General features: G+C 33.7%; 1 protein-coding gene and 1 long non-coding RNA gene across 4 annotated transcripts; one reads left to right on the top strand and one right to left on the bottom strand.

The window, feature by feature from the left end:
• Positions 1–43,257: 43,257 nt before the first annotated feature.
• On the top strand, positions 43,258–49,582 carry LOC140438497 (uncharacterized). The gene is made up of 2 exons (XR_011950555.1): positions 43,258–43,393; positions 49,287–49,582. It is a non-coding gene; the product is annotated as an uncharacterized lncRNA (long non-coding RNA).
• Positions 49,583–99,494: 49,912 nt separating this feature from the next.
• Oct-TyrR (Octopamine-Tyramine receptor) lies at positions 99,495–342,506 on the bottom strand. Of its 3 annotated transcripts, none has more exons than XM_072530487.1 (3): positions 342,429–342,506; positions 108,525–108,854; positions 99,495–103,077 (listed from the first exon to the last, which is right to left on the bottom strand). In XM_072530487.1, exons 2-3 carry the CDS (start codon positions 108,817–108,819, stop codon positions 102,041–102,043), a joined length of 1,332 nt encoding a protein of 443 aa, XP_072386588.1. In that variant the 5' UTR covers positions 108,820–108,854; positions 342,429–342,506; the 3' UTR covers positions 99,495–102,040. The 3 variants fall into 3 exon arrangements, with proteins under 3 accessions (XP_072386588.1, XP_072386587.1, XP_072386586.1); XM_072530486.1 differs by lacking the exon at positions 342,429–342,506 and adding an exon at positions 282,841–283,032; XM_072530485.1 differs by lacking the exon at positions 342,429–342,506 and adding an exon at positions 113,054–113,149.
• Between the last annotated feature and the right edge of the window lie 192,707 nt (positions 342,507–535,213).

Raw genomic sequence — 535,213 nt, 5'->3', positions numbered from 1 at the left:
GTGATAAGATTTATGCTGTTAGTACAATAAGATCACACAGAAAGAGACAACCAAATCTGTATAAAAGTAAAACGAAGATGTGGGAAATGGAGAATTTATGTTTTTATCGCAAAACAAAAGGTAGCTGCAATTTAGTGGATGGGTAATAAAACATTTTGAACATTTGATGATGTCTTTTCACGAGATACAGATTTTGTCAGTCGTGATAATAAAGATGGCTTCACAACAAATGTATCATTCTCTAAAGCTGTACGCTTTTTTAATCAGATAATGGGCGGTGTCAATAAGTTCGACTAATATCACGAAACATATTCCATTGGTCGAAGATCTGCCAAATGGTGGTTCAGAATTTTTTACTATTTAATCCATATGGCTATAGTCAATTCGTTCCTACGTAAAGCGTTATGCCGTACGTCGCATCTGTATGCTTCTACAGCAGTTGTACACTGCATTTAGCATAGAATAAGAGACTATATCTATTATTTATTATATAAAGTATTCAGATGCTACGTATTACGTGACGCTATATGCGGTATAAGGCGTTTATTGGAAACCACTGCCTAAGAACTGCTTAGTGTTGGTTAGGAGGATGTTGAAACTGAGAGTCATAAAATAGGAAATAGTGGCACATAACCAACAAACATGGAAGGCGGTAGTAAATGCGGCAAATACTCACGCCGTTGATGATGAAAATTGAGGTAAGTCAATTTACTGGCTAGGTAAAATATCAAGTTCACAATACTCAGTAAATACACAATACTGAATACTCAGCTATTAGTAAATAACTAAAAAATTTACAAATTCAAGAGCTATACTATTCTTTTCTTCTTTTAGTACCTTGTCCGATTATCGAAAGATGGAGATCATATTGGCAATAATAACTTTTTTGCCGATTTTGTAAGCTGCTGATGTTGTGTCGCATCGTGATAAAGAATGGAGAAACAGCAAATTCTATGCAATGACGTCGCCATATACATATAAAATATAAAGAACAGTATAATTGATCTGACTTATACACTTTTGAAGGTTTTAAAATAACACATCGGACTGCTTTCTTCCTAATGCAGTGAGCAAGATAAAAATGGCAGTGTCCTCTGCTACGATAGTCATAGAATGTTAATATTGAGATGCAGCAAGCGCATAACGCATAATGACTGTATCGGCATTTTATTTAGCCTAATTGACACTAAAACCCACATCTAAGAGATCAGTTTAGATAAGGTCTATAAAGTTTGTTTTGTTTTCTTACCAAGAAAATTATCTTATGATAATGTTGTTACGGTGCTCTTAAGAAACTTTATCTCTATCGATTGGTGCTTTTCGTGCTACGTATATATTATATTTGTAGATAGTCCATAGTCTTCTTTTACATACCCAACATACTTCTCAAGACTGTTGTTCAAAGACGAATTCTGATCCCAAACCTCCTTATGTAACAAAAAGCCACCATCGATAACAAAATACCTCCTCCTGTGACTGTTATTAGAGAATCGTTCTACTGGTGTGAAGGCATTAAACAAAGATGACTTGGTACCTTTTCTTATGCTATCCTCAGCGAATAATGCCAATGGAAAAGGTGCGGATCCGTATGACAGATATCGTTTGATATCGTCGATTCTTTTTCTTGAAATGTATAACCGTTGAAATAAAAGTAAGGGATTGATAAAGACAGGTGATTTATCGAATTTAATAGTACTTGTCATTGCACTAACGAGAAGAACTAGATTTGCGATGAAATGAAAGTCGTTGAAAGATCCTTTGATATAACTTATCAATCTTATTCCTATTTCAATGGAGCGATAATAATTTATAACTTCCAAAGTAACTATACAAATAAACTATGGGCGATCTAATATATATATATATATATATATATATATATATATATATATATATATATATATATATATATATGATATATAATAGAAAACTATGTTTATTGGTTCGATTTTATTGTATTCTTATGAGTCCAGTAAGACCCCAGTCAACTTCGGAGTCTTGTAAATCACAGATAAATTAATAAAATTTACCAAATTTGTGTGAAAATTATTTGTTAAACAACTCTCTATATAATTGTTTTGATATCATTCTATTGTTAAATGACCAGAAAAAATTATATCGCTCAAAAGAAAATTTGTTAAACAATTTTCGCTTGTTTTTAATTTTTTTTCATTTTACGATAAAAAGTAATAAGAATAATGTAATAGACAATTTAATTTGCTAGAAATATTGTCTTAGGGCTGCAAGTTTATGAGATATAGTGCGAGGACAATTTGAACCCTTTTTCCAAAATGGCGGGCGGAGGATAAGGGTGGTGGCTCCACAAACTTAAACTTAAGCTTATACTTTCCCCCCACATGCACATGCAACTCTAAATGCAATGCAACTAAATGTAACTTTTCAATGGACTAAAATAGGATCATGTGGTCTTTGTAGAATACTGAGTGGATCAGTATAGTGCATATATTTGTTAATCTATTATGTACCAATTAATATTGGTTAAAATACTACGATTAAACTACTGTTTATATTCATATTTAATTTTCTTCAGTTTAAATTAGTTCTCTATAAGTGATACTAAAATATAACAATTTATAAGAAAAAAGTTCATAGTATTTTCATATAAAATACTGGTAGAGTAAAATAACAATTGTTCTTTTTAGCATAGCGTATTCGAAATAATTCCTCTAATACCAACATATTTATGGCTTTGGCATATTTCCGTCACTAAACTGCTTAGTCTGGACGACGACCCAATAGTTATAGCTATTGATAATTTTTTAATAGATTTATATAAAAATATGTCTGCAATACCTTTACAACTTTTTACACCCTTGCCTAATCCAACTGTTCACCGTCGATTGCAGTACTCCTCGCACTTACCAGAAGACAGTAATTCTGATGCTATCTTGCCATCAGAAAGTGCCACATCGTCAAAAAAGTCAACGTTAGAAAATTGCCCGTTACCAGAAATTACATCGATAGAACCCCAGTTATTATCTAAAGAAGTTCTATTAACAAAATCAACTCCACCAACAAATTCTTTTGAAGTGTCTGTAGAATCACAACCGGAATCGACTTCATCTGTTGATCTGTCAAATATATTGTCCGATTTAAATCAACTTTCTGCGTTACTGGGAGTGGAGGCTCCCCCTGAACTTTCAGAACTCCTATCGGAATTAAATAAGTCATAATAAAATAATATTACATTCCCCTTATTCCTCTTGTAATATACAAATTATCAGATTTTATATATTAATACATTATTTTTACCGTGAGAGTAATATCTTTTTATTTAAAATTTATTGATGAATCAGTTAACACTATTTCTCGTGTTTTAAGCTTAAAATTTGGTTTCTTTTAAGAGGCTTTTGATATTTTTACACAACTACAACCGTTTCACTAATTTATGTTTTGTTCTAGATCATTTTTAAAATAACTGCTTTGCCTTCTACTATTTGAAATATTTTGGGGATGATACTTATTTATTTCCTTTTGAAGTGATCTTTCTACATAAGTTATTTTTCATCACGTTCTTTCATGTTAGCAGTGTCTTTTAACCATAGATTCTATTTTCGGTTGGAGGCAAATACATAGACTACATAGAGTTTCTTCTAATTTGTGGATGTGGTACTGTATCATCTTCAGTAGTACTTAACCTTCTGCAAAGTTCTGTAAAGTTTCCTACATGATACCGTTTCGTTCTTTGCTTGTGTGTTCCACACAAATCCTCTTAGTAGCTTGAGTCACCACGACTATCTGGCTTTGTTGGCTCTCCTTTTTCTTATACACAAGGGCTGCGCATTTGTAATTATTTTTATCATATTTTCTATAAGCCTACATGTACTGCCCATTATAGATGGAATTGTTTTATTTTAGCCACCAGAATATTATGAATATATAGGGAAATGTCAGTGAAAAAATTATTTTTAAGTCAATTAGTTGTTAAGACTCTTAACTTCGTAAATTTGTTCCAAAAATTCTTTTCTGTTTTCTACCAGCAGCTGCTGGTAATGAATCTTGCACTTTTTGTTTGGATTAGGTGTATATTTCCTCTAATCTTCCTTTCCTTTCGTACATTTTTTTTAACTTTTAGGCTTAACATAATGACGGTATTAGATTTCTGTTTTGATACAGGGCAGCGACAACCGCTTATACGTATTTCGACCTCTTTAGGTCTCGTCAAAACGGTATAGCCACTGCTCTGAACCAAAACAAAAATCTCTCCCGTCCTAGACAATAGTTATCAAAATACGGACGTAACTACGCCATCTAAAAACAAAAAGAGAAATCAAAAGATTTCTACTTAGCGAAACCGAATTCAAATTTTTACCACTGTGTTTCCTAAAACTTACGAAACAAACAGCTGGATAAATTACTCGGCAAGGGAATCTAAAATTGCATTCCACATGCCGTTCATCCTGGTCAAAATTCGTAGTGAATTCAGTTTCTGGTACTCCAAACGAAAAGTAATAAAACATAATGACGGTATTAGACTTTTGTTTTGATACAGGGCAGCGACAACCGCTTATTGATTTCTACTTGATTTCTCTTTTTGTTTTTAGATGGCGTAGTTACGTCCGTATATAGTTATTTTGATAACTATTGTCTAGGACGGGAGAGATTTTTGTTTTGGTTCAGAGCAGTGGCTATACCGTTCTGACGAGACCTAAAGAGGTCGAAATACGTATAAGCGGTTGTCGCTGCCCTGTATCAAAACAAAAGTCTAATACTGTCATTATGTTTTATTACTTACTTTGTTTGGAGTACCAGAAACTGAATTCACTATGAATTTTTACCTGGATGAACGGCATGTGGAATGCAATTTTAGATTCCCTTGCCGAGTAATTTATCCAGCTGTTTGTTTCGCAATTTTTAGGCAACACAGTGGTAAAAATTTGAATTCGGTTTCGCTAGGTAGAAATCTTTTGATTTTTCTTTTTGTTTTAGGCTTAACTTACTCTACTGTCTTCTAGATATCTCTTTACATTTTTACACTCTCGCTAGAATAGTTCGTTTTTCTTTTGTGACACCATTCTTTTGGTTTATCGGTTCAGTTGTAAATAGTTTTTTCTGTTTTCTGGAGGTTTTGTTCTTAATCGAGGCTTTTTCTTGGAATTTTTTAGTTGTTCTTTTGTTTCTTTTCTTTCTTTCGGGACTTACTTTTCTACTTTTTTCCAAATTACATAAAGTATTACTTGTTGCTTGGTGTAAGCACTATTTCACTAACTGGTACTTCCCTCCTGATGTTTCTAGTTTATCTACAGTTCGTAGTTATGTAGGTAATCTTATATTATAGAGGAATTGTGTAGATATTTCTTTTTACTTTACCTACCAACATGTAATAATTGGACCCACATTCTGGCTACGATAGATTCTTATGACATTTAATTTTAGTTGTGTTTTTGTTTTTTGCTGGACCATATATTCAATAACTGATTGCAGTTTCTTATTTGGTTGTATCCATGAAAATTTTTTGGATTACTTTACGTCGAATTTTATAAACTCTATTATTTCTGTCAGTTGTTTTATTGTTTGAAAAATTCAGCACTTGCAGAATGACTAAAAATGTATCACGTGGCATAATTTTTAGGAATATTAGTGCATGTAATAAGGAGTCTTTAGACCAAAATTCACAATATATCAACTTCTTTCCAGTCATAAGCAAACTTAGGGCTACAAAGCAAAAATAGTCATTTTCAGTAAGGAAAGCAAACTTTTTTAGCTTAGAATTAGGCTTAACATTATTTAAAGCATTAATTGGTTTATATCCAATTACATAGTGAAACATAATTACATATATAAACAGATCTTATCGATTTAAAGTCTATCAACCTTTTTATCTGTCTTTCACTATCACTGCTTACTGGTTTCGTGAATTTTGAGGCATTTGTAGACTGCAGAATATACCATTATCGTATAAGAGGCCTCTATTTTGATGTGGATAGTTTATATAGATTGTCTTTAATTTTTTTAGTTTCAGTTTTGGTATAGGCCTCGTCCGCGAACACTATCAAATTCTTTAAAAGTCTCTCTAACTCTGCTTCTGATAATTTTTTACACCACATTGGGACAAAAACGTTACACCTCTTTACAAAACAAGAAACTCAACTATAACAACATGGGCAATATGATCTAGTGGGTCACCAGTGCCCAAGAGGAAATTGTCATCACTTCATTTTATTTCTATTGTTCAAATTATCTTCCGACAATTGCTCTGAGCATCGTTAGATGTTTACTTAAACACAGATGTGTAGTTTACTTAAGTACAGAAACAGAAATTATTTCCTAGTGTTTATACACGACCCGTGACTGAGGGCGCGAAAAAAAATTCCGATTAAATTAGTCTTGCGCAGAAAAAGTGTTTAACGTTTGCACAAGAGAGTAAAAGCTTATCCTAATCAACTATTTTGTTTTCAGAAAATATTGGCCATAGTTTTAAATCTTCAAATTGTCATCCTAATTACTCCGGTAGTACGAGGAACATATGCGCTTCTTCTCACAACAATAAATATTATTAAAACAACATGCATTACTACTTTTAAGTTGTTAACTGGAACATACCTTCCAACTCTACCCATCCCTACAGATATGCCTTTAGAAAATACAAAAACAATGATATCTACAGTCGCATCTTTTAAAAATGAAATAAAAAATCCTAAAAATCTAGCAGATAAATCAAAACTGGAATTGCCTGTAAAACCGGAAGATCTTAAAAAATCTATAAAACAATTAAATGTTCAAAATTTAGTTTTTAGATTCGGTGCTTTGGGTATTATTTTGTTTGTTAGTGCATTAATAAAAAAGATTCTCAAAAAAATTAGAAAGTCTATCAAAGTCACTATTAAATACTTAAAAATAGTTTTTCATTTGGCAAATAAGTCATATTTTAAAGAAGCATCTTTAAAATTTGGTCGTCACTGTATGACCAGGATAAAATCAGCATCAATGGAAAAAGCCAAAATGCTTGTAACTGGCAAATTATATAATTCCGATAAAATACCAGACATTTACACATTACGTCAAAACGAAATAGCTACGTTGGTAGATAAACAAGCTGCGATATCAAAATCTATAGCGGCTAAAATGCCAGCAACTGAAGATTTAGCAAAGGCGAGAATGCTTTTAACAGACAAACTTTCTATTCCTAATGAAATTCCAGCAGATTTCGCAAAAACCAAAATGCTCCTATTAGACAACCTATCTATTCACAAAGAAATATCAGACATTCCAACATTGCCTCTCAATGTCATTTCTACTTTGGCAGATAACAAAGTTTCTCAAATGCCAGCAACAGAATACTTAGAAAAAGTCAAATTACTGAAGTCCACTATTACAGAGGATTCATCTGTTTCTTCAGTTGTATCTGCTGTGATCGCTGAGCAAAATATTTCTTTAAATAATATCGTTGCATCAAAAATGCCAGCAAGAGAATATTTAGAAAAAATAAAATTACGTAAGTCAACTATTACAGGGGATTCATCCGTCTCTTCTGTTATTTCATCTGTGATTTCTGAACAAGCTGTTTCTTTAAATAACCCTATAGTCAAGCTACCAGATTCCAAATATATATTAAGCAATGATATTCCCAGTTCAAACAAACTAGCCGACTCAAAATTATCTCCAGTAAATCCAAAGTCTAAACCATCTGGTCCTCAAACATTAAAGGAAGTTATTCCCGATTCTAGCAAAATTGTGGATTCAAATTTATCTCTAGACAATTCATCGTGCAACCTGTCCAGTGCTGATAAAATTATTAAAGATCTTCCTGATGCTAGGAAAATTGTAAGCTCAACATTGACTATTTCTGAAAGTATGTCAATATCAAAAACATCTGTTTCTGATGGTATTTTATCTACCAAGTCGACCATATTAGATCAAAATACAACTGTCGAAAAAACAACTTCTCAACATTCTAACATTATTTCAAAAGAAGTATTAACGACAGCAATAACAAAAGAATCATTAAATGAGTGTTTGGTTCCAAAAGTTTTATCAAAACCTGATGCAATAATTAAATCGTCATTTTTGAAAAGATTTTAGAAGAAATAGTTTTAATTTTTTATATTATTAAGTCACAATTATATTCTAACCTGTTCTTTGTAGCTGTAAAGTTTTTTAAGGAATTGTTTGTTCTGTATCTCCACGTTATATTGTTATTGTGAGCTTCTAGTTTTCATAGACCTGCATCTTTATAGATTTTTATGGTATATAATATTCTCAACCTATACGAATCTACTGCTGGACATAGATCTCACTCAGCTCTTTCCTTCTGCCTCTGTCTTGTACGGCTGGCATCCATACAACCACATATCTCTAATTTCAGATGGTTTAAGAATTTTAATACTGCCCGTAAATATACAATAACATTCATAAGATTGAGATTTGGCCACGCTTGTTATCCTGCTCATCTTGCACCAATCAAAATATACAATTTAGACTTATGCGAAACTTGTCAAGAACAAAGAGACCTTAACCACATCTTTTTTAAGTGTTCCAAGTATCCCCAGCACTCAGATACTATTTTAAACAACTTGCATACTCTGCAAATATTTTGTTCATATCAAATAAATAACCTATTGGCTACTAATAATAAAAAAGTCTATGATTGTCTGATTAAATTTATACATAGTGCAAATGTGTGTCTGTAGTCAATCTTAGCTAAGCTCGTTAACCTTTGTTTGAACCCAATTGTTATTTATCTTTCTTTCCGTGACCTATTGCTAGTAATGTCTTAAACAAATGTCTGGCGTCTTTTGTTTCGTAGTACCTCTACTCAACAATTTGTTTTGTCCATCGGTTGTCTGATAATCTGGTGACCTGTCCATATCTTCTTCTTCTTCTTATGTCACTCCTATCGGATATTGGAAATCATCAAGGCTATCCTGACCTTGTTTACAGCTGACCTAAAGAGTTCATTAGTGGTACAGCCAAACCACTCTCTCAAATTACGCAACCATGACATTCTTCTACGGCCTGGATTCCGTTTTCCTTCTATTTTTCCTTGCATTATATTTTGAAGTAATGCGTATTTATGTCCTCTCATCAGGTGACCCAAATATTCGAGTTTTCTTCGTTTGATCGTTGACAAAATTTCTGGGTCTTTTCCTATCTTTCGCATTACTTCAAACTTTGTAACTCTTTCAACCCAACTTATCTGCAGCATTCCACGGTAGCACCACATCTTGAAACTTTTAATACTTTTTATATTGTTCTGCTTGAGAGTCCAGGCCTCTACACCGTATAATTGCATGTTAAATACGTAGTCCCTTAGCATTCTTAATCGGAGAGGGATGCTTATATCTCTGTTGCAGAAGAATTTCCTCATCTTTATGAAAGTGGCCCTGGCAATACGTATATTTATTTCATTGTTTTGGTCTCCAGTCTCGTTTATTGAAGTACCCAAGTATTTGTAACTTGATACTTTTTCAATTTGAATGCCGTTTATACTGATATGTGCTGGTTTTGTCATGTTCTTACTAAAGACCATAATATCCTTGTTTTTTTTGATTTTGATACTTATGTCATAATTGTTGCAGGCAATATTTATATTTGTAAGTAATCGTTGTAATCTTTCTACTGTTCTTGCGACTAGTACAGTGTCGTCTGCGTATCGAATATTATTTACAACCTCTCCATTGATTACGATTCCTTCGTTAGCTTGCAAAAGGGTTTCCTGGCAGATGCTTTCACTATAAACATTAAATAGCAGCGGTGACAAAATGCATCCCTGTCGTACTCCTCTGCGTATTTCTATTGCTTGTAATATCTCATTTTCTATTTTGATATAATTTCTAGTACTTATTTATTGCAGTCTATTTAATATTGCTTTTATTAACAGCAATATTACAAGTAATCTCCAGATTAGTCATTATTTGCATCTTGGTAATGTTATTCTTTAGTTCAATCTTTTAGGAAGCGTGATATAATGTTTGTAACATTATTATTGCATGATCGATAAAATCGACCATACGGACGATGTCATACCTGATCATGACCTACCTTCTTACATTTAGGGTCTAAAAGCGTCGTGAATAGTTTTGGAACGACGGAGTTTTCGTACCATATCTATTTTGGTAGATATATTTGAATATGTTAGTGTGGCGATGGTTTATTCGGCATCCAAAGAGATAAAAAACACAACATATTATTCAGATTCTGAGCTCTAGACTTAGGTTTGATCTTATTCTCCTAGTAAATTATAAATCAAATTCGACCTAGTGGAATCTAAATTTGTATATTTCTACCATTACTCCATAGTCTTACAACCAATTCTTCTGCAGTTTTAGATTCATAGCCTGGATTCTGTATTTCCACTGCTTTATTCGTCTCGTGAGCAGATGTTCACATGGGTGGGTCTTTAGGCATGTATCTGGGTATCATGAGATCAGAAGTCATCATCGATGATAACAGTGGCTTAATAAGATTAAAGCCAATAAGCCTATGGGATATTTTTAGAGCGTCATTTGACCTAATATAAATATAAACACATATAAATCAATACTACAATATGTAGTAACAACTTTAGAAACTGTGCCGCCAACTCTTATCGGTACTCAAAACATATGGGTTCAAATTAAGGGTTGCGCCTTAAATTTCTCACACCTGTTTCAGACGAAATGTATGGAGTTGCAAAAAAAATGAATCTTTATATCGATCCAAAACTTTGTGTAAATGCCGTACTATGTAAAATTGACGAAAATGGAGAAAAAGTTTTCCGAAAATAAAAAAGTTTTACCTGCTTCTGGTACCAATATTTTTGTACAGCATTAGGTCGCAGGTTAATAATTTTGTATTATCTAATAAGTTATAAATGTTGTACGAATATATTTGGTGAAAAAGTTCTCCCCCTGAGTGGTAAGTTTATTATACATGTGAATCACCTATATTGATAAGGATTGACGGCATAGTTTCTACAGTGGTATTATATATTGTAATATTCTTTTGCATGTAATTCATGCTGTGTCAAATGACTCATTAAGAATCTCCCTCTCATGGGCTTGTAGTCTATTAGGTCACTCAGGTTTTCTCTTTGTCTATAATCTGCTATTTCGCCTTTTTCCTTCTAACAATATGTTGGTCATCAGACAACTAATGGATATAAAGTTATTGGTTTTTACAACAATGTTATAAATACAATATAACATGTCTTGTTTTTAATCTTACATTTTGGTTAGTTTCTTGCGATTTTAATTCAGCCACGAGTATAATTAACAATACTCCAAGGGAGTTAACTTCACCACCAGATTTACGTTTGTACTATTTAGGTTTACATGACTTTATCCCTTTAACTTGTTTCTTTCGGCACATGTCATAGTTTTAAAGTTATAAAGGCTTACGTTAAGCATTTTATTTGATGCATACCATCTGATATTTTAAATACTGTCAGAGTATAGGTCTTCTTCATACCATGGAACAAAGTGTGTCATCAGGTCATCTCCGTACCATAGAACATACAATATGTGGTTACTGAGTCTAGCTACCAACCCAGTCATGACCAGATTCCACAAGAGATGAGAGAAGATAAGACTAAGCAGCTGTTTGCTCCTTCATTTCTTTGATTTCATGTTTAAATTCCTCTGTTCCTACACTGTTATTGATGTTTTTGCTATTTCCGTAATTCACTAACTTTAAATGATAAAAATTATGTGTACCCATAGAGTCTTTTATTTTTTCGCTTCTTGAATATTTATTTTTAACTTTACAGAGCAATTTCGTTTTTCTACTACTTGACCACGGAATACATGTATGGAATCAACGTAAAATAACTACCTATCACCTTAATGTTCATTATTAAAAAGTATTTGTAGAACAATTATATCGTATGTCCTTGTTCGCTTTTTAACTTATTTTGGTGATTTGATATATTCTCTTATATTTATCATTAGTTAGGTTAGTTCATTCATTAATAATTTCCCCTCTTTTCAAATTTTAAATCATCAATCCAGCAAATTCGCCAATAAGATACTTTCTTTTTGATTGTGATTAAATGTACCCGTTTCCAAAATTACAGTATATCCTTGATTATGGCGGTTTTATATTATGTAGTAGTTCATGATAGGTTTTGTCGATAATTAAACCCTGTTTACGGAGCGGTTATTGTATTGGTAAACACACAGTTTGTAAAATTAAAATTTGAATACAATTCCAGTTTATGTCGAATATTTGGTTCAAAGTGTTTATTGTATCCCATTAACCTTTCCTACCACTTAATCCTATAAAGCTTTTTTTACTGTTAGAACAAAGTCATCTCTTAGATTTGATATAAATAACGTAGATATTTAGATTATTGCAAACATTTTTTGTAACATGTAAGCTATAAATAATACTTATTATATATTGTATTATGGATAAAATAGTTGTAGAATAATTTAGTTAGTTTCAAAATAAGTTTATACTTTAAGAATATCTTTAATCTGTGTAATTTTAAGTTGTTCAATAAATGTTTGCAATATATCTTTGTTTTTTATTTAATTTGAATCTTATTGCTCCCTTTACCTGATGTATTTATTGCCACGAAAAACACGAATTTCTCATTTTACTTTACGAGTTTTCATATATTAGTATGGTCAAAATTTTGGAAATGTAATCTAGGGTCAATTATTATGATACAAAAAAATACAACGATAATGTTGCCGCAAGTTTACAGTGAAAAAGTATACACATACGAATATCATGTGTGAATTTTATATTGAAAGATGGCGAAGATTTGAACTGCGTAATATGGACAACGTCATCTGTTATACAGACGAAATAGAAACTACCATACTACCTTACAAAAGAGTACTTTTAGCACCACTACTGGTCTTGTTTCACGCATATGTTAGTGATAATTGAATCGAACTGCCTGTAATGTTTTTATGATTTTAAGACATTATTTATGGATTTTTTTAAATAAACATTTTATCGCCTTGTATATTAAAAATAGATAACAATGGAACTACTTATTTTATGCGTATCTTCTTAAAATTGAACATATATTTTATTGCCAAAATTTGAGCATAAAAATACTTACAAGGACACCTTGTAATTTTATCAGTGGCATCTGGTGATAATTATATATATTATATATAAATACTTACCAAAAGTCTACTTCGCCAAATGGAACTCAATCCTTTTGGTTGTATCGAAGATAAACCGTTGTATCATCCTTTCATTAAAGTCAGAAATTTTTTCAATTAAAATATTTTTCGATAGACATTTATAGGACTACTGGTACTTTTTATTTGACTACTTATGTATATTAGGGAATTGAAACAGCTAAGTCCGCATTTCCATGCCTAGTCGCCATCTTGAGCGTCCTCTTCCTCCAAATTCCTTTCTTCCTAATAGGCTCATTGGTAATTCTCTCGCGCTTTGATATTCTGGCGTTCCTTCGAAGATTGTTTATCCAACCTTTTCTTTGTTTCAGCGTTTAAAGTCTACATTTCATTTCCATACGTTAATACATAATACACAAATCGGTTCCACCATACTGAATTGACTTCCAACTATTCTTTGTTCGGTGTCTAATGTCCTCTTGTCCTAGCTCATCTGTTGTCAAAAGTGCTCTTATTATTTTACTTTACTTATTATTTCCACATTGTTGTCAGTTACAAACATAAAATTAACTTCATTCTGCTTTTTGCAAACTTAGGTTTGGTTCCATTCTTTTTATGCTCCATATCGTCTTCTCAGCATAAATTTTAGATCATAGGAGTCCTTTGCAAAAATAACTGGTTTATTTTCTAACTTATTGCTGGTAGTCACCCTGATGCCCATGATGGTACGCCCACTGATGTAAAACTTTTTCTAAATACATAAAAAATGGTATAGAAGATAGACCGCATCTTTGCTTTAACCCTTTAGTTGGAAATATAACTTCGGAAAACATATCATCAACACGAATGTAGGCCTTGTTGTTTGTGTATATTTCTTTCAAAATATTAATTATAATAGCCTGCTCAACTTCAAGTTCGTATAAAGCTGTCCATAATTTTTGCCTTGGTACATTATTATACGCTTTTACTCTATCCAATGTTGCTTTTCTACGATTTGTTATATAATAAAGAGATCATCAATATAGAAATCCCCTCATCTGAAACCATTTTGGTCTCTACTTATTTTTAGCGCCGTTGCCATTCCAATTTTTTTTTTGTTATTATCTTTTTAATATTCAAGTCTACTAAAAGTGCTTTTTACCAACAAATCTCAGTAGACATCTTCTAGTGATGTTGGTGACCACATTGATCCATATTCTTGTATTCGCAGCAGCTCAGAAATAGATCAGTTTTCGTTAGACCAGTTCATTTCCTAAGATTGGCCAATCAGGATATTCGTCTGCGCCCAGGACCTCTCCTGCCCTGAATGTTGCTTTGTAGAATCAACTGCACAAGTCGCTTTCCGGTGCGCTATTACCAATTTCTTTGTCTCAGCCGCTGGAGAATAATTATTTTAGTTGTTTGGTGTATATATGAGACACTTAATATTTGTAAGTAGCAGCACATTTTAAATTCCTCTAACGATTTTATGGCTTCTTCTGTAAGATTCCAGCTTTCTACTCCGTAAAGGAGAACACCAAAAACGTAACATACACGCATAAAAATATGCTTGTATTGATACTTATAGATAAGTTGTAGAAAATCTTCCTAATACTGTTAAAAGAGCTCCTAGCTTTTTCAATACGAAATTTTATTTCGTAGGTATGATCCCAGGTATCCTTAATATTGCACACCAGATAACATATTTTCTCCACTATTTCTAACGGTGTATCGTTTATTGTTATTTATTCGTTTATGTTAGTGTTCTTACTAATGATCAATATTTTTGCCTTCTTACGACTAAGTTTTAGGCTGTATTTGTTACGTGTTTCTATAACATTATCCGTCATCCTTTGTAGCCCTCTTGCACTATCTGCCAACATTACGGTATCGTCTGCATATCTAATATTGTTTATAAGTTGTCCATTTAGATATACCATATGTGCAATACCATATTTAGATTCGTCTAGAGCTCATTTAGGGTTATTTTCGGAGTAATATAATAAATAATGCTGGTGACAGTATGCAACTCAGTCAAACTTTTTCTCCAATTGCGAAGATCTCAGACAGATTATTTCCGAATTACCTACAGTGTTGATTTTTGTTGAAGATATTAAGTTTGAGATTAGTATTACATTCTTACCATCGATTTCGATTCATTTCCCATGCGGTAATTTGTCAAATGTCTTCTTGAAATCAAATAAATATGCCTACACAACGCAGTTGACATACTTGGCTATCTATATTAGAACTTGAAAACTAAAAAGTGCTTTCCCCGTTCCGAGTACTGTTTTGAATCCAAATTGAACTTTACTTGGATGTTCTTATGTGCGAGTGAATAATAGTAGGAAGTACTTTAAGTATATCAAACGAATTAATTTCTTGGCATTCCATAGCGTTGGCTTTTTTACGAAGTTGAATGAATTGATAGTAGGTAATCTTTTGATAAGTGATCTGTATCATATATGTTAAATATGTGAAATAGCTTTGTAAGAGCTGTTATTTGGTGCGCCTCTAATAGCTTTAAAATTTTACCATGTACTCCATCAGGACCTGACAGTTTTCCATTTTTTATTCGCCTAATGGGCATAGTTACTTTTTAGTTTGTTATTTCTGGCCGTAGCGATTGTCTATTTCAGTCAAAACTATGTTGTAAGTATTCCTAAATTAAATGAAAGGAATGTTTTATCAATATTTTTCTCATTTTATTTTTCAATTCCTTTTCGGATTTCTTATATTTTCAGGCAGAATATTAAAACATTTTATTGCCCAATACCCTAGTCCATTTTGACACATTTTTGAACGCCAATATGCTGGTATCATTTGTGCCTAGTATTATAACCATGCTGATCTCGTGACTTCTATAAAGATTGGTATTCCTCTTCGAGGAATCTAAAGTTTCTTAGAATGTTTCTAGTGCTGGTACAGTAAGAATTCTCTCTCCATCTTGCATAAGCCTGATAACAGTCTTCTCTAAATTCCAAGTCAGCAAGGACCCTCACTGCTTTTCTCTGCAAACCAAATACTCTTTAGTGTCAGCTGCATGACCCCGGGCAGGTATAGAGTATGAAAGATGTGAGTAGAATATAGAGTGGTATGTAGTACGTATAGTCTCCAGGGAGGCACATTTCGAAATAAAGAGACCCTTATTTAGTTTTTTGCATAAGTTTTGTAATTTTGGGTCCAAAAGAACTCCTAAGAATCCAATCTCACCAACTACAGCATTCAGATCACCCACATCTCTCACTGTGAAAATCACTTGTTTAGTTTTATTGTTGTTCAGAACCAACCGATTTGCAGCAAACCATTGCTTAGTCATCTGCCTTGCCACCATAGAACCCTCCAGTACATCTTCAATATTATCAGCTCCAAAAGCCAAAGTAGTGCCATCTGTAAAGAGTGTATGTACCAAGACCATAAAGTCCTCACAAGATTCCCGACCAGCCTTGTCCTATTTTGGCGTTAAAATGGTTCATAATGATAGTTAATTCATAACGTCCAATTACTTTATCATTAATTTACTACCTAAATTACTGGCAATCATTTATTATTTGGTAATAAGGCAATTCAAAATTGCATGTAATTAAAATTTTTATTAAGTAGTTAGTTACGTATGACATTCTATTTCTGGTATATTCACGAAACAATTGCTTACATTTATTTGAATTATTAAAAAAAATTCAGGTAATTTTCAAATAAAAATAACCTTTTAAAAATACAAAAAAGCCAAAATACAAAAAGTTATTTTTAATCGATTGAAAAATTTGTTAAAATATCTGATATAACAAATATGAAAGAACTAAATATAAACAATAAAATAGGGAAACATAACAGGGCGGTCCTTAAGTTATTGTACCAAAAGAAACCGAAGGTAACCGATATAAGCCAACTTGCTTTAATAAAATGTTGATATTAAGAAAGATACAGTGTACAACAAAGCATTTTGTGATGTTACATTATCATCTTTGAGTTATTTTAATAAGAACAAACTATTAATTATGCTTATCAACATTTATTCAGTGTTTTACCGCACATATATATCACAACTAAGAATTATTATGCAGCTGACTTATAAAATGCGATTATCTCGAAAACGGCTCAATTTTAAAGTTATTAACAAGTATATTTCGCTCTATCAGCTAAATTAAAGTATACAAAAAATTATAATTTCCCATATTTAAAAGTACTCAGTTGTGAACTTTTATCCCTAAATATTTACAAACGTGAAAGTTACAGCGAAAAATAAAATTTTAAATTTCCACTTTAACACCCTGTATCTTTCTTAATATCAACATTTTATTAAAGCAATTTGGCTTAAATCGTAACATTTTAAAGTGTAGAATCTACTGTTTCTTTTTGTACAATTACTTAAGAACCACCCTGTATACAGTAATAATACGAAAGAAAAGGCAAGTACAATATATAAAAAATAAAAGAGAAACAACTGTAAAAATAATTTAAATAATGAATAAATAAACCATTTTTATTAGTAGACTAAAATATAAATAAATATGTAAAATAACCAACAAAAACTAAACACAATAGAAATGATTGCGATAAACCGTTAGGTAAAGCCAAATATTGCAGAGCTAATCGCATAAGCAATACTTATCTCATAAAAAACTCTAAGATTATAGTGATTTTTAATTCGTATTTCCTGCTGTTGCATTCAAATATTAAAGTAAACGTTACACTACATACCGCATGTATCAAGTTCTGCAAACGTAAAATAAATTCTAAAGTAATATTGTAGTTGTATCGGAGATCAACGATTCACGCAACTGCTTATCAAAGATACATACATTGTGTCAACTTTAAAACTTACAATGGGCTATATCTTACGAACAAAAGCTGATATCGAAAACCGTTTCTAGGATAGTAAGGAAGAACTAAAAAGACATGAAACAGAACTCACAGCCATCAACCCCCTAGGCCCCACCCACCACAACCAATGAAGTTTAAATTGCAAACCTCTACTTGTGATGCACCATTAAAAAGACTATAAAACATACTATCCAATAGTATAAATAATAATTGAATGGGTGATTGGAAAAATGATAACATTCCATAAATATGTCGAATTAAAGTGAGATAGCCACTTGATGAATATTTGTATCTTTTATTGGCTGAGCGCAAAAACGATAAAATCGTCGGTCGCCTTTTTATAAAAACATTGTTGTTGAGCGAAAAAAGGATAATATTACTGGAATGTTATCGTAGAAATACAGACGGAACTCATAGAAGCTACAAAAGCTCTGTATAAAGAAAATAAAGTGTCCATTAAAATGGGAACAAGAATCATAGGAGACTTCACCACTACAAAAGGGCTCCTGCAGGGTTGTTCCACATCTCCAACCCTATTCAAAATATACTTAGAAAAAGCCTTGACTACATGGAAAAGAAAATGCAAAGGCATGGGAGTACCGGTACGGAACGAATACCTATATACGTTAAGTTTTGCAGACGATCAAGTAGTGATTGCACAAGACCAAGACGACCTCAGCTACATGATGAAGAAACTACAAGAAGAATATACCAAGGCTGGCCTAGATATTAACCTCGCGAAAACAGAGTACCTATCTACAAGTGAAGAAGACATAGAAGATCTACAGATTGATGACAACGTAACAATCAAAGGAAAGGATAAATTCAAATACCTGGGGTTTATAATCACGAAAAAGGCAACAACAGAGGAAGAAATTACACAAAGATTAGGACAAACAAGAACAGCAATCCGACAACTTAACTCAGTATGGTGGGATAGACACCTAAATATGAAGACAAAAACGCAGATTTATAAAACATTAGTGCGAAGTATCATGACATATGGGGCCGAAAATTGGATCATAAACAAGAAAAACAGCAGTAAGATAATAGCAACAGAGATGGAATGCCTGCGAAGATGCTGCAGAGTAACAAGAATGGATAGGAGAAGTAATGACGAAATAAAGCAAAGAACATCAATAGAAACAGACATACTAACATATATAGAACAAAAAAGACTAAAGTGGTATGGACATGTAAGAAGAGCTAGCGACAGCAGATGGATAAAAAGAATAACCGAATGGAGCCCCATAGGAAGGAGGAAAAGAGGACGACCCCGAAAATCCTGGAGGAACGAAGTAGACGACGCCATGAGTAAGAGAGGACTAAACGATGGAGAATGGAACAACATAGAGAGATGGAAACGGTTGAGCGAGGGAAGGCAGTGAATACTGTAGAATCCCTAAATATATATATATATGTTATCGTTTATCCGCGCAATGTAAAAAACGTGTCGCTTAATAAATCTAAATCTAAAATCTAAATTTTATAAAAAACGCCAAGAAATCAAAGAGAAAGTAAGGAGACAAATGACGTTTTAGCAATAGTCTTTGATTATATGCAAAACCTTCCCCTTCCTTTAATGCCAATTCAAGAAATGTTTTATTTACGCAAACTTTGGTATTACATTTTTAATGTCTCATTACTGAACATATCCCTGAATAAATAAGAATTTTGCATGTCTTTAGTGATGCATGTGCAGAACAAAACCGAAATCACACTTAAACCAGGTTGTATACTGCACTGACCATAAATGGTAGATTTTAAGAAATCCTTCAATATTTTTCAATTAGAGGCCATAGTTTTTTGCATTGTGACAGAAACTTTTCAGTTACTAAGCGCTCTTTAAAACAATTTGATAGGATTTGTTGTCATGATCAATACAACGAAATCATTGCGTCTTTCAAGAAAAGAAACAATAATAAGTTCCAAGTAAAACGGCTAACAAATACCGATATACTGAATTTCACTGTCAAAGATGTTGAAAATAAACAGTCATTTACCATAAGCAAATGCAGACATTTAACATATACTCAAACAATGAAAGGCTATACTAAGGCGTCTGAATTTATTGACGGTTTCACCTATGGTCTTTTTAATATAAAGAAATCAGATAATGTTAACCTTCTTATCTTGAAAGCATACAATGCCAAACTTTCCATCAACTCTAAGAAGTTAGAAGATGTTTCTAAAATAAAACAATATATACCAGAAGACTACAGGGCCTTCTATGATGATATGCTTTTAAATCTTACAACAAATAGAGAGAAGAGTGACCCAGAAGACTAAAAATAATATAAATGCCATTTATTTCAAGTTTGTTTCTGAAATAAAAATTAGTTGTTTATTTTATTTTGTTTTACTCACGTTTTCGATTTTGAGTGAAAAAAGGACAACGTTTTTGTACTTTCAAATATCAATAATTACTTACTTAATAGGCACGGACTGTTAGTACTTTGGCATTAAATGCACCTTGTCAAAGTACACAAATGTTGAATAGCAATGTCTTTAGTAAAACTAGCGGCTTCGGCGCAAAACCGTTTTTTTATATTTTATAAAAACATGGTCCACAGGAATATTATCCTTTTTCCAATCACCCATTCAATTATACATAGTGAAGCAATAATTGTGAAACTTTGGCAAAAATGGAAAATTTAATGAGGTTTTTGTTGAACTACAAATTTGTTAAAAATGTCAATTAAGTAAATATTAAAAGTGGGTTTCGTCGTTTTGTAAACAATAATACAACCTATATTCAAATTCTGCAAGACCTTTGGCAAATGTTGTTCTAGTACTAGCGCAACTTGCTTGCGTAATTCTTTCTCGCAATTCCCCAAGTGATGCAGGTTGAGTTTTATAAACAACTGACTTGAGGTAACTCCATAGAAAATGACCACCTCGGTGGTCACTCAATAGGACCTCTCTTTCCAATCCATTTCGATTCTGGTAATCAGTATCCAACAAGTGCTTAACTGGAGCTGCATATTGAGGAGGTGTTCCATCTTGTTGAAAGTGCAGCAAATCTTCGTATATAGCTAGGTGGCCTTGGTTGTCCCTTTGGTTCTCTAATTTATGCACAATTAAAGGTTCGATGGTGATTTCCAGCATATCGAGATAAATGGCGCCACTTAAATTGCCTGGTATGAACAAGGGGCTAATTATAGCATCGCCTAATATTCCTGTCCAATCATTCAGTTTTTCAGGATATTGAGTGTGACATTCTCTGAACCGATGCAACTTAGCATCACTTTAGTACCTATAGTTTTGTTTATTTACATTACCATTCAGCATAAAAGTACATTCATTAGTGAAGCAAATATTTCACGTAAATTCGTCGGTCTGGATCATCATCGCCTAGTTCTTAAAGAATTTGTGTTTTGTACGGGTAAAACTTATGTAATTTCAACACCTTTCTAACCGACTCAAGTGAAAGTCCTGTCATTGCAGATACTTGACGTGTTGATGCATTAGGCTTTATTGCAAAATTTCCAATGACCTCAATTTGGGATGCTTTATTAAGTAATCTTGGGGCATCCCTTTTTTTATTGTGCACTGATCCTGTTTCTCTAAACTTTTCAACTAAATCGCGAACGTACACGTGACTTACATTTGTTTCTGTGTATACTGTAAACATCGTAACAACTACAGCTGACTGACAGTACCGATCTCACAAATGATATGGTGAAAACTAATGACAGTTAAAATTCTCAAATAAACCAAAAATTATTGAATCTGACAGAAGCTAAAACACAAATGTTTTCAACTTGTTTTGCAAAAACGGCAAATAAAGTTTTTATTTAACAAAAAAAAAACCGACGGCCACTTGTCATAAAAATAATAGTCCGCTTTACAAATACAAAAGTCATAGTAAGCCGGCTAATAATAACACCCTTTATAATTATTAAACAATAATTATACAGGGTCATCAACAGAATTAAAAAAACCTCATTAAATTTTCCGTTCAAGCTAAAGTTTCACAATTACTACTTCACCCTGTATAATTATTATTAATACCATTGGATAGCTTTTTTTATAGTCTATTCAATGATGTATCACAAGTAGAAGTTTGCAATTTAAACTTGATTGGTTGTAGTGGGTGGGGCCTAGAGGGTTGATGGGGGTGAGTTCTCTTTCATGCCATTTTAGTTTCCCCTTACTATCCTATAAACGGTTTCAAGCATTTTTCGAAATAGCTTTTGTTCGTGAGATATAGCCCATTGTTTTAAAATTGACACACTGTATATCTACGACAGCTATTTTATTACTTAGTTTATATATTAGCACGTAAAACCACAAAATTACAAAAACAAAATATTTTAGGATGTGTACGAACGTGCCGTTGAAAAACAAGAATACGAAGGGTTGTCGCACCACAACGTATTTGAATTGCTCGAAATATGGCTTCAATCTACTGTCTCAAGAGTTCTTGTCACTCCCGGCGTTATCGTTCAAAGTCTAATACTAAAACAACTGTTAAAAATAGTCCCAGCCAAAAACTAAGCCTTAAAGATTAATGGAAGTCATTATTTGTTATGTATTTTGTGTTTTAAAATTATATTATTAAAGATCTATAAAAAACACAGCCTTATTTTTATCCTTTATGAATGATTGAATGATTTAAATTATTTTGTGGTAAACATAGGGTGGGCCACCGAAAAATTTACAACCAGGTTTTGTTGTTATTGTTAGAAAAAACACAAAGACGTTCGGACGTTAATGTTAATTTTTAAGGAGACATCTTGTAAATATAGTTATTATCAAATTTAAACCTCCAAAGCAGAGGTATTGTTTCTCCTTAAAATCTTAAATTGAAAAGAGTAGTCCAGGATATGATGGCAAAAAAGTAGAAAGCCTTTTTGTACCATTTTGATCTAGTGCTACTTTAAATTTTAAAAACATCCAATATCTTTATACAATATTTATATTTTTGCCTTTTGGTTATAAAAAGAGATCTTGTATTTAAATATTTTTTTAGAAAATGATGGACAAAACGCCACCAGTCACTAGAGAAATAAGAAACAACGAACTTAACGATCTTGTTGTCCTGTATCTTTTATCAGAATACCAAAAGGCATTAGCAGCTCCATCGGTTCAAGTGGCTAAGATTATTGTGAATTTGGTTAAGGAGGCACTAAAGTCAGCAGTTCCTCCCCTAAGAATTATCTTATAAACTATGTTCTTGAGAATGATTGTTTTAAAAGCTTAGGTTTTGTTCGAAACTTTTGTAATGCCCGGAAAAATATAAAAAATTAATAAAGTCTATTTTCTATTTTCTAGTTTGATATATTTTTTTCTAAAGATTTTCATCAGTTTATGATTTTTTAAGTTCCTAGTTCTATTTCATTTCTTGATACAGCACGTTAAGTTTTGCTAAAATCGGCAACATTGCATTGTACGAGGTAATTGTAATTCTCAGATCCCTTCCGACACCTTAGATTGTTAGACTCATGGACGAGAAAACGATAACTATTTAGTGACACATAACAACGCAAGAGATATGCATCTCCGTCAGTCGATTTTTTTTTTGCTTACTTATAGTCGGTTCATTTCTTATAACATAAACTCGATAAAAATACACTGACCGTTATAAGGCGGTACATTTGTATCGGTTTTTAATAAAGTTAACAATTTTTTGTGGTTAAATTAAAAATAAAAGTGTATTTCTTTAAAAAGATAAAACAAAAAATATACTCTTATTAAAAATAAAAAAAATTCCTAATATAATGAGAAATAACTCTATATTCCCTACAGAAATGATTAAAATATTTGACCTTCTACGGCTGAACCGTATCCCAATCTGTCATAAAATCTTCTGCGGAAAGATATAAGATTTTCTGCTGTAACAGAATTGGAGACTTCTTTTATTCGTTTTTTAATTCATCCAAATTTGGGGTCTAACCTCAGAATGATCGTAGATGATGCTTTTTAAGTTAATTTACAAAAAAAAATTAATCAAAAAAAGAAATTTAGAGGTGTAAGATCTGGAGATCGCGCAGGCCACTTAATGTCGCCTGTTCCACTGGTAACTCGATTTGAGAAAGTATTGTTTAAGTACTCCCTAATTATTCGTGCGTTGTGAACTGAACAGAAGTCTTGATGGAACCAAACATTCTCCAGATTTATATCAGAAATATCGAGAATCGCTGGAAGAACATGATGATGTAACAAATCAAGGTATACTCTACTATTCAAGTTTCCTTCAACAAAAAATGGATCTATTATGTAGTCTCGTAAAATGCCAGTCCAGACATTAACTTTTAGAGGACGTTGAGTTCGGTAAACAACACTACTGTGCTGGTTTTCCCTCGCCGAATACCTCGTAATCGAAGGAATGTGTCTCCTTACTAATGAAACAGAAGATTCATCAGTAAATAAAATGTTTTTAATCAAACTGGGTTTATCATTAGCCTTAGTTATTAGAGTTTCACAAAATTCCATTCTGTGAAAGTAGTCGTCTAGATAAAGCTGCTTTATCTAGCTGCATTTCTTCCAGTTTGCCTGTTGTACGAGAATATAGACCAATATGTTTATTTTGGCGTCTCTAACTGCCTTTGCCAAAACCATGCTGAAAAGGGTGCATGACAGTGCATTTCTCTAACGTAGTCTGACTGTACGACTGAATTTTTACTTCGCAAGTAATACATTGGAGCCCTTACCAGTCTTTATAGTTTACCATGAATGTTTTTGATAGTTGTGACCAGATTATGTTGACCAGATGTCAAACCAAAGTGTCAAGCAAAAACTAGGCTTAGTATAAAAGCATACATTATACGCTGTTATTAATTGGCACATTAAACATTTTAAATATTTACTATGCAGAAATTTCTGATAATCAAACAAATGTTTAAAGTAATAATATCCTGTTTTTAGAATCTACGCAAAAAATATCTGCAACATGATTAAAATATTAAATAGTAAATCAAATGGATAATATTTTACCGTTTTCACGCTTGTCACCAACGTATTACAAAAAAAAGGTTGTCTGTAATAAAATATGTTGATGTTCTATTTATGCTCGAAACAATTTTTTTGTGGAAATCGTACGGGAAACAGTATCTGTTCGAGCTGTAAGTGCTACCCCAAACCATACATCAACTGTCAAAGAAAAAATTAATGAGTGGTGGCTAGTCAGTATCATTATATGAGACTTTTTCAATGTCTAGCCATATAGAAACTAGTAAATTTTTAGTATAGCTCAAAAAATAGTGTGTTGGAGGTTTGTTAGGCATAATAATCTTTCATGTCATGTTATAATCAATGACGTTAAAAAATAACTATGACATATTTTTTGATAATATAAAGAGCATTATATATATAATATGTATATTTACAGGGTGAGTTTTTATTGAGACATGTCGATAATTCCATTATGGTACAAAATATATAAAAAAGTTATTTAGAAAAAATGTAGGCAATAATATTTTCTAGGCTTGGAAAATATGTTGAATTCTACTGGGTGATTAATAACTACTTGATAAAGCAAACATACAATTTTTTATTATTTTAATATATAATGTATGAGGAATCAGGGGGAAATCAGGGAGTCCACAAAAACAAATTTCATACAAAAAGAAATTTAATGTTTCAAATTATAACAAATTGTTTTAACTTAACCGTATAAATCAGTAAATAGTTTTCAGTGATACGTTGACATGTTTACAGACGAAAAATCAAGAGAAGACAAAAAATATTTTTATCACATCATACAAAAAATTGAGTGTGCCGGCATGGACCATGAATGTTCTTCTCCAGTACCTTCACTTCTGCGTCACAAAATGTTTCTTCCTCCGAACTTCCCTTCTGTTCAGTACCTTGTAAATCGCTGTAGAACTTTCTAGAGTTTACGTTTTCCAGATATTTTGTCAAGTGGAGTAGATCTTGTATCTTAGCAGCTTTGACCCTTAGTGGCAGTTGTACAAAGCTTCGGAATGATTGTGGCTAGTAACTTTCGGAGTTGTGAGCTTTCTTTAAATTTCTTTTCAGTTTTTATTTAATTTTGGAAAATTGGAATAATTGGAAAAATGGAATGGGAAACACACTATAGAGAACTGTTTAAAAAGAAAGACGAGGCTGAAAATGCAGAAAATGAAGAACAAACAGAAAATAGGAATGGAGAACAATTAGAGCCTCCCTCATACAGCGAAGTATTGGCGACCATAAACAGATTAAAGACAAGGAAAGCAGCAGGACCAGACGACATTATAAATGAGTTCTTCAAGAAAGGGGGAGAGGAACTAGCCCACAGAATCCACAACCTAATAGAACGAATATGGGAAGAAGAACGCATGCCGAACGACTGGAATTGTGGTCTGATAACACCAATCCCTAAAAAAGGCGACAAGACGAAATGCACTAACTACAGGGGAATCACGTTATTAAATACAATGTACAAAATATTAACTAATTTGATCAGACAAAGAATAGAAAAAGAAACTAGAACAAAAATAGGTGAATACCAACATGGATTCAGGGAAGACAAGTCAACAATAGATGCAATACACATTGTAACGCAAATCGTCGGAAAAAGTTACGAGCACGGAATAGATCTACATATACTGTTTATTGACTACAAGCAAGCTTTTGACAGTATAATAAGGGAGGAGCTAATTAAGGATATGAATCAATTAGGCATCCAAGAAAAACTAATAAGTCTCACGAAAATGACAATGAAGGAATCCAAAGCACGAATCTTAACAAGGGAAGGCCCGTCAGATGAAGTACACATGGAGGTAGGTGTCAGACAGGGAGACTCCCTGTCAACAACATTATTTAACATTGCCATAGAGGGGGCAGTAAGAGCAGCCAAAATTATGGGAACGATTATCGAATCTTCAGCCCAACTGATAGCGTATGCAGACGATATTGCACTGGTTACTAGAGATTTAAAAACCATGCAGAACATAATATTAATACTAGATAAAGAAGCAAAGAAGAGAGGGCTAGTAATAAACCAAAGCAAAACGAAATACCTCAAGTGTTCAAGAGAGAATACGAACATAGAGAAAGAAATTAAGCTTGGTGCATATACATTTGAAAGAGTACACCGTTTCAAATACCTGGGAGTTATGGTGAATGACAGAAATGATAGAACGGATGAAATAAATGAACGCATCCTACTGGGTAATAAAACCTACTGGAATTACCAAAAATTCCTGAAAGAAAAGTACATTAGTAAGAAAACCAAATTAAAAATTTACAAGACTGCAATCAGGCCAGTGATCACCTATGGTGCAGAGACGATGTGCCTAACACAAAAAGATGAAATGAGGTTGGAAATCCTAGAGAGAAAGATAATTCGACGAATAATGGGACCGGTGAGAATAAGTGTAGGCGAATTTAGAAGATTAACCAATGAAGAAATTAAAGAAGTCATCGAGGGTGAAGACATAATCAAGTTCGTGAAGACGCAAAGGCTCAGGTGGCTAGGACACACAGAAAGAGCTAACCCAGACTCTACTCTAAAGCGAACAACTGGATGGAGACCATCAACAAAGAGACCAAAGGGGAGACCCAAAACAAGATGGAGAGATCAAGTCTTAGGAGACATAAAGAAGCTGAGAATCTACAATTGGAAGGAGCGCTGTAAGGACCGAAAAGAATGGAGGAAAATTGTAGACAGGGCCAAGTCACACACGCTGCTATAATAATAAAAAAAAACAACAGCGGACTGATTCTCCGCAATAAATAAATCAGAGAGCCCAAAAGGGCGGCAAACACTCCGCCAGGAGTGAATAAGCCATGATGATGATGATTTAATTTTGCATTCAAACAGCGAGCTTGCAAATAACCCAGAAGAAGTATTCTTGTAAAAGATAAATTGTGGGATATTTTTCCTAATTTTTAATGCTCGAATAGGTCTCGTAGGCATTGGGCGTTTCTTGGGATACTTGTTGAGAAAAATGTTTAGTCTAATTCAGAAATTTGTTATCTTTTCTACAGTCCACCCCTTAAAACGGTTTCGGTTTTACTCTCCTGTTGCGGAGGACTTCTCTCCAATCATCCGAAATTTCCGTATAAGCTTTGTCAATAATTAAACTCATGCTCTGGTCGCAATCTAGATAGGAATGTCCTTTGATGGAAAAAATTACTTTCACAAACCCAAACCGTCCTTCTGTCTGAACTAGATAATGAAGGGACCGAAAAGCTGTGTAATTTTTATTTTGCCCTCCACAAGAGTCTCAAAATACTACCCAATTTTGAACGTGAGATGAGAGTACGTTATACACAAACTGACGAATCATTGAACACCCATCGTCAGCCTCCTTTTTTGCTACTGATTCGTCATAAGTGTAGAAAACAGAGGTAGAATCGGCCGATACATGTACATTAAAGCTTATAAAATTAAGTTGCCGTTTATAGTAGACACCGTTTGAGGTTACATTAGAGGTTGGTAAATTTTTTTGGAAGTCTATGGTTACGGCTTCGGTATAGATTGCTTTTGACGACAATGTTCGATATTTTCTTTTCACAGAATAAAATTTTTCACTTCTCGCAAGATGAAGTTGTTTCTCGTTGTTTTTTTCTTGTGATTTCTCCAAGATTTAAATTTTATATTGATTACTATCTAATTTCTGCGAAAGGGCAGATATTTTCGCTTTTATGTGTCGCAATAGCTATTTCTTAGGAAAACCGAATGCAATATTAAACTTTGTTTTAAAAACTTCGTGAAACTTGTCATACAATAACTTATTATCGGGATTTTTTTCTAATTACATAGTATGTAACTTAGTTCTGTTGAGTTTTTCTTTCAAGGAACCAATAAATTCTGTCACTTTGATGATGGTATTTTCAGAAATTTTGAGGGGCCTATTTCCGTGTTTTTCTTTAGCTTCTAATGGTACAGTACCAGTTGAAGCCAGTGATTCTCGAATTCTTTGCATTTGGAAAGCAGAAATTTCATGAATGGATAAGAATACTTTGAAGCATACTTGCACATCATAAAAGTCTCCATCAGGGCCACTGCTAACACGACAGGAATAAGAAGTAAGATTAGGTGTCCCCGTACCTACTCGAATTCGTCAAGGCATACCTGGGAGAATATTTATCAGCCGATAACCGATACTGACCGTAGCAGTTAGCAAGTTCATTAAATTGAGTCAAAATGCATCGTTTTTTGACTTCATTAACGTTCCCAAAACAACGAAAATGAACACTGCCTGTAATGTATATTAAAACTATATAGGTATATGTATGTAATTCTGCAGAAAATATACGAAGTGTTTATCGTGATAGATGCTATGTCATATAATATCTTCTTCAATTGAAATATTTTGAAATTTAAATATTATGTTGTTTAATGTGGTAAATTATAGTTATCCTACTGTCTGCGCCATTAATCCTTAGCATTATCCACAACGCTATTTAATTTCTTTAGTAATATTATACAGCTTCGTTATAACAACGAAGTTATACGTATAATAAATTTTCTATAGACTTTTTTTCGATGAATATTTGTATGTAATCTAGTTTCACTTTAATGATATATGTAATTATTAATTTATTAAGAAAATTGTATTTACTTTTATTCACTTGTCATATTCATAGTTCTTTTCATAGTTCTCCAGTTAGGTTGGTTTCTATCTAAACTATAATTTGATTTTTTAGTTGTTTTAATCAATTAAAAGTTTTCATTCTAAAATGCTATATTTTCTTAAAAGCTTTATAAGCGTATATAAATATAACAAAGAATCATGGTTTCTGAAATTCTTGATAATTGAACGGAAAATGCATTGAAATATTTAAGAAAACGAAAAAAAATTATAAATACGCTTTCAAAATCATTATAAAGGAAACGAACTTTACAAAGAAAAATACAGATTTTATTTTGCTGCTAATAATTTTGCTTTGGGTGTTATTTTTAAACCCCTGTATAAAATAATGCATAGACTACTAACTTCAAGAACTTTTGGTTCAAATAAGAAAAGTATATTACAATTAATTAGTTTTTGAAATGTTCACTGATATTTTTTTGTTTAGAACATTTTCTGATTTGATATAGTTAAGGCTAACATTATAAAGTCATATCTTATTCTCGACTAAGGCGTAATAACATTTATTGCTAACAGTTAGTTGTGTAATCATTGTACGCAATCCTGTCCTTTTAACTAGATAACAGCCATAAGTTTTTTATGGCGAATTAAAGACCTATTTCAGCCTGTGTAGTTCAGAGAAAAGGTTCTGATTTTAGGATATGCGATTAAATAATTAGCAGTCATCCACTAAAATTTGAACTCTTCATTTTTTCAGGTTCTATATATTGCCGCTATAATATTTCTTTCATCTTTTACGTATTTTTCATCAGTCTTCTGCATGAAAATGATTTTCTAAGGCTTTGGTTCAATACTGTTCTTATCCTGCCTAGATTCTTATTTGTTGCCGACTTGGATTTCAGTATTATCCAGAATCTCTCACTGAGCCATTTATTTTTTTATCGAGATGAACTAATGACCCCTTTAGATTCCTACTTTTGGTGTTTGTATTTGGATTTATTTTACTTTAAATATTGTCTTTATATTTAACGATGACAACGTAACAATCAAAGGAAAGGATAAATTCAAATACCTGGGGTTTATAATCACGAAAAAGGCAACAACAGAGGAAGAAATTACACAAAGATTAGGACAAACAAGAACAGCAATCCGACAACTTAACTCAGTATGGTGGGATAGACACCTAAATATGAAGACAAAAACGCAGATTTATAAAACATTGGTGCAAAGTATTATGACATATGGGGCCGAAAATTGGATCATAAACAAGAAAAACAGCAGTAAGATAATAGCAACAGATATGGAATGCCTGCGAAGATGCTGCAGAGTAACAGGAATAGATAGGAGAAGTAATGACGAAATAAAGCAAAGAACATCAATAGAAACAGACATACTAACATATATAGAACAAAAAAGACTAAAGTGGTATGGACATGTAAGAAGAGCTAGCGACAGCAGATGGATAAAAAGAATAACCGAATGGAGCCCCATAGGAAGGAGGAAAAGAGGACGACCCCGAAAATCCTGGAGGAACGAAGTAGACGATGCCATGAGTAAGAAAGGACTAAACGATGGAGAATGGAACAACAGAGAGAGATGGAAACGGTTGAGCGAGGGAAGGCAGTGAATACTGTAGAATCCCTAAATATATATATATATTTAACGAGTTTATTACAGCTGTCATCGTTTCTCGCATCCTAGCTTCCAGTACTTGCGATCGTTCCAGTCATCTGCTTGTAGACTTATTCTTTTCTTTTTTCTACAATTGGTAGAGATCCACTGTAACATTCTCTTTGGCCAATGACACTCTTTGATTTCAGTATTCCTTAGTCCATTCCTTCTAGTGATTTGGCAACGTCTAGGTCAATTCAGTCATACTCATTTCCATTATACTTTCCATAATACTTTTCGATATCCTAATTTTTGTGTTTTGAGTGATATGGTTATTCCAGAACATACATACATAGTTATATCAGTTGACGTATGAATTCTTAATTAATAAACTTCACTTAGTATATCTTCATATATTTTTCGTAACATGTAGTGGGTATCATCATGATCTTCTGCAAGTATTACTTGGTTATCCTCAAAATGCAAGCTGTACAGTCTTTGATTTCCAATTTTAGCACCCATAGGTTCACATTTTTTTTTTCAAATATCCAAAACCCCCTACAAATAAATCTTAAAGAGCGTAGGTTTAATGCAGTAGCCTTGGTGAAGTACTTGGGTCCCTTTATTTTTTTTTGTCACTTTTTGTCCAACTTTTATTAAACCCGTCATATCATCGTACAACTCCCTCACAGCAATAATGTAAATCGATGAAATTTTCTTGTACTACCACAGTTTACCAGTAAAAAAACCATTATGATTGCCAACCTCCGTAGGAAGACGGCACTCTAAGAAGAAGATATTGTGTTCCAAGCGCTCTTCTCTTATTTGTTTTAGAGAGATTTAAATCTCATCTTTATAAAACACCAAACAAAAGTACCTTTTTTAGGAGTAAACAGTATTCATATCAAGCAGGACTTGGAGCGATATCGATAAATTTTATTAGTACGTTTTTTTTTTAATATTTCTTGAGGATAATTACGTTTTTGTCTTTCACCATCACAATATTTTGGAAATAAAGTTGCGGGTTTGCTTTCTTTTGTAATTTTACCACCATAAGTACGTCTGGTTGTGCCAATACTCTGCATTTCCATACTCTTAAGCTTTTTTTAAGCTTCGGATAAGCATTCGCGATACGTATAGATAAGTCAGTTTCCCGAAAGTTTCAGTTTCTATCTTAGTCTACTGAATATCTTTTTGGATATGGATTTGACACTTTTTGAAACTTTTAAAATAGAGAATTTTGTAAATTTTATTCATTTGGTTAATTTTTTTCGCATGAGTAAAAGAAAAGGATTCCTACAGAGCTACCAATATAGGTATAAAGCCTAATATGAAAAAAGATATAGCCTGGTACCTCCAGTAGACCATTTATGACAGTTATTTTTATATATAACTGCAATGCAAATTTGTCATTGATAAATTCCATAAAACACCCCTTTACATTACGTGTTGCAATTCTTTCTGGAAGAAGTCTGTCCGGATCAAAAACCATCTAAACCAACCAACTAAATCGGTTGTAAAATCACAAAGGAACCACGAAATCTCATAAATCCTTTCTTTTTATTACGTCTTAAATCGTCTGCCTTAATTTCTTCGCAGCTATGATAAATCAACAAAATTATATTTAATATAAATATTTAATCTTTTCTTTTCATATACAATATTTACTTAACAATTCTTCTCATACATTTTTAATTGATTTAAAATAGGTCTTGTAATACTTTTATTCTAAATGTGGTTATGGTTTAGAACTTATACTTTGTCTTAGGTAGTGAAGCATTTAAAACTTAACATTTTGTATTTTTGGTACGCAAAAAAAATAGAAACAATCATATATTGAATTTAAAATTAGGCCCATTAACTTCTTTAAACATCTGCATTTTTTACACTGATTATTTTTGTTCTTTTTAGAATCAAATGACTGAACTCTCTGTAGCGCCGGAAATCAATAGGCTAAAAAATAAAGAATGGCCTGAACTGTTTCAACTTTACGCTGGCTCCCTTGTTAAAATGGCATTTGCTGTACCTGGGATACTTATCATGAAAGCCCACAATAATAAAGTGAAGAAAGATTGGGAAAAAATATTTCCTCCCATTAAACCTAAAGCGAAACCAACATAAAAGGGGTAGTTTTACGGTATATTTTTATATAATATAGGTCACGACTACAAAAGCAAAATTATTAGTTATTTTATTCATCAGTTTTAACATTATTGGTTTTTTTTAACTGCTTATGGTTTTTAGGGTAATTCTTCATATTGTATCATTCTGCCATTAAAATGAGCTTGTTAACTTTTGTAATCTGTTTTTGTTTTTGATTTTTTTAAAATTGTTTTATATCTTTAATCAACCTTTTACCATATTATTCTAAATTTTTGGCATTTGCATTATTTGGATAACTCGCATGCCATAATTTTTCCATGCATTTCACGGTAATGAAATATTTTTTATACAAATTGACTAATATTTTATAATGTTTAGTTTATATAAAATATAAACATTCCTAATATAATACGAAACAATAATAAAATATTTAGCTTGCAATAAGGATATTTTTTATGTTAATGTATGTTGCGGATAGTTGTCTTATGGTAGTAACTAAAAATATAAAATTAATGATAAGATATGAATACAATTTTATACAGACAAATTTAATAAAATTACTTTTTAAGCATATGATTGTTTTATTTATTTATATAAATAGTAAATGAATCCAGACGTCCTATTTTTAAATTACAGGGAAATCATCCTGTGGTCAATAGTGGTTGAGGATCTTTGCTTCCTGCTCTGAGATACAAAGACGATCTAGTTATAGTGATATTATTGTTGATAGAATGCAAGCTGCCTGAAACCTAATAGCTACTTGGAGTTCGAAAAGATGACTCTCAATATAACCTAAAAAAATACACTTATTCCATTCACAAATACAAGAAAATTAAGAATTCACCTTGCGACCGTAAATAAAACTACACTATCATTCTCGGTATCTTCATAGATAGAGGAGTGAGACAAGGATGCATTCTGTCTCCAGTGCTATTTGTACTGGAAGCGTATTTTCGAGCAAGCACTGTGATAACTATAGGAAGGCGTCTTAGTTAACGGAGTGCGTCCAAACAACATGATGTACAAGCAATAATGTCGCGCATATCAGATATAAGTCGAGAATATGGTCTGGATCTTAATTCGAACAAAACAAAGTACATGGTAGTTAGTAAGCGCAAAATATTAAATACACATTTTTTAGTTAACCAACAGCCAATTGACAGGGTAAACAGCTATACATTTACCACTTAATACCAAAATCTCTATCATCAGGTGCTATGTATTTTCTACATTATTATACGAAGTAGAGGCATGGACGCTCTCGAAAGCTTTTTTAAGAAAGCTCGAGGCTTTCGAGATGTGGTGTTACAGGCGCATCTTACGAATTTCATAAGTGGATCGTGTGACTAATATTGAGGTCCTACGTAGAATGGACAAGGAATACAAGATCATTGCAAGGTATTTAGAAAGAAAGGACCAGTGAGAAGAATAATATATTGGCTTCAAAACCTAAGGAAGTAGTTTAATATGTCTACAACCGCACTATTTCGGATAGCTGCAAGTAAAGCTGCAAATATAGTCTTCTGCAGGTCATCATGCAGGGTAGAGTCGATGGCAAAAAGGGAATAGGAAGAAGGAAGAAGTCATGGCTGCGAAATATTCGAGACTGGACAAACATGACTGCAAACAAATTATTCCACGTTGCAAAAGACAGAGAAACTTTTAGAATTGTGGTCGCCAACCTCCGTTAATAGGGACGGCATAGGAAGAAGAAGAAGCAAATAAAGTAAGGATAGCCATGCTAATCGCCAACATATATATATCAAAGCTCGTAAGGTATTGGACCCTACAGAACAAGTCTATCTTCTTCCCTAACAAAAACGCTAAGAAGGTTCCTAGAGAGGTACATCCGAGATAAGGTATTAAAGGCATTGACGGCACTCAAAGTTATTGGAGGACATAAGGAGCGTTTAACAATGTCCTTTTCGAATCCATGTAGGAAACGCTAAAAAGAAGAGGTGTTACTACCTTCATATGTGAGGGAACAAAGGTAGCCTTAATAAATAGGACTATCGTCTCCACACGTTAGCGAAGCCATTATTGAGACGAGAGTAAGAATTGGTTTTTCACAGAAAGGGGTATTATCTCCACTGCTGTGGGTAAGCATAGTAGATAATCTCTTGTCACAAGTCGCTCTACGAGAGGTGGAATGTTGGTGTAAAGCGAAATGGCTAAGCGTTAACCTGCAAAAAAAAACAGCAAAAAACCCTCTACCAGAAAAAAAGATACTAAAATGATTACAGCTACTGGTGTTCAGAAGATGAAGATTTCAGTTGTAATTAAGGCCAAGGTTTCATATTTGATCACAAGCTTAAATGGAACCTACATAGGTCAATGCTGGTCTTTGAGAGATATAGATAACTGGGTAATAAAAAATGGTGATTTTTTTTAATGAAAAGGGTCCTAATGCCCATTACGACTCACGGTTCACTGACATGGTGGTCCAGGATTCAACAGTTTAAAGCAATTGGGCTGCTTGCTGGCACACAAAGACTTGCTTTCTTGAATATAACTGGAACCATGAGAACCACCCTTACAGATGCGATATAGGTGTTGATAAAACTTACCACCGTTACACATATTAATAAAGTAAGAGGCCAAGTCAACAGTACGCAGGATAATATAGGTTCAAGCTCCAATAGGCGTAACGCAGGGAGCCAATCAAACAAGGCTATATCAGGAGATAAAGGCAGACCCTGTTCTGGGAATGTCTGTATAACAGGTATCCAAAAGTATACCTTTGATAAACATTTTAATATGACTACTGTCATATTAAAGAATAGAGAGAACACTACGAAACGCCAGTAATAGCAAACTCAATTTGGTATACATATGGTTGCAAGGTACAGGGTCTGGTATATACAGCGCAAGACCAAGTACAGAAAACCTGTTAAGCTTGGAAACATATGCCAGCATCAGCAGAGTTATCTAAATGCGGTGGAAAGCAGATTGACAATGTTATGTAAAAAATAGTTTTTAAAATTGAATCTGAGGATCTGATGACTGAAGAATGGAGCCTAGGCAAAATATACTCATTAAATAAAAAGGGTGAATGAACTAGAATGCAATAATAATTGCGAAATACTACTCGCTGTCCTAAATACTGCTGACAATATATTGTCAAACATCTTCGCAGCAAATATCTAGGAAAATATCAGGCAGGTTTCAGACGTTTAAAATTAATGCTGACTAACACAAATATCAGAGCTGGGAATGTTGGAGCATATCTTATTGCCAATAAACAAAACTTCAAAGCGCTTAAAGGATACATATTACATATATCTAGGGATATCGTTTGACTCCTATAATAATACCCCAGGGAAAAAAAGGAATTATAATAAATTGCAAACAAGTGTTATCATGGTCTATCAAAGAACTTAGTCAACAAACATCTGTCTCAAAAAACTAGTATATGACTATATATAACACTGATGGTCTCCAATATAACATATGGATCAGAGTCATGGCCCTAACCAAAACCGACGAATCGTCTCTGTCGATTTTTAAATAAAATTATTACGAAACATGTTTGCAGTAATCTCTTAAAATGGAATATAAAGGCGTAGATTTCACTTTAAACTACACAATATGATAAAAAGGCAGTCAGACCAAAATTAAGATGAATAGACATCATATTACAAGATGCTGAGAAGATCGGTACTGGAAAACCTTAACAAAGGAGAGACTAGAATGGCACAGAAAGCTTGAGAAAGTCCAGGCCCTTTAAGGGCTGTAGCCCCATGATAATAATGATGATGCTCTAGAAATAAAAATCCTAAGTGTGAGTAGTTATTTTTTGTGTAAAATTTAAAATGTAAAATAAAATTTTTTGTGTTTTTATTTTTTTGTAGAAAAAAAATTAAAATTGTTGCCAAATTAAACTCTTTTTTGTGTCTAATTTTTAAAATTGTAAGTTTTGTTTACAAATAGCGAAGACCGTACTGGCAAACTTGAATAAAATACCAAACAATAGACTACTTTATTTTCATTAATCATCTGTCTCAAGGTTTCTCCGTCCTTTGAAGTTACTTTTGGCATGGCGAGAAAGAAGGGAAAGTGCTTTTAACTTCTAATTCCATAACCTTGACAGTTATATTAGAAACTTTTTAAAGGGCTAAAGAGTTAGCATCATGCTAATGTTGTGTCTCGTGTACTTAAATTTTTAAGGTGGCTGTCTTTAGTATCACTGAAACAGAAAATTTAAAAATGGAATATCGCAATACAAAAGATTTAAAAATGGAGTAAAAATAAAAAAATTTGATTCCAATATTATGACGGATATTTCATTGTATTGGATGTGTTTAGCTTTAAATGGGCAAAAGGCTGAAACATCGAAAAGTTCAAAATTCAACTGCGTCTTTTTAGGAAAGATTTTTGTGTTCCTCGTCCATCAGTAGCTAATAAAATTACATTATGAAATAAAACAATAGCGCCGAGCCAAACAAATTACACTATGTGAGGCCATTATTTGCAAAACTCGCTAATCGACAAAAGTTACGAATGTTTTTTTTTGAGTATATTTCAATTCTAAATAAGAATCAAATGACATAATCAGAATTTTTTAAAACTCGTTCTTTAGCATACAAATGCCGTCGAGAAAATTACAGTTATTTGCAGAACTCGCTCTTTACGTTGAATGTTTACCTGCAAAACTCGCTATTTGCTCTACCACCAATGAAATTTGCCGGTTGGTTCAAGTGACCAACACGCCACTACAACAGCTCTGTTAAAGATACAAATTTTCAGCAGTTTATAATTATTGAAGCGTATAAACAGTTGTATTTTAGCGAATTGGGAACAGTTTTTTGCAGTTGAGGAACAGCAATTTTTATGGAGTTAGTAAATGAAAATGGTTGTTTTGTTAAACCTAGTCCACAGGGAAAAGACGCAAAAAAGTTCTTTAGTCAAAAACACATAAAAGGAATGTAGATAAACTTGCTAGGTAAGTGCTTTATATTAAAATTTATTATTTTAGACTTCAGCGACATTCCTTTGATTTTTTATACAGTTTCACTTGTTTTTCGCGTCTTAACGTTGGGTAGGGCTACAGAAAAGTTTAATAAAAGAGTTGTATTGTTACAGAAATACACCAAAAGCACTTCGGCCTTCTCAACTTGTGGTCATAACGGACGACCTAGAATGCCGTATTATTGTACCACACTCACGATGAAGCAAGTGACAGATTTTCATGCCTACCTTAGAGATAGAAAGATAAAAAGGATAAAAATAAACAGGATCTTCTGATATTAGCTTGTTGTAAGGGACATAAACCAAAAAGAAGCAAATCTAATTATGCTGCAGTATCGATAAAATACCATGTACGTTTGAGTGAGGGTAAGATGACTAGATAAATTGTAAATTTTGTTATCACTGGGGAGCTACTTAGGGAACGTAGAGGTTGCAATAGAGTGGTCCAAAAAATTAAAAATGAAACTGCATTAAAAAATATATAGAATCCATAACATCTACAAAGTCTCATTACTGCAGAAGCAAGACGAGCGTGAGGGTCTACTTGCCATGTGACTTAAATATTTTAAGAAACTTTTCAACCATTATCTTCAAAGAGTGCCTTAGCCTACGCATGTAAAGCTTAGTTATTTTCAAAAATATATGAATGTTAACTACAACATTGCTTTTGAAACTCCGCTGACTGACTGTTGCTTCACTTGCTTGAGAACAAAGGAGCAGTTGAAAGTAGCAACTTCTTTGGATATTCGGCAAAAGATAGCCACTGAGCATTGTGTTCATATCGTAAAAGCAAAGGCTTTTTTTAAACTCCTTAAAAATCCAAAACCCGACACAACTAACTTTTCGTTCGACTACCAAAAAAACTTGCACTGCCTGGACTGCCTTATTAAGCAGCATATTTCAGCAAGCATATAAACTATAATAGTTTTACAGTTGTTGCTGGAACTTCTACCCATAAACTAAGACCAACAAATGTGTTTTCTTACGTGTGGATATAAATGGACTCTCGAAAAGATTCTAATACAATAGCGTCAGTTCTTACAACATGCTCTAAAGAATTTTGATTTTGATGTCAACATAGAAACAGTACGTTTGTTCGCTGATAGTTGAGGCGGACAAAACAAAAATTCAAATATAATGGCAATGTTGACTTATTGGTTTCTAGAAGAATCGCTGAATCATATTAAACAAATTGATTTAATTTTTCCGATCGTCGATTATTCCTTTATTCCACCTGATCGTATTTTGAGCATTATCGTAAAATACATTAAAAAAATGCATTACCGTGGAGATTAGTGGCTACGACGATTTAATCAGAAAGCATTTCACTGTACGGAAAATCGGTAAGGATTGGGATGTGTTTGATTGGAGCACACAAACAAAACGAGTTATTAAGCTGCCTAGTTCATGGCTCTTTTAATTTAATAAAACAAAAGTGGTTTTTTTTACAATAAAGGCAACAATGTTCTAGTTCAAGTTGAACCCAATTACCGAAATGACGTTGGAAAAGTTTTGTAAGATTGTAAGTGACGTTTGTAAGAAAATTTTTTCTCTTTCTTCAATAGCTCCTAAGAAATTACCACTGGGAAAAGAATTAAAGGGAGATAAAGGGGGGCTTAAATATCGAAAGATATCCGGATGGAAGATGGAATAAAGAAATTGGCCGCTGCAAAAAGGGCAAGAGGTCGACCGCAAATGAGATGGAAAGATGACATTGAGCAAAGCGCAGGTCCAATGTGGAAAAGACAAACAGAAGATGGAGACAAATGGGAGAGGCCTATATTTAACACATGAATAGATTTTGGGCTATAGATGGATAGATAGATAGAAAGGGGAGCTATTAAAAGTCTCCTTTTCAAAATTGGAGAAGCCTTCCTGAACTAAATTTTTACAAGGAACGTTTGAAGACAGATTCCACCTCACCAGAAAAAACCATTGATGGTTTGAAAATTTTCCAAAATGCAGAAAATGACTGATTTTTTGTTTGAGCATGGCTGATTGAGACTGCTTTTAGTTTTTTTTTTTTTCGATTAAACATTTTTTTTATACATGACTAAAAATCTTAAAGTTTTATTTTCATGGATAAATCCCTCATGTTCTTTATTGAACTAAATACGGTTTGTTATTTATGTTATGTTGTTTTATATATTTATTTGCAAAACTCGTTGGTTGCGATAAACATTTTTTTTTCTAAGAATCTGTAAATATTTTAGGCTAGAAACTTCTAATTTCTATTGCTAAAAATTCTAAGCAACATTAATAAAATTCTTTACGTTGTGAGCTAAACACTACTCGGTACCATGGTACTCGGTACCCTCTATGGTACCATGTATATTTAAATATACAAATATTATCTCTGGTCTATATTGCTTTATATCGAGCTTAAACCAAAATTGGTCATTGTATATTCTAAAATACATGTGGCAGCAACTGTATTATGTAGGTTTTCTATAGAAATTCCAAATAACAGCGATCAAAAAAAATGGCAACATCGAGGAGGTTGTCTAATGACGTTGCTAGGAGGACCGCCCACTTCAGTGAATTATTTGTAGGGTTTTACGCAGGTAAAAATTGAAATAAAATTTAGTATTTAGTCTTGTAAAGTCTTTTGAATAGCAAGGTGTGTTTTGTGTTTCAATCTTCGACTCGTGAGAAGAAGTAGTGCATATTTTACAACTGTATATTCAAATATATACTGTGCAATAGTGACTGCATTTTTCGGTATTTTTATTTTGATCATGGATCCAACACGTATTTATGGCAAACAAAAGGAAACAAATATATTTTTACCAGATATTGACAGCGATCTTGATTATAGCAGCGATGATAGCACAACAGATGAAACTTATCTACCAGATATGTTACAAGGTAAGTTTTTTTCCTGCATATTGCAACTTTTTTTAGTAAATTCTTGTTTCTAGATTCATCTAGTAGTGATGATGAAACAGTTGAAGGTGAGCAATTGGGTCAGCAAGCGGATTCTTCTGATGATGAAGACCGACCGCTACCTCTATCAGACCTAACAAATAATCAAATTCCCATTTGTTCAAATTATGGAAAAAAGAAAATAGTTTTGAAATGGACAAATTCAAAGAATGAGGCAGCTCAAACGCCTCATTGGGGTACCCACCTACATGATGAAACAGAAGTGAAAACTCCCGTCCAATATTTTTATAAATTAGTTGATAAAGCTTTGTTAGATTATATAGTGGAGCAATCAAATTTGTATGCTACACAAACAGATATATCTGGAAACTTTTCTATGGATTCAAAAGATCTGGAACAGTTTTTAGGAGCATGTTTCTATATGTCGCTAATATCGGTACCAGGTACTAGAAGGTATTGGAGTAATGCTTGTAGAATTTCTCAAGTCGCTGATGTAATGCCGTTACGAAGATTTGAGCAAATAAAAAAAATTTACATTTTGCTTATAATCATCAACTACCATCAAATCCGCCAGATCGTTTGTTCAAAATAAGAAAGGTGATTAAAATCATAAGGCACAATATGAAGTCCATACCAATAGAGCAACATTTATCTGTCGACGAGCAAATTATTCCCCATAAAGGACGTAGCGGACTAAAGCAATATAATCCCAAAAAACCAAAGAAATGGGGTTACAAATTATTTTGTCTTGCAGGTGCTAGCGGCATAGTATATGATTTTGAGGTTTCTTGTGGAGCTCCGAAGCAACCAGATGATTTACCAGATATAAGTGCCAGCAGTAATGTTCTTATTCGCTTAGCTGAACGCATACCAAAAAACCAAAACTTTTTGCTATTTTATGACAATTGGTTTTGCAGTCCTGAGTTGCAAATAAAATTATCTGAAAATGGCATCCAGAGTTTGGGTACAGTTCGTACAAACAGGGCTCCCGAAAACAAGCTGCCAGCAGATACAGTGCTACTGAAGCAAGGTCGAGGAAGTTGTGTGGAAAAGGTTGCTGTCCATAACAGCACAACACTCAGAGTAGTCAAATGGTATGACAATAAGGCAGTGACATTGCTAAGTACATTTGCCAGTGCTTCTCCTGAAACGACTGTCCAGAGGTACGACCGTAAAAAAAAGGAAAGTATAACAATAAAATGCCCCAGTATTATTATTTTATATAATAAATTTATGGGGGGAGTGGATTTGATAGATTCTCTCTTGGCACTTTACCGAACACAGATTCGGTCCAGAAAATATTATCTTAGAATATTTTTTCATCTATTGGACATGCGCGTCATAATTGCTTGGCTTATGTATAGGGGAGCTAGCGATGACTGTGGAATTACTAAAAAACAACAGCTGTCTTTATATGACTTCAAGGCAGATGTTGCTCAGAGTTTATGTTGGACTAGTAAGTTAGCAAAAAGAGGTTGCCCATCCGGCAGTACACCATCATTGGACAAAAAAAAATTAAAACTTGTATCTCCGCAAACGCAGACTGTATTGCTGATAGAATGGACCATTGGCCCCACTATGAAAAAAAAAAAACAGGAAGATGTAAAAATAAAAAATGCCAAAAAATAACAAAAGTAAAATGCACTAAATGTAACTGTTTCCTATGTTTTGATCCAGACAGAAACTGTTTCCTAGATTTTCATCAATAGTTTTAATATTTTTTATTATTAGTAGATTATTTGTAGATATTGTGCCTGCTTTTCTTTATATTATCGTAAGAACCGTCTATGAAAAATCTGTATTGACTAAGGTATAGAATTGCAATTTTTTTTAATAATATATGCACAATGTATATCTGAATATACACTTTTTTTCAAAGAAATAAAAACTTTTAAAAATAAAGAACTACCTAAAACTAGTCTAAATTACCTTACTTTCCCATATTTACCTTAACATTTTTTTTGCTGCTGTCTAAAATGGTGTGTGCAATAGAGGGTTAATCGTTTTTTTCGATTTCCCAAAAAATGACTTTTTTAAGAGGTATGTTTCTGTTTAGGCTTTATTGTGCATGAGGTGGCAGTCTTCAGTGAAGGTCAGCTTATTTTTGATAACTATAATCAAACAGTACTAAATAGTAGTTATAGACACGTATCTTTTCCCTTATCGATAGCATTCACCAATTAAATGAAAACGTGTTTACGTGGCTCGTAGTTTTTAATTAATTTGCTTGTTTTCGCCAATTAGCCTTGGTCATAAATACTTACGTGAAAATACAAGAAAGTGACTATTGCCTTAATAAGTGGTTCGAAACACCGATAAGATATACTGAAAGGTATACATTAAGTGTAAACAACTGTATTTTAAGGCCAGTTTCTTTAAACATATTTTAAATATTGTCTGCTAATATTGTTTAATATAATGTAAGTACTCTTTAAAACCCTTGCGTGTGGTTAGTGGTAGCTTTTGGTTGCACTAGAAGATTGCTTTCTGAAGGTAAAGTTAATTAAATTTTGTATTTCCTTGAAAAACCTACATTTTGGAAACATTTTAAATCTCGACACCCGTTTACACAATTTTCCACCTGATCTCCTTCAGTACATATTTTGCTGGTTTTTTTGGATTGTTTATTTTATTTGGCCGACAAGTCCTTCTTGAGATTATTGTTTTCCTATTAGGTACCTATTAGTCGAAAAAATACTATTGAATTTGTAATCAATAGACAAAAGTTCACCCAAATTACATATGTTTCCGTACAGAGAAGACATATTTAAGACTTGGTTTATAGTTCCTGTTGGGGGTGGATTTACAGTGTTTTAAGTTTGGGATTAAAAGGTGTAGGTATAATTAGTAAATACATAAACTCGAATTGATTGCATAAGATCGACAGACAAGTAAATTACTAGTATTTTGCAGTTTAAAACAAGTTGGAATTATTTTTCGTTTGCTTTATTATTATTATCATTAGCTCAACAACCCTTTGGTAATCTTTAGAGTTTTCAGATCTTGTTTCGCTTTTACCATATATTTTCTCTTCTCAATTTTTATTTTAAACTTCTCCCTACTAGCATCTTCCCAGATTGTTTTGGTATTTTATTCTGTTGCATTTGTTCGAGATGTCCTATCCTCTCTCTTTATCTCTCTTGTCGTGTTCCCGTTACTGGCGATCGTGATTTCTTCCAATATTCCTAACAATTTTTTTCCATTGGTCTCTATCTTCAGCTGCTCTGACAGCTTTGCAGAATGAGTTTTCAGCTGCATTCTTAATTTGGTCGGACCATCTAGTTGGTGATCGACCTCTTGATCTTCTCCCCTGAACGTTTTCAGTAACAATTAATTTTTCCAAACTATTGTCACCCTTACGAACCACGTGACCTAAAAATTGCAGAATACTTTGCAGATATATTGTGGACAACTTATTTTTAATCTCGAATTGGTTCACAATAAAAACGTTTGTCCTATGAGCTGTTCAAGGTATGCGTAGCATTCTTCTTCAGCAACACATCTCAAAGGCATCAATTTTTTGGCGCTTGTGTCCGCGAAGAGTCCAAGTCTTTGCCTCATATAGAAATATTAAGAATTCAAGGGCATGCACCAGTCTTATCTTGATATTTTGAGAGATAGATCTGTATCTCCAAACTTTAGTTAGACGACTCATCGATTTTTTGTCATACCAATACGTCCCTAAACTTCTGCTTCACAGATGGACAATACTGTCCACTATATGGTATTCCTGTAACATGTTAGTCAGTTAAATAGTATGGAATCTGTCGACCACCAATATTTTTGTCTTAGTTTTATTCTCTTTATAACTCTTTGCAGGAGATTAAACATTTCATGCTCATTTGCTGCTATAAGTGTGGTGTCATCAGCAAGTCTTAAATTGGCTCTTAAAGTCATCCTCATGACATGTTCACCATAAATGTTGAATAAGTTAGGTGACAACACGCATCCTTGTCTAACACCTCTCTCGGTCTTAACTTGGTTTAAGAACTTCTGATTTAGTCGTACTGTTGCTATATTGAACTGGCACAGATCTTTAATAAGTATCACCAGGTGCATTCTCTCATCTAAGACAAGGATACAAACCGAGGACTAGCCTCTGCAAAAATAAGAAAGGTGAAATCATTAGCGATATGGACGAAATTAAGAGAACCTGGATGACATATTTTAAGGAATTACTAAACAAAGGGACACAACTACCATTACAACAACAGTGGCAGCAGCAGGCACGACAGGAGGTACAACAACAAGAACTGGGGAAAGATGGAGAAGAAAATGAATTAACTAGACCCCCAACGCTAGAGGAGGTCCAAACGGCAATCCACATACAAAAAAGCCATAAAGCACCGGGAATAGATAAAATACCGGCAGAACTACTCAAGCAAGGAGGAAGGAATTTGACACAACAGATGTACCAGCTAATACGAGAGATATGGATAGAAGAAGAAATTCCCCAACAATGGAAGAAAAGTATAATCTGCCCTATTCATAAAAAAGGAGACAAACTGTTGTGTCAGAATTATAGAGGCATCTCTTTACTTTGTTCGGGATACAAAATACTCACAAACATCATTAATCGAAGACTACAACCTCTCACGGAAAAAATCATCGGGGAATATCAAGCAGGGTTTAGGCAAAATAGATCTACCATTGACCAACTATTTACAGTTAAACAAATACTAGCCAAAGCATGGGAATATGACATGGACGTTTACAATCTCTTTGTAGATTTTAAACAAGCCTATGATTCAATAGATAGAACAATTCTACCTAATATACTGAAAGAATTTGGCATACCATCAAAATTAATACGACTAGTGCAAATGACAATGACAGAAACAGAAGCACAGGTATGTATTCAGGGACAGATCACTGATGCGTTTACGATAACGCAAGGACTGAAACAAGGCGACGGACTAGCTCCAACGCTCTTTAATCTTGTTCTGGAATATGTAATTAGACGGTTGACGGTGAGCGGAAATAACATACTTACAAACAAGTCTACCCAATTAGCAGCATACGCAGATGACATAAACATAATGAGCAGAACAATGAATGCAGCGGAAGAAACCTACGTTGAGTTGAAACAGAGTGCAGAAGCAGTAGGGCTAGCAATAAATACAAATAAAACAAAACTACTCATACAAACCAGATCAAATAGACCGGTGCAACAACACTTTATTGACGATATAGAACATGTAAATAGATTCACATACCTAGGAATGGATCTGGTCGCAAGCAATGAAGAAGAACCGGAAATAAATAGAAGGCTTGTGCTGGCAAATAAAGCCTATTTCGCGATGGGCCACATATTCAAATCGCGAGACGTACACCGGAAAACAAAACTCCGGGTCTATAAAACAATAATCAGGCCCATAGTAAGTTATGGTTGCGAAACATGGGTGGTGACACAGAAATCTGCCAATGCATTAGATGTGTTTGAAAGAAAAATATTACGTAGGATCCTGGGCCCAATAAGTGAAAACAACAACTGGCGAATTAGGTACAATAGAGAAATATACGAGCAATATAGCGAACCACCTCTAGCACAACATACTAAACTGCAGAGATTACGATGGGCAGGGCACGTGGTCCGCATGCATGAGAATAGAATCCCCAGAAAATTATTAAATGCAAGAATGCAGGGAAAAAGACCTGTTGGAAGACCTAAAAAGAGATGGGAAGATGAAGTCGATGAGGATGCCAGGAACTGCCTGGGAACGCGTTCATGGAAAAGAACAGCGGTAAATAGAGATGGTTGGAGAAGCCTGTTGAAGGAGGCCAAGGCCCGATTTGGGCTGTAGCGCCATTGGATGGATGGACCAGGTGCATTGGTGTGCCCATTTCTATTAAAATTGACCACAGATTTATCCAACCTACATAATTAAATGCCTTTTGGTAGTCAACGAATCATAGATGCTTGAAATTCTCTAGACTTTTCAATGAGTTGTCTCAGGTTTAGGATTTGTTCCTCTGTACCTTAACCCTTTACAAACCCCGCTTGTTCCTGAGGTATTTGGTAATGTAGATAGGTTTTTAATCTGTTTTTGATTATAAGCAACAAGATTTTACTAGCATGTATTATTACTGATAGTGTACGGTAGTTTTGACATCTAGTTCACCTAGTCCATCTAGTTCATCGACGGTAGTAGTTCCTTTTTTGTGTCTTCTTCTTCCTATGCCGTCCACATTTCTAAAATTTTCTCTGTCTTTTGCAACGTGGAATAATTTGTCTACAGTCATGTTTGTCCAGTCTCGAATATTTCGCAGCCATGACTTCCTCTTTCTACCTATTCGCTTTTTGCCATCGACTCTACCCTGCATGATGACCTACAGAAGACTATATTTATCATTCCTCAGTATGTGTCCAAGGTATACAGTCTTGCGTACTTTTATTGTTCTCAACAATTTTTTGTCTCGACCCATCCTTCTCAGCACTTCCTCATGGGTGACCCTGGCAGACCATGAAATTCTCAACATTCTCCGGTATATCCAAAGTTCAAAGGCTTCAAGCTTCTTAACTATTTGCGCTTTTAACGTCCATGTTTCTACTTCGTACAATAGTTGGGACTAGACGTAACATTCAACAAACCTCAGTCTCAGCGCAGTATTCAGATTTGTGTAACAGAATAATTGCTTGAATTTTGAGAACGCTATCCTTGCCATTTCTATTCGTACCCTGATCTCTTAATCTGGATCTAATTCTGTGTTGATGTAAGCTCCCAGATATTTATATTTTGTCACTCTCTCTATTTGCTGTCCACCAAGGGTTAGTTGTTCATTATTTATTGGACTCCTTGATACTATCATAAATTTGGTATCATCTGTGTTGATGTCAAGTACTATTTGAATGCATTCACTATTACATCTAGTAAAGTTTGTAGTTCTTTTATACTCTCAGCCATAATTACCATGTCATCTGCAAATCTCATGGTGTTTACTATTTCTTCACCAATTCTTATTCACTCTTTTCTTTCCCATAAGGCTTTTCTGAAGTTCTGAAGTGAGTACACGTTGAAAAGCGTCGGTGACAAGCTCACCACAGTAGTTTCGCCATGTTTCCAATGTTTCGTCAGTATCGATCTTTAGATTACCTTCCTTATCTATTACAAACTACGTTTGAGATTTAAATTCTCTGGTAATGAGTTTGATCTTCTAAAATAAATCCCTTGGTTCATTTTGTTAGTCACGTTCCTCTATCTGTTGCTCATAATCCACCAATAACTATCACTGTTGTTTTAACATTTTATTTTGATTTAATCTGGATTTTTTATTTAATTAATGCGTATAATAAGAACTACTCACGTGTATTGTCTCTATGGTTACTTGTTAGGTTTATGCCTATGTCCATATCTGGTGGTCTGATAAGTAACCATTTTCGCCTATTAGGCGCTGCTAAAGAACGACTTTTCTAGACATACTTTTCAAATTTAAGTGCGATCCATCGATTGGTATATTTTCAACAGCTGCATAAAGTTGACATGTTTGAAAAAATAGCGCATTATGAAGAAAACCGATTTTTGTTCTACCATAAGCATTATTTGAGAGGTAAAAAAGAGAAGAAAACATAATAAAAACTGTGAAGAAGTAAATATTTATAAATAAGCAGAGGCCAAAAGTTTTAGTAAAGAATGCACTTACCATATTTTAAATAAAGTTTTAAATGATGACCATTGGCCAAAAACGTACTCGTATGATCTCTTTTGTAAAGTGTTTGGACTTAATAAGGAGAATCCGACCAAATTTTACCGTCGATTGATAATCGTTGATGAAACTTGGGTCCACTACTATACATCAGAGAATAGAATGAAGGCACAGCAGTGGACTGAAGCCGACAAAATTGCTCCAAAGCCGCCAAGAGTTGCTTAGTGTATTGAAAAGGTTATGGCCAGTGTATTTTGGGATTGCAATAGCATAATTTTAATGAATTATCTTATAAAACGTAAAACTATTTATTGGTCATTATTATTGTGCATTCTTAAACAAACTGAAGTAAGAACTTAGTATGAATCGGCCCTATATGCAGAAGATAAAAGTGCTGTTTTCCCAAGACATGAGTTGGTGTTCGAATTGCTTTCTCATCCGGCTTACTCTCCCGATTTAGCCCTCTACGATTATTATGTGTTCCTAAATGTAGACAAACAGTTCGTAAATAAAAAATTCAACACAAACGAAAAGATAATTGACGAAACAATTGCCTGTTTTGCAGAGCTTCCAGAATTGTATTATTCGGACGGTATAAAGAACTTTTATTAACTAAAAGTAGGCCATAGCGAGTAAAATAAAAAACTGCTCTAGAAAAATATGTTTTTATTAATTTTAAAGGAGGTTACTTATCACACCATTTAGTATAATATTATGTATCAATAATAATTTTTATTTTTAGATAAAATGGGGATCGCTAGTATAGCCCTTATACCTCTAAGTTTATCACAAAATATCATTTACCACATACTTAAACTTTTGTTCTTACCGCTATTACCAATCTACCTTCCAGTGATGTTAGTTATAAAAACAATTCTATCGGGCCTTCGTCTTGGAAAATGGACTGTTACGTTGCCGTTTAGAATTATTTTCAAATTATTTATCAGACCTATATTTAGACTTTTATTTTAGAAAGAAATATAAATATTCTGGAATTACTGTGTAGTATCCTTTGAAAATAAACAGTGTGATAAAGTACTTGTGGATGGTTGAAGTATAATAGTGTATATATTTGTCTGTGTTTCTTATTTATATTTTAAAAAACTATACTGAGCTTATAAAAAGTATACTCTACAGAGAAACACTGGGAAAATTGGGAAGGAGAGGTTGTTAGAACGAGAAATTTTCACATAAATACACAATCAAACACACACATCGCGTATTTAAAAATTCGTTCAAAGAGTATAGTGTCTGGAAAAAAACTTTTGCTAAGGAGAAAAATATAATAAATGAGTAGGAATTGTTAATTTAAGATCTATATTTTTAAGCAAATATGTAGCTGTAGCAAAAATTAGATAATAAGTGGTATGAAAAATTTTTGTAAATGGTTGATTTGTAAAATGTAGTAGCAATAATTTTTTTCGTGAACCTCTACCACCATCAACATCTACAATGAACTTACAATCCCTCCACCTATAATGAGACGCTTAAGTTGTAAGAACCACTCTTTATGCCATAAAAAATTAACTGTAAAACGCAAATTATAGATAGAAAGACAGTTTATATGTAACTGAATTTATTTTACCAACATGGGTTCCACTGGAAATATGATATCTATTGATAAGCTGCTGTCTACTTATTCATATTTTTAGAATATCATTAGATGTTGCTATTATAGTTATTCTTATACATTAAATACATATTAACCATAATCTTTAGCGACCTGTAAAAAAGTATGTACGCAATTGCCACCACCAGGTGCAAATGGTACCTAGATTCGAGGTTATTTTTTTGTTTTTTACAGAAAGTGAAATACGAACAATTAGATTTTACAAGTATGGCAATATATCTTTGAAAAATGATTAATACAAGGACGAAAACGTATCTGTGAATACTGCAGATGATGATAGCGAATATGATAAAAATAGAAAAGAATTTCTAGTCACATTGGTAAAAAGATAATCCTGCAACCAAATACAACAAAAGGAAACTAAAATTGCTTGGATGAAATGCAAGTATGTACCGCTAAATAAATCATTTGCGGTGGTAAATAAAAATTCTAATAGTCCAGTAATTCAGGCAGAAAATAGGACCTTACCTCAAAATTATGTCGGAGTGCATGGATTTAGCTGATAATTTGGATTTAAGGTTGTCTTACCCTCCTTTGAAAAATTTATTTATGGGACACTTGTGTTTTTTTTTATTTTAAGTGGTTAGAGCTACCCTAGGTGAAAAAAAAAACAGGAACTTATTTAAGCATTTTATGCATCAAAATCTGATTAAATTAGGTAAAATTAACGTATTTAAGGTAATTTGTACTTTATTACAAATTTTCAACCTGTAGAAACCACCGCCTATGAATTGACTAACGTTAAAAAATATTATTTTTTATTTAATTTGCTTATAACTTCTGAATTCAAATCAATATCAATTCATAATAGATAATTTAAAAATCATTTCTCGCTTATGAAACTATATTTCTTTAGTTTAAACTCCTCAACACCTAAAAATCACCCTAAGACTAAATTCTAAGCTTATATATTTTAACCAATAAAAATTACTCCTGTCTCCGGCTTCTGCACGAAATGTAGCTATTCTTCAATAATTTTAAAGTGTTTGTTTGTCCTTTTGTAGTGTAGTGTGATTACAATTGTGTTGCGCAATTGACGGAATGCCCCTGAAAATGATCTAGTGATCGAAAGTACTTGGGCAAGATTAAATTAAACTGTGCTCGATATATGCCTTTTATTTGATCAAAGTTCATTTATTCGAACATTCAACCTTATATTTATTCAATAAAAATTTGTTGTAGTAGTTCTTTGGTTGCAACTTTTTTTCTTTTAAAAATTAACTCCTGTGCTAATAAGACTACTAAGCAATCAGTATTATTTGGATTTTTTTTAGTAATTATAAGATATAAAAAAATATGAAAAATTTATGGTATACATATTATAGCTGAAGCTGTTGAATTTTTGTGCCTGGACTATTTATCTATAATATTATTATCGTATGGCATTTTGCCGGGAAGATCCTTCTGGGTAGGTTCCGGTATCAACTGCATCTTTATTTCTATTTCAAGTATAGTGAGGACAAGATTTTGCGAGATTTTAAAAACCGACCTACTGGTAATCCGATATTGATACCTATTGTATTACAGACTACGAGAGAAATTAACAAAGTTGTACTAATCTGTATCCAACATTTAAATAAAATTATCGGAGAAAGTGTTGAATTTCGAATTAATAATTTGTGTACTTACTTAATTTACTTTCACCTTTTTTCAAAATTAAGACTGGCAAAATAAAATATTTTTTCAGTTACGAAAATAAAAATTTTCTTTTTGTGGATTTATACATAAAACTTCATTTTTTTCAATGAAAATTCATTGTTTTCATCCATAAATATCTCAAACATTATAGACTTTTTTACAAAACTCTATGAAACAAAAGATTTTTGTAATATAATTTTCTATTCTGATTATTTTGAGCAAAAAAATTTTCACTCCCAAAAATAAGTGGTAACTGCCCTTAGGGAGAAAGCAGACATCGGCGTCATATTACTTTTGTTGCCTAAGCACTTTTCCAATAACTTTGAATAATAAATTTGAAGTGAATTCCTTTGGTCCAACAAAAGTGGGAGGTGAATATCCCGTGTGACGAGTATAAAGAACCTTTTGAGTTCTAAACTTCATTTTAGTACTTTTCCTGTTATATTCTTTTATAGATTTTTACTCAAATCTCCAATTATACAAATAGGTATCTACTTTACAAAAATGGAAATGAAGTAAACACTAATGAGCAGGAGATTAGCGGTTTTGTTGCGGTTTATATTATTATGAGCATGATTAATTATCTAAGACTGAAGCTTTACTGGGCACCAAAAAACTAATTTAACCTAATCCTTTGTAACGAATATATTTTGCCTACCATAGGGTATTATTATATGGGGTAGAAGGTTGGGGATAGAAATTACTGGGGCGAAGATAGGGTAAGCAAAATAAACGCTACTTGTGCGAACGGCACTCAGGGTTTGTTAGGAGAGCTGGGGTCGTGGATAAGTAAATATCAAGGGGTTTGGATTGGGGCAACTACAGAAAAATGAAATAAAGGGTCATGAATCTCTTGGAACAAATAAAAACAAAACGAAACAGAGAACACCTCTAGTAATTTATAATGAGCGCCACTTCAAGGTGCCTAATTATAACCATTACAACAGCTAGTTGTAACTAGGGAAATAATTATCAGAAATGCAAAACATATCTTTTTCTTATAAAACTCAAAAAAGGGTTAGTTAAAAAAAAATAAACAAATGTTAAGAAACAAAATTTAACATTTATTTTTGTGTCACCACAAACAGTTACAAAAATAAGACAATACAAAAATATAATAAAAATAGCTGCAAAATACAAAAATACAAAAAAAAACTTACATGTGTCATCTGTTTACAAATTCCAGGAGTTGGAGATACTACAAAAACTTACAAAATTTACATGTAAGTTAACCTTTCTTTTAAAGAAAACAAAACAAATCAATATCAAAAATGCTAAAACGGGCTGTCATAAATTAACATTAAATTTAAAAGAAAACTGAACAAATACAATGACAGCTAAAAACAAACCTTAAAATTTACTACTTTAAATATTACTATTTTTAAATTTTAACGAAAGCAATTATTGTTAAAAAAAGTCTGTCTTTACTTTAAAATTTAAACAAAAATAAGAGTTACCTGGATTTCACAAAAATACACTTTAAATTCCTGAGGCCAGAAATTGGAGTTGGACTCTCTGGACACGAACACACGAACAAAAGGGACTGGATCTTACACTGTGAATTGGATCGACCATTTGAGGCCGAAGCCGGCACTGGACACAAAACTTATCACTCTGCCTTTTAAAAATCAGGGACAGGTAAAATTAGACGGCATACACATTACCAACTGCTACTAAAAATTGCTCCACATAACGTAAAACGAAGATTTCCCCGAAAAGGGACAAAAACAGGAAACTACAAATTCGACGAGAATTTGGACATAACGCTGGAAACCATATCACTCTTGACTTGACCGCAGCTCCAGCGAGAGTGACGAAATTATCTTTAAAAATTGATCTCCTAAGTTGGAATAAACAAAGCACTTAGGGTATAAATAAGACACAACAGAAATTAAGACGTAAATTCTTAATTTGAAAACGCAATATCGGCGGTTTGAACAAAGAAATATCAAAGAATTTGCGCCTGTGATATAAACAAACAATAAAATGATTTATTATCGACGGCGGCGACGTAAAAGAACGAAAGATTATTTGGGTTTTAAATCGAAAGATACGAACTAAGAAACATTGAAAAAATTCTTCGTTATTAGAATGCATACATAAGGGTATTTCAATTTAACACATATACGAGGGGATTTCAATAAATTTACAAATGCTACACCTTGATATTGAAATAAGCAAGAATAGATTTAAAACTGTAAGAAATAATTTTAAAGTTACGGATGTGAACAAAGATAAAGACAACAAAAATAATCTATGGAAAATGAGACCCATTTAAAGAGGTTTTGAGAAAATATGAGAAGAAATTTCTGAAAGAAGAGAATTGCTGCATCGATAAGATCATAATTTTTTTCAAGGGACAGTTACCTATGAAGCAATATATAAGATAAACACAAAACCTATAAAGATCACACTTTATAATTTAAATGGTGAATCAGGTATTATCTTACCGATCAATTGTTTATCAGTCTAGTATGGTCTAAGTAGCAACACAAATTTTCGATACTAACTAGTTAAGTCAGGATAGTGCGTATACAAATTATACTTTGACATTCTTTTAATACGATGGAAGTCCTAAAAGAATTCAAATTCGAATTCCTATTTCTACTACCCAGTTACTAAAAGAGTGACACTGTAAGATATAATCATTTGGGTTGTAACGATTATTTTGCCTACCACATAGGATATTATTATAGGGAGTTGAAAATTGGGGACAGAAATTATTGGGGTGGAGATAGGTCAAGCAAAATAAAACGGCTACTCAGGGTTTATTTGGAGAACTGGGTCGTGGATAAGTGAATGGCAAGGGGGCTTGGAATGACGCAAATACAAAAATTAAACGAAACGAGTACTTACATGAATCTCCTTGACAAAGAAAATACAAGAAGGAATATCAAAGCTATTTAAAATAATAGAGTCCGCTTTAAAGAATCTTCCTGCTGAATGAAAGAAAAGGCTCATCCTTCCTAAAAACACAAAAAGGGGGTTAAAAACTTATTTTAAAATAAATAAACAAAATGGTTTAGGGAAAAATTAAATATTTATTACTGTCTTACCGCAAACAGTTAAAAATGAAATAGTACAAAAATAATATATTAATAGTTACAAAAAATAAATACAATAACAAAGAAAAACACTTACTATGTTAAAAAAATATCTATTTAAATGAAGCTCTGCATAGAAGTTAACCTTTTTTAAAAAACAAAAAGAAAATCTCAAATATTATTAGGTATTTACCAAATGTCAAAAATAGTGCTAACTGTCATATGTCAATACTAAATCTTAAAACTGAGAACAATTAATATGACAGCTAAGCCACGCCCTATCACCTATAATTTTAATTATTACAATTTCTTAAACTGTTGAAAGCAATGAAAGCAATTATTATTAGAAAATGTTTATTTTTCCGTTAAAAATCAAACACAAAAATTACCTGGATTTCACTAAATTTTCTGGGGTTAGGAACTGGACTTACTAAAATTTCTGGGGGTGGAACTGGAGATTCACTGCCACGGAAAAACCTGCATCTATAATCTGGAACGACGACCAGAGACAAACAAAATGAGGATGGAAGCCAGCACTGAGATGCAAACTTTGGAAACTCGTCTCTTTAAAAAACTGGAACCATGTGGGTATTTTTCAAATTTATTGGAAACACGAAAAATCTCTTTGATACAAATCTCTTAGGTGAGAGACGATATAACACAAAAACAGTGATTACTCTTATCTGAACTAACACACATTACATTGAGTATAAATCACTTTTTTTCAACAAATTTGCCGGTTTTTAACGCTGACACTCACAGCGTGTTCCCTTTTCAAAGATTCTCCCAAACTGCTCTTGACAGTGGCTCAAATTTATATAAACAAAACATATAAACAAGAATATTTATTTAACGTGCAATATTAGGCGGCTTAACAATCAAAGAATACCGAGAAAATATGCATCTATGATATATAAACAAACTTTAAAAATGTGTTTATTATCAACTCGTGGACGCAAAAAGGATTGAAATAATATTTCGGTGTTTTAATACGTACGATAGTAAATAGAAATACATTGAAAATATTCTTCGATGTTTTAACATATACGAGGGGATTTCAATATATACCAAATAAATTAAAAATGCTACAGGGTAAAATTGATTTCAAATTAGAAGCTGATCTGAAAAAAATTCATAGAGGAACATCTATATGAGGAATTAGTAACGATAAATACTTTGTAACTGTTAAGTGGTTGGATAAAAATATTAGCAATATAACTTCAAATTTTGTTGCTATGGATACTATTGACAAAAATTTTGGCGAGATTGATAAAAGCGTTTTTTGCCTCCCCTATATCTAATTTTTTCAACCGAAAAAGCGGACTTTTCGCATAATTTTTATTCTTTTAATATTGCTTTAATATTTGTGGTTGGAGTGCAGTAGAGACCTTAATAAAGCAGATAATTCTTCAAAACAAAAAGATTTATTATAATTTACATTTAACGTTACTGTAGTACTAACTTTTTCCAAGATATTACAAATAATACTTTGATAATCACCGATTATATTCTTGGAGTAGTCTGATAGAATATTATAGATAACACCAGAAATAATTTTGTATTTTACATTTAGCAAGGTAATTGTCTTCCAGAGAGTTCGGATTGTCCATGTTCTAATAATTTTGTCGAAATTCAGTTCATCCGTCCTTCGTTCCGTTTTTAGTTTATTGATTATCTGAACCCTTCTTCATAACTCGGGTTTTCAATGTGCGGCTCCGCTGTATAATATATTTTCTGTATAAAAAAAAATAAAAAGGTATTATGTACACGCATATGTTTGAAAAAATGCACCAAAATAATTTTTATGTTAGGCTAAAAAAAGTGAGAGCAAAAAGGATCAATACAACCCACTCGCTTTTTGACATCCTTTTTAGAGAAAACTTTCTGTAATTATCTTCAAAGGCAAACAAAAGTATACAAATGTTAAAATTTTGTAAATTTGTTTTAAAATGTTTATTATTTGCTTATTTTTTATATTAAACTAATGCTATAAGAACAGATTTCGTTTTCTAATGAATATTCATGAAGTTTTTGACTCGTACTTTAAAAATAATTGAAGTTTCTTCGATCGGACAAAAAACACGAAGCTTGCAATTTAAAGGTATTGCCAAGTTTACAGTTGAAAAGCAATTAATTACTAATTGCTCGGCTTTTTAAGGAAATTTAATCTCTTATCCTGATTGAAAAGAATTTTCCGGATTCAATCATTAATCTTCTTAGAATGTCTTTAATGTATTTTTTAGGAAATTAGTAGGAGAAATCAGTTAGTTAGAGGTCGTATTATAGAAGACATTATTATAAGTCGTATTATACGAAACTGATTTTGTAAAAGGGTTATCGTTATTTCATTTCCATCGGTATTCTGTTATTTAATCCAAGTTAAATTTAAATTTTGAAACCCTAATAGCTGCTGAAATGTAAAATGTGGTAAGTAAAATAAATATTCTGATAAGTAGAATTATTATATTTTGTATTTAAAATTAACGTTTTATTTTACCATATTGTATTTCATGATAAAAGGTCGGATGCGGTAAGTGTGTATTCAGTGCAAGTTTGTAAAGTCAAAATATACTTTAATATGGTTATATTATACAATACTCCAACAAAGAAACAATAAAACGATTCATACATCTGATATTTTAAGTTATCGTATAATTTAGCTATCCCTAGAGTTTTACCAAGAAGCGGAAAATTTATTTTTTATGTAGCGTATGGTGTATGGTAATACAAGCAATATTTTTATGAAAAACGTTAAATTGGGTATTGCAAACGAACATCTAATATATCAATATTATCTAAAACATTTTCGGTCTCATTCAGGAATTTCATCTTCTTAGTTTTTTTTGCTGTTTTGTCAATATATTACCCTCCTTACCTCTTTGCTTCTTTTGTCTGAATTCCTTTTTGCTTTTGTTCAGTTTCTGGAAAAATTTACTCGTCTCTATTGGCTTACTTAGATCTTGTAGTTTTTAAAGTTCATTGTTCAGAGTTTTTCTCTTCTTCCTGCCTTCCTGTGGCTTGTCGAGTTCTACGCTCCTGTTGTATCAATTCATATGCTCTGTTTTCTTTTTCTTTTATAATCTGACCTTCTTTGTCAAAAGTCAAAACAGTCATTCGTTCTTGTTCTTTTTTGTTTACCGTCCGTGTGTAGTAATTTTTCAGCTGCTTCTTTCATGATGTTTCTGCAACCTTCCCACTCTTTATTTATGTTTTCGTCTTTCAGTCTGTTTTCTAGTTTGATTATATTTTGTTTATATTCTCTATTTTTGTTTGTATTTTTAAGTTCTTCTACATTCTATCGTTTATATTTAGAACTTATTTCCTTTTAAAATGTTTAAAATTCTGACTCTTACCCTACTTTCAACCCAGTAGTGATCATTCTGGCTTTACAACCCTGCGTGGGTCCTAGCTTCCTTAAGACTTTCTTTTTAGTCATCCCTATCCATCGCCTTATGTCTCTATTCATTGCCTTGGTACCCAAAACTAGGAATCTTGTTCTGGGTCTTCCTCTTCTTCTCTGACCAATGGGTCTATCAAGGACCATTTTTCTAGCTGGGTCATTTTGTTCTATCCGAATTACATACCCTATCCGCCTCAGACGTCTTATCCTAATTTGTTTTACGATATCTTGGGTATGGTATTTTCTATAAAGTTCGATGTTGTATTGTCTTCTCCACACTCCATTGTTATTTTCTGCTCCATAGATTTGCCTTAGTACTTTTCTTTACAAATATCCTAACATGTTTTCATTACTTTTTGTTAGAGTTCAGATCTCTGAACCATATGTTAAGTTATATAATTTTAGATTTAAGAAGATTACGCCCAAAATAGCATCTGCTGGCCGTACACATTCTGCGGTTTATCTCTGCGGTAGCATTTTCAGTGATAAGGAGCGATCCCAGGTATACAAATTCGTTCACTACTTCGATGACGTCGTTTTTAATAACAAGTGGTTGTAGGATTTGTGGTTGCGTGCTTATTTTTATATATTTCGTTTTGATAGTGTGATAAACCCATTTTTGCAGCTGATTCTTTTAATGCTACATACGCTTCTCGCACAGCGTTTTCCGTTCTCCCACCAATATTGATATCATCAGCATAGGCGAGGATCTGCACTGATTTATTATACAGGGTGTCAGTAAAGTATAAAGTATAAATTCGATATTTCCTAAATGAAAAACCTTTTTAAAAAAATCTAAAACACGTCGATTTTTAATTTTAATATTCTACATTTTACAATAAAATTTAATTATACAAGGTGATACACATTACAGTGATGACGTCATCGGCTCTTTTTTTAAATGTAACACCCTGCAATAATAATAACCCTGCAAATATTGGAACAAAAAAATCAAAAAAGTCAAAAAAATAACAATGACAAAAATTTACTAAAATTACATAAATCGTCAATATCACAAAATAATACATAACAAAATATTCACTAAATTCAAATTGCATAAAAAAATCATACGAACTAGTTTACGAATAAGTTTAAGCTGCTGCATGTGATACCCAAATATATATATATATATATATATATATATATATATATATATATATATATATATATATATATATATATATATATATATATATATATATATATAAATACTTTGTTGCTTGTACCTAAACGTAGTGTAATTTCTTAGTTAGTGTAGTTTCTCGTTAAGAAACTTCTTCACTAAATAATTATGGTCTTTCAGATAAATAGGCTTTTGTCAATTTACGGAACTTAAGAAAAAAAGTTGTAGATTTAAGTTGCAAAGATGGTTGTATAATTTTTTTGCCGAATATAATATAGATTTCTTTACTAACTTAGTGGACGGGATCGGTAAATACACATCAAAGCTTGAATTTCTGGTCGAGTAGTCATGATTAGGTCTGGCTGGAGAAACATGTAGGTGGGTACGAATTAAGCAAACAGTTTCTAGAATAAATAGAGAGGGAGGAGTAAAAAAATCCCTTGAATTTTGAAGTAGCTTCTGCAATGTGTTATTCTACTGAGGCCAAAAAGATACCGTATCGCTCTTTTTTGTAATTTGAAAATAACATCAGATTGGGCAGCTGTACTAGAACCATAAAAAGAAGGCCATATCGAAGATGAGACTCGAACAATGAAAAGTATGTTATTTTGGAAGATGCCGAACTGATCTTTTTTAAAACAGATCTTATTGCAAAGCAGGATGAGGCTAGTTTCTTACATAACAAATCGATATAAAGGGACCATTTAAGGTTGCTGTCTATAAAAATACCAAAAAATTTTACAGATTCAACGATACTGATCTGGATGTTATGAAGAAGCAAAGGTTGAAGAGCTCCTTTATAGGATAATGCTACTGTCTTATCCACGTTAAAAAAGAGTAAATTGGAGTCGGATCAGTTTTTTATTTTAAATAGATCAGAAGTTATAATTGCGTGTTAAGAGTTGCAATAAAGATAAGGAAAAGTAGAGGACCCAGTACTGGCCCGCGTGGTACTATACATACAATGATTTTGTGACTAGAGTCAGTATCATTTGTTCTAACTAGTTGTTTCCTATTCCTCAAGTAAGATTGGAACCAATTCAAAGAATTACCTCGAGTTCCGTAGAAATTTAGTTTTTTATCAAAATATCGTGATTTGCATAATCAAAAGCTTTGGCATAGTCACAAAAAGCAGTGGCAGTATAAAGATTATTGTTTAATGCTTGATAGACCTCATGTGGTACAGAAACCATAGCACCGCTGGTACATTTCTTAAATAAAAAGCCGAATTGACTTTGTGATACAATGTTATTTTCAACGAGAAAGGACATAAGCCGTGCTTTTATAAGTCGCTTAATAATTTTGGATAGAGCCGGTTGTAAGGCAATAGGTCTATAGTTGCAGACATTAAATTTTTTCACCACCCTTATGAAGTTGAATAACAATGGCTGTATTTAGGCACTCTGGAAATATACCTTTTTTAAAGGAATAGTTATTTAGTGAGACCAGGACTTCCAACATATTATATGGGAGATTTAAGAAAATTTTTATGGATAGTCCATCACCACTACAGGAAGATTTGCTTTTGATACTACTGATTGTTTGAATAAGTTTAGATTTATCAACTGATCTTATAAAGAATGAATTTGAGACCTTTTTTGAATTCAGGAGATAGGAAATAGGATCTTGTTGTGGCAAAATAGCTGATGTTATATTTTTACTCACATTAACGAAGTATTCTTTTAGATTGTCAGGGTTTGGAAGAGAAAATGTTTAAGCTGTGTTAGTTTTATTTCGAAGATCGTTTATTATAGACCAAGTTTTTCTTGCAACATTTTTAGAGCTACCCAGACTATTCTCATATTACATTTTTTAGCTGTTTGGGTAAGTTTTAGATAGGTTCCTCTGTATTTGGAGATATATTCAGTTACAAAGACATTGGTAGTAAATTCTTGATGTACAGTAGTGAACGCATATTCTTGAGTGATATGCAGATACCTTTGGTAGTGCAGGGTTTGTGATGTTTTGACTTAATTGCTATTAAAGGAAATGCCTTATTGAAAATACAGACAAGCTTATCTAAAAAATCACTGAAGTTGTAGTCCACGTCTACAGAGGGAAATTGTTACCCAGAAGTTAAGCACAAATTTTGGAAATTATGAAAGATCTGAGCAGAAAAATTTTGGGTTTTTAAGGATTTTTTGTTAAGAGTGTTAAACTTAGTATATACTGCTACATGGTCAGAGAGTCCTGCATTAATAATTGTAGAACGTACATCAAGGGGTGAGAAATCTGAGACAATATAATCGATTATGGTAGATGTTGTTTTAGTAATTCTTGTAGGAGAATTAACGTGCATTATGAAACCATACGATTCGAATATATTGTCCAATGATAATTGGGTAGCACAAGCAACAGCGTAATTAATATTCAAGCCGCCGCATAGAATCTTTCTGCTTTTATTGGGCAGGTCGTCCAACAAATTTAACAGGTTCTGAAAAAATAGTTCCGTGGAAGAATTAATAGAAGGTTCGAACTGGAGAAATTGCGACTTTTAAAGATTTGAATTAATGAATGCAGTTTTTAGAATAGTAAAATCGAAAAATAAAAAAGGGCTAATTCGTGTTCTAAGGGTCGTAGGATATTGTGTTTTTTATAAATTCGTGTAAAAATAACATTTCCAATAAAAAAATTTCTTTCTATATGCTAATTACTTATTTTAAATGTTTATAAGCTTTAAATCATCGTACTTTTGTAAACCTACTTTACAATATTTAACATTAACTTCTTAACGGTTAAATACATTAATTTGATGACTTAAGTCTTGCTCTTCAACTTTGTGCTTTCAGAATTTATGTAGACTTAATAGTTTGCGCATAACTTTGTAACTAAAAGCTTTGTAAACAAGTTTGTAAATAAAAGCTTTCTAAGATAATCAATTTCAATTTTGCAATAAGATCTAAATGAAACTTCTTGAAATTTTTATAGCTAAATACGTGTAATATTGTCTTTATTAAAACGCGAAATTAAAGTTTTTTGTGTACTATTAGAAAAGTTATTTACAACTTTTGAAAAATCGATTTTTAAGCTATTTTTGCAATAATTAAACAAAAAATTTACAAAAATACCTTAACAAACTCACATTTTAATAGATTTTCTGTGCTTTTCCAGTAAAAAAGTGTTAGTTTTTTATATAATTTAACAGTTAATAAGGATCTTACATTATTTATAAGTAAAAACTGACGTTCAAACTTTTGCATATTTTGTTTAACTATTACATATTGTTATCACCAAGTGTCCAAGAGCAGGAGTATCACGAAAATGGATTTTAATTCGATAAGTTCTCTGATCGATATAAACATTTTTCTAAACTGGAGACACGTCGTTATATCTGTACGTTTTAACGATACAAAAATATCTCTTATCATTCTTAACGTCTGGTAACATGTCGATATTTTCCCATTGATTTGCCTTTGGCATTAATACAAATTTGATAACCCTTCGTATATAAAGTACGTATCTCAACTGGTTTTGTATCTCCAAACTCCCAGAATTGCCAAACTTTCACGAGTCGACTTCCCAAGTTTGTACTAACTTAATAAAATATTTCTATTGTGCAAAGGAAATGAAAATTATAAATTCGGGAACAAAAGGGCTCTATCAATTTCGATTGCGAACTGGAGGAATAAAACAAAACAAAACAGACTCCTTTATGGGGAATCTTCATTTGTTCTGAAGAATGTCAGATATTATTTTCCATTGAATAAATACGTCAAAACGTTAGGGACTTTAACATGTTGGTAATGATAAGTTTTGTTTAAATTACTGCATAGATACGCTCAAGGCGGGTGTCTACATCTTAAATTTGCTTGAATTTTGAACTAATGAACGATTTTATCTGGTTAACTTAAGTTAAATATAACTTTTTGATTGATAAACCAGAGTTTGAAAAGTATCATCCATGTAATCAGTCTCTCCTCACATATGTATTTGCTTATGTCAGATACAATGTGGAATCTAATGCGGTTCAATGAGTATAATCTTAGGGAAGAGTTAATTGATGCGACTTTTACGTGGTTCACCAATCTTATGAACTGTATCACTGATTATTTGTCAGTAATTAATGCAGTTCGATTAAATAAACAGACAAACCCTTTGATTGAATAATGCCATTCAATCACACGACTATAAAGTTATTTTTTCGAGTTTTTATGCAACTAAAAAGTTTAACGACATAACTGATTGAAAAGCCGCCATATCATAGACGTATTTTTTTTCTTGACCACCGCGCTGCTAGTAGCACCAGTTAACTGGTTGAAAAATAGTCATTTGATTGGAATGACGCCATTCAACCGAACGACTAGCTATTAAGCCGAATCTTTATGATAACATACAAAAATGATTCAACACATTATTTGCGATATGGTAGCAACCACTGTTGTTCTTGTTCAACGGTTGTGAGTTAAAGTGATAAAAAAGGAATCAAAATAAGTCCTAGTGTTTTTAGAAACCAGAAGTAATGGAGTTGGTTAAGAGAAATTCAACTGACCTCAAATTTAAAGAAAACTTTGATGATAAACTGACTGATCATGAAAATTCCCATCAAGGTAACTATTGTAATTTTATTATTTTAACCAATAATTTGCTATTATATGTAAACATAACTGTTATAGAAACGACAAAATGGGACGTTTACATTAGTTATTCTACACATAAAGAAAAGGCGCCTGGCATTTTATACTCAGAAAAAGTAATTTCTAATAAATATTCAGTATCAAAAATGAGTTGGTAGTTCAAACCTTGTGACGATAATACTGAGGTACAGCATCAGAGTTTAAACACCGAGAGATCGAATGTAGCATGGAATAATGAAACTCAAATCACAGAGACATTACTCGAACAACCTGAAAATCTGAGAACTGTAAAATCAATAATAATGATACGAATCTAATCAGTAATAATGTTCAATTAGAAATTATAGTGGCTAAACCTAGTTCCTCAAATCTAGGTGAAAATTACTCTACAAATTGTTGATACTAATAACATTGACGAAGAATCTAGTCAGTTAAAGAGGACTGAGTACATTGAACCAATTTTTTGTCACATGTCAGAATCCTAGCACTAGCGTCCATAGCTGTAAATCTTATATTAATCCTATTCATGTCACATATGGATTGTTTGCAGTAGGAGAGGAAGGTTCTGGTTCCATAGTACTGTGTTTTAGATGCAAAACAAAAGAAAACATAATATTTCAGATAAATGAGGCCCACAAAAGTTTAAAAGATGCAGCTGAAAAAATGATTGAGAACAAAAAATAAAACTGACACCTCTACTTGTTGGCAGTAGTGTCCTAATAAGAGTACCGAAAGTGGATCATGGACCTTTGGAAACCAAAAATATCAAAGGAAAAATTGTGGATTTTAGAAATAAAGTTTATAGAATAGGTACAAAAACAGGAACTATTAAAAATTGGTTTGTGCGACAAGAATTGCTCTCAATTATAGTTTATTCGCCTTTCGGGTTTGGACCGTGTCATTTGTGAGTGACCCAAGAGTGGGTTCATCTCGACGTTTCGCTACAATTGTATGTAGCTTCTTCAGGAGAACAAAAAAGAAAACAAAAGACAGGAAGATGGGTAGTTAGCAACGGTAACTCAGTTACTCAACGCAACCAGAGGCGAATACTAACTACCAAGATGGGCATTTGGTCACAGTAACTCAACTACTTAACGCAGCCAGAGGTGAAAACCAAATGACAGGACAGGGATTCACGTCCAACAGCTCAGAACACTAACGCGTCGAGAGGCGGGGAGTGAATCCGACGATTACTCCGCTACCGCTCTATTTATAGTCGCGGTGACCTGTCGTGTCGGGACGTATCGGCACACTCCGTGGCGCGAACGTCAAGAAGCGCGCGCTGACGGACGAAACTTGACGTTGAGTAACTGAGTTACCGTTGCTAACTACCCATCTTCCTGTCTTTTGTTTTCTTTTTCTTTTTTGTTCTCCTGAAGAAGCTACATACAATTGTAGCGAAACGTCGAGATGAACCCACTTTTGGGTCACTCACAAATGACACGGTCCAAACCCGGAAGACGAATAAACTATAATTCTGACTCTGGCCGTGGAAGCCTACGATTTCATAAGAATTGCTCTCGTCAACGGAAAGTTATAATGATGAAATTTTAGATACTTCGATATCTTTACGAGTGAACATATAATCAAAGTTTGGAAGGCAAGGTTTTCAAATATGCTCGTTAAACTAGCACAAAAACAATGCCGTACTCTGAGATGTGCTTACTTCAAGCAAAATATTCTTTGTAGATCTAAATGTTTACCACTCTAAGAATTGGTGGAGAAATCATAAACACCATGAGATTTGCAGATGACACGGTAATTATGGCTGAGAGTATAGAAGATCTACAAACTTTACTAGATGCAATAAATAGTGAATGCATTCAAATGGGACTTGACATCAACACAGATAAGACCAAATTTATGATAGTATCACGGAGTCCAATAAATAATGAACAAATAACTCTTGGTAGACAGCAAATAGAGAGAGTGACAAAATATAAATATCTGGGAGCTTACATCAACACAGAATTAGATCCAGACCAAGAGATCCGGGTACGAATAGAAATGGCAAGGGCAGCGTTCTTAAAATTCAAACAATTGTTCTGTGACAAAAATCTGAATATTGCGCTGTTTGTGAGGTTTGTTGAATGTTACGTCTGGTCGCAACTATTGTACGGGATAGAAACATGGACACTAAAAGCGCAAATAGTTAAAAAGATTGAAACCTTTGAACTTTGGATATACCGGAGAATGTTGAGAATCCCATGGACTGCCAGGGTCACCAATGAGGAAGTGCTGAGAAGAATGGGTCAAGACAAAAAATTGTTGAGAACGATAAAAGTACGCAAGACTGCATACCTTGGACACATACTAAGAAATAATAAATATAGTCTTCTGCAGGTCATCATGCAGGGTAGAGTCGATGGCAAAAAGGGAATAGGTAGAAAGAGGAAGTCATGGCTCCGAAATATTCGAGACTGGACAAACATGACTGTAGACGAATTATTCCACGTTGCAAAAGACAGAGAAGCTTTTAAAAATGTGGTCGCCAACCTCCGTTAATGGGGACAACATAGGAAGAAGAAGAAGATCTAATTGTCATAGCAGTTTAAGTTGTCAATAAATAATTTTAATGTAACATAAAAATTATTAATAACCTCATCTGTGAAGTAAACGACATCATTTTATAAGTAAGACATCATAACTCGTTGTTCAATCAAATGAAAGTACTAGCTGTGCAACTAGAGGGATGACTATTTAAATTAGCTGTTTGATAACACGACTGATCTAGCTGACCTGTTAAACGTCGTGTCGTTAAACTTTGTAGTCGACGTGTCGAGCGGCTAATTTGTCCGTCTGGCTGCGATATATGCAATACATATTAACCCTAGAGCTAAGACTAATACTATTAAAAGAATTAATATTAAACTCAACAGTCTTCCGGGCTGAACCTCGTCGATTATCATTGCGCCGAGCTTTCGATATCCTCTTTTATGTCTTCTTCAGAGCTCCGAGGTCTAAGTCTTAAGAGCGCCCAGACAGTACTGCACTCATCACTAACCAATGCATTACTGCTACTGGTGTAACGTTCCAACGAACATTCATTAGACGTCAATCTATGACGTGCCAACGAATATTCATCGGGTGCCAATTTGTAAGCCTTCGAGGCTCAATTTGTAACATCCCAACGTTGAGCTGCTGTTGTCAACTTGTAACCGCAAACCTTAGTTTGCTGCTACAACCCGACTAACATCACTAACAACGTTGGAGCGACAAATCGTTTCCCGTTGGGACCAATTTTTAACGTCATAACCCCTAATGTATCAATTGCAAAATTGCTACATTAGACGTTATACGAAACACTCCCTGGCTAGCTCACTCAGGACGTGAATATGGCCTACACTGGAGCAACACACGCAAACAAGTAAAAAGAAGAAACAATACACAGTTAAATTAACACATGTTTATTAAAATATTAAAAAAAAATGACAGGAAAATACATGTTTAAATATGATATTGAATTTAAATAAAAATTATTCGACTTCTTGCTACAGTGTTACATTATAGTAAAGAAAAATGTTTGTCACCAAATCCTAGGTTTTATCCTGGTCTTTTCTGCTATGGTTGTTAGCAAGCCATGTTGTTAGCTGTGGATTTTCTTGCCCCGGAGTCAACTCTCCTATCGAAATGATAGTGCCATTCTCAGGCCGGTTGGTCTTCTGGATGTTAATAGAATTTGACCCGCACTTGAGAAATGTATCCCGGAGGTTGACTAAAATGAAGAAAAACACATCTTGCTTCAGAAAATGGTGAAACCAAAATGAGAGACTTTGCTTGGGGGATGAATAGGTGACCAATCAAATTTAACAAAATTTTATCATTATTCACCCAAGCAAGTCGAGAAACAATTCCTATTTATGTATTTATCAAAAGCAAATAAGTAAAAGTAAGGATATATAATATTTTAAAGCGAATGGTAATTACTTTTTACAACTGAAATATTCTAATATTAATTAAAAGGCGGATTCAGTAAAAATGACAAGATATATTTATTGAAAAGCTAGATAATTTAGAATTTAGAAACATTTCTATATAGAAATGGTAGTTTTTCAAAAGTTAATTATTATTAAAATCAAAAGATATTATTAAGGATTTAAAATTAATATTTAAAACTATAAAAATATTCGTAAAACTTTTACATACTATATTAAAGAAACTATTTATTTCTTATCGCTAGTTTTTTATATAAAATAAAAAACATAAGAAATATCCACAACAATATGTACCTACTTACATATGATAATCATAAATAATGAGATTAGAATTTTCAAAGTTAAAATTATAAAAAGATTTTTATACAACAGGTAGAATCAGGAAACCGATAAAATATATTATACTCTTACCTCCCAATCAGGAGACGACACAACAATTGGTTATTGTACTTTTACAGAAGTCATGAAGAAAACCGACATTTTTAGAAATAGAAGCCATTATATCGACTTTTGTATCGAACGGGAAGGGGGAAATGTCAACAAAAAGGAGTCTTTGACAGACAGTTAATCAACAATGCAATGACAATGTCACTAGCATTAAACTAAACAGAGAATAAAGATGGCACCTCTCGTTCCAAAGTAACAGAAATAGAGATGAAAATAAAATTCATTCTTTAGAAACTTGAGTAAAATATAAAAATGATGATTATTAAGAAAATAGGAAAAGGTAGATACTGAAATATATATATATATAAAGAAGATAGATTTGGACGCCAACTGGTTTTTATACCAAATACCAGTAAAAATGAAAAGAGAATAATGAATTAATTAAGTAACGACATAATTCTGATACAATCTATATCTGAGAAAATATATAGAAAAATAAGAGATACAATGGAGGATATAGAAGAATATGAATTATGACAGAAGATATGGAAATTGGAGAATAGAATTAACGAAATATATTAACATAAGAAAGAAAGTAGGCAATGTAGCAGTTATAACGTATAACCTACATTGGGCACAAAGGACGGTTCTTTTATATCGTCGATGGTGACAGTATGATGGTTTTTGTGGAGGTAGAGGCGTGGGGGTTAGCGTAAATAAATTTTTGGTGACAAATCATTCAATATTCAACTCAATATACGTTTTAAATTAGCTGCAAAATGTTTTAATTACAGGTCCGAATACGTGAAGTGCTGGAAACAATATGCCCACTTATTAAGGTATTATACCATAGAAGTATCTGCTGTGCATAGAAAGGTCAATGTAGGTAGGTGGTATCCGGACCATTCACGCAAGTATAATAATTCCCCACCACAGTAAAACAGTGCTTTAGAAGTAATGGGGAAACGTCTGAGCATTGTTGTTAGAAGAATTTGTCGTTATTTTGCTCAGATCCCTCGTCACCACGACTCATAGATGTCAGAATGTTGCTTACGAATATGCTTGCATCTCCAGGCCGAGTAAACTACTATATATGTGGAAGAAAAAGACAGTTAAGATTTAATTTCACGTACAGTGCGTCTTTGTATCCGCTTATACGTATTTCGCCCTAAAAGGGCCCTTCAGAACGGCTATTCACAGTCTCTGAATGTGAAAATAAATCTTTTCTGTCTTAGGAAGCTTATTTTTATTTTCACTTTCAGAGCGACTGTGAATAGCCGTTCTGAAGAGCTAATTTAAGGGCGAAATACATATAAGCCTATACACAGACGCACTGTAGGTGAAATAAAATCTTAACTATCTTTTTTTTATTCCGATATACTCTGTACGAGTACTAGAAACCAAATTCGCTAAGGATTTTTGCATGGTTGAGGAAACGTGTCGTGGAATGCAATTTTTAGATTCCCCATGTCTCTATTAACATATTTATTAATGTCTGTTTTGCCTTGCAATTCTTAGAATGCACATATTAAAGCAAAAATCTGAATTTGGTTTCAAAAATTAGTTTACGGAATTTACTATATAATATGTATGTGTGTGTATTGTTGAACAATAGAACATTTCCCTTGATACCGCACCACCTTTGAGAAATATATTACCTACCTCTGTTACAAAGGAAACGTCAGGAACAAACAATTCCAGACCGCCACCTATAAACCCAGAAAACCATGCACCATTATTGATAAGACTATTTTTTTCTCAAACATTTTGTGGAAATTAAAATATAAAAACTCCAATAGTAACCCCTAAAAATTTAGAATGCGTAAGTCCCTTATTTCATTTAAAAACTATTTCTCTTTTGTTTGTCTGTTTTGCAAAACCCCTTAGATTTAAAATTAATAAGTTTCTAACAATTATGAAAATACAATTTTCTGCCCTAAAGATTTCAACAGCCTTAATTTACAACGCTCCCTTTTGTTAAAATAAATAAAATAAGGTTATTATCAAATTTGACGTTGTCAGTCCTTTTGTTGCATTCGCAATTACGCCTAATGAGATTTCAGCTGAGGCATTTCTATTACGTAAGTCTGTTATTTAAAGTTATTAAAATTGGAATGCATTCATAATCAAAGTTTAATTTTCAAACCCCTGTAATCAAGTTAATTTGAAGAATAAAACATAGGAAGAATTTTGATGAGAGTTTTTGATATGGTAAAATTAAAAACAAGCACTAGCGTATAAAATATTCGAAAAAATTAAGTGATTTACGAAAAATGAGTTGACATCAAAGTTACAAAGTTAAATATTTAAAATACAAAGGGCAACAAAAGCGTATTATCCATAAATATGTAAGTAAAAGAAGGACAAATATGTTTTCGGCAATACTGCCTAAATTTTTAGTGACAAGTTCATGATATTGTCAAAACAGGTATAAGATAGAAATTAATATATATATATATATATATATATATATATATATATATATATATCTGTATGCCGGAGGTAAAGGGCACTATGTCACAAATTTGTAATTTTACAGGAGAAGCGTTTTAAGTTTATTTTTGTGTTTGTTTATTCACAGGATGTATGTTAATACACATTATGTCACAAACCCTTGTCTAATTTATTCTTCAGATTATTATCTTTCAAAATTGTATTATTTAAAACACATATTGTGATAATAAACTTGATTTATTTTAAAATTTTTATTTTTAAAAAAAAATTAAAACACAATGTAGTGGACATAGTGCTGTTTACCTCTTCAAGATCTTTTGGGTCATTGTACTAGATGTATACTAAAATGCATTATACAAGGTTAAACTTTAATTTGTTTCTCCTTCATGACAAACATTACAGGGTAAAGTGTAAAACTTAATATTTGTTTACATTTAACGACCGGGATACTGTTAGAATACTAAAAGAAACATAATATATATCCCTCATGCATCAAAAACTTCTTCTTCATCATCTTCTGGGTAATCACTAGCGTTGTTAGATGTAGGTAATTTTTTATAAAATTTATGACATACAGATGGTAAATATGGTAGCAGTGATATCAAGTCATCGAACTTTTGGCGAGAAATCGGTAATAAGTCATTAGTGATAGGCAGTAGAACTTCTGGCCATGTAATTTTTTCACTTTTTCGAAATCGTATCATATCAAGTTGTTTGAAATTATTATCATCAAAAGAAGTTTTCAAAAATAGCTTTACTATAGCCTCTCGATGAACTTGAAGATGAACACAGGCAGACATTAATACACATTGTTTTTCAGTGTCAAGTTTTCTTAAGACAAAAGGAGCTTCTTTTCCGACAGATAATGAGTTGAATTGCTTGAAGTCCTCACATTTCATATTGTGTACAGTGTATTTAGTAGTTGTTGCCAATCCCAAGGAGTCAGTATTGTCATGTTTGGCACTCTTTTCCTTTTCCTTTCAATGTGACCATATACAGTGCCTGCTTCCATATGAGTATGGCCCTTTAACAAAAACTTGTGATCTATTTGCGGGAATTTGTGGGAAGGTCTTCAAAATCCAGAAATATGCCATTACAATAAACGTATTTTTATTTTGATAATAACAGTTTGGCCATTTTAATAAATACGAAGCCATTTGTTTTCTGTCACGAGCTGCTTTACTTTCATCCCACATCATGTAGTGTACTGAAGAGTCGAAGGAATCATAAATCGTAAAATTAAATGTCCACAATTTTCTCTTATAAAAACTGATCTTAGAAGTGCTTACCTACACCTTTGTAATCAAAGCTGATGATACTGCAATGTACACAGAAGTATAGGGTTTCATGTCCACATGGTGCCCTCTGCCTCTAAATAAAATGTGACATGATACTTTTTTTAAAGTGCTTATCTTCGTTATTTTATAACGTAGGACATAGTGCTTTATACCTCTGTGTGGAGAATTAAAAGTTCATTATAACTGCAGTTTAATCTCAATATTGACAAAAATGGACATAGTGCCCTTTACCTCCGGCATACAGATATATATATAGCAGATACTTTCATCTTATATATGTATCTATTATTTCCGGGATGTTCCGTAAATTAATTAATAACAAAAAAACTCAACGCTCAATGTACACTCCAGTATATACTCCAGTATTTATTTCTGATATACCGTTCGCGTTCGCTATTTTTTATATTTAGATTTTGTGTAATTCCGTTATCTGTGATGGCAACAACGAATTGATTCACGACTCATTGTGTCCAGTCTCAACACAGGTTTACATTGGAAAAAAAAGTGTACCAGTTTTATATAATGGGAAGTGTACTTGAAGTTTGTTGTTACGATGTGTAATTCCGTTATCTGTGATGGCAACAACGAATTGATTCACGACTCATTGTGTCCAGTCTCAACACAGGTTTACATTGGAAAAAAAGTGTACCAGTTTTATATAATGGGAAGTGTACTTGAAGTTTGTTGTTACGATGTGTAATTCCGTTATCTGTGATGGCAACAACGAATTGATTCACGACTCATTGTGTCCAGTCTCAACACAGGTTTACATTGGAAAAAAAAAGTGTACCAGTTTTGGCTTTTAAAAAATTACCATCAGTAATCATACATTTATCTTTACATGTATAAGGCTTTGTTTTAATCTATAAGGCAGACGTAAAAGGTATTGGTTAACATTTTACTATCTTTGTATACGAATGCTTCGATAATAAGAAGGTTGTGATCAAAAATATATCAGTACATGCTTACTGCTTGGTGCTTAAACATCTCATCATCATCATTCTGGCTTTACAACTCTACGTGGGTCCTAGTCTCCTCAAGAATTTCTCTCCAGTCGTCCCTATCCGGGATTATATATATATATATATTTCTCCGTGCACGTATTTACATAATTCTCGTGTCTTCATCGATATTATTAAGGAAACTGGTTCTGCGTCTTTCTCTTCTTTTCTGACCAATGGGTCTATCAAGAAGCGTTTTTCTGGCTGGGTCATTTTGTTCCATCCGCATTACATGTATTATCCACCTCAGACGTCCTGTCTTAATATGTTTTACGGTATCAGGTTCCTGGTATATTCTATAAAGTTCGAAGTTGTACGTCTCCACACTCCATTGTCATTCACTGCTCCAGAGATTAGCCTTAGTACTTTTCTTTCGAAACTTCCTAACATGTTTTTATTATTTTTAGTTAGATTCCAGGTCTGTGAACCATATTAGGACTGGGCGTATTATTGTTTTGTAGAGTTTTTTTTTGTATTTCTGTGGCCATAGGTCAGACAATGATAAGTGCATTTTTATCGAATTTGTGATTAATACTACATATATACCAGCAAAAAAAGCTTTTTCATTTGGTCAGATTATGTTAACTATATTCGCAACACTCCCTAACTGATTTATGTGGATCTGTTTATGATAAGTACAAAATCTAAACATGTAGTTTGATCATAAGTTGACAACTAATTTTATTTTAGTCTGACCTAACACAGTTGGTGTTTTGTATTGATCAGAATGTGACAATTGTACACTTAACATAATATGATCAAACATTATTTAGTCCTTTCGATGTACTTATACGAGCACCAAAATCATGTTTATTACTGTAGGTTCCTCTTTCCCCGTCCTCAACACTTGGAGATTTTTTATCTGATGATGACGTCATGGATCGAACTTGGATCCCTAATTCTGTACAAGATGCTGATCAGTTGTCATCTTCATCTGATGATTCTGCATATGCTAGAAATACAGTTACTTCTTCGGGGACGGCAGAAACTCAAGGTAATGTTAGGGTTAAAAGAAAGCGTGGTATTGGCATGATGCAGAGAAAACTACGTAAGGAAAGATCTGAAAAAATTAGAAAGAAAGAAGAATATACAAACCAATCCGGAAAGAAAATATTAAGTAAGCCTGTAGGTGTACTACAAGAATGCAGATTAAAATGTAAAACTAAATTTACGGATGCACAATTAGGAAGTATTTTTACCGACTTTCGTTCACTACAAACACGGGATATGCAACGTCTACATCTCAGTCATCACATATTATTATCAAAACCAGTTAGAGTTAAAACTGAAAATACAAAACAGAAAAGAGACATATCTGTACAGTATGGTATAGAAATTGACGGAAGACGAGAGAAAGTATGTCAACAATGTTTTCGTACCGTATATGGCGAGAATCGTGGTTTCATAAATGGAATTATTAAGAAGAAAAAAAAGGCACCCACAGGGATAATTGGAAGAGACGAAAGAGGCAGACATGAACCAAAAATTAAATATTCAACTGCAGCAGTAGCTTATGTTCATAATCACATTGCCAGTTTCCCAGCATATGAAAGTCATTATTCCAGAAGTCACAGAACAAAGCAATACCTGGAGACTGGCTTAAATTTACAAAAAATGTTTTCCTTGTATTTAGAACAGCATGAAAAAGACCACGTTAGTACAAAAGCAGTTAGTCTTTCTAGTGATAGTAATATTTTTAAAAGCCTAAATTTGAAATTTAAAAAACCGCACAATGATACGTGTTCTACTTGTGACAAGTTTGTTACAAAAATAAAAATTACAACTAATGATATCGAAAAAATCGCTTGCACGAAGAATATGTCTCTCATCAACAAAAAGCAAAGTTTCATTATGAATGTAAATCATTAGACAAACAGCATGCAAAATCCTCAAATAACACGACCGTTGTAGCAGTTTGCGATTTACAACAATGCCTAGCAACACCATTTTTAAATACAGGTGTAGCATTTTACAAACGAAAATTATGGACTTTTTATTTTACTGCAAGAAATTGTAATACGGGCAAAACTTCCTGCTATATGTGGCACGAAGCTATCGCTCAACGTGGCGCAGATGAAATCGGGTCATATCTAAAAATGTTTATTATGAGCCTACCTGAAGTGACAGAACATGTTATAATATACTCCGATACTTGTGCAGGACAGACTCGCAATAACACACTACCTGCAGTATATAACTACATACTTACACAGAAACAAGGATTAAAAACTATTGATCATAAATTTCTAGTTCCTGGGCACAAGCATTTGGAGTGTGACTCTGACTATGCCTCTATAGAACGTGTCAAAAAAAATATAGCGTTACAATTTCAATCCCAAATGACTGGTACATGCTTGTAAGAATGGTCAGCAATAAATTTACAGTAATTGAAATGACCCAAAATGATATTTTTGCGTTTTCAAGCCTGCTGCAGCAAACTCTAATAAAGAAAACAAAAGATCAAAATAATGATTCATTTTTATGACGTAACATTTTTTGGATCCGGGTTAAGAAAGAAAATCCGTGTAGTTCTTCTTTTAAGTACTCACTTCGAGTAGAAGACATCTTTAGAGTTTGTGATATGAAGAGGCAAACTAGAGGCAGCCGATCAACTCTGCCAATGTGGGATGTCCAGAAGGCATACAACAACAATTTAAAAATAACTAAAGAAAAACATAAGGATGTTTTATCATTATTACAATCCAGTGTATCTCGATTTTTATAAAAATGTAATAAAATCCACGGACGATGCAGTAGACACATCACACATTAGTGATTCCAGTTCCGATTCAGATTAATACTATTATTTATATTTTTTTTTATCAGATCCATGTTTTTTAATATTAACTTTTCTTTTATATTTGTATTTTTATGATGTTTTAAAGAGTAATAAAGGAGTTTTTTAATAAACTAGTTTATATAATGCGCAGCATTAAAGATCATACTATGATAACTGCTTAATATTTTTGATCATAATATGATAACTACAACCATTTTTTATAACAAAACAAATAATGTTCGTAATACTTATTTCCCATGGACCTGTTTCTGATATTAAATACGTACTATATTATACCTTTCGTTGTACACTCTTGTTAATAAATAATATCTTTCATTTAACACCGTAACTCTATCCTCAAAATACTTAAATATTTGTTTCGGCTCTCCTGAAAAATCAATATTTTGCATTTATCATAATCTGACTTATGACCACAGATTTCTCGATATAATTGTGGATTTAAGGAGGAGATTGAGCCCAAAATAGCATCTGTTGGCCGCAAAAATTCTGCGGTTTATCTCTGCTCTGCTTAAACAACTGCAAATACAATTAATACAATAAAACAAACAATCAATGACAAAAATTTATTTGCGTCTAGGTTTCTTACAGTAGCTTTTAATGAAATATGTACACAATTGTCATAATTAATTTACTATATATACATTGTCATTAGATCTGATACAGTACATTTACACAGTTACAAGTCCTAATAAACAGTTCAGCATTTAAAAAACGGGCTCAATGTTTTCTAAATGGCACTGTTCATTTTGTGACTATCGTTTGCTTCGATGAAAGTTTGAGAGATAATATTTTAAACCTTTGTAACCTATAATAGCTGATTTTGTTGAGTTTTTGTGAATATGGAAGGTATCATAAAGGCTAGTTATAATACTAAATATAATTTTTAAAATGTGTATCGATGTGAGTAAGTAGTAAATTGATATAATTACACTGGTCTCCAGTGGTTTTCTCCAATGGAGAAAACCAGATGCAAAAAATCCGTAAGTTAAGGTGGAAGCTATCGTGCTAAAAACTGAATGGTTGCATGTCACGTGGCCGCTAACGATGCTCTTGGGACACCGGGCGAAATCCCATTGAATATTAGCCTTGTTCCTGTACGCGGGGCTCTACAGGAATCGACCAACGTTCCCCAGCTACTTTTGGGAATAAATATGAATACTTACCAACATGCTAGGCAAGCACGGTGTTTAAATGCCAAAAACCCGACCACTGTAAACCAACCCTATTCAATGTGCGTCAAAAAGATAAACCTTAACATCGCCACATATAATGCTCGGTCACTCTCTACCGAAGAAAGATTCGAAGAAATAGAAGAAGAACTCTCAAAAGTGAACTGGGATATTGTAGGTATCCGCGAAGTTAGAAAAAAGGGAGAGAGTCTTACCTCACTCCCATCAGGCCATTTATTTTATTACAAAGGAGAAGAGAAATCGACAGTTGCTACTATAATTCTATTACACAAAGCAGGAGACAAAGCAAATTTAGAGAATTACAGACCGATTAGCCTCCTCAGCCATAAGAAAGCAGTGGAATACAATAAACCTCTAGTTCTAATATTCATCGATTTTCACAAAGCCTTTGACACAGTTGAGCTAAGCAAAATATTACAGGCGTTTAAAGAATGCAGGCTAGATTATAGATATACTAAATTATTATACAAAATATACCTGCAGGCAACAACCACTGTCAGATTACATACTAACAGTAATCGCATAAAAATAGAACTGGGGGTTAGACAAGGAGACCCAATGTCACCTAAACTTTTTAATACGGTGCTAGAACATGCTTTTAAGAATTTGGATTGGATGACAAAGGGAATAAAAATAGATGGAGAATATCTAAACAACTTACGTTTCGCCGATGATATACTTATAATAGCTGAAGATCTAGGTATGCCAAGAGAGATGGTATAGGAACTCGTTGTGGCTACAGAAAATGTAGGTTTAAATATAAATATCTCGAAAACAAAAATCATGACCAATTTGGTACCCAACCAGAACATCAGTATTGGTGGGAAAGAAATAGAACTCGTAGATAGATATAAATACCTGGGACATGAAATTATGATTGGCAGGGATAACCAGACTCATGAACTTAAGAGAAGAATCGGCCTTAGGTGGGCAGCATTGGGAAACGGAGAGAAACTTTTAAAAGTGAGCTGCCCACATGCCTAAAGAGAAAGGTATTTGATCAGTGCGTCCTCCTAGTCTTGACGTACGGAGCAGAAACACTTACCTTAACAAAAGCAGCAGCTACCAAACTGAGAGTCACGCAGAGAAGAATGGAGCGGTCCATGTTAGTAATAACTCTGCGAGACAGAATAACCAACGAAGGCATCAGGAGAAGAACCGGAGTGACTGACATCATCGAGAAGATAGCCAGACTAAAATGGAGATGGGCAGGACACATAGCCAGAATGACAGATGGGCGATGGAAAAAGAGGTTATTGGAATGGAGGCCAAGGGAAGACAAGAGAAGCGTCGGTCGACCACGTACAAGATGGACTGACGATTTAAAAAGACTCAATAAAAACTGGATAAGAGCGGCACAAGATAGACGGGGTTGGAAACATGAGGAAGAGGCCTATGTTCAGCAATGGACTCTTGAGGCTATATGATGATGATGACACTAGTCTCCAACTCAATCCTTCTTACACAAATTTTATCATAAATATAAACATATCATTGCTCTAAATTTATCACCGTTGACCGAATTTATATATCACGTTTAGATTTTCTATTATTTTTTACAATAGGTAAGAAGAGCAGTCTGACTCAGATCTTCAAAACTATTTAATTCGTAACGGTGGCACTTCAAAACTTTGACAGTTCGTAGAGGTAATAGATTTTGACAAGAGCTATGAGACATGCCGATGCAGTACACAAGTTTACCTGTTATTTACAAGGCCATATCTCTTGTCAAAATCCATTACCTATACCTAGACCGTGCCGGTGTAGTTTCCAAGAAGGAGGGGTTCTGAATTAAGTAGGTGCTCTTCAGTACTTCTTGGAAAACACACTCGGAGGGGGGTAGCTCTCAACCTCAACACGGCGCATCCCAATGGCTGATAGGGAACATCCTACAGATATGTGGGGCAGGTGTGAATAAGGCTTTGCCAAATAAACACCCGCGGATCAACTGAGAGCATGGCATAGAGCAGCAGCTATGTCATAAAAGGGACCGGAGCGGTAGAGAAAATCTCTTTATCGGTCTGATACTGAATAATCACATGCGATAATTATGATTTAACCGGTTGTAACACTGCGAAATTATCGAATGTTTACCGGTATAAGCAAACCCCCACTTACTGAACAACGGCTTCTGGCGGATGAGTTGGTAAGTGGGATTTGTCCTGAGATTGAGAAATCGATCTCAAAGCGGATGAACCAAGATCAACGGCATAAGGATGCAAAAGGCAAGGAGACACCACTGCATTAAAGATTCCTAAGGATTCCCAAGAACAACCACAAATGGACGTAAATCAAACAGTGGCTCCGAGTGCCCGGAGACTTCCCGTCCCTTTAATGGGTCAGGGGTGCAAAGAATCCCCGGGCGGAAAAATAAATTTAGTGTAAGGGATTTAAAACGCATAGCAACGTGGAATATAAGAACACTTTATGAAGCAGGAAAATTAACAACAGTCATGCTAGAAATGAAGAGATCAGACGTACAAGTATTGGGCCTTTCAGAAGTTCGATGGCCAAATTCTATAAACTACACCAAGGATAATAATACTATTTTCTACTCAGGCAAAAGAACTGGAGAACACAGCCATGGTGTTGGTATTATTATCAACAATAATTTAAAAGAGTTTGTGACAAATTTCATTCCCTTTAACGAACGTATGATGCTACTTCAGCTGAAAGCCAAACCTCTAAACATAAACCTAATCCAACTGTATGCTCCAACATCTGATAGCAATGATGCTGAGGTCGAAAAATTCAACGCGGACTTAGAGCTGTTAATAAAAAACGTAAAGAAGCAGGAGGTAAAAATAATTATGGGCGACTTTAATGGTAAAGTCGGTCGAGGAAAATATGGAAATATTTTAGGAAATTTTGTGTTAGGTAAAAGAAACGAAAGAGGTGATAGACTAGTCCAGTACTGCCAGGAGAAAGAATTAGTCATAACAAATACATACTACGGCCTACCCTCACGAAGATTGTACACGTGGACTTCTCCAAAAGATAACACGAACAATATAATTAGAAACCAAATAGATTTTATAACGATTAACAAAAGGTTTTGTAATGGAGTACAAAGTGCAAAAACCTATCCAAGCACGGACCATAATCTATTACTAGCAAACGTCAACATTAAACTCAGAAAACCGGAGAAAAAAATTAAAACCACCAAAAAAACATCAAAAACCTAAGAAAACGACAACTGCCAACAGCAATTAAATGCAGAGATAAACAAATTAACTGAAAGAAGCGTGGAATGTGCAAATATGAATAAAGCCATACTAAAAGCGGGAAAAGAGGTCCTAGGCGAAGAAGAGGAAACCACTAAAAAAGACTGGATCACACCGGAAATAGTTGAGCTAATAACTGAAAAAAGAAAATACAAAAATAAAAATGAAAATAAATATAAAACCATCAAGAATAAAATCAAATATCATACCAGAAAGGCTAAGAAGGAATGGAAGAATAAGAAATGCCAGGAACTGAAAGAACTCAGCAGCAAACATGACACCTCAAACTTACATAAAAAAAATGAAAGAACTTACAGGCAACACAAGACAAAGAATAACACTCATAACAAGAGACAATAATGGAGGAATACTTACTAAAGAAAGCAAAATAAAGGAAATATGGGAACAATATATAATCCATCTGTTCCATGACGAGAGGGAAAATGAACAAGATATAGGTGAAGAAGAACAATACCTGCAAATTTTACCATCAGAAGTAAAGAATGCCCTACATAACGCAAAACAAGGAAAAGCACCGGGTCCTATAATCTGGTAATATAAAGTGGCACTTCTTTTCGTATTATTTTTGTAACAACAACAAAATAACCTTTAATAATACCTACGTAAAGAGATAACAAAAATTCCAGTTGGGTTTTGACCAGTTTTTTGGACCGGCCACAGGACCGGCTCAACTTCTGATTGGGAAAATTAATAAAATGACTTCATACAACAATAATACTACACACAACTCCACTACACACAGTTACTCAGATGTCGTAAATTATTTAAAACATCCAACAAAACAACAAGCAATAGTCATTTCCAGCATTGAAGGTACAAAAATCCATGATTACGTAGCTGTTGGATCACTAGTGTGTCCAATTAATGTATTTTTTGCCTCCAGAATTGCTAACAATAGGATATGCATATACCTCTCTTCAAAAAACACTGTTGATGCTCTTTTTTATTCTTATAAATATATCGAAATAAATGGATGTCAAGTCGAAGTAAGAAGATTAATTTCTCCAGCCCAGAGACTTTTAATATCTAATGCATGTCCTACAATCCCGAACAATTGAACAAGAATTACAAAAACTTGGTAATCACACTGTATCCCAAATTACTTTTCTTTGAGTAGGTATGTCTAAAAGTGAGTACAGTCATGTTCTGAGCTTTACAAGGCAATCATTCATTAGACTCCTGGAAAATATATCTATTCCTGACTCTTTTACCATAATTCATGATAATACTTCTTACCGGGTATTTCTCTTCATAGACAGATTCAGTTGCTCCAAATATAAAACCATTGGTCATCAAGAATCAGAATGCGCTCACATTTCAAACCAAACTAATTCAACTACCCTCTTAGATTTAACTCAAACCACATCATCATTATCTAAACCTCATGAACCTAATGATACCCCTTCAACTTCCCTCTCAGATTCAACTCAAACCACATCGTCATTATCTAAACCTAATAATAAAATATATCAATCTACGGAAACCGACCTCATCCAAAACATATTTAAGATAATCCAAACACTTCGTCTTCTTCTTCCAAAACATCACCAGCTGTAAATAACACTGAAAATACTACGACACCAGAAACACCAATAACCTTAAATAATGCAGTCAATTCTAAACAGCTAAAAAGACATAACATATCATCTCCTGAAATTAACGAAGACCACCCAAAAACCGACTTATCGATTTTTAATACCCCTAAACAATATAAACCAAAAAAGAAACCCAAAACCTCTTCCAAGACCCACCGCGAAAATGTCATTCACTCCCTAGAATCCATCAAAGACAAAATCGAAAATAAATCACCTTCATTTATACTAAATTTCAATGAAATATGTGATTTTATGGAAAATGTTTTAAACTCTCATAACCCTGAATTAACTTCTAAAGATTACTCAAATGAACCAGAGGAACTAATACAGATCCTTAATTTTGTTTATTGTTACGCACAAAATTCTAGGTTAAGAAATAATATCACCCGACTAAAGAAAAAAATAAACCCTAACCCTTCTTCAGCTAACGAAACTGACTAATCATCACTAGTTGAAGGATAATCAAGGGATGACTAATTCATTTATAGTGCAATGGAACATAAATGGGTTTTATACCCATTATGAACAGTTAAAACTACTAATCGGCGAGCTTTCCCCTTTAATTCTTTGTCTTCATTTTCCTCCATGGACAATGCAACCACTTACCATTGACTTAACCCTCACAAAATACCCCAAATCAACTACAAATACGATTTTCATTTTAAACACTTTGTACTCCGAAGTGTTATCTCATTATCCTAATTATCTCCAAATTTTCAGTGATGCCTCTAAAGTTCCAGACGGACACGCTGCTGCATTGTAAATACACTACTCGACACTATATCCCTACCTACAAACTGCTGCATCCTCACAAGCGAGACCACAGCCATTTTGAAAGCCTTAATTTTCTTCAAAACGCGTAGTGAGAATAAATGTGTCATCATCACTGACTCATTAAATGCTCTATTAGGTGTAAAACAAATATACCCTACAAATCCAATATTTCGGGCTCTAAAAATGAGATAAATATAATTTAATCAACTCGAAAAGAAGTAGCATTTATCTGGGTACCGCCGCATGTAGGAATAGCTGGAAATGAGTAAGTGTACAACCTAGCAAACACAAGTCGAATAAACTCACAATACACAACCAAATCAAGAAATTACCCATACTCCGATCTCAAAAACCTAATTAAAGACCACTTTATGAACATATGGCAAGACTACTGAAAATATTCAGGAACCAAACTATATGAGATTTATCCCCTTGTGAAGAACATCTTAAATAATCCATCCAATAGAAGGGACCAAGTAATAACTAACCGACTAAGAATTTGACACACTGCACTGACCCATAAATTCTTAATCAGCAAAGAATCTTCTCCAACGTGCAGAAACTGTTCTCTCCCATTGACGGTGAAGCATATTCTGATTGACTGCCAGTACCACGAAAAAACAAGAAGAAAATATGGAATCTCAGATGACATCAAAACCACTTTAACCATAAACACTGACCATGTAATAAATTATTTAAAATATTTACGTTTATATACATCTATTTAATATAAATAAAATGAACTCTTGTGTACGTTACTCCACTAATAACCCTGCGTGGTTGATGTGGATTCTAATGTTTATTCTAAATAAAAAAAAAATCATTTACAAATTCATCTACAAATTAAAAAATTACATTTGACAATAAATATTTAATAAATAAATTCTCAAAGCTTATTGTAGTTCTGTTTTGAAAAGACAGCTTTTTTGTGCTAGGATATAAACAGTTTTAATTAAGCATCTCCAGTGTGGATAAAAGCTGATTTTTTGCTCCATGCATTGTAGCATATTTCACCACTATCTCATCTAGCTATGCAATTTCCTGTAAATTTCACGATGACTTCTTTGTCTTTAATTAAAACTTATTTGGCTTGCTGACATAAATTCGGCAATTTTAATAAATTTCCCATTTTCTAAACTGAATTTGTATAGCTTTGCACTCTCGTGTGAGGTTTTCTTAACAAGCGCTTCTTAAAGTTTTCCACCCTTTAAATCCGTATTTATCTAGAAAGTTTTCTTACTTTTAACTAACAGGTTTAACTTTCAACCATTATGCTAACTTTGTAATATCAGTTTAGATATTTTAACTAGTGGGAATATATAAGAAAGATCTTTTTATATTGCAAAGAATAACAGTATAAAACGTTTTTTTTTTACAATCATAAATTAGATTTATTTTTAAAAGCTTATTTTTATATAAAATTAAAACATTTGTCTCTCATAATTATTAACGTTATAGGACAATGATAATACTATCTTACAAAAACATTATTTGCAAGCTTTTCGTGAGATCTATACAAGCTTTTGCAAATTTGACCTACTGCAGGATCAGTATAAAGTCTTTCCTGCTGTTTGACTTAATTTTTTAGTAAAGATTCTATATACGATTTATTTATCTATATGGCTTAAACCAGAGTTTCTAAAGTGGGTGACGTGGCACCCTGGGGTGCCTCAAGCATTTGCCAAGAGTGACGGGGAACATTTAAGAAAACTCGAACAACCGGCCGCTGCGCCACTGTCCAATCGAAACATGTTGACTATTTGTACTTGTGTATTCTCGATGGCGACCGAGAAACAAACAGCCGAATTTGACCGACGCGACTGCTACCCGCATTCATTCCACAGTTTAATTCTTGCAGCCGATAAGTGAGTCTTGTAAAAATAAAAATTAGAGTTAGATTTCAAAGTGGAAGTTTTAGATATAACTGCAGAAGAAAAGTGACAACGTAATTATACTCATTGGAATTAATATGTATAATATTGTGTACTCTTGTTACTATTTTTGCCATAAAATATGTCTTGCACTATTATCGTTGGAAAATACCTTTCATTGTTGGCAATGTTTTGCTCTCTTTTATTTGGGACATTTTTTTCATTCCAGATTAATGGAAAATTGGCTGAAATCTGGGTCTTTAAAAAGGAAATTGGCTGAAATCTGGGTCTTTAAAAAGGAAATGTAGCAAAGTCACTGAAGCATCTAAATCAACTAATTCAGTGAAAACTAGCAGAGATGGAGAAGATATAAATGTCCACGAGATCCATTTGAGTTCAGTTCATTTAAGTTATTCTCCCTTAATTCGTGAAAAGGAGGTTCCTTACCAAAAAGAAATTCGGATAAAAATAAGATTGTATGATCCTAGCTATCTTATGTTATATGGCTTTATTCAAGTTGGCAACGAACAGGCAATCATCCTGATAAGGCCGAAGACACCTTCCAACGTCGTGCTTTATCTCTTCAGGCAAGGTTATGCATGATGGAAAGAGTCTGCAAAAGTTAAAACGAAAATACCACTGAAGCATCATTTATTGTTGGTTTGCACATTGCAAAACCTGGAAAACCCCATACCATTGCCGAGGAACTGATTAAACATTGCGTGAAGGATGTCGTACAATGCATATTAGGTCCAGATATGACCAAGAAGAGTGATAATGTGCAGGTGTTAAACAGCACTATAAGCAAAGGAATTTACACTATTTTAGACTTTGTAGAGGGAGAGCTTATAACTAGATTAAAACTTATGAATTCTTCGGTTTACAGCTTGATGAAAGTACCGACTTTGCTAACCTTGCTGTTCTGCTTGTGTTTGCTGGTGAAGAAATTTTCAAGACTATCCACGAGAATATAAAAAAAATGATATAGAGTGAAGTAAATGTGTGAATATTTGCAGTGATGCAGCGGCTGCAATGGTTGGTAAAATTAGAGGGGGGGTGTCTAGAATAGAGGTAGTGGCAGAAAATGCCTCCAGCAGTAATTGTATCTTACATTGCCATTCTTTGGCATCTAAAAAAATACTGCAAGATTTGAAAGACGTATTGGATGGTCCGCTTTAAGCACGCCTTTTAAAGCTCACCGCTGAAGATACGGGCATGGATCACTTCAATCTTTTTCTCTACACAAATGTTCGGTTTCTATAATTTTAGGAAGACTATTTGAACTAAACGATCCACTGATCATCACATAATATGTATATATGAAAAGAGCTTGATTGGATAGTATGGTTACTGTGAAGTCTCAGTTTTCTTTAATTAAGTTCAGTTTGAGATAAATTTATCACTGTTGGTCTTTGCAGAACTTTTTTCGATTTGAAGTGGTGAGTTTTGGTTTGCAGCAATTGGTCGTATGTCGGGTATTTTTGTAGTTGTAATATATCATACCATGTTGTGACAGAAAAATTTGGTATATTGTATCGTCATGATTTATTCTAGACAAATTCGGCAGTTTAATAATAGGAGGAGGACTTCTGAAGCTGAGAATGTGACTATACTCAGTTAATGTACCTCTAATTTTCAAAAATATAATTGAGGATAACAAGATCAGTCCGATATTTTCTAGATAGTTTGCTAAGAAACTCTGCGATATATTGGAGCACATATTTGAAAGAACTATGCGTTCTGCTAAAGTAATCAATCTTCTAGCCTGTACCGTTACATTTTGAATTTATATTACTCTAGTTTGTCATAAAGTCATCCACATAGGTACATACAAATACAGTTATTGGATAATCTGGATGAAAACATTAAAATATTATATACTTCGGTTGAATTATTTTGCCCAATGGAATTTTTGTATTTTAATTAAACACAATACATAACCGTTAACATAATTACACTTCAGAGTTGATAAAGCACCTGAATGTCTCTTAAATATATAAACAGTCTTGCAAATTTCTTAGTTTCATTCAACGTCTCTTGTAAAATCTCCCTACTGGTGTTGTTTTCTTTTAGTAGAAAGATGTGGACATTCTTTAAGGAAATGCTTGACGGTTAAGGACTGCTGCAATGGCGGCATTCAGTGGATCGAAAGATGCCGTAAGAAAGCCATCTGTAAGCCAAGTGTGTCTAATTTTTAATCTTCTTAGAACAATCTTGTCTCTTCTGAGCATGGGTGGTAGCTCTAAGGAAGGTATAACTGGTTGTATATCGTGTAAGTGTCTCGGAGTTGTGTCCAATGAGATTGCCATTTGTCATATATACGCTTTTTGATCATTTTTTTTAATATCATTATGCAGCTGGGTATTTAATATAGGTAAATCCAAAGTAGAAGCTTCTTTTGCGGGTACATCCTTCCGCCTCATTTTCTACAAGTCTTACATGTGAAGGTACCCAGATAATACTGACAATAATTACTCCATGTTCCGTAAGTTTATTATATATGTCATGTATTAAATTTACCAGAGAATGATTTTGAGAATATGTTTTTAATTACTTGTATTGATGATAAGCAGTCGTGCAAATCGCTACATTACAGTCAGTTAGTTCCAACTTACGAAAAGCATCGACATTACCATATAGTTCTTCAGTGTATTCACTGCAAACGGCAGGAAATCTGATTAGTTTTGTAGTGCTGAAAGAGGAAACAACAGCACTAGCCAACCCTACACCCCAAATTAATTAATTATAGCTTTAGGAGTATCATGTTTTTTAAAAGAGCAAAGGGAGGTATTAACATTCGGAAGTTGCTTATGCCAAGGAAGATGTGAAAGGGTGAAGTTACAGCAAGATCGAAACCATTGAGGAGAGAATTTAGTATAGAAGAGAGAGGTTGGGTAGCTTTAGTGGTCTGAGTATATTGAATGAGATTATTTAGTTATAAAGATATTCTCTCCTTAACTAGAGTGGCGGTTCGTTAACTTCACATTATATGATTTGAGTTGGGCTAGATCTAAAGGTACCTAAGCAGATTTTAAGACGCGTATTGTGTACGGAGTCAAGAGCTTTAAGATGTGACATGGAGGCAGACATATAGACAAAACTATTGTAGTCTTATTTGGAACGAACAACCAATCAAATTAAATAGTATTGCAATTTAGTATTTTTTAAGGCAGTAAAGACGATCCGTTGCTCTTTCGCTGAGAATTACACTTTTGCTGCTGCTGATGAGGACGTTGAGCTACGGTTAAAGTTCATTTGACGTGCAGGTAGTGAGACAGCTGAGGTGCTCCTGTTAGAATTCATATTTAATTAATATGACCCTATTAAGAGTTACAGCTGTCGAAAAAACTGGATTTAAAATGGTAAACTGATAAACAACTTAAGTTATTGACGGTTTTTTAAAACACATCTTACTGAAATTTTACACAAATGGTCAAAAATTAAAAGTGCCTATTGAATCTCTAACTTATAATTAAATTATTTTATAATAACAAAAAGAAACCAACATAATAATTAACACATTTAAGATACCTTCCACAGAGTGATTAAAAATATTAATTAAAGCACCACGTATCAGCTTTTGAAGATTTTTTCAAAGGTTTTGTGCTTATTCTACCTATTCTGTACAACTTTTTCACACTAAATTTCTACACAGACAACTACAGTTAGTTAAAATACGCTTAATATGTACAGTAAAAATCAGTCTTAACAAAAAATACGGGAATTTTTTGTAATAGTTGACGACGGATTTTCTAAAAGCTTACATAATGGCAATAAATTTTGGTCTATTCATCGACAGAGAGAGAAAATAGTTTAAATAGCAAATTATGAGGTTAATTAAATATTTAGTGTTGCTAATTGATATTTAATTGAGTTCTTATAATTGCTATATGTTAATAAATGTATTCTGATAACTGCAAGAACATAAATATTCAACAAGAAGGTAATTAAATGGAAGCAAAAACGGTATAATTCATTAATGTATAATAATATAATACAGTGTGTAAACCTGCTCTACATTAATGACGAAAACTATACTTTTTGACAATTTAACATGCTTGTTGAAAACTATGTTCTACAGTGTGTCCGTAGAGTTTGGAATAAATTCGATATTTCCTAAATGTAAAGTCTTTTTAAGAAAATCTAAAACACGTCGACTTTTAAGTTAAATATTCTACATTCTACAACAAAATTTCACTATAAAAGGTAATACACATTAAGGTGATGACGTCATCGGCACTTTTTTTAAATATAACACCCTATATTTTATGACATTTTAAGATCGATAAAAATGAACTGATCCCGAAAAAGTATAATACTCGTGGTCTAATGGATATATTTTTACAGATATTCGCTTAAAAATAAATTATTTATAAATAATTACAAAAAAGTAGTCTACTAGTAGTTTTTAGTGAAGTGTAATTATTTTTAGTAACATTCAATAACAATTAAGTAGTACCATAATTGTATTAATTCGTCCATTTTCTGTATTATTGCTTAGAACTAATTTGAAGTAGAAATGAATTTGAGTGTAAAGCAAAAAATTTACACATGGACCATTTTAGCGAAGAACAAGCCGGATTCCGAAAAGCCAGATCATGTTTAGATAATATATTCATTATGAGACAGGTGATTGAAAAGAACAAAGAAAAAAACATTGAAACGCATATGACCTTTATCGACTTAGAGAAAGTATACGATAGCGTGCCCAGGAAACAATTATGGGAAGCAATAAGAAGAATGCGCGTTAGAGAGAAATGGGTGAATATAACACAAAGACTGTATAAAGAAACACAAGTGAAAATAAAGTTAGGTAATGAAATAACAAAAACAATCACCGCAACAAAAGGCCTCAATCATAGATGTGGTCTCTCACCTACACTTTTTAACATATATATATATATATAGATTATAGATCAGGCTTTGAAAAGATGGTATAGAACATGCGGAACAATGGGCATACCAGTACAAGAGAATATATTACATTCACTACTTTTCGCAGATGATCAAGTCATTTTTGGACAAGACAGGGAGGATATGGAATATATGATAAGGAAATTAAAGGAAGAATATGAACTTTGGGGACTCAAGATAAATATGAGCAAGACCGAAGACTTATGTATTGTACCCGAGGTTGCAGGTTTGAACTTAAGTTTAGAAGAAGAGACTATTAAGTTGTAAGGCTTTTAAGTATTTAGGGTCAATGATTAGCCGAGATGGTACTCGTATGAAAGATATAAAAATGAAAATAGCACGGGGAAAACAAGCCACAAGAGCACTTCATGGAGTGATATGGAACAACACTCTAACCAAAGAAAACAAAAAGAGGATCTTTCAAAGCATAGTGATGAATATTACCCTATATGGAGCGGAAGTATGGCCAATGACAACAACAATATAAAATAAAATAAGAACAGTTGAACTGGACTTTATGAGAAGATGTCTACCAATGACAAGAGCGGGTAGAATAAGAATGGAGGAAATATGGAACAGAATGGAAGTAAAATGCTCAATTACAAAAAAGTTGGAAAACAGAGCCCTGCAGTGGTACGGGCATGTACAAAGAATGCCAGAGCATAGGTAACCGAAAAGAATATTAAACTGGGACCCGCCGGGAAGAAGACGGAGAGGAAGACCTGCTACAAGATGGAAAACATACGTCGGAAATGCTATGATAGATAGAGACCTCAGAGAAGGTGACTGGGAGAATAAAGTGCTGTGGAGGACGAAAACGGCGAACTCATAATGGGAAAAGCCGAAGAAGAAGAAGATGAAGCAAAAAATTGAAATACTCATGATGATTGGGTATGGAGACAAATTGCGAAGATGGATATTTATTAATAAATATCCAGAAAGACCCATAACGCGGTCAACAGTAAGTAAGATTTAAATAAGAATCTGATAAACTGGTACGGTTGCAAATGCACGCAAATCAGGTCGTCCCTCTGTAAATTATGATACAACATTAGATGTTCTACTTGCTTTCAAAAAAGATGCGCACACTTCTGTTGTAAGGTTAGTCGTGATCTCGATGTTTGCAAAACAACGGTACATAAAGTAATAAAATTTGAAAAGTGACACCCCTTTAGATGAACACTTGTACAGGAATTAAATGAGAATTATCCAGATAAAATAACACAATTTTGCGAAACAATGATGGATAATTGCCACCGAAACTCAGTATTATACTTTTTTGCAATCAGCTCACTTTTATCGATCTTAAAATGTCCCATCACCATCTTAATGTGAATCACCTTTTTTTATTTTATTGTAAAATGTAGAACATTTAACTTAAAAATCGGCTTGTTTTAGATTTTCTTAAAAAGGCTTTTCATTTAGGAAATATCGAATTTATTCCATACTTTACGGACCCACTGTATATTAATTATTTCTAAAATTGCTAAACAGGCACGTAAAGAAACCGAAATTTTCGAAAATCTATTTTAATTTATGAATGTAGATCAACAACAGATACAATTTTCATTATAAGGCAGTCCATGTAGATAAACATAAATAAAGAAACAACTACTCACATGTAGTTGTTGGCATAATAACAAATAGGACTCATATTATATTAGGTTGATTATATAATTTCTTTAACTCATCATTTGATCTTCTTATCCATAAACCGTCCCTTATTATTCCTCCATATATCTTCCTCAGGATTTTCCTTTGCCATATCTCCAGTAAATTTTGTTCATTTTTTGTCATTGTCCATGTCTCACTGCAGTATGTTACTGTTGGTTGTATAGTTGTTTTGTATAACTGTATTTTTGTCTTTCTTGATAAAAACTTGCTTTTCAACATTCCACTAAGAGCATGTATACTTCTATTGCCTGCCATTATTTTAGTTTGTATTTTTTCTTTAATGTTAGGTTTACGTGATATTATTGCACTAGGTCTGTAAATCTTTCTACCATTTCGAATTCGTATGATGATCTTTTTTTTACTTCTACTTTAAACTTTTGTCCATCCCTGATCATCTGTCCACTGCATACATACTGTTTTAGTTTCATTTATGTAAAGTCCCATTTTCTTTGCTGCTTTTACTATTCTGTGTACTATCTCCTGTATTTTTTTTCCTCTTGTCAGCAATACTACATCATACGCAAATGCCAAAACTTGGCGTCTTTTCTAATATAGGAGTCTTTCTCTATTGATTTTCGCTTCTTGCATTATTTTTTTTTAGGCATAAATTGAAGAGTAATTTTGACAAAGTAATCTTTCGTTTACTATAAATTTGTCTGATGCATGATTGTTTACTTTGACTCTGTTTTCTGTATTCTCTAAAATAAGATGTATCATGTTACGCAACTTTCTGCTAACTCCCAGTTCCTCAAGGATCTCTTTTAATTTCTTCCTCTTTATTCTATCGTATGCTTGCTGAAAGTCGATGAATAGCGCTATCGTTGGTAAGTTGTGCTTCTCCCTCGTCTAAATCCCCACTGATATTCGCCTATTATATTTTCAACTCCTTTTTCTAGCTTATCTTTTATGGATTTTGATAGGATTTAATTATACGGTATTTAGTAACTCTACTCCTCTGTAATTACTGAATTCTGTTTTGTCTTCTTTTTTGTGTAATGGGCAAATAATTGCTTCCTTCCAATCTTCGAGTATTCATTCTTTTATCCATATCTCCTTTAGCATCTTGTATATCCAATCATTTAGCAGTTTTCCACCATACTTCATCATCTTTGCTGTTATGTTATCGCTTCCAGGGCATTTGTTGTTTTTCAGATTTTTTATGATTTTCTCGATTTGTTCTTTGCTGGGTGAAATATCTTCTATGTCTTCTAAGTGTTCGATTCTTGCTTCTGCTTCCATACATTCTCTTTGGTTTGACTTATTATTGCCATTTAGTAATTCATCAAAATACTCTTTCCATTTTTCGACTATTTCTACTTCACCGCTTATATTATTTCCTGCTTTGTTTTTAATGAATATGGGTTTTTGTTGGAAACCTCTTTTTTCATTTCTAGCACCTTGATATAGGTTTTTATTTCTTTATTTCTGTAATTCTCTTCTATTTATTTTAGCTTATTTTCTATGTGTGCTCTCTTTTTCTCTCAGCACCCTCTTGACTTTTTGTCTTTGTTCCATACATCTATTCTTTGTCTCTGTTGTTTCTTTCGTGATCATTTCCATTCTTAATGATTTTCTTAGTTCGATTTCTTTTTGGCACTCTATATCGAACCAGAGTTTTCTTCTTTTATTCTCTTGTTAATTACATCCTTTTGCTGTTTTGTTCATTACTTGCTTCATGTTTTTCCATTTGTTTTCTGTTTGCTCTTCTATTTGTATGTTTTTTAGTTCTCCTTTTATTATTTCCTCGTACATTTCTTGCTCTTTCTTTGTTGCTAATCGAATTGGGTTATTTATACATTTCTTTTCTTTTATTTTGTTTTGTTTTCTGGTATCAGTTGCTTAATTTTGATGCCCACCATGTAATGATCTCAAACAGCGTCTGTTCCTCTGTATGTTCTTATTTTCTTTATACATTGCTGTTCTTTATTTTGATGAGCATGTGATCTATTTGGTTTTTAGTCTTTCTATCTAGCGATATCCATGTTTCCTTGTGTATTTATTTTCTTTCGAAATATGTGCTCACTATGATCATGTTGTTTTTTCCCTTACGAAATACATCAGGAATTGTCCGTTCTCATTAGTTTCATTCTATTTACTTTATTTTCCTATTTTCGGTCTAAATACTCCTTCTATTCCTCCTATTTTGGCATTTGCGTCGTCTAAAATAATTTTCATATCATATCTGGGTTCATTTTCGATTGTTCTGGTTAATTCATTGTAGAAACATTCTTTGACATCATTATCTTTTTCTTCTGAAGGCGTGAATATTTACGAGGGTGATTTTTTGGTATTTTCCCTAGAACCTGATACTACATATGCGGCCTGATACTGGTTTAAACTCTTATCATAAAACCTGTGCCTAATATTCGATTCTTTCCGCCGCTGTTAAAAAAACACTATATCTTTGATTTCTAATATATCATTTCCCAGCTGTTTCGTCTCCTGCAAAGCTACTATGTCAAAATGAAACTTTTCGATTTTTCTCGCTAAATGTTTAAGTTTGCCTTCTCCATATATGCCTCTTACATTCCATGTTCCTAAAAGTAAGTGTTCTTTTCGACGGTTTCTTGTATTTTGGTCAGGTTTTAATTTTTTTCCTTTTTTTGTATTATGCTAGATTTTTGATGTTGTTTTAACTATTGCGCCTTCTTTGTCATTCTACTTCCATTCGCTGTTATTTACCTATATTTTTTTTACTCCAACCTTGACTTTATTTTCTTTATTTCTTTCTTCTTGAGCAATGTTTCTATGAATATACTTACTGAACCTTTATATACTAATCATAAAATATTTTAAAAATAATTACTTTTAGGGAAATTATAATTAAAGTTATGTTTGTAGAAATATTAATTTCTTGTAATAAATCTAAACTTAATATAAAATCAAACCCACTGTATCTGAAAATTAATTTATCTACCATCATTTTCAGGTAATCGTCAGTAAAACTATGTCATCGGAAAAGCTTGTGTTAATTAGACGCTTCGTCTTAACTTAAATTGTTTGGGATCTAGTTATCTTAAACTAATTAGTAAAAAGTCTGGAACATTCTCAATTGAAACTGGTAAAAAATAATAATTTAACTTTAAGAAAATGAATTGTAAATCCAGTTACCATAATGTTGTTGATTAGCAACCCAAATTATTTAGAAAAATTTGCTATTTATACCATTAACCAAAAAATAAATATACTGTGCTATAATTTTTCTTCGATATTCTAGCCTAGTAAATATTTTTAAAACCCTTATTAAGTAGCTCGATGTTAGATGAGTTAGATGATTATTTCCATATACATAAACAATTTCATAGACTTTTGTACAAGTAAGTAATATTCACCTTCTATGTTAAAGTTGAAGGGACTTTCAGAAAAATTTAAATTTCTGTACAGCGTTTGTACCAGATATATAATTTATCTACTGATCGCCGAAAAGAAAGAAATTCTTAGAAAACTTGCATAAAATGTATAAGTAGTATATCCTTGTTCAGTCGAAAGAAACCAAAATTCTTGGCTCAAGAGCTTGCGACATTGGCTCAGAAAAACATCGACCGAGATTAATCAATCAATCAATCAATATTCTTTATTTCATCTGACTTTTACAAGTATTGAAATGCATCAAATACAATCTATAATCAGTAAAATCTATAAGTACATAAAAATAGTTAACATAAAAACATATAAAATATACACAAAAATATACAAATTGTTAAAAAGATGCCTGCAAGTATTCCTCTATCGAATAGAAAGTGTTTACCAGAAGTAAATCCTTAACTGTTCTCTTAAATACATAAATATTTGACTCTTTAACATAATTAAGTAATTTTTTATATAAACAAACGCATGTTAGGTAAGGACCCTTGTCTACAACGGTCAAGTGACGAACAGGGGTCACCAAATCACTTCTGTAACGAAAATTGTAACCACTCATTAAGGAAACATCATTTCTGCAAATAAAATTGCATTTATGTGACTTTACATAAACAACACAACTGAAAATATATAGCGAAATTACAGTTAAAATATTTAATTGTTTAAAAACTAGTCTACAGGAATCTAAGCGCCTTCTAAACGTCATGGTACAAATAATTTTTTTTTGAAGAATAAGCACCTCATTAATTCGCGAGTAATTTCCCCAACAAACTAAGCAATATTGCAAAATTGACTATACATGACCAAATAGTAAAGTTTTAAGATATCTAGCGAGACAAAATTCCTAAGTTGCTATATAACATAACAGTGCACAGACAATCTCCCCACTACATAATCAACGTGAGAGCTCCCAAGACAAATTAGAATCCAGGTAAACACCTAACAACTTAGTGGAGTGGCTATTTATCACTGACCCATTGTCAAGTTTTACTAATGGACTCATCTGCATAGTAGAAGGTGGAAAGGTTACCATATTGGTCTTTGATCCATTTAAGATTAGGGCATTATTTAAACAGTAATGGGTCATACTTTTTAAAGACAGTTTGCTTTTTGTACTACATGAAAAAAATTATTGGAATTTAGTGCAACTGTGGTATCGTCAGCAAATTGAGTGACATAACAGCCTGATTGCTGTTCCACGTTTTCTACTCGAACACTTGCATCAGAAAAATTATCTAATGGATTCCGAACCAAATATGTTGAGCTATCGTTTATCAGTTGATTTAAATCATTGACGAAAATCAAAAATAAAAGAGGGCCAATGATACTTCCCTGTGGAACTCCGGAGAGGACACTTTCTTCTGAAGAAAATATTATATTCCCATTTACATTGAACTTAATTTTTTAAAACCTTTTCGACAAAAAGGTTTGGATCCACTTTAACGCAGTTCCTCTAACACCACTATGATAAAGTTTTTTCAGCAGTATTGGATGATTTACAGTTTCAAAAACTCGTGCTAAGTCAAAAAACAAACAGATAATAAAAATCAGAATCAAAATTCTAAGAGAAAAGGCAACAGTCCTGGCAGAGAAATCATTTTAATGGTCAGAATGGGACAATATTGAGGTACTGCTTTTAGCAGTTGTTAGAGAAGATGTAGAGCAGTAGAGCAGTTGTACATAAATCAAGAAACTTAATGGAAGCAGAAGTTGTTTTTGTATATTTTACTTATGCTATCTTACATTGCGAAAGAAGCCGTTTCCAGCTTTTTAAGCACAGTATATTTATTAAAAATAATAATATCAAAAGCGTATACTCTCCTAAATAATATCAAAGCTTTTATCAGTTTTAGTAACGATATGTGTTTTCTTTTAAAAGTAAATGTTGTACTCTCTGAACTGAAATAATTCTTCAATTTCCAAATTCACAAAATTAATCCTAAACGGCAACACATTCAATTATATTTCAATTATTGTGAATACAGCTCACCACCTTTTTGACACTTAGTAGTTTGGAAAGAGCAATCGATTCAAACTAAGTTTATCCGACTAAAAACATAAAGAACGTGTACATAACCTTAAAATATCCAAAAATTAAAATCGTGAGGAACCAAATAGATTCCCTGATAATAAATACTAGACATAAAAACAGCATCAAATCAATAAAGGCATATCCTGGAACAGATGTAACAACAAATTACAATCCCCCTATTATTGCTAAAGTAAAAATATAAGTGAAAACGTTAAAAAAGAAGCAGATCTCTAAGAAACTAGACGTATGGAATGTAAACAACAACGCGATAAAAGAAAACTAATCAGAAATAGAATACAATTTGAAAAAAATTGAGAATTTATTTGAAAATAACACATCTAAAATATAAATACAACGTGGATTTTTATCAAAAAAGTCATAGTTACACTAACATTGAAACATGTTAAATAAACACAACGTAAAAAAAGAACTAAATGACAGAGAAAATATATTGCTTGTGAATCAGACAAAAATATAGAAATATTAAAAAAATTCAAAAAAATTTAATATATAATTTAACATAGAATTCGAAATGCAAAAGAAAAGTGCGTGGAAATGGAAAAACTACAAGAAAAACACCTCAATTTGAGAGCGAAATGTACTAACAGGAAAAACAAAAACCCAAGAAATTCCTTATTTGTTACGAGAATAATTCAACTCCAAGAAAAAGAAACCGTACCTGATATAACAAAAGAGGAAATTCAATATACTTAAAAATATAAAAACGAGAGACCTCCCGGACCTGCCACACACAAACACTTCTTCAATAACTCATATAGAATTGAAATAGTAGCACAAAAATGGCTCACATCTACATTTATAACCATTTCAAAGAAACCAAAAGCGGAACTCTGCAATTAATATCTCACGATAAGTTTAATGCGTCATTTGTTAAAACTGTTTCTGAAAATTATACCACAGGATATATGCCCAAATCGAAGAAGACATCGAAGATACTAAATTTGAATTCAAAAAATGTACGGGGACAAGAAAATTACTATATGTGCTTCTCTTGTAGATGCCAATGCATGTTTTATTAATCACAACAGCCAATTTGACACAATAAGACATGAGAAACTTAAACACACGTTTTTAATATCCATACAAATAATTACCAGCCTTTATTATACTCAAAGAGAGAAAATAGAAACTAAAGAAAGGTCAACAGAAGAAACAAACATAAAAATTATAATAAATAAATTAAATATAAAAGAGCAATTGCAAGAGGCTTCAAAATAGCATAGGTCAAGTGTTTGGTTTTTCCTATTTTCTTTTCAAATTATAGTGTCAAACAATAAATAAGCTAACAAAAGACCAAAAGGAGATTTTCGTGACAAAATTATGGAAAAAAACATTATGGAACCATTATTAGCAACTGCAGCAACCAGATTACTTAAACCAATTAACAATAAAAGTGGAGAGGGGCCGAAAGTGCAATGAGGTATGAGGTTTGTCAGTGACACAAATATTCAATAATAATCCAAGTTCAATTTTTCGAAGACGTTTCATTAGAAAACATTAAATGGAAATTATTCGACTACATTTCCAGCAGCGTTTACACTTGTAAAGGCATCTTTGACTAGAATATTCTAATAGAAAAAATATGTGGTTTAAAAAATACAATGGACAACTAGTTGCTTAATTACTATTTTGTTAGCAAGAAGAGTAGAAATATTCGACCTTTTTGCTCTAAAAACAAAATATTTATCTTTAGGTACCATTTTGACAATTTTTGCAGATGATAGAATAGGCAGCTGTTAATGTCGTATTCATTCCGAAGTCAGCAACAGCTACTTTAGTTACGTGGTGGCATAAAACAGTTGAGGTTGGGTATTACATAAAAAATATGGATTACGAAATGCTGCAAGTTTTACTGCAAAAAGAAGAAGAAAATGGCGACGATTTGTTATTATACTATTGCTTTAGAAGAAATCCTATACCTACAACCATTGTACTTAACTCGACTGGAAGAAGGCTCTTATGAAACATTGATCAAAAGATTTTATTCGCTTTTTTGGAGATCTTTTGCCAAACATGTTTTTTTTAAGATGTGAATTTTTATAATTCGGATATTTGCAGTCGAATAAATATATTTATATACTAGATCAATCAAATGATCACCTTCTTCGTTTGTCAATGCTTAAAAGTCGTAGAATTTAACGACGGCATTAACGGCGGTACTGTGTTTGTTTTAGTGCATCGTCTGCCGTCAAACGGCACAGCACATGACGTTCTGCCGGGCAACAGTTGCAGTTATATGTCGGGATCAGTCTTATACAAATTAATATTACAAAGTAATGACATCTGCCGTGGCGATAACTGCAACTATCGGCTGCAGTAGCTGTCTGCAGTCTGCAGTCGTTGTCGAAATCGTACCTTTAGGCGCTGGTCTCCAATAAACACCGTACACTACGTGTAGCGTTGGGTATGTCTGCATTATACAATAAAAAATAAACGCGACGTACGGCGTAACGCTATACGCGGCATACGGCGTTTACTCGAGACTACCACCAACTAGTAACATAGAATTAAGTAGAAGCTTTAATTATTTACTTAATGCCTCGTCGATAGTATTGTTATTGATTACTTAAATGAGGTATTAGCATTCTTTACAAATTGTTTCGACTATATTCTTAGTTTTGTAATGGAAAAATTTATTTACAAATTATAGTTAATAAAAGTGTACATAAAACTGTTAAAAGCTTTATTTTTAAGGGAAAATCTCTTATTTGCTCAAATTAATAGATTCTTTGGTATATTTTTCTAATACTAATACTAGAATTCAAATATTAAAAAGCGCTTTTAAGTTTTTTATGTTAATATTCCTTGAAATCCTCGAAAAAATAGTTTACTAACATACTTTTAAAATAGTTCAACAAAATTTCTTCACCAAAAAGAGATGTAATTAATAATTGTATTTATATATATATATATATATATATATATATATATATATATATATATATATATATAAGTAAAAACGACTTCATAAGATCTAGATAGTAACTGTTTATTGAGGTAACATTTACTTTTATAACACTCAATATTGAATGGACATAATTTTATTTTTCATTTAATTATTTTAAATTTTTTAACATTCTATAAAAGCTGTAATAATAATATTAATAATTAAAAAGATTTAAAACATTATAACACTAATACTTGCCAAAAGACTAAACTGGTGTGGACACCTGCAGAGAATGCCTGAAAATAGATGGCCAAAAAAGATAAAAAAAATGGACTTCGCCAACTAGAAGAAAACGAGGGAGATCAAGGCGTGTATGAAGAGAATATGTCAAAGATGCAATGATCGCCAGAGATTTAAAAACTAAAGATTGCTTCGACAGATAACGCTGGTAATTAGGATGCAAGAAACGGCGCCAGCTGTAGAAGACTCGCCTATTTTATATACATAAATACTTTATGTAACATTCCACCATCAGATCGGAAATATTTTTTACATTATTTTAGGAATATCTTTCAATTTAAGAACTATAATATAAGAAGAAATTTTATTATATAAATGGCTTTATATTATGACCATAGCGTATCCAGAATTTCTCTCTTAGTAAACGTTTGTGTTCCAGTGACATCTATGTCTATATCTAGAAATGTACGAAATAAAAAAAATAACCGAAGCAGATCGAAGGGCATTAAGACGCATTATAGTGAAAAATCGACGAGCATATTATATGGAGTTAAGCATTTTATGGAGTGAGGTTACTATAAGACACGTTTCTAGATGATCTAGATGAGAAGCCACTTTTAACGTTACAATAAAAGAAAAATAGACTAAGATGATTAAAAGAGCATAAAGATTAGATTTAGTTGCAATGGGATTCAATACAATGGAGTGATGGGTCCAGATTTGACGTGTGTGTTGGAGACAGTAGGAGTGGCGTCATTCGCAGGAAAAAAGAAGCTTTCCATCCCGATTGTCTGAAAAGTCAGATTTCCTGCATCTCTCATGATCTGGGGCAGCATGTCGTCTACAGGTGTGAGAAAGTTGCATTTTCTCGATGAAATTGTAAACACGGACAAATATTTGAATATTTTAGAGGAATCTCTTTTACCGATTTTGGAAGACCGTTTAACATCATCCAACAGGACGGCACAGGTTGTCATACTTCAAAAAAGAGTTTAAAATGGATTGAAGACCATGGCATACTACTTCTGGAATGGGTTTTTAACAATCCCGACTTGTCCCTGATAGAGACTTTGTGGCGCAAAATGAAAAAAGCTTTGAGAAAACATCCTGCCAGGTCCGTCAACGAATTGAAGGAAAAATTTCAAGAAATATGGGATTCGATTACATTAGAATTTTGTCAGAACTTGGTAAAAACTATGCCTCTAAGAATTATGGATGTCATTAAAAATAAAGGTAAATTTTCACATTTTTTTTTAATTTATTAAATTTATTATTGTTCTATTTATTCAAAAGTTTTCATTACTTTATAAAGTATTTTCTATAATTGGGAAATTCAAAAATGTCAGTCGATGCATTAAAACTTTTAAAATTTACGCTGGGCTTTTATTTTTGTTCTCTAAAATTTAATTTTCTTATCAATCTAATGTTGGGCCAACTGATATGGGAAGGAGCATACCATAACCTAAACACTAAATAGTGCTTCTCTGGTTCCAAAATTATTGCGAAAACATAACTGTATGTCACTAAGTTGTTCTTCTATTTTTTGGTACGTCGTTGACTGCCAAATTCTAAAAAATATTTTTGTAATATTGCTTATCAAGTTGATGATTTGGTAGTCCCTATATCCTTTTGCAGAGGCTTTTGTAGACATCGTTACAAAAATCGACAACAGCCAATCAACTTAATAATAAGATAAAGAAGAGATCTTGTACTTAAACTTTTGAGCTTTGTTATTTCACTTGGTATTTTATTCGATACCGCCACTTTTCTGGTCTTTGCTAATACTGTATAATATTTTCCTTAATATTATATTTAGTGAAATAAAGAAGCTAGTTAAAAATGGAGGTAATGAACTGATTAATTCTGGAATGGAAAACATACACAAAACCTTATAATAATATGTTCAAAACTGCACTAAACCAAAAAGAAATTCAAAATGAATGATCCAAAGCGTATATATCACTTAGAATTTAAAAAAGATGGCTATTTTCGAAAAAATTCTCAGTTAAAATTGTAGAGGACAACTTTTCATTTCAGGTATCTCAACAGTGTACCTGTAGGCTTTGTTTATAATATTTATTTTAACATTAAATATTAGAATTTAATGTAATTTAAATTGTATCCTCTACTGTATCTTACCAACCATTTTAATTAATAGTTTTTTTAGTACATTATAAAGTAACTTTTTAAACATTTTAACAATACTATCTTTTAGTTTTTAACGTAAGTTTTGTCATAAATAGGAAAAACATTTAATATATAAAATCTGTTTATTATTTACATCTCCCTTTTGATCAAAAACTAGATAAAATTTATAGCAAAAACATCTCGATAAAACCTATTATCAAACGTAACAAAACAAACCGATACCTTCTTTGGCTACAGTAATCACAAATTATCTTAAGATTAAATTTTTCCCCCACCAAGTCCCAGTAATTTTCTAAACGCTCTTCTAAAGTCCATATTAAAGATTGTGTAAATAATAGGATTTAGAACAGAATTTATGTACCCTAACCACGTTATAAAATTTACAAACCTCCTAGAAGGACAACATACAGGACAAAAGGGTATAATCACATACATTAAGAAAAATGGTACCCAGCATACCACGAAGACACCCATTATAATACCTAATGTTCTAGCTGCTCGCCGTTCTTTGGACAAAGATATTTTCTGTTTTTCTTCGATGAACTGGGAAACGAATCCAGGCTTCTTAGCACCGTCCATTAGTACCACTTTAGGACTGGGCTTGGAGCTGGATATTGTGACGGTAGTCGAAGAGCTGTTGGCAACAGGTTTTTCTGTAATAATATTTGAGTTCTTTCTATTTGACGCCGACGAGTTTTCTCCGATATCAGTCAATGAATCTTCATGCACGAGTACTGGTTTTAGATTGTTCTTGCTACTGTCTTTGGATTTTTTCTTCAGCAACTTGTCGTTTGATTTAGTTTGTTCGTTTGGATGTTCGTTATGGTTTGTTTCGCTGCTAACGCTTTCTCTGTCTCTGTTCTCTTCGTTTCGTCCTACCGTCTTCGATATGTTAATTTTAGCAGCTTTAGCTCTCTCCCTTAATCTTCGTTTCGTCGCTATAAATATTTCAATGTACACTATTGTCATGATGAGTAAAGGTATGAAGAAAGATCCGGAGGATGAGTATATTACGTAGCCCTGGCGCTTGGTCAGCACACACACTTGCTCTTCGGCGAATATCTCGGGTGACGGCCAATCGTTCCAGCCGATTAGAGGTGGAACACTAATTATTAAAGAGAGCGTCCAGACTATCGCTATCATAACTAACACACGTTTAACAGTTCGTTTCTGGGCATAGTTTATTGGGTCAGTGATGGCCCAGAATCGGTCGAGGGCGATGGCGCACAGATTTAGGATTGAGGCAGTGCAGCAGAGAATGTCGGACGTAAGCCACATTTTGCAGATGTAGATGCCTGAAATTAAAAAAAAACCAAATTAATTTTTTACCTTAATAGCAAATAGCTAAAAGTGAGGGCGAAGCAATGGAATAAAAATAAAAATAGATCTATAAATTTTTTTTAAATCGACTTTGCATCGACTATAACGAAATATATCGAAACCCTTATTTTTTGCTTTAATTTAATAAAGGCATTTTATTTAAGGTTTTTTTCCAATACGCCACTTTTGTACGGTGTTAAAACGATCACGAAACTGTTTGGCATCGATTTTATGCGCATGCTTCGACTTTGCACCGTTCGTTACGATGCGAAGAGGAGCCATGGATTTTAACACTGACTAAGGACTGGTTATAAGTATGAATTTTGTCCATTTCTTAAAAGTAGGCCAAAAAAAAACAAAGAGGAACAATTGATTATTTATATTCTTGCTACTCTTTCTTTATTTTAACCAGAGATAGTAAACACCTTTCGAATTTCTTTGATTTTTTCTTACTTGAATAATTTGAAAAATTGAAAAATAAATGTATTACTTGATAAGTAAAATTTGAAAAACATATAATATTTGTCTTTACCATATTTTCTATCCTAGTCCGAGGCTCGTCTGCTAACCTAACCCTACAACCCTCCTCCTTTATCCGGGCTTGGGGCCGGTAACATCACCCACCAAGCTACTCGATCCACCTAGTGGCCAATGTAGGCGGAGTTCAATAGGGAATAAAACTGCCAAGCTACGGAAAAGTGGAAGAAGAAGTACAAAAACAAGTGAACATGGCAAACAGAGCAGCAGGATGTCTCAACAACACAATCTGGAGAAACAAATACCTCACAACGGACACGAAAACCAGGATATATAAATCAACACTAAGGCCGATAATGACACAGCGGAAACAAGAGCAGATACGGCGAAAACACAAAGACTACTGGAAACAACAGAAATGAAAGTCTTACGAAAAATAACAAACCAAACTCTAAGAGACAGAGTAAGAAGTGAGGAAATACGAACGAGATGTGGTATAGAGGAAATAAACGCGTGGACCAAAAGAAAAAAAGTGGAATGGAATCAACACATCGAAAGAATGACAGAAAATAGAATAGTACGAATAGCAAGAGACAAATCGCCAAATGGAAGAAGATCATTGGGACGACCGAGGAAAAGATGGTCAGACAACGTCAATTGAGGCTAAAAACCGAAGTAAAACAGGCATTAAGCCTATTTATAAAGTAGGAAGAAGAAGAAGAAGATATAATATTTGCTAGTAAAAATAATATTGGGGGTAAAAGCACCAGTTGTTGGCCATGAGGGAGTTATTGGCCTCTAATATGTTTTGATTAAAATTAGGAAAATGTTGGTATTTTGTTAAATGTGACTACTTTTTTTAAGTTTGGCATCATGTCTGCTAGAATCTGACACATCTAGTTTCAAGTTAACCATCATGTTTTAGTCAGTATTCGACGTTGATTGAGACACTATTCTGTGTCGTTAGTTTGCAAGGGAATTTTGTTATTTATCTAGAGAAACTTATGTTAGCCGGTAAGTACTATATACTAAAATGCTCTTTCTACTTTATGTTTTATGTTATTGTGAGAATATAGTGTATCTCATGTCCGAAATTGCATAAGGAATCTGACGCTATGTATGCAAATAACGTAAATTTTAAGGTGGCCAACTACTAATGCATGAAATTATCAATATATTAATTTTCCCTCTTTGCTTTGTAACCTTAAACTTACAGCATATAACAAAAATAACGTGATACCAAATTTTTTTAAAACTCACTTTCTCCATGTTCTCACACAGTACAAAAATTAACATTTTATATACACGGACGCATCTAAGACCATTAATGGGGTAGGAGCATGCTTTGTGATATCACATGACCATTTCATCTATAAATTGTCTCCTAAGACAAGTATTTTTACAGCAGAACTATTTGCCATCAATAAGGCCCTAACCTTTATTCTAGAAAAAAAGCTTCCCAAATCTCTTATAATATCTGATTTACTTAGTTGTCTGACATCAATTTCTCAGATTTATCCCTCTCATCCAACATTACAGCAAATTAAGTTAATTTTATACCGTATATACCAAAACAATTTGACAGTAGAGTTCCTTTGGGTACCGTCACACGTTGGAATAGAAGGTAACGAAAAGGCAGATAGTATAGCTAGGTCAGCAGTAATCAATACAGCCACATCAGTGGAAAATGTAACGATGCATTTAGATTTAAAACCTTACTTAAAATCAAAATTGCACAATGTTTGGCAAAACCAATGGAGTAGAAGCACCACTAAATTGATAGAAATAAAATCTTCGGTCCTTCCATGGAACTTCTGGCCTTCAAAGCGACAACATCAAGTCCTAATAACACGTCTCAGATTGGGAAATACGTCTACAACACATGAACACTTGTTGAAGAGAGAAGAGGAACCTGTGTGTTTTGTTTGTGAATGTAAAGTGACAGTGAAGCACATTTTGATTGACTGTCCGATATACTCAGTTGAAAGACTATATCACCACATTCCTAAAACATTAAAAGAACTTCTAGGAGAATCTAAATACGTAGCTGACTTAATAGAATTCTTGAAATCTTGAATTCTCTAAACTTTTTTAATAAAATTTAGTACAATTCATCAATAATTAAAATATATATTGTATACATTATTATGTAATTGATATTTTGTGTATGCCTATGTATGTCTGTATCATTTTTTGTATTTTTCTTATGCTAATAACCCTAAGTGATTGAAGCAAAATAAATAATAAAAATATATGAATTATTGTCCATCTAGGTCAATAACTGAGATATTAGTTTTATGTAAGAATCTAGTGATTGACATATTATGTTAATGATCAGTGTTTTATGTGTGGCCAATAAATAATTAATATATTTTTTAGCAACTATGCCAAAACGATCTAAAACTAGAAACACTTATAAAAAAAAGTATTCCGAAAACCATGTTCAAAAAGCGTTGGAGTTAATTCAAAATGAATGGAGCCACCATAAGTTGCAGTAAAAGTAAAAAATTTCGTGAAGTGAACAAAATAAGATAACGCATGGACCAGATTCAGTTTTTTCGAAGAATGAAGAGGAACAACTTAAAATCTGGATTTTTTATTGTCAAAGTAGAAGATCTCCTGTTTGTGTTGACGACATTAAGGACTTCGTTAAAACATTTTAGAGAGTAACCCTAGAGTGAATCCATTTGTTAAAAATAGACCAGGCAGAACATGGCTATCTGCATTTTTTTAAAGTGCAATCCCAACATTTTCCTAAAGACTTCAGAGGGAGTGACATCAGCACGTTCAAACCTTAAACATAGAGACATTACCAAATGGTTTGACAACATAAAACCTTATCTAGATAAAAAAAGGAATTGAAGATATTCTTCAAGACCCAACAAGGATCTTCAATTGTGACGAGACATGCTTTTATTCATGTCCCAAAAATAAAAATGTTTTGGCAATGAAGAGTTCCAGATATGTCTATGAAATTCAACATAATCCAAAGGTTAATTTAAGAGTTATATTCACATTTTCTGCAATAGGAAATATTTTACCCCCAATGATAATTTATCCCCATAAGAGATTGCCTAATGATATATTAAGTGCTGTGCCGAATTCGTGGGGTATTAGTTTAACAGAAAATGGTTAGATGGATAACAAAAACTTTAACGAATACACTTATTTGGATCAAAATAATATTACACGTCCGGTGATACTTCTTGTTGATTGGCATAAAACCCATTTAACTGTACAGACAAGTCTACTTTGTAGAGATTTGAAAATTATTTTAGTGCTTTATATCCTAATGCCACGAGATTAAAGCAACCAGCGGATCTGGCTGCATTTAAGCCTCTAAAAACTTTTTGAAACAAAGATGTGCTTCAGTTTAGTAGAGAAAACCCCGAAAAAGTGTTAACAAAAGTACAGTTTACTCCAGTTTTAAAATTTGCTATATATATGTTAAATCCAAATGTTATCAGAAGTGGGTTAAGGGCATGCAGTATATTCCCTTGGAATTCGTCTGCACTTGACTATTCAAAATGTCTTGGGAAAGAATTTGAAACTTAAGGTAATCTGGATGAGCACAAAGATTTGCCAACACTTATTGATCCAAATACAACAATTTATTATAATCAATTTTGTAAAATAGTTGACAATGGCAAAATTAAACAGCTATGTCGAAATAATTGTAAAAATCAATCTGATGATTACCAAATATTAAAAACAAATCTTTTCAACATTTACAGAAAAGTCGACAGTAGAAATTTTTCCAAACCACAAACAAGAAAATGTTTTAGACTAAGAAGCAAAAATTTTAGAAACAAGTGAAGTAATTCAGATGATACTGAAATTATAAACATACCTGCAATCGAGAATACCCTTGATAGCACCCGAGAATGATGAAATTTTCAACATGCAAGGAATAGAAGACCATACAAACCAAGTTGGGTTAAGTGTGACGAAAACGTTTAAAGAAGATCTACCCAAAAAACCTGAAACATTTCTTAAAATATACCTGTAAATATTACAAATAAATCTATTGCGACTTACTTAGTATGGCCAGATACTCCAGCACAAAAAGGCAAGAAGCAAACTTAAAAGTTTCCATTTGTTCTAACTTCATCAGTAGAAGAAACATAGAAAAAAAAAATGAAAAAAAAATTTGACAACGAGCGTAAAAAAGAACGGAGAAAACTCGAAAGAAAGAAAAAACAAATTATGAAAGAAAATCAAAAGAAAGTAAAAAAGCTTGGATAGTTCGTAGACCAGAATTTCATTCTCACACAAAATCATCAAGTCCTGTAAATAACCGAAATAATATTGATATTTTTAAGCATTCACCTACACCAGAAGCGAATTTAAGATTATCTTCAAAAACGTTTCTCGCCCACACTAAATCTCCAAGTCCTGAGAAAAAAAATTGTACCCAAACGAAAATTATTTGATTATAATACAAAACAGTGCTCAACAAAAATTACAATTCTGTCTGATAATTTATTATCAAATATTACTTTAGCCTTAGAAAATCGTAATTCGATATAAAACATTCTTTCGCGCTCTAAAAATAGAAATTTGTTATCAAACATTACATCACATTTTAAAAATCAAAAAGTTTCTAAAGGTGTGTGTTATCTATTGTATGTGTACTAAATATTACAGAATATAAGGAAGGCATTCGATGCCAAATGCGTCTTAAAACATATCATATAATCTGCGTAACTATATTCTATGTGGACACAGATCAAGTATATGTTTGCGAATCTTGTCAAAATAAAAAATAAAAGTTTACCTTGACATGCCGTTTTTTTTTGTGTCCACACTCATTACAAAATCCTTGCTTACCCAAATAGGTACCTACCTACCTACCTATCTTAAAAGCTTAGATCAGTCATCGACTATATGATTATCAAACAAGCTTATATAATAGTTAATATTGGTACAAAGTGGCAAAACTTACCAAAAATCCATCTTCCAGTTACAGCATAGGCTACGTTGAAGGGAAGAACAATAACAGCTACGGTAAGATCAGCAACAGCCAACGAAATAATAAAAAAATTTTGAACAATCCTTAACGGTTTGTAGGTGAAAACGCTGAGTATCACAAGAACATTTCCGATAACTGTTAGTAATATCAAAAAACTTAAGGTGGCTATAGTAGAGATAGCTTCCCATTCCGGGACGTCTGTCGTTCCGAAGATGGTGGTAAAATTACCGTATGGTTCTTCGGTGCAGTTGAAGTTCTCGTCGCTCATGGTCTACAGAATGGAGGTCAGTGGAAGGTTTTGATCTGTAATAAAAATTTATTGTCTTAATACATTATTTATTTATAATAAAAAATATTAGAGTTATTTTGTAAATATGTATTGATGGTTAATAATTTACTCGAATAATTATATATTTTAGTATATATATTATGAAGTAATTCAAAAAATATCTGATACATATAAAGGTTACTGTCTACAAAATATTAACCTTTTGACAAACAGTCAAAATTTGAAGATTTCTTAGTTTCGAAACCAAAATTTAGATACTTGCCCACTGCCCATCTGTACCTTTTAAACTTTTCAAAGTAAAACAGACGATAAATGTAGTGACATAGGAAATCTAAATTTGCATTCCACAACATATCAAGTCATCTAGGCAACAACCTTTCGCGAACTGATTTCGTATACTCAAAACTCAAAACGTAAGTAAATAAAAATAGAAAAAAGTCAGTTAAAATTTGATTTCAGTATAGGTGTATATACGTATTTCTTTCTATCAGGAAGTCTCAGAGCGACTATGTAGAAGCTTCTACATAGTTGCTCGAAGGAGTCCTAAAAGGACGAAATAGGTAAAAGCAAAAAATGATACCATTATACTAAAATCAAATCCTGTCTTTTCTGTATTAACCTATTGATTTTGCAATATTGCAATATTTATTAATAGTAAATGCACTTTTAATAGACCCATATTTATAAAATGAGAAGATAAACTCTTACCTCCTTCTGTCAACTCATTTATTTTAAAGACAAAACAAAATCGCAAGTACATTTGGATTTTTCATCTTATTGTAGTTTTCGTATTTTAATAAACCCTCTCTCGGTGACACTTTCAATTTTTTAAACAGCAAAGGAGATATGAGGCGCTCCGAGGAAAAAGGGCGAATACGCCAGTTACAGTTTTTTTTTTAATGCAATATATAGCCTGATCATTATTCGAACAATTTACCACCATAACATGGTTTATTCGTCCTTTCTATTCAGAACTATAATAGGTTGACTTAACGGAAGCAAACTGTATGAATCTTAAAAAGTATGGTAAATGTTCCGTGGAACAACGGCGAATACGCCACCGCTACGTCGGTACACACTTCTGTCTTGCCAAATTTCTGAATAAAATTTCCGTGATTTCCGTCTTATTTTTACCGTTTTAAGCTACAGTGTCGTTTTGCTTGTCAAAACAAGTAGTTTTTATTTTGATTAGTTTGAATAGTTTGAGTTACTTTACTAATAAAGTTAAAATTTTACTGCTACAATGTCAGAAAGCGAGTTTACAGAAGACCAAAACAAAGGCTACACTAGAAAAAGGTCGAAAACTGAAGACACGTGGCAAAAGAATGTGAATAAAGTTAAAAGAAACTCAGGTGAAGAATACAGCACCATTAAAAACAGAAAACTTGTGCCTAAGCGGACTGTGGGAAGTCCCTGTTCCTGTGGATGTTTTGAGAAAGTAGGTTTGGAGAAAATTAGTATAATTTTTAAAAACTTTTGGGAATTATCTGAGTATAACCTACAAAACACTTACTTATCTAAAAGAGTGAAATCTGTTTCTGTCAACCGTTGTCGCATTAAAAATCGACCTAGTCGAAAGTTACGTAGTATTGAGTACAGTGTACTTTTTGAAAGCAATGAATTTAAAGTCTGCAGAAAAGCATTCTATGCGATTCATGGTGTCACTGAAAAGAGGGTTCGAACTGTTTTGAATAAAGTATCCACAAGTGGCACTGTAGAATTGGACAGAAGAGGAAATAAAAATCCAGTTAACAAAGTAAGTGTAGAAATGAAAGAAACTGTAATGTTACATGTAAATAGTTTACCCAAATGTTCAAGCCATTACAGCAGAGCAAAAAGCCCTTACCGAAAATACCTTTCCACAGACTTAAACATAAACAAGTTGTATGACCTGTACTGTGAGTGGATGACAGAAAATCACCCTTTAATTGAACCTGTCAGCTCACGGTTCTATCGTGACACATTTAATAAAAAATTCAATATTGGTTTCAACCCTCCTAAGTCGGATACTTGTAATTTTTGTGACAAAACAGATATGGAACTTTCAAATTGTGATGATTTACAACGTAACCAATTACAAGTTGCCAAGGAACTTCATTTAAGACGAGCCAAAGCAGTTCAAAAAATACTTAAAAGTTATAAAAGTAATAATGAAGACTCAGTTTCAGCAATTTGTATAGATCTGCAGCAAACTCTCCCTACCCCTAAACTGACGACATCTGTACAGTATTACAAAAGGAAGCTTTGGACCTACAATTTTGCAGTCCATGATGTTAAATCTGGAAAATGTGTTATGTACATGTGGAATGGAAGTACTGGAGGTCGTGGTTCATGTGAAATAGCAAGCTGCTTGTCCCATTACTTTGATTCTATGGATCATCAAGTCAAAAAAGTTGTGCTATTTATTTAGTGACAATTGTGGCGGCCAGAACAAAAATATGAACATTGTTTTAGCTTGTTTAAAAAAAATTCATGAATTAAAATTTGATTTCATAGAACATTACTTTATGATTCCTGGACATTCATATTTACCTTGTGACAGGGATTTTGGTCACATTGAGTTAAGGCTTCGAAATATTGATGTTTATTCTGAAGACCACTATATTGACTTAATTCGTTCATCAAGGAAGGTCAGACCATTCAAAGTAGTAAAAATGACATCATCAATGTTTTTTGATTTCAATGCTCTTCAGAAGTTAATTACAAAAAGAAAATCAACTGCTAGTTTTAAAGATGGTAAAGTATTTCTTTACTCCAAGTTGTTCAAACAAGGGTTTTCCATACAACCAACGTACCAAAATGTTTTGTCCGAACAAGTTGTTTTGCAGAAAAGAAAAGTAGGAGAATATCAACGCCATTTGTTTGATTTATCTGCCGCAGTTTTGTCTCCTAAATACCAACAGCCTATAAAACTTTCAGAGGAAAAAATAAAAGACATCAAGTCACTTCTTCCATACATACCGCTTCATCATAGGAGTTTCTTTGATGAGCTGATCTCTCTCCAAGAATCACAAACCAATTTGGCAACGCTAACTGGAGAAAGTCAGGATGATGTTATGGATTTTTGCTTGAATTAATAATTTATTGTTTGGTGTTTTTTTAGTTTTTGATTTATCTTAAACAGAACAATTTTTAATTAAAAAATGTTTTTCATATCATATCCTTTGAATAAAACTTTTTTCAATATCCTGAATTATAATTTTGGTTTAGATGGGGTGATCTTATTTGCTTAACAAGCAAAACTTTTTACAAAAAAAATAGTTTTTACCTAACCGCATTACAAAATTTTGATGACGTGTATATTCGCCCTTATTGAATTAAAAACACTTTTTCAACTTTAATCGCGTTTTTCTCAAAATGCCCATTTGGCGTATTCGCCGTTTGTCCACGGAGCGCCTCATATTAGGAGAGATCATAAACTGTTTAAGACTCTGTGGTGCATTAGAATCAGTATTGCGAGATCACAACCATACGGAAAAATCGACAAATAAAGGAGTTTGTCAGGAATTACTAAATTTTAATACTCAATTGAGTGCTCAAGTAGAAATACTTACAAAAATTGAATGTATTCCCGAAATTTGAAGAAAACTAAAAATACCTCGGAAAATAATGAGTTTAGTTATAGGAAATACTATATAAAAATGGAAGAGTATTAAAAATACAATATTTCTAAAAAATAAAATAAAAAATTGAGAAAATCGTAATTTTGTTTTGTAGTTTACCCTGTATACAAATTTTAGTCAATGATTTTAATTAAACTTATTTTAAAAACTACAATATATTGCTTACCTTATTATATAAAATAAATAATTGTTTATACATAACATGGTGTTGATTTCATAGAGATTTCGAAATAAAAAGGGTCATAACTTGTTAATACAAAGCCCAATATTATAAGAACAAGAATTATGAGAGGAATATAAATATGAAAAAATATATAGGGTGTCCCATTTAAAAAATTGTATGTTTGCTATACCATGTACTTATTAATCACCCTATAGAATTCCACATATTTATACACATAGGTATGGAGAATATCATAGCCTACATTTTTTCTAAATAAGTTTTTTGGATATTTTGTACCACAATGGAATTATTGATTAATGTCGCACTAAAAACTCACCCTGTATTATATATAAAATGTAAATTTTTGTAAAATGAAAACACAAGCTATATACATTGATCTATTAAAATAAGCACACTAACAACATACCTGCAATAAATTTTTTCACCTGCATCGTAAACTAAAAAATAATTATACCGTAATATTATTACACTATTATTTTCGAACCGCATTATTTTTCTAAAGTACGAAACTAACTTGAATTGTCTAAAATGTTTAAATATAACTTTATCTTTTCGACATTTTCTAATCATTCGAATTAATTCCAAAGTAATTGATGTGGTGTGTAAATAATTATTGTCTCTGTTTGTCAATATTTGATCAAATCATCACTAGAATTCCAGTAAAATAATCTGCACGAACTATACCGTCTGATCGCGTTATCGGAAGCGGATCGTATGCCTAAATATTAGGATTTTTTTTTTTATTAAATTTTTGTTAATTCATGATTTTCCGGTGTTTTTTTATGCGTTTTCTTAATTAACGTTATCTAATAATGTGACAATTAGAAATAAATTAATGTTAACCTTTAAATAACGACATGTGGTCTGAAAGACAATTTGCAATTTTGGAAAGTCTAGTTTCATATAGCTAATATATGCTCACCCAGAGGTATTCGTGGAGAGTGGCTTTGTCGGCGCGTGCGATTCCAGTGAGTTTTAATTTTTATAAAGTCACGAGTGGTCTTTCGGACCACAAATTTATGTAATTTTTTTAACCTTTAGTGTTCGCAGTTTAATTTTGGGTATTAGTAGTCGCACCCATAAACTAACTTTAATAGTATGGCAAAATGAATTTGTACCAGAAAAGTGGCTAAAGAGCATCTGCGTATAGAATCTTCGGTAATATATTTTTTAAAAGATTTAAATATTTTACAAAGAATTCTGCTAGAAAGGCAACTAAACATCAAATTCAAGCACATAGGCAGATTCTAGAAAAGTAACTAGAATATAACACAGATACACACCATTTTTTCGTCGACTTCAAAGCGGCCTATGACAGTGTGAAAAGAAATGCATTATATAATGCAATGATAGACTTTGGGATCCCACCTTAGTTAGTTAAATTGACCCAACTAACAATCAAAACGTAAGCTCATATGTTAGAATTGAAGGAGAAAGCTCTACGTTCTTTGACAATAATAATGGTCTAAGACAGGGGGGTGCGCTGGCGTGTCTCCTATTTAATATTTCCTTAAAAAATTCAATCAGACAATTAAATATTCGTCGATATAGTTATAGTGGCTAGAAGTATGAGAGACAGTGTTTTACAAGGCTTGCGGATACGGCAAATGAATTACGACTTGTAGTAAAAAGGAAAAAACCAAATATATGTTTGTTTCTAAAAACCCCAGAAATATCCAACTATTATAACAACCATACTTTTGAGCAAGTCAAATAATTCACATATCTTGCATCGCTAGTAAACACAACAAACACGATAAGCCACAAAATAAGAAGACGCATAGCAATAGCAAAAACAACTGTTCACGGTCTCCAGAAACATTTAAAAAATAAAAATATAAAACGTACAGCAAAGCTCAATATATACAAGACCTTAATAAGATCGGTTTTGATATATGGGGCTGAAACGTGGACCTTGTCTGAAATGATGAAAGACTTTTTTGAGAGAAAAATTCTTAGAAAGATTTTTTGGGCCGTAAGTGAAAATGGGCTATATGGCGTCGAAGATAAAAGACTATATGAACTATATTAGTTATACACCAATCCATATATTGTGAAATTCGTTAAAGTGTAGAGACTTTGATGGGTTGGACACATTGTTAGGATGTCAGATCACCAAAACATGAAAAAATTAACGTTTTCAAAACCAGAAGACACAAGAAGTAAAGGACGTCACCAAGGAGATGGATTGATGATGTGGAAGAAGACCTACAGATTCTAAGGGTCAGAAAGTAAAGGGAAGTTGACAGAAATCGATAAGAGTGGCGACTTGTTTGTGAGCAGGCCAAGATTGTCGAGCCACTTATGATGATCAGTAGTCGCACACTGTCTACTACACCGGTCATAAAATAGTCCTCTGGATGCATTTTGTTTAAATTTCAATAAAATAATCTATTTTTTTTATTCTTTGTAATATTATTTATTATTATTGACATATTTTGTTTCTTTACGTAGCACAAAAAAAGTCCACAATTGTTGTAATAGTCTGATTTATTTTCTTTTTTACTAAACAAATTACAATTAATTTAAAATTAAAATATAACATTCGGTCTTCAAGAAATATCTTAAACACAAATAAAACAGTATTTTACTAAGATTTATTATAAAAAAATATAAGAGATGGCAAAACACATAATAAAATCAAGTCAAGATTTTTTGTCATTGCAAATTGGATTTACATGTTCCAAACAAAGATACTTTTTACAAATCGAACAAAAATATTTCATTTTTCGATTCTTTTTCCATCCACAATCACCACACCTCCCAATTACTCCCGGAGTTCTTTGAACTGGCCCGACATCTTCATCCAAATGACAGATCTTTAGTCGAATTCTTATTGTCTTGGGTGTATAGACATTTTGGCTTCGAATCTTCTGGTGGTTGTACATAAGGCTAAATGCTAAATTTGTTAAATTTTCTCGTCGGGTCTTTGTGGAATTTAGAATGTTACAATTGTAAGTAACAAAGGAGTTTATTGCTGTACCATTTAAAAGGCTGTACAAAACAACCACAGGCCATCTTCTACTACAACGTGCCACATCATATTGTGATTATAATTTATCTACGGTATCAACACCGCTTTTTGTGCTGTTATATGCTAATATGATTTCCAGTTACAGGATTAACGTCGTCTCCATGCTGCATAGTACAATATAACGGAACGTTTTTGTTTTGGTTTATCTGACACTAATGTTCCTCTTGAACCAAACCCAAATTTAATAGAGCCAATAAGTCGTCCTTAATTGTTAGAAAAATATGCAGATATTTCTCTTCTATTTACTTTTATTATTCGCAAGAAAGTTAAACAATTTTCCTTTAAGCTTATACCAAAATCAACGCTGGTGTACCAATTCTCGGTGGTAACATTTCTCTTAGATGTCTAGATAGTATGGACCACCCACTTGGTTTTTACTAACGTATACTTCCATGTTACCGGTATAAAATAACTTCGCATCAGACAGTGCAAATATTTTTATACCGTATCTATTAAGTTTGCTTGGTATGTACCGTCCTCTAAAAGCTTCTAACTTTTCATGCACGGTTACGTATTGCGAATAAGAGAAACATTTTTCTAATTTTATCAGAAAAATAACAAACTAACTCTATCATGCAGTGTATTGATATCATCAGTTCGCATATAACTTAGTAAATTTCTGAATCTCGTTATGTTTATTGTCAATTGGAAAACCTCTATACCAGTGCCGTTTATTTTCCACAAGTATGAAATATTAAGGTGACTTGCCTTTCTTACGCCTGCAAGATATAAGAGATCTCAAAGGGCACAAATTTGATCAATGTTTGTTGGATATATATCTGGATCGCAACTGAACTTCTGCTTTTTTAATTTTATTTTTGTATTGATCCCATTAAAAATTATATGAGCATATCAGTATCAAATAGATTGTTCCAGATATTTAAAATATTGGTTTTCTGTCTGACACATTGTGATGAACCCGGAAACTGCAGAACAATATTTTCACTTCGAGTTCCAACGTTCTTAGGGGAATATGCTTAACCCATTTTGTTTTATTATCTTTGCCCAAAAAATATGGACCGGTCAAAAATCGGTCAAAGTCAAATGGCTAAGTTTTCTTCTACATGATCTTCTTCTTTCGATTTCTCTTCATCATCATACTCATCACTCGTCGAAACTTCTTCAAAAAGTGCTAACAATCTTTTTTGCTCTTTTTCATAATCCATATAATCTGAAAAATAAGGTTTTTTTATAAATCAATTATTTACATGTCACAAAATTATATTACTTCTATAGATGCACACGGTCCACTGCACTGGTGTCACAAATTAAAAACTTACAGTTCGAGCATTAACACTACTATGATACAAATGTACCTATCAAAAGAAGGTACAGAGCCGGAGAATTTCGACAGCTTCCGATTGACTTTAGAATTGACCGTCATTGACTCCCACCGGTCTCCTAGACAAGCTGCGTCTACTGAAAGGTATAATATGTTTTTTTTCACATTATTTCATGTTTAAATTTTATTTTCAGTTATAAAAATGGATAAGTCAGCACTGTCCGTAAAGCCGCGTCCTCATTGAGTCGACATTGTCGATCGTCTATCAACATCTTCGACTGAGTGTGTACGCGGCAGTCGACTTTGTCGATCGACAAAAGATGTCGTTCGACCTGTCGACTAGTTTTTCATGCTCTGTCGGTAAAATCAAAGGGTAGTCGAGTCGAATTCGAAGTGTGGACATGCTAGCTAGCATTCGACCTTTGACATTGATAAAATAATTCAGTGTGCGCGCGGCGTAGTCCCAGTCTCAATCCGAAGTCTCGTGTTTTGAACTTCTAGGCAAAATGGAATGGGAAAAAGAAAAACTGATGGTATTTATTGAAGCGTACAAATTAAAAACAAATCTATGAAACATTAGAGGCAAATATTATAAAGAGAACATCAGACATAATGCTTTGATGGAAATTGCCAGTGAATTTAATATGGAAAAGCAAGTAGTAGAACAAAAAATAAAAAATCTTTAAAGTCAGTTAGCAAGAGAAATAAAAAAAAACAAAGGGTGGCAATAAATCTGGCACGGAGGATGTGTACAAAAGTAAATGGTTTGCTTATGAAAGTTTAAGATTCTCACGTGACAAAAATAAGACCAGAAATATATTTTACACGCACAATTTCTTTTTTATTAGGCTACATAATATTATATTAATACACATTTTATCACTTTAAGTATTTCCAAGGCATTTCTCCTTCTGGTATCATAAAATAGTATTTTAACACGTTTCTCACATGTAGAGCACACAGTACACTTTTTCTGGGTAGTTTTGGTAACTTTACTAATAGAAGTTGATTAGAAACTTCACTTCTCCAAGCTCCTGGAATTTAGTCTCTGGTGTTAAAACAGTCAGCATAGTGTGGTCCAGGAGGATTTTTAATATTCCTGGATATACTTTTTCTAAGAAAACTGTGCAAATAACATGCTGTTAAGGTTACCTTAGAGGCAGTAGTCGGTTCTAATAGCATTGGTTTGCGAAATACTCTAAATACGCTAGATATTATGCCAAAAACATTTTCAGATAATCTCCAAACCCTGCTTAAACGATAATTAAATACTCATTTACTAGAACCTTTAGGGTGAAGCCCTGCATAAGGTTTCATTATGTTTGTAGACAGTGGAAATGCATCATCTGCCACGAAAATGAGCGAGCTTTTTACATTACTATTTGGAAGCAGATTTTCCGCAGGCAAATGCATTGTATTCTCTTCAAGAAATTTATTAAATACAGTGTTACTAAATACACCACCATCAGAAATACGCCCCTGGCATCCCACATTGGCATAAATAAAATTATAATTTGCACCGACTACGGCAAATAAAACAATACTGAAGATTCCTTTGTAATTAAAAAATTCACTGCCGCTATTTATTGGGGCTTGCAATACTATGTGTTTTCCGTTCATAGCTCCGATACAGTTTGGAAAGTTCAAACAATTGTAATAGTCCTCTGCAATAGCTTTCCATTCTTCCTCGGTTTTAGGCATCTGAAATAAAAAGACCTGTTAATTTTCAATATCTAACCTATTTTATTTTAAATTAATCTAATATAAATACTCTTGATTACAGGTTCCAACTGAAGTAGATGCTTTGGAAGATACAGGTGATGTGAATGACATCACTGAAAATGATGAGAACAGTCAAGATTTTATTCACACAAATAATGTGACAGAAAACAATATAGCAGAATGTAATAATGCAAATGCTGGAAATGTTGAAAAAGTTGAACGCCCAAGGGGAAACACAAGTGCAAAAAACAGTTAAAGTCACCAAATATTGACCAAGTGTCATCCAAGAAAAGGAAACGTGATAACCCAATGGTTAATTTGCATACAGGATGATGACACAGGTGTTTTCAGAAAGAATTAAAAATGCTGTCTTTAGCGTATTTGGAGAAGAAGTTGCTGTTGTATTACGAAATTTGCCTACCGCTTATACTCAAACTACAGTGCAACACATGATAAGCACGATTCAGTTCGAAGGAAAATTGGACAAGTATCCAGTATCACAACAGCCACCACCGCAATATTATCCTCAGTCTCAGCGCCATCAGTATCCTGTTGGTTCAATAACGACTTTAGTACCGCACCCATCCCCAGAGCATTCTTCCTGTTTTTCTTTTACGAACCCCTTAACTTCAAAAGAATCAAGTACTAAAGATGATGAAGCCATAAATCATTTCATTCAACAACTATAATGTCTGGGACGTGGCATGTCTCAATAAGCACTAAGGGTTTGACACTTACATTTATTTGAAAACTTAGTTTTATTTTCGAATTAGTTCACTTCATTTTACTGCTGTGTTGCGTTTTTGTAAGTTTAGTATTAGTTAATAAAATTTGATAATATACACCTCTTTCAGTATGAATGTAGTTTTAGTAAAACTCTACTTACCTATATGTAATGTTATAATGCGGCAATAAGGGCATCGCAGACCTCCGAAATAGTGTCCAGTAAATAAAAATCGTAATGTCACAGCGAGGTGCTCCTTTGTTGGCATGGCAGGTCTACAATTGGTGTCTTGCTTACAAATTTTTAGCCCGATTTTGTTCAATAAATATTCAAGTTCACTTTCCGACATTCGAAAAAAATTTCTGAAACCACCGTTACATCTGTATTCAAGGTTCAATATATCGATATCTTCCTTTTTTAAATCTTCCATCAGATTACTACCGCTATACCGATTTCTACTTTGAAGACTTGGTCGAACCCAAAATCTTCTTTTATGCGCTTTTTAGTTGAGATAATACCAAATGCGGCACAAAAAATAATGGCGTCATCTTCGTCACACATTTTCGTTTCGACTGTCTACAAATATTCTGCCTGCCGACATGTGAAGCTTTTTCGATTTGTCGGACGGCAGTGTCGATAGACAAAGTCGATCGACAATGTCGACTCAATGAAGATGCGGCTTTAGACTAAATACATTTTTTGTGGTATGGTTGTATTGGTACTAAATTTAAACATCTTTTATATCCAACACCTTTTATATTGTTTATATTGTTATTTTGTATTTTGTTTTAACATCTTGGTACATTAAGTCAACTGTTAAGTTGATATTACCTCCCACCACCAACTACAAACATTTATAGGTTAAGAAAATTAATAATTTGTTATTATAAATTTTTTGAAAACGATTTCCGGATTGTAATTCGAAACGTTAAAACAAATGTAAAATGAAATTGTCATTACAATTGCTTGTGGTTTAGTTCTATATACAATAATATCTAAATATATATTAGCCAACAAACCAGCAACAATGGATTTTTCATCGTGTCGATTAATCTTTACACACATTCTTAAATTACTGTCTTTTGGTGGTAATAAATAACAGGGGACGAAGAACATACTTGTTGACAGACACCTGTCAGACTACAAACAAAATAATTGCGAAGGTTGTGGACCAACTGGCACTCAACAAAAACATTTTTTGCCGTTCCGTTTTGATGGATTTACCCGGATTACGTAAGAGGGTTGGTATACGCAATCCGAAGTTCGTCGAAAGGCCTTGCTCTTTTCAAAAGGATCTAAACAGATTTTAAACAGAAGCGGTAGACTCTTAAATGTAATGTTATAGAAATAATTTTGATAGATATTTGATTCGAAGAGTGTACGGGATGGTTGGGTAAATTTTCGTATACGGGATTAAGTCTAACTTAATCCGTATTGGTTCTAAATTATTATTCATATTTTACTTATTAAAATATATCAACGGCATGTTAAGATTTAGGATTGTGTGGACTAAAATATCAAACGAATTAATAAACTTAAATGAAACTGGCCCGACCATACGACAATAATAAATAATGACAAAAAATATTGAAATGATACTGTATAAGCGACAAGAGATATAGCGGAAGAAAGATCGCATACACATTGCATAGATAATATAAAAAGATTGAAAATCAACCTATTTATTTTTTTTATTTAGCATATGGCATTTCGATACATCTACAATATTACACTAAACATTATAATAAACGTTAAAGTTGACTCGAAATAAAAATACTTAAATCATGCCCAGTTTATAGGCAAACGTCGAGGTTTATGTAGTTAATCGACTCGATCGTCGCAAACAGGAAGTCTTGTGAGCTGCCCTCGTAGGCTCGCTGGTGGCACTCCTCCGTTATGTGCTTGATAGATTGGATCTCGCCGCAGCTGCATGACGGTGATGGTAGCTTGCCCCTTTTGTGCAACATATCTGCACATCGATCATGTTCAGTTCAGTCTCTGTGATGCAACGTATGGCAGTATTTGGTTAACCTGCTGCGGCAATCGACAGCGCCGTGTTGCAAAGGATCTTGTTATATTCTTTGATAAGCAGATTGAGTCGGCGACGATATGGTGGTGGAATGTCGCTCAGCACTGGTTACCAATGTGTTGGTGATTGGAGTGAAGTCACCATTTTTGAAAGTAATTTTCCTTAACCCCTAGGTCTTTCGTAAGAATCTCTTCAGCTTCTTCTAGTGACTTTGTTTGGGTAAAAAAAGCCAAGTCATCAGCATAGCCAAACTTTGTTGATATTGTTGTCAGCATGTCTGCGACGTTAAGGCTAAAAAGCAGTGGTGCCAGTACCGAGCCTTATGGCTGACCATTTTTGAGTTTCTTGTGGGTGCTTCCTTCGGATCCTATACTTAGTTGAAATACTCTGTCGGTGAGCATATTTTCTCTTAATCTAGCGGTGAATTTACAAGGAATTGTGCATAAGAGTTTATAAATCATTCCTTCTCGCCAGATGGTGTCAAAAGCTGCTGACAGATCTATGAACGCAGCAGAACTTTTCAGTTTTCTTTAAGCGCCGACTTCTATGTAAGTTCAGAGAGATAACACCTCGTCTGTGCAACCTTGATTTGGTCTAAAACCTACTTGCTCAATTGGTAGAGCTTTGAGGATTGTTGTAGTAGTTTATACATTATCCTCCTACTCCTAAGTGCCTTCTCTGTTGAGGTTGGCTATCAATATGGCAAAATTCTCTCTGTTCTGGGCTTGATGAATTAATTCATTTCCTCTTGTGTGGATCCAATCTCTGATGTTTCGTAGCCAAGATTTTTTCTTTCGTCCTATGCCCATTTTACCTTCAATCTTACCTTCCAATATTACCTGGAGCTGCTTAAATTCCCTATGGCGCAATATGTGTCCTAGATATGATGTCATTCTAATTTTGATAGTATTGACCAGATGAGGGCGTGTGTTCATTGCTCTCAGTACTTCTTCATTATACATTATACAGTAGAGCAATTGGTCGATAGCTTTTTGGGTGTTCAGAAATTAAACCTTTTTAGAACATACAAGAATATCGACTTCGGTTGGAGTTCTATGTTCAACAATGGGTACAATGGGCTGAATGATAATAAATCCAACATTATTTTATAAAATTTTCTTCATGTATTCATTTTTATTTGCTACTATAACTAGCTAAATGGCTTTTTTGAGTTTTTACTAATTTTTTATCTATTTTAATTTAGGAGAACTAATAAAAATGTATCTCTGGTTGCCTGATTTGTTAACTTTATCCTTTCGATATGTTCTGCTTAGTTTGTAAACGAATTTTGTTCAAATATCAATGTTTAATGTGGCTGCTAAAAAAATTAATACTACTACTATCGGTTTACAGCGTTCTCCGACGCCTTCCGACTCCTAACCGCCATTCTTCTCTATTCAGCCATAGGCCTGGAGGGATTTCTCTTTTCTCTAGTTCTTTTTCAATTCCCTCTCTCCAGCTTTTTCTCGGCCTTCCTCTTTTTCTTCTTCCTTGTGGTGTCTACGTCAAAATCTGTTTTGGAATCCTGTCATCTGGCATTCTCTGTACATGGCCGTACCATATTAACTGTTTTGTTTTTATGTCCTCAACTATTGTATGCTTGACTCCCATCATTTCACGTATTCTCTCATTTGGTATCCGATCTCTTCTTGATTTTCCTGCTGCTCTTCTCCAGAAGTCCATTTCTGTTGCTAGTAACAGTTTCTCTGTTCTTTGTTTCATTTGCCAAACTTCGCTGCCATATGTGATTACACTTAAAAAAAAATTAATGCTATAAGTAAATGTTAAAAGTTGGAATATGAAAATGTAAGTTCTTCGTTACATATGCGGTAGTATTTTTAAGGTTATATTTTCATAAAGACCGTTTTTAGTGTTATTGTATTACACTTCATTTTGCATATGATGGTCCCAGGTTAGTACCTATGATTACCCTCAGGGCCGTCGTTTATAATCTGTATGGTATTAGGAGGTAAACCAAGGCTCACGTAGGCAGGGGCGCACCCCTGAAGTAAATCTGTCACCTTTTGGGATCATAGATGAGTATCTACAAGCCACCCTGTAACTTGTTTGAGAAACATTTTAAAAAATCCTTACCGGACAAAAGTGCATTGTAAAAAAACTATGAAAAAATGCTACGTGGAATGTATTTCAAAAATTAAGCTAAAGTTAAAGCTAGCTTTGAAAGTACAACCTAATCGCCTCTAGAAAATATTTTTACACATTGGCATTCGATAAAAAATATCGCCAGTGAAACGAGAAACTAATCTAACGGATTGGTCCTCTGGCATATTTATAAAAAAAACTCTGTGGTTAGATGTGTACACAAATACCTTACAAAGAGATCTGAAGGAGTATCACAACTTTCAATGGTAAATAATTATTCTTAATTAAAATTATAATAAATGATTATTATGAATAATATTTTGACTATTACTATTATGCAATTTAAAATATGACAAAAAATTAAATGTACCAAATACAAACGTATTGAGATCCTACAGTCGATTCCTAACCTCTGGTAGGGACGGCCCTAGATGGAATTCTCATCCAAACCAATACTTAATTGAAAGTAAAAAATAAACCAAATTCTCGTTAGAGCAAAACCAACACTCCAAATAAAACTTATTACTCATCCCCATTTGACTTCCGATGAATGTCTTTTTTCCGATGAAAGTCACATTATTTAAGATCTCTTATTTACATAAAGGAATAACTGAAAAACAAGTTTTTTTAACATAGATACAAGAAATGGACTTCGGGCTCCGGTAGACACAAAACCGGATCAGCTTAATGGCTTTGTCGAAATAATTGTGACCTTGGATAACTTGGAACAATTTGATGGTTTTCTGAATCAATTATCTAAATAAAAATGAACGAAGAAAATTAATATAAATATAATTATATTATAATATATAATTATAATTATATAATATAAATATTCTTAATATATTTAAAAAAAATATATATATTCACGATGAAATGGGAGTAATTATGACATGATTGAAATCGTTTTAATTTCTGGCAGGTGTATATGTCTTACAAGAAAATTACAAACTGGATACTCAGCGGATGGGAATTACTGAACAAACTAGTAAAACCAGAACAATATTGTACTTCTTGCTCTTTTAAACTAAATAAATAAAACTCTGTTATACAATTGAAACCTTTTCTCTTAAAAAAAAAACACACATAAAACGGATTCTTAAAACTTTGTTGTCCAGTAAGTTGGACTTCGCCACTATGCTACAGGTGTTGCTAGTTTCAAGTCTTGATCGGAAGTTCCTACAACGTGGAAGAGCGTATCAGATCTCAATTCCAGTTGCGCATGCCAAATTCTATTATAGTTATCAACATGAAATTGATAAACGTTACTGGTTCTACTTTTTTAATAAAAATCTTTGCCTATAGAGGCACCTTTTATCAATTTCCGTTGCCTATAAATCCAAGCTGTGTTGATCACAACTATATTATATCGATATAATTAAATCGAGAAAGACTTAATAATAAGTTTTGCTATTGATGACGTTAACCAATATTGCATATCATCTCTTTCTTTTTGAGCAGGATCTAATTTCCAAGCAGCACCTAGACCTTCTTTTGAGTACGCTTTCGTTTTGGTTTCACGTTTTCCAACTTTAAATCTCTCCATTTGTAAAGGAAGTATCTTAAAATTAAATATAGGTAAACATGAACAAAGAAAATGAATGCCCTTTTTAAACACATGCATAAATTAGTAACCAAAATCTGGCAACGGAAGGAAACGTCCGCGGACTGGAAATTAGGTGTAATGCACCCTCTTCACAAGAAGGGAGATATGATGGTGTGTGATAATTACAGGGGCATCACCCTACTTAACGTGGCATATAAAGTATTGTCCAACGTATTGTACAGAAGATTGATCCCCTATGCTTAACAAATAGTTGGGAACTACCAGTGCGGTTTCGGATCCAATAAATCAACAACGGATCAAATCTTTACAGTTAGGCAGATTCTTGAAAAAAAACTTGAGTTCGGAGTCGACACCCACCACATATTCGTGGATTTCAAAGCCGCATACCACTCAGTCAACAGACAAAAGCTTCTACAGGCTATGGTGGAATTTCAAATGCCGCTTTATATTGTTCAACTAACGGAACTTACACTCACAGGCGTAGGGAGTGTAGTAAGAATCCAAAACGACTTTTCCAGACCCTTCCATTGTAAAAATGAACTGAGACAGGAAGATGGACTGTCTTGTCTCTTATTTAACCTTGCACTAGAAAAAGTAATTCGAGAGTGCCATATTAATACGAATGGCACCATCTTTAATAAATCTGTACAAGTGGTCGGATATGTAGATGACATAGAAATTATTGCTAGGTCCACAGAATCTCTGATCGAAGCATTTCGATCACTAAGGGCGTCTGCACTTAGAATGGAATTAAAAATAAACGCACAGAAAACCAAGCATATGTATTGTACTAGATCAGGCAACCAGATACCCAGACTATTAATTGATGATATGGAACTGGAAGGTGTGGACACCTTTGTCTACCTGGGCTCGCTGCTGACAAAAGACAACAATGTCAGCGAAGAAATTAAAAGAAGAATAGTGCTTGCCAATAAGTGCTATTATGGCTTGAGGAAACATATGGCCCCAAAACTACCCAGAAAAATTAAATTTACCATATATAAAACACTAATAAAGCCAGTGTTCTCATATGGGTCTAAAACGTGGTCACTTACACAGAACGACCAAGAATTGCTTAAACGTTTCGAGAGAAAAATTCTAAGGAAAATATATGGAGGAGTCCAAGAGCAGGGTTTGTGGCGTAGGCGCTACAACTTTGAGTTATATAGAAGTTTTAGGGAACCTGACGTTGTAAAATGTATTAAATTAGCATGCCTTCGATGGATAGGACATGTAATTAGGCGAGATGAAGATGCAACGATCAGAAAAATTTTCGACCGAAGAGGACAAGTGGGAAGACGAGCCAGAGGAAGACCAAAACTTAGGTATCAAGATAACATAGAGGATGATCTAAAATCCATCGAAGTTAAAGCATGGAGAAGAATTGCCAGAGACAGGGGCGACTGGAAGATTGTTCTGAAGAAGGCTTTGGCTCATAACGAGCGGTAATGCCACTGATGATGAAACAAAGAAAATATGATAGAAGACATTTAAGTAAACATGTTCTTGTAAAATCAGTATCAATAAAATTTCATTAAAATCTTAAATTTTTTGTTAAATTATGACTAAAAACTGAACTATTTTGACACATGTTGAAAAACAAAGACTTAATAACCTTCGTTATTTATATTATTAGCTATTAATTAAAACTTAATAAATAATAGCTTTTAAGAAAACTTTTATTTTTGTATAAAATTACGTAAATTAGTAAGTTGTATCTTCAACAACTGCAATTCCTTTTTAAAGATCGAGAAAAAGAGATATTGATCATCATGTCACATACAATAAATTTCATTCTGTCTAAAATACTGTTAAATAAAAGACAAACTGGGTTCAACTATCGAACGGAGTAAATTCTTAGTACACTTGTAACACCATTATAGCAATAAAAAGTATTAAAGAGCGCGGAAAACTGTAGTGATATAAATTGGACGACAAGGAGTCTAGTCGTTATATCTGTCAGTTTTTTTTATCCGTTCATTTGTTTTCTATTTTTTAAGAGATTTTGCAGCTCGAGTATTCCGTCGCGTTCGATCTCGCCTTTTAATTTTATTTTAGATATTTATCTGCAAAACGTCATATTTTAAATGAAAAAGTGTTAAATTTTTATAAGAATTTTTTTGTGCATTAACTTTGAACGGGGATTATGTTATTAACAGGTTGACTGCGTTACCTATCCCCTGGGACCAGTGTTCGTTATTATTAAAGTGCAGCGTGTGAAAACTGCAAACTTTTAAAAATTGCGAAAGGCATATCTTCGTTAATATTCGTTTGTTTTAAATACTAAAAACAGTATTATACTTGTCTCAAGATTCTAAACATTTCTAAAAGAAAAAAATGTACCGCGCTTTGGGGGCCGGTAACGCACAGAGTTTACAATTTGTTACTCGGGTGCGAGACCGGTCCTGCGGGACCGACGCATATTTATATATCTGCATGCTTGCGCAGTCAATCGACATTTAGCATCGTTTGTATTTCAATAGCAGGTGTGTTTACGTCCTTGTTTTACGTGGTTTTACTAGTCTAAAAATGTCATTTCGCGTTAAAAAGATTTTTTTTTAGCTCAAACAGCTGATAAAAACAAAACAAAAACTGTAGAGTGTAACGAACCGAGTACTTCAGTTGAAAATAAAAAATATGACGAAGATAACCCAAGTATTGTAAATTCCCGCCAAAGTCCAACTGATTTAAGAGACCATGTGCTTGCAGAGTTGCCAAATAGTGACAGTGATAATGAACGGGACGATTCTTTTGATTCGGACGATTCTGTAATAGACAAAAAATGGGTTGCCTGTAAAGTTGGTTTTACGGGTGAAGATTTTACGTGACAACGTCTTTTTCTCGGTAGAATATTTATTGATATGAATATTATTAAATTGCACAATAGGAACAAGGAATTGAATGAAAATAAGAATTGCACAAATTTTAACTATAGAAATATATTTTGTTTACTAAAACATTGTACATGTAAACTTAAACTTAACTAATTTCTATTTGAGTGATTTTGTTGAGGATAGGACGATGATAGGAGAAATATGAAATGAAAGGAAGTGTTTCTGCTGTAATGTGTCTTGAACGCCAAGAACGCTCGAGAAAGACAGAGACACAAGCACGCACCGATTCAACGCGCCTAATTCTCTAGTGCTGCGCGCGCAGCGGACCGATCATGTTTGAGTGGGAGAGAGACGCAAGGCATTCGCCGGTCCGGCGGGCCTCTCTCTCGTTCGGTGACTCATCGTAACAGACGTGAGCGGGCGTTACACTTTTTCATGAATGACTCCGAGCCACAACCTAATTTAAGACGTTGTCACGTCAAAAACTATGTTCTTTCTTCAGATGAATCGTACAGTGATGTAAGTGAGAGTGATTTATTCGACGATGATAATGAGACAAAAATTGATAACGAAAAAATGTCAGAATCTGAAAATGATGATGAAAACGAGTGGCATGATATAGATGAGAGTGACAATGAAATTAGTGAGTTGAATCAATATCAAGATATGCCTATACTAAATATTAACGTTAACGAAATAAAAAATCCTATAGACGCTTACAAGTTATTTGTAACCGATGATCTTTTACAGAATATTGTCACTGAAACAAATAGATTTGCTCGGGAAAAGTTGTTAAATATACATCGATCCAAATCACGTATACGTTACTGGGTTGACTGCGATATAGTCGAACTGAAACGTTTTTTTTTTTCAATATGTATAGTTATGGAATTAGTTGATGGTCCCGCAATATTGTTCGAAAGATCCCATGTTCAGGAATGAGTTTATTACGACTACCATGAGACGAGACAGGTTTCTTTTACTAATGCGTTGCATTCATTTTTGTAATAATCAGCAGAGTAATAAAGATGATTGGCTCTTTAAGTTAGAGCAGAGTGAGCAGATAGTGTATGATCTTCTTGAACACGTTAAATTCGAAAATGGCTACTATAGCTACTTGTATGCTGATAATTATTACTCGAGTTTACCTTTAGCCAAATCATTATTCAAAAAACAAATAATTTATTGTGGAACCCTGAGGTCCAACAGAAGAGGTATTCCCAAAACGGTACCTAAAAAAATGAAAAAGGGAGAAATTTGGGGTACACAGAACAACTCCTTACGTATACATACTCCATACAACTACTTTAGAACCAACAGGAAAGCGAAACTGGCAACGTGACTTTGTATTGAAACCAAAGGCAATTATTGATTACAATCAAGCAAAAAACGGAGAAGACTTTAGTGATCAGATGAGTTCTTATCATTCCGTTTTAAGAAAAAGGTTAAAATGGTACCGTAAACTAGCCTTTGAATTTTTGCTTGGAATATCTATTGTAAATGCCTGAATTGTCTATAACAAAATTGGTTGTTCCACAACATTATCTATAATGGAATTTAGAAGAAGATTGGAGCAGGAGTTAGTTGTTACTACAGCTGCACACGAAAACACCACTACTAGGACATAAATATTATTTAGTTTACATGTTTTCTTGTTTTCAAATATCATTTACACTAATAAAATATTAAGAAGTTTTGATCTTTTAATTTAAATCTGTAAAATTAGTAATCTGTCTTGATACTTTAAAATATTCTTAACAGGAAACCTGATCAAAAAACGAATGACAATGGTAATTTTTAAAATGTTTTTACTGTTAATAACTGATCTTAAAACTCGTATAATTTATGTTATAAAACTGTAAAAATGTAAAAACTAATTACGTCACTACCGGTCCCCGACGATCGGTAACGCACCGTGTTCGCGTCAAGCCACCGGTCCCGGAGGACCGGCAATGCACTGTTCGTTGGTTGACATATTTTGGGAACGCAGTCAACCTGTTAATTTTAATTATATTTATTGAAATATATCTAAATATCAGGTATTATCTCTGTATAGCTAACATGTAAGGTAGATTTTCTTCCAGTAAAAAATCACCTTTTCTTATTTAGCAACTACTAAGATAGTATTTTGTAGCAAATAATTAAACTCAGTACCAACGCTTTTATTAGTACCTAAAAAATTAAAAATACAAATTTACTTAAACATTCAAAATGTGTGTATCAGGCCATCTGATAGGCAGACATATTAGTAAATACATTAAAACTTGTCACCTAAATGTATGGAAAACCTTGACTAATGGCACTTTTCGATTGACGAGGATTTAATATATATTATCATGAAAAGTTTATTATGAACCTTAACCCCTTTCATATACGGTGGGAAAATAAATTCTGACCATTAATTTATTATTCGCTTTATTACGATTGGAAGTAGAATTTTCAATGTTGTAGCATAATCGTTTTTCTTTAAATATCGAATATTTAAATATATAAAAAAAATTACTTGATACGCCCCTGGTTGATACGTCACAGCGACCTGAAGTTGTTTACCCAAGTGTATTTGCCAAATCATCTAAAAAATACATTAACTGAGTAGTTATCGAATTCGACCTCGTCTTAATTGCTTTTAAATTTAAGTAAGTTCCCACAAAAATTTGAAGACCCGGCACTTTTAAAGTCCAATTTCGAATTTAAGGTATCACAGAAGAGAGATCCAATTGTCTGCAAGTAAAATCTGGTACGAGGAAGTACGAGCTTGACAAAGAGTGCGAGGAGAACAATTTAGGGTCTGAACGGAGAAGATTTATTCTTATAGTTTTAAAAAACCGGCAAATTTTTGCTTAATTCCATAAGTTTTGGCGAGAAGGTAATTTGAGCTCAATATGCCACGGACAATCTTTGTAATATGAGTTTATCATAAGTTTGTGTTTTCAGATTTTGATTGGTTTGAAGCAAATTTCCATTATAATAATGTTTCATTTATTATACCTGCCTTTTTATTTCTTTCATTTATGAAAAAAAGTATTTTCTAATGTAGCTTGTGTATCATTTTTGCAAATTGCCGTTTCACTTTTTCCCAAACCCAATTTTACTGACAGCTTTTAAATATATCTTAAGCCCAGAGGTTGTCTTATAATTTTACCTTATAAGGGGCGAAAAATGAGACATACAAATGTTATATTTTTAAAAAAGTTGATACTTTATATACAAAAACCAAAAAATTTTAATAATAGTTCATAATTGCCCCACTTAACCCTATATTGGACCAGAGTTGTTGCAGAATACAATCGAACAATGGGTCGCGTCGATAAATTATTAACGATATGCTATTAGCTGCAAATTCACTAAGTGGTGGCATAGACATATTATAATCGCTGATTGACATAGCTAATGTAAATTCTTTTGTACAATTTTGTAAAGTTAATCAATTAAGTTTTAGACTAAATTTGGAATAAACAACTCATTTTTGTGAATGCAAGTGGTTGCAGAAGAAGTCAGACTTAACAAATGTCGGTAATCATATGCCAAATAAAGACACAACCTATAAAAGGTTTAGGCTATGTAGTAACTAAAAAAAGAAACCAAATATGTATTTTATATCACGAAACACTTTTTTGACTTTTTAAAAAATAATTTTATTTGAAAAAAACAATGAGCAAAGTAACGTGCTACAATTTTAATTATAAAGAACAAAAATAAAGAGCGACAAATTGTTTTATACGATTGGTAACTGCTGACTCAGTGGGAACGTGTAAAAACTTTAGGTCTCGCTGACTCTGCTGATACTGTATGTACAGGGTACAGGGATCCTTTGGATTGGCTGTGGTAGTTGGAAGTTAAAACCTGATACCCTGGGAATCCTCGAAGTAACTTTGGTTGGTACAATGCATATAACAGCTTCTCCTTTTAAATGAAAGTTGGATCTGCTCTTCTTCTTCTATGGAGTCGCTTAGGGGGATACTGGATCTTCGTCTTGAAAGAATTTTCTTCCAGTTCCTGGCTGTCTCTGGATGTCTTGGTGGAAAGAACGGATGGTTCATTGATTAGTTTGTTGAATCCTGAATAATACTGATTAATTTTGTGATGAGTTATCTTGAGGTCTTCAGTATTGATATTGCTAAGCTTCAGTGGTTTTAATTCGAAGAGACTAATCTTATCTGGGAAGTGTTTGCAGCAATTAAATGGTATTTGGACTGGATGACTTCTGTAAGTAACATTGTCATGGATCTCGATCAATTTCTGAGAGTGTACTCTTGTACTGCCGATAAAGACATCGCACGCGGGTTGCAGTTTGAATACATGGTTGGTTTGGATGATCTCCAATTTGACGTCTCTGGACTCACATTTGATAGCATTAGGCAGTAAGTCAGAAAGTGTTATGAGCCACAGGTTCATGTTAATCTTCTGGACGTTGTAATTTTTGGCGAATAGTACGAAAGTCTGGCATGTTCTGAGAAGGCGTTCTTGTCCTTTCAGAAGTTGGGCTTCGCATATGGCATCGCTGTCGATCCGGTATGAAAGTGTGTTGTAAAAGTCTTAGTTCTAGCTCGCAAGGTTTTGAATGACTCAAGACTTTTTATTAAAGGTATAACAATGAATTATTTTCGGGCAATGTAATTATGTGTTGTTGTTAATATTGAATGAGGACATGTTCGTTTATCCATTATTGGTATTGCATACAGATGATATAACGTATATTGTTCTGCATCAATTAAAGGAATATTTAAGAGAAACACATTTCTCGTGTCTAGTCGATAGTCTTGTAATTCGATAATATCGAGATACTAAGCTAGATTCGAAGTAGGTATAGACTGATGATAGAATCTTATTTTTTTGTAATGCTTGCGATTTGCGATTGAATTAAATTAAACGGAGTGATGGTTGAGCTTTGTTATATTTTTAATTGAGCAAAGGTTGCATTTACTATATTGTTTAACGAGTCTTCGATACATAAATAGCTTTCCATTAGTAATTCACAAAAGTTTAGCATATCAATTTGGGATTGATAGAATTTTAATTAGTCAGAGATATCCATTATTGACTCTCGAATTTCTTTATTATTATTGTTGAATGTTTCTTCATCTATTTTTAATTTCCGGATTGTAGCATTGAAGTTCTTAATAACAGAAGTGGTAACCGATATTTGATTTTTCAATAGGTTTTCGATTTGATACTCAGTGTGGGCTATTTTAATTATACATTCATTGAAATATTCGCCATCTGACGAGTTTAATTTTCCGGTATTTAATTTCCATATCGAACCTATTCCATTAATAAGCTCACGTTTCTCTCGGAATGTGTATTGTTTCGTATCAGCCATTACTTCTGTATATTTGAGATTAACAGAACTAGATATTGGTTTGAGAAGACCTACGTGACTTCGATAACGTCTCTGATTGTCGATAATGGCTCTGATTGATTGCATGTCTTTATATCTAAGGAGGGTCTATTTGTCGTTTAAAATTTTAAGATTGGTTTCTTCATAAAAAAAAATTCCAACGGTGTTGGTAATTGTGATTAACGTATACTGAGACGGGATGACTGGAATCAGTCCGAGGAATATTAGTACCAAAAAAATTAAGTCTTCTTGTTTTCGACAGCTGTTCTACTGTCATCGAATGCCATAGTCTGTGGACTAGTACGCATTTCGATGCGCATCGCCCCGCCTCGAATTTTCCCATTGGCTCTTGACCTGGAAATCCCTCACGGGCTCTCCGAGAGCTTAGTGCTCTTGAGGCGCTGCTTCCTGCTGTTCCAATTATACTCTGTGGCTGAGATATTATTCAACTACAATCTGATGTTTTATTTCGACCTATATTTTCGTCATGTAAGAAATATCTTGTCTTTTTCAAGACAAGCCTTCAGAAGACTACGACCTGATGCTTTATTTCGACTTGGTGTACCTTTGTCATGTAAGAAATATCTTATCTTTATCAAGACAAGTCATCAAAAGATAAATATTTTCCAAGTCAATAACCCGAAAATGGACTTAAGTAGAGGAGTTCTCGACTGTATATTCGAAGCCCTCCACAGAGCACCCGGAGAAAATAGAAGTTCTTCAGAAGTATTTGTTCCCCCGAGGTGACACTACCAGGGGCCTCACTTGATGTTTCTTCCGTAGATTTCTGCAAAGTCAGGACGCCACTACTTGTTGGAGTTTACTGGTTCTTTTCTGATTAAAGGATTGGAATACTCCATTGCCCGTTAAGTTCTTCCTTGTTCCACTTTTTTGACTTTTTAAAAAATAATTTGATTTCTAATAATAATAAGAAAAGTAAAGTGCTACAATTATAATAAACAAAAATAAAGAGCGACAAACTGTTTTATAAGATTGCTCCCGCTGACTCTGCTGATACTGCATATGCAGGCATCCTTATCGGCTCTGCTTGTTGGAAGTTAAAACCTGATACACTGGAAATCGCCGTTATAAATAACCTTAATCTAATCTAACTTTGGTTGGTACAATCTATTATAACATGTAAGTTCATCGTGGTAGGTACCTTGCGCATTCATCTCTGTTTTAAGAGCTTTCCTGGAAAGTAAATTATTTCTCTGAATGTCATTTTCGATAAAATAAATATATGTAACTAGTCTGTTATTAATTTTTAGATATAAAAATATCCCAAAGCATTGAGCAGTGGAATTTTCCATCTTTATTTAATGCCGCTGTTTGAATTTTCTTTCAGAGACTTTTCAGGAATAAGTTGTCTCTACCATAGATCTTTTTACATCGTCTCTTGTTCGACTAAATCTTTTCTCATTCAGATGCATAGTAACTATAGATTTATTTTGAAGTATGGGCTAGATGTATTTTCAACGTCACTATAAGATCGTCACTCTTCTACAGCTGTATTCTTCTTCTCATTGCGCCGTCTCCTTTCGAAGTTTGGCGATCCAAATGGCAATTGTAGTTTTGAAAACTGCTGCGCGAAAGATCTCTGCGGATGAGCGGTCGAACCATCTCCTCAGGTCTTTCAGCCACGAGTTCTGGCGTCTTCCTACTGATCTTTTGCCCTGTACTTTTCCTTCCAGTATCATCATCATCATCATCCAGCCCCGTTTTCACATCCATTGTTGGATATATGTCTCTCTATCTCTAGCTGCTGCAATCCAGTTTGTTTCTATTCTCCTTAGGTCGTCGGTCCATCGGGTGGGTGGTCTGCCTCGACTTCGCTTGTCGGCTCTTGGTCTCCACTCCAATAATCTCTTCGTCCATCTTCCGTCTTCCATTCTAGCAACATGTCCAGCCCACCTCCACTTTTGTTTATTGATTCGCAGTATAATATCGTCAACGCCAGTTCGTCGGCGTATCTCCTCATTTCTCACGCGATCTTTCAAGGTCAGACCCAGCATTGATCTCTCCATTCGCCTTTGTGTTACCCTTCCAGTATACCTTGAAGTAATTCATATCTTTCGCCTCTCAGCACATGACCCAAGTATTGCATTTTCCTCTCTTTGATTATTCTTAGTAATTCTTTTTTGTTTACACATGCGACGAAGTACCTCAACATTAGTAACTCTTTGTACCCATGGAATCCTCAAGATTCGTCTGTATATATACATCTCAAGGGCATCTATTCTTTTTTTTATTTCAGAGTTCATTGTCCAACTTTCACAGCCATACAGTAAGACAGAAAAAACGTAATATCTGATCATTCGGATTCTAAGCTGTAGACTAAGGTCTGATCTTGTAAAAAATGTTTTAATGCTCATGAATGTTTTCCTTGCTTGTTCGATTCTTGATAGGATTTCTTTTTTTGGATTACACTGACTATTGATATTTGTTCCCAAATATTTTATGGAATTTACCTGTTCTATTATTTAACCCTTGGCATACACCTGTACGTTTATTGGTGTCTTTGAAAATACTAAAGTTTTAGTTTTGGAAACGTAAACCGAACATTTCGCTGTGGTGAACTACCGCATTTATTATATTTTGTAGTTCTTGTGCGTTGCTTGCTATTAAGACGGTATCATCAGCATATCTGATGTTGTCTATGCTGATTCCGTTAATCTTAATTCCGCCTTGGACCTCGTCTAATGCTTCTCTGAATATAGACTCCGAATACAAATTAAAGAGTAGCGGTGATAAGACGCAACCCTGTCTCACTCCTTGTCGGATTTGTATTGTTGCCGTTTGGTGCCAGTATAGTTCTGAGATAATTCGCAAGTCTTGTTCGTCAACTCCAGTTGTTCTCAGAATTTCGATCATCTTTTGATGGTTAACGATGGTTAACAGCTGTATTGGGACATATCAATTAATATCAAATCACCCGTTGTGAGCAGTTTTCCAATAAAGTGTTCTACTAATAATTGAGGACAAGCTAAAATTAAAGGTTTTCAAAATAAAACAGAACCAATCTAAATAAACAGATCATTGGAAATCAAATTTTATGCTATTTTTTCTCGTTCATAATTACATTTTATGTTCTTTGACGTTATCTACGAAGTACATTCATGTCATATTTCACTATTAATTCTTTTGTATCCATGAGAATAAAGCATCCATCATTTGAATCGTTGTTGGGAATCACCGTAATGCCTCTGTTTATTTAGTATTTTCCAGTGTGTGATTTTAAATTAAGCCCAACGTGTCTCACGCACCGTTTTACGCATTTACTTCATAAATTTATGTGCTCCCTTACGCAATCTCGTGAAAAATGTCAACGTGAATTAAAGCTCAGAAAGGAAGGGATGTGACAAAATGTTAGTCTGAAAATACCGGAAAATTGTTCAGATTTTTATCACGTTGTTTGGATTTGACAATAATATATTTTGTAAGAAATATTATCAAATTTATTGATATTTCAATAATTAAAAATGATCTTAAGTCTAGAGGTCCTATTTTTGTTTGTCAACCGTATTACTCATTTATGCAATAAAGGGAATGACTTTAACCCTCATAATACCAGATTTTTTTGTGGCACATTATACCGATGAGGTCACTAGTGTCCCCAAAGGTTCCCATCAAAACAGTGTAAAGAAAATGGTTATTCATTGAAATTCACACAAAGTTTATTAAATAAATTTTAAAGTTTTAAAGAAATCAACACAAAATGTCCAAAATTTATATTTACACAATGAAATTATCGATCGAGTTAGCAAATACAAATATTTAGGCACTTTTATAAATGAAGACAACGATAGCTCAGCAGAAATCAAAATAAGAATAGAAAAAGCCAGATCCATATTCACTAAAATGAAGAGAGTGTTCTGCGGAAGAGATTTGAGCCTTGAAATGAAACTTCGCCTGATGAGATGTTACGTACTTTCTGTGCTGTTCTACGGAATGGAGTCATGGACGTTAAAAAGGATTGATACCAAAAAATTAAAGGCATTTGAACTGTGGCTGTATCGCAGAATCCTGAGAATATCATGGACCGAGAGAGTCACAAATGTCGAGGTCTTGAGAAGAATGAATAAAGAAAAGGAAGTCATATTTACGATCAAAAAACGAAAACTGCAATACTTAGGACACATTACAAGAGGGGAAGATATGAACTGCTTCGAATAATTATGCAAGGGAAAATAGCAGGAAAAAGGTCCATAGGAAGAAGACGAAACTCCTGGCTAAAGAATCTACGGGAATGGTATAGCTGTAGCAGCAACGAATTGTTTCGGTCAGCAGTTTCGAAAATACGTATAGCCCTGATGATCGCCAACCTTCGGAACGAAGATGGCACTTGAAGAAGAAGAAAGTTGTAAAATACTTTTAACATTTTTAGTAAACTTTAATCAAGACTTAATAGTTTTACAATTTTTTTGTTGTATATTAAAATCAAGTACTTATGTGATGGTCCTTAAAAACAAATCAATTGGACTTCTGACATCTCTGACTACCTCTTTGACATATCTGTCTAGAGTGGTGATGACCTACTCCATTGCAGCAATTGGTGTTGTTATCGTAGCACCTGTTATATTTATGCACGTCATCTGTTGAATATGTTTAGTTTTTTAATTGCTGTTGCCTGTAGCAATTTTGGTACCCAGCAATAGCTCTGTAAGTTAGAATTGCAAAAGACGTCAAGTGCGTTCGATCGTTCGTCGACACTGCTCGTAGGCAATATACAGTATGATGCAAATGTATGGAATAAAGTCAATATTTCAGACATAGATGACCTTTAAAAAAAATCTTACGTCAATTTTAATTTCTGAATGACCATCAACTGCTATATATGTGTTGGACATTACGTGATCAGTGTTGGCGTAATGACGTAATCAACGATTTTTTTAAATACAAACCAAGGTCACGCGACAGCTGATTTGAAAGGTCTACTTATCGCCTTTGGAACGATATAATCATTTTAATGTTTATTCCTACAAGGTTAAATAAAATCTGTTGGTTTATTAAAACAATTAACTTAGGTTAAATTGTTTATTAAACAATAAATGTTTACTTAAATACAATTAGATTACAGCAAATGTTCAAATTGACGACCTTCAGCAATAATACAATGTGAAAGATGGGCAATAAATTCTTTCCTGACGTTTTCGATGACGTCAGGTGTTATTTGTGCAATTTCCGTTTTGATGTGCTCCTTCAACTCTTCTACATTATTCGGTCGATTTTAATACACTCTGGCTCTTTAAATATCCCCATAAAAAAGTCTAACGGAGTCAAATCTGGAGACCTTTATGGCCATTTGATGTCTCCCTTCTATCTATCCACCTACCTGGAAAAACGTTTTTAAGGTAATTTCGTACCTCAACGCCGTAGTGTGCGGAGCCGCATCATGTTGGTACCACAAATCGTTTCTATGTGGAAATAGCTGATTCAGCTGTGGCAACACATAATCCTAAAGAAATTCTAGATAAAAATAGAAGAAGTTAAGGTTTTATAGTACTTTTTATGGATGCCACTTCTTCTTTTGTAGCACTCTTACAACAGATGATTGGTGGACATTATCTAGTGCGACATGCCTAGAAGTAGTATGGGAATTTTCTTGAAACGCCAGTACAACGTCCAGTTTCTTGGCTTCAGATATTAATTTTCTACCACTCCTGGGAAGATCTTTAACATGACCCGTTTCTCTATTCGCAATTGGGGTATTTAGCATTAAATAAATTACGAACTTCTTCTTGAGTCCTTACTCTATCAAAAACACTATTTTGTTTTATTCCCAGTGGCGTTCCTTAGTGTATTTTAGTTCAGTGAATGAATATTTATTGCAATTGCTGTTACTTAACAAAGTTCATAGTTTTGGTGAATCCTGTTGAAATAAATATTAGTTGATGATCGTTCAACAATTAAAATTGACGTGTTTTAAGATTTTTTTAAAAAGTCGTCTGTTTCTGAAATAATGAATTTATTCCATAAATTTGCATCATACTGTATGCTCTTTTAGCTCTACTATGTTAGTGGGAGTTCCATGTTAACTTCCTGTCTAGGGTAATACCGAGGTATTTCACCTCGTCAAAAACGTTTAGACTATAGTTTAGAATCCTCGGAGGTATTAAGCCCATGATTCTTCTTTCTCTGGTGAAGGGTACCATCTCTGTCTTCCTAAGATATAAAGGTTTGCGTTGTGGTATTTGGCGATGGAAGTGAATAGATTACTGACATCTTCTATGCATTTAGATGACGTTATCGTTGATAATTTAAATGTGTATTCATCAGTAATACCTGATTTTTATAATAAATCAAAATGTGAAGTCCACGTAGTTTTTTAGCGAAAAGAAAATTATATGGTGGCAACAATAAGTGCATGGTGGCGACTGGTAATATTTTATCCTGCTTGTACATTGCTCGTTTTAATATGCTGGTTTCATTACTAAAAAATAAAATACCAATAACTTAAAGGTAGCATTAGCTAATAAATTATTATTTAAACATTTACAAGAACGGATCCTCTTCGAATGTATATCCTTCAGGAAAATAAAAAATGAATTTCGAAGATAAATAATCTCAATATATTCATTTTGAAAGGTATCAAAAACATTTCTGAGATTTGTTATTCCGCCGTTAAAAATAAACATCTGATAGCGATGTTTGATGCTATAAACACCAATTAATATTACTTTTAAACAATATTATCTGTTTCTATTTATTAAATAAACTTAGGCAGAGACACGTTTGTTTTGACCGTTACGTGCATGTGCTCATGTAACTTTTAAAACACGTTTGCTCGAGGATTAAATGTTGCAAGGGCAATCATTCAACTTCACAGATATGACTGCAATCTGAAAATAGGACAAGAACATCTAGGCCTAATATAGAAGATACTCATAAACCAATATATATGTTACAAATTTCCCTAATGTAACTATTATAAATGAGTTATCTCCTACGATGACTTAAATGATAATATTCTGTTTGCGTTTGAAATTAAGTGCAAAATCAATGCTTAAGAAATAGCGTCTGTAACAAATTTATATAAGATAGCTATGTCTCAAAAATACAAAGTTTTGCCAGTCATTTTTGATGTTTTTGTGATTTTAAGGTACTTATCTATCATCAAACATGCAGGTACTTAGCATTTTCAAGAAGACTAGAATAGTATATGCTGCTCTTTTTCTTGCCTTAGTAGTAACTTACAAAGACCTATAGTAAAAAAGCTGAAACAGTAAATGACAACTTCCAGAAAAAAAAACTTAAAAAGATCTTCTCCTGTATTAGAGTTCATTATTCTACATATGATTTATTCAAGATCATTTATATAGTAGTTTTCCTATCGTTTGTACATAGATTTTATATATTTACGTTTATCTTCTTATACTGTCATCTAATTATTTCTATAAAATTTATGTTGCTCCAATTTTATATATTACATGTAATTTATCTTGATATATTTGAAATAATTACTTGCAAACACTCGCTGATTTGTTTTGATGGTGCTTGTTCAAGAATAGCAAGTTATTATGTAATAATTTCTACTTTTAGAACTTAGTTTTATGTCCTTTTTTAGATTAATAGACATCCTCGTCCAGATATCTCTGAAGAGACCTGTTTACCACACGAGATGCTATCGTTTCAGTATTTTTTTTTTTTTTTTGTTTTGAGTAGATACTTTTATGTTATGGTCTAAAAGTAATTACATTGTCCTTGGTATCTTAATATACTTTTCATAGGTATTGCGTGCATATTACTAAACTGTATCTCTTGCAAATTAATTGATAAGTAGTCTTATAAATAAAGACCATGCACCATATTGTTTTGTTCATTAATTAGTTTATGTAATGGACTCGCTATAATAAAGAAAGCTTTATTTTAATTAATAGAAGTTCCTTAGTATTTATCTTCTTGTTTTTCTTAAGATTGTTAATTTCAAGTCTTTATTTAAACGACGAGAGTAAATAGGGTCCAATAAGCATTAAAGGACAAAACAAATTTTGTAGCCAACTTTAAAGCTCTTTATATTGTACGAAGAAATTGAAAACTTTTATTTAATGTAGGCCAGAAACAGGATAAAATATAAATAAAAGCGATTAAATATTTTGAGTTTTTATATTAAAACAAGGATAATTATGTTAAGATAAATATTAAGAATTATAATACGATATTATTTAATAAGTCACTAGTTTATTCACTGATAAGAATAAGATAATAAACTTAAAAAATTTAATTATTTGTCATGATATCAAAAGCATTCTGAAATTCACTCACAGAATTGTTACTCAAAATATGACTATTTGCCTACAAGATCGAGGATAGGTAAGGCAACTGTAAAATTTTTTGATTTTACACTTTTCGAATATATAGTACGCTACAGTTCCCTAATGTAATCCATTATATTGTGTCCAATAAATTAAGTTTCTTTTAGATATCAATTTTGACTTTTATGAACTTTTTTCCACCTTCCATATTTATTTGAACATTATGTGGGGACTATCCTTTACCTCTTTTCGATAAAAGACAAAATCTTATTTTCCCAGCTTGTAGCTTCAATTGTACAGACTTGCCTGTGGAAGAGGGCTTCCATAGAATTTCCATTTTTATTGGATATAAACGTTGTTTGGACCATGAGTAAAGTAGGATAATATATCTATGGGAAACTATATACATGAAGCATAAAAACCAATATTGCGGCTATTAGTTGTTATAAAATTATATTTTATTAAGAAATCAAAAGTTGTGAATTAACACAAAAATGAAAAATAGAATAGATGTTTTTGAGGAGTCCACAAAAAGCTAGATCTTTAGCATCTTCTTTTCTTCCGTAGAAAGATAGCTTATGTGATTTTTTTGTTTCCTTAGTTTAAGCGATGTTGTTTTATCTACAGCGCAAATCGCGCACTATAATCTAAATGTCTTTAAACATTTTTTTTCAGATACAAACGTAGGTTATGGTGCACCACATTTGAGAGGTCTTCTACTCGTCTTTGCAACGATGCCATTATTTGAATATTCATTTCTTCAGTGTTTTCTACATTTCTACTGTACCAAAACTGTTGGTTTATTAAATTATAATATTTTTTTAAATATAATACAATCAAATTATGAGAGATATTCAAATTGTCCACATTCAGCAATGAAGCAATGAGAAAGATGGGTAAGTAGTAAATTATTTTTTAAGGTTTTCGATTGCTTATGACGTTATTTGTACAATTTTTGCACCTTTCTGAGGTGCTCCTTTAACTCCTATCCACTATCCACTATTAACTCCTTCAATCCACGTATCCACCTACCTGGGAAAATGTTATTTAAGTAATTTAATACCCCAACGTCGTAGTGTGGGGGGAGCCCCATCCTGTTGGATCCACAAATCATTTTAAGTTGGAAATAGCTACAGCTATTTCAACTATTTCAGCTACAGTATGATATAATCTTCAAGCAATTCCACGTAACGAGGAATAGGTGCTTTCTTAAAAAAATGGCCCTAAAATATGGTTGTTTATAATGCAAGCATAAAACATTCACCTTAGAATATTGTGTCCATTCACCTTGAGTCTAAAACCTACGTTGAGCATAAAAGCCGTTTCGTTTAAAAAAAAGTACCTTTACATCGTTCCATAATGATTTCGCAGAATTTGATTGTTTTATCATCTTCTACGAGCTCCTGGACCATATGTACAGCTAGTTTCTAAAAAAACTGATACAATACTTAAAGCGTATTTTGAAAATTAAATTGTGTATTTTGAAGGATAAATACTTATGATTTACATACTGTCACTCTCACTGCCAAATCTTAAAATTTGTCAGATTTTTTTCTGTTCAACCTCAAAAAATGGCTCCACATGCTAGCCAAGAAGTTAAAGCAAGAATTGTAATGAAATGAGAAGATGGTTGGTCACTATCTGCCGTAGAAAAACCTTTATGAAGTAAACAAAGCAACAGTTTTTAAAATTAATAAAAGATGGAGAGAACAAGAAACTCTCGAAAGAAAGCAAGGTTCTGGAAGACCAAAAATATCTACAGCTCATGAAGATCGTACGATTTTGGAGATACTAGAAGAGAATCCTTTTGTAGATGCAAAAACTGCAAGAAATATGTCACAGTTTCTGAAAAGAAAGACAACAACTTAGCTCAAAATTAAAGCATTGCTTCTTAGGTAGCGATTTATTCCGCTTTATGTTGATGGATATAGAGCAGCTGTTCATTTTAGCGCCAATGTATGGGGATGGATTCCATCTAGAGGAATGAGAATGGTATAACGTATTAATGGCAGGTTTGTTGTGCAGGCCTATCTGAGTATTCTAGAAAACATTCCTGTTTTTCAGTTTAGAACATTTGTATCCAGGAAATAATTTTATCCTACAACAAGATAACTGTCCTGTGTACACTGCAAATATAATAAACCAGTGGCTCCAGAATAACAACATCGAAAACTTAACCGTTGTATCGGCGTAATTTTATACCTTAAAATGCTGAAGAGTTGTGGCACGATATACAACAGATTTGGGAAGAGCTCTCTGAAGAAGACAATTTCATAGTTCCTTTCGGAACCGAAGACTAAAAGGTGTTATCAATGCTGATGGAGATAATACAAAATATTAGTTTTATTTTTACATACCTAAATTTAGTATAGTTTTGGTCTTCGAGACCCTCGCTTCTTTCGAGAGTTTCTTGTTAGCTCCATTTTTTATTAATAGAAAATAAATAATTAAAACTGTGGTTCTACTTATGTTAAAATGTTTTGCTGCCTCTGATTGTGCCCAGTTATCTTTTAATTTAGTTACAATTCTTGCTTTATTAATATATTGTTGAGTTTCAGCCGTAACTTTTTTTATATATATTTTAACGAACAATCTGTTAGTTGACTATTATCAATATATTTTTCTATTTAGAAGCTATTTTTTATATATACCACCCGTGGTACACGCCGGCTGTAGTGAACATCCTTCAAGAAAAAACGTCGTGTACCACCGGTGGACACAATGTGAAGTCGTGGATGTCGTAGTCTTTTGTTGCGTTTGTAACGGTTTTTTGCCTGTTTAGGTTACTGTTGAAGGTTATACATGTAACCTAAACATATACGCAGGTAAAAGTGGGTCAAATATACCTGACAATGATTTTGGACATTCCTACAATATTTGCATGGGATTACTTAAGGGACTTTTGTATGAAGGAAGAACACAATATGTTGATAATTATTATACTAGTGTAAATTTATGTAAAAAGCTTCTTCAGTGTAAAACATATGTTTGCGAAACTCTTAGATCTAACAAAAAAAAATCTCAAAACTGCATGTCAAAAAAAATTGAAGAAAGGGCATATATATGGAAAACAAAATGACGAGGGCATAAGAGTTGCCAAATGAATGGACAAACATCCTGTATTATTGATTAGTATAGTTCCCAGCCATACAGTAACCCTCCAATCGACAGGAAAAAAATAGACAAGGTGAAGACATTCTAAAACCACCTCAGGTTATTGAGTATAATATCAATATCTTCATATTACACCCCGTTAAGAAAAAGCATTAAGTAGTACAAGAAAGTGTTTTTCGGAATTTGTCTTGGCACATGCATAGTAAATACGTGGGTTCTTTTTTAATAATTTTGGAAGTAATCCTAAAACATGCAATATGTTATCTATTCGCGAAAAAAACATTGAAGGACTATTACAAAGTAAAGTTACAGAAAGTCCTCGTGAACCAGATTTTGTTCCAGTGAAAAAAACCTAAATTATCTTTGGTAAAGCATAAGATACATGTGCGAGACAAACAAGAAGATGCTGCTTTTCATGTTATAAAAAAATTCAGAATACACAAGGATCAAAAGCAGCCCGAACAGAAACAAAAAGAGTGTGTACATACTGCGATACATGTGAGGATAGACCAACTATGTGCCTTCCTTGTTTTAATGAAATTCACAAACCCACCTAGTTTTGTATAATGTTTAAATTATCACTTAAGTTTTTTACAATATCTATGTTTTGCTACGATGTTTTAATTTTAATAAACCATTTTTACTGCATTTTTTGGCCTTTATTTGTGACCATATAAATTAGGATATGCCAAAACGACGGCAAACCCATATATTTAAAACTATACGTGTTTACGCAATAGAAACAAGATATCTATTAACTGTAAGGTTTTAGATAGTTAATAAATAGAAAGGTACCGTGTACCACCGTTGGCCACAAGCGGCTGAATGAAAAGTTAGGCGTGTACCGGTGGTACACGTCGTTCGTGAGAACGTGTTAATAATAATAAAACCAATAACTACAACGCCATTTTATGTAAAAACTATCATTTATATAATCTTAATAAAATGCAGGAATTCAAAATAATATCAAAATTTAGACCTTAATAATTATTACAATTTGTGAATTAACATCTCTCAAAAACTCCCAAAAATTGCCCTCGAACATAACCAGGAAGTTAACCACAGGCAGTTTCAGAATGAAACAGATCGAAAGATCTCCAGGGAGTAGAAGAAGAAGAATTAACATATGTAATTAATTGTTTGTGGTGTGTTTGTTTATTTTATTATTTTTCTGTCATATTAATCAGTTTCTTTAGGAACCAGCTGTACTTTTTACGGGTGCCACTTATACTTTTTTAGTACTCTAATAACATTGGATTGTTTACATTATTATCTACCGCAACCTGCCGTAAAGCCGCGTATACACGATAACAATTGGCGAGACAATTGTCAGAAGACAACTGACTGGCATGAAATTATTGTCTTCGTCTAAACACTTCAGGCCAATTGCCATGCAAACTGCCCTCACAATTGGCCCAAAATTCAGTTGTCTCGGGAGTAGACTGAGGACAATGAGCTGCGCCCAGTGAGCCCCCCACCTCTCGAAATCTCAATTGTCGCGAGAATTGGCGCCGTGTGAACCATGTAGGCCAGTAGTGCTGTCTTGTTTTTTGCCAGTTCCGTCACCGGACACAACAGATGACGAGCAGTCGGCCATATTTTAGCTGTCTACTGTCATGGCAATAGTTGGCCCCGTATAAACATATTCTCGTTCAACTGGACTGGCCTCTGACAATCCGCAACCACGTGATGACAATTGTCCGATGATAATTGTTTCGCCAATTGTCATCGTGTAAACGCGGTTTTAACCAATGTATGTATTTTCTACACTAGTACAACGTCCAGTTTTTTGGCTTCGAGTATCGATTTTCTACCTCTTATCGAAATCGCTTTTCGAATTTTTTTTTCAATTTTGCTACTTGTTAATTAAGAAATCAGTTTGCGATTGAAGTATTTAGCAATAAATAAATTACAAACTTCTGCTCGAATTCCTACTTTATCCCCATAACCAATCATCGTTAAAGTCTTGATTCATTCTATTTCTGTACGTTTCATTTTTATTAATGCTGTTATTAATGTCAATCAAAAACTCCCACAGTAAAAGTTTGACGTCTATTATTTGACAGATTTGTAGGTCATTGACAATAACGACTAAGAGATTACAATACTGATTTAAGTATCTTAGTGGATACTGAAAATTTAGTGGATTACCAGAACAAAAAAAATTATAAAAAAAATCGGTTGCCTGTAAAGTCGGTTTTACGGGCGAAGATTTTACGTGACAACGTCTTTTTCTCGGTAGAATATTTATTGATATAAATATTATTAAATTGCACAATAGGAACAAGGAATTGCCGCTATAAACTCAGTTTCTCAACTTTTGTGTCAATCTAACAATTAATCAATCAATCATAGTTTACGATAATGAAATATTAGTGTACAATTATTTACCTTTATTGTTGTAGTTGTTGTAAATGACGAATCTACTCACGAATTGAAGACAAATCTCACGATTTCACGATTAAGGTCTTACATCTTACGATTTTTAAATTTTTTTTAAATTTCAAGTGTTTCTAATAAAATGCATGGGAGGAAATCAGCTTTTTTTAGATTGTCACCTTAAAATATCCATAAATTGACTGTATTTTTGTATCAAAGTGGGCTACTCCAATTAACTCAATTAATATACACAAAATAATATAAACAAAGCTTAAAAGGTCCTTTATGCTTTGAAAGTGGTTTATAAACAACTGAATTGTAATGTATATTTTACCGCCTTTAATAAATATGAAGTATAGACTAAATTTTGTGTAAAGAACAAACATTCAACAGACCTAATAGTAAAAACATATTGATTTAAGTGTGAATTTGAGATAATGTGCTGACAAAATGTTAAATCCTAAGAAAACAAAATTATGTTTTTATGTATATTCATTATACTTAATACTCTTGGGTAAAATACCTCATATCATATATGTCTTTAGACACAGTTAATAATTTTCATTGAAGTTTAAACTATAAAGAATGTTTACAATAATTGCTCAATATTAAATGGATAAATCCATAGCAATATTATAAAAGAATATAGGTCCCTAGGTAATTTCCTAAAATTATATCTGATACTGGTGGTTCCCCCTAAAATAGGACACTGTAAGCACTCCACATTCTCACTACAGACACAGCTGACGATACTTTCAACGATTTTCAACTTTAGCGATTCAATGCGCCTAATTCTCTAGTGCCGCGCGCAGCGGACCGATCATGTTTGAGTGGGAGAGAGACGCAAGGCATTCGCCGGTCCGGCGGGCCTCTCTCTCGTTCGGTGACTCACTGTAACAGACGTGAGCGGGCGTTACACTTTTTCTTAAATGACTCCGAGCCACAACCTAATTTAAGACGTTGTCACGTCAATAAGATCTAAAATACCTAAAACGACAAGCAATTTCAGTTTCCATAAAAATAAATGCAGAATGGTTTTCAAAATTCAATAACCGTTACTATAAAAGTCAACGAACAAGAAAAGGAGCATTTATCGAATTTAAGCAGTTGCTTTGCTGGAATAAGACCGTTTCTTTTAAGGCTCAAAATGATAAGGACACAATATAAATAAAACTCAATAGGATATTTAGCAACAAAATTTTTGACGTCATTACCTTTGGAAATAAATGTAAAACATTTATATCTAAAGATAATTTGTTATCGCAATCTGTTCCCAACAAACGTTCACAAATACTAATATTTTAGAGAAAGTTTACAACAGCAAGGGATATGAAAATAAGATATTTCTCGTGACAGTCTCATTTGGGGCAAATGATTAATATACACGAATGTTAGAGGGCTTCTACGCTTACCCGAACAAGTTTGAAGGCCTGACGTTAAAATTTTAATACAGATTTGTTTTCATCTAATACTCGTTAATTTAATTTTGAATCTCTCAAGTAATTTGTGGCTGCCATCGCGAACATTATCAATTAATTACGAAAAAAATAAATTAGGAAATCGAGGTTAATAAGTATTCGATACGCCCGTAGTGAGCTACGAGTTTTTCTCTTTTTCCGTTACTTTAAGAATAATGAGGAAAATCTAAAGCCTTGGTAAAAAGCATTAAAAACCATTAAAAACCACTGAAAATAAAAAAAATTTCTTGACTCCTAATGTATTAATTTTCTGAAGACGAAATAGTTTCTTGGTAATTTGTTTTTTTTTAATTGTTTTAATTTATTAATTTAATAATATTCACGTTTAATTTAACCCAGATAACCCTGACATAAAAAATTGTATTAAAACTGCAATTTTTTGTTATTAATATCTTTTATTTGGAATACCTGAGTACATTACTAAAATAATATTTCAAAAAATGACAACGTACACAAAAAAAAATACCGTCCTACATCTAGGACGTCAGGACCAAGCATACCACAAAGCAGCGTACATGGACACCAACATCATATTCTTGACACCTTGTAGTGGTTTTTTTTATGGCAGTAGCGACATCTTGTTTGATTTTCGTGGTCAATCACATAATGGTGCATTCCATCGAAACGAGAATCGGCATTTTCTCTTCGACTTAGCCGTCCACAAAAAGATAAAGTCGCTTTTGTATAAAGTTCAAGAAGTGAAGTTGCAATGAGTCGTCGAAAAGCTAATTGATCCAATGTACCCTGATTGCTTCAGTGTGGTTGCCAAGCAGTCTGTATAGCCAAATCAATACAGTGAGTAAACAAACTGAAGTACCACCTTTTTCCTCTAATACCAGTTCTATATAAACTTACGTTCTGATTGCATCGATCTATATAATTTTACCATAAATGGTTGAGAAACAAGTATGATTTTTTTTCTTGTCGTTGAGTATCGCTTTACTTAATGAATAGGAATCGCGCCAACTGCGTTCGAACACAATAATACAACACTATTATCATGCCAGCTGACGATTGTCAATTTCTTATTTGCGTTAAACTTAGCATCGTACGAACCCCTTTCATCTTTTTGTAACTCCTTTGCTGATTTCAGATGATTTTTTTTGGTATTCTGTTACTTCTTATGGTTCCCGTTCCTCTGATATTTTTTTCGTCAGCATTTCAAATAAAGGCATCTTACTGAAAAAATTATCAAAAAATAAATAAAATTGTATTAGCTCCCACCTTGATTTGAGAATATCCACATAACTAAGTACTACATCCACACCGACACCAAAATTCTTGTATTTAGGCGATACGTGTGTTGATGCTCCCTGGTATGGTTCAAACCACGTCACGTCACCCATTGTGGCTACACCCAACTTAAAATTGTATATCCCCATCTTATCTGTTTACCATTTATAAACTGTTTGCAGCCGTGACACCCGAAAGAGGGAACTAGGGTTTCATCAACGCTGTGGTTGAAGGAAAAAAATACAGGACACACTTTATTGTAATTTATGTAATAGATCCTTGAATTTTTCCTCCTTGAAACCAGATTTTTTGTATAACATCTCTTTTTTGCAATTTCTTTAACGCACTTACCAAGTAATGCACATCGTTCCTCAAAAGTCCCTATGGTCCAAAATTGTTCAAATAACCGTCTTCTTATTTCGATACTTACACGTTCAGTGCACTTTCTGACGCATGTACATGAATACTGTTTCTTAAATACTTTAGGTTTAACTGTTTTGTTTCTTGCCGAAATGTACTCTTTGTTAGAATTCTACAACTTTTTTCTATCCTGTCTTGATTGCGTGGCTATCTTTCTTTTTCTTCCACGTTTCTTTCTGCCTTTATTTAAGTCGACTTTTTTTTTTGTTTCTTCTTCAACTTCTTCGGCTGAATCGGTATTTTCTGGATCTTCTGGGTCGGGTAAAAATTCACTGCCAGATGACTGATACGGTTCATCAATATCAGACTCATCAAAAAGATCAGAGTTACATAATGAAACGTTGCTGTGGAAAGAACTTAGATTTATTTGTTCGGCAGATGTCATTTGCTCTGATTCAGGCCAAGGTATTTGATCGGAAGAACCACTAAGAAGAACCACTAAGTAAACATGATTCTTCGAAATAATTCAGAGTATCCAAGGTATCGTTGGTATCCTGATTTTCGTTTTGTTGTTCTTGAAATTTTTGAAGCCCCAATTTTGATAACAGTTCTGTTTTGGCTGTACTCATCCTGTTCCTGTAAAGATAGGAAATGTTATTAATCAACATAAAAAGGTCGAAATCATTAGACAGAAAGCAGTAGACCAAACTCATTAGACCAAAAAGCACTTAACCGAAACCTCACCAGACCTAACAGTAGGAGACCGAAAAGCAGGAGACGGAAAGGATTAGGTACATAACAGGGTACCTAAACTGGTGTTAACGTCACTCTTCTCCTAATTTATTTTTACCTTCACTAATTTGTTTAACGGATGAAAATGCTGTAGGTCTAATGCTGTTCGGTCTAGTGAGATTTCGGTAAAGGGCTTTTCGGTCCAATGAGTTTGGTTTACTGCTTTCAGTCTAATGATTTCGGTCTAATTGTCGTTTATTGCATAAAAAGGCATGTAATGTATAACGCAATTAACTTAATTTGTCTTAGTTTTCCCCCCAATGTATAATGCAGCAATAAGCAACAACGGCGTAACCCACTACATTTTATAGCACCAGGGTATCAACCGCTAAGTTTATTTGTGTAAATAGTAAACTACAGCATATTATAAAACAAATGATTACTGAGATCTATAGCCAATTTGTCCTAATCAAATAATTGATTTACTTTTTCTGCCAGTGCAAATATATATATAAATGAAATATATATATATATATATATATATATATATATATATAATCAATTAAGACGTTAATATTTCAACTGTAATGAGATTTTTGACTTGTATATAATATGATAGGAACATAATTTTTCTTTTTATAATAACTACACCTTACGTATATTATACTACTCATTAGCACTTACTGTAAACCACAGATAGGCTATTCGTCCGCTATGATTAATTATTCTGAGTAACTGCTTTCGCATAATTCACATGTGATATACTCGTATGAAACCTACAGTTTACGTTTTCGTCTCTAACTGAAACCAAACCGAGATCTGAATTACCCAACCGACCTGGTTTCCTTACAACAAACCGTATTTGATGTGAAATCAGACACAAGTCCCAAATTAAACTTTAATCTAACATTCAACTGGAAGTTTGATTACTTGAGATGCATCAGACCGCGTGGACTTCTCGATACAAAATCAATTTATGTTGCTTATCGGTTAATCGTAAATGCTGTTTAAGACATTTCATGAACATGTTGTGTTTGTTTGTGTACCAAAATATAATGCTATATAAATTAGTAACAATGTGTTATATTTGTTTTATTAATTAGGTCTCAGATATAGTGCAGTCATTGAAGCGAATGAATTTTTTTACTGTGAACCGATTTGCATAAAATTTTGGAATTAGGCTCATCTTACCCTTAACTTCAAAAGTGAAAATGATCTGAACTCTGCCTATTATTTTTAAGGGGTCTGAACAACCCCTTAATGGAAAAATTGACATTGAGCCATTTTATCGCTAGAAAACATGTCTAATAGTAAGTGGTGAAATTGTAAAGTTCTAACACAATTACCCTATATTAAAATCATTTTCAACCCCTTGAAAATCTTACAACCCTTGAAAACAACCCCTAAATTGAAGAAATCACAAAAAAATATGACATAGAAAGATGTAAGTAAGTATAGAGTAACTAATATTTTATATTTTCTATAATAATTATCAAATTTGTAACCCCCTTGAAACCCTTGAAAACTACCCCTTGACAAAAAATTGTTAAAAAATTTTTTTATTAAACAAAATGTATTGAAATTGGGTGCCTAGTTAAAATATTATATTAAACACGAGCTCATTCCTTTGCAGACGGAAATATACTGGTCACATTATAACGAATTAACGGAGCACGCACAGCTGATCACCTACGTGCCTACGTTTTCAAAATATATGAGCCAAATTATATATATATATACACATTACAATAGTTTTGGGTCTATATTATACTGCCTACTTTCACATTGCTCGAAATATTCACACTCCGAAATTTTCAGTTACTAAGTAGAAAAAAATATGATAAGTTTTTGGACCATAACTCCTTCAATTTTCATGCTATCACAATATATAAAAAACCATTGTAAAGGTAATTAAGAGAGATACAACATCCTTTATTGCAATATATAGTAAAAAATCTTTTTCTAAAACGGTGAATGGTTAAAGGGCTTAAGAGAGGCTGTGATTGCGCTGCCACGCGCTCTTTAAACAATTATATCTCCGTCAATTTTTGTTTGACAGAAAAAACAAAAAAACCAAGTTGTTTGTCAGAAGAATACCTAAATTTTTATTCCTACACTTTTATACGTATCTGTCGTCATTTTTGAGATATTATGAAAAAAAGGTGGTTTTTTTAAAAATTTGAATTTTTTTTTTAATCGTGACTTTTATGAAAAATATGCGTCCTGAAGCAGCCAAACTGATACAATCTATCAAACTCTTCATAATAAAGTTAATTCTAGGCGGAATACGATTAATTTTAATTTTGGTGGAAATGGCACTTATGAAACCCATTGATTTAAAAGAAAAAACATTAGATGCTCCTCTTATTTGCAATACAGCTTACTTATTTTACGTGCAAAAGACTTTTAATACTGCTCATTTTAAAGCACATTAATTAAATTTCAGACAAAATAAAAAACGGCTTTGATCTTTAATATCTAGCTTAATATTGCACTTAGAATACTTTATAAAAAACCAAATTGTTCATATTTTTACCTGCTACAATTTTGTTTTTTTATAAAATTTTTGATAAAACGTATATTTTTGGAGATATTTGCAAAAAAACCGATGAAAAACGTGACAAAATTGCGAATTTTCAATTGCCAATAACTTGAAAAGTATTGGATTTTTCGAAAAACTTATACATGATTTTTTGCTTACAATTAGGACTTCTATCGATATCCAAGGTTATTTTGAAAAAAAAATCACCCCCGAGAAGGGGTGGCAACCACCCCCAGGGTGGATGCGGAGTTCAAATCATTTTCACTTTTGAAGTTAAGGGTAAGATGAACCTAATTCCCAAATTGTATGCAATTCGGTTCACAGTAAAAAAATTCGAAGAAATAATGCTTCAATTACTGCACTAATAAAGACTAATAATGTTGTAGAGTAAATTGTACAAGACAAACCGCAACATTGTATAACTTCTAAACCAAAACTATTAACTTTCGTAGTCTATGTGGTATTTTTGAATAAAAAAAATATTGACATGCATATTATAAATGATATTACTTAATATTAAAAAAGTATTTGCGTTCATTTTTTAACCATTAATAGTAAAATATTGAGAAAAAAATTAGTCTGGAAAAAATTACTAATGGAGTGAAAATATACAAAAATTAGTCAAACAAATTCTATATCCACGATCAAAAAAGTTACTTATAGACATCCTAATCTTTCCCATATCCACGGGCGTATAATGCAGAATCTGCTCCTTTAATATATCTCGCCTTTCTTCAATATATTTGCTCAATCAAACACTCATTTTCCTACTTGGAACTACACTTTGTACTTTTCTACAGAAAGCACCATAACACGAATTATGAATGTTCTTGGGAAAAACACTTTTTTAAAAACTGAACTCACAATTAAAACTTTTATTTTCAACTTACAAAGATTTTAGTAACAATACAATAAATAAAAATCAGACTGAAAATATTGATTTTTACATGGTGTCTTTATAATTTTATAATTGCTGATCTTGTTGTCCGATACGTCGCAATTTAGTCCAGAATGTTCAAGCTGGATGGTAGCGGTCATTGTACTGTAACTCACGCGATGCACGGTGACAGTAATTTGTTTCGTTTTTCTTAGAGAAATACGAAAATGGTCGACGATGCTAATGATTAGCTATATAAAGGCTCTTGATGTATAGGCAATACCTGTCCTACGTGAAGACCTAATCACAGCTAATCTTCACGCCATTACTAAACGAAAATCCAAACAATTCTGAGAATAACAGTATGTTTCTATGTTTATCGCCTCGAAGAAATCCTCTAACGCCTCCCGCTTTTGGCCTTTTCTGAGATTTACATCCGACTATTATTAACGGAAAGTCAAACATCTCAAGGCTAAAAAACAAGAGCTTTTTACGCGTCTTGTTTTGTTTGTATTCAGCTTCGAAGCTCTAAATTCCCTATAGGCTTATGAAGTATTGCTCCATATACATATGGCGCTAAGAACGGGGTTCATTTCTGACATTTGAGCCTTTAATATTTCTGAAATGTGTGTTTTGTTTCTTACATTCTGAAATGGCCACAGAACGAGCAATTAAAAAACAGCTTTATGTTAGAATGTAGACTGCCAGCTTTATCATGTGTAAAAACGTTCTACATCTCAGTAGATAGGTCTGCCAGAGTAAAGGACTCCATTGGAATCGGAGTTGGCCGGTTTATGGAAGTAAATGAGCTACAAGAACCGCAAAATCTGTGATTTGGTGAATGCGCTGATAATGTTGTACTAAATGCTGCACTAAAATCTAAGGTTCGTTCTGCTCATTTTTTTTGAGCGTTTTTTGGTGGGGGTAGAACGGCTAGTTGGATCGTGACGTATAAGGCGTCATGTGAGATGGTTTAACGAATGAAATACAATGACAAGGAAAAATTAAATATGGCCGTGTGCTAAAGGGGCTTTAGATACGTAGATTTGGTACTATCAGCCTAATAGTGTCGTGTGAGGTATCATATTACAAGATTTTAGACGATATATTGAGTCCGTGGTCGACTACAACCACAGCCTGTGGTGATCTGACCGGAGATGATCCAATCTTAAGCCAGGTGTTCAAAGCGTATTGTCCAGTAGTATTTTCATTTAAATCTTGGCAAACCTTTATATTGGAATACTCAATAATAATAACGATTACACGTTTTTTTAGTGATCCTAAGGGCCTCGTGAGTCTTCATGTTATTCGACGTTGGGGGCGTAGATTTGTATGATATTGATAGATGTCTGTATGTATTCCTGAATCTAACTAATTATTATTACAGCCACTTTATTTCGATAGTGCATCTCCATTTGAGGTGCAATGTCCACTTTCTAGACACCTAATTTCGAACAATACCATTTTATTGAGAAAAATATTAAGCTTTTTATTATCTAGCCAAAGTTTTTCAAATTGCCAAGGACTTTGATAATAACGAAAACAAACACCAAAACAATAAATTTTGCTAGATATAATATCCATATACATATAATATAAAAATGAATCCATATTTCCCTTGGTCACGCCATAACTTTCGATTTTATTCATCCTTTTTCTTTAAGTTTTCTTATGCTTTGTAGTTTTTGAGAATTAGAGAATTCTGTTCATTCTATTCATTCTGTTGCCGACCAGAATGTAGCTTCGACTATTTTTAAATAATATTTTAACTGTTTGTCCTTGTTTAGTGTAGTGTTATGAACAATTTTATGTTTAATTTTATGTTTATGACATTCTGCGATTGTTGGATAGCCCAAAATTGACGAAATGTCCCTGAAGATGCTCTAGGAAGCGAAAGTACTTGGGCAAGATTTAACTAATAAAACTGTGCTCAATATCTGCTTTTATTTTATCAAAGTTCATTTATTCGAGCATTCAACCTTATCTCAATAATTTATAATTGCCTCATGCAGTCCAGAGATGGCAGTAATGCTGTCAATTATGATCTTTGTTTCGAATAAAACTGAAAAGACATTACATTTTATTTTAAAAAATCAATAATTACTTTAAATAAAATTATTTTATTGTACAAATGGTCTTTTTTGTATAAATTGAGAGAGGGGAGCGATATTTTTATGTAAAGTTAAATACAATTCGAACATTAGAGGAACTTTTTGTGTACCATTCAGTAGGTGCTCAGTAATTTCAAAAAGTTTTCAAAAGGTTTCTTTAAATAAGTTATAAAAATTCGCAATTAGGTCATCGCAATCACGTCTTATATTAAAAGTTTAATTTGATATCGATTTTTGCTAACTTTTGATAGATTAACACGTGGTATTCGTGGTGAAGAAGTGATTTTTTTTTTAATTTTTATTGAATTTTGATTCTAAAAAATGCCCATAATTAAGAGTAGCAGCTTAGGTCGTAGAACTAACAATGCTGCAAGACAAAAAATATATACAAGCAAGTCATACTGACGAGCAACGCTAAGCGTGATATGAAGTTGATCGATATCGAAATCAAAACAATGTAGAAACGTCGCGTTTAGTACTCATCGAGCAGTATTCAAATATAACATTTCCATCGATCCCAGTTTAACGAAAATTGTTACTTTTGGACAAATGAATGATATGTCATCATCATCATCATATAACGGGGGTCCTACGGCGATTGCCGCTTCCCGCATTTCAGCCTCCATCTTTTCCTATCTCTCCAATCTCTCTCTTCTAAGCCTCTAGATTGCATTGTTTTTGTAATTTCTCTTCTCCAGGAATTTGGTGGTCTTCCCCTTTTCCTTCTTTCTGGCGGAACATACATTAAGGCTTTCTTTGGCCAACGCTCCTCCTCCATTCTCATCACGTGACCATACCATTGTAATTGCCTTCCTTGTATTCTATCTGAAAGAGTATCTCTAATTCCTGTACGGTTTCGTATTTCCTCATTCCTGATTCTTTCCATTCTCGATACTCGACATGACCTTCTAAGATAATCCATTTCCACAACGTCTACTTTATCTCGTTCATTCTTTGTCATCGTCCAACATTCGGCACCATATGTGGTAATTGGTTCTACAATTGCTCTGTATAAGCGAAGTTTGGTATGCATCTTTATTTTATTAGACCACAGTAATGAATTCAGTATTCGGATGCATTTTTTCCTTGGGTTATTCGGTTTTGTACATCTATCTTAACTCTGCCATCTGCTGATATGATGCTTCCTAGATATTTATACTGGTTGCAGCCTTTTATGACTGCGTTTTCAAGCCTCAGATATGTGGTATTTCCTCCAATTTTTAAATATTCTGTTTTGCTTATGTGTACAGTAAGCCCCCATTTGGCATATTCCTCAAATAATTTTTGATTCATATGATTTATATCTTCCTCATCGGTTGCAACCACCACCTGATCATCTGCAAACAACAATGTATACAGAGTTTCTTGTCCCACTTCGATGCCCATAAATCTACATTTATTTCTCCAATTCCTCAATGCTTCTTGGACGTATATTTTAAAGAGTGTCGGTGACAAACAGCATCCTTGCTTTAGGCCTTTAGTGACTTTAAATTCATTTGAGGTTCTGGTTCCAATGTTTACACAACTAACTGCATTTTCGTACAATTTATATATCGCTCGGATATACGTCGAATCCCATCCGGACCTTTTGAGGACCTCAAACATTTTCTTTAACGGGACACTATCATATGCTTTCTCAAGGTCTATAAATACCAAATGGGTCTCTCTACTTCTTTCGACACGCTTTTCAATTATTTGTCGTAGGATAAATATATTATCAAGGCAGGATCTCCCGGTACGAAAGCCGCTTTGTTCTTCAATATCTTGTATCTGTCTTTCAACCCTCTTCTTTAATATTCTGCCGTACAACCGGCCCACAGAGCTCGTCACACTAATACCTCTATAATTGGAACAGTCTCTTTTATTCCCTCTCTTATATATGGAGCTTATATAAGATTTATTCCAATCTTTAGGGATTTCCTGGTCTCCACATATACATTTATTGAAAAGGTCTACTATTAATTCTAAAAGTGCAGTCGGCCCATATTTAACCAGCTCTATGGGAATATCTCCAGGCCCTGCGGCTTTTCCATTTTTAACCTCTTTTAAGGTTTCCGTCAATTCAGATAATGTTATTATAGGGATTTCCTGTCTTTCGTCTCTGTTGTCTATTAATTCCCTTATCTTTTCCCATCTGTACTCTACTTTATCCTCGTTCAGCAGTTTCGTATAATATTTTTCCCATTCATTTAACTTTATGAGAGAAATGTTGTCTTCATTTTTCTCATTTTTCCTAAACTGTTTTAATGTTTTCCAAGCTTGCGCCACTTAATTCTAAAAGTGCAGTCGGCCCATATTTAACCAGCTCTATGGGAATATCTCCAGGCCCTGCGGCTTTTCCATTTTTAACCTCTTTTAAGGTTTCCGTCAATTCAGATAATGTTATTATAGGGATTTCCTGTCTTTCGTCTCTGTTGTCTATTAATTCCCTTATCTTTTCCCATCTGTACTCTACTTTATCCTCGTTCAGCAGTTTCGTATAATATTTTTCCCATTCATTTAACTTTATGAGAGAAATGTTGTCTTCATTTTTCTCATTTTTCCTAAACTGTTTTAATGTTTTCCAAGCTTGCGCCACTTTTGTTCCACCCATAAATCTGTCCAGTTCATCACACTTAGCCTCCCAGTTTATATTTTTCGCCTTATCCACGTCTTTTTTAACTTCTCTATTCCATTTAGCGTATATTTCTCTGTCTTGAGGATCTTTGGATTGAAGCCATATGTGATATGCTTGTTTTTTCTTGAAAACTTTCTCTTCTAGTTCCGTTGACAACCATTCAGGTTTTCCTTTTTTCCGATTTTCAACTTTTCCCAGTGCTTCATTTGTCGCTTCATGAATATATTTTTTAATTACCTCATACAGACTTTCAGGGTCTAAGTCGTTTGTTTCTATATTTTTTATTTTTTGAGCTATTCTAATTTTATATAAGAACTTTGTCGAATCTTGTTTAAAGCTTTCCAGGTTATATTTTATGTTTTCTATGGTTGTTCCTATATCTGTTACTTCATCATTTTTGTGACTTGATTGTTCTCTCTTAAATGTCACCATTACTTTTGCAATAATCATATGGTGGTCACTTCCACATTCTGGCCCTCTAAACACCTTCACGTCCTTCGTTTTTAGTTTAGAATCTTTACGATGAATGAAATAGTCAATTATTGATTTTAAATTCCTGGTGATATCCTCCTTATGAATGATATGTATCGCTGTATATATGTCATGTATAGGTTTCCAAAAACGAGCTAGATTCTATTCATTAGTACAGTAATATTAAAATTAGTACAGTAATAAATAAAAAATTCAAATTCAGATTTCATAGCATATTTAGTTTAGTCGAAATATTATCCACGTTAGATGTTTATTCACATTTGCACAGTCTATTTTCACTTCAAATACGAAGTGAATACCGCAACAAATCAAAACGATAAATATTCTAGATAATATGGAAGTTCCCTAATAATATGCTCCCTTGTTTGAATTCTTGATAGAGATTTTTAACAGGTTTTTAAAAGTTTCTTTTTGCATATTACAACTTTCAAAGTATATTAAACGGAATAATTAAGCCAAAGATGTATTTCACAAAGATCCAGACACAGTGTTTAATAGCCTTAATTTCTATTTCTCGACAAAAATTAGAAAACTTTAAGGAAAACGCGATTAGAAGAAAGAAAGTGAGTAATTGGAGCGTCTTTTGCATTAAAAAACAAACGAATAGGGTGAAATTAACTCTAGTAGAAGACAGAAAGTTGAGTACACTTTAGAGTTAACTGTAATTTTATTAAAGAGCATTTTTCCAGAAGAAGAGCTTTTCAAACATTAAAAAAACTCGTTATTTTTCGTACGTCAAGCTTTCTGTAGATTTCGTTCAGTTTACAAATTAAAGAACTTTGAGATATACTACTAGATGTTTATCCAGTTTTTTAAAAGAAATATTTTTTTATTATATGCTAAATGTTTTTTAAGCGAAAAATCGATAACTTGATAGAACGTTGTTTATATTTAATTATCCGATTGAAAAGTTTAGTTCGGTTTACAAAAAGTTTTGAGATTGGATTAGAAATCAGCTTACTTTTTAGGGGAATAGCCAGATGAAATAAAAATTTATCTAGGTGGATGGAAATAAAACAAATTTTTATAAGTGATAAACTTTTATTTTTAATGTTTATATTACTCACAAGTTGTACCACAGTTTCTTCAATTCAGTCTTGTATACCTGCATCATATGCAATTGAACACATACAAGCTACAACAGGTGTGCGACAGGGATGTATATTGTCCCCATTATTGTTCAATACATATTCAGAGCACATTATGAACCTAGCGCTAACGGACATAGACGAGGGAATACTTATAAACGGAGAACGATTGAACAACATAAGATACGCTGATAATACTGTCATTTTTGCAGACAGTCTTGAAGGTCTGCAGACACTTGTCTCCAGGGTGGCAGAAGTAAGTAGCAGGTTTGGGCTTAATTTTAACATCAAAAAAACCAAATACATGATTATAAGCAAAAATAGGATAACACCTGGTCAATTACTAGTTAACCAATAACCTATAATACAAATCACCAACTTTTGTTATCTGGGTGCAAACTTAAATAAACAGTGGGACCAATCGACGGAAATTAAGATAAGGATCGAGAAGGCAATATCAGCTTTCGTCAAAATGAAAAAAAATTTTAACAGCCACGATATAAAATTGGAAATAAAAGTTCGTTTACTAAAATGCTACGTATTCTTCGTTCTTTTATATGGCGTGGAGTCATGGACCTTAACTGAAGCAGCACTGAAGAGACTCGAAGCATTTGAGATGTGGTGCTATAGACGCATGTTGAGGATTTCTTGGATAGACAGAGTTACCAACGAAGAAGTACTACATAGAATGGGTAAAGAGCGCGAACTAGTCATAACCATAAAACGTCGCAAACTAGAATACCGGACTTTTCAGGGCAGCAGTCAACAAAGTCAGAATAGCCATGTTAGTGTCCAAAATCCGTAACGGATAGGCACCATAAGAAGAAGAAGCTACAACATTATGTATAAAGATGAAAATACATACCGAAAATATAAGTTCAATATATTTTTCTCGTACATACTCTATTAAAAAAGAACAATATAAAGAGTTTATAAACACTTTGGGAAAAAAATACATCATCAGTGGCGACTTTAATGCAAAGAATACCCACTGGGACTCTAGGTTAACTACAACTAAAGAAAAAGAATTATTGTTAGTTGGTAAAAAACAAAAGGGCGAAGTAATATCTACTGGTAGACTAACATACTGGCCTACCGATAGGAGCAAAATTCCAGACCTAATAGATTTATTTCTTTACAAAAATATCTCGGCCAACTATCTGGATATCTATGACGACTGGAACATGAACTCTGATCACTCACCAATAATTTTAACTATGAGTGATACAGTGATCAAAAAAGAGATCAATTCAGTATTGACTAATAAAAAAAGCTAACAAAGAAAGCTCCAAAATAATCCTTACACATAAACCCTAAACACAAAATTAATCTTGCTGTGCTATTGAGAAACACGAGGCAACTTGATGACGAATTAGAAGTTTTTATAAAAAATATCCAATAGGTAGCTTGGGAAAATACTTTCACAATAACTTCTAGAACAAAAGGAAACAACTAGCTAAAAGACATTAAAGAACTCGTAGTATAATTAAGAAATAAATGGCAGCAATACAGATTAAAAATTAATACCTTTTTAAGTAATTTCACAGCTGACCAAAACACACATTGTTGTCCTAGTATCAAGTTGAAAAACGGCAACTGGGCTAGAACTAACGAACAGAATGCAGAACGATTTGCAGATTATTTAGAAAGCACGTTTAAATCCAACGACAATGATAGTGAAGAACTGAGATGGGAAGAAATTTTCAATAACGAAGAAACAATAACGTAAATATCATTTAGAGAAGCATGAACAGAGATAAAAGAGAATATAAGTTCATAAAAAGCTCCTGGATATGATCTCCTAATAGCAAAATTATGAAAAATTCCACCAAGAAAAACCATAGTTAAGCTGACACACCTAATAAATGTTGCATTTAGATAAATTATTATAGATCACTATCAGCTGCAGAACTGCGGGATATCGGTAATAATTTATGGGATTCCGATGATGAAGAATCTCCTGAAGTAGGTGGCATTGAAAGTGAACCTGAAATTGAAGAAGCCGAAAAAGTCTTGGAGATAGAGAACTGGAAATATTGCGACTCTTCAGAGATATATGCCCTTATTGGACTACTACTAACTGCAGGGCATCTGAGTGTAAACATCGATAATGTAGATATAGTTTGGAGTAAGTTTTATGGACGTACTATATTTAAAGCTACCATGGGAATAAAACGATTTAAAAATTGGCTAAGATTTGTTCTATTTCACAATAAGGACACGAGGTCTGAACGAAGAAGGAACGACAAATTAGCAGCAATACGCGATGTGTGGAATCAAGTCAACCAAAACTTTCAGAAATACTATTTACCAGGAAAAAACATACCGGTAGATGAGCAAGTTGTTCCGTATCAAGGTAGGTGTTCTTTCAAGCAGTATATGCCTTCAAAGCCAGATAAGTATGAAAATATGGTGAGCTTGTGACTAGGAAACATATTACCGTTTAGGTGGAATACCATATACAGGAAATAACGGAAATACAGTAGGCAAAGGTCTTGTCGTTGGTCCTTATTATAATTCCAAGATGAATGTGACTTGCGATAACTATTTCACTGATCTTGTTCTTGCATATGAATTACTGACAAGAACCACGTGTTCAAGTCGAGCAGAGAAACATTGTTCTTTAAGTATTAAAATCTTTATCCATTGTCATCAACCTAGAGTCGCATTAGAATTTAAATTTAAATATGTAAAACCATATATTAAAGTCTCTGCTACAATTTTAGTGTTAGCTTCAAGTACCAAAAGAAGGCACTGAGAATGATTTGAGCTAGATCGATAACGTTAAGTTATGCAGCTGTAAATTTTGGACGACACTTTTAACAAGTTTTAAATTAATTGTTTTTCTACCAAGATACCAATTTGAAGTTTTTTACTTCTGTATAAGTTTTTTATTTATTTATTAATTAAGTCTTTATTTGTGCCTCCAAATGTTTATTACTTCTGAATGACCATTTTTTCTACAAAAGTTTTCTTGCATTTTATTATTTTGTGCAATTCTTCAGGTACATCGCACCCTCGAGATAGACCGCAAACTATAGTAGCACTTTTTTTTTAATCTAGACAATTTAAATTTAACTTTAATAAAAAATCAAAAAAGAATATTAGAAATTTATGGGTAAATATGAAGTAATAGTACATTCAAGAAGAGTGGTGGGCCCAACGGACCCGAGTTGCCCGGTTACAGCAAACACCAGTTAAATTGGCGACGCATTACGCAGAACGTCACTGAGAAATAGATTATGTTTACGCCCCATGATTCTCCTATTGGTTTACTATTTCTGATAAGTAGTTTCAGTGGCGTAACGGTATAGTTCAAATAATTATTACACAATTAAAAAAATAGTAATATTTTTTCGCAAGCTTTAATATATCATTAGAAAGATGAAATTGTTATTATTTTTTTAGTCAATTTAACTAGAAAGCCACTGGTTCATAATATCTCTTTAATTTAACATACAAACACAATAATAATTATGACTGTATTTAATTAACAAATAAAACTACGTTGATATTTCTTTCATATTAAATGGAGGGTATTGTATAAATAAATGTAACACAGTAATTATTTAATTTTGATATTTTGGTTTGATTATAACACTAAAACGAGTATCAAGTGTAGAAAAAGTAACTGAAAATAATTTTCTAATGGTTAATTTTCTTCATCTTTATCATCAAAAGAAAACTCTGTACTGGAAGATTCGCTGTTAATATTTATAATATAAGGAGCTATTTCCATGGCGTTATCAACCACTATTTCGCTATCCATGTATTCATCTTCCTTCTTAATGACATGGTCACATCATTTTCTCCACTCATTTGCATCAATTTTATTGAACTCTGAACAGCTAATTTAAATGTAACGTTTTTCTGGCTTACATTATTTTTGACTGTAGCTCATATAAGTTCAATCGGGTTTAGGTCAGGATGGTACGGAGGTAAACGCAAAGGAATATGGCCATGCTCGCGTAAAATTTCGTCGAACTTGTATTTTACATGACGGGGTTTATGATATTTAATGGTTTCATATAATTCCGGTTTTAAAGCGGTGGGTATAAATGGAATATTTTTCTGTATTAACCATTATATCATTTAATTTTTTTTTGAGTTTGATATAGGCGCCCGCTCTAACTGAATACTATGATAAGATGCGTTATCAAAAACTAGTACCGAGTTAGGTAAATTAGGTATTAAACGTTTTTGTAACCACTTTCCATAATTATGTGCATTCATTTCAGAGTGGAAATCCCCTGATTTTGTACCTGACTTGAAGATTAATAATCCATCCTTAATGAATCCCATGTCTCCACCGGTATGCACTATTATTAGTCGTTGACCTTTAGAAATTATAGAAAATAATCTCTTTGTTGATTCGTCAGTCCAGTTCTTCGAAAAAGTATGACCGCTGTGTAAGAAGTCTCGTCAACATACACAATTGGTCTATTTTGAGTACGAAAATGTTTGATTTGCCTGAGATATTTTATACTCAAAGATCGTATTTAACTTTTTTCTATAAGTAATTTTTGGTTGTTTTCGGTTCTCCTCCAACGAAATTGCATTTTGCGTAGAAGTCGCCTTAGAGATGTCTGTGAAATTGTGATATCCAAATCGTTATGAATTTTTTTTTAATTTTTTTACCGTAACCCGACATTTGTCTGTTTTATAAAAATCGTAGATTATTCTGCGAATGTCTCTTGTTTGGTATTCCGTCATATCTATGATTGATCTCCTTACTCGTTTCTTGCCTGGACTGGCAAATTGGACTCTGTCGGTATTTTTCAAAGAACATTTTGCCCCTCTTTTCGATTGTTCTGATGGAAATTCCTGTAACTACAGTGATTCATTTTATCAAGTATGTAAGTATAAAAAAGTCTATATTTACTGCCATACCATAAGACAGTATACAATATATTCATGTGCTAATAGGTGTAATAATTTAAGTATGTTAAAAAATGTCTTTCAATTATCGAGAGTAAGACCGATGTACATACAATAATTATAATTTCACAAATTTTTGAAAATATGTTTATTTAAAAAGCTATGCCGTTGCAAACTTGAATATTTTGGTCATGTTATGCGACACCCAGAGAGATATAATATACTCCACTTAATAATACAAGGCAAGGTAGACAGAAGAAGAGTGGACAGGTCGAAGAAGAACGTCATGGCTTAGAAACCTAAGAGAATGGTTTAACAGATCCTCTGCATCCCTTTTACGAGCTGCCGTCAACAAAATTACTATAGCCAATTTGATAGCCAACGCTCGATAATCGAGCACGGCACATGAAAAAGAAGAATGCCATATGATACAACCACAAAAGTACGTTATACAACTAAAAAAAATGAATTAGGCAGATATGACTAATAAAATATAAAGGCAAAGTTAAAAACTCTCAATTATTTTCAGTTCATTTGATAGCGAATTAAAATTAATTTATTGTACAAACGTACCTGTTTCTTTAGCTGTTGTTTCTTTCACAGTTTTCAAGGTATCTGCTTCAAGCTTAAAATTTTTGAAATAATAACACATTATATATGATCTCACGAAATTGTCCATTAATAACAGAATTAGTCTTTCTATTACTTTCTAACGCCATAATTTAAACTGCCACAAACACACTTAACTATCCAAAATAATAAGAAATCTGAAAAATAACAGCCGCACTTCACTTTTGTGTTACGCACCTGACTACTGGGAGGAGACTGATGACAACCACCTAATCCACCCCAAGCGGACGTCAATTTTGGGTTTGTGCGCCTCGCCAACTAAAGTGGCGTTGACTATACGTAAGTAAAATGTGTTGGCCCAATAAGGGTTAAGTAAACGAATCACTGTCTATCGGATAACTCTGTAAAAAAACTCAGACACATACAATATACACGTTTTTGTTTTATGCTGAAATGTTTTCTTCGTTGTGATAAAAGAATAAATTTGTCATAAATTTCGTTTTCCCTTGAAACGTATTTTAAAAGTTGACTCAAGTACTTTACTAAATTTTGAAAACTGTAAATAATATACATGATAAAACTTAATAGGGCATTATCCTGTCGCTTAGAATAAAATTTTAATCAGGCAACACGTTTTTTAGGAATTCGTGAGAGCACTTTGTCAAATGGATGTGTGTCTAGGGAAATAAGTATCAGTCAAGAGTCATTTCAAATAAACTTTTAATATAATTTCTAAGTGTATAAACTTTTGGCAGGAGTAATATTACGAAGCTTTGTGTAAAACAGAAAAGTGGAGCTAGTACATTGTGTTTCTTCGACTCAGTTGAAAAATTATTGACATACTCCGTTTCATTCTTTGTGGCTGATTTATATTTAAAACCAATGAAGTAAGATAAAACAGTCAATGTTACTACCAATGGCATAAAGAAATATATTTTCCAAAATAAAGTAAATTAATCGTAATTGATTTGATCGTAATTGACACTGAGTCAGTTTTGTTACCTACTAAACATTTTACATTACATTAGGTATAATTTACAATAAAGAGAATATCTGAATGAGAAAATAATAAAAAGAATGCACTAAATTTTTGTTCTAAAGTTCGCACTAAAGTTCGTTTCTCGAAAGAAATCTAGTACATTTTGAACAAGTTCTAATTGATTTAGGATAACATTTGTATAGAGTATTTTTTTTAATATTGCTCGTATTTGACCTACTGTGTGAGAATATGTTGAACGGTTAATGTTTCAGTACACTTTTCCTAAACAGGTGATTTCTCCGAATCCATCATGTGTTAATGTTTCAGCCGTGTGTGACCAATTCTTAGCATGCGAACGATTAATTTGTCTCGTCTACTTAAGTTAAGTTTGGTGAATTGTCAACTTCACCAAAAAACAGCACTACAAGGCCTAAAACCACCGGTGCTGGGAAGAACAGAGATTTCATTTGCCAAAGAAACAAAATACCTTGGGGTATATTTTGATCATAGGCTTACATGGAATACTCACATTCTAAAAACCACACAGAAAGCTACTATGTCCTTGGGCAGATGTAGAAGAAGGTGCGGTAAGAATTGGGGACTTAACCCCAAAATGACTCTATGGTTATATACAAGGGTTATTAGACCCATGATAATCTATGGCTCGGTGACGTGGTGCACAAAGACGCAGCAAGTGGGTCGTAATACACAAAGGCTAGCATGCTTGTGTATTACGGGGGCCTTAAAAACAACTCCTACTGCATCGCTGGAAGTCCTGTTGAATCTACCACCACTTCATATCTTTATACAGGGCAAATACAGATCCGTAATGCACAGATTAATCCATAATCAGCGACATATAAGCCAGATGCATGGTACTGACAACAGAAAGCTAATCGAGGAGCTAAAAGCCGATATTGTGATGGGGAAACTTATCGATGCAACAGTTACGAGATATAGCTTTAACAATAAGTTCACAATTAAGATACCAGGCAGGGAAGACTGGAATAAAGGTGTACCCATACAAGCTGCCGCTACCTGGTACACGGATGGCTCAAAAACATCGGAGGGTGTGGGAGCCGGCATAGTAGGGACAAATCAAGGGATAGATTTCCCGGTAAGTCTATCTAAGGATGTGACAGTTTTCCAAGCGGAAATAACTGCAATCCATCACTGCGTGGAAGAAATAGAAAGGCAGGAAAGAACGTTCTGTTCAGTTGCCATCTTCACAGATAGTCAGGCAGCGCTTAAGGCACTCAATTCTGTAGAGGTCAATTCTAAGCTAGTATGGGATTGTGTGTGTGCCCTAAATAAACTAGGAGACCGTAACAAGGTTACGGTAGCCTGGGAACCGGGGCACGAGGGTCATAAGGGCAATGAAAAAGCAGATGAAAGGGCCAAACAAGGCTCATCATTGCCATTCATTGGACCGGAACCCTTCTGCGGAGTTGCTAAATCAGTAACAAGAACGGCTATAAGGAAGTGGGTAGCTCGCAAATCTCTGGAATGGTGGAGCAATTCACCAGGACAAAGACAGGCGAAACAGTTCATTACAGAACATTCGCCAAAATTTACGGCAGACCTAATAAGCAAAGACAGGAAAACAGTCAAGGTCATAGTAGGTCTTCTAACAGGGCACTGTAAGCTGAATAGGCACTTGAAGCTGATGGGATTATCAGATGATGACCTGTGCAGATTCTGTCACCTCGAAGAAGAAACAGCAGAGCACATTTTATGTCAGTGTGACAGTCTGGCAAATGTGCGGTTCTTTGCATTAGGAGAAGAAAATCCACCGGCAAATAGCTACATGGAAGGTACAGTCTCGAAGCTACTAGACTTTATAAAAAGGGTCAGGCTAGAGAATGTTATCTAGGACTAGAGGACCACAATAGATCTAAAAAGGTCGCAGTGGAATAGGCCGAAAGGCCACCTCTCTTAATCTAATCTAATCTAAGTTAAGTAGCTAAAAGGTTTCGATGGTAGGTTGTATTTTGTGTAATTTTGAGGGTGAATTCTTTCATTGGTTTTGCCAGGACTTTTTGATTTGGGACCTGAAAAGTGGTTTTAGATCTGACGCTAGTTGAACAGATTTGATGTCTGATTTGATGCCTGACTGACTAGTTAAAAAAACACTGGTTATCTTGGGTTAAAATTATGGAGGCCCTTTTTATTAAATAAAATACACTTGTTTTGATTTTAAACTTTAGGAAAATTTATTTCTCGCATTAGAACATCAAAACGATATTATAAAATTTCGACATCAACAATTGAAAAACATACAAAACAGAAAAACAAATTACCTATACACATTATTCAGATAAAAGTTTGAATTTAAAATTATGAAAAGCATTTATAATTATTATAATTAATAAATTAGAAGTTTCATAGTCAAAAATTTAATAACTAACACAGATATAATTTGGTTCATTTTAGTGATTCAAGGGTTTTGAGCGGAAAATTTAGTAACTGGTAGGGCACCCTTTTGTTCTAGGGTTAGAAAACTAGCCCTTAAGGCGAATAAACCGAGAAATAGGTCAACGGCGTAAGGATGTAGAAGACAAGGCGAAAATATCCACATGGACAACTCTTGTGCATACAGCATGGTTACAGATTTGAGAGTAACGACTACTGATCATGTTTATCGGAGTTCAAGATGCGACAGGGTAGAAAAAACATAACAATACCATGGGCCTTAGCAAGCGAAGAAAGAAAGTTAAAGTTACCTCAAGTTAAAGAAAAGGAAACAACCAGAAAATCTAAAAATATGCAACTGAAACGACAAAACCTTGTAACAAGTAGGCAAAATTGTTTCTAGTTCCGTGACGCTCGCCTTAGCATTGAACTATAAAGAAAAAAGTAATACGACGCCAGCGTAGTAGCTTCGCTTCAATATGATGAACTGATGGAAATATTAAATTTACTTGGTGTGGCCAGCATAGACCTTCGTGTAATAAATAATATCTATTATGAACAAACGGTAGCTTTTAGAGTTGAGCAGCATTTAACAGACGACATAAAAATAAAAAGAGGTGTGCGACAGGGATGTATATGTATGTGCGACTGTTCCCATTATTATTAAATATATATTCAGAGCATACCATGAACCTAGCGGTAACTGATATAGACCAAGGAATGCTTGTAAATGGATACCGACTAAACTGCATAGGATATGCTGATGACACTGTCATTTTTGCATACAGTCTGCAGGTCTGCAGACGCTTGTCTCAAGGATAGCAGAAGTAAGTGGAGGTCTGAAGTCTAAATTTTTAATGCGTCGTTGTATATTATTATAAAAAAAGTAAGAACTAAAAAAGGATACCAAATGGGAGAAAAACAACTTAAAAGATTCTGCTATGCACACGACGCAATACAACTCTCTCAAAGTAAAGATGATTTACAACGTATTCTGCACCAATTTAATATAACCGCCTGAAAATTTAACATGTTAATTTCCCCAAAAAAGACAAAATGCATGATTACAACAGCAAATTTACTAAGATGTAAATTGGAGCTAGAAGGTCAGATAATAGAACAAATGATGGAGTTCAAATGGAGACAGCTGCCGGCTGTCTGAATAAAACAATATGAAGAAATTAAAATATTACATACGCGGCAGAAACAAGACCTGACACAGAGAGGATAAAAAGGATCTTAGGAACAGCAGAGATGAAAACACTTAAAATAATTAATGGTAAAACACTATGGTACACAGCTTGAAGTACAGATATACGACGTAGAGGCAAGTTGGAGAACATCAAAAACCGGGTAAGAAATAAAAGAGTAGAATGGAACGATCATATAACCCAAATGACCACAAATAGAGTAGTAAAGACGACAAGAGACGTTTCTCCAATAGGAAGACGATTAGTAGGAAGACCACGAAAACAAAGTAACAACAATTCACAGTAAGTACATTGAAAAATAGACAGAGTCATGTCTATATAAAAAGAATAATAAGAAGAAGATAGCTTTGTGTCTGGTCTAGTGTCTGATTTTCATGCAGAAACCCGGAGATCTATCTTCAGCGCACGCAGGCGAACACATCTAATGAATATTTTTTAATTAGCTACAGGGCCCAGGTTGATTCAGCGCAAAAAAAAGTTGGGTAAAACCAGGGTTAAAAATAGGCGGATGAAGTGTAAAACTGCGCGTCTCTCTCTTGTCGTTTCCTCGTTGGTGAGGATCGTGATTTCCTACAATGCGGGCTGTCAATTCTCTCCATCTCTTGCGATTTTGGGCTGCTCTCATGGACTCGGAAAACGTCTCTCCAGTGGCTTTCTGTACTTGATCTGACCATCGGATAGGTGAGCGTCCTCTGCCTCTACGTCCTTCTACGTTTCCGCACACAATTAGTCTTTCTAAGTTGTCATTGTCTCTTCTCGCAATGTGGCCAAAAAACTTTAAAACATTTGCAAGACACTGAGAGGAGAGTCTGGTCTGAATGTTTAGTTCTTCGCGAATCGACTGATTGGATCTGTGCTCCGTCCACGAGACGCGTAGCATTCGTCTCCAGCACCACATTTCGAATGCGTCAATCCTTTTCCTATCCTCTGATTTTATTGTCCATGTTTCGGCACCGTAACTGAAGATTGAAAAAATGAGTGTCCGTACCAGTCTCATTTTGAGTTTTTTGGATAAAGAGCGGTCCTTCCATATTTTTGACAGTCGACTCATCGCGTTCTTGGCCATCCCTATTCTTCTGCGAATTTCCGTATGGGAGGAGGCTGCATTGTTTAAGGAAGATCCTAGATACGTGAACTCGTCTACTTTCTCGAATTGATTTAGGGCGCCTGTTGTTTGAAGGATATTCGCGTGGTTCACAATCATGATTTTTGTTTTCTGATTATTAATCTTGAGCCCACACTTGTTGATTTCGGTTTCTACTCTCTTTATCAGTCTCGACATCTCCTCTTCAGATGTTGCTATCAGTGTTGTATCGTCTGCGAATCTTAAGTTTGAGATCTTTTTTCCTGCAATGGAGATGCCGCCTCTCCATCCATCGAGTGCGTTCCTCATTATGTATTCTCCATATAAATTGAACAGGTCTTGAGATAGTATGCACCCTTGTCGTACACCTCTGCTGGTTTTGAAGGTATCAGATTGCTGGTTTTCAATTCTTATTATGTAGAAAATTGTCTTAGGAATGTAGTGCAGTGGTTTCCTCTTGCCTACTTCACCGCTGTGCAGAGACCGTGTATGTGGTTCCCACTGCGCTCTCTGATGTCTGATCCATAACCATACCAGTCCCCATGACCTATGCTCATGGTCAGTTTTAAACTTCCAGCTGCCGAAGTTAAGTTTGCGTCTGGGTTAGACGCTACCTTTCACCATATCTGGCTACCTTTGTTAATACCGTAGAATTAGAAAATGTCAAACTAACCTGCTTTATTTTTTTTTAAGAGAGACGAATATTATTATATAGAATTATTATACCTCCTACTTTAATTTTAACCATGTACTAACTGTCGTAAGTACATTTAACTAGAAAAAAATTAATAATAATATAAAAATTATGCTATAATTATGTAAATAAAAATAATTCACCTGGCAACTCCTACGATACGCCAATGTGTAGAGGTTATTTCACATTTGCAGAGAGAATTTTAATTGAAGTTAAATAACGCCCTCTACGGTTTTAAGAGTATGCCGGTGTAAAATTTCATCCACCGCTCTTTTTATTTTTCTCAATGATTGTTTTCCAGAAAAAGACTATTAACATTGTTTGTAATAGCGTCTTTACGACTAGAATATCTTCTTTCAAACTTGTGCGTTGATGCCCTTTCAACAAAGTTTCTAATAAACATCGGGTAGAAACCAAAAACGTTGAAAAATATTTGACGACATACTTACACTTGCTAAAATTTTCTGTTTGATGCTAAGAATGATAGAAAGTAGGGCAAGTATCTCCTTCTCTCTGCAGTTATGTATTTTGTGGGGGTTTTTTACTAATGGCATTTTTAGAGATGGTTTAAAATCATCAAAACTAAAAATACCTCCAATTAATATGTACTTCTAATTATACGATTTAAAAGAAATCTGATAATAAGAAAATATAAACAAAGTTAACATAAGTATTTAAAAGATGTAAGTCAAACAGTGAATATTAAAAATTATATAATAATTAGGCATTCTATTACAGTAGGAAAAAATTAAAACTTATTTAATTAATTTAATTATCCACGCAACTTCGTACCGCCTACGAATTAATAAATGTTCTGTTAAATTGTTAGCTGAGTTATATTAAATTTTTTATATTAAGATCAAATTAAGTTCAATAAAAGCTTAAAAAGGAGCTAATTTACGAGGCAACAAACTAATCGTTAGCGAAATAGGTTGGGAACTTATAACATACATTTTTTGTTGTGTTGCCAGGCGCGAGGACAAACAAGTGAAGGGTTTGCCTACACGTAATCATACAACGTACAATAAGAGTCACAATTATTTTCTATATTTGGTTCATAAAAATTCAAGACTTGACCTAGTGATTTGTTATCATCATGGCGATATGAATTAGATATTAAATTCGTTTAAATTTAAACGGCATGGTTGGTATCACCGGAATTTTCGAAATAAAAACTTCTTTATCTCTAAGTTTTCCATAAAAGCGTCCCGTTACATACAGGGTGTCTTTTTAGTGTGACATCTGTCAATAATTTTATTGTGGTACAAGATATTCAAAAAACTTATTAAGAAAAAATGTAGGCAATGATAGTCTCCATACTTGGAAAATATGTAAAATTCTACAGGGTGATTAATAACTACGTGCTATAGCAAACAAACAATTTTTTAAATGAGACACCCTATATATTTTTTTATATTACTATTTTCTCAATTTTTTTAAATGGTTCACCCTCCATTTTATTTTTTAGAAATAATGTATTTTTTGATAATACTCTTTCATTTGTTTATAGCATTTCCTATACCTTCACTCATTATTTTCCGAGATATTTTTAGTTTTTTTTTTGTAAGTAGAAATAAGTAGGTATTGAGTATTGAGTGATAACATAACAAAATTATTTTTATTCAATAAGGAACGAACAAAATATATACCATAATAATATGTAATGAATGTAACAATTAATGTAATATCAAGAAAATAAGTCTAAAGTAAATTAAAAGGAAAAAGACAGTTAAGATTTGATTTCACGTACAGTGCGTCTGAGTATCCACTTATACGTATTTTGTCCTAAAAGGGCTCTTCAAAACGGCTATTCACAGTCGCTTTAAAAGTGAAAATGAATCTGTTCTGTCTTGTGAAGCAACTCTAACATGGCTTCATATGAACGCAAATAGCGACATCTGATATTAAAATCCGTAAAATAATTTTCGAAACCAAATTCAGATTTTTGCTTTAATCTGTACCTTTTAAGAATTGCAAGGCAAAACAGACGTTGATAAAAATGTTAATAGAGACATTGTAAGCAAAAATCCTTAGCGAATATGGTTTCTAGTACTAGTACAGAGTATATCGGAATAAAAGGCAAAAGACAGTTAAGACTTGATTTCACGTAAAGTGTGTCTGTGTATCCGCTTATACGTATTTTGCCCTAAAAGGGCTTTTCAGAACGATTATTCACAGTCACTCTGAAAGTGAAAATAAATCTTTTCTGTCTCAGGAAGCAACTCTAATATGGCTTCATATGGACACAAATAGCGACATCTGATATTAAAATCTGGGTTTCGAAAATTAGTTTACGGATTCTAAAGTAAATGTTCAAAATGTCCACCTTCAACGTCTATTCGCTGTGTGCAAGTACTTGGAGGGGATACGAGAAACGATCGTGCGCGTGCAGCGGTGAAATCTTGAAGTAAGTAAGTATCAGAAATAAGTAATATAACTCAAATTCTGTATTCTTAGGCCTAATTTCGTAATAAGTTTGACGTGAACATTAAGTTTAAGTTTACTTTAAGTGTTAATTTTAATAATATAAAGTTTACTTTAAAGTAGAGTAAATTTCAATATTAATGTCGGTTCAAGTGTGTTCAATTTAGTCTAAAGTGAACATTAGTTTAAGTGTACTTTAGGTTGTCATCATGAAATCGGGTGGTAATGTCGCTTCAAACTTTTGATATGATTGCAATTATTAATCTCAGTGAATATGATAGTTGGTTAAAAAGGTATTTTATGATTTATTTTCTGGAATCCAGTTTTTATTATTGCATCCATATTAATAGTAATTTTGCAATTTAATAATAAACTTTATTTACTACGTACAATGTTTACCTTTTAATGACCTCATAACCTCAATCTTAAATGTCCCTAGTACGTTCCAAAATGGACTACGGCTCAATTGTTTACAACTCCTTCAAAAAAACGTACTTAAAGACAATAGATGTTACTCAAAATACAGGTTTTCGAATTTCCTTAGGAGCACACCATACAAGTCCAATACAAACCCTATACTGGGAAACTGGAGAGATTCCACTCGCATTTAGAAGACAATATCCAAGTCTTTCTTATGCTGCGGCAGTATCGTCTTATCAATATAATCCAGTTATACAAAACGTATTCGCTGACCGCTTCAAAAGTTATTTCCAAACTTGAAATCGAATTCATCACCCTTTCTATTACCGCCCACATATCTACTTGGTAACAATAGGTATAAATTTCCAGACACCTACGATATCTCCTCCAATCAGATCCCTCTTCCTTGGACAATTCGACTTCCCTCTACTGACATCAGCTTATTGCGCCTAAACAAATAAGAAAAGTCAGAAAGTCAAATTAATCAAGAGTTTCTTAAAATATTAAGCAAATATGGTAGCTGTTTCAAAGTTTATACCGATGCCTCCAAAAACGAAGACGAAGATGGGTCAGCAATCTACTCATCAGATTATACAGAAGCTTACAAATTACCTTTACTTACAACAACGTTTTCTGCTGAACTGTATGCGATACTAAACGCACTAGTTCTGAGAGTTAACAAAAATAAAAAGAAATATCATTATTACAGATTCTCTCAGCCGAATAATGGCATTAAACCAACTCGACTGTAATCATCCACTACTCCTTCTCATTAAAAAAGAATTAAACCATGCAGAAAATATGAACATTAAAGTTAGTTTTATATGGGTACTGTCACATACTAGAATCGAAGGAAACGAAATTGTAGACAAAATAGCCAAAAATGCACCTACTAACGCAAACGCAGAAGAGAATACGAAATCTCTTCACACCGATCTGAAAGCATTCTTTAAAGGAAAGATTCATTCAAGATTTTAGGATACATGAAAGAACTCCCCAACCAAGCTATACGAAGTTGATATTAATCATCGAAAATTCCCAAAATTGGTCATACTCGGTTAACACACGACTATATACTAAAACGTGCTGATAAACCTGTGTGTGACATGCGTAAAAGTGTCTTAACGGTAAAACATCGTTTATTGCGGTGCCCCAAGTATGATGTGCAACGCAAAATATATAACATACCATCAACATTAAATAGTGCTCTTGGAAAAGACAGTGATACTGAAAATATTTTCGCTTTTCTCAAAGACTGAAAGCTGTTATCAAAAATCTAATATTTTACTTTGTATAAAAAAAAGAGATTTGTCAAACAAATTTTTCAAATATATAATATTGAAATCGGCATAGATATAAACCTGCAAATAAAAACTGTTGATTAAAAACCCTATCTTTAATATTTTATTGTTGCTACTATTCATTATTTATTTAAAACCAATTAGCTTCATTCCGATGGAGCTTTTTCTTGGAAGGCTATTATTCATATATTTCTGTAAAAAGCTATTTACTACATTGAAATTGAAACCCGACCCTGCGTTATCCTGCCAAGAGATGAAAACCAGATAAAGTCTGCAACGCATTTCACCAACTTCATAAAGCTCTTCTCGGAATTGAAAATAGAGGGATGATCAAATCCGCCAATTGAATACATCACAGAATTTGATATCGTCTGAAAGTATTCGCATCTACATGTCGTTTACTTGCAATGTGGTTTTACTTACAAACTGAAAAGAAACGTATTGAAAAACAGCATAGTTTTTACTTGCAGTAGAACGTGGTTTAGTATGCTGATTGCTAAAGGTTCCCATAATATTTTCATTCAATTTTGTTCCGTTCATAAATAGATTGTACGAAAATTGAGAAAACAGATGATTTATGTAGGTATTTTAGTTTTTCTGGTTATAGTCTTTTGGTTCCAATATTGGCCAAAATTCTGCAAACTTTACAAAAATAATTATCGTTTTTCCAGCTCGTCTCATAATCGTAATTTATATAGTTTATCAGTACAATTACATTTTTATTTTATTCTTTTATATTTGCGCTTACTATTTTATTTATTTCACATTTTATTTATATTAGCATAATTATGTAACAAAATATGGAAACAAATTCAAGCGAAACGCCTAAAATTCGAGATTTGTGAATGGCAACATTGACAATACTGTATTGCATCAGGATTTTGCTAGTCAGTCAACGACCCAAATGGAAGCATTAAGTACAGTTTCTTGCGACTTCCAGTGTTTATTAGTGACTTCAAGTGGTGGTTACTAAGGTAATATTGTTCAATTGTCGGAGAAGAATACATCAGTGCCGATTTAACGAAAATGGCACCAAAAAACCCAAAATGTGTTGACTGGTTACCAGGAAAGAGAGCTAAAGCAATTATTCTTCGAGAAGAAGGTTACAAATATCAACAAATAGCAAAAAAAAACAAAATCAGGTGTAATGAAAGTTTGTAAACGATATCATAACACTGGAACGACAAGAAAAACGAACAAAAAGAATAGGCAGACAACCGAAAGTTTTTCTTCTTCTTCTAATGGCTCTACTACCCTTTGTAAGTCTTGGCCTGCTTAACAATGTTCTTTAATTCTGCCCTATCGGATACTTTCCTTCGTCACTGCCTGATGTTCATGGTTTTAAGTTCCCTCTCTATGTCGCCTTCCTCTTGTTCTGTTTCCTTGGGGCTTCCTATTCTGGATTACTTTTACAGCTCGATTATCTGGCATTCTTTCTAGGCGACCAAGCCAGTTTAGTCTTTATGACTTTACAAATCCAACAATATCTGTGCTCTGCATTAGTTCATCCAGCTCGTGGTTCATTTTAATTCCCCACGAACCATCGCTGCATTTGGTTTGCCTAAAGATCTTTCTTAGTATTGTTACGATAGATGATGACGCATCGTATGGCTCAGAACTGTAACATATTTATTACTTATATCTTTTTTATTCAAGTATTTTTTAGATTACACACCGGCCGGCGGAGACGCAGGTAATAACCGATGGGTCCCCCTCCGATAAAAAAATCAGCCTGAGTTCCAGTTCATTCGAGGCAATTCATGTCAACACCGCCGCGATCGGTCTTCCCCAATGTTCGAGCCAATTCATGTCTGCTTCTAGGGGATTCCGAGACTAACGGAATTTTATATTTAAAAAAAGGAATTCTGTTGTAAAAGGACAGTTAGTTTCTGAAGATCGCGCCGCGTTTTAAATTGTAACGCACGTATTATAATAAATTATATGATTATTAAGTATAAAATAAATTAGTACAAATAAAGACTTTAAATAAACTTTTAAGTGTTATAAGTGTAGAACCTTGAATAATAAATAAAAACAATAAATTAGAATTAATAAAAACAACAGTATTTTGCGCTCAAATATTCCCAGTTGATTTTCATCAGTGGTTGAGGGGGTCTACATTTCACATCCATTTGTGACCACTGGTCTAATAACTGTTTTGTAGATTTTAAGCTTAGACTCACGATTCAGTAACTTACTTTTCATTAAGTCTTCGTATGCATAAAAGCACTTATTACCGTAAGAGTCCGTGCTTGTATTTCTTGACTGATGCAGTTGTTGTCATTTATTATTAAGCCTAGGTAGGGAAAACTGGAGGCATATTTGTAGGTATGATTGTCTACCTTCAGATTCTCATGTTGGTTCGATTTTGTGCACTCCATATAATTTGTTTTGATTTTATTTATATATAGACCAAACGTAGTAGCTTCTCGTTTTAGTTCTATAACTTTTTCGCTTAATACCCTTTTGTTGCGGCTTATGATGGCAACGTCATCCGCATATGCGGATATTTGCATTGATCTTATATTAATACAGCCGTTTATATCCAGTTTTCTAACAACAGCTTCTAAAGTTAGATTAAAAAGTGTTTTTGATAAGGCATCACCTTGTCTAACTCCATTTTTAATATTAAAGACCTGCGTCATATATCCATCTATTCGCACCATAGATTTATAACCCTCCAGAGTCATTCGTATAAATTAAACCGACTTATTTGGTATCCCTAACATAGATAGTTGCTTTAACATCTTTTATTGTTTTTTTGTGATCTCTCTAAAAATCAACACATGCCAACACTCGCGAGTTAGATTTTTTCTGACGCTCCGACGAATGTGATGGCTCGCGTGTTAGATTTGAACTAACAACAACTGCTGTCGGCTATAAGATAAAATAGGTAATACCATCATTATTTAACATAGTCTTATACGAGTCTTCATTGGAGTACTCCTGGTTGCAGAACCCAAAAGAAGCAATATTTCGAAAATTATAGCGAAATGTTTAAAAATGGTAGATTTTTTCTAACGGTGCGAGTGATGAAGGGTTAATCAAAATGTGACGAATTTTTTTTATTTCAGCTTAAAAAACAGCCCTTATTATATGCTACCCTTTTTTTATGCTACCTATTCAAATTACTAAAACAATTGTTACTTAGGTTCTACAAAAAACACTGTATTTATGCTCATCTCTCTGAGCTAATTGATTAAGTAAACTGATTCTAATAATTCTTGTCTAGAGCTCTATCTTTAAAAACACAACGACTCCTGTGGGAAACATTCATTTAAGAAGCAACATCTTAAAACCCAACGCCAACTTTTCCGTTAAAAATGCAAGCGAATATTCAGCAGGGGGTTTTAAATATCTATTATCTATAAAAGTTAAGCTACGCTAAGCTGCATTTATCAAGAATTTTAATCAGCAATGAATAATGCAAAGCTCTAGTTTTCCAATAAGCTCACGACTCCCCGGTGTAAACAATTTATTATTTTTCGACAAAGTGTATATAAAAGGATATCTGGTTTCTTAAAGTTGTTATCTACTTTTACACAAAGAAAGACTGGTAAAACCCAAAAAGCGATTATAAATAAAATAGTCAATAGAAAAAGCAAATTAAAAATCTCTGAAACTGATTGAAAATCAATTTAGAAAAAATTTACACGGAACAGTCAGTAGAAGTACAGTGTTTAACAATTCACACTGGGCTCTGCAGTAAGCTTAGCTTGATTCAAAATATGTTGTTTGACTTTATACCAAGCATCAAGTAGCTCTTTGGCCGACCCATCATCATCTTATTTTTGGCCACTGCTTCGGAACTGACGAACACGTAAAGAAGGGAGTCTTCGTTTGCTGCTTGTAAAGCACTTTTAATTAATGGTGCGAAATTAGCTCGTGTGACAGCCCTAGCTCCAGTCTTGTTCAACCAATTTGAAACAAGTTTCTTCCAAGAAACTTTAATAGGACGAAATACTGAAACGCCTGCTGGTCGTAAAATATGAGTGGCATTGGGCAGCAATAAATACAAGATGATACCATTTTCCTTACAAAAAGTAGCAACTTCAAAGCTTATGTGCGATCTGTGTTCATTGACTATGTATAAAACTAGAAATGTAGTATTTCTTTCCTTTGGGTAAGGCAACAAACTGTTTGTAACATTTTCATAAAACACTTGTGAAGTTATCCATCCACCTTTAGATCTGCCTAATGACCAGCTAGGATTTACGTTTCTGCTAATTCCTGCAGGTATCCTTTCATATGGATAAATGATGCAAGGAGGTGTCATATTTCCACTACCTGTAACTGTTACCATTACCATAATACATTCCTTATCACTACCTAGAACCTGATACAGATGTTAAGTCCTTTGGGACCTATAACTAAAGAGGTTCCTGGGTTAGTTCGAAAACTCGATTTATACTTATTGAGAATTCTGGAAGGATCTTTTAGCAGATCGCTATTTCCAGTTTATTCTATTATAAAAGTTTCCAAGTTCTAATGCCATTCACGAATTGCATGTTCAGTTAGCAACCCTCTTGCTAAACCAAGAGCTTCAGGTTTACGCAGTGAAATACTTGGATGTCGCTTAAAAAAAGATCTAGTAACTTTCAGGTCGTCGATCTTTTTTATTACCTCTTGAACAGCATCAATTACTTGTCTTGGTTCAACCGGTATTCCTTTTTTGGCCATTCCCTTCAACCAACAAACTAGTAGATTTCCTTCTTGCAAAACGAGAGAAGGGTTACGCACAAATCAATAGAAAATTCTATATAGAAATAAATGTTTACTAAAAAGATAGACCTACTTATATATGAAGTTAAAATAGTTGGAGGACCCTTTCTAGCATCCAAAGATGTTTTTGCTTTTAATTTGTCCATAAATTTTGCATGGAGAATGTTATACTTTATACCGTATTTTTATTCCATCACGAACTTTATTAATAGCATTCACCAAATCGTCTTTAGAATTATTTTTAGGCATCTAAAATAAATAATTTGATTACTGTACCAATTTATGACCACCATTTTGCTCCAGTAGTCGAACACTGGTCGGTTATTGGACAGAAATTAGATTTACGTATAAAAATTAAAGTCCCCTCTCCGTACTACTAGCAACAGTCTATTTAACAAAACATCTGCGGATACAGGCCCACACCAGAAAGTGACCAGCTGGTCGTCTAATGGAAAAGTTTTACAATGGTGAACCATAAAGCGACCACCATAAATTAATCACTTAGTTACACATATTTAGAAAAATAACATGGTAACTGTATTTATTACACTTTTATAATGAGTAACATCACATTTTCTTCTTCTTCTTCTTCCTACTTTATAAATATGCTTAATGCCTGTTTTACTTCGGTTTTTAGCCTCAATTGACGTTGTCTGACCATCTTTTCCTCGGTCGTCCCAATGATCTTCTTCCATTTGGCGATTTGTCTCTTGCTATTCGTACTATTCTATTTTCTCAAAAAATTTTATTTCAAATCCTTAGTAAAAGGTATATAACAAAATACCCAAACGAGCTATCTATATCACAAATACATTACAGAACGTTTTCGGAATGTAAATTCCATCATCAGTGTAACAAATTATACATGCTATGAGCCACTAAAATATATGGGTGGAAACCCTTTAAATGTTATTATTTAAATTAATTTATAGATATGTTACATTTTATGTTATTATAAATTAGGATGTTTAAAACATCCTAATTGGATTAACAATGGGATCCAATTAACAATTGGATCAATTTTTGCGTTAATGCTCTTCTATTGTTCTTTGCTGTCATATCTTTATTTTAAAGAAAAAATTAAGTACTTTATAGATAGCGTAACACGTCTACATTAAAGAACCCCCGGAGCAAAAAAATGTTTTTATATCGCTACCCTCGTAACAATTTTTAGCAAGAAGATTCTTATATGCTTGGAGAGATAATGAAGCGAGCTTGAAAGTAATACAATTTCCGAACCGATATCGTAAACCTATTGTTGTATTGTCTGAGCCGTGCCCTTTGAGACTTAAAATCCTGGCTTTGTACTTGCGGAGAAAGTTTTAAGTGTCAGCAAAAAGTCGAATTTCGCTGTTACCGAACCGGATTCCGATACGGAGGCTTTAAATAAATGAAATATTTTATGGTAAATCTCCACAATAACCTAATATTTAGAAAGAATTAATAAACGAAAACCCTATAAAATTAACGAGAGTAACGCAAGGGAATAGAATATACAATTTTAAGGTATAAAGATTGAATATAATTTTATTTCTTTGTATTTGTACGTTATTGGTATGACCTTGATCATGACAATTTGTTCTTTAATATTTTATATGAATAAAACAACACAATGTCACATATTAGTAGGGATTGGGTCGGTTGAAATGCCCATCCACTTCATTCTAAAGTCGCAAAAGCAGATTTTGCTGTTTCTGGCTCAAGAACTCTTTTCATAATTTCTTCAGAGTATGCATTGAACACTTAGTGGTGACAATACAAACCCCTGTCGCACTCCTCTTTTAATTTCGAACAATTCTGATGTGTGTTCATTAATGCGTATGTGTGCCTGCTGTTTATAATATAGATTTGTTATAATTCGAAGGCCAATATGTGACAACTACAGAGGGATAACCCTCCTAATCGTAGCATACAAAATATTAGCATATATTCTTTACGACCGAGTATCGGGATATTGTGAAGACATAATAGGTAAATATCAGTGTGGGTTTCGTAAAGAAAGATCAACGACCGATCAAATATTCCTTCTAAGGGAAGCTCTGGAAAAAACATATGAGTATGGCATTGATACTCATCACCTGTTTGTTGATTTTAGATGTGTCTATGATAGTGTTGAAAGAAACGCACTGTACAAGGCCATGATAGAATTCAGCATACCAGTACACTTGGTAAAATTGGTGAAAGCGACCCTCTCAAGAGTTGAGTGTAAAGTTAGAGTGCAGAACGGAGTTTCCAGAACGTTCCAGTATCAGATAGGACTTAGACAAGGAGAGCTATCATGCCTTCTGTTTAATATTGCACTAGAGAAAGAGATAAGAGTTGAGTGTAAAGTTAGAGTGCAGAACGGAGTTTCCAGAACGTTCCAGTATCAGATAGGACTTAGGCAAGAAGAGCTATCATGCCTTCTGTTTAATATTGCACTAGAGAAAGCGATAAGAGAATTTTGAATAACAACCAGAGGAACTATTATTAATCGCAGCATACAATTGGCGTACGCCGATGACATCGACATTATTGCAAGAAGAAAGGCGGACGTGGTCGAATCATTTAAGTCGCTTGAAGCAGCAACAAAAAGAATGGGACTAGAGGTTAACACTATGAACTATATGAAAGTATCAAATTATATAAAAGCAGCACAACCCGGAGATCTAACGATCGGAACATATACTGTCGAAGGAGTAAGAGAGTTTATATATCTAGGCTCACAAATTAATCAGAATAATGCAGTAAGTGCAGAAATTAACAGATGGATATATCTGGCAAATAGAGCCTATTATGGATTAAAAAAAAATTAACAACAAGCCTAGTTACAAAAAGAACGAAACTAGTGATATACAGAACTCATATCAAGCCCATCCTCACCTACGCGTCGAAAACATGGAGATGAAGAACGTTTAAGATGCTTTGAACGTAAAATCCCCTGGCATACCTATGGAGGAGTACAGAAGGGCAAATTATGGCGAAGATGCTATAATTTCGAACTTTATTGTCTGTATGACAAACCTGATATTATTAGGTCAATCAAAATAAACCGGTTGCGGTGGTTAAGTCACATAGAGAGAATGAATGAGATGGAGTCGCCAAAACATATTTATAACCAAAGAATAGATGGAATGAGAAGGAGAGGCAGACCCAGAGCACGATTTAAGGATCAGGTAGAGGAAGACTTGAGAATGTTGGGAGTACGAAACTAGAAAGCCAAGGCGAAGAATAGGAGAGAATGGAGAATTATCCCCCAGCATGGGTTGTGGAGCCAATGATGATGATGATAATTCGAAGGTCATTGTATTGTAGTTGTTTTGATTTTAGGACGTCCATTAGCTCTTTGTGGCGGACTTTATCGAAAGCCTTGTTGTAATCTATGAAACAGACGTACATATCTTGGTTCACATCTAAGCACTCTGGATTATTACGTTGAATTCAAAAAACACATCACGGGTACCTACGACTATACGGAATCCAAATTGGTATCCATATCAAGTATTTGGTAAATGCGTTTATGGATGATCTTCAACAATATTAGGAATATTAGGAGAGTTCGCTAGAAACTGTTAATGGAAATAGCATCGGCGTCCTGACGTGTCGAGTAAATCGACAATTTAAATAGAAAATGTTGGTTGTTATTTTATAGCCCATAGTTAATTAAATTCTAACAATTTTTAAACCTTTATTCTAAGTCTAGAAATCAGTATATTCTATTCATAGCACGTTTGGTTTCTACTCTAGAAAGTTCAGCATTCTGCTGTCTTAAAAACATAGTTTTGTGTTACTGAAAACATCCGAGAAATTAATTACAGTGAAAAATAAATCAGTTATGATTTATTACACGCTACATATGCCTGTACGTCCGCTTTTAATAATCAATTTAACAATTTAATCACAAATGTGTACATATTTACAGTGCATGAATTATACTCAGCGTAAATAAGCGGCTTTTACCATAAACATAAATTGTCGAGGTTCTCGAAAACGAAATGTTTGAAATATGGTTTTGGGAGCATAAACAATTCCTTATTTATATATCGTTTTAATGGGTTGCCAGTCGTTTACGGATGCTGATCATTTTGGTATTTGTTTACTGCTTTTACATCAATAAGGAGACAAAGTACAAATATCATACAGTGGAATTACACAAAACGATTTTATAATTTTTCGGTAGAAAACTCATTAAAATCGTACTATTATAGATTATAGACTAAACAAGATTATAAACAAAAACGAAATTGGCTTTGTTGATAATGTTAAAAAGACTGCAAGCATTACAAAAGCAAGTTTGTGTTTTTCTCTATTTATACAAGTAATTTTGTAAATACAGTATCGAGATTCAGTTTGTATACCACTGTGTAATAGCGGCATACAACTTCTTTTCCACTTAACTCCCGAAGATAGGATAGATAGACTATATTTAAATAATGAAATATGTATTTTACAATGGATCATAAAAATATTACTTGTTAAATTTATAAGTTATCAACCATTTATTTTTTTTAAATTCTTAAATTTTTAAATCACTGTTTAGCTAATGCTCATAGTTAATATCTTGAACTTAACACTAGAAAAATTTCTAATATTGTAGGACGAACCATCTATATTCCAAGCAAGTGAATACGAAAATGAATGTCTAAAAAGCATTTTTAGGTAAAGTGATGGTATTCTTGTGTCTAAGAATAAGATTATGAACGTCAGTCCTATAAGTTATTCGATTGTACAGGTATGGTGGAATTTTCTCTAATGGCCCGTTTGTGGGTCACATAAAACGTACGACAAAATGTACGTTTTGTCCAGTGTATACACACTACGTTTTCCCTTCCGTTTTCAATCTCATTTCTAATTCAGAGTCTTGAGTTGTGTGAAGTTTGTTTAGTGTATTTTTATTATGGAGGAAAAAGATACTACGACTGAGGAAAAAGGGGATAAAGAGGGAAAAGACAAGATGGTCAAGAGAGTGGGCTTCTAAAAAGAAGCCAGTATTCCCACGTCTTGTTACTAAAAGAGGCGAACCAGATGATTGGCGCAACTATTTGCGAATGGACACCTCAGCCTATTGTCAATTGCTAGAGTTGGTAACACCATACATATTAAAATAAGACACCTCATGAGAAAAATTATTACACCCCATGAAAGACTCACAGCAACTCTCAGATATCTTACAACAGGACGCAGCGTCAAGGACTTGGAGTTCACAATCATAATATCCAAACCAGCGTTAAGCCAAATAATTCCTGAAACCTGTAATGCAATCTACTTGGTTTTAAAACATAACTACTGAAGTCAAGATATGACGACTTGTCTGAATATGTATTTTCACGTAACGTTTTATCCTATCAGTTCTCGCAAAACTATGCTTCTCCCATCATTTCTACGATCTGACCTTGGATTTCATTTCGATTCGACAAGACGTACGTTTTGCTGTTTACATGCCACGTTTTATTGTATAGGATTTGTCCTATCCAACAAAACGTACAATAAGACGTAGCGTGAAAACGGGCCTTTAAATGATTTTGTGGTAAAAACATAAAGCATGTAGATTTTAACGATTTTTCATATTTAGCCACTTGACTACGGTGAAGACATGACTTATCCTTTGAAATTTCCTGATGCCAAAAATCAAACGCCCACAAGAATTTTGCAATTTCTGTATTCTCCATGAATCAAATTGAATGAGACACGTATTGTAAAGTACGTCACAATAATTTAATTTTGATAAAACCAAAGCATTACATAAGAATGACTTGGTGGCCCTACTTATAGATTACGGCTTTAATACAGTAATTTTAAAACGGCGTAAGCTATTTGTAAACAAATATTTACGGGATGTGTAAACGTTATCTCTTCGTCGAACCAAACCCCTAGGCATTTAATCTTTTTGCTACAAATTAAATTTTCATTTCCTAAGATAATTCGATTGGCATAATTCTCTAAAAATATTTTCCTATGGAGATTCCTAACAAATATGATACGCGAATGGCGCTACAACCCTTTGTGAGTCTTGGCCTGCTTAACAATGTTCTTCCATTCTGCCCTGTCGGATACTTTCCTTCGCCACTGCCTGATGTTCATGGTTTTAAGATCCCTCTCTACGTCGTCCATCCATCTTTTACGGGGCCTTCCTCTTGTTCTGTTTCCTTGGGGCTTCCATCTCTGGACTATTTTTACAGCTCGATTATCTGGCATTCTTTCTAGGTGACCAAGCCAGTTTAGTCTTTGTGATTTTACAAATATGACAATATCTGCGCTCTGCATTAGTTCATCCAGCTCGTGGTTCATTTTAATTCTCCACGAACTATCGCTGCATTGGGTTGGTCCAAATATCTTCCTTAGTATTTTGCGCTCAAATATTCTCAGTTGATACGCATGTTTTATTGACTATAATAAAGCATTCGATAAAGTACGACATAAACAATTAATGAATGTCCTGAAATCAAAGAAGATTGACTACAACGACCTCAGGATCATATCAAATTTATACTATAAACAGCGAGCAAAAGTACGTGTTAACGAACAGCTGTCAGAAGAAATTGAAATTAGATGTGGAGTAAGACAGGGATGCATATTGTCGCCAATTCTTTTTAATGCCTACTCCGAGGAGGTTCTGAAAAACGCTTTTGAGGGTGAAACAGCTGGAATAAAGGTAAATGGAGTTCCCATTAACAACATTAGATATGCGGACGATACTGTGATCTTAGCCGAAAACATTGAAGATCTTTAGAGACTGGTGACCAGAATAGCAGAGTATGAAAAAAAGTATGGTCTAACAATGAATGTCAAGAAGACGAAATTTATGAGAATATTGAAAACTCAAAGAAATAAAGAGAATCTTCTAATAAACGGAACCAACGTCGAACAAGTGGAGAAATATGCATACCTGGGAACAATGATTAACTCCACAAATGATTACAATCAGGAAATCAAAATAAGAATAGAAAAGGCTAGAGCAAATTTGAACAAAATGAGAAGAGTGCTACGTACCAGAGATTTAAAACTGGAACTAAGAGTTAGGTTGGCGAGGTGCTATGTTTTTTCGACTTTATTTTATGGAATGAAATCTTGACCTTGAATGCGACATTAATAAAAAAACTGGAATCATTTCAGCTGTGGGTGTACAGAAGAATTCTGAAAATATCATGGACAGAACACGTCACAAACAAAGAGGTTCTGGGAAGGATGAAAAAAAAATGGAAATTTTAAATACAATAAAAACAAGAAAATTAAAATATCCCGGACATATTACACGTAGAGAGAAATACACCTTGCTCCAATTGATTATGCAGGAAAAGATCCAAGGAAAGAAAAGCATAGGGAGGCGTAGAATGTCATGGCTGCGCAAACTGAGAGAGTGGTACGGATGTACATCAAATGAACTTTTCAGAGCAGCCGTCTCAAAAGTCCGAATAACTATGATGATTGCCGACGTCCGCAATGGCACTTGAAGAAGAAGAAGAATAGAAAATAAAATTGGACCTAATATAGATCCTTGAGGCATATCAGTATTAAGATCTAAAAATGAAAAAATATTTTAATTAAGTTTTACTGATTGACATCTATTAGGTAACAAAGAAAAACAATGACCAAAGTAGAGCAATAAAGACAAGCACTGAAATTTGCAAGCATTTATAAAAATAAAAACAACGTTTGTTATTCGAGACATTCCTCTGGAGCTAGGGATAAGTCTCAAGATGCTACGTGTTCTCGAATTTGTTGTATGCAATGGAAAGCTGGACACTAAAAGTGGATAATATAAACAAGTTTAAATCATTTGAGATATAGTACTATAAAAGGATTTTGAAAATACCATGGACCCAACGAGTTACAATTGCAGAAGTGTAAAGAAAGCTACAAAAGGATTGCGAGGTCATAAAGCACATCAAAACAAGAACGGAATATTTCGGCTACATTACCAGAGGTGCGAAATATGAGATATTAAGGCTCATAATGCAAGGTAAAATCAAGGGTAAAAGATTCATAAGAAGACGAAAAATTTCCTTATTAAGCAACCTAGGAGAGTGGTATAGTTGCAGCTTAGTAGATCTTTTCATAGCAGCCGCCAATAAGGTACCGTTAGCTGCGACGATAGTCAACCTCCAATAGGAGAAGGAACTACAAGAAGAAGAATTTCAGTAAGATAATTTAGCTGTCATACAGTGTGAAACCCAACTAACCAGTCATATGGATTTTATACGGCAATTACTGTTATTGTAAATATTGATAATAATATTAGGTTAGTGAACTTACCCATATATAAAAACATCCGTTTTATTAGAATAAATACTTCTTCTTCTTCACGTGCAATCTCCACGACGGAGGTTGGCAATCATCATGGCTATTCTGATTTTAGATGCTGCTGCTCTGAATAGTTCAATTGATGTGCATCCGTACCATTCCCTCAAGTTACGCAACCATGAGATTCTTCTTCTTCCTACACTTCTCTTGCCCTGGATTTTCCCTTGTATAATCAATTGAAGTGGGTTGTATCTCTCATTACGCATAACATGCCCCAGGTATTGCAGCTTTCGTGTCTTGATGATTTCCAATAAATATATAAATACCAAACGACAGTAAAGTAATGAATTTTATAATACGACTATTTTGCAAAAAAATATATAGAGATCAATATTTTAGATAGCTTAGATATTTAGCTTAAATAATTTAAATATAATTTTATCATTTATATCCCAACATTTTCCTGTAAGCCACTTAAAGTATGTTAATATTTAATACATTTCCAACGATATTTCTCCCTTACCGTCGTTTATATTCATTATTTGTCGCTTCATAAATTTTTCCCAATTCTGGCTACAAAAGGGATATAATTCTAGAATTTTTATGGCATATAGTTTACAGTCTGTTGTTCTGCCTTAGAGTTATTTTTATTACAGCATTAATGTCCTTTAGAGGGTAAGGAATATTTTTATAAACTATATTACGGGTTTGGTATACAGAGCGAAATCTAAATGCAGAATAAAAATAAAAAACTAGCTCTGTTCCTGTTTTCATTTTTTTATCTCCATTTTTACTGACATATCATGAACTCTGCTTAAAAAAACATTTTAGAGAATATTTAGAAATATAATGTATACGCAATAATGTCTTGTGAAAATCAACCGTTTGTTTATTTGTTACACACTACAATTCATTTATCAGATATTTCCAGAATGTATACACTTTGCTGACGAAAGGAAAAGGCACAATCTAAAAGGAAACCTACACAAAAATCTGAGGTCGCGCGACACTTTTCAAAGCGTTATTACCTTTTTACAAGACACACATTTATAAAATTTTAAATTGCAATATTTTACTGCAAATATAAAACCCTTTTGAAGCGAATTCCGAAGCACATTCGCTGCTGACGGTGTTACCCAGTAGTGGCAATAAGTTTTTTTAAAATATGATTTTAATTGATATAATTTATCAGGATAGTTTAAACTATGTTTTCTTAAACACTATATAATAATCCGTGTATGGACATGTAAGTAGTATTTATTAGTTATTTATTTATTTTATTTCAATTTACTAGATTGTTTTGTGTCACTAATTTTACTTTGTCTGTTTTAATCAATTTTTAAGTTATATTTAATAATCACGGGTTTCTACGGGTTTCTAATCTTATACGAATTTCTATAATTTCAGCATTTAGTTTGCCATGTATCTTAAGACTTGAAGATGCATAGCAAATTATAGTGTGCTGAAAATGGCCTTCCACTTATTTTCTGTCAATCAGCTTTTCTGACATAGTGGGATACGTTTTTTGTCTATAATTAAAATTTATAAAAAAAGGCAAAAATTATAATAAGCTTCATTTTATGGTCTGCAGAATTCTCTTGAGGTAAGTACTTACACTGTAATCTATATTCTATTATTCTAACAGCATTTTCAATATTGATAACATACTTCTTTTAAACCACGTTTTTCTTGTGCAGTGGGAATATTAACGACAAATTGAACTAAGTTTAATAATAATTATATTTTATTTTATCCTTGCCATCTGCTATTCGTTTAATTGTAATTTTGTAAAATGGCAAGGAAGTTAAACTCCTTTTGATGTTTCTCTAACACAAAATTTTATTTATATTTTAGTTTATTGACTGTATTTATCGACCATATTCACGGTTTATTGGCTGTATTAGTTGGCCGTATCATTATACTGGCCGTATTATGAAAATTTATCAAATCTATTGGAGGACCTAACCACTTAATTGGGAGGTCACACACACAAACACGGAATAACTGCAGCTCTCAGGTGGACCCAATCGTCTAATTGGAAGGTCACACAAGCAGCCCATTGATGCCATCGATGCCATAAGTATCATCCACATTGGGTTCATTGTAAAGCTTTGGCAGGGTTGATTGTTTCCTATTTTTAATAAATATGATTAGTTAAAAATTGTTTTATTTGCTATCAGCTGAAGGTTCATAGTTTTATTCCTAGTTTAAGACAAGACGAACTCATACTCGAGATACTGAGCTAGGCGAAGCATAGACGATAAGCTCCCATGTTTGATTGAGGTATTATGTTGTATAATAGTATTTAAATTCTCTTTGGTAGTCTTATCGTTACAAAAAAGCTTATGTAAAAAGCTTATTACTTTATAATCCGCCAGTCTATCATACTTTTTATATTCAGCTAAAAGAAGCTACTGATAATGATAATGAAGAAGTTGAAATTGTAAATAGGTAATTTTATTACTTTTTTCCAATATAGTGTTACGATTTTCTTAGATCGAAGAATATATTAAGCCACATTTGCTTTAAATAAACTTTATTTTTTTATAAATACGTATTTTTTTTGTAAAATAATAAATGTTTATGCATTTTAATGACTAACACAATCAAATAACAAGAGTTGCGGTTTTCTAAAGTTAACTCAATATTTTTAAGATTTTTTTAAACCTTAATATCTCAGCTTGCTTATTTTGTGGCTAACTATTATGTAGCAATAAGGTCTTCAAATATACTAATTACAACAAAATTGTTTTATTTCGACGTTCAAGTCATTTACCTAATTTATTCTTTATATTTCGGAAATAAATGAAGATTCCAAAATTTTATCATCTACAGTATATTGTATTTAAACTAAGAAAGTTAGTATCGGCCGCTCTTACCTGACACATCCTATATAAAAAGTTTTTGGGTGAAAATATTGTACAACTAAAAACACAAATCAACATGTTCGAGCAAACAAGCGATATAAAAACAGTAAAATAAATTTTCATACGTTTTGAAAACTCTTAAAAGATAAGCTTTGTTTAACTTTCCTTAGTCTTATTCAAAGAGTTTTCAGTAATGCAGGAAATCCATTTTTGAATAACTAAAACGTATGTGCTATGTATTCAAACGGGATACTTCACGGTATCGACATCCATTGCTCTACTATATATGCGGTAAAACCATTATCGGGAAGCTTATATTTGATTTCACGCTGATTTCGATGGGATTACTCTACGAATGTGAAATTTTGTTTCGAGTGCCTTCTTATCTGCAGTTACCATTTTATGGACAGTTTGAGTGTTATTGAGCGCTCAATACTATTCCTAGTGCATTCTTGTTTGTTCTTCGTCTTTTGGTTGAGTTTATTAACTCACGCTATTTGATTTTTACAAAAATATATAACGTACTCAAGAATTTATTTAAAACGTCAACTTTTAAACGATAGTCTGTTTTCTAATGTAATCCAATATTCCTTAATGGGTGTCCTCATTTCGTTTTAATAACTGGTTGTTTTTTTTTACAAGTATTCCTTCTTTATAGACAGGATGTTTATTTTATAGCGATATCGAAATAAAAATGGTCATAACTCGTTAAATATCCTGTACAGTAATGCAAAACTCTCACACTCACAGCGACGAAACAATATTCCACTTATCACCTTTGCAGAGGCGTACCAAAATAATGTTTTAAATATTTAGTTATTCAATCAACGGTTAAACACATAATTGTTGCAGTTTCGCAACGATATATAAACATATATAAAATAATAACAGACTTTGTGGTAGTTTTGATTCTCCCGTATTTCAAGATTACGTGTACAAAAATACAGCTGTATTAAAAACTACACAATACAAGACGAGCTATCTGTGAAATAATAAAAGATAAACGATATTTATAAAATATACACTTCGTACAGAATTGTGGCAGTAAAACAAAAGTGACATGACAGAGCAGAGTTGCCAACTAACATATATACTGTCTATTCTAGTGAGGTATAAAAATTTATATGTTCCATGTCTGTGACATTGAAGGGAGTCAAATACAGGAAATATAACTAAAACAAATGAAGATTAAAAAATAAAAAATAAAGATTAAATAGGATAAAATCCGTAAACTAATTTTCAAAAGCAAATTCAGAATTTCGCTATAATCTGTGCCTTCTAAGAATTGCAAGGCAAAACAGACGTTGATAAAGATGTTATTAGAGACATGGGGAATCCAAAATTGCATTCCCCAACATATCTCTTCTTCTGTTCTTTAGGTGCCGTCTTCTTAGCGAAGGTTGGCGATGACCTCTGCAAAGTCTTCCCTATTTTGGGCTTTCCTTATTAAATTTTGAAAGGCTAATCATGTCCAATCTTTGATGTTGCGCAGCCAGGTCAGTTGTCGTCTACCCGGGCCGCGTCTGCCTTCTATTTTCCCTTCTATAATAAGCTGAAGGAAGTTATACCTGTCGTGTCTAAATATGTGTCCAAGATAAGACGTTTTACGTTTCTTAACAATTTCTGTGAGTTCACATTCTCTATGCATATGTCTTAAAACTTCTTCATTTCTAACGCGGTCGGTAACGCGGTGGAATTTTCAGCATACGACGAAATACTCACATCTCAAAGCTCTCTAATCGTCGTAACGAGCTGACTGTTAACATCCAAGCTTCCACGCCTACATGTACATGTAATAGTACACTATATACATAACACTTTATCATGCGGTATCGTAGGGATAAATCAAGATTACGGGTAGTGAGTAACTGTCGCATCTTTAAGAAAGTGTTTCTTGCCTGTTCTATTCTACATTTAACCTCTTGTTCTTGGTCTAAGGTTTCATGTATCCTCAACTAAGCAAAATTCTTAGCGAATTGGTTTCTCGTACTTGTACAGAGTATATCGGAATAAAAAGGAAAAGACAGTTAAGATTTGATTTCACGTATAAAGCGCCTGCGCATCCGTTTATACGTATTTTGGCCTAATAGGCCTCATCAGAACGGCTGATATGAACGGAGTACGAGAAACCAATTCGCTAAGAATTTTGCTTAGTTGAGGAAATATGTTGTGGAATGCAATTTTAGATTCCCCATGTCTCTAATAACATCTTTATCAACGTCTGTTTTGCCTTGCAATTCTTAGAAGGCACAGATTAAAGCGAAATTCTAAATTTGGTTTCGAAAATTAGTTTACGGATTTTATTATCAAATGTCGCTATTTGCGTCTATACGAAGCCATGTTAGAGTTGCTTCCTAAGACAGAAAAGATTTATTTTCACGTTCAGAGAGACTGCCAAAGCCGTTCTGATGAGGCCTATTGGGCCGAAATACGTATAAGCGGATACGCAGGCGCCCTGTACGTGAAATCAAATCTTAACTGTCTTTTCCTTATTAAATAGGATATTTAGTTGCTTGAAGATTTGAATAAAGAATTGGGCGCCAATTATTTTTAAAATTAAAATCGTAAAATAATTTAGTTAATCGTAAAAAAAGTTAATAAATAAATAAAATTAAATAAAACAATTATAAAAAGAATAACAAATATCTGACGTTTATAACAATACAATGTAATTAATCGAAATATAAGATTAGAACTACGCCTGAGAATGCTTCGATGTTACGTGTTCTCTACTTTTCTTTATGGCTTGGAAGCGTGAATACTAAAACAAGTCTATCTGAGTATGTTGGCCGCCTTTGAATTTTGGTGTTACAGAAGAATCCTACGAATATCATGAATTCAAAGAATGTCAAACGTGGAAGTAACTAGAAGGATAGGAAATAATATTAACTATCAGAAGACGAAAACTTGAGTACTTAGGACATGTGATGAGAGGGCAAAAATACGCATTATTACAACTTTTTATGCAAGGCAAAATCTGAGGAAAGCGAAATGTGGGAAGACGAACAATATCCTGGCTTAAGAACTTAAGGGAATGGTTTGAATGCAGTAGTGCAGAACTTTTTAGAGCGACAGTCAACAGATCCGCATAGCCATGATGATTTCCAACCTTCGATAGAAAAAGGAACTTAAAGAAGAAGAATGTAATTAGAGTTGTAATAACCATATCCAATAAAATATATTATAAAAAATGTATGTGCGTTTGTACAAGCGTAGTAGATGTATTATGTCTTCTGTAGGATATACTTCCGAAAAAAAAACTCTCCTGGACGTTACTGATGTGAATATTTCCTTTAGTTTTCCGCCTCTTTTAAAATACTTGACAAAATTTACAACATACAATCCGTCTCAATTTACGTGTGACGTTTAAAATACAGATTCGCCCTATAACTCATATACAACGGAAAAGGTCTTTACAAACGACGTGTCAAAGGAAACACTAATAAAAATCATTCTCTACTACAAAAAGTGTCACAGTTACCGAAAGTGGTGTTTTATAAGAAACAAATGAAAGAACCAGTGAAATACGCTTGATATATCGAGAAAAAAAGGAAAAAGGTATATAATTGCTCTTTTTTACCCCACGTTCGGTTTTAAGGCCCTTTTAACCTGTCAGCCGCAGAATTCCAATGACAAGTTCGTAGAACTTCCAATTGCAGACATCCACGACACTTTTCGTAATCTAGTCGGCTGTGGAAATATTTCAAGAATGGAATAACTATTCGAATAATTAGACTCGTTGTTTGTAGCTCGTCTGCAGAGACGCTGTTTTTTTGTTATTTAAACCAGCAGACTATTTTTAGAAAATATTTCCACGTATATAACAAGTGGACTGGTATTCTATTTTCGACGTTAAAATATTATTATTAGAATAAAAAGGTTTTTTATATATAAAAATTAATTTAAGATATATTATTAGAGTATTTTTAAAACATTTATTAGAGATTTAAGATATAAATTTCTCGATGACCAGGAAGAAAATTCTTCCTGGTCCTCGTTTTCCTTCTACTTTTCCTTGTAGAATTAATTGCCGTAACCCATATATTCGCTGTTTTTCATGATGTGACCGGGGTTTAATAAAAAAAACATTATTGCATAACAAAGCTGTCAAAAAGTGACAGAAAGAAAGTTAGCTGACTTAACTAAAAATTTCAGCACTGTAGTCCAGATTTCAGTGGTGGTAATATATTATTATTAACAGATCAGTAGAAATTCTCGCATATGCTGATGACATCAATATTGTTATTAATATTTTAATGGGAATGAACCACAATTAAAGGTTAAAATAAGCTTTTTGATGTTTCCATCTCCACTTCGGAAATCGTTTGCCAAAATACAAACAATACTAAATTAAACAAAATGTGTTTTTTGTTGGTAAAAAATTCATCCCAGAAAAATTTTATTGCTTTCTGAATTTATGTAAACAAGCCTGGTGTAGGCCTGTCTGTAACATATGATGGAAATAAGTCACTCTCTATGAAGATATCCCCACTCAGATGCCACATCTCTGTTTTACGGATCCCATACAATATATTGATTAGCGTAGCAGCTGGAGGCGGACTCAAATTTACAATGCCAGGAACGGCATCTATAGAAAATGCCTTACATGAATTGTTCACCATCCAGTTATCCATAGCGGAATTGTAGTATTTGTTTAGGGGTCCGTGAAGACTTCTATCTAATGGCTGAAATTTATGCGAGAAGTGCGGAGGGAAAAAAACTGTTACTCCGTTTTCCTTACAAATATCTAACGCGTCGACAGAAAGGTAAGATTCAAAGTTGTCAAGCAGCAAAAGTATAGGGCGCTTCTTAAAAAATCTTGTGTGAAACAGAAAATGCTTGACAAATTTCAAAAAATGTTGTTCTCTTACCAATCCTGATGGCTTTGCATCGCCTACGCTTTCGACAGGTGCACCTCTAATAAAGTGGTTCCTGTAGTACATCCTCGGAAAAATGAAGAAAGGAGGAACAGTATTACCACTTGCTAAAACTGCAACAGTGACGGTTACAAGAGTTTCTTTTTCTGCGGACGTGAGTTTGCCTATTTGTTTGAAGCCACGTCGTGCCACTATTCTATCCGGCTTCTAAACAGTTGCGATACCCCTCTGGTCAGCGTTCCAAATATCCTATGCTTGCAAATTCACACACTTGCAAAATAAAGACGATTAATGCTTGAGATAGATTTACATTTGGAGAAACATTTTGCAATATAATAGTTGCTAATATTTTCCAAATGCCTCGATATCACTATTAACTTATTAATCTATTGCAAAATGCCAACTTAGTTTACAAGTTTTGAAATTTTAGCACATGATGGGGTTTGTCGACTAAGTCAATAAACCTCGACACGGCTTAGTCCACAAGCCCCATGCGTCACCCTGTCATTCCGAGGGTTGTATGATAGACATGCGTTAACTTGGATAGTAATAAATCACGTTAAATCATAGTCAATGTATGTTACTTCTAAAAAATATTCAGTGAAATTTATGACGAACGATTTTATGGATAATACGAAAATGTTGGCAACAAAGAAGTCACTTACCAAGGATGATTCTAGATTTCTCGTTCTCATCGACACAAAACATAAGCAACCTTAAGAGCAATATAGTCAAATGGAGGCGCAAGAGTTTGCAGTTTAGATATTGTGTCTACATTCGACATTTGTTACACATTAAAGGAACTAGAGGCAATTAGTCAACTAACCCCTTTAGTCAACTAGCCCCGGTCTCTCCTACGTGAAATCTAGTGTAACTATTTATTACCATAGATTAGATTCTGTTGTTTTCGAGATTCACTTTTGGCATTGCTCATACACACACACACACACACACACACATATATATATATATATATATATATATATATATATATATATATATATATATATATATATATATATAAAAGATGAAATCTTCTAGTCAAAGCTGCTATCACTTATTAAATGGCCAATGGACAGATTCGATTCACAGATTAAATATAAGGATCGAATCGTTTTGTAATGCCCCTTTGTCCGATTCTTCTCGATCGACGATATGAGCTCAAATCCCCAATTTATAATCTCACAAATAATGTATAACTCAGCACAAAGGTTATTGCGTTTATCATACTAACAAACTTTGAACTATGAGCTTACAATACAATTTAATCTAGGCCGTAATTGCAACACTTAGGAAGTTCAATTGGAAAATATATTATTCGGCAATTTATTAAGTGCAGGTTTGCAGGTGAATGGACATTAATTATTAAAATATTACTCGATATAGTTTTACAATGTTTCAATTATACACGGTGAAACTATAGAAGGTTAAGAAGTTAAGAATAATGTGAGATTACAAATTAAGAGATTTTTTTTGTGATTGAACAGCCAAATTTATAACATAGGAGGACAAATTCGTTAAACTTTTCGGCCTATCCCAGACACTTGGGCTGATACAAATTCAAACTCGGAAAATACAATGAATGTCTCCTAAATCTTCAAATGTGGTTAGCGTACAGAGGCGCCACCTGCTTTAGCGGCCATAAACGAAAACGATATAATAATATCGTTTTCTGTCCTCTGGGCTATGCGAAATGTGTAAAAGCCTCTGTTACACATTCTTTTACGTATGTGTTTAAATTCCATAACTATATATCTGTTTTCTTTTATCAGCATAAAAGCCGTTCCTCCATATCCCTGCCTTTTTTCACCTGCATACCATTCTGTATCAGTTTTCTTTTCGATTTTTCTATGTCGCCCGTTTCCTGAATTCCTACACTATCTATCTTCTATTGTATTAACTGTGTGTAATTTTTCCATTTTTCCTGTTTCCAGCAGCGTCCTCACATTCCACGGTGCAATGTTACTGTTTGTTATTTTTTAACTTCACTTTCCCTTTTTTGTATTTTTCTTATTATTCTGAATATACCTTAACTTATTTTCCTCTTTTTTGCATTGCCTGTTCTCTTTTCATTCATCCATTCTTCTTTTTCTAGTTTTTTTCGAGCATTTTCAATATCTGTGAGGTTATTTTCCTTGTCATCAATTTCTAATTTTCGGTATCTGATTTTTACTTTTGTTCCTTTTCTTTTTTCTAGTTTTGCTATGTCTCTGATTTCTTTTTGTATCTTTGCTTTCATGGATGTTAACGCTGTATATATATATATATATATATATATATATATATATATATATATATATATATATATATATATATATATATATATTTCTCTATCGCCTTTTGTGTATCAGAGTTTACCTTTTTCTTGCAGTATTTTCAGTTTCTCTTCCCAGCTCTTTATTCTTCCAGCCAATATTTTGGTGAATTAATATCTGATTCCAATCAAACATTTTGCTACGATTCTGATATTCTGGCCAGCAATGTCTTTCCTTCTTAAGGTGTCAATCAGTTTTTAATCAAATACATTTTAAATGTATAATATAATAATTACTAATTACACATTATAATGTTGTTAACAAAGAAATAAAAGGAAAAATATACTAAAATAGGAAAGAAGTATGTATTTCCATTCTATTGTACACAATTACTTTAATCTCACAACGGAGATGGACTTTACCAGAATGTTAAATTAAATCACCGTTTCATTTAACGCCTCACGGGACGTTATTTCCAGTAAAATTTTTTTCCACTAAATAAAATTGGCGATGAATTTTCAGGCTGGAATATTAATTTAGTTATAATATTCGTCCCCTTTTGCGCCCATAATTAAATCAATGGCATTTTAATCGTTTTTGGCGTGTCAGGCTATTTTCTCAAATTGGAATGTCGTTGAAAAACATTTCCTCCAAATTGGAATACGATTATTACTCAACGCGAAAGTAAAATTAATGGCTCTGCCTTGAACGTCTTCATGCCTAAATGAATATATTAATGGTAGTTTTGATTTAATGGGGTCGTTTAAGTTAATGACAAAAAGAGATTTTCTTTCTGAAGTGTGACGAGTGCATTAAAGATAAGAATAATAAACTCTTGTACAAAATTACGGCGATTAAACACAAATAATGACATAATTTGGATTTGTATACGAATTTGAGAAAGAAGTCGATAATGTGCAAACTATATGTTTTAAAATATTCAAGAAGTCTTTGGTTTGTCTGTATGATTTCTCTTTTTTCTTCTGTTTCTGTATTAGGTATGAACCAGAGGTTTATGTATGAACCAGAAAGCAGTAGTAAAGGTGAACGATATAGAAACAAATAATATACCAAAATCCACAAGGAAAATAATTCCTGTAGCTGGCTGTATACCACGTATAACAAAAGAGGTTAGTCTTTGTATGTGGGTATATTTTATTTTATAAAAACCCTTAAAAGGGCAACATTACAAGCACGAACGTTTTCGGAACAACTGTTCCATCATCAGGTTAAAATGCAGGTTAACATGCCTGAGCCACCAAAATATTTGGGTAAAAACCCTTTAAATTGAAAAATGTTACCGAAGAATGTACATGATGTTTATAATATTATATGATGTTTAATATTTTAATTAGATTTTACTTCAGGTAACATACACCCATGCTTAAGTGAGTTCCAGTGTCCGGAGAGTAAACCTCTTCAAACGGACTACGGTTGGCAACTACGAGTTGCCAACCGTAGTCCGTTTGAAGAGGTTTACTCTCCGGACACTGAAACTCACTTAAGCATGGGTGTATGTTACCTGAAGTAAAATCTAATTAAAATATTAAACATCATATAATATTATAAACATCATGTACATTCTTCGGTAACATTTTTCAATTTAAAGGGTTTTTACCCAAATATTTTGGTGGCTCAGGCATGTTAACCTGCATTTTAACCTGATGATGGAACAGTTGTTCCGAAAACGTTCGTGCTTGTAATGTTGCCCTTTTAAGGGTTTTTATAAAATAAAATATACCCACATACAAAGACTAACCTCTTTTGTTAAATAATATACCGATTGCGAGAGGGGTTAGGCAAGGATGCGTCTTGTCTTTGACGCTTTTCAACGTGTACTCACAGGTCATATTCAGAAAAGTCTTATGGGAAAGAAAAGAGGGAATAAGAATTGGTGGAGAAATCATAAACACCATGAGATTTGCAGATGACACGGTAATTATGGCTAAGAGTATAGAAGAACTACAAACTTTACTAAATGCAACAGCGAATGCATTCAAATGGGACTTGACATCAACACAGATAAGACCAAATTCATGATAGTATCAAGGAGTCCAATAAATAATGAACAACTAACTTTTGGTGGACAGCAAATAGAGAGAGTGACAAAATATAAATATTTGGGAGCTTACATCAACACAGAATTAGATCCAGACCAAGAGATCAGGGTACGAATAGAAATAGCAAGGGCAGCGTTCTTAAAATTTAAGCAATTGTTCGGTGACAAAAATCTGAATACTGCGCTAAGACTGAGGTTTGTCGAATGTTACGTCTGGTCGCAACTATTGTACGGGGTAAAAACATGGACATTAAAAGCGCAAATAGTTAAGAAGCTTGAAGCCTTTGAACTTTGGATATACCGGAAAATGTTGAGAATTCCATGGACTGCCAGGGTCACCAATGAGGAAGTGCTGAGAAGGATGGGTCGAAACAAAAAATTGTTGAGAACAATAAAAGTACGCAAGACTGCATACCTTGGACACATACTGAGAAATGATAAATATAGTCTTCTGCAGGTCATCATGCAGGGTAGAGTCGATGGCAAAAAGGGAATAGGTAGAAAGAGGAAGTCATCGCTGCGAAATATTCGAGACTGGACAAACATGACTGACATGAACTTTTAAAAATGTGGTCGCCAATCTCCATTAATGGGGACGGCATAAGAAGAAGAAGATGCATTAGGAATTTTTTCTGGTATAGTATATATATTATCCTGATAATAAGGTGGATGAGCTAAATATTGACAATGCTCTTAATAGTGTCACCCCCGTATTACAGATAGTATCGATGCTGCAACTAAGGTGGCAACAGTGGCAAGTGTCTTTGTCTATGAGCAACGTGTTTTTTATTCGGCGGTTTTAGTCTATGGTGTCTATCAGATGTAGAAGCTCGCTATTTGTTTTTGTGTCCTCGTTTTAAATAAACCTGCTTTTCCCGTTTTTCCCTTTTCCTGCATAAGATATATTAAAATTTTTTGGATTTTGGTAACTAAATTTATGACAGTACACTCCAGTGGTTATTATTTTATGAATATCATAAATTATTTCGAATGACATTTTAACTTACGGATTTTTTTTTCTGAACGTCATTTGTTCCTAATATTGCCATTACTTATAATTCCTAATATTGCCAGTGACAATATTAGGGACTAAATATTAAACTCTTTTGCAGCATGCCAAGAAAACGAGCTGAATGATCTTCTGAAGTAAATCCCTCGTATATAGTTTTATTTTCTTCTCTGGGTTGATGCACAGTCCACGTATTATCGGATATCCATGGCTTAGGGTCCGTGGAAGACGCTGCCTCACAGTCTTCTGCAGCCTAGATTTTCTTATCTTTGAGATAGATCCAAGTGTTGTCAGGATCACTATTTACTTAGTCTAAAGTCGCACGTTTAATACCACGACTTCCATCTTGATCTTATTGGGATGTAGTCTATTTGATTTCTTGTTCGTCTATCTGGACTGCGCCATGTGTATAATCACCGTGGATGTTATGTTATGTTATATTGATAGAACGTGTTTATAATTGTAAGATGTTGTTCTTCACAGAACTCCACTAGACGGTCACAACATTCTCATTTTTCTGTCCCAGATCATTTTTGCCCAACACTCCTTCAATATTTGCATTAGACGACCCTACTTTGGCATTAAAGTCTCCTAAGATTATGATTAATTCACGATTCGGAATAGCGCTAACAGTTTCATCTAGACGACCACAAAACCTGTTGATGTCTTCTTCTTGTGCAGCTATTATAGTAGCGTATATCTGGAGAAGGGGTAGGGTATTGGTGGATATTCTCATTTTAATGGATATTATCCTGTCATCAACAGTATTATATCCAATTACGCAGTCGTTCAGTTTAGAGGAAACAATTATTGCAACTCCATTTGAACTTGTGTTATCTGGGCCTAAAAAATGGGCGACGTTGCCAGCAGTTGTTTTAAAATACCCTTTATCTCTCCAGTAAGTCTCTGAGAGTCTTAGTACAGAAAGATTGTGGTATGCCATTTCTTTTTTAATTATGTGTAACTCTTCAGGGTTTAATATCAGTCCCTGGATGTTCCATGTACTCATTCGCTAATATTTTCTTAAATTGAGGAGCCTAGTCCCTTACACCTTGGTAGCCGGTAGCATATTTCACACCATCCAACCCGAAACGCAGATGGCGCCGAGTGTGAGTCGGGTCGATACACATCCCATCTTTACTTACTAAAATTTTCATCGTTATGGGAAGAAATTCTCTTGGGAAAATCGTGCAGTGGTTTCCCATCAAATTTCATCCAAAACTGATCATTCTCGCCGCATGATCAGTTTTGGAAAAGCCAGCTTCCACTGTCCAACCTATTGCCATGTCTGGCTACCCTCACTTTGTTTGTAGAAAAGTATGTAGTAGAAGGAAATATAGTGACCCGTATGCCCTAGGAAACCTAATAGCCATTCGGGGTCGGAAGAAACAAGAGTTAGCCAAGAGAGACTGATAGAAAACATTAAAGATATTTCACCCAAGACTAATTGAAAAAGAGTAAAATATGTAGTAAGTAAAAAGGCCCTTAAATTGCGCCAGATGCGTTTCGTAAGAGTATGAATCTTGCTACACTTTCTTTTCCCGCTCATACTTCGGTGTGTTGACTACCGGCTGAATGGCTCGTCCAGCATGCTATAGTGTCATCGAATGCGATAGTCTGTGGACTAGTACGCATTTCGATGCGCATCGCCCCGCTTCGAATTTTTCCATTGGCTCTTGACCTGGAAATCCCTATTTATCGCTCGAACAGCGCATATAAATATTGGCGATTTTCAGGTCAGCCAGGTCAGTCCTTTACGGGCTCTCCGAGAGCTTATTGCTCTCGGGGCTCTGCTTCCTGCATTTATTTTCCATACTCTGTGGCTGAGAATTGTTTCAACTTAACTTGGTGTTTTATTTCGACGAAGAAATTGTCATGTAAGAAATATCTTGCATTTTTCAAGGCAAGACACCGAAGATAAATATTTTCCAAGTCCATAACCCGAAAATGGACTTAAGTAGAGGAGCTCTCGACGTTTACTCCGAAGCCCTCTACAGAGTACCCGGGGATATCAGAAGGTGGTTAGACCCTTATTTGTTCCCCGAGGTGACAATAGCATGGAGGATAGGGTGCACGCCATTTTACAATGTAGACATACCAACTCCATGGCTTGACAATAAATATATCTTATATTCCGTAACTATGAAAATCTTTTATGACCAACAGATCTATTGCCTTCTACTTTCTCTGGATAATCAGACAAGGAGCACAGTTTTTACATGTCCCATGCACCTAACTTATTTTCCCATTTATTTATTTAGAAGCTTCGGGTGAGGAAATTTTCAGCATTTTGTGGTAGCGCCTCATCTCAAATGCCTTTATTTTATTCATTTTGTCGACCGTTAACGTCCATGGATCGCAACCATAAATAAAGTAAACCACACGTAAAGTTATTTGAGCTTACATAGTCGGGCTAATCTTGTGAAAAACTTAATTCGTTTTTTTGGAACATTTTCTAAAAAATTGCTTTGATAAGAATTTTTTGCCAATTCCCTTTTACACGTCATATGACAAAACGGTAAAAAAATTTTAAAAACATGTTTTTTGATTTTTACGTCCTGAGTTTTTAAATAACCCAAGACTCAAGAAAACTATGTATTAAAAAGAACAAATCATAATTACAATATATTTAATTTAATTTTAATATTTTAGACATTTAATCCCTGCTTTATTATAAAAAAAATTCAATTAATATGACAACAGCTCTAATTTTATTATTTCTGTCTCCAACATACAAACTAGATTTAAACATAATAAAAATCAAAAGATTTTTAATCAAGCGGGAAAAACATTTAACTAAAAATATTCAATTTTCATTAAAATCAGGGAAAAAACCTCGTTTACTTCAGACTTTTTCGCAATTTTCCGAATAATCTTGGTCGATCATTCTTATTTTAAAAGGAATTTTACGTTTTCTGCTCTATTTTCACAGGAAAGTTTTTATTTTATTCGCTCACTAAGACTTATTACGTCCTTTTCATAAATTTATGCCTTTGGCTTTTAACCTAAAAACAAGGTCTGCGATAAATTTCCGAAGTACCGCATAAAAATTCTTTTCATCGGAAAAGCGACTAATCGGAAATCTTAATGCAATATGGTGGTAGCAAAAGGAGGGCTAGAACAGATATGTGAAAACGATGTTCGAGAAATCTTAGAATTTTCATAGGTAGGGTTTCATAGAAAGGAGTTGTTGCAATCAAGGGATCGTAAAAAGTTTTGATGTGGTGAACGTACAAAGACGACATATTCAACATACGTTCAACAAATCTTCTTGCGTTCAGTTTTATCTTTGGAAGCTGCTGATCAACATGGCGAAAAGCCTACACTACTAACACTCTACCAACCACGAAATTGCTGGGTATAAATCCTGAAGTAGCTGAATTTTTGTTAAATTTAGTAATTTAATTTTGTTGCGCTCTGCATATTCGATGAGCTCTATATAACAAGGTTCACTATTTACGGCGAACTTCAGCAACACTTTTAGTTGATGGAGGCGGAAATCTAGAATGCCTCAAACGACATGGGGGCTGGAAATCAAGCACGGTTGCCGAAGGATATATAGAGGATTCAATAAGAAATAAGAACGATAATGCTCAAAAAATTTTAAACCCTCATGATTCGCCAACATCGGGAATGATTGCTGAAAGTTGTTCTTGACCATCAGTATCATCAACAATTACCAATGCGTATCAAGAGTCGGGAACATTTTTGCACGGTTTCAATTTTGAAAATGCCTCATTAACTAATTGTACTTTTAATATTACTTTTAATAAAAATGATGTTTAATTGTTGTTAATGACATTTGTATTGTTGCTTTCTGAAATGTTTCATATTGTTGCCATGACAACATTTTTCCCTCCGATGATAAAAAAATGGGGAAAAAAAACTGCTGCCGGCGGAGACATCACACTTTGACAGGATCAAGTTAGATAAGTAATGTCATCATTATTTGACGTTTGAAGAAAAACATTATTTACCGTATGACATATGCCAACTAAGAAATGAAATATCGTATACATGCTTTAATATTTTTATTAGCATTTTTCTAAGACAGGTGAAAATTTCTAATAGTCATAAATATATCTCTATTACTATTGTACCAATATATTAAATCTCCCTATACAGTTATCAAAATGAGAGAATTTAGAAGTTACGTTCAGTATGCAAAAGACTATATAGTTCACGACCGTTTCCAACCAGATCAGGAAATAAATTTCCATTTCGATTTATCGGTCCGATAAAAACAATTTCCGCTTTAATCGTTTTCCAGTATATAAACGGATGGTGAATTTTCAGCCTAAAATATTAACTAAATTAAATAGATGGGCTTTTAACAGCTAAGGGCCACATCAAACGTTTCTTTTTCAGCAGACCACTTTTGTAACATATTTATTATATCACACGAGCAAAAATGGGTGACTAAATAATTATAACTAATTTCATAAACTTAGTCTAAATTATGATACATGGAACAATATAATGAAACATTTCAATAATGTTATTCTATAGAGAAAATCAAACTGAGACTGCAGTACAGCTAGGGTAGGGCATGCTTTTCTTATGGAGAATAAACGCACAAGGTTGTCGGCCTTCTCTAGCTGTTAATTTCTCACTCAAGAGCGTCGCACAGGACCAGATTGGATAAAATGCATCTCCCGCCAGTGCGAGTATAATATTTTATCTCATATACACAGAAGAATAAAAAACCATTTTAAAAGTTGTAATAATTGAATACTACACGAAAGGTATAAATAGCTTTGAAAGTACTAATTTTGTTTCGAATGTATTGTACTTGAAGTAGCAATTGTTTTATACACAGCTTGACACCTTTGAACCTTCCGTTACTCGCGCACCGTGTGTCAGACCGGCCCTGTAAATAGTTTCCAGTAACTCTGATTGTAGTAGGGATTTGGAGTTCATCATCATCATCATTGACTTTAACAACTCTTCGTGAGTTTTTGCCGCGTTTACTATTGCCTGCCATTGATTCCGATCCTGTGCTATTATTTCCCATGGCCTTACTTCCATCTTCTCCAGGTCTTCCCTGACTGCGTCTTTTCACCTTTTTCTAGGCCTTCCTGTCGATCTTCTACCATCTGGTCTTTCCCAAAACACATTGCTAATCAGTCTGTCGTCATCACTTCGTACCACGTGGCCTGCCCATCTTAATTTATTGGCTTTTATGTATCTTACGATGTTTCCTTTCCCGAAGAGAGTCTCTATTTCATTGTTGTATCTGCTCCTCCATTCATTTGTCACGTTGTCCCTGCAAGGACCATATATAATTCGCAGGATTTTGCGTTCCCATACTAATAGCTTATTGATTTCTTTCTTTCTCAATGTCCATGTTTCACTTCCATATGTCACTGCTGGTCGTATTATGGTTTTGTACATTTGGATTTTGGCACGCCTTGAGAGAAGCTTTGACCTCATTAGATGTTGAATGGCAAAGAATGATTTATTCCCCGCCAGTATTCGTATTTCAACCTCCCGTTCTCCTGTGTTTTTACTGGTAATTGTTGCTCCTAGGTATTTGAATTCTTTGACCACCTCAAAATTATGATCGTTTATGGTAATGTTTTGTCTTATTCGCTGTCGTTCCTTTTTTGATACGACCATGTATTTAGATTTTTCTTCGTTTATTTTCAGGCCTACGCTTAGTGTTGCTTCTTCAAAGTTCGATACTATATCCTTAACTTCCAGTGTTGTCTGTGCTACTGCATCTACATCATCTGTAAATGCGAGAATAATCTTTGCTCCTCTGGCAGTTATGTCTGGTTTGACTCTGGTATAGATTTTTCGCATTGCATATTCCAATGCTAGGTTAAATAGTAATGGGGACAGCGGGTCTCCCTGTCTGAGTCTGGTGCTTATGCCGAAAGCCTTTGAAGTTTTGCCTCCTATTCTAATTTGTGCAAAGGAATTGTTGACACACATTCGCGCAATCATGGTCAGCTTCTTTGGTACTCCTAACTCCATCATTGCACTCCACAGTTTTAAGCGATCTATAGAATCATATGCTTGTTTGAAATCTATGAAGATCTGGTGTACTTCTTTATTATATTCTCAATACTTTTCTAGCATTTGTCTGATAGTAAATATTTGGTCGATTGTTGATCTTCCAGGCCTAAAGCCGCATTGGTAATCGCCAATAATTTCCTCTGTATATGGCAGTAATCGTTTTAGTACAACTAAAGCTAATATCTTATATGTAGTACCGATTAGTGAGATTCCCCTGTAGTTGCCACATGTATCCTTTCTGCCTTTTTTATGTATTGGCACGATAATACAGCCACTCCATTCTTTTGGCATTATTTCTTGTTCCCAGGCTTCTTTCATTAATTGGTGTATTTTAGTTCTAAGTTCATGCCCTCCTTTTTTAATCAATTCTGCATCAATATTGTCTAGTCCCGGGGATTTGTCATTTTTTAGGGTTTCTATCGCCGTGATAATTTCTTCCAGGCTTGGCGGGGGTACTTCTATCTCGGACGTTTAGTACTCACAATTTGCTTTATTTCCATTCGCGTCTACCTGGACATTTAGAAGACTTTCAAAGTATTCAGCCCATCTTTCGATTATTTTATTTTCAACTGTAATCATTTGCTCATTTTTATCTCTCACAAAGTTCGGTGTTCTTATATATGCACCTTTCTTATGTTGTCTTACTTCTTTGTAGAATTTTTTATTTTGCTTGCTTCTGTAATTTTACTACAAATAAACCTAAGATAATAATTACATATAATGAGACGAAGAGTAGAGTAGATGTGTTGAATCAATTATGCGCGCCATATAATTGCGCCCGTGCCACAAGGCGATAGCCTATGGTTCCTTTTTTTAGTTTGTTGAATGTAGCAGGAATAAACTCTTTTGTAATTTATACTAGTCTAAATGAAGAATCTAAAACACCACGTAAATAATTTTTAGTACAACTTTCGGTGTTACTAACCAGGGACTATCAAAAAGTACGGGCTATGCCTACCAACTTACCCAGAACCATCAGAATGAGGCTTTGGAAGATATGTCACTTGCCAGCGAAATAAGTACCAGTCATAACACCCGGGACTCAAGGTCGCTGTGTTGTTTGTGATTGGCAGAAAAATAGGAAAAAAATATTATTATCAAATATGCACAAAATATCATGGAACATGTTACATCATTGCATAATTTATGTTATGAAAATAATCAATATTTCCTATTTGTTATTTCTTAATATTTCTTTTTATGAAATTAATATTTCTTATTTTTTTTTTGTTAAAATTACTCTTTATTTTTGTTTTGATGTGTATTGAATTATTTTCTTTAACTTCCAACTAAACACATTTAACAATATTCAATTCTTTTTTTTAATATCCAAGTTTTTTGTATAGAGATGTTAATGGATCACTATATAAACTAGCTAACTTTTCATTAAAGTAATATAATGTAAGAAGGGTCTAAATTTCCTTAAATCAATTACAAAAACATGGTGGGGTGCAGATGTGGAAACTTCTTTGCTTTTCTTCCGATCTTATATTAGTTCAATTATCGATTATGGATGCATATTATACGGTTCAGCAAGTACACATATTCTGAAAACAATAGATGTGTTTCAAAACGCAGCATTGCGTATTTGTTTGGGTCTCATGAAATCGACGCCTATTAATGTTCTACATGTGGAAGCTCTAGAAAATCCCTTGGGCTATAAAAGAGAATACCTCAGTCAAAAGTTTGTTATTAATATACAAAATCGTAACACTACTCTCTACTCAAATATCAGAAAACTGAACAAAGAAGATTTAACTAATCGATATTGGAGACTTAAGAACTCACCTCCACTTTGTGAGGCTTTTAGAAGCCTGACAAATTTTGATTATGACTTTAAATCAGAAAGACTTAACATCGAATATTTTTATTCGTGCTTGCAACCCATTACTGTGATACAACCGAACCTTTGTCGATTTAGTGCTGAAGCTGTAGCAATATATGAAGCATTAAGATACTTTGAAAACACTCAGAATACATCTGTTAAAATAGTGTCTGAGTCATTGTCTGTTATGTTAGCCATTGAAACTTTAAATTTTCCTAGTAATAACTCAAAAATATATATGCCTTTCAAATTGAAAAACTTGTTTATGACATTTATAAAAACCGAAGAGTTGTTTATTTTTTGTGGGTTAAAGCACATATACGTCTTAAATACAACGAACATGTTGACCTATTATAAATATAAATAATTAAAAATAATATCAATAGTAAATGGAAACAATCTTGGCATATATATAGTACGCAGTCTTCCTCGCAATATCCTTCTATACAGCCTTTAATCCCAAGTGATTATTGGTTTAAAACTTATTCTGTTCCACGAAGATATATAACATCCATAATTAGAATAAAATTTGGACACGCCTGCTATCCTAGTCATCTGTCCAAACTAAAAACCGTAAATTCAAATTTATGTCCAGACTAACAAAAAAAGGTGATCTAGATCACATTTTCTTCGAATTTAAAAAATACACAAAACAAACTGAAATTCTAATAAAAAATTTAGTCAACATCAAAATTTTTCCTCCGTACAATATGTGCTATCTGCTATCTCTAAATCTCTAAATATAAAAGAGTTGTAAATGAATGTTAGATGGAATTTATTTGCAAAAGTAAGCTTAATATTTAACTGTAATTAGAATCCTAACCTATGTTTTACCCCATTTGTTTTTACCTTTTATCCCTGACCCAATCTAGTTTGTGTTAAAAGCAATGTCTTGATGGGTCCCTAGACGAGAAACGAGTGTCCATGTTTTATCTCTCTAAAAAATTAAAAAATATTACTGACCCATATTTTCAGACCCTGTCTTTTGCACCGTGTGCGAGTATTTGATCACAGAAAATTGGCTCACCAAATTGGATCACAAAAAATATCAATGTGAGTCAAATATTGATAGATCGCAGTTTGGCTTTCGGAAAGCACTTGAAACTAGAGAAGCAATTTTCGCTCTCCAGGTGCTTATACAGCGGTGTAGAGACGTTGATAAGGACGTGTATTTGTGCTTTGTGGATTTTAGAAAAGCATTTGACAATGTCAATCATGAACAATTGATAGATATTCTGCGAAAGACACAAGAGGGCATAAAAATAAACGGCGAGTTAACGAACAATATAAGATATGCCGACAACACGGTGATACTTGCCAGTACCATAGACGAATTACAGCAGGTAATGGAAAGAGTTTATTCAGTTAGTGAGGAATACGGCCTGAGCCTCAACTTCAAGAAGACAAAGTGGATGCTGATAAGCAGGAAGCAACAGCCTGCTCGACAGTTACGGATAAGTAACATACTAATTGACCATGTAGAATCTTATGTGTACCTTGGCACCAACGTAAATGCAAAATGGGAACAGGCCACAGAAATTAAGGCGAGAATAGAACGAGCTAGAGCAGCATTTAGCAATATGAAAAAGCTCCTCATAAGCAGGGATTTGTCTCTTCCCCTAAAACTACGTCTAGTTAAATGCTACATTTTTCCGATCTTACTGTATGGTGTGGACTGTGTGGAGGCCTGGACGCTGACGGAGACGCTCACGAGAAAACTAGAAGCATTCGAAATGTGGGTGTACCGACGCATTCTTCGTATATCCTGGACCGAACATGTCACCAACACAGAGGTAATCCAAAGAATCGGAAAGGAGAAAGAAATCGTGAATACAATTAAACAAAGAAAGCTTGAATATCTAGGCCACATATTGAGACACGATAAGTACCGTCTACTGCAATTGATTGTCCAGGGAAAAATAGACAGTAAGCGAGGGCCAGGCAGGAGAAGACACTCGTGGCTCCAAAATCTGAGGAAGTGGTTCGGGCTCACATCGGTCGAACTATTCAGAAGCGCCGCAAATAAGATCAGAATTGCCATGTTAATAGCCAACGTTCGCAACGGACAGGGCACTTGAAGAAGAAGAAAATTGGCGCGAGTAACCGAAGGTTAATGGGCATTTGACATTTACACAGAAGTGGAAAGAGTACAGATCCTAATGACTCACCCTATATATCATATGAAGGTATAATTGTTTTGCTTGTATCAGTCTTCTACAAAGGTCGTTGTATTCTGTCCTAAAAATTGTGGCATTTCAAAATTAAGTACAGGTACAAATTTGATAATCTTATGCGAAACGTCGACCGGTATTGATTATTACAAAGGGCCTGTCATAATTAGGTGCAGCAAAATTCACAGCGAGCGTTCCATATTTAGAATCAATTCTGAGGTAAACTCTAACATCTGTAATTTACAATTTAATGAACGTTGCTCCGTCCAATATTGGAAAATCCAATATAATCGGAAATAAGATAGTGTTAGAGGTAATTGTTTCTCTAATTCACCCATTAAATTCCACCTCTGTACTCAAACTCCTACTATCGCTGAATTTAATTTATTATTTCAATTTGTGCCTGAGCTTACTCTTGAACAAGCAGTAAAATGTATTAGATTGGTTTGAGTTAATACTGTGAGTTACACGGCATTCATATATTTGCATAATAAACAATTGAACATATTAAATATGTTGATGCATAGTGAATGCAAATGGATTATTTGAATAACAACCGAAAATGGTTATTCAAATATCAAGAAGATATACAGTTCGTATAGGATTTATAGGGCTGAAGCTTGTTCTGTAGTTGTTCATTTATGACAGTTATATCGTTGACTAAAATTGAATCAATTATTTCTTAAAGGGACTAAGTTTTATTTTTAAGTTTTGAGAAAAACAGAAAAATGTTTATTTATTTTTTTTTGACCTGATATTTTAAACTTGTTATTATTTTTTTCCATAGCTAATGTTAAAGTGCATTAAACTGAATTAACAACAAGTGCGAATAAATAATTAGTCAAGAGCAGTTCGGGTTCCGGAGATGCCTTGGAACTAGAGAAGCACTATTTTCTATGCAAACACTCCTTCAACGATGTTGGGAGGTAAGAAAACCCGTATATATGTGCTTCATTGATTTTGAAAAGGTATTTGATCGCGTTCAGCATACCAGAATAATTACCGCCTTGCAGAGCACCCAACTAGATGAGAAAGACATCAAACTTATTGCCAAACTTTACTGGAACCAAACAGCCATTATTAATACCAACAACAGAGAATCAAAGCCAATCAGTATTGAACGAGGCGTAAGACAAGGCTGTATACTATCTCCCACCCTCTTTAACGTGTATTCTGAGAATCTATTTATGGAAGCTTTAAAAGATCATAGGAGGAGAAATAATTAAAAATATACGGTACGCCGACGATACTGTGATTCTAGCTGAAAACATCGACGATCTGCAGGAGCTAATCAATAGAGTTGACATGGAATGCACAAATTGGGGACTGTCGATAAATATCGATAAAACTAAATACATGGTGACCAGTAAAGTGGATATCGGCGCAACCCAACTGATATTAAACCAACAACCGCTGCAGAGAGTTCAGAGATTCAAATACCTTGGATGTTGGATTACCCAAAATCTAGATCCATCCTTCGAAATTCGATGTAGAATTGAACAGGCAAGAAACTCATTTCAAAAATTCAAGCCTCTATTATCAAATAACTCATTAAATTTGGAAATCCGTGAAAAGTTTACAAGATGTTACGTGTGGTCTGTACTTTTGTATGGATGTGAAACTTGGACTTTAAACGCCGATATTATGAATAAAATCGAGGCGTTTGAGATGTGGTTGTATCGAAGGATACTAAAAATTCCATGGACTAGCAGAACTAGAAACGAAGAAGTTCTTCGAAGAATGGGACATCAACGAACTCTATTAAATATTATTAAGAGGCGTAAACTAGAATATCTTGGACATATAATCAGAGGACCAAGATATGAGTTCCTTCGGCTAATTCTCAACGGTAAAATCGAAGGAAAGAAATGGATAGGACGGAAGAAACTCTCTTGGTTGAGGAATTTGCGGCAGTGGACAGGTTTGACAGCGGACCAATTGCTACACGTAGCGCAAGACCGAGATCTGTATAAAAATATTATAAGCATGGTAGTCGCCGACGTTCCGTAGGGATATGGCACTCTAAGAAGAAGAAGAATGTTAAAGTGTTGCTATAACAACTGTTTTGAGTAGATAAAGTATCACTTTAACCGCAAGGGTAGATAAAGTGACACTTTAATAGCAAGAGTAGATAAAATGTTTTACCTTTTTTTTATTCAATAAAATTTACAAATTCAAACATATTAAGGATTAAAAACAACTGAAATTTTAACATTATTAGAAATATCTATTTTTGGAGCATCACAACTTGTACTCGTTTGCTTGAACACTTGATTCGAGGTACTGGATTGATTTTCTGGTCTGCCAAGTATACACTTGGATAGAGCAATCTTATTGCTTATTGACTCTTCAATGTAAGATTCTGCAACAGATTGATAATATTCCGTCCATTTATTCACTATGTACACAAAACGCAACAATATTCTCCGCAAAAACCAAAACGTAACATTTGTTTGAGATTTTTGTTGATAGAGTATATTTAGTATGTCGAGCATAATTAGCGTCTCGACTGACGTCTCGACGCTAAAAAACGCTCTCGAAGATAAAGTACAATTTTATCGTCTTTTGCAATAAATAACTATTTTCGTTACTATGGTTTGGTTAAAGGTTTGTATTAATCAAATCAATCTAGAATTTTGGATTTTTTTATTGGACAGATTAGTCAAAAAAATTAACTTCCTTTTAGAAATATACATTTTAAAAAGCAAATTTATTTTTTTATGTTTTAAAATATGGTAATTTTATTGTGAAAAACAGCCAAATAAATATATTTAACCAAAATAAAAAAATATTATAATATAAAAGATAAAAATAAAACTTAATTCTTACAAAGTTAAAAACAAAATCGAAAAAAAATATGGTTTTCGGTTCTATTAAGATTAGGCTTTGATCGGCTTAAGATTTCTTAAAGTCACTACTTTCTTTAGTCTTCCAGGAATTTATTGTGTTGACGTAAAACTCTTGCTTATCTACTGGTACCCACTGGTTAAGGCTTTGCAAATGGCCTTTTTTTGTTTCCAAAATTGGCACCATGTATTTAGGATATGCTGGTATTTTGGGCCATTCGATATTAAATTGGCTGTTTAATATCGAATAAAATATCTAAAACATAAGTTTTTTGAGATCTAGAAACATTTATTTGTTGAGATTCAGTGGATAGGCTTGTCTTTTGTAATAATTGGGCCACAATTGCTTAAAATCAAGAATCTCATTAGTTTAAACTTTTTTTACAGTAAACTTGCTTTTGGCACTTGAATTAACAATAATTTCTGTGTACTTATGAATTTCAAATATTCTGTCAAATTTTTTTTGCCAAAGTACCACCAAGGTTTTATGACTCCGAAATCTGTCACGGGGTAACAAGGAGTGCCCTCTCTAATGGGAAAATAATGTTTAATTTTATCGAAGCGCCTCATATCTGTAAGAGCCAAACAATCTTATAATAGTGTGGTTCTTATTTTGCCCAGGGCAGTTGTCACAAAAAAGTTTTAACTTTTTTGTGTTGTCTGGTGTATAATTTTTTATATATTTAAGCAAAAAGGTGCACACTTCAATAGGGCCCTTATTGGCCTATCCTTCGTGACAAATATAGAAAAAAGAATTTTCTATTTTAAGATTATGTATGCAAAATACATTAACCGTCAGTTGGGTCTTCTAGAAGACTTCTTTTAGAGGTATATGTGGTAGATGAACATTTTGCATATAGTCAAATGTGAGCCCCACTACGTCGTTCCTATCGTGACTTGTTGGCCCTTTTTTTGTGTACCAACAATTCTGCAACAGCCACTTTTTTTAAGGCATCTTCCAGAGAGAACCTTTTGATTTTTAAATTCAACTCTTTCCATTTTAAACATGTGTCTATTTGAGGACGGCCAAATTTCAAAGTAAAGTTTTCGCGGAAAAATGTAAAATAATAGCTGTATTTAATTTTCGTTTCAGGATACTTGGATCTTAAAATTTCGTACATAATTTTTAAATTAAGCCTACTATCTAGATATTTATATTCTTTTCCCAAATAGTGACTTTCTTTTACTGGATAGCTTTGAATGTACTGACGAATTAATATGTTTTGATCTGGCATTGCCCGTTTAATATTTTTGCCACGTGTATCTCTAGGAGTCAGATTATTTTTAATCAATGATTTTATTTGCTTTATTCTTTTTTCAGATACATAATGCAAATTTAAAAAATCCCTACAACACACTTTTACTTTCAGATCTTCAACGAGAATAAAATGATCAAAAGATACTTCCCTTAATTTATTGTTTTCATTTTTCTGGTTTCTTCGTTTTGCTACATTTTTCTGATGTATTAATTATTGAAGATATATATCCTGTTCGTAATTGTTTTGCATTTTGTAGAAATTCTCAAATACTATTTGCTTTTGCTCATCATTTAGTTTAGTAAAACACGGCATTTTACATCTAAAAAATAACGCATCTATCTAGGCTATTCAATATATAACTTTATTTAACTTCGATTTGCCTGGCAGCAACTATCTTGCCTTTATAATATGTATATGCAGTACTACTGACTCTAGTTTTTTTGATTAAATTTCTTTGATAATTATCATCATTTCTTACACCTCGCCGTCTTTTTCTAAGATGATCTGATTGAGATGACTCCCATCACTTTCAGTGCTTCTATTTTCGTCCGAATATTGCCAGAAAAATGAGTTTATATTACTCTTAACTGCACATAGTATCGAAACCGGTAAATCACTGAAAATGTTTTGCGACACAAGGCTTGAATTTTAAACCAAAACAGAGTGCAAGGTCAAGTACAAAATGAAACAAATTTAAAAATTTATTTCTTAAAGGTACTAAGTTAGTTTACTTAGGTCCTTTCTGCGCTAAACCATTATTTTCTCACACAGAAATGCAAGTAAGGAATAATCGAATTTAGATTATTCCTGCACCAGACGGTAGGTTTTGGGGCAATAATTAATTTCGCATATTAAAAGAAAAATGATCGAAATAGCACTTAAGCCCTTTCAGAAATAATCGATTAAATTATTGCTGAATTAATTTTGTCCGATTTCTTTGCGAGAAATATATATGGATTATCCTATGTATATTAATAATTAGACTTTTTACAATATTTTGCAGATTGTGCATATTTACATAAAACTTTATGTTTTGCGGATTTTTTTGATTATTCAAAGAACGAAGTTGCATCTTTATTCGAATTTTAAGTAACCTAATAATTTGTCGGGAACAAAATTTTTATTGAGTAATGCGTTTATTTACTATGTAGCAGAGATACCAGTATAGTAGGGATACAGGAGGGATACAGTAGAGGTACAGTAGGATATTGTAGAGATAAGGATATAGTATTGATAGGAATAGATGTAGCAGGGATATCAGTAAAATACAAAAGTACAATATATTTAAATAATGAATTGGTTGCTCGTGTGAGTCCATTACAATCTAGGTAGTGGAAATAAATGACAGAATTACATACAATTGTCAATAAGTCTGTCATTTATTACTACTACATATATTACAATATAATTTGTTCATTTCCGATAGATCTTGTTTTCAAAAATAACACAACCATCCAGAATTTTTTTTTGCGATAAATGGAAAATCTATCACAGGAATAGATAGTTGGTCTATTTCACGACTCCGATCTCGAATTCGATGTTTATAATGAGAAACAGACTTTGGAAGAAGAAATTAATAAGGAAACTCAAATAGAAGAATTATTGGAAAACATTGTTGAAGATAGCTTGAGCACCCAAGCTACAAAGAATGTAGCAGAAAATGTTGGAGAAATTACACAAGATCCACAGACAGGTCATTTCAAGAATAACAAGATCATAGCAAACCCAACTTGGATAAAAAACTATTTGATTGCTGTCAAGACTTGATTTTTGGTTAATAAAAATATGTATCATATATCATATCTATAAAATCATAATATATAAAATCATACTGAGAGCCTGGAATGAGGAACAAATCCGGGAAGAGTGGTGTATTGGGATCATTTGCCCGCTACACAAAAAGGGTAATCAATTGGAATGTAGAAACTCTAGGGGAATAACCCTCCTTAATACAGCATACAAAATATTTTCGAGTATTTTATATGGTCGACTGAGTGCATATTCAGAGGAGCTTCTTGGCGAATATCAAAGTGGTTTTAGGGCTGGTCGATCAACAACAGACCAGATCTTTGTGCTAAGGCAAATACTGGAAAAAACCAATAAATTTAATATCGACACATACCATTTTTTCGTAGATTTTAAATCGACCTATGATAGTGTCCTAAAAAATAAATTGTATGAAGCCATGTATGAATTCCACATCCTTGATAAACTGATAAGATTGATTAAGGCTGCAATGCGTAAAGTTGTTTGCAAAGTCGAACTACAGGGTGAACAATCACAGGCATTTGAAACGTATGTTGGGCTGCGACAAGGAGATGCGCTGTTCTTTCTAGTAGTCGTCTCGTATTTTCTATTATAGACGAGTTTTTACCTGACCACTCTATCATGTTTTTATAAATTAAGGGTACTACAAATACCAGATGATTCTAAATAGGATCTTTTTTTTGAGTTGGGCAGACTCTAGGATGCAAATTTTTTTAAAAATTCAAAAATACAAGATGCAAAGATACAAGAAATATTTTTTCTTGTATCTTTTAAAATTAAAAACATAATTTTTTGAACAATATTTATTAAAAAAATAAAGTTGGGCTGAAAAGGGTTAAGACAACATACTTGTCGAGGTCGTGTTTGGTGTCCTGCAATAGATTTTAAAAAAATAATAAATACATGTTTTTCAGTTTTATTATTCGATGTAAATTTCGCAAACTATTTGACTAGGGATGGGAAAAACCTACCGGTTTTAACCGAAAACCGGTTTTTTTACTTCGCAATAACCGGTTTTATCGGTTGTTTTTTTGTCCCGGTTATAACCGGTTTTTTATATTTAAAGTAAAAACCGGTTATTAGGTTTTTACCGTGATTAGGATTAGGTTAGGTATTATTTTGGATACCAATCATAATTATTATTCACAAGTAACTATTCCATAAAAACCATAATTCAAATTTTATTTTATTTTATAAATACAGAAACAAACTGAAAGTGTAAACTCACATCAGCCAAAAACAATTAAGTTTTATTATAATATTTCGTTGAAAAGGTATTTGTAGTCGTAATATTTACATAAGAAGCGATCTGGTACATCATCTATTTTTCACACTTGACTCTTGACATTGAAAGTGCGAGAATGGCTTTCTCTGATTACCAAAAATAATGTTCTGACTATGAATAGCGAATTACCGATTAGGAATACGAATCTCCAAGGATTTCCCTACGTTTTAAAAACGATATACCCATACAGGAAGTATTAAATGAGTTAAAATGTATCTGTTATACAAATATACAAACGTGTTATAAGTAATACATGATAAATTTTTTTTGATGGTAATGAAAATAAAAGATGAATTGCATTATCCAATTTATTTTTAAGTAAAATATTTATGTTGATATTATTTTTTTTTAAATCTCATTTGAAAGAGTTTGGGAAATTTTTTATAAGTTGAAATGGTTGGGGTGGGGAATTGTTTGGGTTTGGGAGGAGAGGAAAATTGGTGGGTATTTTAGAAGATTATATTTTTAAATGGTAAATTAAATTTGCATCATTAATTAAATACAATAATTGCATATTATATTCTACTCTCATAATATATTCAATGACAATAGAACCTGAATTATTTTAGCGCTCTCTGTTGAGCAGTAGTATAATAATTTTGATTTACTGTTCTCTACATCTGACTACTGAAATTTTATCGCCTTTCGATGAGGCCACAAAGGAGATCTCGGGTTCCCAGTACATTACTGCTAGCCATGTTATCCCCCTTGTGTCTATTATCGAAAGATCTTTAAAAAACCTCAAGCCAAACCTTAGTACAGCCCAAAAGTTATGCCAAAAGCTTATAACTAGCCTTTAAGAGAGGGGCACTAAGCTTTTATGAAACCCCCTGGTTTCATAAAAGCCAACCAGGCTTGGCTTTTATAGCTAAAAAATACATGTCGTTGGTTGGAAGTTCGGTGGTATCAGAGAGACTGGTGTCATCAATGAATGATATTGTGTCAGATGAGAGAAGCCGCTTAACCGACCAACATATATATGAACGAGTTTTTCTCAATAGGCTTCATGAAAAATACTGGCCAACATATTGCTAAATCCATTTCATATAATATAACCTATTTGTAACCTTCTAACCTATACTTTTTTACTTAAAATATTACTTTATTCTACTTATATTATACTTTTATTGTATATTATTGTAATATGTATATATTAATCTTACGCTATATTATATTTAATAATAATCAATAAATATATAATAATAATAAAATAATAAATAAATATAATAATTAGTAGAATAAAATGGTTTTATTGAAAATTGTGTTTTATGTATATTTATATTGATGTTCTTTCGATAGTACTAATTTTGATTATATTGATATCGAGTCGAATGTAGTATCGCAAACTAAAGTGCATTGTATGTAACTTTGTAACCTATTTTATTAAAAAAAAAACCGAAAACCGGTTTTTGGAAAAACCGGTTCTTTTTGGCCGGTTATAACCGCCAGTTTAAACCGTAAGCAAAAAAAACCGGTATAACCGAAAACCGGTGTTTTGTCAAAAACCGCCATCCCTATATTTGACCGTCCCGCTTCTTTTGGCACACCCCGTATACAAGACACAATAAAAATAAATGTCATGTGTTCCTTAGCACCAATCTTATACTTTACACCCTACTTTGTGCGACAACCACAATTTTACATGAATTTACATAAAGTCATACAGGTCTTGCGGAATGTAACACGAACTGTATAAATCGCCATAGATTACACCCTTCGAAGTTCTTCTCGTTTCAGCTTTTCGCTTTCCGCCTACAGAATTTCATTCAAAAAAAGACGTTTTACGCTTTTCAGGCCGCATAATCCTCTTTTACAACCAAAGTTCTCGATACAAAGGTCCTTCTACATATTTCACGGGTCGGAAACGGGGGCCAAATTCGTATAAAGGTACAATAAATAACAATATTTCAGAGAATTGATTTTGACCTACGAACCTTTCTATATTTATAATATTATACTAAACGATTAATTAGCAGAAACCCTCCAGAAAACCCGATAATATGCATAGGTGACGATCGCATAAAACGCGTGAAAACTTTTAAATACCTTGGCACTACAATCAATGACCAATCGGATCCACAACAAGAGATAAAAACCCGAATACAAATGGCAAGACAAGCTTCTGTGAAATTCAGACCGCTTCTATGTAATCAAAACCTACATTTCGAAATACGCTACAGAATGGTCAAGTGCTACATATGGTCCATCTTGCTTTATGGCATGGAAACGTGGACTTTGAAAAAAACATCTATCAACAAACTTGAAGCATTTGAAATGTGGTCATTAAGAAGAATGATGCGCATACCTTGGGTGGATAGAGTTCGAAACGATGACGTCCTTAAGAGAGCCGGCGTGGAAAGAGAACTCTTTAAATTAATTAAAAAACGCAAGATTGGTTACCTTGGGCACATATTGAGAGGAGCAAAATATGAAATACCTCAGTTAATCCTACAAGGGAAGATCGAAGGTAGGAGAGGAGTCGGCCGCAAACAATTATCCTGGTTAAGAAATATTAAAGAATGGACAGGAATACACAATACAGGCGAGCTGTGTCACGCCGCCAAGAACAGAATTCTAGTAATGAGATAGTCGCCTACGCACTTTGGTGTATGGCATGTTAAGAAGAAGAAGATTAATTCAAATATGTCCATAATTGTGAAGTTTGTATATACGGATTGTGTTTATCGTTAAATGTTGTTAAAAAAAGTTATCACCTTAGCTCAAAATTAGTGCAAATTTAAAATCACAACTGCATTCCGCCGTTGCGTTAACTGCCATCATGATTTTAAAGAAGAACCGTTTTTGCTCAATACCTTCGTCATTTTTAACTTTTAGACAAAAAGGTTAAGGCCTGCAAATGTTAAAAATTCTATTTCCTACAATTTTTTTTTATAAATTTTTTCGTGCAGTTGATATTTTCCGAGTTAAGGGGGAAAATAGTGAAAGAGGATGGAAGCATAATAATTGAATTATCTCTTTTAATATTAACTTTACGACATGAATGTACATAGGCATAAAAGGAAGACAATTATATTATATAATAATATATATTATATAATTTTGATCTCTTTCATTTTTTTTTTTGGAAAATTAACATTTGGTCGTAGTTTTGTTCCTGTTTATGGCTTGCTGCTGATGACTGTCCAGGGCTTGTTAGGCTTAGGACCTTAAATGTTGATTGTAGAACAAAAATTAAATAAATCAAAATTGTATAAAATATAATTCTCTCAATTTTTGCTAATGTACATTTATGTTGTAAAGTTAATAATATACGAGATAATTTAATAGTTATACTTCGTCACTATTTCCCGCCTTAACTCGAAAATATTGACCGCACGAAGAAGTTTGTAAAAAAGAAATTGTAGGAAATCGCAATTACAACAATATAAGTCCTTTTCGTTGTCTTGAAAAGTTTAAATTGGACGAGATATTGAACAAACCCAATTCCATATAACCCCTTCCCGCAAGATGTTACGCTCGCGCCTTTACCGCATACGTACTATATTGTAAAGTTAATGATAAACGAGATAATTCGATAATTATGCTCTCCTTTCTTACTCACTATTTTCCCTTTTAACTCGGTAACTATTGACCGCACATAATATTTTCTCAATAAAAAATTGTGAGTTATAGCGTTTGCAACAATTTCAGTTCCTACCATTTTTGTCGAAACGTTTAAAATGGCGAAGATATTAAGCAAAAACGATTTTTTTTAATTCAAAATGACGGCTAAGGCAACGGCGGAATTCAGTCAGTCGCGATTTTAAATTTACACTGCTATTGACCACCCCTCTAATACCTCCTTTAGATGCAGCTCCCTTCCACGGCAGTGAGCAGAGAATTGAGCAGGGAAGTTGGACGAACGGAAATCAAAAGACTTATAGTGCGAGTGACAGTGACTGTTTACATGCTGCTCGCTGTCTTGTCGGAGCACGAACTTATTTGTTTATTGTTTGGTGAATATTTCGTTGTGCACTCAAACTATGGTTGAGTGGAGCAATAACCAAGTGCTGAAGGTTTTAGAGCTATATGCTAGTGAGAGGTGGTTGTGGGATTCTTCACATAAAAAACACAAAAAAATGTACCCGATACGGTTTGTCCTTTAAATTTTGTCCTTTAAACTTGGTCGTTTAAAACGATATTAACTGCTTTACAAACTACATAATCAGCGAAATTGCTGATGGTGATACTTTAAATAAATCTTGCAAACTTTAGTAACTGTCTCCAGTGGTCAAATATCGTAATGAATTCTTACTGTAGTCTGTTTTTTATCATGAGCCCAATTTTCTGAAGTAAAAATTTAAAATCGATGCGTGACATTCGGCAAAAGTTACGAAATTCTCCGGATTCCTCACAAGTCAGTTCATTGAAAAAGTTTGACATATTTCCTCTGTAAAAAAATTTGAATTTGAAGCCATTTTCAGATTATTATTTAAATAAAAGACTTTTTCGACATTGTCGTTTTTTTTTCTACTTCATTTTATTTTAGACTTTAAGATAATTTTGTAAACTTAAAACACACAGAGCTGTCATCGCCGTAATTTCTGTGCCCTCATTGCTGATGGTACATTAATGGGCAACGCGAGTAGCAGCAGCAATGTCTACATGTAAAGAGGATAATATAAAGGCTAGAATAATAAAATTTGGGGCAGCTCGTCATTCAAGGCTAGGTTGCACTTAATGAGTTTTACCTGTATGACAATACGTTTAACACGGGGTTTTGTAGGTTGACAGCTGCGTACTTAAGGAGAGTTTGAGGTTGGGTTTTAGTCTCTGTGGTTGTTATTAAAATTGTTAAAAGTATAATATAGTGTAATTATACGCTGTCTCTTTGTAAGACTACGCTTACTTTAATTTTAATACATCCCTAAATAATAGCCAAAATGAGAAAAACTTATGCAGCCAAACTTTTTGATTCATCAAAACCTTCTACAAGTTCTGAGGTATGTAATATCAAGTGAAATAGTTTAAAATTACTTTAAAACAATTAAATTTTTATTTCAGAGATTTCCAAATCGTATTACACGAATGTTTGCCAGTTCCAGAACTACTAGGATGGTCGAAAGTGTATTACATAAAGAAAATGAAGAACCAATGACACTAACGAAAAAATGTAAATATCTACTTCCTACTTGATGTTTAAAGGTTTTTTTATAATAAGTTGTGTATGTAGTTACTGAATTTTTGTATTTAATTTCCAGAATCAACAAGGGATAAAAATGATTTATTGTTTACTGAAATTAATTCCGGAAGCGTACAAACCAAGGTCAATGAGTTATTTGGTCACATTGAGGCTGAGAAGACTGTTTCAGATCAGGTAAAGAAACACATATTACTTATTATATTTATTATCCACGTAATTTATAATTATCAGAATAATCCAGCGCAATTTTGCATCCACTGCTGGACATAGGCCTCCCTAAAATTACTCCATTCGGTTATTATCATGCAGAGACTAATTAATTTATGTATTTCAGGTGCCAAAAGAGGATGTTGTAATGACAAGAGTTAAAGGACAACGAAGTACATTAAAAATCGTTCCGTATTCATCAACCAGTGACAGTGATTTTTCTTTTGATGACGTAGATATGGACCCCTGTTTCAGACCACCGAATTCACCTATTTCTCCGACACCTGATATCTCCTATTTATCATACTCCGCTGAAGCTACAGAAATGAATAACCAAAAAATGTACATTAACAAGTGCAATGCAAAGGGTCTCAAAGTTGTTGATTGTACAAATTGCAGATATAAATGCTCATTAAATTTTAATGAAGAGAATAGGAAGACAATGTATCAATCATATTAGTCTTCCAACGATTATAAGAGGCAAAAAGATTTTATATTAAAAAATGTTACACCAGTTAAGAGCGTAGGCGCAAAATTACTGGCGGGCCAATGCTTTTTAAATGCATTCATTTTTTTCGAATCCTAAGAAAACTAACCTAACCTAACCTAACCTAACCAAAACGTTTAAAAAATAATGTTAACAACAAAACGGTTTCAAGATCGTACTTCCTTGAAAGTCCCTTGGAACGGCAGAATAATGTGCCAAGTTTTTTGAGAGAACTCTTTGCATTTCTAATGGTCCCATAAACATGACCTTACAAGGAAATAATTTAGCAGGTTGTTTTTTTCAGTGAAGATAAAAGAGGTTGCAAAATCTCTGCAAACGCTACTAATGAAGAGTCTATCCAGTTGGTAAAAAAACATATTGAGTCATTCCCTGCTGAAGAGTCGAATTATACAAGGGCCACCAGTCAAAGACTGCATTTAGACTCTAAATTATCAATTAAAAAATTGTACAATCTCTATCTCGAAAGTCTAGCTGAAAATCAAAAGCCAGTCAGCCATTAGAAATACAGGCAAACTTTTGGCAATGACTATAATTACTCTTTTTTATTTCCTAAAAAGTATCAATGTGCAGCATGCAGTAAATATAACATGGCAGATTCAACAAAAAAAAAAAACAAGAATCAGTTGTCGTTCGGCTATAGGAGTCGGACGATACGGACGCGAGTCAGCGAAGTGTACTTAGGTGGGGACAACTGACCTGTTGCCAACGGAGCTTCTCAGCTCCCGGTGTGTAAGACACCGTGCGTGACACAGGCACTTGTTTACAAATAAGTGAAGAGTGGATGCGAGGCCGTCATTAAGTTAAACCTCGAGGGGTTGCCTTTATAGGCTCCTCGCAGGAGGCTTTTGATAGCTTCGTGTTCACGAAAAATTCGGGTTCATCTCAGTGGGTCGACAGGGATGACACTGTAAGGCTTAGTTTTTTGCAATCTAAGTCGGACAGAAACGGCCCCTGCCTCTGAGGTGAGAGAAACGGCAAGAGGATCCCTCCCTGAGAAATCAGGGAGTGAACTACCGCGAGGTTGCTGGGACGACACCCAGGAAAACTGTCAGGCAGCGGCTTGACAGAGAGAAAAAAACAGAGTCTACCAAGTAGTAAATTCTTAATCTTGTTTGAACCTATGTTCACCGCCTTACGGCAATATGAGTGACTGCCCTCCCCTAAATAATGTTGTCACGCAGGTGGCAACATGCGAAGAAGAAGATGATGACAGGCCCCAGTCATCCACCCCAAGTGTCTCAGCTGCAATAGATTTATACAATAACTTCACAGCGAGCCTAAACGACCCCTTGATAAATTTACCAACCTCCGATGACGACTCCTCTTATTCGCCCGAGTCCGAGGACGAAAAAAACAGCGAAGATGATATGGACGCAGCCATCCCCGACGAAGCTTTGAACGCTGAGTCGGACGCACCGCTGAACGCTCAGTCGGACGACCACCTGAACGTCGAGTCGGACGTACCATTGAACGCCGTAGCCCCGCCCCTAGACGACAATAACGTCGAGATGGAAGCACCATCCAAACAGCTGAAGAGACAGCGTGCCCCAGAAGTAGACGAAGACGAGGAAGAAAGAAAAAAAGCAAAAGAAATGGAAGCCATAGAAAGAGCAAAGGAACTAAGTAGGTCAGTCAATGCACTGACCGAACAGATGAAAGAGATGAAAAGAGAAATGCGTGCCAGGGAAGAGAAACTTCTTAGCCAGCTAAATGAGCTAAGAAAGGAAAATCAGGAGAAAGATCGGGAGGTCAAGAGACTCACCGACAAGATATTCGAGTTGATGGACGCATTAACTCAGCAACGCAACGAGGCAAAACTCGTTAAAGAAAAAGCAGAGGCAATCCAGGAACCACCTAAAGAAAAACCAGCCAAGTCGAATTCGGTGAAAAAAACGAATTCGAAAAAAGTAACACAAAAAGAAGTTACAGTGATACCAATCACCACTAGTGACGACGCTATGGAACTGGAAGCTGAAGACGAATGGCACTCCACCTGCAACACCGAGTGGAAAACAGTCGAAACAAAAAAACCAAGACAAAGCGCTGCGGAAAAGCAAACCCAGCTGATCCAAAAGCGAAACGAAGAGGCAATGTCAAAAACAATAAAATCAAGGCAGGAGAACAGACAAACTCCTGAAAATAAAAAAGAATCAACGACAAAGGAGTCGCAACCTCCTACCAAAAAAGTTGATGCAAAGAAAAAGGAGGCGCAAACTCCTACCAAAAATGTTGGCAACATGGAGTCACAACCTCCAACCAAAAAAGTTGAAGGAAAAGCGACCCCAGAGATCACACCCGAAGTGGTCTCCACTCCAAAACAACAGAAACCACCGGCGATAATTTTAAAATCAGTCGGAGAACACCAAAAGATACTGCAGCAAGCAGCATCCATGAAGATTATCTCGGCAAACAAATTTGCCAGATCTGGAAGGTCTATAGTCATCCAGACTAAGACCAGGGAGGATTACCTGAAAATGGTAAGACTTCTAGAGTCTTACACACCAAAGATCGATTTTATCGCGTATCCTATTGATACCGATAAAATGAAGAGAGTCATCATTAGAGGACTATCGGCAAAAACCGATACGAATCTAATTCTAAATGAAATAATAAGCAAAGGAGTGGAGGCCACCAAGGTTGTAAATATGATCTCCAGAAAACCGGACAAGAAACCTCTTCCAATGTTTTTAGTCACAATAAAAGCAGAAGAGGACACCAAAATCAAAAACATATCTGACCTATGTTATATGAGGATCAGCATTGAAGACGAAATGAAGTCAAGACAGGAAACAATCCAATGTTTCAACTGCCAAGGCTTCTACCACAGTTCCAAATCTTGCCACTGTGGATCTAGATGTGTTAAGTGCGGAGGAAATCACCTTAGTAGCGAATGCGAAAAGGATAGAGAAACAGACCCAAAATGCGCTAACTGCGAGCAAGCGCATACAGCAAACTACCGCGGATGCCCAAGAGCTCCAAAGAAGAAAGCCGCCCCACAACAACAAAGGGCAAGGCCAATCAGCGCAAACAATACCAACAAAGGAGTCAGCTACGCTCAGGCTACCAAACAGCCTGAAAGCGTACCCACTGAAAACACTGCCACAAACGAAGCAGCAGCACTAATAGCAAAATTCAACGCCGATCTAAATGCTAAAATGGCACATGTCACTAGCATGCTAGATCAAGTTCAACAAGTAATGACAGCCATAGGAAACATAGGTCAGAAATGTTAGTACACCAAACGGAAGATCTTCGCATTGGGTCATGGAACTCCGGCGGATTATCCAAAAAAATCAACCTTCTGGACGAAATGATAAATAGATTAGAGCTCGATATCGTAGCCCTACAAGAAACCAAATTAGTGGAAAGGAAGAAAACAAAATTTCCCGGCTACGATATCTACAGGACGGATCACAGAGCACTATCAGGTGGAACAGCCATAATTGTGAAAAAAGAAATCGAACACGAACACATCCCAACACCAGATGGACTGGTCACAATGGAAGCCACACTCATAAGAATAAAAGCGAACAACGACTCATTAAAAATAGTGTCTGCATATGTCAGACCAAATGAACCGATCCTAGATGAAGACTTGAGCCTAATATTAAACTCAGAAGAGCCAACAATAATAATAGGAGACCTTAATGCGAGATCTCCCAATTGGCACGACAGGACGACCAATAATAACGGACGACGACTATGCAACCACTTGGAAAATAGACCAAATACGTACGTGATCGGACCAACTGAACCGACATGCTTTCACGGACAACTTCCCACTCATCTAGACATTGCAATCCTACACAACGTGGGTCAACAATATGAGATACACTCTCTTAACGAAGGCGATTCAACACATAACTTAATCGTACTGACCCTGGGCGCAATAGAAACAAACTATTTGCAGCCCCACAACAGGAAAAAGACTAGTTGGCCTAACTACAGAAGAATTGTGAGCGAGAACATCGGTAATATCCCCACAATCAACAACATAACAGAATTAGAGGACAGTGTAATAAAACTAGAGGAAACAATTAACAATGCTATCGATGCCAGCTCCAAAACCGAAACAATAACCAGACAAAAAGGAAGATTTAGGGATATAAGCACAGAACTTAAAAACCTAATCAAACAGAAAAACCGGAAAAGAAGAAGAGCCTACCGCACTAGAACGGTAGAAGACAAAAGGATTGCAAATGAGCTAGACAGGGAAGTGAAAAAACAACTTCAAAATCATCGAAATGAAAGCTGGGACTCCTATATCGAAGAGCTAAATCCAAACAAATCTGCGTTCTGGAAACTATCAAAAATTCTACGTAAAGACAAAAAACCCATACCCCCTCTACACGGAGTAAACGGGATTGTCTACACAGAAATAGAAAAAGCAGAAGTCCTAAAAGACGAAATAGAAAGGGCGTGTAGAAACAACGAACACCCCAACGAAGATATAGACTTCGAAGAAGAGGTAGAGAGGACAGCAAGAAGACTAAAAAGGACAAAAGGCAGAATAGGGATACTTCATACATCTCCCGAAGAAATAAAAGAACTTATAAAGCAGACCAACGCCAAAAAAGCCCCTGGTCCAGACAACATCACAAACAGGGCGCTGAAAAACCTACCAAAAAAAGCTATTGTCTATATTACCAACATCATAAACAATATGCTGAAGCTAAGATATTTTCCAGACAGATGGAAGGAAGCTCACATAATCATGATTGCAAAGCCAGGGAAAAATGGCACATTTCCTCAAAATTACAGACCAATCAGCCTACTATCATCTATAAGCAAGATTGCGGAAAGAGTAATTCTAAAAAGATTGAATGAAGAATCTCAAGCATTACACACCATTCCAGAAGCTCAATTCGGCTTCAGAAGTGAACACTCCTGTGAACTACAGGCATTAAGACTCACAGAATTTATAACCAAAGGTTTCAACGAAAAGGCCTACACAGCAACCGCATTTCTGGACGTCAGTAAAGCATTTGACAGAGTCTGGCACAAAGGACTCATCTATAAAATGAACTCATTGGGATACAGCGAGGCGATGACATGTCTCCTTGCGTCATACCTTGCTAACAGAAGGTTCCGAATTCGTATAGGGGCAACCCTGTCTGAAGTCGGAACCCTGGAAGCGGGTGTGCCTCAGGGTGCTGTGTTATCACCATACCTGTACACCATCTATACGGCCGACACGCCAACAGAACCCGGATCTCTGTTAAGTCTTTACGCAGACGATACAGCAATAGCGGTTAGCTGGAGAAACCCGGATCATGCAGCTAATCATCTGCAAAGAGCACTAAATAGATTTCAACGATGGTGCATAAAATGGAAAATAGCCTTAAACCCAGACAAAACTCAGGCTGTAATGTTTAGTCATAGAAAAAGTGTACCAAACCGAGAAATCACGATAGACAACACCCCAGTTGAATGGACCAACCAGGCAAGATACCTAGGAGTGTTACTCGATAAGAAGCTAACATTCACAGAACATATCAACCAACAGGTATATAAAGCCAAAGCGCTGAAAAGTCAGCTCTCAACGCTCATAGGAAGAAGAAGCAAACTTAGATTTAAAACCAAAATCAGGGTTGCAAACAGCATCATCATGCCAGTCCTAACGTACGCCTCGGCAGCTTGGGGACATACCTGCAAGTCAAACAGGATGAAGATTCAGAGATCTCAGAACCAAATTATTCGAGATGCACTAAAAATACCAAAATACGTACCTTTAAGGTACGTATTCAGAGACTCAGGACAAACCAGGATACTACGGACGCTTGACGAAAGAGCCTACGATATATTCAACGGACTTACAAACCACCCTAGTAGGATGCTAAGAGAGCTGACAAACTACAACGAAAACATCAGGACGGTACACAGAAGACCAAAACAGCAAATTGCAAGATATAGGGAGAACCCAAACGAATAATCAAAGGATGCAATGGTGCATAGTCGTCATAACCTCAAGATCAAGATAAATAGGAGACCAACCAAAAAAACACTCTGGCGAGAGGGTACGCTTTTCTTTTAGGTTTTTAGGTTTTTTAGGTAGAATTAAGTCCAATATACACCGGGGTGAGTGAGAGCAGTATACACTTGGGAATGCTCACCCCAACACACGCACACAAATAGGATAAGGAAAAAAAAAAGGAAAGAATTGGGACCCAGGCATACTATAGTTCCGAAGCTCCAAGGAAGTCCACAAAAAACAAAAAAAAAAAATAAAAACAAAAAAACAAAAAACAAAAAAATATATAAAACGGTCTCACTATTTGAATCACTCGGATTCATCCAGTACTTAAACATTTGTCACTTTTTCGTAAATTCACTTCAATGACCAAATATGGAGGGCCCATCAGGCCCCACATATACCGTTACAACGGACTAGGCCCCTAAGGCGGATCAGATGAACACTGATATTCTCGCGAAATCCGAGCACTGAGGTCTTGTGCGGCATACAAGGGCTCAGTGGCCGGACCCTACTCGGATGCTCGGCCGGCGAGGAGAACAAAATTTATTTTGCCAAATCGGCGGCCGAGTGACCGAGCACACACTCTTTTCCGAACATAGAGTCGTCAGCCACGGCTGGGGGCTCTATGGTCGGAACACACGCTTTTTTCTTTTGTTTTAGGGACTCAAGTCCCGAAGTCATGATAGAGTAACTTCAATAGAGTCAGTAATGTAAATAGGGAGAAAAGCCTAGATGTGGCTACCCCTACAGTTAGGTGGCATAACCACAGTAATTAAAAACAGAGGGTGTTCCATTACCCAGGACACCTTAAGTAACTTTCAAATCACTAAGATCATAAGCCTCCTCACGTAAGTCACACGATGAGGAGGGGTGGAGGAAAAACCTGGGGGTCAGATAGGTACCACTTCGACTAGCGGGGTGAGACCGGTTTGATCTTCGGACATGTGGATCCCATTCTTAGATTGGTATACACATGTTCCTAGGGGCAGGGTTGATCACTGCGTGTGTGTGTGTGAAAAAAACAAGATTTAGAACTAGAATGCACATAATAAGCAAGAAAGAATGAATGCCATGAAGCAAAAAATACAGACCAAAAGGTATCTCAAAATGACAAGACATTTAATACAGCAACATTCGACCTTCAAAGTGTACTGCAACTACCTCACTCCCCAGTATCCCCATTTTACTACTCTCGAAAATTGTGTGTATACAATTTAACCATTTATGAGGAAGATGGTAATCATGCTTCTTGCTACTGCTGGAATGAAGTTAATGGAAAGTGTGGCAGCAATGAAATTGGATCTATTCTGTTAAAATATATTACAAACTTACCCTCCACAGTTCTGAAAATATTATTGTTTTTAGACATTTGTGGAGGTCAAAATAGAAACCAGCAAGTGACTGCTGCACTTCTCTGTGCAGTGCATACTACGCATTTGGAATGCATATAACAGAAATTTTTGTAGTCAGGATATAGTCATATGAAGTGCGACTCTTTGCATTCGGCGATAGAGCATTCTAAAAAAAATGAATCCAAGGAAAAATCTCGGGAAAGAGAAATGTGGAACGTAGGAGGATTTCCTGGTTGCGAAATTTTAGGGAGTGGTATGGGTACAGTTCAATACAGTTGTTCAGAGCTGCAGCCAACAAAGTAAATATTGCGGTGATGGTAGCCAACCTCCGATAGGAGACGGTACTGCAAGAAGAAGAAAAAAAAATGAACAGCTTTTATCATAAACGATTGGCTGGAAATATTTAGGTTAGCACGAAAAGATTACAGAAGCCATATGCAGTACGAGTACTTAAATATGCGGATTTCTATGATCTAAATAATTTGGCACGAACAATAATAAAAATTAGAACGAACGATGAAGACAGCTGCCCAGTATCCTGACTAAAAATTAAATGCTTTAAATTTGTAAAACAACATGACGATTTAATTTGTTTTGAATATTACCATTCATCACCGTATAAAAAATTAATTATTTCTTGTGGTCCAGGAAGAAGGAGTATTCGGGATATTTCAGGAATAACGTTAAAATCTCTCTGTAACGATTTACTCCCAATTTCAACTTCAAAGAAACGAGATGTAGTCAAACTTTGCAACGAAAATCTCATACCAGATGAAGTTCATCATTATTATAAAAATCTAACAATAAGTACCTCTACAAATTACAATCTGCCAGAACCCAATTTTGGTGAGAAATCAGAAGATTCAACATCAATTCATTCTTAAAATAAGTTTTGTTGTTATATTTTTTTTGTTGTGTTCAATGTTACTTACATGAATTTATTATAATTTTGTTAAGGTGCTACTGTGCATATATACTACTCAACTAACCTAACTTAAGCCTATATATCCATGCTTCTTACTACTTCTCCTACATGATACTCATTTTATTGACATTACTGTCTGTCATGTCAACCCATGATACTATGGGTGCGTTCCACTTACACTTACACCAATATATACTGCATATACAATATAAATGTATTACATTCTCAACAAATTTATAATAGTAAACGAAATAATAACATTTTTTATCACTTCCTATCTAGTTACTTTATCTCTAAGTACCAATCGAGAATATAATAGTTTGATGTAAAATTCATTAAGTACATTTTAAAATTATTGAGTTCTGATCATTCAATCTTAGGCGATTGGAATTCAAGAGTAGGTAAGGATATTAACAGGGGATTAACGACAAATATACATTTGTGGCTGAAGAGAGAAATGCGAAAAGCTTAATCGACTATAATAGTCTATACGAGAAATCTAGAACAAAATATAAAAAACATCTTAACGGAAAATGAACCTGAACTGTCTGCACAACACAGGATGGTCACTGCAAAACTGGAGGATGAAAAAATGGAGGAAGTGGAAAGAAAAGAGTACAAGAAAGTAAATGTAAACAAACTAAAGATAAAAACTGTGCGAGAATTTTACACGGAGGAAACTAACAAAAGACTGAGACAAATAGAGCGCCAAAAAGAAACATGGACAATGGAAGAAAGATGGAATACATACAGTGAAGTATTAAAGACAACAGCAACTGAAGTATGTGGAATCAAAAAATATATTAAACAGTTAAAAAGGACAAGGTGGTGGAATAAAGAAGTGAAGACAGAAATAAAAAACAAGAAAATAGCATGGAAAAAATACCTCTAAACGGGATTAGAAGAGGATAAAGAAAAATACTATAGGCAGAGACGATTGGCAAAAAAGACAGTCACACAATCAAAAACAAAAACATGGAAAGAATTTGGAGAAGAACTTCAGGAAGAATATATAACAAATAATAGAAACTTTTAGACGACAATACGACACATAAGGCAGGGAAAACGAAAGGAAATAAACGCAGTAATAGATACTTCAAACCAAATACAAATAAGCCCAGAACAAATAGCTAGGGTATGGAAAGAATATTATGAGAAAAAATTTGATACCGAAGTGATAAAGGAAGAGAATATAATCAATAAAGGCGAAGAAAACACAGAGCCAAAGCAAATAAGTAGAGAAGAAGTAATAGAAGGATTATCAAATATAAAAATAGGCAAGGCAGTTGGAGATGATAAAATTGAACCGGAAATGGTAAAATACATGGGAGAAGAAGGAATAAACTGGCTATGGAGAATATATAAAGAGGCGTGGGAAAAACAAACAATTCCTAAAGACTGGCAGAAGAATATCATCGTACCAATATACAAAAAAGGAGAACATGTAAACTGCGACAACTATAGGGCAATATGTCTGTCATGGGTGTGCTTTAAAATATATACGAAAATAATAGAGAAGATACTGAGACAAGAAGTAGAAATGGTATTGGGAGAAGAACAAATGGCATTTAGACCGGGAAGACAGACAAATGACAACATATATATCATTAGAAACCTAATAGAAAGAAGCATAGATACGGGGAAAAACTAGTATTAGCATTCATAGACCTAAGAGCAGCATTTGACACGATAGAAACACATATTATAGGGAAATGCTTGAGGAAAATTAACGTACCTAGTGCATTGATAAAAATTATAGAAAGTACTTACAAAGAGGTGAAAGGAAGGGTACAAATAACAGGGGAAAGATCGGAAGCATTTAATTGGAAGAGAGGTATTAAACAAGGAGATAGTCTCAGCCCTTTGCTATTCATAATAGTAATGAACGAATTGATAAGAAACACTAGAGTCAGAACTAATCAACTACAGACAATAATAGGTTACCGCAGATTACAACCGGTAACAATAGAGTCCTTAATGTATGCAGACGACATAGTACTAATAGCAGATTCCGAGAATAAAATGCAAAAACTAATGGATATATGGGTAGAACAAATAGAAAAACTTAAAATGGAGATAAACGAGGAAAAAAGTAAGATAATGATAATTAGCGGCAAAGGAGATAAGGAAGATAATCAAATAAAGATAAAATGTAAAAACTCAGAATTGGAAATAGTAATAACTTACGAATACCTGGGAAGTATAATAACTAATGATGGAAAAATAGACTGGGAAATAACAAATAGAGCAAAGAAATCAAACAAGTTATATTATGCGTTAGCCCCAATAATGGGAAAAAGAGAACTTGCACGAGAAACAAGAATAAAAATATATAACACAATAGTGATACCGACTGTGCTCTATGCAAGTAAAAACTGGTCAATTCTGGAAAAACATAAGAGCAGGATAAACGTAATGGAGATGAGACATCTAAGAGACATCTAGTTGGAAAGACAAAATGGGATAGATTAAGCAACGAGACTATTAGGAGAATGGCCAACCAGGAACCGATAATAAACAAAATAGCAAAGAGACAAATAAACTGGTATGGGCATCTGATGAGGATGCAATCCAATAGAATAACAAGAAAAATTTATGAAGCAAAAAACATCGAAAAAAGAAAAAGAGGCAGACCAAGAAAAAAATGGATACAGCAAGTAGTAGAGGCGGGAAAACTTAAACAAAAATCACTCGAGGAATTGAAAATAATGGCAGGAAACAGAAAAGAATGAAAGAGGTGGGTAAATGGAAATTAAAATAGCTAGCCCCAATCCGACACCCTGTTAGGGTAAAAGGAAAGGGAGAAAGAAAGAAAGAGTTCTGATCATTTCTTTTAAAACAGGATAGTAAAGTAACACCTAACCTCCATAAAAATAATATCACTTCTATCTAGAGTAATCATTAATAAAATTATAAAGCAAAAAACGAACAAGATGTTGGATATCTCTGTTGTACTTATTTTGCAGGTAGTGAGTTTTACCTCTATATAGACGATATAGTCATTACTGTCCTTGTCTTCGATTTACAGCGTAATTATTATTTAATTAGTCAGTTAGTTAGTTAGTAGTTAGTTATTTAATTATTTAGTAGTTAAAAATTTACTTCAATTCTTCTCGTTAATTTATTTGCGGTCCTTTAATATAGTTGGACCAATTTAAAACATTGTCCATCTGCATATTCTCATTTTCCCCACAAGAAAGGCTCTCACTAGTTTTAATATGCATTACTTGCAAAACTAATGGCTTCTGCCGGCGGACCATTAATCTTGGCAAGTTCTTTATGAACTGCACTCAAAAGAGTGTGCAATATGGACTTTTATGTAAGCGCGAACTTTCGAGGTAACTAGCTCGCTAACCGCCATTAGATAATAAAACTATCAAACACAGGCGTCCACGGTTTCAAAATTATACCATTATCTTTTGACACTTTCAGTGCTTTAAATTGTCTTTCTTTATTGCGTGTCATTGTATTGCGCCCTCACGTACATACATATTTTCTTTAGCCTGTTATATATATTTTACATTTGATGCAGTGATTTATCTAAAATAATGATGTTTACTTTGTATATAATTTTTCGTAATTTTTTTATTGTACCATACGTTTCCAATTTTCTATTTTGATTATTGACGCCTAAACATTGTTCACCCATAAATTTCTTGTATTCCCAAAATAGCTGAACGTACGGTTGTATCTAACATAATTGTCTGTAACGTGAAGGAATCAAAAATGAAAACGCAATCACGACCTAATTCTGAAGATACAACAGCTATTAGTAAAATATTAAATTGTTTTAATATTGACAAAAAAATCGGTTGCCTGCAAAGTCGGTTTTACGGGCGAAGATTTTACGTGACAACGTCTTTTTCTCGGTAAACTATTTATTGATATGAATATTATTAAATTGCACAATAGTTGTTTGCAGTTGAAACGCGCTGTTTCTTCTCAATCGACTGAATTACGATTGATTGTAGAGTGATTTAAACTAATAATTTACTTCACACTATCAACATTTGTCAATAGTATGACATAACCTATAAACTCAGTTTCTCAACTTTTGTGTCAATCTAACAATTAATCAATCATAGTTTACGATAATGAAATATTAGTGTACAATTATTTACCTTTATTGTTGTAGTTGTTGTAAATGACGAATCTAAGCACTCAACATTTTCACTACAGACACAGCTGACGATACTTTAACCACACGTGTGAACTTGTATTATGACGCTTTCTCGGTTTTCCAACGCCAAGAACGCTCGAGAAAGACAGAGACACAAGCACGCACCGATTCAACGCGCCTATTTCTCTAGTGCTGCGCGCGCAGCGGACCGATCGTTTGAGTGGGAGAGAGACGCCAGGCATTCGCCGGTCCGGCGGGCCTGTCTCTCGTTCGGTCACTCATCGTAACAGACGTGAGCGGGCGTTACACTTTTTCATGAGTGACTTCGAGCCACAACCTAATTTAAGACGTTGTCACGTCAAAAATAATTTAAGTGTTAAGTGTTTGGTTTGAGAAAAAATGTGGGTTACAGGATTAGGCCACTTAAAGTTATCCTTAACTCAAAAGAAGATACCAAATTGGTTCTTAAGTATAAACAATTAACTGCTATTCCAAGCATCAGAATATTTGGTGATCCAATGAAGGCTCAACAGGAATATTTTTTAAAGCGATTAAAAATAAACTACAGACTTTAACTGATGATACCAAAACTGTTACCAACTATCGTTTTAAAATCCAGTCACAAAAACACTTTATAAACCCTAATATACCTTTTAACACCGATATAATTTATCTCAACGCTTAATGATTGAAGTTAACTCTGAAGCACCAGCAAGACACGTTAGTCTATAAAAGTACAATGAATTCGCTCTTCTGTAATCCATAAAAAAATGTACTATTCTCAATAATTTTAAAACGTTTCTTAAACAACATATCAAAAATTTATAGTGTACTTTTAACAATATTGTATGCATATTAGGTTTCCTATTTAAATAAAGATCTATCTATCTATCTAAGTAGTTTTAACCATAGATTAAGTCAACGTAGGAATAGTCCAAATTTTTATCCTTGTCTGAGAAGCCAAGTCAAGTCAAGTCAAGTCAAATTTATTGATCACATGCGACATTATACAAAGTACATGTATGAGACAAGTCAAAGTTACAGACATACATCTTTTTTTTACAGACATTTTTAGAATATGGCTCTAGCTCACTAATGTATTGATGTACACACCTCTGAAAGTTTGGCTGATGTAAATTCATTCGTATATCTATTGGTAATTTGTTACAGAAACTTATGGCTGCATAATATGTGCTACCTTCCAACAAAACAGAACGATGTTGTGGAAGCATAAAGTGATTGTCTCTGAATCTTGTTGAATAAACATGGTTAAATTGAAATTTATTAAATTCATAAATTTTGCTATGTAAATACATTATACACGAAAATATATACAGACCAGGAATTGTAAGAATATTGTTTTGTCTAAAAATGCCTCTACAAGAATCTCTAAATTTCATTTTATACATTATCCTAATAGCTCTTTTCTGAAGTACGAATATTTGCTCTAATTCAGAGGTACAACCCCAGACTTCAATGCCATATTTGGCTATTGAGTAAAAATGCGCAAAGTATACTGTTTTTAGTATTGATGTATGAAAGAGACGTGAAAGAATTCTCAATGCATAACATGCGCTACTTAATCTGGATTTGAAATTAGAAATGTGGTTTGACCATTTACAATTACTGTCTAGAAGTACCCCCAGCAACTTCGTGCAGTCTGTTTTATCTAGTGCTGCTTCTATAGTGGCTTAATGGTTTAATAAATTATTTGACGTGAAAATCATATACTTTGATTTCTCTTCATTCAAAACTAATTTGTTGGATAAAAAATAACTGTTGATGGTGGATAGTCTCTGTGTAGTTTTATTTTGCAAATTTTGATCAGACGTTCCTGTGACTAGAATGTTGGTTTCATCCGCATAACTGATGATGTTAACCTCAGTCAGTGAATTAGTTACCAAAGCTTTATCATTAATAAATACTATAAAAAGTAGAGGACACAATACACTACCCTGAGAGATACCATAATGGATATCCAATGTGTTTGATTCGTTTACAAGTTCATTAGATGTTATCTTTACTTTTTGTCTTTTATTCTCTAGGTAAAAAGTAAATCATTTTCGAACTACACGACGAATACCAATCCCCTCAAGTTTTATTAGCAACAAATTATGATCCAAAGTGTCAAAAGCCTTGGACAAATCGAGAAATAAACCACATGTCTTCTCTCGTCTGTCCAGAGCATCCAACACTAAGCTGACGAAATTTGCAAGAGCTGTAGTTGTAGACTTAGAAGATGTAAAACCATGTTGAAAATTATGCAAGACACTATGCTTTTTTAGGAATGCGTTCATTCTAGTATAAACCAGAGTTTCAATTATCTTCGAAAACACAGATAAGAGACTTATGGGATGATAGTTGTTAAGGTCATCTTTATCACCACTTTTGAATAAAGGGATTACAATAGATAGTTGAAACATACTAGGGGAAATATTCCCTGTTGAAAAGAGGCATTACAAATATCCGTCAGTGGATCTGCGAGAGCATGAATGCATTATTTTAATAACTTAGGGGAAATCTGATCAAAACCACAACTGTGTTTGGATTTAAAACTTTCGACTATAGGTACTAGTTATTTCCTGTGGGTTAGTTGGATATAAAAACATAGAACAACTATTACGGTTTTTTGATGCTGATATAAACCCACCTATTTCAGTAGGATCCAAAGCGGCAAGTAACTTTGGAGCGATTTCAACAAAATGGTGGTTAAATTTGTCTACTAAATTAATGTTATCATCAGTAGGTACTTTTGAGTTATTTTGTTTCTCGACTGTTAAGTTTACTAAATGCCAAATACATTTCATTTTATTTGATGATTCGATTAATTGTCTCATGAAGTGACTACTTTTAGCTGCTTTTAATTTAATTGAATATTCTGCCTTTGCCAAATGAAGGACTGGCCTAAGATTTCTATTTTGCTGACAGATCGTTTCTAAAAGTTTTAGCTGATCCCTTAAATTGTACAGTTCCCGCGTAAACCAATTCGAACGTGTACATTTTTTAGGTTTACATTTAAGTAGTGGAAAATGGGACCGAAAGTAATTTTGAATAGTATTTAAAAAGTTAATGATTTATCCTCAGCAGAAATTGTATTAAATGAAGCTACATCATTTGCCATTTCTAAGCCCTTTACGTCTTTCCTTTACAGATTTCTGGGACTAACCCGTTAGAAACACCACCTCCTCTGAAGACAAATTATTTAAAGCTCCACTTTGCAAATGAGATTAACGGAAATTCGTAAATTTATCTTACCGTGATTACGGTAGCAAATTTAGCATCGGATCCAAAGCCTCAACCAGCCGAAGAAATAACAACCGGTCACATAATATTCCAAACATCTGCGGAAAACTTGTAAACAGAACTAAAAACCAAGTTAAAGATATACTTAACAACACATTCTCTTTCACTGAGGGCAAGAGAGGACATACTCCTCTCTTGCCCTCAGTTTGATGAAAATTAAAATCAACTTAACTCAATATTTTATCTTATTGTTATCCTTATATTTCATTCAACATAATCTTCATAATACTTCAAAGCAAAGCCATTAAAACTCACCCTAACTCTATTTATTATTAAGTTGGTAATTTCAAATCTTGCGCTAAAGTTCCTGCCACTGCTGCGGTTTTACATCTTTATGGTTTCTTAAAGCAATCTATTACGAAATTAAGAATTAAGCATTTCGGCAAGAAGTAGTATATTTTAAGGTTGATGGTAATGCCTGAAGTATAAGAGTAGCAGTAATAGATTAATTGATTTCTCCCATTAATAACCGACCTCCGTTTAAAAATACCTCGGTAATAACAGCCGTTGTTTAAAAATAGAAATTTTTAATTTATTCTTATAGCAGAGTTCTTAACTGATTATGATCTGAATAAAACAGTTTTTAAAAAAGACAAAATTTCATAAAGTAATTTTCAACAAAAGAATTAACTTTTTTTTAGAAAGAAAGAATTTTTTATTAGAATAGCAACAAAAAATATCAGTTGTTCTCTCAAAATTTTCGTATAAATTTAAGATACCGTTTAGCCGATTTGTTAAATAGTTGTGGTAAATCGTTCCTGTTTATGATCTGATTCATTACTTATAATCAAATTTATTTTAGTTTATTTATTTATTCAGTTCCAACTAACGACACTTACTGTATTTGTGGGTTATGTTTGAATTGTTTGTGCTTGAATTAAATATACCTTTTTTGCAGGTTTTTAGCCATGACTCACCGCTTAGCAATTCATAGTTTGGCGGATAATAAGGACGAGTTCGATGGTGAACTGGATGAACTAGAGAAACAGTTATGATGAACTAAATGTATTACATATGAAAGTAGCACTAAAAGATGGAATTGTAATACAACCAGAAGAATGAACCAGTAGTGAGTATTCAGATAGTGAAATTAATTCCGTGAATAATACTGACGATCCTTCATCTGTCTCTGTATCATTGAGACATACCAAAAAGTAAGCACAGGAATTGAAAAAAAAGTATTCAAAAATAATATGACGTAAGAAAAATTTAATTCCGAACGAAGACTTCTCAATTTTCAGGGGAAATTCCGAGCTTCCTGAAAATAGTCTTTACCTCTCAACACCTTATAGCTTCTTCAAGTATTTATTTGATGAGTGTCTTTTTGAAAAAATCTAATCGGAATCTAATTTGTATTCGACACAAACTAATTCTAATAAACCTGCGATGCTTTGTAAAAATTTAAAGTACGGTTTCGGATTTACTTTATAATATTAAACATTCTTTGTAAGCGAGTGTACCTAGAGATAAGTATGTAGTAGGATTGTTACTCAGTAATTTACATAACTTGTTTAAAAATAAAATAAGGGAGATGGTTTTCTGAGACTGCTGATAACAATAGAGTTTGACTTTGGGGTATTCCAAATAGTTGTGTTAGTTAGATGGTTGTTGTCAAGCGAGAAGCGTATGGTGTGTTGTATACATGAGAACGACGGTAGAAAGAGACAGAGAAAGAGTGGAAAAGATATGTTTTATTGTTAGAGTGTGTTGATTGATCAAGAAAGAGATTTTAGGAAATGGTATGAAAGAAAACGAGAGGTTTGGTTTTTGGAAGGAATGAATTATAATTTCTTGGTTTTTGGTAGCAGCCACGCAGTGCAAAACAGATATTTTCAAACAAATTGAAAATTATTTCATTAAATACAACAAATTATCTGAGGCGAGGCTGTGGATATCTTTTTGAGAGTCCATCAGATTTGGAGATTTTTAAGTAGAATCTGATTACCAATATTTTATTTAGATAAGAGTAATCACTATTATTTCGTTCATTTAACTTTTGAAATTTGGCAAAAAAGACATGATTACCATCCTTCTGAGTGGTGGCACTATTTCTTCTTCAGTTTTAACCACATGAGACTTACACACTAAAAACAAAAATCGCACAATTCGTTTCCGAGTAATTGAGGCATTCTATACTCAAAACTCACCCTGTAGATTGACAATGAAGAGAAAAATAAAAGAATGAATTTAAAAGTACATAAAAGGGCTTCATTTTTGTTTTTCAAAAAGGTTTATGTATGCTTTTGAACAGATTCTATAGTGATTATAAGTCGCAAAATTTTTACACTTCAAAATCATTTTATATCGCTTATTCAATTTTTAAAATTTCGCAAAAAGATATGATTATCTTTGTACTAAGTGCTATATTTTTCTCCAGTCTTAAGTACCAAAAAACAAAAAAAATGGTCCCAAGATTATGCCCTCAAATTTAAAAATTAATGTTTTTGGTATCAAAAAAGTGGATATTTTCTGTGAAATTCAAGTGAAAACGACATGTGAAGTGAGATGAATGATTGATGAGTAAGTGATCAGCATTCGGTTATATTAAACGAAAGTATGTACTCTTACTAAAACAATGTGTGAAAAAATTAAGGCTTTTGTGATATGGGCTGAGGATATCATGGATGAACGTATAGTGGACGTGGAGTGTAAAATGAAGCAGCTTACTAAGTCTAAGCAAAGAAAGAAAGCTTTTAAATACCGTAAAAAGAAGAAAATGAGAGTACGTTCACGTGACAGGAAATCCTAAATATAAATTACTTAATGTAATTATTTAGCGAAAATAATCAATTAAAATAATATTTAGAAGCAAAGTGTAGTCTTGGACGACGAAGAGGACTTGGACCTAGCTCAAAATTCTTAAATTAATTAATTAATTTTTAAAATAAATGACAGTGTATGTTCATATACTGTTTAATATAGAAATTTTTTTGCTATTTGTACTTTTTTTATTGTATATAATGATTCAATATTTTGTTCTTCTTATTATTATTTTCTTTAATAAAAATTTTGGTAGAATAATCCTTCTATATCCATTTTTATATCTCCCAAAAGTAGCGAATATTAGAATGTAAAAGGGTTTATTAACTTCCTCTTATTAACTTTAATAACCCAACTTTTATGAAGTTTAAGAAATATCAAAAAGATTGTAATATGACTTACCTCATTTAAAAACTTTCAATCTCCAAGAAACGTCGCTTTATAAGATTAACTGTCGCAAAGAATTTACAATTTTTAATCAAAGATCAAAGAGAAATAAATAAGTTTTATTTCAAAAAGTAAACGGAATTTTACAAGACATTTCTAAAATATTTTGTTGGAAATGTTCAAAAACATAATTTGTGTTTATAATTATCTTTATTTTATAATATTTTAATCCACTATTATCCTCTGTTTAGTTTAATAGGCCGTTGCGATCTACGCAAATATTTAGGTATGTTTTCATTTTCACGAAATTCTTAAGTGAATCTTTAGCAGTAGTTAGTAAGGATAAACAGAAATAGTCTAACTGATTTGCATGAAAGATAATAAAACTACAAATAAGAATCTTTCTCTCGAACTACTATAAATAGCACACTTATTTATTGCTCCTGTACATTGAGGAGATTATAAATGTTTTATTATCAATAAAAAAAAATAATCTCAAAAAAATCACCAACATTTTCAAGTCTTAGCTACAAAGATGACTAAATAAAAGAAATTTTGGTAATTACATACTTACAAAATTAATTACTATTTAAATGGGAATAAGCCACAATTAAAGGTTAAAATACGTTTATTGACGTTTCAATTTCCACTTCGGCAATCATTCTCAAAATACAAACATTAGTAAATTAAACAAATTTTGTTTTTTGTTACTTAGTGAAAAATTCTTCTAATAATTTAATTTTATCTGACTCATGATGATACATTGGCAATTAGAACAAGACTAAATATATCAGCTATAATGGAGTTAATAACATTAGGTACTGATAATACATATTTTCAACTAAATAATGAATTTTATAAACAAAGTTTTGGAATAGCAATGGGCTCTAGTTTATCTCCATTATTAGCCGATATATTTATTGAAGATTTTGAAACAAATATTATTTCTAAACAAAATTTAAAACCCTCAGTATGGTGGAGATATGTAGATGATGTATTCTCAATATGGCCTCATGGATCAGAGTTGTTGGACACATTCCTAAGTGATATAAACGATAAAGAAGAGACAATAACATTTACCATGGAAAAGGAATATAATAACACATTACCTTTTCTGGATGTTTTAATCTCTAAGAACGATACTGGATACGAAACTCAGGTGTATAGAAAACCAACACACACCAACAGATATTTAAATTTCAAATCAAATCACAATATTAATATTAAAAAGGGAATTATTAAATCCTTATACGATAGAGCCAAAATTACTTGTTCTAACGAAAATTCGTTCTTGGCGGAAAAACATTTGTTAACATATGTTTTATTAAAAAATGATTATCCTTTATCGTTTATAAATAAGGAATTTTCAACAATCGATCGAATAGAACAAAACAACTTAGAACGAGATCCTACAGCATATACAATGAATAATACGAGGAAAATAACAATACCATACATGAGAGGATTATCGGAAAAGCTTGAAAGGATAGGAAATAAATTCAACATTTGAACAACATTTAAAACAACAAACACGTTGAGATCTATTTTGTCCAAAACCAAACCTAACAATGAACAAGAAAGGACAAGGAATTGCATTTATAAAATACCTTGTGAATGCGATCAGTTTTATTTAGGTGAAGCATCAAGGCCATTAAATGTTAGAATAAGTGAACATCAATCCTATATTAAAAATAGAGAATTTGATAGATCTCAAATATGTAAACACGCATGGGATAATGAACATAGGGTTCAATGGAATGATTCAAATATACTCCTAAAAGAAACGGATGGTAAAAAGAGAAAAATCAAAGAAGCGGCTCTAATTATGCTAAATGAGACCAATTGTGTCGCGAATTCCTCGGCAGAATGTAGTAGGATCTGGTTATCCATATTGAAAGAGGAAGTTATTAAAAGGAAAATACCAGTATTGGTAAGTGAGTAACATATAGAGAATACATAATTTATGTTTTTTAAATAACAAACATATAAAATCGGAATTTGGTGTTTATTGAAGGTAAATTAAATGCACGATCAAATACTTACCATGTCGGGATAGTATTATGAGGTTTTTTCCTGGTTTTTCCCTCATAATTTACTATGCAGTCACTAACAGGAGAATTTTACTGTCATCATGGCATGTATTTGTCTTTTTAAAGACGAATTACATGTTATGATCTTTTCTGACGGATATTCTCAAGTTAAAGTTGATTTCATGTAATCGAATGAACTATCTTATAAGTAAAGTCGTCCCAGGAACGCAACTCAACAATATTGGCAATATCATTTTAAAGTCGTCTACTTTAAAACGTATAATGTATGTCTGAATTGTCAATATAGATAAGTCAGATAAAATTAAATTATTAGAAGAATTTTTCACTAAGTAACAAAAAACAAAATTTGTTTAATTTACTAATGTTTGTATTTTGAGAACGATTTCCGAAGTGAAAATTGAAACGTCAATAAACGTATTTTAACCTTTAATTGTGGCTTATTCCCATTTAAATAGTAATTAATTTAAAATGCCAAAAGAAAATAGCTTCAGAACAATACTTACAAAATTACCTACATAAATGTATTGTAAATAGTTTAATCTGAAACGTATCTTGTACTTTTCGGAAAATTAACTCACGAGCATGCGATTTCGTTTTTCGTAGTTTTCGCTGTAGTTTATATAATTTAAAATATTAAAAATACTAATATGTACTTTAAAATATTCTGCCTATCTCGCAGATACCACGTCAAAAAAAGAGTTTTTATGCAATTGTGCTTTATTCTCAAAGAGATACTTCATTAAATAAATTAAATGAAACACAATTCTAGCAAAAACAGATGAATAGTTAAAGCGCAAACCATCAACGTTCTTAAAAATTTTGTTTTCAAAACAGCTAAGTAATTTCCGTTAAATAAACGAGCAAATATTTTCTTTGTGCGTTAAATAAGAACTCAACCCTTGTTCTTGCTAATCCTGTTATTATCGCTAGATTCCTACAAATTTCAAGCGTCGATGCCATTACCAACTCAAATTTAATTTAGGAACAATCTTCATTGAATTATCAAACCTTTACCCAGAAATATTTTACAACTGGTCCATTATCTTCATCAAAATAAATTGAAATTGGAAGGTACCAATTATTTCAGTTATATAAACTTTATTTTAAAATGAAAACGTTAATTTCTGAACTGATGGCATGTAGTTCTTACCGAATTTACCTTATATTATGTTACATGTTTAAAGCATGTCCATTTAACAGCTGCGTTAATAGTTATTTAAATAACAAGTGTATTAATAAGGGCGATTAACAATTGAGATATTTTAACGCGCGAGCGAAGCGAGTGCGTTAATGTTCGAGATTGTTAATCGCCATTTTAATTCACGAGTTCGCTACAAAACTTTTCCGTCGACCGAACTTTTCAGTAATAAAAATATCTTAGTTTAAATTTTTATTTACTTAACGATAAATAATGACATACAATGACAGACCGTACTTACAGCGGCTATGTCATTTTAAATAATTTTTTTAGTGGGAATATAAATAGGTACCTATATGTTTGGTTGCTTACACCACAGGTCACTGCCAATCAAGAGCGTTAAATGTGGTTAAATTATTATACAAGCAATGTATGTTGTGTTGCCTAAAATAAAATCGTTCATTAATAGAAAATCATTTATTAATAGGGGTCATTAATCAATGATTTTGAGGGTGTTAAAATTAATGATAAATGGATGGTCGACGGAAATAGTATTTAAATAAATATTTGGTAGTAAAATGCCCTATATATTTTTTAACCCTTAACACGTTCACTGACAAGTTGATCCTATAGTATCAACACTGATGCTGCTTTATTTAGCAGGCCACCTTGGCCGCAATAAGTCGTAACCCACAATTTTAAGTTTTTTTTTTTTAAGATTCGTATTCTGTTGTTACCGACACATATGTTTATGCAAAACGTCGTACGTACGTATAAAATACGTTGGAAAGCACAATGCATTTAAATTACCAGTGCAATTTGTCCAAACCCACAAAATCGTTAAAATACCTATCCCTTAAATTTACAATATAAAAAATCTACAAGAGACTGTTAACGCACAAAATGAAATACAATTAGTAGAGGTGGACATAGCTAAAAATAGCCAAAAAAAAACAAACAGAGTTGGCCTTAAATAACGGAACAGAACTCGAAGAAACAGTGACAGTCGAAAGTACGTCTGTTGCTCATGAAAACCATGAATTTACAAATATCATAAAAAGGAAAAGAAAACAAAAATGTGTTAGATCCGAAAAATCCAAATGGCATAGAGCTGTTAATAAAAAACTTAGATTAAAAGGTAAGGAATATGTAGGCTATGAAAGAAAAAGAATAATAGTAACCTATAACAACCCAAGGACAAATAAGAATATTGAAATCCGTTATACGTCTGAATATTGTAAGAAACTCCAAAAATGTCACAAGATAAATGAGAATCAATGACTATAAATTTTTCAACGATTCAGAATGAAAGATTTTCTGTGTCTAAAAATATGTTTCTCCCAACTTTTTCTGTTGGGGAGAGGTCTGTCCGTGATTTGGTGATCAGTAGTATACACAGGATTGCTGAATCTCAAGAAGTAAAGAATTCACTCCACAAACTGACAGACAATAAAGTGGAAGACAAAGGAATATTAGAAAAATTTTTAAACGATTTACCAAAGTTACCGTCGCATTATTCTAGAAATAACAATTCAATTTTTTTTAGAGCAATGTTTTTACTCTTTTTCAAAATTGTTCACATTATACTGTGAAAACGTTAAAAACAATGGTAGATAACCTTTTAGTAAAACCAAGTTTTCAGTTATTTTCAAAGATAAAAATATGTCATTACTTACTATTCAAAAAGATAAATGTGACTTGTACAAAATATGAAGTAAGAAATATTTCCGAACATGTCTAGAAGCAGCATGTCGATCGAAAAAATCAAGCTAGAGAAGAACTGGACAAAGACGAATTAGATTCTGTTACCAAAAAAACAAAGAGCTCGAGACGTAAATTGCAAAAAGTCTACGCATGCTCTATAGACTTTGAAAAAGCGTTTTACAAGGTGCAACATCAAAAATTATTTCAGATACCGAAAGAATCTAGTATTGATGACAAAGATTTACGCCTAACTAAAAATTTATACTTACAAACCTCACAAGAATTCACGATAAAACGGGGAGTACGTCAGGGCTGCATTTTATTACCGACATTGTTCCATACTTACTCGGAAATGCTGTTTAGCGAAGCTATTGATGGTTTAAGAGAAGGTGTAAAAATCAATAGTGAAATCATAAACAATTTAACAGTGACAGATACTGTGACAGATACGGCATGAAATTTAACTGTAAGAAGACCAAAATTCTTGTAGTAAGTAAAAACGACGTTATACAGCACCAATTAACAACTAATAATGAACCCTTAAAAATAATCGACAAAATTACATACTTTGGATGCAGCCTAAATAAGGAATGGGACCACTCACAGGAAATAAGATGGCGTATAGAAAAAGCAAGAGCTGTCATCAATCGCCTTAGGAAGATTTTATATAATATGAATCTAAAAATTGATATAAGAACACGAGTCTTGAGATACTATGTATTTTCTACCCTTTTATATGGAGTCGAAGCCTGGACCTTAACGGAGGCAACATCCAAACGATTAGAAGCCTTTGAAATGTTGTGCTACCGCCGCATGCTTAGAATTTCCTATATCCATCATGTTACAAACAACACCGTGATCCAACGTATGAATAAAGATCTGGAAATTATGCGTATCGTGAAAATCAGAAAGATGACAATTTAGGGTATGTGATGCGCTATAAAAAGTATTAACTAATTTAACTAATTTTACAAGGCAAATAGAAGACAAAAGATCTCAAGGGCGCAGAAGGACATCGTGGTTGAAGAACATCAGACAGTGCGCAGGAATGACTATCATACATCTATTTAGAGCAGCTGTCAACAAAGTTGTATGGACCAACGTGATTGCCAACATCCACAGAGGATAGGCACCAAAAGAAGAGGAACAAAAAAACTAGACTTATTAAATGGATTTACAGGCTGTTTAGGTGGCACCTTCAGTAAAATTATTAACCGGATGACATTTATGACTTTTAAATTTTGACAAACGTTGCAAATCAAATCTTTTACTAATAGATAATTTTTTAATTTTTACTTCTCATTTAATGTCCATGATGTGACGTGGTGTGACGCTCGCGTCAGCATTTTAATATAGTTAGAAATTATTACAACGTCAATATAAAAGCTTCGCTTCAAAAAAGATCCTGAAGGTACAAAAATATATTGTACTGAAATTGAGTACTAGTTAAAGGATTAATTATAAAAAGAGAAATCAAACGATTTCTACTTAGCGAAACCGAATTCAAATCTTAACCACTGTGTTTCATAAAATTTGCGAAACAAACAGCTGGATGAATTACTCGGCAAGGGAATCTAAAATTGCATTCCACAAGCCGTTCATCCTAGTCAAAATTCGTAGTGAATTCAGTTTCTCGTACTTCCAACGAAGTAAATAACAAAACAGAATGACGGTATTAGATTTTTGTTTTGATACAGTGCAGCAACAACCGTTGATACGTATTTCGACCTCCTTAAGTCTCTTCAGAACGGTATAGTCACTGCTCTGAACCAAAACAAAAATCTTTCCCGTCCTAGACAATAGTTATTAAAATAACTATATACGGACGTAACTGCGCCATCTAAAAACAAAAAGAGAAATCAAACGATTTCTACTTAGCGAAACCGAATTCAAATCTTAACCACTGTGTTTCCTAAAATTTGCGAAACAAACAGCTGGATGAATTACTCGGCAAGGGAATCTAAAATTGAATCTAAAATATACCGTTCTGAAGAGACTTAAGGAGGTCGAAATACGTATCAACGGTTGTTGCTGCACTGTATCAAAACAAAAATCTAATACCGTCATTCTGTTTTGTTATTTACTTCGTTGGAAGTACGAGAAACTGAATTCACTACGAATTTTGACTAGGATGAACGGCTTGTGGAATGCAATTTTAGATTCCCTTGCCGAGTAATTTATCCAGCTGTTTGTTTCGCAAATTTTAGGAAAAACAGTGGTTAAGATTTGAATTCGGTTTCGCTAAGTAGAAATCGTTTGATTTCTCTTTTTGTTTTTAGATGGCGTAGTTACGTCCGTATATAGTTATTTTAATAACTATTGTCTAGGACGGGAAAGATTTTTGTTTTGGTTCAGAGCAGTGACTATACCGTTCTGAAGAGACTTAAGGAGGTCGAAATACGTATCAACGGTTGTTGCTGCACTGTATCAAAACAAAAATCTAATACCGTCATTCTGTTTTGTTATTTACTTCGTTGGAAGTACGAGAAACTGAATTCACTACGAATTTAGACTAGGATGAACGGCTTGTTGAATGCAATTTTAGATTCCCTTGCCGAGTAATTCATCCAGCTGTTTGTTTCGCAAATTTTAGGAAACACAGTGATTAAGATTTGAATTCGGTTTCGCTAAGTAGAAATCGTTTGATTTCTCTTTTTGTTTTTAGATGGCGTAGTTACGTCCGTATATAGTTATTTTAATAACTATTGTCTAGGACGGGAAAGATTTTTGTTTTGGTTTAGAGCAGTGACTATACCGTTCTGAAGAGACTTAAGGAGGTCGAAATACGTATCAACGGTTGTTGCTGCACTGTATCAAAACAAAAATCTAATACCGTCATTCTGATTAATTATAAATTTCTGCTGATATTTTCTGTCAAATTGTAATATTGACTTTAAAAACAGTATATAAAATAATAAATCACTTTTCTTTGAGTAGTAATTAAAATCGTATCAATAGCATGCATCTATTTTTTGATAATGAATACCAATTATGCTTGCTGCAAATATCGTTAAATTTTTGATTGAAATTTAAATTGGTGTATAAATTAGGCGTCAGTTATAAACGAATAGTTAATTTAAGATAATTTACCCACTATACACGAACTTATTAGTTTTTGTCTTGTGATTAGGATATATTTATGCTAAATAGTACAATATTTGCAATATTTTCAAACAGCTTTTTCACCTTTAGTGCAGAGATTTATATCACTATAAACACAATTATTCTTTGAAGAATTTATAATTATATAAAAAAACAAAGGCAAGCGAAAAAATATTCACATTCCGTGGTTAAATAATTCCATATTTGTCGAAACATTCAGTATTGATGATGTTTACCTTATTTTAACTCTGTACCCCGGAGGTAAATCCTGTACCACCTATGTCCATTTTTATCAAAATTGGGATTATTGCACTTTTGAATATAACTTTTCTGGTTCTACACAGAGGTAAACCATATCATGCCTAGAGACAATTTTACGGCAAGTTACCCACTTTTTAATAAACACCAAGTCCACTTCCAGTCAGAGGTATACAATATCATTTGGACTTGGTGTTGTTTATCTTTACTAAATGTGTGCACTGTTATTTACCATCCGGACATGTATTATACCCTGGTACCTGGTGGAATTCTCATGAACTAAAATAATTGTAACCATTTTATTTATTTCGCAATATATTCGTAATAGTTAAAAAGCAATTTATCATGTCATGTGTCGACATCCAACCTACTCTTCGATCATGAAAAAGAGACCCAAACACTACCAAATCTAAAAATTATACACTACCCTTCCATTTCACAGTGAACAATCAGCGATGGAAGGTGTGCAGGGTTATGTTTTTAAACAAACATTGAATATCTAATTTAGTAGTAGTGAATATGCTGAAAAAAATTAAGTCAGGCCAAGAGGTTTAATAAAAGCTTATCAAAGAAATAGACCAATAAAACTCCTACTGAAACCATAAATAGTATACAATAGAAAAGATGTACCAACTGTAAATTGTTGAATGCAATGAAAGGCATGTGGGTCCAAAGCTAAGAGCAAAAAAGTGGCTGTACGCAGATATTTTTAATAAAGACTTCAAGTTGTCATTTAAACCACCCAAAATAGACACTTGCGATACATGAAGTACATTCACCGCTCAATTGAAAAATAATCTTACTGTAGATGAACTAACCAGTGTACAGGCTGATCATGATGCTCACCTAATTGAATCTAAAACTCGGTTAAACTTAAAACAATTGGACTTTATAATGGCTAAAGAGTCACCAGAACGCAAAGTACTATCTGGTGATTTGCAAAAAATTTTGCTTTCATCAGTAACAAACAATTGTATTAGTTTATACAAAAAGAAGCTTTGGACATTAAATTTTAGATTATATGATGCCAATGATTATTCTGTATTTTGTATGATGTGGGACTAATCGAAAGAGGCCCGTTGTGCAAATAAAATTTCCTCGTCAATTTGGAAATGGGCTGACAATACAATTCCAGGTAGTTAAGTAGAGGACATTAGTCTTTAGACAAAATATAAACATAAGTATTATAATGTGCTATATTTGGATACTGCATACGTACCCTCAAATAAAGACGATCACTCAACTGAAGTGATGTTGAAGACGATATTTTTGCTGAAAGGGCACACACATATGGAATCAGACAGTGTTCATGCTTTGATCGAGAGATAAAGAAACTTCCCAATTTGGCCATTTTAACACCATGGGTCTGGCAACAGTAGATTTTTTGTGTTTTTGCGGTCATTTGGGGACACTTTTATTTTTTTTATTCAGTAGCGGGACACACGGGTAGGGACTCTTTTATTCACTATTGTTTTTTTTTGTTTAGTTTGTGGAGGTTATTAAAAGTATTTCTCGATATTTTGTTATTGAATTTCAACTTATTTTAGTTAATAACAAGTTATGTTTTGTTGAAAATTTTATATATTTAAACTGAAGCGTATGATTCATTTCGTATTTACTAAAGGTTACCAGTGATTATTCAATATAACGTTTTTCAATATAACAAGAATGTTATTTGACATTATTTTTTTGTAATATATTTTTAAATGAACTAAAAGCTTTTTCGGGGTTTAAAAGATTGCAGTCTAAAGCCTTTCATGTTTCAATTTTTGTAAAGTGTTAAGTAGTAATTAATTTATGTTTTAAATAACATTTTATGTTCTTAACGAAGATCGCTATCTATTTTAATTTTTAACGTAAATTCAAGTTAATTTACATCAAAATTAAAATAAGAAAAATAATTTAATATAAATATTTAATGCACTTAAAATGTAAATTGCAAATTCCAATAACCGAAAGTGATTTCTGATCGAAAGATACACCCCCTAGTTAAACAAAATAACTTTGGTAATTACGATCCTCGGCACCCTTCTCAATGTCATTTTAAACTTCAAACAAAAATATTTTGCAACACTTTAACACCCGAACTTGGCGGAAATCAAATAAGGAGCATCCGGAAGTTGGAAAGGAATTTAACAGTTGCAATTAACAACTACCACAGCAAATCCTATTATCTGCACAATTATCCTCACTCCGACAACAGACTTGCTAGATGCTTCTTGTATCGTGTGTAACTGTTTTACCGGGAGTAAATAGACTACGTTTATTGAATCTAGTTTGAAATTAGCAATTTACTACCTCCTGAGAGATACAATGTACATAGAGAATTGATTTGGACTGTAAATGTGAATGTGATATATCAAATTTACCAAATAACCTGGAATATGTCGACGCGATATGTACAAGATCAATATACACACATCGGAAAATTTGGAGAATTTTTTTATATGACAAAAGTAATAAAGCTAAATTTATTAGAAATAATAACAAAATCATTCGTCTTTTTTAAAAGTGGAGTAGCTAAAGAAAATAATAAGAACTGGTCTCTTAATTAATGCATAATATTTATATAAATATATAAGTAATAATGAATAACAATAATATTTTAATTATAAAAATTACTCTATTTAAATAAAATATGAAACAACTTAGTTTCATTTTTGGTTTTAAATTTTTTACACTTTCTGAATAAATAATAAGGTGGGGCAAAAGTAACCACCCTATTGGAAAACGCTATAACTTTTGTAAATGACGCCAAATGTCATGACTTTATTTACTTCGCATGAACGCAGAATAAGTGTTTCCATCTTTTTGCGTCAGTTGTGTTGGTGTAACGTGAATTTCTTCGCAAATTTCCTGACCGCCCGATACCAACTGGACAAACATTGCAATATTTTGCCACTCGCCTCCAAGAGATTGGATAGCATGCTATGCTCCCAAGGCTGACTGACTGGAGCAGTAGTTCTGCTGAATATATTACTGGTGTTGTCGAAGATGAGCCCGAAACGTCGACAAGATAACGTGCCAAGCAAGAATCCGTCTGCGAGTCGTTTCGCAGAATTTTGGTGAAAGATTTAGAGATATGTTCTTACAAAGTGCAGACAGTGCATCAGCTGTTTTCTGTTGACCGCCAAACGCGTCTAACCTTCGACCCATCCGGAATCTCAAAGATTATTTCTATCTTAGCAATTAAGTAAACAAACAAAATTATCATTTCTGGGATACCAAAAATCCGTGTATTTCGCACAAAGAGCCACTACACCCGTTCAAAGTTACTGCGTGGTGTGCTATTTGCGCCAGAGGAATTATCAGGCAATTCTTATTTGGGAACGCTGCAGGTCAAACGATGACTGTGGACGACGCGTGCTAAAAAGCCATGATTACCGAATTTTTTCTTAATTAGTTGAATAAATATCGACTAGATAACGTGGTTCCTACATGACGGGGTAACGGCGCACACTGCTCGGCTACAACCGATATCTAAATTGAGGCATTTTTTGGTCGCTTAATCTTTCGTTTTTATGATTTGCACTGGCCGGCCAGATCACCCTATTTAACCGTTCCAGACCTCTTTTTATCTTCTTTAGATGCAAATCCACTAATGGATGATAGCGATCACATTTTCCATTAATTCTCTATTTCTTGCAATATGTATCAGAGATTGTATGTCGTTAATCCCTGTCCATTGCCTTATGTTTCGGAGCCAGGACATTTTCTTGCGTCCCATTCCTCTCTTGCCTTCAATTTTACCCTCGATTATAAGTTGGAGGAACTGGTATTTTTCATTTCGCATGATGTGACCTAGATACGCCGTTTTCCTTTTCTTGATGGTTTCGAAAAGTTGGCGTTCTTGGTTTATTCTTTTAAGGACATCTATATTTGTGATTTTCGCTGTCCATGGTATTTTTAGGATACGGCGATAGAGCCACATTTCGAAAGCTTCTAATCTGTTTATATCCCTCGTTTTGAGTGTCCAGCCCTCTACGCCATATAGCAGCACTGACCACACGTAGCACTTAGTAAACCTTAGTCTCAGTTGAAGATCGAACTCTGAACAAGTCAGTACCTTCTTGAATTTTACGAAAGCTTGTCGAGCTTGCTCAATGCGACATTTTACTTCCCTGTCCGATGCCCAGTCTTCAAAAAGCCACGATCCCAGGTATTTAAATTTACTCACTCTTTCAATGGACTTAGTATTCAGTGTTATGGTGGAGTTTTCAAGTGCATCCAAGTTTCTGGAGATGATCATAAATTTGGTTTTTTTGGTATTAATCTCTAATCCCATTCGCTTACTGTATTCTCCGATTATAGTGACAAGTTGTTGAAGATCGACTATGTTGTCACAAATTAAGACACCATCATCAGCATATCGTATGTTATTGATCAGTACTCCATTCACTTTGATTCCCATCTTTGCATCCTCCAGAGACTCTTGAAATATGGCTTCCGAATAAATGTTAAATAAAAGAGGGGAAAGCACACATCCCTGTCGAACGCCCCTTCTTATATGTATGGGTTTGGATATAGAATTGTCTATTTTTAACTGTGCCGTTTGATGCCAGTACAAGTTTTCAATGCATCTTATGTCTTTTTGGTCTATATCAACTTTCTTGAGGATCTGCATTAACTTGTGGTGTTGGACACGATCAAACGCTTTTTGGTAATCTAAAAAGCATAGGAACACATCCTTCTTCTGATCGTAACAATTTTGGACCAGCACCTGTGTTGCTACTATTGCTTCTCGTGTTCCTAAACCTTGCCTAAACCCGAACTGGGAGTCACTGATGTCCCATTCACATTTTTATGGGGTTTTAAAAGTCGAGCGTTTACATCAACAAGCTTTAGAATTTTGAAGCCCTTAAGAATAAAATTCGACAGGAATGCTAGAGCTTGTTGACCAAGTTCTGGCAAGAATAATGATGAAACATGCCGTAAAGCTCTGACGGCGGTCACTTGGCCGATATTATTTTCTCGACTTGGTGATATAAATTCTAATGGATTAGATAAACGAATTTCACAAGAAGAATTAAATTTTAGTTGCAAATTAAAAAAAAAATACTGCAAAAGAACATCGGGTGACTAGTTTTTTTCAACCTTGTATAAGACAATAGGACAGGTGTAAATAAGAAACAAACAGAAGTAATGGGAGACAATTTGAAGATAAAATAAAATATTCAAAAATATAGGAGAACACTATCGTTCAAAGATTGGTAGTGGCACCAACTTTTCCTTTCAGTAAAACATAAAGAAAAGAAAGTCTGTGACAACCTGAGGTTCGAGGATACTGCCGTTTCTTGTTTTCCTAAAAAGACCATAATAGTATACTTGATAATATTGGCTACCAGAGAGGGGTCTAGCCAAGGTGAAAAAACACCATTTCACAAACATACAGTGAGTGTTTCCAGGCTCATATTAATGTTTTTCTAAGTAATTGTAGATTGTGTTTACTATTTTATCTTTATGACTTGTACTACGATTAGTACGCTTCTCAATTTCAAGGTGTAATACCATCCATCATGACCAGATGAAACATGGTATAGCAGAACAAATATTGGCTAAGCGATGTTCTAGAGGCTGGCGAATTCTAATGATGATAGCCTTAGCTTAGTATCAGCAGTGCTTAACAGCTTTCTTTGTCCACAAATAAAAGTATAGAGAGTAAAGGCAAAGAGGCGAGTACGGTCGCATATCCAGCGTTTACCTGAGCCAAATAAAAAGCCTAAAAAGCCAATTGGAGTCATGGGTACGTTACTCGTAGATTAGATTGCTTCTCCGAAACAAAACATAGATAAAGAAGGCAAATGAGTACCACCTACCCGTATTTCTTGCCTTCATAGTATCGACATGTGGGCTATAGAACAAGCTATTAATAATCTCAGAATATGTTCGAGATATAGGCAACTAATATATAATATATATGAAAATGCAACCATGATGGTACAACTAGACGAAAATATAAATCCAATGCCCATTTGGTGAGGAGTTAGACAAGGAGAAGTAATATCTCAAAAGCGTTTTAATCTAGCTCTAGAAGACGTCTTTAAAACTACAAATTGGTCAACATATGGCATCAACGTTAATGGCAACAAACTAAATCACCTCAGATTCACTGATGACATCGTGATTAAAGCAAGCACATTTAAGGAATTACAAATTATGTTAAAGGAACTCGCAGAGAGCTCCCAATAAGTCTGCCTCAAAATTAATATGACAAAAACAAAGACAATGACCAACACAGACGATCCCAGACGTATAACTATGACATGAGATAGAACAAGGCCAGGAATATCTACCTAGACCAAATTCTGAAACTTGACAAAGCAAACCAAAGTGTGGAAATTACTAAAAAATGCCTAATTATTTGAGGAGCAAAGTGTTCAACCAATACATTCATTTTATCATATCATGACATATAAATGTCAAACTTGGATTCTAACCAAGGCAAATATCAATGAACTAGCCACAACAGAAAGGACAATAAAAAGAACAATTTTAGGTATACTCCAGTAAGATAAAAAGAAGAATGACTAAGTCAGATCAAAAATAAAAGTTTTTGATCTTACCAATATCACAACAAAATCTGCTAAACTAAAATGGAGTTTCGCAGGTCATACTGCTAGACTAAAAGACCAACGTTGAAACGCCACAATACAACATTAGAAACCAGATGAGATGGGTGGACGATATCAAAAAAATAGCCGTAAAAAATTGGAAGTATGTTAGACTCAGGATATAGATCAATGGAAGGAATTGGGATAGGCCAACGTCCACCGACTCATAATGCAAGGAAAGATAGATGGCAAACGAAGAATCGAAAGAAGACGAATTTTATGGCTTAAGAACCTGAGAGAATGGTTTGGATGCAGCTCAAAACAACTATTTAGAGCTACTGCCTCAAAAATTAAAATAGCTATGATGATTGCCAACCTCCGTAGAGGAGATGGCACCTGAAGAAGAAGAACGTCCAAGAGAAGGCTAAGAAGACGAAGAAGAAGGAAAAAATAAGTGACAATAAACACTTTTGCAAAATTTACAGCATTATTTACTGACATTTATTGATATATTTGATATTTATTGACACAAACAAACCGTAATTTGTGATGTGTGAGTGAAAATTTGAAGGTTAAAACTGTCTTAAAATTATTTTCTTCAATAACTACATATATGTCCAAAAGTTTGGAATATTGGAATATTTCAACTTTTTATTGATTTTTATATATAAAATCATCTGAATAGTTAAACATCATTTTGTTTCAATTATCAACAATACTGAATAAATCTCAAAACCAGATAAACGATATGCAAAAAAAATATTTATTTTCTTGGAGTGAAAAACTTACAATGTACAACTTACATTTAAAAATAAATTAGTATAGAAAAAAATAATTTTTAATAAAACTAATAATAAGTATTTCCTCCATTGGCCTGTATGCAAGCCTGTAGGCGATTTGGCATGCTGCCGATTAACTGGTTGAGCTGGGCTTGCGGAATTCTTTTCCATTCTTCACGAGCAGCATCTTTAAGTTCTCAAAGTGTAATAGGGGAATTGTTTCGCTTCTTGATGCGTGTTTTGAGAATGTCACAAGCATGTTCAATAATGTTCATGTCGGGGGAATTCGAGGGCCACTGTAATGTAGATATTCCTTCTTCTTCAAAAAAATTTTGTACTGCTGATGTTCGATGAGGAGGTGCGTTGTCATGCATAAACACAATTTCATCACCTACTGCCCCTCGGAATAGACGTACGACAGTATTTAAAACTTCCTTGATGTATACAGCACCAGTGACTCTTCTCTCCAGAACCAGCAGTGACGTCCGTGTACCACTCATAATACCACCCCAAACCATAATACTGCCACCTTCAAATGGGACAAGCGGTTTAGCTGTTTCTAGTGGGGCTTGTCGTCCTGGGGCCTTCCAAACCAGTGTTCTTCGCGAATTCAGATACCAAGTCAATTTTTGACTCATCAGAGAACATCACTTTATTCCAGTTAGGACCATGATGCACCATTTCTCTAGCCCATTGCAACCTTCCTATTTTGTGTTGGTAGGTTAGTTTAGGAACACATAGCGGTCTTCTACGATACAAATTTACCGCATTTAGTCTGCGTGTTATTGTTTGCCGTGAAATATTCAGTCCTTGAAGCCTAGAAATTTCTCTCGATATACCACTTGTAGATTGCAGACGATTTCTATGAGCTATAAATGTTATTTGCCGGTCTTGTGCTGCTGTTGTACATCGATTTCTACCACTTCTGAGACGATCCTTGACTTCATTTTTATCTTGGAATTTTTTTTTATTTTCGATACAGCACTCTGAGTAGCATCAGCAATATTCACGATATGACTTTGACTAAAGTCCTGTTGTAACAAAGCAATTACTCTGGATCTGTCAAAATGAGATATCACGTTTCTAGACATTTTTAAACGGCTCAATTAAAATTTAAACAAAGACGGAAATAATGTGTAAATACGCTAATCAGTCGAATGTGACCAAAATCATACAAAAACGATTCAAATTTTTTATCATTTTCATTTAAAAACCCTCTAGAATGAATATCAACAACAGTTTTAAAACCACCATAGGCGTAGATATATTATTTGTACATATTCCAAACTTTTGGACATGTGTGTATAATAACTATAGGTATAATGGATATTATTGAAGGTTTTCATAAAATTTAATACAAAAGTGGCAGCGATGACTGAATAAAAATTATTATGCTTATTAAAACTCATGTTGTGTTTCCCTCTTTCTAGAATATAAACACATAAATGTAGAAATAATTATGGTATACTTACATACTTCAAATTAATATGAAAATCTGTTAATATGTGCCATATTCTCAGTAACAGTCGTATTTATTTATTAAAATAAACAGAAAACGTAATAAATAATATCATTCCTACAGACAGAATTTTATCAAGCGAGTCGAGTCTCAGGTGTACCTATAGGTCTAAATGATTTGGATTTTCCGGAACACAAAGAAGCATTAAAAGCACCCTCAAAGTGTCTCGATACACTTTGCTCTCTTTGCTCGATTCGTAATGTACATATCGATTTAGACTTTTATAAAAATTTCAACGCAGAACTCAGGAACTTCGCACAAAAACGGTTGTGTGAGTTTGTCGGGACAAGCCGGTAATTTCTTCACTGAGAAATAGATCTTTTGAGATGTTTCAAGTGTTTTAAGACGTTTTGTCCTCATTGGGATTAGTTGTCGTCTTTTATAAGAACCGAATATTTATTTTGCTTTACTGTATGTTAGATAAACTCAGCACGTGTGGCTTTTTTATCATTTTAGAAAAATAGTAATTCTTCTACGAAAGCAAATAACACACCCAAATATTTTTGATTATATTTGACCAAAAATGATAGAAAGATATATTACTATAAATAAATTTCGCGGATTTGGAGGGTCCAATCGTTAATTTTTTTATTATGTTGGTATACATGTCCCTAAAGTATTAAAAACTTTTCAGAAACAGAAAGACGGTATACATTTAATTTCAATACAGGGCATCTGCAGCCGCTTATACGTATTTTAACCTCATTAGGTACCATCAGAGCGACATATTATTATTATTATTATTATTATTATTACATAGTAATAGGGGCTGGGAAGACCCATAAGCCCATTTACAAGAAAAATGAAATAGTACATTACAAAATAATTAGTTACGTAAATAAACTATGAACTAGTAAATTGTATACAGTATTGTTCATTTTACAAACATGTTACAGTCTAGTTGGTTTTTAAAAGAATTTATAGATGGGGAATTTATAATTTTCGTTGAGAGACTGTTCCATATACTAAAAATACGATTACATGGAAAATGTTAGCGCTTTGTCCATGAAAAGGATTCCTTTTTTAAATTCAAACTGTGTCCACGTAGTCTGCTGTGATGATCTAAAATAAACAAATGCTGCAGATTTCCATATCCAAACTTTAAAATTCGGAAGGTGATAATTAAGTCACCACGGAGTCGCCGAGCTTCATAAGTTGATAACCCTTCTAAAGAAAGTCTTTGTGGGTAATCGGGCCTTCTTCGTTTGAAAGATAGTCTGGTGGCTTTCTTTTGGACATTTTCGAGAAGAGTTCTATTGCGCACTAATTCTGGGCACCAAACTGTTCCACAGTACTCCAGTAGCGGTCGGACATAAGTTTTATACAAACGAATAGAACCCGAAAAGGATATTTTTGTAAAAGTCTTATTAAGTAGGTATAATTTACTATTCGCTTTTTTAGTGATCTTTGAAATATGCTCCGACCAACTCAAATTTTCAGTAATTGTAACACCAAGGTCACAATATGATCCCACAGTATCCAGTAAATGCCCATCTATCGAATAAGACAAACGCGGGTTATTTTTTCCTTAATGTAAAACTACACACTTATCTCTATTTAGAGGTAACATCCAATCCGAACACCACTTGAAGATCGACTCGGTCACTTTGTAAGTCTTGTCCATTTAAAAGTGGGTCAGTAAATATTTTTGTATCGTCTGTGTAGAAAGCTTTCCTAGCATGATATGAGAATCAAGGTCACTAGCATACAACACAAATAGTAGCGGACCCAAAACAGATCCTTGAGGCACACCACTTAAAACTGGTTTTTTAGACGATAGCGATTTGCCAACTCTAACACAAATCTCCCGATTTGTTAAAAAATCATTAATCCACTCAAGAAGTTGTCTGCAAATGCCAAAGTGTTCTAGTTTATACATCAATTTTCTTCTTGGTACCCGATCAAATGCTTTTGCAAAGTTTAAATATATAACATCTATAGCTCGTTATTTTTCCAATACCATTCATTAACACACCACAGTAAATTAGTCATGGTTGATCGACTTTTCACAAATCAATGTTGTTATAAAGGAATCATTTTTTCTCGAAGCAAAAACTCTGAAAGAGACTCTGTGATAATTGATTCCATAACTTTAAAAATAACATGTGTAAGGCTTATTGGTCTATAATTATTGGGATCCAACCTATTACCTTTTTTAAATATAGGTGTCACCGAAGGACTCTTCCAAATTCGAGGCAAAGAGTGTGCATTAAAAGATGAACGCATTATTACTGATAGTGGAATAGAGAGGATATCTGAACATTTTTTTAAAAATAATGTAGAAATTTTATCGCGCCCTGGAGATGAGTTGTTTTTTAATTTCTCAATATGGCGCAAAAAAACTTTTTTGAAATATCATACGTGAGTAAAAAATTATGCTTTTATAATTTCTTAAAATATAGCAGTCCAATGTTAACAAACAGTTTACAGTATCAATTTTAATTAATAATTCATATGACTCGATAAGAATACCTCTAAATACTAACTTTGGTCATTGCTGTCACCGTCATTGGAAAAACTAATATAAACCTTTGCAATATACGAGGCATGTTTTTTAAGTAAGTACCGTTTTGCGATTCCGCCGCCGCAGCGCTACGGTCGGCGTTCCGCGCATGAGAGCTGGTTACCTACATCCCTTGTCTACGCACTGACGCCATTACAGTCTGATTCTTCATTGTATACTTGTTTACGCCAGTGTTTAAGATGCCTCCAACAATCGTGAGTCACGCTGATTGTGAAGTACGGGCTGTTATACGATTTCTTAGTGCTAAAGGCGTAAAACCGATCGATATTCATCATGAGATCGTTGAAGTTTACGGACAAAACATTATGAGTGATGGAATGGTAAGGAAATGGGTGAGAGCATTTAAAGATGGACGCACAAATGTGCATGATGAAGAACGGAGTGGGCGTCCTTCGGTCGTTAATGAAAATTTGGTACAGAAAGAGGACGAAAAGGTGAGAGAACACGGACGCTTTACAATTTCATCATTGTCCGACTGCTTTCCTCAGTATTCTCGTAGTGTTTTGTATCGCATTGTTACCGAGAACTTGAATTACCGGAAATTGTGATCACGTTGGGTTCCAAAAATGTTGACAAAACCCAACGTTTAGGCAGTGCATTGACTTTCCTTGAGCGGTCCACAATGAATGTGAAGATTTTTTAGACCAAATTGTTACTGGTGACGAAACGTGGGTGGCCTACGTCACACCAGAATCGAAACAACAATCCATGGAATGGCGACATTCATCATCACCCAAAAGAGTGAAGTCTAAGCAAACAATTTCTGCCCGGAAAATCATGTGCACAGTTTTTTGGGACAGAAAAGGAGTATTGCTTGTGGAGTTTCTGCCTCGTAATGAGACAATCAATGCAGCGTCTTATTGTGAGACATTGAAAAATCTGCGTCGTGCAATCCAGAACAAAAGACGTGGCAAGTTGAGTAAGGGTATCGTTTGCTGCATGACAATGCCCGTCCACATGTGGCTAATCAGACCAAAGATCTTATCAAGTCATTTAAATGGGAAACTCTAGATCATCTTCCATACAGCCCTGATCTAGCGTCCAGCGACTACCATTTGTTCCAGCGCTTGAAGAAACACCTGGGCGGTCAGCATCTTCAAGACTATAACGAAGTCAAAACATTTGTGATGCAGTGGTTAACAAGTCAGGCGGCAGAATTTTGTCAGGAGGGTATTCAAAAACTGGTGCCACGTTATGACAAGTGCCTCAATATTCACGGAAATTATGTAGAAAAGTAGATTAAAGTACAGGCTTTCATGTAAAAATAAAATTATTGCCATATCTTTGCACGTCTTTTTTTAATTCCAAAACGGTACTTACTTAAAAAACACACCTCGTATATCTACCTCCTGGAACAGTAATATCCAGAAACGAACTAGAGGATCTTTTCAAACAAATTCCTACTCCACGAATCATCTTGGGAGACCTAAACGCATATAATCAGATTTGGGGATCAGCATATAAAGACCAACGGGGTACTGTAATTGAAGAAATTTTAGATCATCTTAACTTGTCTCTCTTAAATGACGGAAGCCCGACTAGATTTAATATAAGAACTGAAGAAAGCTACTCCACTTGATCTAACAATATGTGACAGCGATCTTTACCCACATTTATCTTGGTATCCAATGCAATACACATACAACAGTGACCATTATCCATTAATTATAGAAAACAACCAACATAACCGCACAACCCATTTTTCTCCGAAATGGAAAATGGATAAAGCAGATTGGAAGCTTTTTGCCGAACAAATAGAGGATATAAACAAGTACTCGACAACAATAATTAATGTCGAAGAATCTCTAGACAACTTGACCAAAATAATTATTAAGGCAGCTGAAAACTCAATCGGTAAAACAGCTCCAACGAAACGCTCCACACCAGTTCCATGGTGGAACGAATCTTGTAAAAAGGTCATTAGAGAAAGTTAAACTGCCTTTAATAAATACAAAAGAAATAAATCACTTGAAAACCAACTAGAATATAAGAGAACTCGAGCCATAACTAGACTTACAATAAAGACAGCTAAACGTCAGTCCTGGATTGATTATGTTTCTAAAATAAACAGCTCTACTCCTATGAGTGACATATGGAAGAAGATAAAACGAATATCGGGAAAAAATTTGAATTTAAAAATCAATTCACTTAATATTCAATATAAGGTTATTACCAACGACAACGAAATCACAGAAGAAATGGCTAACACTTATAAACATAGGTCTAGTAATACCCAGTATAACCAGAGTTTTATCACACTTAAGCAACATGAAGAACATAAACTAATTATTGATTTCGACGAAATAGATAAAAGTCCTATAAACTCACCGTTTTCAATGGAAGAGTACAATAAAGCCCTTACCTTGTTTAAAGATTCGGCAGCGGGACCTGATGATATTCCGGTAAAATTTATAAGAAATTTACCTTCAAAGGCTTATCAGTACTTACTAAAGTTATTTAATTTAATATGGATGCAACATAAATTTCCATCAAAATGGTCAGAATCTATTATTATACCAATTTTAAAACCAAACAATCCAAAAAATAATCCAAATCCATATAGACCAATATCTTTGACATGTGCTATGGGCAAACTAATGGAACAAATTGAATATAAAAGGCTTATATGGACTCTTGAGAATCGAAACCTAATAATTCCAAATCAAAGTGGTTTTCGTAGAAATCGGTCAACAATGGACAATATTTTAGCATTAGAAAATGACGTACTTGAAGCTTTTGCTGCCAATCAAAAATGCCTCGCAATATTTTTTGACATCAAGGGAGCATAATTATGATACCACTTGGAAACACCTAATAGTTAAAAAACTACATAATTTAAATATCAAAGGACACTGCCTAGCTTTCATTAATAATTTCTTAACCAATCGATCATTCCACCTTAAAACTAATGGTATGCTATCACCAAAAACAAAACTAGAGAATGGTATTCCTCAAGGATCAGTTTTAAGCCCTACACTTTTTTAGTAGCAATAAATGATGTCCTAGCCAATATGAACTCTCCACTGAAAGGTCTCTTATACGCAGACGACCTTGTTATCTATGCGAGAAGCCAAAATATGGAAAGCATCACCAGTATGCTACAAACGTTTTTACATCAACTAGAGAAATGGTCGCAAAATTGTGGATTTCAATTTTCTACAGAAAAAACACAATTTATATTATTCACAAAGAAAAGCTACCCTAATCACTCTCCACTCTCACTATTTAACAAGCCTCTAGTTCGAAAAAATAATGTAAAATTTCTAGGAATGACATTCGACCAACATCTTAATTGGAAAGAACATATTAAAAAATTGGCAATCGAATGCCAAGCAAGACTTAATATCCTTAAATCACTATCTAAAAAAGACTGGGAGGCAGATAGACAAACTATGCTCTCTCTCTACAGAACTCTAATCAGATCTAAATTAGACTATGGTGGATAGCATATTCATCGGCTACTGAGTCTTCCCTAAAAATATACACAATACTGCACTCCGCATTGTCTTGGGAGCTTACAGAACCACACCAATAGAAAGCCTGTATTGTGAAGCAGCTGAACCATCACTATATCACAGAAGAATGTACTTTAAGTTAACCTATGCAATTAAATCAAATGCAAATCCTAACAACCACACCTTTAAATATGATCACCTTAACCGATTATCAACATGTTTCTCCAATAAACCACGTCTACATAAACCTTTCTACCACCGAATCAAAATAGATCTCTCATCTCTGAACACCACCTTACCTCCTTGCTTTCCCGTTACTTTTGAACCTGCTGCACCATGGACTTTGGGAGTATCTAAAATAATAACTACCCTAACATCATTGGACAAACACACTACTAACCATAGTATAATACATCAAAATCTTCAAAACTTATTATCAAAGTATACAAATTTCTCTCAAATTTATACAGATGCTTCAAAAACAACAGATGGCGTGGGAGCAGCAGTTATATCCTCTAATATGTGTCAAAAATATAAGTTGCCAATACACGATAGTACTCTAATTGCAGAATTATATGCCATATACGAGGCACTCAAATATATTATACCCTCACCAAATCAGAAATATATAATTTTGACTGATTCACTAAACTCACTACAATCTATAGGAAGAATATACCCAGAGAATCATATTCTTGAAAAAATAAAACAAAATCTGGTAGAAAATTGTAATAAGGAGGTAATCTTTATTTGGATCCCATCACATAATGGTATTAGAGGCAATGAAGAAGCAGATAAGTGTGCACGTGAAGCCGTCAATTCAGCTGACTCTATTATTGTGAAATACGTGATAGCTAGTGATGTTTCAAGTGTTATCAAATCGCGGATCCTAAGTGAGTGGCAAAACCGGTGGGAATTTTCAGTGTCCAATCTTCGGAATATTAAACCGGACATTAAACCATGGAGATGTTTCCCCACTAAAAGAAGGGATCAAGTGACAATAACTCGTCTTAGATTAGGTCATAACAGTGCCACGCACAAGTTCTTAATTACTAAAGAATCCGAACCAAAATGTGAGCAGTGTAACGTTAAACTCTCGGTTAGGGATGGCGGTTTTTGACAAAACACCGGTTTTCGGTTATACCGGTTTTTTTTTGCTTACGGTTTAACCTGGCGGTTATAACCGGCCAAAAAAACCGATTTTTCCAAAAACCGGTTTTCGGTTTTTTTAATTAAATAGGTTACAAGTTTGCACTTTCAATTTGCTTCCGTATTTATAAAATAAAATAAAATTTAAATTATGGTTTTGTTTGGAATAATTACTTGAAAATATTAATTATGAGTGGGATCCAAAATAATACCTAACCTAATCCTAATTACCGTAAAAACCTAATAACCGGTTTTTACTTTAAAAATAAAAAACCGGTTATAACCGGGACAAATAAACAACCGATAAAACCGGTTATTGCGAAGTAAAAAAACCGGTTTTCGGTTAAAACCGGTAGGTTTTTCCCATCCCTACTCTCGGTGAAACATTTTATTGTAGATTGCCCAGTTTTCTCCACAGCAAGAATCAATTATGGTATCTTAATAAACTTAGAGAAAGCACTTGGTGCAAATTGTTCATTCACAAATATGTTAAACTACTTAAAAGCTATTAATTTTGTTAATTATAATATATTTAATATTGTAAATCTGATTCTCGCTAATAACCTTCGGGTTGATGCGAATTTGTAAATAAAAAAAAACAGTTTACAGTTTAATTTGTACATAATAACTAACTAAACAACTTACCAAATTAGAAAGAAAAAACTAACTGTTGTACATACCTAAAACAAAAAGAATATTATTTATAAAAAATACAAATTTAATGTAATATTAATGTATCAAATAAATAAAGTTGAAATTAAAATCAGTGTTTACTAATTGTTTATATTTTTAAGTTACTTTTGCGGCAAACTAGCGAAAAGTAAAATTTTTTTCGTGTGAAATAGTTTTAAACCAATATAAAATTATAACCTTCAAAAAGTTCACGAGAACTTATGCGAGGTTTGAAATTTCCCTATAAAAATAAGTAATAAACAATACGCATATAGACAGAACCGATTAAAGAAACAAAATATTAGACATTCCGCAAATAAAGGCTCGATTAAAGTTTTCATATACAGAAAAGTCATTAAAAAGTAACAAACCTTTCCACTCCTTATCTGTCGAGAAAAGTAAAATCCAATACAGACATTGTTACTTATTGCTTTGAACTTTTCGACCCAGTTTCACTTACAGTTGGCAACTTTTAATTAATACCGATTAGAGCAAAAAATATCGAAGTACATAATACGATCTTCCCTACAGAGAGAAATTCCGAACGAAATCTGCTAATTATTTAAGAAAGTTAAGAATTTCAAGAATTAAGTAACTTTTAAATTTTTGTTAAACACCAATAAGTCAATTAAAGAAATTTTATTTAAAAAATCATTTATAAAAGGTATGGTTTGCTACATAAATATATATAAATAGTTTTTGGACGCAGTTGGTTTACAATAATTATAATTCCGAATGATTTGCTAAAACAACAACTCCAATACAATCACTAGTTTTGGTGTAAATTTGTATTCGAAAACCAGCCACCTCCGTTTTATTCGGAACGTTATGATTTTGACAGCTAACTCACCTAAGTCGGCCATTTTATTCGGTGTTTTAACTACGTACGGGTATCGTTCCACAATTTATGACAGAAAATATGTTAAAACACAACATAAGGAAAGAAAATATTAACAAACAGTTGGATAATAATCATCATCATCATCGGTGCTATAGCCCTATAAAAGAGCCTCGACCTTCCCAAGTCTATTATGCCAGTCAGTTCTATCCATTGCCAACTGTTGTCAGTTTGCTGCGCCTATTTGTCTACCATCCTCATCTACACCATCCCTCCATCTGAGTTTTGGTCTACCCCTACTTCTACTTCCCACAGGTTGTGACATAAGGAATCTTCTAGGAGGGTTGTTCTGCTGTGATCTTGCCAGATGTCCTGCCTATCTTAGTCTTCCTATTTTTATAAAGGATACTACGTCTTTACCACCAAATATATGTTTATATCTGTGATATATCTCGTAGTTGTACCTCCTTCTCCAAACACCATTTTCACAGATGCCACCAAATATTCTTCTCAGGATCCTTCGTTCAAATATAAGCAGGAGATTTTCATCTGCCTTGGAAATGGTCCATGTCTCCGACCCATATGTCAACACTGTTTGTATAAGGGTTTTGTATATGGTTATTTTTGTTTTTTGGCTTAAGTTTCTGCTTCTCATATGTCTACTCAGTCCAAAATAGCATTTGTTTGCTAGGATTATTCTTCGCTTGATTTCTTCCGTCATGACGTTCTCCTTGGTGATCAGGGAGCCTAAGTATGTGAATTTGTCCACCACTTCAAAGGTAGAATTATCAACCGTGAATTGGTGGCCGATGTTTCTGGCTCTATTGTTGGGTATTGATGCCATTATCTTAGTTTTATTTTCATTTACTTGCAGGCCCATATTTTTTGAGGCGTTTGACAAGGTGGTATACATTTCTCTAGCTTGCGTGTTGTGCGGGCAACTAGATCAACACCATCTGCATATGCCAAAATTTGGGATGATTTATTAAAAATGTTTCCTCTGCTGTCTATTTGGGCATCCCTGACCGCCTTTTCCAAAGCTATGTTGAAAAGAAGACACGCCAGCGCATCTCCCTGTCGCAGCCCAACATGCGTTTCAAATGCCTGTGATTGTTCTCCCTGTATTTCGACTTTGCAAACAACTTTACGCATTGTAGCCTTAACCAATCTTATCAGTTTATCGGAGATGTGGAATTCATCCATGGCTTCATACAATTTATTTCTTAGGACACTATCATATGGATAATAATACAAAGTATGAATATTTATTTATTTACTAATTAGATGTAATTGCTCACCTCCCGTTTTTAAATATTTAATATTCGCTAGGAGTTGGCTGGTTTGTTTTCTTCAATTTCTTTCAATGTTATGTTTTGTTTTAAGCTGTACTAACCGATTTAAAAATAATTTTTGTCTTAAAGATTTTTGTTACATTAATAAAAAAAAGTGCAACCATTAGGAGAGAGCAGGTAAAATAAGTATAATTAATTATTTTTACCTCAAAAATGATATCTTTCTACCTAGCGAAACCTAAAGAGGTCGAAATACGTATAAGCGGCTGTCGCTGCCCTGTATCAAAACAAAACCTTACATAGTTGGATAATTAAACTATTCCTACTTTAAGAATTTTAAACAGCTAAATTTTTACAACTACATAAAACCAGGAAAACTGAAGGGAGATCATTAGGTAATGCTATTTAGTAAACTGCAATCATTATTTTTGACTATATGGGATCGGTGTTTTTTGTCTTAATTTTTCAGGTTACCGAAATTCAAGCTCTCATGTATACATATATTTCTGAAGAAATATTTTATAACCTTAGATTTTCTAAGGACTATAAATTATTCAATCAACGGAAAAATTTCAGAATCAATACAATACCGTTTTAAGATTTGTCAAATTTGTACCCTAAACGCAGAAAAGTTACAAGGAATACTTGGATTTACAGCAACTAAAGAACTTAATGCCGAGAGATTACCATGAGTATTATGACGACCTTCCTCATGAAGACTAGAAATACGTTATAAATCATAATTATAAACATAATTCCGTTTGTTTTGTTTTATTTGTCATCATTGCGCCGATTTTTCGATATCCTCTTCGATGTCTTCTTCAAGGCTTCCGATGTCTCAGTCTACCGAGCCCCCAGACACTGCTACACTGATGATGCACTACAATGCGTTACTGGTACTGGGAATGGTAGAGGTTTACGTAGGGGGTAGCGTAAGTATTGGCGCAAAAATTTCTGATAGTAGGATTTTGATTGACCGCTGTACCCCTCAATCAAAATCCTACTGTCAGATTACTGAAAATGCCAAAGTAAGAAAGAGAAACGGCAACGAACAAGTCATGAAAAAGTATGGAGTAAGTATTGTGGAAAAAGTATTGCACACTACCAAAACATGCCAATTATAAATACATTCTTAAAAAAAATCGAACAGAAAATGTACTTGGGTAGCACCAAAAAGAACCACTAAGAACAAAATTGACTTTATTCTAAGCAATAAGATTGCTAAAGTAAAAGATGTCAGTGTAATAAATAAATTTCAAACAGACAGCGACTGATCCGAGCAAAAATTATTCTAGATCCGAAACAAGAAAGAATAACAGTAAACAGCAACAGTACAATGAACACAGTAAACTGTCATGACTATTATTCAAACAGTTAATAAGATATTTTGCTACTTCCTTATTTGAGTTTAAAGATGTTTATTGCCGACTACGACAAAATTACTTAAATGATATTAAATACATTTACATCATATTGTTTGTTATTTAGGTCATGTTGTCACACTTTTGACTTGTTTTTTCAAATAAAAATCAACAGATTGCTAAAATAAATTGGTAATAAATTTTTGTTATCATAAATATTCAGCTTTACGTGTCTAAGTCGCAGCTAAGTAACAATTTCTCGTAAACAAAGTTAAAGCTGATTTTAACTTCCAATTTACTTCAAAAAATATTAGCCATGAATAACTGACTGCTCTTTATCGATTCATATTTCTTGTAAGATTGGTTTTCAAATTGAAATAAATTATGTTTCATGAAGTTTAGCACCAGAAGAAAATATCTAAAAACTTCGAAACTTTTTTGTTTGAAATTGTGTTATGGTAATTAAGAAGAAAGAAAAATACGGTTACGACGTATATAAAAAAAATAGAATAAATTATTAATATTAATATAATATTATCCAAATTTAAAAAACAAGTTATAATATTTGCTTTACTGTCTTAATACATTGATAACTAGTTGTAATAACTCTGTTATTTAAATTTATTAAATAATCGATCAATAGAAATTAGGATAAATGGCCTTAAAAGCTCAACAAAAACATTAGATAATGGAATCACTTAAGGTTCCATAATAAGTCCACCATTATTCCTAATTGCATTAATCAATAGTGTTATTTTTGAAATTAGAGCACCTACTTATGTAAAGTCAGTATTTATGCAGACGGCATCGGCTTTTATACTAAATCAAATATATATCAACGGCAAATAAATTTTACAAAATTTTTCAACTCTGCTCGAAAATTGGACGTTAAAAACTGGATTTAACTTCTCTACAGAGAAAAACACAATACATAATTTTTAATAAAAACAGATCTCGGTATTGAGCTGACTTTACTTTAAACAATTTATCATTAAAACAATCAGAAGAAGTTAAGTTTTGGGTTTAACTTTTACCAGAACCGTAAATTGGAATAAAGTAATTACTATTTAAATGGGAATAAGCCACAATTAAAGGTTAAAGTACGTTTATTGACGTTTCAATTTCCACTTCGGAAATCGTTCTCAAAATACAAACATTACTTTGTAATTGACTAATGTCCGTAAGTGTTATATTTTTTATTAGCTAAGGTGACAAATTTTTAGAAATATTTCGATACGATATTACTGTCGACGTAGCAATGCAAGATTATTTTATGATTAGAGGGCGGCTATTCTTAAAATCTGGACAATTAATTTCAGAGCGAAGAAGTCGTATGCTGGAAAATGATGTACAAAATATTTTACTTTTACATTGTAATTATTACCTCTGAGCACGTGTCAAATGTGTTGTTTTTAATGAATATTTTGATTGATGTTTTTGATGTATGTTTATGGTATTGTTCGTAATGCGCATGAGTCCATTTTTCTAAATTTTTGTTAGATATTTTTTGCTTCTCATAAAGTCTCTAAGCATATATCCGAACTACAATACTCGCTAAAACGACACTCCGTCCTAACTGCAAGACGCAAGAGTCTCGCAGGTTAGTCTTGTTCTTGCGTAAATCTTGGACGGTCAGTCTTGGTCTTGGTCTTGCTAAAATTAGGCGGTCTTGGTCTTGGTCTTGCGAAAACGCAAGAACAAGACCAAGACTGCAAGACCAAGACCCATTTTGGGCAACACTAGGTGTAAACTAGATTACGGTATTTGTTATAACGTTGTAAGCAAAACTACCTTAAAAAAGCTTAATAGTATTAAATTTATAGCTTTGAGATTGGCACTTAGTGCATTTAGAACTAGCACCATTTGGTCTACAAGTTCTAGCTAAGGAGTCACCTCTAAGCATAAGGTGACAACAATTATCACTAAACTACATGGCCAAAATTTCAATTCAAAAATAACATCCTCTTTTCTCTTAAATTTTCCACCCTGGCATCCTCTCTATTAAAAAGACAACAAACTGTATACCTCTAATAGAAAGAATAAAAGTCACAAATTTTAACATGGATCAAGTTAGTCTATTGCCATATAAAAATGCAATCTCTCCTTGCTCAAATACAAACTTCTCGATAATTAAACATATTTTTGCAGAAATCATAATCCCATTACCCCAACTACTTACAAATCTTTGACAAAAAAACTAAAGAGAACAGAATAAAGACAACCCGAGATACACTTCAAGTATTAGAAGAAAGAAGAAAACTCAAAGAAAAAATGGTATAAAGGAAATCAGACGAGAGAAAAACAATTTAAAAAATTTTAAGTATAAAAATATTCTTCTTCTTCTTCTTCCTACTTTATAAATAGGCTTAATGCCTGTTTTACTTCGGTTTTTAGCCTCAATTGACGTTGTCTGACCATCTTTTCCTCGGTCGTCCCAATGATCTTCTTCCATTTGGCGATTTGTCTCTTGCTATTCGTACTATTCTATTTTCTGTCGTTCTTTCGATGTGTTGATTCCATTCCACTTTTCTTCTTTTGGTCCACGCGTTTATTTCCTCTATACCACATCTCGCTCGTATTTCCTCACTTCTTACTCTGTCTCTTAGAGTTTAGTTTGTTATTTTTTGTAAGACTTTCATTTCTGTTATTTCCAGTGTTCTTTGTGTTTTCGCCGTATCTGCTCTTGTTTCCGCTGTGTACGTCATTATCGGTCTTATTGTTGATTTATATATCCTGTTTTCGTTTCCGTTGTGAGGTATTTGTTTCTCCAGATTGTGTTGTTGAGACATCCTGCTGCTCTGTTTGCTCACTTATTTTTGTACTTTTTCTTCCACTTTTCCGTAGCTTGACAGTTTTATTCTCAAGTATCCGGTTTTCATCACTTGTTCTATTATTTTGTTATTTACGACTAGTTTACATCGTCTCGGTTCCGCTGATATCACTATCGTTTTAGTTTTCTCTGTTGAGATCTCCATGTTGTATATGGAGATAATAAGATAAAAAACTATCTTAAAAAATGTCACAGAAGACTGCCGATAAAACTAAATAAAAATACGTCGTCATACAGAACTTGTCAGAGAACATATTAAAATGGACAAATCAAAGAGAAACAAGAAAACATATTTAAACCACAATAAGAAATATTACAAAGATGGAAAACATTAGAAATTAGCGTCACTTCACACAAAATGTAAATAATTACTATTTACACATTTACAATTTAAAGTAATTACTATTTTAATGGGAATTATCATTCTCAAAATACAAACATTAATAATATTTTAAAAACGATTTCCAAAGTTGAAATTGAAATGTCAATAAGCTTATTTTAACTTTTAGTTGTGGCGTATTCCCATTAAAATAGTAATTATTATATCGATACAAAAAAGAAACCGTAATTTTAAAATTAACAAAAAATGTTTTAAGCACTTTGCATCACAAACTCCTATATTTTTTATGGGTAAAAATATGTAAATATTGTCATTTTATATCATTCTTCAGCATTATATATTTCAAACAGCAAAAAGACTTGGTTACATTGTTAAAACATAATAAAACCCAACACTCGGTCCAAAAATGAATATTTGATTTATTGGGGAGATATGTCTAGACCCATCATTGAAGAGGGTTTTTGGGTAAGGGAGGGTTTTAAAATTAATGCAAAAGTGTCCTTTTTATAGGCCGAAACATACGCACTGGAGAAAAGAGATTAAAAATTTAAACAAAAGGGAAAGCTGTTAAACTTTAGCAATCGTTCAATCTCAAGCCTACATATTAAAAAGTTAGGATATTGCCCACAAATATATAATATTTGTGAGTGTTTTTATATTAGACTAAATTAGATATGTAAGGCAACGTCTATCAAATGTAATGATATGTGGAAACAATTTTTTTCTAGAGGTTTAATATAATGTTTACATAGCCAATTATTTTATTAAAAAAATAAATCTCTTCTTTTTACACAAATAAAGTAACAGCGACTAAAATTGCAACGAAAAAGAGTTGTGGAAATTGCTATATGGAACGTATAAGCCATAAAAAAGAAAGAAACAGGAATGTTAAGAAAACTAGAGGCTATGAAAAGGTTATTGAAAAAATATATAGGTTCTAACAGAAAAAAAATAAAAAAGGCACACAGTATATTTTTTGACACAGTGTATTGAACATTCTAAAAATATCAAGGAAATATTTTGGCATACATAACCAACTTTTTAACTCAAAGAATATTTAAAGTCCGAGCCAACGGTGCTATATCTTATATTAGAGAACAACAGAATTGAATCCCACAAGGATCTATTATCAGTCTAAACGATATAATAAAAATCATTGCGAAACCCGTTCAGGCAAGACTATATGCTGATGACATGATTTTTTACATCAAAGGCAAGAACGTTATTAATGTGGCGTCAATATTACAAGAACACTTAAATATATATACACCGGTATTTAGGCACCTCGCCCTTTCGGTAGGAATCTATGGAGGAGTATCACTGAGCCGCAAGCCCTTATCTCTTGCCGTACTGCTCCATCATAGGCCGATTAGACACCAGCATATTCTAGTCTAAGCCGCAGATTCATTTAGAATTTTAAACTGCTGCGTTAGCCTTTTTGTTTTCTGTACACCGAGCTGGGGATCGAACTCACATCCACTCGCAGTAAAGCGAATGAAAACCGCCCGCCCAGCTCGCTTGGCTATCTCACCGACAGAACACTTAAATAAACTAGTGAATTGGTCTCTAATGTCTGGTTTTAAATTTTTTTTTTTTCAATATAACAAAATGTATACTATTTTCAAAGAAACATGTCGAGGATAAACCAAACCTCACTCTTGAGAGTCAAAAACTTTCCTATATAAACGAAATAAAATTCCTAGGCATCATATTTGATCAACAATTAAATTGGAAAAGTCATATTCAGCAGTTACTTCTTTCATGTCTAAGTGGCCTTAATTTGTTAAAGTACGTAGCTCACAGAACTTGAGGTGCTGATGGTAAAACACTGCTCATGTTATATATATCCTTAATTCGTTCCAAGATGGATTACGGATGTGTAGTATATGCATCTGCCAGCAAAACAACGTTAAAACCTTTGGATTTGTTACATAACACCTCCATAAGGATTAGAATTGGGGCATACAGAACAACTTCGATAAATAGCATACAAGCCGAAATAGGTGAACCCACGCTAAAGCTTCGTAGACAGCTGTTAACCCTAAACTACGTATTAAGATACATGTAAATAAAAGAATTCCAATAAATAACATTTTAAACATGTCTATGACCAATGACTCGTCAAATTTCAATCTTCCATATTCTCGCAGAATCCATCATGCAATGAAACTACTTAACTGGAAGCAATTTCCACCCTTATATCAATACAAAAATATATCTTCATGTCCACCTTGGATTGTAAAAATTCCAATACTCAACTGTAGTCTATTACAATTCCAAAAAAAAAATAGCACTCACCCAAATCTTATCATAGAACACTTTAGAGATCTAATTAACTCTCATTCCGATTACACGGTATACTACACAGACGCGTCTAAAACTGAAAATGGAGTCGGGGTGGCAATAATTAACAACACAGAGATTCTCAAACATAGAATTCCAGATACTACAACCGTATTCACAGGAGAACTTTATAAAATCTACCAAGTATTACTACATGCAAATGCGAATGAGGTGAACAAAATGGTAATCGTGACAGATTCTATGTCATCACTACACCTAATCAAGAAAATATACATTCAGCATCTATTAGCTTTACTAATAAAGGCAGACATAATTGATTACATACTAAAGATATAAGTATCAAGTTTCTCTAGGTCCCATTACACGTCGGAATAGCAGGTAATGAAGCAGCCGACCGAAATGCCAAAGAAGCCATAAATGATAACAGTACCCAAATGTCTCTCTAGTCTGTTAGTATGGATCTAAAAAGCTACTTTATGAATTATATTTTCGAGATCTGGGACAATAAATGGAAAAGCTTCAGAAAATAAAAAATAAAATTGGACCATGGCAACCACCCGATGTACCTAGACGAAAATAAATGATCATTTCCCGTTTACGCCTTGGACATACCCAGTTTCCCATGAACATGTGTTTAAAAAAGAACACCCAATTTGTGATCAGTGCGGTTCACCCCTTACAGTAAAACATGTGCTTTAATATAGAATTAAATACCATCTACCAAACAATCTTAACAATATTTTAAACTCAAATAACAATATTGATGAACTACTTTTGTTTTTAAAAGATTGTAATTTAATAAGTAAAGTGTAATTAATTGTTACCGTTCCGCTAAAAACCTTATTAGGTAAAAGCGGGTTTTTTTCTAAATAAAAAGTTGGCTTAAATCGTAATAATATAAAGTGTAGAATCTATTGTTGGGTAATTCCAGCAATAATCGACACAAGTCGGTGGGGTCACCCTCTCTGATTTGGCTGAAATTTTACACATATGTTGTACTAGACAAAAAAACATGATTGTCAAATTTTCAGACCTTAATATTCAAAATGGCGACCTTGGCGCGCTATTGAAGTTTCACGCTTTTTATCAATTTTTTTTCGTGTTTCGCCGATTTTTTTAGTACAGCGAGCTAAATATGCTTAAACAAATATTCACTATATGTTTTCCAATGTAAAATTTCCCGCTGAACACGATCCCTGTGTCAGAATTGCCATATGACGTCATGTAAAGCCACAAAATGCAAAACAAAGCGCTTTTTTTGAAAAATTCATATCTCAAAAACACCCTCTTTACTTTTTTTCAAATTTTTACAAAAGACGCCCTAATACAAGTACTTTTGAATAAAAGTTGTCTCAGAAATCCTTTTTATATGTTTAAAGCCGCTGCGCCCTATAAAAGTCCAAAAAACGCAATTTTCCCGCCTTTTTTACCGCTTTTCCTTCGTTTTTCAGCTTCCAAATAACTTTTTGGGTTTTCTGACAACGAATTCGAATTCTACGGAAAATTTTACACAAAAAATGACTATTTTGAATTTATTTACCACCGATTTTACCGTTTTATAGGGGGCGACACAATATTAAACGCAGAATTGCGCGCTGTAATCAATACATTTTTTGCGCTAGGATTTTATTATTATACACATTATAATATTTGTTCGTCTATATACACAAGGGTGTGTCTGTGTGTGTGTGTGTGTGTGTGTGTGTGTGTGTGTGTGTGTGTGTGTGTGTGTGTGTGTGTGTGTGTGTTTGAGTGTGTGTGTGTATGTGTATTATCATAATTAAATAAATCACCAAAGCTGTTATAATTGTGATATAATATTACTTTATTGTAATATAATAATACTTTATTTGTCATTTTTCTGTTTTATAAAGAGACCAAAGTTACATTTTGTCCTGCCTAATTTTACTTGAAGGTGATTTTTATGTTCGCACACAGTTACATCATTTAGAATATAATTATAAGGAACTGTGAGTTGTACATTTTTAGCTTGCCACGCATAAACATTCGGTTTGATTTCTGGTAAAATTGATATTTCAGCTTCCATATTTTCTTCAGAAAGTTTATCAATACATCCTATAACTGTGTGCGAACATAAAAATCATATATATATATATATATATATATATATATATATATACATATATATATATATATATATATATATATGTATATATATATATATATATATATATATATATTGTTATGGATCAGTTTATCGATCAGAAATATAATAAAGAATTTTTTTATTATTTTAATATACCGCGGGCATATAAGTTAAAATACAACCCTGTACTTATTTGTAATAGTTAGAATAATAGAAGACATTGTTCCGTGACGGAACAGTTTTTCCTTGAAAGACTGAGTGAATAGTGAAAGGACAATGGAACCCGTATAATTTTATAGATTTAAGAATAAACTTGTAATTGTATTTTGCGGTGGGCATTTTTCGAAAGTAAATAAGAATTAGATTTAGATATAAGATAACAAGAATTTGGAAACTTATTTCTGTTGAAAAAGGCAAAATTGTTAATGGTTTCTGAGAAGTAATTTGAGTGAAAGTAGTTTATTTGTTTTAAATATTATGTTGGAAATTTTCTAAATCTAAAATAAGTGGGAAAGATGAATGCTTATGATTGGTTAAAAAAAGTTAAAAGTTAAAAGTTAAAGTTTGTCTGGGGAGATTGAAAAGGATTATTATGTTACCGGCAGACCAGAAGAGAAGGCGTGTTTTTCGTGTAGTCAATCTGAGTACCAGTGTTTTCGTTTGTTAGTGAAAAAGGTGGAAGCTGAGAGCAGATCAAAATTGAGAAGATTAATACCTCTTTTGAGTCTGCATAGTCCACGAGATATAATTGAGAAAGAAAGGAGAATTTGTGAATAAAGAATACCGGTCAAAAGAGGCTTGGGCTTGTGTTTTCGGAGGAGTAGTTTGCTGGTATGCGGTTTGGATCGATGCTGAGAACGGGAAAGATTTGATGGTAGCCGGACATAATCAATCAAGGAAGGAACTGTGGTTTTGATCGAGAGGAGACATCATTGGTGTAAAAAAATTAAAGGTCAGTCAAATATAAGCATACGAACTAAGATTCCAAGTTTCAAAGAGTTATTTTTTTTGTGAATAAATTATATTTTTATATGGTCATTTTTTTTTTAGTAGATATTATTATAAAACAGATCAATAGATAGTTTGTAATTAAAATTGAATTTAGAGTATAGGAGTTTGTTGGGAAAGATAATTGCCCACAAAAAGTTATTTATTAACATTCATCGTATTGCTTATTGAAAATAAATAATAATTTGTGTGCATATTTATGTTGTTTTAATGTTAGTTCCGTTTCCTGTTCTATCCCGATTATGAGCAACTAGGAGATACTGAACCCACTAGAAGAGATATATAAAATAAACTGATTAAAGTAAAATTAAAAAGGCACCCTGAGAATTTTTAATAGTAATTGAATTGTATGACTCTGCATAAATTAGTGAATCAATTAATTAAATAATTGGATTAATTAAATTAGTGTTAATTAATAATAAAACATCATAAAGCAGATCACAACAAAATATATATATATATATATATATATATATATATATATATATATATATATATATATATATATATATATACATGTACACACACACACGCACACACATACATACACACACACACCCTTGTGTAAATAGACGAACAAATATTATAATATGTATATTAATAAAATCCTAGCGCAAAAAATGTATTGATTACAGCGCGCAATTCTGCGTTTAATATTGTGTCGCCCCCCTCTAAAACGGTAAAATCGGTAATAAATAAATTCAAAATAGTCATTTTTTGTGTAAAATTTTTCGTAGAATTCGAATTCGTTGTCAGAAAACCTCTAAAAGTTATTTGGAAGCTGAAAAACGAAGGAAAAGCTCTAAAAAAGGCGGGAAAATCGCGTTTTTTGGAGTTTTATAGGGCGCAGCGGCTTCAAACATATAAAAAGGATTTTTGAGACAACTCTTATTCAAAAGTACCTGTATTAAGGCGTCTTTTGTGAAAATTTGAAAAAAATTAAAGAGGGTGTTTTTGAGATATGAATTTTTCAAAAAAAGCGCTTTGTTTCGCATTTTGTGGCTTTACATGACGTCATATGGCAATTCTGACACCGGGATCGTGTTCAGCGGGAAATTTTACATTGGAAAACATGTAGTGGATATTTGTTTAAGCATATTTAGCACGCTGTACTAAAAAAATCGTCGAAACACAAAAAAAAATTGATAAAAAGCGTGAAACTTCAATAGCGCGTCACGGCCTCCATTTTGAATATTAAGGTCTGAAAATTTGACAATTATGTTTTTTTGTCTAGTACAACATGTGTGTAAAATTTCAGCCAAATCGGAGAGGGTGACCCCACTGACTTGTGTCGATTATTGCTGGAATTACCCTGTTTCATTTTGTACAATTACTTAAGGACCACCCTATTTATGCGCCTTTTTGTTAAATTTTTGTCGTCTATAAATCTGAGCTCTAATTATTAAGAGACATTAATCAAATCTGTATAATTTAATAATAAGAATATTTTTGGTTTTTAACTCACCGTTCTTTATCATCCAAAAGAAATTGATAACAGGATTAAAGGCTTTAAATATGGTAATAAAAATTACGAACTTGCCACTATCATTACACCTGCATATTTTTCATATCACATTTTTTAAACAAATACAATAGTAAACAATAATTTATAGTTTGCCAACCTACATATTCACTTTAACCACACACTAAAACAGTCGATTTTATTTCGTCCAAACATGGTTTTAAACTAAAATTTGTAAATACGAGAAAAGAAACCCGTAAATTCATTTTTACTACCAATAAATACCATTTGTTATTATCAGGAGCTTATTTCCAAATATCGTAACGTTATGTAAACTTTATATGTTGGTTTTATTGAATATTTGAGACGTTTTTCAAATCGAATACTATGAATAGAATTCCGAACTACGGATGTCTAAGGCAGACAAATCGCTTGTATGTTTCAGTTAGTAGAATATGATAGTAAATGTAGCAATAAATTTTAGAGATTTTTTTTATTTTTTATTTACATAATAAACTTATATTTATATAAAACCAAGTAGACAAATATACTTCAACGAATTAACGGATACACTGTTGGCAAAAAGTTTTACTAAAACTTCTCTTTTGGCTTATACAGGGTGAAAGACATTATTACAGTTAAAACACATCTTAAAGAATAAAACCGTATATTTCATTTGTTTTTAGAGATATGAAGGAATTAAAAAAAAAAGAATGTTTTGAAATGAGACTACAACATAGTTTTCATGTAAGCCTTCTACATTGTCCTCCCTACAGAGTATCTCAACCTCAACATAAGAAAAAAAACGGGTGTGGCAGTCCAGTGGGACTGCTGGTAGAAGTACTTCTATACACGCGTTCGTCGTTACAAATTTATATGGGAGTCAATCTGCACAATCATTATATATGTAATGATATAGGTTTTAAATATAAGTGACGTCACTTATATTTAAAATTTCCAGAACGTCAACCTTAGAGTTCAAATTTTCCTAGCACAGCTAATAACACGAAACCCATACGGAACTGCTCGATCTTTCATATGCGTTAACATGGTGTAATAATCAGAAAAATGTAATCATCATAATATTGAAAATTTTATAATTATATTGATTAAATAACCAAAAATATTTGTTAATAATAATAATATAAATTTTATGAAATACCTCTTTTATGTCTAATATTCCACAAAATAATAATTTTAATTAAATAGATTGAACAATTGTACGCAACTGATAAAGGAATACTTTAAATTTTATTGACAGTTCAGCGTGTGGCAAAAGTGTATAAAGTATTACCGCTTTTTTAGAGTAAGAATTTTATTTATGTTTTGATTTCTTACACAATTTGATCATAATATAATATATAATTATAAATTGTATTTATAAACACGTATTAAATTTAGACTAATAGCTTTAAAAACTAATTATTGTTGTGTATTGTGATTGTGCTATGCCAAAACAAATAAATAGTCCGTAGAAAGCTGATAGCTCTCATATAAGATAGATTATTTTTAACAAGAAATTATGGCGGGACGTTTTTACTAATAAAGCCCTAAAAGTGGTAAGTTTAATATTTAGAATATATAATTTTGCATTAAAATGTTTTCCTATGTATTTTAGTGTGTTGCAGTAGTCTTAAAACTAAGTGTATTTACTGTTAATATAATAGTTTGACAAATAGTTGACATTTTAAAAATTCCTCTCTTACTAACTATTCTGATGTTTTGGCAACTCTGTGGCATTCTGATATCGTAAATCTTGAATGACGTGCAAGCATTTTTATATGAAAAATGCTATACACACAAATTTCCAATGTCGAACGCGCGTATAGAAGTATAACTTCAAAAAAATGTTTGTGAAAGATAAAAATAAAAAACCAACAACTCGGATTATGTTGTAAATTTTCATTTTATTTTAAAATTTAGCATTTTTGCGTATATTACATATATTTGATAAGACTAACGTGGGGTTTTTAAATATTTCAAAAAAAAATTAATATTGGGATTCGAACTCACATATACCAGCGCATAAACCAAACACGTAAGAAATTTGGCAATTAGACATGACACTAACGTATTTCAAAATTGACAGTTCTCGGTCATACAGTGATTCATTGTAATTATTATTTTGAAATACAAAAGCCTAAAATAATTATAAATATTTAATAAATAATACAAAATCTATCACATAAATAATAATATTAACATATATTATATTATGTGTATAATATATATAATATTAAATATATATAAAAAAGGAACATTTTTATTCCCGATAGAGAAAGAGAGAGAAAATATATCTTCAGTCTCTCTCTTACTCATATCTTACATATGTAATGATTTCACCGATTCACTCCAGTGCAAATTTCCAACGTCTACCGAGCGTATAGAAGTATAGCTTCAAAATTTTTGAAGTGAAGATTCTATACTGGCGCTTTATTACTTTTTTTCTATCAATTTAGATCAATTCGTTTCTAGTCATCATATATTTACTCTAAGCACGATTGTCAAAATTTAGTAAAAGTCATTAATGATATCTGATTAATAACAACATTTTATATTTTATAAATAATTTTCTTCTTCTTCCTTTGCCCTATCCGTTTCGGACGTTAGCTATTAACAAGGCTATTTTGACTTTGTTTACGGCACCTCTGAACAGTTCGGTCGATGTTAGTCCGAACCATTGTCGCAGGTTATGCATCCATGAGTATCGTCTTCTTCCCGGTCCCCTTCTACTGTCGATTCATCCTTGGACTATTAACTGTAGCAGCCGGCACTTAGTATGCCTCATGGCATGTCCGAAGTACTCAAGCTTCCGTTTCTTTACGGTGAAGATCATTTCTTTGCTTTTGCCTATTCTCTGCATTACTTCTACGTTAGTGATGTGGTCTGTCCAGGATATCCACAGCTCAAAGGATTCTAGTTTCTTCAGGGTGGCTTCCGTTGTGGTCCATGCCTCTGCTCCATAGAACAAGACCGGGAAGACACTTGACCAGTCTTAATTTTAGTTCCATTGAGATTTTGCTTGAGAACCACTTTTTCATATTGTTGAACGCGTTTCGCGCTTTTTCAATTCGTGATCTTATTTCTGTTGACTGCTCCCATTTTGTGTTGACTGTGGTTCCAAGGTATGTGTACGTCTCCACTTGTTCTATTTTTCGGTTGTTTAATGTCACTTGCATCGGAGGTTGTTGTGTTCTGCTGATGAGCATGCATTTTATAAATAATAGACCTCAAAAAGATGAGGATTGCTGAAATAGTTTAAGAAAAAATTTTAAATGTATAATGACCAATAATTGTAGCGCTTGTTCCCAAGATCTTGGTACTGATAAAAAACAAATAATAGCATGCGACAGTTGCCGTTTAAGGACACATATTGCAGAATAATGCTCTGGCTTATCCACATTCGAGACACTTGTCCGTATCTCGAAGTCTCAAAGAAAATATTATATTGATGGAAAATAGTAATTGACAGCCAATCCAGTTTTTATGAAGTACAACAACGTATGGATAGAGCTCAAAATCTTATAATTTATAAAATTCCTGAATATAAGTTCAATGTATTAACTGATCACATTAGCTATGACAAATTTCAGGTGTGTGAGATCTTTCGTTCACTTGGCTTACAGTAAGAGGAATCCACCATATTACATGTTATCCGAATTAGCAAAGTGTCCAGTTACAATCAATCAATATCAGTCAAAGTTATACGTAATGCTGATACGGTGAAATTGGCTCTTAAGTCTAGTAATAAGCTTCGAAATATATAAGGTTCTTAAACTCCTAAGTGGAGCACAGAGCTTCAGTGAAAACGCGCCATCGGGTTCTATTTTGCGCTAAGGCCTTCACCTCATTCCAAGACTTTCCTTGGCCTCCTCTCTCGTCCATGATGGATCTTCTCCAAGTTTGTACTGGGCGACCTCTTTTTCTTTTCCCTTGGGGATTCCACTCTAGGGCAGTCTTTGCGATACTGGAACTATTTTTTCGGAATGTGTGACCGATCCAACCCCACTTTCTGGACTTAATTTCATTTTGTACCCTCTTTTGTTCGGTCAGGTGTAGCAGATCTTTGTTTCTGATGGCCAGAATATACGAACAATTCTTCGTAGACATTTGTTAACAAAGACCTGCAGTTTGTCTGTAAGGGTGTTTGTCACTTTCCAGGTTTTACATCCGTAGAGTAGAACAGACATGACATTTGATCGGAATATTCGGATCTTTGTCCTTGTAGTATACTCGCCAGATCTCCAAATAGGGTTGAGCGTGCTGAAAGCTTGTTGGGCTTTTCGTATCCTCATATGAATATCGTCTTCTGTACCTCCGTTTTCTGTTATGACACTTCCAAGATACGTAAAGTTTTCCACATTTTCAATCTGCATATTGTCGATGGTAAATAGCGTGTTGTTGCTTGCATTTATTCTCATGGACTTGGTTTTACTAATATTGATTTTCAAACCTATTTTATTGGCTTCAGTGGAAAGTATTTCCAATTGGTAAGCCAGATCTTGGAACCTTTGACCTAATAGGCAGATATCGTCCGCGTATTCTAAATCGCTTAGGCGTGTGGTTAACGTCCATTGTATCCCTCTTGTGTCGGAGTCTAGTTTGGAGAGAACATAGTCTATAGCTATGTTAAAAAGAAACGGAGAAAGCACGCATCCCTGTCTAACTCCAGTAACTACGTCGAATTCGTCACTGTTGATCTCATTGTGTGTCACGCTGCATTTCGCATCAGTATATAGTGACTTTATAATAGAAATTATTTTTTGCGGGATGTTTCTTAGCTCTAAAATTTTCCATACAGCTTCGAAATACTGTTAATAAAATCTCTAAGGATCAAACTAAGCTGGAACAAGACGCTTACAAGCCAGCTAAAAAGATACTAGAGGAAAGAAAAATGTGGTGTTCCTACAGTTTGTGAAGTTAAACTACAAAAAACTAGTATCCTCCCCATTAACAGTTTTTTTTTCAAAATGTTAAAGGCATTTGTACAAAGATTTCCGAGATCCTGAAAAGTATTTCCTGCTGCTTGTACAATATAATTATTTTAGTGGAAAGTAACTTGAATGATAACATAACTGATTGTGAAATTAAATGTGGTGGTTTTAGTATCTACATATGTGATATATCCCAGAGAACTGGTGCAAAAATGAGTGGAGATGGTGTACTAGTGTTTTTTAACAACAAGCTAAAATCACAAATCATTAGTATTCCTGAAGATCGGGTTGAGCAAATATATAACTTATGTCAACTAAATGAAGTCAAGTTTGTGGTCGGTGGTGTTTACATACTTTAACAATTACCTCGCGAAGTATATAACATTGTTCTGCAATACTCAGCACAGAATATTTATGTTTTTGGTAATTACTATCTTTCCAATGCATCATGGGAGAATGATGACTTTGGTGTAATGGTGCATTGTCCTTCAGGTGTGAATATTGCTCAAGCCTTTGATTTGTTAAAATTATATCAACGTAATAATATTCCTAATAATCGTAACGTATTTTTGGATTTAGTTTTTTCTACTGTAAGGCAGCTAAATCTCTTAAAAGTAAGCGATCTCCTTGTAGATTCTAGCATTGATCATGTGCGTTATAAATGTTTAAATTAAATGTAAAACAAATAGAAATAAGTTGCTTTATAATAAGTTGTTTTATGATTTTTGAAATGGCGATTGCATTGCGCTTAACAACTTCCTTGCTTCCATAGACTGGTAAGTATGTATGGTTAATGATATTGATGAGGCTACAAAATTATTCTATGAAGTTCTCTCTATAGAAATTGCTTACTTTGTGCCATTGAAGAAATACAGAACTTCAACATTTTTCAAGTGGTCCTCTACTGATCTTAGAAGACTGAATCTGGAGCAAAAATGTTGATTGGCTGACTACATTTATGTTGATAATCATTCTAATGATGACTATATTAGATTTTTCCACCTAAGAGCTGAATGTAAACAACTGTCTGAAATTTGTTTCAGCAACTATTTGAAAGATGTAGATACTGGCCTAAGAAATAATCCAAAATCATTTTGGAAGTACATTAATGATAAGCGATCTGATCATAACCTACCTAACTCCTTATTTTATGAAGTTCAATTTGCAAGAAATGGTCAAGACATAACTAATTTATTTATGAACTTCTTCTAAACTGTGTATTTACCAAATAACAACAACCTTTACGTATTTATCCAAGCATTAAATAGCAACTTTAGTACAAATATTGGTCCTTCTAAGATTACCATGACAGATATTTTAATGGCATAAATGACCTGCCCAATAAGCTTACTGGTGGCCCAGATGGAGTGCCTAATTTTGTATTAAAAAAGTGTGTCTGTACCCTTGTAATTCCAGTTGTTACATTGTTTAATAGATTTCTGGAAACCTTTGTTTCCTTCTTTATGGAAACAAAGGTATGTTGTTCCTGTATTTAAAAATAGTCAGAAAAACAACATTGAAAATTATCGTAGCATTTGTATACAATTTGCAATCCCTAAGCTCTTCCACTGTTTTATAGCAGAGCAACTTTCTTGGTTAGGTAAAGGCTTCATATTTCAACAACAACATAGTTTTAATAGAAAAAAATCCACTGCAAAAGATCCACTGCTATCAGTCTGATATATTATCTTATAAAGAAGACCGTAAACAGGTAGATGCAATATACACAGATTTTTCTAAAGCATCTGATTATGTAGATCACCAAATACTTTTGGGCAAATTATATATTTTAGGATTTTATGTTAGGTTTGTTGAATGGAATAAAAACTCTACATCTGGGAGAAGTCAAAGAGTCAAGATAGGTTGTCATCTGTCTGACAGTGTCTCAGTAATAACTGGAGTTCCAGTTATAAAAAATATTAAAAAGTTATAGATAGCTTAAAAGATTAAATTTTTTACAAGATGACTTAGACCAACTAGAAAATTGATGCAATCAGACCAAACTCCACTTAAATGTAAAAAAATGTTGTTTTATAAGTTTTTCTCTTAAAGGTAATAGAATTGGAACAAGCTATAATATCAATAATCAGCCACTGAATTATGTTTCTTCTATTTGGGATTTGGTGTTGTTTTCGATGAGAAGCTTACTTTATGTGACCACATAAACTCTATTTCAATAAAGGCATCTAAACTTCTGGGTTTCGTTACTAGGAATCGCAAGTATTTCTCCATTGATTCTCCAAGATTAGTGTATTGTTGCTTAGTTAGCTATTTTTTGAAATATTGTTCAGTTATTTGGTCACTCCATTTTCAGAACAATATTGATACCATAGAAAGAGTCCAGCATAAATTTTTGAGATATTGTGCTTACCATACCAGAATAACTTTAATGTTTCACATCAACCTCTACGATACCACAATGTTTTCAATATTCCTTTCCACAGAACAACCTATGGTATTCACAACCCATTGTATAGAGACATGGAGCTATTAAATGTTCTCGATTTTAATATTTTCCATATGACTTTAACTCTCTAAAGATCTCTTGATTTGTGATGTATATTGGGATTGTTGAATTTTGTTCTTGTTATATTTTGTTTGTTTTTTTAGTATGTAAAGACTCATCAAAGTTTTAGTCTCATTTTTTTAACTTTTTTAAACTTTTTAACATTTTAATTTATAAGTAATTTTTTTCATCCTAACTGTGAAATTGTATATTGTAATTTAAACTGTTAATGGGGTTAACCTGTGTAAATAAATAAATAAATAAAAACATTGAATCATATGTCTAAATTTTTATAGTAATTCTCGTTTTAAAATAATTTTACATAAATACAAAAACATTTGATCGTATATCAATGGTAGATAATTAACCCGTTTGTGTGTTTTATTTTACCAATTTGTGAACAAAAATATTATTGCTCCACTGGGGCATTTTTTAAATAAATGCTTTCACTCCTCAAAGAGTTAAACGGATATTTTGTTAAATTTTTTTATCAAAAGCTTATTCGACAATAGTCATTATTTACAAAACTAGTTCTTTAAACTTAAAAGCAGCACTTTTATCTATTTCACTCACCTTTTTTCGATTTCTATGCCAGCAGCGTATACAAAGCTAATGATCGTTAGCCGGTGAAGTCATGACTCCGCACAAACGCAAACAGAGGGTATCGAAGAAGTTGGAGAGACGTAATTTCCTGTCTTCTGGACTCTTTTAAGTAAGTGAATACGACATGTTCGAAAAACAGTTAAAAGTTTGCCTCCTTTTTTAATTTCCGGTATCCCTTTTATAATAAACGAGACATTGTATGAATAGCAAAACCGTAATTAAATTTTTAACAGAAGAAATAAAAAAAAGTTTTTTATCCAACTTTGAAGTTACTGATTTGTGATATTTTAATTAAGGACGGCTTCACTTAAATGTATTCCCAAACTCTACACTCTATTGATTTTCTGCTATTCAAAGCTGAATAAATGAGAAGTGAGAAACTTATGACATTTAACAATCTCAATTTTTAGTTTTTGATTTTTAATCACACGAAAACCTTTGGTAATCTTCGATTTTCTAATATTTCAAGGCACGAGTTTGAAATGAAAGCTTGTAGCATCAAATTAAAATATTTTTGATATAATCGTTAACCATATAATCGATAAAAAACGGATCGGAAAAGTTATTCCGTATCATACATAAAATGTTTGAGAGAGCACTGAATGGAGAAGACTTACCGGCAGAATGGACCCAAGCATATATGACATCAATATATAAGAAAGGAAATAGAAAAAACTGCGAAAATCATCGGGGAATCAGCATTATATCGTTTATAGGCAAACTGTATGGAAAGACCATAAAGGAAAAATTAGAAATATATATACGAGATAAAATCGGAGAAGACCAGGCAGGTTTCACAGCGGGGAAAGCATGCTTAGATCACATTTACACGGTCGAACAACTAATAGAAAAAAGAATGGCCAAAAATAGATCCGTCTGGCTTTTGTTGATCTTAAGAAGGCATATGACTCAATACCTAGAACCAAGCTATGGGAAGCAATGGAAGACATCGAAGTTCCACGAAGATTAATAAACGCGGTAAAAGCACTCTACAAGAATAACGAAGTAGCTATCAAAACGGGCAATAGAATATGCAGTCTATTTAAGACGACAAAGGGACTACTACAGGGTTGCTCCACATCCCCCACCCTGTTCAAAATATTCCTGGAAAAAACCCTGAAACCATGGAAAAGAAAGTGCGAAGGAATGGGTATACCAGTAAGGAACGAATATCTATATACGCTAAGTTTTGCCGACGACCAAATAGTGATCGCACAAGACGAGGATGACCTCAGTTTTATGATGAGAAAACTGGAGCAAGAATATACAAAGAATGGGATGGAAATAAACCTAAAGAAAACTGAATACCCAACAACGGAGAATACAGAAATAAAACAGCTGGAAATAGACGAAGGTAAACAAATCAAAGGAAAAGACAAGTATAAGTATTTAGGCTTCATAATATCAAACAAAGGAACAACAGAGGAAGATATAAAAAATAGACTAGGACAAACAAGAGACTGCATACGAAAATTGAACCCGATACTATGGGATAACATCAGCATGAAAACAAAGAAAAAAATATATAATACCATGACAAGAAGTATCCTCACTTATGGGTGTGAAAATTGGACAATAAATAAGAAAACCAAAAACAAAATAAGAGCAACAGAGATGGAATTCCTAAGGAGAAGCTGCAGAGTAACAAGAAGAGATAGAATAAATAACATGGAGATTAAGAGTAGAATGGGAATGAACTCCGACATAATAGACTACATCGAACAGAAGAGGTTAACCTGGTACGGACATGTCAGAAGAGCAGACCAAAATCGGTGGATAAATAGAATAACAGAGTGGAGCCCGATAGGAAGAAGAAAGAGAGGCAGACCCCGAAGATCTTTCAGAGATGAAGTGGACGAAGCAATGAGTAGAAGAAACCTACAGGAATGCGACTGGCTAAACAGGCAAAATTGGAGAAAACGGTTGAGTGAAGGAATACAGTGAAAACTGTGGAAATCCTTGTATATATACGTTAACCAGCTTCTTGCAACTCTTATTTAAGCATACTTGTTTATTGTGTTTTAACGACAGAGGTTATTAACACTGGAATAATTTCATTGCAATAAGTATTACACCTAAAAATCAATTACAATTACAATTAATTATATATTGTGTGCAGAATACGGTGGGGAGGCACTATACACAACGATTTATGAACTAATACAGAATATATTGGGTAAGGAAATAATGCATGAAGAATGAAAGAAAGGTATTATAGTGACAATCCCAGAACACGGAAACCATAACATATGTTTAAACTAGCGAGCAATTTATTAAAATGTAACAAACGAGTTTTCCATTGTGGTACAAGATATCCAAAAAAATTATTTAGAAAAATGTAGGCAATAATATTCTACATACCTGTCAAGTATGTGGAATTCTACAGGGTGACTTATAACTACGTGGTATAGCAAACATACAATTTTTTAAATGGGACACCCTATATATTTTTTCATATTTATATTCCTCCTATACTTCTTGTTCTTATAATACTAAGCTTTGCATTATAATAGTATTTAACAAGTTTTGACCATTGTTATTTCGAAATCCCCATAAACTCTACACCATGTATATAAAGATCACACTACACTACTGATAGTGTAGTGTGATGTACAATTATATGTTTATGACATTTTGTTCTTGTCAGATAGGCCGCAATTGACGAAATGCCCCTGAAGATGATCTAGGGATCGAAAGTACTTGGGCAAGATTAAATTAAACTGTGCTCGATATATGCCTTTTATCTGATCAAAGTTCATTTATTCGAGCATTCAACCTTATATTTATTTTTCAATATTAGTTGTTGATTTCTGTGTAAATGGAATTATACAAAAAAATTGCGTACTGATTTAAATCATTCCTAGCAAAAAAAAACAACGTAAAAGAGAATTAATAACTAATTTAATTAATAACTTATTTAAAATCTAACGAACGTTTTAAACATCCTGCTGGAATTTTAGTCAGTGCCAGACGATTTTGGAGCTAATCGGATGTCTGCGCGATAATTATTATCAGTAGATTAATTATACTTAGAGCGATCATTTAACGTCGATTATTAGATATTAATAGATAAGGCAGAGACGCCGAAACGTCTATAAAAAAAGCAAACAAAAAAAGTTTGGCGTTAATTTATTAGCTTGAATAAAATCTTTTGAGAAGACAGGAATGTAATATCTTAGAAAAAAATTGTGACTATAAATTATCGATTCTGGGGATTTTCAATTCATTTCAGTCACTGTCAAAACAGTGAAGTTTAATCAGTAGTGTTTTTCACACATCTATTAAGGGATCGATTCTTGCATTTTTCTACTGTTTCACACAAATGGTAGTATTTGTAGAAAAATTTAACTTTTTTAATGTAGCTATAAAAGTATATGGTTCTTCTCAGATCTTTCTTTCCGTCGTGACATATTTTTGTGTTGCAGGCAGTAACAAATTATTGCAAATAACTCGAGGCAAATATGACCGTTTGCAGGATTGTAAAATCTCAAATGTGCATCATAGAATTTAAGTAAACATTTTTACGCCGTCATCTCTTTTATTAAGGCAATTTGGCAGTTTTTCAATTTCTATGGCTCCTCGTATAATTCTTGGTTTATAGAAGCTGATGGGGCTATGGATCTGGAGTTTTCAAATCAATTTTGTGACCTGTATAAACCTGTATGGTGTTGACCTAGAACTGAAATTGAATGGAAATTGCGAACAGAAATGGAATGTTTATTAATTCTATTTTGAATTCTACGATTTGTTTGTCCTATATAAGATCAGGGGCATTTTGCACAAGGAATTTTATAAACTCCGTGTTGTTTATTTGCTAGGTTGTCTTTGATTGATCGGACAAGAGATAACCGTGATTAAGTGGGAGATTGATGTCTGTGGATGCTCTTATTGATGTGATTTTCGCGGTAACCGTTTTGGATGAGGGTTTGTTTTAAACTACATAGTAATAATAACTGAATTAATTTGTGAAGGTGGATGATGGGAGCTGGCATGCAAGTAATGATTGGTATGAATGGGTTTTCAATATGATGATGAAAACCTTGGGATTGGTTTTTCTTTATACTAATGTCGAGAAACGGTAGGGATGAATTATTAATGTTCACTTATATCGTAAACTGAATACTAGGATGTACTCGTATACCATTCAGATGTGTTTGAAAAGACACCAAAGCATCCCTGCCATAAAGCCAAACGACAAATAGAGATACTAGAAATAGTGGTGAACCCATGGGGGCACCTCTTATTTGTTTGTAGAATTGATTTTGGACAATGAAATCGGTGTTTACATACAATGTTTAATGAGAGGATAAGCAGTCTTGCTGGATACTTTATTTAGTTTTCAGAATGTTTGGAGTTTCGTCTATAGGAATGTACAAAAAGAGTGAAACAATATCGAAACTTACTAGAATGTCTAACGGTGAGATAGAGTATTGTTTAAGAAGTTCGATGAAATAAAAGGAATTTTACAAAGGATGAAGCATTTTCAGCAAGAGGTTATGGAGTTTTGACCAAGTACTTGGCCAATCGTTGTGTAGGGCAGTTGTATGCACTGACAATGTGACGTACAGGAATATCGGGTTTGTGAATTTTGAGTAGGCCATATATTTGAGGTGTTCTGAAAGATTTTTCACAAGGAAGTAGAGATTGTTTTATGTCGACATGAAGAGAGGTTTTATTGATAATGGATTTTGTTGTTTTCTCCAGATAGGTTGTTGGAGCATTGGAAATTGGTCTGCAGTCTGGAGTATTAAGGAGTTTAAGAGTTATCGGCAGGAAGGATCAATCTGCTACTGTCAGAAATGTTCGAGCCAACGCCCGCGCCAATCCCAGCGTTAATCACCAGAATAACCCCTACGCCAACATCCACACAAATCACGTCACCATTGACGGTATAAATGAACCGTCCCCTGTTTCCAGTAACAGTAATGCATTGATTAGTGATCAGTGTAGTAGAGTCTGAGAGCTCGGCCGACTGAGACATCGGAGGCTCTGAAGAAGACGTCAAAGAGGATGTCGAAAGCTCGGCGCAATAATATTAATTCTAGAATCTAGAATCTTCTTGTTGAAAATGACCCACAAATATTTGCAGGATTGCACGCCTTTGATTTTGGCGTCTTCCAAGACTAGGTCCCATATTTCATCTGTTCCCACTGAGAGATATTCACATTTTGTCATATTCATGTTTAGACCTGCAACCTCATATTCTTCTTGTAGTTTTCTTACCATATAGCTAAGATCGTAGCTGTCTTCGGCAATTACTACCTGGTCATCCGCAAAGAAAAGTGTATATAGCGTGTTTTCTTCCACCGTTATTTCCATGTCTCTCCATTTTTTTTACCAATTTTACTAAGGATCTGTCCAAATAGATTTTAAATAAGGTGGGTGACAGACAGCAGCCTTGTCTTAGTCCCTTTGTTGTTTGAAAAGGAGAGGTAATTTCTTGTCCCATTTTAATTCGTGCAAAGTTTTGTTCGTAGTATTTTTGAGTGGCCATAATAAGAATTGGGTTTATTTTCAAGTTACTTATTTCTATCCATAGTTGGGAGATCGGTACACTGTCATATGCTTTTTCCAAATATATTAAAGCTATATGGGTTTTTCTATTTCTCTGCACTCGTTTTTCCATTGCAATTTTTAATGTGAAAATATTATCCATAGTGGAGCGTCCGGCCCTAAATCACGCTTGTTCTTCAATATGGAAACATAAATATTGAAATAAAATTATTAATTTAGTTCTCGAGGTACATATTTTAAAATAAATATTAAACATGAATACGTGTCATAGGTAAAGATAAATATTTGTTTAACGTCAGTTTCCTTGCAGCTCTGTATACTTTGTATCGCCCACCACTGGTCGCCAGCAAACAATAATCTACGGCATTTTCTTACGTCTGCTTTGATTGTTTTCTCTATTCTTTTTAAAAGAGCTCGGCAAACAGTTCACGTTTACATTGGCTGCACTCACATAATACTAATGGAAAAACCGTAGAGAGGATTTTAGATGATTTTCAAGCTTAACTTATAGTCTGTAGTTAGTGCTCTTTCTTGTAGAAATCGCTAATTTGCTAAACAGGCGCTTTCCTGACGTCGTGCTTATCTATCTCAAATATAAATGGATCTTGTTTTGTAATAACAAATGGCTCTACTTCTGTAAAATATTAAACAAATGATTCTTTTTATTTTAAATTTTAAATAAATGTTATTTATTTATGTACACTGATAACTTTATTATTTGGTAATTGTTACTTAATAATAAAAAAAATTCTTCTAATAATTTTATTGTTTCTGCATCATTCATATTGACAAATTCAGACATTTATTAAACATCTTCTAGTAGTGCGTTTTCGAACCACCTAGTGATCTATACAAGCTACCGTTGTATAAAACCCCGATCTGTTTCACTAAATTTTCATAGATTAAGTCATTAACCAAAAATAGCAACCACGTCTAGGTCAAATCAACGTTTCAGTCAGACTTTAAAACTTCTCTATTGATAGATATACCTTCTATTGAATCTGAGAGCGCTTCTTTAAATACCGCTTTGCTCTAGATATTGAAGAGTAGTAGTGACAGCATGCAACTCTGGCGGACTCCTCTCTGTATTTTAGTATCTCGGGTATTATGGTTGTCAGCTCTTACCTTGGCAGTTTGATTACAACATAGATTAGATATAATTTTTATATCACGACTGTCAATATTTTTGCTTTTTAATATGTTTGCAAGCTTTTCGTGTTGAACCTTATCAAATGCCTTTTCAAAATCTACAGAACATAAGTATATATTCTGATTTATATTAATGCCAGCACATTTAAGCCAAACAAAGCAACTCTTGTGCCCATACCATTTCTAAAACCAAATTGTGTATCACTAATTTCATATTCAAGAGTTTTAACAATTTAACAATATATATTCAAGTGTCTCTACTTTAAAATTTACTATAAAGTTTTTTTTTATTTTATTTATCCGCATCAACCACTGGGGTTATTATATGAGGTTTATGATACAAATAGAGAAAATAAGGTACATTTTAAAAGTCATGACTTACAACAATATGCATAATATGTATGTACTTGTAACAAAAATTAAATTAGAATTTATTATAGACTTTACAGTGATTAAAAAAAACAGAACTTCTTTGAATTTTGTAACCAGTGCTTCTTTCAGGCTGTTGAGTATCTTCAATATCGCCTTGGCTGAGGTGTACTCTGGACATTTTATTATTATATGGTTGACTGTGAAAGGTGTTTCGCATCTTTGGCACATTGGTAGTGGTTCTTTGAAGATTATATAGCCGTGCGTAAGTCGTGTATGCCCAAGCCGGAGTCTGCTGATAATTATCTGGTCTTTTCGTTTTGGTGGTATAGGAAGATTTTTTACAGATACGTCTGGTTTGATGCTTTCAAGATTTGTATTTGATTGGTGCCATATTTCTTGCCAGATTTTATTTACCTAAGTCTTGAATAAACTTTTAGTATCTGATATTGGTATACCTGTTGTAGTCGGAATGTTCACAATGTTTATTGCTTCAAACGCTGTTTTGTCTGCTAGCTCATTACCAGTCAATATATTGATGTATGTAGGATAAATATGTTTAATGTCCTGTAAAGAACTTAATGAATCTGATAAAATTAGTATCTGTTTTTCATTTATTGTTTTACAATGATTCAGTGCATCAAGTATTGCTTGGAGCTCTGCGGTATAAATACTACAGCCGTCAGTTAATCTAGTGGCAGAAATTACGTTTTCTGATACAGTAGTAGCTGCTACACCGTTGCAATCTTTGAAGGCATCAATGAAGAACAATTTGTAAGTGGAATATTTGAGTAAATTTGCATGATCCTGAAGCCTGACCTCAGCAGAAATGTGAATACTTATAATGATATTAAGTAAGAGGAGGTCTACTATTGGTAAAGAAACTGTCCAGGGAGATGTCTGGTATATTTTTATGGGTGTCAAGGTGATTTGATTGATGTAATACGGTAGTCTTTTAACCCGTTCGTAAAATGGTACTGTCTTGGTGGTGTAATTTGTGTATTGTTCTAGTGATTCTTCCGATACTAAACTTGCGAGGAAGGTATGATCCTTTGCGCTTAGAATTTTTGAATAGCATAGTGATATATATTGTCTTCTGAGGTATAGTAGCATTTCTCCTGCTAGCACTCAAAGGCTTCTTATTGGAGTAGTTCTAAAGGCTCCAAATATTAGTCATACAGATGTGGTTTGAATAACATCCAGTTTTTTAGTTGATTTTTATTTACTGCTTTATAGCAGATGCATCCGTAGCTGAGTTTGCTTCTTATTAATGTCTAATATAAATTTAGAAGAATTTTAGTATCTGAACACCATCTATGATTGGATAAAACTCTTAGTAAGTTTATTATTTGTTGACAGGATTTGATTAAATTGTTGATATGTGAAGTCCATGTGAGTTGTGAGTCAAATATTACACCCAAAAATTTAATTTCGCGGACTTGTTTCAGAGAATGGCCATTTAGATTCAAGTTCAAGTTGTATTTTGTTATACTTTTGTCAAACATTATTACTTTAGTCTTCTGAGTTGAAAAAGTTAAACCAGTCTCTCAAGACCACATTTCTATGCTGTTTAATGTTCTCTGTAAAATTTGCGTAGATAATTCTATATTTTTACTTTTAATAGATTGTACCAGATCATCAGCAAAAAGATCAGCTTTTACGGGAAGTTTTATGTGGTGTGTTATATTATTTATTGGGATTAGAAATAATAGTGGACTTAAAACCGATCCTTGAGGAATTCTATTATAGAGTAATTTCAATGTTGACATGAATCAATTCGTTTTTACTTGTATGGACCTGTTTTGAAGAAAGTTTTTGGTAAAAGCGAGAAAGTTATCATCTATTTTCCAGTTTTTCATACTTTTGAGGATATAATGCATCCATGTTGTGTCGAAAGCTTTTTTGATGTAGAAAAATATTGCGATTACTTTTTGTTGATTTGTAAATGCTTTATGAATTTCGGATTCTAGTGCAACAGTGTTATCAGCTATCGATCTCTCTGAACGATATCCGCTTTGTATTGAAGTAAAAAGTTTTATCTTTTCCAAGTGCCATTTTTTACTATAAAATTAGTATATTAAAATTTGATATTTACTTTAGAGATTTGAAAGCCATCTTGGTGACTTATATTTCTAAAAAATTACTTTGCAAGATTATTAATACAATAGATATATATGTCAGTTATATTACCGCTATAAGTAATTGATTATTTTAAATTTAATCAATATCCGAGATAATGTCCTTATAAGCCTTCTGTTAGTTTTAGATAACGAGATGATGGATTGATTGAGTTGACAATGGTAGGACGTGTTAATTATCTCCCTGGCACTGTAAACTGTTGTTATTGTCATTCCTGCTTAATGCAATTAAAATCAGTGATATACTCCCTCTGGATTTGAAGTGTCGTAGGCGGAACAGGAAAATGACCGACTAAAATTTTGTAATTATACAATTTCATGACGTAGAAGTTTAAATTGCATTTTAAAATTTATTTAATCAATTATTTGTCGTGGAAATTATTATCGTTTAATCAAAATTATTAATTCGGATAGAATGGAAACAGGTGTGCTATTTTATACTCATTTCTTTATGTATTCCTTATGTATGTTTGGTGGACTATACAATCACATTCATTTTAACCTTCGGAGTACGAAGCTGATTTCTTAATATTTCATGCAATAATTTTTTTACAAACCCGATTGATAGTAAGTTCTCCTTATTTGTTTCAATCTATTTTTTCGTGTATCATTCGTGAAAATTTAAATTACAGTTTTTCCTCTACGTAACATCTATGACGCCGGATCAGTCATGACCCGGTCTTCGGATTTCGAAGAATATTTTCAATATTTTTGTAGGTACACGTACAACGCACGCAGCTGTTTCTGTTTACCAGTGAACGTATTCATGCCAAATGATTATGTTTGTAGAAATATTAGTAAATAGAAGTTAACCTTGGGAGTAAATGTAGTGTCTAATAGGCATATTCTATGAGAATGTCCGAGACGAGAGGTCTAACTTTGGTGTAAAGCGGTATTTCACGTTTGTTTATAAATGTAATTCAAGCATCGATCTTGAATTGTGCAGTATTATATCAAAATGTGGAAAAAGAATAAACCCTTGAGTGAAGGTGAGTTGTATGCTTTACTCCTATCAGATAGTGAAGAAGATGACGTTGCAGAGCTGGATGTAAGCAATATCGAAGCGAGTGATAATGACGGTTGTGACCCAGAAGCACATGAAGGTAATTTATCAATTACTGAACTCGAGAACGAGAAAGATTTAGCGACAACTTCTTAAAATACAGATAGTGAACGATCTAACAACGTGTCTGGTATGTTATGTGAGAAGGACGAACATGGCGTTATTTAGCTGCAAATAATTTATTACAGAAAAACATAGGTCTCATTACGAAAAGTAAAAATATTGAGACATGCATGGATGCCTTGAATTTATTTTTTTCTGATAGTATATTGACAATGATTCTCGAGTATACCAGTAAGAGAGCTATTGAGTTCATAGATTCGTATAACAGTAAGAACGAGAAAAAATGAATGATTAGATTGACGTTGATCTAGTCGAACTGCGTGCTTTCTTTGGTATACTTATATTATTTGGAAGGTTCAGAGAGTCTTATGAGAAGGTGGATAATTTATGATAATTTGGATACGAGAGCAGAAAGAAGAGAACGAGATAAATTAGCTCCTATTCGAGAAATCGCTGATCTATTTACCCAAAATTGTAGGGAATCATATGCTTTTGGTACTATCGACGAGCATCTTATAGATTTTAGGGGACGTTGTCCATTTCTGATTTATATACCTAGTAAACCGAAAAAATACGGTGTAAAGGCTTCCCTATGTGACGCTGAAAATTTTTATTGCTGTAACTTTGAGACTGTACTGGAAAGATTGGTGATCAATCCGAATGTAACCAAGGCCCAAGAGTTGTCAAAACACTTGCAGAACATTGGTATAGGTCTGGTCGAAATATTACAACTGATAATTTTTTTACCGACATTGCTTTATCTGAAGAACTCTTATCCAAAAATTTAACTCTTTTGGGTACTATTAGAAAAAATAGGAAGAGTTTACTCAAATAATTGCTTGAAATGACAGATCGCTCACTGTATTCTTTAAAATGATTGTTCACTAGAAACATTACTTTAGTTTCACATGTAGCCAAGCCTAAAAGGTTTGTTGTATTATTATCGACCTTACACAATGAACATGAAATTTCTGGTGAATACCAAAAGTTTGAATCAAAGATTACCTTGGCTTGCAACAAAACCAAAAGAAGAGTTGATATTTTAGATAAATTGATAAGAGAGTACATATGTAAAAGAGCAACAAGAAGATAAATGTTACGTATATTTTTAAACTTTTTGGATATTGCATGCTACAATGCTTTGGTTCTATGAAATTTGAAAAATCCCGAATGGAACACCCAAGTAAATATAAAACATCGCAGAAAACTATTTCTGGAGGAGCTCGGAAAAAAATTTACCTTACCCAATATAAAACGAAGAGCTGAACCAATACAAGAAGAACCCACCGGGTACCATAAATCAGTAATCGCTGCAACAGAGACCACCGGTGTTATTGTAAAAAAGCAAATAGCAGTGCCGCAATCTGCAACAAAAAGAGGTCGTTGTTATTTTTGTAGGGGTAGTGACAACAAATATTCAAAAAGGTGTGACATGTGTAAAAGATTTGTTTGTAATACTCATTCAAAACGCGAATAATTAAGGATTATAATTTTTATGTTTCTTTATTTGTTGAATTAAAGATACTGTTTAACAATACTGACTATTTAAAACATCCTCAGAAATAAAATTAGAATAGGTCACGCTTGACCCATCATCTTAATCTAAGAAAGTAAAATAATTTCTGTACTCCGAAGGTTAATTACTAAGAAATTAATTAAACAAATTTTGATAATCGCCAAAAAAATTAAGAAAATCTTTGAGCTTTTTGACGAATCTTCTGAAATTGTCACTTGTTCTTGTCTAGCAAGCAAAAAAAATGATCCAAATTCACGCGTCGTAACTAGTTAAAAGTAGCGGAAATCACGTATCAATCATGAACTTTTGGAAATTCTGAATTCGATCATTGGCAGCGCGTAAGAAAATATGTTTCTTTGCTGTTTACGTTACATTGTAACAATAGAATATTACATTTCTGCTTATAATAATCAAAATATCACATTGAACCTACTTTATAAAATTATGAAGTTTTCATTCACATTAAAAATGGCTTTTAAAGATATTCAACCAGGTATAAGATTCAACTGTCTATATTATTTTTATTACAGAAGGATATTCAATTATTTAGGTATCAATGGAAAAAGTACTAGTAACAGCATATGCTTATTTGGCTTTGCACGACCCGGACTTTTATCTTTTTTATCTAAGATACTTCATGTTTCCTCATAATGCTTAATTATATTCTACACTGTATTTTTAGGAATATTTATTTTATCTGCCACTTATCAAGTATTGATGTTTTTGTCTAATTTTCTTTGGTTGCCTGGAGTAATTGCGTTAAATCTGAATTATGTAGTTGATTTGTAAAATGCGATTATATCGAAAACTGTTGAGTTTTGAAGTTATTAACAAGTATACCTTTTTTTTGGTATAATAATGTATCTTTAATATTTTTTATAACAAACACCGGTAACTAAAAAAGTAAAGGAGTTAAGTGCAAATTTATGGCAGATATGTGACATATGTGGTGCCCTCTACCAGCTACATTAAAGTGTGCATCAGCATCAGATGATAATTTCTGATGATCAATAGTACCCAGTTATAAATTTTTATACATAAATGTTCACAAACATGAAAGTTATAGTGAAAATTAAAATTTTCAATTTCCACTTTAACACCCCGTATCTTTCTTAATATCAACATTTGATTAAAGCAATTTGACTTAAATCGCAATATTTTAAAGTGTGGAATCTATGGTTTCTTTTTGTACAATTACTTTAGGACCACCCTGTATATTATTTAAAATATTGCTTATTTGGCATTATTATCACAACTAATAAAAAAATTATACATTAATAGTCAAACGCCTGAATTTGTTATATATTTTAATTTGTCGCGTTATATATTTTTTAGGGCTTGTATCCTGGTTAGTGAATAAGATTGTCAATATATGCATACAGAAACTAGTTTGATATAATTTCGATTATAAATATTAATGCTTTTTTACATAAAAAGTAAGAATAAATCTCTCAGTATAAAACGTATTCACTGAATAACTACATTCATATTTTAGACACAAAAAAATTGTGTAGCAACCATTCACTGTTGTTAAGAGCTTTATAAAATGAAATTCGAGAGAACGCACCAATATACATAGACTATTATCCCCCTATTTGCACATTGCCACCACCGATTGATTCCACCCAAATGCCGATGCCGTCCAAACGTTGAATAATTCACTAGCTAGAATGGATTCGGATTTATGGCACAAGCAGTAAACCAATTAGGATTAAATATGGGCGTAACCCTCCCAAAAAATTATTACCAAGGCGCTTGGAATCCATTTAATTAAATATAATACTTATTGTGACAATAACTTAATTGTATTTTTATGGTTTACTGTTAATGTAAAAAAAGAACCATAAATAAATAATTTATTTTGTAAATTATGGTTCACGTGAATAAAAATTGATATTTAATATGAATCTATAAAACAATCTAATATTTGTTTTTCAAGCAACTACGTACGAAACAATTATATAAAGAGTTATTTTTGACCTACGAGGTACTTCGAATTTGTAGTCCATTGTAGTAAAAAGTAGAATCGGAATCGAACAATTCCCCAAAGGATATTGTTAATGTATATATATATATATATATATATATATATATATATATATATATATATATATATATATATATATATATAAAGTGAGTCTTCTACAGCTGGCGCCGCTTCTCGCATCCTAATTTTAAGCGTTTTCTGTCGAAGCAATCTTCAGTTGTTAGATCTCTGGCGGTCATTGCATCGTCGACATCGTCTCTCCAGGATCGTCTTGGTCTACCTCGTTTTCTTCTAGTTGGCGGAGTCCATTCTTCTATTTTTTTTTCGCCATCTATTTTCAGGCATTCTCTAAAGGTGTCCATACCGGTTAAGTCTTTTGGCTTCGATTGTGTCTATTATGTCTAGATCGATTTCCATTTCTCTCCGAATATCTTCGTTTCTCACCCTATCAAGTCTAGTGAGCTGGCAACATCGTCTCCAGTAATTCATTTCCATGGCCTTAATTTTTGATTTGTTTCTTTGGTTTATTTCCCAGAGTTCGGCGCCGTACAGCCCAATACTTTCTATTATTGTTTTATAAATTCTTCTTTTATTTTCTTTTGTTATTTTTTTATTCCATAATAGTCCGTATAGCTGTCTGGTGGCTGATCTTGCTTGACCAATCCTGGAGTGTATTTCTTCGCTACTTCCTACTTTTGATGTTATTTGGACTCCCAAGTATTTAAAATTGTCTTTTGGTTTTATAGTTCCCATTTCGATTTGTAGGCTTTCTAGTTTTTCTGCTACAACTAAGTACTCAGTTTTTTGTGTATTAATTGTGGGGCCCCATTTGGTATACTCATATTCCAGTTTTCTAAGCATGTAGCCTACATCACTCTCGTCTTCAGCTAGAATGGCTTGGTCGTCAGCGAAGTGTATCGTGTACAATCTATCATCTCCGATTGGGATGCCCATATTGCAGCACTTTCTTCTCCACACTGAGAGTGCCTTATTTAGATATATTTTGAAGAGTGTAGGTGCTATGCAGCAGCCTTGCTTTAGGCCCTTACTAATAGGAATCTCTCTAGTTAATCTATTTCCAGTTTTAATGTTTGATGGGCGGAATGTCCATATCTAGTCTAGAATGTCTATGTCATAATCTATTAGTCATATTTTTGTAGAGCTGTTGTACTGCTTGTATATTTTTTTTGCTTATTCCTTGTTTTTCCATTGCTACCCAAAGCATTGAAAGTGGTACACTATCGTATGCCTTTGTCAGATCTATAAAGACTATATGAGTTGAAAGGTTGTGGGCTAATCTTTTCTCGATAACTTGTTTTAGAGAGAATATTGTTAATGTAGTTAAGTAATAAGGTATTCAAATGACGGGATTTACGGACTAACCATTCTACCACTGGGTAAACCTCTTGAAGAATGTGGTTTCTGGACTTACTATTCTAGATAAATAGGGGATACTTCTACAGAATACTAAGGAGCAAAAAGATGTACTGGTTCAAATGACCTTTAAAACAGGCTTAACATCGTAGACTTAGATCATTGCCTAGTGATCTCAACGTTGAGCGCTGGAATTTCAAATATCAGCAAAAAAAAAAATAAAATGAAACGCTACTCGGAAAACATCACTAATGGGCTAAGAAATTAAAAAGTAAATAAAGAGGGCCAAGAATATATAGACTTCCATTAGACCAGAATAAAGAAAGATATTGAAGATATCGAAAGGTGAAATATTCAGAAGAAATTGTGCCCGTAAAAATTATTGGTTTGACAAAGAATGTAAAAAATCAACAAAAGAAAAAAATGAAGCCTACAAAAAGAGAAGAGAAGGAAAGAGAATACACAAAAAAATTTAAATCGCTTTTTGCTTTTCCAGGAGGACTAAAACCAAATAAATCAGACATCAGGAAAATGATACATATTCTAACAATCACAATTAATACAAAAAATTAATAATTTAAAAATAATATACCAAACTAAATATAGAGTGCAATAAAACAGACTATGTATATAAAGCAGGCAAACAAAGCTTATTTTGCCCTCTCCCATATATTTCGGTCTAAAAGTGTCCACCGAAATACAAAGATGAGAATCTATAAAACTTTAATTCGGCCAATAGCATGTTATGGCAGCGAAGCATGGGTCCTGAAAGAAACATCCAAAAACAAACTCGACACATTCGAAAGAAAAGTACTGAGGAGAATACTAGGACCTGTGAGGGAAAACGGAATCTTCAGAATTCGATATAACAACGAGCTCTATCAACTGTATAAGGAAACACCCCTGTCAGACTTCATTAGAATACAAAGATTGCAATGGGCCGGACATGTGATACGAATGGGAGAGGATAGGCTACCAAAACGAGCACTGAACGCCAGAATGCAGGGAAAGAGACCAGTTGGAAAGCCAAGAAAGCGCTGGGAAGACACAGTAAGCAGCGACGCACAAGCACTTTTAGGAGTCCGTGTATGGAGAAGAGCAGCCACAGACAGACAAGGGTGGAGGCAAAAAATAAAGGAGGCCAAGGCTCATTTTGGGCTGTAGTGCCGTAGAAGATAGATGTATATAAAGCAAATTTAAGGTAGAGGTAATTACTTATTTAAAACTTTCAAAAATAATAATTGATATATAAAAATTCAGCCTTAAAGTTACAAAGCTTGTTTATTTGACTACTTAAACGATAAACATTCCACCCATCTATTCCTTTCAATATGTTTTTATAAAATTAAGTTTGGCATTTGAACAACCCCTTTTAAACGTCGTAGGCAGCTTTGAAGTGTACAATGCGTGGTGAAATGAAATTTATTAGCGGTATGTTTCTCATTAGTTCGCTATTACATCTATAAGCTGCAAAGTTGCCTATTCCAAAGATTCAATGAAAGGCGAAACCCAAGAAGGCGTAAAATAGGGATGGATATCAGAAGATCAAAGTACTATTGTTATGTTATGCTCTGTTATTAAATGAATCGAACGCTTTAATTTTATTAAATAATATTATGAGATTAGTAAAACAATAAAGGTAATTAATTATTAATTATTTTTTTGTGTAGGAAGACTAAGATTCTAATATAAATTATATATATATATATATATATATATATATATATATATATATACATCGGTTTAGAACGTCTTTCGACGTTGTCCGATACCTAAACACCATCTCTTCCTATCTTCGCAGTCGTTTGTTGTTAAATTTCTTTCGCTCATGGACTTGTTTACGCCGTGTTGCCATTCTAATCTGGGTCTTCCTCTTTTCCGTCGACCTATCGGTTGCCATTCTATTACTTTTTTGGGGAGTCTTGATGCTGGCATCCGTTGAACATGCCCATACCACCTTAATTGTTTCTTCTCTATATCTTGAGTTATATTTCCTTCTATTCCCATACGTTGTTTTATTACATCATTTCTGATTCGGTCTCGTCTGGAAATACCTAAAGATCTTCTCATTGCATCCATCTCTACTGCTTCTATTCGCTTTTTGTTCTTTTCACTAATTCTCCATGTTTCAGCGCCATAAAGAAGAGTAGTTTTAATCATGGTCTCATATATATTAAATTTCCTTCCTTTCGTTATCTCTTTACTCCACAGTATACTATTGAGACATCCTAAGACTTTCTTTGCTTGAGTGATTCGTTTTTCTATTTCCCGTGTATCAGTTCCTGTATTGTCAAAGGCAACACCCAAGTAGTCATAGCTCTGACAGCAGGAGATATGTTGTCCGTTTTCGAGGTCTATGTTATCTGACTCGTTTCCAATACAAAGATATTTGGTTTTTGTTGTATTGACATTCATTCCCCAGTCGTTATATTCTTCTATCAGTTTTCTTAGCATGTACTGCATGTCTTCCCTGTCGGTCGCTAGCACTACCTGGTCATCAGCAAACTGGAGTGTATATATACATTCATTGCTAAGCTCTATACCCATCCTATGTACCTTTCTTTTCCATCTTTCCAATGCCGCTGCGACATATATCTTGAATAAGGTTAGTGAGATACAGCATCCCTGTCGCAAGCCTTTTGTAACCAGGAATTCTTCCGTAAGATATTTTCCTGTTTTTATCTGTGCCTTAGAGTCTCTATATAGTTTTTGTACAGCATTTATCAATGTGTGGTTGATGTTAGATCTTTTCAACGTTGTCCACAGTTTTGTTAAGGGGATGTTGTCATATGCTTTTTGCAGGTCTACAAAAGTAATATGAGTTTCTAAATTCTTAGCCGATCTTTTTTCTCTTATTTGTTTAAGACAGAATACGTTATCGGTGCACGATCTTCCTGCACGGAACCCGCTTTGTTCTTCCTCTTCATTGTGCTTATATTCTTCCTCGATCATATTTCTCAAAATTCGTCCATACAGTCTGCTCAGGGTGCTGGTTACCGATATGCCTCTATAATTATTACAATTCCTTTTGTCCCCCTTTTTGTGTATTGAGGACATGTATGCCGTTCTCCATTGTTCTGGTACTGGGTGTCCATTTAGACACTGATTGATCACATAAGTTAATATTTCAAATAGTTTATGAGTTCCATTCTTAAGCATTTCAGCATTTCAGATTCCCTCAGGTCCAGCGGATTTACCATTGTTTAGGGTCATTACAGCCTTCCTTACTGTTTCGATGTCTACCCTCGCTTCCTCTCCTTGTATATGTACTGACTGTGTTGGGGAGTTCGCTAGGTATTCTTGTCTTGTCTCTGTCAGCAAGCTTTCATAGTGATCTTTCCATTGTCTTGGTTTTATGGTGTGTATGTGTGCTTTGTCTTTTCCTGTATTTTTTACTGATTGTATAAAATTCCATACCTCTGTACATTGCTTCCCTCCGATGTATGTATTGATTTCTTGACATTTCTGATCCCATGTTTTATTCTTTTCTTGTTTTATCATTTTTCGTAGTTGTCTATCGGCTTCTTTGTAAGCTTGATGGTCTTCAGTATTTTTTGTATTTAGCCATTTTAGATGCTGTTCTTTTTTCTGTTTTACCATATATTCGATTTCTTCGTTCCACCATATTTTGTTACTAATTTTGTTTTGCTGTGTCCCGAGTGTCTCCTTAGAGGCCTGGTGTAAACTAGCTCTAATATAAATAACTCTAATATAAATTAACCGCGAGAATAAATCCTCGCCAGTCTAACCAATCGAATCGTATAAATTAGTTAAGTCGTCCGAGATTTGATCTCTAAAAATAAGACATGAGAACAAGCTAAATTTTGCTAAAACTGTCAATTTTCGGACCCAAAGATTCAAAAAAGTTTGCCACTCCTACTCTCGGGCTTCGAGGGAATACGGAATACATCGATTTACCGAGAATTTGTATGCCGTAGAAAAAATGTTTAATAAAAGAAATGTAGCTCAGATAATTCTGAACTTAAATCTTTAATTTATTAACACTTCTTCTGTAAAATAAACCGTTCTGTCAGAAACAACGCTTGAAGCGACCGACGATGTTTAATGTCCGTTACTCGTGCGAAATCAATTTTTAAACGAAGCTTCTATACTAGCGTTGTATTACTTTTTCTCTATTCAGTCAGAAGAGAAAGGCTCCTAACCAGTCTTCTTCTTCTTATGGTGTTCTATCCATTTAGTGGATGTTAACGACAATTCTGGCATACTTTTCTCGGTCTTGTGTGGCTCTAAAGAGTGCATGGGCATCGAGGTTTGTCCAATCCCTTATATTTTTAAGCCATGAGTATTTCTTTCTTCCGATGCCCCATTTTCCTTCTATTTTCACTTCCATAATAAGCTTGAAGAACTGGTACTTGGAATTTCGAAATATATGACCCAGATAAGCAGTTTTTCTTCTTTTTGCTGCTTTTTTTTGCTTTTCTTCTCTGTCCATGCGATTTAATACTTCGACATTTGTTGTATGATCTGTCCAGGGAATTTTAAGTAGTCTTTCAAATACCCACATTTCAAAGGCCTCCAATCGGTTCATCACATTGGCCTTTATGGTCCAGCTAGCTTTGCGACACTCTTTTCGTATTTGTCGGTTAATCTGCTGATGGTTGGTTCGGTCTTTGTTTTTAAATGATCTGCGGTATTCCATCATTGATAATATTTCGTCAGTCATCCAATTCTTCTTTTTTTACTTTTGGGAAACGATCAGAGACTTGGTAGTGGTTGTGATAGCTTTTTTAATACAATTCCATTTGTCTTCTGTACTGGCCGACGACACGGTGATCCTTGCCAGTACCATAGACGAATTACAGCAGGTAATGGAAAGAGTTTATTCAGTTAGTGAGGAATACGGCCTGAGCCTCAACTTCAAGAAGACAAAGTGGATGCTGATAAGCAGGAAGCAACAGCCTGCTCGAAAGTTACGGATAAGTAACGTACTAATTGACCATGTAGAATCTTATGTGTACCTTGGCACCAACGTAAATGTAAAATGGGAACAGGCCACAGAAATTAAGGTGAGAATAGAACGAGCTAGAGCAGCATTTAGCAATATGAAAAAGCTCCTCATAAGCAGGGATTTGTCTCTTCCCCTAAAACTACGTCTAGTTAAATGCTAAATTTTTCCGATCTTACTGTATGGTGTGGAGGCCTGGACGCTGACGGAGACGCTCACGAGAAAACTAGAAGCATTCTTCGTATATCCTGGACCGAACATATCACCAACACAGAGGTAATCCAAAGAATCGGAAAGGAGAAAGAAATCGTGAATACAATTAAACAAAGAAAGCTTGAATATCTAGGCCACATATTGAGACACGATAAGTACCGTCTACTGCAATTGATTGTCCAGGGAAAAATAGACAGTAAGCGAGGGCCAGGCAGGAGAAGACACTCGTGGCTCCAAAATCTGAGGAAGTGGTTCGGGCTCACATCGGTCGAACTATTCAGAAGCGCCGCAAATAAGATCAGAATTACCATGTTAATAGCCAACGTTCGCAACGGACAGGGCACTTGAAGAACAAGAAGAAGACTGGCCGGTTGTTTAGATCTTGCGGTGATATCCGCTATGCCTCATTTAATTTTTCTGTGACTTAGTTTAACGTTAGGTTGTTTTAAGCTGTTTATATCAATTTTCTTTATGGATTTTCTTCTAATATTCTTAAGCTTAATTTTCTATTTTCCTACTACAGGATTGTGATCAGATCCGATATCTATTCCAGACTATTCAGTATAACAACAACTTATTTAATAGTACTATTTTTTAGAATTCTCCACTAAGAAGCTGGAAAGGTTACTTTAAACTGCGTAAGAAACAGAGCACGGTTCCTAGGTCCACTTGCGGAAGATTGTCAAAAGGCAAAAAAAGGTTTTATTTACTCATCTAAAAACTAAATTATATCCGTTATGGAATATAAAACGAACATGCCTCGTGTCTCTGAACCCTCCAGTGGGCGCGCGCGGACATTGAGTACGTACTTTTGTATCTTCGTATATAACTCGCCTTAATTTATTTCTCCCACCTTGCAACGCCTTCTAGCTTTCTGCATTAGTCGATTATTGATTCATTAATAGTACGGAGGCACGGCTCGAAGTGATGACGTCTACCTAATTTTTCATTGATGCAGAGTGTCAGTCCGCTCGCGCCTCACCGCAAGAACTACAAGAAGTTGGCCAATGGTCGTTTTTTATGCTTGTTTGAATGTTGATGGAATCAACAGTCAAATTGTTTAAAAAGAAGACCATCCTAAAACAAAAATTTTTACGAGATCTAGGTTTTGCGTTACTTTAATATCATTTGCCTACAAGGGCTTAAATTACCTCATTGCCAACAACTTTGAAACTAAGAATTAGGGAAATTTGTGGTTTTCAAGAAAAAGAACAACAGCAAAATATATGATCACCATAAGTGGCTCGAAAATCCGTTGTGGATCTTGGCCTGCTCACAAAGAAGTCGTCACTTCTGTCGATTCCTGGCAACTTCCCTCCATCTTATGACCCTTAGAATCTATAGGTCTTCTTTCACATCATTATTCCATCTCCTTCGTGGTCGTCCTCTGCTTCTTGTGCCCTCTGGTTTTGAAAATGTTAATTTCTTCGTGTATTCGTAATCTGGCATCCTAGCAATATGTCCAGCCCATCTAAGTCCCTGCACTTTAACGAATTTCACAATATCTGGATCGGTGTATAACTGATATAGTTCAAAGTTGTATCTTCGACGCCATGTCCATTTTCATTTACGGCCCCAAAAATCTTTTTAATATTTTTTCTCTCAAAAATATCAAGAAGTCTTTGATATTTTTGACAGGAAAATTATATTTCTTTCTTTATGCTTTCTTAAGTCATTATGCAATGACTGCTATTGAAAATAAGGTATATTCAGTCATTTTACAGAAAACTAATTACAGAACGCCATATTTTGCACAGGGTAAGTACTCCAAAGAATAATGCTTTCCTTTCGGCAAAATCCATAATATCTGAAATATCTCCACAAATATCGAGAGAATAAAGTCTTGACAGAGGAATGTTGCCATTAATACCATCAACGGGCATTTTAGAGCCCAAGATATCCTTAAAACATCAAGTCCACAACTCAAATATAAAAAACTTCATTCACCGTCAACTCTACTAAAATCCTGCATCTGTGAACTTCTGGATGAGTACGCAGATCGCCAGAGACTGGTTTTTGAGGTTTTCCAATCTCATTGCACAATGGTACATTGCTTCGAGGAAATAGTCGCAACCAATTTCATAGCAATCTCTACTAAAAAAATCACTAGTAACAAAAGTTGTAGTATAGTTTCTTTTTCTGTCAATTTTTAACTGTTAATTGACTGTCTTCTTAGTCAGCTCTTCTCCCCTACGACTGAAAAAATCATCTAAACAACTTTCCATCTCTGCTGTAATTCAGCTGCTGCTGTATTCTTAGTAGACTAATCCCTTATGCTGAAAATGTCCTAGGCGAATATCAAGCCGGTTTTAGGACAAACAGATCAACAATAGATCAACTATTCACGCTGAGACAACTTCTAGAAAAGGGATAGGAGTATAACAGACCAATACACAATCTTTTCATAGATTTTCGATAGGCATATGATAGCGTAGAAAGAAGCCAAGTATGGAATGCCATGGCGGAGTTCTCAATACCAAAGAAACTCATTCGGATGGCCAAAGTCTGTATTGAAGGTGGAATATCTAAAGTACGTGTAAATAATAAACTGTCTGGCAGCTTTGAAATCAACAGTGGACTCAAACAGGGTGATGCGTTATCTCCACTACTTTTTAACCTTGTATTAGAGAAAGCTATGAGGTCGGCCGAAATAAAAACAGAATTACTATCGGTTCAAGGTCTCAAGCTATTACTCGCATATGCAGATGACATAGATCTCGTAGGAGACTCCATCCTATCCACGAAAGATATCTTAAACAAGGTAGAAGGAGCAACAAGTGAAGTAGATCTGAAGATTAATGAAGAAAAGACGAAATATATGTGTATAAATAGAACGACACGAAGAGAATAGGACAAAATGTGACGGTCGACACCTTCAATTTCGAAAGAGTACAACGTTTTAAGCATCTAGGGGCCGTGATCACAGCTGACAACAATGTTACTGAAGAACTAAAGGATAGAATCCAATTTGCAAACCGCTGTCTATTCGCACTGGATAAGCCCATAAAATCAAAAAATCTAACAAGAAGTTCAAAGATACAAATCTATAAATCCATTGTCAGACCTGTAATAACATACGGATGCGAAACGTGGACCATGACCAAAGCAAACGAAGAAATCTCAGACGCTTTGAACGAAAAATACTTAGAAAAATATTCGGGCCTCACCATGACATCACCACAAACCAGTATAAGATCAGAACCAATATCGAATTAAAAGCACTCTACGCCGATGACGCCGATATTGTCCAAGAAATTAAATCACAGCAAAAGATGGGAAGGCCACATGCACAGACTGCATAACGAGAGACTTGTAAAACTGGTATGGGAGGAGATTCTCACAGGCAAAAGACCACTCGGGCGTCCCAGAATGCAATGGAGAGATAACATCCAAGCAGATCTCCGGAAAATAAACATTCCATTTGACTCTAGGTTGATGGAAGACCGAACAAATTGGAAAAAAGTTATACAGTCAGCCATGACCCACCCAGGGTTGTAGCGCTACGTGATGATGATGGAATTCAGCCAATTAGCAGTATCCTAGAATGGGCTTTGTACGTAACCACACAACAACCACAAGCTCTGAAGAGAGAAAATAAATAAAAATCCTAAACAAGGTGTAACCATCGAACGACCCATCAGAAACGCTGAGCTCCAACGTGTAACAATATAACTACCCTCTGAAAATTAGAAGCCCATGTATAAAAATAAAATCACAACTGTCTTTGCATAGCAACTCCTTGGAAGAGAAAATGACACTATCCCCGTATAATTTGGAGGGGCAGCTTTACCAATATTGCGAAATATTTAGTTTTATTATAAATAATTAATCCATAACATATACGAATCCGTAATAGTAAGTAAATAGCTAAGAAGAACACTAAAAATCAATTTTATCTTTTAATCAATAAGATTACGCCTTACCAACCGATCTCATCTCCAATTTGTTTCTTCGGCAAACAGTGTACATCAGTAACAAATCTAATTCAAAAGAGTATTCATGTATGTCGGATTCTGAAACATAAAAAGTTTGCAGACTAGTTCCAAGTTTTAATCTGATTTATTCATCGTATGCCAGCAGAAAAAGGAAAATAGAAAGACGACAAATGTCTCGTGACATCGTAAAAACAGGTGGTTCTTGGCTCTGGTTCGGTGTCGTCGCGTTTGTTAAAGTTTTTAGTTCGCCAAAGAACTTGGAGATTGTCGAATAATGTGTTTACCCAGAGACGAATGAATTTGTCGCTGTGAAAGGTAGTTCAATAAAGTAAATGTGTTGTATTACTTCTTTGTATCACTACCTGTAATATAGTGTGTTAAAATTGAAGCAGATGTTACATAGTTTATATAAAAAATTTATACAAATGTATTATTATGTTAGATCTGCACACCTAAATCAAATAAATTTACATTGTGTTAAATTTTCAGCATTCTATTACTTAACCCTTTCGAGACGGTTTTTTATAACGAGTTTTAAAAACATATGTTTGTGGTTTTTTATTCTTATATACACAAATATACCCTTTTTTAACAAAAAATGTTAATGAAAACGTTAGGGTGTTCGTGGGGGTAGTGGTACACATATGTACCATTAGTCTTGTGTATTGGTACATATGTGTACCAACAGTCCCACATAAAAATATTATTATATACCACATAATATATTTGTATTACTTTATTACTCAAAAATACAAAACAATTACTCAAAAATACAAAATATTACTTACGGTGATATACTGCGAAACAGTTTTTACATAAAAGAATGTCACACTCTTCGCAAAGGGTTTTTGTACGTGTTTGAATTCTATTATCAGTGCACATTTTACATCGTCTTCTTGTGCTTCCTTCAATTGGAAGATGTAATGATACACTCTCGAAACGTTTTCTTTTCATAGATATTCTTCCCTTCTTAGATAAACGTCGTATAGCAGCTATTTTTTGTCCTTCAGCTATCATTTCTTCTGCCAGAGGTACCAAAAATTGAATCAGAGGAATTTTTTTCTTATTTTTTTCATTATAAATAATCCATGAGTTTACAACTGACATCATAAGTAAGCGATGGAATACTTGTTTCCACCATTTGTTTAATTTACGATCTAAATCGTACAATCCTACCATTTGGTCTGCTAGATCAACCCCACCCATAATTTTCCTGTAGCACGCTATCATTTCTGGACAGGACACATTTACTTTCGAACCATCTCTCATGGTTTTATTGATAGATGAAACACTGTCATTATGGCAATTACTCAGCATCAAGACTTCCTTGGTGTCCTGCCATTTCACAAACATTAGTCCGTTTTCACTGCACTGAAATACGCATTCACCTCTTTGCAATTTATCTTTTATTTTTGGCAAGTTTTTCCTATTTTGGTTACAGGTCCCTATTGCTGCGTACTCTATATTTTCCAACAGACAAACCGAAGTAAAAAAACGATCAAAGCAAAAGGTTATATCTCTTTCTTTTGCTGTGGAAACAAGTTTGTTCTCTACACGTTCCCCAAGAGTTCCTTCTACATATTCAGTTTCGCAACCTGTGTAGATGTTGAAGTCGTAGGTATATCCAGTAAACGAGTCTGACCTAAGCTACATTTTGATTCCCCTTTTTACTGGTTTTAGCGGCATATACTGTTTGAGTGACGATCGACCTTTGCATTTCGTCATGGACTCGTCGATACTTTGAAAACTGCTGTCTTGTCGATATTTTTGAAAGGTACCTTTCAAGCATTGTACAAAGTCATCAATGTAATACGTTTTTGAGGCTTCTGTTGGTTTCTTTGGTGATGCAAAATACATTTTTGACGATATAACTTTGAATCTGTCACGGGATATTGCATTTTAAATTGAAACGTTTCCCAGTGAAGGATGAGTTGACCAATAATTACTGATTTCTGGTACACGGTTGTAGCACATAACTAGCATACAACCAAGAACTATTTGAATTTCTCCTAAGTCAGTTTCTTTCAGACGAGCGTTTCTTCTTGACTGCTTACATATTTCAATCCTTTCATTAGTGCATTGAGCAATATACATATACAAAGAACGTGGAAACAACTTTTTGAAATATTGGTATGGCGTCAAGTTAGATTGTATGCCAGCATCCAATGTACAACTACGTTGACTTGAAATTTGTTTTTTCGGAGCAAAACCTTCATTTAGTGTTGACCACAATACAAAAGAACTACTAGGTGTGGCAGTTTCTTGTAAAGTTTCCTGTGTATCACGAACTTCTAACTCTGATTCTGATTCTTCATCAGAAGTTTCGTGAAAATTATCTTTGCAGTCCTCGTCTGATTCCGATTCATCATCAGAAGGCTTATACATGTCATCACTACTTCCAGACTCGGAAAATGATAATTCTGCATAATATTGAAGTTCTTTCTGTGTAAGTGGCCTTTTCTTATCCATATCTAAAAATGACATGAATAAGACTAATGGTACACTTACATACCGTACTATAAGACTATTGGTACTTATTACTACCATAGATTTTAAAAACAGTCAAATGTTTATTTTACTATAAATAAATAACAATCTAAATATACTTACTATAAAAAGACACAAAAACAAACAGTCTGTAAAATGATATAATACAATTTAACTATAATTTGTATCAAAAAACAATGTATTTATGCTGACTGTAGCAACCAACACATCTAAAACTCGCAAATTCTAGGTTAACTAAAATATTTTACGCGGCTACACGTGAACGTGACTCAAACGATGCAATGGAGAACTGAGTGGTACATTTTTAAATAATATTTAACGGCAAAATATCACTTTAGGCTTGTATGCAAACATGGTGGTACACATATGTACCTGGAGTCTCGAAAGGGTTAAGTTCAAAATATTTAATTTTTGCCCATAAAACTCATAAATTTAGCCCATAAAATTTAAAATGTTTATTGATGTAATTTAAATGTACTTCTTAATATAACATTCATTTCCAATATTACCGACCATTTCCTCAGGTTTTTTAACCATGATATTTTTCTTCTCCCAATTATTAGCTTTCCGAATAATTTGCCTTGAAAGATTATTTTCAGTAATCTGTATTTAGTGCCGTTTCTCATTATGTGTCCGAGATAATCTAACTTTCTCCTTTTAATCGTATACATCACTTCTCTTTCTTTCCCCATTCTTCGTAGCACAGTCTCGTCAGCCTCAATTGAAATAAATTAAATTTGGAACGAAATATAAAGTTATTATTTTTACGAAATTTTCAAGACATGTGCACATCCAACTGGAACTTTTTCTCACGAACCATTAGATGTAGGAAAATTCTGAGCATGGGAGAAAAACGAGCGGCTAATTTTATGTAAGAAAAGTGCGACGGTTTGACTCTCGGACCGAAATTGACGACAATCTACCCGATTATTGAATTTTGAAAAACATCCAAGGGTACTCTTTCGAACATTTTTGGGCAAATTCAAAGTCTAAGAAAAGTTTTTTTTTTACTTTTATACATGCACTTGGTTCAGTTTATTCCAAACAAGTGTTTTTGTTTTCACCCCTACCGACAGTTTGGCAAAAAAATGGAAAAATTGAGTTAAAATATTTTCAGTTTTATTTTTCAGATGTAGAAAAATTCTGAGCAAAAGAGAAGAACAAGCAGCCAATTTTATATAAGAAGAGTACCACGGTTTGACTCTTGGAAATAAATTCAATCTACCCAACTTATTTTTAATATTTTTCGGTAGGTCCACATCTCGAATGCTTCAAGTCGATCGCTCACCTCTTTCTTTAAGGTCCAGGCCTCCATCCCATACAACAGCACCGAAAACACATATGAACGTAATATTCTTATTTTGAGTTGCAAACTAAGATCTCTACTGCATAATACTTTTCTCATCTTCTCATCTTATTAAATGTTGCTCTAGCTTGTCCAATTCTCATTTTTATTTGTTTTGTATACTCGTTATTTTCATTAATAATTGTACCAAGATATCTGCATTTTTTTACTTTTTCTATCGGAACCCCTCTTATGTTTAAAATGTCTTGTTGTGTTTTGGAAATTGTCATAAATTTTGTTTTATTAGCATTAAGCATTAGTCCGCTTTCCTCACTAGCATTTACTACATTATCTAAAAGTTAAAATATAAAAATTGTATATTCTCTGCAATTAGTATAGTATCATCGGCATATCTGATATTGTTGATGTGTCTGCCGTTGACTTTTATTTCAATTGTTACATTTTCGAGTGATTTTTTAATTATTTCTTCCGAATATGGATTAAACAATGAGGGGGAGAGTATGCAACCTTGCCTTACGCCTCTTTTTATCTCTACTTCCTCCAAAAGTTCTTTGCCTACTCTGACTTTTGGTGTTTGGTTAAAGTAGAGATGAGTTATTATTCTTAAGTCTTTTTTGTCAATGTGTTTAACTTTAAGTAACTGTATAAGACGGTTGTGTCGGACCTTATCGAACGCCTTATTGTAATCAATAAAACAAACATAGAGTGGTTGGTTTACATCCATACATCTTTGCATGAGGACGTTAAATCCAAATAATGCCTCTCGTGTACCCATGGCATTCCTAAATCCAAATTGTGTTTGAGTGATGTCTTCTTCCATTTTTCTGAAAATTCTTAAATGGATGATTTTTAATAATAAATATTACGTTGAAATGAAATGGAAAAGACAGTCAAGATTTGATTTCAGGTACAAAGCGTCTATGTATCTGTTTATATGTATTTCGCCTTAATAAGGCTCAGCAGAACAGATTTTTCATAGGCGTTCTCAACGTGAAAAATAAATCTTTGCTATCTTTAAGAAGCAACACTAAAATGGCTTCGAAACGGACGCAATAGCGACATCTAATAATAAATCCGTAAAATAGTTTCGAAACACAATTCAGATTTCTGCCTTAATCTGAGCCTTCTAAAAATTGCAAGGCAAAGCAGACGTTGATAAAGATGTTAATAGAGACATGGGGAATCTAAAATTTGCATTCCACGACATGTCTCCTCAACTAAGCAGAAATACGTATAAACAGATACATAGACGCTTTATACGTGAAATCAAATCTTGACTGTCTTTTTCATTTTATTCGGATCTACTCTGTATGAGTACAAGAAACCAATTCGCTAATGATTTCTGCTTAGTTGAGGAGACATGTCGTGGAATGCAAATTTTAGATTCCATATGTCTCTATTAACATCTTTATCAACGTCTGCTTTGCCTTGCAATTTCTAGAAGGTTCAGATTAAGGCAGAAATCTGAATTGTGTTTCGAAACTATTTTACGAATAAATTACAAATTTGAAAAACTAAAATTAAACTTATTCCAATAAAAGAAAAGATGTGAATGTATAAAACTGAAGTGCCTGAATATTCAAAAACACTTTGAATACAATATTTATCACTTTACATTTTGGCATTAGATAAACAAAATCCTGTTTAGAAGCTCTTTCATCAAACTGTTACATTAATCTAAAAATTCCAATTAAAACGAGTATGCGCCAAAAAGGATTCCATTAACTTCCGGAGTGAATCTCATTACGGCTACCAAAATACTATTAATTAACCTGGCTTCGTGAGTTTATACCCATTACTGACTTGGAGAAAATTTTTGAATAAATCAGAAGTATGTGTACGTTGAATATATGTATACAATGTAGGATAGATATATTTTATCACGCTACTTTGTACACAAGTACATCGCCATCGTAGTCATATATTTTGTTTAACGTCAGCGGAAAGTGCTGACTATATAAAAATTGATTTCCAGCTAGATGAAGAGTCACGAATCTTCCTCGATAAATTCCAGTGGCGGATGTTCCTGCAGCTATGCAGTGATATTTTTTTGTGAAACACGCTGGCAAGGATCATTCTTATCACTGCAGTTTGAAGTTTAAGTGCCTACAGAGGGGAATATTTAATTTGAAATTGAAGGGGTCAGAAAAATCATCTCTGTCTCTGGTTTTTCAGATATCCTAATCTAGAAGTGAAAAATAGCGGTTTTTGAAATAGAAATATATTTATACTTATAGTATTTGGCCGGTTTTGAGGTTTTGTAGCATCGTAATATAATTTTTCTCCCAGAAACCATCTTAACACTTTGGTCGCCACTTCAAATCAGTGCCGAGTTCTGTTGGGGCAGGACTTTTTTTTTTTCTTTAAACTATCTCTAAATTACTTAATTAAAATAGTAAACAACATTTTTGACAAAAAATATTAGTGCGCATGTGTGTTTGATGTGTGTGCCCAAAGTATACAAGCGGTGCAAAGAATGGAAAATGTCTCTGTGCGCCACGTGTTTAATTTTATATACCCATTTAAGAGGGGGTTACCACGTCTAATCTTGACGAAAACGTTGATGACCAGTAACTGAGAACACGAGAACGTCAGTTGTAAAAAAATAACATTCGCAAAGTGCTTTAATAAATTAATTGTTGTCCATAAAGTCTTACGAGAAATATCAACGGAGATTGCAGAGTTAATGCGATGACAATATGAGCGATGGTGCCCAGGATCCATATCACAACGACTCAGACAACGATCCTGTGAATATTAGCGGTACCAGTCGGACTCACAAAATTGTGAGTTTCTTAATCATAACTAAACTACAAATACGCACGTCTGAATCTGAGATAGAATACTGAGAAGTAAAGTCGGATCATGGCTTTTTATAAATTAGACCTAAGCTAATTAGTTTTTGGATAGGGGATGTATAGTTTGGTTCAAAATATTTGTTCACATGAGACAATAATTACATTTTAAAGAAATTAGGAGCCCAAAACTAATATAATTTTGGGAAGGATTATGCGTTACTAATACTTAAATGAAGTGATTTAAAAGAAAACCTATTCGTTTTTGGAATACCATAGCCCCAAAAATAATTTATTACTAAAAGGGTCTTTCAAGTTTAAGGGTATTTTAAACACTTATATGCATTCGAAGAGATAAAAATTACTAATACCAAGACATACTATTGAAAATACACGACTGTAATAGAGAAATTTAGCATGCTACAAGATGGATGTAACCCAACCGGTTGTTCAACCTTCTGATTTCTAAACCTTATTACCAAAGATGTAGGAAAGGTTTGCCATGTGTGTGTCGGCTAGTATCATTTTAGCTGCTATTTTATCTATTTCTGCATATTTTTAGGCTTTAGTTTTCCAAGTAAGACTTAGGGTTCTTGATTATGCGCTGCTGTAAATATCAGCGATTGATATTCTGGCTGATCGCTGAAAAGAGACTCTATTTTTGCATCTGTTGAGGATCTTTTACCTTAGTTTGCTTTTGTTTATCTTCAATCTCAAGTATCCATGCGTTGAAGTCTCGGGCAATGTTGTTGATTTTTATGAATAGATCTTTTGATTCGTGTCTTTGTCTATGGTTGTCTACCTCTTGACATACCCCCTTTATCACTTTGGTACATTATTTTGATGAGTTCTTACTTTATTGGTTGTATTTTCGTCGTTATTTGACGTTTTCAGACAATTTTGCTTTAGTTTTAATCTTTGTTGAACGACATTCCAGATTTCGTTTTTAAACGAAGACTTTCTCCTATGCGTTAAAGGGTTTTTAATTGCGGTGCTATTTAATTGTATTATTTTAAAGTAAATACTATTTTATTGGGAATACGTCAAAATTGAAGATTAAAATAAGTTTATTGACGTTTCAATTTCCACTTCGGAAATCCTTCTCAAAATACAAACATTACTTTTTCTTAATAATAATAATGTCAATAATCTTACTATAAACTTTAATTGTGGCTTATTCCCAATAAAATAGAATCTACTACTAAACTATTATTAAACTCAGCATTCCTTCGGTATGAACCGCGTCGATTATCACACTGCGCCGAGATTTCGACATAATCTCTGATGTCTTCTTCAGAGCTTCCGGCGTCTTGGTCTTCTGAGCTCCCAGGCACAACACTGTTAACTAATGACTGCACTATATCTGTCAAGCTTTTGCGAAGGTGTGGCACACCGGACTTTTATATAAATTCAAGAAAATTTTCCTAACTATTATTATTTAAATCCTAAATATCCGACAGTTATCTTAAAGGTAACCGTAAAAAGTCTGTCAGAGCTATTCAAATTTATATGGCGCAGCCCGAGACAGCGACAGCTTTGTTTTATATTTGGTATGTACTGCTGACTTACCAGTTACCATATTAACCACAGCTTCTATATATGCTGATGACACGGCTGTTTTTGCGTCACATATAAACCCGCAAAGAGCATCAAAACCTTTTAAGTTAATGTGAACTCAATTCAAATATGGCATCTTTTTCTTCTTGATGTGGGTATCCGTTACGAATGTTGGCAATCATCATGACTGCAAAGCTGCACAGATGTTGTATTGAACCAGATTCTGAGGTTATTTAACAAAGATGTTGTTCTTCTTCCTGGACCTCGTTGTCCAAATATTTATCCTTGCAGGATGGCTTGGAGGAGAGCATACCTGGATTTATTTCGCATAATATGTCCGAAGAACTGTAACTTTCGAGATTTGATGGTGGTCAGTACCTCTCGGTTCTTATTCATGCTTCTGAGGACCTCCTCATTTGTGACTCGGTCAGTCCACGGGATCTTAGGCATTCTCCGATAGATATATCCACATCTCAAATATTTCCAGTTTTCTGCACATATCTTCGTTCAAAGTGCACCATAGTGCACCAGATTCAACACCATAAAAAAGGACAGAGAACACGCAGCATTCTTACTTTTGTATCAAAAGAGAGGTTGTAACTCCGATTGAAGGTGGACCTAGCTTTTCAGATGCGTGCTCTAATCTCCTGGTTGTTGGCCCATTATTCATTTATTATAGAGCAGAGGTAGTTGTAGTGCGTCACTATTTCTACAAGGGATTGGTTGACCTTCTGTTATCCTTTTCTTGCTAATTATCATAAGCTTTGTCTTCTTAACGTTTATATTTAGTCCCTATTGTTGACTGTAATGATTTTGTTCATAAGAACGTGTAGATCTTCTTAGTTGTCCGCAAATACTATGGTGTCATCTGCATATCTGATGTTATTTAGCCGGTAACCATTTAGAAATGACATAAAAAATGGACAATCAATGAAAAAAATTCGTAGCATGTGACATATATATTGTGACGTGAAACTTGTTGTTTAGTTTCTTAAATGATAGTGAACTAATACAAGCAGACTACACAAAAAATTATCTAGGTATACATTTGGATGGAAGTATATCTTTCCTTAAAGGAAACAACTTGGACTCAACATACATAAACTCTACTGGACGATCGGTAGAAAACCGCAAGTAACAGCTGAAAACAAAATTATTCTGATCTACAGATCTATATTAAAACCCATATGGAATTATCGGATACAATTATGTGCTAACAGTCAGTAGTTCTAACTAAAATATTCTTCAAAGATTCCAAAACAAAGCTCTACGAATTATAGTAAATGCATCCTGGCACGAGTCCAATGAAGTGATACGAAGAGACCTAAAACTTTCTACTATCAACAAAGAAATCTTAAACATTAGCCAAAAATACCAAAAAACTACTAAGTGTGCATCCCAACTGGCTCGCGAATGAGCAGTTTAACGTTAGAGGTTGAAGTGCTCAGACTAAAGCAGTATAAACAAACAAACTTAAAGGGGAAACTGCATTGGAAGTTCTTTTTACATGAGTATTTTATAATATATACCGGGTGGTCCAATAAGCCGATCTCTCGGCTATATATCAGAAACTATTCATGTTATAACTTTAGGAGAAAAAATTCCTTAGTAAAAGTGGCCAAGAGAAATCGCTGGAAATAACTTTCAAGTTTCTGGAGTAACCGCTAGGGGGCGTAACCTGTAAAGAAAATTTTGAAAACCAGTTTTTTGTGAAATATGCACAATTATACCAAGTATTAAATAAGTAAACTACAAAGAGGCCTAAATTTCGCACAAAATTGTTCAAGTACTTTTTTTTTTTTTTTTTTTAAATGAAGGTTTAAGGAGAGTGGGAAAGTATTTGTGGATAAATACCTATAACTTTGGTTTGGATCAACCGATTTTAACGCAATTAGTGTCATTAGAGAGAGTGTGGTTGATTTAATTTACATCTACTATAAAACAATTGCATTTAGTTTTAATTGTCATGGATAGAGGGTACTTTCGAATAGAAAAAATTAAAATTTGTTTATCATCAAAATGTTTAATGGAAATACCTATTTATTGTAAATTATAATGGAACTGGATTAAATTCGTAATAAAATGGCGCAAACCGCATGTTGATAGCTTTTGTCGATCTCGTTTTCTAGTTTACTTTTATACTATTTATTTATATTATTTAACACTTGGTATAATTGGGCATATTTCACAAAAAACTGGTTTTCTAATTTTTCTTCACAGGTTACGCCCCTTAGCGGTTAACCCAGAAAGAAAGTTATTTTTCTTGGCCACTTTTACTAAGGATTTTTTTCTCCTAAAGTTATAACATGAATAGTTTCTGATTATATAGCCGAAAGATCGGCTTGTTGGACCACCCGGTACATACATGTAACATACATTTGACTTAAATTAATTAAAATAAACAAGTATATAAGGCATACATTTGACCAAAGAAAGTCGGGTAAAATTAACAAAAAATAGATATGTGGCTAATGGTTGATAACATAATATTCTCGTATTATTTTTTTCTTGTTCATCATAATGTCACTTATTCGCTTTCCTGTTAGTAATTTCATACTAAATAATAACCAAAAATTCTTAAAAAAGTTATTAAACAAACTAATTTTACGATATATGTGCAATTTTATCCAGTACACATCGACCAATACTTGAAATTTAAATTCTTCCTTTAAAACATGTACATATCAAGATTCTTTTTCAACCCTTTCCATTATTCCTACTTTTTACCGATACTAGTCACCCGTACCGTCTCGATTAAGTCCCTTCTCATTCCTTAGCTTAACAAGGGACCAAAAGGGACAGCAAGGGACAGACATTGCCATATAGAAACTAGCAAGGGTCAAAAATTTTCCCATCTGTTCACGAGATTCACAATCGAACCGAATAATTAATTCCAAAGCAATATTCGCATTGTCGGCAACCCAGCCTTGTTTACCAATTAAGAAAATATATTGATGTCACTGAATATCCATTAAACTTGTTAATTGGCTGTTTATATGAAGGGCACGTAAATCAAAAATAATATGTTCTGTGAGATTTCAGAAACGATATAACATTGAAGGACTCGGTAAAGAACAATGTTTTAAAATAATGTTAATTATTATTTTTATGTTTTATGAAGGTTATTGAATGTTACAAAAAAAGTTCATAATTTATTAGTGTCCATTGCAAGCTTTGGACTAGGAAAATTTAAACTTTCCGAAAACACTTACTGATACAGGTATCTAAAAGTTAATTCGTAATGAATTTAGTTAACGAATAATTGGCTGAGTAAACGAGCAATGTTGACGGCAAAAATAAAGATGTCGATTAACTTAATTCGACCATTCAGAATTTTGTTCCAGACAAGTTGTTTTTATTAAAACAATTGACAGGTAAACCATACGAACCATACCAACCTGGTAAATCTACAGAATCGGAGTTGGATGATCTAAATAAGCTTATCTTAAACTCAATAGAAGAAAAAGAGATAGCAACGACAGCTTTTTTAGATGTTGAATGGGCATTTAATAGGGTTACCACCAACTCTTTGGTTAAAGCAATGAGTAGATGAATCATACCAGCGCAGTGGCGCACCCAGAATTTGTCTTAGGGGGGGGTTTTGAAATTTTTTTATGCTACCTCCATGTTGAGTCCCTACAATTTGGGTTTTAGTTTAATTTAAAGTACTAAAGATAGCAGTTCCAAAGATTCAGGTATCTATTATCCTGCCTACCAACTAAAACCACCCTCTCTTACTTATACGCAGTTGACTGTCGCACGTACCGTACTCCGAAAGTGGGATGGCCACTGTAAGGCTGACGACATTTTTGGAACACTCCCTTCTCTTATCTAGATCTTATCTATTGTTCTGAAGCTATTTTCTTGTGGCATTTTAAAGTAATTACTATTTTAATGGGAATAAGCCAAAATTGAAGGTTAAAATAAGGTTATTGACGTTTGACATTAATCGAACTTGTAAATACAATACATTTTGAAGACGGCTATCGCCGTATTCCCGTTCTCCTCCGGGAATCCTCCCGGTGCAAGGCATGCTCCTCCTCCAAACCTGTCGATTCCATCGCTCTTCATTTCAAGAGCGTCGAGGTCTACCTCTTTTATTTTCTTCCAGGGGGCTTCAATTTGTGAAGTTTTTGGGGCCAACGTTTGTCAGACATTCTCAATTAATGTCCAAACCATTTGGAACCTCTTCTTTCTATTCTGTCAATGACCGTTTCTGTAGCATTCATGTTATTTCTTATAGATTCGTTAGTCTTCCTTTCCTGCCTTGATATTCTAGCACTTCTTCCCAAATAATCCATTTCAACTGTCAACAATCTTCTCTTCAGGTCTGCATTAATTGTCCATACTTCAGAGCCATAGAACAAAGAACTGATTCAACCATGGTTTGCCCTATTCTTTTTTTGTTTCGTTTGGAAATGTGGTGATCCCACCATAAGGAGTTCAGACATCCTACAATTTTACGTCCCTGATTACTTCATGATTAATTTTGGTTTCTCCCAAGCCATTCTTAGCAATGAGTGGATCTAAATATTTAAATTTTTTCACTTGTTTGATTTCCACGTCCTCGTCTATCAACACTTCAAACCTTGCATCTGAACTGATAATTAAGTAAATATTCTGTTTTCTTCATGCTGACTTGTAACCCCCATTTTAAATATTCTCTCTATAGACACTTTATCATAAATTCTAGATCATAAGGATCTTGAGCTAGGATGACTTGGTCATCCGCAAAGTTTAGGGAGAACAGTACGTCATTTCCTATGGGGATTCCCATTCCCTGGCAGTGGTTTTTCCAATTTTGGAGGGCTGCCTCAATATATAAATTAAACAGTAAGGGTGACATACTGCATCCTTGTTTTAGTCCTTTAGTTTCTTTTATTGGCTCTGATAGTCTATATCCGATTTTTAGGTAATTAGTGTTATCCCTGTATACTTCTGTGATTATTCCTAAAAGGTATGGACTAATGTCGAGTTGTTATTAAGCTTGCCACAATTTAAGTCTTGGAACTGTATTATACGCCTTTTCTAGGTCGATGAAGGCTAGATGTACTTCTGTACCAACCGCTATTCTTTTTTATATTAATTGTTGGAGTATAAACAAGTTATCAGTGCAAGATCAAAGATCAAAAATTCAAACGTCAATAAACTTATTTTAACCTTCAATTGCGACTTATTCCCATTAAAATAGTAATTAGATTTTATCTCTGTCATTAGCCCGGTTGGTATTTCTCTTCTTCTTCTTTCTTTTTAATGACTGCTTGGATGTAATTGTGAACACTATTCCATCCCTCCGTATTTCCCGTCATCTTTACGATCATCTCTTACAGTCACAGGGTTCATACCTATTTCTTTATACATTCTGTTTCTCTCCACTGTACATCTATTACACTCCAGCATTGTGTGAGTAACAGTATCGGAATATTAGCAGTATAGGCATTTATCTGTATCTGTCTTTCCGAACCTATGAAGATACGCCCTAAAACAGACAATCTACCCAGTCTCTTAGGCTCGGGATCAGCATCTTTGTCCACTGAGCAACATCTTTCTTGTTGTTCCACTCTTCTTGCCATTTTTCCATTGATCTTTTCCTTTCTTTTTTTTATAGCTGTTGTCAAATGCTTTCTTCTCCCATAGAGATGTCTCTTTTCTTTTCTACTGCTCTAACACATGCTGAGGAACACAACCCGTGATAGTCCACAAGGCCGCCGCAGATACAGTCCTGTAGGCGCATGCTACTCGCAACAGACTCGTTCTGTCTAATTTTTTATAAGCCTAATATTAGGTATCTATATCTAAATATAATGAAAAATATTATTAATTATTGCGTATTTATACAATAATTATTGTGTTCTACATATTTAAAGTGGTAATTTAATTATTCAATCGGCGTTTTGGATTTTTTGTATTGCGTGTGAAAGACAAGTTACATTTTTCTACTATTCTTTATATATTGTTTACTTTATATGCCCTGGGGGGGGGAGGGTTAACCCCCAAACCCCCCCCCCCTGGGTGCGCCACAGTACCAGCAGTAATATGCAGATTTATAAAAGCATCCCTCATAAATAGGATAAGAATATCCACTCTGGGTAAAGCAACCATCAAAGCAAGAGCAGGTGAAGGCTGTCCACAATAAGGAGTTCTGTTACCTCTACTTTGTGCAAACTTAATAGATGATCTTTTCAAAAATTTGTCCACAAGAAATCTGAACTACAAAAGCTCAAAAAAAAAACAAAAAATCAACGTCACAAAAAAGACAGAATTACATGGCTTAAAACCACCAGTGCTGGTAGAAACAAAAATCCATTTCCCCAAGACACAAAGTACCTCGGGATATATTTTGCTTGGGAGAAAACCTCACAGAAAACTCGAGGTAGAACGATTTGTGGTAAAAATTGGGGGCTCAATTCCAAAATGACACTTTGGTTAGTCACAAGGAATATTAGACCAATGATAACCTAACGGCCTGTAACGTGGTGGACAAAGACGCAGCAAGTGGGAGCAATAAGGCTGCCATGTAATGCGCAAAGGCTAGCTGTCTGTGTATTACGAGGAAATAAAAAAGTCGTGCTTAATCCTCCACCACTTTATATCTTTATACAGGTTCAAGCTAGATATGTAATGCACAGATTAATACATAGTCAGTAACATATAAATCAGGCGTATTGTGCAGATAATATAAAACTAATCAAGGAGCTAAAGTAGACATCGTAATTGGACAACCCATTGTTGCAACAGCTACGAGATATAGCTTTGACAATAAATTTAAAATTAATATACCAGGCAGGAAAGACTGAAAGAAAGATGAACTTATACAAGCAGAAGCTACATAGTACACCTATGGCTCAAAAACATCTGAGAGTGTAGGAACCGGTATAGTATGGATAAAGGAAGTAATACATTTTCCGGTAAGTCTAGCTAAAGATGTCATAATTTTTTAAATGGAAAGTCGAAAAATAACGTACTGTTCAATTGCCATCTTTACAGATAGCCCGACAGGATGCCTGGCTGTCTTTGAACCCTGGTTATTCCAAATTTATGCATACTAAGGTTGCTAGTAAAAATTTGTTAAAATGAGAAATAATTCACTTTACCTTTAAAGAATAGGTAAATTTATTTACTAAGATCAATGGGAATATTAAATTAAAAAAATCACTTGTTTTAAATGTTCAAAATGCTCGTCGTTCGCCTCTCGATAATGTGCAAGCCTTTAATTAAATTCGTGCGTCACTCTTTCCAAGATTTGGCCACGTGTTAGTTCGCACTCTTCAATAATTGTTTGTTTCAGATCCTGCAATATAACGGATTAAGATCCGGAAAATGAGCAGGCCACTCTATGAATTCTCTCTCTCTAATCCATCTATATGGAAAACTCGCATTTAAAAAGTTTCTAACACATCGAGAATAGTAACTCCATCTTGTTGAAACCGTAAATTTTGTAGTAACTAGCTGTTTTGTTAAAGTGCAGAAAAAATTTGGTTATTTAGTAAATCTAAATAGTTGTCACCAGTCAAGTTTCTGTATAAAAAAAATGGATCTGCAAGCCTATTTTGGATAATTTTCATAAAAATAATTTAACTTTTTTGGATGCTGTTCTAGCACGAGTCACATGACCAATCAATAATTATATTTCAATACTATCTTTTTCACTTAAATGAACTATTTTTATTTTACAATTTATTGATAACGAGTTTATGTTTAAAAAAAAATGTATTTAAAAAAATTCCTTTATAAAAGGCGTATAAATATAAAAACCCTATGGAGCTACATCACAAAACGTGTTCGGAATAACTATTTCATCATCAGTGCTATCCTAAGATATCCTAAAATAAGTATTACTACTTTACTTAAAGCAAACATGAAAGTTAAAATTTTAATTAAAGCAAACATGAAGGTTATAACAAAAATGTGGTTAAACAATTTATAGTAGGTACCTAGCTTATGATATATTTTAGTAGCTACATTATGTTACATCTTATCTAAATTATTGGGCTAAGCTTGTTGTATAACTGATAAATATATTGTTACTGTCAAAAATGGAGAGTTAAGAATAAACACCAAAAGTGAAACAGTGAAATTTTGTTTCGTCATATAGCAAATACATTTTCCTTAATTTTCTTACCCTATCTTAACAGTTTTCCGAGTAAAACCTACACTTTCTTTTACAACCCCCATATGTCTAATTTTGGCCTTCAACAAGATTACTTCCCTCCTTATGGAATAAACGGAGTATTCCTTAAACTTAAATGTAAACATTCGTAATTTACATTGCCTCCGAGACCCTTTACCTACTTCCAACCACCAAAAAGGTTATCTGAAATGATGCGTAAAGTTCTTAGTAGTATTGTACGCTGTTAAAGACCGCATTGTTTTGGATTATTATATTTCAGTAAAACACTTAAATTAATTGTTTTTAAGTTTATTATTATTAACTATAAAGGGATAATTCCCAGGAGTTGGCTGTATACCAAATTAGTTAAAAAAGTCAAAGATGAAAGTAAAAAACTTCTCTAGTAAGTAGTATGTCTAATTAAAAAATTAAATAAAAAAATTTAAATGGATTAAAAAGTTCAAAACGATCAGTCCATCTTTAGGGAACCTAAAAAGCAAGTGGTCCTATTCAGTTCAAAAAGAAAAGCGTAAGGTAAAATTTTGACTGTTAAATGCAAAGATGTGGTTTAGAATACTGACTTTATAGTACTTGCTGCACTTAGAGGATGGTATTTTTGTGCCTTTGTGAGGTGTGTTCATCCTCTTCGCTGAAGACTTTCTATATCCGTTTTTGTCCACTTAATAATACCAAATGAGTAGCCAAGCGCGGAACAAGCGTAGATGTTTAGTCCCTTAAACAAATTTTTACTGTTAAGGTGTGAACGAAGCAGCTGTTTTACCCTTCTTATAAACTCAGTGGTTATCTCAGTTTTCATTTGCTTATGGTCAATTTTCCACGCTTGCTTTATTTCAAGGTATTTATACATATCATTTTCACCCATGGCCTCGATGTTCTGGCCGTTTTGCATATTGAATCCGCCGGGCTGAACCTTTCCTTTGATTATATTTAAGACACGGCACTTGTCAAGACCGAAGTGCATACTAATATCATTAGAAAAATTTTCTACTGTTTTCAGCATCTGATCCAGGTCGCTTCGAGTGGAAGCCAATAGTTTTAAATCATCCATATACAATAGATGATTAAGCTTTGTTACAACAGTAGTGTTATGTCTGATGCTAAAACCTGTGTCAGTTAAGTTCAGTAGCTGGGATAGGGGGTTTATTGCTAGACAAAACTATAGTGGGCTCAACGAGTCTTCTTAAAATAGGCCCCGGTTGATTGCAATATTTTCAGTTTCGATATTGTTTTCACCAGGTATTTGGAGGTGAATTTTTTTCTTCCAATATGACATTATATGCTTTAAAAAGGTCACTATGTTATCATCAACTTTATATATTTTTAATATATCTATAAGATATTTAAGCGACACCGAATCAAACGCTTTCTTGTAGTCGCTGACAGTAGTAAGGAGATTCTTTTTTTTGCTATATGCTCGGTTAGAAATGACAGAGTCGATGATAAGTTGTTCTTTGCAGCCCATGGAACCCTTAGCGCATCCTTTCTATTGAGACTCTATGATATTGCTTAGAGCACAGTGTTGGTAGATGCGCTGGGCTATACATGATGTGACCAATTTAGACAGAGTTGGAAGACAAGTAATTGGGCAATACTTGGTTGGATCTTGGGTGTTATTTTGACCTTTTGGTATTAAACAAGTTGTTCCCTGGGTTAGGAAAGTTTATTTCCTGCGGATTAGAAATACTGTGAATAATTAATGCACTTATAAAAAGCACTGATGAATACTTCAGATCTTCTTAAGCCAGAAGTTCTGAACGCCGTCTGGGTCAGGGATTTCATATTTTGAAGCTCTTTGATAATATTTAAAACTTCTTCAGTAGTGAAATGTTTGAAGAGAGCAGTAACGTAGTGTTGGTAGTTGTCGCCGTATGTTCGATCCATCCAGCATTGGTGTTAAGAGCAGCTGGTGTGGAAAGTTGATTTCCCCAAAACTCATGGATTTCTTCTTGGCTTGGGTATGATTTATTGGCACTTTCTGCAGTGAAATTGAGTTTCCGGTAGAACGCCTTCTAGGCATTCTCAAAAAGCGTCGGATTTTCGTTTGTTACTAATTTTGTATCTTCTTACTCGGCCTCAATAAACGAAAAGTTTTTGTTTTAATATATCCAGGTGGTGTTGTGATGTGTTGTTTTTTGGTTTATATTGTAAGTGTCTTGCGGTGCTTAGCATTATTTTTTCGGCTCTTCTGATTACTTTTCTACTTTAAACAAAAGTTATTATTATTTTTATTATAACTGATTTGTTTTTATTTTATGAATTGAAAATAGATAATTGGTTGATGGTTGGTTAAAAATGCTGACTTCATAAACTGATTTCTTATGTGAGCATTATTGACAAATTTTATGTATGCCTTAGAATTGATTTAATTTTGTCGCAAAGATAAAGATAAACTTTATACATATAGGTGCTAAACTATGAAATATATTGTGTTAATATACTCAGAAATTCGCAAACATTCTCTAGACGCTAAACTTTCTCATATTATGGAATAAATGCACACTATAATTTTCCACAGGTAAGTTTTCTGCTCAAAATATAACTAGTCCAACTTTCGTTCCTTACAAATAGCTCTAATTTATTAAGTTTATCTCGGGATAGTACGCTTGAGTTGATGCCGGCATATTCTTGGATACTATATAATCTATAAAAGTTACTGGAGCTTCCAACTTTTGAGCGGATTGTGGGACGAAACGTGTTTAGCTGTGAATTATATGGTTAGGATAAAGTTAAAAGGTTTTATAAAACTGGTGTAAAGCTTTAAAAACAAAGAATAATCCAATAGAAAAATTTAGCTACAACCGAAAACACAAATTGTTTAGGGGCCAGCTAGGTAACTGTGGCCTTTTTAAATCTGATAGTTCCACCCAAGTTTTGTTTATGAATTTTTGGCTGCTGATTACGAATTTCTACCAGGGTGGTTTTCGATCAGAGTAATTAGGAAATTGTTATGTAAACAATTTAATTGTTTATAAAGCTCTAGATCGTAAACTAAAGAAGATAAAAAAAATGTTCAAATAAAATTTTTGGAAGAGGACATCGACGGAAATACCTATCTTATACAATCCAGAGCTTCGCAGTATATTGCAGAAACTTTTAAGATGTCCAAAAGTACATTAAAACTTATTATAACTTGTAACCGTTTCAAAAGATTTAAAAGAAAATCATTATAAATTTCAATAATTTTTTTTAAATAAAACTTCTAACCCCATCTATCTGTCAAGTACCTACCTGTAGCCGACTCAAGGATTCTTCTGTAATTCCCAAATATATCCGGTAGATGAGCATATTTTTCAACTTGTCACTCACGCCCAATTTCCAGAATCAGGCGCCATGATAGCGCTTCGCTCTTTTCTATCAAGACCGTCCAACCGTTAAGACGTGTTTCCAAAGTGGGTCTCAATTTCAGAGACCCTTATTGGAGAGGCTATAATCCTGATATTATATTTCTAATACTCGTCGCAAGATAGTATTGCTATGGAGTTATTCCAGATCATGGCCCAGTAGCAGTATCTTTTTATGGAATACCTAACCCCTCTTATCTAGGATGGTGGTGATTTGATATAGTACGTAGCTGAATCAATGGTTTATTTGGTGACTGATTAAATAAGAAGAGAAACAGAGCAGATTAAGGTTGTACCAATTTTTATTATACCTACTTTCAAGACAACAGAAATGATTATGAACTCAAAAAAAATGAAAATATAGTGAAGTGTTCTAATTTAATTTAAAGGTTTATTTTCTTCATTGTTCCTAGTTGATAAATAACTATATTATTTTCAATGTAAACAAATTTCGAAATTTGGGGTTAATATATATATACATTCATTTTCTTTATAACCAATTCTTAATTTAATACGATACAAAGATTTTTTGTTTATGATAATGTTAACATAAAATAATATTTTGGTATCCCTTTGGGATGACGTAACTTTTAATGTTTTCTTTTTGTTCAATACTAAGAAATAATAAAGAATAGTTTTCTTGTAAACTTTCAATAAATCTTAATTTTTTTTTGCTCTTCCCCTTCGAGGATAAACCAGGGGTGGCGTCCAATAATAAATTATAATTTCATATTATCTAATTGTGCTTGAATTTAAGATACGATATAGTTTCTATATGTTTAAGAAAACCCCGCCCAATTCTCTTCGACAGTGAGCGATTCAGGCCTTGTATATATCATTGTAGCACGGCAGTGTTACAAACTCAGACTAAAAGTTTTTCGACATGAGAAGACAGCGTCTATTATCTAAATCTAGAAATAATTCACGACGTCCCAGAAGACAGGTACAGTCGACAAAAGGCAATTGTATATACTTATGCATCGATTTAAGATGAGCTGAAAATAAAAGAACATTACATAATCTTTCGGGAAAAGAACACACTACTTTTAAACGTCACAATTTACAAATTACATATATTAAAGAAGAACTTTTTAATTTTATTAAAATTGTTTGATTTTCCGAATACCTTACGTTAACACAAACACACCTGTACTGGAATAAGCAACAAGATATGGGCATAAATAAAAGTAATAAAAAATTGTATGAGCCGGAACAAGTTTGATATTATTTCATTATTTTCGTTTATGGCCATCAAAGTAGATCGCACCTCTGTTGGATTAACAGCGTTAAGAATTTAAAACGCTGTTTTGCTAAAACTTTTTGCTAAAACGACGTTTTGGCACCCATTTTGGAACCATTATCAAGAAGGATATGGTTCCGTTCGAGTTCGGGGTCTCAATCTGCTAACTGCCCTCACTCGTGACGTACCAGTATTTTGTTCTCCAGAAATACGACATCCGTCAAACGGCATTGAGGCCTCAATCTGCCTACTTCTCAGTTGTTAACCGGTCTGAACGTGTTTTGCTGCTTTTATACCCTCAGTATGCGTGGGAGTGCTATGCGTGGAAACAGTCTGAGCAGGCTCAGTTGGCGAAGGGAGGGTTCGCTAAAACAGTGGTTTTCATATTAAAGGCAGTGTTTTAGCGTCATCGTGTCTGTTTAAGCTATTAGGACGTTTTTAAATTTCGATGGGTCACCTATAATTCTCGATTTTAAGGGGCGGATAAGAGCGATGGTTTTTTGCTTTTTAGAAATCTATTTTGTGACCTGTGTAAACACGATGTTGGGCTAAGCCTGAAGTAGTATCAGAATGAAGTTAAGTTAAATGTGTAGTTTTCTTACAAACTCTCTCTGATGACGGGTAGACCCAGAAACACGTGTTAGGGAGTGGTAAGAAACTCAAATTAAATCGAAACGCAACCATTTTCGTATAGTATCAGAATGTTTTAGAGATATAAAATGTTAGTAAATACGGTTGTAACTTTGTCGGTTTGTCTGTCCTATGTATGTTCGTGAGCAACGGGAACAAAGTATCTCGTAGACACCATGGTCTTCATTGAGGATTTGGTCTTTTACACGGATCTGACGATATTGGACAACTTAAAGTGAGCAGTAAAGATGGTTTTGATGTTTAGATGGTTACAAGTTATATTGATCTTGTCAGTGAGATCTTTGAAAAAATAAACATATATACATGTATATAAATATATATATATATATATATATATATATATATATATATATATATATATATATATATATATATATATATATGTTTTTCCTCCTGTGGTTTGTTATACTTGTACTGTTCAAGAATATTATCCTTATCCTTTTTTAATACTGCATACACATTACACCGACCTACAAAAAAATATAACGACGAATTTTTATACCCAAATACAAAATATTTTTCTAAACAAGAATTCTGGTCCAAACCTAATTATTTATGCAAAAAAGCTCAAATATGCAAATTGACTACACTCGTCTCTTCGCTATTAGTGAGATAAATATGAGTATACGTTATCGTATGTTCCACGCTTGCAATGAAGATTCTCCATGGGCGCCCAATATTTCCATTTGTGTGGTAAATATAAGCGATTTAAATAAAATGTCTACAAAAATCAAACACGCTAAAATGATTTTATCAAATTTTAATATTTTTTAGTAAACTAATGCATCAACCATGTAGGGTTATAAGCGTATTTTTAGGTTAAGTAATTAGTAGAATTAATTCTAAAATCAATAACCTAAGATACGCAAACGACACCCTGATATTAGCTGCATTTCAGAAAGAACTAGAATAGATAATCTAGAAAACCAACGTATGTAAACAATACATAATAAAAATCAATGCAAACAAAACAAAAGTTATAAGAATTGGTCGAGCTACAAGTTAGAAGCTTAGCGAGATACGAAGTAGTGGAAAAGTTTAACTACCTACAATCGATAATGACAAATTATGGCGGACGTGAAGAAGAAATAAGACTACGATTAACAATGACAAAAATCTCAAAGGACACCGACATAACTAAAGCCACCACAGTTCTCCTTGCACGTGACCTGATACTTCTTATTGCAACATACGTATCTGAAACGTGGACTATTAAGAAAACTGACACAAACAGAATCCACACCTTTGAGATGTGGGTAATCAGAATGGTAGTACGAATTTCATGGAGAGCACATCGTTCAAATGAGGATATTGTATTTCTTGCTTGTAGTGCTTGTATTTCTGAATTGATGTTGTTGCTGTCATTCATTATTGAGCCCAGGTAGGAAAATATGAAGGCAAACTTGTAAGAATGGTCGTCTACCTTCAGATTCTCATATCGATTCGACTGTGTGCACTTTATATATTTTGTTTTCCTTTCATTTATATTTACACCAAATGCAGAGGATTTCTGTTTTAAATTTATAACTTTTTAATTAACAAAATTTTTTATTAAAATCCTTTATAGAAGGTATATAATTAAAAAACCCAATCGGGCTATATCATAAAGACAAAACGTTAGCGGAATCCATATTCCATCATCAGGGTCTAGGTATACATGTTTAGAGCCACTAAATATGTGGATAAAAACCCGTTAAAAATTATAGGTTAAAATTAAATTTACATTATTTGATCTTATATATTAAGATGTTAGAGTTACCAGTGGATTTAATAACATGGCAACGTACGACTCTGAGTACATCGTAAGAGTATCTTCATTGTATCTAACATTCTATAATTCGTAAGAGTATATTCAGTGTGTGACTCATCAAACTGATTAGTCTAAAATCGCTGCATTTGGTGGGCCTGCTTTTCTTTGGTAATGATCCAATATCCATGGTAACCAATCATCTGATATTTTTCCTTCGTTTTAAATTTTGTTGAAGAAAGTGGTTAAGCAGGCAATGCTTTCCTTATCCAAAAGTTTAAGTAGCTCAGCAGGGATTTGATCTGCTCCAGGTGCTTTATTGTTTTTGGCTTGCTGTATTGCCTTTTTGACTTTCGAATTCAGTATACTGGGACCTCTGTCTAATTGGTTGTCACAGGCAGTATTTGGAGCATTTTCTCTAGAAGCATCGTCAAAAAGGTCAGTGATGTATCTCTCCTATTCTTTGCACTGTTGTTCGTAATCACAAATTTTTCCGTCCGCGCTTTTAAGTATGTGAGCATTTTTCTGTTTTCTAAATCCGGCAGTATATTTAAGTTTCTTGTGGAGGTGGAAACTCTCATGCTTTTTTTGGAGGTCTTCTATTTCTTTACATAAATTCTCAAGCCAGGATTCTTTGGCTTGCTTAATTTTTCTTTTTTTACGTTTATTGATTTCACGGTATTCGATAATATTTCTATTTTTGTGTTGCCGTCGAACTTCTATCAGGTCTAGAATTTCTTGTATCATCCACTCAATTTTGCCAACATGGTAGGTGTTTTCAAAGACCCCTGTATTACTACAGTCGTTTATATATATATCTATTGTTTTCTGATAATAGAGAGAAAGAGAGTTTCCTGGAGAGCCCAGCATACTAGGAGTAATAAAAACCCAACAACGTAGATGGCTAGGACACATACACAGGATGCCAGAGGATAGACTATTGAACATGCTACTATCAAGTAAAATAGAAAGACATCATAGAAGAGATTGACCCAGAATAAGGTGTAAAAGGGATGAAGAAGACGATCTAAAAAGATCTAACGTCACAACTTAGAGTATGAAAGTAATGGACAAGGAGGAATAGAGAAAAATAGTTAATGAAGCCATTGGCCTACTAGACTTGACGCGATAATTATTATTATATTTTATATATTAAGAAATTTAACAATACAATGATTTTTCCGACCTTAACGAACTATCTTCTACAGCACGTTATTCCGTTATATAAAAAATAAGAGCTGTTTTTGCTAAGCTATTACATTTAACGACAAACATTCAATTTTGTGTCGGATGGATATTGCGTTATATCATTATATTTTTGTGTGCCGATCGTTAAAGTTATAATTGAATTTTCGATTGTTTATTTCGCTTTGTATTTTCGGTAAATTATCGGGAATGATTGACATCAAGTGGAGAAAAATGCAGCACGATTTTTAAAATTCACCGGTGTCATAAGCGTAGAATATTCAGGTTTATTATACATATATACGCGTAAAAAGGAGGAAAAGATATTTATAGGGACGAATATTTAAAAACAAAGAGGCACATGGACTCAGTCTATTCCAGTGTTTTCTATAATGTGCCATTTGTAGCCTATTTCTAACTACTCTTTTTACGTCCATCTAGTCGGTAGTTGCCTCATCTTCTTTTATAGTTCCTAGGTCTTCACTCCATGATTCGTTTGGTACATGTTGTGTGCTCGCTAAATATCTTATTTAGTTAAACTTTGCCCTCATTATTTAGATAACGCCTTGAACGCCTGATCTTCGCCTTATTCGTTGGTTTTTGTATATGGTTTCGAAAGCACCCACCCAGCATTGCACGTTCCGTGGTTCGTTATGTAACTCTAAGATTATTGGTGACTATGTCGTTTAACCCTCCGTTGGTCGCTACCGGTGTCACACACCTACGACAGAACTATTCATTCGGGATTTACAAATAACTGTTATTTTTCTATCGCCACTTTCTGTACCTCTCTCGATCAACCAAACTCGTGTTTTAGTGTACATTTTTACCTGCATGATTACAGTTGTGCGAGTTTTATAGTTATTTTCGATGCGAGACTCCCTAGCGACTAACGGTGTAGCTACTACTTGTTGGCATAACTTGTAGATCAGGTAAATATTTAGTATCTTATTATTGCATTTTATTGGCAAGTTTTTGTCAATTCTTATTTCCACAGAGAAATGTTAGAACAAGACAAGAAAATTACATAGTACGTTTGCCGATGTATAGATTACCTACACGTGACTTGAAGACTCCCAGTGATATTTGGAAATGTTTTGTGAATAACACTGTTAGAAATGATTGTGGAAAGTACGAACAAATACCTATAGACTCAATAAGAAATAACTTTGTTCTTGATCGGGATGCTAGACACACTGATATATTAGAAGTGCAGCCACTAATATGACTGATTTATTACGCAGCACGTCTGAAAGTATGAATCCAGATGAGTTTTGGAACACTTTTTTGGATGGATTAAGTATAGAGATGTTCCGCCTGACTATGTCGCTCTCATGATTTAAATTTATTTAATCTTTGTGTATGCGATTCGATGGCAAAACAACTCGTGAAAGCCGACTAAAGGAAGACAAGTTGCTTCCTATACGAAGTTTTTTCGACACTTTTGTAACTCATTGTAGAAGTGGATCCAGTCTTTTCGAATATGTCACCATCGATAAGATGTTACCAGGATTTAGGGGTAAGTGTCGATTTCGTCAGTATATCCCATCAAAACCGAACAAGTACGGCATAAAAATTTTTGCACTCTCTGATGCTAAAATGTTTTATATGGCTAATTTAGATGTATATGTTGGCCAACAACCTGAAGGCCTGATAATATGCGTTAGGCTTTCACGACCATCGTCTAACTTTTTAAACTGTTTGTTCGGGCTGTTGTCTTCTAAAATTAGTTCTCGACGTTTTGCCAACACTAGGGGTTGGTATCTTCTGCAGATGTTACTGCTTCGCTTGTAAGCTGAAACTCATGTTACTGCATTGAAAGTATGGAAAAAGCAGGGTTACAAGAATTGTAAATATTCGAAAACGAAGCAGTTTTATTCAGAAGATTTAATTCAGATTGTAATAACGAAGGCTTATAATGAACCAAATTTTATTAAAAACATTTTATTTACTGATAAATCTTATGTTTCTTTAGTAGAGAGACACAATCCTTCCATTACGAGGTACTAAGTGCACAAAAATCAGCACAGAAGTGTTGTTTACCGAAGTGGCCTGCGCGAACTCCAGATTTTACACCTATGGACTTCTTTTTTAAGACATTTAAAAAGCAAAGCAAAAGGCAGAATAAGAGAAGTCTTCAATTCTGTTACAGCAGAAACTGTTTCATCTGTCTGCAAAAGGTTTTTGGATAGATTGGGATTCTGTACAGATGTGGAAGGTCAAATATTTGACTCATTTCTGTAGGGCATAAAGAATTATTTCCTATTTTATTATGTATTATTTTTTATTGTCAATGAGAGTATATTTTTTGTTTTAATAATTTTAAAATGCGCTTTTATTTTTAATTCAACCACAAAAAATTGTTCACATTATTAAAAACTGATACAAATGCACCGCCTTAGAAAGGTCAGTGTATTCTTGTCGAGATTATGTTATAAGAAATGAAAACAAAAATGGACGGATGGAGATGTATATCCCATGAGGTGTCATGTGTTACTAAAACTAAATGGCCTTCTCGTTTTCTGTCTAGGTGTCGGAGATCCGAGAATTACAATTATCTCGTGTCGTCGAGGAAATGTTTCTGATTTTAGCGCTTTATGCAGTATGAAATAACAAATCCAAAACTTACAGTATTGTATATGTTACTTATTTATTTATTGGAGTTTTGTTAAATTAGAGTGATGTAATATGAACTTAACCACTGAATAGAACTACTCTGGACATAAATATTATCGGAAGTAGTTTTATATAGTAGTAACAGTAATTATATTTAGTAGTAATTGTAAAAACATGCACTTACCAATATGCTTGGGTCCTGTATATTTCCATACTTGATCCAGAATCGTAGCAGTCATTTTTTTATGGAAATTGTTACTTCTGAAACAATAAAGAGGATTTTAGATTTATATAAATATATAGAAACTCTTAAAAATGCAATTGCATAGCTCAAATATTAAATAATTATTAAGTTTTTGTTTTGAATTAGTATCTTCTTGACAAACTCAATATCACTTGATAAACACAAAGAATTGTGTCTAAGAAAATGTGTAGGTAACTATAAAGAATATCCCGAACAAGAAGCTGACCTTAATTTGCTGCAAACACAAAAGTCGGCAGCACCACATAGAATTATTTAAAGAATGTGAATATACTTGAAAAATTCGTCATATGTAATAGAAACAATAGAGTTGTCGGCTAAACTGGGTCCACTATTATATCAAAATACTCTATAAATTGCGACATCTAAAGTAATATTCGCTTTAGATCGTTTTAGTTTAGCGTTAGTTGTACAAACGGGATTATGGGATTATGCGCTAAAGCCATATGCTGATCAGATAATACTCGTAGCTAAAATAAACCTTAAGCTTAAAGAATAGAACAAACGCGACGAGAAAAGTACGCTAGATATAATTTCTGTTGTAAAGGTAACGCCGTCATCGCTTACCAATAGCTACCCCTTTCTCTGTGTGCCTGCATTTCCACCAAAAACCTATAACTACCATCGATGCGGGCTGGAGATGGAACACCTGTCAAAAGTATAAAATGCCACTGAGAACGATGGGCACTAAGTTTGATCCGGAGTATTAAGAGTATTAATCTGATAGGAACCTCTATTCGGGTCCCTGAGTACTGATAGAAGTTCTCCGTTCTTTCCCCCTTAGCGATCGGGTATTGATTAATCGCTTTCGTTTCGCACCTCGCCTGAGCTCAATATTGATCGGCCGCTCCCCGAATATTGATGGGTTTTTGGGTATTCACTAAACATCTTCCTTTGTTCTATCCATCCAAACGCCGTCAACATTTTTTCCGTTCACCGGCGTTAACCTCAAGGACCTCAGATCGTTTGTTTAGCTACAAGAATTCGTCTCTTTGTTTTAGTTATTCTACAGAAGTAAATTTTATTTTGTTTTGTTGTGTAGGTGTTTGAATATATATTTATTTAAATTAAACTTTTATTTTAATGAGTCTAGTGTCTAACCAATGACTAAAGTAATCAATGAAAAAGTACTACGGAGGATAAACAAAACCGCGTATTTGGTCAACATCGTGAAGGGCCGTAAGCTGCAGTACTTGGGATATATAATGAGAAATCAAGGCAGATATGGGCTACTACAATGCATTTTGCAAGGTAAAATTGAAGGAAAAAGGGCCCCAGGACGAAAAAGAATATCCTGGCTTGCTAACCGGTATAGAAAGACCTTAATACAGCTATTCCGTATAGTAACCAACAAAGTCATCATAGCCAGAATAATCGCCATCGTTCGGAACGGACAGGCATCCTAAGAAGGAAAGTGTCTAACCGAGCTACCTATTATGCTGGCTTTATATGGCTGGATAGTATACCGTTTTCTGTTGCTTTATAGTTAATAGACTCTGATGAATTGTTAAATGCCTTCTCTATATCTATAAAAGCAAAAGTAAAAAAAGTTTAAGCTAATAGTTATTTATGACCTATATTACATCAAAGCAGTAGTTGTAAAAGTACAATCAACAAACATGTATTTTATTTGCTTCTTCTTCTTCTTCCTTCTTGTATGTAGGCTTTAAAGCCTGTTTCTTCTTTAATATTAGCTTCTAAAATTGTTTAAATTATCGCACCTTTTTTTTCTTTATCTGCCAATACTTCTTTGTCCATTTGGTGACTTATGTCGTGCTATTCGTACTATCCTATCCTCTGCCATTCTACTGTGTTTGTTCCACTCCTGTTTTCGTTTTGTCACCAATCCATTTATGTCTTATATATTGCATGCTCTTCTTATGTTTTCCCTTCTCTCCCTATGCAACAGACTTTTCACTGATATTCGCCGGAGTATTTTCATCTCTGTTGTTTCTAGTAGTCGTCTCGTTTTAGATGTGTCAGGTCTTGTCTCCACCGTTTATGTTAATATAGGTCTAATTGCTGCTCCAGAGATTATTGTTTTTGTGTATTGTCTTAGGTGTTTGTTTTTACAGATTGCGTCATTAAGAGAAATCAATCATGAAATTTCTAACTGCTTTTAAAATAACTAATGCATTAGCTAAAACATTTTAAATTTGTCTCCTAAAAAACTACAGTGATACTTTCCTTGATTATATACAACTAAAAGTGCAAATTTGCCAGAAAGTGAGACAGAAAACAATTCACTTATCCTTCCTTTTACTATTGACAAACTGGTCCATTAGTTTATAAAGACGACTCCATAGCGCATGTCCACGATTCTTTATCAGTTCTGCAGTTATTCCATCTGTGCCAGGTGCTTTGTTATTTTTTAGATGTTTTGTCGTTTGGATGACATTCCATTCTTCTTGAATGTTGTTTTGTTCTCCTTTTTCATTTAATATTACTTTTATTTTCTGCTGGTACTCATTCTTCGTTTTATGATTTTTAAACATATATGTATTCCATTTTCTTTATTTGGCGCCTTTCTCTTTTCTTACCATTGATATTCTTTGTTTTATCTTCGATATAACCAATAAATGGTCCAAATCGCAATTTGCGCCTCTGTAAGTTCTAACATCCGTTACGGAGGTTGCCGACCGCTTAGATATTTATACGTGATCACTTAACACGTACTAAAAACTCTTAGTTGCCATTGCCAACTGTGCCACTCTTATACCGTTGTTGCTGGTAATATCATGTAAACTATGCTTACCAAAGGATTCTGCATATATTGGCTCTTTTCTCAGCTTCGCGGTTATATCATTCAGGACTATAATTGCATCTCTCTTCTGTGCATTTTCACATTCTACTTGTAGTGGGTCATAGAATTGATCGATTACTAGTTCATCTGCTGTTTCTGTTGGGGCATGGATATTAATAATTGTAATATTATGAAATTTTCTCCTTTGACGTATTTTGCATATTCTTTCATTAACTGGAGTGAAACCCAATACTGAGCTGCGGCATCTATGGTTTACCATAAAACCCACTCCAAAGTCTCCTTGTCTTTCTGCTTCACAGTAGTACATACTGTATTATTTTTTATTTGTGCAACCATGCCCTTTAAATCTGATTTCTCGGAGGGCCGCTATGTCTACTTCGTACTTCAATAGTTCCTGTGCAATACTTTGCATTTTGCCTGCCTGTAGCATGGTTTGGACATTCCAGGTTTCCAGTCGTAAATCCATCATTAAGTCCTTATTCCGTAGCTTTGGTCGTTGTCCGTTGGTCCGTCCGGTTAGTTCATTGTTCGTAGCATTCGTGATAGCTGAGTTTAAGATGAACAGGTTATCGGCCTATTGCACCCGAGTCCAGTGCCAGGGCTGCTGGCTGTAGCTTCTGAACAAGCTAAGCTTTCTCCCTTCCTCGTCCGCCCTGACCCTACATTCCATTGGGGTTGGTTACCCAATCTTCAATAGGGTTGCTCAGGTTTACGGGGGTTCACGCGTGTGATCAAGATCACACTTCTTGGATGTGAGGATAGGAATTGAGTAGGAGGGGCTAGAGGTGTTATCTGAAAGCAACACCTTGTATTGCGCCTCACTACTCCTTTAAACTCCACAATGGTAACGCACTAAGCTAAATACTAATGTGTCTCTTAGAAAGATGACAGTACTATACTACTACTACTAAATATTAAATAAAATTTTTTATAAAATATAACTTTTTATTTATTTTCAAAGCTAGTTTGAATACATTTCATATTTGTTTAAAAAATAAAAAGCGATATTTGAAATATAATTAGAGAGACATAATGTTAACATACAGTAAGAGTCTTATCTGGTATCAAATTTAAATCTCTTGTGTATACCTAATTACAAGTATATACATTCGGGAAATTAAGTTCAAACGCCGTAATAGAAACTCACTACCTAGCTATTGCAGTATACGATCCTGATTTGCAAACTTAATCTAATCCGCTGCATAATAAATTAAACATGAATAACCTTCATTTCGCAATTATTCTGACAAAGAACATACTAGATTGTTCTCGTTGCTTTTCTTATATATATTAATGTCTCCTTTCCCCTAATATGAGAATGTGGAAATTAACATAAGCGTCTAAATTGGTGAGATTAAATTTCTCTGCTGAACGAACGACAATAAGTAATAAACTGCCAAACTGAAGTTAGCTAGAAGTGAGTTAAAAATTTTATTATAAAGTTAGTGTTAGAAAGTTACGGCAATTGCGAAGAGTTTACATATATTTTATACCGACTATTTGACTTTTGTAGGCCACCATGGGCGTCCCTCTATATATATATATATATATATATATATATATATATATATATATATATATATATATATATATCGCACCCTCAGTGCAAGACTGCAGTAACTCAAAATTGTATGAAAATGAAGTAATCATGGAATTCGATTGTAAACATGCATATCTATCCCCTGTAAAACTTTAGTAAGTTTCAAATGTTTAACCGGCTAAATATTACAACAACAACAGTTTAACTATTTTGCGTTTTTGTACATAAGTTCCGTGCAAAACTGTTGTAATTCTAATGTAACAGAGTTACAACAGTTTTGCACGGAACATTGCAATGGTTTCGATAACAAGCAATGAAAGGCGCGAAAAAAGTAAGATATTTGTTATTTTAATATCTATATCTGTGGTGTTTAATTTTAATATACAGCGTGTCTACGTAATCCTTTAACGGCCGAAACAATAAAGAAAGATTGACGAGACCAATCTATTCATGTAAGTTGTATGTCCTTTGTGTGACATTATATTTTCCATAAAATGGGTGCGATGTCGTTTGACCATTTATTTATTAGATTGGATTAAAAACACATAAATTAAGACTAATTATTTACAGCCAAAAAGTATTTTTTCTTATGAAAGAAAAAACAGTTATCTTAAAACTTGTGTATTAACAATACTGACAGGTTAAAAATATCTATTCTCAGAAAACTTGTTCTATAAAAACTAAATCCCAAATTGTATTAAATCGTCATGTAATTTTCGGGGGCGATTGTCTTATCATATTGTCCCCCCGTAATTCCCAACTTTTACCAAGGTAGTAAATTTCAATCCTTTTGTTAATCACTCTACTCAAGGTAGCCTGATTTGCATATTTTTATTATAGTCCTTTTGTTTTGAATTTAAATAAAAATATTGAAAAATTCAAATGGCCAAAAAGAAAGAGTTAGTATACTTATGCCATTCGGGTATGATACCATAAGCCCACCATAGTTTTTATAAAAATATTTTGGCCCAAGATGATATACGAGAAGAGGACAACAACTAACAGAAAATGTGTCTACACTTTTTACAATTTTCTCCATGCAAAAGTGTTGTAACTTTAAAATTCTAATACTAAATGTGTAGTGATTAACAATTTTCTCCGTGCAAAAGTGTTGTAACTTTGAAATTCCTAATTTTTTTAGCATTAATATTATTTTATTTAAATTTCTATTTTTGGTTAATGTAATATAGGCTGAAAAGCATGCCAAATCATAATTAAATGATAATTTTTCTTAAAACTTGTGTCTTATTTCACCGATATTAGCACGAAAATAAACAAAGTCGTCTTTATCTCGAAACTTACTTATTCTGACTTACTGCAGTCTTGCACTGAGGGTGCTATATATATATATATATATATATATATATATATATATATATATATATATATATATATATATATGTAGAAGGGTTGAGGTTAATTGAGTGTACAGATTATTGAAAGCCAATTTTTATTGGCATTATCAGATGAGACATTATAATTTTATTGTGATGTGAATGTGAAAAACATTAGAATAGAAAAAAATTGTATAACATAACTTTGTTTTGGTATAAGTAAAAACTAGAAATTATAATTCTTAAACGTAAAAAAAATTTAATGCACTGGCACGTCATCGGTCCATCTCTTCTCAACTGTGGAGATGAGATGAGCTACTAGGAGTAGGAGAGATGGACCAAGCTAAACTTTTTTCTTTTTTAATAGCAAGAGACTTTCCGCACTTGTTACAGAGATTAGTGAAGACAGTACAAGTTTCATGTAACCAGTGCTTACAAAAAATACATTGTAACCAGTCATCTTTTTTACATCTCATTGCACCCAACACACTCATTTTCAATATCAGTCATGTTTTCATCACTACTAGTGTCGTTTAGAGTAACATCTTCAGATAGTGACGATTCGCTTGGCTTTCTCTTACGTTTTTTTTATAGGTTTTGAGCTTTTTTTAATCAAGGCATCCTACTTCATTTTAATAAAGTCTTGAGCAGTAATCTCCCCAGTTATTTTTTTACGAACCTCATAATTACCTTATCAAGGGCCTTTCCGGGAGTTATATCTTTATCAGTAATTGATGACTTGTTTGGGCTACCGTGCAAGGATATTTTACCACTGATTTCAGAGGGACCTGGTTGATGACAATCTGATCTAACTGGAAAATTCATTGTTTCTGTTTCTGATGGGGTGGCGTGGTGAATCTTGGAACCCGGTGGCATACCATAATACCACCCGTCTTTTTTATTTTTCCCCTTAAAAATGCAATATGGGGGCAAGAAAATTCCTTCTGAACCTTTTTCCTTCTGCTAAAACTTGACCGGCTCTAGTATTTAGTTGTAATCCTGTTTCGTCAGTATTAAAAATGTGTCCAGGTTTAACATAAAAATTATATTCGGTCATAATTCTCTCGAGATCAGAAAAGTAGTTATCGACTGTTTCTTTGGACATTCCTAAAGCTCGTGCAATTGAGGTGTTCTCAGCTTTTCTAATTGAAATTTCAGGTCTTCATTTCAAAAAGAGTTGTAACCATTTTTTACCAGCTTTACCTAAAAGTAGACAATAAGTAACTATTTTATCAGATTTATGAATTTAAAAATTGACCTTCGTCTATATTAAATTTATTTGGGATTCCTAATCGCTGAGCTAAATTAAAGGTCATGATTCTTACTTCAGATCTGGTTGGTGCAAAGCCTGCTTTTTGTATTTTTTTTATATGGCTAACGATTTTAGCATCAACAGCAGTTCCTAAAGAACAAGCTGGACCCAATCGGTTCATCTTATCCATATTGTTTGTTTTTATTCGACGTCTAAAAGTCATTTTGGGTATTCCAAATGCTTTGGCGGCTTCATTAGTACCCATATCACCATTCTTTACAGCATCTACGGCATCACTTCCTACAGGTCCAGTTACCTCTCGTAGGTGTATTTTGTTTGCTAATATATTTATTGGGCATAATCCTAAAACAAAACATACTGGTCAAACTCTCCTCCTCGTAAGTGGTCCATCTATCCTCAAATAGGAGGACAGATGGACCAGCCCGTATTGTTTAAAATTAGCAGACTACAGCAGTAGTTCTTACTCTATAATACACATTTTAAATATAGTTCAATAATAAACTGACAAATAAGCGGTCAAACTCACCTGTTTTTAAAAAAAAATGAAATTTAAAAAACCCAAATAAAATTATCACAGGTGGCAGTTTTAATTATCGTAAAACACTCCTACAAGTACGCACCGATGCATTACAACTGGCGTCTCTTAAGCAACTAACGTTAAACGATACAACAGAGTAGGATAGACTTGCTCTGTTGCCAAGCTTAGTCAGGTTTATCTAGCGGACTGACTATCCTTCTGGTCCATCTCTCCCACCTTTACCCTACATAAGTATATTAAAAAAGTTAAAAAGACATTTGAATACAAATCGTTAACGCAAAAGGTACCTAACTTACTTTTTCTAAAATTTGAAGTAGTGCTCTTAAAAAAGCATATAAACTAATGTAATGTTTTTATTATTAACCTAATTTATTGTTTTTATTTATTATTAAAGGTTCTACACTTATAACACTTACAAGTTTATTTAAAATCTTTATTTGTACAATATAACCAATTTATTTTACACTAATAATTATATAATTTATTTACATTTATTACAATACGTGCGTTACATTTTAAAAACTCGACGCGATGTTCAAAAACTAACTGTTCTGTTTACAACAAAATTCCTCTTTAAATATAAAATGCCGTTATTCGAGAATCACGGCGATCCCCCATCGAAGAGCCCAGAAGGTCGTTCATACTGCTTTTATTTGGCCTGCTTCTGGAAATTTCAAGTCGTGGGTGACTCATCATATTTCAGGTTAACAGGTCTTTCAACTGAGCGCCGAAATTACTGGAAATAGAAAAGAATTAGTAATAATATATTTACAGTTTTATACGCCATAATATTTATCGTAACACTAAGTAGAACATTAACATAGGTTTAAGTCATCTGCCTCCGATACTTCCAGTACGTGCTGTCTTTTCAAAGAATAAATTAAAAGTGCACCAGCACAATCAGCTGAAAGGCGCAGCTAATGGTTAAAAAGCGGATTCATTCAAGAAGAGCAAAGGCGTATTTTTATTCTTTCGTTTCTTATTCTGTTAATCTTTACTTTGATCTTCAACAAATTCAGCCACAACCGAAAAGTCCAATTCAAGAAACTTATAACGCAAGACAACTTTGGTTTTATACCTTTTATATTACTGACCTATAAGCTCAAAACCTCATGTTCTACACTTGGACATACAAGCAGGCAGGAAAAGACAGTGTGGACATATTATCGGCTCTCTTTAACTATTTGAAAGAAGCTAATTTTTAATGCTGTTCTATACTAAGATTGTTTAGCGATAGTTGGGTTTCTTAGAATAAAAGTAATATTGTTCCAAGAACACTGATTCAGTTTTTGGAAACATCAAATCATTAATTTAAAGGATATTATTGTATTTCACTGTACACGAACAGAGTTTTTTATCCGCCGACCGTGTTTTTAGAAGAGCAAAAATAAGTTGCGAAAAAAACCCATAATTTTAATTTAACAGGAACACCATGACATCTACAGTGGTATAGGTACAGTATCTTTGACAAACAAAGGGAAAAAGAATCTTAAATAAGTGAGACTGAAAGAACTCCCACTTTCTCATATGTTAACGAAAGAAAAGACAAAGATGTTCACAAAAATTTGAAGAAAATGTTTTTCTGACCCACGCCTTGGTTGGTACAAGAGTTTCATTTTTGATGAACCCACTGCAGCAGCTGCTGATGAGGAGAAGGAAGTAATGAGTGACTGTCTCGACGATGGGCGCTGTGAATTCCATATTTAAAAAAAACTGTTTGTTTGTTGCATTAACTACCTATTATCACAATGTTTTTCTCTAGGTAAGGCATATTATTTTATAAAAATAGAAGTTTATTCAGAAAACAATAGTTTTCTTTATAATTATCTCCTTTATTTTATTGCTTTGCTTTTTTACTTTATTTACATGGAAACCATTTATGTCCACAACATTTTACATGCAAAATGACTTATTTCCACTGAGTTCGTGCAAAAGGTCTTATTGTCAAAACAAAATCAATTTTTTAAACTATTTTTTAGCTAACCTAACTAAAATAAGTGTTTTAATCTCATGTTTGGAACCGATACTATTGCATAACATTGATTAGAACTTATTATTTTTTTTAGAGCAAAGCAAAGTTTTTCGCACTCCCTGAAAAATTTCTTATTGGTGACTTAGTCTTGTTTGCCTTTTACCTCATCATATTAAATAAGAAAGCTATAAGTACTTCCAACAAAGCACATGAATGGTTCAAATTTTTAAATTTTAAAATGAGAAATCTACTGTATTGCTATTTGTAACTTATGACCCTCCTCGTATAGTTTTTGCGTTAGTCATATCAATGAATTTATGAAAACACACAAAACTTTTTAACTAACATTATTTCAAAATTTACAGTAAAGATGTATTTTTGTAAGTAGGGCATCTAAATATGAGACACCGCAGTGCGAAAAGGAATAAAAAACGCCTGTTGAACAAGTTCCAACGAGTTCACTCCCATTCATCAAATCTCGTAATGCTCTCGGATAAACTCACTAAATCTTTTTAGAAATAAATTCTTTTAATTTACGCCAAGAACAGTAAGTGCTTCGGCACTTTACTGAAAACTGAATCCACTATTTTTAGACCTAATAAAGGGAGAAGTCTGGATGCGATTCAATCCGTTGCGTGGAATGAACAAGGTGTTTTGTTTGATATAAAAAAAATTTAATTACAGAAATTATTGTCAACGACATTAGAGTATATCTAATTGTGGATAAATTATTGTGATAAATAAAATAAAATATAAACAAAAATATATATACACCAGGTGCAGCATCCTTAAATTCCTTGTTTAATTGTACTACATTTTTTACGTCGTTACTAATAGAAAATCGAAGAGAAAAGCATAAAATGCCTTTTGAATGCTAACTTTCCTGATTTAATATTTATTGAAAATATAGCAAAAAAGGGAGCTTGATGTATCCAGATCATCAATAAAATAAAAGATTCTTAAAAGCAAAATCTTCAAGATAAATAAAATCGAATGGGCTACGTAAAACCTAACAAAGGTATTCAGTGATTTAAATAAAAAAATAAGAATAAGACTTACTCACAATTAATTTTTTCTAGTACCAACGACTGGTCTCGAAAACTATAATTTTCTATGCATCTTCAGATCAACGGTACATGGTAAACCTATTATCGAAGACGAAAAACACTAGAAAGATGGAATGAGAAACCAAAAAAAGTTCAACAAGTTCTCCGGAAATACAAAAAACTTTCAAATCTATCGCTAGAGTACTAAAAATCTAGAGTTTTACTAATTACGAAAACATTTTTAAGTTAATCCAAGGTATTTCCTGTAGTGTATAAACATAAAATAAACAAATAAGTACTATCCATTGCAAGATAATTCGGATAGAATTCCCCATATTAAGAGTCTGGGGCGATCATCATCATCATCATCAGTAGCTCGACAACCCTTTCTGGGTCCTGGCTTGTTCTAGGATTTTCCGCCATTCTGTTCTGTTCCTTGCTTTGTTTTTCCAGTTGGTAATCTTAAGTGTTTTCAGATCTTGCTCCACTTGTTCCATGTATCTAAGTTTGGGTCTTCCCTTTGATCTTCTTCCTACTGGTGTTTGTCTCATAATATGTTTTGGTGTTTCAGTCTCCAACATTCGTTCAACATAGCCCATCCAGCGCAGACGTCCGATCTTTATGGATGTTATGATCTCGGGTTCGTTGTATGCTGTGTACAGTTCAAAGTTATATCTTCTGCGCCATATGTCATTTTCCTTTACCCCCTTATATATGTGTCTAAGGATTTTTCGTTCAAATGTGCCTAATAGGTTTTCATCGCTTTTCGATAGTGTCCATGTCTCTGATCCATATACAAGGACCGGTTTTATCAGGGTCTTGTATATTTTGCATTTGGTGCTTCTTGTGATGTTAGATCTTAGATGTTTAATTAGTCCATTATATGTTTTATTAGCGATATGTATTCTTCTCTTAACTTCTTCACTGACATTGTTATCTGCGGTAACTAGTGAACCTAGGTATGGAAAATTTTTCACGCTTTCGATGTTATAGTCTCCTATTGTCAGATTCTGGATTTACTGACCTTCGTGTATTTGGTTTTTATTTCATTAATTTTTAGGCCACTGTTTTGTGCCGCTCTTTCTATCGCATTAAATGCTTCTATCATCTTTCTTTCGCTTCTGGCTATGATATCAACATCATCTGCAAATGCCAATATTTGTACACTTTTTGTTATTATTGTTCCTCTGGTGTTGACTTTTGACTCCCTAATTATTTTCTCTAATGTGAATAGAATACAGGATAGGGCATCTCCCTGTCGTAGGCCCGTTCTCACATGAATTGTATCTGTTAGTTCGTTTTGAATTCGAATTTTGCTTTGTACTTTAAGTGTTTGTTTTATGATATCAATGAGTTAAGTTGGAATATTAAAGTCTTTCAGTGCATGAATCAGAAATTCTCGATGGATGCTATCATAGGCACTCTCAAAGTCAATGAAAAGATGATGTGTGTCTATATTAAATTCACTAGTCTTTTCCAAGATTTGCCTCAAGACGAAGATCTGATCTATTGTGGACTTCTGCCTGCGGAAACCACATTGATATCCCCCAACTATTTGTTCCGCATATGGTCTCAATCGGTCATACACAATATTTGACAGTATTTTATATGCCACAGTCAGTAGCGTTATTGCTCGGTAGTTTTCACATTGAAGCTGATCTCCCTTCTTATGTAGTGGAATAATTACTCCGGTATTCCAGTCTTGTGGCAGTTGTTTATTATTCCATATGTTCACTATTAGTTCGTGTATCGCATTGAATAGGGAGTCTCCACCTTCCTTTATTAATTCTGCGCTGATATTGTCTAATCTAGGTGACTTGTTGTTTTTCAGTCTGGTAACTGCTTCTTGCATTTCAGCCACTGAAGGTGGGGTTGTTTCTCTGGTATCCGTTTTATCCAGTATAATTCCATCATATAGTGGATCTTCGTTTTTTTCAAACTTTTCTTTGAAGAATTCTGTCCATCTTTGTAGTATTTCACTCTGTTGAGTTACTATATCTCCTTCTTTGCCTCTACACATCATTGTTCTTGGTTTAAATTCTTTTCTACTTTTGTTAAGTTTTTGGTAGAATTTTCTGGTTTCTGATGGTTTATTTAGTTCTTCCATTTCTTGGAGTTCTTTTTCTATGTGTTCTCTTTTCTTTTTGCGATGTATTTTCTTCTCTTCCCTCCTTAGCATTCTATATTCCTCCTCTGCCTTTCGTGTTCTATGTCGTTGTTGTAGTCGTTGATATGCATTATTTTTCCTCTCTGTTATGTTGCGACACTCTTCATCGAACCACTGTCCTTCAGTTGATTTGGGCTTTTTTTGTAGACCTAGGATCTCTTTGGCCGCGTCTTGTATGATGGTTTTACACGCTTCCCATTCTCTGTTTATTTCCTCGTGCTTTTGTCTGTTTTCTAGCCTTACTTTTATATATTCTTTGTCTTTTTATAATATGTATATATTATAAGAGTCTGGGGCGATATCAAGCACAAAATGACTGTACTCCCTTAATGCTGTAACGAATAGTCACCCTTAGTTTTTCATTACATTAGGTTCAATTTTAAATTATATCCAAAGTTAAAAGGTTAAAAGATATTTTTTTTACTATACTAGAACTATATCTAGAAGATTAAATCCAAAATATCTTGCAACGTACTGTACATTCTCTTATACAGTGTGGAAACCACTTATGGAATAAAATTGTTTGTGTCCTTATTTTAGAAAATAATAAAAAACGTTAAGATACCTTACCTTTCAAATTTAAATGTGCGCTCTTTAAACATAAATTTAAATGTACAGGGTGATCCACGCAAGTCTGGCATTGTCCATAATCTGTATTTTAATTGAAACACCCTGTATATTTTTATACACCCTGTATATGTTTTTAAAAGCTCCCTAACAACCAGATCTCAACAAATTAGATCATGTAGGGTCTATTATGCATAATACAAGGTGAAATTTTGAAATAAAAATTTTCTTCAAGACAATTAATTCATAGAATACCAGAGGTAATTGATTGGATTACATTAAAATAAATGCTCAAAATGTTCTCCACCTTATTGTTGACAATAACAAAGTCTCCTATAAAACTCGTCCCGAACTTTGTCTAAAGTTTGATGTGGAATATTCCGTATTTCTGTAGTTATCCTTTCTTTAAAGTTTTCAATGCTAGTTAGTTGTATTGCAAATTCTTTGTTCTTGAGATAACCCAACAGAAAAAAATCCAAGGGCGTAAGATCTAGCAACCTAGCTGATCACTCAATAGTACCACTTCGTCTAATCCATTTATTAAAAAAGATTTCATTCAAGTAATTTCTCACCATTAAATCATAATGGGGTGTTGCGCACCCTTTCTGCTGTAACCAGATAGTTTCATACGGTGGGGTCGGATCTATTGGATTGGGATATAAGTTAGCCAACTGAGGAAGAACATCGTGTCGTAGCATGCTTAAATATTTTTCCGCTGTCAAATTACCATCTACAAATATAGGACAAATAATATGATCTTCTATAATACCTGCACAAACATTTACCTTTTGAGGATACTAAGTGTGTGTCTCACGCATCCAATGGGGAATTTTTGCTGAGAAATATCTACAATGTTGTCGGTTTACCTCTCCGTTTAATGTAAATGTTGATTCATCAGAAAAAAAAATTTTGCCAAAAGCTATTTCATTTGTGTTAATTTTATCCATCATTCTTTCGCAGAAATCCATTCTACGATCTGGATCATCTCCTGTTAGCTCTTGCACAAAATTCAATTTATATGGATGAAGTTTTTCTTCGCCATTTTTATTTCAAGCCATCTCCCAACAAAAAATCATACTGTCGCAGAACGTTGCTTCTATTCTCTATTTAGGTAGTCGAAATCCAACTATTAGATCGATTTTATGGGAATTTTTCAAACGTACCAAACGGAAAATTAAAACTGCCTTTTTCAGTGTTGAAATTGCCTGTATTGTTTAAGTAAAAAAAAGTCGCTATGAAGGACACCTTAGCGTAAAGCGTGTGTTCCTGTTCTATCCTTTTTGTATAGTCACCTAATAGTGTTTTCAATGGGAACGTTAGGAAATTGAGTGAATGAACGAACGGTTAGAAAATTGTCATGAATCTAAAGGAAGTGCAGAAGTTATTTGTTTTTACGTATTCAACCAATTGTCTGGCTTAATAGGTCTTGAACCTAAGGCCAAAAAAAAGATTTTCTTTATGGAGACACCTTAGGACAGTTGTGTGACTCACAGTATTTCGACCTGCAATTTGACGTGAACTTGACGTTTGATTCTCTGCGACACAACAAAATATCCACTTTCACCTCATCTTCAATGAAGTTCGGTTTTCTTTTTAATGGTTTGACATGACCAAGTTCTCTCAATTGTCCATAAATTTTAAACACAGTACCTTGTGAAATATTAGGCAACTGAGGATACCTCTGATTAAATAAGTTTTCTACTTCAACCTGACTTTTACAATTCTCCCCGTAACCGTAAAATCTCAATTTGGTGGGCCTTAGTTAAATATTCCATTTTTGTTTTTGCAAGAAATTAGCTTTTAATTAGGAATTTATTATTTTAATGTAAAATGTCAACACACCAACAACTGATCGATAACAATCTGCATTATTTACCAATTTAGTTTAATTAGCAGACTATCTAGATAGTTTTTACCTATTCATGACAAAAAATGTTACTAGACAGAAATTTTCCTCAATATACTGACACTTAGAGTAGAAGTGTATTGTCTGTGTTAAGCTAATTTAAAATAATACCATAACATAATTATTAATTTCAAAATGTCACCTTGTAATATTCATTATAGACCCTACATGATATAGTTCATTGAAATCAGGTTGTTAAGAATCTTTTAAAAACATAAAAATATACAGGGTGTTTCATTAAAAATAAGGATTATGGACTATGCCAGACTTGCGTGGATCGCCCTGTACATTTAAATTTATGATTAAAGAGCGCACCTTTAAATTTAAAAGTTAACGTGTCCCAGAGTTTTTTATTATTTTCTCTAATAAGGACAGATACAATTTTACAAGTGGTTTCCACAATGTATATCTTACAATTTTATTTCGTTTAGTAATGTTGACTAAATTAAAAAAAAAACGATATCTTTCGGTAAACTTCGACTGTCAATCTCGTTTTTTGCTGCTCAATTCACAGCATTTTCGTTCTGTTTGTTTTTAATTCAAAAATCAAATGTTGTTTTCCCTGCTCCAGATGCTTATCTCTATTCACAGTGTCTTTCTTTATTCAGACGAACTTCAGTTTAGAACTGACTTTTTCCGCCGTCGTTTTTACTGATAAACGAAAAATGAATTAAAAATCCAATTACGAGATTTCCGATAAGGCATGCAATAAGATTGGTTCAATAAATAATTTGTATACCCAGTCGATCGTTCTGCTCTGCCTTTCAATGAAATATCTTTACGCAATTGAACACGGCCGATCGATGAAACCGTGAAAGAACTGCATCTCGTTAGATTCGAGTGTATGTATTACCATTAACTGATTTGATGGAAACGAAAGAAAAAAGGAACAAAACCATGAGTATGCATTATTTGGTATATATCTTGGTTAGTACGTGAACTTCTTTGCTATGTACGTTCTTTTAGGTGAAGAGAGTAATAAAAAGAAATAATCAGTAGTAATATCCCTAGGACATTGATAACAGACGAGATAATTTCATGACAATCGAAAGCTCGTTCCTTGAGCGAACGAGCTTGAGAAATTTGTCATGAAATTATGAGGCATTCGTCAATGTCCGAGGGATATTCGGCGAATAATTTTTCGAAAAAAAAATCATAACTCAACATAACGAAACATTTATTTATTAAAAGTACAGTTAGTGAAAGTACAATTATTAAAATTTAAGTTAACATTAGATTCATTGCTGTTCTCTACTATAAAAGATCTATTACCACGCATAATATTTATAATCTTGTTGTGGTGTTCTTGATCGAGATTCAAGTATGACATTTTGAAATTTATTTGGATGAAGTTGTCATAGGGATTGAAAATTGCACTGAATGCAATTATCAGTCTAATGTTGACATGATTGGGTGAAATTGTTCCACATGACACAAAATGACGAAATTTGAATGGTTGTTAGAACAGTCAAAAAATTATCATAATTATTAACACAATATAATTTAGTATTGTACTGTATAGAATATAAAATGATGTTTGTTTATAAATGTGATATGTATAGAAATGAAAAAAAAAATTATTTTTTATTAATAAATTATTTTTATATTAAATCTCTATATTAAATTATTTATATCTATCTAAATTCCTTTTTATAACTAAGTTCTGATCTAAGCCTCCCCTTCCTAACTTCCATTTTGCTTTGTCTATGGCGATTTTTTTATCTATCTTAGACTGGCACATCTATTTAGCGCTTCACTGCATCATGTTGTTTAAAAGCAACATACACTGGCTTGAAGTTAACGAGCCTTTTTTTGTAAAAAAATATACCACAATTACTAGGTATGATCGTCCAAGTTCAGCCCATGGTGGCACCCTAATTCTTTCTACACTTACACATACACTTCTTCTATAACAAAATATGATTTTCTGTTGAATAAATCCTTTTTTTGAGTTTTCATTGGTTTATAACAAGAATCTTAATCTATACATTTTTAACATTTATAGATAACCTGATTCTTCCACGGAACTATTTGTTCAGAACCTGTTAAATTTGTTAAATGACCTGCCCAATAAAAACAGAAAGATGCTATGTTGTGACTTGAATATTAATTACGCTGTTGCTTGTGCTACCCAATTTTCCTCGTTCAATATATTCAAATCGTATGGTTTCTTAATGCACTTTAATTTTTCTACAAGAATTATTAAAACAACATCTACCATAATTGATTATATTGTCTCAGATCTCTCACCACTTGATGTACGTTCTAGAATTATTAATGCAGGACTCTCTGATCATGAAGCAGTATATCAAGTTTAATACTCTTAACAAACAATCCGCGAAAATCCAACGTTTAGGTAGTATTTTATCCGCTCAGGACTTTCGTAAATTCTAAAATTTGTGCTTGACTTAAATCTACCAAATAAAAACTAACTAACTAATAACTAAATTATAACTAACTAAGACTAAAACTAACACAGCTCCAACATTTTCTCTTTCAAACCCTGAAAATCTAAATGAATAGTTCGTTAGTGTAAGTAAAAATATAACATCAGCTATTTTGCCACAACAATATCCTATTTCCTATCTCCCCAATTCAAAAAAGGTCTCGAATTCATCCTTTATAAGATTAGTTGATAAATCTGAACTGATCCAAACGATCAGTAGTATCAAAAGCAAATCCTCCGGTAGTACTAATGGACTATCCATAAAAATTTTCTTAAATCTCCCAATTAATGTGTTGGAAGTCCTAGTCTCACTAATTTACGATTCCTTTGAATAAGGTATATTTCCAGAGTGCCTAAAGACAGTCATTATTCAAATCATGAATGTGTTGCTTGTGTGAGTCCATTTCAAAAGGTAAAAGAAATAATAAATTAGACTTACTCACAATCAATTTAATTTAACTAATAAGACGACCGGTTTCGCTTTCTACAATATGCAAAGCATCTTCAGGTCACGATACAAAGTTAAATAAATGCTGAAAATAATAAACCCATATTAGACAACACCCTAATATGGGACCCAACATCGTTTTAGCCTGTCGCATAAGTAATAAAAATGTCTGTTCAGATTTGCCTCAGGTAGTCAGCGGTTCTCAAATTAAAAATGTATGGTTTTCTTAATTTCATAATACGACATTAGGGATTTTTTTAATAAAATAACTTTGTTTTATGTTTTATATTAATTGAATATCATAATTTAAATTGATAAACATTGAGTATGAAATATACAGGGTCATTCACGCAACATGTTGGTTAAAAGTTTTCAAAGTTCTGGTTGTCACTGGTTTCTGCAAACTTGGAATAATGGGTTATGCAAAGCATTCTTCATTTTTTAAATATTTGCATTCTTCTAGCACTTCCGGTTGTACATTTAGTCGCCATTAAGTTTCTTATTTTAAATAGAAACTGTGCTTTTTGTTATTTTTTTTTTAGAATCTGCGTAAAATTCTGGATCGATTTTTATTGGAATACCATTCTAGAAAAAATAGCCATTTTGAGATATTTCAAGTTTTTGAAAAATTGTTCATATTACACATGCAACTTCAAAAATTAATATTGTGGTTAATATTTATGGTGAAAAAACAAAAATTCTTTTTCAGCGTGTACTAAACTCTATTTTTCCCCCGTCAGGCAATGGAAGATTTCCGTGTATTTACATTTAAATGGTAGGTTAGCCCATTTGGCTTTATCACTACCGGTCAAAGCAATTGTTCGGCGATCTAATGATGGTTGTGTATGCCGATACTTGCTTTCCCTTTTCTGCACCGAGAGCGAGCAAGCATCGAATCCTTTCATTCGTCGTCTAATACCCAGTCATTCGTCCAGTCATGTCCTTAATCTACCTTACTTGCTAATCTAATTTTTTTGGTGCTTGCATTCAAGAGCGTCGTACGGCGTGCCTCTGGCTCTCTCCTGCGTGCGGTTTTTGTTTTATCTTTTTTTGTTTTTTTTTTTGTGGTTTTTACCCTTTTGTGTTAATTTATCTATCTACTTCTTAATCTATGGACAAGTATCATCACTGTCTGACTCGCTATCCTATTCATCTGAATCTTCATCATTAAGAATAATTAAGGGTCTTACTTCATCAATAACTTGTTCTATTTCATATAACTCTAAAATTTTTTTTTCAGTATGCTCAATACCTTTCCGCCATTGTTCCTCATTGACTTTATTTAGTGCATCTTGCCAGAGTTGTAAAACGCTGTCTTCGTCTGTGCTCTTACATGCATGTTTATCATAGTAGTTTTTAGTGATGCCTCACACCAATTCAACTGGATTGTACTGGCAGTGATAGGGTGGTAGTATTAGAACCTCATGACCATATTTTAGTGTCATTTGGTCAACGACAAATTTTTTCTCAGTAATGTGTTCTTTGCACTTATTTAATAATTCAGCTTTTAAAACTAGATGTTCGTGTTCTATATTTTTCTCCGACAGCTACTTTCGTCTTCTTTTTTCCAGCTCCTTGTGGGAAACTTTTCCTCCTCTTTGGTGTGATACGAAGCATTGTATAAGACTATTAATGACGGATTTTCCAGATTTTTTAATAATTTTTCCTCAAACCAATGTTCAAAAATATCGGCGTCCATATTTCCGTGGTAATCATCAGTTTTTTTTGTCGAAGAAAATATAAGACTAGCATTGGGTATAAAACCTTCCGTATTTTCTGGATGCAATATAATATATCTTTTGCCATTACTCGCACTAGTACTCGAATAGCATTTGGAGAATCATCTTGCCAGGATGATTTGGTATTATTTCATTTCGCAAAAATCCATGTTTTGTCAAGAAACACAAATTGTCTGGCAAATTCGGAATTCTTTTTTTTTAAAGAGTTTCTTATAAATTTCTACCTTTTTTCAACAACATTGGACAGCTCGCACAACACTTTACGAATATTGGTTTTTTTGTATCTAAAACCCATAGCTTTTAATACTTTTGATAAACTGGTCAAACCCATATCACAAAGTTCTCTGTCCTTTATTTTTTGAATAAGTGTCTTTCTTGTAACATGTTCTTTTGCTTTGTACATGTCATAAATGATATTTCTGATTGAGATTTTAATACCTTGTGGCAAGTCGAGGGTTTTCGGATGCAAACGAATCATTTTATTTTCCTTACTTAATTCCTCCTCACTCATTTTGCGAACTCTTTGCAAGGTCCTTTCTGAAATTCGACAAGCTGCACTTGTCCTTTTTTGAACTGCCAGTATTGATGTAAGTGGTCCAATGTTGATTTTTTCTAAAGTAAAATAATTTTCCACTTTCAACACAATTCAACGCTCATTCGGAGATATATAAAAGTTTTTTCAATAAATTATCATCACAAAGCATTCAATTTGCGTTTTTTCACGATTTATCAAAAACATTGTTTTGGTAGCGCTGATTTATCCTCAAGTACTACAGCCGACCAGTAGGAGGTTCGGTACCACAAAGCAGGTAGAAAAGGGAAAGGACAACAGAGTGGCTGTAACTAGAGTCAAAAATTATTTTTCGGGCGTTAATCCGAAATACGGCAGGGTAAAACGACTTCACTAGATTATAACGAGATTATAACGCCATCAGGCGGTAAGGCTAAATACTTATCGCACCACCCAAATGTTTTCATTTCATTCTACTTTTTTTCTATGCCGCTAGTACTGTTAGCAAAATTCTTATTAAAGTTCTGTTTTTACTTTTTAAAAATAGTTATTTCATGTTTTTTTTTCTTTAGTAAAATATTTGTTTTTCTAATATGATTAAAATATGTGATAAACCTTGTCCCAAAAAATAAACCTTTTTTTACTTATTTCCTCAGTCCCCTCAAATATTGTACATACCTTGTATTTTTGAAAGTAGATACAAATTTGCATGCACGCATAGTCAACTGGAAAACAACAAATTTGATTAAAGAGAAAACAAACACACCACCACAACTTGTTGTACATCACGTTTCTCGTTTAAATTGAAATATCCAGTTGCCACTTCGTAGATGCATATGAAATATCGACATTAGCCGTCACTGAGCCTATTCGGTGTTGCGGTGTATATGTGCATCATGCGAATTGCTAGATACGCTTCCAGGCTTCCCACTGAAAGATTTATGAATTCGACATACAGGTATACTCGATCTTTTACATGCTGGAAAGGGATCATACAAATAAAGATTAATGGTCGAGGTGATATTGATATTTTAACATTATGACAGCGAGTAGACAAAATCGAAGATGTCTACTCTTTTATACCTATGGTTTATTTAAAATTCCATAAGCGTAGAAGATTGGTATTTTAAAAATATGCGACTAAAACTTTGGAAAATTATTTCTTATTTTCTTTTTTGGATATGTATTAGTGTCAGGTGGGACAAGAGCATTTTTGGGGCAAGTGCGTAATAAGCCTGAATATGTATTAGCCTATTAAATAGATCATCATCATTATCAATGGCGCTACAACTCTTCGTGAGTCTTTGCCGCGTTTACTATTGCCTTCCATGTTTGTCGGTCCTGTGCCAGTAGTTCCCATAGTCGCACTCCCATTTTCTCTAGATCTTCTTTGACTGCATCTTTCCACCTTTTTCTAGGCCGCCCTACGGACCTTCTTCCCTCTAGCCTTTCCCAGAACACATTATTTATAAGGCGATTGTCGTTACTGCGTATCACATGCCCTGCCCATCTGAGTCTATTGGCCTTTATATATCTGACTAGATTTTCTTTTCCGAATAGAGACTCTAGCTCGTTATTGTACCTGCCCCTCTATTCGTTTGTCACGCTGTCTCTGCAAGATCTGTTTCCTGCCATTATTCTCGTTTCAACTTCTCGGTCTAATTTGTTGTCTTATTCGCCGTCGTTCTTCTTTTGAGACGACCATGTATTTTGTTTTGTCTTTATTTATTTTTAGACCGATGTTTAATGCAGCTTCTTCGAAGCTCGAGAAAATATACTTAATTTCTAATGTTGATTGTGCTACTGCGTCTACGTCATCGGCAAAGGCGAGTATGATTTTTGCTCCCCGAGCAGTTATGTCTGGTTTGATTTTTGGATATATTTTTCGCATGACATATTCTAAGGCCAGGTTAAACAACAATGGGGACAACGGATCTCCCTGTCTTAGTCCAGAATTTACGCAGAAAGCATTTGATATTTTCCCCCTATTCTAACTTGTGCAAAAGAGTTACTTACACACATTTGTGTTACCGCAGCTAGTTTCTTGGATACGCCGAGATCGATCATTGCCTTCCATCATGTTGCACTATTAATTGAATCATAAGCCTGTTTGAAGTCTATAAAAATCTGATGCACGACATGATTATATTCCCAATACTTGTCAAGCATTTGTCTTATTGTAAATATTTGATCAATGGTCGATCTGCCAGGCCTGAAACCACACTGGTAGTCACCAACTATTTCTTCGGCGTATGGTACTAATCTTTTTAATAATATCGAAGCCAATATTTTATATGTAGTGTTGATTAGTGAGATTCCTCTGTAATTCATGCATGTTTTCTTTTTTCCTCTCTTGTGTATTGGTACAATAATACTACCACATCATTCTTTCGTCAATATTTTTTGTTGCCACGCCATTTCTATTAATTGATGGATTTTACTTATGAGTTCATGACTGCCTGTTTTAATTAGCTCGTCATCAATATTGTCCAGACCAGGGGATTTATCGTTTTTAACCGTTTTTATAGCATGCGTAATTTCTTCCATGCTTGGTGGGGGTATTTCTAATTCGACCGTTTGATACTCATGTTCTGCGTTGTTTCCACCATTTTCATTGTTTTTATCAGTGAAATTTTGGATATTCAGAAGCTCTTCAAAATATTCAGCCCATCTTTCTATTATTTTTTTGGGTATGCTTATGTACGAGCCTCTCTTATGTTGTCTTACTTCTCTGTAGAAATTTTTATATTGATTTCGTCTGTGTTCTCCTTCTCCTTTTTCAATTTGTTGCTGTTATCTGCTGTTGCTGCTGTTCATGTTGTTGCTCTATTAAATAGAAGTAATCTGAAATAAGAATATTCTACCTACAAGTATACTGAGCTATTTGACAAAGAGCTTAGAACAAAAGAATGCTCGGACCTAAATGTAATTCATTTATTTTTATAAAAAAGCAGCAAATAGTTTTTGCAAATAGTGTCGGAACAAAACCGACAAACCGAGAAATTTTGGAGTATATCCTGGGAACAGAAAAGGTTATATATTTTGCACATGACCACCTATACTGAAAAAAAGAGAAACTACACAAAAAATACATCTAAGAAAAAGGGATAATTTGAATAATATTTAAAAATTGAAGACGGGAAACATCAGGTGTGCAAATAAACATTTCTTGGTACGTTAAGTATAAATGAACGTATGGTTAGCCACTGGGTGAATGAAGGGTCTGTGTTTGAAACACAAAGTAGTCAGAACAACATAAACAAAAATAAGACTAAGAAAAAAAATACGTCAGCACATTCAGTAGAACAAAATAGAAAGCTAGAACAGTCGTGCCTATTTCTAGATAGTTTGCCCAAAATTGAAAGCCACTACTGCCGCAAAAAGTCAAACAAACTGGGTGAATGAAGGGTCTGTGTTTGGAATACAAAGTAGTCAGAACCACATAAACAAAAATAAGACTAAGAAAAAAATACGCCAGCACATTCAGTAGAACAAAATAGAAAGCTAGAACAGTTGTGCCTATTTCTAGATAGTTTGCCCAAAATTGAAAGCCACTACTGCCGCAAAAAGTCGAACAAATTATATCTAGAGGAAGATTTTAAATCAAAAACTGACGTATTTCAACTATATAAAAATAAATGTTTAGACGAAGATGTACTACCCTTGTCAATCAGTACTTTCCTAAAAGAGTTTAACGAAATGAATCTTGCACTATTCAGGCCTAGAACGGATCAGTGCGATTTATGCTGTGGCTACAAAACGCAACAAATTGAAGAAACTGTCTACCGGAATTAAATTTTAGCAAAAGACCAAGCTCGCAAAAAAAACATTTGGACAAGAATAAAGCTCAAGACCAGACTATTTATTGTGTTTGAAATGGATGTGCAGGTAGACAAATTGTATCAAAGTCAAAGTTAAAAAAAAAACAATGTTATTAACTATTTTTTCGTAATAAATAACAGATGGGTTCTTTAACGACTTTCTGATTCTTTCTCTTGAATCCGAACAGTCTCTTTTAAATGACAATGTTTCGTTTTTAAACAATATTTTCCTAAATATCACAAATTCTAACAAGGAACTTATTCTCTCAAAAACTATTTTGCAACTGGTTGTTTTTCATATACGACGTACATTGTATTTTCCGATATACAACAGGTAAACTTATAGATTAATCTTTAAATATTAATTCCCTAAAAACCTCAAAATTTACCTTAATAACAGGGTAGTGAAGATTATAAATTTTACGTAGTTTACCAAATTGAAAGTTTTAGAATTTGAACCTTAAAAATTTGTGCAATTAAATGGCCGCCCGAATAAGGTTGTAACCCACAAAACCATGTTTTGGCTGGAAACGTTTTTTTCACTTGTAATCAAATTTAAGATCAAAAATATACTTTTTATTGTTGGATGAGGAAAACAAAAAGATTTTTGGGAGGATTAGAAACTTTGATATATAAAAAATTAAGACTATAACCTGCGATAGAAAATCAGTTTAGTGGAACAAGGTTGTAACATCATTGACATTTATTACTTAACGTTTAGTTTCGTAATTTCAAATAAAATTCCCTATATTCTGGGTTAGAAATGTAAGCATACATGTTCACTAAGTTGTTTTTTTTTTCTTTCTTTACTAACAAAGGATTCTTATACAACACAGGAAGACTTTTAACTGGAATAGCAACTGGTGGCAAAAAACGATTTCTAATTGCTCTTTTTTTCTAGCCAGAATATGAATAGTCCAAGGTCGCAATACATTGTCGCTTTCTCGACATAATAGATTTGTAGGATCATCACTGGTAATTTTGTACCAAACCGCTTCAGTTATTTTAGTCTTGTTTTTCAGTAAAGCTGACTCGACTATAATAGTTACGTTTTTAAAATCGGTCCTCTCAAGAAAACACACAATAAATGGCTTGGAGGGTCTTGCATTAGCTATAACTTCAATCCAATCTTTTAAATGATATACTGATACTGTTTTTTCTTACCCTCAATAATCAAAATCCTATTGCAGGGTAAGAAGTGTGTGTATCGCAGTGTGTCCGCTGATTAAAAACTTTTGCTCCACAGATGTAAAATATCTCATAGTGACCAGGTACTGGTATAATGCAATACTACGCCAGTTATTATTATTTTGTCCTATGCATCGGTCTGACCAAACCATTAATTTTCTGTCAGTGTTTTCTATGGGCTTAAAGTTAGTGATAATATACTTCAGTAAGCAGGATGTTCCTTCAGCTGAACCTTTTTTTGCTACAATTTCATGCCATAGGTACATAAAACCCTTGTTTGTACCCTTATTATGGATTGCTTGATTATAACATGAATATTGACGTCAGTAGAATATTTCAGAATGTTTTATAGCGTCGAGCAAAACAGTAGCTGCTGTACATCTGTACATAGAACACTAATATTGGGATTATTTTGAGCTAATTCTATATCCATATTTAAGGTAGCATATGCTTATTCTGCTTTTGCGAGGTGTAGTTTGCTTTTGATTTGAAGTCTCTGCATTTCGGCTTCAGATTTGGCACATACCATAGGTGTGCCAAAACTCAAGTTACATTCGGAATGAAATATGTATCGGTATAGATTACTGCAATGAAAATTGGGAAATTTTGCCTTAAACAGTTGATACATTTTGTTTATGGATACGTCTGCATGCAGCATAAGATTTTGAGTGTTATTTCTGGAATAGTGGCTCACTTCTGCAGGAAAAGATTCAATGTGTCCTCTTACAGTTATTTTTATTGCATCGGAGGTTGAATGTGGTCTATTTTTATATTTTCCTCTTTGATTAAAAAGTGTTTCATTAAACTTAATTTTTTCTTGCAATCTTTGGATACGTCTGGTCGTAACTTTTAATATGGAACTTGGAGTTTTTTGACATACACGTATATATTTGCAAGAGGCAATGTACAAGTACATGAAGTGTACATAAGTACATGAACAGTTTTGTCATGATTGGCGTAACAACATTGTTTGTCTATCGTAGCTAACACTGTAGAATTGTTTAATAAAATTGTTGTTGCTCCCATATTACTTACAGCGACAAGTTCTAGTAGCCTACAACAAAACAAAAACGCATTGAAGCAAAACACAGTTGCAAACAAAATTTCAGTTAATTTTTTTGTTAAAATTTATTTTTTTTAATGTTAATTAAAATTAAAAAGTTGTTTTCAGTTAGGATTAAACACATTTTTATGCAAGTGTTTTAAAAATGTTTAGTTTGACACACTCCAGTCGTGTAAAACATTTTAAAAGTGACTTTTAACAATCAGGAAATAAATAGAATTTTCTGTACTAACGTTTACTGAAGGTACTTTTTCAGGAACAACAGTACGTTTTCTGGAAACATATTGCTTCCCAGTATCTCGTAGGGTTTTTCTTTTATTACAGCATTATTCCGTAAATAACACCGATTCACAAATATTGAGGGTTACAACCTTATTGGGGGCGGACATTCAATTATTAATTAGGATTTAACTCGGTTTTGAAATCGTACAAATTTAGTCAGTTCGACTCGAGCAGCCGAACAGTACGGACGTGAGAGAGAAGCGTGCTTAGGTGGGGGCGACTGACCTATTGTCAACGGAGCTTTTCAGCTCCCGGTGGGTAAGACACCGAGTGTGGAATAGGCACTTGTCCTACATATTAGCGAAAAGCGGATGCGAGGTTGTTACTAGTTAAACCGTCGAGGAGCTGTTTTTATAGGCTCCTCGCGGAGGCTATAATAGCTTCGCGTTTGCGAAGAATTCGGGATCACCTCAGTGTGTCGTCAGGGATGACACTGTAAGGCCTTGACATTTGACAAGGTCGGACAGAAACGGCCCCTGCTCCTGAGGTGTGAGAAACAGGAAGAGGATCCCTCACTGTGAATACAGGGAGTGAACTACCGCGAGGTACCTGGGACGGCACCCAGTAAGCCGTACTGACAGCGGTCAGTCGGTGGAAAAAAAACAGAGTCGTCTAAGTAGAATTTTCTTATATCTTATGAACTATTTGTTCACTGCCTTACGGCAATATGAGTGATATTCCCCCCCCCAGAAAGTGTTGTCACGCAGGTGACAACACAAGAAGAAGAAGAGAATGATTTAGCCGAATCATCAAACCCCTCTGTTGACAGCTCGATCGAGCTATATAATAAATTTATTAAATCGACTAATCCCGCGATCGACGACATAGAAATCGTAATATCTGACGATGACTCCTATCTGCCCGAGTCGGAGGAAGAAAAAAGCGAAATCGACACCGATGACGATACCAATACGATGGACGCCATCGACGAAGAGCCGAGCCCAGCTGCAGAATCGCGCGAAGCCCCACCCCCAACTGTAGTAGAGACACAACCCGCCGTGGACAACGTCTCCAAAAATGAAGCCGAGCCCGAAATCGGCAAGAAAATGAAAAGGCTAAGGCCCAAAGAAGACTCTTCGGAAGACGAAGAAGTAAAGAAAAAGGCCAGAGAAATGGCGGAAAGGGAAAAGGCCAATGAGCTTTTAAGGTCGGTCAATGTACTGACGGAACAGATCAAATCACTTAAAGAAGAAAGCCGTATCCGCGAGGAAAAGGCAAATAAACAAATCCAAGACCTTCTCGCTCAGATGACTGAGCTGAGAAACGAAAACAAAGAAAAGGACAAGGAGATACAAAAACTTGTACAACATATAATGGCATTAACAGCAGCCAAGGAGAAAGAAGAGTCAATAATGGAAATCGACCCGTGGAAAGCCTCCCTCGATAATGACGTTGTAAAGCTAGTGGAACTAGGAATCGGTTCACCTCCCCCCGTAAAGCCATCCGGTAGCAAAGGCAAGCCTAAAGAGCCGGAAAGAATCATAACAACCAAAGAACCTGCAGGTTGGACACAAGTCCAAAACAAAAAAGGAAAAAAGACAGGCACCACTACTGAGAAATCAGACAGTAGTGTGAAAACAAAAATAAGCGTCGCCGAAAAGCAGACGCAGATAATAAATCAGCGGAAAGAAATCGAATTTAACAAGGCTGCGAAAGAGGCTCATGAAAGAAGCCAGAAAAAGAAAACTGCCCAAAATAACTTGAGCAAAAATAGCCAAATTGAAAAAGAAAACGACGTACCAAAAGACTCACCGCAAACAAGCGAGGAGTCTATAGTAAAAGAGCCGAAACCACCGGCGATAATCCTAAAAACTGTAGGAGAACACCAAAAAATCCTGCAGAGAGCAGCCAACCAAGGCATAATATCAGTCAATAAGTTTGCACGATCAGGCAGATCGATTGTTATTAACACAAAAACCAGAAAAGATTACCTAGGAATGGTACACATCCTAGAAGAACACAGTCCAAAAGTAGAATTCATCGCATATCCCATAGATAGCGATAAACTAAAAAGAGTCATTATAAAAGGGCTATCTGCTACTACTAGCACAGTAGCAATTAAAGACGAACTATACAATAAAGGAATAGAAGCAACAAGGGTGATCAATATGATCTCCAAAAAAGCTGATAAAAAAGTACTGCCACATTTCATCGTCACCCTCAAAGAGGAAGACGTTGCAAAAATTAAAAAAATATCTGATATATGCTACATGCGCATCTATGTGGAGGATGAATTCAAAATCACAAAAGACACCCTACAGTGTTATAACTGTCAAGGGTTCTATCACAGCTCAAAGGCTTGCCATTGCGGATCCAGATGTGTAAAATGCGGAGAAAACCACATCAGTAACGACTGTGAGAAAAGCCGGGAAACCGACCCCAAATGTGCAAACTGTGGTGAAGCGCACACAGCAAATTATAGAGGATGCTCTAAGGCCCCCAAAAAGAAAACACCTGCCCCAACAAGACCGGTAGGAAGACCCATAAACAGCGCTCCAATCAACAAAGGAGTCAGCTACGCACAGGCAGCGAAAAAATCCGCTGAAACCACCTCAGAATCTCCAGCACAACCACAAGAAGTGTCGGTACAGGACGCAGCTACCCTCATCGCAAACTTCCATACAGAGTATAATAACAAAATGATGGAAATGATGTCCATGATGGACAAAGCAACAAAAATGATGACTGCATTTGGAGAAGCCGTCCGAAAATGTTAGCAAACCAAAACGAAGATCTACGCATTGGGTCATGGAATTCCGGCGGAATATTCAAAAAGATCAACCTTCTGGATGAAATAATAAACAGATTAGAGCTCGATATCGTAGCCCTTCAAGAAACCAAACTAGTGGAAAGGAAAAAAACAAAATTTCCAGGCTACGATATCTATAGAACGGATCATAGAGCATTATCAGGAGGAACAGCTATATTAGTCAAAAGGGGACTCGAACACGAGCACATCCCAACACCAGACGGACTGGTGACAATGGAAGCCACAATTATTCGACTTAAGGCCAACAACGAAACACTAAAAATAGTGTCAGCTTACGTTAGACCACATGATCCGATTTTCAACGAAGATTTGAGCCTAATACTGAACTCAGAAGAGCCAACTATAATTATTGGAGACCTAAATGCTAGATCTCCCAATTGGTTTGACAGGACGACCAACCGAAACGGAAGATATCTCTGCAACCATCTCGAGAACAGACCGAACACATATGTCATCGGACCAACAGAACCGACATGTTTCCACGGAGAACTCCCTACGTATCTTGACATTGCAATCCTACACAACGTGGGTCAACAATACGAGATACACTCTCTAAATGAAGGCGATTCGACACATAACCTAATCGTCCTGACCCTGGGCGCAACAGAATTGAACTATTTGCAGCCCCACAACAGAAAGAAAACAAGTTGGCCAAACTTTAGAAGAATTGTGAGCGAGAACATCGGTAACATCCCAACAATTAATAATATTACAGAACTAGAAGACAGTGTAATAAAACTAGAACAAGCAATAAACAATGCTATCGATGCCAGCTCCAAAACCGAAACAATCACAAGACAAAAAGGAAGATTCAGGGATATAAGTATAGAACTTCAAAACCTAATCAAAGAGAAAAACCGGAAAAGAAGAAGAGCCTACCGCACAAGAATGGTAGAAGACAAAAGGATTGCAAATGAGCTAGACAGGGAAGTGAAAAAACAACTTCAAAATCATAGAAATGAAAGCTGGGACTCCTATATCGATGAGCTAAATCCTAACAAATCCGCCTTCTGGAAGTTATCTAAAATCCTTCGAAAGGACAAGAAACCCATACCTCCCCTACACGGAGTAAACGGGATTGTCCATACGGAAATCGACAAAGCCGAAGTCATGAAGGACGAACTAGAAAGGGCGTGTAGAAACAACGAAGACCCCGACGATGACATAGACTTTGAAGAAGAGGTAGAAAGAACAGCGAGAAGACTTAGAAGGAAAAAGGGCAGAATAGGTATTACACATACATCTCCCGAAGAAATAAAGGAACTTATAAAAATGACAAATGCCAAAAAAGCCCCAGGACCCGACAACATCACAAATAGGGCGCTGAAAAATCTACCAACAAAAGCTATTGTTTATATCACTAACATAATAAACAACATGCTAAAACTACGATATTTCCCAGATAGGTGGAAAGAGGCACACGTAATAATGATTGCAAAACCTGGTAAAAACGGCACATTTCCGCAAAATTACAGACCTATCAGCTTATTATCATCTATAAGCAAGATAGCGGAAAGAGTTATACTAAAAAGACTCAATGAAGAATCACAAATGCTAGGAACCATACCAGAGGCTCAATTCGGGTTCAGAAGCGAACACTCCTGTGAATTACAGGTACTACGACTTACAGAATTCATCACCAAAGGATTTAATGAAAAAATGTACACAGCTACAGCTTTTCTGGACGTCAGCAAAGCCTTCGACAGAGTCTGGCACCATGGACTCATCTATAAAATGAATGAATTTGGTTACAGTGAGGCGATGACATGCCTCCTTGCGTCATATCTTGCCAACAGAAGGTTCAGAGTTCGAATAGGGGCAACCCTATCCGAAGTCGGGACCCTGGAGGCGGGTGTGCCTCAGGGAGCGGTGCTGTCGCCGTACCTGTACACCATCTATACGGCCGACACGCCAAAAGAGCCAGGCTCTCTGTTGAGTCTTTACGCTGACGACACAGCAATAGCTGTTAGCTGGAGAAACCCGGATCATGCAGCTAATCATCTGCAAAGAGCACTAAACAGATTCCAAAGATGGTGCATAAAATGGAAAATAGCCCTAAATCCAGATAAAACACAGGCTGTAATGTTTAGTCACAGAAGAAGTGTACCAAATCGCGAAATTACAATCGAAAACACCCCAGTAGACTGGACCAACCAGGCTAAATACCTAGGGGTACATCTAGATAAGAAGCTAACGTTCACTGAGCACATCAATCAGCAAATACGCAAAGCCAAAGCGTTGAAAAGTCAGCTCTCAACACTTATTGGAAGGAAAAGTAAACTACGATTTAAAACCAAAATCAGGGTTGCGAATAGTATTATCCTGCCAGTCCTAACATATGCATCCGCTGCGTGGGGACACACCTGTAAAACAAACAGAAAAAAGATACAGACTACACAAAATCAAATAGTTAGAGATGCCCTTAAGATACCAAGGTACGTACCCTTGAGATATGTATATAGAGACTCAGGACAAACAAGAATCCTACGCACGCTAGACGAGAGAGCATATGAAATTTTTAACGGACTAAGAAACCACCCCAGCAGAATGTTAAGAGAGCTGACTAACTACAATGAAAACACAAGGACGGTACACAGAAGACCAAAACAACAGATAGCTCGATATAGGGAGAACCCGAACGAATAAATAAAGAATGAGATGGTTGTAAGAAGAACGAACAAAGAAATGCAGTCAATCAGAAAACACACCAAAAAAAACTCTGGCGAGAGGGTACGCTTTTCTTTTTTAGGTTTTTAGGTTTTTAGGTAATTATAAGTCCAATATACACCGGGGTGTGTGAGAGCATTATACACTTGGGAATGCACACCCCAATACACGCACACAAATAGGATTAAGGAAAAAAGGAAAGAATTGTTGCCCAGGCATTTTATAGTCCCGACGCCACAAGGAAGTCCACAAACAAAAAACAAAAAAAAAACAAAAAAAAAATAAAAAAAAAAAAAAAAAACAAAAAAAAATTTGTGTTTTCTGATTAAATAACGTAAATTCATATTGATACATTCATACTTTTCATTAAACCGTTTAACGTAAATTAACCTTATATAGCAAATATAGAAGGGGCCCGCCAGGCCTTCTATATACCGCTCCGCGGACTAGGCCCTTAAGGCAGATCGAAATGAAAGATCTACTCGCGAAATCCGAGCACTGAGGTCATGTGCGGCATGCATGGGCTTGGTGGCCGGACCCCTCTCGGGTGCTCAGCCGGCGAGGAGAACAAAATTTATTTTGCCAAATCGGCGGCTGGGTGACCGAGCACACACTCTTTTCCGGACATAGAGTCATCAGCTCAGGCTGATGGCTCTATGGTCGGAACACACGCTCTTTTTTTCTTTTTTTAGGGACTCAAGTCCCGACGTAAAGCTAGAGTAAAATCAATTGAGTCAGTAAAGTAAATAGGGAGAAAAGCCTAGATGAGGCTACCCCTACAGTTAGGTGGCATAACCACATTCACTAAAAACCGAGGATGTCCTATTACCCAGGGCATCTTAAGTAAATTTCAGATCATAAGCCTCCTCACGTAAGTCACACGATGAGGAGGGGTGGTGGAAAAGCCTGGGGGTCAGATAGGTACCACTTCGACTAGCGAGGTGTGACCGGTTTGATCTTCGGACATGTGGATCCCATTCTTACATTGGTATACACATGTTCCTAGGGGCAGGGTTGATCACTGCGTGTGTGTGTGTGTGTCGTACAAATTTTCAATTTTCAACAGTTGATGATTTATGGAGGGGGGGGGGAGAGTTTAAGAGACTGTTAGGATAATGAAAAGGCACTATATTTGTGAATCCTTTATACATAACGTAAGTGTCTAAATAATAATTAAACCTCTTAAAGAGGAAATTGTAAATTTTCAGTTCTATCACCTACAAGTTAATTTAAGCAAATTGTTAAAATATAATACTAATGACTACTATGCGTTGCGCAGTAACAAAATCCTGTCTTTTTATTTATTTTATGAAGAACTATTTGTATCAACGCTTAAACTGAAGAACAAAAGAAATATTGAACGGCGGTGGACAGATATGTATAGCGTAGTTTGCAGTTAATCGCTTCCATTGTAAAAAGAAATTGCGCATTACCTGGAAATTGGAAAAAAAAAAAGTTATATGGTGTATAGACTTTCGAAAAATGGGTTACATTTATGACAAATCGCGATCTATATAAAAGTGTAAATGAATAAAATTTTCAGAATTAATTTTCCATCTGTTATTTGAGTAATGTCTGTGGGTGAATTTGCTCTTAGCCTAACAGTCTTTTTTAATTTACATACAGAGAATGTAATTTTACAACACATTTTCTTTACTTTATACATCAATTTTTGCAATGAATAGTAGCTGTAATTACGTTTTAGATTTTTGTTAACTTGTGCGTCATATACAGTGCGCGCGTAAAGTATGGAAACAAAGATATCTGTGACTGAGTTGACTAGGTGATTTATGTGATCAAGTTTTCAAGAATTTATTTTAGGTTAAGAAAAAGTATTAAAAAAGTATAAATAAAATTACATAAATCGTCAATATTACAAAATAAAACATAATCAAATATACAATCCATTTTAAAATTTCACTAAATTGCAAATTGCATAATAAAACCTTAGGAACTATTTTACGAATAAGTTTAAGCTGCTGCATGTGATACCCAAATATATATATATATATATATATATATATATATATATATATATATATATATATATATATATATATATATATATATATATATATATATATAAATACTTTGTTGCTTGTACCTAAACGTACTGTAATTTCTTAGTTATTCGTTAAGAAACTTTTTTACTGAATAATATTATCTTTCAGATTGATAGGCTTTTGTCAATTTACGGAAATTAAGGAAAGAAGTTGTAGATTTAAGTTGCAAAGGGAGATGGTTGTATAATTTTTTTCTGAATATAATATAGATTTTTTTACTAACTCAGTGGACGGGATCGGTAAATACACATCAAAACTTGAATTTCTGGTGGAGTAGTCATGATTAGGTCTGGCTGGAAAAACATGCAGGTGTTACGAATTAAGCAAACAGTTTCTAGAATATATAGAGAGGGAAGAGTTAAAATCCCATGGTTTTTGTAGTAGCTTCTGTAATGTGTTATTCTACTGAGGCCAAAAAGATACTGTATTGCTCTTTTTTCTAATTTAAAAATAACATCAGATTGGACAGCTTTACTAGAATCCCAAAAAGGAAGGCCATATCGAAGATGAGACTCGAACAAAGAAAATTATGTTATTTTGGAAGATGTTAAATTGATTTCCTTTGAAACAGATCTTATTGCATAGCAGGCTGAGGCTAGTTTCTTGAACTATCATTGAATTTAGTATTGTAAACAAGTTAGTTTTTTAATTAAATGATTTAAGCGAAGTGTAACAATACTTAAGTGATTAAATAGTGTCCTTTATTTAGTCGAATATTCAATTAGTATTAAAAACAAAAAACAAAAAAACTTTCTTATCTTATTCTCCCAATCTCCTAAAACTATCATCAACCATCAGATTCACAGCCATAATCACTGTCGTCGCTATCCTCATTCGGATGGTAAATTATAACAGGATAACTGCTTCGATGCGTCCTTCACGGATCCACCATTCTTCAATTAAGTGTTCACATTTTTTTACACTTTTTCCCCAAATTTCAGGAGTGGCAATATCCAATGCTTGTTGCCATGTTTCCAAGACTGCCTCGTCACTGTAACCCTTGTATCCAATATGGTTATCATAATACGTTTTGCATTATCATCCAGCCTCAAGAGTCGACTGCTGAACATAGGCCTCTTCCTCATGTTTCCAACCCCGTCTATCTTGCGCCGCTCTCATCCAGTTTTTATTGAGTCTTCTTAAATCGTCAGTCCATCTTGTAGGTGGTCGACCGACGCTTCTCTTGTCTTCCCTTGGCATCCATTTCAATAACCTCTTTGTCCATCGCCCATCTGTCATTGTGGCTATGTCTCCTGCCCATCTCCATTTTAGTCTGGCTATCTTCTCGATGATGTCAGTCACTCCGGTTCTTCTCCTGATGTCTTCGTTGGTTATTCTGTCTCGCAGAGTTATTCCTAACATATGTTTTGCATATCCCCAAATATATTCAATTGGATTGAATTGGCAATGATAGGGCGGTAGTCTTAACACACGATGTCCAAAGCTATGTATAATTTCGTCTACTATATATATATATATATATATATATATATATATATATATATATATATATATTTCTTTGTAGTACCAATTGACTTCTGGACGAAAAGTATTCCCATTTGGCATCCGTGAATATTCACGGGCCACAATATACAGCGAATTCTGTTGCGGTACCAATTGGCATCAATCGCTGTTGCGGTTTCTTTGGCATCGATTGGCTTTGGACCTTTAGCATCCATTGGTTTATGACTCAAGTCGACTGTTACGTTCCAAATTTAAAGTAGAAAGTCCCACCTCTATTTTATCAAAATTTAAATAATTCAGGACGTGTAAGAGCGGTTGCCTATAATATATTATAAGCAAGGTGGCGAAAATAAAATTAGTAATTTTCAAATAGGGGTAATGTCTGGCAAATTGTGCTGAAGTTAAGGGAACACGTCCTCTTTTTTGTGAAGAAACTAATTTAGATCGTTCTTTCTAGAGTTATCTTGGAAGAATTGGGATCATAAAATTGAAATTTTTGAATCTCGGTACTATTCGGTGACCTCCGTGTGTCAAGTTGTCAAGTGTTCGGAAAGACGACGGAAAGAAAGTGATTCCAGGTTTGAGAGTGTTACTGAAAGGTTGGGCTAGATTAAAAACGGCATTTTTGTTTTTTTGCTTTTGCTGCTGTTCCATGTGGGATCTGGACTAGTCCGAACCGTGTGGATATTCAAGGGGATTTGCTGCCTTCGTGGAAGGGTTTTTTTTGGAATATCCACAATTTCGCTAAAAAAAAGCGGATCTACAGTACACGTGAATACCGGGAGTCGTATTTAGATCAAGAAATTAGCCTTAATCACGAGTCCAAATAGCCGGCTACGCTTCGGTCCAATTTGGGATATTTCAAACCCCTAATCTGGCTAAGAAGGGTGAGTGTTAGAACATTTCGTTTTTAATTAATTAAAAAGTTGTAGTTATTTTTTTATCCCATCTCTAAAAAGCTATTCACATTTTTATCAGTTTTCATACATTCAAGTTCGGAGACAAGTTTTTTTTTGTATTGCTCCATTATCGCCAAAAGGCAGATAAACAAAGTGTTAAAATCAATATATTTATTTCCAAATAATTATTTTAGACACAGATGGTAATTAATGTTTTCTTGCTTCAGGGTTGGTTGGTTGGTTTGTTTGTTTTTTTTCTGCTTCTTCTTCTTCGTATTTTTCCATCTGGCTGTAATTTTCAACTTTTCAACATTGTCACACAAGTCTATGTACATCGGCAATCGTATGGGATTTTGGATTGAAGACACGCTGAACTATAACTGGAATTCCACGCGGTGAAGTATATGAATATTCGAGGTATGGATCGATAATTAATTTTCAACGGAAGATTTAAGCACCGTCTAATTTGGTTTGCGGAATACAATAGTTTTTTTTTAAAGATTATTTGCTGTTAGTTTTTATTTTCATATTTACAAATACTTTACAGATTTTTTTTAAAGATAATTTGCGGTTTATTTTATTAATTCAATATTTACACATACCTATTTTAATTTTGTAAACTGCGTCTAAGGGGGGGTTATATATTTGAGATTTATTTTTTTTATATTATTTTCTGCGCACGCACTTGAGCTCACGTGGTGTCCTATTTGCGTTAATTATTTTTTTTTGGTTGGTATTGAACCGCACACCCCTTAGCGTCCGGTACTTTTGACACGTCTTACCTTTCATTTTGTTCTGTTAAGTAGAAATAACTTATGAATTTTTGTTAGGCAAGCAGAAGCCGCATTTTTATATTATTTTTTTATTAAGCCTATGGTAAAGTTAAATAATATTGTAATATGTAATATGTATGTATTTATTTTCAACTATCTTGGGAATCTATTTATTAAAATTGACTAAATTCTAATCTGACAATTTCATTTATTTTTTTATTTATTCAGGTTGTATACTGTTACTTAGTATTTTAGTAGTAAACCTATTGGTAAGTTGGTGGTTTATTGAATAGCAACGTAGGGAAGGCTGTGGGCCAATTTACCTGGCGCCCCTGATATAACTTCGGATTTTTTTGTTTTGTGGACCGCACGACCATCTCCACTGTTTTGTCTAGCCGCGAGCCATTCCCAGACTGTCACCGTATAGTACTTTTCTTTCCGGGTGTACGTCTGATTTATATTTGGTACAATTTGTAATTTTTTTATATAGATTCGGTTTTGTACGCCACATATTTTGGCGCCCAACGTGGGGCCCTTAATTAATTAACCTTTTTTTTGTCAACCCCTTGTGTAGATTCCTTTTAATTAGTTAACCTAACGTGTTTGGGCTTTAATTGACTAACTTTGATTTATTTACTTTACCACTGGTTTTGCACTTAGTAGTAGTCTTAGAACTTCGTGTTTAGTGGAAGTGTATGCCAAGAAGTGCTTACTAGTTTTTTTTTGTGTGACGTGAAGTTGGAAGAAGCCAAAAATGGAACTTAAAAGAAGATACTTTGAAGTGGTGTTGTGGAACTTAGAAGAATTATGGATATATTAGGACTTTGAAATATTTCTATTTCAGTTGGAGTTCAAATTTATTTTTTTGAGAAGTTGGACTTCGAAATTCTACATTGTGGTTTAACTTACTTATGTTAGGGAATGTAAAATCTTTTTTTTTGAGATTATGTTGTGACTTGTAATTTGTTCTGAAACAATGAAATTTTGAAAATCTTTTGTGAAATTTTATAGATTGAATAAAGCGACTATTACTTTTATTTTGCTTTTGGTTTGCTCCCATTAATAAAGTAAACTGTACCTGTGTGTTAATATTTTTACTTATATCTTGATTTTGTTTGAATATTTGCTCCTTTCGGTTGATACATTTTTTTTTAAATTTTGAACTTTGGCAAGATGGTGCGAAAACTTGTACCCAACTACTTAAGGAAAGAGGAACTGGAATATGAACTCAAAATTCGTGGAGTGTCTACTGGCACTGTTGAGTCTATGAGGTCTAGTCTGTCTGATGCACTTAGTCGTGAGGCAGCAAATGAAAGCTTTAGATATCCTGAGCACCCATTCACCTTTTCACAGGATAAAACTGCAATCGAGACTAAACTTGCGGAGCTGAATACGGCTGTTGGAAAGTTTGCCGGAACTCCTACTTGTGCTGAGTCCTTGAGATTGCGGACACAGATTAACCATGTCTTGGGGAGAATTGATCTTATGGTATTGCCAACAGGTGACGATGCAGACGCAGCCCAGGTTGTTAAGTCAGACTTTCTTGCTGAGATTTTGAAGTTGTCACAGGATTTACATGATAAGCAGCATCCAATCGGATCTGGTTCGGTACCAGTAGCGCTCGATGTGATTTCGGTTTTAAATCAGTCTTTTCAGGCAGGGGTAGGACAAGTTCATGCTTCTTCTCCTGGAGCGATGTCACAAGCTGGTAATAATGTTTTTTCAGGGTCTGTCTCTAGTTTTTCTTCTGGGATGATACTTCCTCATAAATGGGGAATAGAAAAGTTTTCAGGTTCTGCTAGGGGTATGTCTATTTCTGCATTTTTTGAGATGGTGAATGAATTGAGTCTCGCTCGTCATGTACCAGATAGTATACTTTTGGAATCAGGTATAGATTTATTTTCGGATAAAGCCTATCAGTTTTATAAAGATGTTCGTCTACGTGTAGGGAGTTGGGCTGAATTAGTTGAAGAGTTTCGTAGGGAGTACCTGTCAGCTCACCATGGGGAAGCGCTTTTTGAAGAGCTTCGGAGGAGAACTCAGCATTCGTCTGAGACTATTGGAGTTTACTTGGCAATAATGAATAGTTACTTTAATCGCTTGCGTTGTCATGTTCCAGAGGAAGTTAAATTGTCTATAGTTATTAGGAATTTGCATCCGTTCTATCAAGATAGATTACGTGATCCTTTGCCAGCTACCTTGGAGGAACTTCGTGTTCTATGTCGCAGTATGGAGGAAAGACGTGATTGTATTAGGAACTATGTTGAACCGAATAGTAGGAAAATGAATACTTTGGAAAAGGACCTAGCTTATATCAGTGTGGATGCTGAAAGTTGTAGTAGTGTTAGTGAGGGTCCTGTTGCTTCATCCGAATCGGAGTCCGCTAGAGGAAAGTTTAGGACTTTAATCTGTTATCGTTGTAATCAGTCAGGCCATAAGGCAGTAGGGTGTCTAATGAAGAAGGAGGCTGTTCACTGTTTTAAGTGTAAGAAAGAAGGGTTTACAGTCAGAACTTGTCCTTCGTGTAATTCGGGAAACGGAAGGAAGCGCACCTAACTGGTCGAAGAGGTGTTGCCGACGTTGACTCGACCAACCTACGTCCTATTTTAGACTTTATTTTACATCATTCCGAAGGAGATGAACGTCCATATTTGAAAGTTAAAGTCTTAGGAAAGGAAATTTTGGGATTATTGGATTCTGGTGCTTCAAAGACCATTGTAGGAAGAACTGGTTGGAAATTTTTACAAAACTTGGGTTTAGAGTTGGATACTTCGAAGAAGACCGTTTGTAGAGTGGCGAATGGTCAGATGTGTGAATCGTTGGGGGAATGTTTAGTACCTTTCATGGTTAGGGATCGCTTGCGTATCTTGCCAGTATTAGTTATTTTGGACGTACCGCACATTCTGATTTTAGGATCTGATTTTTGGCGTGTTATGGGTATCGTTCCAGATTTGAGGCATAACGAATGGTATTTTTCGGACGCTCCAGCAATGGTAGGTTCAGTGGATCATCTCCGAGGTCAAACTATTTTGACCGATGCAGAGAAGTCGCAATTGGAGGAAGTTATTAATAGAAGTCGTGAACTAATGGGCACTTCTCTTGGTTGTACTGATGTCACTGAGCATGTGATTGTTTGTAAATCTGCACCCATAAAACAACGTTACTATCCTGTATCCCCAGTAATCCAAAGCCATATTGATAAAGAGCTAGAAGATATGTTGGCGAAAGGAGTAGTGGAGCGATCGAATAGTGCTTGGTCGTCCCCGATTCTCTTGGTGAAAAAAAAGGTTCCAGAAGGTGAAGAACCAAAATGGAGGTTCTGCGTAGACTATCGAAAGCTTAATGCCGTAACAGAGAGGGATGGCTACCCATTACCGTACATCTCTAATATTTTAAATAAATTAAAGAACGCGCATTATCTTTCCACCATAGACATTAAGTCGGCGTATTGGCAGGTACCTGTTGCTAAGGCTTCCAGGCCTTATACTGCTTTTACGGTTCCTGGTCGAGGTCTTTTTCAGTTTTGCAGAATGCCTTTTGGATTACATAATGCCCCGGCTACATGGCAGAGGTTGATAGATCGTGTCCTCGGTCCGGAGTTGGAACCCTATGTTTTTACTTACTTGGATGACGTGGTCATCGTGACAAAGTCTATTGAAGAACATGTAAGGATCTTAGAGGAAGTCTTTAGACGCTTGAGAGAAGCTAAGTTAACCGTTAGCTGGGATAAATGTCAATTTTGTAGACCGGAACTAAAGTATTTGGGTCATGTGGTTGATAGGAATGGACTACATGTTGATGGTGATAAGGTCAAGGCTATGCTACGTATCCCAACACCCACATCCGTCAAGGAAGTTCGTAGCATCATAGGCACATTTTCCTGGTATCGAAGATTTATTCCTTCCTTTGCGACACTACTAGCTCCAATTACAGCGATATTGAAGAAAGGAAGAAAATTCAATTGGACCCCGAGTTGTGAAGAATCTTTTCAGAAAATAAAAGAATGTCTAGTTTCTGCTCCGATACTTAATTGTCCTGACTACAATTTGCCTTTTGTTGTCCAATGTGATGCCTCAGGATATGGAGTGGGCGCCGTGTTATTGCAGCCAGGCCCGGATGGTGACGAAGTAATTAGTTTCCTGAGCAGATCACTAACGCGTCAAGAAAGGAATTTTTCCACGACGGAACGGGAATGTTTAGCTGTGTTATGGGCAGTCGAAAAACTGCGTCCTTATTTGGAGGGTGTTCCGTTTACGGTCGTGACTGATCACGCATCCCTCGTATGGCTTCAAAATTTGAAGGATCCTACTGGAAGATTAGCTCGATGGGCGGTAAGATTGCAACAATATGACTTTAAGATTGTGCATCGGAAAGGAAAAGAACATGTTGTCCCCGATTTGTTATCTCGGTCAGTTCCCGTGCTTGATATGGTTGAAGAGGTTGTACCGCTTCCTAGTGGTGATAGTTGGTATGATAAACTTTGTAGAAAAATCGAGTCTAATCCCTTGAAGTATCCTCAGTGGAGAATGTCTGGTGGCAAACTTTATAAATACATCCGTCCCAGTCATGGATTTTTGGTCGAGGAAGCGGACAATTGGAAGGAAGTCGTTCCTAAGGGTCAACGATTGGAAGTGCTGAAGTTGTGTCATGATAGTCCTTTAGCAGGTCATATGGGGATCCTGAAAACTTATAAGCGTATTAACGAGAAGTATTTTTGGCCGAAACTGCGGAGTGATGTGTCTCGTTACGTTGGACGTTGCTCACTGTGTGCCATGCATAAGGTGGAACAAGGTAAGCCCAAAGGCTTTATGACTCCTCAACCTAAAGCTACTCAACCATGGGAGATAGTAGCAACCGATCTTATGGGACCTTTCCCAAGATCAACTCAAGGCTATAAGTTTATCTTAGTGGTAATGGATGTGTTTAGTAAATTTTCTTTGGTATTTCCGTTGCGATCCTCAAAAGCCGTGCATGTCGTTAAGAAAATAGAAGAAGAAGTTTTCCTCGTATTTGGAGTTCCACGTCTGTTACTATGTGATAATGGTGTCCAGTATACTTCGGGTATTTTCAAGAAAATGATGGAAACCTATGGTGTCTCAGTTCGTTATAATGCGTTGTATCATCCACAGTGCAATCCATCTGAACGCTATAACCGAACCCTTAAAACAATGATGGCAACTTATATAGCTGACAACCATAAGAAGTGGGATGAAAATTTGGCCAAACTAGCATGTGCTACGCGCACTGCATACCACGAGTCGACTGGTCAAGATCCCTACTTCATAAATTTCGGTCGGAAGATGGTAGTGGATGGACGAGATTTTTCCCGAAAGGACAAACTCGGAGACCCGGAGGACGAAGTAGCTAAAATGGGATATAATCGATCGCGTGGACTCCAGGAATTATTTGTTGATGTTAGAAAACGTTTAGATAAAGCTTCGGCTAAGTGTGAGAAGACCTATAATCTACGGAGACGTCCAGAGGAATTTCAGCCCCATCAGTCAGTATGGCGGAGAAATTTTGTGTTGTCAGATGCCGCTAAATATTTCACGAAAAAGTTAGCTCCTAGATGGATAGGACCCTACTTCGTGAAGAAGAAAGTTTCCCCCTGGACATATAGTTTAGAGGATGAAAATGGCAAGGATCAAGGTATTTGGAATATTAAGGATTTAAGGATTAGTAACCCGACTGGTGATCCCGATAGGATTTAGGTCGGAGTAGAACGGACTAGCAAAGTTTTGTCTAGTCTAAGTAAATTCTTCTGAAATTGGTTGTATTTATTTTTTTTTGTTGTGTCCGTGAAGGATGACTGAGTGTTGGCTATGATCGGTTCTTAGGATGTATTTGGATGGTCAACCGATTCGTTTTTTTTTGTGTTAGGTAGCCAATACGAAGTCGTAGGGTTGCGGTAGCCTTAATTTCTTTTGATTTATGGAATTGAATGTCACTTAGGTTTGGTCAGAAATATGTTGTCTTCGATGATATGGCGTTGGGATTTGTTTTGATGTTAGTAAGCCATTCTATTTAATTGGGATTTTTTCGAAGCCACATAATTATGTTTTGGTGAATCTTGTTGGATAATAGCTTAGTTTTGGATGATTCACTAAATTTCGTTGTATACGGATTTAAATTCTGAAAGACCTATCTCATTTTTATTTTAATGAACAATTGGAATTACACTACTGTTTCGGTAGATGTTTCTCGCAGTATCAGTAAGAGTCGAGTGGTGGAGAGTTTCTTATGGACTCATGTTATGCGAGGTATAGTGAAGTACTAGCGATGCCCCAGAGCTGGGAGGTCGCGAATAAGGGCAACATCCAGTAACCGACCAAATCAGTGTTGTCAGATTGACGTTGGAATTTGAAACTATTCTACTTGATCTCATACGATGAGAGATGACTGTTGTGTGGAAGTGGAGTAAGTGTTGTAAGTAAGTTGTTGCTTTGTGCGTGTGGTTTGAGATTGGTATGTCTTTCGTTGTCCAAGTACTTGCGCACGGTGAAGACGGTGTGGATGATGATTGTGTTGTGGACTTCGCTCGGAGTTTAGGTAGTGCGTCGCTAGCGCGAGGGAAAATTTTCTTCGTCTAGTTTTTCCTCGTAAATTTTCCTCTGGGAAAGGGAGGTGTTGTTACGTTCCAAATTTAAAGTAGAAAGTCCCACCTCTATTTTATCAAAATTTAAATAATTCAGGACGTGTAAGAGCGGTTGCCTATAATATATTATAAGCAAGGTGGCGAAAATAAAATTAGTAATTTTCAAATAGGGGTAATGTCTGGCAAATTGTGCTGAAGTTAAGGGAACACGTCCTCTTTTTTGTGAAGAAACTAATTTAGATCGTTCTTTCTAGAGTTATCTTGGAAGAATTGGGATCATAAAATTGAAATTTTTGAATCTCGGTACTATTCGGTGACCTCCGTGTGTCAAGTTGTCAAGTGTTCGGAAAGACGACGGAAAGAAAGTGATTCCAGGTTTGAGAGTGTTACTGAAAGGTTGGGCTAGATTAAAAACGGCATTTTTGTTTTTTTGCTTTTGCTGCTGTTCCATGTGGGATCTGGACTAGTCCGAACCGTGTGGATATTCAAGGGGATTTGCTGCCTTCGTGGAAGGGTTTTTTTTGGAATATCCACAATTTCGCTAAAAAAAAGCGGATCTACAGTACACGTGAATACCGGGAGTCGTATTTAGATCAAGAAATTAGCCTTAATCACGAGTCCAAATAGCCGGCTACGCTTCGGTCCAATTTGGGATATTTCAAACCCCTAATCTGGCTAAGAAGGGTGAGTGTTAGAACATTTCGTTTTTAATTAATTAAAAAGTTGTAGTTATTTTTTTATCCCATCTCTAAAAAGCTATTCACATTTTTATCAGTTTTCATACATTCAAGTTCGGAGACAAGTTTTTTTTTGTATTGCTCCATTATCGCCAAAAGGCAGATAAACAAAGTGTTAAAATCAATATATTTATTTCCAAATAATTATTTTAGACACAGATGGTAATTAATGTTTTCTTGCTTCAGGGTTGGTTGGTTGGTTTGTTTGTTTTTTTTCTGCTTCTTCTTCTTCGTATTTTTCCATCTGGCTGTAATTTTCAACTTTTCAACATTGTCACACAAGTCTATGTACATCGGCAATCGTATGGGATTTTGGATTGAAGACACGCTGAACTATAACTGGAATTCCACGCGGTGAAGTATATGAATATTCGAGGTATGGATCGATAATTAATTTTCAACGGAAGATTTAAGCACCGTCTAATTTGGTTTGCGGAATACAATAGTTTTTTTTTAAAGATTATTTGCTGTTAGTTTTTATTTTCATATTTACAAATACTTTACAGATTTTTTTTAAAGATAATTTGCGGTTTATTTTATTAATTCAATATTTACACATACCTATTTTAATTTTGTAAACTGCGTCTAAGGGGGGGTTATATATTTGAGATTTATTTTTTTTATATTATTTTCTGCGCACGCACTTGAGCTCACGTGGTGTCCTATTTGCGTTAATTATTTTTTTTTGGTTGGTATTGAACCGCACACCCCTTAGCGTCCGGTACTTTTGACACGTCTTACCTTTCATTTTGTTCTGTTAAGTAGAAATAACTTATGAATTTTTGTTAGGCAAGCAGAAGCCGCATTTTTATATTATTTTTTTATTAAGCCTATGGTAAAGTTAAATAATATTGTAATATGTAATATGTATGTATTTATTTTCAACTATCTTGGGAATCTATTTATTAAAATTGACTAAATTCTAATCTGACAATTTCATTTATTTTTTTATTTATTCAGGTTGTATACTGTTACTTAGTATTTTAGTAGTAAACCTATTGGTAAGTTGGTGGTTTATTGAATAGCAACGTAGGGAAGGCTGTGGGCCAATTTACCTGGCGCCCCTGATATAACTTCGGATTTTTTTGTTTTGTGGACCGCACGACCATCTCCACTGTTTTGTCTAGCCGCGAGCCATTCCCAGACTGTCACCGTATAGTACTTTTCTTTCCGGGTGTACGTCTGATTTATATTTGGTACAATTTGTAATTTTTTTATATAGATTCGGTTTTGTACGCCACACGACAATAATACCTAAAGGTTTCGGTGGAATTCTACCTGAGTCAATTCATCTGTTCAGTCATTGTAATATTTTGTTGTCGAAACGGATGTTTAAAAATTTAACTTGTTAGAGTATATTACACTTTATCTATAAATTGTAGGCAGGTAGTTATTGCTTTTTTCGAGATTGAATATTTTTCTTTTAAAATTATGACAGCTTCAAATTTGATTTAATTTGCTAAATACTTTTATTTTACATTTTTTAAGCTCAGTAATTTAAAAATGTTTTATCGTCTTTTAACAACTTCTAGTCTGATTATTCCCTGAGTAAAAGAGCTCTGTTGTAATGAATTATTTGGTATTACTAAAGAAATTCTGGTATAGTAGGATTAAATGTTAAAATGAAATGTTACAATGATTGTAACTTCATGTCTTGGGCTGTTACGTCGCATTATGGGCTATATGGGCTGTATTTTCTCGTTCTTGTTCGTATTTCTCTTCGATTTGCATTTTCGATGACACTTTCCAATATTTTAGCAAATTCAAAGTCCATGAAAAATACTTAGAAAGCAAACAAAAGTACTTATAAGAGTATACGACCATTTGATAACACTCACTGTGAAAATTTTTGCAAGTGAAGATGTTTAAGACAACAGGCACATTATTGCCGAACGCAAAGTGCACATAACTTTCTCCTTTATTTTTTGGTATCTGACTTCTTACAACTGTGTGTATTTTTCTTTCCTCTGCCCATACTTCTCGTACGTCACTGAATCTGGTTTAATGTGGTATTATATAATAATAGATGCACAATCAAAACGAACCAGATTCTTTTACATTAAAAAGAGATAAAATATTATGTCCATATACTATGAAAAGCAATAATTAAAAAAGAGTCGTATTTTAACACATATTTGTTTTTCTTTAACCGTTTGTTAATAAATAATATATCAAAATTTATTCGACATAATGTATGTTTTATTTTAAGGCTGTAACATAAAAATAAGAATTACCTGTTATGAAGGCACTACATAGGTAATTATTATCTGTACCTAACAAAAACCAATTTTATCAAAATCAACCTAGTTTGAAATATATGGAGTCTCGATTATATCTCATGGTTGTGTTTGCCCTACGTAGAAAAAAATAAAATAAAATTACTGAAATCTCTTGGGAATTGAAGTACTCAAGAATTGAAAAGATGTTGAAATTACTGTAACTTTGAAGAAGTTGAAAATCAAATGTTTAAAGGTACACTTCTTTTAAACAAAATTCAGAATCAGTATTTTATCTCTTAACTTCATTAGAAGTGAATAATAAAGAAGTTATATACATACAAAAGGTTTTGGTAAGAAACACAGTTGCAAACATATAATTTACAAAATTTCTTGGTCTCTCTTTTTAAAATGGCGATACATAGCTTTCAACGTAAACAAAGTTTTAGGAGTAGTGTCCACTTAATAGCTTCTAATGGTAATAGTGGGTTAGGGACAATTAAAACCTAGTTAATGTTTAAAATTTGCCAATGTTTTTACTTTATTTTAAGTCTTTATCAAGGCTATACATGGCACATACCTATAATGGTACATAAAATGATCCATTGTGATTTATATACAGTGAGGTCCTACGGTAACGGATAAATTCAATATTTTTGTAACTAAAAATCTTTTGACGAAATCCTCATGTAGGTCGGTTTTTATTTTTTGTTGTGCATTTTTTTCAATAGAATCTTTTTATACAGGGCGTGTCGTGTAACAGTGGCCAATACCAACTTTCTTATTTTAGATACAACACCCTGTGTATTATTATATTTTTGAATTTCTTAGAATATTAGGTAAAATTTATATTTAATCTTCTATTCTTATCTTTAGTCGTTTTTAAGTAATCGAGGTTGGAAAAGTGACATTTCGTGTATTTTTCCTCACAAAATCTAAACAGTTCGACCTAGAGTAAAATGGTTTTTACATTATTATCTTACTTTTTAATATGCTATCTAGTGGTATCAAACCCAGAGATGATAGGATTATATTCAAAATGACAAATTTTGAAATTTAGGGCCGACCACGACAATTTTCGTATTTTATTTTTATTTAATACCACTAGATAGCATATTAAAAACTAAGATAGTAATATAAAAACTAATTAAAATGGACCAAATCCAATAGTTGGCTGTATACCCTGAATCAATATAAAGACAAAAGCTTTTTGTAAATACAAAAAGCTTTTGTCTTAATATAAAAACCATTTTACTCTAGATCGAACTGTTTAGATTTTGTGAGCAATTGTCACTTTTCCAACCTCGATTACTCAAAAACAGTTAAAGATAGGAATAGAAGATTGAATATAAATTTTATCTAGAATATTCTTAGAAATCAAAAGATATAATAATATACAGGGTGTTGTATTTAAAATAAGAAAGTTGGTATTGGCCACTCTTACACGACACGCCCTGTATAAAAAGATTATATTGAAAAAATGCACAACAAAAAACAAAAATCGACCTGTACGAGGATTTCGTCAAAATATTTTTAGTTACAAAAATATTGAATTTATCCGTTACTTTAGGACTCACATGTCGTATGGAAATAATCAACATTGACCACACCGGGTTTATTTAAAAAAAATAGCCTCGATAAAAACGTAAAATAGGTAAAGTCTATACGTTAGCAATTGTACAAAACCCACTATTACCATTAGAAACATAGACTAGTTAGAAACTTTATTTTAAAACTAGAACAGCTAAGAAAAAATGAATGTTTGTCCAACCTCAAATTCTATCTACAACATTTCATTGGATTTACAAAATCCAAGAGAAAATATTAATATGACGACGTTTTAAAACGTTAATAAAATTAGGTTTAATTCAATAAGAAAGTAATGAAGGATACATTAAAACTATAGGATTGTAATAGAATATTTTATTGAAACTCGTAATCACTTGAATGAATTATTGTGATTTATATTTATTTTGTACAAATACTTTTATTGTGTCCCATTTCCTGTTTTTAAAAACATTTGGATACTTTTCTACCAAATTTAAAACTTCCATTTTTTTTGGCGGAATTTTCTTCTTAATATGACGTGCAAAGAATTTTTGCGTAAGTTCTTTTTCCTCTTTTGTCCATGGAACTAAAATACGTTTACCTTTCTCCTGTATTCTATTTTGTGACGGGATGTTTACTTCATTTTGTTGAAGAATAGGTTGATTAGTATTTTCTTCGTCACTATCAGCTTCTTCTGCGTCTTCCAATATCTCGTTATCGACTTCAATCTCATTTAAATTTCGATTTTTATATTGGTCAATATTAGTGTTTTGAGCGAGCAATAATATTTTGGAAACTTTTGCGGTTTGGTAAATGTCTGACGGGAGACGATACCACTCATCATGAGTTTTTGAGGTATGCCCCATAAATTTTGCTAGTTGTTCTAGTTCACCCTTTTCCATTTTTAAAATTTGTATTATTGTTGCTATGTAGAAATGGTTTTAATTTATTAAATTTATTTGAACAAAACATGATTCCTTTATTCAGGTAATAAGATTTCTATATTATTAAACTTATTAAGACGCAAATATGTGTGAGGCAAAATTAATAACAAACTATGAACGAATAAATAAACGAAACACAAATATAGAGATACCAGCAGGAGTGGTGAGAAAAGCAAAGAATAGTAGAAGGCAGGAGAGTAATAATATCCCAGTTAAAGACAAAAAATGATCCAGAAATTGAAATTTCATAAGACACTTTAATAAAATATAGGTAGAAGAGCGAGCACTAAATCCTACATATCTGATCTACCCGAAAATGTATTACTTTGCTATACTATAAAATACTAGTTATGTTTGGATCAACAGAAACAACTACTCCGAGGGCTAATACCCCTACCGGCATTGAATTATACTATTGATCCTATAGTCGCAGAACAACACAACCCATCAAGTGTGAAACGCCAAACAGCTGTTTCGGTCCGCCAGACCTCATCAGTGACGCTTGGCTTCTCCATTGGAAAGTTGTTCGTTCTGCTTAAGGGTACAAGGTCCTCTGAATCTCAAATGTAGATGAGAATGCAATCCACTCTTAACTGATCAACATTTAATATGTCATCACAGGTGTTCCGTGTGCAATGCTGCCAGGTCACCCATGTACAGCTTGGAACAACAAGAGCCATTTGCTGATCGGTTTAGGTCACTGAAACCCAACCAATTATGTTTGGATCAACAGAAACAACTACTCCGAGGGCTAATACCCCTACCGGCATTGAATTATACTATTGATCCAATGGTCGCAGAACAACACAACCCATCAAGTGTGAAACGCCAAACAGCTGTTTCGGTCCGCCAGACCTGATCAGTGACGCTTGGCTTCTCCATTGAAAAGTGTTCGTTCTGCTTAAGGGGACAAGGTCCTCTGAATCTCAAATGTAAATGAGAATGCAATCCACTCTTAACTGATCAACATTTAATATGTCATCACAGGTGTTCCGTGTGCAATGCTGCCAGGTCACCCATGTACAGCTTGGAACAACAAGAGCCATTTGCTGATCGGTTTAGATCACCGAAACCCAACCAATTATGATTGGATCAACAGAAACAACTACTCCGTGGGCTAATACCCCTACCGGCATTGAATTATACTATTGATCCAATGGTCGCAGAAAAACACAACCCATCAAGTGTGAAACGCCAAACAGCTGTTTCGGTCCGCCAGACCTTATCTGTGACGCTTGGCTTCTCCATTGGAAAGTTGTCCGTTCTGCTTAAGGGGACAAGGTCCGCTGAATCTCAAATGTAAATGAGAATGCAATCCACTCTTAACTGATCAACATTTAATATGTCATCACAGGTGTTCCGTGTGCAATGCTGCTAGGTCACCTATGTGATCAGTTAAGAGTGGATTGCATTCTCATTTACATTTGAGATTCAGAGGACCTTGTCCCCTTAAGCAGAACGGACAACTTTCCAATGGAGAAGCCAAGCGTCACTGATGAGGTCTGGCGGACCGAAACTGCTGTTTGGCGTTTCACACTTGATGGGTTGTGTTGATCTGCGACCATTGGATCAATAGTATAATTCAATGCCAGTAGGTGTATTACCCCTCGGAGTAGTGGTTTTTGTTGATCCAAACATAATTGGTTGGGTTTCGGTGACCTAAACCGATCAGCAAAGGGCTCTTGTTGTTCCAAGTTGTATATGGGTGACCTGGCAGCATTGCACACGGAACACCGGTGATGACATATTAAATGTTGATCAGTTAAGAATGGATTGCATTCTCATTTACATTTGAGATGCAGAGGACCTTGTCCCCTTAAGCAGAACGGACAATTTTCCAATGGAGAAGCCAAGCGTCACTGATGAGGTCTGGCGGACCGCAACAACTGTTTGGCGTATCACACTTGATGGGTTGTGTTGTGCTGCGACCATTGGATCAATAGTATAATTCAATGCCGGTAGGGGTATTAGCCCTCGGAGTAGTTGTTTCTGTTGATCTAAACATAATTAATTGGGTTTCGGCGGCCTAAACCGATCAGCAAATGGCTCTTGTTGTTCCAAGCTGTACATGGGTGACCTGGCAGCATTGCACACGGAACACCTGTGATGACATATTAAATGTTGATCAGTTAAGAGTGGATTGCATTCTCATTTACATTTGAGATTCAGAGGACCTTGTCCCCTTAAGCAGAACGGACAACTTTCCAATGGAGAAGCCAAGCGTCACTGATAAGGTCTGGCGGACCGAAACAGCTGTTTGGCGTTTCACACTTGATGGGTTGTGTTGTTCTACGACCATTGGATCAATAGTATAATTCAATGCCGGTAGGGGTATTAGCCCACGGAGTAGTTGTTTCTGTTGATCCAATCATAATTGGTTGGGTTTCGGTGACCTAAACCGATCAGCAAATGGCTCTTGTTGTTCCAAGCTGTACATGGGTGACCTGGCAGCATTGCACACGGAACACCTGTGATGACATATTAAATGTTGATCAGTTAAGAGTGGATTGCATTCTCATTTACATATAAAATACTAGCTTTTATCCTCGATTCGATTGTGATGGCGTCTTCTGCCGAGAAGTATCCCTTGAAAATACAACTTTTTTTAATAAACTGTATCATCTGTGCTTATTTGTGTCCCTGTCAAAATTGCAAAAATAATCAATATGATCGGTTAAAAAGTTAAACAGGGAATGCGAAAAAAAACAAGCCGACAAACACCTTACACTCACATTTATAATATTAGTTAATATTTTCACAGAAAAAAAGACAAAGCATAACCAGAGATAGATAAAAACTAATCATCTTAACGAAAGAATCTTATTAACACAGCGCCAAACCACATTTTCAAAATTCACAACATTTTTAATGCATTTACAACCCCTAACATTAAATGCTTTTTAATACACAACGTTTTAGCAATGTGCTTCAAAAAATTATACACATGGCGCTGAGAAATAAGGTTATAAAACCTTTCAAAAAGAATAAAAGACTGCAGATAACAAGAAAGTAAGATAAAACCAATAATATATTGTAAATCCAAAAACTAAACAAAAAATATCCATTCTAAGAATTAAACTCAAACGCGAATCGACCAGATGTTACTCGAACCTTTATAAACCTGGAATCTAAGACAATCTAAGTGACTAACTGGCTTCCAAAATCGTATCACATCCTGTAGATGCCAATTGAACCGCTAAGCTGTAACGACATGAATATCGCTTCAACTCAATATACACAAATCGATGGTGGCGCTGCTTATTTTTTGCCTCGAACTACGATTTATTTACGAATCAAAAAACGGTCCAATTGGATTCCGGGTTCATATCGCGTAAAGAGCCTTATAATATCATCCACTATGCGTTTCTGATATTATTTTGAAGAGGTCAATTGGCATCCGAATACCGGATGCCAATTGACCAGCGGAAGCCAATTGAACCTACAACTTTACATGTGGGAAGTCAATTGTTACCGTAAATAAATATATATATATATATATATATATATATATATATATATATATATATATATATATATGTTTGGTTGTGCATGAATTTTAGCTAACGTTAGTAATTGAGGCTTAAAACAGTATTGAGGAAATGCAATACTTTTATTCGTTAACCATTCTTTTATTTTATCTACGGTCCACGTGTTTGTTGGTTGCTTATTTAAAATTTCCAAATGGTACGCAGCATTATCCAGTACTATAACGGATGGTTCATGTAAACTTGGCAACAGTTTTTCTTTCAACCATTTCAAAAACATCTCCGTATTCATATTGTCATGATAATCGGCTGATTTTGATTTTGATGAAAACACAAGATCTGCTCCCTCAATAAAACCATGTTTTCCACTTGCATGCACTATAATATATCTCTTTCCCTCGTTATCGATGTGTTTTATGGATTTTATGCTCTCGTCCTGCCAAATTCGTTTGATATCGCCTTTTTTCAATTTGTTATAATTTCTTAAAAATTCTATTCTTTTGTGAACGACACTAGCTCTTTCACACAAAGCCTTCCTATTGTCTTCCTTTTTGAACTTAAAACCAATCTGTCTTAAAACTCTCCAGAGACTTGTTCTGGAAATTTCAAATATATTTCTGTCTTTTAATTTTTGTAGCACTGAATCTAAAGAAACATGTTGTTTCTTTTCGCGCATTTTATATATTGTCTCACGGATTTTAAATTTGCAACCTTCGGGAAGATCTATAGTCTTTGGTTGTCGGCGAGATTTATATTGTGCGACATTTTGTTCACTTTGTCCACTTTTTTTTGCTTTTTGCAAAACAGACTTTAGTTTTGTTTCACTAATACAGAGTGCATCACACACACGTTTATGTACGGACTGAACAGGTCGCAAAGGGTCCCCGTTTGTTTTCTCCGCAGTAAAATAAGAAAGTACATTAAATATAAAGTTGTCTACATCTAAAACACGTCTTGGCATTTTTGACTTCAATAAACAAGTAGACTACATTAATCTCTCTCTTAACGGACACCTCTCTTCACCGGAAACCTATATACGGACGGTTTTTAAAACCAAAATCAGTCGGCGATATATGCAACTCTATGTAAATTTTCGTTACTTTTTAATATCTGTAACGACTCGGTACTTTAACTGTCAATAGCCAATATGTTATACACGTTACTTTTGGAACGTTTAGAGTACATCCACTCAAAGCAAACAAATATTTAAAACTAAATATTATATAGATTCTTTTTCTGGTTTCTGAACCATCGTTCTGCCAATTTCTTTTTATTTATATTAAAAATAGTACATTTATTTTTATTACAGTTGTAGTACCTAATAAAGTAATAAAATAGTGTAATATCAAAGAAACCCGGCACGCCTCTTTGGTGTAAACATTTCACCGAAATCCACCAAATGTCTGATGAACACATTTGCGTAAAAATGAGCGTTTGGTAAAAATTTTTGTTATTTTCGGATTAAATTTCACAATAAATTTTGCGTCTATCTGAACATCTATTAACTGAAATAATTTTAGTTCAGATGTCATACTAACAGTAGACCCTTTTTATTTGTTCAATAATTAAATTTGATAAAACAAGACTTTCTATTCAATCTGGGCTTTCACAATTAATGTAGACCTAATGGTTTACACATAATACCGCTGTGGATAAAAGTTTTCTGGGAAAAACAATTTCAATTTTGTAATAATTGTTAAGTAAAACTTCTTGAAACTTTTATAGCTGAATACATGTAATATTGTTCCTATTATCACGCGAAATTTATAATTTTTCTGCATTTTTAAAAAAGTTATTCATATTTTCAAAAAATTGTGTCACTTTTCCATATAATTTACCGGTCCTCACTATTAATATTTAGAATAAAATTGCGGTCTTACATTGTGAATACATGTATCAAACAGTGTGCAAAAAATGCTTTTTATTTGCTAATTTCTCAGGTATATTATAAGTTACAGTTTAGAAACGTGGATTAGCATCAAACAAGAATTTTAAAACTAGTTCTAATGTACTTTACAATTGGCGAGGAATTGTTCGACTTTTTGTATCCTTGGTAAATAATTGAAACATGGCTTACACCGGCACTGTACTGCCGAACTGTATTGAACAAATCCTGTTATTTTTTGTTGGAATCTGTAATATCTGTCTCAAAACAGAAACACGAAAATAACGTTGTGGATTTAGGGGGACATGATTACACTCGATGATTGAAAAAGTGGAAAAGATGACCCAAATTTCTCAACATACAAATGTTTCCGCGTGTGTATTATGTCGAAGATTTATCCGCTTTTAATCGTAAATCGTACAAAGAGACAGGGAATTAAAATGCTACAAAGGAAATGAAAAAATGTGTCCTGTTTGTCATATTTTTTTTAGGTGTGTAATCCATTGATGACTATTGTAAAGACACCATCACTTACAATGTTTTATTTTTTTTTATTTTTAATAATAATTTATAATAATAAATATATTATTATTATAAATATTATTTAAATAATAATAACATTAATATTATTGGTGCACATATAAACGCTGATACACTGTGCCTACATAATTTGGAACTATAAGAGAAACTTTTTTATTGAGGTATGTCAAAAAATATGAATTTCGGTCAAAAGTAAAGTATTCTTTTATTTCACAAAATCGAAAATTCATAACATAAAAAGTTGTTTGAAAAAACTATGTTCCAATATGCAATTATATTCTTCCAATTAAAAAAAAAAATGTTGCATTTTTTTCTCAAATTACCGATACCCAACTCCAACATCATTTTATTTATTCCAAATTATATGCTAGGCAACTATATTATTATTAATTTTACAAAGGTTTTTTGTAAATAGCTTCGCATGGTCTAAAGCCTAAGATGAAACCATCAGTTATTAAATTTTATCAATATTATACGAGGTGTTTAAAAAAATATGAGTTCCGCTTAAAGGTTACAGTACATTTATTTTCCACAATATCAAAAATTATTATGAAAAGTTTTTTGGAATTAGAAACTATATGTAATAAGTTATAAGCAGGATTTAATAACATATAACTATAGTCACTTAAGCTATAAACGACAATTGATCGCCATCGCCATTTTTCTGGATATATAAAAGGACTTCGATCAAGTCTGGCATGACGGGCTTGTTCGGAAGCTCACTGACGTCAGGCTACCTCTCCAATTCACACAAATTATACATTCCCACCTAATGAATCGAACTGTCAGTCAGAGTAAGAATAAGCAATCAACTGTCAACCCCTTTTACTCCACAAGCTGTAGTTCTCCAAGGCACAGTGCTAGCGCCCTTATTGTACATAATATACAACAGCAAAATTTTAAATCAAAACATCCCAGGGACCCAACTGTATCTCTACGAAAATGATACGCCCCCCTTTAACTCTTTTAAACGGCGTCGAAGAATGGTGTAATAAGTGGAAAGTTACACTCAACGCTTGGGTGCGTCTGAGAAGGGCCTTGAGGAATATCGAGTCCCAAAACAGACCGATTGGGACACTTATAAAGAGTGTCTCGAAAGCGAAATGGAGGAACTCGATACGTCGCTCGACACAGAAGAAAATCTAGACCGAGCCTCATGGCAACTTCAAAATGCCATAATACAGGCCTATGAATCAAGCTGTCCTCTAAAACACAAGAGAACCACTAGGGATGTTCCCTGGTGGAATAAAGAGTTATCTAAACTTAGAAAAAATGTCAGACAACTCTTCAATAGGGCAAAATCTACAGGTAGTTGGGACTCCTACAGAAATGCCCTTACTGAGTACAACAAAGAACTAAGAAAATCAAAAAGAAACTCATGGAGAAAAATGTGCGAAGGGATAACAGAATTAGCCCCTGCACAACAGCTCCAAAAGGTTCTCTCAAAAGACCACACAAATGAAATTGGACTGATCAAAAAGCCGAATGGTGATTATACTGAGAGTCTAACGGAAACTATTAGAGAACTGTTAATGACCCATTTTCCTGGCTCTCAACAAATACAAGAAGATGAACCGCAAAGTGTGCAGCTGGCAGAGGCTCCAAGGGGCCTCAACAGATCCAGCAGGCAACTAGCGGAAAAAATCTTTACACAAAATAAAATCGAATGGGCCGTTAAAAGCTTTAAACCTTTTAAATCCCCTAGTAAGGACGGAATATTTCCTGCTTTACTTCAAAAAGGCCTCATGCAAATACAGCCGCAACTACAGCGGCTTTTCATAGCAAGCCTGGTGTTAGGTCACATTCCAAAAACTTGGAGGGACGCAAAGGTGGTATTTATAACAAAGGCGGGGAAACGTCCTACAGACGAAGCGAAGTCTTATCGTCCTATATGCCTGACCTCCTTTCTCCTAAAAACAATGGAGAAACTAGTAGATTACTACATAAGAAGCAAAACATTAGCGAGGAAACCACTTCACAAACATCAGTTTGCCTACCAGACTGGCAAATCCACTATAAATGCTCTGAATTCGCTAGTCGAAAGAATTGAAAAGACAATAGTGGCAAAAGAAATAGCTCTTTGCGCTTTCATTGACATAGAGGGAGCATTCGATAATACCTCTTTTGAATCCATAAAAAGAGCACTAGTAAAGAGGAGCATTGAAGTCTCACTAATACAATGGATTCAGTCAATGCTAAAAACGAGAATCATCACTGCTAGTATTGGAGGAGAATCTGTGACTGTGACAGCGGTAAAGGGGTGCCCTCAAGGGGGAGTATTATCGCCTCTGCTATGGTCTTTTTTTGTGGATGACCTTCTCACTAAGTTGCATGATTCTGGTTTTATAACCCAAGGTTACGCAGATGACCTAGTTGTTACAATTAGAGGCAAGCATGACCAGACTATATCTAGTCTCATGCAAACTGCTCTTAACGAAATTAAAAGTTGGTGCTCGAAAGAGGGCTTAAATGTCAACCCCAGTAAAACGACTTTGATACCTTTCACAAGGAGACGTAAATACAATTTACAGGCTCCAACTATGAATGGCATCACATTAGACTATTCCAAGGAAGTAAAATATCTGGGGGTAACCCTAGATCAAAAACTCACCTGGAATAGTCATATTAAAAAAATTTTATCCAGAGCTTTGGTGGCAAGTTGGACCTGCCGCAAGACGTTTGGAAAAACTTGGGGCCTACAACCGAAAATGACTCTCTGGTCATATAAAACAATAATTAGGCCCATGGTCACATACGCATCGTTCGTATGGTGGCCAAAAACACAACAAACAACAGCTAACGCCAAGCTTCAAAAAGTGCAGCGGCTAGCTTGTCTGGGAATCACAGGGGCAATGTCAACATGTCCCACTGCAGCTCTAGAGGCGATGCTGAACCTTCCTCCCTTGCAGTTCTGCATAAGGAGGGAGGCAGTAACTACCGCCTTAAAACTGCGACAGACACAAATAATGAAACCTGGAGATCTAGTTGGCCATCTGAAAATCTTAGAAGAAATTCCATTGGATTCTAAGGACATGCCGACAGATGTTATGCCAGTCAAATTCGACTTTGAAACACCCTTTGAAGTGGTCATAAAAAACCACCAAATGGGTGAAGAAATTGAACCAAAAGTGGAAGAAGGTTCACTCGTATGGTATACGGATGGATCTAAGATAGATGAAAGGGCAGGAGTGGGAGTTAGTGGGCCCAATTTCAGGCTATCTAAATCTCTTGGAAACGCCCCAACTATCTTCCAGGCAGAAATACATGCTATAGACATAAGTGCCCAAGAATGTCTCAACCGAGACAACCGTAGGGCAAGAGTCCTTATTTTATCAGACAGCCAAGCCACCTTAAAGGCCAAAGGCTCTAAAGTCATTTACATGTGAGTCGAAGTTGGTTTGGGACTGTAAACAATCTCTCAAGAAGCTGGCGGAACGCAACAATGTAACTGTGATGTGGGTGCCAGGTCACAAGGGAATTGCAGGAAATGAGGAAGCTGACAGCCTCGCAAAAGAAGGAGCTAATACCCCATTCCAGGGTCCGGAACCCTTCTGTGGACTATCGAAAAGCCACATCAGAGAGGAACTCCGTACCTGGGAACTCAATCAACTAAGATCATATTGGTCTAACACAACAGGACAAAGGCAAGCAAAAAGGCTCATAAAAGTGTCGCCTACTGCAACAAACCGCCTTCTCGAAATGAGTAAAAAAGATATCAAAATGGTCACTGGCCTTCTCACTGGTCACTGCCCTCTGAGATATTATCTCAAGAAGATGGGCAAATCAGATAGTGAGAACTGTCGTTTCTGTCACAATGAAAAAGAAACGGCAGAACATATGCTATGCAACTGCGTAGCACTGTTCTGCAAAAGACTAAAATTCCTAGGAGAGGTCAGTCTGGCGTCCTCTGACATAGGAAACAAGTCACCTAGGAAGCTAATCAACTTCATCAGAAGTATTGGCATTCTAGAGTTTAACTAGATTAAGGTATGCACAAAAGATCTCTATAGGTCGAAGTGCGGTGAGGCCGCATGGCCTTAACGACCTCACATAATCTAATCTAATCTAATCTACACTCAACGCTGCAAAAACATAAATGTATGTGTTTCGTAGCCCCAAAACATCTGTAAGATTCGTCGCTCGCGACGACGATCAATTCTCTCTGAATTTGATGGGACAAAGGCTCGATATTAGCCCGACAGCTTTCTATTTGGGTATTCTTTTTACTAAGACACTTAACTGGGAACCTGATCTAAAGGCAGTTTTAGATAGGGTCAGAAATCGAGCCCGCCTCCTCATACCACTTACAGGGGAGATTAAAAAAACATATAAAAACTCTCGTACAACATTCACTTATAAAACATTCATTCGTCCCGTCCAACTTATATTGCCTTCTAAAAAACTATCAAAAGAAAAAACTGATCGCTGCTGTGCGCATGATTCTGCTTAGTGTATGCAGAAAACCCTGAGACTTCTCATTCCGTGAAATCCATAACACCGCAAATGTTGCGACAATCATTGAGAAAATTGAAACTCTCAACAGGAACTGTTGAGCTCAACCAAGGCACCCTGTAAAGTCCCTGCTCTTATTTATTTCACGTTAGAACCTGGAGACCACAAGACAAAAATCTTCACATTCCGTACATTCTAATGCAGGCTTACATTGACGAACTCCCGCACGAATACGCTGGCATTCTCGAAGTTTCTTACGCTAGCATAACGCACCCATCTATAACCAAATCCTTTTCCTTACCCCGGACAGAAAGATATTGGTTTTTTGCGGTTTCTGAATTTCACTACTCAATTGTACCTGCCCGTCCCTGAGAAAATAGCCGCAACTGTTTTTTCACCTGAATTGGCAGATGCTGAAACTGTCTTTCGAACACCGACGAGGCCTGGCTATCAAAGCAAGCGATATTTAACTGCGAAATATTAATTTTAGTGCAATACACTAGTTCTGAAGTTGGTCGCAGATGTATAAATGGATTGCAGGAACAATGGTCACTAGAGAACACAGCTTTCGACTCAGACCCGCACACATTCAACTCTAAAACACTCATAAACACAACACTCTCATTAGCATGACGGTAAAAATGATCCTTTTTCTGCTACCGAAGTATCCTCGTCGCTACGACCCCGGCCGACAACGGAATCTTCTGCCCGGCACAAATTCTAGGGTCGTAGGGTATGTCTACGGGACTGACGAAACCAAAATAACATCGAAATGGTAGCGTCCGTCACTGTCATGCTATTACAAATACATTCACACTAAGCTACCTATGGAAAACCGCCTCTCGAAAGCTGACGAGGCCTGGCCGCTAACGCAAACATCCAATAACAAAATTTTAGTGCAATACACTAGTTCTGAAGTTGGATGTAGACGTAAAAACTGCTTGCTGGAATAATAGTAACTAGAGACTCGATCCTTGTTACATCTAAAACACTACACTCTGGAAAGAACATCTCATTTAGGCAAGCCTTTCACCTCTGATTCAAGTAGTGACTCCATCTCAACAGCCGCCAAGATGCTCCACTACACACACCACTTTCACAGTAAATTTTTCGAATTTAAAGAGGATCGAAAGATCCTAAATAGGGACTCACACATGTTTATCCTTTTGAAATAAAAATCCTTCACCTTTCTCTCATGGTGAACATTGTAGTAGTAGTAATTCTTTTTCTAGATGGTGCCGGAAGTTATCGTACCTGACAGTGAGTTGTCATCCTAGCCTTTTATATAGATGATTGATAATAGAATCCAAAGCATACCTTTTCCACAAGTACTGGAAACAATTGATGAACAGCACATAAATGACAACTGACATAAAATGGGACACTTCGCTGTAGAGAAAAAATTGAAATATACAAACAGGTTCTTTAGCCACAAAGATATTATAAGTACACATGTTGTTCTTGGAGATGAAGATCTAGAACTGACTGTGTAATCGTCAACTTGGCTTTGTAACGAACAATACAAGGTCAACTAGAAGATACCTAAGTATTTTGACGTGACAACGTCTTAAATTAGGTTGTGGCTCGGAGTCATTTAAGAAAAAGTGTAACGCCCGCTCACGTCTGTTACAGTGAGTCGCCGAACGAGAGAGAGGCCCGCCGGACCGGCGAATGCCTTGCGTCTCTCTCCCACTCAAACATGATCGGTCCGCTGCGCGCGGCACTAGAGAATTAGGCGCGTTGAATCGTTAATGTTGAAAATCGTTGAAAGTATCGTCAGCTGTGTCTGTAGTGAAAATGTGGAGTGCATAGATTCGTCATTTACAACAACTACAACAATAAAGGTAAATAATTGTACACTAATATTTCATTATCGTAAACTATGATTGATTGATTAATTGTTAGATTGACACAAAAGTTGAGAAACTGAGTTTATAGGTTATGTCATACTATTGACAAATGTTGATAGTGTTAAGTAAATTATTAGTTTAAATCACTCTGCAATCAATCGTAATTCAGTCTATTGAGAAGAAACAGCGCGTATTGCTAGTCAAACATTTAAAATAACAAATTATAACTTCTAACCTGTCAAAACAGGGCGACCAAACAAACGAACTAAACCGACCAATCACCACGCGCGGAGTTAGAATTTAACTGTGTTTAGCAAGAATTTCAAATTCCAATTTTAGTAAATGTTTTAATTTTCAACTTTACCATTTACATTTACAAATTTTAATTAATTTCAAATTTATTTAGCAAAAATTTGAACCTTCGATCTGAATAAGTGTTTTGATTTTCAAATTGATTCTTTAAAATTAAAAATATTAAAATATATATAATCAGAAGTGAACGTCACATAACATTATCTGTACTTATTATTATTTAATATGTAGGCAAATACATGTGACCATACTTGGTAGACACAATTGGAAATAGTAATTTTTTATAACTGAAAAAAATAAATATATAAAATACTGGTAGCAAACAATAACTTCAATGATCGATATCTCCGCAACTAATTGATATATCGAAAAAATTTTCAAATAAATTTTGTAGAAAATAATAAGATCAATAATATAATATAAAATAAATAATATATAAAATAATATATAAAAATATAATATATAAAATATAAATAATATATAAAATACCTAATAAATCGGTAATGCAATTCTTATTTTCATTCAATTCCTTGTTCCTATTGTGCAATTTAATAATATTCATATCAATAAATATTCTCCGAGAAAAAGACGTTGTCACGTAAAATCTTCGCCCGTAAAACCGACTTTAGAGGCAACCGATTTTTTTTTTTAACTTATTGTCTAGCTTAAGAAACTTTCTGGTTAGTACTAATTCCATCTCTTCTTTTATTTGCCAAGATCGTAAAAGTTATTGAGTAGTTTAGACTTATTTTGTAATAAGCAGAGAAGAATAAAGTTAATGCCAGTCGTGATCCCCAAGATTGATTATGTGCTCAACATTGCAGAATAATTTAACTAGAATCAAGATCTAAAATTACTATCGAATTTAAGATCCTCAAACATATTTGGAACCTTTACAAAAGAGCCCCTTTTTCAAGCGCTTTATTTTCCCCATGTAAGTTCGACAAAAGACAATTTGTCTAACAAGCGATTTTTTGTGCCCTCAGGAGATTGAACCAATTTTACATATTCGGTGTCTGAGATTCTTATTATAGTTGTATTTTTTTGAGAATATTGGTTTTTTATTCTTTTATCTAATCTTTTGATATTTTCAATATAATTGAAGCTGAAAGTATTGGTATATTAATATCAGAGGGATTATATACCTTTGAAATACTTTTTCATCGCTTTGAACAGCGACACTGAAAGAAAGTAACAAGGGGGATTTTCCATGTAGGCTTTAGAAAGTTAAATTTGATTATTATTTTATTTTGTATTAAAAGATTTTTAAAAGCATTTAAGGTTAATTCGTTAAGTTAACATGGTATGGTTTACTTTATATATAAATAGTATGTATATTATATACGTATATATATATATATATATATATATATATATATATATATATATATATATATATATATATATATATATATATACATCCCGCTATCATTTTCAACTCTTTTCACGTTGAATTACTAATAAATGTCATTTCAATTTTTCAATATTCGGTTTTTTATATATTGATTCTTTTACATCATACATACATTTTAACGTCAAGAGGTAACATCATTGTATTTGGTATCATTTTAGCATTAAAAGATGTTGCCGATGTAAATATATTTTACGCAAAACGGTATTTCGGTACATAAATATCGATCGGTTTGGGTCAAGTTTAAAGAACGTTATTAAAACTACCTGCTGGCTAGTAGAATTCAACAGGTTTATCTTCGTTCAGTTGTTATATTTATTAAATCTAGATATTTTTTTAAAGTGAATTGTGTAGGGGAATATTTTTATTACATATTTCAATTTGTAATCTGTTTCATTGAAGCTATCAGTGAGTAGTTTGAGATAAATATTATGTTTTCTTAGGATTAAGCCACATTTATTAGTTGCGATTGTGATAAAAATGACAATTTTAATTAATTAATATTTGACGTTTTGATTTCCATTTCGGAAATCGTTGTCGAAAAGGGTTTTTTGTACAGAATGTGTATGTACATTTTTACTTATTTTGTACACTAACCAAGGTTAAATACAATATTTAACTTAACCATGCTTAAGTTAATAGTTTGAAAAAATCTTATCCAGATATTTAGATTCTTAATAGTATAAGGGGTAGCTAATGAAAAACCCGTGAAGACGTACAGTGGATTTTGCTTTGTTTTTTTTTAACAATCTTAAAAATTAAAAAAAATCATTTTTTGCTGATAAGACTTTTTTTTATACTTTCTGGGGAAAAATTAATTAAATAAAACTTGTAGACCATAAAAAGTTTTTTATTTTGAGAGATGCCAAATTAAAGTACATAAATAATTGACAGAGATAGAAAAAATCCTAAACTGTCTTAAAAATTATATTTGTAATAATGTATAAATGTCAATAACTTTGTTTTTTGCCTAACGACGATAGCTACTTGAAATTATGACAATTAATGAGTTATTAAAGTGTGCTAAATATCAAGTAGATCGAAAAAATAGTTTATAATTTATTCAATTTGTTTATCCCAGAGAGCAATTATTTAAACAACTGTACTTGTCCAAACAGTGACTATACAAGTATTTTTTAATTTGCAATCGATTCTTTGCGGCTTCAGTTTTAGGGTATATTAAAAAAACTTCAACATATTATTAAATTTTTTATTAAAAACCAGTTTGAATTGGAGACTTTTTAGCTTCTAAACATTTATATTAACTTTTATTAACATTTATATTAAAGCGTATGTCACACGCTTTTTAGTAAACTTAATAAAAAGCTAGAGAAAACCGAACCTTATATAAACTAAGATAGCATTTTATTCTTAAGATCAGATTTTTATTGTTTATGGAATCTTAACATTAAGATCTAAAAATTGAAAGGATTTTAAATGAAGATCTACATTTTATGATCTACTTTATGAATGGCATATACAGCAAACAAGTAAAAAGTTAAAACCTATTAAAATATTGGTATTCGTAAAATACCGCCACGGAAAAATGGATGTAAGAACTATCTGAGCTTCATTTTTTCTTAGATTGGAACTTTAAATTGAAGCGCGCTTGCAAAATTTTTAATATCTCGGCTTCTGTGGCACGTAGAACTTTCATTTTTTTACTGGTGTAGCTTAACCAAACAATAGGAATTGTGCCATTTTAACTATCGAAAAATCCCGAAAAATAAATAATTATATTTTTTTTTTATTGTAAAAAAGTTATTGAATTTTATTATTATATCTTAAGAAATATTTAAATTTGACTGATAAGTGTATGTTATTTATATAAATACATAATAATTATTATAAATTAATAAAATATCTTTAATTCTGTTTTTTTTTTCTACAAAGTAATTAATTTTATTATAATTTCATTAAATAAAGATAAGTTTCTAATAAGTATAAATAATATTTTTGTAGTTCACCCCTTTACTTTTCGGTGACGGTATTTTACAAATACTATCACTTTAAAGTGTGGCGCTTATAAAATGTTTTATAATATTTAAATCTTTGTTTACAATCTATTCAATTTTTAGCTCTTAACGGTAATAAACAATGGTTATGATTAAAAAAAATATTATCTTGGTTTCATTTGTCATAGGTTTTGTTGTTTTTTTAAAATTGTGTTTTTTCACCATCTTTTCATTAGCATGTGACATAAAAAATATCAAAGTTATTATGAATGTTTATAATCTACCCTTTTTCATAATCATTTTTAATAACAAATTTAATAAAATGTTGCAATTTTTTTTAAATACTTTAAAAATTAGCTCTTATAAAATCGAGTACGATTTACAGAATACAAGTGTGTATACAGAATACAGAGTAACTGTCTGGGCAAGTACCGTTGTATAAATAATCTCTCTTTCGGATAAACAAGTTAAATAACTTATAAACTATTTGGTCGATCTATGAAGGTGAAATATACCACACTTTAATAACTCATTCACTGCCACAATTTTGATTAGGTATATTAAATGTCATTATGTAAAAACGAAGTTATCAACATTTATAAATTACTGCAAAATTAAGCGTTTTTTGGCAAAAGTAAATAGTAGTCTTTAGATTTTGAACATTGTCGGTAACAGTAACTGTATTTGACTTCTAGATTATTGGGCTAATAGCACCGAACGTTGATATACATAATTAAGGTCCTTTTGGCATACAGCTGTATTTAATTTTTCTTAATCTTATTCTATTCTATTGGTTAAATCCCATCATTTGAGGCACTGTACGTCACGATTGGACTAATAGGACCGAAGATACGTGACTAAGGCCCTTTTGACATGTTGCTGTATTTGATTTTTCTGTTTCATTGTATTCTACTCGTATTAATTAAATCCTATCATTTGAGGTACTGTACTTCACTTTAAAGTGTGCCGCTTAATTGGACTAATAGGACCGAAGATATGTGACTAAGGCCCTTTTGATATGCTGCTGTATTTGATTTTTCTGTCTTATTGTATTTTATTGGTTAAACAATATCATTTGGGGCGCTGTACGTTACGACTGGATCAATTGGAGTGAAGATACAATAGGTAGGTGCAATATATCACAACCCGTTACTTTTAAACAAAACATGATGCCAGAATTATTTATGGATGAAAACAAAAATATTATATATATATATATATATATATATATATATATATATATATATATATATATATATATATATATATATATATATTCTCAAATTGACTATTTCGTTTATGGAATAAACTTATATAATTTAGTAAGGGATAAAAAAGAAAGCGCAAATTTTATAGTACCAACACGACACCAAATTTCTAACAATTGAGATCGTTAAACTTCTTGTAACAAGTACAGGAACAAAGTTATTAAGGTCTTGTAAAGTGGCATCGATATACAGATGCTACTTTGCAAGACGATGCTAAATTGATAGTAAAACCATAATGTATTGATGCTAAAATGACAAACACACAGTTTTAATAATAATTATTGCTTCAAAATTCAAAATGTTTAGTAGCTGGTAAGTAACCGATCACAAACAATCCACTTTCTTTATAATATTTTTGTGAGTGTAGCTTTTTTCAATATACCTTTATTTTATTTCATACATCTACAGCCAACAGGCTGCTGCAAAATTTCATCAAGATCAGCCATCTGCATTATTATTTTTAAAATGTTCTCGTATGTAAATCCATACGTATATTTGCCCAAGAAGCGGGTTAAGAAAAACCACAAGGCGGAAAATCCTCAAACCAGTAAAATGCCCGCATTTCTATTGCCAGAATTATATTCTATCGGTAAATTTATATATCGTTCTATAGGTTAATCAAAAGTTATCTTAAAGTTACGTGGTTGGAGCCAAAAAAATTCAACAGTGGTGTATCTTTATGTGTATTAAATTTTACTGCCAACCTTCTCTTCAGTTATTAACAAAAAAACAGATTATATTTACCGTCAACAAATGTTGTAACAAAACAACGAAGTGCAATATTAAAATACTTTGAAAAAAAGCTAATAAAAAAAAAGTAGCAACCAATCTTAATAAAGACCTGAAAAAAGCAATTATAACAGAAGACAAAGAAATAGAAAATATATGACAAAATGTAAAGAATACCATATGTAGTTGGTGTACAAAGAGAAGAACTTAAGAATACGAAAAGAAAGAAATGAAGAAAATGGAGATTTTTTGAACTCGGAAGAGAAAAGAAAACACAAAAACAAGTAGTGCATCGTGAAATGAATTGCATCTTCTAGAGTCTTGCTAGCATGAGCATTTTTTTCTAAAAAAATTAATTACTTGATTGGTAATATTTTTTTTTATTTAAAAGCAGCGGATGGTAGATTTATTGGTTATTAGCGGATGGATTTAATGTAAACAATAATGATTACAAATAACAAATAAATAACATACTTATATGTGGTTCAATATGTTACAGTCTCTTAACGTGTTTCACTGTTAACGGCGTTACAACTCGTACATTTTGGTTGAGATTCCTTCTTCATGAGACATTCATGTGCGAGTTTGCTGTGTCATTAGCATGATTTGTGTGTCTATTTTGATAGTAAACGTTATATGACCTAAAAAGTTATACGCATTGTTGTCTTTAAAATTAGTTTCTTGAAGACATATATCAGGAGAATATTTCCTAATAAGTACCTGAAATAAGGGTAGGCGGGTATGAAAACAGATAGTACTCAGTTGACAGATAACAACACGAACTTCGACCGTTCTCTTGATTCTTCATTCTTAATAATAATCTTACTACCGTGATTTCCAGCTATTTAACTCACGTGCGTTTGTTGATATAATATTGTTTTTACTTGTTTAATTTGTACACATTATTTAATAAGCTTTTGATTACATTGAAAATTTCACTAGGTCAGCGTGCATTCTCGTTACACCGATATTGTCGATGTCATAAACAAACAATCGCGTTTAGCAATAAATAATTAACGTTATTAAAATGATTTTAAATATTTAAACTAAATTGGGTTACTTAGATCTGATGCTTAATAAAATCCCGTAACATGTATATCCCAAACAAGCCAACCAAATATGAACTGAAAATAGTAATGCTGTGTGACGTAGGTACCAAATATATGTTCAATTACAGGCAACTAAAACCAATGAACTGCCACTACAGTGTGTACGAAAGTCACCGTAACATTACCATGAATAATTGGTTTACGTCAGTACCGCTAGCATCAGAGCTCTTACAACCTACTTAAAATTTAACTATAGTTGGTACTCTACGGCAAAATAAAAGAGAAATACCTCCCGAGATGACAAATCTCAAAAATCGTGAAATTTGTCATTCCTTATTTTGCTTCGAAGGTGAAAAAAAAATGGTATCCTACAAGACAAAAGTAAATAAGTCTGTGCTTCTTCTGTCGGCAATCCACAACAGTCCAGTAGAACGTGATCAAACTGAAAAGGCACATATCATGAAATCTTATAATGCAGCCAAGTACGAAATCTTATAATGCATGAAATCTTATAATGCAGCCAATTAACAACGACGGCAGAAAAAAACGATCACCAGAAAAAAAATCATGATCATTTTGTCTGAACAATTGACGAAACTTTGGCTACAGCTTTGTGTAAAATGGCCAACTTGTAACCGCTCGGTAAAGTTACTTTTTGAAAATATTTTAAATCTGGAGCCGCAGCAAAAACGAATATGCCCTTGTTTGAGAAAGTATGTACTATTTTTTTTCATATTTTTACATTTAATATTTTTCTTTTAGTGTACTATAATGTGATTTAATTCAATGTTGTAACGACTTTGTTAAAATATATTACTTCCTGTTATTTTGTAAAAGCGAATTGTTAAACTGGCTATCTCATTTATTATGTTTTAAGTACGAAGAATTTGACTTCTTTTGTTATTTTTGTGTCGCCAATACACACAAGAGTAAAGTATCGTATTACCGTGACAATTAACTTAAATTATCGCCACTCAAAATAACAATACAATAGAGTGATTTATGGGTATACCCTCTTGCTACCGCCTCGAAGCGTGGACACAGGGTGATTTCTGACCTGACGATCTCAAGACACTACACTTCATCTCTAAGCAGCGAACGAAACGCACCGAGTTTTTGGTTCTCGTGCTGTCGAGCCTCGGCGTTCCCGGGAGTCGCGACATCAATAATATTCCACTGGCTACAAAACCGCAATATTTCAAAAGGTAAGTCTACATTTTTTGTACAGACAACAGTAATGAGTAAAGCTAGTTAATTATTCACAGTTGTATTTGCTATTTTTCGCTAATTTATTTACAAACAAAATATTGCATTTTTTCTTCATTATTATTTAGCTAATATCATTTAACCATCGACCTCTTAAGTTTAATACAAAACAGCCCTATGTCAGTTTTGTCTATTTTAAAAACTTCAAATAATAACCCATCATTGCGAGCACTGCCGACTTCCATTTTGTGGTGAACATCGCGCCCTTTGTTGTCAGCAGTGTAGTTCTAAAATGTGGAATTTATTTTTTTTGTGATTTTTAGGTTTTAGAAACATCTCTTTGTTCAAAATAATTTGTAAAATTAAGATAAATAAAATACTTTTTTCTTCAAACGTCAAATAATGATGACATTACTTATCTAACTTGATCCTGTCAAAGTTTGATGTCTCCGCCGGCAGCAGTTTTTTTTCCCATTTTTTATCATCGGAGGGAAAAATGTTGTCATGGCAACAATATGAAACATTTCAGAAAGCAACAATACAAATGTCATTAACAACAATTAAATTTCATTTTTATTTATAGTAATATTAAAAGTACAATTAGTTAATGAGGCATTTTCAAAATTGAAACCGTGCAAAAATGTTCCCGACTCTTGATATGCATTGGTAATTGTTGATGATACTGATGGTCAAGAACAACTTTCAGCAATCATTCCCGATGTTGGCGAATCATGAGGGTTTAAAATTTTTTGATCATTATCGTTCTTATTGCTTATTGAATCCTCTATATATCCTTCGGCAACCGTGCTTGATTTCCAGCCCCCATGTCGTTTGAGGCATTCTAGATTTCCGCCTCCATCAATTAAAAGTGTTGCTGAAGTTCGTCGTAAAGAGTGACCCGTGTATGCGCTTGCATCGTTTAAATTTAAGTAACTAGCTACTTTTTGGGCTACTGCGCTGATCGAATGTATTCCCATGACGCTTCGGTAACACTTTCCATTTTGGTACTTGATAAAAAATCGGTTTTCTGTGAAATTTTCAGGCCGCAGTGATGCATACTTTTTATACAGTTTAATGTAGTTTTGACCAATTATCGTAAAAGATCTAATTTGTCGTGTTTTACTGTCTGGGATTTTGATAATTATTACATGTTCTTTATCCTCAATGTCCACAGTATTCATTTTTACCATTTCGTCGCATCGACAGGCGCCGGTAACCCCAATTAACAAAACAATCTGAAATATTTGTATAATTTAGTACATGCTTTGTATATGCTGAGTATACTACATGCTTTGCAATATAATTTTTTTTACCTTTAATCCTAAATACAACTTATCTGGCGTTTCAAACACAAATTTATCAAACTCGTCTTTAGTGAAAACTTTAGACTTCTTTGCAGTATATCCTTCGCTTGTTTTTTTTTTCAGAAAGGCCCGTAACTTTAAAAATTTGCTTATATCCACATTTTTTCTAATAACTAACTCGGATTTTATCATAGAGTATCGTGACCACATTGTAGAAGATTTCCATTTATTTTCATTTTCCATTATATTAAAATATGCCAGTAAAACGTCTTCGGTAACTTGCCGCACTCCCCTTGTATCGCACCACTCTTGGAAGTGCTTGTACGCTAACCGATACTTTATTCCGGACTTGGAGGGCCCCAAACGTGCTACTGAATCATTAGCCGCGGACTCAATTTCGTTTAGGTTTTCCATTTTCGCACTAAATTTGCGCTTGCGGTTGCAACAACAATAAGCTGTCTTTAATAATTGCAAACAACTGTCAAACAACTGTAACCAGGGAGACGCAAATCCCACCGACGACTTAATTATTTTAATTTCTAACATCTAGACGACTTTGATAGTTGTCACAGTTAATTTCGAGTAAAAATAGCGTATGAATTGTACTATTTATGGCTGAAAATTGCTACGTTTGAAGAAAAAATAGTATACTTTATTCGGCAAAGAAGCGACTTTTCTTGACTTGCCCTCTATTACGCGCCTCACTTCGTTCGGCGCGTAATATCGGGAGCGTCAAGAAAAGTCATGCTTCTCCGCCTCATAAAGTAATATACTATTTCAGTGACCACATTTTTTTTTCTCAGCGTAGTACATTTTACGATGGTTAGTGTAAATAAATATAAAAATTAGGTTATAAAGGTTAATATTCTAGGGTTAAAAAGGAAATTATTATATAAAATTAAACAGATGATTCAATGTTGGATTACATTTATCACTTTTATTAAATTTTAACAATCGTTACGAATCGAATCTTTTAGTGACGGATATTCTTTTAATTTTTTAATTCTTATTTAATGTCTATATTTTGTTAGTTAATGTTCATGCAGTAGGATGACGAGAGACGAATTGATCGAAAGTACTATTCGATGTAAAGTTCCATGTGAAGTTCCGTGTGATAGTTCCGTGACGCTCACCTCAGCATTATACTGAAGAGAAAAAAGTAATACAACGCCAGTATGGAAGCTTCGCTTCAAAAATGTTTTCTTTGTCCCGTTCCATTTCAATGTAACAGTTTTTTTTATCAGCCAACTAATTTATACACTCAATTTTTAAACTGGAACTTATTTCATTTCCTTCGGGCATGCCGCAGTGTAAACCGCAAGAAACGTAATTCATAAATGCACATACGTACATTTTTACCTAAAGATCTTTTGGCGTTTACGCCGCATGGAATTGAATGTAAGTTTGTTAGAGGTTTTAAGAAATTGCTATTTTATGATTCAAGTGTAGGTAAAGCAGTAATGTTAAGGAAGTCATATACAAAAGGAACTTTATTAAATAGAAAGGTAATAGTTGTTAGGAAGATTAACTTAAAGATATTTTTAGGATCTACCATATACAAGCTTTGCTTAAACTTCTAGTAAAATAACGTGACAAAAAAATACGAAAGCATTTATAGTAATATTAAATTTAAAAGTTTAATTTAAAACTCCACATGATGAAAGCAGCATTTGTGGGAGTTTTTAAACATACTTTTTAAAAAATTGTGCTCAGGGATGAGTCAGATACTTTAAATGATTGATATTAAATCTAAATAAATATATTTATTCTAAATCGATGATACTTTAAGTCGTTTTAAAATATGTAAAGTAAATATGGTAAAAGCTGTAATTCAGGAGCAGACTTTCAAATTCCACTTTGTACATACTCCTAGACATTCTAAGTGTAATGTTTCACGTATCTTTTTGGCTTCCAAAGTCACCTAGACCAACAAAATGCAATTTGTCCATTACCAAGGGACAAATAAATAGCGCTATTTTGGACAAAATGCGATTTGTTTGTCTTGCAATGTTTTTTGACCATGTAACGACTTTATTTAGCTCTCAGGTATTATAGGAATCAACAGTATCTGATATTATTAGTGCTAAATGAGTTGTTTTTGTTAGGGCAATTAAGGGTAAAGGTAAGCATATAGTGGGTGATACAAATAGAGGAACGAGAAAAAGAAAAATAAATACTACAGCAAAAGAACGTACGAGAGAAATACGGTACATTGAATATTATGTTATTCAGGTAATGTTATGTTACTAATGTAATATACACAACTTTTGTTCTACAAATTCTAAAAATAACAAGAATGCCCAGGATAACAAATTAGCAAAGATGATGAATATAAAGGAAATAAAAAGGCAAAGAAAGAGAAAAAATGTTAAATCAGATGACTTTTACACATAATGTTATGTAAGTTTTTATTTACATAAACCAAGCTTTAGCGTCAGTAGATATTGATTTCTCGATTACAAAATACTTTGTAATATCTCTGATTGAGAATTTTTTTATGTTTGGCATAATAGCATGAAAAACTTTGTTTGCCAAAAATTATTTTCCTTCATTTTTAGTTCAAGTCTATATAGACGAATCTATTTGTCATTTAAATCAGTGGGAAGAGAAAGCGGACATGTCACAAAAATCAAGTTAGCGGTAAATAAGAAAAACTTCCTCTATTGAAAACTAGCCAGTATTTACCACAATTTTAATTACCACTGTATAGAGCAATCCATCACTGATAAATATTGATACAAAATGTAATGAAGGTAACTATCAAAGGATAGAAAATAAATATTTATTTATTAGGCATATCCGATTTTTAGACAACACTATTATTTTAGGATTATTTATTGTGATATAAACTATATAACACAAAATACCAAGGTAAAATGGAATAAATCAAAGTTCTTCGGATTTATCTTCACCTTCTGCAATTGGCTATGCAAATAAGGAATCATAAAATATCTTGCATCCAGGAATGTTCTCATCCAAGTAGGTTGCCAACAGATATGCTAATTTTTTTTTCTTAATCAGAAGTCTGATTTGAGAATAGGCCAAGTTAACAGGTAGTGACTCTACGTTGGTGTGTGTAGAATCATCAAATGTATGGTGAACAATTCCATCAATAAATTCATGGGCAACAATTAGATCTTTTGCCTGGGAGTTATAAGAAAAGTGCATGAATTTGTTGATACAAACTTTTTGTCCTTTGGGAATATGTCTAGTCCACCAGAACTTAGAATATTTGATAATACTATTATCATTCCCGATCAGATGGACAGTAAAACTTCTTTTAGTACTAGCAGTTATAATGAGTTCTACATACTCTTTTTTTTCCTCTTCTTCTTCGCGTGCCACATCAGAATTATCCGACGTTAGTGATCACCATTGAGAAGGCTTCTCGATATTCTAACCTAACCTTACCTAACCTATCCTATCAGCCTTTTTTATTACTCTCTTTGGTACAGCAAAGTTCTGTTCGCAAGGCATAAACAAGTGAACACGAATAGGGTAGTACTAGTTCACCGTTTCAAATTTTCTGAGGTCTGTTAAGGCTCTAGCGAATCTTAAAACTGTGTGATTTTTGTTTTGACCTGCAGCTACATCAGAGAAAATGTGAAAGTGTTTCACTTTCTTAGATAGATATGTTTTAATATAATCCATTACCAATAAACACACCTCGTTAGGGCTCTTTTTGTCTAATCCTTTGTGATACACGTAGAAGTAGCTTTTACCTGTTTTAAAATCGTGTATGTTAACATACTGACTGTAAGTTAAAATGTATCTTGGATGGGTGTTACTGGTAGAAATAGGTTTTGTATATAGTCAATGCTCTTAGTATTATCCTTTAAATATTGAGACTTTATTTTTAAACCTAGTTCTTCGCATTTGCTGCAGGTGTCAATCTTGATGTTGCTATCATCAAGTCCTCGTAGACACTTCGTCTCAGGACCACCAACTTCATGTGGAGTCGTACGTTGCCATGTTATCATATCCACTGGTAACTTTAACAACCTAATTAATATATAAGACTAAATAATGTAAACTAAATTATGACCTATAACTTTTAACGGGTTTTTACCAAGATATTTAGTGACTCAAAACATGTACACCTAGACACTGATGATGGAATATGGATTCCGAAAACGATTTGTCTTCATGACATAGCCCGTTTGGGTTTTTTAACTTATATAAACTTATATAACTTTTATAAAGAATTCTAACAAATTTTTTTTTAAAAATGAATTGTTTGTATTATAATTTAAAAATCATTTCTGTTTCAGTGTTTTCGGGTTAAAACCTTAGCACACTTTGTACAGATCTGGCGTGTTATTGGGTTTTGTTCAAAGTTTTGACGCATGGGATTTACCACATTTGACGCATTTAAATAACAACAATGTAACCAAAGTTAGAGCAGGAGACCAATTCACTGAAAATATTCTAACTTTGGAAGGAATTAGACAAGGCGACAGTTTAAGCCCCTTCTTGTATAACCTACTCATGGGCAAAATTATAAACAAAGTAACATCTCTCAATCTCGGATACAGAATGGGCAACAAAAGAATTGGTATGGTATATTACGCAGATGATGCAGCAATTATTGCCGAATCAGAAGATGATCTTCAGAGACAGTTCTTTCAGTTCTTTCAAATAAGCCGCCAACTAAATATGACAATTTCTACCAACAAAACTAAATGTATGACAAGAGCAAAAGGTCCGCTGAGATGTGAGTTAGTAGTTTAGAACAACCCCATAGAACAGGTGATGCACTTCAGATATCTGGGCATAGATATATCAAGCAGACACGACCCAGTAAAGGACCTAAGGGGTCAGATCAACAAAGCATCCGCATTGTCGGGATGTCTGCGGGAGATAGTCTGGTCAAATCCGTATATCATACGGATCATGACATATGGCATAGAAGTGCGCGAAGATACCAACAAAATGAAACAGATAATAAGGGTTGCCGAGATGAAAACCCTAAGAACAATAATGGGCAAAACAAGAAGAGACAGGGTGAGAAATACAAACGTTAGAGAGCAGTGCAAAATTCAAGATATTGTAAGATGGGAAAGGCAGCGTAAAAGGATGTGGTACAGTCATGTAAGACGAATGGATGAGGATAGACTCCCAAAAATTGCCCTAGAAAATAACCCGCCTGGTTCAAGACCTTCAGGAAGACCACCTAAAAGATGGAGGGATAGTTGGCAATCTACCTCCCAGGAAATTAACCAGAGGCACCTTCAGAATTAAACAGATCGAAAGATCTCCAAGAAGTAGAAGAGAAGAAGATGCATTTAAATAGTTTTTAACAGTAGGTGTTTTAGTGCGCTTAATCTTGACAGCTTTTGGATGTTGTATCCATCCACTATCCAAATACGTGCGCACTTGGATAGTGGATTGAATCTTGTTTGTTGTTTATAGGTTTCTTTTCAATTAAGAAAATTTACTGATTATTAATTTGTTTAGTTAAAATTGTTTAGTTATAGCAACGACTATAGGTGCATATACGTGTATATATTCATTAGTAACGGTACATCTGCGTTGTTGAACTTTTCATTAGCATCGGAATGGTTACAATGTTCATAAGTGGTTGATTTGACTAAATAATTGCTTGGTTCGGTTAAATTAAATACATTTGTTGCATGTTATTCGTCAATATAATTTAAAGTTATACATACCTCATACTTCTGGATCATTTTCACTTGGAAATATTTTCGCTTTTAATTTTCATCGGATAATTAAATAATTTTCGCTATAAACTTCGCTACTATTTGTTGTTCTTAAATAGCTGGCTTACAAAATAAGTACTTAAAAGACTAATTACCTTATCAATTTTTTTTTCCTTAAATTTAAAACTGAACATGAGTAAACTAAATAAATTTTATAATGTAACACGAATGTTGGTTGTTTACAACTTCACAACTTTTAATAGAGACACATTCATCATAAACCAGGAAGGCAACATCCCACATGTGTCACCACTGCTCTCGCAACTACACACAAACTTTAGCAGATTTTAGCGAGTCAAGGAGAAAATTGCAACACGATTCCTAGTCAGATGATAGATGGCGTTAATTTCAACTTATGATTTATTGTTCTCTCAACACTTCCTCAGAATTTTCCGTGTCATTTGTTTGGCATGGCAGAATAACCAGGAACTCATTACATCTTGTCGGCGTTTTGTATTTGTTTGTGTTGCATTCTTTTGTTCAAATAACTTGCTTGTAAGACGGAGAACAAGAGGCTTTAGTCTAAAGACGTCCATCAGTTAAAACGATACCTTCTTGTTATAGTACAGGAAATATTTTTGTTAAACATTGAGACACCATAAACTTGTGCATACATTTTTTACACTTTCTAGAAAGGTTTTAGCGATAAAATATTTAACACTAAGAGAAGTATAAGTCTATATATGGAAATAGCTATTCCTAAGCTATTTCCATGTACTATGGAAATAGCTTAGGAATAAAAAGGGTGATATAACAACGGAGATACAGAAAATACTAGGAATAGTCGAAGATTTCTATTCTATATTATAAACAAACCAAATGAACAATAACATCAAACAAAACGAAAGACAAAAGGTACAAAACCAGGGATCTGAGGATATTCCAAAAATTACTCAAAATAAGATAGAATATGCACCCAAAAAAATAAAAACAAGAAGGCTTCGGAAGATGATGGAATAGTTACAGAAGCTATAAAGCTTGGTGGAATCTCTTTACTGAAAAAAATATGAGACCTCTTAAATCTCTGCTTGTATGGTTAAAAAATATGCCCTATATGGCCCTATAACTTGTAATAACTCCATTACAATTATTCTTTTGCATAAAAAGGGTGACAACATGAACCTTTAAAATTACAGGCCAATTTCTCTACTTAACCATTTATACAAGCTCTCATCATCATTATCATTATCCAGACTTAAAAGTCTTCTGTTGAACATAGGCCTCTTTCTCGTGTTTTCAACTCCATCTCTCTTGCGCCACTCTCAAACTACAAACTGTACACTATAATAATAACCAATCGATTGGAAACAAATTTGAAGTATGTAGTCATCTAAAATGATGACTACCTACAGTGCATTAAAGTCTTGATTAAGAAATCAATTGAAGACAATAGACCTCTAGTTCTAACGTTAATTGAATTCCATAAAGCGTTCGATACTATCGAACTATCAGTATTTTTAAAGGCATAAGAAAAGTGTCGAATTGATCATAAGCATGCCAGCATTTTAGAAAATATATACAAAAATGCTACAACTATTATAAGTGTACAGTCCCTCCCATAAGATACATATCAGAAGAGGTATTCGACAGGGAGATACTGTGTCACCTAAGTTATTTATCACTGTACTTCAACATGCTTTATAATTACTGAAATGGGAAAATAAAGGAATAAAAAATATCGATGGCGAGATGCTTAGTCATCTACGATTTGCAGATGACATTATTCTGGTTTCAGATGACCTAAAAATTTCCAATGACATGTTAAATAAACTTAGCGATGCAGCACTTAAAGTAGGTCTGAATATTAATTACCAAAAGACAAAAATAACGACGAAATTAACCCACAGCTGTCCTTTACAGGTAGAATACGTCGAAATTGAAGTTGTTAACAGTTGCCTATACCTTGGGCATATAATAAAAATTAGCAGAGATAATCAAACTGCTTAGCTGCTAAGGAAAATAACTGTGGGATGGACAGCATATGGAAGACTGCGTGAGGTTTTTAAAGATGAAATACCTATTAGCTTAAAAAGAAGAACCTTTGATCAACGTTGTATGTTCTTACATATAGCGCAAAGACACCAAGGACACATAGCTAAAATTAAATGGAAGTGGCCAGGACACATCGCTAGTGTCGAAGATAATAGATGGACCAAAAAAATCTTGGAGTTGAGACCGAGAGCGGTGAAATAAGACCCGGGAATACCAACCACAAGATGGACTAACGACATAAAGAGGATATGTACCAACTGGATTGTAACCGAGCAAGATATATCTTAATGGAAGTTTTTTAGAGGAGGCCTATATTCAACTGTAAACGACTATGGGTTGATGATGTTGATGACTATAGAAATAATAACTATTTATTTAAACTCTGTAAAATTTCAAAGATAGAACCCATATATATATATATATATATATATATATATATATATATATATATATATATATATATATATATATATATATATATATATTTATATATATATATATATTATATATATATATATATATATACAAGGATTTCCACAGTTTTCACTGTATTCCTTCACTCAACCGTTTTCTCCAATTTTTCCTGTTTAGCCAGTCCCCTTCCTGTAGGTTTCTTCTACTCATTGCTTCGTCCACTTCATCTCTGAAAGATCTTCGGGGTCTGCCTCTCTTTCTTCTTCCTATCGGGCTCCACTCTGTTATTCTATTTATCCACCGATTTTGGTCTGCTCTTATAGATATAACCCAAGAAACATTAAAATATTTTTAATACATACCATTATTTTTTTGTAAATTATATTAATATTTCTGCTCCCTTTATAGGTTAATATAATTTACGGCATGTTTCGATTATAGTGATTAACGTATTGATGAGTCTTCTTCTCATTGCGCCGTCTCCTTTCGAAGGTTGGCGATCCAAATGGCAATTGTAGTTTTGGAAACTGCTGCGCGAAAGATCTCTGCGGATGAGCGGTCGAACCATCTCCTCAGGTCTTTCAGCAACGAGTTCTGGCGTCTTCCTACTGATCTTTTGCCTGTACTTTTCCTTCCAGTATAACTTGAAGTAATTCATATCTTTCGCCTCTCAACACATGACCCAAGTATTACATTTTCCTCTCTTTGATTATTCTTAGTAATTCTTTTTGTTTGGAGCTGAAGCAGAACAACTCGATATCGATGACAATCAAAAAATAAATCCATGCAACGAATATAAATACCTGGGCGTCATCTTCGACCGTAGTGGAAAAGACGAACGAGAAATAGAACATCGAATTGTACAAGCACGAAGAGCTATAGCATGTTTGAACGGAATTCTATGGAGTAAAGAAATATCAAAGAAAAGAAAATGGAACATCTATGAGACAATGGTTAAAACTAGCCTACTTTATGGAGCTGAGACATGGAGAATAACCGAAAAATATAAGAAAAAGGTCGAAGCCACGGAAATGGATGCCATCAGCAGATCGATGAGAATATCAAGAGCCGACAGAATACGGAATGAAGTGATAAAACAACAAATGGGTATAGAAGGCACTATAGTTTAGGATATTGAGAGAAAACAGCTCATATGGTATGGGCATGTGAGCCGAATGGGGGACGAAAGATTGCCTAAAAAAACGATGATGTGGCAACCCCCAGAGAAGAGGAAACGAGGAAGACCACCACAGAGCTGGAACCTGGGAGTTAGGAAAGCGATTAGCGCTCGAAATCTGGACGAAAACCTAACTCAAGACAGAATACAGTGGCGTTTGGGAGTCGGACAACGTCGTAAGACGTTATAAAAAACCGAATATATATATATATATATATATATATATATATATATATATATATATATATATATATATATATATATATATATATATATATATATATATATATTCTTTTTGTTTACACATGCGACGAAGTACCTCAACATTAGTAACTCTTTGTACCCATGGAATCCTCAACATTAGTCTGTATATATACATCTTAAAGGCATCTAATATTGTTTCTATTTCAGAGTCCATTGTCCAACTTTCACAGCCATACAGTAAGACAGAAAAAACGTAACATCTGATCATTCGGATTCTAAGCTGTATACTAAGGTCTGATCTTGTAAAAAATGTTTTCATGCTCATGCATGTTTTCCTTTCTTGTTCGATTCTTAACGAGTAAAGGGCGCATAATATGCAACTTGCATTTTAATGCATTTCTTGCCTTTTTTCCGTGAATTAAACACTAAAATACTAGCCCTTTCTATTCCACACTTATGAAGCGTAATGATAGCAATATGGTGCTCTTTTCCTGTCAATTCTATCATATTGGCTCAAACTAGACTGAAATGTTTTGGCGTATTTATAGTGAACATGGAAAAAAATCGAACAGCTAGCCCCACAGATCACTAATGTGATTTGTAGCTAGCCCTTTAATTCAATCACACGACCAGTTATTTTGTCGAATTGTTATGCAATTAAAAAGCTGCCATATTGACGTAATTTGTTTCTTGACCACCACGGCGCCAGTAGTACCAGTTAATTGGTTAAAAAAAATTATAAAAAAAAACTGACACCTCTACTTTGAACATTGGTTGTAATGTCCTCATATGTTTACCTAAAGTGGATCGCGGACCTTTGGACACCAAAAATATCAAAGGAAAAATTGTGGATTTTAGAAATGGAGTTCATAAAATAAACCCAAAAACAGGAACTATTAAAAATTGGTTTGTGCGACAAGAATTGCACTTGTCAACGAAAAGCTATATTGATGAAATTTTAGATATTCCAATACCTTTACGAGAAGCTGTAACTATAGAATCAACGTTTGGAGGGCAATGTTTTCAAAAATGCTCATGTAAACCATCACAAAAACAATGCCGTGGCATGAGATGTGCTTGCTTAAAAAAAAGTTCTTGGTGGATCTAAATGTCATAGCAGTTTAAGTTGTGTCAATAAAAGATTTAAATCTAACATCAAAATTATTAATATTCTCATCTGTAAAGTAAATAACATTATGTTAGAAGTAAGGTAATATCATAACGCGTTGTTCAATCAAATAAAAGGGCTCACCGTGCAACTAGATGCCTACACGACTGATCGTCGCCTATATATATATATATATATATATATATATATATATATATATATATATATATATATATATATATATATATATATATATATATATATATATATATATATATATATATAACTGTTTTGGATGGGTTGGAGTCAATAAAAGGGCTATTGGTTAACTATTTTTTTATTCTCGAGCTTTCAATTGTGTTTACAATTATTATCAAGAGCTAAAAAAGACAAAAAGAGATGTTACATCAAAACTAATTTTTATTATTACTTTAATTTTTACAAAATTACTTTTCACTAATTTGCCTTTAGATTTAATCATAAGTAGTGTTAAAAAACATTGGAATGAGATTTCACAACACACTAATATTGACTTATTACATTTCAAAACACTTATCAACTTTGTTTTTGATTCTAATATTTTTATATTTAATGGTGTATTTTATAAACAAATTTTTGGTAGTCCTATGGGATCTAGTCTTTCACCCATTCTAAGTAGCTATGTCATGGATGATGTTATCAGTGATTGTATCAGTAATTGCACTTTTTTCATTCCTTTTATTAAGAGATATGTAGATGATTTAGTTTTGGGACTTCCTAAACACAAAATTCATGAAACAGTCAACATTTTCAACAGTCATAATCAACATATACAATTTACAGTTGAGGAAGAGGTAGATAATTCTCTACCATTCCTTGACATGAGAATTGTAAGAAATACAGACAATATGTTGAGAACCAGATGGTTCAGAAAACCCATATGTAGTAATAAATTTATAAGCTATTACTCTCACCATCCAAATAAGATGAAAATGAACCTTATAACAGGATTAAAAGAACGTGTTTTAAAACTTTCTCATCCCGATTATCTACAAGAAGATCTTCAATTATTAAAAAATATTCTAATTGAAAACACTTATCCTCCAGATATGCTACATAGGATGCTTTTTTCTAATATTGGTAATATAAATAATTTAACACCATTTTTTGCTCAATCTCAAAACATTGTATCTAACAATCAGAACATCTATTATCATTCACTACCTTTTATACCATCATTAACACCTAAATTAATACAAACACTAAAGGTTATTGACAATATAAAAATAGCAACAAAGAACATCAAAACTATTTCATCTTTATATTCTAAAACTAAATATCCTATAGACAAATTTGAAAAAACGAATTTAGTATACAGCATTAGTTGTACTCAGTGTGAGGCTGAATATGTTGGTGAGACCGGAAGAAATCTTTCAAATCGCATTATTTCTCACAAAAGTGATTGCAGAATTAAAAAACCATCTTGTGCTTTGGCAGAACATGTAATCGATAAAGACCATATTATGGATTTTGATAACATTAAAATTTTATGTAGTGAAAGTAATAAATTTAAAAGGACTTTTTTGGAAATGGTTTGTATTAGCAAAAATGATAATAGTTTAAACAAAAGATCAGAAATTCAAAATTTAAGCAAAATTTATAATTATATTGTTTCTTTATGATTTATATATAAAACTTGTAAAATGTCATATTTAATTCTCCATATATCTGTCACATACTTTCAGACATCTGTCAACGGTGAATAAATTTTCTTGTTTTTGTTACTAAACAAAAAAGAATGTTTAAACGAAATTTTACTTTTGGCAATATAATTGTCAAAAATAAAAATTTTATGTTGGCATTTATGACATTGAGGCTATTTGTAATTGGTTGCTATTTGAACTTATTTATAAATTCAATTATTTTTGTATTAAAAAAATGTTTTCAAAATTATAAAAATTTTCGGAGAAACATTTATTAGATTAAAGCATTTTTGTATTAAATATTTTGAGGATTTAAGCAGTAATTTTTACTTACTAAACTAATTTTTATTTGGTAAGTTAACAAAAATTGTTTTTTCTTTTTAGTTCAACCTTGTAAGTATTTTGTCTTTTTTACCTCTTGATAATAATTGTAAACACAATTGAAAGCTCGAGAATAAAAAAATAGTTAACCAATAGCCCTTTTATTGACTCCAACCCATCCAAAACAGTTATATATTTGTTCCAAACGAGTCACAAGTACTTCTTTTTTCTTATTCTTATATATATATATATATATATATATATATATATATATATATATATATATATATATATATATATGTATATGTATAATATATATATATATATATGTATATATATATATATATATATATATATATATATATATATGTATATTTAAAATACCTACAAAATAACATAATTAAAACTTAAACGGAGTACCTGGACTATACTGGAAGATTTTCGTATCAAAACTTGCAAAGCAAGAGTTGAACGATTGTTTCCTGATACTGTCTTTCTTTAGAAAACTAGTTTTCAATGAACGGTGCCGCTGGCATGGGCAACGGAGAAAAGGGAAACTTTTGTTCTTACTGCACTCTCCAGAAAGCGTGAACTTCGCCAAGCTTTAATTTGGAATTAGGATGCGAAAGCTCTTCTTTCAAGAGACCATTGTTATAGGGACGTTAACTGAGATATCTGCACTTGAAATTAAGTAAATTTTAATTAATATCATTAAATGAGTAATTCCTTTTTAAAATATGTTATTAAAGTGACAGTTTAATTTGTGAATTGAGGGATTTGACGGTCGAAATTGAAGCAGCGTTTCAAATTCCAGTATAATGGAACAGAAGTCGATATTGCCATGAGAATATTCATATGTTAATTTAAAATTATGTTTCAGTTAATTTGTCAGAACGATATTACTAATACTATCATAAAAGCATTAAAGTTTGATAATAAAATAAAATTAAAATTAAACGTATAAATGTACAGAGAGCAAAACAAACTACTCTATATGGAGTTAACTTATTGCCAACTAAAAACGTAGATAAAATATATCTTCTTCTTTTTCTATCTGTTTGACCTCCACTCTTATAAACTTAAAAATAAAAAGAAAAAGGTGTATAATACGACATGCATACTACCAGTTTGTACATACAGCTTGAAGACCGTAAACTTTAGGGATATCATGAAAAAAAAATGAAATGGCCCTGAGTTGGTCATATAATCAGATATAAGGATAACAGAAGCACACCGAAAATCCTAGAATGCCAAGAAGGACGACAAAAAGCGTGAAAAGAGATGGGTAGATGACATAAAAGCAGTGGCAGGCAAACAATGCATTATATTGGCGTAATATAGAGAAAGATGGAAGCAATTAGGAGTAATATATACATATATTCAGGAGTATATGGAAATGGTTGACGAAGAAAATTATGGTATTGCTGGTACATATAGTAAACGAGGGCGCCCCAAAAAAAATTAAAAAAAAAGGTTTGGGAATTGTTGATGGTCTAGATGGATACAAATAACTCCAACCTTTAAGGTCACTTTATCTGATATATCGAGAAATGACTCTTTAAGTGTTTGAAATTGAGCGAAGCGTTAACATCCATTTAGTTAGCATTGGATATCAATTTTAGTCGGTTTGCAACGTTGCCAGATAACTTCGTAATTCGTAAAATAGTTGTTTCTAGAGTTTTCGTATAAAAAAGAGGTAAAATATGTTTTTATTAAAACAAATAACGTATGTGTCGTGAAAATCGGATTCTGAGTGCACAAGCTCGTGAAATCAAATACTCTGTTTTAAAATTTACGCAACATGAATCACAAGAAACGCACTTTTTATTAAGTTATCCAAAGTACAAGAAAGAGTAGCTACTTTAACAGGTAAATTGGTATATTTAGATTATAAAAAATATATTATTATTTTGCAAATTTAGATTACAAATTTTTGTTGTTAATCAATAATAAAAAGAGGGATTGTTATGCAACGATATGAAATAATCAAATAAGGGAAAAAAGTTTATATAATATTAAATGTTTATAGGTGTCAGTTTATCCAGCATCAAAAACTCGCTTAAGAGGGACGTAAGGTTGAAAATGGAGAAACCCTTGAATTCGTCACACCTATGAAACGACAAAAAAGTCCTCAAAAATACAGCGATATGCATGTGATCAACGTATCTTACGTAGATAGATATATAATTTTCATCTTAGTGATCAACAAACTCAATCACATCAGTGAAAACCTATCCCGGGGCTGACGCTCAATCGGATCACAACCCAGTGGTAGGTAAACTGGGAATCAAACTAAAACGTATAGAAGGGAAGCTTAACAAAACCAAGATAAACATTAGGAAATTAAAGGATCCCAACATTAAACAACAAGTACAGGAATCCTTAAGAAGAAACATTGGAAACTTGAATGAACCCGCACAAGACGCAGTTGCTAAATGGGAAGAAATAAAAAGAGCTGTTGAAATGACAAACAAGACACTTCTGTTACAGGAGCGCGTAAAGAAGAAAGAATGGATGACGGATGAAATCCTTAATATGATGGAAGAAAGGAGATAACACAAATGCAAAAATCAAGTAAAGTATCAAGAAACAAGTCACAATATAAAAACAAAGATAAAGGAAGCGAAGGAACGCTGGCTGAAGGAGAAATGCGATGAAATCGAAGAGTGCGACAGAAGATATGACTACCACAACATGCACAAAAAGATCAAAGAATTAAAAACTAAAAATAAAACCAATAATCCCCACCCGACACTAATAGACGCAGACGGTAACCTTATATCAGACGACTTAAAGCTCATTGACACATGGAAAGATTACGTAGAACGACTTTTTAACGATAAATGCAGAGCGACAGTGGACCAAGATGACGACATGACTGGACCTGAAATACTAAGGTCTGAAGTCGAAAAAGCCGTTTCATCGCTAAAAAACGAAAAAACACCAGGTCCCGATAACATACAGGGCGAGATCATAAAACTCCTATGCAAAACGGATGACCACTTCCTCGATTTTCTGACAGGCCTTTTTAACACCTTTTACGACAAAGGGGAGATTCCGGAGGAATGGCTGCGATCGACCTTTGTAGCCATACCTAAAACACCAAGTGCAAAACACTGTGATCAACACCGCTTAATAAGCTTGATAAATCAGATTACCAAAGTTTTCACCAAAATCATACACAATAGAATATATAACAAATGCGAAGCAAATATATCGGAGTAAGGACGTCCACTTGGGCTTCATCGACTTCTCCAAGGCGTTTGACAAGGTCAAACATGATAAACTCATGGAAATTCTCAAGAAGATGCATATTGATGGCAAGGATCTGCGCATAATAACCAGTCTCTATTGGAACCAAAGTGCTGAGATAAAGATGGGCAACTTACACAGTGGGAAGATAGATATTAAAAAGGGTGTACGACAGGGATGCGTCCTCTCGCCGCTCCTGTTCAATATATACTCTGAACAAATCTTCAGAGAAGCACTGGGAGAAGTTTCGGAGGGTATCAAAGTAAACGGAGAGGTAATCAATAATATTAGATATGCTGACGATACAGTTATTATCGCAAATGACTGCAACGAGCTTTAAAGACTCATACAAAGCATACACACAGCAAGTCAAGAATATGGTTTAGAACTCAATACAACCAAAACTAAATGCATGCTCATCAGCAGAACACAACAACTTCCGATGCAACTGACATTAAACAACCAAAAAATAGAACAAGTGGAGACATACACATACCTTGGAACCACAGTCAACACAAAATGGGACCAGTCAACAGAAATAAGATCACGAATTGAAAAAGCGCGAAACGCGTTCAACAATATCAAAAAGTGGTTCACAAGCAAAATCTCAATGGAACTAAAATTAAGACTGGTCAAGTGTTATGTCTTCCCGGTCTTGTTCTATGGAGCAGAGGCATGGACCACAACGGAAGCCACCCTGAAGAAAGTAGAATCCTTTGAGCTGTGGATATATCGCCGTATTCTTTGGATATCCTGGACAGACCACATCACTAACGTGGAAGTAATGCAAAGAATGGGCAAAAGCAAAGAAATAATCTTCACCGTAAAAAAACGGAAGCTTGAGTACTTCGGACATGTCATGAGGCATACTAAGTACCGGCTGCTACAGTTAATAGTCCAAGGAAGAATCGACAGTAGGAGAGGACCGGGAAGAAGACGACACTCATGGATGCATAACCTGCGACAATGGTTCGGACTAACATCGACCGAACTGTTCAGAGGTGCCATAAACAAAGTCAAAAATAGCCTTGTTAATAGCCAACGTCCGAAACGGATAGGGCAAAGGAAGAAGATCAACAAGTTCCCACAATGAAGAAAATTCATCAGAAACGTATAAGCAAATTGAATTATGCAGGAAATAGAGAAAGTATGAGAAGGAAATTTCATAAACTTGGTTTTCACCAATAGAAAAATGTTGATAGAAAAACATAAATTTAGACATTTAAGGCTGCATTAGCTAAGGAACGTTAAGGAAGCTAGAGAAGCAAATAAATTTATAGTGTTAACTGACGAGACCAAAAACAATTGGTGTGACAACAGTTATAATGGACTTAGAAAACCAGTATCAAAAGGGAAACGTTTAATTATTGTTGACACAGAAAATGAAAATGGTGTTCCTGGATATTATTTGAGGTAGAACTCGACGTCAAAATCTGGAGACTATCATGATAACATGAACTTTACAAATTTTAAAAAATAGTTGAAAGAACAACTTTTAAGTAACCTACCTTCAAATAGTGTAATATTGTTGGATAATGAACCATACCATAGTACACAGGAAGATAAATGTGCAACATCCTCATCGAAGAAGGGTGTTATGCAGGAATGGCTTCGAGAAAAAAATATTCCATATACTGCTTTGTGGCGTACAAAACCGAATCTATATAAAAAAAATTATAAAATGTACCAAATATAAATCAGACGTACACCCGGAAAGAAAAGTACTATACGGTGACAGTCTGGGAATGGCTCGCGGCTAGACAAAACAGTGGAGATGGTCGTGCGGTCCACAAAACAAAAAAAATCCGAAGTTATATCAGGGGCGCCAGGTAAATTGGCCCACAGCCTTCCCTACGTTACTATTCAATAAACCACCAACTTACCAATAGGTTTACTACTAAAATACTAAGTAACAGTATACAACCTGAATAAATAAAAAAAAAATAAATGAAATTGTCAGATTAGAATTTAGTCAATTTTAATAAATAGATTCCCAAAATAGTTGAAAATAAATACATACATACTACATATTACAATATTATTTAACTTTACCATAGGCTTAATAAAAAAATAATATAAAAATGCGGCTTCTACTTGCCTAACAAAAATTCATAAGTTATTTCTATTTAACAGAACAAAATGAAAGGTAAGACGTATCAAAAGTACCGGACGCTAAGGGGTGTGCGGTTCAATACCAACCAAAAAAAATAATTAACGCAAATAGGACACCACGTGAGCTCAAGTGCGTGCGCAGAAAATAATATAAAAAAAATAAATCTCAAATATATAACCCCCCCTTAGACGCAGTTTACAAAATTAAAATAGGTATGTGTAAATATTGAATTAATAAAATAAACCGCAAATTATCTTTAAAAAAAATCTGTAAAGTATTTGTAAATATGAAAATAAAAACTAACAGCAAATAATCTTTAAAAAAACTATTGTATTCCGCAAACCAAATTAGACGGCGCTTAAATCTTCCGTTGAAAATTAATTATCGATCCATACCTCGAATTTTCATATACTTCACCGCGTGGAATTCCAGTTATAGTTCAGCGTGTCTTCAATCCAAAATCCCATACGCTTGTCGCTGTACATAGACTTGTGTGACAATGTTGAAAAGTTAAAAATTACAGCCAGACGGAAAAATACGAAGAAGAAGAAGCAGAAAAAAACAAACAAACCAACCAACCCTGAAGCAAGAAAACATTAATTACCATCTGTGTCTAAAATAATTATTTGGAAATAAATATATTGATTTTAACACTTTGTTTATCTGCCTTTTGGCGATAATGGAGCAATACAAAAAAAAACTTGTCTCCGAACTTGAATGTATGAAAACTGATAAAAATGTGAATAGCTTTTTAGAGATGGGATAAAAAAATAACTACAACTTTTTAATTAATTAAAAACGAAATGTTCTAACACTCACCCTTCTTAGCCAGATTAGGGGTTTGAAATATCCCAAATTGGACCGAAGCGTAGCCGGCTATTTGGACTCGTGATTAAGGCTAATTTCTTGATCTAAATACGACTCCCGGTATTCACGTGTACTGTAGATCCGCTTTTTTTAGCGAAATTGTGGATATTCCAAAAAAAACCCTTCCACGAAGGCAGCAAATCCCCTTGAATATCCACACGGTTCGGACTAGTCCAGATCCCACATGGAACAGCAGCAAAAGCAAAAAAAACAAAAATGCCGTTTTTAATCTAGCCCAACCTTTCAGTAACACTCTCAAACCTGGAATCACTTTCTTTCCGTCGTCTTTCCGAACACTTGACAACTTGACACACGGAGGTCACCGAATAGTACCGAGATTCAAAAATTTCAATTTTATGATCCCAATTCTTCCAAGATAACTCTAGAAAGAACGATCTAAATTAGTTTCTTCACAAAAAAGAGGACGTGTTCCCTTAACTTCAGCACAATTTGCCAGACATTACCCCTATTTGAAAATTACTAATTTTATTTTCGCCACCTTGCTTATAATATATTATAGGCAACCGCTCTTACACGTCCTGAATTATTTAAATTTTGATAAAATAGAGGTGGGACTTTCTACTTTAAATTTGGAACGTAACAACACCTCCCTTTCCCAGAGGAAAATTTACGAGGAAAAACTAGACGAAGAAAATTTTCCCTCGCGCTAGCGACACACTACCTAAACTCTGAGCGAAGTCCACACAATCCACACAATCATCATCCACACCGTCTTCACCATGCGCAAGTACTTGGACAACGAAAGACATACCAACCTCAAACCACACGCACAAAGCAACAACTTACTTACAACACTTACTCCACTTCCACACAACAGTCATCTCTCATCGTATGAGATCAAGTAGAATAGTTTCAAATTCCAACGTCAATCTGACAACACTGATTTGGTCGGTTACTGGATGTTGCCCTTATTCGCGACCTCCCAGCTCTGGGGCATCGCTAGTACTTCACTATACCTCGCATAACATGAGTCCATAAGAAACTCTCCACCACTCGACTCTTACTGATACTGCGAGAAACATCTACCGAAACAGTAGTGTAATTCCAATTGTTCATTAAAATAAAAATGAGATAGGTCTTTCAGAATTTAAATCCGTATACAACGAAATTTAGTGAATCATCCAAAACTAAGCTATTATCCAACAAGATTCACCAAAACATAATTATGTGGCTTCGAAAAAATCCCAATTAAATAGAATGGCTTACTAACATCAAAACAAATCCCAACGCCATATCATCGAAGACAACATATTTCTGACCAAACCTAAGTGACATTCAATTCCATAAATCAAAAGAAATTAAGGCTACCGCAACCCTACGACTTCGTATTGGCTACCTAACACAAAAAAAAACGAATCGGTTGACCATCCAAATACATCCTAAGAACCGATCATAGCCAACACTCAGTCATCCTTCACGGACACAACAAAAAAAAATAAATACAACCAATTTCAGAAGAATTTACTTAGACTAGACAAAACTTTGCTAGTCCGTTCTACTCCGACCTAAATCCTATCGGGATCACCAGTCGGGTTACTAATCCTTAAATCCTTAATATTCCAAATACCTTGATCCTTGCCATTTTCATCCTCTAAACTATATGTCCAGGGGGAAACTTTCTTCTTCACGAAGTAGGGTCCTATCCATCTAGGAGCTAACTTTTTCGTGAAATATTTAGCGGCATCTGACAACACAAAATTTCTCCGCCATACTGACTGATGGGGCTGAAATTCCTCTGGACGTCTCCGTAGATTATAGGTCTTCTCACACTTAGCCGAAGCTTTATCTAAACGTTTTCTAACATCAACAAATAATTCCTGGAGTCCACGCGATCGATTATATCCCATTTTAGCTACTTCGTCCTCCGGGTCTCCGAGTTTGTCCTTTCGGGAAAAATCTCGTCCATCCACTACCATCTTCCGACCGAAATTTATGAAGTAGGGATCTTGACCAGTCGACTCGTGGTATGCAGTGCGCGTAGCACATGCTAGTTTGGCCAAATTTTCATCCCACTTCCTATGGTTGTCAGCTATATAAGTTGCCATCATTGTTTTAAGGGTTCGGTTATAGCGTTCAGATGGATTGCACTGTGGATGATACAACGCATTATAACGAACTGAGACACCATAGGTTTCCATCATTTTCTTGAAAATACCCGAAGTATACTGGACACCATTATCACATAGTAACAGACGTGGAACTCCAAATACGAGAAAAACTTCTTCTTCTATTTTCTTAACGACATGCACGGCTTTTGAGGATCGCAACGGAAATACCAAAGAAAATTTACTAAACACATCCATTACCACTAAGATAAACTTATAGCCTTGAGTTGATCTTGGGAAAGGTCCCATAAGATCGGTTGCTACTATCTCCCATGGTTGAGTAGCTTTAGGTTGAGGAGTCATAAAGCCTTTGGGCTTACCTTGTTCCACCTTATGCATGGCACACAGTGAGCAACGTCCAACGTAACGAGATACATCACTCCGCAGTTTCGGCCAAAAATACTTCTCGTTAATACGCTTATAAGTTTTCAGGATCCCCATATGACCTGCTAAAGGACTATCATGACACAACTTCAGCACTTCCAATCGTTGACCCTTAGGAACGACTTCCTTCCAATTGTCCACTTCCTCGACCAAAAATCCATGACTGGGACGGATGTATTTATAAAGTTTGCCACCAGACATTCTCCACTGAGGATACTTCAAGGGATTAGACTCGATTTTTCTACAAAGTTTATCATACCAACTATCACCACTAGGAAGCGGTACAACCTCTTCAACCATATCAAGCACGGGAACTGACCGAGATAACAAATCGGGGACAACATGTTCTTTTCCTTTCCGATGCACAATCTTAAAGTCATATTGTTGCAATCTTACCGCCCATCGAGCTAATCTTCCAGTAGGATCCTTCAAATTTTGAAGCCATACGAGGGATGCGTGATCAGTCACGACCGTAAACGGAACACCCTCCAAATAAGGACGCAGTTTTTCGACTGCCCATAACACAGCTAAACATTCCCGTTCCGTCGTGGAAAAATTCCTTTCTTGACGCGTTAGTGATCTGCTCAGGAAACTAATTACTTCGTCACCATCCGGGCCTGGCTGCAATAACACGGCGCCCACTCCATATCCTGAGGCATCACATTGGACAACAAAAGGCAAATTGTAGTCAGGACAATTAAGTATCGGAGCAGAAACTAGACATTCTTTTATTTTCTGAAAAGATTCTTCACAACTCGGGGTCCAATTGAATTTTCTTCCTTTCTTCAATATCGCTGTAATTGGAGCTAGTAGTGTCGCAAAGGAAGGAATAAATCTTCGATACCAGGAAAATGTGCCTATGATGCTACGAACTTCCTTGACGGATGTGGGTGTTGGGATACGTAGCATAGCCTTGACCTTATCACCATCAACATGTAGTCCATTCCTATCAACCACATGACCCAAATACTTTAGTTCCGGTCTACAAAATTGACATTTATCCCAGCTAACGGTTAACTTAGCTTCTCTCAAGCGTCTAAAGACTTCCTCTAAGATCCTTACATGTTCTTCAATAGACTTTGTCACGATGACCACGTCATCCAAGTAAGTAAAAACATAGGGTTCCAACTCCGGACCGAGGACACGATCTATCAACCTCTGCCATGTAGCCGGGGCATTATGTAATCCAAAAGGCATTCTGCAAAACTGAAAAAGACCTCGACCAGGAACCGTAAAAGCAGTATAAGGCCTGGAAGCCTTAGCAACAGGTACCTGCCAATACGCCGACTTAATGTCTATGGTGGAAAGATAATGCGCGTTCTTTAATTTATTTAAAATATTAGAGATGTACGGTAATGGGTAGCCATCCCTCTCTGTTACGGCATTAAGCTTTCGATAGTCTACGCAGAACCTCCATTTTGGTTCTTCACCTTCTGGAACCTTTTTTTTCACCAAGAGAATCGGGGACGACCAAGCACTATTCGATCGCTCCACTACTCCTTTCGCCAACATATCTTCTAGCTCTTTATCAATATGGCTTTGGATTACTGGGGATACAGGATAGTAACGTTGTTTTATGGGTGCAGATTTACAAACAATCACATGCTCAGTGACATCAGTACAACCAAGAGAAGTGCCCATTAGTTCACGACTTCTATTAATAACTTCCTCCAATTGCGACTTCTCTGCATCGGTCAAAATAGTTTGACCTCGGAGATGATCCACTGAACCTACCATTGCTGGAGCGTCCGAAAAATACCATTCGTTATGCCTCAAATCTGGAACGATACCCATAACACGCCAAAAATCAGATCCTAAAATCAGAATGTGCGGTACGTCCAAAATAACTAATACTGGCAAGACACGCAAGCGATCCCTAACCATGAAAGGTACTAAACATTCCCCCAACGATTCACACATCTGACCATTCGCCACTCTACAAACGGTCTTCTTCGAAGTATCCAACTCTAAACCCAAGTTTTGTAAAAATTTCCAACCAGTTCTTCCTACAATGGTCTTTGAAGCACCAGAATCCAATAATCCCAAAATTTCCTTTCCTAAGACTTTAACTTTCAAATATGGACGTTCATCTCCTTCGGAATGATGTAAAATAAAGTCTAAAATAGGACGTAGGTTGGTCGAGTCAACGTCGGCAACACCTCTTCGACCAGTTAGGTGCGCTTCCTTCCGTTTCCCGAATTACACGAAGGACAAGTTCTGACTGTAAACCCTTCTTTCTTACACTTAAAACAGTGAACAGCCTCCTTCTTCATTAAACACCCTACTGCCTTATGGCCTGACTGATTACAACGATAACAGACTAAAGTCCTAAACTTTCCTCTAGCGGACTCCGATTCGGATGAAGCAACAGGACCCTCACCAACACTACTACAACTTTCAGCATCCACACTGATATAAGCTAGGTCCTTTTCCAAAGTATTCATTTTCCTACTATTCGGTTCAACATAGTTCCTAATACAATCACGTCTTTCCTCCATACTGCGACATAGAACACGAAGTTCCTCCAAGGTAGCTGGCAAAGGATCACGTAATCTATCTTGATAGAACGGATGCAAATTCCTAATAACTATAGACAATTTAACTTCCTCTGGAACATGACAACGCAAGCGATTAAAGTAACTATTCATTATTGCCAAGTAAACTCCAATAGTCTCAGACGAATGCTGAGTTCTCCTCCGAAGCTCTTCAAAAAGCGCTTCCCCATGGTGAGCTGACAGGTACTCCCTACGAAACTCTTCAACTAATTCAGCCCAACTCCCTACACGTAGACGAACATCTTTATAAAACTGATAGGCTTTATCCGAAAATAAATCTATACCTGATTCCAAAAGTATACTATCTGGTACATGACGAGCGAGACTCAATTCATTCACCATCTCAAAAAATGCAGAAATAGACATACCCCTAGCAGAACCTGAAAACTTTTCTATTCCCCATTTATGAGGAAGTATCATCCCAGAAGAAAAACTAGAGACAGACCCTGAAAAAACATTATTACCAGCTTGTGACATCGCTCCAGGAGAAGAAGCATGAACTTGTCCTACCCCTGCCTGAAAAGACTGATTTAAAACCGAAATCACATCGAGCGCTACTGGTACCGAACCAGATCCGATTGGATGCTGCTTATCATGTAAATCCTGTGACAACTTCAAAATCTCAGCAAGAAAGTCTGACTTAACAACCTGGGCTGCGTCTGCATCGTCACCTGTTGGCAATACCATAAGATCAATTCTCCCCAAGACATGGTTAATCTGTGTCCGCAATCTCAAGGACTCAGCACAAGTAGGAGTTCCGGCAAACTTTCCAACAGCCGTATTCAGCTCCGCAAGTTTAGTCTCGATTGCAGTTTTATCCTGTGAAAAGGTGAATGGGTGCTCAGGATATCTAAAGCTTTCATTTGCTGCCTCACGACTAAGTGCATCAGACAGACTAGACCTCATAGACTCAACAGTGCCAGTAGACACTCCACGAATTTTGAGTTCATATTCCAGTTCCTCTTTCCTTAAGTAGTTGGGTACAAGTTTTCGCACCATCTTGCCAAAGTTCAAAATTTAAAAAAAAATGTATCAACCGAAAGGAGCAAATATTCAAACAAAATCAAGATATAAGTAAAAATATTAACACACAGGTACAGTTTACTTTATTAATGGGAGCAAACCAAAAGCAAAATAAAAGTAATAGTCGCTTTATTCAATCTATAAAATTTCACAAAAGATTTTCAAAATTTCATTGTTTCAGAACAAATTACAAGTCACAACATAATCTCAAAAAAAAAGATTTTACATTCCCTAACATAAGTAAGTTAAACCACAATGTAGAATTTCGAAGTCCAACTTCTCAAAAAAATAAATTTGAACTCCAACTGAAATAGAAATATTTCAAAGTCCTAATATATCCATAATTCTTCTAAGTTCCACAACACCACTTCAAAGTATCTTCTTTTAAGTTCCATTTTTGGCTTCTTCCAACTTCACGTCACACAAAAAAAAACTAGTAAGCACTTCTTGGCATACACTTCCACTAAACACGAAGTTCTAAGACTACTACTAAGTGCAAAACCAGTGGTAAAGTAAATAAATCAAAGTTAGTCAATTAAAGCCCAAACACGTTAGGTTAACTAATTAAAAGGAATCTACACAAGGGGTTGACAAAAAAAAGGTTAATTAATTAAGGGCCCCACGTTGGGCGCCAAAATATGTGGCGTACAAAACCGAATCTATATAAAAAAAATTATAAAATGTACCAAATATAAATCAGACGTACACCCGGAAAGAAAAGTACTATACGGTGACAGTCTGGGAATGGCTCGCGGCTAGACAAAACAGTGGAGATGGTCGTGCGGTCCACAAAACAAAAAAAATCCGAAGTTATATCAGGGGCGCCAGGTAAATTGGCCCACAGCCTTCCCTACGTTACTATTCAATAAACCACCAACTTACCAATAGGTTTACTACTAAAATACTAAGTAACAGTATACAACCTGAATAAATAAAAAAAAAATAAATGAAATTGTCAGATTAGAATTTAGTCAATTTTAATAAATAGATTCCCAAAATAGTTGAAAATAAATACATACATACTACATATTACAATATTATTTAACTTTACCATAGGCTTAATAAAAAAATAATATAAAAATGCGGCTTCTACTTGCCTAACAAAAATTCATAAGTTATTTCTATTTAACAGAACAAAATGAAAGGTAAGACGTATCAAAAGTACCGGACGCTAAGGGGTGTGCGGTTCAATACCAACCAAAAAAAATAATTAACGCAAATAGGACACCACGTGAGCTCAAGTGCGTGCGCAGAAAATAATATAAAAAAAATAAATCTCAAATATATAACCCCCCCTTAGACGCAGTTTACAAAATTAAAATAGGTATGTGTAAATATTGAATTAATAAAATAAACCGCAAATTATCTTTAAAAAAAATCTGTAAAGTATTTGTAAATATGAAAATAAAAACTAACAGCAAATAATCTTTAAAAAAACTATTGTATTCCGCAAACCAAATTAGACGGCGCTTAAATCTTCCGTTGAAAATTAATTATCGATCCATACCTCGAATTTTCATATACTTCACCGCGTGGAATTCCAGTTATAGTTCAGCGTGTCTTCAATCCAAAATCCCATACGCTTGTCGCTGTACATAGACTTGTGTGACAATGTTGAAAAGTTAAAAATTACAGCCAGACGGAAAAATACGAAGAAGAAGAAGCAGAAAAAAACAAACAAACCAACCAACCCTGAAGCAAGAAAACATTAATTACCATCTGTGTCTAAAATAATTATTTGGAAATAAATATATTGATTTTAACACTTTGTTTATCTGCCTTTTGGCGATAATGGAGCAATACAAAAAAAAACTTGTCTCCGAACTTGAATGTATGAAAACTGATAAAAATGTGAATAGCTTTTTAGAGATGGGATAAAAAAATAACTACAACTTTTTAATTAATTAAAAACGAAATGTTCTAACACTCACCCTTCTTAGCCAGATTAGGGGTTTGAAATATCCCAAATTGGACCGAAGCGTAGCCGGCTATTTGGACTCGTGATTAAGGCTAATTTCTTGATCTAAATACGACTCCCGGTATTCACGTGTACTGTAGATCCGCTTTTTTTAGCGAAATTGTGGATATTCCAAAAAAAACCCTTCCACGAAGGCAGCAAATCCCCTTGAATATCCACACGGTTCGGACTAGTCCAGATCCCACATGGAACAGCAGCAAAAGCAAAAAAAACAAAAATGCCGTTTTTAATCTAGCCCAACCTTTCAGTAACACTCTCAAACCTGGAATCACTTTCTTTCCGTCGTCTTTCCGAACACTTGACAACTTGACACACGGAGGTCACCGAATAGTACCGAGATTCAAAAATTTCAATTTTATGATCCCAATTCTTCCAAGATAACTCTAGAAAGAACGATCTAAATTAGTTTCTTCACAAAAAAGAGGACGTGTTCCCTTAACTTCAGCACAATTTGCCAGACATTACCCCTATTTGAAAATTACTAATTTTATTTTCGCCACCTTGCTTATAATATATTATAGGCAACCGCTCTTACACGTCCTGAATTATTTAAATTTTGATAAAATAGAGGTGGGACTTTCTACTTTAAATTTGGAACGTAACAGCTTCTATGTTGAAGTCTGATCTGTATACTGTAATATAATAAAATTGCATAAACCTCATTATGTAAAACATGCAATTGATAAAATTATACGAGCACAAGGACATAATGCATTTAGACTCACACTATACCATCCCGATTTGAACCCTATTGAATTGGTTTGGGCAACTTTAAAATGCTTTGTGTAAGCTAGAAATGTAGACTTTACACTAAGGGGAGAGTCGCCTAAAACGGGGACGCAGGGTAATATGGGGGCATTTAAAATTTCAGTAATAAAGTGGGGAATTGACCGACGAACGACGTGTTTTTAGTTGCCTACTCAGTTTGCAGTAAGTAGTCGAGGTGTGAGCTTATGTTTGTTTTGAGTACAGTCGATCTAAGATTTTTTGTGATTTGTTTACGATTTCAACCTGCACTGTTGGTTGGTGTTAGCAAGGTACATTGAAATAATCAATTTCGGTAAGTAGACCTTTGTTTCCGCTGTCTTTAAGCTACATCTTCACATAATACTCATTCAAACATCTTAGCATTTTAGCTTCGTTACGCCATATTTTTTTACTCATAAACGGTTCAAATAAGGACGGTAAAGGCAGCTTAGTTCGTGGACGTCCCCATTTTAACCTATGGAATATTTTATTGCCGATTAAGTAATTTTACTAGGTACCTAGGTAGAACTGCTTTTGACAAATTATTTAAATATAAAGGTATTATTGAAAAAAGTCTGAGTCTATACAAAAATTACTAGGGTAAGCATTTATGCATTGAATTATCTAAATAATTATGTTTTTTTTTAAGATTTCAACATGGGTCGTTATACAAGAAAAAGCGACGGACAGAGTTGATCCAAGGAAAGTAGGATGGCCGCCATTCAAGAAGTGTTAGAAGGCAACATGGGTTACAGAAAAGCATCGAAGCTGAAAGCTATTCCACAAACTACTTTAGAGTGCAAAGTAAAAGAAGCCGAAAAAAATGATTGGGTTCGAAAGAAGCTGCAGAAAAAAGATTGGGTAGATTTAAGATTGTGTTTTCCGAAGCGTAAGAAAATGAACTTGTGGATTATATTTTATATTTTTTAGAAGAAAGATTGTTTGGCCGTAGCTTAACAGATTTAAAAAAACTAGCTTTCGATTTAGCCGTTAGAAATCACATTCCACACGTGTTTAATGAAGATAAGCATAAAAGGCTGAACTAAAGGTCGAAGAACAGAAGCGCCAAGAGAAACAAGAAGGTAAACACAAAAAAGACATTTTCAACAAAAATAAAAAGTCTGCGACTTCCAGTGATAATCTATTAAACAAAAGAAAGACTAGAGAACCAGTCCTGCTACTGCCCAAGAAAATGGAACAAAACAATGGTTTGTCTATCCAAAATAAGCGTAAAAATAAAAAAGTGTCAGGCTGAAGATTCTGATACGTCCTATAATGAAGACGAGGACGAAGCAGACGAAGAAGCTTGCGTTTTTTGCAATAAGATGTAAAAAAACTCTTTCGATCGGGAAGGTTGGATTCGGTGCTGCAAATGTGGTGGCTGGGCACATGAAGCTTGTTCAAGCTGTGAAGATTATGTTGACACTTTTATATGCGATTTTTGTTTATAATTTGATTTTTATTTTTTAATACTGTTCATATTGTCATACTGAACCTACTGTATAATAATGTTCAATACTTTATTATATGTTTAATTAAAAAATAACCTAATTTTTCCATGTACCCCATTTTACCCACCCTTTCTTGAAAAACGAGGTATTTGCACATTTTCAAAAATGTCTGTCCTTACGTAATTTTTGTTAAATACTCAATATCTGTTTTCTTGTACCTGAAGATACACTTTAACTACATAATTGTGTAAAATATTTTATTTATTACAAATTTTCATTTTATGTCACAAAATGGAATGGGGTCCCCATTTTGGGCAACTCTCCCCTACTTCAATACAGCAGCGATTGGACGAATTTTTTAGAACATTTCCTGTTGAATGACGGAAAAAAATAACTAAAAAAGTCGTGGATAATATCCGTACCTCAGAGCAAAACTGTATTAAGTCTAAAATTTCAGTTTTCTACTTTTTTGGCTCACTGGGATTAAAATGTTCCGCTCTATTCAATGGTGCTTCTTATTCGCTGTTTCGACTGAAATTGGCCAAAATAACCTTTTATGAACAGTATTAAGTCCACATTGCGCTTAGAGCGAAACAGTATCTTCTGCATTTCAAATGTATTAGATCCAAAGTGGTGTGTACATTTCCCATGGCAAAACCATATTATGTCCAACAAAAAGTATTATGTCCCACATAATGTAATTCAGGCAAAGCATTAAGTCCACAATCTTTTAAAATTTGACAAGTCTGTGCTTGTTGAGGTGTGAATTACATAGTACAATGTACAATACGTGCGTTTGTTCAGTTCGCTATTTGCAGTGTATTGAAGCGCATGTTCTCTTCGCTTTTAAACCCGGTGTTATATTTTTTGTTTAAGTCGTGCATGTTAAATTAAACGAGATAGCCAAAAATGGAAGATAGAGCCCACAGAATTCTTCAGCTTGCGCTGAGCGGTAAACAAAACGTGAATAATGAATCCTCATTAGTGGAAAATATTTCTAGTAACCGTAAGTATTTCTAATGATAAATAATAAGTTTAACTACATTATAAAGACAAATGTTTTGAATTTACGGTGACGATCTTTAACATTCGTACGCCATTTAATAGAAAAGTTATACCTAATGAATTTAAAATAAAAAAAGGATGAATTATTTTGTTCTTGTTATATAAGATACGGAGTCACTTATAATAGCTGATATTATTGTTTTAGAAAAGTAAAAGAAATAAATCTCAAAGCTCTTGTCAATGTATTTCTCTTTTTTGCCTGTACATCTTTTTTTTATTGTTTTAGACTACCTTGAGAGTCAGAATTCGGATGAGGCTATGGCTGTACGGATTACATCACCGTCTTTGTTAGATATATCTTACAACTTTGTTAACCTGCAGGAGGATACAACTGAAATGCAGCTAAATGCAGCTGCTGTTGTTTCAGATGTACCTAAAGACATACCTTCTTCAAGTAGCAGCTTGCTTATTAACGAAATTAAGCAACCACCACTGGAGCTCAATTCATCTACAAGTACCATACACCAAGACGAGGAAGATCCATTTGAATATTCGGGAAGTTTATTTGTTCCTAGCATTAAAGCAAAGGTAAGAAACGTTTAAGGAACGAAAGTACGTGGCAACGAAACGAACGAAAAAAGAAGAGGATGGCAGGCCAACAATATAAATCTTCCAAAACTAAAAAGACTATAAAGGAAAGGAAGGTTCGAGAGCCTTGTAGAAACTGCCGTTTAAAATGCAATGAAAACATCTTAAGTCCTCAGAGAGCACAAATTCACCGACAATTTTGGAATCACGAGACAACCATAGATCAAAAAAGACAGTTTTTATGTTCTTGTCTTGAAAAAATGTGTATCAAAAGAAAAAGAGAACGAACAGGTGCTCGAGCTGGAAAACGCCATTGTAACTGGAAATATTTTTTTACCATTAAGGGAAAGAGGTCTCAAGTTTGCAGTAAGTTCTTTTTGCGTACTCTAGATATTTCTCAATCTTTTGTTAGATGTGCACTTGAAAAAATGCAAACAAGTGGAGTTGTAGAATGTGACAAAAGAGGAAAGCAGCCATCTATAAATAAAGTAAAGAATGAGGTAAAGGACAGGATTCGTGAGCATATAATGGCCTACCCATGTGAAGAATCACATTATAGTCGAAGAAGGACGGCGAAAAAATATTTAGGAGGTCACTTAAATATTTCTACAATGTTTAGGATGTTTAAGGAAGAGTGTGATTTGAAAAACATTCCTTCGGACGAAGTAGGCAAAGAATGGCTTTACAATCACATTTTTAATACAGAATTTAATTTATCGTTCGCTGTTCCTTCAAAAGATACTTGTGATAAATGTGATGAATTTCTAATCAATCTAAGACAGTCAAACTCTGAAGCTGAGCGAGAAACATTACAAGTGCAGTATAACGCTCATTTGTTAGAGGCCGATAAACGGTACAAATTGAAACAGATAGACAAGGAGATGTCCATCAATAACCCTGGACAAAAAGTTTTAATGATAGATTTACAAAAATGTCTTCCTTGCCCAAAGCTAACTAACTCTCAAAGTTTTTACAGTCTAAAACTCTGGTGTTTTAATTATACAATTTATGATTCAACGGAAAAACAGGCGAACTGTCTAATGTGGGATGAATCAATTGCTGGCCGGGGTGCAAACGAAATGGCCTCATGCTTGGTCCAATACATTCATTCATTACCTCAAAGCACAACTTCGGTTGTTATTTGGAACGATAACTGCCCATCCCAAAACCAGAACATACAAATGATTATGTGCTACTTTTATCTACTTTCCGAGATATCCACATATAAAAGAAATAACTCACAAATTCCTTTTGCGAGGGCATACGCACATGGAGGTGGACAGTATACATTCAGTTATAGAACGAGAAGCTAAAAAATGTCCTAATTTTCAAATTATTACTCCATGGGATTGGTTACAGTACAAAAATTTTTAATTTCACAAGCAGTATGTATGCAATTCAGACAAGAAAATCCTGGGATTCTGTACTTTAAAACAGACAAGAAAATCCTGGGATTCTGTACTTTAAAACAGATTTCGATTTGAAATTTCAGAGTGTAGACTTTAACCGAAGAGTTGGTAGAAGAAATCATCAATCTTTAGAAGATTCTCTGTTTTCCTTGAGAGATACCTTAAATCCGATAAGTACTAAAAAATTCAATCATCTTCAAAAGCTGCTAAAGTGGGTTCCAGCGAGGTTTCACTATTTTTTTCAGACTCTAGTACATAAAGACACAATTCAGATTACTGATAATTAGCGGAAGTAGCCCTGCATTTGTTTAGTTTTTAATTATTATTTTGTTACGTTCTTCAAAAGTTATTGTTAAATTTTTTACTTAATAAAAATACAGTTACTTTACGACCATTTCTGTTTTTTAATTAAACTTTTTTCTAGTTTTTTTTTACTTGCTCGTATTAATGGTTTTGTTACAAACACTTCCGTATAGTATTTTTAATTCTGTATATCCAAATATTTGCTTAATTTTGTAAAATAGGTATGATGTTTTCCATAATGGAGATTTTGCCACAAGATAGATGGAAAAATTAATGTTAAGTCACAGTCAAAAATTTATTTTTCAGAGCAAAAATATGTAAAGTCCATTTTTTTCAAAAACAGTAGTATTCAAAAAAATTTTTTTAGTGGTAAAAAGAGCAATGATTATTATTCATATTTAAAAGAATTTGCTAAATAAAATTTAATGTATTAAATGGAAAATGTTACAAAACAGTAAAAATAATTTTTATTTTCGCTCTCCTGTAAAATTTATATTTTGTGACTTAATACACTTTTGTTCTGAGGTACGGATATGGTTATTAATGTAGACGAAGATTCACACAGCGAAGATTTTCAATCAAATTCTGACAGCAAAAACAGCAATTTTGATATTTTAAATAAAAACTGGTAAGTATATTTTATAAGCTTTTACCACTACCGTTGAAAACAATTTATTTTACCTGAATAGCATATTATTCGCTTTCTAATTTATTAGACTTTCGTTTATTTTCATAATTTTGACGAATACTTTAATTAATAACATATTTTATCAATTACCTCAAACAACTTCAATATTAGTGCTTTAATAATAAATATATTATAAAACCATTACTGTAATTATAAAGTATTAGTCATTTTACAGTACAAAAACAAACCTCTAAAATAATAATCTATTAGGCAACGCCGCATAAATAACCCTCTCTATCGTTTCTCTTGATCGCAGTTTCAGATAAATATATTCTACTGTACAAGATTGGAAAAAAAGAGAGAAAAAATAGAAGAAATATATTAATTCCTTGGGCCTCTAAAGCCTGTTGAATTGACCTAAATATTGGTCGGTCACATAATATGTTTATATGACCTTTATTATATAATAATGTTATAAAATACCTTTAAATCGGAGAATAAAAATTTACCTATTCCTTAAAAGTAAGAATCCCATTAAGTTTCCCCACAGTATACAAATAATAACCGACAAGGAACTTCACCTTTTAGTCTTATCTCTAATCCTCTCGGTTCATGTATTTTCACGGCAGCAAAAATTTCTCCCTTCGCGTCTCGCACAGATTTTCACACGAACTTATTTTCCAAAGTACGCAAACTATTGTAATAAAGTACAAACTACGACAAAACGGAACTTTATCTTTCGACGCGGTATTATCGTTCCTTCTGGTGTTTATCCCAATCATTATTTTTGTTATCGGAACTATTTCCTACACAATTTTGCAAGATTAAGACTGCTAGTGGGAAACTTGGTTATCTTAGAAAACAAATCCGGGAGTTTGAATGGATATTTTAATCTTTATGAAAGATGAAATAATTATTTTCGCTTTTCTTGTTTACGTTCAGACATTTATTCATTTAGTTACATATATGGCATATTTTTTAATTTGTTAGAAGACATACTAGATTATTAGCCTAAAAAGTGAAAAATATAAAAAAATACATACAGAGTGAGTTTTTAGTACGACATCGGTCGATAATTTCATTGTGGTACAAGATATCCAAAAAATTTATTTAGAAAAAATGTAGACAATGATATTCTACATACTTGGAAAATATGTAACATTCTACAGGGTGATTAATAACTACTTGGTATAGAAAATATACAATTTTTTAAATGGGACACCCTATATATTTTTTCAAATTTTCATTTTTCTCATAATTCTTGTTCTTATAGTAATGGGTATTGCATTAATATACAGAGTATTTAACAAGTTATGACCATTTTTATTTCGAAATCCCTATGAAATCAACAACATGCATATAAAGAAGTAATGCATAAACAATTATTTATTTTATATAATAAAGTAAACAATATAAGTTAAAAACGAGTTAGTTAGTTATAAATAATTAGTTATAAGCAAGTAGTTTTTAAATTAAGTTTAATTGAAATCATTGACAAAAATTTGTATACAGGGGGAACTACAAAACGAAATTACGATTTTCTAAATTATTTTAAATGGATCACCCTATATTTTATTTTTTAGGAATATTGTATTTATGATACACTTTCATTTTTATATATTTTTAAATAGCATTTCCTATACCTAAACTCATTATTTTCCGAGATATTTTTAGTTTTCTTTAAATTTCGGAAATATATTCAATTTTTGTCGGTAGAAATAAGTATTGTGTCTTGAGAAAGCCAAACGCAAGAGCTTTTGAACAATTAATGGATTGTTTTGTTTGCACTGGGTCAGTTGTATATGAAAAAAAAAATGAAAGAACCAAAACTGTTTTAAGTAAAGAAAACGAATATAATGTACTGATAGGTACTACTGAAGATCCCCACATCAGCACTTGTGAAATTTCATGTCAACATGATATTAGTCAAACTTCGGCGGCAAAAATCCTTCGTAGACATAAACTGCATCCTTACCGCATACAGTTACATCAATAATTGACCGTCGGTGATTACACAGGCCTGCAAAAAATATTTTTTTGAAAGTTGTTTGAAACTTGATAACTGACTTTTATGTACTTTCTAGCGCTGATTTTAAAAATGCAAACCATTTTTGTCTATCACGTCAGGTTTTCTCACAAACTAGGGAGTATGTTTGGGTATAATAATAAAATTTAAGTAATGTTTCACCTTATTCCAACGTTATAAAATTTAGTTTATTTATTAATAATGTTCTAAACTAATTTCCATTACAGATATATTTCTCTTAAGGTTCCTAAGTCCTTATAATAACGCTTTCGCTTTCTGTCAAAGCTTCTTTTACTGCTTTTCTTGATGTGAAGTCGTTGAGAATCATCTCTTTTCATGATCCAGCAGTAGTTTGCTATCATGCTCACATTCTATCTTCCTTGGTATCTTCTTTTCATTTCTTTGATGCCTTGGTGAAATCTTTCGCTTTACTGACATTACCAAGGTTTGCCGGCAAGTATCAAGATGTGAGTGGAGAATGTGAAGTTGATTGCTCATGTTACCTGCTCATTGTCCACAAAGTTGCCTCCCCTTCTTTAGTCAATACCTTGACAAATTATTTTATCAGCCTCAACTTAATGTGAAGTGGTGGAAATAACACTTTTTTGGGCTCTTCCTCTCGTCAACATTTTTAACCCCTACTTGTAAGACTTCTCTCACGGGCCAAACTTTTTTTTATGTGGTGTTGCTTTCTGCCTCAACTGTCCCATGATAGAGAAAGCAAGGGAACTTTGTATAGGAACTTTATTGACCAAGCAGCATTGAAATCACTTTTAAATCAGCACATAATGTCCATTTGTGATCTGAATAGCACAGTTTGCTTAAAACCACTTCAAAGTTTTCGTAATATTCTTTCCCGTAAACCGAGTGTCCAACTGGTATAGAAGCATACTTATTGCCATTGTGTAGAAGTACTGCTTAAAGGCTTCTTTTTGAAGAATCAATCAAAAGTCTCCTCTTATCAGGAGCATACTTTAGTTTGAAATGTGTCATAAGTCCAAGAACATCACTGTAAAACACCAGGTCATCTTCTTGGGAGAAGAAAAATAACAAAATATTTTTTCTAGATCGATACCAAGAAAAGAATGTTTTCGGAACAAACATATGTTTAATTTTCAATCTAGATCCTAAAACATCTGACGATTCTTTTACTAAAATATTTACTGTCTTCTTTACTATAACCTTGCTGATTCAATTGCTTGTGATCATCATGTATATCATCCAAATAATCTGGAGGAGAAAGTAGTGGCACTTCAGGTCCATGAGAAAAAGGGCGAATGGCTAATTAAATGTTAGAGTAAGAAAAAGCTTTTTTGTTTCTCAAATTAAAACCTCGAACGTTGCAAGATCAAAAATAGCAGTCATCACTATGATTTTTGGGCTCCCTCCAAACCATTGGTACTCCAAAACGTAAGAACTGCTTACCTTGAAACCATTACCTCAGTTCTTCAACACATACTGAACAAACTTTATGTGGGGGCTCAAGACTTATCTTGATCGACTAACTTTATACCAAAATAAGCAAAATATACTTTTTCAACGAAATCGGAAACGTTTCTTTGTTGATGTTTAACGGTATAGTTACAGCAAATGTAACAGAAGCAATCTGGCAAGTTTATACATTCTCTGGTAGCCATTGTCCAATGTCTAGACAGCACAATAACTTCACAATACAAGAAAATAGTCACTACTTTAAAGCACTAATAAAAACAACACCAAGCGAAGAGCTGCTGTGAATTGTAAGGCATTTCCAAAGGCTCACTGCTTGTTATTGGGGGAGAAAGGGGCAGCGCGACAGATTGTTATTGACACGAAGTAAGCCGCAGTGAGTCATCAAGTGGATGGGTAGGGGGTACGCAAGAACAAGTGCTGACTTGAAAATACTGCTGGTTTCTCCTAATTACTCTTTATTATATCATTTTGTGAAATAACTGTACGTAATGGAATTTTTTCACTATTTTTCCCGAAATCAGCGTTAAACACAGTATGAAAATCAGTTATTAAATTTTAAACAATTTTTTGGTCGCGGACCTGTGTTATCAACGCAGATTAGCTTTTTTTCAATGGTCTTAGCAGCAAGTGCAAAGAGACGAATTTTTATTTCGATTTTGTGCTTTTTTAAGACGAGGCTACATTTTACAAAAATGGTACGGTATTTGAGTACGAATATGTGCGAATATGTGATTGGCCCACATTTTTTTGACGGTCGTGTAAATAGTGCAGTGCATGATCGTATAGTTCATATATCTGGTTTTTCTTAATAATCATTTGCCAATATTACTGCTAAATGTACCGCTTAATATTCGACAACGAATGTGGTTTTTACTTGACGGTTCTCCAGTTCACCAAACTGCTCCTATTCACAATCATCTAAATAATAGCTTTCCTGAGAGGTGAATAGGCAGAAGAGAACCAACTGTTTGGCCACTGCCATCACCGGAATTCTTCAAAATTGATTTGGTCATATGGGACTATCTAAAAGACATTGTATACTAGAAGCCTCCAACAACGCCAAATGACATGAAAAATAGAATAAGAGAAGCTTTTAATATAGTTGACTTAAAAAAATGTTAGTATCTATACCTTACAGCCTGTATTATCTGTTTTTTTTATTGGTTTATTTATTTTCAAAACAAACCGTTATTCTTCGTAACCATAACAAGTTTTCATAAACTAAATAAATATTTGTTTGAAATACTGAGTGATTCCACATAAGTTTGAATGGCTATATTTGTAATATCGTTCCCTTTTATTAAACATATCACACGCTCCGATCGGACCAATAACAAAGGAGATATGATGTAATGTCCTTTTAGCAATGCCGCAATGTGTGTTTCTTCTGTATCAACATATTCGCTACCTCCCTCCTTTCAAATAATGTATCATATGTCACGATCAGAAGAACTACCCCCACCACAAAACGCTCAAACAATAAGCTGAATGAACCTTAGCATTTTCTTAAGGGATTTTACATGGGAAATAAAGCAGAAAATATAGATTTTACTTAAATTTATTTAATTTTATTTAATTGTTATTTGATTTTACGTAATTCTGTTTAACTTAATTTAATTTTATTTAATTCTTTTTACATCTATTTAATTTTATTTAATCCTATTTAGTTTTAATTTTATTTTATTTTCGTAGAGCATTGACGTTTTTTCAATGTTATTTTATTTTTAGAGTAAGTTTATGTTTATCTTACCCAATAATATAAAGTAAATAAATATACGTCATTGATCTTACCTTACAATTACAGTAACTTATATTGTTAGCAATTTTGTTAAATAATTAATTACTGTAAAATAGTAAAATTTCTGATTAATCTTTAAATCATCGGTTTGTAGAATGATTAGCAATAAATTAACCGAATCGTTTCAAGAACAAAATATATTTGAACTGTCAAATTTTGGTAGTTCAGATTTCTTTCCTAGATGGCGTCGTTACCTTACTGGACAAACAGTGTAACCTGTCATCATATCCTTTTATATAGATAGATATTTTAAACTAAAATTTGCAATAAAAACGGTACAGTATCTTTATGTTTATTTGTAAAAACACGCTTATATAGAAAATAACAAAATGATTTATAATAATAACTTACCCTGGCTAACTTCCTCATCTTTTGTGGTCTCTAATGATTTCAACCTGCATGTTGTCTGTAACAAAAGAATACATTTTAGTAAATTTTTAAATTAAAAATGTGGACAATATAGTCAAAGCTAACACTAAAGCGTTAATAGTGAGTTATAATCGCCAATAGCAATTTATCTTTTAATATTAAAGAAGTGGTGATGTTTTAAGTACGGCAATAATTGTCAATTAGGCCAAAAATCATACGAACAAGCTGAATTTTGCCTAAAATATTAATTTCGGGACCGTAAAAAAGATGCAAAAAATTTACTGCCTACTTTTACCCCTGGGCTTACCCCTAAAACTCCCCTCTTAGGGAGGTAAAAACGCAAACAAAATGGATTTACTAAGAGGCTGTACACAGCAGAAAAAATGTTTAAAAAAAAATGTAGCGAAGATAATTTTAAACAAAAATGTTTATTAGCACTTTTTGTGCAGAATGAACCGTTCTGTTAGAAACAACGCTTGAAGCGACCATCGAAGTCAATGTTTAATAAAATTTGTATCAACTCGACAGTAAAAATTCGATTTCTTTTGATCCAAGTGTCCTATCGACGAAAATCAGGATGAGTTTTAAAGATAAAGAGTATTTTGCCGAGAATAAACTCAGTTTTTATAAAGGTGTTAAATAAATAAACGTGGCGCGACTTTTTGGCACAATTCTCGTGAAATCAATAAAATTTATCACTTTCATTGTAAAGTGGTAGTAAAATTTCCATTATTATATTTATGATAGTGATCAATATTTAAAACCTCTCTCTCTCTCTATATATATATATATATATATATATATATATATATATATATATATATATATATATATATATATATATATATATATATATATATATATATATATGTTTTGGATGGGTTGGAACTAAAAAAAAATTATAATAACTCATCACATAAAATTAGTTTTGTTAATAAATTGTTGCTAAACATATTTCAAAAAAACTATTCTAAAAATTTTCTTATCTAATAAATGTTTTCTAAATTTGGTAATATAATTTGGAAAAACTTTTTTAACACAAAAAACAATTGAATTTATAAATAAGTTAGAATAGCGAGCAATTACAAATAAGCCTCAATGTCATAAATGCCAACTTAAAATTTTCATTCTTGACAATAAATTATATTGCTGTCTGTCATCGGTGTGCTTTAAAATATATACGAAAATAATAGAAAAGAGACTGAGACAAGAAGTAGAAATGGTATTGGGAGAAGAACAAATAACATTTAGACCGGGAAGACAGACAAATGACAACATATATATCATTAGAAACCTAATAGAAAGAAGCATAGATACGGGGAAAAAACTAGTATTAGCATTCATAGACCTAAGAGCAGCATTTGACACGATAGAAAGACATATTATAGGGAAATGCTTGAGGAAAATTAACGTACCTAATGCATTGATAAAAATTATAGAAAGTACTTACAAAGAGGTAAAAGGTAGGGTACAAATAACAGGGGAAAGATCGGAAGCATTTAATTGGAAGAGAGGTATTAAACAAGGAGATAGTCTAAGCCCTTTGCTATTCATAATAGTAATGAACGAATTGATAAGAAACACTAGAGTCAGAACTAATCAACTACAAACAATAATAGGTTACCGCAGATTACAACCGGTAACAATAGAGTCCTTAATGTATGCAGACGACATAGTACTAATAGCAGATTTCGAGAATGAAATGCAGAAACTAATGGATATATGGGTAGAACAAATAGAAAAACTTAAAATGGAGATAAATGAGGAAAAAAGTAAGATAATGATAATCAGCGGCAAAGGAGATAAGAAAGATAATCAAATAAAGATAAAATGTAAAAAAAATGAAATAGTAACAACTTACGAATACCTGGAAAGTCTAATAACTAATGATGGAAAAATAGACTGGGAAATAACAAATAGAGCAAAGAAATCAAACAAGTTATATTATGCGTTTAGCCCCAATAATGGGAAAAAAAGAACTTGCACGAGAAACAACAATAAAAATATATAACACAATAGTGATACCGACTGTGCTCTATGCAAGTGAAAACTGGACAATTCTGGAAAAACATAAGAGCAGGATAAACGCAATGGAGATGAGACATCTAAGAAGGATAGTTGGAAAGACAAAATGGAATAGATTAAGCAACGAGACTATTAGGAGAATGGCCAACCAGGAACCGATAATGAACAAAATAGCAAAGAGACAAATGAACTGGTATGGGCATCTGATGAGGATGCAATCCAATAGAATAACAAGAAAAATTTATGAAGCAAAAAACATCGGAAAAAGAAAAAGAGGCAGACCAAGAAAAAAATGGATACAGCAAATAGTAGAGGCGGGAAAACTTGAACAAAAATCACTCGAGGAATTGAAAATAATGGCAGGAAACAGAAAAGAATGAAAGAGGTGGGTAAATGGAAATTAAAATAGCTAGCCCAAATCCGACACCCTGTTAGGGTAAAAGAAAGGAAAGAAAGAAAGAAAGAAAGAAAGACAATTATATTGCCAAAAACTAAAATTTTCAGATCAGTAGGTCAAAAAATAGATATACCAAACTGTATTGTGTTGATTGATAACTAAATATTCTGTTTTCTTCATGCTGACTTAAAATAATATGGGGTAATAATGGGGTAACCCCCATTATACATATTCTCTGTATAGACGCTTTATCATAGATTTTAGATCATAGGAACCTTGAGCTAGGACGACTTGGTCATCCGCAAAGTTCAGTGAGAACAGTACGTCATTTCCTATGGGGATTCCCATTCCCTAGTGGTGGTTTTTCCAATTCTGGAGGCCTGCCCTAATATATCAATTAAACAGTAAGGGTGGCATACTGCATCCCTGTCTTAATCCTTTAGTTAGTTTTATTGGCTCTGATAGTCTATTTCCGTTTTTTAGGTAAGTAGTGTTATCCCTGTATATTTCTGTGATTGTTCCTAAAAGGTATGGACTAATGCCGAGTTGTTGTGAAGCTTGCCACAATTTAAGTCTTGGAACTCTATCATACGCCTTTTCTAGGTCGATGAAGGCTAGATGTACTTCGCTACCAACCGCTATTCTTTTTTCTATTAATTGTGGGAGTATAAACAAGTTATCAGAGCAAGATTTACCAGGCGTAAATCCACTTTGGTCTTCGCTAATTAGATGTATTACATTATCTTGTATTTTTCCAATTATCTTTCCAAACAATCTCCCGAAAGTAGATAGGACACTTAATCCTTGGTAGCAGCTAGGATCTTTTCGATTACCCTTTTTAAAGATGGACACTTGGTGAGCAGTTTTCCATTCAGATGGTACTTTAATTTAAAACCTATTACATAAAATTTTAATTTTGAGTTGTGGCACCAATATAAGGTATTTAAAATATAAATAGAAAACGCAGAATTTAATGTTTTACATTAAAAACAATCGCCCGTCACGTAAAATGCCTCCAAGAAATCATGTTTCATTTCTTTTGAAAATCGTTCAATAAGGATGCAACCTCGGAATGAAAGATAATAAGCTGAAAATTTGCATACGTCTTTATTTTGATGGTATAAAACTTACCTCAAAAGTCTCATATAATCACGTGTCCGCGACTTAAAATATTAAAGGTCAAAGGTCACGAAAATGAGTTTTCTGCAAATATCTCGTTTCCCTTACACTGTATGACATTTAAGGTGGTAAGAAAAATTGTAGAATGCAAAATTCTCTTCAATTTTTGTCGCAAGTACTTTTATGTACCTTCAACCCTTCTTAAGATAGAGCACAAAGAGTGGGGGACCGCTTACCTGTGTATACGGTAACGCGAAGTCAGCCAGTAGGATTCAATAAATAATAAGTTATATAGTTAATTATTCACTTAAAATACTATTATTATTATTAAATTGCTGTAATACGATAAATTAAGATCAAGTGCAGAATTCAACAATAATCATTTTTATATTAATTAAATACTGAAAAAATCATATTTATTATTTTTTTAAATTATATATTTATTTATTAATCCAATAATCGATTTATTAAAGTTACAAATATAATATATATTCTTTTATTAGGTATGGTTAATATTTTTGTAATAATTTTCTTCTTCATCGTCTTTTTCCTCTTCTTCTTCTGCTTCCTCTGACTGCTCAATATCGGATTTATCATCATCATTCTCGTTTATTAAAGTATCAGAATAAAAATATTCAAGAATATCAGGTGCATATTCACTTTCTTCATTGAAATCATCTGAAGTTGATGAAACGTTTAGACATGATTGTCCATTACACTGCCTACAAATTAAAGTAAGCTTTTCAATGTAAATTGTGAATCGTTATTATTTTCTATATAAAAAAAATCTCGTTCATTGCCTCTGTAACGTTATCATCTTTGTGATGCTTTTTATCTGTAGGTATTCGATTTAAAAACTGAGAGTAGCAAACAGCATGCTCAGCATGCCTGAGCAGCTATCAAGTCATATTCAAAAAGTTTACGATTTTTGACTAATTTTCCTAAAAAATCGCCTCTTTCTTCTGCTTTTTTCAAAGCGTTATCTTTAAAATCAAGAGTACTTCTCGTTTCTTACGAGGTGGACTTGCTGCAGTTGAAGTTTTATTCTCTTCTGCACGTCGCTTCGATGCAGCAATTGAATGTTTACTTATATACACTTTTCGACACTCAACATGCACCATCACAGAAGTCAAAGTATTTAAATAATTTATATGACCGTCATTTCTTTCAATACTTGCAGTTTTTAATGTTTGTAAGCCACGCACAACACTCACAGAGACATCTTCCGATATTAACTTGTTACAAATAAAACACAAATCAGCCATTGCAATTAAAAATATTCACCCAAAATTATACGTCTGTCGATGCTAAGATGTCGTTTTCAACTGAACGATAAAATAATTTTTTTTCGGTGAAGAAATACTAACGCAGAGAAATAGCTCTACCCTACCATTCCCATCATCAAGTGAAATATCCCTCCACCGCTATTGTGTATATACATAGAAGTCCCAAAACTCATTCGCCACGGTGTGTAGAAAGTCATATTAAACAAAAACCGGTTAGGTCATATATAACAAAGGAGCATCTGCTACAGCTTCGCAGAAACAGCAACCGCCGTACAAGAGATTTGTATTTCGAGATATAATATTCGTAGTAATAGGGAAGAAAAGTATTTTATTTAATATTGTATGTTTGTTAAAAATAAAATAAATATTATATAAAAAATATATATTTTATAATTAATATCTATAAATATAGTTTATTAAATAATAAATAATAAAAATTTAATAATAATAATAGTATTATAAGTGAATAATTAACTATATAACTTATTATTTATTGAATCCTACTGTCTGACTTCGCGTTACCGTATACACAGGTAAGCGGTCCCCCACTCTTTGCGCTCTATCTTAAGAAGGGTTGAAGGTACATAAAAGTACATGAGACAAAAATTGAAGAGAATTTTCCATTCTACAATTTTTCTTACCACCTTAAATATCATAAAGCGTAAGGGAAACGAGATATTTGCAGAAAACTCATTTTCGTGACCTGACACGTGATTATATGAGACTTTTGAGGTAAGTTTTATACCATCAAAATAAAGACGTATGCAAATTTTCAGCTTAGTATCTTTCATTCCGAGGTTTGCCCCCTTTTTTGCCTTATTTTACTGGATTAAAGTGCTTTTGTCTCGTTTTAAATTATCTTGTAATTATCGCATACTTTTGTCAAATAAGAAAATGTTAATATCGCAATGTAGACTCATTTTTTTGTATTTACGTGTTTAATTAAACAAAGCACAAAACGAAAATTGACAATTATTGCATAATTCCTACGAAATTACTTCTTAAAGCTATTCCGTAATAGTTGAATCTAAATCGGCATTTCAGACATCTTAAATGTTTCCTTCATTAATTCTTGAAATCGTAATTAAGAAACTTTACCCGCCGTTAACTATAAAACTTCGTTAAAGTCGATAGAGTTTGGAGGAATCCGCAAAACACAATATTTGCATTTGTTTTAAAACTATTTTAAGGAAGTTTTCCGCACAAACAACCTAAAAAGAATAAATGATCCAGACTAATGACCAAAGAAAACTTGAATGGGTGAAATTAAATCCTTAATATAATGCTTGATTCGAATATTTTAGTATAAGAACATTTAATGCTTATTTTAGTTTAAGAAGTACTTAAACAGACAACAGAAATCCGTGTCCAAAAATGAAATTACTTTATAAGACAAGCAACAAGTTTTACTTGTTTGGGGAAAACTTCTATAGTACAGACACTATGTTTACAAGAAGGGAAATAATAAAATTACTTAATAGGGAAGAACGCAGGAAGTTGAGTATGTAAAATGTAAGGACGGGACAACTCTACTCAAATTCTTTCACCTAAAATAGTAAACAAAAGAAAACTTATATTGCTGGCAGCTTTGCTATAGAGCGTTCCACGTTAAGAAAATAACATTGCGGAGATTGGACCATGTATCTCTTATGAACGATAGAAGCGCAGCGATGCCATGACAAACACAAGCACGATTCAGGGTTGTATTATTTGTATTTTCGTTTTTACAGACATGAGTTATGTATCTAAGAATATAGTTAATAGTGTCATTATGATAACCATTGTACTTTCTATTCTTTATGTGCATTAGATTAATAGAAACATATAAATAAGAGTAAATATAAACTTAAATCACTTATGCTTAAGATTTTGTACTGTCATCATCATTGTATTTAGTCCGTGTTAATAAAATTGTTTTTTTAAAAAAGTAATTTTTAACTCGTAAAACTTAAGTCATGATAAATTGTTTTTTAACGTTATTGACCAAAAGTGCCTATTCAAAACAGGAGATAAAAAGTAGGGAAAATGATTTTTTCTTCAAACGTCAAATAATGATGACATTACTTATCTAACTTGATCCTGTCAAAGTTTGATGTCTCCGCCGGCAGCAGTTTTTTTTCCATTTCTTTACGGCGGAGGGAAAAATGTTGTCACGGCAACAATATGAAACATGTCACAAAGCAACAATACAAATGTCATTAACAACAATTAAACATCATTTTTGTTTATAGTAATATTAAAAGTACAATTAGTTAATGAGGCATTTTCAAAATTGAAACCGTGCAAAAATGTTCCCGACGCTTGATACGCATTGGTAATTGTTGATGATACTGATGGTCGAAAACAACTTTCAGCAATCATTCCCGATGTTGGCGGCTTGCGAACAACAATAAGCTGTCTTTAATAATTGCAAACAACTGTCAAATAACTGTAACCAGGGAGACGCAAATCCCACCGACGACTTAATTATTTTAATTTTTAACATCTAGACGACTTTGATAGTTGTTACAGTTAATTTCGAGTAAAAATAGCGTATGAATTGTACTATTTGTGGTTGAAAATTGCTACGTTTGAAGAAAAAATAGTATACTTTATTCGGCAAAGAAGCGACTTTTCTTAACTTGCCCTCTATTAGGCGCCTCACTTCGTTCGGCGCGTAATATCGGGCTCGTCAAGAAAAGTCATGCTTCTCCGCCTCATAAAGTAATATACTATTAATTAAACAAATAGTGTTTACAAAAAATAATTTTATTTTATTTTATTTTAATTATAGTTACGACAGTTTATTTGTTTTTCAGTGAGAATACCATATGCCATGAATCACAGAAATCAGTAAACAATATTGCTTAGCTAAGTCATGCATTTTGTCGGCTATTAAAGATAAGCAATTAAACGGACCGCTTGAAATGCATATATCTAATTACTAATTGCAACTTAAAATAATACGGTGTGTGTATGTCAGCGATTTTGTGTCGTTCTCTGACTACATAATGATAATAAGACTTTGTGTTATTCTTTGGAGCTGGTCTTCTCTCTCGGCGAGTAATGCGGCGTCGCCTGCATAACATAATATTTGGATTTCTTTGTTCCCCATTCCATTTGTAACCATGACCTTTACGTATATATATATATATATATATATATATATATATATATATATATATATATATATATATATAGGTTCTTGAACTCCTAAGTGGAGCATAGAGCTTCAGTGAAAACGCTCCATCGGGTTCTATTTTGCGCTAAGGCCTTCACCTCATTCCAAGACTTTCCTTGGCCTCTTATCTCGTCCATGATGGATCTTCTCCAAGTTTGTACTGGGCGACCTCTTTTTCTTTTCCCTTGGGGATTCCACTCTAGGGCAGTCTTTGCGATACTGCAACTATTTTTTCGGAGTGTGTGACCGATCCAACCCCCCTTTCTGGACTTAATTTCATTTTGTACCCTCTTTTGTTCGGTCAGGTGTAGCAGATCGTCGTTTCTGATGGTGTTAGGCCAGAATATACGAACAGTTCTTCGTAGACATTTGTTAACAAAGACCTGCAGTTTGTCTGTGAGGGTGTTTGTCACTTTCCAGGTTTTACATCCGTAGAGTAGAACAGACATGACATTTGATCGGAATATTCGGATCTTTGTCCTTGTAGTATACTCGCCAGATCTCCAGACAGGGTTGAGCGTGCTGAAAGCTTGTTGAGCTTTTCGTATCCTCATACGAATATAGTCTTCTGTACCTCCGTTTTCTGTTATGACACTTCCAAAATACGTAAAGTTTTCCACATTTTCAATCTGCATATTGTCGATAGTAAATAGCGTGTTGTTCCTTGCATTTATTCTCATGGACTTGGTTTTACTAATATTGATTTTCAAACCTATTTTATTCGCTTCAGTGGAAAGTGTTTCCAATTGGTAAGCCAGATCTTGGAACCTTTGACCTAATAGACCTTGACCTTTACGGACTGCTTGTATTATTTCGTCCATTATTATATTAAAGAGAAGTGGGCTTAACGAGTCACCCTGTCTGACTCCGCTTTGTACTGGTATACACTGCGTTAGTTTTCCATTTATCTTTGCCTCTATTCAATTATGTAAGTTAATGTTTTCGATGGTTTGTACAATATTGATTGGTATGTTTCTTTCATACAGTAGGTGCCAGACGTCTTCGACTTGGATGCGATCGAAAGCCTTTGCCAGGTCTACAAAACATAGATATGCTGGTTTATGGTACTCGATGGTCTTTTCTGTGATTTGTCTGAGTACAAATATGGCATCTACGCAGGATCTTCCAGATCTGAGTCCTTGTTGTTCATCTGATAAAGTTGTTAGTTCATCGATTTTGTTGGTTTGTGTAAGCATTCGAGAGTCAATAACCATTATTGACTCTCGAATTTCTTTAATATTATTGTTGAATGTTTCCTCATCTATTTGTAATTTCCGGATTGTGGCGTTGAAGTTCCGAATAACAGAAGAGGTAACCGATATTTGATTTTTCAATAGGTTTTCGATTTGATATTCATTGCAGGTTATTTTATTGATACATTCATTGAAATATTCGTCATCTGGCGAATCTAAGTTTCCGGTAGTTTTAATGACGTCTTGACAGATCCTCAGTTTTATTTCTTTATCGACAAAGATAAATGAAAATATTTCTAGAATTGGTAATTCGAGTTAATTTTCAATAGTAATATCCCTAGGACATTGATAACAGACGAGATAATTTCATGACAATCGAAAGCTTGGTAGACAATGGTAGAATTTTTTGTTTAATAAGAATATTTAATAATTTGGATTAAAATCGTCTTATAGATAGTGGATAATATTTAAAATACAAAAATAATATGTAAATTAATTCATATTAAAAATGGCTAATTACTAAACTTAAAAAAGGTGTCTAGGGTGAAAAACAAGTTAGGACTTGTCGGTGACGTCATCGCGGGACGTGACCAGTGCGCGGAAAGTGCTTGTGACGTCAGGGGTCAAAGCTCAAAGTGGGGTATAGTGAGGCCCTATCTACTCAGCCTTCGGCTTCGTGCTGTTACCAAGCAACGAGCTTGAGAAATTTGTCATGAAATTATGAGGCATTCATCAATGTCCGAGGGATATTCGGCGGATAATTTTTCGAAAAAAAAAATCATAACTCAACATAACGAAACATTTATTTATTAAAAGTACAGTTAGTGAAAGTACAATTATTAAAATTTAAGTTAACATTAGATTCGTTGCTGTTCTCTACTATTCGCTCCGTGCGTGACCATGGTAGGGGTACCTTGAAACGATGCCAGCGTGCGTAGCGGCGAAATATGACAAAATTTGACACTATCTTTTTACGCATAAATTTTATCAAAATCAAAAATGTGTGCAAATACATGTTGCGTATTTAGTTGTGCTAATAATAGCAAAAATAGTAAGTTTAGTTTTTATAGGTTCCCAAAGATTACATATAAATTAGAGAAAAGAAAAAGATGGATCCGTGCTATTAATATGAAAAAGTAAATATCACTTAACCTCATTTTTATGCAATTAAAATAGGAAATATTTAAATAATTTACCCTAAATGATATTTTATAAGGCTTCAAGCAAACTACAGAGTGCCTGATGACTTTAGCTTTTATATAATAACTTTTACTATTACTGTTTTTAATTATATGCTCTTTCACGTGAAAAACTTGATTTGCCAGTACTAGATTTTTCCCTTTCTTTTCCGTTTGTGGTTAAAAAGATATATTATGATGAATTTTGAGAAACCCAGTTTTTAATACTACATTTATTTTGTACATAAACTGAAAAAATATAATTAAAAAGTTAATTATTAATAAACGTCAATTTCGCCTGTATTTAACAATGTCAAACATATGTCATATGTTTAACCTGAAAATTGGTAGGTCCAAAACTGTCAGATGAAGGCGGTAGGTGTCACGCACGGAGCGAATAGAAGATCTATAAATTTATTTGGATGAAATTGTCAAACTCGATCGTGTTGTCATAGGGATTGAAAATTGCACTGAATGCAATTATCAGTCTAATGTTGACATGATTGGGTGAAATTGTTCCACATGACACAAAATGACGAAATTTGAATGGTTGTTAGAACAGTCGAAAAATTATCGACACAATAGATTTGCGATAGGTTAAATTCATTTTGTGTGACATAAAAGGTGTTCATGTCGCACATAGAATTTGTTGTGGTAAGCTTAAGTGCGGTGTTCAGTGGATTTATACCTCTATAATTGTTGGTGTCTTCATTATCTTTGTCGTGGAACATTGGTATCATTACGCTATTTGTCCATGTGTCTGGTATCTTGCAGTGCAATATTAGTTTTACTTAATAAAATTGGTTAAAAACACTTTAATATTAATTAATATTGAGCATTTGTTGGGAGACTTCTAACCATATGTATTCTGAGCTTGATATTTATTTGACAATGATATTATTTTTTTTTCTTGCAGTTGCATGTTTTCTTAAAATTTTATAACATATACTTGTTGAAAATATACATATTAGTTCTAGTATAGAGCCATCAATGCTAATTGACCATCGCATGAAAAAGAAAAATACAAAAACGCTGTGTAAGTGTTAAGATAAACTCAAATATAACCGAAGTTGTTCCTCGTAGGTATTTGTATGTGTATATAAAGTTTTAATTAAATACTAGTGTCAAAACGAAATGTAATGTTTCTCATTTTTGAAAAAATAAAAGAATTGGCCGTCCAACTTCGTCGCAGAAAAAACGGAACGTAATAATTTTCATACCGAACATTCATACGCCTGCAGGCTAATGTCATAATAAAAATCCAAAACCATACACGGTATAAAAAGCTCGACGAATAGCTGAAAAGCTCAAGCCATCTGTTTAAAAGCTGACAACAGACTTTAAAAATGTTCGTCCATACTGATTAGAAATTTTTAACCAGAATTCGTGTCACCGATCACCGAAACTCGGTGACGGTATACACGAGTACGTTTCATGACACGTTGGCGACGAGTTAGTACAATGAAAATCCTCTACTTTAGTAGAACATGACACGGCTACTACATTTCGGTTGGAACTGAATCAGCTGACGTGCTTGGGTTTGTTATTTCAACTACACTGTCAAATACACTCCAAATGGATGTAGAAAGCAACAGTTTTCTTTGTTTGTTGACAATAGAGAACAGTTTTACAGGCAACAAAATATTAGGCATGTCACTAACCAGCATATCAGCTCAAAAACAGATTTACTATGAGATAAATATTCATCATTCATTATCAAAAGTCTTTTTTTTGTAATAAAAAATTACATTTATATGCAGTTTTTATTGCATTTAACCTTTAACTACCCGCGCTGGTGTATAAAATACACCATTTCTACTAAAACAACGATAAAATCCAAATTCCGTATACCCCACTTTTTTACACTCTATGTAACCTTGGAATGATGTGTTTTTTACTGCACGTCGATAGCTGTAGAGTTTGATGATTTATTTATCACTTTCTTCGTGCAATGCAGTTTGGTGAATAAAATACATCGCGCGGGTAGCAATGTAAATATAATTATTTGTTCAGTAAATTGCTGTTTTTTTTTTTGTTTTTTGGACATTTTCATTATTTTATTTATTTTTATTATATTTATTTTTTATTTTTAGGGGCAAAGTAAAAATCAGAAACCCCAACAAATTAACACAGATGGAATTAGAGGAGCTGGCTCAAATTATTTGCAATTCCAATTCGGAAGAAGAATTACCAAACGACGATGCTGATACTTCTTCTGAAGAGTAGGTAGAGGAGACTGAACATGACTCAGAATCAGAAATCGAAAGTAACGACTCCCATGACGATTTAGAACATGTTGAATCTAGCAGTTACTTTATTGCCAAAGATAAACTGACTAGATGGAATAAAAATCCACTCAAGAGCAAATTTAGTAAAGTCAGCGCTAAAAATCTTATAAAAATCTTTCCTGGCGTGAAACAAAAAGCAAGGGATATTTAAAACGAAGTAGATGCTTTTATGAGAATATTCACAGATGAAATGATAGAGTACATTACTAAATGCACGAATCGACACATTACGAATGTTAAACCACAGTTTATGAGAGAACGTGATGCAAAAGACGTAACAAAAGTAGAAATGCAGGCATTTATAGGTTTGCTTTTGTTATCTGGATACAAGAAGCAAAATCATACCCACTTTTTGGAACTCTGGACAACAGATGGCACTGGCTTTGAAATTTTTCGGGCATGTATGAGCAAAAACAGGTTCTTATTTTTACTCGCAGTTATTCGATTCGATGATAAAAGTACCAGAAATGAAAGAAAAAAGGTAGATAAGTTAGCTGCAATAAGATGGGTCATAGATACATTCGTAATGAATTGCAAAGACAATTACACTCTGGGTGAATTTTTAACAATTGATGAAATGTTGATACCTTTCCGAGGGCGTTGTAGTTTTCTTCAATATCTTCCCAACAAACCCGCGAAGTATGGACTGAAACTTTTTATATTGTGTGATGCAAAAACATTTTATGTGTCAAACTTTGAAGTTTATTGTGGTAAGCAGCCCGAAGGCCCCTACAGCATGCCAAATACACCGTTTGTTGAACGAAGTAAAAGGTACTAATCGGAACTTTACATGTGATAACTGGTATTCAAGTTATCCGCTAGCGAAGGAATTATTGGAACAGAAAACTACCATGATTGGGACCTTAAAAAAAAATAAACGGGAAATACCGCAAGAGTTTTTACCTCATAAAAATAGACCTGTTAAATTTGGATTCCAAAAAAATGTAACATTGATTTCCCATGTACCTAAAACAAATAGAGCGGTTGTATTGATCTCAACGATGCACGAGGATGGATATATAGATCCAGTGTCGAGTAAACCTGAAATCATCTTACAATATAACGCAACCAAAGGTGGAGTTGATACTGTTGATAAAATGTGTAGCACATACCCAGTATCAAGAAGAACAAGACGATGGCCATTGTCTATATTTTTCCAACTCATGAACATCGCGGGAATCAATGGACAACTTCTCTATAATGCAACTCATGTCAATGCAGCTTATAAGCATAGACGGGAATTTTTGAAAGTGCTTTTTTTAGGTTTGATGAAGCCATACCTCTCTGAACGCGCCAGTATTCAATCACTGCCAAGTGATATAAAAGGTTTTCTGGCGAAATATAAAAAACCAACAGAGGACAATGAGGAACCACATGCAAAGATCAAAGCGCGGTGTTTCATTTGCGGTAGGAAAAACAATCGAGTCACAACAATTATCTGCGGAAGTTGCAATAAGTCAGTTTGCAAACAACATATGACAACAGTTGTTACATGCGATTGTTGCAAAAATGGAGAAGCAAGCAGTGAATAATACAAACTAACAGTGACACATGTGAAGTTTTCATTTTAAGAATTTACTTGTTTTCTTGAGTTATTTCTTTGTTAAGATTTTGTCTTTAAAAAAAAGTATTTTTTATTTATATCATTAAAAATGCATAAAAATTAAGGAATCATGTTTTTTATCCCTATACATTAATATAAATAATTCGTATGTATTGAATCTGATATTAATAAATATGGTGTATAGAATACACCGCGCGGGTAGCTGCTTGAGATTTTGGAGCACGGGTAGTTAAAGGTTAAAATTCACAATATGGAATATTCCGAGAAAGTTATAAAACTTGATGCCACTTTGACAACCTTAAATATTTAATTTACACCCTTTTTATCGAGTAAGAACCTGATCGTTAACCTTATCTGAACCTGACTTGAAGATCTATAAATAAAATATTTCTAAACATGTTGTTCAAGAATAAATAAAAAAAAATGAAATAATATCCTTTGATGACGAAAACAGGCTTATAATGGAAGCTAAGGCCTGTTTTTGCTCAATCTTTCTTTTTGTATAATGCCTTTGGCTTAGCCAATCAACCAGACTATTTGTGGTAAGTTGGTTTATCTTTGTATTAACCCCTTCCGCTTCCTATCCACGTATGGATATTTTTAGGTATGGCGAACTTTACCACGATATCCATATAGGGATATTCAATATTCATATAGGGGATATTAATTCACTTGGTAAATGTGGTGTAGGGCTCTGTAGATTAATTTGAATCGCAGTAGGACATAGATATCCATACAGCGATATCATGGTTAGCCATTTTTTTAAAATTCCCAGAATAATGTAAACAGCTCACGCTCGACGTTCAGTTTGGTGGCAATCCAACCTAGTAGCAAGATCTTTATTTTGTGCACGTTTAGAGTTAGCTGAGAAAGCAGTTGTTCTTTTTCTTGCCTATTAGGTACGTAATTGTGTTTTATATTAGTAAAAATGGATTTGGATCTTGAAAGTGAAAGTGATTTAAGTTATAAACTGTCTAATAGTGACTTCGAGAGCGATTCAGACAGCAATAATTCATCAACGAATGAGGAAGAAGTCATTAATGGGGTACAAATGAGTGGCTGGATAGCTGTTACGGATCCGTTTGATGATATGCTTTCACCCAGCTATTGACTTTCAAGATTGTATGAAAACTGTAAACTGTTTTGAGTCATTTGTAAGTAGCAGTATTATTAAAAAACTATGAAAATAGACCGATCAAAGAGCTGATAGATATTCTAATAATAATCCACACACCGACATGAAAGTTTTTGGTCTTACTTATAAACCAGAGTTAGAATGCCAACAGGGGAAACAGAATGCATAGAACTAAAAGGAGGAATCCACCAAGAAGACTCGCTCAGCCTATTATTATTCAATATGGTGATGAATCAAATAATTCACGAAGTAAGAAAACGACACGGATACCACATGGGAGCGCATAAAATTACGATACTATGCTATGCGGATGATGCGGTACTAATTGCTGATAACGAAGATAACCTACAAACGTAGCTCCACACCTTCAATATCACAGCAAACAAACTTAATATGAGAATATCAGTAGAAAAAACTAAATGTATAGTGATCAGTAAAGAGCCGCGTAGATGCAAACTAGAAATAGACGGCAAAATTGTAGAACAAGTAATGAAATTCAATTACCTAGGAGTAGAGATCACTAGTAACAGGGATATAAGAACAGAGACCACAAGGCAAGCATCAAAAGCGGCAAGAGTAAGTGGATGCCTCCGAGAAACCATATGGAGACACAAATATCTGACCACGGAAAGCAAAATGAAAGTATACAAGACAACAGTAAGACCAATCTATAACATATGCAGCGGAGACAAGGACCGATACAAGAAAGACAAAACAACAAATCAACAATATCGAAATTGAAGTATTAAGATCAATAGCGGGCATATCATTAAGAGACAGATAAAACCAACAGAAGTATACGCGAACAATGCAAAATTCAAAATATTAACAGGTGGATAAAAACAAGAAAAAAAACTGAAACGAACATGTAAAGTGAATGGGGTCAGATAGATTAGCGAATATCTGTAAAAACAACAGGCCGTATAGCAGAAGACTCGTTGGAAGACCGCCAAAAAGGTGAAAAGATAATATACAGTCAACAACGACTGAAACAGAATAAGAGGCAGACAAACAGGAGTAATCCTAGTCGCGCGAAGAAGAAGAAGAAGAAGACTTATAAACCAGTGATAATAGAAGCAACGATAATCCACAACCAGTGGATTGATCGTCCGCAAATTTCAGATTATTGGAGTACAGATAACATATATACTGGTCCTCCAGTTTTTCATAAATCTGTTATGAGCCGAAATCAATTTTTGGCAATTCATAAATTCCTTAGATTTTTACCACCAGAACTTGTCAACAGTAATGCACCGCTTAGCAGACCAGACATTTTTATGGTCTTATTAGAGATAATTATCAAAACTTAGTGGACCCAGGACTAGTTTTCGCAATAGATAAGCAACTTATATTGTATACAGGTCGACTTCATTTTCGACAGTACATAAACTGCAAAAGAAGTCGATTTGACATTAAAATATTTTCTCTATGTCCCAGTTCGTCTGAACTTCGAGGATAAACCTAAGATTTTTGTATATATATCGGCAAGGATATATATGATATATTGCACATTTCAGGAACAGAAAACCTTTCTCTTTCCGAGAAAATAGTAGTTTATCTTTGCCAAAACCTACTGAATATTGTGAGGTCGGATAGTATAATTCAGCCAGAAAAAACAGGATTCGTTCGTATAGGCATTTATTTCGGATTTACATATATAAATGAAAAAGTAATTATCGTTAAGTGTCTAGTGAATACAATGTTTGAATACAAAGACGTACTGTTTATTTATTTCGATAGATGGGTGTGACGATATTCGATATGGTAAACTAGGATACGACGATCGAGGAATTAAGGTCCTATTCGTACCTCAACGCAGAACTAGTACTTGGACAGGGATAAGGATGTCTATCCAGTTCAACGCACCAGATAGAAAGAATACGCCAATATCGTTCAACGCACCAGATTGACGCAGCTAGAGGAAGGATTGTCAATCTCGCTCAACGCACCAGATCAACTGGGTTCGGAAGGACTTGGGACACGTTCAACTCACCTGTCCCCAAGGTCAGATATTCTCAACTCAACGCGTCGAGAAATGGTTAGCTGTCTTTCAGTTTCGACTTTTATACTGTTCGAGACGGAACAGAAACATGTTTTGTTTCCAAAACAAAAAGACTTTCCTTACAGGCACTATTCGACCAAATAGGGGTGTTCCAAGAGAATTAACATTAGTTCCATTAGATAGGCAACAATTATGTTTTGTTCGCAAGGATATACTTCTTTTAGTTCACTACAAGGACAAGAAAGACGTTTATCTGCTTACTAGTAAACATACTGCAGGATTTTGCTAAAGAAAAGGATATGTTCTTCTTCTTCTTCCTCCTTTTATACAGTCATAACTCTGTCTGTTTTTCAATGTGCCTCCAGTAAGTTGTCGTTCCATTCTACGTCGTATATCTGTACTTCTAGCTCTGTCCCATAAGTCTTACCATCAATTTTTCTAAGTGTTTTCATCTCCGCTGTTTCTAACATCCTTTTTGTTCTCTCTTTGTCAGGTCTTGTTTCTGCCGTGTATGTGATTATTGGTCTGATGACTGTTTTGTAAATTCTGCCTTTCGTTTTTTTCCAGATATTTTTATTTCTTCATATTGTTTCATTTAGGCAGCCTGGGGCTCTGTTTGCTCTATTTACTTGATCTTCCATTTCGGTTTCGAGCTTTCCGTAGCGAGATAATGTGATGTTTGGATATTTAAACCCCATCACTTGTTCTATTATCTGACTTTCCAGCTCCAATTTACATCGTAGTAAATTTGCTGTAACCATGCATTTTTTTTTTGGGTAAATTAACATGTTAAATTTTCCGGCGGTTATATTAAATTGGTGCAGCATACGTTGTAAATCATCTTTACTTTGAGAGAGCAATATTGCGTCGTCTTCATAGCAGATTATTTTAAGTTGTTTTTTTCCCAATTGTTATCCTTCTTTAGTTCTTACTTTTTTTTATTATTTTATCCATAATCAGGTTGAACAATAGAGGACTCAGGAAATCTCCCTGTCTTATCCCATTGTCAGCTTCAATAGGGTCGGTTAGTTCTTCTTCTACTTTTACTTTTATTGTGTTGTTTTGGTAGATATTTTTGATTGTTTTGATTATTCCTAGAAGGATATGTTCTCTATTATAACAAACCAAAACATATTGAATTCTACAATCAAAATATGGGATCAGTTGATGCAGTTGTTTATTACACAAGATACAAGAAAAATGGACAACCTATATTTCTGATTTTTTGACCACAAAGATTCCTTCTTCCGTAGCCAACATCAGGTAGACACACGTGGTTCACCAAAATAGGTTTGCACCTTTTACATCTTATTCTATTGAACTCCTGAGTATTTTACAGCCAAGCCCATCAAAAACAAGTTTCAATGTATAGATATACAAAATTCTGCTGCCGGGAAATACTTCTGAAATATAGTAAAGGATATCAAGAAATAAATGATAAAAAAAACCAACCTACTACATTTAGGAAACCGTTGCATGCAATGGCCGATTTTCCAAAAGAGATTGGAAGAAAGAGGGCCCTAGGAAAAGTTCGTGTAATTTGTAAAAGACGTTTAGTGCGTAAACTAACGAGAAAATGTTGCATTGCTTGCCCGGACAAACGTGGTCTTTGTTTGGCGGAACATTTTCATAAGTAATAAAAAAAAGAGTGTTCTTTTATTTTATGCTTTGTTCTGAATATAATTAAATTGTTCACTGTCTTTTTATATGTTTTATTTTTTAATATTTGCGTGACTTTATAAATTAAATACATAGCTTTTCAACATTTCAATTATATCCAGATGTAAATATTTTGATAGTACAATTGATATCGAAGGTTGGTACACTCAAATTTCCTTATGTGAATATTCTGGTAAACAATATAAATTGTCATATAAATTCAAATTGCTTTATATATTTTTTTGGCGCCCATAGGTAAATATCTGTTCTATTATACATCATAACTATCGTAAAATGTATTTTCATTAAAAAACTTTTGCTGGTATACAGCTACCTATGTCACAAAAAGAACTGGAGCGGAGGGAGTTAAGGCCTGTTGAGTTTTATAAATAAATAAATGTGAAATATAATAATATTTGTGAATGTGATCCATTTAAATGATTTAGAAATTGTCTAAAATTACATATATATTTTTCACAGTGTATTACAAATTTTCACTATATAATCCTTCAGCAGAAACGATATTTACTTGTCGAACAGCACATTATACGGCTGAAAATTACAGGTGCAAGCAAGCAATATTCAACCACTTGGTTAAACGGTTTGGTTTGTTTCATTTGATTTGTGCCCACCACGAACACTTTCGCAGCAAAGCTCTATCATGATTGAGCCGCGGTAGATGCAAAACTAGTGCTAACGATTAAACTGGAGTTATGGTCTTGAATCAACGACTGGAATTGTAATAACAGTTTCCATATTTTAAATTGGCAATCCTAAAACTTTACTGTTCATATAAAAAAGATAAATTTTTTACGGTAGCGAATAGAACTGTATGATAACGGCATACATTTGTATGAGCTTGCAAATTCAGGTAATAAAAAGGAGCAATAAATTTTTTGTTATATGCAAAATGTAAAAAAACAAAGGTTATACAGCTATAAACTTTCGTAAAAAGCTGATAGATTACATCTTATATACATATGTACATACAACGCAAAAGTCTAGGGATATTTTTATAAATAGACGTATTTTGTTTATCTGTAATCAACTTAAAAAAAGTAACACAAAATTTGTATTTTAAATTGTTGTTTAATATGTCAAAAACCATAAATTGCAAAAAAAACAGATAATTGAAGCAAAAAAATATACTGCAAATCACCCATGTTTTACATACCACCATAAAATGTCAAGAATCCGAAATATAAACTTAAAATAAAGTATGGTCACCACGTTGGTTTATCACAGCTCTACATCTACTGTTCATCCTCCGAATCACATTGTTAATGTCTGCTTGAGGTAGTTGTGTCCATTGTTATCTCAGAAGCTCTTTTAATTGAAACTCATTATAAATATTGCCCATATGTGCAGTAATTCTTCGTTGGAGCATGTCCCATACATGCTCAATAGGATTCAAGTCCGGTGATTGTGCTGGCCACGGCAATACATCCTCGTTATCCAAAAAGTTTGTTACAATATGCGTAATATGTGGTCGAGCGGTATCATGCATGAAGTAAAAATTTTCTCCAACAGCAGCAGCAAACGGGCGCACAACAGGTTCAAGAATAGTGTCCAAATATTGCTGACTTGTGAGAAAGCCACGTAGAAAAATAAGGTCAGTTCTTCCGTCAATCATGATTCCGCCCCATACCATTAATGTACCACCTCTGTATGCTTACACTTCTTGAAGATGTCGTACTCGTTTTCCATTTCTGGGTCGTCTCTAAACTCTTGTCCAACGAGAATCTGGATGAAATCCATATCTAGACTACTAAACAAAACTGTGGCCCATTCATTGTCAGTCCAGTTCTGAAACTTTTGACACCAGGTTAATCTTGCAGTGCGATTGCCTCTAGATAGAGGTGGACATTCCAGTGGTCGCCGACTACGAAGATTGGCTTCATGGAGACGATTCCTCACAGTACTGCTGTTAATTGTTACATTATGTGCTAGATGTAATTCATTAACCAGTTCGGGTGCTGTAATTGTTGGCTGCCTTCTGGCATTTAAAATTAAATATCGGTCTTGAGCGACCACGTCCTGGATGTTGCTCGGCTGGACTCCCAGTGTCTCTAAACCGACGCCACAAACGACTTACGACGCTTTGAGAGGCACCCAGCTGGTCAGCAACTTGAGTTTGTCGCATACCAGCTTGAAGAAGGCCCATGGCTCTATTCATCTCGTCCAACATTAAATGTTGTCTTTGCATGGTAAAAAGACAATATCTTTAACTCACCTATTAAGCAAGAATGGTACAAAGTGACTAAAATTAAAAATAAACAAAACATAAAAATGTCGATTTTTTTGTCCCTTATAAAAAACATTCTAAAACACGTATTGCTATCAGTTTTACAATTTTTTTTTGATAAGAAGTGGGTGTCTCTATCAACAATTATAGTACAAGCAAATTTATGTGGTCATGAAATTTCTGTCATTGGTATTGTCAAATTATTAAATAATACTTAGACTTTTGCGTTGTGTGTATTTAAAAAAAAACGGTTTTATTAGTCGAATACCGACATATGAAGTTTCAAATATATTTAAATTTTCTACAAGAGAGATTTATTTTATTATTTTTACAAATGTAAATATCATAAAGAATAACTTAATCGTCACCGTTACCAGAAACATTGTCTAAATAGTTTTTATCGCCTTATTGGAGTATTTTTGGTTTTGCATGACTTATATGGTTAAGCATGATATGTTTGTCTAACTTATATACTTACGACTCCATAATCATCCTACCAGCAGACAAGGGGAATGCAACTGTGATAATGGATACAATATAATACGAAAACAAAATTAAAGATCTAATAATAAACGGACCGTATACAAAATTAACAATGGATCAAACAAAGCCTTTGGAAAACAGAATATATAGAACGTTATTCAAGTTTAAAGATTGTTTAACAAGTTATCAGAGAAGATTAATTACGTCTCCTTACAGTAAGACCCCTCATTTTTATGGAGTAACGAAAGTTCATAAAACGAATATACCACCTAGTACGAATATACCACCCATTTGCAGTACCATGAATTCTACCATTTGCAAATAAAAAAGAAACATTTATAAAAAATACACATTTTTTAACTAAATTATCAAATATTGAATTTAATTCAAATAATACTTTGGTAATTTTTGACATAAATAATTTATTTATGAATACGCCATTAGATATGACTTTAAATGTAGTCAAGAAGAAATTAGAGAGTAATGATACATTGGCAACTAGAACAAAACTAAACATATCAGCTATAATGGAGTTATTACCATTATGTACTGATAACAAATATTTTCAACTAAATAATCAATTCTATAAACAAAATATTGGTCTAGCAATGGGCTCTACTTTATCTCCATTATTAGCCGATATATTTATGGAAGATTTTGAAACAAATATGATTTCTAAATAAAATTTAAAACCCACAGTATGGTGGAGATATGTAAATGATGTATTCTCAATATGGCTTCATGGATCAGAGTTGTTGGACACATTCCTGAATGATATAAACGATAAAGAAAAGACAATAACATTTACCATGGAAAAGGAATATAATAACACACTACACTTCCTGGATGTTATAATCTCTAAGAACGATACTAGATATGAGACTCAGGTGTATAGAAAACCAACACACACCAACAAATATTTAAATTTCAAATCAAATCACGATATTAATATTAAAAAGGGAATCAATAAATCCTTATACGATAGAGAAAATTCGTTCTTGAAGGACAAACATTTGTTAACATCTGTTTTATTAAAAAATGATTATCCTTTATCGTTTATAAATAAGGACTTTTCAACAATCGACCGAATAGAACAGAACAACTTAGAACGAGATCCTACAGCATACACAAGGAATAATACGAGGAAAATAACAATACCATATAAAAAAAATTATCAGAAAAACTTAAAAGGATAGGAAATAAATTCAACATTTCAACAAGATTCAAAACAACAAACACATTAAGATCTATTTTGTCTAAAACCAAACCTAACAATGAACAAGACATGACAAAGAATTGTATTTATAAAATACCTTGTGAATGCGATCAGTTTTATTTAGGTGAAACATCAAGGCCATTAAATGTTAGAATAAGTGAACATCAATCTTATATTAAAAATAGAGAATCTGATAGATCTCAAATATGTAAACACGCATGGGATAATGAACATAGGGTTCAATGGAATGATTTCTAATGTAGTCCTAAAAAAACGGATGGTAAAAAGAGGAGAATCAAAGAAGCGGCTCTAATTATGTTAAATGAGACCAATTGTGTGGCAAATTCCTAGGCAGAATGTAGTAGGATCTGGTTACTCATATTAAAATAGGAAGTTATTAAAAGGAAAATACCAGTTTTAGTAAGTCAGTAACATATAGAGGATCATTTATGTTTTTAAATAACAAACATATTAAATCAGAATTTGGTGTTTATTGAAAATAAACTAAATGTACGACCAAATACTTACCATCAGGTTTTCCTGGCTTTCCCTCATAATTTACTATGGAATCACTAACAGGAAAATTTTAGTGTCACCATAGCATGTGTTTGTCTTTTTAAAGACGAATTACATGCTATGATTTTGTCTGACGGATATTCTCACGTTAAAGTTAATTTCATATAATCGAATGAACTTCGATAGTATTCGAACTAATGATCTTACAAGTAAAGTCGTCCCAGGAACGCAACTCAACAATATTGGCAATATCATTTTAAAGTCGTCTACTTTAAAATGTATAATGTATGTCTGAATTGTCAATATAAATGAGTCGGATAAAATTTAATTATTAGAAGAATTTTTCACCAAGTACCAAAAAAACAAAATTTGTTAAATTTACTAATGTTTGTATTTTGAGAACGATTTCCGAAGTGGAAATTGAAACGTCAATAAACGTAATTTAACTTTTTATTGTGGCTTATTCCCATGTAAATAGAAATTACTTTAAAATGCCACAAGAAACTAGCTTCAGAACAATATAAATGAAATAAAAAAAAAATTAAAAAAACACATAAATTTATTGTATCCAAAAAAAAGATAAACTAACCACAAATAATCTGACTAATTGGCTAATTGGAGTTAAACTGCGAGCCATGGAACGTGACAATCAGGCAAAGATCATGTGTTCACGACGTTAGCGAAGAAATCATGATGCTAAAGCGGAATTTGCGGACCGAATACATAAAAAGAGTAGCCGGAAACTTGCTACAAGCGATCTAGTATAGAGAACATTGCAAGAGATTAACCCATTAGCGAATACAGTCACCATATGGACCCACTGTAAAGGTATTGTTTAACACAATAAAATTATAATAAAACAGGCAACAAACATTACATTTACCGCATGTATACTTTATTTAGACTTGTCTGAACCTACGTTGATGAATACTCATCAGTGTTTTATTAGATTTCACAAGCTAAGGAAGTTAGAAAATCGTGTTATAGTAAAAAGTGTTTGATAATGGACATCCGATTTATGTAAGTAAATTTTCAGTACCTTTTTTTGGGAATACTAGGATCAAATTAATTTTACTTATTTTAAAAGATCTTAAAATATAACGTAGTGTGCATATTTTTGTATCAAAATTACAAGGGGCAGTTAAAAATTCATGTAAATATTGCTGTAGCGATATGGACCCACTAGGCGGTTATGTAGTCAAAAAATATCTTTTTATAATTTTAGTGAAATTACACTACAGGAAGCTTTAGATATCGCATATGAAAAAGATTATGTAACAGACATTTTTATTGAGTCGCCTGAATCAAATTTACTTACGGATGAGGATTCAGGTGACGAAGACGAAGGTGTTGACCCGGATAACTTGAATCCTCGTTAATTTCGTGCAGGTGCGAAAGTTGTATTTGCAGATTCTGAACGTCTAGGAGGTGTACAATCAGACCTAGAAGCAAGCTATGATAAGGATTTGCAGAACGTAAATAGTTCTTATGAAATAAAAACTAATACAAATCCCCTAATGGTAATTGATCTGCCAGAACCTACAACTTATATTGACGGAGACCTTCATTATACGCCGCGCAACTTTCCAAAAGGGGATTACAGTAAATATTCATAGATGAGTTGTGTGCAACTGTTTGAATTATTTACTACTGATGAGTTGCTAGAAATGAGAGAGTCTGAAACAACAAAATATGCTCTACTGATAAATCAACCGAACCCTAACGTGATACTTCCTGAATTGAAAGTATTTATGGCAATTCTCTTAGTAAGCGGATATAATAAACTACCATCTAAAAGAAGCTACTGGGAGAGAAACCCTGACATGCAAAATATTCTGGTGACAGAATGACAGATATGAGAAGTGACAGGTTTTTAAAAATTTGTCGTTTACTTCATTTTGCAGACAATAATAATATAGATAAAAATGAAAAAATGTACAAACTAAGATCACTTACAGATATGTTAAAAAAATCGTTCATAGAGCATTTTGTCCCAGAAGAAAATATAGCTTATGATGAATCGATGATACGCTACTTTGGGCATCATGGATGCAAACAGTTTATCAGAGCAAAGCCTGTAAGGTTTGGCTATAAGGTGTGGTGTATGAATACACCTAGCGGATATTTGATAAACTTTGAAGTATATTAGGGAAAAAATCCTAGATCTAATGAAGAATATCAAAAATATTTCGGAAAAGCTTTTCGTTGATAATTTATTTACCAGTACAAACTTGTTAAGTACTCTAAAAGCTAATAGGTACGAAGTTACAGGTACTGTGAGGGATAATAGAATTCCTAGAAATTGTCCACTTGTTTACAAAAAGACGATGGAAAAGAGGGCACGAGGGGAATATTGTTCAACATTGAATAAGGAGACTGGTATTCAATATGTTCGCTGGAGGGACAACAAAGTTGAAACAGCTGCAAGCACATGTTTTGGTGTTTAGCCGGTCAAAAATGTGGAAAGATATTCCAAAAAGGATAGCAAGACAATACAAGTATCTAGGCCATACCTTCTTTCGCAGTATAATAACGGCATGGGAGGAACTGATCTCATGGACAGTAATATATCTTGGTAAGAAATAAAGAACAATATTTATATAAATGTAAATATATGGGTAATTTTGTTTTTTCAGTTACCGAGCCGGCATACGTTCCAAAAAATGGTACTGGCCAATATTTACGTAACTCATAGACGCAGCTCTTCAAAATCCTTGGACGATATGTAGGAAATCCGGAAAGAATATTAGTCTCTTAGAGTTTAGAAGAATTATTTGTCAGGTAAAAGTATTTTTATACAAAACTCGAAAATGTTTACGATTCATTCAATTCTTAGACCTACTTAACGACATATAAAGTCCCCGCTAAAAGAACTGGAAAAATAGGTAGAGCAGCAGGAAGTGATTTTCGAGTGTCTGACTGCATCAGGTTTGACTGCAAGGATCATTGGATTACCTCTGTACCTGAGGGCAAAAGAAAGAGGTGCGCCATGCCAGTTTGCAGTTCAAAGGGGCGTACAATGTGTGAAACATGCAATGTTGGGCTTTGCATTTCATGTTTTAAACCATTTCATACAAATAGGACAAATTAATGAATTGTTTCAATATTTGATCTTGCCAAACGCCTAGTGGTCCCGTATGGGACCACCTTTTTTTTCCAAAAAAAAAGAATTTTTTTTATTTCGGCTTAAATTTAACAAAAATAAGTTGTTTTTACGTAGTTTTAAATAAAATTATTGCATATAAAAAGAGTTTTCTGTTCTAGGCACTAATGGGTTAAGGGAGGTCTATGTCTAGTAGTGGACACGATTGTCTCAATAATTAATATTCTTATAACTTATTTGACTTCATTCTAAAAGAAAAAGGTTATTTTCGATAGTACATACTAATTTTTTACTCCTTTTTTAAATGTATCAAAACTGTTTCTACTAAGTTTTTTTATCTCTAATTGAATCACACAACAAACACATCTTTAAACCACTTCAATATCCCAACCGAGCAATTTAAGCTATAAACCTTAAGCTATACATTGATTAAATTCGTCTCTGACTTACTAGAAACACGAACACTACCAATTGCTCGAAATATCTTACATCCCCAGTTAAATGTATTTAGTACAAATGTGATTGTATCGGATGGTATTGGTGGATAATAGAGTTGCCGATTCCGCTTCCACCTGTGTTTCTGATTCTGACTCTGTTGGGCCAAAAGTAATTGGATTATTCTCTTTACACGTGTACCAGCCACCCCTACATACGCGGGGTGCCAAACAGTAATTTACTCGACTTTGGCTCTATTAAACTTTAGAGAGGGTAGGTGGGTATTCAACATGCCGGAGAATGTAACTAGTGCGAGTTGGCTGAACTGGAACTTGCTGATTCTAAGTGACGTTTCGAAAATTTGTGCTAATAAAGGAAAATTTGTTAATGTGATCTAGCTATATAGAGCAATATAAGGGCGAGTTTTTGGACCTAAATATAATAGACAATAGAGAAGTTTCCGGGTGCAAGGGGCTCACTACTATATATAACAATTATAGAGAGACAGATGGTAAAAAACAAAACGTAAGATTTTTTTTGATACTTAATAAACTTCAAGTAAAACAACTCTTTTACCGCTATATTAAAGTATCAAAAATAATCACATAAACCACATTTAAGATTTTCTGTTCCTTGTATGTTTGTAAAAATATTTATAAAATAGTATAAAATAAACTTTTATTACTTCAGTCAAGAAAGAAATAAGCAAACTTAACCCTCTATAGATTAATGGTACATAGTTTTACCACTTGATGTTTTCTGTAACTTAATGCTCGTCGTTTGTTAAATTAAGCACAATCCCTTTTGAAATAGCAAGAGCCGTAACTCAACGTGATATTGTAGCTCTCAGTAGGATTAAGAAAACTCAAATGACTTGTAGAAAAACTCCAATACAGTGGTAAAAATCGATACCAGTGAGTATTTATTATAATTGTGGGTTTTCGCGTGGTTTTTTTCTTTTTTTAATGATCTAGTAGTGATAAATTCAAGTAAAAGTAAGTATTACAAGGTTTTTCTTATAAATATTCTCATTATTATAAAATTAGAAGATCACTATTGATATCCATTGTTTGCAATAGTTTTTTTTTAAATCGTTGAAAATTTCTATTAGATGTTAGAGTTGCAGTCTGGTAATAGTTTAACTTTACCCTAATTTTGTTGTAAAGGAATATTCCCAGCCATACCAATTTGCAGCTTAGAATAAAACGGTTTCTCAATTGGTTATGATTATATTACAAACTTTACTAGTATTGGTCAAAAAGATTATTTTGCTTAAAAAATAGTACTGTTATGTACTAATCTCCATTTAGTCACGTTATAATAAATGGTATGTATATGTACCATTAAATGTTAAAAGTCTTAAAATTCTTTGGTTTTATTTTAACTTTAAATATAAACTTGGTATAGTTAATGCTTCGAATAATCAAAAAGACAAAAATGGGGCAATTATCAGCGAGAAAGAGGAAATAATGAGAAGATGGAAGGAGCATTTTCAACAGCTGTTAAACCCAGAAAAAGAACAAAACGAAGATGAAGAAATAATTCACCACACAGCAGAACAACTAGTTGAGCAACCAACATTGGAAGAAACGATAAACGTCATAAAACATTTAAAAAATAACAAAGCATCTGGCACAGATGAAATAACTGCAGAACTGATAAAGAATGGTGGAGTTGCGCTATGGAGGCGTATCCATAAACTAATCGACCACATATGGACACTAGAAGCCATTCCAGAAAATTGGAAAGTAGGAATCATACTTCCTACGTACAAAGGGGGAGACAAACGATTCTGCAAAAATTATAGGGGCATAACAGTTTTAAATGTGGTCTACAAGATATTATCAGGAATTATATACAGCCGCCTGGAATCGTTTTCGGAAGAGATGATTGGTGAATACCAATATGGCTTCAGACCAAAGAGGTCAACTATAGATCAAATACATATGTTAAGAGGTAAACATGAAAAATGTGTTGAATATAACATACCTATTTACAACTTGTATATCGATTTCAAATAGGCGTTTGATGGAGTAGATCGACAAAAGATGTTAAAGCAACTATCTATGTTAGGGATACCCAATAAGTTGGTTAAACTTATACGAATGACTCTGGAGGGTTCCAAAGCTATGGTGAGAATAGATGGAGATATGACGCAGGCCTTTAATATTGAAAATGGAGTTAGACAAGGTGATGCCTTATCAACAACACTTTTTAATCTAACTTTAGAAGCTGTTGTTAGAAAACTGGATATAAATGGCTGTATTAATACAAGATCAATGCAAATATGCGCATATGCGGATGATGTTGCCATAATAAGCCGCAACAAAAGGGTATTAAGCAAAAAAGTTATAGAACTGAAACGAGAAGCTGCTACGTTTGGTCTTTATATAAATGTAAGCAAAACAAAATTATATGGAGTGCACAAAATCGAATCAACATGAGAATCTGAAGTTAGACAACCATACCTACAAATATGCCTCCACTTTTCCCTACCTAGGCTTAATAATAAATGACAACAACATTAGTCAAGACATACAAGCACGGATTCTTGTACATCTCATACATAAAAGATTACATCGGTAATAAGTACTTTTATGCATACAAAGACTTAAAATGAAAACTAAGTTACCGTATCGTGAGTCTAAGTTTAGAATCTACAAAACACTAATTGGACCAGTGGTCACATATGGATGTGAAACATGGACCCTCTCAACCACTGATGAAAATAAACTGAAAATATTTAAGCGCAAAATACTAAGGAAGATATTTGGATCAACCCAATGCAGCGATGGTTCGTGGAGAATTAAAATGAACCACGAGCCGGATGAACTAATGCAGAGCACAGATATTGGAAGATTTGAAAGTCCCAAAAACTAAACTGGCTTGGTCACCAAAAAAGAATGCCAGATAATCGAGCTGTAAAAGTAGTCCAGAGATGGAAGCCCTAAGAAAACGAACACGAGGAAGGCCCCGTAAAAGATGGATAGACGACGTAGAGAGGGGTCTTAAAACGATGAACATCAGGCAGTGGCGAAGGAAAGTATTAGATAGGGCAGAATAGAAGAACACTGTTAAGCAGGCCAAGACTCATAAAGTAGTCCATCACTTCGTAAAACTCTGGCATTACTTTCGATATGGTTAACATCAGGATTCACTTTTAGAGTTTCTACTGCTGATCATTCTCGCTGCCTGGCTTACCTAAAAATTAAACAAAAAAAAACACTTTATTTTTCTTCCAAAGAAACCTCGTAATTGATTATTCTGAATAGTTGATTAAATTTAGGTATGTAAAAAAACCTCGTTTTACAATTTTTTCACTGAAACATTTACTGAAATACATTATTTTGAAAATTTTTGTACTAACTGAAAAGTTTCTGGTTTTCCTTAATTGATTTATATAATTTTTTTTTAGTTTGATCAACTGAAAGAGATTAATTAAATCATCATAACCTCAAATTATTAGAATAATGTTAGTTATAATCCTGTGTACTATTAAAACAAAATTTTTAAGATGTTTTCACTTACCATAGCTTCTAATAAACACTTTTCTTATAAACTCATATAACTTGCACAAAAAAGTTCAATATTTACAAATTATGCAGACACGTATTGACTTACAAGGTTTTGTGTACAACATGTGAGATACAAGGTTTCTGAATTCGAGTGACGCATTGAGATAAGACGTTTTGCAGTCGATGCAGCTCGAATTCCTAATGTAGGCAACCCAAAAAAACACAAAACCATCTAAAATTGAGATACGAGGTTTTGACATCTTAGAAGTTCCATCTTCTATCGGAGGTTGGAAATCATCATGGCTATGCGGACTCTGTTGACTGCCGCTCTAAAAAGTTCTGCACTACTGCATTTAAACCATTCCCTTAAGTTCTTAAGCCAGGATATTCTTCGTCTTTCCACATTTCGCTTTCCTCGGATTTTGCCTTGCATAATAAGTTGTAATAATGCGTAGTTTTGCCTTCTCATCACATGTCCTAAGTATTCAAGTTTTCGTCTTTTGATAATTAATATTATTTCCGCCCCATTTCCCATCCTTCTAGTTACTTCCACGTTTGACATTCTTTGAATCCATGATATTCGTAGGATTCTTCTGTAACACCAAAATTCAAAGGCGGCTAACTTACTCAGATGGACTTGTTTTAGTGGCCACGCTTCCAAGCCATAAAGAAGAGTAGAGAACACGTAACATCAAAGCATTCTCAGGCGTAGTTCCAACCTTATATCCCGACAATAAAGAAACTTTTTAAGTTTAATGAATGATGCACGTGCTATTTCAATGCGTGTCTTAATTTCTTTGGTTTGGTCTACATCTGATGTTCCCCATGTTCTAAGTATTTATAGTTATTAACACTCTCAATTGCCAGTATCTTCAATAGTCAGTTGGTTATTTGCATGTGCAGATTTAGTCATGATCGTGCATTTAGTTTTCTTTAAATTTATCTCCAGTTCGTACTCATGACAGCGTTCATTAAGGCATTGCATTACGTTCTGTATATCATTGTTGTTATCTGTCATTATTACTGTATCGTCTGCAAAACGTAAGCTATTCAAAACTTCTCCATTGATAGATATACTTTCTATTGAGTCTGAGAGCGCTTTTTGAAATACCGCTTCACTGTAGACATTGACAAGTAGTGGGGACGCAACCCTGGCGGACTCCTCTGTGTATTTTGATATTTTGGGTGTACTGGTTGTCAACTCTTACCTTGGCAGTTTGATTCCAATATAAATTAGATATAATTTTCATATCACGACTGTCAATATTTTTGCTTTTTAATATATCTACAAGCTTTTTATATTTAACCTTATCAAATGCCTTTTTAAAGTCTACAAAACATAAGTACATGTCCTGATTCATGTCCATGCATCTCTGGGCCAGCACATTCAAGCCGAACAAAGCATCTCTTGTACTTATACCATTTCTAAAGCCAAATTGTGTGTCACTAATTTCATATTCAAGAGTTTTAACAATTCTGCTGTGAATTATTTTCAAAAATGTTTTAATTGTGTGACTCATTAAAGCTATTGTTTTGTGATCTGAGCAAGTTGTTGCACTTGGCTTTTTGGGAATTGCTACAAAGGTCGATTGCAGCCATTGTCTGGGGATTGTGGCAGTCTGATATATTAGATTAAAGAGTTGAACCATTACACCAATAACATCTTCATCGATGAGTTTTAATAATTCGATTGGCACATCATCTGGTCCAGAAGCTTTACCCTCCTTTTTGTTTTTGATGGCATAGATGACTTCTTCTCTTAATATTGGTGGTCCGTATCCTTAGTGATTTCTAATGACAATTCTTCTCTTTCATCATTAAATAGTTGTTGAATGTAATTGGTCCAATGAAAAGTCCTTGGTATTTGAAGAGTCTACTATTGCTAAAAAAGATAACTTTGAAAAGTATGCTGAGCACTGGAAAACGTAAATGAAATACTTAGAGATAGAAAAAGAAAGTACACTGAGGACAAAGTCAACCATATCGAAGAAAGCTATTGAAAAAAGGAAATAATTTGTTTACTTTTTAAATATTTTAAATACATAAAAACAGGGTATCGTGCCTTTAAAAAAAATTAAATTTCAGCTATGTTAACGTTGTGTTTTCAGTATTTATCTACGGCGCTGAATCATAAACTTTTTCAGGTAGGTACATTTACAAAAAAATTTTTGAAACGACTACAGTAAAAATTAATGTATCAAAAAACTACGTCATTGCAGATTTTTTGTGTACAGATTAATATTTTGTACCGTCTATTTGTCATCAGATTGTTTTATTTTAGGTGTTTAATTTTAAATCTAGCAAAAATAACTTTGGATCTCTGACACATTTTGTAAAAATATTTGCTGGTTTGAGTGAAAGATATAACTTAAAGAACAAAACAAATCTAAACCAAATTGTAAAAGGGAGGGCACGTTTCTTGAATTAACTCTCTCGACGAAGTTTACCGGATGCGACGAAAGGGATTCGGAACAGGGAAACAAAGCCGGGACAAAGTGCGTCATAAACGCACAATGAGGTCCTAATGTGACGAGAGAACAATGATTGAGGAGGAAGACATGTTTTCGGTCAATATGGTAACACCCTCTCCTGGAGAATTTCTTTGCAGACGATGTTTATTAAGTGGAAATACGTCTTTTTGGGGTAAGAAAAACAGGGTTATAAAGTTTCAAATATGATTTGGTTATTGTAATTTTTCGTTTTTATTAGGGAAAAAAATCGCATCTACCAGAAAGTTATTAGCGATGAAATAAAATTTAAATAACAAAATTAAATAACTACAGATAATACAAAATGTTTATACAGATGTTATTGAAGTTTATGTGTAGATCTTAGATATTTAACTATCTTATCATAGGAACACTTTGATCTAGAGCTTCTGCTAAAGAGTTCGAGGTATTGTAAAGATGGCTTTCTTAATCATAGTTACTACATTTTAATAAAAAGTGTTCAACTTTTTATTATGATCACATCTGGGTGGATTATTTTTTGTGAACTTGATATGTCCTAGACGTAAACGGGTAACCACAATTTGTCCACGCTTGTTAGGCGACAATGGGATCCACTGAGAAACATTATTTTTGATTTTATTTCGCACAGAATTAGTCTGAGACCACTTATTTCACCACAACACTTTTTTTTTAAATAAGCTTTTAAGTCACTGAAATCATACTTGTTTTCACAAAAATTAAACTTCTTTCATGTTAATAACATTCGAATAGCTGGTATTTTAGTAACTTATCAAAAGAATCTTATATGTTTTAATGAGTTTAGAGAGCTAAATGAATCTTTTATGATTAGGGCTTTTTGAAGTTGAGCTTGTTAAAAAGTTTCACAACATGGTACAGCCGTAGAGCTCAGCTGAGTATTTTCTACATACTAAGCGTAGAAAAATGACAAATATAATCTTCTACGAATAATATTTAAAGGAAAGATAGAGGGCCGAAAAGGACTAGAAAGAAGAGCCATGTCATGACTTCGCAATATCAGAACTTGGACGGGCATTCAACAATCACTGAGAGTGGGAATAGAGAACACTTAGATGTAGTGATCGCAAACCTCCAGTAATGGAGTACGCCATAAGAGCAAGACGAAGATCCAGATGGCCGAATGCAGTTTCTTTCATCCGTCAATTCTTTTTTTCTGATACAGCAACTTACTATTTGCATAAAACAGTGAATAGACAAAACTGCAGATATTGGAGTAAAGAGAATGTTCATTGGATGATGGAAACAGATACTCAGCACCCTCAAAAAGTTACCGTAGGAGCAGAGATAGTCGAGGATAAAATTATATGACCTCATTCTATGCTGAGTCTCTTACGGGGCTAATATATCTTGATTTTTTACAAAACGAACTTGTAGGTATTGCCGACGAACAAGTTTTGCCGACGATCAAGTAGTCATCGCACAAGATGAAGAAGATCTCAGCTTTATGCTCAGAAAACTAGAAGAAGAATATAAAAACAACGGAATGGAAATAAACTTAGAGAAAACCGAATACCTAACAACAGAAAACAAGAATATGAGAAACCTAGAGATAGACGAGGGAAGACAAATAAATGGAACAGATAAATTCAAGTATTTAGGAACCATAATATCGAACCAGGGAACAACAGAAGAAGATATAAACAACAGACTGAGACAAACAAGAAACTGTATAAGACAACTAAACTCAGTGTTGTGGGATAAGAACATTACGATAAAGACAAAAAAGAGAATATATAATACCCTGACAAGAAGTATCCTGACATATGGGTCCGAAAACTGGACAATAAACAAGAGAAATAAAGGTAGAATAAGAGCAGTAGAAATGGAGTTCCTGAGGAGAAGCTGTAGACTTACAAAAAGAGACAGAATTGAAAACGCAGAGGTTAAGCGGAGAATGGGAGTGCAATCAGACATAATCGACTATATAGAGGAGAAGAGACTATCCTGGTACGGCCACGTCATAAGAGCGGACAGAGGACGCTGGATAAACAAAATCACAGAATGAAGCCCGATTGGAAGAAGAAAGAGAGGAAGACCCCGAAGGTCATTCAGAGATGAAATCGACGAGGCTATGGAGAAAAGAACCCTGCGAGATGGAGACTGGAATGACAGGGAAAATTGGAGAAAACGGTTGAGTGAAGGAAGACAGTGAAAACTGTGGAAATCCTTAGTAGTAGTAGTACTTGTAGGTATGTAACAAATGATTGTAATTTACTAAATTAAAACATATATGGTTTTAGCAAGACGGCACTCCTTCACATTTTGCGCGTCCTGTTCGTGATTTTTGAAACATATTTTTCTTGACAGATGGATTGGTAGAAGAGAAATAGTAGAATGGCCCCTAAGATCTTCAGATCTTACACCACTTGATTGATTTTTTTACATAGGGATACTTAAAATCAAAAGTTTATATCGATCGACCACAAAATTTACAAAATTTGAAGATTTGAAAATTAGAGTTACATTAGAAATTGATCATATACCTCCAGAAATAGCCCATAATGTTCAAGAAAATTATCGTCATCGATTCGATAAAAATCGAGGTAGGTGGGGTGATAATTTGAACATTTAATAAATTTTTGGTTTCCACAAGGAATCTACGTTCCTGTATTTGGCTGTATACCATATATTAAAAAAATTTATTAAAAATCCTTTGTAAAAGGTATATATTTTTAAAAACCCAAACGGGCTGGTATAGACAAAACGTTTTCGGAATCCATTATTCCATCATCAGTGTCCTATAAAATATATAACCACTTAATTAAAGAGAACGTGAAGTTAAAATTTTGACTAAGGTTAATGTAAAGTGTGGTTAATACTTACTAGGTGTACATGAATGTAGCCACTAAATACATGGGTAAAAACAAGTTAACAAAAATTTAGTTACATTTGTTTTACATTATATTATATAAATTGCTAGGATGCTAAAGTTACCGTTGGATTAGGTAACATGGCGACATATGACTCCACGTTGAAGTTGCAAGTCCTGAGACGGTGTGTCTACGAGGACTTAATGGAAGCAACTGATTGAAATGACAATGTTGACAAGTTAGGACGGAACAAGTAACAGAGTAGTCAATATAACTGTATGTGTCTACTTAAGACAAAAGCCAACGTTAATTAAATTGTTAAAGTAATAGATTTTTTTTGATATTAAATAATATAACAGTATCAACCATCAATGTTGTTGTTTTTTTTAAAATTGATTTTTATGTGTATGAGATGAAATGTGGAGAGTAGATAATGTGGTTATAGTTAGGCAACCAACTATGCTTGTGTGTGGTAGTGTAATGAAAAAGAGATTTTTATATTTAGGCCCTTTATGTTTATTCAACATTTGGTACTTGGAAAATAGAAAATAGACACATGTAGAAGGTTGAGTTATAGAAATTTTGTTTGATATTGGTGGAAAATGAATGAATATATTTAAAATATGAAAGTGTTCTTACATGAATGAGATAAAACTTTTGTAGTATAATGGTCATGTGAAATTTAACTTATAACTCGATTATAGAAGGCCCTGTATGTCAAAAAACAACATTTGGTACCTGGTAAATGTAAAAATAATTAAGTTGTAAGTACATGAAATTAAATATCTGATAGGGTGTTAACAGACTAAGTGGTATGGAAGTTTTATTTTCTTATCTATTATGTGAAATGAATAGAAATTGATGGTTGGGACATGGTTTTTTTAATAAGTTAATAGAATAGTACTCAACTTATAACTTAAGAAAGGTCCTATCTGTCTAAGCAACACTAGGTACATGGGAACTATAAAAGGATAAGTTACAAGTTGTATGATTTGCAGGTGTATAATTGTCCAAAATGTGAAAATGGAATGGTTGTGGGTTGGCTCTGTTAGAATTAAGTAAAGCAAAAATTATGGGGTCAGCTTTAATGGTAATTAAGTTATGTGATTTGTTTTTAATTCTTAATGGATATGAAGGTCTTAAGGTGTTCATTAAACTATTGTCTAAAATAAACAGAATTTGATGGCTGGAGCATGATTTAGAAGTATGTTGTAAGTATACTACTCAACTTATAACTTAAGAAAGGCCCTATCTGTCATAAAGCAACACTAGGTACATGAGAAATATAGAGAGATAAGTTATAAGTTGGTGATTTTATAGGTGTATATAAACCTCAATTATGAAAATGAAATGGTTCTAGGGTGGCTCTGATGAAATTGAGTGAAAAATAAGAAATTTATAGTGTTTTTGAAAAAATGTAGGATACGGAAAGAATACAGAAGGCTGAGATCCCCAGAGAGCTGCAAACAAACCCTAGGAGGGTTGTGTGGAAGAGTGAAATGAGGACTGAGAGGTTAGTTTGAAAGAGATGAAGAATAGTATAAGGTTTGGAGGTGCCGACAAGAAGTATGGACAACAAAGGTATAGTGGGTCGGACTAGATCCAAACTTCTAGTCCGACCCACTATACCTTTGTTGTTCATACTTCTTGTCGGCACCTCCAAACCTTATACTATTCTTCATCTCTTTTAAACTAACCTCTCAGTCCTCATTTCACTCTTCCACACAACCCTCCTAGGGTTTGTTTGCAGCTCTCTGGGGATCTCAGCCTTCTGTATTCTTTCCGTATCCTACATTTTTTCAAAAACACTATAAATTTCTTATTTTTCACTCAATTTCATCAGAGCCACCCTAGAACCATTTCATTTTCATAATTGAGGTTTATATACACCTATAAAATCACCAACTTATAACTTATCTCTCTATATTTCTCATGTACCTAGTGTTGCTTTATGACAGATAGGGCCTTTCTTAAGTTATAAGTTGAGTAGTATACTTACAACATACTTCTAAATCATGCTCCAGCCATCAAATTCTGTTTATTTTAGACAATAGTTTAATGAACACCTTAAGACCTTCATATCCATTAGGAATTAAAAACAAATCACATAACTTAATTACCATTAAAGCTGACCCCATAATTTTTGCTTTACTTAATTCTAACAGAGCCAACCCACAACCATTCCATTTTCACATTTTGGACAATTATACACCTGCAAATCATACAACTTGTAACTTATCCTTTTATAGTTCCCATGTACCTAGTGTTGCTTATGACAGATAGGACCTTTCTTAAGTTATAAGTTGAGTACTATTCTATTAACTTATTAAAAAAACCATGTCCCAACCATCAATTTCTATTCATTTCACATAATAGATAAGAAAATAAAACTTCCATACCACTTAGTCTGTTAACACCCTATCAGATATTTAATTTCATGTACTTACAACTTAATTATTTTTACATTTACCAGGTACCAAATGTTGTTTTTTGACATACAGGGCCTTCTATAATCGAGTTATAAGTTAAATTTCACATGACCATTATACTACAAAAGTTTTATCTCATTCATGTAAGAACACTTTCATATTTTAAATATATTCATTCATTTTCCACCAATATCAAACAAAATTTCTATAACTCAACCTTCTACATGTGTCTATTTTCTATTTTCCAAGTACCAAATGTTGAATAAACATAAAGGGCCTAAATATAAAAATCTCTTTTTCATTACACTACCACACACATGCATAGTTGGTTGCCTAACTATAACCACATTATCTACTCTCCACATTTCATCTCATACACATAAAAATCAATTTTTAAAAAAACAACAACATTGATGGTTGATACTGTTATATTATTTAATATCAAAAAAAATCTATTACTTTAACAATTTAATTAAAGTTGGCTTTTGTCTTAAGTAGACACATACAGTTATATTGACTACTCTGTTACTTGTTCCGTCCTAACTTGTCAACATTGTCATTTCAATCAGTTGCTTCCATTAAGTCCTCGTAGACACACCGTCTCAGGACTTGCAACTTCAACGTGGAGTCATATGTCGCCATGTTACCTAATCCAACGGTAACTTTAGCATCCTAGCAATTTATATAATATAATGTAAAACAAATGTAACTAAATTTTTGTTAACTTGTTTTTACCCATGTATTTAGTGGCTACATTCATGTACACCTAGTAAGTATTAACCACACTTTACATTAACCTTAGTCAAAATTTTAACTTCACGTTCTCTTTAATTAAGTGGTTATATATTTTATAGGACACTGATGATGGAATAATGGATTCCGAAAACGTTTTGTCTATAACAGCCCGTTTGGGTTTTTAAAAATATATACCTTTTACAAAGGATTTTTAATAAATTTTTGGTTGTCAAATAAACGTTTTTCTGTTTTCTAACAGCAGCAAAATGTTTTTTGTAATAAATATATAACCTACATACTTCTTGTTGTGTAAACTCATTTAATTCAAAAATAAAATATTTTATGGCCACCCTGTATATATATATATATATATATATATATATATATATATATATATATATATATATATATATATATATATATATACATCTATATAATTATATATACATATATTGTCAACAATGTATGCCACTTAGCCACAAAGAACACTTTGTTAGCGATATCAAATAACAGTATACTATATTACCAGCAGCTAAAGTTTTTGTGTATTTCGCTTTTCTGATAAATTCTTTTTCCATTCAAATTTTCTGCGCCTGTCCTCCGAGAAAGCTGAAAGCAATAAAAAAATCCTGAGCTCTATTCACGGTACATACTTACTGATGATTCTCTATTTATTACATTGAAATCCTCCTCCACGGAACAGTATATGAAAACATTTTTCGAATTCCTTTCTTGTACAATAGGAAGGCCAGATGGTTTGACGACATTCGATTATTGGTAATACGAGTATGTTGAGGAAATATAACTATCGTGTGCTTTTGAACTGTTGTTACAAAGGCATATTTTACCAAAAGTAATTATTAATTACTATGTGCCAGTGTGTTAAAATATTGTAATATTGTTGGTGTACAATAATAGTTATTTATGATCAATTTTAACACCCTCAAAATCATTGATTAATGACCCCTATTAATGAATGATTTTCTATTAATGAACGATTTTATTATAGGCAACACAACATACATTGCTTGCATAAATTAATTAAATGCTCTGTGATTGGCAGTGACAGTGACCTGTGGTATAGGCAACCAAACATATACCTATTTATATTCCCACTAAAAAATTAAATTAAAGTGAAGTAGCCGCTGTTAGTACTATCTGTCATTGTATGTCATTATTTACTTTATTGTTTAAAATTCTGTGTATTTGAAAAATCAAAGGATGGATATTGACGAAGAGTTTAATTTAACTCCACCAGTATTTAACTTCTTCTATTACAGAATTTACAGAGGTCCAAGAAGAGTTAAATATAAATTTGTCAAATGCTATACAGCAGACAGTCATTTATCAATATCTTCCTTTAATTTCAGTAATTGTACCATTTCGAATATTAATGTTTACTATAATAAAACTACCACTAAGGAAACTTTGAATAAAGTCAATGAAAGCTGAAAAATTGTTGTTTATCGTTAAGTAGATAGATATTTAAACTAAGATATCTTTATCTCTGAAAAGTACGGTCGACGGAAAAGTTTTGTAACGAACTCGTGAATTAAAATGGCGATTAACAATCTCGAACATTAACGCGCTCGCTTCGCTCACGCGTTAAAATATCTCAATTGTTAATCGCCCTTATTAATACACTTGTTGGTTAAAAGTTATTTAAAAGCAGTGTGACAGTACTTTGGATAGATCATAAAAAACGTTGTGAGATTTGATTTGCTTTCATTGATTATTGAACGGAAAGTGTTTGCTAAAAGAGGTTGGGTAGTACTACTTATTTTCTAGCTCCACAATCTTAGAACAATAATTCAATATAATGGTGACAGGCTTGTTTGGAGCAGATGTAAACAAATTTAAAATTGCCACTACGACCGCCAATATCCAGGACGAATAGGCTCCACAATAATCAGAATATGGCAACTACTTTCCTATTGATTTCGAATTTGACAGTATAAAAAAAAATTGTAGATCACTAACAGAAAGTTCTCCAATTTGTAAAACCTAATGCAAGCTTTTGCACTTCGTAGAAATTTGTAAAACTAAGTTGTATAAGAAAAGAATAAAAATAAGCTATAGAGTCAAAACTGCAGAAATTAATATTGAGTTATTTAATAATATTTTAAAGTTTCATTTAACTAATATTGACTAAAATTTCAACCATGAATTTATCAGAGTTCTTTCCCAGTGGTTTATTTCTGGTGTCCCAGTTCTACTAATTTTACTGCCATTGAGTTCCGAACTTTAATGTCATTTTTGTCGTATCACCTCTACCGGCAAAAGCCCATATAACTTTGCCGAAATTAATCTAACTTTAAAGTCTAATTATTACATTTCTGTATGTATCCATAGCTGAACAAGAGCGATATACCCCAAAGTTAAGTGGTCAATTTAAATTCATTGAATGTCGTGTCCGGATAAAATATAAATGCATGTGTACTGGAATTGTTTTTAAGTAAAAATGTGTGTGCATTGCATAACTTACGTACTATTCCACATAACTGGGTTTCTAGTTTCCTTGTCCCGTGTATGCAAATGCCGCAAAATAAGATATACATGACCAATTTAACGGAGCGTGAAAAAAAAAACAGATTCAGTGGCGTTATTTTCACGTTAAAGAATTTATCAACGACTATTTAATAATTTCTTGTATATAACAATGTGTAATTTGAATGCCTTATGTTGTTTCCCAATTTCTTTTGTTGTAAATATAAATTTTGTGTTTAAATATATTTATGTTGAATTTGAACTAAATATAACCGAGCCCAAGAGGCAAAGAACAAATTAGAATTAGAACAAATAACAAAAAAGAAGTCACAAATTAAAAGAATGTATGGAAAGTTATGAAAATTAAAAAAAAAAAAACATTTTTTGGCCTGTGTAAAACATATTCTCGGGTCATATTTTTGACTCAGAATTATCGTGTAGCCATTCTTGCAAAATGGGCATCTTCCTTTTGACCCATAGATAGGCCTGTGTTTTATATACATCAATTTAAAATAAATCGACTCCTTGTATATGTTACTTCACTAATAACACTGCGTGGCTGATGTATATTGTAAATAAAAAAATAAAATATTGTTTTATTTGTTTATAAATAAAAAAAAACTTTTAATTTTCGAGACTTGAAAAACAGTTTAAAGCAAAATAACAGTGTAATCAATTAATGTCGAGCTTTAACCGAAACGAAGTATTAATGATGTTCGTACGTCTCCACAAACAAGTCATACAGAAGACACATTTAGGGTACCGACATCTAAACCCAGTCAAGTGTCAAGAAGGTTGAAAACAAAGCGGAATACACATCAATAAAATTAACAAAATCATATGAACTTGAGCTAAATCTACTAAGAAATGTTATCGGTCAACTCAGGTCAACTCTACGTCAACCAATCCCCTGTAGTAAGAGTGACGCACTACAACTACCTCGGCACCATAATAAATGAAGAATGGACCAACAACCAGGAGATTAGAGCATGCATCGGAAAAGCTAGATCCACCTTCAATCTTATCGGGGCCTTCTTCAAGAGTCACAACCTCTCTCTTGATACAAAAGTAAGAATGCTGCGATGCTAGGTCTTCTCTGTCCTTTTTTGTGGTGTTGAATCGTGGACCTTGAACGAGGATATGTGCAGAAAACTGGAAGCATTTGAGATGTGGCTATATCGGAGAATACTTATGATCCCGTGAACTGACCGAGTCACAAATTAGGAGGTCCTCAGAAGAATAAATAAGAACCGAGAGGTCCTGACCACCATCACATCTCGAAAGTTACAATTCTTCGGACATATTATGCGAAATGAATCGAGTTATGCTCTCCTTCAAGCCATCCTGCAAGGAAAAATATTTGGAAAACGAGATTCAGAAAGAAGAAGAACATCTTGGTTAAAGAACCTAAGAATCTGGTTCAATACAACATCTGTGCAGCTTTTCCGCGCTGCTGCAGATAAGATAAAGATAGCCATGATGATCGCCAATATTCGTAACGGATAGGCACATCAAGAAAAAGAAGAAATGTTATCGGCGTGCAAAATACTTCTAACATAATTTAAGAATTTACTTCTGACCGGCAAGAATTAGTCTGTATACTAACTTTAGTCCATCCACAATTAAAAGATTCATTCATTGTCATGTTGTTCTCTCGCTTTTTGGTTTATCTTTTCTTTTGTATTATTCTTTCTTTTGTATGGTTTGTTTTATTGGGTGTCGGCTCTGGGTTGCTGGGTTATGTCTCACTGGTGGTTTGTATCGGATGTTGTTCCTGCGGAGAAGATAGATGTCTAGGGTGGTCAGAGGTGAAAGGATTTGAGTTAAAACGGTCCTTTTCAGAAATTATTAGAATTAATATTAAAATATAAAAATGTACGTCTCGGTGAGGGCAGCTGTGGCTGTGGCTCCGTGTAGACAGGTATAATTGTGCAATGGGATCGGGAACCCACAGAAAACCGATCCCTTCCTGTCCGTGGCAGAGCTCTAAGTAAGCTATTTATCTAGTACGGTAAAAATGGAGTTTCATTCTTCAGGATGTCCATGTATTCATCAGGGAGTTCGTTGCTGACTAAGGACAGCAATTGGGTGGGGAGGAAGTAGAGTTTTATTTTGGATGTCTTATGAATACATTACCAAAGAATACACAGGTAGTTTTGATGATGTTTTGAGCTCTAAGTTTTGGCACTGGATGGTTTTGATTGGATAACTCCTGCTCAGAGAGAAAAGCCCCTCATGTATGGGCTGGATGTTCGATAGTTGATGTATGAGGGAGGAGGGGTAGTCGGGGCCTTTGTAGTTTACTCTACGTAGGATTCTCCTTTCCAACCTGAACAGTTATTGTGTAAGGCCGCGATTAAACATGCCATATATGTTAGCTCTATATTCAATCACGGGCCTAATGTATCTTTTGTATGTCTGTATTAGTATGTCCGTCTGAATTTACCAGCATTAAGTAGACCGACTCTTCTCCTTACCCTGTTACGGGTTGCAGCCAGATCAGCCCTCCAGTGTAGTGTTTCTCTGAACAGCACACCCAGGTATTCGATCTGGTTATGGAGTTGGAGTCGATCGCCCCATAGTCTAAGGTCGATTCTTTCGGCTATGTTATGAATGATGTGTTTTCTGAGATTGGGATGTCTAAAGAGAATCATTTGTGTTTTGTTAGGGTTAGGTGATACTCTCCATTTCCCGCACCATCTATCAACTTGGTTACGGTAATTTTGAGCAAACTTATAGAGGGCATTTGCATCTCGAGATGTTGTTACGAGAGCGGTCTCATCTGCATAGAGTAAAGTAAGTGTATTTGTGTAACTTGGGGAAGGGAAGTCGCTGTTTTATATAGCGTAGAGTATTGGTGCCAAAACGGAACCTTGTGGTAATCCTGCTGTGAATGAGGAGTGAATGAGGCTGAGAGATGACCTCGAACCTTTACATTAATTCTACGTTAAGTGACATAAGAATGCATAAGTCAGCATGCCAGACTTAGCCAAAGGATTTTTGAACATCGATAAAAATGCCTTATGATATTTTGCCATCGTTTAGACTTTGTGTAATATGTATGACGATTTCACAACGCCGTTGTGGTGGAGTGACCTTCTCTTAAGCCGAAATAAAAAGTAGGGATGATATTGTGTTCTGTGGTAAAGTCGACGAGTCTTTCCTCAAGAATCCTCTCGAAGACCTTAGCCAAGACATTTAGTAGAGAGACTGGCCTGCAAGAGTTTGGATCAGTTTTGGGTTTGCCTTTTTCAAGAGCATAATTATGTTTGCTACCTTCCATGGTGATGAAAAGTAGCATTGACAACGTTTGTCAGGTAAAGTGTGACGCTCGGTGAAAAGTTCTCCATGGAGTTTCTGGCTCTGGTGAATTTGAGCTGCCGATTTGGCAGAAATGTTCAAATGTTTGTTCATTAATAGGTGTCATGATTAAATGTTGATGTGGTTCCTGTGGATCCTGTGGATGAATGAAAAGGGTGGCGAGTCGTCTTTATATGTCTCTCTCGGTATTTAAACGAAAGACGTGGTCAAATATGTGTTTGTTAGGGGGATAAGTAAATTTGGTAAATGATTTTTGAAGGTGTCTGCCTTCTGTTGATCGGAATTGATGATTTGATTATTTACTACAAGGTTAAAGGGGTTGTTGGTTCTTTGATTCCCTGTTAACCAACCAAAAGATATATATCATCTCCATAAGAAAGGAACCGACGCCAAGGTAACAACATCTCTAAATAAATCTGAAGGCGAGTCATCTCACTTGCATCCAAATGTGACAGAGGAGTAGACGCTGCATTCATCACCACAAGCCAAACATATCAATTTCGTCTCCCAACCTACTTCTCAATTTTCTTCGCTGAGCTCTATGCAGTGCGCAAAGCTATAATGCATACAAATTCTAAAGATATTCCTAACCCAGTTATCTCAAGTGATCCAGTAAGAGCCCTTCAAACCATTAATCAAATCAGTCCCAAAAATTCTTTCCAGAAACTGGTAAAACTTGAACCCATACAAGCTCAAGAAAATTCTAAAAGTATTTATATGTATACCTTCCCTCATTGGCATTGCAGGCAATGAAAGACCAGTGCGCTATTGAATTTTCTGCATCTGCCAATATAGAAAAAGCGACTATCGAAATACCGCGAGTGACATAAAAGCTTTTATAAAAATTAAGTTTGTACAAGTGGAAAAATGAATGGCAATCTTCTTAAATATCAATGAAGCAAATTAAAAATGATGATACAGCTTGGGGACCTTTGACCAGGAACAGAAGAGAAAACGCGATTATGAATTGAACATGCGAGACTTATTAATTCATATTTATTGTATAAGTGATCCACCTATATGTGAAACACTTAGGTACATAACATACCTAACAGTATAAGTACTTTATTGGGTTATTAGCCGCTGCTAATAACCGTTAGGTAAATGCGGCTGCATTTTCTTAATAAAAAAATATCAGTGCCTGCTTAAACTTGATTTAGTTATCCAAATAATTATACTTCATGTTTTTCGTTTTAATATTTTAGTGAGTTGCAATTTAAGTCATTCAACCTTGGAAAACCAGTTCTAATTTATTTGAAAAGGATATCCGAGCAATTTCCCTGTGCGATATTTTGCGTTTGAGAATAAAGCAGACATTTTCATTGTCTCGAGATTTTATTATTTCGTCCTCGAGAGATTGTTCCGCGGTATGATCAAGATTATATTTCCATTTTAAATATTTATCCAAACTTGTTGGTTATTCGAAATCTTGACAATAGGAATATTTAGAAGCAAATGCGATGCATATAAAATGGGACTATCTTTCTTAGACAAATAAATAGAGAAAGTATTCAAATTGAATACCAGAAACGTAATGCGGAAACTTTATTTTTAATAAGGACTTCAATTTTTTTAAACAATTTAGGAAATACTTACTTCAAACAAACAGTACAATACTTCAAAACAAACGTAACCTTAACCCTGCGTTAATGCGGTACTAAAAACTTAAGTGCTTGGTGTGGTATATGACAAACCCCTTAATACAATATGTCTTACACAACTTAATAATTGAGTATTTGCAATCAAAACTTCTATTTTTTGTTAGGTATAGTGGATATTAACTTCACGATGCCATTTGGGTACGCTTGTACCCTAAGCTTGTTTGAAATTTACACCAATCTGCAGTAGTAGGATTTCTGTATCTGTATTTGTATTTAAACCATATCATTTTTTAATATTTTTTTTTTCACGCAAGAAATGGCTTGTTTCAAAAAGTGTTTTGATCCGACAATTCCGATGACATTGCTAAAATACATCATGTGCTTTATGATTTTGATTCCAAAGGTTCTCAAGAAGTGAGACGAGACTGACGAGATAGATACTAATATACCAGATTTTAGGATGCACTACAGGCAAGAAGAATAACGACAATCAAGCCGATTCAGTCTCTACACCAATATCTGCTCAGTTGCAAGATATTCTGCAGTAGTTGATCTCTAACAAATCGGAGGATGATTCGGAAAACGGTATGCCTTTGGCACAAATAGCTTGCAAACTAAAATAAGGTCAAAATTTTGAAAGTTCCCACCTCACTAAAAGGTAAATATCAATTTAAATCTTCTTCTTCTTTTAAGTACCGTCTCCGCGGCGGATGTCGGCAATCATCATAGTTATTCGGACTTTTGAGATGGCTGCTCTGAAAAGTTCATTTGATGTACATCCGTACCACTCTCTCAGCTTGCGCAGCCATGACATTCTACGCCTCCCTATGATTCTCCTTCCTTGGATCTTTCCTTGCATAATTAGTTGGAGGAAGGTGTATTTCTCTCCACGTGTAATATGTCCGAGATATTCCAATTTTCTTGTTTTAACTGTATTTAAAATTACTATTTATTTATTTATCCTTCTCAGAACCTCTTTGTTTGTGTCAAGTCGAAAAAACATAGCACCTCGCCAACTTAACTCTTAGTGTCAATTTTAAATCTCTTGTGCATAGCACTCTTCTCGTTTTGTTGAAATTTGCTCTAGCCTTTTCTATTCTGATTTTGATCTCCTGAATGTAATCATTTGTGGAGTTAATCATTGTTCCCAGATATGCATATTTGTCCACGTTGGTTTCGTTTATTAAAAGATTTTCGTTATTTCTTTAAGTTTTCGATATTCTCATAAATTTTGTCTTCTTGACGTTCATTGTTAGATCGTACTATTTTTCATACTCCGTTATTCTCGTTACCAATCTCTGAAGATTTTCAATATTTTCGGGTAAGATCACAGTGTCGTCCACATATCTAATGTTGTTAATGGGAACTCCATTTACCTTTATTCCACCTGTTTTACCCTCAAGAGCGTTTTTCAAGATCTCTTCGGAGTAGGCATTAAAAAGAATTAGCGACAATACGCATCCCTGTCTCACTCCACGTCTAATTTCAATTTCTTCTGATATTCGTTAACACGTACTTTTGCTCGCAATTTGAATGGTCTTGTTCAAAAGAAATATTAGTTCATCGTACATCTAAAAAATCTCGTTCTACATTTACCTGCTAATAAAATCAGGAATGTTAGCATGGCAATTATGTTTCACTAAAGAAAATTTGAAATAAATCACCGAATATACCAAAAAAAAAATAAAAATTCAAAGAATAAAATATTGCAAAAAACATGACAGTAGTAATATGTACACATGTACAGTAGTAGTAAACAGTAGTAATAAAATGAACATGAATGGAGTATTTCAAAGAACTTTTTGATAATGTATCACAACCTGTCAACAGTGTTAAACCTTAATTATTATATCTCACAATATAGAACCTACAAGTTAGATACTCTAATATAGTCTAAAACTTAATTTTAATCAGTAAAGCCCTTGGTAGAATAAATTAATCTTTATTTGTTTTCGTTTTAAATATTTACATCTCATAATCATTTCATAATTTTATTAAATTAATAAATACTATAAAAATGTTTTTCGTAAAATGTTATTTATATTAATAACGATAACGTAATGGGCAAAAGGTGAAATATCTTTTTATGATAAATCGTTTTATATGTAAAGGTTATATTAACATTAATTTCCGTTAGGCTGCCATTTGTTAAAAAGCTTATAATGGGATTCTCTCGTAAAAAGTGTTTAAAATTATTCAGATTCGACACAAAATCGATATAAATAATGATCCAGATTCAAAATATTGACGATAAAGTAAAATATAAATGTCCAGTGCAAATAATATACAAGGTGCGACAATAATCATTGACAACAAAAGTTTTTGTACCTTTATTGTAAATAGATAATGATACTTTTCAAAGTTTTTCTCTCGAAATCACTAATATTAAATCACTTATGCTAATATTAATCTAAAACTAGCTTATAATATAAAACAATGTCTACGGGAGAAGTCTTTTACAATAAAAATTTAACAAATTATTTTTTAAGTGACCGGAAAAATGTTTAACATAAATATTATCTCTGTTGACACTTTATCAATCACACACTAAGTAACACACTTAATCAATTTGACTTGAGTACGAATGAACCTACCGATTGACTTACGCAGAGCGACTTGTCCAATCCTGTAAAAAATTCACTATTTGTTTGGGTACACTGGCTACATTTTTACAAGGTACAAGGGTTCAAGGTTGACCTCTTTTTTTTTCAAACTAAATACAAAAGTAGAAAAAGACGTCAGCCTAAATTCTGATAATTTTTGTCAAGATGTCCAGTGATGTCGTCCTCACATAAGTGACCAGGATTCTGATGAATATATAGAGGATATGGACTGTATTCATTTAGATAATAAAATTTATATAGCAGGAAACTCTACAGCGGCCGATGAAAAAATAAATTCAAATGAAAATTATTAAGTTCCAGGACCTAAAAGAAGCCGATTAAACACCACAAGACCATAGGTGCGGTAAAGAAAAGTTGAGAAAAGCAAACGAATTAAAGGAAAACCCTACAAACGTACCACAGATATATCGCAAGTTCCCAACAGTCTGAAAGCGGTTGATTGCTCTAAATGTCAATTTAAATGCCAAAATAATCTATCTGAAGAAAATCGTAAGTTGCTAGTCTTCGATTTCCGAAGTGAAAATTGAAACGTCAATAAACTTACTTTAACCTTTAATTGTGGCTTCTTCTTCTTCTTCTTAGTCGTTAACTTGATGCAGGTATCGTGATATCATGAAGCTATTAGCTAAATTTCCCAATGTTCCTCCACGTTTTTCTATCTTCTGCCATTCTAGCACATTCTGACAATGGACCGCCAATGGTAGCAACAGTATGGTCCGTGTATCGTGTGGGAGATCTACCTCTATTTCTTTTGCCTTTTACTTTTCCCTGGATGGTAAGTTTTTCAAGACCATTTCTTCGAAGCACATGTCCAAAATAGCTTATTATTTGTTCTGATATTTGTGTTCTTAGTCTTTTCTTTATGTTTAGCTGGTCCAGGATGGATTCATTTATTCTTCGGACCACCCATGGTATTCTCAGCATTCGTCTCCAGCAGTACATCTCAAATACATCTATGTTCTTTTTGTCTTTCTCAGTAAGGGTCCAGCATTCCGATGCATAAGTAAAAACTGGAAAAACTAGACTTCTTACTAGTCTCATTTTTGTATCGGTAGTTATTTCATGGCTTTTCCAAATTTTTGTTAATTTTGCCATAGCGCTTTTTGCGATTGCTGACCGCCGCTTTATTCCTTCAGTACAGCCTCCTTTGTTAGTTATTAATGAGCCCAGATACACAAATGTATCTACAACAGCGATATTGTTTATCATGACCAGATGATTTTGATTGTTGTTAGCTCTGTCAATTATCATGATTCTCGTTTTATCTATGTGTATTTTAAGACCCATCGTTAAGCTTACGTCTTCTATCCGTTGTAGCAGGTGAATCAATTCAGCTTCAGAACTAGCGAGGATAGCAGTATCATCTGCATATCTCAAGTTGCAAATCTTCTTCCCACCAATGGTGATGCCACTGTTCCAGTCCTCAGTAGCTTTCCGCATTATACATTCACCATAGATGTTAAATAGAATTGGGCTTAGTATGCAGCCTTGTCTCACGCCCTTTGTGACCCTGAAACTATCGGTTAGTTCCCCATTTATCCTAACTCTGGCATAATTGTTATTGTACAGGCTTTTAATTAGCAGTATTATATGATTGGGGACTCCCATTTCAGACAAAACCTGCCACATTTTACTCCAGTTGACCAAATCGAAAGCTTTACTATAATCTATGAAGCACAAATATGTTGTGATGTTGAATTCTCTGGATTTTTCTACAATCTGCCGTACGTTTAAAATTTGTTCTCTAGTACCACGTCCGGGGACCAAACCTGCTTGTTCCTCCGCAATGTTAGGTAGTAAAAAGGGCTTCATCCTCTCGAGAATTATGTGTAAGAGTATCTTACTGCAATGCGCAATTAGAGCAATTGTGCGATAGTTGCTACATAAATCTTTCGCTCCCTTTTTATGTATGGGAATATATAGTGATTGTGTCCAGTCCTCAGGCCATTTACCTGTCTCCCACACTCTTTGACAAATTTGATGTATTATATCCACTCCAACGTCATCTAGGGCCCAAATCATTTCAATAGGTATGTTATCTGGACCGGCAGCTTTCTGACTTTTTTGCCTCATAATTGCTGCTTCAACTTCACTTTTGAGTACGTCAGGTTCCGCCGCAAAACTGGCAATTGTGGCTTATTTCCATTTCAGTAGTAATTACTGTAAAATGCCACAAGAAAATAGCTTTAGAACAATAAAAATTGTCTTTATTTTAAGCTCGGATATTTTCATATTTTTAAACCAGTTTAATTTTAGAATGTATTGTTTATATTATAGATTAAAGTAACTGTAAATGAACAACGAACACTTTTAACCAGGTTAGTTTTGGCGGGAGTGAATTTGTTAGTTTCTGCCTCAAAAAAATATAAGCGGACTTTATTTTAGTTATAACTGACCTTAATTTTCATGCAAATCACTTTTACCAGTGGTTATTTCAAAGATTTTTTTAACATCTTTAAAAAAGTTTCAATAAGTGTTCCACGAAATATTTACCGTTTTCTGGTTATTCAACTTTCTATATTCGGAATTTTGTATTGTATGAATAAAAGTCTACATTCGAACAGGTATAATTATTTTGTTATTTTTATGTTTATGGCAACGAATTTCTCTATTTTATAAGTTTTATTTTACATTTAAACAGTTTTTCCGATAAAATTTTTGGAGTTATTTGTGAAAAACCATTTAAAAATATGCTTTTTAACGTGTAATTTGTAAACTTTTAGTAACGAATAACTCCAAAAATATTGAGTTTTCGAAAAGAACTCTGTGGAAAATTTTTGTCTAAAAATTTACTATTCTAATGACTACCATAATTTATCAATTTTACACTCCTACAATTGGTGTGGTAACCACCCTCCGACGAAAACCATATAGGGTAATGGGTAGATTTTTATTTCTGAGCTATTTTCCACTGTCTAATTTTCAAGCAAATCCATGTTGCAAAAAGAATTCTAAACAGAAAACCGTCATATCCTGGACTATATACAGATCATAAGAATCTCTTGTCGGGTTTTTCACAACAACTCCCTTCTAATTAGTTGCAAAATTCATAAGGAATTTATTGAAAACATAAAAAAAATGTCAATATTATTTTTAGCTTACAGAGTTGTAGCAAAATACAACGCAATCATATTCCATTTGCAACAGCAATATTGTCGGTATTGTCCAAAATAATTGGTTCTTTTCGCAGTGCAGCTTCCAGCAAAATATCCGAATTCACGTACATGTATTTACTTATTAAGGCTAGTGTAAACGGTAGTATACGACAAACTTTAATGGACTGAACGTGACGTTTTTGGCAAAATGCGGATAAAACCACTTGGTCAATTAAATATGCCATTACTAACCCACCACTGCAAAACATTAAATGATATTTTGGTATTGTGTAATATACGTAGTTAGAGGTGGCCGCTACCACTTTACAGAAACTAACTGTTACGTATTGGTTAAAGAGTATTGGCTTACACAAAACTATAAACACAACTAAAACATGTAGAAACTTAAACATGTTTTATTTATAACATGTTCAACACGTTAACTGCCACGAGAGGCAAACTACGCCAAGGTTTTCTTAGCAGCCTGCTAAACTCTTTTAAATTTTTAGCCTGCACTTTTAAGATACTACTGTCTAGATAAAGTAATATATTATTGGGTATTCGGTAGGGTAAAACTATGTTTTACCCTACCATAGAAAAACGGGACGTAATACAATAAAATTTATTGCACCGAATGCAATGAAAGTTACTGGACTGAAGCAATAACACGAGAAAAGTGAGTTTTAGTATGTGCAAACTTTCTACCATTCCCAGCAGAATTTTTTGCGTAACATGTAAGACATCTTGTGGCCGAACTTTGTATTTTCTTCACAAGCACGTGGAACATGCTGCTTTGAAATAGTTAATAGAAACCAACTCTTGCTTGAAAGATGTGATAGGTATTTTACTCTTAGTTACTTTGAGTGAACTACATAGGCGTTGACAATATCTAACTCTAGAAGTAGCTCAATCGCCATTTTAATATACCATTTAAATAATTTTACTAATATTATATATGTATGTATATTATTATAAAAATACAATACAATACAATACACTGCAACATAATTCAATATATTAATACAATGCAAATTAAAATGCAATATTCAAAAGTATTTAAAAATGACAATATACATAACTTACTTACGCATATGTTTAATTTACCATCATAATAATATTATAAAAAAATGATAATATTATTAATAAATATTAAATATATTAACAAGAGAAATATTTTTATCTTCGAGAGATAAAGAGAGAGAAAATATATCTTCTGTCTCTCTTTTAGCTATATCTTACATATGTTATGATTTTGCCGGTTCACTCCCGTACAAATTTCCAACGTCCATTACATATATATTTAATAAAAAGCGCAAAAAATTTGCCAATTAGACATAACAGTAACGTATTTCAAAATTGACAGTTCTCGGTCATACATTCTCGAGAGAGAAAGAGAGAGAAAATATATCTTCTGTCTCTTACTTACCTATATCTTACATATGTAATGATGCCAATTCACTCCCGTACAAATTTCCAACATCGAACGCACGTATAGAAGTATAACTTCAAAAGATATATTAAGTTACCACTACCTATCCGTTGATACTCAACTCAACTCCGTGTTCAATAGTAAAAAAAATAAAAATCAACGAAATTTATTTCATAAACTAAGTTTTTTATCAAAAATATTCTCCGATGAATTGTAGAGTCAGCTAATGTTGTTTAAGAGCGTAATTTTTATGAAAAAAAGTAAGTGAAAATAATATTTCATAGTTTAGTTTGTCAAGATATGCATTAAATTAATAAAAGCGGAAGGGCAAAGAAAAACGTTTTCTTTATTTCCTGGAAAATTCAATTAAAATTTTAACTCCTTGAGGGTGAAAATTTCATTTAAGAAACGAAAAAGTTTCTTAAGTTGAAAAGAGGAGGACTTTTTTTTCTAACGCGAAATAAATAAAATTACAGCAATTGGAACAAGATGGTTACTAAGAAAGAAACTTTTCTGCTTGCTGATAAAATATTTCGAGTCATTGTGTCGATAATTAAAATATTTCTGACGGTTCAGGACGGTTCTGTTCACAAAAAAAAGTTGCTTATTAGAATCTGAAGTTTCTAGTTTTTGGATTTCGCCGATGCAGTAATGCAGAAAATACGTGGAAACTTTGCTAATGAAATTTTTCAAGGACTTTAGTATTTATCACTGCCAGAAATATTGCTGTATGTAATGTTAAGTAGTATTTAGAAAAATCACAAAAAAATATTGCAAAAAAAAGCATAAAAATACTTAAGAAAATTATTTTTTACTTAAGTGTTAAAAAACGAAAAATTGCAGGTATGGCAACTCAACTTATAAACTTCACTGTATTCTAATATGTTACGTGTATTCTTACTATTTATGAAAGCCAAACATGTAATGAAAGATGGTAGGTGGACAAAAAAATTTCTAATGTCTCACGCATTTATTTAGAACCACTCTCTTTCCTGCACATTCCCCGCAGAAAATTCTATGCTGTAAATGCAAAAAGGGTTGTATCCTCTCCGTATTGTTATCTCACAACTCCGTCATTTGCCAGGTTTCACAGCATGGGTCCTTGTACTGACCCCTGCGATGCTTTAGCCGTCACAGCAACCACCACTGCTTTTTCTATCAATTTTCGATTTTTCTCTTTGACAGATAGTCTGAGACCAAATTTATCGGACACCTTTTTTTTCGTAAAGCCTTCATTACCTCGTTACATTTTAATGTGTTAAATGCATTACGGACGTCAAATATCAGTAGGATCGCTCACCTCAGGTTGAACCTCTGCCCGCGCAACTGTCGGAAGACTTCCATTAGCGCATCCACCGTGCTCCTGTTCTTTCTGAAGCCATACTGCCAGGATGATAGCCCGCCTGAGTCTTCAATGACTTAGTGACGATTTGCCCTTTTAGAAGCCTCTCGTCTAATTTACCTACGCACGACAGAAGGCAAACAGGTTGATACTTGTCTCCTTCTTTTGGGAGTAGCACGAGCCTCGAGATCTTCCAATTTGCCAGGGTTTCAAACAGTTCATTCATGTATGGTAAACGTCGGCTCCAGACTGTCACTGCGTTTTACTGTTCCTTGTGGTATCTAATCGAGTCCATGAGCCTTGTGTGTCTTTAGGGCACTCAAGGCTTTATTAAGTTTATCTATGGTAAAAGTTACAGTTAGTTAAGCTTCGGCGTATCACCGCACTCCATGCCATTGACCGGGTGGAAACAGTTCTCGGGTAACCTTAGGATTCCTACCCAGTGACATCGCATAGAGGGCATACATGACTCATAGCTTGAATTGGTTCATTTCAATTTTGTACCGCTGACCCTAAATGTCCTCATTCAACTTATAACACCGTTTTTTCCAGTACCTGTTATTCTCGGCTCGGATGTTCCTGTTCAGTTCCTTCTTTCGCGCATTGTATATCATATTCAGTATACTATCTTCGATTACTTCTCCTTTACTTCTTACCTTTGTAGCCTGTCTTCTAATGGCAATGGATTTCTTCCTCTTATTAGCGATCTCGTCGTACCTCTAATAAGGCAGTTTTTTTTATCTACCCTGTTTATGCAATTTAATAATAATTTAATAATTTAATATTGATTCGAGTCCTTCTGCCGACGGCGGTTAGCATCTTTTTCTCTATCATCTATCCAGAGTACTCACCAAGCGCTAGCAAGTCCGTTCTATTTCCGCCATATTGGTAGTCCCTACTCTGACCATCGAAAAGCCAATGTAGCGGTGTTCTCTACCACTTTGATCCGACAGCACGATTCTGTCTCTAATTTTTCGCGCTGCGTTCTGTGTGGCAAGATAACATCAATATATGAACGTCAATGTTACTTTACAAACGTTGGTTTCCGACCAATATTTAAAAAAACTGGATCCAGACTTCCAATCAATTCCATAAGCATTTGTAAACGAGCATCCGTCATCGGAGAAGTTCACTCCGCTGCTATGGCGTTGAAGTCTCCCAGTACTACACACTCTCTTCCCAATAATCTTTGGTGAAATGTAGCAGTACACCACATTTACGCCCTTCACATGTATCGTCACAAAGCCCTCATGCATATCAATACCGTAAACCCTAAGTCTTCAATGAAATATCCGCACTCCTACAACGCCCGACGCATCCACGAACCATTTCTACTGCATACTAACGTAGGGGTTTGGCTTCGCCGATATCAGGATGTCAATTTCTCTGTCAATCCCGAGTCCACAGCGAGGTCTGAGCTAGCCTAGCCGTTTCCACATTTGTTTGCAGTACTGTTACAACGCGTTTTCTATAACACTTATTCACTATTTTATAGCTTAGTCAGTCACCAAGTGGACGTAAATATATGACCTTCCTCGTCACAGTTAAAGTGCTCTACAGCGTTACTTTGACACTGGGATTGCACATGGCCCTCCATCCGGTACTTCCATCACCCCCGTTTTGCTACTATCTCACAGTCTCTTGCTATGTGGCCATGTGCTTTGCATCTATAACATAGTGTCACCCTCCCCGTGTCTCTTCTAGATGAAAATATCTAGAGGAGGCCTATATTCAACAGTAAACAAATCCGGGTTAAATGATTATGCTGAATATGATGGTACCATATTCCGATTGGCTGCAGTACAATAGGAAAAGTTACTGGATCAAATCACACCCAAAATGAATACTTTATGAAAATGGAAATTGTTCGTAATAGCCTGGTAATGTTCTCGTTGAAAACGCTTTTTTCTATTAAATGTCATCATAAGAGTAAGCCCAAAATTGTTTAAGCAAAGCTTTCATACCGGCGTATTACTTTTTTCTTAATAGTAAAATGCTCAGGCAAGCGTCATGGAACTAGCACCACAAGATGGCGTGATTAAGTTATTATTTCAAAATATAAATAATAAAATTAAAATGTTAATTATATAAAATAATTTCGATTTTAAAAAGAAATAAACTAGGAGTTTAGGATATTAGAAAACCAAGAGTGACCAAGAATGAACATTATCTATTGTTAACTTATTTTGTTACTATTTTGCTTTTTTCCTGTTTCGCCCATTTTTCTTTACATTACAGATTTTTATTACAGCATAATAGTAATCACACTACATAAATAAAAGAAAGACTAATGTCTACCTCTTTTTTTACGTCCCTCGCAAAAAAGGCCTAATACATTTCGCTTAGACAAGGCACACGGACAAATCGTTTGGTTTTTATTTGAAATCGATTTCTCTACTAGTTTTAAAGTGATAGATTACTTTATTCATTTACGGAGATAGGCACCCGCAGGCCGCTTATATGGGCTCCTGCTCCTTTTTTTGCGGACTCCTTACACAGTCGATCGAATATATCGGTGTAACCGGGTCGACTGCAAATAAGTGTGTTCCTAGAAGGTAGGGGAGAACTGATTGATATTTTATGATTTTTAGGATGAGTTTTCATAAAAAAAGGTGGTTTGGTAAGATATTATCTATAATTTTTTTTGTCGTCAAAAGGTAAACATTGTATCTACGTGATTTAACTTCAATCTAAATGTTCGGAGATATTTTATTAGCAATAGAATTTCCGCGGAAACACAAGTTAGTTCCACACACATATGACACTTAGCACGTTTATGAATAAAAAATATTTATTTTTCTTATATAAGAATAATAATTTAAAAAAAAAATCAAAATTAATATGGATCTGGGCTTAGATAATATAACTTGAGGTTTATTAGGCTTTTAATATAAAAAGTCGTTGTTAAAATTAAAAAATGTAAAAGTATAAATAAAATTTGTGTCTATTATTGTGGCAATTATTTCTGGTAATTTTTTGTTATAGCGTATATTTAGCAATATATTAGTTAGTTATAAATATTTTAATATTAGGCGTTTTTGGGATTCGAAGTTAAAATTGCCTTTAGAGAGATCAATCTAATGACACAGAATAATAAACAATCAGAATGCCCACTCTGCTTGAAAAAATAAGTACGCGCATCTCGTTCGCGCAGACGGAATCAGCGATGATTTAATCGGAATCAGTGCAGTTCAGTGAGATTATCTGTTGTGCATAGAAAAATTTACCAGGTTTAATTTATTTACGGCAAACATAGACATAATATGCACTATTTTATTTGTACTTTTAGTTTAAGAATAGATTAAATTATTTCAAATTTACTAAATTATTAATCTCTAAAAATTTAAATTAGAGTTCGGTCGTAGCTTGTCACAATTTCTCATTTCGAGTCTATGTTTCCGTTTAAAATATGGCGATCGCGTGCTGACAAACTTCAAAGGCGACATCATTTTTTTTTTTCCTTAAAAATTTTGATAATAATTCCCGATAATTCGGGATAAGATTATTATCAGGTATTATCTTCAGTATTGTCACCCAAATCTTAGTTTCTCAAATAGTTTAGCTATCACCGGTAGTAAACGACGAATAGGATGATAAAAGGTATGTTCGTAAGGCGATTTGCCAGGTTTATGGATCAATAATATATCTGCAATTTTCCATTGAGTTAGTACAATAATTTTGAGACTTATTAAGACATTGAAAAGTCGTGTTATCATAACTATTCCTTTGTTTGGCTTTGGCAATTTTATTCATAAGATAGTTCCTGTTAAAAGGTCATAGTCTGAAGCTTTTTTTAATGGCTGTTGGATTGTTGCTAGACTTTCGCAAATAGCTTCATCTTCTTCAACACGGACAGAATAATGGTTGAAAAACTTCAAGATATTTTCCAAAAGTCTTTGCTTTTCTTTGATCTGTTCTCGCCCATAAGTCATATCGGTTTCTTAGTCTTGAGATGTGTTTGCTGGGTTGTTTTAGTTTTCTGGCGGCCTTTTAAAGTAAATAATCGGCATCCGAATCGGAGTTCAAAGTTGGTAAATTTACCATTACGGATATAAAAAAACAAAAGACGAGCATAAGTAACTTTATGTCGTAGTTTGATTTTTCTGATGGATCCATAAGTCGTAAAACTATGAAACTTGCCTCAAACACGGATTTAGACGATGCTGTGTGTATGTGGTTTACTCAAAAAAGATCCCAGGGTGAACTTTTTTTTTGTTCGATTCTGTGTGAAAAAGCATTTCAATTAAATGAAAAACTCCGAGGTCCGATAAATTTTCAAACACGCACAGTCTGGTTAAAACGAGTTAAGTCGGGACATGGCATTCGTGAGCTTCGAATAGAAGGGAAAAAACTATCTGCTGATTCATCAGGAGCAGAATCATTCAAAATAAATACTAAGTGAATTACTGAAGAAATAAAATTACGCACTCGAAAACGTTTACAATGCAGACGAAATTGGGCTAAATTGGAAAGCTTTGCCACGAAAAACTCTTACATCACGGCGTGAATTAGCAGCACCTGGGCCTAAAATAAGCAAGGATTGTATCACTGTCTTAGCTTGTGCTAATTCTACTGGTAGCCACTGATTGACCATGCTTGTCATTAGTGAAAGCAAGAAACCGCGTTCTTTTAAACACGTTAATGTGAAGGCGATGGCTATCGTTTTACTTCTCAAAAGAGTGCTTAGATGAATAGTACAATTTTCATGGAATGGTTTATAGGATTTTTTATACCCTCCATTAAAGCCCATGAATTAAAATATGGTAAAAGAGGGAAAACATTATTGTTTCTTGATAACACCCCAACTCATCCATCACGTGACATCTTATGAAAAAGACGATTTTATAAAAGTCATGTTTCTTCCACCTAATCTGACTTCATTATTACAGCACATGGATCAAGACGTTATTGAAACTTTCAAACGGTTTTATAGAAAAGAATTGATGCGTAAGTCACTTTTGGAAAAATCAGAGACGGGAGAAGAAAGCCGGATAAGAAATCATGGAAAAATTGATTTGAAGGACGCGTCCTACATGATCGGAGCAGCATAGAACAATGTAAAAGAGTAAAACTTAAAAAAAGTGTGGAATAAAGTTTTCTGTTAAGTGGAAAATAGGGAAATTGTGAAAAAAAATATGCAAAAGAAAAACAGAAAGATAAGTCTGAACTGATAAATATGATAAAAAAACTCAATTGGGACGGATGTGATGAAGAAGAAGTTCAACAATGGATGGATTTCGACGATGATGATCCCGGATACCAAATTATGCAAGATAATGAAATTATAGTGCAAATGAATAATAAAAGTGACACCACATCCAACACTTCATTAACTGCAAGTTCAGATAATGAAGATGCTAAACATAATTGGTGCTTCAGAAACTTTTACTTGCTTAGATATGGCCTTGCGTTGGTTTGAAACACAAGCTGAAAGTGACGAGTATCAGATAACTGTCTTTAAAAAAATACGCGATCTAGCTCTACTTTGGCAGACATAAATTGAAGATTTTTTAAGCGGTAATAATTAACGTTTAAAATATCTTTAATTTCCTTTAATATTGTATCTAAAAATGTATTGTTGCAAAGACTGCACTTTTTTGTTTAATTCCTATTTGTCATTAAAAATATAAATAAATAAGTAGGTATATAAATATGGCTTTCATTTACTTGTGGACAAATATGTATGATTATAATCAATATAGTTCAATTATCCAAACAAATCAGTTTTCAGAACACCCATGTTCCCCAATTAATTCGGATAATCTATGCTCTACTGTAATAACCTTTTCTGAAGGAATTTGTTATTTCTTTGAGTTGTCATGGAAGTTGAAAGAGTCTTGTTTTGCAAGTATGGTTCTGTTTTTGTACAGTTTTTAATAATAAATAATTTTTATTCTTTTTTATTTTCTTCTTAATTAGTTTATTTATTTCTTTGTATTTTATTTTATTATTAAATCTCTTCTTTCCTCCCCCATGTCCATAATTTCCTCCGTGATCCAATGGATAATTATTAACATTTAGAATATATAAGATGTGCTCCAGAAACAAATATTAAAAACGCAAACTTTGTTTGATCTGACTTTATCAGAGAGATCTGAAAGACATTATTTAAAATAATTATATTACTTTTACGGTACAATAGATGGAGATCCAAACCTTTTAATTAGAGATAAACCTATAAATGAATTGGTGATCTTCTTCTTCTTGTGGTGCCCTATCCAATTAGTGGATGTTGGCGACAATTCTGGCATACTCCTCTCGGTTTTGTGTGGCTCTAAAGAGTGCATGGGAATCGAGGTTTGTCCAATCCCTTATGTTTTTAAGCCATGAGTATTTCTTTCTTCCGATGTCCCGTTTTCCTTCTATCTTTCGTTCCATAATAAGTTTTAAGAGCGTAAGCGCAAAATTTCGGGCCAATGCTTTTTAAATGCAATCATTTTTTTTTCCAGTCCTGAGAAAACTAACAAATTAATATTTTTGAAAAATTTAAACGCACAATGACAGACTACATTATTACCGAGGGCCGAAAGTCCCTTAGAATAAACAAAAAGTTTATCCTTTTATCTACATCATCTACATCATCTACATCCCCCTTTACACCCTAGGACGACAAATTCAGAATCTTCGGGTAATACTCCTGTGGCTTTTCTTCCGTATATTCGAAGTGTCACTGATAGGATTGGCAAAATTCTTCGCAAGGAAGGTATCAGGACTACTTTTCGACCACCCAAGAAAATCTCACAATATCTACCCTCTCCTAAGGACCCATTACCGCCCCTATCTTCCTGTGGTGTCTATTCTATTCCTTGTTCATGTGGACAAGTGTATATTGGCGAAACTGGTCGTTCCGTCAAAACTCGGATTCAAGAGCATCAAAGATGCATTCGATCAGGTCTTTTCTCCCATTCTGCAGTTGCAGAACACTGCCAAGAAACCGGTCATTCCATATTGTTCGAAAAAACTCATATTATTTCTAAGAGCCCCTACTTTTATTCCAGGAAAATCCGCGAATCTCTAGAGATCCGAAAAAATCCACATAATATCAATCGAGAGGAAGGATACTACTTGTCTCCCATCTGGAATCCCAGTCTAGAGCCGCCGTCCGGTCCCGCTACCACGATGCAGCCACATGATTGGCCAGCGCGCGCTTCTTGACGTTCGCGCCACGGAGTGTGCCGATACGTCCCGACACGACAGGTCACCGCGACTATAAATAGAGCGGTAGCGGAGTAATCGTCGGATTCACTCCCTGCCTCTCGACGCGTTAGTGTTCTGAGCTGTTGGACGTGAATCCCTGTCCTGGCATTTGGTTTTCACCTCTGGCTGCGTTGAGTAGTTGAGTTACTGTGACCAAATGCCCATCTTGGTAGTTAGTATTCGCCTCTGGTTGCGTTGAGTAACTGAGTTACCGTTGCTAACTACCCATCTTCCTGTCTTTTGTTTCTTTTTCTTTTTTGTTCTCCTGAAGAAGCTACATACAATTGTAGCGAAACGTCGAGATGAACCCACTTTTGGGTCACTCACACATGACACGGTCCAAACCCGGAAGACGAATAAACTATAATTCTGACTCTGGCCGTGGAAGCCTACGATTTCATTTGAGATATTTGAAATTAAAAATCACACTAAATTTTCTCTTTTTTTTTTCACCCCTGTAACTTATTAAAATAAACATTATAGAAGTTTTCAGGGACTTTTGGCCCTCAGTAATAATGTATTCTTTCATTCTGCGTTTAAATTTTTCAAAAATATTTATTAGTTTTTTTAGGATTAGAAAAAAATGAATGCATTTAAAAAGCATTGGCCCGAAATTTTGCGCCTGCGCTCTTAAGAACTGGTACTTGAAATTTCAAAATATATGATCCATATATTTCGAAATTTCGATATTTATTCGATATATATAGTGATCATTATAATAAAATTAAGATGGCGATTTTTTTACCTTTATATTACGATAAATTATACATAATAATATTTATTTTCTAATGTCTACTCTTTTATATATCTTTCAGATAAAACTAAAAAGTATCGCTTACTAGAAAATCTAACGACATAATCTCCATGTTACATAAAATTCCTTATAAGTTTTCTTTGTTATATAACAAAATTTTCTGGTTTACATTTGGTTCCACATAACTATGTTCTTAGATACTGTCTATTGTACCCTCCTCAATTTACATGTGTGGTTGAGCGACAACTGAAATGTTGAATTTAAAAAGCAGATATGTTTGTAAGGAAATGAAATGCTTTTGAAGTTAAACCTACGGATTATTCGAAGACAAGCTTTCTTGGCAATTTCTTTTCTTTTTAAATAGTTCATGCTCTATAGAGACCTTCTGTATTGTAGATCGACGAAGTATGAAATAATGTGAATAAGAAAATGGCATGCATTGTGTGAATAAAAGTGTTTGAATAATATTTAACTTTTATTTTATGTACATACAAATATATACATATATGTATGTATATATAGATATATACATGCTTTTTGTGGTTGTCCCGGTTTGACTCCGCGTTGAATTTTGGTTTTAAAAAACCCTTATTATATCAGTCTCCTAGTTTCAAAACCCGACAAGTCCAGGTAAATGAGATTTGAGATAATGAAGAAAAACTTGTAAAATCTATATTCTATTAAATTAAGCAGCGACTTTTTGAGAAAAATGAGGTTTTTGATAAAAATATATAAAAAAACACTTTAAAAAAAATAGGGGCCCCCAGAAACAGGTAATTGTATGATATATTTTGGACATGTCGGGGTTTGCAGATGAATTTAATATTTTGAAAGAAAAGAAAATCGAAATCTATTAAAAAAATAAGTTTAATTACTCAACAACGCAAGATAACATTTATCCACTATTTTATATTGCAAAGCTAACTATTTCTGCTTCGCAATTATCTCTATCTTCGTTTGCCTCACTGCCTTGTCCCTCATCTATAGTTTCGTGGAATACTTCTTTGAAAAAGATCAGTTCATCTCTATCTTGCCTTCCCTTTCCGTAGTGTTTTTCAATAGCTTGGTAATATTTTTTTGCTTATCTTCTTTAATGACTATCCAAGCCTTCAGTGTTCTTGGACTAATTTGTGAGACTTTTTTCCCTCTTTTGCATAAGCTTTTGGGTGCGCATAAGTCAGTTTTGTAAAATGCCTCACATCTTATAAGTGGTACTGTTTGTCCTCTTGTAATGATTACTCTCTTTGACGGTTGGAACTTAAAATGCCAATAGCCTGGTTGTTTTATTACTTTTTGAGTTTTATCCTTTCAGTCCTTAATTGCAACACCAGTTCCAGCTCTGTAAACAGTAGCAAACTTTTTGATTAACTTTACATACTCATTAGGATGAACAATTACCGTGTGTTTTTTATAAATTCTTTCAATTTGTCTAAAACACGATCAGGGGGAATATAAAAATGCCCCAAAATAGGAAACACTATCTCAATTTCCTTTATTTGTCTTGGAGCTTTAAACTGAAGCCAATAGCTCAGCATGGCGATGACCATGGAATTTTTATTCTATGCTCCACACCCATCGCAAATAAGCCGAAGAACACGTACATTATCCACAAAATTAAAATTTGAAATTAAAAGTTGAACACAAATCTGTCTTCGGAGTTCCAAAGCCAACGTTAAAATTTTTGTTAAAATAATCTCTAAAGAAACATTCTTTGACTTTAAAGTCTTTGTTTTGGGCCATTTTGTCATTGTATATTCTCCATAATTTTGAGATACTTAATCCAGCAGGCAAATAAATTCTGTTGAATGTTTTTTAACGGCAATAATTGAGATTCCGCACATTTTAAGGACTCTATGAATTTTTTTGTCTTCCCTTGGCCTCCATTCCAATAACCTCTTTGTCCATCGCCCATCTGTCATTCTGGCTATGTGTCCTGCCCATCTCCATTTTAGTCTGGCTATCTTCTCGATGATGTCAGTCACTCCGGTTCTTCTCCTGATGTCTTCGTCGGTTATTCTGTCTCGCAGAGTTATTCCTAACATGGACCGCTCCATTCTTCTCTGCGTGACTCTCAGTTTGGTAACTGCTGCTTTTGTTAAGGTAAGTGTTTCTGCTCCGTACGTCAAGACTGGGAGGACGCACTGATCAAATACCTTTCTCTTTAGGCATGTTTAGGGAAGACAAGAGAAGCGTCGGTCGACCACCTACAAGATGGACTGACGATTTAAGAAGACTCAATAAAAACTGGATGAGAGCGGCGCAAGATAGACGGGGTTGGAAACATGAGGAAGAGGCCTATGTTCAGCAATGGACTCTTGAGGCTGGATGATGATGATGATGATGAATTTTTTTATAGATTGTTTTTTACCTTCGTTTTTTGTTTAATTCGATCTCCGCCCCTTCTTTCGGCAGGAATAAGCAAATGCTTCATAATGTTTAAAAATTTAAAAATCTTTTTTAATTACCAGAATACCTAGGAAAGGTGTTCGACATACAGGAACAATTAGACTGTCACTTCTCTTCAATTTGTAGGATAAAATACAAGATTTTGGTTTATTTTTGTTGGCTGTTCGTTTCCTTTGTCTTACCGGGATATGTGAGTCAATGTGGCGTAAAATGAACATGCCTTGGCCCCTTTTATCCTTATTTCGATAAAAAGCTGAAAGTCTCTGACATCCTTAATGGACAGATGAGATGTACATTGAAATGGTTGATATGGCTTTCCCTTATGGCCACAAGTGGAGTACACAGGTAATGTTTTGGCAGCATACCTAAAAATAATTATTTCATCACAAATAATGTACTAATTTATGGTAATATTATAGGTTATACCTTGCACGTTTTGCCTTTTCTTTTCTTGCTTCGACCTTCGCTCTTTTTCGAGCCTTTGTCACATCACACTATTTTACATTAATAAACTGTCCAACACTATCTAAAGTTGCCAATGAATCCATTGTTTTAGCAATTTATTACACACACTGCAAACAACTTACTTAAAAGCATAAACTAAACTGATCTGCTTGGCTAAAGCGTTGTCAACCGAAATCAGGTGGCGAGTAAAATACTACGCGTCTATTGGCGGCTTGGAAGTGTCGGCTTTTGCATTTAAATTGAGAATGGACCTGTCGGTATTGCATCTAAGGTACATTTTTGGAAGCCTATAATTATCGGATATGTCGGGATTTGCTTGATAAATGTATTATGGACTTGTAGGTTTATGTGTTTCAAATTCTTATATCTAATAAGAAAGGTTTTGTTAAAATTGTGATTTGTCGGATTTTTAATCTAGGCGACTGAATAATGACTGGCGAATAATAGAACTGACTGGCGTAATAGACTTGGGAGGTCGAGGCTCTTTTATAGGGCTATAGCACCAATGATGATGATGATGACTGAATAACGACGTTTCGGCAAGGTCACACTTGCTGGTGCTTAAAGTAAACTGAATCTCCAAGCAAGCAATTTAATTAAACATGTGAGATATGTTCACTCCTTGGAATGACGTTCGGGTGTAACAATTGGTTGGAGCGAGGTGTATTAACTCGTATAAAACAGGAGTCACTCCAACCCGCTCCAATGCTCCAGACTATCACTTTCTCCCCTATAGCACTCTAATGCGCGATAGGGGCACAACTATTAGCCAAATGCTCTTCATGTGGGAGTCCTGAGTAATAAAATTCCGGCATGGTTCCCTAACCGATTTAAATTTAGGCCAGCGTGACATGCTTTATTCCTGTTATCCTCTTCTGACTTATCCTCGAAAGTGAAATTGCTTGCTTAGGCCTCAAGCGTCCTCATCGGTCTACGTTCAGTCTGGAGACTTAATGCTCAAGTGTTTGGGTCCTACTTGCCTTTTTTTTTGTTGGCCTAGTCCGTTTTTTAATGTTTGTTTTTTTTTGTAGGATGTCCTGATGAGGGTCCTAGTGTTTTTGATTGATGCTCACTCCTTGGGACCCGCACAGTGCGGCGATTAGCAGTTTTGTCAACTTATAACTGTCCTAGGCAAAACTTCTTATGATTGGTCTTGTTCGTGTGTCCGTTGGCGGGGTTCTACTAGTCGGTCTCGTGATCTGATGTATTTTTGACGTTGTCTTTGATACCGTTTTCCATGTTTTTGATTTTAGGATGAAGAAGGAGATTTTACTGTGTTCTGAAGTTCTGAAGAAGCTGGTTGTTTTGTTGCTCCATAGCCTGCAGTAAAAGTGAGTTGCTTGTAAATAAAAAATTGTGTCTAGTGTTGGATGTGTCTGTGGAACAAGCCAAAGTAGCAGGAGCAGTTTAAAGCGGAATTTACATCCTGTAGTAAGGAAAACAGGTGTAGCATATATGTAGTGCTAATCGGTGAAGTGAAAATCCTTTTGATTAGTAAGAAAGTGTGTTGGGGATCAATGCTCGGGGTGAGACTTATTGACAAAAAAACAAACAAATGGATTAGAAGCAAAACGAAAGTAAAAGACGCAGGAGAACATACTGCCAAATTAAAATGGAGCTTCGCAGGACACAATGCCCAACTGAAGGATAAGAGATGGAACCACGAAATACAACAGTGGAGGTCGTGGTTAGAAAAGAGAAGCAGTGGAAGACCACAAATGAGATGGGCTGTTGATATTAAGAAGATCGGAGCACACAACTGGAAGCAAGTGGCGCAAAATAGAAGACACTGGATTGATTTAAGGGAGGTCTATGTCCAAAGTTGGATTACTTAAGGCTGAAGAAGAAGTGTTCCTCTGTGTACTAAGTGTTTATCCAGGAGGTGTTTTGGAAACTGTAGTGGCGTTAGTGTGTGTGAGAGACTTTCACCAGCGGAGGAGAACAGGGGTGTGTGAAGCATCCCAAAATACGAGCAGTGGATGGTCAGAGCACAGTCGGAAGAGAAAAGGAGCCAATCGAAAATTTGTGTAAATAAAAGGTCTAATATACAATTAAAAAAGGACTTTTAACCAAACTCGTAACGATATCATAACTTAATTGATTCTTTCAACATTTTGTTCAGCTATTCGCTTTAATAATAAATATAAAATTTATCTTCTTTTTGAGTACAAGTCATAATAAGTATTGATAATTTTTGTATAAACATTAGAGAATTTTTAAGTTTAATTATACTTATTAAAGCATAGGTTATGTTTGCCTTAATTAAAAATTTATTTATTTGATTTAATAAAATGAAAGTAATTTTAAAAAATTGTTTGATAATTTATTATCACAAATTTATTTATTTTCATTTATTTTCCCATTATCCATCTTGCCCTCACAGGCAATAGTATAGATATTACTTTGAAGCCACGTATATCGTGAATTAACGATAAAAAATAGCCCTGAGATTAAAAATTAATTAAGAGAAATTTATTTGTTTTGTAAGATAAGGCTTAAGGCAAATTAAAGTTTAAAAAACATCACAAGGGACGTAATTTGCAATTCATAAAACTAGATACAACGCAAAAAAAAATATTTTAATCGGAAAACCTTAAAATGATTTAATTTTTTTTTCATGCATAATATGTGTGAGTGTTGTTTTTAGTTTTATTTTCCATTAATTTTTTAAACACATTATTTAATTTTAAGGCGGTACCAAGTTCACCGGGCAGCTAGTCTCTGTATATAATACAATTGTGCCAGCGTTTTTAGGTACATAGATAAATGATATGTTGACACGAAGACTGGTTTTTTCGATTTATATTAATTTTGGTAAAAAAGCTTCAAACTGCAATTTTTTTATATTTCAATCTCATAATACCATAGTAATTCTCGTGAGTCAAATCGATCAAAAACTTAATGTTAATAAGAATTTCTGATGTAATTCCAGATATTAATACCATACTTTGTCAACATAAGAGCTTCAATATCTCGATGTTTATGCATGCCCTGCATTTTTATCCGTACTCCTTTATTTCCTCTTTGGGACTTGCAGTATAACCAACAAGACGCATTCCTCAGGCGAGTTACTGTTACGGCGTCCTTTTATATCGGCCATTTTAACCCGTCCTCAAGTTGTATGTGGGGCCCATAAAAACAAACTGTAGTTATTCTGTGCCACGGGAGGCGTCTACTAAATTTAACGTTTTATGTTACAATCTACAGCAATTCTTAAATATATAATTTTCTTACAGTGGCATTATTATGTTAAATGGTTCTTAACATATAGCTAGTATTAAAATATTAGCTGCTATTAAAATAGTTTGAAAAGTCCTAAAAAAAAATTGGAAATAAGAAAATCTCAAGTGGTTAAAACTAGTAAAAACTAGTAGTTAAAAATTAATAATGAATAGCAGTAAAAAGGAGCTGACATATCGTTAAAATTAAAGAATTGGAAAAATTCTTCTACTTCCCGAAAAATGTTCTGATGAAGGTTGCCGATCACTTCTTTAAATGCTTTCCCCTATCTTTTGCAATTTTTGGTATCACTCAGACAGGAGTTCCTTTTTCTTTCCATGATTTTTCTTCCATCTGTTCTTTCTTATATGATTGCTTGTAAGAGAGAGAAAGTTGATCATTTCGAAGTATGTGTCCTAGGTTTGATTTTTATCTTATTTTAATTGCATTCAGAAGTTTTCTATTGTGTCCAATGTACCTTAATATTTATTCATCCCGTCCCAAAGAAATCTGCACCTAACAGGATTAAAAAAGCTTTGAACTCAATGAAACCTATAGAAGACATTTTATCTTCAGCTACTACTCCTTACACACTAAAATACACAGAACTATACGACTATATTACAAATGCTACAGGTACAAAGTTTCTTGAAAACGTAGCAAAGGATTATACAAATGACCTAGAAGGACTTAGCGCTGAATTGCAAGGGTACACACAAACACAAACGACCGACGTCTTAAAAACAACATTTCAAGAATCCTAAAAAAGATACATGGAACGGACAATTCTTCTATTACTGAGGAAGAAAGCGACGGCAACTCTATCCAATAACCAAATTCATAGTTCAATGGAATTTGAATGGCTTTTACAGACATATCGAAAACTTAAAAATAATAATTAATAAATTCTCACTTTTAATAATATGTTTACAAGAAACACGACTTTCTAATAATAATGTAAAATTGAAAAACTATACACCATACATCAAAAATAGACCGGTGCAACAAATAGCTAGCGGTGGTGTTGGCATCTTTATGAAATCTATGGTCGATTCCAAAGAAATTCCATTAGATACAAATCTGGAAGCTGTTGCAGTCTCAACAGTTCATCATTTCAAAATTATCATTTGCAGTGTCTATTTACCACATCCTGAAGAATCCATACTACAAGAACTACAAAAAGATCTACAAAAGTGAACTACAAAAAGTGATAGAACAAATTCCATCTCCTAAATTAATTCTTGCTGACACAAATTCTCATAATGAATATTGGGGATCTGCGAAAACTAACAAAAACAGCAAAATTCTATTAGAAATAATTAACAACCTCAAACTGGTGCTATTAAATACAGGAATGCCTACTCGTTTCAACTCATACAATGGCACGTTTTCAACCATCGATTTATCCCTCAGCAATTCTACTTTAGCACCACTACTTGAGTGGAATACACTTTTACACTTATTTGACAGCAACCATCTACCAATTTTGATTACTCATATTAAAGACACGAACATTAATATAAAACCATATGAAACATGGAAATTAAAATCAGCGGACTGGGAAAAGTACACTAACTGTGTTAAAAACTGAACGAATGAAAGATTTTAAAATATTAGAAGATATAAACATCACAATAACAAATTTTAATGATATCCTAACACATTTAGCCCGAGAAGCAATTGGAAAAACTAAAGCTACCACAAAAACACCTCTATCCTGGTGAAATATCGAAATAGAAACTTCTTTGAAACAAACAAAACACTCCTTTAATATATTGAAAAAACACAATTCCGAAACTAACTTAGCTAGATTTAGAGCGTTAAGAGCCAGATCCAGATTTCTAATAACAAAATCTAAAAAAAGCTGATTAATCATATCGACACCATTGCTACAGATAACTTAATTACTTCAGATAAACTAGAAATTGTAGAAATCTTAGATGATTACTATTAACTATATTCAGTATATATATATATATATATATATATATATATATATATATATATATATATATATATATATATACGTATATATATACGTATATACGGTTGCCTTCCATCGATATACCATTTTTGGTTTTCTGTTTTGCGAGACATGCCATTACTTTTTACTTTTATTATTCACTCGCATTATCCTTTTCCATATATATATATTGTTATGATGTGTTTTTTGTTTGAATGATGAGCAATGAGTATTTTTAATAATATAGGGTTTTTATCGCGGTTCTCAAAGAATTAGCTTGTAAGTACTTTTTTAAATTATCTTTATTATAACTATTATGAAACACAGATATATATCTAACTTAGCCAATGTAAATTTAAAATAAACTATCTTTAAATTGATATTCTTATAAAACTAATTAAATTCTATAGACAATCTACTATTTAAACAAAACTATCTTCAAAATTGAAATTGTTATGACACTAACTAAATTATATTAACAAAATTTTGTACCTTTCTTTCACTGAATGCCTAAATGAACTGTTTTCTACTATATAGATTCTAATCACCACTGAATGTCTTCGTACTTCAGTTATCCTTGTTTTTTGTGAAATTACTTTTTCCAATTATCAGCTTCTACCAATTTAAGATATAGTTTTCTTCACCAGCATTTATACACCACCAACCAAACCAGCAAACAGCATTTATATTTATTCTTCTTTTCAATATACCAATATCCAATTATTATAAGTTGATTTATACTAATCTCCAACCATAATATAATTTAATTTCTTCCAATATACCTTTTTTTATCTTCAATAATTATTTGTGTATAATTATAAATGTGCATTAAATTATATGCATAATTTTTAATCTTCATTTAACTCACTATATTAAACAATTGGACTATCTCCAACTAACTTTCATATTTCTTATAAAACTGCTTGACTGATTTACTAAAACTGTGAACAATTGACTTCACTAATTAATTGTGTCTATCTTCTACTAACTTTCATAATAAACTGCTTGACTTCTAACTAAAAACTGCCATCTTGAATCCAAATCACGGGTATTTATATCTTTTCAATCTTCCAGAACCATCTGGTAAGAAATCATGTTCCAATTTGTTCTATCACTTCTATATAGATGTTCTCGAAAAAATTATCTGTTCGATCCACCGCCATAATCATTATTTCGAGAATGTTCGACTGTAAACAATGGTCACACTCTGCACTCTGAAGAATTCGTTAATGTTCCATTGATAATTTTGTTGACATTTAGGCTTTTCAGATCAGAATAAACATTTAAATCATCAAATATATATAAATTAAACACCTCAAACCAACATTATTATTATAACCCCACTTATATTCGTATTATGATTAATTTCTATCTGTCAATCCACTGTATAGTTGGTTGCCTAAGCACATGGCTCACTTAAATCTATTTACAACATTAAAATTACTAAAATACAACTTTTTACAATTATTATATGCTAATTTATTAAAAATGCCCTCACATAAATATATTTTTATTAAATTCTCTAGTATATAACTTATTTAAAATAATCAAATACTTTTTTATATCTAATATTATGTAGTATACAACTTATAAATTATTTTCTATAAACCCTAATCGTATCAATATATATATATATATATATATATATATATATATATATATATATATATATATATATATAAATATATATATAACAGTTTGTAGAAATTTTGATTAGTAATTAAATTACGTTTTAAATAATCTTTTATTTTGATTTTTTGTTTGTTTTTGTTTTGTATGTTATATCTTTGGCAATAAGTTTATTAAACCTTAATATTTGTCCTTGTATTTTGGAAGCATTTAATAAATAAATTTTTTTTAGAACATAAGTAAACATGTCAATTTTAGTAGGTTTGCTTATGCAATTCTTGGATATATTTTCTTATGATTTTAGTCCTTTTAAGTCTCAGGTTAAGACTTATTGACGATCTAACTTTGCAGTTTATCAATATTCAGCATTTCTTGTTTTCCTTTTGGTAAAGTCTTATCTATCTGTCATCTATCTATTATTCTCCTATTATAAGTCATATAAATCATAGTAAAGTTTCTGTGTACCATCAGCTTATTACCACATGATCTTTTTTTTATTAACTAAGCTATTTTAAGTGACAATTGTGGATGAGGAGAACACATAAGAAGAAAATAAATACTAAGAAGAACTAGGCAGAATGGCGGAATATAACACTGGCATACCGCATGAGTTCCAGATTACCGGGTAAATGCATAAGTAGCAAAAAAATTGAGATATATAACAAAATCAGTGTGGGCCAACAATAAACTATAATTAGAATAGAGGAAGAGGAACAATCCACGTTAAACTAAACTAAAACATGAAAGTATAAACCATAATTCAAAGGGACTAATGACATCGGTGATGAGTTTGAAAAACTACCATTGTATATTCTTAAATATAAAGATACGTTGTTAGATTTTTTTAACGATTTTATTAAATATTTAGTACTTTACAAAACAGTTTTATTTTTGAAGAATAAAAGTTAATAATAATTTAACTATATTAAACCACAAAAAGATTATCCAACTAAATCTCATACGTGAGTAGATAAAAGCATTGGATGATTTTGAATCTCGGCAACCTCTCGTTGTACAAACATAATAAACTACTTTTGGGACATGTGCCCTAATGGTGCTTTTACTCTATCTCCTCTATATCTCTTTCTTCTTTACAACTTACCTAATTGATAAACTGAATACACATATGGCCCTGTTTAAACTCGGACTATGGAATTTGCTCCGCGTTTATCTCCGTCGCTAATTAGAAGCAGCTTTATTATTCCACGGTTATCTCATTATTAAAATCATAATTAGATCCTTTGCGCTACAAAGGTGGTATTCTATTTACTTACTATATGGTAAATAGATGAGATATTTTCAAAATATCGTTAACTAGTCTTGTACCAAACAAATAGAAGGACGTAAATTAAATATAAATTGCTGTAAACGATAATATAAAACAAAGAGCGAAAATAATATCGAAATTTATCATATATATATATATATATATATATATATATATATATATATATATATTCATAGTTCTTTATAATTTATAAAGACACAAAATACTTTTATTTGAACTGTCAAGTTGCTGTGTTTATATACTTTTTTTACTTACCAGACTTTACTAGCTACTCCGGAATTTTTCTATGATATCTAGGAAATTCTAGAATTTTAATACTTCTTTATTTTCGTCAAGGGACTTTTTCCACATATATAGAATAAATCTCACGGCATACAACTCCCTTTTTTATAGAGCTAATCTTTCGATATGAACTACCTTGTGGTTACTAAGCTATATGAAGCTTGTGTAAGTCTCAAATATGTAGAAATATTTTTTATTATTAAGAACAATTTTGACATGTCCACAAATATTTTGCTACAAGCTTTTAATAATATGTGAACCAAAAAAAATATAGTATGAAGCAATCAATAATTTTCAATTATTTGAAACAATAAAAATTTTACTATATAGTGTGTCCAAAAAAAGTATGGAGCCTATTCTTAAATTGATGTCATTGTGTTCATTTATGTTTCTGATCAATTGAAAGTACAATTAATTAAAATTATATTTAACCCTTGAGGAGTCGGGTGGGGCTTGTGAGACCAGCGACAATTTATTTCTAATGCCTTACTGCTTATTTTCAGTACCTTTCTGTCCATATGTCGAACAACAGTGAACAACGGGATTTGCATTAGTGTATAATAGTTCGCTAGTTATTTGCACTTTTGGTCTGTCAGACTCTACCCGACTATTTAAGTAACTTTTGTGAGTTCGACAAGTAAATTTACTTTCCTATTTTTTGTGAAGTATAACCTACATAGAGTAAGTATTTTATTTCCTATGTTATATATAAATGTAGTAATGTTCCAGCATAATTTTTTTCTCTTGTATTTCAAATTTCAATATCTGAAAGAAATTCACAGATTACAACAGGATTGGGAAAGGAACCTGCAACTTAAAAAAAAATTTAAACAAATACGGAAAACCAGCGGCTCTTTACTAATTATGCAAAAGATGAGGTATCCTGGAAAAAACATGCGCCTCCAAAAAATGTTTGGACAAGAAGTTCTAATTTAATTTTATACTTACCAGGTTCAAAGAGAAATGCTCGTCAAGTAGTTGATCCTATAGAGTATTGGAAATGTTTTATTGATGAAAATATTATTAAAACCATTGTACAGAACTCAAACATAATTATTTTTAAACTGAAAAAACAACTATGCAGATCCGAATGAAGCCAGACCTACAGATGCTATGGAAATAAAGGCGTTATTTGTCTATTATACCCAGCTGGGGTCTTCAAAGCAAGACGCCGAAATTGCAAATAATTTTGGGCTACTGATGGAACAGGCGAAGAGGTGTTTCGAGCTACTATGGCTCGTAGGCATTTGTATCCTTACTACGTTGCTTGGGTTTTAATGACGTAAATACTATAGAAGAAAGAAGTACCATAGAAAAACTTGTACTAATAAGAAATGTATTTGACTAATTTTATCAGAATTGCAAACTTAATTACATTCCTGGATCTTACTTAACATTATACGAGATGCTTTCGGCATTTCGTAGACGTTATGGATTACGCATGTATGTCCTGAATAAGTAAATATGGAAGTATACGTTGGAGCACAGCTTCGAGGGCAATATCGACCCTTCGAGCACAGCCTGTGGTTGGATCGTCTAGAAATATTGCCATGGATAATTGATTTATAAGTTACGAAATTGTAAAACGCATGCTGGAGCAACACAAAATTATAATTGTTGGAATAATTCGAAAAAATGAAAGAGAGATTTCAAAAGGAATTTCTTGATCCCAAAAGACCATTCCTTTGGTATCGCATATCCCAAAGAAAAAAAAAGCCGTTACGCTGTTATGATATTTTCACTATGATGACTAGATTGGTGAAGATTCTGGAGATGCCTGTAAGTCCAATATTATTACTTTTTATTACATTACACAATCAGGCGTTGACTCAGTCGATCAGAAATATGCGACTTATAATGTAGGCAGAAACACCCGACGATGGCCAATGGTTATCTTTATAATTTACTTAACATTGCAGGCATAAACTCTCACGTCATACATAAATGTAATGCAAATAAAAGCGACCTAATTTCAGAACGAAGATTGTTTCTGAAATGAATTGACTTAGAGCATTTTTATATGTTCTCTATTAAAAGACCGCTCCTCTTTGGAGACTGGTTTTTGATTCCGAGATGGTGCTAGTTATTAGGAAGTTTTACTATACTTAAGATAGTTGGACTCAAGGACATGACTTCATTTTTTCCGCAGTAAGAGAAGATTAAATTTTAAGTGTCGGTACATGATACTGGGCTCGCAACTTGTAGCGGTTATATTTACCTACCATATTGGGTATCAATTAAAGGGGGTTGAAACAGGAGACAGAAATTACTGTGTTGGAGATAAGGTAAGCAAAACAAACCGACACGTTTGCGAACGGCTACTCTTGGTTTGGTTAAAGAGCTGGGTCGTAAGTTAGTGAATAAACGGGACTGAAAAGGGGTTAACTACAAAGGAAGAAAATTAAAAAGTACTTACATAGATTTCCTAGGTAACACAACACAAGAAGGTTCTTAAAGTATTTAAATTTACGCCGTTTACAAGAATCTTTCTGCTAGATGGAAAAATAGGCATTTCTTTCATAAAAAAATGTATTAAAAGGGCTAGAATCTTTATAAAGAAAATAATACTACACTTGGTTTAGGGAAAAACATCACATATTTATTATACTTTACCATAAACAGTTAATACAAATAAAATTAACAGAATTTAAAAACAACTTACAATGGTGCTATCGAGGTACAACAAACTCTAGACGTTGGAGACACTATAAGAATATAAATTCTTCTTCTTCTTCTTCTGGTTCCTATCCGTTTCGGATGTTGGAAATCATATTGGCAATCATGACCTTGCTCGCTACGGCTCGAAACAGCTCCGTTGAGGTTTTCTTAAACCATGTTCTTAAATTCCGCAGCCATGATATTCTCCTTCTACCGGGTCCTCGCTTACCTTTGACTAATTCTTACTTCTTCTAATACTTTGATAAATTCTTAGTAAATTGAAAATATCTAGATTTTTCAATGGAGCTTACATTGAGTACAAACAAAACAGAACAATTCAAAATGTATGGTTACGTACGAAATGACCGAAGAAGCTATGTCCAGATGCTAACTGTCATATGTCAAGGTTGAAATATTAAAGCCTTTTAAAATATTAATTAAATTGTAAAATTATTAAAATTAGCCAATATATAAAATTAATAATTTTATTTTTTACAATTTTTCAATTGGTCCTGAAAGCAACTATTAAGCAAAAATATCTATTTTTACTTTGAAAAATGTTTAACAAAAAAGTACCACTGACTGATGTATTTCCTTTAAAAGTTTTTGGGGTTGGAACTGGATCCAAAACACTGCATAATAACATAAATGCGCCCACAAGCTGCAATTTGGTCTGAAATGACCAGGGAGAACAAATAGACGATTCTTGGAATTTGGGCACTGGATTCGGGCATCGGATTATCTTGTTACAATCTTCAAAAAATCGACCACTCAAGTTTTTGCTTAAAAACCATGTGGACCTCTTAAATTGTTGTAACGCTGTTTTTAAATCTCCCACATTGGACACAATACAACACATACAACAAATCGGTGATTAATTCAACAAAACTTCCACATTGCCTTTAATTAAATTCACCTCTCGACAATAGAAATTTTGCCGGCTTTCCTTTTTAGATTACACACCCGTGCTTGATCCCCTTCAAGATCTCAAAACCAACTTAATTTGACCTCGACCTGACGCTTTGTCGTACCGGCTCTTGGCCTTCCTCACCCATTCGATCAGTAAAAGGGACTGGTCAATCGGAATTCTTTTCAACGACGCTTTTTAGGAAAAATTGAACTTTAACATTTCTTGTCTTTGAAAATTGCAGAAGTTAAATCGTAATATATGACCATTATTTTACTACGCAATTAAAATGCGTCGCAAACACGTTTTTATAAACAACTTCATGGAATTTATACATAACAGCCAGGGTCTTACCAAATAAATCTTATACATTAAATACTCGATAGTTATAAGGAATTTATACATGCTACAAAGTAAAAGATTAATCAATGTATTCCTTCAATAAGATGATAAAGTTTTTATGTACTAAAAACATTCACCCTAGCTAGACCATGGGAAAATGAAGTGGTGTAATTAAGAAGACTATGTATTTCAATCAGCCCGTCTTCAAGTATTCTAGAGGATGGTGTCACAATCTGATAATTATTTATTTACAAATATTATAATCTAATATAGCTTGTTTCCTTGTAATCAAATAAAGGTATTAGAAATCGCTATTAGGTTTTTTCCAAAGTTAATTTTCATTTCTGTATTAAACGCCAACCCTGTCGTTTATTACGTAGAGACCACGAAATCTGCGCTAATTAATAGCACTAATCAGGCTGCAATCTATTGATAATTAATAATGCAACATTGCTATTGGCATTGATTAGCAGTAGAGGATGTTTCAATCAAGGATTAAATCCCAGACTCTCTTATTATTATTCCGTTCCACTTCCACGTGGACTCCGCACCAAACAATAATGAGGGATCTGCTCTCGGAGAACACATCGGTAATATTGATAGGGCATCGAAATGACGCCAATATTATTATCTAGTTGGTGAAAAGAAAATTGGTGTAATATTATGTATATATATTTTTACTTTTTTATTGGTGTTTATATATATTTTCTCTTCTGATGATCTTGATGATGATCCAAGTGTGATTGTTATTGTTTTATTATTAGATACTTACGACTACAATTTAAAATCATTATAATTTGTAATTTTGTTCGATTTTTGCACTAATAATTGTATACTTCTCTAAATAAATCCTTGGCACGCGTGCAAAGGGGTACAAGTATACATTTGGTGAAAAACGAAAAAACGCTGTACAGTATGCTGTAAAAAACAAGTTCATCTATCGTTAGCAATCCCTAATAATTTTAATATTATTCTACAAAAATCTGCAGGTCGATTAATATTAGAATACTATACTTAAAGTCACGTTGAGATGGCAGTGTACGGATATAGGATAACAGCGTTGCCAATTCTACTGCCATTGTAAGTTTTGCTACTTTTGTAAAATAAGCAGGGCCAAACTCACGGTAAACTAAGATATGTTTAGGTAAGCTAAAGTTGTTAATAGAAAATTCGTGAATGAAATAAATGGTAATAATTCCTAAAATGCTTTTATACATAATACCGCAGTTAATAGGGAAAAAAATATGAAAAATATTCTAGCAACTGATATCTAACAACAGGCACGTACTTTTGGCTTAAAACTTTCTACATTAACAACAATAACACCATCAAAAATTACATGTCATTGAAAACATGCTGAAAACTGAAAAAGTGCTACCTAGGTTTTTAAATTTATATCGAACTTTGAACAAAGATTTTTCAAAACTTTGTTTTTGGCACTTACACCCCTTGTGTTCTAGGGGCCTCAATTGTGCACTAATTTATTAAATGTTCATAACTTTATTTTTTGCATAATGACGTCTAATATAACTACTTGAAATTATGTCGATTAATGAGTTATTTAAGTGTGCTACATTTCAACCAGATCAACTAAATATTTTATTACCTTTACTGAGAAAAGAATACCCCCGAAAAACAATTTTCAATCATCTTCATTTTCATAATCTAGTTCATCTTCAGAGTCATCGTTTAATGAAATTCTAATAGGTTCAATGTCATCTTGAATGTTGTCTACTGTCCAAAAATTATTCTCCAATTTTATAACATGGTTGACGTAATTTTTCCAATGTCCATTGTTCTGTACTTTATCATAACCTTTATAAATCAATGTTTTAACGTCGTTTTGTTTGAAACTTGAATTCTTAGAGGACACGTACCGTTTTACTTCACTCCACACCATTTCTATTGGGTTCAGTTCACAGTGATAAGGCGGAAGTCTTAAGATATGTACATCTACGCGGCATTGTTCGTCACTGTGATTCCTGTATTTTTCACCAATACAATCAATTTTGTATTTGTCATAAATAATACATTAGCAGTTTCCAGAAGTTCATTTTTTAAGTAATCTTCTTCAAAATAAATGTCCTTTTCATAGAGCCACTCCTTAATTTGACGTTTCACCCAATATTGTTTGGGAAAATTTAATTTCCTAGAGTGATAAGATGCATTGTCCAAGATAATGACATTCTTTTTATTTTTTGGGAGATTCGGTATTAACATCTCTTCAAACCATTTTTCAAACAGATCTCCGTCCATCTCTTCATGGTAATCTTCAGCACCTTTTTTGGCAAGAAAAATGATGTCAGCACCTTCAACAAATCCGTCTTTGTTTCCTGCATGGACTAAAACAAATCTTGGTCCTTTTCCGGTCGGAGTTTTTAAACCTGTGGTAAGTCCATTTACGAAAGCCTGTCGGCTATTTTTTATTGTTGTATCTTGCCATACTTGCCCATTGGTTATTCCAGTATTAACCCATGATTCGTCCATATAAATGATATTGGCTCCTTCGTTCCTCTTCTTCTTCTTCTACGGCACTACAGCCCAAAATGAGCCTTGGCCTCCTTTATTTTTTGCCTCCACCCTTGTCTGTCTGTGGCTGCTCTTCTCCATACACGGACTCCTAAAAGTGCTTGTGCGTCGCTGCTTACTGTGTCTTCCCAGCGCTTTCTTGGCTTTCCAACTGGTCTCTTTCCCTGCATTCTGGCGTTCAGTGCTCGTTTTGGTAGCCTATCCTCTCCCATTCGTATCACATGTCCGGCCCATTGCAATCTTTGTATTCTCCTTCGTTCCTCAGTTACTTTATTTCCCGGAGATAGTGACGCCTCCAAGCGACTATTTCTTGTTTTTCTATTAATATTGAATTTCTACCTTGTTTGCCATATATAAAACCCATGTCGTGCAATAGTCTTCTCAACGTACTCTTGGAAAAATTCGGAAGATGCTCCATTTGCTTAATTTTTTCTAGTACTACGTCAAGGGTTGGAGGAATATTGTCCATAAAAAAACCGTGCACTACTTGTCTTATTCTAGACCGAGTTGCTTCATCATATCTATTCTCACGACTATTCAAATAACCGGTTCTTTTTTTTTCTTATAGGAGTTACGAGTGGACCATTTTTACTTTCACTTCTATATCGGAATATCGTTCGCTCAGAGACTCCAGTCATAGCAGAAACTTCCCGCACTATTGTTGATACACTTTTATTATTATTACTGTTTGATAAATAGTTAAAAACATTTAACACTATTTTTTGCATTCACTATTTAACAAATTACCGTTTTTGAATTTTATTACACTCGCGGCCATTTTGACACTGACACGACACAAACGTCTGATATCAACTGAAAATTCTTTTAATGACTCTCAAGTATTTACCTGAATTTATAATTGCTGGCATTAGACAATAATTTTGAATTTATAAATAGGTATATTTTTTTAATTCTAAATTATTTTTTAATGTCTGTAACTGTAAATGCAGGTAGAGAAAGTGTGTCATTAAAAGGACATTAAGATCAAAAACGGAATATACAAATAATTATTTCATTTCCACGAATTGTAAACAATTTTGAACAGAAGATATAATTCCGAAAAGACCAGATTTCCGAAATATAACTTTCTATTTTTAAAATACCAACAGAAAAATTATATAATTAAAAAAATGTAGTATTTTTCCGTTTCACATTCATAAATATTTCCGAAATTATAATTCTTTTATAGGAGCCGGCCCATAACGTACGATTGTAGGTACGATTAAAAACTGACAACAATGTAGTTATTTCTGGCATATAGAAAGTACAGGCCTATCTCTGGAACGCTGCCATCTGAATGTGAATTTATCTATAATGATTTTGCCCTTCGCTATGCACCGGGGATCCAATGCATCATCAGTTAAAAGTATTGAGTAAACAACGCTATAACATGCACTTACTAATTTTCAGTGTAATAATGAACCAAGTACTAGTTCTGATAATAATTCATAAATCATAAGCAGGAGCTAGGCTCTTGTCTAGCAGGAGCTAGCAAGTTATAATGTTTACTGACAGATTGTTATTTTCTATCAGAATGTTACTTAACCTAGTCCAGATAATGTTTGTTTACTGTGTACAGTTATGTGTTAACATGATTTAACACACTGCCTGCCACACGCCTTTCTCAAAAAGTTTCATGGGGTGCCACACCAAAAAAGTTGTTCAATTCTTGGAGACCATGTCATGACGGAAATTTTTACGGTGGGGCCATGTCAGTCATATCGCACCTTGAAAACCATAGGGCAGAAACTGCAAAAATCATCATGTTGAGTTATGAGCTTTTCAATTTTTTTTAAACTTAATATTATTTACTGTTATTCCAAAAATTAAGCTACAAACCTGGTATTTAGCATAATTGTCTTTAATTTTGCATATTTTTATATGCAGTAAGGAGTATGTGAAATTTATTTCAGCAAATAGGTATTTTAGCACATACGGCCATATGGTTTTAAAATATATACTAATTTTGGAAAATGATGCTGTAAAAATTCATATCAAATAAAAGTTTTTTATTTAAGATTGTACTTATTTATTACAATTTTTTGGTTTTAACACTTAATCAAAATCATGCATATTGTATTCTGTTTGTTCGGTTTCTACTGTTCCATTGTTCACATGCAAATCTTCATAAAACCTATGGTAGTGCTCTTGAATAACATTAGCCTTACACAGTGAGAGCAGATCTTGTTTTTTTTTAGATTGGATATTCCTGGTGGATGTGAATATTATGCTTTACTTAGTTTCATATTAGCCACCAACCCTAGTTGTCTTCGCCTTATATTAATGGTTCTGAACTCTGTATTATCGTAGCTTTTCTTAACCTGATACTTATTTTTAAGTGTCTTCTCCACCTTGATTATCTTAATCTCATTCCAGAAGAACCGATTTCCTTCTTCGTCAATATTATAATTGTTCCCCATTTCCTTACCTAATTGGTTCTTCTTTTAATGCCCTTTTTTTTGTTTCTCAATCAAAGAATGCATGTTATCTCCCTCATTTTGGGAGTAACCTGTTATCAAAAATTTGTGGGTAATTTTAGGTATGTTCAATTTCTGTACTGCATAGAGATAAAGACAGACAATATACTTATTCTTATTTTGCCCACTGCAGTTATCTGAATATAATATTATTTCCTGTTCTCTGGCTCAGAAATTGTAACAGGCATGAGGCTATTTCGTTGGGACCACGATTAGCAATTCCCTCGAACCAAAGGTAGCAGTGTCCTGCATTTGTGGTCAGGTCAAAAATTGTGAAATTAAATGTTGATT

Source organism: Diabrotica undecimpunctata, chromosome 4, assembly GCF_040954645.1.
Source record: "Diabrotica undecimpunctata isolate CICGRU chromosome 4, icDiaUnde3, whole genome shotgun sequence".
Classification (NCBI taxonomy): Eukaryota; Metazoa; Arthropoda; class Insecta; order Coleoptera; family Chrysomelidae; genus Diabrotica; species Diabrotica undecimpunctata.
The sequence above is the reverse complement of the archived record's forward strand: the minus strand, read 5'-3'. Positions and strand labels throughout refer to the sequence as shown.

Coding starts and splice junctions, on each gene's coding strand:
- Oct-TyrR (XM_072530487.1), bottom strand. CDS start 108,819: ATGAGCGACGAGAACTTCAACTGCACCGAAGAACCATACGGTAATTTT. Junction 103,078..108,524: donor AACTGGAAGATGGATTTTTG/GTAAGTTTTGCC, acceptor TTTTAATTTCAG/GCATCTACATCTGCAAAATG.